Here is a 576716-nt window from a genome sequence, read left to right as displayed (position 1 = left end):
TTCTTTCTCTTCATTCTCTCTCTGTCTCTTTCTCTCTTCTTGCCCCCCCCCCCCCCAGTCTGCTCTCTCCTCTCCATCTCCACTACCTTAGTCTAAGTTACAGTCTTGTCCAGCCTGGACAGCTATCCTATCCTAATTGGTCTCCTCTATCCCCTTTTACCCTCCAAAACTCAGACTCCACAATGAAGCCACAGTGATATTTTTAAAAATCTCTGTCCTGTGCTTAAAATCCTTTGGGCTTTCCCCTTTCCTTAGTTTCCTTAGGATGAAGACCAAAACCTTTGCTGCTTGACCCAGCTCTGTGTGATCAAGGTGCCCTGCAGACTCCTCTCTTCCAGTCATTCCCTTGTTCTCTGGGTTCCAACAGCCCTGCTCTTCTTTCATTTTTTAGGTGATTCATCTAATCACAGGGCCTTTGCACATCCTGTTCTTCTGCCTGCACTCATATTGGTATGGAGAGCTCCTCTGCAGCACTTATCACAGTGGTGACTTTACACTAGAGGGCTGTTACCCAATTAATTCTATCTCCTCCTCTGAGCTGTAAGATGTAGAAGCCTAGTACTAACTGACTTCCTTCCTCCCTCCCTCTCTTCATCTTCTTTCCTTCTTTCCCTTTTCCTTCACTTTTTGTGGACACAAGTCCATATAAGTTTGCTGAGCCTGGTCTGTAGCACCCACGCTGGGCTCTCTAGAATACTGCATCTGTTCGTTCAGTTATTTATGTTTCAACCAATTTCCCTTTCTAGCAGCCTACCATTAACCTTCCACCCTTTCTGTGGGCTAAGAAGTCTTTTGAAGGAATACTGAGTTGCTGGAAAGACGTCACCCAAATCTCTCTTTGTGGGACCCCTCCAAGGTGAGGAAAAAGCCCAGTCTTTTGTTCAAAGAAAAAGGAGTCCTGAGCCTTCAAATCACATCTCAGCCAGAGCACTGCCCGTGGCTCTAGCCTGTGCAGCTGATAATAAAAATATTTTTAAAAAATCAGACAAAGGCGAAAAAGGACTCATCACATGTGTCAGGCAAACTCTGCTTTAGCAGGGCTTTTGACAGTAGGCAAGAGAAAGTATAGTCAATGACAATGGCTGATGGCGGTCGTGCTGATGGGTCATGAACTTGTCTGGCTCCTCTGTTTCTGGTTTGTGGTTCTATCCCAAGTCTGTAATGACATATAAAAAAATAGACCGCTTATCCTTGTCCTTCTTCCTCATCGCAAATCACATTTCTCAAGACAGTACATGGAATTTACAGGATGTAAACTTGTCAGTAAGAATGACACTGACTTATCACTCAATGTCTTGCTACTGAATCAGGACCTCACACCTCATGTTTAACTTAAACCTATTTCCTCCATGTGGTTCCACTTTAAACAAGCTTTCCTTGTTTCCCTTTTGTCTTTCTTCTATCTCGGTCTCTTTAGGCTGTTGAGATTCACTATCTCCGGAAGGAAGCTGCATTACTTTTTAGAGTAATGTAGCCATGAACTCTTCCAGTCTTGACAAGACAGTGCTGGTGATCTAGAGCTAATAATCATAACAGGGGGGATTGTTACAGATCTCTCCAGGGATGAGGCACTTTTCACATCCATTACTGCATTGCAATGACACTTGCAGGATCCTAAGAGAAAACTCAAGGCCCCAGGCAGAGATGGGAGAGATGTCTTCTCAGTTGGAAATTCCATCTTACTAGGATTTCTACTGTAAACACCTGGGGCTGCATTCTCATTTGCTTTACAAGCTCAAGGAGAAATGCCCACTGAGAAAATCCACAGAAGAGCTAGATGGGGGAATTGGGCTGCTGTCCTGGTAATTGGTTAAGCTCCATGATTGCAGAGACTGTGTCTGGTTTCTTCAACATCACATCCCTAGAGCCTAGCAGCGTGCCTGGTAGTTAACGTTCCCAGTAAATACCTGTTGATCTTCTGTGTGTGAAGCAAGTAACACAGCATGGAGATGGGTGGGAAGCTTCCAGTGTATACGGGAACTAGAGAAGGAAAAGTGGCAATAAATAAGCTTATGTTATTTTCTTTAAAAATATTTCTTCTACAGTTATATTGTCCTGAGAATGTCTTTACGATGCCTTCTTAAATGATGGCCGTTATTTCCATTTTTCATAGCTGGAGAAGGGAAAACACGAAGTGTAGATTCCCTTGGGTAATGTGGCGAATCTATTTAATCCTTTTTCTGTTTTAAAATACGCTTGTTTCCTTTTCGATCTTAAATAGGTTTGTCTCTGTCTAACATTGTTCGTGCTGTGAGACAGGGACAAAAACTGTGCCACTGAAAACTTTAGTCTAGTCTGATGTACCATAGGGTTGCTTAGAGAGATTTAAGAAGAGTCAAGCATTACTTGCCTAAAGGAGATAGCTGTATTTACAGGAGTGATCAGTTCTCAATTTGTGTGAACAAGCTAAAATTTTCTTTTGAACTTCCATGACACTGGTGGCCCTCGTTCTCCTGGAAGAATTTTCCTGAAGCTTGGGGATAAACGTTTATCCAACATTTTTCTCTTTTTTCCCTAGCATATGGTAGACATCATAACAGGAATATGTTATAAAGTTTTTGTTAAGCAAGGTGGTATTAGACAAAGACAAATATCATAGGATATCACTTATTCATAGAGTCTAATGATACAGATGAACTTATTTACAAAACAGAAATAGACCCACAGACATAGAAAAAAACCTTATGGTTACCAAAGTGGAAGGATAAATAAGGAGTCTGCAATTAATAGATACACTCTACTATATATAAAGTAGATAAACAACAAGGACCTACTGTACAGCACAGGGAACTATATTCAGTATCTTATACTAACCTAAAATGGAAAAGAATCTGAAAAAGAATATATATATGTGTATATGTATAACTGAATCACGTTGCTGTACACCTGAAACTAACACAACATTGTAAATCAACTCTACTTTAATGGGGAAAAAATAAGTGAGGTGTTGTTAAGCGCTAACTGGATGCCCAGGATATAAGGAATTGTCAATGCATGGTTCCATTGGGAGCTGAAATGTGGATACGAAGCTAAGTATCTAGTCGGGGACAGGATATTTGCACAATAAAAAGGTTGAGAGCTGACTTTACTTTCACTCTACTCAGTCTCACCAAAGGTCTCTGCTGCTCAAGCTTCTTATACCCACCACGTCCTGCTTATATTGCTTCACCTTCCTTCTCTTTTCCAATTCCCAGGCTACGTCATGGCACTAAAGATACAAACTCCCACTCACACAATATACACACGAGCAATTCCATGGCTACTCTTTTAAGATCTCATATTTTTTTATTGCATGATCTAACAGAGCTATTCCACTCTTTTTGAGTCTGAATCACTCACTGCGAATTTGTGGTGTGTTATCGATTGTTTAGATCACTAATATCTCTGTATCCATTTTTTTACATTTGCACCATGAGAATGTTCTTATTTATACCACAGTATAGGTCTAGAAGAAGAAATGCTGGAGATACAAGGAGGAGGAAGCAAGCCATGTTTCTATTCCCAAAGGAAACTCAAATAAGTTTTCAATCGCTACCATATTTCTTTGAATCTGTCACCGTTGCTTTTTAGCCTAGCAGTATTTATGTACCACTAAGAAAGAACAAAAAATGCTGTCAATTGAACTTACCACTAAGAAAGAACAAAAGATGCTGTCAATTGAACTATGACACATGATTTCTCAAAACATCAATTTTAAGATACGTATCAACTTTGGAGATGTTAAAGTGTGAAAAAAAAATCAACGAAACATGTATGTTCAACTTATATCATTAGAGCTAATGGTGTGTCATGCCCAGCCCAAGCTACATTTCCAAATTATAAAGTAGGCATTATCAGTTATGTGTGTTATTATTTTAGAAGTGTTTTTGTTTGTTTGTTTGTTTTACTACGATTATTGTCATGTGAATCCCGAAAGCACTGAAAGCACAGAACCTGTGAGAGCTGTTTTCATGAGTAGTGGATGGACGCAGTCTAATGCTCAGCATTTGACTTACATTACAGTTTTATTCAGCTTCCATCAGCCCATTTATTTATTTTAAATCCAACATTCTTTCTATGAGAATTTCTTTTAAAATAATAGCCACTCTTTCGTGCCTCCCACAAATAACCATCCTTGCACACTTGCTGCTGACTCGGCATTGGCAGTTAAACACAGTCTGTTTCCCAGGGCTGTCCTGGCTCTCCCATCCAGCAGGGGGGATGCTAAGGCAGCGTGGGCCACAACACTGTAACTCCAACTGGCCTTGGTTGTACAAGCTCATCAATCAGACTGTTGTCAGTCTGCATTTAAAAGTACAGTGAGGTTTATACTTTCTGAGAGAAAAATCTAAACGTATGGCCTGCTTCCTTTTTCATTTTATAATAGGAAATTTTGCTCAGTAAATAATATATACATTCAAAGCTGTGAAAGGTGACTTAGGAACCACTGTGACCACCTTCATAATGAACTGTCATGGAATTTTGATGGTTTGCTTACACATCAATCAGTCCAACTTTCCTTTGAAAGCAAGGCATGAGTGATCAAGACAGATGGTCAGGGTTAGAGAACATTCTATATTCCTTTGTTAATTTGTGTAAGATCAAGACAGATGGTCAGGGTTAGAGAACATTCTATATTCCTTTGTTAATTTGTGTAACACTAGCTATTTTTCTAAGTACTTACTATGTGTCAAGCACTGCTAAAAGGAAATTAATAAGCTCTAGTGACATATTTCTCATAACACATATAAGAGGTAGGTAACACTACCAGGGACATCTCACAAAGAAGGGAACAATGATATGTACTGAGTTGCATCCCCTCAGAATTCATATGTTGAAGTCCTAACCCTCAGTGTGACCATATTTAGAGATAGAGTCTTTAAAGAGGTAATCAAGTTAAAATGAGACCACTAGGGTGGCGCCTAGTCCAATAAACTGGTGTCCTCGTGAGAAAGGATAATTTGGGCCAAGACACAGTCATAAAGGGAGAGCCCTGTGTGAACATGAAGAGAGCCATCTACAACCCAAGGAGAGAGGCCTGGGACAGATGCTTCCCTCACCACCTTCAGAAGGAACCAACCCTGCAGACACCTGGATCCTGGACTTCTAGCCTCCCCAACTGTAAAACAATAAACGTCTATTGTTTAAGCCAAGTTTGTGGTACTTTGTTATGGCAGCCCTAGCAAAGTAATCAAACCAAGCTAATGGAGGTTATGCAGTTTGCCAAAGGTCACCCAGAGAATAGGGTCTGTAGCTCACACTTGAACTTCTGTATCTGAGTCTGGAGCCTGGGATCCCCTTAACACCACTCACTACAACCTCTGCTGAGTCAGAATGGACTCTCTTCCCTGGGCTTCATGCTCCACCAAAAAGGATGAGCCCATCAGTGTAAGGCTGGTGGTTCCTATAAAAATTTTAATAATCACACAGCAATTGTTTACCTGCCATGCCATACTACTGGTGAAATACTGGTTACATTATTATTCCCCAGGGAAAAGTGAGGGCCAAATCGACACCTTCCATCTGTCCTACAGTGTGTAGGCCAACACTGGAGCCAGAAACACTTCAGGGACACTGTTTCCAAGTCATCCTCTGGGTCTGATGATTAGGGTCACCATGATCTGCAGCTCAGGTGTACTTCCTGAGGACACTTTAAATCTTCTTAAAGTCCTGATCATGTCATTGAACTGCTCGGAAACTTGGATGACCACCTACTGCCACACGTGCAGAATAAAGTCGCTAATCCTCCAGCTCGTAGGGCGTTGCCCTGGCCTGTGTTTCCAGATCTCATTAGAGTACCCACCCCTTTTGTACCCACACGCAGGCACATCACGGCCCACAGTCATGCCGGCCCACCCCCTTCGTCCAGGACTCCCCGTGCAATCTCTCACACTGGGCTTTTACTCCAGGTATTTCCTTGAGCTGAAATTCCCTTCTTTTCCTTTATTCATCTTTTGACATCCTAGTCACTTGCAGAATCCAGTTCGTACCTCACATTCCCCAAAGACATTTCTTTCATCCCCTCAAATAGAATTATTTCCCCTCTAATTCAAAGTCCCAGGCCTATTTCCCAGTCTTCCTTCAAATGGAGATCGTTATGACTCTGTTATCCCCATGAACTCTTAGGAGACAGAGCCCTTGCCTTTTCCATTTTTGTGTGTCCGCCACAATATCTAGAATGGTCTTCTTTATACGGTAGGTACTCAAGAAGTTTTTGCTGGATTTCATGTAGTCTTCTGGATCATCTCAATGAAGACTTCTAAACGAGCTCCAGAAACTTCACCAACCTTCAGGAACAAAAAGCAAAGCCCTGGAGCCTTGCCCTTGGCTTTCATTTTAAACAGAGCCAGCCCATAAGGGCACAGAAACTTTCTCATGTTTTTCCTGGAAGACTAAGTATGGGCCTATGATCACCAAGTATGCTTTGTGGTCTCAAGTTCATTGTCTACCAACTTAGAAAATTTATTTTGTTCCTAGACTTAACCACTTTGAACTCCAGGAGTCGATAATTCCCAACAATTCTTTCGATTTAGGTCAGGTGACAAAATGACAGCTCAGATAACATGGTGGCCCCAAACAGAAATGACATTCGGTGTCACATTGGAAGCTGCATATGGTCAACGTCTATTTTATTTCTCTAGGTTGCTTTCTACTTAAGACATGTGAAGGGAGCACAAGATAAATCTGCTTCCCAGCTCATAGGCCTCACTGAGGGTGACTGTCCAGTTTAAAACCACTCCAATTACAATTGCAACAACTTCATTAGCAGCATGATCAAAAACTTCAGTTCCTTTTCCCTGGGATATGTTGTTTTTAAACCTGACGGCAATTGTTCAGTTCTCAATGGCAGCTGGGTGTAACTGTTAATTGCATGGAACCTGGAGCCATCTGCCCTCAAACAAATCCTGGCTGTACCACTAACTAGACCGTTGGGATATTTGATAGGACTTAACTTTCTGGCCCTCAGTTTCATTATCTGTAAAATGGGGGCAGAGGACTGTTTTAAAGGAGTGTTGTGACAAACTAACTGAGTCAATAAAGAGAAAGTGCGTTGACTAGTAACCAGGACGTAATCAGTGTTGGATTTAATGTTAACTGTTATGATTTCAAAACGTTCCCTTCACCAAGGAAAGGAAAGAGCAGAGGATATTATTGGCTTCTGTTATGGACGCCATCTCAAACTTCTTTCCCGCTGCTTTTTTTTTTGTCTTTTCAGAACATGTTGGAAATTATAAGCAAACATGCAAGTGATGCATGTATATTTAGTTTCACATACAACCTCATTCCTGGCATCCTTCCAAGATATCTTACAAGTTATCAATCTCGCCAAGACAGAGTGTGTTTTCTGACCACTTCCCCTTTGCAATTAAGGACTGTGACCACTCGCTTACGCAGACTGAGACCAGCATCCTTAACCCCAAAGGAGGTCAGAAACTCCCAGCTCTTCCCACCGCCGAGGGGGCTAGCTGAGAACCCGACACCGTGTGTTTCAAGGCTGTGGCTACAACTGTGACCATAGGAACTGAGAACACCCACCAACACCCTGTTTCCCCCAGCCCCACTTCCTTCGTTTCAATGCCATTAAGCATGGTTGCAGTGCATTTGTGAATGTTTTGAGTGGAGTTAGGTTTCTGGTGTTTATTATTGAATTGCTAAAGATTTGGAGAGAAGACAAACAGACAAGCAAAGCAAGAGACAGAAACACCCTTGACAGACTAGCACTCTGAGCCGGCCTGGGGTCCACGAAGGCCTGGGCTCTCACCAGAGCCCCAGGATTTGGTCAGTTGCTCTACAAACAAAACCCACCCTAGACACACAGCGAAGATGCTGTATTTGCATAGGAAACCTGCCAGTCTGGCTCTGCAGATAAAAGATCATAGTCAGTGTGGTGATGAGTTTTCCTGTTTACCATCTACCTTCATGGAAGCACTGAATGCAGGGCCCGGCAAGGGGTCTGGGAGGGCCACCTCTTCTCCTCTGTGCAGATTGAAAATTGAACCCGGGGTGTTGCCTCTTTGCTCTCTGTATCACCTCTCCTCGATAGCATGTTGACCTAGAGAAGATAAACTCACAGAGACTCCTCTTCTGAGCGTGTGGGAAGGCTTGGGAGTGGGGCTGGCAACTGAAAGGTCAGACTGCACTGTGTTGTCCGCAGGCTTTCCTAGCTGGGCAGGAAGGCTTCCCCATCTGACTTCTTGTCACCTCTTACACATATACTCACTCACCCACATAAACTAAATCCATGTAGGTGGAGGCTGTGTCTATGCTGTTTGCCATCTGTAAGCCCAACATCTACCACATGTGTGCCTGGGTCACATCAGACTCTTAGTGCATATTTGCTGAATAATAAATAAATGTCTATTAATAGACAAATACATAGCCATCGATATGGTCTGGATTTAAAATATTCAGTCCCACTGTCTTTGTATGTAGGTTTATGTACAGTCATGCTAGTTTTTGGTTCACTGTGTCTGTTTTCTCTTTTTTATTGTTGAAATAAGGATGGCAACCTTCCAAGGACTGGGGAGAGAATACATTTGAGAGCAGCCTGTGATTTCCTGGGAGAATGGACTCCAAAGGCTCTTCCATCATAGCCGAAGAGTCTTGAAGTTTGCAAGCTTCTCCATCTGAGATACATTATATATTCCTTGGGAGTCTAGAATCTTATCACTCCTTTGAGAGGAGCTTAATGTTTAGAGAAACTGAAGTCCCTGGATCCAGTGAGGGGGAAGCTGAATGGCACATTTTAAGATTATGAAAGATTATGCTCTTTAAAGATGATGTTGGCTGCAAGAGTATAATTTATAGCTTAAAAGGCCTTAAAATTTTACCTTTTTGTCTAATAATTCTTCTATGAATATAGCCTAAAGATACGATGTGGAAATCAGCAAAGGATCCATACCCGGAAGTTCATCACATCATCATTTATGACAGCCAAAAGGTGGAAACAATTTTAAAGTCCAGCAATGGGCAATGGCTAAGTAAATTATGGAATGTAGTCATTAAAGTGGAAAATAGGACACTTAGTTATGGCTGTTTTGATACCATGGATATTTTCTGTCCCCAAAGAACAAACTACTCAATTCGTAAGTTGGAAAAAAAGTGATGTATTTAACATGTGCTCCAACTCCGGAACCCTATTTCTTCCTACTTTGACCCTAACCCCAGGACTTTAGTGATTGGGTGGACTTTAGAGATAGGATGAGTCTATCTGATATACAAATAATTTAAAATCAAAAGCTTAACGAGGGCTTCCCTGGTGGCGCAGTGGTTGAGAGTCTGCCTGCCGATTCAGGGGACGCGGGTTCATAACCCCGGTCCAGGAAGACCCCACATGCCGCGGAGCAGCTGGGCCCGAGAGCCATGGCCGCTGAGCCTGCGCGTCCGGAGCCTGTGCTCCGCAACGGGAGAGGCCACAACAATGAGAGGCCCGCGTACCGCAAAAAAAAAAAAAAAAAAAAAAAAAGCTTAACGATTTGTTTTTAGTGTCACCAGATAACTGTAGATGTTAAACATGACAACCAAAAAAAAAAAGGGTCATATCTTTACTTATGAGGGTGATATTTATAAAGGGTATTTATTCATGAAGAGGAATACTTATAACAATATCAAGAAAAAAATCAGGACACACATGTGCATGTACAATGCAATTTAAATAATATAAACATATTTATATGAATATATAGGATAGTCACATGCTAAATTATTTACATGGATTTCACCAGTGAGAGATGATGAGTGATTACTTTCTTCTCAATATTTTAATGTATTTTTTCATATAGGTGCATATTGCTTTTTCAATTAAAATTTTATAATAAAAATATTAAAGTGACGGTGTATTGGATTGGGTTAACTACAAAGGAGAACATATTGATGGAAAATGTTTTTAAATACTTGAAATGAGATCCTCCAGGAAAATGTGTGGCTACTTTCTCCTTGAGAGTTATGGAGAAAGGATGACCACTCTTCTTCCGGAAGGGTTAGTGAATCTGAGGGGTGGGCAATCTAGACCACTGATACCTCTTGCGTTCTAAATATCTGTTAAATTATGGAGGCAAAGCAAGGATAGTTTAGTGCTGCAGCATGAAATGAGCATGTTTTTTCTCTTGACGATGGTCTTCTGGCAAGTGCTTTACCAGTGAGATGGCCCGAGTATTTGTTCCAAGGGCCCAGTGCTGTTAATAAGCTCCTTATTGTTCACATTCAAGTCCCCTTTCAGTATAAGCCCCTATTACAGATGGTGGAACCCTTGAGGGCTGGAGTTCTTCTACTTCTCCCAAGGCCTCCTATACATTGTGCAGTACTAGGTGCTGGATTAGGTGATGGATTAGATGACAGCTTTAGATGACAAAGCCAGAGTACCCTAAGCTGAAATTTTCTCACCCCGAATTGCCATAACTTATTCGCTACATTTTGGATAAAGGTATCCAGGGGAGGAAAAATAGCTCCCATCTGGGGAGAAGAGTGCCTTGGTGTTTCTTCTGGCTGTGTGTTCAAGATAGTAAAGGAAGATAGAAGGTAACGAGATCATATCTGTACTAAGAAGTTTATGGCCCTATATAGAGCTGGAAGAGGTCCGTATTTGTTTTCTGGGGCTGCCATAACAAGGTACCATAGACTAGGTGGCTTAAACAACAGAAATCCATTTTCTCACAGTTCCGGAGGCTAGAAGTCTGAGAGCAAGGTGTCAGTAGGGTTGCTTCCTTCTGAGGGCTGTGAGGGAAGGATCTGTTCCAGGCCTCTCTCCTTGGCTTATAGATGGCCACCTTCTCCCTGTGTCTTCACACCATCTTCCCTTTGTATGTATTTGTATCTAAACTTCCTCTTCCTATAAGGACCCCAGTCATATCAGATTAGGGCCCACCCTAACGATTTCATTTTAACTTAATTACCTCTTTAAAGACCTTATCTCCAAATATGATCATATTTTGAGATACTGGGGGTTAGGACTTCAAAAAAATATGAATTTTGTGGGGTATACAATTCAACCATAACAAAGCCTGTTCATTTCTGGCTAGACTTTGGCATAGGAGTATTTCTCAATCTTTAGTGTCTATAGGTCTGGGGTCCTCCACTCTGTATACCAGTGGGAGAGGGGTGGAGAAAACCGACGAGGAAACACATTGCATGCAAGACTCCAGTCTTACAGCAGGTACTGCGTGAACCTCCCACTCAATCCTGGCCTAGATTGGACCTGCTCTCCTTCTAAATGGAGCAGATGCGGAAAAAGCAGAGTTGTACGGTGAATTCAAAATAGTCTGAAACTCTGAAGCTGGGCAGTTTGGCTGTGTGGTGGAGCCATTAATTATAGTGTGTCCTGATCCTGTTTATTTGTCTAAACTCTTCTTGGTGCTGCAGAACTGCCCGCTTGGACATTAAACAGCAAGAAATTGAGAGCCCATGTAGCGAGCGATAATCACCCCCCCTATGGCTGCAGGTCTGTGGTGGGGAGGTGCAGGAAGGCACACTGCATCTCACTGGGCTGGGGCCCTGCATGACGTGAGTTCACCTGGGTCCCATGGAGAGAGATGTTCCTGAGCACAGCTGTGGGATACCTGGCATGGCCTCCAGGACCAGCTGCCATCTTGTTTATCATCAGCCAAAGGCTTTGCAAGTTAAAGTGATGGGTTGTGAGCAAGGGGGTTGGGTGATGAGGTGAAAGAAATACAAATCCTTTCCTAAATGCCTTTTGTCCCTGTCCCAGACTGTGGTAAAAGAGAGCAAGGACCAGCTGGCCAGCCTTGTTTGTTTAAGCTGTTGACTAATCTCTGAGTTCATGTGCTGAGCTGGCTCATGAAGTTCTTGAACTTTTATTATCTTTGGACTTTTGGCACAGTAAAAATGAAATAAGAAACTGGTGCTTTCTTTTTGAAGCCTATGGGATGGGGTGAATTTAATGTTTGAATTAAGAGATTCAAGGAATTAAAAGAAAATGTGCATAATATTTTTGACAGATACTCTGTGCCAGGCACTCTGCTGGGATGTGGAATTGGAGTCAAGTTGAATTTTCTTCTCAGTCCCATCAAGAAGTCTACTCACTTGGGCTGGCTCTAGAATCATTGGGTCCTAGTGAACCTGAGTTTCTGTGAAATGATGTTTTAAATGCTAAATACTAATAAGCATTTGTAAATCAGAGATAAAGAAAAGTGAATATAGATCTGTGCTTTCCCATATGGTAGCCACCTGTCTCAGTGGCTGGTGAGGGGCTGAAGAAACTCATTTCCTCAGTTGCACTAGCTGCGTTTCAAAGGCTCCATAGCTACACACGCCCAATGGCTACGGTACTGGACAGCACAAACCTAGAACATTCTCACTGTGGCAGAAGACCCTATTGGGCAGCACTGATGTAGATAATGAACAATGAAATATGGGCTCATATGGAATATTTTTCATTTCAAAACATTCTACAAACTGTAGCCTATGACATCTGGAAGGGCCAGTTAAGATTTTGAATTTATATCTCAGGATTGGAAAAAACCTTAAAGATTACCTAGATTAACTACCCGTCTGATGATTAATCCACTCTATAACATCTCTACCAATTCTCTATTTTGGGCTCGAAAATTCTGAGAAATAGACATTCACTTTTTAAGGCAGTGGATTTTGCCAGTGAATTCCCCCTAGTCCAAAATGGTTGGTGTAATTCAGTACAAGGCTCTTAGAATGCTAATTTTTTCTTTGAAAACCTTATGGAAGTCCATATTGTTATCAATCCCTTTACAGATGAGTCACACAATTTCATTACAAATGTGTATAGGAAGAATAAATGTCAAATATGCAAATGTCAAAAATAAAATGAGGTTATGCAGTTGTCTGCCCTGTGTCTTGTGGTATGCTAATAATAATTTAAAAATTAGGTTTGGATGTATTAACACAGCCAAACAGATGACTTACTACTAATAGTGATCTTACACATTTCTAATGATCTTCTTTCTCAAATACATTTCATCATTGAAAAATGAGTGAATTTTCCAGATAATAAATTAAGTTTGGGCTTCCCTGGTGGCGCAGTAGTTGAGAGTCTGCCTGCCGATGCAGGGGACATGGGTTCGTTCCCCGGTCCGGGAAGATCCCACATGCCGCGGAGCGGCTGGGCCCGTGAGCCATGGCCGCTGAGCCTGTGCGTCCGGAGCCTGTGCCCCGCAACGGGAGAGGCCACAACAGTGAGAGGCCCGCGTACCGCAAAAAAAAAAACACAAAGTTTACCTTTTACAACACCCACATCATGAGAATGAAAAAAATCAAGCATGATGGAAATATTTCCATAGAATGTCTCTGATTGAGTTAACAGGGCATATTGACACACCCAAATTTTTCTGAAGGTCTTGTACTCAGCCCTGGAGCACTGAGGCTGGTCACCGCACCACCAAGGCTCACTGGCTGTTGAACTCTGCAGTCACTCTGCTGTGCGTTCCTTACTTGTGAGTAATTCTTCCAAATCTTCCACTGCTCTCACCAATCATTTCTAACTGTGGTTGGCTATCCTTTACTATAGGGGAGGTCTTATTGCTTCAATTCTTCTGTTTCTTTTCATGCACACTGGATTTATGTTTAAAGATAAGAACCTGAAACAACTATTCTTCTAAGATTGCTAATTACTGCCAGTAAATAAAGTGCATGGTATTTGGGACAGCTCTTTTTCTCAGTGCCCTTCCTCTCACTTCCAGTCCTGACTGATGATGACAGAAAATCTCACTGGCTGATAAATGATGCTGTGTAGTAGTCATAGTAATAATAACAAAAAGAAGAAGAAGAGGAGGAGGAGGGGGAGGGGGAAGAGGAGGAGAAGAAGAAGAATGTACACATAGAGCTGATTCACTTCACTGTACAGCAGAAACTAACACAACATTGTAAAGCAACTATACTCCAATTAAAAAATTAAAAAAAAAAGAAAAACAGTAACCTGCATGTATTAAGCTCTCTTCTGAGGACTTTGGATAAGTTGACTCATATTGTATTCATAGCAACTCCATAATGTAAATTTTGCATTCTATATTTTTCAAATAAGTTGACCAAGGCATAGAAACATAGGCTACCCTCCAGTAAGAGTCAGAGCCTGGATTTCATCACTGGACATATGGCCCCGGTGTTCCTGTTTTCAACCATTTAGTTTTAAGATAGATTTTTAAAGTTTTCACTCTGTAATAAAGTATGAATATATGTATATTAAGCAATCAGTTACTTTCATCCTCTATTTTTTTTGAATTTTATTTTATTTTATTTTTATACAGCAGGTTCTTATTAGTTATCTATTTTATACATTAGTGTATATATGTCAATCCCAATCTCCCAATTCATCACACCACCACCCCGCCACTTTCCCCGCTTAGTGTCCATACGTTTGTTCTCTACATCTGTGTCTCTGTTTCTGCTCTGCAAATCGGTTCATCTGTACCATTTTTCTAGGTTCCACATATATGCGTTAATATATATGTTTTTCTCTTTCTGACTTACTTCACTCTGTATGACAGTCTCTAGATCCATCCATGTCTCTACAAATGACCCAGTTTCATTCCTTTTTATGGCTGAGTAATATTCCATCTTCTTTATCCATTCATCTGTCAATGGGCATTTAGGTTGCTTTTATGACCTGGCTATTGTAAATAGTGCTGCAGTGAACATTGGGTTGCATGTGTCTTTTTGAATTATGGTTTTCTCAGGGTATATGCCCAGTAGTGGGATTGCTGGGTCATATGGTAGTTCTATTTTTAGTTCTTTAAGGAACCTCCATACTGTTCTTCATAGTGGCTGTATCAATTTACATTCCCACCAACAGTGCAAGAAGGTCCCCTATTCTCCACACCCTCTCCAGCATTTGTTGTTTGTAGATTTTCTGATGATGCCCATTCTAACTGGTGTGAGGTGATACCTCATTGTAGTTTTGACTTGCGTTTCTCTAATAATGAGTGATGTTGAGCAGCTTTTCAGGTGCTTCTTGGCCACCTGTATGTTTTCTTTGGAGAAATGTCGATTTAGGTCTTCTGCCCATTTTTGGATTGGGCTGTTTGTTTTTTAATATTGAGCTGTGTGAACTGTTTGTATATTATGGAGATAAATCCTTTGTCCATTGATTCATTTGCAAATATTTTCTCCCATTCTGAGGGTTGTCTTTTCGTCTTGTTTGTAGTTTCCTTTGCTTTGCAAAAGCTTTTAAGTTCATTAGGCCCCATTTGTTTATTTTTGCTTTTATTTCCATGACTCTAGGAGGTGGATCAAAAAAGATCTTGCTGTGATTTATGTCAAAGAGTGTTCTTCCTATGTTTTCCTCTAAGAGTTTTATAGTGTCCGGTCTTACATTTATGTCTCTAATCCATTTTGAGTTTATTTTTGTATATGGTGTTAGGGAGTGTTCTAAAATCATTCTTTTACATGTAGCTGTCCAGTTTTCCCAGCACCACTTATTGAAGAGACTGTCTTTTCTCCATTGTATATCCTTGCCTCCTTTGTCGTAACTAATTCATCCTCTATTTTGCATGAGGATCTTTGGTAAAACCCGTGTACTGTCTTACGAGAGGCAGCTTGGTATAAAAGAAAGAACATAAGATGTATAGTCCAACAGAAATGAGAGGACATTTGTTCAGGCATTCAGTACACAGCAGTTTGAACAAAGTCTCTTCAGTTTTTAGTCTTTTCCTCTACCTTTCCTAGAAGACTAACAGTACCTTCTTTGCATATGAGTGTGTAATACATGTTTGTTGTGGTGGTTATGATATCTGCCATACTGGTTATTTCTGAAGCGTATTTGCTCAGAAACATCTTATCATACATATTTTTGCATATGCATTTCTGTTTCAATATTTTAAGATTCAGGAGGACTCACTTTATTCAACAACCTTAATTAAGTGCCGGCTATGTGCCAGGCATTTTGCTGGGTGATGAGGCTAAATAATGAATAATACAGATTCCGTGTCCTCAAGGTTCCTATAGTCTATGGGGGAAGTCACTCATATGGAGAAAGTCACTGTAATGAAGAAAGTGATAGGATAAGTGTGAGTAAGGGACAAGAGAGGAAGGGCTCTCAGAAAAATCTAGTGTTTAAATTAGGGGGAAAAGCCTAGGAGGAGTTATCACCTGCTCTGAGACTTAAAGGTTGAAGAGTCAACCAAATAAACAGAATTGGCAGGAAACGCCACAGGTGCACCTCAGCCCTTTAAGTGTAAGGTGGAGTGCATCCAACCCGGCCTTCTGCCAGGGTTCCTTCAGTGGATGGCAACACTCACTTGCAGAAGACAGAAACCTGTGGGTATCTTTGACTTAATCTTCTTCCTCTCCATCCACAGCCAGTCAGTCACCAAACCCAAGGCATTCCACTTCCTAAACGGCTCTGGAACCCATCACTTCTCTCTACCACTTTTGCCACCACTGTGGTCATTTCTTGCCTGTAGTTGGCAATGGTCTGGTAACAAGCTCCCAGCCACCAGGCTTGCCCTACCCATCTTTTTCTACTACCCTCCCTCAAACTCATTCTCCACACTGTAGTCAAAGCACATTCTAAATATTATTCTAAATATTTCCTTGAGGGGAAAATAAAAATCTTTCAATTATTCTCCACTGCTCTTGGAATGAAATTCAAATTTTTACCATGACTGACAAAGGCTTGATGATTCAATGTTGCTTATTTTTCTAGTCTCTTTGTTTTATGGTATTGTATCATATACACATGCAACTTACTTTTTTCTTTAACATTACCTTTTAAAAAATATTTTAAATTTATTTTTGGCTGTGTTGGGTCTTCATTGCTGCGCGTGGGCTTTCTCTAGTTGCGGTGAGCGGTGGCTACTCTTCATTGAGGTGTGTGGGCTTCTCATTGTGGTGGCTTCTCTTGTTGCAGAGCAGGGGCTCTAGGCATGCAGGCTTTAGTAGTTGTGGCACGCGGGCTCAGTAGTTGTGGTGCGCGGGCTCAGTAGCTGCAGCACGCGGGCTCAGTCGTTGTATCACCTTTGCCTAACTCTTTCTCACACTCTGATCAAGCTATACTGAACTTCTTAAGTTCTTTGAATACATCTTATTTTGCTTCTAGGCCTCTACATGTGTGTTTTCCCAATAGTTTGGGATAACAATTACTCGTCCCAAAAGTCTCATTTTAAATATGGCTTCCTCCAAAAAGTGTTTTCTGAACTCCCAGATCTAGGTGAGGAACTACTTATGTTCTCCCAGAACACATTTTACTAATTACACTATATGATAAGTGGTTATTTCCTTGTGTAACAGAATGATAAGGTGGGAATAAGATGCTAGGTGGCAAAAATTCCCGTATTTTAAAAAAAGTTACTTGCGGAAAAGGAATCTGGAAACCAGGTTAAGGATGTAAATGATTGAAGTTGAAGTAATCAAGAGGTACAATCTTCCAGTTACAAAATTAATAAGTCATGGGGGGACTTCCCTGGTGGCACAGTGGTTAAGAATCCACCTGCCAATGCAGGGGACATGGGTTCGATCCCTGATCCAGGAAGATCCCACACGCAATGGAGCAACTAAGCCCATGTGCCACAACTACTGAGCCTGAGCTCTAGAGCCCATGAGCCACAACTACTGAGCCCGCAGGCCACAACTACTGAAGCCCGTGCACCTAGAGCCCGTGCTCCACAACAAGAGAAGCCACCGCAATGAGAAGCCCGTGCACCACAATGAAGAGTAGCCCCTGCTCGCCACAACTAGGGAAAGCCCGTGGGCAGCAACAAAGACCCAATGCAGCCAAAAATAAATAAATAAATTTATAAAAGAAAATAAGTCATGGAAGTGAAATATACAGTATGGTGACTATAGTTGACAATACTGTATTACACATTTAAAACTTGCTAAGACAGTAGATCTTAAAAGTTCTCATCACAAGAAAAACTTTTTTGTAACTACATTTGGTGATAGATTTCAACTAGACTTATCGTGGTGATCATTTTGCAATATCTACAAATATTGAATCATTGTGTTGTACACCTGAAACTAATATCAGGTTATATGTCAATTATACTTCAATTAAAAATTAAAATAAATAAATTAAGGAGATAGTTTGTTTAGAGAAACTACAAGAAGGGCTTTGAAAGAACCAGTTAGGATGCTTGCTATTTGTTCTGAAGCTTGAGATGACAAAGAGACCAGGATTTGGCCTATGTCTAAGAAGACCAAAGGGAAGTGGTATGTCTAAAGCTGCCTGTCTGGTGGCAGGGCTAAGATGAAGCTGCACTGGGAGCAAAATATGCTTTCATGGACAAAAGGGCAGAACTGTGTACCCAGAGACATGATGTGGGCAACCAAGGGGGAGACAATCTGAGGATAATATTTAACGGGACTCCAACCAAAAGGGCTTCTAGCCAGAGACAGGTTACAGAAACCGAGGCGGGAATTATAAATAATTAGCCAGAGGACAGGGCACTTCAGTCAGACGTTTTGGGTGGGAAAGTCTTCATGGGAACATGAAAATGCCCCAGGAAAAGATTAGCTCTGACCATTGACCCATCAAGCGCAAAGAGCACCAATCCAGGCTATAACTGTGCCCCTTCCTTGGTCACTCTTTGCTCCACCCAACCCACAGCTGCACCCCTGCTGTAAATTTTCCAGACTCATTTTTCTAAACTGTGGGCGGAAAGAGAATTTAACTTTAAATGAATCAACGTTGTTATTATTAAACTGAATTCCTCCTTTTAATGACTAAACCAAGGGTATTCTCATGACTAAAAGTGTCCAGAAGACATTTTATTAGTTAAGTGTGAACAAAAACATTATGAGACTTGCCTGAGATTTCCAACTAAAAGGAAAAGAAAAAATACGAGTTACTGTTTCTAAGAATATAGATGTTAGCAGTGTGATTATGGTGTGTCTAGGTGTGAATTTCTTTGTATCTGCCTGTTTGGGGATTCCTGGCTTTCTGAATCCATGGGTTGATGTTTTTAATCAGTTTGGAAAATTCTCACAGTAATCTCATTATATGTTGCTCCTTCCCTATCCTTTCCTTTCTTTCTGGAACTCTAATTACACATGTTAGATCATTTGATAATGTTCCACATATTTCTAATGATATATTCTGTTATTTTCTAATTAGTTTCCTCTGTGTGCCTCAGTTTGGAACTTTTCTGTTGAACTGCCTTTGAATTCACTGATCCCATTTTGTATTCAGTCTGCTATTACAAAAATCTAATGAATTCTTAATTCCAGGTGTCTTATTTTTATTTTATCTTCTAGAATATCCATTTGATTATTTTTAAACCATTCCATTTCTCTGCTGAAATAGTCTATCTTTTCATTTATTTTCCTTATCTTTTCCTCTATGTTCCTTATTATACTTATAATAGTTTTTTTTTTTTTTTTTTTTTTTCCGTAGGCGGGCCTCTCACTGCTGCGGCCTCTCCCGTTGCGGAGCACAGGCTCCGGACGCGCAGGCTCAGCAGCCATGGCCCACGGGCCCAGCCGCTCCGCGGCATGTGGGATCTTCCCGGACCGGGGCACGAACCCGTGTCCCCTGCATCGGCAGGTGGACTCTCAACCACTGCGCCACCAGGGAAGCCCTATAATAGTTATTTTTAAATCCTTGCCTACTATTTCCAATATTTGGGTCATCTGCTGATCTGCCTCTATTGGATGTATTTTTTCCTCATGATTATGAACCACACATTTAACTTCTATCATGTCATGTGATTTTAAAATCTGCACACCAGACACTGTGTACTAAAGAACTGACATAGATATTATTTTGCAGCTAAGGTGAGGAAGACTACAATGCAATCAGAAATTGGGCTAGGCTGTAGCTTTAATTAGTTTCAGCACAACTCTTGTTTCAAATATCTTGGAGGCTATATTTGCTTAGTGCTTATTGTAAACCTTTCTCTCCAGTAATATTCTCTCACATACACTGTGAGACTTTTGGGAGGTCCCTCTCTACCGTCTCAATCTAGTCCCCCAGGCTTGTAAGCTGCCCAGTACTCAGAAAAAGTCCTGTGAAGGAGAAAACAAGTAGTTGGAGAAAACTACCTAGGCATTTGGAGTTCCTCCAGATTTTAATGTGTCATGTCTTTTCCGGTAGAATCTCTCTGCCTGTAGCAAACTTGACCCTACACTTGCATGTGTTTGCTTGGAAAATGTTCTCGGGGAGGAAAGTGGCTAGTGATATTTTCTCCCCTAGGAAAGATTTTTCATATAGAATTCAGTCCCTTTAAGTTTCCCTGCATCATTTTCATCTCTGCAGCTTGTTGATATCTTTTTTAAAGATAATTTTTATAAAGTTTATCTGGCTTTGTCTAGTTGGTTATGGTTATGATGCCAGCAATGGCCTGAGATCTTCTACCTAATAAATAAATAAAAGCAGAGTTTACTGAATGGTTTTAAAGTCCCATTGCAGGGACAGGAAATAGTGCACATCGTTTTCTTTTTGCATTTATTAGGTTTTTGTTCTTTCAGTGTAAGGGCAACATTCGTCTTAGAGTGTAAGCTCTGTGGTGACAACTATGTACCTTACTCAGCATCATACCTCCTATGCTCACCACGGTGCCAGACTCGGGGCTGGTGTTCAGTCACTGTTTGTTGCATGAATAATTGTCAACATGAACAAAGACATAGGGGTTTGAAATAAATAGCACAGAGTATAGGGAAATTATAAATTATTCTTTATGTTCTAAAACTAGAACTTTAAGTACAAGGAGCGAGTGATGGAAGATGAGGCTAAAGATACAGATGGGAAAAAATTAAGAAGGGGTTTGCAGCTCGGATTTTATTTTAAGTAATCACAGGCCACTGATCAGTTTCAAATGGGAAAATGATACAGCCAGCTGCACATGATACATAGATTCTTCTAGAAACAGGTTTAAGTAGGAGGAGGTTGGTGGCAAAAAGGACAAGAGGGAAGCTGTTTCAGTACTATAGGCAAGAAATGATGAAAGGCTGATTTAGAGGCAAAGAGGAGGGAACAAGCATTTTGGGAAGCTGGCATCAAATACCTTTGTCACCCTCTCACTCCCATCTCAAAGAATAAAGTATGTAGTATGTGGGGATGGGAGGTTTACCTGAGGCTTCACGTCCTGAGGATTCAGTAGAGAAATAGAAAAGCACAGGCTAATTTCTGGACAAAATTACTGATAGCAACGAGTAAACCTAAGCATTAACAGACTCTGGAAAATCTGAAAAAACAATCCCATAGCTTCCTGAGAGGCTCTGGACAGGTGATCCGCATGCATCCTGAGAGACACTAGGAATTACTTGAAAATCCCAGGCCTGGGAGAATCCCACTGGCCCTCCTTAAGCCAGCCGCCTGGTAAGGTGAGGAAACACCTTCCTTACCGGTCACTTCCTGTGTGTCCACCATTGCCGAAGACACCTCCAGTAACCCGATATACACAGGTCAAAAGGTCAAATGTCACTGAAAGGATCTCAGAAGCTTGAAAGAGGAACCTAGCCCAAGTAAACAAAACAGCTGCCTGTCAGAGGAGGTTGAGTAAAGGAGTAGAGGTGAATTTAAAAATGATGGTAAGGAGAATTCTTAAGGAGACACCAGAAAGTATTGCAAAAGATCAATCGGAGAGGAAAAAAACAGATTTCTTAAAATAAAATTTAATTCTGCATTTAAAAATCCAACAGATGGGGCTTCCCTGGTGGCACAGTGGTTGAGAGTCCGCCTGCCGATGCAGGGGACACGGGTTCGTGCCCCTGTCCGGGAAGATCCCACATGCCGCGGAGCGGCTGGGCCCGTGAGCCATGGCCGCTGAGCCTGCGTGTCCGGAGCCTGTGCTCCGCAGCGGGAGAGACCACAACAGTGAGAGGCCCACGTATCGCAAAAAAAAAAAAAAAAAATCCAACAGATGACCTGAAGAATGGAATTGAAACTGCTGAAAAAGGAAATAAAGATCTAGAATATCAAATAAAAGAATATATTCGTGATGAAAAGCAAAAATAAAATAGATGGAAATTACAAGTTAAACTATAGGGATCATGAGAGACACATCGGAGAGACCCAATATAATAAAAACAGGAATTTCAAAGCAGGGGAAAGAAGAAGAAAGAAGAAAGAATAATTATTTCCTGAGCAAAACTGAAGAGGAAAAAGGTTCAGAAAACATTTAGGAGATAAATACAGTAAGGCTCTTTAATATCATGAATCCCATTTGATTATGTTTTTAGAAACAACTACAATCTCTCTGATTAATTTCTGTATTTCCCAAAAGTTTATTTAAAAGGTCTAATACTTCAGATGATTTCATTTTAAGAATAACTCTGAGATAATGTTAATGAATTAAAAAAACCTATCAAACACAAACAACAAGGTCCTACTGTATAGCACAGGGAACTATATTCAATATTTTGTGACAAACCATAATGGAAAAGAATATGAAAAAGAATATATATATATATAAAACTCAGTCACTTTGATGTACAGAAGAAATTAACACATTATAAAGCAACTATACTTCAAATAGAAAAAAAACCTATCAAACACAGTTGCTTCTTAGAAAGCTGGAGGTTAAAATTACTTTAGATAGTTCCAGCATTGCGCACAGAAGAGACATACAGCTGTGGACTTCCTTCAAACATGATCAAGATTTTTTTTCACCTCCACCTCCCATTCAGGATTCCCTGGAGTCTCAGGGAACAGAGACTCCTTTAGGGATAAGGCAGTATATTTCATGATGACTGCAAACATAAAGCCTTAATTCAACTGTCTATTGACACAGGTCAATGTTAAGTTGATTAGTTAATTTGTTAGCACAAGGGAATGTGATGAGAACAGGTTGCTTATAAAAGGTAATGGAAATGGTGGGTTAGACTTTTAGGGAGCTCAGACCCGGATGGGAGATTTCAATGGGTCCTCAGTGAACATAAACAGCTTGGACCTGAGATCAGAAGAGGCAGGGACACCCAGGGTAGGAAGAGCATGTCCAAAATAAAACTCATTGTTCTTTGCCCCCAATCTACCTACACCTGATTTCTCTCTTGTGTTCTCCCTCTATAAGATCCACAATGACTTGGGAGTTCCCCGGTGGCCTAGTGGTTAGGATTCTGGGCTTTCACCACCATGGCCCAGGTTTAATCCCTGGTCCATGCGGCACAGCAAACAACAACAACAAAAAGATTCACAATGACTTCATCCTCTGTAGCATCACTAAAACTTTGTGTATTCTTTATCTAGATTCACAGCACCATCATCTACCCTGTCAACCAAGCCAATACTCCTGCGAGCCACCTCTCATGTCCAGTCATCAAGTTCTATCTGTTTTATCTCTTAACCTATTTAAAAATGTCTCCAAGACCTTTTGACCAAGTGTTTGCCACATCTAACAGAACTAGGCTGGACTATGCAGAGTGTGCCAACGTATGCCTCCGTCCAACAGATCAGTGGTTCTCAAAGTGTGGTCCTCAGACCTCTGAGGTCCCTGAGACCCATTCAGGGGATCCTCAAGATCTGAGCTACCTTTATAGTAATACTAAGATCATAACTTGCTTTTCTACTTTGTAGGCATTTGCACTAATGTATAAAATGCTGGAGCCATAGCGTAAATCAGTACAGTTGACGTGAAAACTGTGTTAGTAGTCATGTATTCTTCACTGCTACGCACTTCAGAGTTCTTTTTAAAAAAATATCTTTGATGGAGTAAAAACTATTACTTTTATTAAGTCTTAATACTTGAATATACATTTTTTTATATTACATGGGACAAAATGGGATGTATGCATTGAAGCACTTCTGCTACATAACTAAGAAGGATTGTCATGAGAAAAAGCATTCAAGTCATTGTTCAAGTTGCAAAGATGAATTAATGACAAACATTTATGCTTTTCAGACTTGGGTATTTGTTCATTTGAAAAATGAACAAAGTGAGTCTGTCAGTTCAAGAAAAGCAATTGGCAGTATTTGTTGCCAATACAATTCAAGTTTTCAAGGACAAATTAGAACTTTGAAAAACTCCTATTTGCCTCTGTGAACTTAACAGCTTCCCAATACTAAAGACTTTCCTGATAAAATCAGTGGTGATATTAGTGAATGCAGGTTTTTGATATTGTATAATGAAATATGTCAACACTTAGAAAATCTGTGGAACTCAGTGAATGAATATTTTCCAAATGACCAGTGCTACAAATCATCCTTGGGTAAGAGAACCATTCAAATAAAAATATAGATCAATGGATATTATCGTAACAGAGGAGGAAAACTCCACGGATGGTTTTAGATTCCACAGTGCAAATAATGGCTAAGAAGTGACCACTTGTTGAGTTCTGGTGTAGTAGAAAAGGAAAACACCACAATTATCAGAAAAGGCAATTAAAATATTCTTCCTTTTTCTAACTATATGTTGGTGTGAGGCTGTATTTTCTTCATACACTTTGAGAAAAATAATGTATCACATCAGAGTGAGTATAAAGGCAGACAGAAGAATACAGCTGTCTTTTATTAAAGAGATTTGCAAACATAAACAATGCAATCCTATTCACTTATATTTTTATTTTTAAAATGATCTATGTTTCATAAATAATGTTAATGTTGTTACCGCAAATGAGCAAACGTTTCTCTGTTTGAATTTTTAATATGGTAAGTCTTGACAGCTACAACTCACATTAAAAAAAAGCTTTTGGAAGTTTCCATTGTAAGAGAGTAAACAGATTCTGAGGCTAAAAAGTTTCAGAGCTGCTAGGGTTCAGATAATTACATAAAATCTGAAAGTCACTCAGGTTCAAATTTTCTTAAGTTCTATAAGCTTGATAATAAAATTCTACAATATTAGCCTTAAAAAATACATATATCTATTTCTCCTTATTGTCTGGGCATGTTATGCCCTTAAGTTTGCTGTATGTTTTCCTAGTCAGATTAGGTTATCAGTATAATTAGAGAGTGATGTTATTTGGGGTAATTTTCTATTTAACACTCAGTGTTCTCCCCAGTTCAGCCCTCTGTTATTGGAATGTCAGAGATGTTTATTTTCTTTTTCTTTTTACTTACTCATTCATTTTACAGAGCTTCATGAAGCACTGTGTTAAGGCAGTAGGAATACAAAGGTCATGACTTCCCTCAGGGAGCTTACAGTCTAGTAGGTGAGACACAGAAGCAAAGTAAAGGTCATAAAAAGAAGTTTCAGAACTATGGTGAACATATGCACATCATGTAATAAAGAATCAGATAGAAATAGTAGGGCGTGACAGACAGCCTGGGGGTGGTGGGCTATCAGGAAAAGCTTCCTAAGGACAAGGGACCTTAACTGAATGTTTGAAGATAAGGCAATCATCAGGTGAAAAAGTCAGGGTGATCAATCCTGGTAGAAGACACTGAATGACCAAAGGTATAAAGGCAAGAAATGGGAGGGTGCAAACAGTCCTGTGTTGCTGGGGCATAAAGTGTAAGGCTGCAGGGGGAAAAAGCGAGGCAATGAAGCAATAGGAACCAGAAGTTGATCTGAAACATGGTAAGGAGCTTGAGAGTCACCTGCTGGGCCAGTGGTGTTTAAGAGGGGCTCCATGAAGCCCTGGTGAGGACAGAAAACTGCAGTCTGTGGAAATGCTTTGGATGGCCAGCATGATGCTTTAGAATGGCTCTGTACTGTATAGCACAGGGAACCCTGCTCAGTACTCTGTGATAACCTAAATGGCAAAAGAATTTGAAAAAGAATAGATACACGGATATGTGTAACAGAATCACTCTGCTGTGCACCTGAAACTAACACAACATGGTTAATCAACGATACTCCAATATAAGATAAAAATTAAAAAAATAAAAATTAAATAAAATGGATCTGAGTGCTTTTTTCCAATCTGACAGTCTTCAGTATCCTCTATGGTCCTGTTCTGGTCTCTGCTCTTCCTGTTCATTCAGTCCTTGTAGGTTCCCCGGGCTACTGACTATTTTACTGACATTCAGGCCATTTGTACTGCACTGTCCATTCGTGTTCTACAGATGTTTCTCATCTGGTTTTTACCAAATTTTGTTTCTTAAACCCTTGATATGTGAACCTCCCATCCCGTCAAAAAAAAAAAAAAAGATGAAAACTTTTTGAAAAACAGAGAATACCAAACCCCTTTTCTGGAGATTTACAAAATACATTTGTACATTCATGTCACTGATACGATCCGCATTCAACAAAAAACAACTAATTTTGTTTAACGCAGGATTTTCCAAGCGAAGCCGACCACGGGACCACCCCTTTTATTAAGCGAATGTCGAGTTACTTAGGGAGTGAAATGTTGACAAATTAATTAATTAATTAATAGGCCAGAAAGTTTCATTACCTTTGAAGAAGCAACAAGTGGACTGACAGTGGAGTTTCCAATCCAGCCTGTGGATGCAGGAACACAGAGGGATGACACCTTTAGGATAGGAAAGGAAAATAACTGCCTTGCAGGAGGAATGTCGCATGAAGAACTCTGTAGGAATGTAATAGACGGTCCTATCCATGAAGCGACTAGGTCAAACACAACTGAACAGATTCATTGATTTGAGGCAACTTCTTCTAAAGGAATAAGTTGCCAAGGAATAAAAGACATGTATAAAACATTGAAAAAGAATGGAAAGGGCTATACAGTAAAGTAACTGTGGGTTTAGTTGTTATAACACATTTTTAAAAATCTTTGATCCTAGTAGAGGTTTATAAAAAGGATGAAATATAGAATTGTTTCCCAAAAGAAGAAAAAGGAGAAGGAAGAGAAAGAGAGGGAAAACCACCATTACTTCCTTAAGTTAACCAACAAAAAGGAAGAAGAGGCCCAGACTGCATGGAATAGAAGATCAACATTTGTTGTTTCTCTATTGGAGTTTGAAAATTGTTTTTTTCCCTCTTTCCTCATCAAACTTGAGATACACACACAAATGAATGCTAAAAGCATCTTTGAATTTGAACAAATCATTTCATTTGGGTGTTTAGTTTTTACCCATCCTAGTTGCCCTTCCTCAACACGTGCTGAGTTCTAAGTGTTTAATTGTGAACACGAGTTTTAGTAACTCAGAGATGTACCATTTGTGAAAAAATCTTCCCTAGGAAATGCCCTTTCGAGAACTATGCAGAAAGAGGACACAAAATTCAAACGTAGTAACAAAAAGTGAAAACATCCTAAGTTTTTATAGGTGTTTCAATTGGCCAGTACCTCTGCTCTTTCCTGCTGAAGCTGTATCAGAATCTGTGAGCAATCTTCGTATTCTCATTTTCTTACCAAGGGGCACAATTCTGAAGACAGACTTTTAAAAAAAGTTGTCCTTAGCGAGGAAACCAACATTTAATTACACCTCAGCTTTGTGTAACATCTTTCTTTCCTGACTGACAGCTGGATGAGTGCTCCTGGGTGGCCCGTCTCTGGGTGTGTACCTCTCTTATTTTTAGGACACTGAAGGAGAGGAACTACCAAGCAGTAGGAATGGCATGTGACTCAACTCTCTTCATATATATGGTCCTATACGTAAAGTTACTGGGTCCTACCCCTCTCTCTGTACCAAATTTCTTTTTTTAAGTCACAGTTGGTGCCTATCGGCTCTCTGCTGCCACATTCAAAATCTGCCTCATTTAAAGCCACTTTGAGGGTGCAGAAACAGGGGTTTGGGAAGTGGGTTCTGGTTTCCTAAGCCTGCCAAAATACATATTTCGGAACCTATATTTGGAAACATGCTAGAGGCTGCACCCTCAGGATCTCTGAGGGTGTTCCTTGCTAAAAAAAAAAAAAAAAAATGTGAGGCGGGTGGTGGGAGGAGGAGAGGCAAATAGGAAGGGCCTTCAGACATCACCAAGTCCAATTTTCTAAATCCTATAGGGGAAACTGAGGCTCGGGGATGCCAACTGCCCCAGGAATGTCTGCGATGTCACCTTTGTCCTTGACCAAGGCATTCATCTGCATCTCCCCCAGCCCACCTCTTGGACCTCCAGAAAGGCCGCTGAGGATGGGCAAGTGGCCTCTGGAACCGCTAGAACAACCCACAGCCTCCTCCTCCGAGGGCCCCGATGGGGAGGGAGGAGGCCTTTCAGGGAGAGAGTAAGGGAGGGAGGGCGAAAGGAAGGAAGGGGAGCCAGGGGTGGGAGTGGAAGAGGCAGGCTCGGCCGGGGCTGATTGGCTCCCGGGGCCAGCCCTCCCGAAGCGGTTTATAAGAGTTGGGGCGGCCGGCACCCTCCTCGCTCGCCCGCGCGCCCCAGGAGCAGCGCCCGGCTCTGAGCGCCCCTACGTCGAGGCCCGCCTGGCCGCGCGCCGGCTCTGCGCTGCCTTTGCACTTGGCCGCCGGCAGAACAGCCCCGGAGGGAGGCGAGCGCCGGAGCGAGGCGGGCCGAGCGCCATGCGCCGCGCCAGCCGAGACTACACCAAGTACCTGCGCGCCTCCGAGGAGATGGGCAGCGGCGGCTCCGGCGCCCCGCACGAGGGCGCCCTGCACGCCCCGCCGCCGCCGCCCGCGCAGCCCGCCCCGCACCATTCCGCCGCCGCCTCCCGCTCCACGTTCGTGGCCCTGCTGGGGCTGGGGCTGGGCCAGGTCGCGTGCAGCGTCGCCCTGTTCCTTTACTTCCGAGCGCAGGTGAGTGCTCGCCTCCCAGGGGCGCGCGGGCGGGGCGCACCCGCCTTCATCCTCCAGCACTTTGCAGGCGATGGAGTCTAGTCCCCCGGCTTGACTCCCCAGAGTTTGCATATCTGGGGAGGGGAAAGTGACCCTAAAAAGGGAGCGTCCGGCTGGGGGACAGCCAGGCGCGGGGCCCGGCGCGCCGGCCTCTGGTCCTCGCGCACGCACCCGGCCCCCTGCGCGCCGAAGCTGAGCTCGCCCGGCCTGGTGCGTTTGAATTTCCCCCGGCGAGACCGCATTGGCCGCTCACCTCTTCGGGAAACGACTGCACACTTTTCTCTGCTTCCACCTCCCACTTGAAGCAAAGAATGAACTTAGGTCCACTCAGGAAAAACAATTGAGCGCCTACCGTTGGGAATCGACCCTTTCCTTCCCACCCACCCCCGGGAGGATTTGGGGTCCTGGGGTTGGTTTGTTTTGCACCGCGCAGTGCGTGCGCTGCCGGCAGCCGCTGGAGCCCCGGGGGGCGATGCCAAAGTCGCCAGATGGACCGAAAGACTTAGCGCGGCCAGAGAAGCCTGGTCTTAGGACCCGGGCTCCGCTCGCGCGGAGTGAGAGAAGAAAGAAGGGCCCTCGTGCCTTCCCACTAAGTGGGTGGAGGAAGGAAGCAAAGTGTGTGTGGAGGTGTTCTCTCCCCCGGCACAGCCTAGCGACAATCTAGCAAGTAACCACATTTTCAAAGGTGAGGAAGCCGGTTAGGAACGGCAGAGAGATAGTAGAAAGGAAGGGGTAAATCTGTAACCTTATGCTTACTGGTGGTTTATGCTCTTGTGTTTTCTTGGAAATTGCAGTGCATTTGGTTGGATTCATTCAAGTATTCTTGTCTGGTGCTATGAACTCTTTCTCAAAGGAAGTGGGGGGCTGACTGTGCATTTTTTTTTTTTATGGGAAAAGAGACTTGGGTTTGGACTTCATTGGGTTTCAGATTCAAAGGTGATTACTAAACCAAATTGAACGCATCAGAACAAGGCATTGCCTGGGCTGTATGGGATTTGGACGTGTGCCAGGGTCTTGAACTCCATTACTTGTAATCATAGGCTTTTTGTTAAATATTCAGTATCCACTAATTTGCATTTTATAGAACTAGTTTATCTACTAAAAGGTAGACATACTATGTGCAGTGCTTTAGAAAATTTGTATTTGTATGTTAATAAAAATAATCTTTTCCTATTGAGAGGAAGTTTTTCTAAAAATACAACTTTCAAGTGGTTTACTTGCAATATAGATTACACAAATCTATATGAAAGTGATGAAACATTTTTCTTTCATTGGAGTGCTGCAGCCAAGAATGAGTGATTTATCCATTTTCTCATCCAGCATGTGGTCCTGTCCCCCTCCTCCCCCTGCCCCGCCCCACCATTTAATGTCTGTATATTGAGTGCCCGCACTGCACATGACACTCTTAAATGGTACGGAATATGAATTAAGAATCGTTTATTCAACATACAGTGTCCACATACTGTGTGCATTGCATGATGCCAGGTAATGAAGGGACCTATAAACAAAAGACTTTAAATTCTTAGTCCAATAAGAGAGAAGCATTCAGAAAAGGGACAGAAGATTCAGTCGTTCTCTTTTATCTTTTCTAACAATTTGGGGTTACGGCATTTTCGTAGCAGTGGTAGTGAAGTGAGTATTCAGCACTGAAAGAGCAGTAGGGAATGAATGAGTTCTAGGGACCAGAAACAGCTTAGATTGGCAGGAACCATGGAAATCGGCGTGACCATTTAGGAAAGAATGACCTGTTGGGCTGTTGAAGAAAGTGTTCAGCTTCTTTGTAGGGATTCTCAATATTAATGGCCTGGTGGGCTGAGGATTCTAGCTTTCTGATGATCATCTAGCAATCTTGATGTCACATGGATAGAAAATTTTCAGATGGAGAATTTAATGTCATCGAATTTCTGGGTACAGTTTTCCTAAATGCCATGAAGATTGGGCTTCTCCAAGACTTATGCAAATATATATTAACCATTACTCTGAACCCAACTGTGTATTACATTTTTAAAAGGTCATCTCCTTCAGTTAAGAAGTAATATTAGGAGGAATGTTTTCATAGGAGGATACTCCACTAGATGTGGTTACGTTTTGCTGAGTACGGTATCTACAGTTAATACTGAAAGGGGCCCTAATCATTTAGAGATACATTCGGAAGTAGTTACAAATGAAATAAGATGTTTGGAATTCGTTGCAAAATAATAGGTGGGGAGCCTGGGGAACAGGGAAGTGGTTGCTTATAGATGAAACAAGATTGGCCATGCACTGGTAATTGCTGAAGCTCGGTGATGGGTACCTGGAGGTTCTACAAGTCTACAATTCTTTCCACTTTTACATATGCTGGAAGCCTTCTTTCAAAGTTCTAGTTGAGAGAGTAGATTCAGTTTGACCTGACACTGATTTAACATTTTCACTTATATCAGCTTCCTTGGATTAGAACTTGGTACCAAATAGATAGTTTTTTGATTTCCACTAAATTTGTGGGTCAACTACTTGGGGCTTCTGAATGTGTTTGAACTAGAATGAAATCATCTAATATCAGGTAATACGTTTGCAGTTAACAGTTAAAAAAAAAAAAAGAAAAGAAAAGGAGCCAGTTTTATTGTTTTTGTTTAAAGATGGGAGGGGAGAGCCACGCAAATCCTCAAGAAAAAACAATTCAATTTAGTCTTAAATGCATTTAGAAAAATGCCCCCAAATAATGTAAAAATTATACTGACAAAAAATTTTCCCCTGCTCCACTCATGTTTGAATAGCTAAATGTGAATCAGGCTCCTGAATGTTTGTAGATTGCTTGTGCCTAGATTAAGAAGAAAAAAAAAAAGTACTAGATCCAGTGTAGATTAGCTTTTCCCCTACCAACCTTGCCAAAGAAAAAATAGCATATGGCTTGTGCTATATATTTACCACATAGTATTCATACTTTGGTTTACAAAGAAAAAAAAAAACCCTTACAAAAAGTTGCTTTTAAAATTTATGTGCCCTTTTTTTTTTAAGCATCCATATAACCATATTCAAAGTTTAGAGCTTCGCTACAAGATAAGCTTTTCAGGAAACTCAATCTCTGTCCCCTTTTAACCCCTTCCGCCAAACCCCCAAAATGCACACCAACCTCCCTGGGCTGTTTGTTACCCAAACAGGAGCACCGGAAATCTGATGTGGAGGTGTGTAGGCTGCCTGCTTGAAAAAAAACAGAAAACAAAGTAGCACAAATGTCTAGCATCCTGCCTCATTTAACCCTACAGATGATTAAGTTTCAAGGAAGTTTTTTTTTTTTTAAAGACTGAGTTCCTTTCACATGAACTACATTGTCTGATCACTGTATTTTTGAAGTCCAGTTTAAATCAGATATTCAAGATTCACTTAATATTTTTAGTCATTTCTAGGTACAATGAATTCATTTACTGTTTACTGTGATTTTTTTTTTTTTTTTTTTTTACTGTGAATTTTGGATGAGTTTCTTCGTTCCTCTGTCGAGTGTAAGTTCCTTGAAGGTCAGGACTGCCCATTTCGCTCACTACCTTCTTTACAGCATCCAGCCTAGGGCTTTGCATGTTGAATTTACTGAAAACGCTTTTCAAATGATTTGCAGCACTAGAAATATACCTTCTTCTAATTTTTAATGTGTAAATGATCTCGTTAGTAGCTAAAATAGACTAAAAAGTGCAATTTTTCCATCATATAAATTTTCTATCCAGACTGCTGTGTCAGGGGATGGGTTGTTAGGGGAGAGGTTACATTTGTCCAGCCGCTCGGTGAGTAATGTGGACGGTCCACTCAGTCCGACGCCCTGCCCTGCAGCTCCTGCAGTGCTGAGACCACAGGAGCAGAGGCCATCATTTGCCTGTGTGTGTTGCTGGCCCTGCACCCCTGCACCTCTACGCCACCCTTTCTCCTGGTCTCCATCTTCAGGAAAGGAGAGCTGCAAGGGCACTGGAATAAGAAAGACATTTGCTTGCAGGTTAAAAATAAATTTCTAAGACACATGCAACCCTATGTTCATAGCAGCACTATTCACATTAGCCAAGACATGGAAACAACCTAAATGTCCATTGACAGATGAATGGATAAAGAAGATGTGGTACATATACACAGTGGAATATTACTCAGCCATAAAAAAGAATGAAATAATGCTATTTGCAGTAACATGGATGGACCTAGAGATTATCATACTAAGTGAAGTGAGTCAGAGAAAAAAATACCATATGATATCACTTATATGTGGAATCTAAAATATGACACAGATGAACTTATTTATGAAACAGAAATAGACTCAGACATAGAGAACAGACTTGTGGTTGCCAAGAGGGTGGGCAGAGTTGGAGAGGGATGGAGTGGGAGTTTGGGATTAGCAGATGCAAACTGTTATATATATGTATAACTGAATCACTTTTCTGTACACCAGAAACTAATACAACATTGTAAATCAACTATACTTCAATAAAATAAATTTTTAAAAATAATAAAAATAAAATTCTAACATATGACCCTTAAATAAACAAAATAAGTGAGTATATCAAAATTAATTATTCCATACTTTCATTTTGGAAAACAATTGGTGACATTTTATATATGTTTTAGCGCTAATGTGACTTTCTGAAACAGTGGTTCTCACCTGCACATTAGAAACACTTGGGAAGAGGGACTCAGTTGACCCCTCCCCTTAGGGATATTGATTAAATTGGCCAAGGGTGGGACCTGGGCATGGACATATTTTTAAGAGAGAAGAGACAAAAATCTTTGCATTATATTTCTTTGCATTAAACCCTTAGCCATTATTGACCATTTCAGTAATTTTGTATTAATACTAATTGGTATTACTTGTGAAAAAATTTTAAGATTGGTGTGAAAGAAATTTGGAGACATTTTAATAGCAGACAATCGATATTTGTATCTTTGGTATTTGAAAGCATTACTTCTCAAACTTTAACGTGCATCAGAATCACCTGGGATCCAGTTAGAATGCAGATTCACAGGCACTGCCTGGGGTGGCGCCTGAGCGTCTGCATTTCTAACAAATTCTGGGTGAGCCTGTAACGCTGCAAGTGATTGGACTCTAGTTTCCATAGCAAGGGTCGCCAGTACTGCTGCTTCTGTTGATGACACTTAGCTTGTCAGTGGGACTGGAGCTTAACCAATGTTAGGGTACCCAGGCATTTCCCCACTAATATCACACTGTTCCTTTAGCTCAGCGGCTTTCTGGTGGTGAGCCAGCTGAGGCCTTTTGCAGGATTCTTCTTCCTTGAGGTCTGAACCCAACGACTCTTCATATCAGTTGTCCAGGCTTCTCTGTTTTTTTGTGAAATTTATTGGTATAAGTGAGCTTTTTAAAAAAAGTATGGAATTGAACACTTGCCTTATATAAAATCTCAGGTATTCTGATTCATACTAATTATTTTAAAGAAATAAAAAGTAAACTTGGATTGCAAATAGTTTTGCTTCCCGAGTCACACCGTGCAAAAGTGGAATGATAAAATTTGTATTAGCAGGTGCACGTTTGTTGAAAGGCTGTTATTTCATTTTGAGAATCTCAGGTATGGATAGGGTACCTTCTTAGCTTCCTTCTGACAGCTGGTTAATAAACCTGCACATCTTGCTGATGACTTTCAAAAAGATGATTAAACCAGCGAACGAGAGACTTGATATTAATTGACTGGGCTTTGGATATTGGAAACTTACATAATTTTCCCTGTTTTTCATCTAGCCTGTACCTAGTCATAAGCAAATGCACATGAAGCACCTTGAATTTTTTGAAAGAAGAGGACAATAAATTAAACCACTTAAAAATTAAACCAATTAAAACAGGTAGCTAATTACCTCTACTATGTACTTGGCAGTTGAAACCACTACAAAGGCTTGTAGGAGCCCCAGGAGGAGCTGGCAGACAATTTTAAGAAAAGAGTAATACTTGAAGAAATGCTTACGTTGGCACCTGTTTTAACCAGGGGACCAGCTAATAACGTAATGGGGATATTTTGGGTGGGACTATCTAGTACACTACAAGAATTTTAGCATCCCCTCAGCATGGGTCCATAGAGCTTGCTCACACCATGAGCCCTCCTCATCCCAGCTCACTCAAATACCACCACACACATTCTCAGGCCCCCTCTGACAGACATACCACTCCAGGTTAAGAAAACTGATGAGAGGTTCAACGAAAAGGGAAATAATGCTTCTGGCTTCAGATTTTCTTTGGGGCTAGGAAGTGGATTTCTCCCTCCCTTCTTCAGCTGATTAAAACACACATTGGGGCTTCCCTGGTGGCGCAGTGGTTGGGAGTCCGCCTGCCGATGCAGGGGACACGGGTTCGTGCCCCGGTCCGGGAAGATCCCATATGCTGCGGAGCGGCTGGGCCCGTGAGCCATGGCCGCTGAGCCTGCGCGTCCGGAGCCTGTGCTCCGCAACGGGAGAGGCCACAGCAGTGAGAGGCCCGCGTACCACAAAACAAACCCCAAAAAACCCACACATTGATTAAGGGAAAAGGCCAGGCAAACATGGCAGCTGAACATGATGTTAATTTCATGTGATTTATATAGGTTTCATGCTTTGAACATCCAAGTGGGCTTCATAATCCCACATAGCGTGCTGCATGGGGTGGGGGGGGACTTAAAGATAAAAGGCTGTCTCTCCCTGTACTGAACACATGTAATTTCTTTGATTCCCCTCCCCTCAGTGAGCACTTTTACAATGTCAGACGATTTTGATAATTTCCCCATGAATCACATGTGTACAGGTGTGTTGTGGATGGTAGTCAGCTACTCATAAAAATGAATTAGAAGTCAATTTTTTCACCAACTCGATGGTAATTGTATTAACTATTAGTTGTTGGGGACATAATGACTCTTGCAAGAATGAATTCTTTTGTCCTTAAGTCACACTTTATTAAATAACAGAATGATCAGTGATAACCACGCTGACGTCCTCACATTTTTCCCCCCTCAGATGGATCCTAATAGAATATCAGAAGATGACACTCACTGCATTAATAGAATTTTCAAACTCCATGAAAACACGGATTTGCAAGACACAACTCTGGAGAGCCAAGACTCAAAATTAGTACCTGATTCGTGTAAGAGAATTAAACAGGCCTTTCAAGCAGCTGTGCAAAAGGTGAGTCCACATTGAGATAAGTCAAGGGCCCTCACTGACTCTCCTAATATTGAAAATTAAAACTGGCTAAATGCTGTTGACTTTGTTGTTTTTTATTTTAATAATCTGTAAAAGAGCTAAAGAGAATTTTTTGCGGGATTAGCAGAATTCTTTTGAAGTTGGTAGTGGTTAGTTTTGGTGACCAGCAACATTCATGCAAATATTCTTTTCTTTCCTTCCTTTCTCTCTCTTTCTTTCTTCCTTCCTTCCTTTTCTTCCTTTCCTTCTTTCTTTTTCTTTCTTCCTTCCTTCCTTCCTCCCTCCCTCCCTCTCTCTCCCTTTCTTTCTTTGTTTCTTTCTTCCTTCCTTCCTTTCTTTCTTTCTTTCTTTCTTTCTTACTTTCTTTTCTTTCTTTCTTTCTTTTCTTTCTTTCTTTCTTTTCTTCTCTTATTTTGGAGGAGGGATTTACATTCACACTTGGAAAGAGGACAAACATGGTTTGTGGTAGTCATTGGGTCAGTTTGCTAGTTTGAATTCCCAGCCTTAGAAGACATTCCTTTAGCTCACAGGATTCTCTGTTGGCTACTTCCTTTATATCTGGTTTTGCAATGGTAGGAACCTCTATTCCACATCTGTGGATCCAGGTCTCTGTTGAGAATAACTATAGCTGGTCCACCGTTGTCATCCGAAGTGAGAGGGTAAAGCGCATAGAGCAAGAATTGGTGTGGTGGGTGAGATGGAAATTCTCTGTCCATTTTTCATTCTCCGGGAGAGCTGGGTGAGAAGGGAGGAGATGGGGACAGAGAAGACGGAGGACTTCTCTACACCGACAGCCTCAATTGAGAAACCCTGTAATAACTGCCTGTTTTACTTTCCTGGATAAAGTCACTTGAGAATTCTGCAGCCTCACAATTATTTTACTTCTCCCCAAGAACTGGGTAGAATCCCGTGACTCCAGTGCATGCACATCTGTATACATTGCATACTTGCGGGCACATCTGCATGGATTCTTGCATCCACTCATACATCCCAACGTCTAGTTTGCAACTCCCTGGGCTATCTCTGATCATCTTAGAGTAAATACTAAAGTTCGCAAATGCCTTAAATCTAAACTAAAATTGAATTAGTTTCTTTTTTAAAGTTTCACAAATAGTAATAGCATTTTTTAAAAACAGGATATGTATTGGACATAGAAGTAGGGCGATAAAGCTGTCTTGTATAACCCTTAAAACTGATATTTGGGGGGCTTCCCTGGTGGCGCAGTGGTTGAGAGTCCGCCTGCCGATGCAGGGGACACAGGTTTGTGCCCCGGTCCGGGAAGATCCCACATGCCGCGGAGCGGCTGGGCCCGTGAGCCATGGCCGATGAGCCTGTGCGTCCGGAGCCTGTGCTCCACAACGGCAGAGGCCACAACAGTGAGAGGCCCGCGTACAGCAAAAAAAAAACAAAAAAAACCTGATATTTGCTATATTTCAAGAAATCTAAGATACCACGAATTTTCAGCTTACTTTATCTCGTGCATCACAAAGAAAGAAAAAAACTTTAACTGGAGAATTAAACATGATCATTATAGATTCTTGTTGCATCAGTTTCAGAGATTCTGAAATATAAAAAAAATACATCATAGAATCAAAGAAGTACATATCGTTCTAATATCTATAAGAGCTATTGCTTAAAAATATTACATTTTCGTTATAGTGTGTAGGTGCTTAGCTTTACGCAGTAGATGCATATTTTAAAATATGCATTTAAATTTGATCTTTTTATCTTACTTTGTAACTTTTGAGCTATAGCAACAGCAATTCCACTAGTCTAATTCATTTTTTAAAGTTCTATAACATTTTCTTTTTTTGCAAAAAATTAAACTACTAAAAATAAGAGAAAAATGAGTAACTTCTGATTTTTTACTATGGAAAGAAATTGGAAATTCAATGGCTACTATACTGTATTTACCTCTGCTCACATCATCTTAATTCATATATATTTTGTGGGAAAAATCGTGGCATGTGAAGTCAGATAGACTTATGATTAAATAAATGTGATCTTGGAAAATACTTAACATTTCTTCGCTTTGGCTTCCTTATCTTTAAAAAGTGGAGCTCACAGTCCCTCTGTAGCAGGACTGTGGCTCATTTGAAATAAAAGATATAAAGGACCTAAGCACAGTACTGGAAATATAGTATGCACTCATTAAATGTTTGTATATTACTTTTATCACCATTATGACTAATTCATTGTCATTGTTGATGATTTAATCAAAGACATATTTTAAAAGTTTAGATAGAGCAGGTTTGATCATTTTTCTGAACATGCAATAGGACAAAACAATAGAACACTGAAGCAAGTTGCAGAAAACCACTGTGACATTTTTATCACCATCAGCAATAAACATGTTGATTATATACTATCCTTAGGAAACTTCTAGGTCTATTTAAGATGTATAATTAATTAATTTAATTAATACAGTAAGAAATTAAACAGCCTATTCTTAAGGCATTTTAAGCTATATGTTGAAGGATCGTGTATTAGTGGAGGAGAGAAAGACATAACATTTGCAAGACCCTCAATTTAAAATTATCGCCAAAAATCCTGACCTACATTGGGAAAAAGAGGATCTACTGAGCTATATATTGTGAAATCTAATACTCAATTTGCTATTCTTTTCTTATTGAAGTATACTTGATTTACAATATTGTGTTAGTTTCAGGTATACAGCAAAGTGATTCAGTTTTTTTTCAGATTATATTCCATTATAGGTTATTACAAAATGTTGGATATAATTCCCTGGGCTGTACAGTAAATCCTTGTTGCTTATTCTATTTTATGTATAGTAGTTTGTATCTGTTAATCCCATACTCCTAATTTGTCCCTCCTTCCCTCCCTCTCTCCCTCTGGTAACCACAAGTTTGTTTTCTGTCTGTGAGTCTGTTTCTGTTTTTGCATATATACATTCTTCTGTATTGTTTTTTACATTTCACATGTAAGTGATCTATTAAAAAAAAGAATGAAATATTGCCATTTGCAGCAACGCGGATGGACCTAAAGAATATTATACTTAGTGAAGTTAAGTCAGACAGAGAAAGACAAATTCTAATTCATTTTTTTATTGTTTTTGTTTTATGTTTCATTTTCAGTAGTCAGTTTTTTATCTCACCTCCTAAATACTGAGTGGTCTATCTATAAACATTGACATGTACCAGAGGTAATCTGTTAGTTCAAAGCTGAACCTCTAATTAAGGTAATTCTGGTTAGGCAAATGATTGTCTCCTAATTTTCTGTTTAAATCAACCCATATTGTATATCCTTACAATGAAAAAGAGATAAACTTTTAATTTCAATGGTGTTCTGGTTCTTAAAAATTATACTTTGGGTTTCCTCTGGAAGAATAAGTATGCAAGATTAGCCAAGATAATTTGGAAAATAAGTAATATTAAGAAGAACAGGGGCTTCCCTGGTGGCGTAGTGGTTGAGAGTCCACCTGCCGATGCAGGGGACACGGTTTCGTGCCCTTGTCCGGGAAGATCCCACGTGCTGCGGAGCAGCTGGGCCCGTGAGCCATGGCCGCTGAGCCTGCGCGTCCGGAGCCTGTGCTCCGCAACGGGAGAGGCCACAACAGTGAGAGGCCTGCGTACCGCAAAAAAAAAAAACAACAAAAAAGAAGAACAGATACCATTAACATTTACCTATGAGAATGCAAGGATGGTTCATCTTCACAGGTCAAAGGAGAAAAATGTTATCATCTCATAGACACTGAGAAGTGATTGACAAAATTTTGCACTTATTTCTGATGTTTAAAATCCATTAGAAAACAGAACGGGATGGATTCTTGATGTTATCCTAAAAAGCTCAAACTAAAAGTTAGCTAATGATGAAAAACGGGAGCATTTCTCTTAATATCGGGAATACACCAAAGATGCCCACTGTCCCCATGTCATTTAACATTGTTCAGAATGTGCCAGCAAGTGTAATTACACATGAGAATGAAATAAAATATATAGAAGGTAGAATCTGCATGTGATATGATTGTGTACTTGGGAAAATTCAAAAGAACTGAAAAGCTACAAGCAAAGTAAATCAGTTTGTAAAAGTTAATAGGTAGGGACTTCCCTAGTGGCACGGTGGTTAAGAACCCGCCTGCCAGTGTAGGGGACACAGGTCCGGGAAGGTCCCTCATGCCGCAGAGCAACTAAGCCTGTGCTCCACAACTACTGAGCCCGCGAGCCACAACTACTGAAGCCCGCGCACCTAGAGCCCGTGCTCCGCAACAAGAGAAGCCACTGCAATGAGACGCCCATGCACAGCAACGAAGAGTAGCCCCAGCTTGCCGCAACTAGAGGAAGCCCGCGCGCAGCAACAAAGACCCAACGCAGCCAAAAATAAATAAATAAATTTATTTATTTATTTAAAAAAATAGTTAATAGGTAATAATCACTAGCTGCCCCCATTTCAAACAATAATTAGAAAACATGAATGAAAGATTTCATTCATAATTTTTTAAAAGCCTGAAAAATTAGCTTAACAAGGAACATACAAAGCTGGAAAACTCTATAGAGGCATTTAAAATAGGATTGGGTAATGTAAAGACGGAACTATGCAAAGCCGTACTCCATGAACGAGAACATACACCTTGGAGTAGACCTCATTTTATGTGTGTGAATGTATGTGTGTGTATAATTTAATATAATAGGAAATTATTTTGAATGAGTGAGTGTAATTTGGGTTATTCAAAAATGGGACTAGGACAGTTTGTTTGCTGTTTTTTTTTAAAGTGATAGCCTTATCTCACGTCCTAAGTGAAAACAAATGCCAGATGGAGAGACATGGCCAATAGCTGCTCCCTGGCAGTCCTACACTTCTGTTCCCTCGGTGAACTTTCCGCTGCTAACTCCCCCATCAGAACTTACTTGTTCATTGTCCCATTTCCTTTGAGCTTTCTGACTGTCTAGAGGGTACGATAAGCCAATTTGTACTTAAAGGTGTTGATGAACAATAATGAAAGAATTTTCACTATTTTAGGAGCTTGTGGACAGGGTGCCTCATTCCACATGAGTAACACTAATTATGAGAGATTCAGTGCCTGGGAAGCCAGAAGGAGAAAGACTTGTGGGCAGACAAGAATAGTCAACTGCTCTTATTAAAGACACACAGTTGGTTTTTTTTTTTTAGATTTTTTTGATGTGGACCATTTTTCAAGTTTTTACTGAGTTTGTTACAATGTTGTTCTGTTTTATGTTTTGGTTTTTTGGCCGTGAGGCATGTGGGATCTTAGCTCCCCGACCAGGGAATGAACCCGCACTATCTGCACTGGAAGGCGAAGTCTTAATCACTGGACCACCAGGGAATTCCCAAGACACACAGCTTTAATTATACTAACAGACTAGTGTGACTCACAGAATGAGTAGAACTTTATTTCATTAATTTAATATTTGCTTTTGTTGTGCTATACGATTGTTACTCATGGGTAACAATATTACACATAGGTAATTCTTTTTAAGGAATAAGAAGTTGTCATAATATACCATTGTGTGTTTGGAGGTAGAAGATGCCATTTCTTCCCCCAGACAAGAGACTCTTTAGGAAGGAGACACACGTTATTCATCTTATCATTAGACTCAAGCAGTTTTATTCAGTGCACACACTGTGCTAGGCACTTTGCTATAACTTGTCCTTTAACCAAGGACTTACCCTTCTCTTACCTTGGCCAAATAATGATTTGCCAAATGTGTTATCCTTTGATGAGGATTATTGGTTAAGGTGACAGTCTACACATCTTGTCAAAATAATCAAATTTGTCATTTCTCTTGCTGATGCTAAAAATAGGATGGATGTATCAGGCATTCATAAGTAGGTTTGTATCTTAGCTTCAGTTCTAATATAGATATTGGGTGAACCCTTAAAACACAATCACTTTTGTGGCTGCAATCATTACTGAGAGATCTCCGCATCCCATGGTAACAAATGCTAGACATAAGCACAGTATCACATTCTATGTGTGCAAAAAGTGCTGTTTACCCAGCCCGTCTTTGGTCAGACAAGTAATGCTGTTCTTTCTGCCTTTTTTGTTTGTGGCTGGGTTTTCTTGGCTCTTTTTCCCTTCAGCACAGAACTCTGAAAGCCTCTTAGTGATCCAACCCTACCAACCACAATTTACAAAGTCTCTCATAACAGTCTATGACAATAAAGAAAACACTAGTACAAATACGGTGTCCGATTTATAAAGCAATTCTTGCTCCAGCTTTGGCCGCCTCTCTGGCCTCTGCCAGCCTGAGGAGCAGTGCGGGGGGCTCAGGCCTGAGTAGCACTTGGTCTTCAGACCTCCCGACCAGGCTCAGTGGAAAGCCATCTGTTTATACATATTTATACATCCTGAGCCCTGGAATGTGACTCTACTCGATGTTAGGATGCCTGCTTGTTGATTTCACATTGGGTACCTGTTTGTGAAAGACTTCCTGAAACTTACTTTGAAATGTATCTGAAAGGGTGATAGGGAGGAGAGAGATCAATATACAAATCACACCAATCCCCTTGCTCTCCAACGTGGGGTGTTCAGTGCCTTCAAGGGGACCTCCCTAGGATGCTGGAAGGAAGCAAGGTGATTTACATGTATCTGTATATTTGAATATTGGCTTCAAAATATTTTTGTGAATATTTTATAAGGTAGCTACTATACAGGAACGTTTTTATTTAATACTTAGATAAATAAATATGTGCGTTTGGGAGCATTAAAAATTCTTCCCTGAAGAAGCTGCACAATCAGAAATGCCTAGAGATCTTGGAACGAACCTGCAGTTAGTTCCATCAGGACGAGAACTGCAGCCACTTTGCTCACATCTGAATATATCACAGCTAATTTAGACCCAAGATTGAAGGAAAAGAACAAGTAAATGACTGATGACTTCTTGAACTCTGTAAACTCATATTTTTAAATAAACATGAGTCATTGACCAACTCACAAAGCCACTCAGAATGTTATAAGCCCGGTTCACATCTACTGGATGTCTCACCAATGTTATAATTGATAATTATTAATATTATAGCCTGAAGCAATAATGCCTCCATATAATCATACTACAGGTTAATTTTTGTTGAAATTTCTGTTCATCTGGACTTCTTGCTTTAATCATGTTTTCCCCCAGGTCTATTTGCCTCTTCATAGCTTATAAACTATATAGAGGCAGGTTTACAATGTGAACCAAAAACACAGCTCTGGCTTCTTATATGTTTTTGTAAAACTCTCTTATTTCATCCCAGACTATGAAAAGCCAATGGTGATGATGACTACCAGGAAGCTATGTTGTTAGCATATTCTTGACTAACCATTTCCTGGAGTCAGTAAGTCTCTGAGCCTCCAAAGATTTACTGGAAAATGGGGAGTAAGACCAGAGCCATAATCACTGAACCATTAATTCTTACCTGGAATTCTTATTTTATTCCCTGGGAATCAGTGCCTAGTAGGCCTTAATTCCTGCAGGATTCCCAATATACATGAAACTATCTCCTGGTACTAAGAATGATGTACCCAAGATTCACAGCCCTTTGATCCTCAGTCATATATTCACTGTTATTTCATATAGTCTGTGCTGCCCTAACAAAGAGACTCATCACTCATTGGACAAAATAAGATAGAAGATTTTTCTCTCGTGTGCAATAATCTGGAGGTGGCAGTTCAGGGCTGGCAGGAAGGCACCTCCATCCTCAACAGGTACCTTCCATCTCTGGATCCAAATTGGTTTCTCCATACATTGTCATCTCCAGACAGAGGAAAGGGAGAAAGAAAAAGTCAAGGCGGTACCTGGAAGTTGAGGCGTCAGTCATTTCTAGTAGCATCGTATTGGCTGGAACTTATTCATAAAATGACACATGGATGTCATGTCAAAGTAGGCTACACATTGTAGTCTCTAGCGGGGCAACCATTTGCACCAAAGCTTGAGGAAAGGGGTTGCCTATAACTAACTGGAGAGAGGAGAGGATGGATTCTAGGGGGACAATAAGTGGTCTCCAGTACTCATTAAACCCTATTAAGGCAGGAAAGTGCGTTCACTATATGAACAAGAGGTAATTCTGTATATATACACGTCTATGAAAAATTGGAACAGTCAAGATTTTATTTTCTAAAAGTTAAAGTACTTTAAGATTATTTAGATTCCAGAAGAGAGAGAAATTTGAAGGTAGATTTAATAGCATGCATCTTTCTGATGAACTTTCAAAGGTTCATTTAGTCATATGCATCTGTGATCTGTGAATAGACCTTGATTCTCACTTGTCCAGTTTTTAGTAGGTTTTGTGGATTCAAGAACATTAATTTAAAACCAGAAAGTTCATCAGATTGAGTGGTTGTTTTTTTCATCTGTAAAGCTGATTGCTTAGAATTCCAATGTCAATTATTACAGGAAGCCTATTCCCATTTTTAAAACTAAAGTACATAAGAAATCAATTAAAAGTTGAGTAGATCTTAACTGTTTATGAAATTGTAATCACTGGAGTTGTAACATAGCCATTATTTCTCATTTGCTTTTTAGTTAATACACACACAGCAGAAACAAGGGGAAAAATTAAACCCCGTTCATTATCTCTTTGCTTTTGTATATAACAGTATGTGTCCCAAGAAAGTTTCTTGTAAACCCACAAGGCAACTTGGGGTTTGGGGGCACTGATGTTCCCAAATCAAGATGTTAGTCATGTAGTGGTTTTCCAATGGGATTTCATCTCTGCCATAACAGTTTTGGGAACTGCAATTCAATCAACCCCAATCATATCTAGCATTTATAAAAGCTGCCTTCATGGGAAAGCCAAAGTATGACCCACAGAATTTTCCTGCAAAACCAAGGCCATCTACTGCCTTTGCCGAACAATGGGCCGTTGGCCATGATGCGCTCAATCTCAGGGGAGACCCAGGGCAAAAGGTAGGAGGGTCTGCACGAGGGAAATAACCAGGGAGTGATGTGGTGAGAGGTGGGCTTATCTTCGTGCTAGAAGTACTCCAGGGTGGAAGGAAAGATATTCTGGCTTGACATTTTTAAAGAAACAGAGAAGAAGAAGGACGTTCCTGAAAGAGGAGCATCTCGTTACATGGCATGGGGATCTTGAGCTAAGATTTGAGCTAAGATCTGAGCTCAGAAGTCAGTAAGACTGAGGGTCCTCAGTTGGAGGGGACTTGGTAAAGGATGGTTGGATTGCTCCACCAGGAGTGGCTCGTCCTAGGAGAAGTACAGCCTGTGGAACTGGAGAGAATGGCGTGCCCTAGAGCAGCGTTTTCCAAACCTGCTTGATCTTAAGAATCACTTGGGGACCTTATTTACAAAAGAAAGAAAAAGGTTCCCAGATCTGTTACGAAGATTCTGATTTGGTTGTTTAGGAGTAGGGGAAATCCTTTTTTAGAAGGGCTGAGGGCTGGCCCATCTTTACAAGAAGGCTTCAGGGTGGATACTGACCAAAGAGGTGTTCTAAGCATCCTAAGAAGAGTTGAGGGCCACTGGAAGACAGGGGAGCCATTGATGAATGAATGACTATATTTAAGAGGCAGGATTCAGCCTGTGTTGTGTGGAGAAGACGGGTCTTGGAAGTTGCAGAGAACAGTCTGTATCTGAGGTGACCTGACAATAAATGTTTGCTTGAACTTTCTGAGATTCAGGGTCTGGAGAGATCCATTCTCTCGTAGCTTCCTCATCACGAGGGTGCTACCCCAGTCCTTAGTCATTGCCCTTTGAGAACACTAGGTGGGAATAGCAGCAGTAGCAGCAGTAAAAATAATCTTGATAATTATAAACTGTAAGGCTTATCTTCATCAGAAAGTTGAGGTGAACTCAGAATCTCTTCTCCTCGGTGCCTGTACCTGCTTCTCATCTGATCTACCCTTTTGTGGTGAATTACTATGATATTATCTCCATCACCCCGAATCAGAAGCCAGAAGATGGTCTTAGACACTTACTCATTGGCTTTTCACCTCACCCCCGTCCTGGGAATTCTACCTCCTTACTAAACCTTCACATACTTTACTCTGTGTCACTGCTGTTGTCACCTGAACACAGGTGTCACCGTCACCATTGTCATTTTGCATCTGGACCACTGCAAGTGGTCCTACTGAGTAGGTCCTACCCCATCCTACTCACATTACCTCCAGTCCATCCTCTCCACAGCTGAGTGACTTCTCAAATTCAGATCTTACTTTTCTACTTAAGGAAATCCTTTGGTGGACCCCCTATAGTCATCAGGATAAAGTCTGAGCTGCCGAACACGTAACACAAAGCCTTTAGTGTTCTGGAACTCTCCTTCCAACGCCAGCCTCTCCAGGCTCATTACCTTGTGGTTCCATCTCCTCACCCCACCTCAGCTTGTGCTCAGTGGACCCACCTCAGGAAGGTGCTAGAAGTTCCCTAACCTGGCTGTGCCCTTCCCCACCCCACCCCCGCCCCCCTGCTACAGCCATAAACACAGTGAAGGCAGAGAGGATATCCGTCCAGGACACGCAGCATCTTAGCATCCTGCAGAGCATCTGGCCCTAGCAGCCATCAGTGAGCTTTGTGGGATGGATGGATGGATGAAACGGATGGATGAATTATGGGTCTTTGCGCATGTTCTTTATGTGCCATTCCAGGCTCTTCTTTGTGTACAGTTTTCTAATTGTCTTTCAAAATTTAGCTCAGGCATTACTTCCCAAAGAGTCCCCCAGTGATGCCCACCTGCCCACCTTTGGGGTTAGGGGCCCCTTTTGTGCACACCTAGGGCTTCTTGTATTCACCCCATCATAGCGTTGACCCCAGGAGCCGGGTGTGGGTCTGACTCACCCAGATGTGAGCTTTCCAAGGACAGAGACTATGTGATGTTCGGTTTCTCTAGCCAATGACAGGTACAGTGAGTAGGCGCTCAGTTAACGTTTAAAGAACACGTTTAATGAACACATGAGTGATCTGTGCTCATCCCTGCTCTTGGTGTCATCAGTTGGCTGGTTGTTTAATATTGTCGGAAGCTATAGCCACATTACCAGTGCCTGGAAGATTCTCATCAAGGGGTGGAGGTCGCTCCCAAGTGTGGTGTTTTTCCTGCTTCTTCAAGAGGGAGCGTCTTCCCTCTTTGGGGCATGAACACCATATAGGGACTTTGAGTCTGGAGGACCTTCACGGCCATCCTGCCCCTTCCCTCCCTGGCCTCACTGGTCCACGGTGGCTGGCCTGGTACCTCTGTTCCCCTTTATCCATTTGTAGCAGTCAGAAATACTGGGGAAGAGTCGATGTGAGAGTAAGCTTTCTACAGAGGAGATAGGGCTTTGTGAATGTCAGAAGTTCTGCCAATGTGAGGTGGCATAATTATGTTTCAAGTGGCAGAAGAGAGCAGAGACGTGGTAAATAGCACGGTTAGCCCAAGATTCCCCACTGCAGTTACCCTGCCAAGCCCTTAGATGAAACTTTATAAATGAGTACGCTAGCTCAGAACACTGTAAAATCGGGCTCTTTATGAAGACTAATATTGCTGTCGTAGGGCTGCTTTATGAAAACCCGAAGGGACCTTTACCTAGAGCAGAAACTTCCTCATTTAAACCATGAAGGTTAAACAATAAAAACTAATTTTCTATTCCCAGCATAGCCATCGCCCTGCCGGGAAAGCATCACTCTGCTTTAGGAAAACAAGGGCACCGTATTCTTTAGCCCTTCGGTGGGTAGAGTACATTACGTGTGTGCAAAGACATGTCTTTTCCAATCAGCAGACTTCTTTCTGGTAGAAATGAGACCTCGCTGACTGTACTTGGGGTGGAAGGAGGAGGCCAGTCCACATTTTTCTTGGTAAAGCTCTTTCTTGAGAATTTCCAGAGATGGTCGTGGGTTGGTGGCTGATTCAGTGAAGAGACAAAGAGATGAGGGGGCTCAGAGCGGGGTGCATGAGGGCGGGGGAGATAGAATCCTGTGGAGAGGACTTTGGCTTTGAGAGAATTTTTTAAATCAGTAGTTCATAGTAAGAAATAAAGAATTTTAGGGACGAGAGGGTAAAGTTACAAATTCAAGTCTCTCACCTTCAGGATTAGGGGGGCTTATGCCTTATCTACTGTCTCCCCAGCCCCGACACTTGCTGGACCCTGGGCCCCTCCTAGCTCCCCTTCCCCTCCCCTCCCCCTCCCCTGTGGGGATTGGCCGGGAGCTGCCCTTCCCTCTTCCCAATGCTCCTGCCCTCTCCCTGCTGGTGCCCGGTGCCCTGTAGGGCTCTGCTCCGGGGGATCTGGGCTGAGAAGCACAGGCTCCACTCTAGCTGAATGACATGTATTTAGGCGACAGAACCTTAATGTCTCCTGCTCTTAAAGTTCTTTGCTTTGAGGTGTTTTCGAACTGTCACCATTGACTCTTCATGACAAGCTGGGGGGGCCTCCAGCTCCATCCAGGTGCATACAAAGTATTCCCGCATGTCCCGTGGACTGGAAGTTCCACGTGAGCTTTCGGAGAGCAGGCAAGCGAAGCTAAGGCATCAGTTCTAATCCTGTCTCTTTAGTTGCTCCACAACACCTGGTGGCTATTGTTTCGGTGCCTTGTGAGCCAAGAATGCCAAGGGAAAAAAAAATCTTTACAATTAAAGATGAGCTATCGATAAGACAGCAAGACATTTCTCCAGGGGAGCAGTTGTACGCCTAGTCTGCATGGATGGGAGGGCAGGAGACCTGCAGACAGAAATAACTCTAAGTAGTTCTGTGTGGCTTGAGTGTCCAGAGTGTCCTCAGGGATGATGGAGTTTGGGGGTGCAGGGGAGGAATAGCTGGAGAGTCTGGAATGGTAACCAGCCTGGTCGTGCAGGGCCTTATAAGCCCAGGTAAGGAACGTAGACTTGTTCCTGAAGTCTGCAGGCAGCCCCTGGAGGGTTTTCAGAAGAGAAGGGACTTCACTGACAGAGGAATGGATAAAGGAGATGTGGTATATATACACAGTGGAATATTACTCAGCCATAAAAAAGAATGAAATAATGCCATTTGCAGAACATGGATGGACCTAGAGATTGTCATACTAAGTAGTATTTGTAGTATTGTCATACTACAAATGAACTTATTTACGAAACAGAAATAGACTCACAGACATGGAAAACAAACGTACGGTTACCAAAGGGGAAGTAGGGGGAGGGATAAATTAGGAGTTTGGGATTAAAATATACATACTACTATATATAAAATAGATAACCAACAAGGCCTTACCGTATAGCAGAGGGAACTATATTCAATATCTTGTAATAACCTATAAGAATTTTTAAAAACCTTTCAAAAAAGAAGAGAAGGGGCTTGCTCGCATGCGGACTTTCTGATGCTCACTCTAGCAGCAATGGACCAGTTGGAGGATATCAGGAGATCAGGAGAGGAGGTAGGAGGTTATTATTGGAATCCTAATGAGAAATGATGAAAGCTTGAAGGAAGGCAGTGGTCCTCTGGCTGGAGAGGAGAGGATGGATTTCTGAGCTATTTACAAGGTGGAAGTCTGCAGGATTTCTCTGCAAGATTAGGAAACTGCCTATTCATTTTCAGAAGCAACCCACATGTGGCATTTATGTGCTAACTCAGCTGATGAAAACACTATTCTTGTAACTAGGTTGGAGAAGAATTACAGGAAGGGTATCATTCAGATGTTAAAATGAATGCATTACATATGTTAACAGTGTAGGAACCCTGTATTATATCTGGCAAACGGGGTGTTAAATCCTTGTTCAACCAGCCAGATGTCCCTGCAGCTGCTACTGGGATTGCAGGGGGAGCCAGCCACCTGAGACCCCAGGTAGGAGCTGGTGCCAGTGGTTTCTGGAAGCATCTGGCTAGACAAATTGTTTCTCCTGTGCTGATTGACAGGTCCCACACGGATCACACAATTCACATCACAATGAACAGGTGGGATTTTCAGTCTGATAAGGCCAGACTCCAGGAACTTGACCTTTTTGCAGGGAATCTTTACAGCTGGGAGTGTCCTCAGTGCAAATTTAAATCTATTTATACATATGATTTTGTAAGACCAAAAAAAAACCACTTCAGTCAAACAAACTGAGGCCAATTTAATAACATTCGCTCTTGAATTGCTATGCTGTCAAAGTCTTGTTTGGGGCAGTTATCCAGCTGAGTTTGCAAAGGCTGGCTTAAGCGTTTGCTGTAAATGTTTATTTTTTATTTTTTTGGTGGTACGCGGGCCTCTCACTGTTGTGGCCTCTCCCGTTGCGGAGCACAGGCTCCGGATGCGCAGGCTCAGCGGCCATGGCTTACGGGCCCAGCCGCTCCGCGGCATGTGGGATCTTCCCGGACCGGGGCACGAACCCGCGTCCCCTGCATCGGCAGGCGGACTCTCAACCACTGCGCCACCAGGGAAGCCCTGCTGTAAATGTTTAAATTAACCTGGAGCTAAATTCCCATAATTACTCAAAAGAAGTTGAAAGTACTGACAGGTGTTTATATTTATTCTTACGGAGTACAATCTCTCCTAAGTGGCTTTGATATATCAAGACTGAGCCAGTTCTGGGATGTCTCCCTCCTCCCTCTTTTGAAAAAAGTTCCCAGAATATATATATATATTTAAATGTTGAGCCTTCTTTTAATTTATTTATTTTTACTTTTGGCTGTGTTGGGTCTTCGCTTCTGTGCGAGGGCTTTCTCTAGTTGTGGCAAGCGGGGGCCACTCTTCATCGCGGTACGCGGGCCTCTCACTGTCGTGGCCTCTCTTGTTGCGGAGCACAGGCTCCAGACGCGCAGGCTCAGTAGTTGTGGCTCACGGGCCTAGTTGCTCCGCGGCATGTGGGATCTTCCCAGACCAGGGCTCGAACCCGTGTCCCCTGCATTAGCAGGCAGATTCTCAACCACTGCGCCACCAGGGAAGCCCCAAAAATATTTTTTAAAGATGTCCAAGGGAGCCTGTGCCAGCAGTCTCCCTGTCACACTCCTGGGAATTGTACTTCTGGGATGTTGAATTCAGGAGAAGTTAAAGAGCAGCAGTCCTAGAGACCACAGTTACACAATCATATTGATCTTTTGTGTACTTTCTTTCTTGGAGGAGAAATTGTGAAATCCCAACATTTTTTCTATGAGTGAAATAAGAAGTCGAAATTTAAAAAAAAAAAAGGAAAGAAAAATCATACCGGTTGTTTTCTTGTCTGTTCAGATGTACTCGGACAGCAAAGACGAAAAGTCAGTGCAGTCTAAATAGGAAGATACCACAAGGAGCAGATTTTCAAATGTTGTGAAACTTCCGCAACTCTCTTGTTTTTAGACTTTGGAGTTGGGGGCAAAACGGCAGTTTCAAATCTGCGAGGTCTGGCTGTGGGAGCCCAGGCTTGGCAATGTTAGACAGTGTCCACTAGGTGGCAGTATGTCAGAGGATTTCTTCTATCCTTGAACTGGCAGCGATTGCTTTGGCTGTCTACCAGTAGGTCGGTTTTCCTTTTTGTCCTGTTTTGAAGGGTTAAATGAAGCTCTCATAATTTAGGCGCAAATTATGCTTATTTAAGAAATGCATAAATTCGCTGAAAAGCCTACTTATTACAGTGTGACCATAAATAAGTTCCTTCATTCATGGGATTTTTCTTAGTAACTTACAGGTGATCCTAATGGTCATGAGTAGGTTTTGGGAATCAGGGGGTGGTTCTCTTTGTCCTTGCATGTGACAGATGTTAAACATGCTTTATTCTGAGAAGGTAGATCGCTGATCTTCCTGGGGAGCAGGGCATTGGGTTCTCTTTAGTAGCTTTCAGCCAAGAGAATATCGCACGGAGGGCTGTCTGCCCAGCTTTCTCACCCTGGAAACTGTTTCTGGCTTCTGTTGGAGGCTCTTTGCTGGGAGGTGTATCAGAACCGCCTATACTTCTTTATGCAAAGCTGTGGGCATTCTGAGAGTGTAGACAACATGTGAGTGCACTGAACGTGCATCCAGAGAGTTAACTTTTTTTTTTCTAATTTACAGCTGGATATAAAATAAGATAAAACACGTATAACATTTTTTAAAAGATCTCTTTCATGTGAATAATTTGTTCAGAGGAAAGGAGTTAGGATGTTCTTTGTAGTGTCTTCCCCAAATTATTAATAGATGAATCAGAACTTTCTGCATTCAAAGAAACCAGAAGCAATGTCTGAATGATTCAATTTGGGACTAAAGAACTCTGCAAATTTTAAAACACTCTAATTAATGGGACAAAAGAAGAGGACTACTGTGGATGAAAATAAACGTAAGTGCAAAGCTTAGGAAGTAAATGGAATTGTCTGTTGGGGTGAAGTTTGGGTACTCCTTTAGAAGACTTTCTTATAATTTTGAAAATTAAAAATATTAGGGGGCCATTCAAGAGAAAACTGTGCTTGGTGTATACATAGCAAAGTATCTGAGCTTTGAGAAAAATGACCAAACAGAGTGGCCCTGCTCTGTGGAGTGGCCTTGCTGGAGTCACATTTGGAGACGTGAGGCCCCCACGTCCAGGGCCCTCATGGCTTACCAGTCATGGCAGGTTCTGAGCCTGCTGTTTTCTGAAGCCCCCTCCCCAAGAATTCTGAGACCATATTTCCTGATGTTGAGGTTCCTTTCTCTCAGATCCCTGGTCAAGGTGGGTCTCCTTTCAGAGTTTCTACTTCAGGGAGGAGACCACCCTCTAAGAATTTCCTGACAGGTATAGAGAGGGAAAAAAAATTCCTTCCCTCTCCCCACTTAGGTTCACCAGTCGGGGCCCTGTAAATTAGACTGACAAGAGATAAATTATAAAAGAAAAGCATACCAATTTATTTAATGTAAGTTTTATGTGACGCAGGAAATGCGTCATTAGGAAATGAAGACCCACAGGAATAGTTAAGCTGAGTGGTTTCTATACCCAGTTTGGTGAAGGGTGGCAAGGTGTAGAAAAATGAGACAGGACAGGACAGGACAGGGTCTGAGCTCAGGATGGTAAACTGGGGGAAACGGAGCAAGGCCTGTTGCTTCAGATTCCTCTAGGCGTCCTCCCGTCTTAAGAGATGAAGAGGCTCCTTTCTTCCCAGTGGTAAGGCACTTCTCCCGTGAGGGTCTGTGACCTGCTTCAGGGGAGAAGGACAAAGCCAGGTAGTCCTTCCTGCCTCTGCCATTTCCCAGAATCCTTTAGCTTAAAATATTCCACTTGCCAAAGCACCATATTTGGGGGTAGCATGTCCTGAACCCCATCCCAGGCCACTGATACTTTCCTGCCAGCTTCCAGGAGTAGACTCGTTGACCACATCTTGTGAAGGGGGGTGGGCTGATAGCTCTAGACGAGGACTGGGAAGGTGTAGGCTCAAGCCCCAGAGCTATTAGGGGCATCCTTATTCTCCCTTGGCCTCCATTTTCCAGTCTGAAAAGTGAGCTTAGTAGTAGTTACCCAGCCTCTGATTCTAACGTGAATCCAACGGGGTAACACAAGGGGAGATAGTTGGCTTTTTGCTGGCTGCACATGTAAGGGATGATTTAATTTTCAACACTTGGAATATATATAAATCGTGAGGATATAATAAATCTAGGACTAAATAGAGCTGTCGCCAAGCAACCATTCACGGACATGCTCAATTAGTAATAATGTTTCTCAACGCCTGCTGCATATTAGAATCACCTGGGGAGGTTCTTGTAAAAAGCTACCAAGTCAATATCAGACTAATTGAGTTAGACTGGCTGGAGTTGGGCCAGGGTACCCTAAAACTGTAGTCTTCGAAGAATGTTATGTTCCTGGTTGATATCTGTGCACATAAATAACAATGATCTTGAGTTCAAAAGATTGGGGTGGGGTAGGGATATAAGAACAGATACTGAGACTACATTTTTTGTAGCCTGAGCTATAGACACATCACGTACTTTGTTTTTCATGTGGAAACTTCCCTATAGGGTTTCATGAGAGGAATTGCAATTCTTGGATACCCAACAATACATAACATGAAAGCAGCATTACCTCATCGGCCTTTAGCTCAAGTTTTAATTCATCTTGGGTCATGACACACTTTTTTTTTTTTAAGCAGACATTGAAAGTGTTTCTGAATGGCACTGGTTATTGAATTTTCTTGAAAAGTTTCCGTGACAGCTCTGACCTAGCACCTGCTGATTAAATGGGCAGGAGAAGTTCATTCCCAGGTAGGAGAGAACAAACTCTCCCTGCCCACTTAATCAGTGACTTTTGTCTGCTGCTCCTTTGGCCTGGTCTCAAGCTTCAAGAAAATCTCAGATTTGCTCATCTCTGAAATCTTTTGGGATGTGAGAGGGATTGCTCTTCTCAAATGGAGGCCCCAGGTCAGCAACACCAGCTCGTCTGTTAGAAATGCAAATTCTCAGGTCCCGCCCCAGACCAAGCAGATCAGAAACACTGTGTTTCAACAAGCCCTCTGGGAGATTGTGCTGCATGTTCAAGGTTGAGAACCACGGAGCTAGCAAAATGGATCTTACCTTGTCTTTCTCAATAATGTGTGCTTTTCTCAATAGAAAAGCACCAAGCAGGCATTTGTAGGCATATGTCATACTTTGCTTTGCTCCCTTCTTCCCTCTCCCCTCTTCCTTCTGAGGATGAGGCAGATCGGGGCTAGAGGGAAAATGAGGGGTAGCTTTAAATCTCTGAAATACTGTCATCCAGGTACCTATTTTTGGTTTTTTTTTGCGGTACGCGGGCCTCTCACTGTTGTGGCCTCTCCCGCCGCGGAGCACAGGCTCCAGACGCGCAGGCTCAGCGGCCATGGCCCATGGGCCCAGCCGCTCCGCGGCATGTGGGATCTTCCCGGACAGGGGCACGAACCCATGTCCCCTGCATTGGCAGGCAGACTCTCAACCACTGCACCACCAGGGAAGCCCCAGGTTCCTATTTGTTCCAATCTTTAAAGAGATGGTAATCAGATAAAGTTACATTATATATACATATATAAGTATATAAAGAGAGATACAATGTCTAAAGATATATTGTATCATAAATGTATAAAGCTATATACAATGTTTAGTAAACATTGTGTGTGTATATATCTCCATTATAAATGTTAAAAAGATATATACAATCAATAAAGATACACTATATATATTATATATGTAATGTATTACGTATTTATAAAGGTAAAAGATACACTGTGTATATATAAATGTATAAAGATATACACAGTGTATAATAGGTACATTGTGCATATATAAATCCCTGTTGTGAATGCAGGGAAGACTAAACTAGGAAATTCCAGAAATCAGGGTACCATTGGGAATCCAAAGATCATGAGAAAAGACTTGGGAGATTGGCAGTCAGCAGGGGAGAGAAATAAATCTTGGATGGAGTGGGGAGAGGAACAAAGCCTGGTAAGGGCCACTGCACTGCACAACCTAAAAGAGCCAGCCATCATTTGCCTGGAATTTCCTGCAGAGATGCTCCCAGGGCTGTGCAGGGCAGTGCCCTGGGTCAAAGGCAAGGGCAGGAAGTAGCCTTGGATGAGGCTGTAAAGTTTCCTTCTAAAAGTCAGTCATGCTGTGACTTCTTTAGGATGTTAGAATAGGTAACTGAAGACAGCTGTGCTATCCTCCAAGGGTCTTTAAAAATAGAATTGAGGGGCTTCCCTGGTGGCGCAGTGGTTAACGGGGCTTCCCTGGTGGCGCAGTGGTTCAGAGTCCGCCTGCCGATGCAGGGGACAAGGGTTCGTGCCCCGGTCTGGGAGGATCCCACATGCCGCGGAGCGGCTGGGCCCGTGAGCCATGGCCGCTGAGCCTGCGCGTCCGGAGCCTGTGCTCCGCAACAGGAGAGGCCACAACAGTGAGAGGCCCGCGTACCGCAAAAGGAAAAAAAAAAAAAAAAAGAATTGATTCTCTTCTCTCTTGGGGGTCTTGAAGGCAGAGAGAAGAATCAATGTAATTTTACCACTAGAACCCTTCCAAGTGTTAACAGTTAAGTTTTGTTATAGCCTCTACCTATCTAACTATCAGCTATCTCAAAGCCCTTCTCTCCAGACATTCCAAGAACTTAAGCTATCTGGCTTATCTCTCAAACATCATGAGGGGGTGGGGTAGTTAGCATGGATGGTCACCCCAATAACAGAGAAATGAGGAATCTCTCCAGAGTGTTTCTAGTAGTATTTAGATGTATGGAGTTACCATACATCTGCTGAGTGCCTACATGCATCATCTCATTGAGTCTTCACAGCCACCGATGATAAAGGTGCTGTTAATATCCTCAGTATTTGTAGGTGACTGAGAAGGGGTTTGAACTGAAGTCAAAGCCTGAAGTTCCCTCCACATCACTTTACTATTTAATGGTAGCTAAGGTCTTGATTCAGGTGGGCCTGCAGTTACTTATTGGACCCTTCATTGTCAGGGCTCAAATTGAGGTATGCAATTACCTACGTTCTTTATGTACTTGAGTTCTTTCTTTTACTGGCTTGCACTTCTAAACCTCTATTTGTGGCAATATTTTAAGCCAATGATTGGTAATCTAAAAAGCTCTTAGACTTCCATGTGGTACTTTAAATACACTGTGACTTTTTAAAATAAAAGATTAACCACTGGAAACCAAGCATCTTTCTCTTTCTTATGGGCTGAGCTTCAACATTTAACAGGAATTCACTAATGAAACAGACATAAAAAGAGACTCTCTAAAAATTTAAGAGGGTCATATATTCTGTGGTAATTGTTATGTTCCTAGTTAACTTCATCTCCATTTGTGTACCTGCTACAAATGTTTAACTATGTTCAGTGATTCCGTGTTTTATAATTTACATTGTCTTTTATTTCCTCTTATTGTCCAAAGTATTTTATTGGATGGTATGTGTGTAGTCTACTTTTTAAGCACATCAACATAATTCTTTGGGGTGAACTTCCCTTTATAGCTACTTAGAACATCAAGAAATTTTACTGCCTGTGTACTTCCGGCATATTTTGAAGGAAAGAGGATTAATTTATTGTATGTCCGACAGTCCTGAATTCTTAACTGCTTTATCAAAAGAGTGTATAAATAAAATTCTTTTTTCTTTTTATTGCAGGAAATGCAACATATTGTTAAATCACAACACATCAGAGCAGAAAAAGGTAAGCATGGATCTGTATAAATATTTGAAAACCCCTAGGGTGACTCCTCTTTGAGCTAACATGGCTTCTCTCATCTCCAGCCATGGTGGAAGGTTCATGGTTAGATCTGGTCAGAAGGAACAAGCCTGAGACTCAGCCCTTTGCCCATCTCACGATTAATGCCATTGACATCCCATCAGGTAAGTTCCATTTATATCCAGCCTGAAAAATATTTCAAGAGTAAGTCAGAAAGAGAAAAACAAATACCGTATGCTAACACTATATATATGGAATTAAAAAAAAAATAGTTCCGATGAACCTAGGGGCAGGACAGGAATAAACACGCAGACATAGAGAATGGACTTGAGGACACAGGGAGGGGGAAGGGTAAGCTGAGACGAAGTGAGAGAGTGGCATGGGCATATATACACTACCAAATGTAAAATAGATAGCTAGTGGGAAGCAGCCGCATAGCACAGGGAGATCAGCTCCGTACTTTGTGTCCACCTAGAGGGGTGGGATAGGAGGGGTGGGAGGGAGGGAGACGCAAGAGGGAGGGGATATGGGGATATATGTATACATATAGCTGATCCACTTTGTTATACAGCAGAAACTAACACAACATTGTAAAGCAATTATACTCTAATAAAGATGTTTTTAAAAAGTCATTTATCAGCCCATCTGAATACTCAGACCTATTCTTAGCCTGTTAGCAAAATTTTGAGAGCCCTTAACTTCTAGACCAGAAGAAAGATCATCTATTTCCACATCATGGAAACAGTGATTCTCGATCGTGCCGGAATGGACATCATCACTATATTCATTTTCAGATCATCAGAGTGAGTTTATTTTAAAAGACTGCTAGTTGAGGTTGCATAACTGGGAAGGATAATCCCGTGTTATACTCATCTCTATTTTTCCAAGCAAAAGTTGACACATCCCCATTGCTGGCCTGTGAGGTGCATGAATTCCTGCAGGTAGTCATATCCTCAGCCATCTCCTGCAGAGTTCCAGGCAGGAGCTCAACAGAGTGATATTTAAGAGGCAATAGCCCTCTAGAAAATGAGACGTACTCGTTCTCCAGGGACTTATCGTTTTTTTCTGGCTAAGAATTTAGCTCAATAGACTGGAGACCTCATTATCTTTTGGAAATGAGGAAACCCAGAGCTCTATGTCTACATCTACCTAATGTACCAGTGATTTCCATCATATAATCCCCACTGGTTACTTCACATCGGGTTAGGTGAGCATCAGAAAGGTCACAAAGGACATTATGATGGAGTGACAATGGAATATTATTGTTATTATTCTTACACCATTTATACACACACTTTGTATCAGGCATTTTGCTCTGTATTCATTATCTCTAAACCTTACTACAACCCTGCAAGGTAGTGATTATCATTCAGATTTTGCAAACAGGGAAACCATGGTCCACCTAGTGTTAAGTTATCTGATCGAGGTTACAACGTGGCAGGATTAGAAGTTGAATTCCACTCTAGCTGATTCGCAAGTCCATGCTTTTTATACTATAGGTTATTACATAAGTATCTTGTGGCCTGTTGCCTTTGTCAGAGGGGAATAAATTCAGAGCGCTTGTGTTCCTCTTTTCATGAAAGAAGTAGATTAATGTGGTTTTAATAGCAGGGCGTCTCAAGTCTGCCGGCCTGGGTTTGAGGTCCCACCGTACTACCTGGCTGGGTGACCTTGTGCAAATTATTGGAATCCTTTGTGTGTCAGCTTCTTCATGGGGATGGTAACAGTTTGTACATCATGGGGCAGCTATAAAGATTTAATGAGGTTATATACTAAAATGCTTATATGGAAGTGGGCCTATAGTAAGAACTTAGTGAATGTAATTTGTCATTATTTAAAGTTTAATTAAATCATTTTATATATTCTATTTCTTGTTTTACAAAAATGATTCAAGGCAAGTTCTTCTTAGAGTTAAAAAAAATCCAAGTTTTAATAAGCAGCTTTGAAGCTACTAATATAGTATGGGCCACAAAGGAATTTTTCCTGACTACAGACATAGAAAGGAGAAACCAACTCTTTGATTTTTAGATTTTCCTAAACTATCTATACTGTCCCAGATATTTGCTTCGTAAACAAATTCTTCTCTCTCTCTCTCTCTCTCTCTGTGTGTGTGTGTGTGTGTATGTGTGTGCCTTATGGTGGAACTACACTAATTTTCTGAGTGGAAAACTATTTTGCATGTTAGCAGAGGCAATCAAATTAATACTGATCTGTCAGCTGTGTGTGCGGTAGTCTGCATTTATCTTTTCAGTTCATTTTAAATGGCATATGATAAATACTGCATTAGACCGTGTGCCAAAGTCTATTTGGCAATAGCAAGCATGCTTTAGTTACATAGCTCTCCCTCCAGGCACCTTGCATCAAATCATTGCCAAAAAGAAGGCAAAACTCCTGGTTATTTTATGATGGTTATTGAGCTTGAGACAGAGTGAAATGAGTGAGTGTATGCTTCTGTTTAAGAAAATAGAATTTGCTCCTCTGGCTTGACCAATGACTCCTTGAGTCCATTTATCTCCCAGTCTGGATACTTCAGAGGAAGACGGCTTTAATTTTGCATGTTCATTCGGTGCCTCTGTTCCATACTTATTTGTACTTATTTACACATAAGAAAGAAATCAGAATCTGCCTTATACTGACTGTGTTTCAAAGCTTCTCGAATAAAATGCATTGGGGAGTATTTTGTGAGGTCAGGATTCATGGCTTTCTTAAGGGCAGCTCAGCTAAATATCTGGAGAGACTTCTTCTCTAATGTCTAATAGCAGTGACCCTAGGGGCTGGGGTGGCTGAAGGTTGTCTAGTGATGGAAGCCCAGGCTTGCTGTGTGAGGTCCTCCAACCTGATAGGGGGGCTGTTCTCATCTTTTCTCCCACTATCGCTATTCATGAGCTCTCCAGTTCACACGGACGGCTCTTCTCCCTTTTCCTCTGCGTGCTGTGTGCATTCCGTTCTTTGCTCGAACAGTTTCCCTCGATCACAATCCTCTCCCTTTTCTCAGCCCGTCCACATTTGACCCAAGCCCTCCCTGCCCTCTGTCACTGGGCTGAGTTCACGTGGTCGCCACTAATTTCTGCAGCTTCCACTTGGCAGGTGCTTTAACTGAACTTCAGCCATGGGCTGTGTGACCTGCAGAAATGAAAATGTTATAGTTTTCATTTGGTGTGCCCATTTCTTCTTTTCTCCTCTACAAAGTGCCTTGAGGGTATACTGCTTGATGCATTTCTTAACTGTGGATAGAGTGAATGCCCGTAGAAAGCACCATTCAGATATCTACTAAATGACGAAATTGATCAGCGAATGGATAAATATAGGCATGTTTAGAAGGATATAAGGACACTCCTTCCACTTGACTTGAGCTAACAACAGGAGTGGTATGCGGTCAGGGTTTCTGTGTTCTCCTCTCTCTTTCATATCCTTCCCTGCCTTTCCTGGACTGTATCTCTGAGCCCTTGGTCTAACGCTAGCTGATCCAACCTGTCGAGAGGGTAGACGTCACCTTAGTCATTCTGCTGCTATCTGTTAAGGGCCGTCATAGGAGATAAACTATAAGACCGATAATTGATTGCATGAAGGATTGAATACAAGAGTAGGGGAAGAAGGAGGTAACCATGGGATGGTTTGAGATAGGAAACACCTTGAGTTTTTTGTAGCTCTGTCAATGGTCTAGGTGGCTGTTTACCAGCCTGGAGACGTTACTTTGCTAGTGTTCATGAGGATGTGATGCATAGAGTCTTACAGTCTCATTTTGACTCACTTGGGACCATGGAATGATATTTACATTTGGGATGCTTTAATTTAGGACGATCTGAGGTAGGACCTCAGATGAAAAAGGGCAGGGCGCTGTGCTGGGTTCTGGAGGCAGCAGTGCCTGTGATGGCTTCTCAGGCGCGATGGGGCGCCCTCTTGTGGATACGATATGCAGTTCAGGAAATCTGTCCTGTCCCTGAGCACGGGGATTGAAACCATTGGCTTCTTTGCCTTTGCAGGCATGTCTAAGGATGGGGGGTTGCCCCACCATAGCTTGGACCCCGCTGCATTTTTTTTTCTTCCACTTACCCTACCATCTAGTTGGTTCTGGAACAGCCTGGTATTGAGGTCCCCAGACCATAGCCCAGCTGCCCAGTAGCCCTCCAGGGACAATAGAACATTATCCTATTTGTGGCTCTCCAGAGTAAGATGCAGGTGTTCAAGTTTCCCCAGGATTCAGGCCAGTCTTGAAAGTTAGCCAGTGTGGGTTTCTGGTTCTACAAAGATCTCCCAAGGACCCACTCTAGCCAAAGTGTTGTCAGCTCTGATGGATCCGTGGAATCCAGTTTAAGTCTAAATTCCGTGGGGGATTTCTCTTGGGTGACAGGCGGCAAAGAACTTCTCCCTGGCTGCAGAAACTACTCCCCACCCCAATCTGAGACTCCTCAGCTCTGTTTTGCCTTGTTGAAATCCTAGCAGATGACAAACTTAACTTAGCATAAGTGTTTACAAAATCCTCTGGAGGAAAACTCTGGACTTTCCACAGTATAACAGCTTTTTTCCCACTAGCTGACATCTTTTCCAGTTGGCTAATAGGTATCCGTATAAATATAAATATTTGATTACTGAGGTTTATCATGGAGGTAGTCCCAATTTTTAAAGACCTAGTAAAGTACACTAAAGACCTGAAATATTCAAAGCGTTGGACACTTTGCTGACTTAGAAGATTTTCTAGAAACTTCTGCTGCTCCAGAAACAGTGACATGAAGATCGCTTGTCACATTTCAGGTGTGAGAAGGAGCTAAAGGAGAGTTCTGGTCTAATAATAGAAGAGGTTTTACCATCCTTTGGGCACAAAGGATTGCATGAAGTTGTGAAGCTGGGGAGTACAATGCCAAGGATATGTTCTTTGTGAACTTCTCTGGGGGTAGCTTTTCAGTCGTGTGACCTTGGGAGGCATTTGGGCTATTGGAGGAGGGGAAAATCAATGGTGATGAGAATATAGAGTTTAAGAGTTTGACTTTTTGGTCCAAGTTGCTGTGACCCAGATTTTCAGCTCCTTCTATATACCTCTCTCCGTGAATTAAAAGAGAAAGTGGGGTCACGTGGAGTGTGGATATTCTCTTCCTGTACTTGTTTCTTGCTTTCTTGTTTCAACTGCCGCTGGCTGATTCTCTTCCTTCAACCTTGAATGACCTTTATGTTTCTGTTGGCTGAATTCCTCCTTTAAGTTATCAGGCTCAGTAGCACAGCAAAATCGTTCTTGAGCCCTCTGGGAGGAAGTAATCTCTTTCCTTTGAATTCCCATTGCAATATCCACACCTTTCTTATCAGGGCCTGAGCCTTGCTTCCCGTCTGAATGTATATCATACTTATCCCTTGTGTACTATAGGCTCCTTGAGGGCAGGAAAAGTGAGATTTTGTATTTGTCCCCTCTCAGGTGCCTAGCAGAGAGCACAAGTACTTCTTAATGTACTGGTACTCCCCTTTTAGAAAATAAATTCTGAGAAATTATTCTCCCATTGGAACAATGACTGTTACAGTAGGTCTTTCTCCAACCTCATAGAATTGTGAGAATGTCCTTCTCCTTGAAGGGGTGGGTTTTACATCACGTGCCTCTCTTTTCCTCAGGTTCCCATAAAGTGAGTCTGTCCTGCTGGTACCATGACCGAGGTTGGGCCAAGATCTCCAACATGACTTTCAGCAATGGAAAACTAATAGTTAACCAAGATGGCTTTTATTACCTGTATGCCAACATCTGCTTTCGACATCATGAAACTTCGGGAAACCTCACTGCGAATTATCTTCAGCTAATGGTGTACGTCACCAAGACCAGCATCAAAATCCCGAGTTCTCATACCCTCATGAAAGGAGGAAGCACCAAATACTGGTCGGGGAATTCTGAATTCCATTTTTACTCCATAAACGTTGGGGGATTTTTTAAGCTACGGTCTGGTGAGGAAATAAGCATTGAGGTATCCAACCCTTCACTACTGGATCCAGATCAAGATGCAACGTACTTTGGGGCTTTTAAAGTTCGAGATATAGATTGAGCCCCATTTGATGAAGCGTTTTCACGTGTTTCCTAGGATGTATAGAAAACTTTAAAAACAAGCCAAGAAAGATATATGTAGGTGTGTGAGACTACTAAGAGCTATGACCCACAGGGTACGAGAAGACCCATGCCTTTGACTCTGTAGGGAGCGAATGTATTTACAGCCAATGGGAGATGTTGGACTCAAGGTGTGTTACGATCTAAGGGTTTTCTTACACAGTGGTTTTTAAATTTTGTAATGAATTCCTAGAATTAAAGCAGATTGGAGCAATTATGGTTGCCTTTTTGAAAAACTGCCTTTGGGCTATGGGAGGGGTTAATTCTCTGTCTCTAATCCGTGGTTAGGTGCCACGATGCAGCTGAAGTGGAAAGGGGGTCATCTAATTGCAAACTGATGACCATCTGAAGGGTTAAATTCTTTTGAATTGTTACATCATGCTGGAACCTGCAAATAAATACTTTTTTCTAATGAGGAGAAAAAATATATATGTATTTTTATATAATATCTAAAGTTATATTTCAGATGTAATGTTTTCTGTGCAAAGTATTGTAAATTATATTTGTGCTATAGTATTTGATTCAAAATATTTAAAAATGTCTTGCTGTTGACATATTTAATGTTTTAAATGTACAGACGTATTTAACTGGTGCACTTTGTAAATCCCCTGGGGAAAACTTGCAGCTAAGGGGAAAAATGTTGTTTGCTAATATCAACTGTATGATACTTCTTCATTCTTTTTAACTTAATAGATTTTTCAGACTTCTCAAGTCTATTTCCAAAAAATTAAAATGGATGCCTTGAATAATAAGCAGAATGTTGGCCACCAGGTACCTTTCAAATTTAGAAGCTAATTGACTTTAGAAAGCTGACATTGCCAAAAAGGATACATAATGGGCTACTGGGATCTGTCAACAGTATTTATATAATTATCGAACAGGTGTTTTTTTCTACAGGTGCTGCAAATTGTAAATTTTTTTCATGGAAAAGTTATCAGTGGCTTATAGCAAAAAAAAATTCCATTTTTAATTTAGTGGAAGTTATTTTATACTATACAATAAAAACATTGCCTTAGAATGTTATTTTTTTTTTTTGGTATGAAAATAAATTTATAGGAAAACCTGCCTTGTGATTTTGTGCTTCTCTTTTATGTCTGTCTTGCTCTGTGATCCTTTCTCTCCAATATGGTAATGTGGCTTCTATCTTTCCAAAGGTTACCGGGAGAAATGCAGATTTAATTAAAAATTAGGAACCGATTCAATTAAATTGCTGAACCTTGGAATTTGAAAAATAATTTACAAGGGATTTGTATGCAAGAATGTAGCTGATAGAACACAGAGGCTTCACCACTCAAAAAAGAAAAGTTTGTTATGCCTATATCGTGAGAAAAAATAGTGCTTTGCACAAGTTCATAAGGCCCTGCAGAACAATCATTTGACCTGGAGGAAACCCTGAACGTTGTATCTCTTACTAGTGAAGAAGCATTAATAGTGGCTGGACGCTTGTCCTCATGGAAATCTATGTGAGGGAGCCATCTAGCCCATGTTGATTACTCCACACGAGACAGAAGGAAATGAACAGCTTGGGAAGGCACAGGAAGCTATAATTCAAGACACTTGCCACTTGTGGATAAATGTTTCTTGATGGTTGGAACAGGATAAAAGGAGAAAAATGGCAGAGGTTACAAAGAAAAAAATGGTCAATTCTTTTTGGGGGTGGGACTTGATCATTGACCAAAATACACCTGTTGTTTTCAAACTATCAGTAAATCTGAGGTGGATTCGTACAAAATGTCTGTTACATATCCCAATTGCTGGTCCCAAATATTCTTTGTTCAAGGAAAAATTAACTTTGACGGGCCACTGGAGAATTTCTCTACTCTCCACTGACACAAAATCTTGTTACATAGAGAGCCTTATTAGCTACCCTGGCTTCTAGAATATGACTCTATCATTTCCAAAGGTGAATAACATTCATTCATTCATTTGCTTGTTTGCTGCACATTATTTATTGAGCATCAACTATGTGCTAGGCACTGTACCAGGCACTGGGGATACTACGGCACTCCTCTTGCCCTGCAGGAAACTTCATTTCAGTGGGGAGCCAGCCTTCTAAGAGTGTGGTCATCTCCAAGTCTTGGGCATCTACAGAATGCTGTAGGAACAGAAAGGAGGCCATTGAACCCAATAATGGGGATCACAGAAGGTCTAGAAATGAAATCAAAACCGGATAGGAGGTGGGCTGAATATCCCTTCCCACGTTTAACTCAGAGGCAACTAACTTGCAGTCTCTCAAAAATGAGCTAAAACACAAGGCCTAGGGATGGAAAAAACCTGGAATCTAGTAAGAAAATACATGGTGGTACTTTGTTGCTGAGCACAGGGTTTCTCTAGTTGCAGTGAATGGGGGCTACTCTTCATTGCAGTGCGTGGGCTTCTCATTGCGGTGGCTCCTCTTGTGCCTGAGCACGGGCTCTAGGCACATGGGCTTCAATAGTTGTGGCACATGGGCTCAGTTGCTCCGTGACATGTGAGATCTTCCTGGACCAGGGATCGAACCCATGTCCCCTGCATTGTCAGGTAGATTCTTAACCACTGTGCCACCAGGGAAGTCCCAGAAAACCTTTCTTATCTGTGCTTCACAATAAAATCCTTTGAAATTTGTTGTGCACTGTTAATATCATAGCCTTTAAATTATTTTTAAAAAGCCATAATATGACATAATCTTGTTTCTATAGGGGGCTTAGGGAGATTTCTGTGGTTATTGGTACCCCTGGAAGGAATGAGTCATTTAATGTCCTGGGTCTACCAGAATACAGGTCCTGACCCAGAAGTGGTAGACCAATTTAGTCCACTTAAATAAATCTTGAACAGATATTTTAAAATATTATTTTTAAGAGAGAAGAGTGATGAATATGTAAAGGCAGAGAAGGGAGCTGCTGGTGGCAATATTAAGCCTCCTTTTGGCTGTCCTGAACAGTTCAGATCTGGCCCAAACTTGCATATCACTCAGTAAAAGGACTCCTGAAGTTCATCAGAACCCCCATAAATAGCACAGCAGCTCCCTTTCATTAGAGGAAGACACCCCTTAGGAGCCAGATCTCTACGGATGCCCTAGGGGACAAACATGAATTCCTTCCTGGCACACAGAGCAGTAAATATACTCTTTTCATCTCTATCTTCTTACATTTCAAGTGCCCCAGCCATGAGCCCCTCCAGCCCACCCAATTTGGCTCTGTAAAATGTACACTGCAGTCACCAGTCTTTCAAAAAAAAAAAAAAATTCCCTTCTTATCCCAGAAAAGGGCTTATGAACTATAGTACATCCAGTTGTCAAAAATCAAGTCTATTCATGCATTTTCATGCACTTTTCTTTGCCTTGATCAATGATTAAGAAATACCTGCATTTGTTTCTTCTCTTTTACCAAATCCATGCCAGCATTAGTCCCATGGTTAAAAATTGCGAATCGGGCAGTAGTAAGACATGCTTCTTTTCAGGTTTTGAGAGCCTCCTATATATTGAACACTATGCTAGGCTATTTCCATACATAATATATTATAATCCTCACTACAATTCAATGTAATGACTGTTATGATCCCATTTTATAGACTCGTAAATAATAAGTGACATCTGGAGTGCGTGTGTGTGTGTGTGTGTGTGGTATGTGTGTCTATTCTAGTGATTCTGCTTCTCTCCTTTAACCTTGACTGATATACATACTCTCCAAGTCAACTAACGTGAGTATCCAGTCTACTAATTCATTCATTTAACCAAGAGTTATTTAGCACTGTTCTTTGTGTTTTAACCGAATCTAAGACTCAGTTGTCTCTTGTCTCCTACCACTTTTGATTGTCTCCTAAGTTGTGGTCATGCCTTCCAAGAGGGGTGTGAGCTGCTTCAGTACCAGGGAGGCTGTTCTCTGTGCTTCTCTTGTACTCCCAAATGTGCCAAGCAGATAAGGGAGGGGGGCAGGTGAAAAGAACTTGAAACAGGCTTGTTGAGTACATGACTGATGAATTCACCTGTGTCCTCTGACAATCGTAAGCGTCCACAGCCGAACTTGTGTGTGTAGCTCTTAACAGCCCCTTGAATTTTGGCCCCAACTTCCCGCTGAGGCTACACAGAATGGGGTGAGTGGTGGGAGGGGGAATAGAACCAATGGGGCCACGTTTATGCGTTTTTTTCAGGCCTTACATCAAATTCCATGGCAAGGAGATACGACAGAGTGGAAAGCAGAGCAAATTTCATGTTTTGAGATCAGAGAGCTGGTCTTGTCCCTGCAATAACTGTCTCAAATTTTGGATCAGACACTTAATCTTTCTGTAGCTTATCTTCTATATTCACAAGATTAAAATATTTGGGTTGGCCAAAAAGTGCCTTAGGTTTTTTAGTAAAAATAAAAGACACATTTTTCATTTTCACCAAGAACTTTATTGAACAACATATTCACCCTTTTGTTCCACTACCTTCTGCCATTTTTCAGACAACTTCATAATCCCATCTTCCCAAAACTTTTTATCTTTTTGAGCAAAGAACTGTTCCAGATGCCTTTTACAGTCTTCCAGGGAACTGACATTTTTTCCACTAAGAGAATTTTGTAAAGACCGAAACAAATGGAAATCCGAAGGTGCAACGTCTGGTGAATACAGCGGATGCATGAAGACTTCCCAGCCAAGCTGTAACAGTGTTTGCCTGGTCATCAAAGAAACGTGCGGTCTTGCGTTATCCTGGTGGAAGGTTCCGTGTTTTCTGTTGACTAATTCTGGATGCTTTTCATCAAGTGCTGCTTTCAGTTGGTCTGACCAGGAGCAGTACTTGTTGGAATTAATCGTTTGGTTTTCTGGAAGGAGCTCATATTGAGGACTCCCTTCCAATCCCACCATATACACAACATCACCTTCTTTGGATGAAGACTGGCCTTTGATGTGATTGGTGGTGGTTCATTTCGCTTGCCCCATGATCTCTTCCGTTCCACATTATTGTACAGTATCCAGTTTTCATCGCGTGTCACCATTTGTTTTAAAAACGGAACGTTTTCATTACGTTTAAGTAGAGAATCGCATGAGGAAATATGGTCAAGAAGGTTTTCTTTGCTTAACTTATGTGGAACCCAAACATCAAAGCGAATGACATAACCAAGCTGGTGCAAATGATTTTTCACGCTCGATTTGGATATTTTGAGTATGTCAGCTATCTCCTGCGTGGTATAACATTGACTGTTCTCAATTAATGTCTCAATTTGACCTCTATCAACTTCAACTGGTCTACCCGACCGTGGAGCATCGTCCAGCGAGAAATCTGCAGCACAAAATTTAGCAAACCACTTTGACACATTCAATCAGTCACAGCACTTTCTCCATACACTGCACAAATCTTTTTGTGCGTTTCAGTTGCGTTTTTACCTTTCTTGAAGTAATAAACCATAATATGCTGAAAATGTTGTTTTTTTCTTTCATCTTCAATATTAAAAAGGCTACACAGATTTCACCAATTTTGATGTCTTTTTTAAAATGCATGCTGATATGACAGCTGTCACATACCATCTAACAAAATTGTTTCAAATTAAGTTAAAAATAACTAAGTGCTTCTAGAGCCATCTTACAGAACAAACCGAAACAACCTTTTGGCCAACGAATAATAATAGCGACTTCACCTGCCTTGCGTTTTTGAGAGTTCAAGTAAAACAAATGTGCAAACGTGTCAAAGGGAATAAATTATACTATGGGCTGAATCGTGTCATAATCCTTGAAGGCAGTCTGACCCGTTACTCAATTGGACCTGATTGGCATCTAGGAGCTGTCCTGAAGTCCAGCTCATTCTCACCCCCTTTGGTACCATCTCCCAACCAGAAATCATTTCTGGGGAAGATTTTAGGGGTCCATGGGATCAATTCATGTGCTGGTCTCTATGTTGACCCGGATCTTCAAATGAATTCTATTCTGATTTGACATTTCAAGTGGTTTTTCTCCTGTTGAGCTCTGGTTTCACACTCCAGAGGCTGAGCTCGTCTCTTTCCAACTTTCCTTTTTCTAAAGGAAAGAAGAGAAAGGAGGAAAGGCAGAAAGGGAGTGCATTTTCATCACAGTTACAATGGATCACTTTCTCTTTCCTGCAGGCGCAGTAAAAATGTCCTTGAAGTAGCAATGAATCAGAGTCTCAGGACCATATCCATCTTCTTCTCCCCGTCCACCGAGCACTTCTATACTTCTCGCTCTCAGCCTGGGAGAGCTGATCAGCCTTGTGGTAAAAATGAGGGGAGTCCATGGAGATGGCATCTGAGATAATTCTTCATTTCTTAAAAAAATGATTCTTTAGGGACCTCCCTGGCAGTCCAGTGGTTAAGACTCTGTGCTTCCACTGCAGGGGGTGCAGGTTCAATCCCTGGTCATGGAACTAAGATCCCGCATGGTGTGCGTGGCATGGCCAAATTTAAAAAAAAAAATAGAGCATTTAAAGACCACCTCCATCTAAAATCCTCACAGCCTAGAGTGTGTAGCACTTAATAAGGACTCAGTAAAATACAGAACAAAATTTGAGCCAATTTTTAGAAAAATAAAAAGTCTTAGAGAGGATCTCCGAGAGATATGTGTGTTACAGTAGAAGGAAAATTCCCAATAAAAAGAATGGCTCATAAGGAGAAGCATTTCAGACAGCAAAGTTGGTTAGAAAAGAGATATTTTGGGGGGTGTGCATATGTGTGTTGCGTCCACATGTATTTGGAAAGTATAACTCAGGATGCTTTTATCTGTAAGTAAGAGAGTCACCCTCAAAGTGACTTAAACAAACAATGGGGGAATTAGGAAATTTTTTTTTGCATAACAAGAAATCCAGCGGACGATCAGGCTACAGGTATAATATGTCAAGGCTCCAGGTCCGCTTCTTACTGTTCCCTTTGATCTGTTCTCCTTCACGTGTTGGCTTCACCCTCTTGGTGTTAGCAAAATAGTCGCAGCAGTTCCAGGCATCAAATCCGGATACAACAATGTTCAGAGGAAAAAATAATAAGCACGGCTAGCCCAGTCTCAGCCAGTGCCCTTGAGGGGCTCCCAGCAGTGAAGGGAGTAAGTTTTGCAATTCCCACAAACCGGTTTCTAGCTAGAAGCCAGATGAGAGCAGAGGAAGCTGTATGCACAGCTTCTGGAAAGCCATATTGATAAGGATTTTTTATACCACTTTTGTGTACAGAAGGCAAACTGGAGGATTTCTCTGCAGCAAAACCCCATTGAGCACTAATCCACTCACAGCTGTGTGACCTTCACCTGAACCTTTCCCTCCATGCTCACTTGGCTTAAAAGTAATGCTTTGGGGCTGGATTTCCAGCACGCACACATTTTTTCTGAAATCTGAAATACCCCTTAAATATCCTGCTCTAGCCAATACACGAAGGATGTAACATGGAAGTTTGCTGTTCTTTTAACGTGAGCCCTTCCCGGCTTGCTAGAGGCTTGTTGTTCCAAACTTGTTTGGCTGCTCAGAACATGAGATCAGTAGTCATTCTGAGTTCTGAGATGACTGAACAATTGCTTTGGATCAACTGCACGACTGGCCCAAATGACTGCAAAAATTGGTCGTTCAGATGATGGAGAAACATGTTTCAGCTGAACAACAGTCGAATTTGTGTCAGCCAGCTGATGCGGCCAAAGCCCAGTCTGCTCTTCCTACCCGACCCCCACCTCTGCTGGCTCCCAACCCCGCTTCACAGTCCTCTCTTGACAGGATGATTTTCTAAAACACAGTCACAGTCATGACACTCACTGGAGCCGTACATCGTTTCTCAATGCCAACAGACTAAGTGCAAAACATCGACTGGCATCAACCTCTTTTTGCAAGCTTTTCTCCTGAAATCTCTGTCCCCTGGCCTCTACGGGCTATGCTCCAGTCACACCAAAATACCACCTGTTGGGAATTCCCTGGCGGTCCAGTGGTTAGGACTCTGCGCTCTCACTGCTGAGGGCTCGTGTTCGATTCCTGGTCGGGGAACTAAGATCCCACAAGCTGCGTGGTGTGGCCAAGAAACAAAAAAACCAAAAAGACAAAATACCACCTATTACCTCATTGGCCACACATGCCCTTCACACCTCTGAGACTGTGCCCGCTGCTCTGGGGGGGCTTTCCCCCTCTCTGCCTCATATCTGTCGCTTATCCTTGAATGTACAGCTCCAACGTCACCTTTTGCATGAAACTTTCTCTATTCTCATGACCGTCAGCTAGTTGATCCTTTCTCTGGGCCCCTGTGGTGCTTTGGTTTAGTGTTCAAAGGTTAAATTGTAATTATTTACTTACTGTTTGTTCCCCTCACTAGAGCAGGGACTTTTTTTTTTTAATTCATCTTTGTGGGCATGGTACTCAGCCCGATGACCAGAAACTAGGGGCTGCCCAAGGAATATTTAATGAGGAAAGGAAGGGAGGGAGGAAGGAAGGAAGGAAGGAAGGGAGGGAGAGAGGGAGGGAGGGAGGAAGGGAGAGAGGGAGGGAGGGAGGGAGGAAGTAAGGGAGGGAGGGAGGGAGGGAGGAAGGAAGGGAGAGAGGGAGGGAGGGAGGGAGGGAAGAAGTAAGGGAGGGAGGGAGGGAGGAACGAAAGGAGGGAGGGAGGAAGGAAGGGAGGGAGGGAGGGAGGAAGGAAGGGAGGGAGGGAGGGAGGAAGGAAGGAAGGAAGGGGGGAGGGAGGGAGGGAGGAAGGAAGGGAGGGAGGGAGGGAGGAAGGAAGGGAGGGAGGGAGGGAGGAAGGAAGGAAGGAAGGGGGGAGGGAGGAAGGGAGAAAGGAAGAGAGGGAGGGAGGGAGGGAGAGAGGAAGGAAGGGAGTGAGGGAGGGAGGGAGCAGGAATGAAGGAAGCTGGTCAACCTGCTGTCCTAAATCCTAGTACTCCTCATCCCCCTCTCAAGTCTTATCTCTGGCCAAGAATACACATGAAGACTGAAGGTAATGAAAAGATCTGAAGGTAGCATCTGGAGGGTGTCTAGCTGCCCCAGGCAGCTCTTCAATAGCCAGCCTAAACAGCGCGAGCAACAGCCTTCTCTCTGTGGAACAGATGCTCCTCACTCAGCAAATGTTATACTGAGAGTCTTTTCTGTGCCAGTCATGTGCCAAGTGCCATTAAGAAAAGAAAAGAATTAGACATGGCCTTCAGTGGTCTACAATTTAGTTATCTCAGTCTTCTCTTCTGGGTACCTCAGATTTCATCATCCTCTTGTCTCACCTCATAAACTTTCCCTGCTCTTTAGTTCCCTGTTGTTTCTAAACCTTGGATGTCATGCACAAGGTCCCGAGAATGCCCCTATTTTCACATCTCACTGAACCTGAATGCAGAAGTCAGATGATGAGCCTCTTTTTTGTTTCTCTGGGCTTTCCTTTGCAAATCTGCTTTTCTCTCTCCTCTCTTTCTACGACTCCAATTTCATGTATATTAGACCTTTCACTCTTTCCATGTGCATCCCACACTCTCTTCTTCACTTTCCATCATTTTTTTAAAAAATATGGAACACTTCACGAATTTGCGTGTCATCCTCGCACAGGGGCCATGCTAATCTTCTCTGTATCGTTCCAATTTTAGTATATGTGCTGCCGAAGTGAGCACACTTTCCATCAGTTTTGATCTCCATGCTTCAGTCTGGGTATTTTCTACTGATCTGTTTTCCAGCTCACTAATCCTAGCCTTTACTGTGTCTTATTGCTGCTAATTCCTTTTAATGTATAGATTTTAATTATTGTATTCTTTAGTTCTAGAATTTCTATTTTTATATAAATTTATTTTATTTTATTTTATTTATTTTTGGCTGCGTTGGGTCTTCGTTGCTGCGTGTGGGCTTTCTCTAGTTGCTGTGAGCGGGGGCTACTCTTCATTGTGGTGCGTGGGCTTCTGATTGCGGTGGCTTCTCTTGTTGCAGAGTGCGGGCTCAAGGCGAGTGGGCCTCAGTAATTGCAGCGTGTGGGCTCAGCAGTTGCAGAATGCGGGCTCTAGAGCGCAGGCTCAGTAGTTGCTGTGCACGGGCTTAGTTGCTCCACAGCATGTGGGATCTTCCTGGACCAGGGCTCGAACCCGTGTTCCCTGCATTGGCAGGCAGATTTTTAACCACTGCGCCACCAGAGAAGTCCCAGTTCTAGAATTTCTATTTGATTTTTTTCATAAGTAGTTTTTCGCTGAACTTCTCCCTTTTGTCATCTACTTTTAAACTGATTAATCTGTGTGATATGTTTGATAACTTCAATATTTGTGTCTTTGTTCTAATTATTATCGCTACATAACAAACCACCCCAAAACTTAATGGTTGCATAAAGCAACCACTTGGCTGGAATCATTTAGAGACGTCTTCCCTCATGGCTGGCAGCGGATGCTGTTGGCTAGAGGTGCTTCCTCCCACGGCTGCCTCAGGGTGGTTGAATTTCCTACATGGTGTCACTTTAGAAGCTAAATAGAGATTATGGGGACGAGGGGGTGGGAAAGTAAGAGTGTGGGGAGAACAGTCAGAAGGTTATGGCTGCAGGGTCAGATTTCAGCATCCAAAATACTGATGTTCAAAGATGGTAAGGACACACGGGCACACACCTCATTCCACCCCCATGCCAAGCTGCCGAAAAAAAAGTGAAAGATTGTATTGTAACAATAATTATATATTATCACATTATGATAATTAACATTTATTGAGAGATTACCAGGTACCATCAAGCCTAACATCCCCACAAAATAATTGTCACCAACAGATGAATGGATAAAGAAGATGTGGCACATATATACAATGGAATATTACTCAGCCATAAAAAGAAACGAAATTGAGTTATTTGTAGTGAGGTGGATGGACCTAGAGTCTGTCTTACAGAGTGAAGTAAGTCAGAAAGAGAAAAACAAATACTGTATGCTAACACATATATATGGAATCTAAGGAAAAAAAAAAAGGTCATGAAGAACCTAGGGGCAAGACGGGAATAAAGACGCAGACCTACTAGAGAATGGACTTGAGGATACGGGGAGGGGGAAGGGTAAGCTGGGACAAAGTGAAAGAGTGGCATGGACATATATACACTACCAAATGTAAAATAGATAGCTAGTGGGAAGCAGCCGCATAGCACAGGGAGATCAGCTCCGTGCTGTGTGACCGCCTAGAGGGGTGGGATAGGGAGGGTGGGAGGGAGACTCAAGAGGGAGGGGATATGGGGATATATGTATAACTGATTCACTTTGTTATAAAGCAGAAATTAACACACCATTGTAAAGCAATTATACTCCAATAAAGATGTTAAAAAAATTGCTATTATTATCCTCACTGTATAGGTTTGGAAATGAGGCAAGAAAGGTCAGCAACTTGGCCAAGGGCACACAGTAAGTGGCAGAGCCCAACTTCAAATCCAGGCAGTTATATTCCATAGGCCACTAGGCAACATGGTATTATACACAATACAGTGGGCCAGGTACACACTGTCTTCCATTTTCTATCCACATCCATTCTAAACACCAGGCAACAGCAGTTACTGAGAGCTCAGTGCAGCCATTACCTTTAGACCGGAGAGGTCGGGCAGGAATTGGGCTTCACCATCGTTTATTAGGTCCTCTAATCAAGGCCCCCAGTGACCACAGTGGGGGGAGGCTGGATCTGGAATTTGGATTTAGTCACAAGATCCAGCTCTAGTCTAGGCTCTGCCATTTGCTAGTTCTGTGACCCTGAACAAGCCATGTGACCTCTCAGTGTAAAGCTTCCTCATTACTAAGATGAAGATACTAAGGCTGTAAATGATGACTATTACCTTCATGACTATGGAACTGGAGGAGAGAAAGAAAGAGTGAACAGGCACACCCCCACTGCTGGGAGAGGCGCGGAGAGTGGCAGCAACCAGCCAGAGGAAGACAGCATTCAGACATAGACCCCTCTGAGCACGATACTGAATTAGTAAACAATGCGGTGGAGTGTGTGAGAAGAAGGTGCACGAGGGGACAGGACACAATGACAATGGGGAAGTTAATCTCCTCTCTCCCTTCCCTGTGTTTGCTGGGGGCAGAGGCCAAGGGCGGAGAGTGAGCTTCTCCTCCTCCCAATACCCCCCTGACCTGGTCGCCATAGGATGGGAGTACAGTTGTCTCTGGGGAGGATGGAGAGCAGTTGGGAGTGGGGAGGGGATGGGAACAGGGACGGGAGAGGCAGTGGCAGGTGGGACTGCCAGTGAGCTGACACTCCAAGATCCCAGCTCATGCTCCATTGTTCTATCAGACTTCAGTTGTAAAGCAAGTAATTAAAAGATAAAATTACTAAGAACTTTAAGCCAGTGCTGGCAGAGTCTTAAACCCCTAGGTTGCAGGGCCGCGAAGACCACACTGGTCTTGGGCTCTGCGCAGCCGCACTTGGGTTCTAGACTCTGCAGCAAAGCCAGGTGGGCTTGGTGGAGGAGGTGGGGTCGGTTCTGCCTGGAGGTCTTCTAAAGGCAACGTCAAATCACAAGTGTTGAAACACAAAGCGTTGTTTTATTAGGTTCCCTGCCTCAGATATACAGGCTCAGTCTCCTCCGTCCTCCTTTTAGGGAGACCAAGGATGGTCTTTGTTTGCCTTAGTTTTTGCTGACTACCATCTATTGGGAGGAGGGTTTGGACACTGATGTTTTAGGGCTGAAGTGGTTATACTAAGTGAAAATAAACACTAATAAATCCTGCCTTCTGCACTGGGGTTGCATGCTGGCTTTAGGGAGCCATTTACATCCATCTATTTTTTTCTTACAGAGGCTTACAGTGGAGAAGTAACATTATTCACATGTCACAGTTTGACATGCATTTTATTAGACGTAGGACTGCTGTAAAACATCACCCTTCAGCTAGCTTTAACTCCTCTGCTGCCACACAGTTGCTGCTAACTTCACCTTCAGGGAGTGCCTTGTTTAGACAGGGCCACTTTGTTTTTTGGGAACTGATTCATTGTTAAAAATGACTCCTCAAAATAAATTGCTATAGAAATGGGTTGCAATATTTCCAGATATAAGAATCAACTTATATCTGACTATAAGATGCAGCCAATGATATATAATAATATAAGAGCACAGATGTATTGCATCTTGCATAAAACCCCATGGCTGTCTGTAATAGAAGCATTCCTCATAGTTTAAATTTTATAAACATTGCCTAAGACTGCGTTCCTTATGCATTGTATATTTTATCTAAAATTAATGTTGGCTCTGGGACATGTTAAATTCTTAATAAATTATTAGAATTTGAGGAGGTGTCATTTTATTTTATTATTTCCAGGTTTATTGAGATGTTGACATAACATGTAAGCTTAAAGTGTACAAGATAATGATTTCACACGTGTATATATTGCAAAATTATTACTAGAATTTTTAAAATTAGTATTATTCTTTGGATGATTCAAATTTCTTAAAAATACCCTAGAGAAACCAGAATGGGAGGGACACATATATGTAAAAAGATGTTAACCAAAGAAATATTCTTTACAACTGCAAAATACAGAAAATTACTTAGTTATCTAACATAAGAATGATTACATAAATGATGGTTTCAGAAAAACAGTATAGTCTCAACATTACGAATGGACTTTGCAGTCAGCCAGGACTGAGTTTGAAACACAGCTCTTTGACTTACTAACTTTGTGAGCCAGAGCAAATTAGTTTTTTCACCTAATGTATTAATTAGCTATTGATAAATTAAAAACTGCCCCCAAGCTCAGTGGCTTAAGACAACAATCATTAATTATCGTAGCTTCCACATGTGCAGGTTGGCTGGGGTTGGCCTGATGGAGGCTGGGCTGGGCACCTCAGCTCCCCGCAGGTCAGTGTGTCTTGTGGACGCCCTGCTCCATGTGTCCTACATCCTTCTCTCTGATCCTAGTGGGATTGACAAGCATGCTCTTCACGTGGTGCTAGAAGAGCCACAAGAAGAAAACGCGAAGAGGCGTAAGACAATGTCACCTCGTTCTACTGGCGAAAGCAAGTCATGTAGACCAAACCTCAAGTCAAGTAGTAAAAAAAATCACACAGTGAAGGTTATGACTCCATGGCAGGAATTCTCAACCTTGGCACTCTTGGCCTTTGGGATCAGATGATCCTTCCTTGTGGGGGGCTGTCCTGTGAATCAGTTAATGTTCAGCAGCATCCCGGCCTCGACACACTAGAAGCCCCTTCAAAATGGTGACAATCAAAATGTCTCCAGACATCAACAAATGTTCCCTAGAGGGCAAAATTGGTCCTGGCTGAGAACCATTAGTCTGTAGGGAGAGGTGAAGAGTTAGGTACAGTAATGAGATCTGCTCCTGTGAGGATTATAATATTATTGAATTTATACTGATTTCAGAGGATTAAATTCAACTGCTGCTCACTATCCACAATGGCCAAGACATGGAAACTACCTAAATGTCCACTGACAGATGAATGGATAAAGAAAATGTGTAGATGGAATACTACTTGGCCGTAAAAAAAGAATGAAATAATGCCATTTGCAGCAACATGGATGGACCCAGAGATCATCATACTAAGTAAAGTAAGAAAGAGAAAGACAAATACCATGTGATATCACTTATATGTGGAATCTAAAATATGACACAAATGAACTTATCTATGAAACAGAAACAGATTCACAGACATATAGAACAGACTTGTGGTTGCCGGGGAAGGGGGAAGCAGGGGAGGGTTGGATTGGGAATTTGGGACTAGCGGATGTAAACTATTATATATAGAATGGGTAAACAACAAGGTCCTACTGTATAGCACAGGGAACTATATTCAGTATCTTGTGATAAACCATAATGGAAAAGAATACAAAAAAGAATGTATATATGTATGTAACTGAATCACTTTGCTGTACAGCAGAAATTAACACAACACTGTAAGTCAACTATACTTCAATAAAATAAATTTTAAAAAAAAGAAATAAAAAACAAAATCAAATGATCCATCCACAAGGCCCAACATCCTAGTAGAAGGAATTCCTTATGAGAAAAAATTCAATTGCTGCTATTTTAGTATGTTGAATAAATGCTGGCTTCTATTATGTAGCCATAGCATAATATAATAGCTATATAATATATAATTAAATATAGCCACATAACATAGTCATTATAAAATGCAGCCACTAAAAATTAGATTTTTGAAGGATTTCTAATATCATGGGAAAATGTGTAAATATGTTTTTAAATGAACAAAAAAAGATGTGAAATTATATATAAATTAAGAGAACAAATTTGTAAATAATATAAAGATAAATGGAAATATAAGTAGTTAGAAAAAGAATAGGTAAATATACAATAAACTGTTAAAAGGTGCTTTTCTATTGTGGTGTAATTAGGGGTGACTCTCATTTTCTTTACATTTTTCTGTTTTTTCCCCCAGTATCTCCCAATGAGATCGTATTAATTTTTTAAATTAGAAAATGAGTTTTATAAGCAAACACACATAGTTTAAAACTTGTTTAAGATGCTCCAACCTGACTCTTCTCTCCTCCCTAAATATTCTGCTAAAACACAAAGGGACCTTTAAAAAATCATTCTATTTACCTTGTTTCTTCGGCAAATGTATTGTTATAGGTGGTCAGTAAATATTTGTGGTTGATGATTTCATTTCTTGCAGTAAAAACCACTTCTAAAGGCAAGAATATATCAAATTGGGGGAGGTTTTTCTCAGCTTGGTTATTTTTTTTCAATTGAATTATAATTGACTTCAATTGAAGTTGAATATTATATTAATTTCAAGTATACAAAATAAATGACTCAACATTTATATACATTTTGAGATGATCACCACGATTAAGTCTAGTTACCATCTGTCACCATTTAAAGTTATTATAACATTATTATGTTCCCTATTCTTTATATTACATCATCATGACTTATTTATTTTATAAATGGAAGTTTGTGCCTCTTAATCCTCATCACCTATTTCGCCCATCCCCCACTCCCCTCCTGTCTGGCAACCACGAATTTGTTCTATGTATTTATGAAGCTGTTTCTGTTTTGTTTTGTTTGTTTTGTTTTTTAGATTCCACATATAAATGAAATTATATGGCATTTGTCTTTCTTTCTCTGGTTTATTTCATTTAGCATAATACCCTTTAGGTCCATCCATGTTGTTGCAAATGGCAAGATCTCATTGATTTTTATGGCTGAGTAATATTCCATTGCACATATATATACCACATCTTTTTTTTTTTAAGTTTTTTTTGACGTGGACCATTTTTAAAGTCTTTATTGAATTTATTACAATATTTCTTCTGTTTTATGTTTTGGTTTTTTGGCCATGAGGCATATGGGGTCCTAGATCCCCGACCAGGGATCGAACCCACACCGACTGCATTAGAAGGTGAAGTATTATCCACTGGACTACCAGGGAAGTCCACATACTGCATCTTCTTTATCCATTCATCTATTAATGAACACTTCTGTTACTTTCATGTATTGGCTATTGTAAATAATGCTTCAATGAACAAAGGAGTGCATATATCTTTTTGAATTAGTGTTTTTTGAGGTTTTTGGGGGGGGATAGTCAGAAGTGGAATTGCTGGATTGTATGGTAGTTCGATTTTTAATTTTTTGAGGAATCTCCTGTTTTCCTTAGTGGCTGCACCAATTTACATTCCCACCAACAGTTCATGAGGGTTCCCTTTTCTCCATATCCTCACCAACACTTGCTATTTGTTGTCTTTTTGATAATAGCCATTCTGACAGGTGTAAGGTGATATCTCATTGTGGTTTTGATATTAAGTTGTATGAGTCCTTTATATATTTTGGATATTAACCCCTTATTGGTTATATGATTCGTAAATATCTTCTCCCATTCAGTATGTTGCCTTTTTATTTTGTTGCTGGTTTCCTTTGCTGTGCAAAACTTTTACATTTGATTTAATACTGTTTGTTTATTTTTGCTTTTCTTGCCCGTGCCTGAAGGGACAGATCTGAAAACGTATCACTAAGACAGATGTCCAAGAGTGTACTGCCTATGTTTTCTTCTAGGAGTTTTACATTCAAGTCTTTAATCCATTTTGAGTTTATTTTTGCATGTGGTATAAGATAATGGTCCAGATCCATTCTTTTGTATGTAGCTGTCCAGTTTTCCCAACAGCATTTATTGAAGAGACTGTCTTTTCCCCATTGTATATTCTTGCCTCCTTTGTATAGATTATTTAACCATATGTGCGTGGATTCATTTCTGGGCTCTCTATTCTTTTCCACTGACCTCTGTGTCTGTTTTTGTGGCAGTACCATACTGTTTTGAATACTATAGCTTTGTAGTATAGTTTGAACTCAGGAAGCATGATACCTTCAGTTTTGTTCTTCTTGTCTTTAGCTCTGAAGTGAGCATATAGATGGGTCCTGGGTTTTTTTTTTTTTTTCTTTTAATACATTCAGCCACCCTATGTCTCTTGATTGGAACATTTAGTCCATTTACATTTAAAGTATTATTGATCGGTGTGTACTTATTGCCAATTTGTTCATTGTTTTCTGCTTGTTTTTGTAGTTCTTTTCTGTCCTTTCTTCTTCTCTTGCTCTCTTCCTTTGTGATTTGATGACTTTAGTGTTATGTTTGGAGTCCTTTTTCTTTATTTTTCATGTATCTATTATAGGTTTTGGTTTGTCGTTACCATGAGGTTCAAGTGTAACAATATGTATATAACCATTTATTTTAAGTTGATGGTCACTTAAGTTTGAGTGCACTTCAAAAGCACTATATTTTTACTCACCTCTCCACATTTTACGTATTTGATGTCATATTTTACATCTTTTTATTTTATACTATTTATAACTAGTATCCCTTGACTAGTTATTGTAGTTGAAATTGATTTTACTATTTTTGTTATTTAACCTTTATAGTAGCTTTGTAAGTGGTTGATCCATTACCTTTACTATATGGTTTATTTTACGAGGGAGATTTTTTCCTTTCATATGTTTTCTTATTTCTAGTTATGGTCTTTTCTTTTCCAGTTTAAGAAGTCCATTTAATATTTCTTGTACAGCCTGTTCAGTGGTGATGAACTCCTTTAGCTTTTGCTTTTCTGGGAAACTCTTTATCTCTCCTTCAATTCTGAATGATAACCTTGCTGGGCAGAATAGTTTTGGTTGTAAGATTTTTCCTTTCAGCATTTTAAATATATAATGCCACTCACTTCTGGCTTGAAAGCTTCTGCAGAAAAATCAGCTGACAGCCTTTGGGGGCTCCTTTGTACATAACTAGTTATTTTTCTCTTGCTGCCTTTAAGATTTTTCTCTTTCTCTTTAACTTTTGACATTTTAATTATAATGTGTGTTGGTGTGAACCTCTTTGGATTTATCTTGTTTAGGTCTCTGTGCTTCCTGGACTTGGATATCTGTTTCCTTTGCTAAGTTAGGGAACTTTTCAGCCATGATTTCCTCAAGTAGACTTTCTGTCCTTTTCTCTCTCTCTCTTCTCCTTCTGGGACCCTATAATGCAAATATTACTATACTTGATATTGTCCCAGAGATCCCTTAAACTATCCTCATTCTTTAAAAATTCTTTTTTTCTTTTTGCTCTTCTGATTGGGTGATTTCCACTACCCTGACTTCAAGATTGCTGACCTGTTTTTCTGCATCATCTAATCTGCTATTGACTTTATCTAGCATATTTTTCAGTTACTGCATTTTTCACCTCTGATTTATTCTTTTTTTATATTTTCTTTCCCTTTTTTTGAAATTCTCACTGTGTTCATTCATTCTTCTCCTGAGTTTGATGAGCATCTTTATGAGCATGACTTTGAACTCTTTATCAGGTAGATTGCTTATCTCCACTTCATCTAGTTCCCCCCCCACCCATGGTTATTTTGTTTGGAACATATTCCTCTGTCTTCTTATTTTGCCTAACTCTGTGTGTTTGTTTCTATGTATTAGATATATCAGCTCAGTCTCCCAATCCTGAAGGAGTGGCCTTATGTAGAAGGTTTCCTGTGGGCTCCAGAAGAGCAATCCCCTCTGGTCATCAGAGCCAAGGACTCCAGGGGTGTTCCCTGCATGGGCTGCATACACCCTCCTGTTGTGGAGATGCCACAGTTGGGCATCAGTGGGTGCACCAATAGGTGGGGCTGGCTCCCAGGCTGGCAGGCTGGCTTGGCCACAGTTGCTGCAGGTGCCCTGTTGGGCTTGGCTAGCCTGGGTGTGGCTGGCTGTGGGGCCCAGCTACAACCAGTGCAGGCCCCCCAGAATAGGAGCCACTTTGAAGGAGGTGCCATAACTGGTTGAGACCTCCCGCCAGGTGTAGTGAGTGGTAGTCACCATGTAGGAGCATCAGCAGGGGCAGGTCTGCAGGGGAACACCAGTGCAGGGTGAGCAGTGCTGGCAAGGTAGATGGCAAACGTCAGAAATTGCACTTGCCAGCAGCAGACCAACTAGGTCGAGGGAGAATTTTAAAAAATGGTGCCTGCTAGTGCTTCAGTTCCTGGAGAAAGTTCCAACAGATTCCTGCTCCTCCACACTCATTCTAACGTTAGCCAATGGATCTCCATCACTATAGCCCAGGCATTTTTCAAACTGCTGCCCCTGCGCTGGAACTTGGAGTGAATGATTTTGTGCATGAGCCCCTTCAAGAGTGGAGTCTTGGTTTCCCACAGCCCTTTGGCACTTCCAGACATTGGCCCTGCTGGTTTTCTAAGTAAGATGTTATGGGAGCTTATCTTCCCTGTGCAGGTCCCCTGGAGTGGGGTTGCTAATGTGGGACTCCAACCCCTTGCTCCTTAGGGAGGACCTCCGAGTTTGTAATATCCTCCACTGCTTGGAGTGAGCATCCAGACTAGACTGGATCTCTGCTCCTCCTACCCATCTTGATGTGGTTTTTCCTCTATATCCTTAGTTGCAGAAGAGCTGTTCTGCTAGTCCTCATGTTCTCAGAGAGTTGTTCTATATGTGATTGTGGTTTTGGTGTGTCTGTGGGAGAGGGTATGCAAGGGTCTTCCTACTCTATCTTTATTTATTTTTTTTTTTTTGCGGTATGCGGGCCTCTCACTGTTGTGGCCTCTCCTGTTGCGGAGCACAGGCTCCAGACGCACAGGCTCAGCGGCCATGGCTCACGGGCCCAGCCGCTCCGCGCCATGTGGGATCCTCCCGGACCGGGGCATGAACCCGTGTCCCCTGCATCGGCAGGCGGACTCTCAACCACTGTGCCACCAGGGAAGCCCCTACTCTGCTATCTTGATCATGCTCCTCTGGGGGAATTTTTTAAATATAAAAATGTTAAGGGGACTTCCCTCATGGTCCAGTGGTTAGGACTTTGTGCTCCCAATGCAGGGGACCCAGGTTCGATCCCTGGTTGGGGAACTAGATCCCACATGCCACAACTAAAGATCCTGCGTGCTGCAACAAAGACCTGGCACAGCCAAATAAATAAATACATATTTTTTAATGGAAAATATTCTACAAAATACGTGCTGCTAGAACATGTCAGTAATTAAAAAAAATATGTTAAGTATTGGAGATTATATAGGGAGGCAGATTTACATACTTAGGCTGGAATTACAAATGGCCACACTTATTCTAGTAGGAAACTAGTCAATTCTTTACAGTGTTCATATGTAACATTTCCATTATAAGTATACCTCTCTTAGGTAAATCATCCAGAGATGTATATAAAAACTGTTAAATGAAGATGATCAACACAACAACGTAAAGTAATTATACTCCAATAAAGATGTTAAAAAAATAAAAGATGATCAGCAAAGCATTCTGTATTACAGCCCAAATTGGGAAGCAATGTTCAATGATTCATCATTCATGGGTGTGGAATAGCTCTATTTGCAACCTTGTATCCATCTTGCATTTAGCAACAGACCCCTACCACACTAAGTTTACCCAGGCTAGTGGGTCTCCAACTGATACCAACCATGGTTCTTGGCCTTCCTCAATCAATAGAAATTGACTAAAGGCCAGACAAGAAATTCAGGCAAGGCTTTACTGGGGCCCCTGCTGCAGCAGGGGGGAATGAGAACAAACAACAGGTTCTGAGGCTTGCTGGCTCACTGAGGGGGGACAAGCTTGTTCCTTATATGGGGTGAGGGTAGGGGTGTGTCCAGGGATCCAACTGGAGGGTGTTTTGCCCACCCTTTAGGTGGTGTTGAGTGCAGGGGTCATGCTCAGTACCCTGCTTTTGCTCCCAACACCCTGTTTTTGCTCCTGGCTCTTCAGAAGTGGCAGTTGAGTTTTGTTGTTTGCTTTGTCTTTAGTCTTTTGTATCTTTTGGTCCAGAATCTTCCCCAACTGCCTGCACACAGTTAATTTTAGTCCCATATAGTTTCTTTGTGTTTTGTAGCTCAAGGAGAGGTGTGTCCAGGTGCAAGCTTTGCAGGACTGCAGCAAAGGGTCCCAGGTCCCAGGCCTGTCTCACCGCCAGCCTCACAATTGAGATGTGAATAGAAATGATGTGAGCAAATTGAGAGTCACACTCATCAAAAGAAAGGAATCGCTTGCTCTCTACTCACCCTGAGCTGGGGTGCAGGTGTGGTGCTCATGAGCAAATAGAGACCATGTGTCTAGGGCAGGGGTCTAGCAGGTGATGGAACAAAATACAGAAGAGACCTGGGTCCCTGGATGATGTTATAAACAGAGACACTTTCATGTCCCATACTCCTTATTTTGTGAGAGAAAATTCAATCTATTTTGCAATACTGTATTTGGGGGTCTTTTGTAACAGGAACTTAGTGGGAATCATTAAAAAAATATAAATTGGGACCAGAAATAGTATCCTGCAAGGGTAAAAAAAAATGTACACTATATCACTTTCACAATTGTGTGATCTTTTAACAATTGTGTTAAAATGGATCCTTCAATAATTGTGGGATGGGCAGCAAGGAAACAGATATTGCAGGCTGAAAGGCTGATGACCTTTGTCACACCGTGGCAAAACATTGGTAAAACTGGTTCCTATGATAACTCTGAAGACAGGTTACATGCTTACTAGGCCTGCAGCTCTGGGGTAAACAGTGAGACAAAACCAGAATGTTGGTTTCTATTGGCTGCTTCTTGCTGCTTTTAGTAGAGAGCGATGAAGTTTGGCAAGCTTTATCAGTTTGCCAGTCGAGATAGAAGGAAATACAGCCCGGATAGGGATGTCCCCTGTGCTTGGGGCTGCCGTCTGAATTGACCAGCAGTCTTGTAATTTAGGCCTCATGGAGCTGGAAATTTGAACAGTTTCAGCACCGTAAACAGAAAGAGATAAACTGTGTCTCAGAGCCTTTCTCCAGGGCCTGTTGTTAATGCGACCAGAGGAGCCAATCCAATGGCAAATGTAGAATTAAGCGTATTGTTGTCTCACCCACGCCTGTTATTTTAAATGGCCTCAAAGTTGTTACTGAACTGGAGAGAAACTGGCCCAAGTTTAGGGATGAGTAAACAAATGTGTTCATGAACTTAAGATTGATGCAGATGAGACTGTTGGCTAACCTTACATGTTCATGGAAATGACCAGTAGCAAATAGTCTAGAAAACTGCTAAGAACTTTGAAAGAATTATGTGATCAAAGAAACCACAAACCTGGCCTGCAAAAGCTGTAATTTTCTGGTCCCTAGAGCAACCCCCAGGAGAGTTGTGCATCCCCAAGTAAGGCATGCTCCCCCACACTCACTTTAGTTGTGGCCGCAGAATTTAACGGACAAGCAGAGTCTCTGAGAGGTCAGTGGACAAAAGGACTGTCTCCCAGAGAAGAGAGCTAGTGTCTGTAGATAAAGAAATTTTCTTCCTTGGAGATGTGTCACAGTTCCTGCCCAGTAAGATTTCATCATTCTTAAGAACCATAACGATTTTTTTCTCCCATTCACCCTTTTCTCAAAAAAATTTTTTTATTGCAGCTATCCTGTTTGACTCCACTGTTGAACACTAAGTATGGGGAAGGTGCCAGAAAACATGCCCATTAGTTAAAAAATTTCCCAGATCTGGGTACCTCCAGCCCTGATGGAGAAGACTTGATGTCACCCAGAAATCTTCAACTCTGAGTTGGATGTAGTAATTGGATGGTTTTTGAGGCAGTCCCCTTGGTGAAGGAGTGAGTATGTTCTATATGTGGTTAGCAGGGCACAGATGAGTGATTGGGGGACCTAAGTTTGAGGCAGGCAATTGTTCCCAATATCCATTTTCTCCTTACATTTAGTAACAAGCTCTTCCATGCTGGGGTTTTGCAAGACACATGGCTGGGCAATGGGGCACTAACCTTTCCCAGCTTCCCTCATATAAGTAAGTATAGCCGTGGGGTTGAATTTTGGCAAATGGCAAGTGGGCAGAAAAGAATTAAGCCACTACCTAGGTACATCCTTAAAAGAGGAAGCTGCTTGTCTTCCATCGCCACTGTATCTCTTTCCCTTTAGCTGCAACATTATGTGGTGCTGTTGGACCTGCTTCAGTTATGTGGACCAGAGCAATGCTCCGAGGGTGGGCACAGACCTAGGTCCCTGGGCAACCACAGGTGCAGAGCTACCTAAGCCCCCCTGGGAACCCTGCCCACCTCTGTGACGATCCATGTGAAACAAGAAAGCTTGTATCTTGATGGGACCACTGTAGTTTGGGATCTCTTTGTAATAATAGTTTCAATCTACCCTAAAAACTCAGGGTACAAAAGGAACCCCAAACCAAGATATGCATTACGATCTCACATTTTGAAAACAAATTTATGTAGGCATAGAAGAAACCTGAAAAGCTAAGTATCAAAACATTTATTTCTGGATAGTGATAGTATGAATAACTATATTTTCTTCTTTGTGATTTTCCACTTTGCATAAACATTACTTCTATAATTAAACAGGCACCAATATTGGCTATTTTTTTAAAGATAAAAGACCACAATCACACGTTTCTTTCCCTCCCTCCAAACTACTCATATTTTCTCCAATGGCCACAGCTTTTTCAAAGCTGGAAGCACTAGACCAAAAAAAAAAAAAAAAAAAAAAAAAAAAAAAGTCCCGATTGGAAGCTCTAAGTGCTTTTTCTTATTTTTTAATGCCATAAGACCTGTTCAACGCTTGGTTGACATCTATCAGAAGACTTCAGATTTCATGGAAAAACTAGAAGAATAATCACCAGCTGATTGCCACAGCTAAAAAATGGCCCTCAGACAGCTGCTAAAGCACTAACAGAGTGGGCAGTGACAGGGAAGACAAACGGCCTCCTGAAAACTTGCCTACGTTTTCTCTCTCTCCAGAAGCTGATTTGGCAAACATGTTTCTCATGCTTTACACATGGTTGCTATGATTGTTCTTGAAAAGCATTTTCACGATCTGCTCAAAATCCTCTTTCTCTCTTCGTCCATCCAACCATCCAATAGATATAACTATTGCAGGTTAAAAAATCTCTTTACCCCATCCCCTTCCTTGTGTCTTTACTGTCATGATTCTAGTGTAGGTATCTCTCACTGATGACTGCAACAGCAACTAGCCTCCCTGCCTCGTGTCTTTCCTCTTTTTTTTTTAATTTATTTTTTATTTATTTTATTTTTAAATTTATTTTATTTTTTATTTATTTTATTTTTTTAATTTATTTTATTTTATATTTATTTTTTTAATATTTATTTTATTTATTTTTAATTTTTTTTATCTTTCCTCTTTTTAGTGCAGACTCTACACTGCAATCAGAGCTGTCCTTTTAAAAGACATATCTGATTCCATCACTGCTGAACTTAACGGTTTCTATTGCTTTTAAGGTCAAGTCTAATGACTCACAGGTCCTTCGTGATCCAAGCTGTGCTTACATCTCCAGTCTCCACCCCAGATATGATTCCCCACCCCTCTGTCCCAGCAAACACACCCTATCTAATACTCAATGATTATGATTTATAATTATATATTATTTATAGTACTTCATATATAATTATATGTATTATAGTAATATAGTATGTATATTAATATATGTTATAATGTTCATATATGAGCATTATTATATAGAGGAGTAACATATATAATACTATATAACATATATAGGAGTATTAAGTATAAATATAAAATCCGAGTATTTCATTTTGTTTCATAACTGTTCTGAAATCATCATGCTCTTTATTTCTTTTATTTTTCTTCCCTCCTAAATCCAGAGCCTTGGAACACAACAGGGATTCAATGTTTCTAACTAACCAAGGGTTTGGTATCTTTTCATTTCTTTATACAAAAATAACCCTGAATATTTGTTCTTCCTCAGAGTATTTCATCCAGTGAATGTTTTTATTGTCTCTGATTACCACCCGAAACCCAGAGATGTTCTCGCCCAGGAACAGCCCCACTCTATGACTACGATAATAGAACTGCTATCATTTATTGAAGCACTAGGGTCAGGTATTGTGCTAGGTACCGTCCCAGGAACTCAGTACGTCTTATCACTATACAGTAGTCCCCCCGATCCACAGTGTCGGTTACTCACAATCAACCGAGGTCCAAAAATACTAAATGGGAAATTCCAGAAATGAACTATTCGTAAGTTCTGAATTGCCGCCATTTTAAGTAGCATGATGAAATCTCACTTCATCCCACTCCGGACGTGACTCATCCCTCTTCCAGCGTGTCCTGCCCTTTAGTCACTTAGGAGCCACATTGGTTCCCAGACTGTGTTGGTATCGTAGTGCTTGTTTTTGAGTACCCCTTATTTTACTTAACAATGGTCCCGAAGCAAAAAAAATAGTAATGCTGACAATTTGTATGTGCCAAAGAGAAGCCATAAAGTGCTTCCTTTAAGTGAAAAGGTGAAGGTTCTCGACTTAATAAGGAAAGAAAAAAAATTGTATGCTGAGGTTACTAAGATCTATGGTAAGAGTGTATCTTCTATCTGTGAAATTGTGAAGAAGGAAAAAGAAATATGTGCTAGCTTTGCTGTTGCATCTCAAACAGCAAAAGATATAGCCACAGTGCATGGTAAGTGCTTAGTTAAGACGGGAAAGACATTAAATTTATACAACAAGGTATTTTGAGAGAGAGACCACATTCACATAACCTTTATTACAGCCTATTGTTACAATTATTCTATTTTGTTATTATTATGGTTAATCCTTACTGTGCCTAATTTATAAATTAAACCTCATCGTAGGTATGTATATGTAGTTAAAAAAAACCCATAGTATATACAGGGTTTAGAACTGTCTGTCGTTTCAAGCATCCACTAGGGGGCTTAGAATGTATCACCCATGGAAAAGGGGGGACTAATGCAATCCACTCTTCCCATATATATTCCTGGAGAGCCAGGGAAACAACATGGTTCTTGTTTCTAAATGAAGAAAAGAAAAATCCTAAAGTTTTCAGTGATTTGCTTGAACTCACTTAGTTGGGAAGAGATGGTAACAGAGAACTACCCAATGCACAAGAGCTTTGCCTGGTAAAAACCTACCACACTTCACACCCTCCGTCATCTGCTCAGTAATCAATAGCTTTGGAGAACTACCCCACTGACATTCACCGCACTTGACTCCAAGTTCTGTAACGATCCCACCAGACTTTACTTCCTTCTTTTTTTTAAAGATAAAATAATTGCAACATAGGGACATTAAATAACTTTAAAGCCACAAAACCACCAGGTTGCAAGAATTCCAAGGTCCTATAATTTAAAGGGCTGTACAGGCATACCTGGATGATGTTGCAGGTTGAGTTCCAAACCACTGCAATAGCGCAAATATTGCAATAAAGTGAGTCACATGAATTTTTTGGTTCCCAGTACATATATAAAAGTTATATCTACACTATGTTCCAGTCTATTAAGGGTACAATAGCATTATGTTTATACAAACAATGCACAGACTTTAATGTAAAAAATGCTTTATTGGTAAAAAATGCTAACTATCATCAGAGACTTCAGCGAGTCGTCATCGTTTTGCAATAGGAAAGTTAAAGATTGCTCATCACAGATCACCATAACAAGAATAATAATAAAGAAAAAGGTTGAAATACTGTGGGAATTACCAAAATGTGACACAGAGACATGAAGTGAGCAAATACCCTCGGAAAAATGACACCGATAGACTTGCTCCGTGCAGGGTTGCCACAAATCTTCAATTTGTAAAAAACGCAGCATCTGTGAAGCACAATAAAGCAACGTGCAGTACAACAAAGTATGCCTGTATTGTCCTTAAACCCTCACCATCCCACTGTGCTGTGCTGCCTTAAAAGACAAAATTCAATCTTCTGCAACACTGTGAAAGCCGTAGGGATCACTGAATTCTAAATCATAGCTGGGATGAGAGGTAGAAGGGGAATGATAAAACTATGACCCCTCCTACCTCTCCATGAGTTGACAAGATGATTTTATAGATAGAAGTCACATGTGAAGAACACACTAGAACACATGTCAGCACGGCATATGAATATCATGAACACAGCCACATGTACCCATGGTGTAAACCTACCTATACATGGAGAGAGGACATAAATCATACATAAATATGTCTCTGCTCTCCACTAGGCAAACTCAGATATTGACCTTACGTTTGTATTTGTTTGGGTCAGACCATTGCCTTGACGAGGGCCATTTTTATGTGAAAGCAGTTGGGCATTTCATTGATTCGTTTGCACTGTGAACCAAGGAATAGGGCTCAATTCTTCCAGTTCCACCCTAGACCAGTGGTTCTTATTTGGTCTGCAGCTGCATACTCAAACATTCTTAAGTAGGCTAAAACATCCCATCAAGGTATATAAAGCTCAGTTTTGTCATAATTAAAAATATATCCTGTAACAACAACAACTATCAGTGGGAACATTGTCCTGTGTCTGTTGTGTAGCTATGTGTTGTACAGGGCAAAATTTCTCCAAGTCAGAGATACAAGGTACGGCAGAACAACAAAGCAACATCAAAGAAGTTCCAGGGCTTCTGGGAATATGCGTGAACATGTCCTCTTGGTCAGGGCAACAACAGTTCTGTTTGAATAGGGATCCAAGGCCAAAGGGCTCCCCGGGGAATAGTAGGGTCACTGTGGGTACTCTTATTGAAATCCGTGACACAGTGAGATAATCTAGTATTGATTACACCTAAATGAGTGCTGACTTAATTAGTGCCATTTTGAATCTTAAAATTCCTTTGTCACCCCCCAAAATTTTGTTATTCTAGAAAATCTGTCACAAATACAAAAGAAGTTGAAAATTACTGTTTCAGCCTGATAACTGCCAATTGTTATGCTGGTTTGGAGTGAGTATTTTGGAGTCAAGCCACCCATTTTACACTAAGCATTGGTTTTATCTCACCTCATCCCTTTGTGTTGTTGTGAAGATTAAATGACACAATGTATAGAAAGCATTTTTCACCACAAAGTAAATGGTAGATCTCAAAAATATTGATTACTGAGCATGTGGGTGAGGGAATGAAATGGATGGGGTTATGCTAAAACTCAAACGCATTGGGACGTTCTCTTTAGGCCTTGAAAACTCTGTGGTTTAGTTTGTTACCATCTCTTCCCAGCTATTAATAGATAAGTTCAAACAAATCACTGAAAACTTTAGGATTTTTCTTTTCTACATTTAGACAAGGACCATGCTGTTTCTGTGGCTCTCCAGGAATCTTTATGAGTGGAGTAGATTACTAGTACCACATACTGAGTTCATGTGAAGGTACCTTACAGGAATGGAAATGTCTACAAGATTTCCTTTTAGGGTCAAGGAAGAAAAACAGACTTCTTCATACTGCACGCCCCATGGCTGCCCAGAGTGACTGTGTTTTAGACTAGAGAAAAACGCAGCGTGTAAATGTTCTCCTTGAACCACTTGCACGCACGTCTAGAAATCACACCAAAAGAATAAACTCCTCATATGTGGTCCTCAGTCCTTTAATCAATAATTTTAGCTTCAGCTCTGTCAGACTCAACTGTTTTTGCTGGCAAGTTAGTTCTGGTTTAAGCAGGCAAGCTAGTTCTGGTTTAAGCAACAATAAATCACGGATAAGCACAAAGGAGTTCAGTTTAATTCCCAGAACCTAGCCTCAAATCATCCCTTAGCACATGTCTTGAAACTGGCCTATTTTAGCTGACTGCCAAAAAAGAATAATATATCGGAAAGTCAACTGGCCTCCGACCTGCACCTAGTGATGAAATCTCTGTCTCTAATGACTTCCGTTTGAAGCTTGGAGAAGAAAATAAACATGATCAGAAAATACAATAATGTAACGATTGGCCATACGGGAGAAGTCCTTCTCAACTGTCTTCAATAATTCAGTTATCCCTGGCTGCATGTCCACTGTTCAGAGCAGGAAAACCGTAGACTGCAACTTCTTCAGGTTCAGTGCTTCAGGCTTCTCACCTTGTGTTTACTGGGGCAGAAGAGAACTGAAGAGGCTGAGCAGCTGCCTCTGTTAGACAAATGTTTATGCAGACTACATCAGGATTATGCATGCTGTGGACTATCACTGGTAGATTCCAAACCCCAGAAAGGCTTTCCCCTGCTCTTGACCTACCTCTTTTCTTTCCATTAATAGTAATGTGCTCGGGCTTCCCTGGTGGCGCAGTGGTTGAGAGTCCGCCCGCCGATGCAGGGGACATGGGTTCGTGTCCCGGTCCGGGAAGATCCCACATGCCGCAGAGCGGCTGGGCCCGGGAGCCATGGCCACTGAGCCTGCGCGTCCGGAGCCTGTGCTCCGCAACGGGAGAGGCCACAACAGTGAGAGGCTCGCGTAGCGGAAAAAAAAAAAATAGTAATGTGCTTAAAGAAGAGAGATTGCTTCTAATACAACTAAATTGTATTAGAAAAATATGCCCTCAAGACAAATTAGCTAAAATCATAAGGCAGTTCAAAGGGTAGACCAGATCCAGGTGGCAGTTCTCTCTCCTGATACGCTCCTTTTCCCAATCAATTGTCACTGTGATTGAGAGTTGACTGTGAAAAGCCTGTGTAAGTCACAAAGCTGAGGCCAGACATCTGTGAGCTCACTCAGGACAGTAGGAGCTGAAGAACATCCCTTGGATGACAGTCTCTCATGTCCCAAGAACCATCACTTTCAGGACGTGATCATCTCCTATTTGTAGAACTGAGGCTGCTAGTCTGACAATCCTGCTGCCCGTTCCTGCTTATCCTATAGCCCCTGCCAACCTGTCTTTAAACACAAGCCCCACAGCTGTCCATTGAATCCTCTGACCTAGCGTTTGGCTGTAGCATAAAGAGCTCTTAATGTGGTGTAACACTTGGACTTGGGTCCGGCTTCTGTTACTCGCTATCTGGGTAACCTAAAGTAATCTAGTTGTTTATTTCTTAAACTGCAAAATACGGACAAAATGGGGACAGTCTTTGCTCTGCCCAGCTCACGAGGTTGTGAGAAGTAAGTGAAGCAATGGCTTTTATGTGTTTGGTGGATGATAAGAGCTGTAGGATAGAAGGGATGATGGGGATGCTGAGTTGCAGAGTGTTTGCTACAACAATCTTCAGTGCAAGTCGGACTGTGGATGTGGGACAATTTTGTCCCCTGCTTATTCATTTCGACAGTAGAGAATGACTGGTTTTTCATCAAATTGTTTTCCTTTTCCTCCTGGGCACACAACTGGACTGAATTTCCCATCCTCCCTCACTCTTAGATGTAGCTGTCTAATAAATTCTTGCCAGTGGAATGTGGGTGGAAAGGATGTAATCTACTTCTGGGATTGACTCTTACATATTTCTCAGCACAATCCTCTATTCTCAATCCATGGTACTCTTAGAGTCTTAGTAAATTTCTCATGCTACTTTTTGGCCAAAGAAATATCTAACAGTTCCAGTTATAAAGTGGTTGCATCCAAACAACTTAATAAGTATTTATATCCTAATAACTTCGTGATGTTGGAAAAATTAGTTCACATGAGTTAAAAACCAAATAATATTTTTATTTTCTTCTTAAATAACCACAGTGACTAAAGGGATGTGTACACCTGTCCGGGCACTGCATAACTTCTTAAACCTGGGAATCAGATTAGACACAGCCACCCTCATTTCCTGTTGCATATTAATTTCTATATGGTACCTGCTTTTTATAATAACAATGGCTGAAAACCTAGATTTCAAAAGATACAGCATTATCAGTGATATCAGAGGTATAAGACATTCCTCCTTTTTATCCTCCTTTTTCAACAGCAAAATAGACATCTATTCATGAACAAAAGCACCTTTGTGGGTGTTGTGGGATCTAGCATCATATGCCAGGGCTCTGAGATGAATGCCGCCCATCTGTGTACCCACTAATAGGCAGACAGACTTTAGTATGGGCTGTGGAACCAGGGGAGTCAGAAAACCTGCCCAGACCCCTCTCACTGCAGTCAGGAAAAAATCTGGAGAGTGCTGTCTTGGGCAGATACACAAGCAGGAGACAGAATTTGCAGAGGCCCAGCCATCTGGAAGGGAGATTCCAGAAGACATTGGAGCAAAAAAAATATACGACTTTCATCACCGTGAAGGTGGTGGTAAAATAAACTTTCCTAGCCCCCCCACCACCACCAAAGAACACTGCACAGGGTTTGATTTATATGGTGATGGTGACCTCTGCCTCAAGGGAAGAGGAGAGCAGTGAGTGAGTGCCTAGCTATCCCAGTTGTGCTGGTCATGGCTGGAGAAACCCATTTCTCTCCAGCAGCACCCAGAGTACTGAGGCAGAAACTCCATGACTAGGGGGAAGGGGGAGATTGGGAGAGAGGCAGATAAGGGACAAGGTTCCTGCTGACAGTGGTCAGCAGGAAGTCTACCCATGACCCTCTGGGAGTACCATACCTGGGAATCTCCCCAGGCCTGTGGGCACCCCCAATACCCCAAGCGCTATACCCACACCTCCTCCAATTCTGTGGCTGATTCCTTGCACATGCAGCCATGTGTGGTGGTGAGAGAGAGCTCTGGTAGACAGGGAGCGTGTTTAGAAAAGAGGGCACAGGCTGTGGGCAAGAGAGAAACCACATACTTGAGCCATAGTGCCACCTTCTGGAAAACAAAAAGAGGATTCCAGTAGCCAGCTTGGGTGACTTATAAGAAGCACAGAAAACAGGAAAGCTTAAGAATCCTGCCACAAGAGGGAACAAGAAGAGTGGAGCAGCTGTATCCATTCAAAGACAGATAAAATACCAGATAATATCACCAAACAGAATACCCATTCTGAAGACAACTAGCAAAGATTTAAAGAGTTGTCTGTTTCTTCAAATGCAAAAACAGCAATGCAAAACTACAAGGAACATGAAAGATCAAGGAAATATGCCATCACAAAAGGAAATAATAATTCTCCAATAACTGAGCTCAAAGGCAGAGAATTCTGTGATGTGGAGATAAAGAATTCAAAATATACATTTTATTTTTTGTGGAGATTCAAGATGGCAGAGGAGTAGGTAGACGTGGAGTTCACCTCTCTCCACGGATGCATCAGGAATACATCTACAGATGCAACAATTCTCACATATTGAGAACACCAGCTGAAAACTAGCAGAAGACCTTGGACACCGGAAAGGACTATAAAGATCCCTGCATAACTGGGTAGGACAGAAAAAAAGAAGGGAGAAGGAGGAGGAGAGGAAGTGGGATGGGACCTGGACCCCGGGGTGGGGGAGCTGAAGCAGAATTTGGGGAAACCCTCTCTCCAATGGGGAAACCCCCTCTCCATTGGGGAAATCGACTGGGACAGAAGGGGAGCATTTGAGGCTGTTGGAAGAGGATGAAGCGGCCGATCTGTGGCAGATGGGATGGAGCGAGAAATACACAGATGGTCCGTACCACGGCCCTACATGCCCCAGACTGGAATGTGTGTTCACAGGTGTGCAAGGGGGCTGGGAGCTGGTGCATGGGGATTGGAGAACAGGCCCAGAGCGAGAACTGCTTTTGGCTGTGGGGAGATGGACTGGGGGACAGGAGGGAGGAAATCTGCAGCAGGGAATGCCTACAGAGGAAGACTGGACTGCCATGGAAGCAGGTGCTACAGCTGAGTCACACGCAGGGGGAGGAGCCACTATTGTAGCCTCTCTCTCTCCACACGCTGGTGCCTGCCAACGACAATAAAAGAAGCCCGCTCAGGGCTGGCTCTTGCGTGCCGGCTGCTGAACAATAAAAAAAAAAAAATCCTCAGAGCTGGCCCTCCCGTGCCTCACGCCAGGCGCCAGAAAAGGCCCTCACTAGGGCCATATCTCCTGTGCCCATGGCCACCGCTTCCCTGTGCATTTGGCGCCACCAGGGCTCCCGCGATCCAAGGAGTCAGACCACCTCTGCACCCGGTGCTCACGGGGGCAGACCCAAGAGCTCCAAGGCAGCCTCAGGACTCCTGTGGGTGGGCCACACACAGAGGTGGGGATAAAACCAAAGCTGAACCCCAGGGACAGGGTGACTAAGGAAGAAGATCAAAAATCTTTCCATCAGCTGTACAAGCTGCAGATTAAATCCCGTCTATGGAATATCTGAGCAGACAACAAGGGTTCCCACAACTGAAAACGGTCTAGCTCTGGCACCTATGGACTTTGGGGGCAGCACACGCAGGAACTGGGCCAGATGAGAGTCTGAGGGGTCCCCACAGGGCCCACAGCAGGTTCAGAGACCAGCCCAGAGGCAGAGGAGGGGCTCTTGGGGAGGCAGAGGTGGCCTGTGGCTCACAGCGTGTGCAAGGACAATTACAGCAGAGACCCCAGGGAAACAAAATTATTACTACTAATTTTATTATGTGTTGATTCATTCTGTTGTTGGTTCTGGCTTTTTGGGGGGCAGGGGGTTTCTTTTTCTTTGTTTGTTGTCCTTGTTTTAGTTTTTTTTTTTATTTAGTCTTTTGGAATCTCCATGTTTTATAACATATTTTTATTTTTTACTTTTATTTTCTTATATATTTCTATTTTTACTTTGCTTTCTGTTGTTCTGTGTTCTTTTCCCTTATTTTTTTCTTTTCTTTAATATATATTAAAGATTATTTCTTATTATTACTTCTTTAATATATATTTTTAATATTTCCATTTCTACTTTGTTTTTCTGTTGTCCTGTGGTTTTTCTCTTTTTATTTTATTTTATTATTATTACTTTTTAAATCATTTTTATCGGTTTGGTCTGTTCCCTTGCTTTATTCTTCAGTTGGCACACTGCTTTGGTTTTGTTTTCGGGTTATGTGTTTTTGTTAGTTTTAATCCTAATTCTTTGATTTCATTTTTGAGCTCTTCTATTTGCCGGGTTGTTCTCTTGCTTTTTGTTTTATTTGGCTCTGTTTTTGTTTCTTTTACATGTGTGTGTTTCCTTGTTTCTGTTTTTGTTTGTTTGATTTTGTTTTTACCATTTCCCTAGGGTTTTGTCTTTTTTTCCTTTTATATATATACATATTTTATATTCCTGTTTCTACGTTGCTTTTCTGTTGTTCTGTCTTCTTTCCCCTTTCTCTTTTTCTTTTAAATATCATTTTTGTCAGTTTGTTTTGTTTCTTTGCTTCATTCTTCGGTTGGCACTCTGCTTTGGTTTTGGGTTTTTGTCAGCTTTCTTCGAAATTGTTTGATTTCGTTCTTAGGTTCTTTGTTTGTCTGGTCGTTCTCTTGCTATTTGATTTATTTGGTTCTGTTTTTGTTTATTTTGTGTGTGTGCGTGTTTCCTTGTTTCTGTTTGTTTGATTTTACTTTTTACCATTTGTCTGGGGTTTTGTTAGTCATTTTTTTAATCCCCTTTATTGCTGGGACAAGCGACTTGCAGGGTCTTTGTCCCTCAACCAGAATTCAGGCCTGAGGTTCTGGAGTGGGAGCACCAAGTCCAGGATGCTGAATCACTAGAGAATTCCCGGCCCCAGGGAAGATTAATTGCCAAGAGCTCTCATGGTGGCCTCTATCTGAATCCAAGACCCAGCTCCACCCAATTGCCAGCAGCTCCCAGCGCTGGACAAACAACAAACAAGACAGGAACACAAACCCACCCATCAGCACACAGACTACCTAAAGTCATACTAAGCTCAGAGACACCCAAAAACACACCACCTGACACGGCCCTGCTCAGCAGAGGGAAAAGACTCAGCTCCACCCACCAGAATGCAGGTACCAGTTCCTCCCATCAAGAAGCCTTCACAAGACACTGGACCAACCCCACCACTGGGGGCAGAGAACAGAAACAAGACGAACTACAACCTTGCAGCCTAGGGAACGGAGACCTCAAATACTATAAATTAGACAACATGAGAAGACAGAGGAATATCTTACAGGCAAAGGAGAAGATAAAAACCCACAAGACCAAATAAATGTAGAGGAAATAGGCAAACTACGTGAAAAAGAATTCAGAGTAATGATAGTAAAGATGATCCAAAGTCTTGGAAAGAGAATGGAGAAAATACAAGAAACGTTTAACAAGGACCTAGAAGAACTAAAGAGCAAACAAACAGTAACGAACAACACAATAACTGAAATTTAAAATACTCTAGAAGGAATCAATAGCAGAATATCTGAGGCAGAAGAACGGATAAATGAGCTGGAAGATAGAATGGTGGAAATAACTGCTGCAGAGCAGAATAAAGAAAAAAGAATGAAAAGAATGGAGGTCAGTCTCAGAGACTTTTGGGACAACATTAAGCACACCAACATTCGAATTATAGGCACCCCAGAAGAAGAGGAAAAAAAGAAAGGGTCTGAGAAAATATTTAAAGAGATTATAGTTGAAAACTTCCCCAACATTGGAAAGGAAATAGTCAATCAAGTCCAGGAAGTGCAGAGAGTCTCATACAGGATAAATCCAAGGAGAAGCACACCGAGACACATATTAATCAAACTAAGAAAAATTAAACACAAAGAAAAAATATTAAAAGCAGCAAGGGAAAAGCAACAAATAGCATACAAGGGAATCTCCATAAGGTTAACAGCTGATCTTTCAGCAGAAACTCTACAGGCCAGAAGGGAGTGGCAAGATATATTTAAAGTAATGAAAGGGAAAAACCTGCAACCAAGATTACTCTACCCAGAAAGGATCTCATTCGGATTCAATGGAGAAATCAAAAGCTTTACAGACAAGCAAAAGTTAAGAGAATTCAGCACCACCAAACCAGCTTTACAACAAATGCTAAAGGAACTTCTCTGGGCAGGAAACACAGGAGAAAAAAAAGGCCTACGATAACAAATGCCAAAACAATTAAGAAAATGGTAATGGGGACATACATATCAATAATTACCTGAAATGTAAATGGATTAAATGCCCCAACCAAAAGACATAGACTGGCTGAATGGATACAAAAACAAGACCCGTATATATGCTGTCTACAGGAGACTCACTTCAGACCTAGGGACACATACAGACTGAAAGTGAGGGGATGGAGAAAGATACTCCATGCAAACGGAAATAAAAAGAAAACTGGAGTAGCAATTCTCATATCAGACAAAGTAGACTTTAAAATAAAGAGTATTACAAGAGACAAAAAAGGACTCTATATAATGATCAAGGGATCAATCCAAGAAGAAGATATAACAATTGTAAATATTTATGCACCCAACATAGGAGCACCTCAATACATAAGGCAAATGCTAACAGCCATAAAAGGGGAAATCAACAGTAACACAATAATAGTAGGTGACTTCAGCACCTCACTTACACCAATGGACAGATCATCCAAACAGAAAATAAATAAAGAAGCACAAGCTTTAAATGACACATTACACCAGATGGATCTAATTGATATTTATAGAACATTCCATCCAGAAATAACAGAATTGGGACTTCCCTGGTGGTGCACTGGTTAAGAATCTGCCTGCCAATTCAGGGGACATGGGTTCGAGCCCTGGTCCAGGAAGATCCCACATGCCGTGGAGCAACTAATCCCATGTGCCACAACTACTGAGCCTGCACTCTAGAGCCCGCAAGCCACAACTACTGAGCCCGCATGCCACAACTACTGAAGCCCACGCACCTAGAGCCCGTGCCCCACAACAAGAGAAGCCACCACTATGAGAAGCCCATGCACTGCAACGAAGAGTAGCCCCCACTTGCTGCAACTAGAGAAAGCCCGCATGCAGCAACGAAGACCCAACACAGCAAAAAATAATTTAAAAAGAAAACAAAACAGAATACACTTTCTTCTCAGGTGTACACAGAACATTCTCCAGGACAGATCACACCTTGGGTCACATTTCAAGCCTTGAAATCATATCAAGCATCTTTTCTGACTGCAACGCCATGAGACTAGATATCAATTACAGGAAAAAAACTGTAACAAACACATCAAGGCTAAACGATATGCTACTAAACAACCAAGAGATCGCTGAAGAAATCAAAGAGGAAATCAAAAAGTACCTAGAAACAAATGACAATGAAAACAAAATATACATTTTGAAGAAACTCAGTGAGCTACAAAAAAACCTCAGAAAGATAATTCAATGAAATCTCAAGAAAAAAAATACATGAATCAAAATGAGTTTTTTTCCCAAAGGGATAGAAATCGTAAAAAAAGAACCAAATAGAGGTTCTGGAGCTGAAGAACTCAATGAGTGAAATTCTTTTAAAAATGCAATAGAGAACATCTGCAGTACAGCAGAGCAAACAGAAGACAGAATTAGAGGACTAGAGGACAGGAAATTTGAAGTAGTCCAGTTAGAGGAGAATGAAGGAAAAAGAATAAAAAAGAGTGAAGAAAGCCTACATGATCTATGGGATTCCATCAAAAGAACAAATAGTTGAATAATCAGTATTACAGAAGGAGAAGAGAGGGAGAAGAGAGCAGATCATTTATTTAAAGAAATAATAGCTGAGAACTTCCCAAACCTGGGGAGAGAATCGGACCTCAAAGTTAACAAAGCTAATAGATCACCCTACCATATCAAAAGATCTTCTCCAAGACACCTTATAATAAAACTGTCAAAAATTGAGGATAAAGAAAGAATTCTAAATGCAGTTAGGGAAAAAGGGATTACAACTTACAAAGGAAACTCCACTAGCCCATCTGTAGATTTCTCAGCAGAAACTCTACAAACCAGGAGAAAGTAAAATGACATATTCAAAGCGTTGAAAGAAAAAAAATTGCCAGCTAAGAATATTCTATACAGGAAAGTTATCTTTCAGATATGAAAGAGAAAAAAAGACTTTCCTAGACAAAGAAAAGCTGAGGGATTTCATCATCCTATACCTGCTTTGCAATACATGCTGAAAGGAGTTCCTCAAGCTGAAATGAAAAGATGCTAATCAATGACATAAAAACATACAAAAGTATACAACACACTGGCAAAGGTAAATATAAGTCAAACTTAGAAAACTTTAAATCTGTAATAGGATAGTGTGAACTACTGAACTATATAGTATAAAGGTCAAAGAAAAAGACTATTAAAAATTATAGCTATTATACTGGGTTAATGAATACACAATATAAAAAAAAGTAAATCATGAAATAGAAAATATTAAAGGAGGGGAGTAAAAGGGTAAAGATTTTGTAGATGATTGAACTAAATGTTCCATCAGCTTAAAAGAGACTGTTTTATCTATGAGAGGTCTTATGTAAGCCTCATGGTAGCCACAAAGTAAAAACTAAAGTAGTTTCACAGAAGATACAGAAAGGGGGAAAAGAGCATACCACCTACAAAAGTAGGAATAAATAGAGGGGAAAAGAAACAACAGCAATACCAAACAACTAGAAAACAAGTAATAAGATGGCATTAGTAAGTCCTCCTATATCAATAATCACTCTAAAAGTAAATGAATTGAATTCACCAATCAAAAGGATGACTGGATGAATAAAAAATAAGACCCAACTATATGCTGACTACAAGAGACTCACTTCAGATTTAGAGACACACATAGGCTCAAATGAAGGGATTTGAAAAAAATGCAATCGGAAGCCAAATGAAGGAGGGAATAGCTATACTTACATTAGAAAAACAGATTTTTAAGTCAAAACTTTTACGACGAAGAAAGTTGTTATATAATGATAAAGGGGTCAAGTAATCAAAAAGATATAACAATTGTAAATATATACATAACCAGCATTGAAGCACCTAAATATATTAAGCAAATACTAACAGATCTGAAGGGAGAAATAGACAATAATCAATCAATAAACAATAAATGAATATATAAAGCGGGGGACTTTAATATCCCATTTTAGCAATGGATAGATCATCCAGACAGAAAATTGATGAGGAAGCAATAGACTTGAACCATACATCAGACCTAATGGACCTAACATTTATAGAACCTTCCATCAACAGAAGCAAATACACATTCTTCTTAAGTGTACATGAAACATTCTCCAGGATAGACTGTATGATTAGACACAAGACAAGTCTTAGAAAATTTAAGAAGATTGAAATAATACCAAGTACCTTTTCTGACCACAATGATATGAAGCTAGAATCAACAAGAGGAGAGCTAGAAAATCTACAAAGATGTAGAAATTAAATAACACAATACTGAACAACCAATTGGCCAAAGAAGTAATCCAAAGCAAAATTTTAAAATATCTCAAAACAAATGGAAACACAACATACACACAACCTATGGGATGCTGAAAAAGCAGTTCTGAGAGGGAAGTTTAAAGTGATAAATGCATATATTAAGAAATTAGAAAGATCTCAAATAAACAACCTAACTATACCTCAAGGAACTAAAAAAAGAAGAACAAACCAAGCCCAAAGTTAACAGAAGAAAGGAAATAGCAGATCAGAGCGGAAATAAATGAAATAGAGACCAGAAAAACAATATTAAAAAATCAACAAAACTAAGAGCTGCTTTTTCAAAAAGAAACAAGATTGACAAACCTTTAGCTAGACTAAGAAAAAAAAAGAGGATTCAAATAAATAAAATCAGAAATGAAAGAGGAGATGTTACAATGGATACTACAGAAACATACAGGACCATAAGAGACTACTATATATACTTATACACCAACACATTGGATAACATAAAAGAAATCAATAAATTCTTAGAAATATACCCCCTACCAAGACTGAATCAAGATTAAACAGAAAATCTGAACACACCAATACTGAGCAATGAGATTGAATCAGTAATCAAAAGCCTTCCAACACAAAAAAGTCTAGGACCGGATGGCTTCACTGGTAAATTCTACCAAACATTTAAAGAAGAATTAATACCAATCCTTTCAAACTCTTCCAAAAAAAACTGAAGATGAGAAAATACTTCCAACCTCATTTTAGGAGGCCGGCACTACCTTGATACCAAAGCCAGATAAGGACACTACAAGAAAAGAAAACTATAGACTAATATTCCTGATGAATATAGATGCAAAAATTCTCCACAAAATATTAGCAAGTCAAATTCAACAACACATTAAAAAAATCATACACTATGACCAAATGGTATTTATCTCTAGGATGGTTCAACATATGCAAATCAACAAATGTGGTACATGATATTAATAGAGTGAAAGATTAAAATTATATGATTATCTCAATACACACAGAAAAAGCATCTGATAAAATACACATTATTTCATAATTAAAACTCCCTAAAAACTGGGTATAGAGAGAAGATACCTCAGCATTTTAGAGACCATATATGACAAACCCATAGCTAACATTCTCAACAGCGAAAAATTGAAGGCTTTTCCATTAAAATCAGGAACAAGACAAGGGTGCCCATTCTCACCACTCTTATTTAACATAGTAGTACTGGAATTCCTAGCCAGACCATTAGGCAAGACAAAGAAATAAAAGGCATCCAAATCAGAAAGGAAGAAGTAAAATTGTTGGTATTTGTAGATGAGGTGATCTTCTATATAGAAAATTCCACAGACTCAACCAATACCTATTGAAACTAATCATAAATTCAGTAAAGATACAGGAAATAAAAGCAACATAAAAATTAGTTTTGTTTCTATATGCTAACAATAAAACATCTGAAAAAGAAATAAAACTATCCCATTCACAGTAGCATCAAAAAAGATAAAATATTTAGGAATAAATTTAACCAAGGAAGTGGAAGTCTTTGCCCATGAAAGGAGCCAGGATGCTCTTCAGTTCAGACCACATCAATATAGAAAAAAAATCCGAAAATTTGTATGTCACAGAAGACCCCAAATAGCCAAAGCAATCATGAGAAAGAAGAACAAAGCTGGAAGTGTCACACTTTCAGATTTCAAACAATACTACAAAGCTATGGTAAATAAAACTGTATGGTACAAGTAAAAATAGACACACTAATGACACAGAACTGACAGCCCAGAAATAAACCCCTGCATATATGGTCAAATAATATTTGACAAGGAAACCAAGAACATTCAATGAGGAAAGGATAGTCTCTTCAATAAGTTGTACTGGGAAAACTAGATAGCCACATGAAGAAAAATAAAATTGAACCCCTGTATTACACCACTCATATAAATTAACAGGAAATGGATTAAAGACTTAAAAATAAGACCCAATACTCTAAAACTCCTAGAAGAAAATGTAGGGAAGAAACTCCTTGACATTAGACTGGGCAATAATTTCTTGGATACCAAAAGCACAGGCAACCAGTGCAAAAATCAGTAAGTGGGACTACATCAAACTAAAAAGCTTCTGCAGAGCAAAAGAAGCAATAAAAAATGAAAAGGCAAACTACAGAATGGGAAAAAAATATTTGCAAGCCATATATCAGATAAAGTGTTAATATAAAAAATATATAAGAATTCATACAACTCAAAGAGGAAAAACAAAATGATCCAATTAGAAAATGGAACTAAATAGACATTTTTCCAAAGAAGACATTTAAATGACCAACAAGTACATGGAAAGATGTTAAACATCACTAACCATCAGGGAAATGCAAATCAAAACCATAATGAGATGGCACCTCACACATGTCAGAATGGCTATCATCAAGAATACAAGAGGTAACAAGTGTTGGTAAGTATGTGGAGATAAGGGAATCCTTGTACACAGGAATGTAAATTGGTGCAGCAACTATGAAAAACAGCATGAAGTTCCTCTAAAAGATTAAAAATAGAACTACCATATGGTTCAGCAATTCCAATCCTGGGTACATATCCAAAGGAAATGAAAACAGGAGTTCAAAGAGATATAAGTACTCCCATGTTTATTGCAGCGTTATTCACAATAGCCAAGCTATGGAAAGAACCTAAGTGACCATCAATGGATGAATGGATAAAGAAGAAGTGATGTGTATTGATACACACACACACACACACACACACACACACACACACACACACGAATATTATTCAGCCGCAAGAAAGAAGGAAATCCTGCCACTTGTGCCAACATGAATAAACCTTGAGGACATTATGCTAAGTGAGATAAGTCAGACAAAGAAAAGAGAACTACTATATGATAGCACTTATACATGGACTCTCAAATAGCCAAACTTGTAAAAACAGAAAGTAGAATGATGGTTACCAGGGGCTGGGGTTGGGGCAGAGGGGAACTGGGGAGATGTTGTTTAAGGACATAAACTGAGAACTAGTAGATAAATAATTCCTGGAGAGCTAATGCACAGCATAGTGATTATAGTCAACAACACTGTATTATAAACTTCAAAGTTCCTAAGAGACTAGATCTTAAAAAACCAACAAAAAAATGACGAGATAGAGGTGTTAGCTAATGTTATAGTGGTAATTTATATGGCAATATATATATGTACCAAATCAGTATATGATATATCTTAAGCTTACACAATGTTATATGTGTCAGTTATATTTCAATAGAAATGTGTGTTAAATTTGTGTCAGTTATATTTCAATAAAAATAATAGAGCATTTTAGAAATGAGTGAAGCATGATTTAATGATGAAACTGCAATTACCTTGAGCTAACAGTTTTTGCAGTGTCCAACAAATGCAAAGTATAGCTGGGTTTCCCTAAAATGTTCTAAATAGTTTGTGGAACCCCTGTGAATTCACTTCAGCAGCCCAGGGCATGGTGATGCACAATTTGTAAACCATAACTCTCTTGTTTTTCTCCATCTACCAGATGGAGAGAAATTTGAGGATTTAGAGGATGGAACAACGAGATGGAGGGTGGACCCCTGGGTCTTCATTGAAGGAGTGGCATCCCAGAGAAACACTTAACAAGGAATTCCTGTTTTAGCCTGTAGCAAGAATGAGATATAGGTTTTTTTGACATGTTGCTGATATTTGAGGGTTGTTTGTAACGGCAGTTGGTAAACGCTGACTCGTATGATCTCCAAATTCATGAAACATCACTCGGGCTACTTTTGTAAATCCAAGCTTTGCTTCACATTGGATGGCTCTCTCCCATGGAGAATGAACGTTAGGCTACTTTGTCTCCAGCCTTGGTGACTTGGTTTATCTATAATGTCCTGGGAAGCACAGACAGTAAATACTCTGAAGAAGGGGGTCTCTCTCTAGAGACACGTGTTCTCTGAGTCAATGTAATATTCGTAAAGTAAGCAAGAGTATTCCTCAGTGACCAGAGTATCAACCAAAATGTAAATGTTCTTGGGGGCTTCGGGGATGCTTGTTTTCCAAGAGAAGAAAGTATTGTTAAAAACTAAACAAGCAGGAGAGAGTTGGTCTGGCTTTCATCCATTAGCATGAACATGCACTCCGGGTGGCGAGATGTAAAATACACCGTCACAGGAAGTGGCACTGAAGCAGACTGACAGTCCAAACCCTTTCCCTGAAAGAACAACACAGCTCACTTGTACAGCATCAGCATTGGAAGCCCGTGTTCAGGGCTCAGTACTGGGACCTTAGGGGCTTTTTCCCCTGAAGTAGGTCATATCTTCAATTTAGGTCTTGTTTCCTGACTCTACCTAGAGAAGGTGGTAGTTCAAAATTAGGTAAACATTTCTGGGAAATTTCCGTTTGATTTTAACCTTATTAGTAACAGCTTGGAGAATTTCCCCCAATTATCCTGGAGAAGCATAGAGCTAAAAGGGAGACATTCTTCATTTTGTCATGGATAATTGAATGTCACCATGCTTCTGGAAACCTCCTAGCATACATACATCTACATCATCTTGATGGTTTTAGGCAAAGTACCGAGGCTCTTTGATGTCACATGTTTAGCCCAGATCTTTCCCTTTTCACCTGTTTATCAACTTTCTTCATGCCCAGATTTCTTATTGGCTGAAAAGAGGTAACATGCTGCTGTTGTGGATGGGAGAATCAGGAAGGGAGCTTCCTTGGTCCCATGACTTTCGGAAAATATTCCAGAGAACGTGTGGTTCTTTGCAGATGTTTTCATGAGAATGGTTTGAGAGCCTGTCTGCCTTAGACCCACTCACACAACTGAAATCTGCCTCCATTGTGTCTCTCAGAAGAGGAAATATGTACTGTACTTTTTGATTGTTTTCAGCACTACTGAGGTATAACTGACAAATAAAATTGTAAGATATTTAAAGTGTATATGGTAGTAGCTTTGATATCTGCTTTTTTAATGTTGCAATATCAAATCTAAGAAAATAACCGAAAATTTTAATCTTTTTTTTTAAGGATGAGTATTTTATTGTTAATCGATTTGGAGCTAATTTCATTCTATTAGCTATCTATTTCAGCATGATAAGTTACCCAAAAATTTAGCAGCTTAAAATCACACCTCTGTGTTCTGAGCTATCTTCAGGTTTTCAGGAACCTAGTACTACCAGCGGGTGGGGTACAGGGAGGGGGTGGAGAGCAGGGAAGAGGCTACCAAGAGCCTGATAACCAAGGGTGGAGCTAGAGGCAAGGGAACAGGTGGCTTTGGCTTTGGCTGGAGGTACCTGGGGCTGAGCCACCCCAGACCAGCACCACATGCCTTGGGTCCTGGCTCACTTCTGTCCACAGCTACAGTGATTCTAGCAAGGCTCGGGGAGCCGCCTTCTCCAACAGAAGCCACAGGTCTGGAAGCTTCTGGGGAGGCACAATGGGGAAGTGGATCCGTCTCTCCCCAGTCTTCTGCATGAGCCTCTCCATCTTGTAACCCAGAGTATGTGGTGGTCTCCACAGCAGGCACTGAATTTTTTTTATTTTCTGAATTTTACTTTTCTTGCCATTGAATCATATTAAAAGATGCAGGTAAGAGAGCAGGTGGCTGATGCTGGAAATTCGACTGAGTAGTATCTGGAGTGCCTGGTATGGAGATCACAAGTCTATCAGAAATATACAAAGGAAAGGGGTTATTTTGGTTCTGTTCCTGGACATTTGGGTGACCATAGTTCACACTGTTCTGTTTCCCCATTTGTAACAGATAAAGTGCAATAACCCATATTCTTATTCTACAGGACACATCATGTGCTCAGCAGACTTTTTGCCCCCGTGACTTTCACCGTCTGGTGTTCCACCCTTGAATGCTCTCTGCTACATGGCAAAAGGGACTATGCAGATGTAATTAAGTTACTAATCAAGTGACCTTAAGATAGAAAATTAGCCTGAATGATCTAGTTAGGCCCGATAGGAGCCCTTGAAAGCAGAACTTTCTCCCAGCTTAGGGCAAAAGAAGTCCAAGAGATTTGAAGCACAAGGATTTGATGTGCTGTTGTTGGCTTGAAGATGGAGGAGTCCGTGTGGAAAATGTGAGAAGGAAATGAATTCTGCCAACAACCCGTGAGCTTGGAAAAGACCCTGAGCCCTAGATGTGGACCGTAGCCCCAGCCAACACCTCGATTTCAGCCTCGTGAGACCATGAGCAGAGAATCCAGCCATGTTGGCCAGAACTTCTGACCTACAGACACCGAGGTAATACATTCACGTAGTTTTAAAGCACTGAGTTTACGGTAATTTGTTACATCAGCAAGAGGAAACTAATACACATCATGAATTTCTTTTGGATTAGAGATTATGACCTCATGTTAAAGGGGAGGGTTGCCTCTCAGCTTGATGGTGATGCCCATGAATGTGGGCGTGGGTGGAGGTGAAACCAAATAGATACTTTCTGCTTTTCTGTCTCTCCACTAAGGTCCGTTTGACATTTATTGATCATTTACTGTGTACCCTACACCAAATACTTCCCATGCTTTCTTTTGTTTAGTAATCGAAATTACCCTGTCAATAATAATTTACCTTTTACTTAAGAAATGGAGATTCTGAGAATCCAGATAATCTGTCCAAGTTTCTACCACTAGCATTTGTGAAATTTGAGCCCAGATATTCTGACTATGGTCTCAGGGCTGTTTACTGTATTGGGTCAACCCTTGGATCCGTGGGGGTGACCTAAATATTAGTTGACAATCAAGAAGATTAATAGAAATTTGCAAAAAAGGAACTATGGGATCTTTATTTTAAGGGAGTGTGGTAAATGCACTAGATCAAGGATCCTGAGATTCTTCAGCTTGTTTGAAAATCTGGCTCTTTGTCAGCAGCCAGAAGCTAAGGAAAACCCAGAATTCTTACTCCTCAGTTGCTGGCTTCCAACTCTTATTTCCATGGAAACAAATAAGAGCTGCAAAAACAAGTGAAGTGCCTTAATATCATCACCACCTAATGGCTGGCCCCATGTTTCAATCTAGCTAATATCTATTTCCAAGGAGAAAAGAGAGGAGAATTGGAATAACAGACTTGAAGGGACGTGAACATATTTCATCTCCGTGGTCTCTTGCTGGCCATGAATGGAATTGTTGCTGTCTAACTGCCATTTAATTTTAGGTAAAGAATAAAAAGAAAAGGTGTCTTTGAACTCTGCTTCAGAGGATAATTAGCAGGAATCTCCTACTTCTTTGTATCGTCAGTCATTGTTATTGGCTGACATTATTTGCTTATTGCTATGTCGACCGAAAAATTAGTCACTCGATCTAAGAAAGAAAAGGAAAATTTTACTTGAGACAAATTTGAAGATTATGACCTGGGAAGGGCATTTCAGAAAGCTCTGAGAATTGTTCCGCCCGTTTGAAGTGAAGGCACAGTTATATAAGTTTTTGAGACAGAGAGCTGTACGTTAAATGACGTATTGTTGACAGTTTACACAATCCAGATCTAAGCATCATCGTGGCCCCTTATGAGATCGAGAAGGAACGTTACCTTTTGAGGATTTGTCTTGTTGGTGCTAAGAGAATGTTGGTCTTTGTGGTTGAACAGGTATTTCTGCCAATGGGGGAGGTTTGGATGATATATAATGCAGATACACAATGCACAATAGGGGGGAGAGAGGAACCAAAGGGCAGAGAAAATTTTTTATGTTTAAATTTTTCTTGTCTTGCCATAAAATGTGAATTTTATTTCACAGCTATAAATGCCAAAGATCAATTTATGTGCACCAGACATTAGACACTATAGAAATTTTTAAAAAATGGAATGATTACCATTGGTCAAAGAGACTGAAGAAGGCTTCAAGGAGTAAGGGAATAAGAGGTTTCTCTAGCAAAGGTCTTACGGATGTCACCAAGGACACATATAAAGTAGGCTGCGTACCCTCTGTGGTTGCTCCTTTTCTATAGAGTTAGATCGCTCTCAAACCACAAGAAGAGGGCTAATCAGACGATAAGTCTAGAAGGCTTTAGATACTACAGATTGATTCTCTCCTAATAAGGCTTGTAAACAAATACTGTGTCATTATAAGACCGTGACCACATCTTGGGTGGGTTTCGGCTTTCTGCCCGGAGTTTGGAGGATGAGACAACCAGCAAGTGTGATTAAACCACTCTGTGGTCTATGGGTTCATGAGGCTGTTGAAGCTTTTCGTTACATCCATCAGCCAGCGACAACTCTGGGGCGCCCACTGTGTGCAGAGTACTGAGCAGTGTGGGAAGCATCAGAGCAAAGAGAAGACAGTGCTCCTGCTTTCAAGAGTTTTGAATTTACCAGAGCAGCCAGGAGCACACACATGAAAATGAGTAAGAAAATAAAAGAGAAACAACCATTCCACCACACCAAAACAAAACTCCAAACCACATTTTCCTGACACAGTTAGCTGTGGTCAGATGGTTCAAATGACTGGGTGACCAGAGTCACCCAGTCTGGTGACTCTGATAGGGACATAGATGGAAAGGGAGATAGAGGGAAATGTGGAGATTTGGAGGGGGAGGGGAGAAGAAAGAGAAGGAGGAGGAAGTGGAGAAGCAGCAGCAGCATTCACAGAAGGAGTAGAGGTTAGTTTGGGGACTCAGAGGTAAGAGTAAGAGGTGAGAGTGGAGGAGGCCAATGAGGGTTGCTTAGATTAGTGCCATGAGCCCAGCTCTGGGAGCAAGGGCAGTTCAATGTCACGGGGAGAGTCAGTTATGGAGTCCAGCATCTTGAAGCTCAAGACTGAGAGAGTTTTCATCTGCTTTGAGGAAATCAGGTATTTCTAAAGGTTTCCGAGAAAGGCTCAGAATTCATAGAGCAAAGCCAAGAATGGAAGCAGAACACAGAAGAGACACCACCTTCTGGATCACCCAGTGGATCCCATCCGAGTCCCGGCTATTCTGTAAAGCCTGTCATGCCTCATCCTTTCTCTGAACATTTACAGTATTTAGAAGTTATATCACATAATCTATCACTTGATCATTCACTTGTTTAGAAATCAATGTTAGGGCCGTGGCTGACACAAATGTTAAGCAACTCAATAATTGCTACCATCAAGGAAGTGTTTTCTTTAGGAAATAAAGGGCTATGCAATGATTTTTGAGGTTAGGCTCACTTGTGGGTGAGCACCATTTGTTTGGATTAGAATGTAAACTTCACAGGACTGAGGCTATCCATTAACTTGCATACTGGACCCAAGTGACACTACTGGTATTCTGTTATTTATTTTGCTTACCACCGACATTTTAAAAATTAGATATGGCTTCCATTGTCTTCTGCTCTTGTTCTCAATTGCCATGCTACCTCAGAAGAGCTAGGTTCCAGAACCAGGATTCCTTTGTCCTGTCAGCTTGAGTCTCTCTTATGATGTTGATTGTTGATTTAACCAGAAGAAGATCCTGGTTAAAATAAACTATCCTAGGGAAGGGGCTTTTACTCTGTGAGCCTGGATCAGACCCTGGGGAGAAAGAGTAGGATGGAAGAGAGCAGAGAGGTTGTAACGCAGGCAGAAGGGAGGTGGTAACACTCCAGAAGATCTGCGGAAAAGCCCAAGACCTTCTCATCCCCCCTCCTTCTACAGGTAGATTTGGGCCCCAAACTCTTTGGTTTGAAATACAAATAACCAATACAGATATGGAACAATGCTCAACCACACCAAGGATACAATAAATAGAAATTAAAAAGACATTGGGGGGCTTCCCTGGTGGCGCAGTGGCTGGGAGTCCGCCTGCCGATGCAGGGGACACGGGTTCGTGCCCCGGTCCGGGAAGATCCCACATGCCACGGAGCGGCTGGGCCCGTGAGCCATGGCCCCTGAGCCTGCGTGTCCGGAGCCTGTGCTCCGCAACAGGAGAGGCCACAACAGTGAGAGGCCTGCGTACTGCCCAAAAAAAAAAAAAAAAAAAAAGCCATTGGGTTATTTTTGAATGGTTTTTAATGAGAGGGATGTGGTGAGAATGCTTTCTAAATGATAGCACCCTTGTTTGATTTGAAATTTTAACTGTGTCGAACTCTCTAGGTACAGTTTGTAATCCTGATTTCAGATTTTTAACGTGTTACAAACATTATCAATATAGATTTCTGTGTTGAAAAATAGCACAATAGACCAGAATGCCAAAATCTGCTTGCAACGACTGCTTCTGCAGATTCAGCTGAAGTGAGGCACACCTAATTAATGTTCCTCCTGTCCATGATAAAAACAGCCGACACTCATCCGTGCCAAGCACTATACCAAGTCTTGACAGGTTATTATCTCATTTGATTTTCATCATAATTCTGCAATTATGAGGAGCTTCCTCCCAGAGGAGGAAGCTAATATTTAGAGAAGTTAAGGTTGAACCATATGAAATTGCTAATATTCGACTGTTTTGGTTTTTTTTTTTTTTTTTGCGGTACTAGGGCCTCTCACTGTTGTGGCCTCTCCCGTTGCAGAGCACAGGCTCCGGACGCGCAGGCTCAGCGGCCATGGCTCACGGGCCCAGCCGCTCTGCGGCATGTGGGATCTTCCCGGACCGGGGCACGAACCCGTGTCCCCTGCATCGGCAGGCGGACTCTCAACCACTGCGCCACCAGGGAAGCCCCCTCGACTGGTTTTGAGCTTCAGATATGGCAATCTCATACGGTTCAACCTGATTAACGTGTCCAAGGTCACATGGTGAGAAAATGGTGGGAATTATCCAAGGCATCTCATTCCAAAGCCTCAGGGCCTTAACCACTAGGCCATACTGACTGCATTTAGCTAAAAGATGAGGGTGAGAGAGCCTGGGGTCAAGATTATAATGAAATTGATAAGCCATTGAAGGCAAATCATTTCAGGACGGTTCAGGGAAAAATATTTGTATAAAGTCTAGGGAAGCAACACAATTCACTGTATGTTAGCAACAGGGTTGGATTAAGCAGAATTCTGACCACCCAGTTTCATATTTGCCACCGAATTGCTGAAGGCGACTTCCTCTCTAAATCTCATATTGTTCTGTTAAATGGATATGGTAACAACGGTCATCATGAAGGGTGCTTTGGAAGGGGTACGTATGCTGCATGGACCAGGAGACAGGAGCCACTCAACATTTCCAGCAAAGAAAGTCCAAGCCCTGGGGATGCTTCCCAAGAGGTCAGCCTCACTGTGTGGGACAGAGCCCTGAGCCAGGCTCCTCTCAGTATTCAGCAGGTTGGATGAGCAGCCATTTTCCCTTTCTAGAGTTTTCGCTCCTTCAGAGCAGCAGACCTACAACGATTCAAGGGTTCTGACTCATTTTGATGAGTCTGCTCGTCGTTAACATAAATCAGATGAAGCTGAAAGCCCACCTCAACATCATGAGGTCAAACACTGGCTGTTGTCACTGGAAAAATTCCCGAGGCACTTGCTCTCATAAGCATCGTTATGAAGACGAGGTTCAAAGAAGCGTTTAGGCAAAAGAATCTTTGTATTTCCCACGATGCATGCAGCCAGGCTGCAGACGAAAACGATAGCAATTTATTTTGAAATTTGCTCTTTAATTCTGATGGATTTTCTAAGCAAATGATTTTGAATCCAACAGCTGCTGGGTGAGCAGAACGTACTAGAATCAATCAATCTTCTGCTACCTCCAGAGTGGTGAATAATATGTCTTGGTTAATGCAGTAAAGATTCCTACATTCAAGATACAGAGCACCGGGCACAACTTGCATGTGATTGCAAATATTCAAATGAAATGTACCGATCCTGCAAAGACTGAGTCATAAATCATGCAGCAGGCAAGCCCCTTCCCATCTCATGGATTTCTGTTGCAGTGAAAGAAAAACAGAGACAAATGAGGGCCAGTATAATCAAGGGCCCACTCAGGATGTCTATTACTGTTTCCGACCTGGCCCGGTCTTGCAAACATGGGACCTGGCCTGGTCTCGGAAAAAGTTAAATCCAGGTTAATGTGGTCACTGCCAAGGGAACAGCTTGATGAGAAGAAGGTCCTAGAGTGTGCACCTCACCCCCATGCCCACTCACCCCAGGGTTAATCCTACTGGCTCTGGGTGAGGAAAACATGCACTTAACGCTTCCCCAAGTGGAAAGGGATGAGAAGTCCTGCCCTCCTCCTCCAAAACAGCATCTTGGAGTGAAGGAAGCGATGGGAAAAGAGAATAAATGGGCTCATTAAATGGAGGAGAAAATAGACAATGACTAATGGGAAAAGAGAAAAAAAAATCAGGGAACCAGAAGGAGGTGGATTTTTAATAGTGAGATACCCAGTTTTCACAAGGAAATGCTCATAAGACTAAAGGAAAAGTTTGCATGACATAATAAAGCATTTATTTACTTATTTATTTACCTTTGAAATCCCTCAAGATTTCATATTTAGGATTTAAAAAAAAACTATATCTAGCTATTCCTAGAAGGCCTGCTGCCCAGGAATAAAAGAGTATGCTTTTTCAGAAAATCAGAATCCTTTACTCCTTCCCTGCCTGCTCCCCTGTTATTTATCAGAGACCAGAAGGATGGGTTGAAGGATCAGGTGACCTGTGTTTCAAATCTAAAGATTTTGATGCAAAAGGAAAAAAGTGTAGGAATATGGAAAATAAATGCCAAAAGGAATCACTGTATGCATTTAGAGTCTTTGGATATCTCTACAAGATTAATCCAGATGGTTGTAAACTTGCAAAATACAGTATGTGCCTGTGTTTAGAAGCTAAACATGATTTGCCTTTCTTTTGGTAACCTATTATTCCAAGACCTGGGTGTTTAAAGTACTCCCTGTAACTTTAGTAGCTTTGTTTTCCAGGTTCCTTCTTCTCAGTGACTGGGCAATCATGAATGCATCCTCTTATGGGGTGTAATGCAGTTGTGTTATGGCATCAATGGAAAGACTTGAAAAGGCTCCTACATATAACAAGAAATCATAATTCCCCATCTTACATCTCATGTCACTTCAATCAGATTGCTTTAGGCATCCAGGTCCAAAAGTTAGATCTAGCAGCTGGTGTTCTTTCTCCATTCGGCATAAATATAAAATCAAAACAAATCCATCTCATCTATTAATAAAATAATATAAAACACATCCTGAGTAATTGGTAAGTTAGTGCCACCTCTGTACATTCAACTGTTGGACTGTGCTCAGGACCTGGTTTTGCTAAAGGATATTCAAGCATACCTGTGCAGCACATGAAAAGGTTGTGATGGAAAGCTGTAGATACCACATGTTGATCTGGATTTGGTCTACATTTGCATGCTGCTAGCTCACCCAGAGTTTCCAGCCGCAATTCTGCTGGGTGCTTTAGTTTCTAAGTCTTACTACTTATGGTCTTGGGGAAATCACTCCCTGGGTCTTAGTTCCCACGTGTATAAAAGAAAAAGTTTGGATTTCTAGACTTTAGACATTATGCTAATGAGTTTATAGCAAATCTCTATACAGATTCAAATTTCTTTGGCCAACTGGGATTACTGTTGGGAAACAGTAACCTCACAATGACCCTGTCTCCTGCCTGGCCCAAGTGTAGTCCATAGGAAACACTCACAAATCCTTTGCCCCCAAAACTTCTGGTAGCGTAGACCCATGGCAATGCAACCATCACTATCCACCACTGTCATGGGCGACTCGAACTTTCCCAGAAGCGGATGAGGCACTGGTCCTCATGGTTCATACTTTCTAAGCAGTTTCCAGAAAATTCTCTTCACTAGGCTTGAGGTGAGGGAACTAGCACCCTTCCTCTTAGAGGACTTGGAAGGGAGGAGTGTTGGAGAATTAGCATAGGAATAGTTCTCTTCAAATGAAATTGCTTCAAAAAGTTCTCTTGCTCTTATATCCTTTCTATATCAGAGTTGAAGGGGGTTCCGAGAATACTGCAATTCCACATGTGGAGGGGCTCTGCCTCATACTGTGGTATCTGAAGTAGGAAGAGACCTATGTTCACGTTCTGAAAAATAGGTAAATCATTTCAGTCCACATTGAAATCACTTCTTCAACTATTAGAAGAGATGCACATCTACACTCAAAATACCTCCTTAGCAAAAAGCCTTCTACTATAAGTCTCAAGATGTCTATTATAATCTTTTTTTCAAAGACGTCTAAAAAACATAATCCATTCAACTCAGAGCCATGCTTTCATTCCCATTTAAAATAACACCCAGCAATTCAGAAGTCATGCAGAATATCCGCAGACAAGCATTTCGAAAGGTCTCATGTACTTAATCCTGTATTTCTGCAAGGATGTATACTTTGTGCATTTGCTTAGTATTTATTAACTGGTCTCACTGTCATTCTTCATGTTCTCTGAAAGTGTAACATTAAGCCATTTAGAGGGGTACAGAAAAAGGCACAAAATAAATGCGAATGATTCTGATGATTACTATAGAGATGTGAACTGAGGACAAAGTCTCCTTATTCTGTATTCAAATTAAATAATCTTCACAAGAGTAAGAGAGCATAATTCCTTCCAGCAGAGGGGTCCAATGAAATAAACTGATGTGACAGATGGCCATACCATAATCCACCCTAATTAGCATTCATTAGCATACCAGGTTATATCTTGATCAGGCACTGAACACAAGGTGTGCACAGAAACAGCGTTTCCATTAATCTCATCCAGAAAAGATGCACCTCTTCACCTTGGTGGGCGAACTTGGTAGGAAAATGATGCCTTGATGATTGATGCTGAATCCTGTTCCACGAGCAGGAAGGGTTTCAAGCTTGGGCTAAGCCAACTGGAGAGAGCTAACTATTCCCAAAGAGAAACTTAGGCTGTGTGGGACACAGGATGGTGAACCTCAGGGGACGTGAAGACCCTCAGAGATGGGAAAAGATTTAGAAGGGAAATCGGGGGAAAGCATTGTTTTCATCTTTGTCCTTGAAGAAAAGTCATTCCCTGATACTGAGGGGAGAAATCTCCTTGCTTGTGAGTCATTTCAGTGTGTCTATGCTGTCTCTGCTGTTAGCGTGAAAAGCCTTTTACTTGAGCTGAAAAGAAACCAGTGGAGAGAGAAAACAAGAAGGAAAATGAGTGTATGCCACCACCTGCTTTCCTGGGAAGATAGAAAGCATCAAAAGAAAATACATGTGAGGTGCTTGGGGCATAATAAATATATGGTTTTTTTTTTTTTTTTTTTTTTTTAGTGCTGTCCTTCAGAGTGCTATTGAAAAAACACTTTCATCTCCTAGGGCTGTGTGATCATCAATTTAAGGGAAATTGCCTCCACCGGCTGATGACGCCCAAATCCATACCTCTAATTTCAGACCCCTCTTTAGAGCTTGGTACCCATATATCTAGGGGTTTATAGGACACTCATCATATAGGCATCCGACAAGCGTTTCATAGGGTGTGCCATGTGGCAGGAATTGCGTAGTGAGAATCCACATGGTTCATTGTTTAGTTTGGGAGACAAAGTAAAACTAAACTCTCATAAAGCCGGGGGAGAGAGAGAACAGGGTGCTAGAGAGCATCTAGCAGGAGCCTCATCTGCCTGGGGTCATGGAGGCTACGGAGGAAATGACATGGAAGCCAAGACCTGAGGTTTTAGGAGGGATTACCCAGGGAAAGCTCAGCGAGTGGAGGCCACAAAGAGGTGGAAAAAGGTAGGGGCCACAGTCTTTGCAAATGCCTGGAAAGGATAGAGATTATGGCATATTGGAAGAAACAGGGGATTTTGCCCTGGCAGGAACATCAATGATGCTTCAGGTCTGCCCTTCGTTTTGAATCTCTTTTCATGTGAATGATACGACCATCTTCCCAGTCACCCGGGGCAGTGACCTGCACATCTTACTGTTTGCCTTCCTTTCCATGCCTCTTTCAAGTCCAAAAAATCACCATCTTTCTTCTAAGCGTCTTGAAAATGGGTTTCCTCATCCTCAAGTTCATCATCTCCCCCCACGATCGCTGTGACAGTCTCTGCTTATCCTCCTGCCGTTATCTTGTTTCCCTCTGGCCTGTGACTTACATCATTGCTACAGGGCTCTCTCCAGAATGTGGACTGTATCACCTCTTTTGCACCGGCGATCCGTCACGGCCCTCAGGATTAGCACCTGCTCCAGCGCAGGCCAGATGAGGTCTGGTGCGATTTGCTCTCTGCTCAACCTTCCAGAGCCACCTGTTTCTGGCTGCTCGTCTGCACATAGCCTAAGATCCCACTATACGGAGCTGCTTCGTGTGATGGATAACTTTATGTGTCAACGTGACTGGATCACAGGTGTGCCCAGATATTTAGCTAAACATTATTTCTAGTATGTCTGTGAGGATGTTGGGATGAACTTAGCGTTTAAATCAGTAGACTCAGTAAAGTGGTTTGCGCCCCCCCCCCCCGAGGTGGGTGGAACTTGTCCAATCCACCGAGGGCCTGAATAGAACAAGAAAGCAAAGGAAGGAAGAATTCAGCTCTTCCTGCCTCATTGGGAGATAAATCTTCTCCTGTCCTCAGCGTTCCTTATTCTCAGGCCTTCAGATTAGGACTGAATGACACCACAGGCTTTCCTGGGTCCCCAGCTTCCAGATGGCAGATCATAGGGCTTCTCAGCCTTTGTAATTGCATGAGCCAATTCCTTATTTATCTACGTAAATATGCGAATTTATACACGTAAATATATGTGTATCTATCTACCTACCTACCTAGATACCTTGGGAAAGAATAAGCACAAAATATGAAACTCGAGAGTCTGGCAAGATCTGGTAACTGGTAATTAGTCAAGGTTTTCTAGAGAAGCAGAATGAATATTTTATATACATAGCTCTCAAGTTTCATGTTTTCTGTTTATCCTTTCCCAAGATGTCCCCACATTTCCTGTCTAGCTAACTCTATTCTATAATTCTCAGTGGAAACATTGCCATCTCTGAACAGCCCTCTTTGAAACCTCCATTCCCAGTCTGGATGGGGGGCCCTGTGTCCTTCTGGGCAGTCTGTGCTTATGTCTCCCATAGCACGAGTCACGACACACCTTTTTTACTGAGTCTGTCTGCCTTCCTCGTCAGGGTCAAAGTGCTTTGGGGGCAGGTATCAATCATTTTATCTCATATCAACTCGAGCGTAGTAGCGTGGTGTCCCCAAGCATTCTCTAATTCTATCCTGCTTTCCTAATTGTCACAAGACATGTTTCTGTGTATTATCTGCTCCACTGTCAGGCAGGTTTTGTGATGCCAGGGAGTTTGTCTGTTTCATTCAATCCTCAGCTCTCACAATGGTACCTGGCACAGAATAGGTGTTCAAATCATTGTGTATTTGTTGAATGAATGAATGAAGTTAATATTCATGCCCACATCCTGGCTTTGGCCCATGATTTTTTCAACATGGCAAAACACGCTTTTTTTCAGTTTTCTTTGACATGAGATTTTCTAGTAAGTTGTAACTGACTATGTGACTTTGGACAAGTTACTAATCCTCTCTCTGTTTCAGTTTCTCCATCTGTGGCATCATGATTATAAGAGAACCTACTTCATTAACTTTTCATGAGGAGTAAGTGAATTTATACACGTACAACATTCAAACAGTGCCTGGCACATAGCAAGTACTCGATAAATGTTAGCTATCCTCTTCCTCCTCCTCTTCATCACCATCATCATCATCAAAATTACCTCCATTTTCATTTTATATTCCCTAATCCTTTAAAATCACACCTCTGAATCATTTCTCCTACCACACAGCCTTCAAGTAACAATTATGTCAATAATTTTAGGGGCTGCAGGACTGTCTCATGCATAGTTCTCAGCACAATGCTAGGTGGTTATTAAGCACTTGGGTAGAATGACAGTTTGGAACTCCTCTTTTAAAATACTTGCATCGGGCTTCCCTGGTGGCGCAGTGGTTAAGAATCCGCCTGCCAGTGCCAGGGGCACGGGTTCGAGCCCTGGTCTGGGAAGATCCCACATGCCACGGAGCAACTAAGCCCCTGCGCCACAACTACTGAGCCTGCGCTCTAAAGCCCGTGAGCCGCAACTACTGAGCCCACACACCACAACTACTGAAGTCCACCCACCTACAGCCCATGCTCCACAACAAGAGAAGCCACCACAATGAGAAGCCCCCACACCACAATGAAGAGCAGCCCCTGCTCGCTGCAACTAGGAGAAAGCCCGCACACAGCAACGAAGACCCAATGCAGCCAAAAATAAAACATATAAATTAAAATAAATAAATAAATTGCATCTTTATGCACAGGTCATCTCTTTAGATTGCCCACTACTGAACCAATCTGTGCTTTTCAACAGAAAGTGAGTTTTGGTGAAACAGTCTTTTCTTGTCTGTTCCTCCCACTTTCGTTATGAATAACAGTTCTGAGCAGAATAACAATAGCATTTCTATTTTTATACATGACATTCATCCACCTGCTTTTCCAAACCTGACACCTGAGCCAGATACATTTCACCCTAGGTTTCGAAAGGAACTGAAACTGGGAGAAAAAAATGTCCTCAGGTGCTCCAAGAAGCAAATAAACACACGGCTGCAGCAGCCATTTCCATAGAGATGTTAAAAAGCCAATCTGAGTGTGCAATTCCAAGTCAGTTGGACAGGTGCAAGTCACACTATGGTGGCTTGCATTCCTACGGTGCCAATAAAAGTTTTCATGCCCTGGAAATGTACTACTAATAAAAATAAGATTTTCCTGGCATCTGTGATGAATGCTGGTGGGTACTGAGTAGGTTGTCTGAGGCTGGCTTGTGTCTGTCTTTAAGCATAAAGTTTAAGCATCGTCCAAAAGGTGGCACTGTTTGTTTGTTTTTATCATGCTTAATTACGGAAGCTGTATTATGCAGGCACATTAGTGATCTAAATGAAGACAGAGCAGAGATATCATCCTCCACACAAATCAAACTGTCATTTTATTATAGGCCATTTCAAACTCTTCATCTTGTTCCTCGGCAAATGAATATGTCCGAGCTGTTAAATGTAATAACTGCGATGTCAGCAAACCTCTTACTTATTAAGCACTTTTTTTTTTCCTGTCTAAAGGGGATTCTGGAATCCATTTTTGAAATCACTACAGAAAATGGGTAATTGAGACATATTTAACTTTTCAAGCTTGAAAAGCTAGATTTTCAAATGTAAGTACTTTTTGGCGATCTTTAAGTGTGACTACACAGGGAACACACAACACACAGCTGGTAGTTGTAGGTCACTGGCTGTTAGAAAGCATTGTTCTTTGAAATTACTTGTGAAGCAAAAGGTGAAAGTTCCAAAATAACTTTTTAGAACAAACAGGAAATTAGGACTGGTGACGCTGGTTAAATCTCAAATTGTACTAGGAGATACTTCTGTGTAGGAGTGGGACAGGGTGACAGATGGCTTTTTAGGGGTACTTCTGACATTACGGTAAACATACATACATATTTTTGCTGGCCCAGTACATCTTTAGGAAATCACCTTCCCCATTCTTGAGTTACTTCTATTTATTTACAGTTTACTGGTTAAGGCAAGTCCATGGCAACCTTATATTTAATGGGGTAGGGAGGTACAGAGCTGCCATGTCCCTGAAGGGGAGGAAAATCAAGTATTTTGTTAATGAGTAGTATTCCCTACATTTGGAGAGTGATCTGCATAAGGCTTGGGAGCAGAAGTCAGTGAGTGGTTTCACTAAGTTGAGGGAGGGGGGAATTATTATGCATGGGAATGAATAAAATTCCTGACAAAAACCTTTTCTGAATGAACAAAGAATCACCTCTGGGAAATTACACTGAATGTGCATTAATGCACATAACAGGGTGGGTAGGGATGGTTTTTACTCCAATGCCTACAAAGCCACTTAAAACCAGGGCTAGATCAGAGCTTTATAGGGTAGAGAACATTTCCCCATGTACACAAAAAAACATTCAGGAAACTAGCCTCCTTTCTGATACTAGCAGAAAGCAAACAGTGTACAGATGTTTTTATTATAGTATGTACTATTTGAAATACTGTCAATTATGCCCAGCACTGTAAGAGAACAGGTAGGGTTATAAGCTGCTAAGAGTTTTGTAGCAATTAAGCATTTCCAAGAAGCAATAAAGATTTATCTTATGCATATTTAGTAACAGCTGAAATTTTATAGGAGAAAGTGCTAGAAATTTTCATTGTGTCTACAAGTCTATTTTTCTTCCTATTGCATCCTTCCATATTTGTAATACTTTGTAATATGTTCTCAGTGGTTTCAGTATAACATGTGTTGAAGTTACCTACTCACATTTTATGTTTCCTGAAGAACTTAGTGTAAGGAGATAGAGATAGGACTCACTGACATAGGGAAACTGCTTAGACGCAGATCAAGCAGACTAACTGGGATAGATTTGTCCTCTATTAGTTTCTGGGCATATATGCAGTAATGTTGTTGAGTATTTGGTTTCCCTTGATACTATATATCAAATAAGAACTGTTTGATACCTTTTATAATGTACTTCAGGTGATCATCAAAACGTGAATTTGGTCACACGGTTCACCGGCCTCCAGCTACATAATGAATATGGGTGCATAATAAATCTTACTATATTTAAATACAGTAAAGATGTTAAATTGTAGGTTTCAGAGTCAGACATGGCTCAGTTTGAATCTTAGCTGCTATTTACTTGCAGCTAAGACCTTGCCCAAGTTACTTCACCTCCCTGAGCTCTCATTGCCTCATCTATAAAATGGTATCAACCTCAGGATTGTCTTGAGAATTAAATAATAAAATTTATGTAAAGAACCCGGCATAACGTCTGAACATAGTAAGTATGCAATCAGCATTATCTATGAAAATACGATTTTTTTCCAAAAACTTTTACATACCTTATCTCCTTAAACCTCATGATAAGTAAGCAGGAAAAGCATTATTAGGCTCCACCTGAGAAAACGGAGGCTCAGAAAGTTTGAAGGATATACTTCCAGGTTACCTAGGGGGGTAGTGCAAAGCCCAGCTCTACTGATGCCCAGCTTGGTGAAGTTTTCCTGGCCAGCACTGTGTAGATGACTAAGAAGGACTCCTATTCATAAGCCATCTTCATGCGTGTGACGGGTAGTTTTATGTGTATAGATAGCTACGCTTTATATAGTACCCAGTATTTGAATCAAACACGAATGTCGGTGTTGTTGTAAAGGTATTTTGTAGATGTGGTTAGAGGAAAGGAAATTGCCCTTGCTAGTGTGGCGGGCCTAATCAGTTGAAGGTCTTAAGGACAAAAATTGAGGTTTCCTGAAGAAGAAATTCTACCTCCAGATTGTAGCACTAAGACCTGCCTGAGTTCTCAGCCTGCTGGCCTGCCTTAAGAATCTTGACCCTGCCAGTTCCCACAATCACATGAGCTAATTCCTTAAACTAAATCTCTCCCTTTGAACTGTGAAGTTTATCTCAAGTCATGTCTAGCTAGTGTAGTCAGCGTTCTCCAGAGACGGAACCAACAGGATATAAATGTGTATACATACAGTTCCTGTGAGGTATATATGTAGTATATATCCTGTGTGTGTGTATATATATGTCCTTACATATCCTGTGTATACACAGTATATATACATATGTGTATGTGTGTGTGTATACAGTTGACCCTTGAACAACACAGATTTGAACTGCGAGGGTCTATTTATACATGGATGTTTTTCAGTAAATACGTACTGCACAGTCAGAGGTTAGTTGAATCCATAGATGCAGAATTGTGGATACAGAGGGCTGGCTGTACAGACATACACAGACTTTAGACTGCATGGAGGTCAGAGCCCCAAACCCCCACATTGTTCAAGGGTCAACTGTGTATAAGTATAAAATCTCCTAACAGTTCCATTTCTCTGAAGAACCCTTACTGGTTCAATGCACAAGTAAAATCCCCTAGGATGCCCTTCCTGGGGGCAGAAGTAACCCTGGTTACAGGCACACTGCGTTATCCCCACCTCTAACTGTATGTGGCTGCTACAGGAGCTGGATCCAATCTGCAGAGTAGCTGCCTCTTCCATTAAGCTGTACCACCTTAGACTGCTCTTGAACTAGGATTCTGCTTTGCCACTTCAGAAGCACGGCACGTGACATTAAAAGACAGTACAGACCCGCAAATGATAATACTTAAATGACAACACACACCCACAGATGTGTACATCCACTGATGTCTCAATATGTGGAAGCAGATTCTTGACTTTGGACACAAAGATTCCATGTTGAGATAATCCTTTCCACCACTCCAAGACACATGGAACTCTTCCGATCCCAGCCCCTGCAGTTAAATGATAAAGGCTCAGGAAATGGAAACTATGCTTAACACCACCTAAGAGAAACATTAGGAAAAACTGACAGAAAATTATCCTATAATTTTTTTCCAAGCCAAGAGGCGCAGACCTGCCTCTTCTTTCTCCCTTGGGTAAATTTCCTATGTTTGTATCTGTCAGTACCTCATGGCATTAATTCCTTCCTGCTGTCTCGGGACAACCCATCCACCTGGATTTTGGCTTTCACTCCTTCCTGCCCCTTCAGGAGCCTCTTTCTGTCAACTATCCCTTCCTTGCTTAACAGAGTTTTATTACTAATGGTAAGCAGAGTGATAATAATAATCTCCACGTATAAGCGATTTCCCTGAATTGCAAGTCTGTGAAACCATTGTTAGTCTTTTCAGTGTATAGATAAGGGAACTGAAGCTTAGAGAAGCTACAGGAGTGCCCCCAGCTACACTAGTTAAAAAAGGCCCAGAATTCAAGTCTGTCTGAATCCAAAGTCTTCTCCATTAGCTCCTTCACATCCTGCTCTACAGGCTCAAATTTCCTCCAACAGTAACCGTAACATAAAAGGCACTAAGCCTCAGTTCCTTCAGGCTGTTTTAGTTGTAAAGCTCAGCCTCCCAAAAGTATGATTTCCAAAGTGTTAAAATGGGGTCAGGCACATCCTTAGGAGTCCCGGAGCCCTTCCATATCAGGTCGTTAGCCCAGGGTTCTCCCTCAGTGTGGGCTGCCAAGGGCCAACTGTAAAGAGGTGTCCTTTCCTTGGATAACTTCCTCCTCTTTGAAAGTCCAGGATGAATGTTCATTGCAGCTCTATTTACAGTGGCCAGGACATGGAAGCAGCCTAAGTGTCCATCAACAGATGAATGGATAAAGAAGATGTGGCCCATATATACAATGGAATATTACTCAGCCATAAAAAGAAACATAATTGAGTTATTTGTAGTGAGGTGGATGGACCTAGAGTCTGCCATACAGAGTGAAGTAAGTCAGAAAGAGAAAAACAAATACCGTATACTAACACATATATATGGAATCTAAAAAAAAAAAAAAAGAAAGAAATGGTTCTGAAGAACCTAGGGGCAGGACAGGAATAAAGATGCAGACTTAGAGAATGGACTTGAGGACACGGGGAGGGGGAAGGGTAAGCTGGGACAAAGTGAGACAGTGACATGGACATATATTGAGGACACGGGGAGGGGGAAGGGTAAGCTGGGACAAAGTGAGAGAGTGGCATGGACATATATGCACTACCAAATGTAAAATAGCTAGCTACTGGGAAGCAGCCGCATAGCACAGAGAGATCAGCTCGGTGCTTTGTGACCACCTAGAGGGGTGGGATAGGGAGGGTGGGAGGGAGGGAGATGCAAGAGGGAGGAGATATGGGGATATATGCATAGCTGATTCACTTCGTTATACAGCAGAAACTAACACAACACTGTAAAGCAATTATACTCCAATAAAGATGTTAAAAAAATAAATAACTACAAGAAAGAAAGTCGAGGATGGCTGCTCTTTTCCTATAGAGCAGGACACTCATGCTTGCGGGTGGGGCTGCTTGAAACCTGGGTCTTCCTGTGCTTTGTAATTGTGTTACTGTGGAACACCTGGTACGGGGATGCCACTCTCCACATGTCTCCACAGTCACTCCCCATCACAGACTCCTACCGTCCCTGCCATAGTTGCTGTCCTGTCTTATGCTTGGGAAGTTCATGAGTGGTGAACCCCCAAAGCCCTAAATTTGGAGTGAAGAGCACTGGCACAACCTTGAGATGGAATCCCACCTTAACCCTTTGATGTGTGACATGGGACAAGTTGCTTAACCTACCTATGCTCTGTATTCCCACTGGAAATGTAACTCACCCTTGCCTCTGTGGGTTGGTGTAAGGGACGTAGTGGATTATGTATGTAAAGAAGAACATGTAGCTTGGTGCATGGCACAAGGTAAACCTTCGATTTCCATTCCTGTTGGATCCAGATGTTTGCACTCATTTTATGTAAATTACCACCTTACTGTATATAGTCTTATAGTTTCTTCCTATTGTTGCATGGGCCAAACTGCATGCTCCCTAAAATCAGGAGAATGATGTTCAAACTTCCGGGGTGAACATACAATAATTGCTCAATAAATACTTATCAAGTTGATTTACTGAACTCCTACTGTATGTGGTATGTAAAAATTAAGTGTCAGGCCACAGATGTACCTATCTTTGAAGAATTTATAGTTTAACAAAGAATATTTAAAGAGATATTTCTATTTTTTTCCTCTTATACAGTTCCAAATTTACTCATTGCTAGAAATGAACTGTGACTGGAAATCTAAGCACATGGTATGTTTGTACGTTTCCTCAGCTACACAGACAGGCCTAGTAAGTTGTAGAACCATGGTCTGAAATGAAGTCAGGAGAACCTATTTTCAGTGCTGTGAGTGACGGTCTCCCTGGCTGCCTGTCTGACTCTCAGTACGAATGAGACGATGAAGTAGATGCCATTTGTTAAGTACTGGGGTGTGCTACCCCTTTGAGCTTCACAGTTCTCTCACCTGTAAAATGGGTTGACAATACTGCCCATGTAAGGATTAAATTAGGCTATGTTAAAAGTGTCTAGCACTTGACCTCTGTTAGGCACTCAGTGGGCAGCAGTTAACATTCCTCAGCCTCAGCTCTCAGCTCTGTCTCGGCATCCTTTAGCCTGGCTGCTCTCCTCCCTGTGTTGACTTATTACCTCCCTCTACTCCCCTTGGTAGCGATGGCTCCTGTCTTGTTCACTGCTGTGTTCCCCAGCACCTACCAGTGTGGGGCACATGAATGGAGCTTCAGAAAATTTTGACAAATATTATAATGATTATATTATAGATGCAGGATTACTGCGTGAGAAGCAGTGTGATTTCTTCCTATAGTAATTTTCTCCATTCAATATAGGGAAGTTGCTTAACCTGCCACAGAAGGGCTTCTCTAAAACATCTATGAGGCTTTATACACTTTAAGTATTCTTATTTGTATGGTAGTTCCTAAAACTTTAAATATAGAAATATCATATGATCCTACAATTCCACTTCTGGTATGTTCCCCAAAGAATTGAAAGCTGGGAATTGAACAGATCTTTGCACACCCATGTTCATAGCAGCGTTATTCACAACAGTCAAAGGGTGGAAACAACCCAAATGTCAGGTTTGGATAAGCAAAATGCGGTATATACACACAACGAAATATTATTCAACCTTGAAAAGGAACACAGCTCCAGTACATGCTACAATATGGACGAACCTTGAAAACATTATGCTACGTGAAAAGTCACATACAAAAAGACAAATATTGTACGATTCCATTCATGGGAGGCATCTAGAAGAAACAAATTCATAGAGACAGAAAGGAGAATAGTGGTTCCCAGAAAGGAAGGGCAGAATGGAGAGTTATTCTATAACAGAGAGTTTTTCGTTTGGGATGATGAAAAACTTATGGAGATGGAAGGTGGTAATGGGTTACACAACAGTATGAATATACTTAATGCCGCTGAATTGCACTTACAAATGGTTAAAGTGGTAAATTTCATGTTATGTATATTTCACCACAATAAAAAAAAATCTTACTTAGGATAGTTCAGACCAGTAGGAGAGTCTGCTCTGCTCAACGGGAACAGGGGCAGGAAGGGAGCTACCCCCATGGAAACTCCAGCCCAGCCAGCACTCCCAATGCTGCCGGGCATCTTTAATTACCACTGCCACTTGACTGTTTCTCAGTCTCAACTGGGGGCTGTGTCGGTTGGCTCCTGTCAGATCCTGATCGCCCTGCAGAGCTGCCTTCCCGGGCTGTAACTGTCTTTTCAGATTACCATGGTGGGAGGACGGTAATCATTTGCTTGAACCTGATTGTGTCCTCAGCGCGACACTGGCTGCTGGGCATATCAGAGCGTGAATGGAATTCAGCTGACTTGAAATGTTTCCCCCAGCTGGCTTTCTCCCCACCCCACTACCCAACCCTTTCTCCTCAACTTCTTTGCCTTCACTGTAGCTTCCACTCTTTTGTCAATATGGTCCAACTGTCAGGATAAAAATGGTATCTTGTGCCCACCTGAATTTCCCACTGATGGCATCCATACCAGAATAAGTCTGTCTGTACTGCAGATCAAAATGATTTCTTTTCCTCCTTAGCTGCCAGAACCATTCTCATCACTGGGAATCAAATCTGTTCCATGAGCTCATATATCATCATTACCCACAATACAAATTCTGAAATCAAAGCAGACTTGGCAATTTTATTGACGCTCAGAGTGGAACAGAGCCCAGGTCACCCTGAATCAGTTGCGCTGGCTTTGCCTTGCTGACAACAAACATGTCACTGGATATTAGCAGAGAAAAGAAGACTTGGTAAGTTCACTGCAGAAGGTAACTTGTCAGTGACAGAGGTGGGATATTTTTATCCTTATAACTCAATGCTAATGAAATTGGTGGGGATAACACCTGCCTGAAAATGTGTCCCTCAGGGAGCAGGGAGAAACAGAAAGCATGAGAGTCGGCTTGTTTTCAAAGTCATTTTTCTCAATATAGCTATGATTTAATCAAGGGATCTTAACAAGAGCGGAGGAGTCAGGGACCCAGAACGATAACCAACGAGGCCAGTTTTGGCACTCGTAAGCATGGCCCCTGGATCAGCTCTGGAAGGCTCAGCTAACCCATCTCACCTGGGTCTCAATGTTCTTATTTCTGCAGCAGAAAGAATCACACTGTATGGCCCTTTGCTCTTTTGACGATAAGATGCTGTTTGTTAAGCGACTGGAGATCTAAGATGAGAAAGAATTATAAATATGGGTACACCTCACACTATCATTTTAGCAAGGGTTGACGTGGGGAAAGAAAAATGCTCCATCATGAGAGGTTACTGTCTGGCTCTATGAGGGAATGCGGCGGGGGGGGGGGGGGGGGCGGCGGGGAGGGAGGGCAATTAGAAAGGGGAAAGATGTCAGTTGATTGGAGGAAGATGAAGGGAAGGAGAAAGAATAAAGACATTTGTCAGGGGTCCCCAAGCCTATCCTCAGGTATGACGATTCACTAGAAAGACTCACAGGACCCAGAAAAGCTGCTGTACTCATGGTTATGTTTATTACAGCAAAAGGACGCAGATCAAAGTCAGTAAAGGAAGAAGGTGCATAAAGGAGACCAGGCACAGGGCTCCCAGCTGTCTTCTCGCAGTGGAGTTTCATAGACAGCACTCAATTCTCCCAGGAATGCTGTGCGACAACATGTAGGTAGTATTGCCAGCTGGAGAAATTCATCCCAGCCTTAGTGTGCAGAGTTTTATTGGAGGTCAATCACATAGTCATAGAGCACCTATATGACTGACCTTGGATACTCAGTCTCCAGTCCCCCTCAGAGGTCAAACAGATACAAAGCTTCAGGAATACAAAAATAGGCACTCACCGTAAGTCACATTATTAGCATAAACTGTCTCTTGTGGCTTAAGGTCCCAATGACACGGTTATCAGGCAAGATATTCCAAGGGCTCAGAGGTGATCTCTCAGGAGCCAAAAAGACCAGTCCTTTTTTCTGGATGTGCTGTGTTTGGGCACCCCCAGTCTGCCGAGTTAAGCCTTTACTGCACAGAAGGAAGTGGAGTCCAAACCCCTTCTACCTGCCCATCTTAAGGGTAGGTCGCTGCTAAGCGAGCTGAACCCTGCATGCTATGCACTAACACGTTAAAGTTATTGCAAACACACAATTTATCCATTACTACTCCTTTCTTTCAAGAGTCTCTCAATCGTCTTTATTTTCAGGTTTGATTTACCAAATTTCTTTCGGAACTCAAGGCTAGGAAAATGTATTACCTTCTCATGCTACCTTCTCATGTGTTTCTTTGAAAAGCCAAAGAGAGTAATTATAACCCAGCATCTTTCCCTTTTCCTTGCCTACCTGCATGTTCAGGGTTAAGTTTTGTGCTCATTGGAGCAACTTTTCTCAGCCTGTTTTCTGGTATGATTGCTGTCTTCTCTTCCCCTCTTCAGTGTGACAGAGTAGAAAGAGCAGGACTTGGGAACCCAAACGTATGGACTCAAATCCTGGCTATCCAACATGCTGGCTGTGTGGCTTCAGATGAGCACTTAACGCACTTAAACATGTGCCCTCATGGGTAAAAGGACTTTTCAAAGCTGTTGTAAGGATTAGAGATAAGGATATAAAGTGCCTCCTGTTTGGTGGGTGCTAAATAAAGGATAGCTATTCTTATTACCCTGTGTTTTCCCCCTATTAGTGGTTTATTTTTATCTCTTTGCTTGAGGGGATTTTTTGGGGGTGAGAGGGCATTAATGTAAAGTTCCTTAAATCTCTCTTGGTAGCTGACAGGATATAAACATATAAACAACTTGTGAGTGTCTGGATTAGTCACTTTATATGATGGGTACAAGATCTGGCCTCCCAGGTCTCTGGTTGCAGGAAGCACGCTCCTCCGATGGCCCCCGCTGCTATGTTCGGAAGTCCTTTGCGGCATCTGCGCTGAGGCCACCCTCCCTCCCATGGACTGCTCCCTGATGGGCGCCACAGGAACAGTAAGGCAGCCAATTCCCAGGAAATGTCATATCCCTCTGACAAAGAATTTTACCCCAATGGCCTTCCTGAACTTTCCTTAGAACTGCACTTCATCCAAGATGCTTCCACCGGACCACCCTTCCTTCCATCCTGTCCCTTTCACTGGAGTCAGACCTGCACATGGACTGACGTTTCTCCCAGCTTTTCCTGGATCCCACCTCATTTTCTCTCACAGATGTTTTCCATAATGTTTCTTGCACGTTTAATCTCATCCCGGCATCTGCTTCTTGGAGGCTCCAGACCTGTCCATAGACTGTTGGCCTAGAATATGGTGATTGACAGAGTGAGCTGCTCCTTATGGGGAGTGGGTTTTATCCATTACAGACCCAGTATGGTACCGGCGCCTTCCTTATACTGCGATCCAAGCACTCGTTCTGCAGCAAATCTACACGTGCAGTAACCAGAGACACTCCCTTGGGTTACTTGGCTGCATTCTGAAAGGAAGGGATGGTCCACACAGCTTCCCTCTTGGTCATGAGATTGTCTCAGACAAAAAGAAACATCACAGAGAGCATGCCTGGTCCTCAGGGGGGTGGATTAGGCTGTTTAAAAATTCAGATCTGTGTGTTTTTAGGCAGAATTTCCCTTCGTTAAACTAAACAGCTACCATCAAGGAGCATTCATTCCTCCTTGACTGACTAAACTACACTTTAACACACATTCTCAGCTGTTTACCTTTCCTACCTTAATCAATAAGGAGGTGAGAGCAAAGAGCTTGACATCTATTAGCTGAATCAGTGTGAACACATTGTTGAGGTTGTTACTGTGCCTCCAAGTCTGTTCGGGGAACTGAAACCAATTGAAACTATTTTAAGAGTCTATGAATGTGGGACAGTTTGGATGCTATCCAGTCTCTGCCAGGACACTTCTTCTTTTGAATATGTCTGTATTACTAGAACATTACTTGCCATGTATTTGCACTCAGCTGGCACTGTTCACTTGTTTCTAGATAAAAGCCCCTGTCACAACCATGGCTCCGATGAGGAAACCTCCAACAGGCCTGAAGCCCAGAGGCCCAGCTGAGGGGAAAGGGGATGCAGTAACGTGTACGAAGGATGGTCCAGGCAAGCAGAGGCAGGCAGTCAACAACAGGTGTGCAACAGGCCAAGAGCTCTGCCTGCAGATGGAACCTTTGGATGCGGGGCCTCTGGTAGCCAGAAATAGGCAGAAGTCCAAGCACAGTGGTGGTCAAACCCAGGAAGGCTTGTCAGGAGGTGATGCGGCTCCATTCCCTGAGAAGGAAGGATCCTGGGCAGGAAAGCATAGCAGAGGCACAGGCTGGGGCAGGAAAACCAGGAAGCCAGTTATTAGCAGGAGACTGGTGGGAAAAATGATGCAGGAGCCCAGGGGCTAGAAATGCATGGCCAGAGTGGGGGAGTGTCAAGGCCAACAGTGCTCCAAGGAAAAACTACTTAGGAGTCTCACGACCAAGGAGAGGATCTGTGTCTGATTATGGTCTGGGAGGACGAATTTCCTACAGGTCTAGGGGGTGGGGCTGGGGAAACAGGAAAGGATCAGGGAAGAAAGGGGTTAAGTTAAGAATGCTCCAGAGATTGGGACACAAACAAAACAGTACAGCAAAAAGCACAGAAGATCAAGATCTAGGTAAAAGGAATCCCACTGCCTCTGTGGTCCCACTAACACTTCATTGTCCAAAACATCATGGAGGATACGGGTTTGCTTCTTCTCTGAGCCTGTGCAGGCGTGGTTCCCATAGGCTCACGTCGGGGCTAGCACCCTTTTGGCTAATTCAGCTCTAGAAGTCTCGGTAATTTGGCTCTCCTCTTAGTTGAGCTGCACTAGACCCTCTTGTGTCCCAGGCCCAAGACCAGCCCACGGCTGCCACCCCGGCTGCCAGCACAGAGACTGGAGCTTCCCTGGATGGCTCAGGCAACTTTGTTCAAAGGAGCACTGATCTTCGGGGATTTGTGAATGGAGGCATCACGGTCGTTGTGCCACTGGTACACCAAGTAGGGCTCTTTTCCTTTCAGAGTGTGTCCAAGATTATGTGTGCATTCTTCTTTCTCCTTCATAAGGAAATCAGAGGTATTTTCCCTTTGCCATCAGCAGGGCCTGAAACTATGAGCCACCATGAAGCCATGAGACCTCCTGGTTCCCAGGTTCCAGCCCACCACCCATTCTCTCTGCGTTAGCCATAGAGGTGACTCCCGGTGTTCAGCCTCTGCTCCTAAGACACCCCATTGTCATATCTTTGCTAACTTTACCTCCTTTCTGGGAACTTCAGTTCTAGCTGCTCATTTGCTTAATTACAAAAAGACTGAAGATGTAACAGATGGTGCCTGGGATGGATGGATGTTATGGATGCAGAACTGGCAACACACCTATCTCAATCCCATTTTAACTTTCACATTATGTCCCTCTACGGACTGCTGACAATGAGCTAAGCTGATGTGTGCTGCTGGCGCCTGGATTAACATCAAGTTTAGTAATTCTTTTTTCCTCCTGTGCTTCCTCCCTCACTCTGCCCTCACTATATTTGGCTTCCCAGTGCTTTTGTAATGATCTCTGTAGCACCTTTAAAAACTATTCCCCCTCATTTAAAATGTGGCATAGGGACTTCCCTGGTGGCACAGTGGTTAAGAATCCGCCTGCCAATGCAGGGGACACGGGTTCGAGCCCTGGTCCGGGAAGATCCCACGTGTCGCAGAGCAACTAAGCCCGTGTGCCATAACTACTGAGCCTGTGCTTTAGAGCCTGCGAGCCACAACTACTGAGCCTGTGTGTCACAGCTACTGAAGCCCACGCACCTAGAGCCCGTGCTCCGCAACAAGAGAAGTCAAAGCAATGAGAAGCCCATGCACTGCAAGGAAGAGTAGCCCCTGCTCGCCGCAACTGGAGAAAGCCTGCACGCAGCAACGAAGACCCAACACAAGCCAAATAAATAAATAATTTTTAAAAATAATAAAATGTGGCATAAATGATGGGGCTTTGACAAATTAAATAATAATAAGACCATTTTCAATATTCTGTATTTTTCCACTAAGCTCCTCAAAAATAGTGATTAAAGGAGTACCATTCTCTCTCCACAGTTAATGATGCACTAGCCCTGTTTTCATTAAAAACCTCATTATTAAAAAATTTATAACTCAGTCCAAGAAATCTCCCATGAAGCTGGAAATAGATCTAATCTCAGTTTAGAAACTTACTTTTCAAGCATTTGAGTGAGGACTGAGAATCCAGTGACAAGACTGGTTAATAAACAGACATCTCAGGATGTTGAAATGATGGTACAAAATCAACAGAATGAGAAAACACATGTTATTGCTGAGGGCTATATGAAGGTTGAAAAGTTATAGAATAGAAGGAATAGATATTTGGGAGTTAGAAGACCTGACTTTAGCCCTGATTCTGTTTCCCAGTAGCTGTCTAAGCAATTCACTGGAACTCTCTGGGTTAAAGTTACCTCATCCCTCTAAAGGATAAGCTGTCATGTGATCTCTAATATACATTTAGGCTCTTAAAATATCAACTGATTATAAAGTACAGATTGAATTCCCTCACTAAAGGGAACAAGGACTCTTTGGAGAAGTGGTTGATTCTAGGGTTGGGATAGTGTGGGTGAGCCTGAAACATCTTGCTCTGCCAGAAAGTAAGGAAGTGCTCAAAAAAATGATGGAAACATGACAAAGGGAAGCAAGAGCCACCTGAAGTGCTCTCACTGGCCAAATCTGGGACAATTTGAGCACCAACATATTTAAACATGGTAATAAATTATGAGAGACAGAAAGACAGATTAAGAGAAAGAACAAATAATAAAGCAGATGGACAAAGTGTTAATAATAGGGCATTTTTTTCTAATTCCTTTGGGTGGAAAGTTAGGTTGTTTATGTGGGTTTTTTCTTGTTTCTTGAGGTAGGCCTGTATCACTATAAATTTCCCTCTTAGCACTGTTTTTGCTATGCTCCATAGATTTTGGAAAGTTGTGTTTCTATTTTCATTTGTCTCAAGGTACTTTTTGATATCCTTTTTGATTTCTTCATTGACCCATTGGTTTTTTTTAGTAGCATGTTGTTTAGTCCCCATGTGTTTGTGTTTTTTTCCAGTTTTCTTCATGAAATTGATTACTAGTTTCATGCCATTGTGGTTGGAAAAGATGCTTGATATGATTTCAATCTTCTTAAATTTACTGAGACTTTTTTTTGGCCTAGCATGTGATCTATCCTGGAGAGAGTTCCATGTGCACTTGAAAACTATGTATATTCTGCTGCTTTTGCGTGGAATGTTCTCTCTATATATATTAAGTCCCTCTGGTCTAATGTGTCTTTTAAGGCCATGGTTTCCTTACTGATTTTTCTGTCTGGATGATCTATCCATTAATGTAAGTGGGGTATTAAAGTCCCCCACTACTATTGTACTAGTGTCAATTTCTTCCTTTATATCCATTAATGTTTGTTTTACATATTTAGGTACTCCTATGTTAGGTGCACGTATGTTTACAGATGTTATATTCTTGGATTGACCCCTTTATTCGTATATAATGCCCTTCTTTTTCTTTTGTTACAGACTTTGCTTTAAAGTCTATTTTTTCTGATATGAATATTGCTACCATAGCTTTCTTTTTTTTTTCCATTTGCATGGAATACCCCTTAGCATCCCTTCACTGTGTCTGTGTGTGTCTTTAGTAGGCAGCATATAGAGGAATCTTGTTTTTTTGTTTTTTTTTTTTTAATCTATTCAGCCACCCTATGTCTTTTTCTTGGAGCATTCAGTTGATTTATATTTAAAGTGATTAATGATATGTATGTATTTATTGCCATTTTGTTACTTGTTTTCTGGTTGTTTTTGTAGCTCTTCTCTATATTTTTCTACTTCTTTTAGTCTATTCTCTTGTGGCTTGATTTCTTTTTTTTTTTAGTGTCACGTTTAGGTTCTTTTCTCTTTGTTTTTTGGTGTACTCATTGCAGTTTTTTTCTCTTTATTATGGTTACCATGAGGTTCATATATATTGACCTATATGTATCAATAGGTACATATGTATCAATAGGTACTATAGGTATACATATGTACCTATATGTATATATGTTTTAAACTGGCAGTTGTTTAAGTTCAAACACATTCTAAAAACTCTACATTTTTACCCCCCCACCATGTTTTGTATTTAATATCGTATTTTACATCTTTATGTGTATCACTTAACTGGTTATTGTGGTTATAGTTGATTTTACTGTCTTTTAACTTTTGTATTAGCTTTTTAAGTGGTTGATCCTCTGCCTATACTATATATTTACCTTTGCCAGCAAGATATTTTTTCATATATTTTATTTCTTGTTAAAATTTTTCTTCTCTTTCTTTCTTTTCTTTTTCTTTCTTTTTTATTGTTTTCTTTCCTTCTTTCTTTCTCTTTTTTTTTTTTTGCTTACAGAAGACTCTTAAACATTTCTTATAAGGCCAGGTTAGTGGTCGTGAACTCTTAGTTTCTGCTTGTCTGGAGAAGTTTATTTCTCCTTCAAGTCTGAATGATAACATTGTCAAGTACAGTATCCTTGGTTGCAGGGTTTTTCCTTCCAGCGATTTAAATATATAATGTTACACCTTTCTGACCTACAGCTTCTGCTGAAAAATCAGCTTATAGCCTTATATGTGACTCCCTTGTATGTGACTGTTTTTCTCTTGCTGCCATGAAATTTCTCTCTATAAAGTTAACTTTTGCCATTTTAATTATGATATGTCTTGGTGTGGGTCTCTTTGGGTTCATCTTATTTGGAACTCTGTGATTCCCAGACCTGGATATCCATTTCCTTCCCAGATTAGGGATGTTTTCAGCCATTATTTCATCAAATATGTTTTCTGCCTCTTTCTCTTCTCATTCTGTGACCCCCTTAATGTAAATATTAATATGTTTGATGTGGTCTTAGAGGTCCCTTAAACTATCCTTATTAAATATTATTTTTCTTTTTGTTGTTCTGATTGGGTGGTTTCACTATTCTGTCTTGCAGGTTGCTTATGCATTCTTCAGTATCACAATATCACCTAATCTGTTGTTAATTCCTTCTAGTGTATTTTTATTTCAGTTATTATATTTTCTTAGCTCTTATTGTTTCTATTTTTATATTTTTTAGGTCCCTGTTGAAGTTCTCACTGTGTTCATCTATTCTTTTTCCAAGTTTAATAAGCATTTTTATGACCATTATTTTGAATTCTTTATCAGGTAAATTACTTCTCTCCATTTCATTCATTTTTTCTGGGGATTTTTCTTGTTCTTTTGTTTGAAATGTATTCCTCTGTTTTCTCATTTAGTTTGACGTTCTCTGGTTGTCTCTATGAAATTAGGTGAAACAGTTACCTATTTTGGACTTGAAGGCATGTCTTTGTGTGGAAGTGTCCCTGTGCTGTGTGTGCCCAGCGGCTTTGGTGGGAGAGGTGGATCTGAAGTGAGCTCAGGCGGGGGCTTTTTCGGGGTCACACCAGGGCTACCACCTTTGCAGGGATGGACTGGAGCCAGAGGGGGTGGCTAGAGCCAGAACTTGGTGCAGGCTAGGGCTTCTCCTGGAGCACACTGGGGGCTTCCACTTTGGCAGGGGAAGGCTGGAGCTTGGTGTGAGCCATTAATTCTCCCACAGTATGTTAGTGGTCCCTGCCTAGGTGGTAGAGGGATGGGGGTGGAGGCAGCTGGAGCCTGGCACAGGCTGAAGCATTTCCCAGGGCATGTGAGGGCTGCCACATCGGTTGGGGTTGGGGGTGGACCCAGAACCTGGTGCAGCCTGGAGGGCAAGCTAGGGTGGTCTTGGCAGGCCATCTAGAGCACCAGGCACTTTTCACTCTGTTGCTTCTATGCTGGGACTGGGAGCAAGCAAGGCTGTGTGAGTGCCTTTTAAGAGTGAAACATGGTTTTCTACAGCCCTGTGGTTAGCTCCACTGGCTTTCAAAACCAGCCAAGGGAACTCATCTTCCCAGGGCCAGACCCCAGCACTGGGGTGCCCAATGTGGGGCTTAAATCTCTCAATCTTTAGGGAGGATCCTTGAGCTTGTAATATCCCCTTCATCTTCTGGGTCACCTGCTGGGGTGTGGGTCCCAACTAGATCACTTCTCTTCCCCTCTTACCAGTCTTGGTGTGTTTTTTTCTTTATATCCTTGGTTGTAGAAGTGCCACTCTGCTAGTCTTCAAGTCATTCTCAGAGAGAGTTGCTCTATGTGTAGTTGTACTTTTGGTGTGTTTGTGATAGCAGGTGAGCTCAGAATCTTCCTACTCTGCCATCTTGATTCTGCTTTTTTTTTTTTTTTTTTAATGTGCAGACTTTGAGCTACCTGACTTTAGAGTTCAGGTGGGAAAACCCAAAAACCTAAGTGATAAATATGCAATGTGAGCCAAAAGTGTGATAGGAGTTAAAATATCTTATACTGTGATCCTAATACTTGTTCTGAAGCAAATCTACATGTGCAGTAGATTATGTTAGAACACACCTGGAGTGTTGGGGTTAGCACATGCTGAGTTTTTCTCATTAAATGAGATTCTGAAAAACTTAGGTATATTTGCAGAAGGGTGATTAGAATGGTTTGGGAATAAGCTGTAAAAGGAAATTGAAGGAACTAGCAAGAGACAACTGAAGTGGGCATGGGTGAGATGAAAATTATTATCCGGTATTTGAAAAACTGGAATGCTCCAGAGAATAAAATGTATTCACTTTAGCTCTAGGGGACAGGACCATAGGTAGATGTGGCTTCACCTGAAGAGATCATCTTTTTCTATTAAATTTTTCCATGAATGAAATAGTTACCCACCGAGTAACGAGTTCTCCTTACCATTTTAGCCTCTACATTAATTGATCAGCACTGCCCAAAGAATTGTCACTGTGAGGGGATGGTTGGTCTAAATTGGTGCTTCCCAACAACATAACTTTGGAAATCCTTGGAATTATTTCAAGAGATACTCAAATCCATATATACCCCAAGTATGTTTAGGTCCAATAAATGACGTCTTTCACTTGTATACATTACTGTTTTCAAATGTATGTAGACACTATTTGATTAGTAAATAATTTTATTTTGAAAACCTTCAGAATTCATACTCCCTTATGATATTACATTTTGTTTCAGTATCCATCTTAAAAAAAACAATTATAATCATGTGTGGAATTTATGTTTTTTTTCTTTCTTTTGTTCTCCTATAGAAGAAGCCTTATAGAAACAGAGGCAAACCATATTCTTCAATATTATAAAGATATTAATCTTCCAAGTAGTTTATAAGTTTAATGGAATTCTAATAAAAATTTCACTATTTTTGTGGTAGGCAGATGTAGGGAGATTTGACTGTTTCTAAAATTTATTTGCAAGGATTAATGTTCAAGAATGCCCTCTCCTCCCTCTAAAGTATAACAAGAGGATTCATGTCCTACCAAATAGAAAACTCAAAACTACTGTAATGAAGCTGAAGGAGACTTTGGATGAATGGAAGAGAAAGGATCTCAAACCAGGCTCACATATATGAGAATTCAGTATGTGATCAAGATGTAACAGTTATGTTTTGTAGAGAAAATAAAAGGCACTTAAGGTATTTTAAATACAAAAATATTTAAATCAGATATGTACTTACAAAGTTGAAATGGCTAAAGGGGCACTTTCAGGACAGGGCATCTAGAATGACCCAGAAATTCAGCCTGCCTGCCAGAAGTCCTACTATCTCAGCCCCTAACAGGAAGGCAGAGGATTAGAAGGCCACCACTGGAACTACAGGGCTTACAAATGCACTACTGAAGCTATGATCCAGGAAGCAGGAAGCTGTCCTCTTCACCACCTTAATTTCTACATTGGACTATGACTGCATAAATGTCCCATGTTTCCAAGACTTCAAAAACCTGTATGAGTGCCACTTCCCAGAAGCACCTAATTTGTACTGAGAATTCTTGTTGCAAAATCAGTGCTTGGTTAGAAGGAAAGCTTGGGTTAGGAAAGAAGGCTGATGGTAGGTAGCAGAGTGTCTGCAATGTGTATTACCAGGAAAAATATATCACCAGGGAAAACAACAATTATTTAGTTATTTCCATTTTGAAAGAAGAGCCAGGGCCACTCATACTTAAATGAGAAATAATAATAATAGTAATAATAATCATAATGATCATGATAATAATTGAGAACAACTGGTCTAGATCAGACACCAGTTGAACTTTTTCTGTAAAAGGCCAGAGTACATGTTTTTTGACTTTGTGAGCCATATTGTCTTTCACAACTACTCAATTCTTCCATGGTAACAGGTAAGCAAATAGACAATACATGAATGAATGAGTGTGGCTGTGTTCCAATAAAACTTTATTTACAAAAACAGGTGGTGGGCCAGATTTAGCTGACAGGCTGTAATTTTCCAGCTCTTGGTCTAGGAGATAATCACTGAAGTCCCTTCTTACATTAACATTCCAAATCACTGAAAAATGTGCTGACATGATTATTGATAAATGCCTACCTATTGAAATTGTTTTTCTTGTTATCGTTTAGCTTGGAAATATCATTTGTAGCAGTTTCATTTGAAAATGGAATAATCTGCTCTGTGTGTTGTCTTTTTCAAAAAAGAAAAGAAATTGGTAAAATGCCAAGCGATTCAACTTTAGAGTCTTTGAGCCTGAGCAGTTCATTAATTCAGACATTTTGGCAGAGATGGTGTGACACATCAATGGGCACTTTGCTTATGTCTCTGTCCTGAAAGAGGAAAGAGCTTAATCTAAAATTGGTATGTGTGGACCAAATCATGACTTTTTATAAAACTGTCACATTCTATCAACATTGCCAAAGAACCTGAAAAGAGTGTTCCTTTGAGGAAAGCTCTACTTGTTCTCATCATGCTGACACCAATATTCTCATCTTCCTCCCAAATCACAAGCATGCTTACCCACAACTGCACACATACCTGCATAAACTCACACACATGTGCACACATGTATACTGCCATTTTTTGAAGACCCCAGGTTTTCAACAAGTGCCCTTTCTCTGAGACAGTCAACTTCGTATAACCAGTTCATTTAGCTCATAATCATATTTCTATCCCATAATGTCAGGATTTATAGTTTAGAACTACAGAGAGTGCTTGGGCTAAAAAAGAGTTGATGCTCCCACTGGTGTTAGCTGATCTTAACTCACCATTTATCTAACTGATTGGGAATTTTACAGCAAAAAAAAAATTCTAAAATCAGATGTTTCTTGAGCTGGCACAGACTACTGAGATCATGAGGACCAACGCCCCTCCTTTTTTGTAGAATAAGACACAGGTCTGGAGAGGTGAACTTACACAACTTGTTAGTAGAGCTCAATTCTGGAATACTTGCCCTTTTGATAATTAAATCTGATAAAGAGAGGTTTTAATGCAACAAACAACTTCAGAAATGTTTTAAAAATATGAAGGACTCAGGGAAAAGCTCACCCACATTTATTTGTTTGGAAGACTTAACTTTCTATGAATCAGTTTTCAAGGTAAGCTATTCACCCTTCTCTTCTAAATGTCATATCAGTATTTTAACTTCTGTAGGTTAAGGCAGATTTCTCATCCAATTTTTTTGTAGCATTTTCACTGCTTTGAGGTCTTAGTCATATACAAATTACCAAAGCATCTGTATAATCAATAGAACTTCAAAAATCATACTTCAAACGTAAAGTCAAACTAGAAAACTATAATATCATGAATAACTTTTACAGATTTTATATGTTACAAGGACAAAATACAATTCTATCTAGGTAGGAAAAACACACCAATCTCTTACTTAACCCCTGATCATGCTCCTTAGATGTATGTACACCTTGAATCATATATGCCTATCAGGAAAGGGATTAAAATAATTCATGTTCTGAACATTAGGGAGGCTGACCTTCAGCCTCACTGTCTTCTTCTTCTAAGTGAGTTTTGCCACCTCTTCAGTCTGAATATTTGAAAAAAAGGATCTTGTCAGCAAATCTTGGAATTTGTTATCTTTGTGAATAATGGGAACATCTTGTCTTGGTAGAGGAGATTAATGTTATCTCTATGGAACAGACTCTGATATCTGGAGGAAATTTAATACCAGAGGCCAAAGTTTTAGTAATGCACTTGAAAATTTGTACTGCCCAAACATGTGATATCAGATAGAAAAATCATCCTTTATCAGAGTTTAGAAAAAGGTCTAGCTCCTCAGTTATAATAAAAAATTACTAATTTTTCTAAAAGTGAGAAAACTACACTTGTGTGGTTTAATTTGTCTAGCAAGTTTGAGGGTAATGTAGTAGAAATATTAGAAATAATTTAAATCAAGATTATTGAGAAATGAACACTAAGTAAATAGTCTCAGGAAAAGCTGGGGAGTAAAATTCTTAAATTCCTAGATGTACATGGGATTCTGGATTATTTATCACCTTACAATTAAAAAGAATGACATAATAGGCTTTTTTAGGATAATTTTAAGAATTGAGTGTTTTGAAAGCAAGTATAACGCATGACTTTTCAAAGTCCCTTTAAACCCAAGAGCTCATTAATAAGTTCAGGACTATGTACAAGATCAACTAATCCTTCACTTATATTTATCAAACTGATGTCAAATTGTAAGAATGGAATATAAAAGTAGAACGGTAGACAGGCTTAGCTTAAAGCTATACTTTTCAAAAAAATTTAGGCAATTGACCTCATTGAGGAAGGCAGACTAAGCATGGGTGTTTTTTTGCTTTTTTTAAAATCTCTCTCCCCCACCCAAAAGAATAATGATGGTAATTACAAGAAAATAGTTCAGCAAATCAGACATATTGTTGAATTTTTGGAAGATACAATGCAGAGAGGAACTCCATGATACCTGTACGATATGTGGCTGAAGAGCATAGCCAAAAATACCACTTCTGTATGAGGTCAAAAGAAGATATTTTCCTACAGTTAAAGGTTTTTCAAGTATTCTTCCCATAACTTTTATGAATAAATTACTTGAGGATACAGGCCAGCAAAATAAAAAAGAGAACCAAAAAATGACAGGCAATATGGGTTCATAGAAACAGTGGAGCTAACCAGAAATGAATTGAAAAGAAATTCCAGTAAGAAATCTCTACAGCAGCTACAGAAAGAAGTGAGTCAAAGTGAAAATAAGAAGCTCTATGCTGAATGTCGAGAAGAAAATGGAGTCCATTACATAAAACATGGATGTTTTAAATAATCAGGTTAAGACATATGTCTCTTGTTAACAATGAAAAAGACACAATTAAAATTTCCAGGATGAAAAAAAGGCTGCACGAGAAGGTCAAGTTCTATAATATAAAGACACTAAAATATGGCATTATTTGAGGATCTATGAAAAGAGATTTAACATTTGATGGTTTGAATGATTTTTTTTGGAAAAGTTTAGGCATAGTAACATAGGATTATATTTCTTTTATATGAAACAAATTATTCTTCAGCAAGTAAGAATTCCTTTAATTCTAGAATGTCTTTTTCAGTGTAATCCCCCTAATGGGTAGGCTAGCATTTGGGATATCATAGATATTCAATAACTGTATAGAGACTGACTGTGGCAGACAGTATTGATTGCTTATAAAAAAACCTATTTCATGTCAGACCTACTCCTACCCCAGATTGTTCTTAAAACTTGAATCAGAGACTAATACTTTTAAGCCAGTGATTTAGCCAACTCTGGAAGATTCTGACTTTTTGTTGTGTGAGACAATGAATCCCTTTGGTTAGTCCTCTTTTGATTATTTTTAAAATTTCACTGGATGGTCTCCTAACTAATATGGAATTTGTTACCATAACTAGGATGCTGGAAGTAACAGTTACTAAAAAGATGTCATTTGTTGAGGACAGGAGTCATTAAGATATAGGACAGAAACAATCCCTGTTTTCTAGGCTGGGCAGTTGGTGGTTCTTGTTATGTGAGGGGGAAATATTTTATCAAACTGTGAATTTTTGTACCTTGAACTCAGACCATTTGCTGAATGGAGTTATAATGTTTTTAAAAAGTGGTGGGAAAAATTAGAGTATTTCTTGAGGTTTTTAGATATGTCTTATGATTTTAAAAAAGGCAAACATAGGGCTTCCCTGGTGGCGCAGTGGTTGAGAGTCCGCCTGCCGATGCAGGGGACGCAGGTTCGTGCCCCGGTCCGGGAAGATCCCACATGTCGCGGAGTGGCTGGGCCCGTGAGCCATGGCCGCTGAGCCTGTGCGTCCAGAGCCTGTGCTCCGCAACGGGAGAGGCCACAACAGTGAGAGGCCCCGCGAACCGCCAAAAAAAAAAAAAAAAAAGGCAAACATAGTCTGAAGATAGTCTACCCTAAAAACAGAGCAGAAAGATAATATAGCTTTGCTAAGACAGGCCTTTTCTGTTTGTGGCTTGCCATATAAGTTAATGGAGAATACCATTAGGAAAGCTGGATGATTATCTGCTGGGGCAGAGGGACCCTATCCAAAGTTTGGCTTGAATGTCAAGATTGATGATGCTATACACACACCAATAGAGCATAAAAAAGTTTGTTACTTACATAATGGAAGTCTCTGGGTGGGCCTCTCAAGCAGGACCAAAATGGATTGAGAGAGCAAAGAAAGGTGACTGGGTTGGATTTTTATTGTGGTTAGCAGGTGAGGCCATGTGAGAGTTTGTGAATGGAAAGGGCCTTGCATTGTTTGAATTTCCTGCTGTTCCCAAAGGAATACCCGGACGTTCTTATCCACTTGTCCAGATGTGTGGCAAAAGGAGAAGATGGAAGGATGAGGCATAAAAGCTACCAGCAATAAAACATTTGAAAATGGAGTTAGATTTCCCATTACAAAAGCCAATGCTTTTTGTCCTACTTCCACATAAAATAAAACAAGCAGAGGTAAGAAAACAATAAACTTAGCAGATGATAAAGTGGTACGACTGGGTCCCTAAGTCTCTCCTAAGAATTCTCTGTTTCAAGAAAGGGAAAAATCTGGCAGCACTGATCAGATTGAGGGTGGGTTGTTTTTCCTCTTCTAAGTATTTTGCTTCTCTCTGCCTTGAGGGAGGATCATGAAGAAAGGGCAGAAGATAGGAGACAGGAATTCTTAAAGGTCATAGCTAGACAAAAGCTATTGATTTTTTTTATGGAGTTGCCTAGAAACAGATACATTGTAAGCCTTCTTAGTTATTAAGAGAACTGTATTGCCAAAGAAAATTCAAGCATAGTGACATCAGCCTGTTATTGTTCAGCTTTTAAGGAAACACCAGGACCCTTGAAATTACCTGAGGGTAAGTAGGCTACTAAATCTATAGTGCCTAGAACTCTCTAATGACCATCTGAACTGTAGCTTAGAGTATGATGGGCCAACACGATTTCCTAAGAGGGAATAATCAGGAACACAAAGGACAGTAGTCAGGGGAAATCCTTCCAGAGTGTGTGTGTGTGTGTGTGTGTGTGTGTGTGTGTGTGTGTGTGTGTGTGTAAGTTCAAATCTTCACCTATCACAAAAGCAAAATAGAAATGCTTAAAAAGTTAGAAGCAGAAAACTATAAAGACTGAGTTGGGGAGAGATGTTCAAATAGAATTTATCAGTTGTTTGCTTAGTATCAGACACTTTTGCATGTTATTCCACTTAATCCCTGTGAAGGTCCTGCAAGACAGGGAGTGTTAATCTCATTTTTTGGTAATTTAACTGAATTTCAGAGATAGTAAGTGGCTTATCAATATTGCTTATGTCACAAGTGGTGTGAGTTCCTTTCATTAACTCTTGGGTACTCTTGAGTATTCTGTGGAAAACATTCAGGGCACTATGTACCTTTTTCCTTCTCAAAGACTTAGCATTATGTCTTTCAGGCTCTTATCTTAGAGCATAATACTTAAATATCTATCTAAATGTGGCTTTTGTGAAAGGCAATTTAGCCAGATGCTTTGTTTATGGAAGGAAAATTACTCAATTATGCTATGAAGATGTTCATCCTTGAGAACAAAAGTAGATGAGTAATAGACTGGATGTTAATTGAGGCAGATGGCTGTGAGAATAATTTGAAGTAATGTGTGAGCAATAAAAGGAAATTAGTACTCTTTCCCCTCCTCAAGTATCACCCACATAATACACCCTCTTGTAGTAGCAAGGGGAGCAAAACGTCTTAATGGAGATTCTTCACTTTGTTCAAAAAGAGAGTCCTTCAAATCAACCAAATTCTTCAAAGTTCTTAACTCTTGCACGCTATGATGATGTACAAAATAATTACCTTGCTTCATTGTCATTAATTTTTTATAGCATGCATCAAATATCCACAGTATTCATGGGTAAGGAGCCAGGAGTGAATACACATCTAGTGTGAAGGCAAGATGAAAAAATGTAAATTATATGTATAGATATGTATGTGTGTGGTAATGACTAGAAGCAATAATTTGCATAAGTAGCATACTGATATGAATTCAAAAGAGAGAAATATGTTGGAGTGTTATAGTTTATCTTTTCCATTCTGTTCTAAATCATCCCCCATTATGTTACATTAATTATTAATTAAAATTTCACTCTATTTCCCCTCTTTTGAAATGTTGGGGTAGTCTAACTTTGACTTCAGAGAATTTTCTCAATTTTTATCTTGTGTTTTAAGTGCAAAATAACTGATTTTCATTTTTTTCCTTGTTAAGAGGAAACGTTGGACTATTGCCTTGCATTGAAAATTCTTGAAGTATAAGTACAAAGATTTGGGAAGGTTACATTGACTTAATTTATTAACTGATGCTAATGAGCTACTTTGAGTTTCAAAAAATTCTGCCCTTACTGACTTAACTGGCTTATTATACTATCTCAAATTAGAATTTCTAACTAGTAAGTTACTTATCTATTTCTAAGTAATAACAATATTTGAAAAAGGATTGTCTCAATAGCAAGTCTTATGCCATATCAGACAATGCATTTCAGCTCTATCCTTTGTTAATTATCATTTCATTTGGTTATAGTTCTCCACACAGACAAATAAGAAATTTTAAGAACAGAATCAGCTTCTAGTAAAGCTGTAGCGGATTGTATTTTCCAAAGATCGTTGCACCTATATACATATGCTCTTTTCCTCCCTCTGAGACCTGGGACTGTGCCTCCCTTCCTTGAATTTGAGCAGAGCTTTGTGACTGTTCCAACCAATAAACTGGTAAGACAGAAGTGATGCCATTTGGCTTCCGAGTCTAGGTCATGGGAGCAATACAGCTTCTGCTTTGCTCTCTCTCAGACACTTCCCTTGAAAGCCAGCCACTTTGCTGTGAGGAAGCCCAAACTAGCCCTTGTGAAGAGGCCACATGTAGAGGAACTGAGGCCCTCAGCCAACAGCCAGCATCAATCGCCAGACGTGTGAGTGAAGAAGCCTCTGGTTGATTCCACTAGCCTTCGAGCTACCCTAGCCCTATACCAAGTGGGTAGAAATGAGTTGTTCTCATTGACCTCTGGTTAGGGGGCAGATTCACAAATAAAATGAATATTATGATTGTTTTAAGCTAAGTTTTGTTGTGGTTTGCTGCACAGCCATAGTAACTATAAAATAGTATTGCCCACTGGATAATGCGAAGCTTCTTAAAATTAATTGGATACGAGCCAATTCACTTTTCTTCTAAACACAAAGATAACCAAAAACCTAACATTTGATGCTTCCCTACCTTCCACTAGAATTCTTAAGCAAACAGGAATTACTGTTTGGAATCAGCATCATAAGATGATCCAGCTCAGGATTGTTTTCCAACAGTGATAAGAAGATAGTTTGTAAGAAAAAGTAATATATTTTTCTTTTCAAACATCTTCAAACATTTGGTTTAAAATATTTTTGTTTTCCTGCCAACTTCTTTTACTTTTAAGGCTATTACTTTTAGTGCAGTTTTAAGTTCACAGCCAATTTGAGAGAAAGTTTCAGAGAATATCCATATACCCTGGCACCCCACACATGCATATTCTCCCCCACTATTATCAATATGTACCTTTATCACAAGTGATAAACCTACATTCACATATCATATTCACCCAAAGTCCAGAGCTTACATTAGGGTTCACAGTTGGTATTGCACATTCAGTGGGTTTGGACAAAGGTATAATGACATGTGTTCATCATTATAGTATCATATAGAGTATTTTCACTGCCTTAAAAATCCTCTGTACTCTGCTGATTCATCCCTAACCCCGCCACCCCCCGCCCAGTCCTGGCAACCACTGATTTTTTTACTGTCTCCATAGTTTTGCCTTTTCCAGAATATCATATAGTTGGAGTCATACAGTATGTCATAATTTTAGGTTTGCTTCTTCCACTTAGCAATATGCATTTAAGTTTCCTCCATCTCTTCATGCTTGTTAGGCCATTTCTTTTTAGTGCTGAATAATATTTTGTTGTCTAGATGTGTTACAGTTTATTAATCCATTCACCTACTGAAAGACATCTTGTTTGCTTCCAACTGTAATTACTGGATCACATGGTAAGAGTATGTTTAGTTTCGTAAGAAACCACCAGACTGTCTTCCAAAGTGTCTGTGTTGCATTCCCACCAGCAATGAATGAGAGTTCCTGTTGGCTCTACATCCTGGGCAGCATTTGGTGCTGGCAATGTTCCAGATTTTGGCCACTGGAATACCTGTGTAGTAGTATATCATTGTTTTAATTTGCATTTTCCTGATCACTTTTGATATGGAGCATATCTTCATAGGCCTATTTGCCATCTGTATATCTTCTTTCATGAGGTGTCTATTAAGGTCTTTGGCACATTTTTCAACTATTTATTTTCTAACTATTTTAACTACTTCTATTTCCTTATTGTTGAGTTTTAAGAGTTCTTTGTGTAGTTTGTTTTGGATAACAGTTCTTTCGCTAATGTGTCTTTTGAAAATATTTTCTCCCAGCCTGTGATTTATCTCCTCACTCTCTTGACATGGCTTTCATAGAGCAGAAGTCTTAATTGTAATGAAATTCAGCTTATCGATTCCTTCTTGCATGGATCATGCCTTTGATGCTGTATCTAAAAAGTCATCACCGTACACAAGATCATCTAGGTTTTTTTCCTATGTTATCTTAGAAAGGAGTTTTATAGCTTTGAGTTTTACGTTTAGGTCTGTGATCCATTTTGAGTTAATTTTTGTGAAGAGTATAAGGTCTGCATCTAGATTCATTTTTTTTTACATGTGGATGTCCAGTTGTTTCACCACCATTTGTTGAAAAGACTGTCTTTACTCCATTGTGTTACGTTTGCTCCTTTATCAAAGATCAGTTGATTATATTTATGTAGGTGTATTTCTGGGCTCTCTACTCTGTTCCACTGATCTGTCTATTACTTTACCAGTACCACAGTCTTGATTACTGTAGCTCTCTAGTAAGTCTTGAGGTTGGATAGTGTCAGTCTTCCACCTTTATTCTTCTCCTCAACATTGTGTTGACTACTTTAGCATATAATTAACTTAGGAATAATTTATATAATGAAACAGAACATGATAGTGTTCTCATACTAATTTTCAATTTTCCATCCCTACAAGTTGGAACCCATGTGTGTTTTATACATTTTTCTCTTCTTTGGTTTTGTTGGATTTCTCTTCTTCTTGAGTCACCCATGTTCTAGTAACTCTTATCTACTTAATGTGTTATAGTTTTTTCAAGGCTGATGTAGTCACATAAGAATTTTTTCAATAGAATTTTTGAATAAGAATTTTTTCCCAATGTGACGTGTAAGGGGGGTTGCATCTTCCAATATGTTCTACAAACGACCCTCACTAGTCACTTATCAATCAGCCCAGAAATGTTGCAGCCCTGCTGTCCACCTTGTGTGGCTCTTCTGGGATCAGTCTTCTGCCCCATTTGTGTACTGTCTAAGCTGTGATGAAGTTATGAAGGCTTTTACCTCCTTTCCAGCATGAAAAATATTTCTATGATTGAGTTTACAAACGAAAATTCGATTCTCCTTTGAGCAGAAGCATGAATGTCATTATGCCTTCTGGTTAATTCTATTAAGGATGCTCAGCTCATTTATACCCACTGTAACATGACTTGCATTTTAAGGTTTAGTGTGTTCCGGAAAATGTCCCTTGAGATGATTACTGAAGAATAACTCCAAGGTGAGGTAGGATGGGCAGCATTGTATAGTATACCTCTCCCTCGTAAATTCTTACTGTATCTTAGCGATTTATGGACTCTGGGAAGTCCTGCAGTAAAGACTTCTGTCTTAAGCTAAAATTTTCCCAATTTAATTTGAGCTGACAACTTGACTTATTTATTTTGTTTTTTGCAAAATTATCTATTAACTTTTGGGGGGACTTATCCCCCCATGAGACACATGGAGAATGCTTGTGTAGGGTTTTAAGGTAAAAAAGCACTCCCATAAAGACTCTCATCTAAACGTCACCACATTTCTGAAATGTTTTCAGAGAAAAGAGTCAAATTTTATGGAAGAGGAAGCTAATTCTTCTAGTAGTTAAGTAAAAAACAGAGACAGCTTTCATGCGGCTGGCATCCAGACGACTACTCCTCAGGCTGAAAGAAGTGCTAACGTGTAAGAACCATGAATTTGGTTTGCTCAAAAAGAAAAACCTCATCTGTGTGTGTATATGTGTGTGTATATATGTGTGCATGTGCTTATTTCTGGGTGCAAAGGCTTGAGCTGGTCCCAAGTAACATTCTGAAAAGATGCCGATGGTTGAACTCAAAGCATGGTTCAGTGCTGGCCTGACTGAGTTCACAAATCCAACCCTCTGGACCTGTGGTCCCAGAACCTCCAACATCACAGAAGTCATCACGTTTTGTGGCCTGAAAAGTAGGAGGTCTGCTGGTTTGAGCACAAGCCCATAAACACAGACCCTCTTGGTACTAACCCAGTACCCACAGTACTTAAGAAACTTTAAGAATACACCCCCTCTCAGTAATTTGGGTGCCAATCAGAGAACACAAGCCATTGGCTTCTATTTCATTTACCTCTGATGCAGGAGAACTATGGTGCCACATTGAATCCTGCATCCCTTACACAGGTAGCCTAGTTGGAGGATGCAATCTTACCAGACATCCCTGGCAGAATTTCTCTTTTTGAAAAGCAACCACCAAAGGCACATATGGTTTTAAAGGTCTTTCCATGTCAGTCAGCAACCAAAATGCCTGACTTCCTATTGTAGCTTATTAATAGGCCAAGATTTTAAGTTGGAAATTTCCTCCACATAGTCTTTCTAGAGCTTCTGCTGATGGAACTTTAGCAATTCAATTGTGGGTTTTTTTATGACTTTAAGTGATATTTTAACACAGCTTCATTGCTTTCATAGCCAAAAGCTGTTCATAATGGAGCTACTTCACCCAAATCCAGGTCGGAAGAATATGCTTACATACCTATTATACAGGAATTTTAACAGGGAGAATCATGTTTTCATTATTTCTAAACTTATTTGAATGGTTCACAGAAATTAAAGGCTGAAGATTTTTGTGGTACTTGTTTTTTTTTCACTAGGTGATGTGTACATTTATAGATCTGGAGGATTTGGTTGAGAATCCAACTGAACTTCATAAAACATCAGGTTAAATCCTGATCTAGTTTGACATTGTGTCCAGTTATCTAATGTGGAGAGATCGAGTGTATCATTAGGTAGCCTAGGGTATCATTACATCAAAGCAATTGGCCAAATGAGAAGATCTGACAGATATTTTTCAAAGAAGAGAGACTGTGTTTTGATTAGGATGCTACCAAAGCCTGTATGTTAATGCTGAAATGGATCTACGCCCAGCTGCCTGGTCACTACCTTCCATTCCACTCACTGTTGTTCTTGTTTAATAAATCCCTCCCTTCTTTTCCACTCAAAACTGACCTTTGGGTTCCTATAATTAGATTTAAAATGTGCTACAAGTGTTTGGTATGGTGTGGAAAGACTGTCTTATCAAGGAAATTGACTTGTCTAAGTCAAAGCTATTAGGGAGCAGAGCTAAAACAAAAATCTCTTAACTCTCAGCTTAGTGTTTTTTCAACCCTAACATCCTTCCTTCCTGTGTTGATAAAACCCAGGAAAGTGAGGGATAAGGGTTGGGATGAAGAAAGATATGTATAACAGAAGAATTACTGTGTAGTTTGGAAAACATGTTGAGGATGAAGAATTGCAGGAACTATATGTTCTCCAGACTGCATACACAAGCATATTAGTATGATTATAGTACTTTAAGTTGCTTACATTAAGTGGACATTGAAGTTAAACAGAATGGTCCATATTTCCTTATCTATAAAACTGTAACTGAAAGAGCTCTAAAAATGAAAAAAATTTTTATTGGTTTGCAGAAAAATCATTTGATAGCACCTGATCTGAACTCACATTAAAAAGGCTAATTATAATAATAATTTTCTCATTAGTGTGAATATTCATACTTTTGCTATAGCAAAATTAACATGTTTGGTTTTGAAGAGCTGGCTTAGATCTCCTAAGGATGTTCCACATGTACCTTACCACCTTTCTAAAATTTGAAAAATTCTAATCTTGAAATGCCTCTGGTCCCAAGGGTTTTGAATGAAGAATTATGGGCCTATCTTTTATAAAAAATAGTTTTCACAAAAAAAATTACATATGCTCATTGTAACCAGTCAAGCAATATAGAAAAATAGAAGGAAGAAAGTTAAAAATTATTCCCCTCCAAAATCACTGTCTACATTTGGTGAATATTATCTATAATATTTACACGTATAGTAAGATGATTAGGCATAATTTTCTACAATAAGATCATAATACATAGTAAAAGAAAATATTTCTTCATCATAAGAGCTATTAGTCTATAAAATATTTCTCTGAGTTTATGGAAAGATAATGAAAAACAACTCATATTAGGATAATGGCTAGAGTATGTTTTTAGTTATATGTTTAATTTTAGGCCTTATCAGTTGATTTTCCACTCTAAATATGAGAAAATTAGTCCTCTTATCTTATCCCACCTCCCTTTATCTCAAATTCTCAATGTTCACATATACATTCTGTTCTCTCCTCATAATTCCCTCAGTTCTATAAAATTTGATAAATGAATTTTTTGTTGAATGCAAGTCCTTCACTATAGTTTCTTCATTTCTAATTTTTTTCTTTTTAATATTGATTTCTTTTTAGTTGAATAGACATTATCAAGTATTTTTTTCAAGTGAGGCTCATGGTGTACGGTTTTTCTCATGCTTGAGAATGTCTGATGCTTTTATACTTGACTCAGAGGATAACTTGGCTTGGTATAAGATTCTTGGGTCTCACTTCAAAGATTTGTAACTAAGTTTTATGCACATCTTTGGGCACTAAATATAATTATGGAGAAGTTTAAAAGCAATATGATTTTTTAAAATAATTTTAGTTTTCCATGGTGATTGCCCTGGGATTTTTTCTTTATCCTTGAAATTCACTAACTTTTCAAAGGTTTAAGACATTCTTTATTTTAAGAATATTTTGGAATAGTATATGGAATCTATGTGTCATTTGTTCTATTATCATTTTTAGAAACATCAATTAGACAGTGTTTGAACTCCTTTGTCGTCAATATCTATAATTATTTCTAATCACTTTTTCTTAGTTTTTGCATTATTTGTGTGATTTTCTTTTGTTTTACAACCATATTGCTGTTTTCAGATGTGTTTATTTTACTAGTTTTCAGACCTACTACACTTTTTGTTCTTCTTTTCTACTTCCTTCCTGAGTTCTGCCAGCTTATTTTTCATCTTTTCTTGTTTTACCATCATTCCTTCCTTCAGTTCTTAGAACTTTTCCTTCAGCAGTCCTTTATGAAAAAAGCATACTGTATTAAATTCCTTTTAATCAAATAATATGTCCAAAATTCATGTATTCTTTACCTTGACTAATTCCAGGCTATTCCTAGGGCAGCTAGCTGTCCTTGCCGCCCAATCTACTTTATTTATTTATTAAAAATTTTTTTGTACTTTAAATACGTGTATTTCCATACAGTTAGTTTCAGTTACTTTTTTTTTAAAACACCTTTATTGGAGTATAGTTGCTTTACAATGGTTTGTTAGTTTCTGCTTTATAACATAGTGAATCAGCTACACATATACATATATCCCCATATCTCCTCCCTCTTGTGTCTCCCTCCCACCCTCCCTATCCCACCCCTCTAGGTGGTCACAAAGCACCAAGCTGATCTCCCTGTGCTATGCAGCTGCTTCCCACTAGCTATCTATTTTACATTTGGTAGTGTATATATGTCCATGCCACTCTCTCACTTCGTCCCAGCTTACCCTTCCCCCACCCCGTGTCCTCAAGTCCATTCTCTACATCTGTGTCTTTATTCCTGTGCTGCCCCTAGGTTCTTCAGAACCATTCTGTTTTAGATTCCATATATATGTGTTAGCATACGGTACTTGTTTTTCTCTTTCTGACTTACTTCACTCTGTATGACAGTCTCTAGGTCCACCCACCTCACTACAAATAACTCAATTTTGTTTCTTTTTATGGCTGAGTAATATCCCATTCTATACATGTACCACATCTTCTTTATCCATTCATCTGTCGATGGACACTTAGGTTGCTTCCATACCCTGTCTATTGTAAATAGTGCTGCAATGAACGTTGTGGTACATGACTCTTTGAATTATGCTTTTCTCAGGGTACATGCACAGTAGTGGGATTGCTGGGCATATGGTAGTTCTATTTTTAGTTTTTTAAGGAACCTCCATACTGTTCTCCATAGTGGCTGTATCAATTTACATTCCCACCAACAGTGTAAGAGGGTTCCCTTTTTGTCACACCCTCTCCAGCATTTGTTGTTTGTAGATTTTTTGATGATGGCCGTTCTGACTGATGTGACGTGATACCTCATTGTAGTTTTGATTTGCATTTCTCTAATGATTAGTGACGTTGAGCATCTTTTCATATGTTTGCTGGCAATCTGTATATCTATCTTCTTTGAAGAAATGTCTATTTAGGTCTTCTGCCCATTTTTGGATTGGGTTGTTTGTTTTCTTGATATTGAGCTGCATGAGCTGCTTGTATATTTTGGAGATTAATCCTTTGTCAGTTGCTTCATTTACAAATATTTTCTCCCATTCTGAGGGTTGCCTTTTCATCTTGTTTATGATTTCCTTTGCTGTGAAAAAGCTTTTAAGTTTCATTAGGTCCTATTTGTTTATTTTTGTTTTTATTTCCATTTCTTTAGGAGGTGGGTCAAAAAGGATCTTGCTGTGATTTATGTCACAGAGTGCTCTGCTTGTGTTTTCCTCTAAGCGTTTTAAAGTGTCTGGCCTCACATTAAGGTCTTTAATCCATTTTGAATTTATTTTTGTGTATGGTGTTAGGAAGTGTTCTAATTTCATTCTTTTACATGTAGCTATCCAGTTTTCCCAGCACCACTTATTGAAGAGACTGTCTTTTCTCCATTGTATATTCTTGACTCCTTTATCAAAGATAAGGTAACCATACGTGCATGGGTTTATCTCTGGGCTTTCTATCCTGTTCCATTGATCTATATTTCTGTTTTTGTGCCAGTACCATACTGTCTTGATTACTGTAGCTTTGTAGTATAGTCTGAAGTCCAGGAGCCTGATTCTTTCAGTTCCGTTTTTCTTTCTCAATATTACTTTGGTTATTCGGGGTCTTTGTGTTTTTCCATACAAATTGTGAAATTTTTCATTCTAGTTCTGTGAAAAATGCCAGTGGCAGTTTGATAGGGATTGCATTGAATCTGTAGATTGCTTTGTGTAGTATAGTCATTTTCACAATGTTGATTCTTCCAATCCAAGAACATGGTATATCTCTCCATCTGTTTGTATCATCTTTAATTTCTTTCAACGGTGTCTTAAAATTTTCTGCATACAGGTCGTTTGTCTCCTTAGGTAGGTGTATTTTTGCAACTATGTTCATTAGTGATATTGGTCTGTAGGTTTTTTTTGTGACATCTTTGTCCAGTTCTGGTATCAGGGTGATGATGGCCTTGTAGAATGAGTTTGGGAATGTTCCTCCCTCTGTTATATTTTGGAAGAGTTTGAGAATGGTGTATAACTTTGTACTCACGTTATTTCTTGATAATGATTTAAATACTTATTTAAATAATCTATTAAAGTCTGCTCTTTGTTAAACCTATAATCCTTGTTTCCATCTGGGGTGCATGCCACAGTATAACTTACCTTCCACTTATTCTCCTTTAGGATTTAGCAAATAGTCTAAAAACTGTATAACTGGATTAAGTACAGGGATGTTTTAATAAAATCTGTCCAAAACTGAACTCCAAATGTCATCCCTAAAGTTCATTTTTTCAGTTGCTCCAATCTAAAATTTTGGTGTATTTTTTTACTTGTCTTCCTATGACTACGCTCATTGATCCATTAGCACTTCCTGTTGGCTGTGTCTTCATGAGTATTTTATCTTCCTAGAGCTGCCATAACAAAGAATCACAAATCAGGTCGTGTAAAACAACAGAAGTTTACTCTCTCACAATACTGGAGGCCAGAAGTCTGAAATCAAGGTGCTGGCAGGGCCACGCTCTCTCTGAAGGCTCTAGGAAAGAAACCTTCCTTGCCTCATCCTAGCTTCTGATGGCCGCCAGCAATATTTAGTGTTTCTTGGCTTGTAGATGCGTCACTCCAATCTCTGCCTTTGTCTTCACATAGCTTCTCCCTGTGCATCTCTCTGTCTTCGCATGCTTTTATAAAGGCAACAGTCATTGGTTTTATTACCCACCCTAATCCAGGATGGCCTTGTTTAACTTAACTGATTAAATCTGCAAAGACCCTATTTCCAAATAATGTCTTATTCTGAGGCTGCAGGTAGAAATTTTAGGGGACACTGTTCAACCCAGAACAATGCTGTATTCAGGATTTAAACCCTTTTCACCATCCCAACTGCCACTACCCTATAAGAGCTTCGTGATAATTAAAGGATCCTTCAGATCATGTTATGTATTTGCTCACAACTCTCATGGTTTTCCAATTCTTTCATAGCAAAAGCCACAATTTTTAATATGCCTTGCTTGCACGAGGCTGTAACATGATTTGGCATCCAGTTACCTCTCTGACTTCACCCCTTACTATTTGCCCCTTCATTCAGTCCATTCCAGTCACACTAACTTTCTTGCTTCTACTTGAAATGCCAGGTGTGCTCCTGCTTCATGACTTTTGCATTTTCTGTTTGCTCTGCTTCAAATGCTCATCCCAAGATATCTCCAAGCTATTCAGGTCTCTAACTGAAGTGGAATCTTCTCAATGAGACTATTCCAGCCACTATCCAGTATTATGATTCTCTGCCCAGATACTTCTAATCATTCTTTTCTACTTTATTTTTCTTCATAATACTAGTTACTAAGTCATACACTATATACAGATATAAGCAATATACATATATATAAGTTAGATAGCTATATAAGTTGTATATAGTATATACAACTTATTTTATATACAAATTGCATATATAATGTATAACTTATATGTTACACAGATATAACTTATTTATTTCTTTATATATTTAAATATATAGCACTTATTATCTTCTTTATTTCCTGTCTACAACACTGGAATGTAAACTCCTTTAGGCGAGGAATTATTGTCTATTTGTTCACTGTTGTACTGCTAATGTCTAGAAGAGTGCCTGGTAAATAGTAGGTGCTGAATGGATACATTCTAATCCAGAATGAATTAGTGACTATGTCACATATATAAATGTTATCAAGCATATGTGTGGCAATAGAAGAGTGACTGAAAACTGCTCCTCCATCACATTTCATGAGGAGAGGGATGGATAATGGTTTATATTCAAGACCCCTTTGAAACTGCCACTCATCTGCCGTGCTTGCTCATGGTTACCCCTCACTCCTCCCTTGAGATGAAGCTTCCCTATGGGGGCTCTGTGGGGAACATGAAAGTGGATTAAGGAGTAAGTCACTTTTTGCCCATAATAGTAAAGGGCCTTTTATTTGAAAAAAAAAAAAAAAGAGAAATGAATGTAACAGAGGAATTCTTTTTTTCCTCCATGATAGCCAAATAATTTTAAGAAGGGATTCTCATCCACAAGGCAGTTTGGAGCTGTCCTCCCAATATAAATATGGTCACCCCCATAATACAGTTCGTCATCTTCAGGTATCAAGAGAACCTGTGATAGCAGTAGATACAGTTTGACAATACCTGGTAAGGAAAGAGAAAGAAGTTTCTAGTGGTTACATGTCATTTACTTCTGCTATCTTAAGGGCAGGGTGAAGGAGGAGAAAACAAGATCAATTAGATAAGTAGAGGGTGAATTAGCCATTTAATCAAGTACCTAAGCCATGAAGCACACAAGTTCTTCTAAAAGACACCATTATCTTTAATGCTCAAGTTCTTTAGAGCATCTTCAATTTTTCTAATGAAGACAAAAAGCCCCATCTTTAGTAAAGTGCTTCTCCTTGCTTGTTTGACCACAGGATTATCGATTCCATTCAATGCCCTGGGGAGCTGATGCTCTCCCCCTTTGTCCCTCACAGAATTACATCGAGAGGGAATCTGTCCAAATTATTTAATCAAATTATTCTTCTCTGGCCAATATAAGTGCTTAAATATCCATGCTTAATACTTCTCTTAATGATATTCACTCATCTAAAATTACCCCTTAATTGATAAGATATATGAGCAAAAACATTATCAGGCAAAATGTTAAATGAACTCAAACAGTTTAGAATGTTTTCATGTCGACCCCTGAATTTACTTAATCTCCAGTGAGCAGTCTGAAAATATAGGATTTAAATCTTCACTATGACTAGCCTGAAACAGCAAAAGGAAAAAGGCTGAAGAAAAGGTGGCAAACAAAGAAATGAAAACATTTTTGGTCTTTAAAGTCTTCACTACACAAAATCCTGTGAATTTTATTTGGTTCCTGCTTTTGATGAAGAGAAACATCACAGTACATTTGGAAATAGTGGTAGTATGCATTTCATACAAGTTGGCTATAACGGTGCTGAAGACATTGACTATTTAGAATCACAATTTATTTAAAGCCAGGTTTATGAGGAGTAATTTATATACAGTAAATATTACTCTTTATTGTGTACATTTTTACAAATTTTGACATATGTAAACACCATGTAATCACCACCACAGTAAAGATATAGAACATTTTCCATCACTCTCCAAAATTCCCTCTTGTGTCTTTGGAGTCAATCTCCTTCCAATGCTCCCAGGCCCTGGTAACTAACCACTGATCTCTTTCTTCTCCCTATAGCTGCACCTTTTTCAGAAGGTCCTATAAATATCACCATATATTAGGTAGGTTTATGAAGTCTGACTTCTTTCACTTACCATAACACATTGAAAATTCATCCATGTTATTGCATGTATCTATTTCATTCTATGTGTATACCAAAGTTTGTTTGATCATGGGCATTTGGTTGTTCATGGCATTTACCAGTTGATGGGCATTTAGTTTGTTTGCATTTTTTGGAGATTATGAGTAAAGCCACTATAAATGACTGTGTACAGGTTTTTTGTATGCATATGTTTTATTTTTCTTACCTAGAAGTGGGGTCGCTAGATTGTATGGTAAGTGTTTAACTTTGTAAGAAACAAACTGTTTTCCAAAATGGCTGTACCATTTTACATTCCCATCAGCAATGTACAAGAGCTCCAGTTGCTTTGCATCCTCACTAGCACTTGGAATTGTCATTTAAAATCTTTTTAGCCATTTAATAGATGTGTAGTGATATCTTATTTGGTTTATTTACTTTTTCCTATTGACTGATGATACTGAGCATCTTCTCATGTGTGTGAAATCTCTGTATCTTATTTTCTGAAGTGATTGTTTAACTCCTTTGTACACTTTTTACTGGCTTTAACAAGCCAATGGGTAAGAGTTCTTTGTTACTACCACCACCATTCTATCTGAACACATACTGCTAACTCTTCCTTGAGAGGAGTTTTGCTAAATACAAAAGCATTTTATTTTGTTACATTTCCAGTGACATTTTAATGCTCCCAGTGCATTGGTATCCTGACCCTTCTGGCCTTTCGGGTTTGATGTGACAAAGTGGTAGCTCTACTGGGTTATTCAGAAATCTCCTGGGGTGGTGGTGGGGAGGATAGGGAGAACAGTTTTCTACTAATACAACTGTTGGTCTGTTTTTCTATCATTTCTCCTCTAAAAATAGTTATAATTGTGAATTCTGTAGTGGAGTTACTGCTGTTGGCTTTAAGGAGAAAACTGGAGACTTGGATCACAGAGGTAATAAGATTAAGGGTTGAAGTTTCTTGCAGATAATTTTTCATTTTAGTTTGTGCCAAAACAAAGATACTGTGTTGATAGATTACATAATTTATACATCTGGAAGAAGAAAAAGAAGGAGGAAGAGGAGCAAAGAAGGGAGAAAAAAATGTTATGTATATAATGTTAATTTCAGACAGAGCAGACTTTAAATCAAGGTAAGTTATCAGGGATAAAGAAGAACATTACATAATGCTAAAAGAGGTCAATTCTTCAAAAACACATGACAATCCTTAACATGTATACACCTAGCAGCAGAGCATCAAAGTATGTGAGGTAAAAACTAATAGAACTGAAAAGAGAAATAGAAGAACCTACTACCATACTTGCAGACTTCAACATCCCTCTATCAGAAATGGACAGATCCAGGAGGCAGAAAATCAGTAAGGACATAGTTGAATTCAACAGCACCATCAATCAACTGGATATAATTGACATCTATAGACTGCTTCATCCAATAATGGCAGAATATATTCCTCTCAAGTGCACGTGAAACATTCACCAAGACAGACCACATTCTGAGCCATAAAACACACCTTTACAATTTTAAAGAACAGAAAACATATAATGTCTACCCTCAGACAACAATGGAATTAAACTAGAAATCAATAATAAAAGATAACTGGAAAATCCCAAAATATGTGGAGATCAAACAACACACATCTAATTAACACAGGGGTCAAGGAATTCTGAAGAGAAATTAAGCAATATTTTGAACTAAATGAAAATGAAAGCATAATATATTAAAATTGTGTCTTCTTCCATTTATTTCACCAGTGTCTTGTAATAGTTTTCAGTGTACAGGTCTCTCACCACCTCAGTTAAATTTATTCTGTGTTTATGGTTTGGAAGAATTAATACTGTTAAAATGCCTATACTATCCAAAGCAATCTTAGAGTCAATGCAATTCCTATCAAAATTCCAATGGCATATTTCACAGAACTAGAACAGATAATTCTAAAAATTGTATGGAATGACCAAAAAAATCCCAAATGGACAAAATAACTTGAGAAAGCAAAACAAAGCTGGACGTATCATGTTCCCTGATTCCAAACTATGCTACAAATGTATAGTTATCAAAGCAGATTGATATTGGCATAAAAACAGACACACAGATGAACAGAACAGAATTGAGAGCCCAGAAATAAGCCCATACATAAATGGATAATTAATTTATGACAAAGGAGCAAAGAACATACACTGGGGAGGGACAGTCTCTTCAATAAATGGTGTTGGGAAAACTGGACAGCCAAATGCAAAGGAATGAAACTAGACCACTATCTGACATCATACACAAATATTAATTCAAAATGGAATAAATACTTGAATACGTGAGACTTGAAACCATAAAATTCCTAGAAGAAAACGTAAGACATAGAAGAAATCATTATCACTGGAACAGGATAGAAAGCCCAGAGATAAACCCATGCACCTATGGTCAACTAATCTATGACAAAGGAGGCAAGAATATACAATGGAGAAAAGACAGCCTCTTCAATAAGTGGTGCTGGGAAAACTGGACAGCTACATGTAAAAGAATGAAATTAGAACACTCCCTAACACCATACACAAAAATAAACTCAAAATGGATTAGAGACCTAAACGTGAGGCCAGACACTATAAAACTCTTAGAGGAAAACAGGCAGAACTCTCTTTGACATAAATTGCAGCAAGATATTTTTTGATCCACCTCCTAGAGTAATGAAAACAAAAATAAACGAATGGGACCTAATTAAACTTAAAAGCTTTTGCACAGCAAAGAAAACCATAAACAAGACGAAAAGACAGCCCTCAGAATGGGAGAAAATATTTGCAAATGAAGCAACTGACGCAGGATTAATCTCCAAAATATATTGTACAAACAGCTTATGCAGCTGAATATCAAAAAAAATCCCCAACCCAATCGAAAAATGGGCAGAAGACCTACACAGACATTTCTCAAAGAAGACATACACGTGGCCAAGAGGCACATGAAAAGATGCTCAACATCACTAATTATGGCAATGCTGGGTTCATGGAACCTAAGTGAGCAGATATTTATGACACTGATGTCCAGGCATGCATCTGCAATCAAAGAATCCCTGCCTAGTCCCTGTAAATATCTGGAAGTCCTTATTCTACCTATATTGTTACTCATCATCAGCAAGTTGCTGGGCAAAGTAATAATGTAGAACTACAAATTAGTAATTATTAACATATTAGTCCTAATCTAGTTAACAGATCACTAATTTAAAACAATTTGGTAGTAAGAAGCCTGAATTATGCAATATTTTAAATTCAATTCTAGTCTATAGTGCAGTGACAAAATCTGTGCTTAATGAAGGTTTAAGTGAGACTCACTGAAGCTGCTTTGGTGTAAAAGAGAACAGGAAATCTCTTTGCTTTTATAAATAGACACTACTAAAAGACATACGGAATTTTCAGATGTAGATTAACTAGCCTCTTTGCAATCCTGTTTACAATTTTTCTATACTTAGGAAATCCTTTTCCAAGGATAGGTCAAAGACTTTAGCCTCATTTGAAAAACTATATTTTTTAATAGTTTATTATTTATCCCAAATTGATGAGATTTTATTACCTGTGAAATTTTCTACTTCATTGTGTCTGTTTATTTTTTCCTCCTCCTTCCTTTTTTGACCCCCCTTCCATCTCCTAATACCTTCTTGCCACCCTCTCGGATTTTGACAGACCATCTCTTCAATTCTGATGGCAACATTTCCCATTAAATAACTACACACTCAAGCACTGCCCCTCACACGTCTGGGTGATTGGCAGATACTTGTTTAGAGAATTGGAAACAGCTGAAAGTGACATTCAAGATTCAAAAGCAACTTGGCAGGGAAATAAATCTTTGGCTGGGGAAAAATGACTCTCTCTTTGCCAGCAATAGCCTTATAATTTATCATTTATTGGAAAAGAAGAATGCATTTTGAGAATATCATCAGACTAAAACTGATTACAGATAATAGGCAATGTCTCTATGAGCCATAACTCATGCTGTATGTACAAGCTGAGTGCCTCTGGAAGGCAGGAGCTGATAAGCATGCTGTGTTGCCTTGTTGTAACTGTTAGTATCACAAACGATGGTATATGATGGGGTTAGAGCAGATTAGAGAGAATGAAGTGTTTTGTGTAGTCTCCTCTGGAAAGAAGAAACAAGACATTATTTCACTGTGATGTTAACTATTGATCTGGGTTTTTGTTTGCTTATGGTTCCTAATGGTTATGATAGCTCTAGAGAAATATTTATGGCTTATTCATTTCAAAAACCACCAAAAGTGATAGCTTAAGCTGTTCTAACTTCATGTTGTTGCATCTGAAATAAAAATATGGTGGTTTTTTTTCAGTGTTATTAAAAGAGAAGTGATTCAAGAGAGCTGAACCAAGTGCTAGGTAACCAGGACCCCAAAGACCTTAGACACTGGATAAAAAATATCATAAGAACCAAGGGAGACAGGGTAACTCTCAGCAGTGAACTCACAGAGCACTTATCCATATTCCCATTTGACATTTGTCACTTTCTATCTATGTCATATTTACTTCAAATAACATTTTAGTTACTATATGGGGCAATAAATATCTCAAAACAGAGACTGTAGCTTACAAATCTTTGCTATCTTCTTAGAATCGAGCTCAGTAACTTGTTAGATGCTAAAGAAAAACATTAATTTCTTGATAGATTAATGACATGAATCACTCTATTTATTACAACTCGTCTCCATTTCCTCAATTCTTTTAAAAAAACATAAAATCTAGATTAGTCACTACTGCATAACAGAAAACTACAATGGATTTTAGAATGGGTACAGGTCATTGTTTATATTTCTTTCCACCAGTCTTTAATTTTTAGTTAAAACAATACTGGCACTTAGTAATCTGTATACCTTATGTGGGAAGAGTTTTACTTTCGATGAAAAAGGTATATCCTCTGGAGAAAACATTTTAATGTCATGTCTTTTAGGTCCCCACAACTTGCTGTTCAGAATATGAGGTAGTAATTAGCACTACACAATCTCCTCTAGGCAGCTTATGAAATGTAGATATTTACTAAGAACAGAAAAGAGTCTGTGAGTATAAACCCTGCAAATGCAAATATATAAAGGATCAGAAAAGTCATACTAGTGCATTCTGTTAGCAAACCTTTCTGCAAGCAGCAGGGCTAGCCCTCAAAAGACACTGTGGAATAGAACAGGGAACATTTTGAGCATCCTCTATCCTCTTGTTTCTGGACACACCCCTTCACCCCACAGAGCATACTTATATCAGAAAAGAAAAAAAAAACAGAAAATAAATGAGCTAAGTGTTCACATCCAGAAGTTACATTAAAAAAGAAGAAAACCAAAGAAAATAGGATGAAATGTATTTTTCAAATAGGAGCAGGGATTGATTAAAAAATATAGAGGGCTTTTCTGGTGGCGCAGTGGTTGACAGTCCACCTGCCGATGCAGGGGACACGGGTTCGTGCCTCAGTCTGGGAAGATCCCACATGCCGCGGAGTGGCTGGGCCCGTGAGCCATGGCTGCTGAGCCTGCGCGTCTGGAGCCTGTGCTCCACAACGGGAGAGGCCACAACAGTGAGAGGCCCGCATACCGCAAAAAAAAAAAAAAAAAAAAGTATGTGTATATATATATATATATATATATATATATATACAGAAAATCAACAAAGCAAAATATTTCTCTGGAAAGATTAAAATTATAGACAATTTACAGTAAGACTGATAAAGAAAAAAATCAGAAACATCACAAATAAAAAGTATGACTATTAGGAATGGGAAAGGTAATATATACTATACTGATGAAAGTTAAAAGGAATGAATCTTCAACAATGGAATTTGAAGAATTAATGATAGACCACTTGGACCCTATGGGTAAGATTTCTTTCTGACTGGAAGTTCTGGTCTTATCTCACTTCAGAGCCAGTGAATGGGTACTTACAAACTAAATGTCACTACATTACAATGACTAAAGCTGAGGAGTAGGTAGGGTTAACTCTCCAAAAGAAGTTTATAAAGTAAGCTGGATGTTAATAAATAATTAGCAAACATGAAACAACTAAATATGAAACACCAGGCCATAAAAAGATTTTGCTCCGATGGTCTTTCAAAATCCTAGCTATGGTTCAAAGTCCTTTTCAAAGGCCACCTACTTCATCCCGCTTCCTATGATACTCTTCTATTAGATATGACCTTTTCTCCTGTGAACACTCAAGTATTTTGTTTGTTATATGAGTCATAAGCAACATTTTCACCTTCCTGCTTATGGTAGCGTAAGATTCTTGAAAGGATGGACTGGATCTTATTCACCTAGGTAATTCTAGTGGTAGCAAACACTGTCAACAGTCAACAGTGGTCAAAACTTTACGTTTAGTGGAATTATATCACTAAAACTAAACATCACAAGTTCTTTTCCAGGAATTCTAGGATCTGGGAAGTGACAATATCTTAGGGCAGGAAGAGTCCCTAGAGCATACTTTGCTCCACCATCTAAACAATGCAGAGAATTACATCAATATTATCTCTGGTGTCAGGACCCTCTTAGGGTACTTCCAGTGATGGGTACGTACCACCTCATAGAGTTTACTTAAAAGTTGGTCAGCATATCCCATGTGTAGGATGTTCCTACTGTAACTGGAAGTGGAGTCTGCTCGCCGCTCAAAAGCCAATAAAGAGGCAAGGTTGGTGGAAAGGAAAGTTTGCTTTATATTGGATGCTGGCAACTGTGGTGGAGTGGGGTGGGGAGGGTGGACTCCTTTCCAAAGGCCGATCCCCCCCGACCCCGTGACCATCAGTAGGCAAGAGCTTTTATAGATGGAGGGAGGGAGCTACAGGTATAAAAAGCACAGTCAGCTCTCACAGGCATCTTGAAATTGGTCGTGCAGTGGTCTGATCAGCAACATCTTGATTGTTTTAAGTACAGTTAGTTAATCTTCAGTTCCAGGGTTGGTTTGTTCCCGTTTCCTTGAGGCCAGTTCTTGGAATTGTGGCAGCTTATGTCATTACTACAGTCTGGTCATCATGTAGTTAACTTCTTCCACCTGGTAGGAGTTTCAATATCTACAAGCTAGCTCACAGGATATGGCTCAGAATATTATCTAGAGCCTATGAGAAGGTCCTTAAATACGCTTAATGACTAAAGGTCCTTAAATATGCTTAATGACTAAACTATTATTATTTAGTCTTGTTGGACTGTTTTCCTTTGTTTCTGCATTTTCTCTCTTCTCTGATTAACCTTATTCTTTGGCTAAAGTTGTTCCACAGACAAAAGTCAGGCTGAGGATGTGGGGGGCAAGGACCATAGGGTCCTGCTCCGTTTCACTACTGGTGTTGGAATATCATTATCTATCCTTCAGTCATAATGCTGCTTTCAGAAAGCACACCACCACGAAGAACAAAATGCAAAACTTTTCAGCATAGTAGACCTCCAAATTCATTCATTCCATTAATCAAAGAACCTTTACTGAGTGGTCACTTTGTCCCAGGGATAGTACTGAGTGTTGGAAATATAAAGCTAATGATATAGAATGTAGCCCCACCCTCAGGAGGTGTAGTCTAGTAACATAGGCAGACAAGTCAATCATAATGCAATTACAATGTGATATGGTAAGCAATTAGAAATTATTATATAAGCACATGGCAGGACACTGAAGCCAGGTTTGGGTATGGAAGTCTTTTCAGAAGAAGTGGCACTTGAGTAGAGTTTTGAAGGAAAGGTAGGAGATAGTCAAAGAAGTTAGGGAGGGATAGTCTGAGGACAGGGTGCAACACGTGCGGAGACCCTGGAAAGTTTAGTTTTGAAGTAGTCGTCCTGTTTCCTTTAAGCTTTCCACTTCCAAGCTCTGAATGTCCTGCTTCTTCAACTAGGTGACTTAAAACAACAGAAATGTGTTCCTTTTTTTAAAATTATTTACTAAAAGCCTTTTTTTTGTTTTGTTTTGGTTTCTTTGCGGTACGCGGGCCTCTCCCTGCTGTGGCCTCGCTCAGGCTCAGTGGCCATGGCTCACGGGCCCAGCCGCTCCGCGGCATGTGGGATCTTCCCAGACCGGGGCACAAACCCACGTCCCCTGCATCGGCAGGCGGACTCTCAACCACTGCGCCACGAGGGAAGCCCCTAAAAGCCTTTTTCAATGTGTTCTTTCACAGTTTGGAGGCTAGAAGTCAGAAGTCAAGGCAGCCACAGGGCTGCACTTGCTCTGGATGCTCTAGATGAGAATCCTTTTTTGCCTCTTTCAGCCTCTGACAACTGCATTTCTGGACTTGTGGCTGCATCACTGCAATCTACACCTGCGTCTTCACTGTTCTCTCTGTATCTCTAATCTGTGCGACTCTTACAAGGACACTTGTGATGATCTGCTCTTCTCTAGAATCTTAACTTAATCACATCTGCAAAGATCTTTTTTTCCAAACAAAAGGTCACATTTACAGATTCAGGGGATTAGAATCTTTGCAGAGGCCACCATTCAACCTACTACAGGTGGCAACTGTAGGTTTGATTTCCAAGTAGCATCCATTTCTGTCAGCCTGGCAATGCAGAAGTGCTCAGTAGTGCTGAACATCTTTTTATAGGTTCATGATTTAAACAGCACTTGTCTAAATTTCATCTGCCTAGTATCTTCCAGTGCTCTTTAAAATTTTATTTTTGGTCATGAATTTAACAATATAATTTGGTTTTAAATTCCTGGAACGTAATAACAAATGTTTGGGGATATAAGTAATATTTATGTCTTAAAACAACTTTGTTAGAGTTCTGACGTTCAATATAATATTTCTAAGAGCATTGACACAAGAACCTACAACAAATACAGAGTGAGGTGACTTCCTTTTGAAAAGTCAGTATATTATGTTCTGAGCACTTTGAGAAATCACACTATTTTGATGAAATAATTCAATTCTGAATGCTGTCACCAGAAATGAAGGATTTTCTTCATCTTTTTTATAAGGAAATGAGTGCCTTAGACATGATGTTTTACTTCCCAGGAGGGAACAATACCTCTTGTTAGGCAGAAATGTGTTTTGTTTTGTTTTGTTTTCAGCAAAGAAACTGCTACTACAAATTTTTAAAAACCAGGTTAAGTTTTTATTTCAACTTCAATGTTAAAGGCCTGTGAAGGAAAAACTTTTAGTGTCATGGGTAATCTACGGATCAATGACTATAACAGATTGAATGTGGATTCTGTAAGATGTGACCTTTATTTTAAAAAATAAATACATTTTCCTCGTGTAGAAGCAAAAGATGCGTTTGCGGGAGAAATTCTGAAATGATGAAAAGCTGCACAACTCAATGTAACATATGAGATTAGACTATACCGATTAGTAAATGTCCCATATCATATGTGTGCACTTTTGGTAAACCAATTTTTATTAATAAACCCATTTTTATTGAAACTGTCTGGTATCCTTAGTATATGTGAGTGTAGCTACAAACAAATGCTCAGAAGCATGTGTCTGAGATGAATTCACGCCTTGGCGTTAGTGGTGCATGTTTGAGAGTTTATGGACCTACTCTGTGCCTGTATCACGCCATCTTAATGGGTACTGCAGCTTGCTGACAATCTGATTAATTGCCAGTTGAATTGAGTACATGAATACTGAGGTCATCCCACTGCACATGGAAACAAGTAACAAAAACTCCATTTGCATTTTTTCCTGGAGTGCCCACTTCCTTACTGCAGGGAGCCAATGTCCATGAGCGCTTTCCTTCTTCAGTGTCTAGTTCATGTTTTGGTAAAATGCCCAATCCAAGTATCTGAAGTACCATGTCAAATTGGCTTAGCCTCATCTCTGTTTTCGTCAAAATTTTGAAGTCATAGACTTTGGGATTGAAGTTTTTTTTTTTTTTTTTTTTTTTCCGGTACGTGGGCCTCTCACTGTTGTGGCCTCTCCCGTTGCGGAGCACAGGCTCTGGACACGCAGGCTCAGCGGCCATGGCTCATGGGCCCAGCCGCTCCGCGGCATGTGGGATCTTCCTGGACCAGGGCACGAACCCCTGTCCCCTGCATCGGCAGGCGGACTCTCAACCACTGCGCCACCAGGGAAGCCCCTGGGATTGAAGAATTTTTAAGAAGACATTCTATACCTGCAGATCTCACTGACCTCTTCTGAGATGTCCAAGTGCTGAACCCACTCCATTCTCTCTTCTGAATATTTCCCTTCATATAGGTCACCATTTTGGTATTGTATGTCGTTGTTACTCTGGCCACAGTAGACTGGACCAAGGATAGGTCTCGGTCATCTGTGAGCTGGCCGGGAGTCCTCAAGGTACCTAGCACAAGAGTGTTCCACAAAAAGGACCTGCTCTATGGACAAGGACTAGCAGCCTTGGATAGATTCTCTTTTGGGGAGTCTGAATGAGAGACCTACCAAGTCAGTAGAGTACAGAGTGCTCCAGGCATGCAGAGACAGACCACAAAGGCAGTGAGCAGGAGCTGTGAAGCACCAAAGCCAGCAGCAAGCGGAAGACGTGAATAAGTAGAGCACATGAAGAGCAGGAGAGGGAAGAAATAAGTTGATATCAAATAGCAAAAAGAAGCAGTTGAAGGGGAAAGCAGATGCAGGGACTGAAACAGAAACTTGGCCCAGAAATAAAATTTCCGTTCTTGCCCTCAAGCTACTGTCAGACAATTAGAGCTGGTGTTGTACGCTGCAGGCGTTGAATGGCGTCCCATGTTTCTGTGACCGCTGGCTGTGTTTTTGAGACAGCACCCAGTTTTCCATACTTCTCCATGTATCTCATTAAAGAAGATAACCTGAGTCTATTTCTGTTCTTTGCATTTGCAAGAACCTAAACAAACACAATTTCCTCAAGATGAGGCAAAGGACAGAGTTAGATAGGCAAAATTAAAATGTGAATTCATAATTTTGACAGTCAAATGTAATCATTTAACAATATTTTCATTTAAGCACTGTATGCCGGGCAATGCATTTTGATGCTTTATATATGGGCAAAGGACATACTCTGAAAAAGGCAATTGTGAAAGTCAGAAAGCTGTTGATTCTGGGTTTGAGACACAAGTGACTACTCCTGAGACTGGACTCCCCAGAAGGTAATTAGGTTGTTTGTCCAGGGACCTTTCAGATAAATAGAATTTTCATCTTTAGAAGTGAAAGCAACGGGAGAGGGTTGCCCCAGCAACCTTACTCTGTATCCTAATAGAGGTCTTTCCATCCTGCGTTGTAAAATTTCATCACTTCGCCCCTGCTGAGCAGTCAAGAGCAATTTGTGCAAGATTGTCAGTCTGATGTCTGATGGTAAGCATTTCTTATTAACTCAAATGTGATGGAGAAGAGAAAATAGTTGTGTTGGTTTCCTAATATGCTAAGGTTTCCTCTCTTCTGAATCCAACATATGACATGTCTATTATCTGAACAATGTAAGTGCACATTTTTTGTTCCACTTTATATCTTTGTTGTCTTTGAATCAGGCTTATTTCTTCACAGACCAAAAAAAAAGCCTTGCTTCATTGCCTTTCTTATATGAGTCCCCTTTAAGAGCTGAAGGACGTCTATTTGCATTTATTAATTAAATTTGGAACAAATTTCATTCTTCTGTGCAGAAGGTGTTCTTTATTAGGATTCATTCCATTTTGGGGAGCCTCATTAAGTTTGGGGGTCCAACAACTATATTGTTTTCAAAGGAGAGCACAGGGTTAGAAAGTATTGATCCCTGGAAGTTATCATAAAAACCAAAGCTAGAGAATGCTGTTAACAATCACAAATACTTATTTGTAATTTAACTATTTCAATGACACTTTCTAGTAATAGAGACTGTAGATAAAAAAAAAAAAAAAAAAAGGAGCATAAGATGTGGACTAAGAATGGGCCAGAACTTCTGGCTCCACTATTTCTCAGGAATGTGGCCTCTACAGTCCCTGAACAGCTCGGTTTCTGCCTTGACAGGGAGTTAGCAGTACCTGCCTTATCTCCCAGGCAGCGCAGTGGTGAAGCTCAAAGGAGAGTCTCTTGTGGAAAGCACTAGGCCAACAAAAATCTCTCTTTGAAAGCAAGGTAATAGGATGGTGAATGCTGTGACACAAAGGCAGGCTTCAAGTCTTTGTGGCTTTTAATGATTATTATGTAGGGGATGGGCTGGAGGTGTGCAGACAAAATGAGAAGTGTTCAGAATAAAACATTCCAAACGCCCAAGAAGCACAATGACAGGTATCAGCTCCTTCAGAACTCTACATTTACATAAATATTTTTCTTTATGAAATTTCCAGGTTGAATTGGAAGGTGACAATGCAGTTTTTTTTTCATTCCATACACATCTCTACAGTATTGACAGAAATGAACTGAACTTAATGAAATGAAATAATAGCTATTTAGCCTAAGAACTGAAGACAAAGACCAGATTCATTTCTTTCCCTGCTTCCTTTCTGGTTTTTCTGTCATTAATGTGAATAATTCATATACTTTACTTTTTGAAAGGAATAATTACAGTAATCGGAATCTGACTTTTTATGAGCTATAAATCTGAAGAAGCTGTTTATTCCTACTGGCATCAATGTAATAACTAATAAGTATCTGTAATCTACCAATTAGATAGCATGTAGCTAATGACACAGAACAACACTACTCTGTGTTGTTAATGTTGTCAATGTTAGCAATGTTAAATGTGTTGGAACTGATAATATAGACTCTACCCCTGGTCTGAATGAGTTAGTTATACATTAAAAGCCCTAGAAAAGGATGACTTTTTAAAGTATACACTTTGAAATTAACAAAACAAAACAGAAATGAAAATGGGATATTTTGTTTGTGGGGGGATGCTTTGTTCTTTCCAAGCATGTAACAGTTTGGGGGGATTAGTGGCTCTGTTTAGGGTACAGAGGATGCTAGACTGCCGACCCAGCAAAGATATTCCAATGAGTGAGGACCAGAGTGGAGAGTGGGGACCCCATCATCCTCTAGTACTATGAGGTGCAGAGGTTTTCAACTCTCTGGTCAAAGAAGTAGCTTGACATTTGGATCCTATTTCCCACCTATGAAGCTATTGTCCCATATTATTCCATATCATTTATTTGAAATAACATTTACTTTATTATTTTTTTAATTAATGAATTAATTATTATTATTATTTTTTGGCTGCGTTGGGTCTTTCTTTGTTGCTGCGCGTGGGCTTTCTCTAGTTGAGGCGAGCGGGGGCTACTCTTCGTTGCGGTGCGTGGGCTTCTCTTTGCGGTGGCTTCTCTTGTTGTGGAGCATGGGCTCTAGGTACGTGGGCTCAGTTAGTTGTGGCTCATGGGCTCTAGAGCGCAGGCTCAGTAGTTGTGGCACACGGGCTTAGTTGCTCCATGGCATGTGGGATCTTCCCGGACCAGGGCTTGAACCCGTGTCCCCTGCATTGGCAGGCGGATTCTTAATCGCTGCACCACCAGGGAAGCCCTGAAATAACATTTACTTTAAATCCTATTTTAAATACCCCATCCCTCCAGTAGAAAACAATTTTAGAACATGTATTAATGATTAAAAATAAATATTACCCTGATATACAATTTTTTTCTGTGTATTTTAATTCTGATTATTCCCAAATACAAAGGGAAATATCTCAGGGGTAGCACAGGGTGTGATGGAGGGAGAAGGGAATGTAGAAAGGAGATTCTTTACACCACGGAAGAGAGGTATTTCCAGAGACAGACTCCACAGAACATAAGGCACCTCAGCAAAGTGGTTTAACATTTCTTACACTGCCAAGAAGGCAGTCTCAGACTTATTTTCTTTAAAATGAAAGTCTTGGGTCATACCTAAAGTCCCTTCTAGCTCTTAATTTCCAGGATTCTAATGTTCCTGAATTTTGGCCTTGGCTTTATTTAGCCCCTGCTTGTGTGAATCTGAATGATCCATTTGATTTCTCTCCAGCCACCCTACCGTTTCTCTTCCTCTGAAACAGAAGCAGTTGACTTTAGCTGACTGTCAGGAAAAAAAATGGTCAAATTCTTAAAAGTGGGCAAAAGAGATGGCCGGGTGTTCACCCTGGGTGTGTGGGACATCGTCTGGCTGACCTCCAGGGATTACTGGATTCTACAGAGGTTTCACCTTTGGATGGTTTCTATTGACTGAGCTATTTTGGAACTCTGTAGTAGTAGAATGAAGATGTAGAAAATTGAGAGTAATGCACACGATTCTTATCCATAGCAATGTAAATAAATTTTATTTGCTAAGTATACAAATGATTTTGGACCTATAGAAAAGGTTACCCCAAAAATTATATTTTATTGCCTCAATCCTCTTTGCCTCTATTAGCAAATTCATTTCCACATTCCTGATTGCCTGATCTTCGAATTCTCCAGTAACATCTTATTGATTCCCCCTTTAAGTACAGAGACAAAGAAAATATTTGATTTCTGTTCAATTTATGTAAGAGTTATGATTTTATCATTTTGAAGATTATACTTGAGCACAATTTAGCTAATGAAATGTGTGTGTGTGTGTGTGTGTGAAAGAATTACTAAAACCCTCCTCGCTCATTTTGTTAACATTTATAACCATAAGTAATCAGCTGCCCCCACTGGGCTTTAGCTGTATCCACATTAAATCAGTATATTGAGTCTAATTTAGACATCACCTAGGTGAATTGCTTTGCAGTTTTACAGAGTTCAAGAAGGACCACGGGGCTTCCCTGGTGGCGCAGTGGTTGAGAGTCCACCTGCCGATGCAGGGGACATGGGTTCGTGCCCCGGTCCGGGAAGATCCCACATGCCGCGGAGTGGCTGGGCCCGTGAGCCATGGCCGCTGAGCCTGCACGTCCGGAGCCTGTGCTCCGCAACGGGAGAGGCCACAACAGTGAGAGGCCCGCGTACAGCAAAAAAAAAAAAAAAAAAAAAAGAAGGATCATGGAAGCTGGCATTTAATGTAATTTTAGAATAATTATTACCATTTGTAAAAAAAATTCCAAGCATAAAGCAGCTAGAACAAAACACTCTTCAAACTAGAGGGAGGTTGTGAAATGGCTAGTTGGTTCAATTGTCATTTCCTCCCACTCAGGGTGTTCAGTCCTTGAATCTTTCCCTTGCTTAGATGAGGAGCAGGTTTCACAGGAGTCCTCTCAGTGGAAGAAGAAATGGTGAGAGATACTGATGTTAAATAGTTCATGTAACGTGAATTTGAGAACGCAGAAAAAATTGTCATCCCATGTGGAAATCCTGTGTTCATAAGAAAGCGCTGTAGTAAACAATGTAATTCCAATTCAATCCTATTCTTTTGTGAACTGCAAACGGCATTAACCTCTGTTTTTGCTGCAGGCTTTCAAATAAATAGGTAGGAGATAATTACCACTCATATTTTGGAATCAAAGACATTGCTGCTTCAGCTAATCTAACAGGAATCTAGTGAGAGAGTTTATACTCAATCTCGACTGAAGATAGGCATACCTGAACCCTTTTTAATTCAATCCAATCTACATTTCTCCTTAAAATTTATTAATATTGCATGTACCCTGTATAATCTTTATTCATACCTTCCTGAATTATCTGGGGATAGGCACAGATTACAAATTAACCTCCCACCACTAGTCTCTTTCTGCTAATAGGCTTTTCATTCGCATATTAGATATTAAAAGTCAATTCTTACTGAAATGAAAACCTCATAAAACTATTTTCCCATGTGAAAAGTGTGACAAAGTAAGAAGGTAGGCAAGAGATACAGCCTATTTTTCTTTGCTCTAATTACAATAGGATATATAAATTGTTGTTTGCAAAATCCATAATAAATGGAATTTGTGGAATCAAAATTTTTTATTAAGTAGAGATACTTTTTCTTTTACATCTTATTTTAAAAATCTTAGAATGTGATATTTATTTGTGTTTGTCCATTTTCTACCTGAATAAAATAGAACATAGAGCTTACTCTTTTTGATTACTGAGATCTTGCAACGTTATCCTGAATATTCTTGATCACTGAACAGTGGTCACTAGGAATGCAAAAGGATAAGAGACTGAGCAGAATCCAGGGCCATGATAAAACCGTAGGTCCTTTAGAGCTGTGCAGTACATAACCTATGCAACTGTATCTTCCAGTCCTGGATACTGCTGGTCCTAACAGTGAGGACCGGACTTCAGGCAAAATGAAAGTGTGAGCCTGCTTGGGATGATCAGATGTCAGAGCTTCCTGGATTGATCTGTAATACAATCTTCAATACAATCTTTAATACAATCTGCATCCTTCACCCAGCAATGTGCAAAACTGGCTCATACTAGCTCCTAGCCGGAAGAGAAAGGGATGGAAATATCCCTAGGGCAAAATGCATTCCTACCCTGATACAGTTGAATAATAATTTGCTGTTGATACAACTGAATAATAATTGGCTCTGGACAGCATTGCTACTTTCCTCTCTCACAGCTGTCAAGAAATGCCACAGAAGAATAAAGACACTCCCACCTCCAACCCCGTCAACTTGGGAAGGCCCACCATACAGTCTGGAAGGGCCTGAGCAAATCATCAGCCCCAGGTGGTGATGTCCTTGGTTGTGTGGCCTGGTATAGGAAATACAGGGGATGGGGGGTATGGTGGGGAAGTGGGTAAGGAAGCTGCATCTACCACGAGCTCACTGCAGGATCTCCTGCTCTGTGCAGCAAGTTTCTTACAGCTAAATTCTTGCTTGTATCATTTAAGGAAAGGAATTTATATTGCTTGCCTGTGTCTGTGGACAACATAATGTCAGTCACTATCCCCCTGAGACAACCTCCACCAGCACGTCCTTGGAATACAAATCAACATCAACAACATCATCTACATCCCTGATAGGAAGTTTTGTTGTCATTTGTTCCTTCGTTTTAAAATACAGAGTAGAAAATGAGGGCGGGGGGGAGCAGAGGAAAGAGCCTTGTTATTTGACTGCTACAATTAGTTAGATTCCTCTTAATGGAGGTTTTACATATTCTTCTTCCTTCCTTCCTTCCTTCCTTCCTTCCTTTCTTCCTTCCTTCCTTCCTTTCTTTCTTTCTTGCTTTCTTTCTTTCTTTCTTTCTTCTTCTGCAAGGTTGACTCTGGCTGTCGTAGCTCATAATTATGGGCCTGTCCTCAGTGACATAAGATATTGATTTGCCTCCTTTAAGCAGTAAATTCTTAGTGACAGAAATTATCTCTCATCGATTTCTCTTGTATGATGCCCAGCATATGGCTGAGACACAAAAAGGAATTTTGTGTATGTTTTGATTATGTGAGGTGATTTAGAACAAGTCATTTAACTTTTCAGTTTTGCTGTCTACGATAAAGAAATCAAAAATAATTGTGGGGCTTCCCTGGTGGCGCAGTGGCTAAGAATCCGCCTGCCAATGCAGGGGACATGGGTTTGAGCCCTGGTCTGGGAAGATTCCACATGCCGCGGAGCAACTATGTCCATGTGCCACAACTACTGAGCCTGTGCTCTGGAGCCCGCAAGCCACAACTACTGAGCCTGCATGCTACAACTACTGAAGCGTGCCTGGAACCTGTGCTCTGCAACAAGAGAGGCCACCGCAATGAGAAGGCCACGCACCACAACGAAGAGTAGCCCCTGCTCACCACAACTAGAGAAAGCTCGTGTGCAGCAACAAAAGACCCAATGCATCCAAAAATAAATAAAAATTAAAAAGAAAATTGTGAATAAAATGTTTTAAGACTGTACCCGTAATTATAGGTTACTGGTTGTATTAATTTATGCAGCTGCTAGCAAAAGGCCTGGTAGAGAGCAGGTGACCAAGAAAGGGTCATTGTAATTATTAATATTATTATTAACATAAATTGGAAATGCAAAGATTAGCCTTGAGAGCTTATAACTAGGTGTGATGCCATGTACCAATCTAAGGATGAGGAGACCCTCACAGGGGGAAGGTCTTACTCACCTCCAGATCTGGACCTACCCTAGAGGAGAAAAGAGCAGCTTAGAGTTGGAATAATAATCAAAACTAATGGCTTCAACTTCTTAGGTATCTAATATATGTCCTTTATCTTCATCCCATTTAATAATGCTGCAAAGTAGTTATTTCCCCCATTCTTCAGACAATTATTTTTAGAGCAGTTTTAGACTTACAACAAAACTGAGAGGTAGGTACATAGATTTCCCATATACCCTCTGCCCCTACACGTGCATAGCCTCCTGCAGTAATTCCCATGTTTTAGTAAGTAGGCTGAAGACCAACAACTTGTCCACATTCCATAGCTAATAGGCAGTGAAGCTGGTCAAAGAAATCTAGACGTGTTCACTCTAGGCCCTAGATTTTTTCTTTTCAACTTGAATGAAAAGAGGCCATCCAAAACGTCTATATGCAGGACCCCAAAGTAAAATACAAAATGACAACAGGCCTCCCTACTTATTTATAGCTATTTGTAACCTCCAACTTGAACTCCTACTCTCAAACAGTATTGTTTGCGCTCACCGATGGAAGACTAGAACCTCAGCCATGCTTAACCCAGAGGAAAAGAGGCATTTAACCATGCAAAGAGGAAAAAAATCTGCAATAGAAAACGGTCCTCTAGGTAAGCCAATTCCCACCCAGCATCCACAACCAGCCTTCCCCACTGGAACAGGATTCTCCTATGATTCCAGTCTTCACAGTTTCCCTTTTGCCAAAATTCTACTGCACCAAGACCTCATACTCCAGCAGTCTTAAAACTATATGGTCTTTTATTACTTGTAAATTAGAATTAAAAGATAGAGGTGGCCATAGATCACATACATAAATTGAATCATTTACAGATAGAAAAATAGCGCTTCTTGTGTGCCGGACTCATCTTTCTAAACAGATTATAGGTTCATTAAGGGCAGGGACTATGCCTTACTCACCTTTATGGCCCGTCCCCTCTGCACCACCACCCACTGGCTCTAACATAGTACTTAGTACATGGTGGGTACACAAAATACACTACTAGGTGACTAGATCACCTAGCATATTTTACCTGGCTTCCCTTACCAGATTGTAGCTCCAGAGAGCAGGAATCTTGCCTGCCTTAGTCACTGTTGGCACATAGTACACACTAAATAAAGATTCGTAAAATGGTTGTTTTATTGAGCCCTTATTGAGCCCAGTGTCAGACACTGGCCTAAGTGCTTTAATCCTTAAAATAACCATGTGAGATACAGAAAGATTTTTCCTCTAAATCCACTTCTTCTCTCAGCTAGAGATGTGTAACTGCATCATGGAAGCCAAGAAGGCTTAGCTGCCATCAATTCTCCAGTAATCCTTGGACCACTCAATAGGAAAAGTCATGACTGGCTTAACCTGGTGCCCCTTAATGTTCACTAGACGTTACCTGGGATTATTTTCAACAGTCCTTCAGCGTCCAGAGATCTAAAGATGGAAATCAACAACCAAAACAGAGCAATGTAATGTCAATATGCAACATGAAATATTTATATTTTTATACATGTGAATTTTCTCATGTAGAAATGTACATGCAATCTACACAATACTTTACAAATAATAACTATATTTTGAATATGTAAATATATATATAATTTAATTTATAGTTTTAATTTTCAATAAATTATCTTTGGCCAATAAACTGCCCTTGTTTGTGTTTCTCTGTAACCTACAACCAATCAGAGATTTAGAAGATACTAAAGTAGTTACCAAGTTCATTAGGATTTAAGTCCAAGCTTCAGTTCACTGAAATTCACAGATATGACATGGTCGTTAAAGAGTCAGGAACCCAGGGCTTCCCTGGTGGTGCAATGGTTGAGAGTCCGCCTGCCGATGCAGGGGACACGGGCTCGTGCCTCGGTCTGGGAAGATCCCACATGCTGCGGAGAGGCTGGGCCCGTGAGCCATGGCCGCTGGGCCTGCGCGTCCGGAGCCTGTGCTCCGCAACGGGAGAGGCCACAACAGTGAGAGGCCCACGTACCACCAAAAAAAAAAAAAAAAAAAAAGAGGCAGGAACCCAGAATACAAAAATCAGTTCTATCTGGAGGAACAAAGCAGTTCTCAAAGGTAAAAAGAGTGGGAAGGGGTTTATGGCTAGCAATAAGAAATCTGGTCAGTTCTTTCCTATGTGCTTCATGCAGTCAAGACATAAAGGGCAAACCAAAGAAACCATGGTGATTAAGGACTTTTTTCCTCAGTTACCACTAGAAGACTGACATGTAAATGATACATAATCCAGTGTAATTGACTTTAATTTACTTAATATTAAAAGGAGACACAATATAGCTATGACTCATCTTAGTGTAATCAATTTCTGGTTTCTGAAGATACAACAAACAAAAAATAACTTTTTGTTTGGTCTGTAAGACCCAAAGAAGAGCCCATGGAGAGGCAGACACTTCTGTTCCCAGGAGCCTCTTGAATCAATTTTTTGTCTTTGTTGGTTCTCCTTCCTTCATTCTTCCTCAAACAATGAATGCATTTGAACTCCAGGTCTTTCCTGTGCTTGTGTGTGTGTGGTGGTAGGGATGGGTGACAAAAGGAAATGTCAGTCCTTTCTGGATTTCATCTAAATGAAAAAAAAAAAATCTCCTGCTTATTTAGGTACTTGGCTGAAGGGAGAGGCAGGAAGAAAGTACAATTCCAGCTCACATTTAATGAATATCTGTGCTGTGCCAAGCACCTTCCTCAATCTGCATATAACGAAATAAAGCTCAGAGAGGGTGTGAATTTGCCCTTGCTCCCACAGTCTGTGTAAGTGTATGTGCAAGAATCTGAACCCCAGGTCCCTGAATTCCAAGTCCATGCTCTTGCAGCACATGGACTTGCCAACTTTCTTCTTTTCAGAAGGATTGGTATTCTGTTCCCTTTGAGTAAGTGTGTTGACTGTAAAAGAATCATTCCACTTTCTCATTTTTCCAAGTGAAAAAATAATAGACAAATCACCCTCTGCAACCTTCCTGTATTAGTTTCCTGTCGCTGCTGTAACAAATTGCCACAAAACCTTAGTGACTTCATACGACACAAATGTATTCTCTTGAAGTTCCGGAGACCAGAAGTCCGAGGTAAGTCTGATGGAGCTAAATAAAATCAAGGTGATGTCAAGGCTGGTTCCTTCTGAAGGCTCCAGGGGAGAATCCGTTCCTGGGCTCTTCCAGCTTCTAGTGTCTGCCGGCATTCCTTGGCATGTACCACATCACTCCAATCTCTACTTCTGTGGTCACATTGCTTTCTCCTCTTCTGTGGTCAAATCATCACTGCCTTGTTCTCATAAGGACATTTGTGACGGCATTTAGGGCCCATCCTTATAATCCAAGATAATCTCCCTGCCTCAATATCTTTAATCACATCTGCAAAGTCCCTTTTTCCATATAAGGTAACATTCACAGTTTTGGGGGATAGGGACATGGATATCTTTGGAGGCCATCATTCACTTCCCCATACCATTCTTTTATTCTGACCACTCCAAGAATATAAATTCAGTGGTATGAAATGGCAACTATCTATCTCTACAGAAAGTATTTTAAGTTTTGAACCTCCATGTCCACTGAGTGTGGAAAACCAAATCTTGCTTTGTTGCTCTCTAGGTAGTTTGGGTCTTTCTCAGCTGCATTTTGCATTTGGTACCCTCACCATGAGTTTATTACTTAATGCATTAAAGAAGAACACCACCTTGACTGAGCCTGGTTGTGAATCAGATAAATAATCATAAGAACAGTTTAAAAAAACACCTTCTTAAAAAAAAAAAAAAAAACCTTCTTTTAAAATTGCTCATTTTAGGTAAATCCTTGCATAAGTCCGATTGCATGTTTCATCATTTAAATGTGGCAGCACTCAGCCTATTCCCTTTCAAAAAAATCTTCGATCTCTCACCATTACCTGCAGGACAGAGTGTGAATTTTCAGATCAACAATCAGGGCCTTGGATAGTTTGTCCTATCCTCCTGGTAAGGTGGCTCTTCTCTAGCCTTACACCACTGTGGAAGGTTGCAGGAGGATCTCAGCACATCACATGCATGGGGTAAGACCTCAGCCTCTCTGCCCCTGTTGGTCTCCACTCACACTATAAATGGCCGAAGACGCCGGACAAGGGAATGTGACACTCAGAGCTGCTCATCTGCCTCCACTGAGACAGCATCGGCACCAGCCTCATCATGCCGCATGTCCTATCCGTGTTCATCGCAGTCACTCCCCTGAAACCTGAAACCCGCACACCATGATCGCCCAGACTCCCATCCATGCGGGGCCCTGCTTGTCACGTAATCTGACTCAAGCTCCCACAGCTTTTCAACAACTCAAGCCTTCAGTATGCCCATGAAAGGCACTGTCTGCAATCAGCAAAGTATTCCATAGCCTCAACCCTCAACCTTGCCTTTGAAAAGAAGGGAGTTGCTGGATCTAGAGTACCTTCATTTTTATCTTTACTAGATATTGTAAACTGTTCTCCAAAAAAAAAAAAAAAAGGTACCAATCTCTTTTGAACCCACTTCCATCAAGCATTTGTCTTCACTGCATTCAAATGACTCTTGACTTGTCACTTCCCTCTTCACATTGATTGACAGATCCAGAATTCAGTTCTAGTGCTCTTTTTGCTCATTAGAGTGCCCCCCAAGTTTCAGCCTTTCTCTCCCTTCACTGTATACTCATTCTCCAGATGATTTCATTCAGCCTTATAGCTTGAAATACCATCTACATACGACTCCAAAATTTTTATCTACAGCACCAACCTGTCTCTGAAATCTGTACTTAGATAACCAGTCTGCTCCTGATTAGCACTAATCGGTTGATTCTCTCTCTGTGTTCCCATCTCAAAATTACCAATCATCCAGTTGGCACAGTCAAAATGTTTGGAATTACCCTTGATCTTTCTCTTACCCCCTATATCTAACCCATCAGCAAATCCTATCGGCTTTACCTTCAAAATATATCCAAAGTTCAACCTTTCCTCACACCTCCACTGACACACCTAGTACGAGCCTAGAAGAAAACTGGAGAGGCAATTTAGGGAAGTGGGTGGAGCATGAACTCAAATCCCAGCTTTGCCATGTATGTTCCACCTCTACACGCTTCAATTTCCTCATCCATAAGGTGGGGATTATAACAGTAAATTCCTCATAGAGTTTTGTTGGGGTTAAATAAGTTAATACATGTGAAGCACTTAAAACAGTATGTAGTACTCTGCCTGTTATCATCATCATCGCTATCATCATCATCACAATGGCCTAATAATTATTATCTCTGCTTCTGCTTAAGACTGCTTAAGACTTCCTTACTCTCTAATAGAATTATCTATCCTTTTCATAGATATTATCAATAAAATCAAAAGTTGGTTCTTAGAAAAGATCAACAAAGTTTACAAACTTTTAGCTAGAATTATTAAGAAAAAAAAAAGATAGAAGACTTAACTAAAATCAGAAATGGAAGTAGGAACATTAAGACTGACCTTAGGTGAATAAGAAAGATTGTAAGAGAATACTGTGAACAACTGCATGCCAAAAAATAGGATAACCTAGACGAAATGGACAAACTCCTAGAAACATACAAATTACCAAAACTGGCTTAATAAGAAACAGAAAATCTCAGCAGATCATCAACAAGTAAAAAGATTGCATCAGTAATTTAAAAAAATTCCCAATAAAGAAAAGTCCAGAACAAGAAGGTTTCAATACTGAATTCTGTGAAACTTTAAAGAATTAATACCAATTCTTCTCAAACTCTTCCAACAAATAGAAGAGGAGGAAGCACTTCCTCACTCGTTCCATAGAGCCAGTATTACCTTGATGCCAAATCCAGACAAAGACACCACAGGAAAGAAAACTATAGACCAGTTTATAAATAGATATAAAAATTCTCAACAAAATACTAGCAAACTGAATTCACAGCATATGTAATAAGGACTATACACCACGACCAAGTGGGAGATGGCTTTTTTTCACTCAGAATTCCTTGGAGATCCATCCAAGTTGTCACATCAATAACTCTTTCCTTTTTATTGCTGAGTAACATTCTGTGCCATCCATGTTCCACAGTTTGTTTAACCATTTATCCATTGAATGACAGTTGAGTTGTTTCTAGTTTTTTTTGTCTTATGAACAAAGTTGTTATGAATACTCACGTTCAGTTTCTGTATAAATATGTTTGCAAGTCTCTTGGATAAGTGCCCAAGATTGCAAAAAAAAGAAAAGAAAAGAAAAAAAAGACTTCCTTACTCTCTGTACTTCACATATCACTCAAAGGGATCCTTTTAAAGCATAATCATGTCATGAACACTCCAAGCCCCCAAATGGCCTCCAAGCACAGTTGGAATAAAATCTAAAGTCTTTATCCAGTAGAGCTATGCCCTGCCTACCTCTCTGATACCATATTTCAGTACTCTCCCTTTGCACATTATGCATTGTTCATTTCCAATTCAGCAATCATGCTGGTACTTCAGAGCTTCAGCACATAATGTTTCCTCCAGTTCAATGACTTTCCCCAAATGTTTGTGTGGCTCTTTCCATCACTTCATCCAGGTCTGTGCTTAAATGGCACAACATTAATGAAGACTTCCTTGATCTCATTCCCCAAAACAGTAGTTCTTATTAGGGCAGCCCAGAAATTTCTCTCTTTCCCCTTTTCTTACTTTATTTTTCTTCATGGCACTCACCACTTCCTGGTATTACTATGTATTCATTGTTGCTGTTTTTTATTAACTATCTTGTTCACTAGAAAATAAGTTCCTTTTAATCATGACTCATCTTGTCTATTATTACACTCTCCATGCCCAGAACAGTGCCTGGCACGTAATAAGAATTCAGTAAGTATTTGTTGAATAAATGGATGAATCTTCTCTCTTGCAGTTCCACAGTGCAAGTCCTCTGTTCTAGGTAGATGGGTTACTTGCTGTCTCCTGCGTCTACTTTGTCCATACTGCCTCTGTTCTTGTCCTTCTGGTCTACCACTGCTGGCAAACCCTTCCCAACCACTTCCAAATGTTACCTATCCTTCCAAATATTACCTATCTTTAAAGGCTCATTCAAGCCTCACCTCTTTCATGAAACTTTTCTCAGTGAAAGACAACAAAATCCACACCTTCTGAAAACCTATTTCATTCATTATATATGTCCTTTATACATATATTCTTAATGTTTTCATTTACTAGTTATGTGTAGGGTTAACTACACATTAGTTAACTATTCTAGCTACCTTCAGGGTTAACTATTTCATGTGTCTTTGACTTTACACTCTTCCAGAGAGAGTTCTGAGTCCTTCCTCTGCCCAAAATTTCCCAAACATCCTACATATACGTTTATGATAAATACTTTTGAATCAATGAATGAAAAAAATAAAATTAAAAGGTACCCTAGTAATGTGAGTGATAAACTTTCAACAAACTAGTTCCCAGTTTTAGATATATTTCAAACTTTAAAGAGGAAACTACTAAAATTAAGGTATTTTCTCTACCTGATCATTTCTTTCATTTTTCATGACCCAAGTCATGCATCACATCCTCAATCCACTCATGTATATATTAAGGTTATTTATTTGAGAACTTCTGTACTCTCCTCACAATGTTCCATTTCATAGATGAAGAAACTGGGTCTCAGAGGGGTTAAGCTCATATTCTAAAGGGGTAATAGAAATATAAACAGATAATTGCAAAACAATGTGATGTATTGTATAGAGAAATCTATGGGCTGCCCTAAGGACAGTGAGGATAATGCACTCAACTCTGCCTATCATACAGGAGGGTGGTATGGTCAGAGAGGATTCACAGATAAAGGTGATCTCAACTGCAGTTTGATGAATAAATGGAAATTACCTAGACAGGTGAAGAAGCCAAGGAAATAACCCATGCAGAAGTTCAGTGGCATGGTTAATAGAGAGAAAAATTTCAGTGTAGTGATGGGAGCTAATCCTTCTCACCGCTGCCACTACTCTTTGCAAATGCTTCTATCGCAAACATCATACAGTATTCTAACTGTGAGTTCAGGTGTCAGTTTCCATTACTAGATACTGTTCTTTTCCCTTGTATAACTCCCTTTGTACCCAGCCCTGTGCCTGTCACTGAGTTCACATTCCTTAATTTCAAGCTGTTTACGTGGCTAATGAGACTGCTAGCTGGATAGTTACGTGGAGATGCCATTTCCAGCTTGGCCCCTTTTACGGAATTTCCTTGTAAACAGCCATCTCTCAGTGGCAGCCACAGGGTGATCCGGACAGGAAGGAAGACACTACCAGACATGTGGTAGAACTGAGTAAGTTCTGAGCCTTTGGAAAGAGCACAGCCAGTTACCAGGTCCTGGAGGATGTTCTGCCCTTGAAGTGCTTCATCTATAGTAGACCCTTATCCAAGCCTCTGTGTATTGCAACATAATAATAATCAAAATAATAATAATATTAGATTGAGAAATAACAAGATGTGACTAGAAAATCACTTTGAAATACCTGAATTGGAAGATGTCATGCAGGATAAGATATACCTATTCTATGAAAAAAAGAATCCAAAATGCCCTGCTTCATGAATTAAAGTATATTTCTATTTTCTAATTCCTTTCCTTTTAACTGCAGGGTGACTGCTGGCAAGCTCTGCCCTCCACTGCCAGCTTCAGAACAAAGCCAAGAAATCAACATCATAATCACGCATTGTTTCCATAGCAAGCAATCCTGTAGCTCCGGGCAAAACAACACTTTCTAGATCCTGCCAGAGTGTATGTGGCAGAGAAAGATTAATTAGCCTCTCACTAATTGACAGTATTTCCCTTCACATCTGCTTGGGCCTGATGTGAGTTTAAATGTCTCTGTTTATGCGCCTGAGGCTGACTGAACACGTACAAAATTTAAACCCCTTCCCAAGTATCAGAGATGCCTAGGACCTGGGTCCCCTTTCTTTCAACGGTAGAGATGTCAGAAGAAGGCTTAAGGTGGTGATGAGTGCTTGGGGGCAGGCAGAAGTAGCCTAAGAGACCTGAGGTAGAGTTCTAGTTCTTTAAGAACCAGTCACATGGCTGGCAAACTATGCCTCACTTCTTTGGACTTCTCTTCTTGCTCAGGTGTTAGCTTAGATCGGTGGTTTTCTAACTTGTTTCCCAGAGTCCTAGAAGTTCCAGAGTTCCCTTAGGGATCTCCTAGGCTCTCGAGCAGTGCTATTCAATAGAGATTTCTGCTATAATGGAAGTGTTCTATCCACGTTGTCCAATAAGTTTGCCACTTGCCACTAGAGGCTGTTGGGTGCTTGACATGTGGCTAGTGAGACTGAGAAACTGAATTTTACATTTTATTTCATTTTAATTAATTTAAATTTAAATAGCCCCATGTGGCGCACAGCTTCCATACTGGACCATGTAACTCTGGAGGGTTTGAGTTGGGGTCTAAATGGACAGGGTCCAGGATTTGCCCCACTCCTGCCAATCAGAACACGTCTGCCTTTCTCTGTTTCCAGTAATATGCTGCCATGACGGCTTCCCTGAATAAAGCGTTCATAGCTAAAGAGCATTTGAAAACCACTAGACTAAAGGCCCTTAAATCTTGAAAGTTTCTAATCCCATGGTTCTAATCTCCCTTTGTATGCAACAAGGACCACACTCTCTATAGCGTGGAGTGGAGATAAGACAGCCTACTGTACCGTCACACCCCATTTTGCCTGGCTTGGGGGAAGATGCTAATGCAGCTTGATGTGTTCTCTGAACTGAAGAGCATCCTGGCTCCTTTGACGGATGTTCCCAGCTGCTCCATCCAAATTGCTCCCCAGGGGCTGCTCATGCATGGCTCTTTGTGGCTTTCGCTGGTCCTAGAGACTCAGACCACAGAGAAAAAAAGGATCCAGAGGCCAGAAACAAAATCCAAATGAAGTTAATTTTCTCAGCCTGTTAAGTCTCTATTCTCACACAGCTGGGAAGGAGGGGTCGAGGGTTTCCCAAGTGAAAGATGCCCAGAGCTCTGTCAAAGCCATCCCAGGATGCCCACCTCCAGAAACAAGGCCTAAGGTGACTGTTGCCCCCAGGGTTGGAGCTGGGTGGTGGCGAGTGCTGTGCACGCCTGCTGGGGGCGCGTGGTCAAAGCAGAGACTGTGAGTTGCACGTGGTGAGGTTTGGGGTGACCCTGTCAGGCTGTGAGCCCTGAGATGGGAGCCCAAGGAGGTCACACCATGTATGAATCTCACCTCAGTAAAGTATTTTTGTAAGATGACCAAGAAATGAGGTTGACAGCATTTCACATCCCAGAACTGCCTACAACATGTGTAAACCACACAAAATAAAGCTTGTCTCATAAAAGGTGCCAATATCTCTGGCTGTGACTCCTGAAGGGAAGGGAGGGAAGGATTACACAGTTCCTGGAGTGGCCATGTGGTGAGGAGCTGTAGGAAAGGAATGTGGGGGCTTTCCCCACGGAGGCGAAGGCTCACACAGCTCCTTCAATTTCACATCCCCAGACTCCCTTCGAAGCTTCCCCCCAGACAAAGGTAAGCGACTACCAGTAACCTTCCAGAAACCTTTTGTAAGAGGAAATGGCTGTAATTTTCCATCCTTCTCAACCACACTAAAACAAACAGCGGTGCCTGTTAAAGTTCAAGTCAATATTTTAACCGAAGAATACAATTGAGAGAACCACATCATCGAACATTTTTCCAACCCACTTTCTCACTTAGAGCAGAAACGGTTGACAGCAGTCTTGTCTTCTGCCAGGTGTTTGGGTGAGGACTTTGTGGAAATACAGAGTGTGGCATTTTGAGGAGGACTTGCTGCTAGAGTTCACTTCGTGGCTTTATCACATTTCTAGTTGTCTCTTCTTATCAGTATGTTAAATCGCTCTCACCAATAAAATAGGCATATTTTGCCTATGGTGCCCCATCCCTGCATTCAACAGCCCCATGCTTATTATTATTATTATTTTTGCGGTACGCGGGCCTCTCACCATAGTGGCCTCTCCCGTTGTGGAGCACAGGCTCCGGACGCGCAGGCTCAGCGGCCATGGCTCACGAGCCCAGCCGCTCCGCGGCATGTGGGATCTTCCCGGACTGGGACATGAACCCGCGTCCCCTGCATCAGCAGGCGGACTCTCAACCACTCCGCCACCAGGGAAGTCCCCCCATGATTATTCTTGAAGGGCTGGATAATGCTGTTTTCTGTCAGTAAGGAGGTGACTGGAAAGACCAGGGTCTCTCCACAGTGAGAACACACTTAGGCTTCTTTGCTCAGTAGCTGTGCTGGCTGCTTTGGGGGTGTCCCTGCTGGTGGCTCAGTTTCTAGGGGCCTGGTTTCTGAAGGAGATATGAAAAGTTAGGCTGTTGATGTCCATCAGCTACTAGCTATGCTGCCCTGTGGAAGCTGGACTTCTGCACGTCCAGCTCAGCCCTGTTTGAAATCCCACATGCCAGATGAAGAGCAGTGTATTCTGCCTTGCTTCTGAGTTAACTATTCCTAAAAGATGTAGGACAATTGCACAGTGTACCAAGAAAAGATTCTAGACTTGATTACAAGTCAAAATCTCTAACAGAGCTTTGAAACACCTTGTGGTAATAAGTACATGTCAAGTCTGGGGTTACCTTCTAGAGACTTTCTTTTGTAGTGTGAATATCCCTTTATTATGGGTTGTAGCCAAAGGGTCACAATTAGGGAAAGGCAATTTAGAACTAAAGGGTCCACATGGCTCATTACCTTCCTCTGAGCCATAGACCTCTGGTTTAATAAATCCAACCCACAGGGTAGGAATTATTTCTGAGAAAAGTCTGTGCCAGTGTTAGACTGGGAACATCTCTTTATGTCCCTTACACACTGAAGCACTAACTCTCTTCCAACTGTACAAATAAGCTCCTTGGAATCATTTCCCAGGATTTACTGAAATGATAAAAGTGGAAGCTACTGAGATTTTACAATAAAAGGAGAAATCTCAGGTTTGAAAAATGGAAAACTTTTTTTTCCAGTTCCATTAAATTACCTATATCGTCACAGGACACCACAGAGGATCTTGCTTGATACCTGCCTGGAGTCACATGAAATTTATTCTCCCGATTGTTCCCAAGGACGTGATTAATGATGAGTCAGAAAGTCTCCATGCAGGAAGTCTATTCTTTATGACTTTGACCTACTTTTCTGAAAATGGACTCAGAGAAGAGAGTGTCATTCAAAATGCCTGGAAAAGAGAGCAACTTAACCTGATTATGACAACCCCAAGGACTTGGGAGAGGGAGACTTCATGACCAAAAGCAGAAGTAGGAGTTTGGATTAATGTGAAGAAAAAGTAGGTAAGCAGTGGAATATACAGTTAAGAACACAAAACAAAACAAAACCCAACAAGCAAGTGGAAGGAGAGCCAGTTAGCGAGACACTATGGCGGTGTCTGGGTAATGATGTAAATACAGGCTGAACAGCCTCCTTACTACAAGCCTGTGAGACAATTAGGATAGAGGCTCACTCAAGAAAGCAAAAGAACTAGAGCAACTTGTAATTACAAAAAACCAAGCTGCTTGGGAGGCGACACTGGGCTATGGTTTGTTATCTTAACACTCACCACCATAATAGCATATGTTTCTCTAATTTGTAGAATGCCATCCTGTCAGTAAGATGTACACTTTATTTTCAAAGGGGTCTATGTTTGCCTTTTCCATGGATGCAGTACTTCCTTTCACAATTATTTAGCTGCTTGGGACATGTGCAAATGTGAACAGAACTACCACAGCACTGCCAAGGGCTTGGCTGCCTCACTGGGCACCCCACTTGGTCCAGGATGTTCCTTCAACCATCCTTCTCATGTAGCTTTTTCCCTCAGTGAACTCCTGCTCCTTTTTTCCCACTCTTCCAAGCCATGGTGGGGTTATAAGCAACTATAAAGAGTGCCTGATGCAGACGAACCTCTGCCGAGTGTGGGGAGGCTCAGAGATGGCAGCCATCACTCTCCTGCTGCACAAGGACAACTGGGGAGACAAGGAGAATCTTCATGGAGCCCAAACAAGTTAGCACAGAACATAATAAAATCTGGAGTTGAGTGTCACAAGCCAGAAGGAACTATATAGCAATTTGGAGGAAGAGGGTGTCAGTGAGAGTGAAAATGACCAAGCATGCTTCCTGGGTAAATAGAGGCAGCAGGACACAGAGAGATGAACTGTGTGGCTTTGGAGCCAGCCAGATGGCACTGAAGGAGTCACTCAGAGTCTCCAAGCTTTACTGCCCTTACCTTTTAAAAAAAAATAAATAAATAAGGGAAGTGATACCCACCCCACCATGTACTAAGGATGAAATTAAATAATTTATGTAATATGCTCAGCACAATGTTTGGTTCTTGGTAATTACACAATAAAGAAGACAATTACTATGGGACTTTAGCTGGACCTAGAAATTTAAGTAAGATTAAGGTAGATGGATAGGGAAAAGGATCATATTCCAAGCACAGAACGTACAGGAAATATAGTACACAGTTCTCACACATATGCATGTTCAGTTCTTACCCCTGTATATGCTCAAGAAAGACCTTTTTAAAATTTGTAATAATTTTATATTTATTAGAAAGTTGCAAAGACAGTACATGCTCTTTAGCTAAAGGTATGATGGCAATCATGTTGCAATATATAAAAGTATCAAATCAATATACTGTACACTGTAAACTTACACAGTGTTATATGTCAAATATATTTCAAGAAGGAAGGAAGGTAGGAAGGAAGGAAGGAAGGAAGGAAGAAAGAAAAGAAAGAAAAAGAAAGAGAAAGAAAGAAAGAAAAAGAAAGAAAGAAAGAAAGAAAGAAAAAGAAAGAAAGAAAGAAAAAGAAAGAAAAGAAAGAAAGAGAAAGAAGGAAAGAAAGGAAGGAAGGAAGGAAGAGAGGAAGGGAGGGAGGGAGGAAGGAAGGAAGGAAGAAAACATCAGGTAAATAGAACTTGAGAGGCATTCTATAGACTGCCTGACCAGTGCTTCTGAAAACAAAGTAATGATAATGAAACTTGTTTTTAATGATAAAATGATTGGAGGCAGAAAGAAGAGTTTGTTCCTGTAATGCTGAAAGGATCCCTGCATAAATTTGTGATGAGGGCTGATGAGTAGGCCAAGGGTAGGAGGTGTTAGGGAAGAATAAGCTAATTAAACACATTTCTTGTATTACCCTACACTATGCCCACCCTATATCAGCAATGATAACCTACGAAGTTGACATAAAAGGATAAAGACTCTGAGAACCTTCTCCCTATTCATGGAACCCCATGGCTTCATTGATCCCATTGCCCAAAGTTCCCCAATGTTATAGAACCAGGAACATTCACACACAGAGGGGATGTGTCTGTTTCTGAGGAAAAATCTCAGGGTTTCTTGAGAAAGCTAGCTGGTCTTATTAAATCATTTTAATAAGTAAGTTACTGATTATCTACTATATAGAATGTGTGCTAGAAATATAATTGTGAGTAAGAAAACCATAGTCTCTTCCTTCACATATTTTAGAGTCTAATGGACTACAGATGTAAATTAAATAAGTATGCAAATACAAATTTATGAATTGTGAAAAAGCCTATGAAGGACAAATTACATGGAGAAGTAAGAACATGTATGGGATCTGATCTGGTCAGGGAAGTGGGGAAGGACATCTATGAGGAAGTAACTCTTGCGGGGAGATCTGAAGGATTCAGGGGAATTCAACGGGGAATGGGAAAAGTGGTCCAGATTGAAGGAAACACAAATGCAGTGGCCCCAAGGCAGAAGGGAAGAGAGATGGTCTGAGAAACTGAAAGATGACATGGCCAGGTGGCAGATGGCCAGGTGGCAGACACCCAGAGAATAAGGGTGAGAGATGCAGCTAAAGATGAACACAGAGGCCGTGTTAAAGATTGCGACTTTCCTAAAAGCAACATGGGAAGCCACTGAAGTATTTGAAGGTCTCCCAGGCTTGGTGGGGAGAACACACTGAAGTGGAACAACACTGAAAATGTGGAGACCAAAAGTCTCAAGAGTCTTGGAGAGCAAGGATGCTAGCTTGACAGAGGGTGACAGTGCTGGTGATGATCAGAGGCGAGCAGACTTGAGAGAGATTTGGGAGGTAGACTCAGAAAGATGAGGGGGTAGATTACCTATTGGAGGTGAACAAGGAAGCAAGACAAATGTGACAAGGAAGGCCAATGACCTGAGAGGCTGGATAGTCAGGGGAAACCTTGGGTAAACAAGGGACCCAAGATCTTCCTGGGGGACAGTGGAGAAAAGCAAGGAAGGGGGAATCTACAATCTAAAGGGAATCCTCTGGCCTCCTCTGCTAAGAAAGTGCTGGAGTGTCCTGGGAGACTGAGAAAGAAGGCTGGCAGTGAGAATATTGGGGCCTGCCCACCAGTGGGGCAGAGAGAACAGGCTTGGAAGAGGTCTTAGAGGTGGTGGGGCACACGGTGGGGCAGTTCTTTGAGGGTCTGACAAGTGGCCACTAGAAGCGCTCAATGTGGCCAACACATGTCAGAGGAAGGTCACAGGCTGGTTTGTGGTTCTCAGAGCAGGAAAGTCTCTTTTCCACCAGGGACTGTATCTGCCCTAGCTTTATACTTGTTGTCCTTCAAGATGGGGTGAGCTACTAGAAGATCCTTGGTACTTGCTAACAATTACATTTAAAAATATTTTTTTTAATTTTTTTTAGTCTTTATTGGAGTATAATTGCTTTACAATGGTGTGCTGGTTTCTGCTTCACAACAAAGTGAATCAGTTATACATATACATATGTTCCCATATCTCTTCCCTCCTGCGCCTCCCTCCCCCCTCCATCCCACCCCTCTAGGTGGTCACAAAGCACCGAGCTGATCTCCCTGTGCTATGCGGCTGCTTCCCACTAGCTATCCATTCCACACTTGGTAGTGTATATATGTCCATGCCACCCTCCCGGCCTGTCACAGCTTACCGCTCCCCCTCCCCATATCCCCAAGTCCATTCCCCAGCAGGTCTGCGTCTCCATTCCCGTCCTACCCCCAGGTTCTTCATGACATTTTTTTTTCTTAAATTCCATATATATGTGTTAGCATACGGTATTTGTCTTTCTCTTTCTGACTTACTTCACTCTGTATGACAGACTCTAGGTCCATCCACCTCATTACAAACAGCTCAATTTCGTTTCTTTTTATGGCTGAGTAATATTCCATTGTATATATGTGCCACATCTTCTTTATCCATTCATCCGATGATGGACAATTAGGTTGTTGTACTTACAAGATTTCCAAAGCACTGAGCTGGAAACATTCGCAAATGAGTGGGGATTTCGCCAGGTCACAAAGAGCATCTTCAGGACAAGACCATACCTTGTGTATCTCTGCATCCATAGTGTCAAGCACGACTGAGTGAATAAATGAGTCCTGGTTTTAGGTTGGGGTAACAAGTACACTGCAGAAGACCTCAGGTGAGAAATAAATCAGTAGATGAACTTGGCAAAATTGAAAATAACTTCCAGTACTGTTTGTGTGTGGGTGTGTATGATAACCTAGAAGCCTGGTGAAATAGGACCATGAAGGCTGAATTCATCCCCGTTTCTATTTGTTGCTTACTTTTTCCCCTCCAAGCTGGAATAAAGCCACGAAGAAGAGCCAAGGACTAACTCCCAGATGAAGCTAATGCTCCTTAATGCACAGAGGTTGGTTTGCCCTTTCTCACCGGCAGCTTTCAGAGGAACTGCATCATCAACTGATGACAGTCTTGTCCTTCTCCTCCTCCAACCCATGACTGTAACATCGGGAAGCAGAGGGCACCAGATGCAGAGGCATGATCCTCCCGTCACGCAAGGAACAGGGATCAGTGGTTGTTTGGAGGTGTGTTGCAAACCAGCCCGTGAAGAGCAGTTTCATCTTTCTTCTCCGTCCTCCACATGAGACTTCGTTTCCAAGCATTGGATTTGGGTTGCCTCAATCCCCAGACAACCCAATGTAAAGTGCTGCCTACATATCTGAGATCAGGTCTCTGGAGGCACAGTTAATATGCTTATGACGTGTTATTCCTCCAAGTCCTGTCTGTCCCCATTACCTACATATCTTATAACTTTTGCCATCCTTTATTAGGAGTATTTCTGTTCACTCCTCCATTTTCTCTTTCCTCAGACAGTGGTATCACATGACTCACATAGGTAAACATTTATTTAAAAATCTACATGATCAGAAATGCAAATTAAAACAACACAGATATTTTCTTGCCAATCAAGTCTGCAAAGTTCTTTTTATGTTAATACCTAATGATGCCAAGTTTCAAAGGAAATGGGTACTGTTGGCAAGGATATAAATAGCTCAACCTTTCTGGAAGGTAATAGAGTAATTTTATCCTATGCCTTGAAAGTATGCATATCATTTGACCCGGCAGTTACACATTGAGGGTCTATGCTAAGTCTCTAAATTTAATCTCAGAATCATTTTGTGAGGTAGTTATTATTACTGTTATCCTCATTTACCAAGGAGAAAACTGAAACTCAAAAAAGGGTGAGTTACTTGTTCAAGGTTACACAGTAAATATGTGGCCGGAAAGGGACAAAATGCAGATCTCAAATGTGATTCTTAAATCTCAAATGATGTGAAAGGCCGTGATCTTACAGTTAACACAAGAATTTTCATCTAAGCTTTACTTATATAATAGGGAAAAACTGACAGCAACCTGGATATGCAACAATAGAGAATCGATTTTTAAAATTATAGTGTAACCATACAGTGAAAACGCATATATTCTTTAAAACGTTGTAGAAGAATATTTAATGATGTAGAAATGTTTATAATACACAATTTAGTCTACAACATAATGCACAGTATCTCAACTTTTTAAAAATAACTGTATACACATGCATAGAAAAAAGATCCAAAGAATAGATATCAAAATTTTAATAGTGTTAATCCTTTATTGCTAGAATTTCAAGACTATCTTCTTTCTTACTGCCTTTTTTTGTAATGTCATGCATTTTTTCATCATGCATTTTTTTAGCAAGAAAACAAAATTACTAAAAAGGATGAAAAAGCCCATGTTTCCCTTCCTTTAGCCTGGATGAACTCTAGATCTATAATAATAGGTAACAGCCTCCATTTATTAAAGCATCTGCTACCTGTCTGGCAAGTAGACTTTTTAAGGGACAGTTCATTTGTCACTATCAACCCTAATACACCCATGTTACGAATAAGAAAACTGAGGTACAGAGAGTTAATTTGCCAAAGATCACACAGCCAAGAGGCAGGGCTGGGACTCTAACCTTTCATGTCATTGCAGAGTGTGTGGTGCCCTGCAATTGGTGGTGAGAATGAGGATCTAACAACCAGTGCGTTTGGATTCAGATTCCTGAGCTACTGTAAGTAGTTTCTGGCAGGAAAGAGGTCTCTGCAGAAGGCACCCCTTTGCCTTTACACTAACCTTAAACCAGGCACCCCAATGCTCTACTCGTCTCCAGCCCAAGCACACCTTTCAAATCTTCTGATCGCACAATACTTTGCCTAACTTGTTGGTTCTTTCCATAGATCAAAGAAATAGAAATGAAGAATAAGTAATTAACTGATGACCAGATCTCTTCCCTAGCTTCCCCTTCAGTAATCTCCTGGACAAACTTGAACAAGATAGCCTCTGAAGAAAAATCACAAGTCGACAAGCCTGCACACAGAGGGGGACAGCAATGACTCTGAACCCCTATCTCAATGATCAACTGAGGTTACTCCCCTATTTCCCTTTAAAAGCCTTCATGGCTGAGCAAAACCTTCGGAGGTGGCTTTTGGGGACACTGAGTCCACCATCTCCCCAGATTGCCAGCGTTAAGCACCTTCCCTTTCTGCCAGCGTTTGTCCCTCTCTCTGAGCATTGATTTTCAAGTGGCAAGCAGCCGGACCTGATTCGGTAACACTACTTGCTAGCTGTGTATGAGGAGTGATTTGCTCTGTATCTCAATTGCCTCTTATGTAAATTTGTATAATAACGGTGTCTACTACGTAATGATGAGGATTAAATGAGTGAATTATTAAGGCGCTTGGAACAATACGTGACAGGTAGCACCCTAAGTGCCAGCCTTAGGAAAAGGGCCCTACTGGTTGGTGCTGGCAGGTATATCACGGAGCCAAATACATCTCCAAATGCAATCAATTTTGGCCACTTAACTGGGTGACCTTGAGCGAGTCACTTATCTCTCTGTTCCTCTGTTTCATTATCTCTTGTGTCAAGTGTCCTGAACATGGTACCTGCTAATGATGACAATTGTCCCAACCATGCTACGAGCCCTCCCTGTGTTTCTCCCTGACACTGTGACACAGTCACTGGTTAGGAACCCACCCCTTTGCTCAGGCTGAGTTGTACCCTGAACTGTGCCGAAGGGCAATTTCCAAGCTCCATGTGAAGAAGCTTGAAAACAATGAAACCTGTACTCTGTTCCTGATCTTTTCCAGGAGACAGATTCTGTTCCGATTCTGAAGCAGGAGAGGAAGTTCAGCTATGTAACTCCTTTCTGCTTTACTTCAATAACGACAACAACAACAAAATCCTCAGTTTTGCCAGAAACAAGAAGCCCAGAAATGTTTTGCTTCTTTTGATAGTACTAAAGAAAAGTCCCATCTGCTTGCCATTTACCTCCGGAGTCTGGAAGCGCTGCAATTCTCAGAGCAGGGGCAGAGATGGAGGAAGCTGTTTAATGGCTGCAAGGGTTTGTGCCTGTGTATAGCATGGGAAAATAAAAACCAGCCACCACTAAGGTGTCTGTGCCTTCCGCTCCCGGGGAGGGGAAGGGAAGGGAAGAGAGGAACGGTGTGGGCATTCCAGAGAGCAGCAGCGTTCTGTGTTATTTTTTTTTTCTTTTAAAATTAGAAGACTCTAATGCTTGCTATCTTCCCAGCCCACTGTTCCCTGGGCTCTCTGTCTCCCCACTCTGCCAAGACACATATTTCTCCTTCTCTGGACCAACCTGAAGGTGTGATTTGGGAATGGCACTAAACAAACAACCCTGATTCCGGCCCCCTGCGAAGCATCCAGACCCAGAAAAGGCTCCAGAGGGGAGTGGCTGGAAGGATGTGGCCTGGCCCAAGAGCATCCCTGCTTAGGAGGATTCTGGAGAGGCCATCTCTTCTCCACACTTCTGGCTTATTTGGGGCTTGTGGTGGTGCGGCGGGGGTGCCCACCGCAGACTAGACGGTCAGTCGTGGAATGGAGGGCTTGAATCCACTCCCATCAAGGCTGACCTGAGGCTGGGTCCATTCTCCTGATGGTGAAGGAAGGCCCTGGCTGGAAGACCACATACAGACCTCTTCTTAGTGAGACCCCATGTCCCAAATCATTTCCTCAAGACATGGCCTCAGGGAAGGTCAATGCCCTGGAGAGTGTGGGAGATCATGCAAGGGCTGCAGAAAGAAAAGACTGCTGAATTGAAGATGGATGCTTTAACAAATGTGTCCTAAGTAAGAGCAAACCAGAGATGGCCTAAGGCAGGAGTTCACAAACTAAAGCTTGTGGACCATACTCAGCCCACTGCCTGCTTGTGTGCAGCCCTCAAGCTAAGAATAACTTTTATGTTCTTAAATGGGTGAAAAAAATCAAAGGATAACAGTATTTTGTAATGCATGAAATTATATGAAATTCAAATATTAGTACCCATCAGTAACGTTTTATGAAAACCCAGCTGCACTCATTCATTCACATATTGACTGTGGCTGCTTTCATACTACAATGGTGGAGTTGAGTAGTTACAACAGAGGCCATCTGGCTCCCAAAGCCTAAAATATTTCTTACCTGGCCCTCGATGGAAATAGTTTGCCAACCTGTATTCCATGGCGGTGGTTTTCAAACTTTAGTGTACATCAGAAATCACCTGGAGGGCTTGTTAAGACAGATCGCAAGACCCATCTCCAGAGTTTCTGCTCCAGTAGGGCTGAAGTGGAGGCAGAAATCTGCATTACTAATAAGTTCACAGGTGATGCTGTTGCTGCTGGCCCGGGGTCCACAATTTGAGAACCAGTGTACTCCCAGGGACACAGATGGTACAAAGAAAATGAGAGGAGACGCTGAGGAGGGTAGGTTCCGTGGGAATATTAAAGCTGGAGAGACAGGGAAAGGAATTTTCTAGGGAATGAATGTGGGTTTGAGTATACTTCTCAGCAAGCACACACAGGAAAAGTGCAGACGGAGAGAAAATTTAAAGATCTACAACTCTGATGGAAAGGGACACTGCTTTGATTAAGATGTGTGGACTGAAGGAAACAAATTTCCTTCAAGCTCATTGCTTCACTTGGCTTTTAACAGTCTCAGTGTCTCTACCTGTGATAAGAAAGGGTTGATTATAAAAGGGCTAATTGGACATATGAAGACATTAGTTTTTAACCTTTTGAAGTAAGGTTATTTAAATTCCTTTGGGATTTCTTACACCCCTCTCTCTCAGGAGAAAGAACCAGTTACCGCTTTTGGTTCTCTATTGCTGCATAGCAAGCCATCCCCAAACGTTGTGGTTTAAAACACAGTAACTCGGTTTTGCCCAGGATTCGGTAACTGGGCTGGGTTCAGCAGGGTAGCCAGATTTCTCACACGGTGGTTTAGGGCTCCCAAGATCACAAAAGCAGACGCTGCCAGGCCACCTTAAGGACTAGGCACAGAACCGGCACAGCATCACTTCCATGGCAGCCACATTGTACTGGTGATGGAGAAGGACAGGCCAGTCCAGGTTCCAGGGGGCAACACCAATGTCACGGGTTAGGGCAGCATTTGGGAAAGATTTCCATAAAACCAAAGGAAAATAGGTAAATAGGAAAGCTCCCCTGCTAATAGACGGCCCTACAGGGACAAAACTAAGACTTATGGTAACTTTGGGGGGTGGAATCCTAGGACAGAAAGCACTGGAAGTTCTTCAAGAGCATTCACGGATGTTTTCCTTTTTTATTTTTTAATTGTGCCCACACAAGTTCTAGAACAGCCTACTTCCACTTTGACTAAATTCACATAGTTACTGACAATTATCTTAATTACACATTCATGGAAAACTCACAAAGAGGTGGAATAAGATTACCTTTAAGTTGTGCTATTGGTGAGGCTTTTTTTTGACTGTTTTTTTTTAAAATACAAGCACACTGTATATCCCCTTTTGAATGTTCTAAAGGCATCTACATACTGGAGCTTGTATAGGGGGAGAAGGAAAGACTTGAAACAATTATTTTCTTCCCAGTATTCCTTAATTCTTTGTTTTCATATTTATCAATGTATTTAATTACAAAAAAGTGTTTATTCAATACACATTGTACTGTACCTTGTATTTTCATTTAATGATTCTGTCCATGTGAGCATATATAACTATATCACTCTTTTTGATGGTTATGTAGTATTTTGTTATATTATCTAGCTAATCTCCAATTGTTAGACCCAAGAGAATTAAAAACATATGTTCACACAAAAACTCATACATGAATATTCACAGCATTGTTCATAATAGCCAAAAAGTGGAAACAACACTAATGACCATCAACTGACAAATGGATAAACAAAATGTGTAATATCCATAGAACAGAAAATTATTCTGCCATGAAATTAAAAAAGAACAAAGCACCAATAACACCCTACAACACAGATGAACCTTGAAAGCGTTATGCTAAGTGAAAGAAGCCAGACACAAAAGACCACATATTTTAATGATTCCACTTACACAAAAGGCAAACCCATAGTAACAGCAAAAAGATTAGCACGCCTTCATTCTTGGAATACTCTCCTTTCTTGGCTTTCACAATACCATTCTCTTCCGGAGTTCCTTGCTACCTCTCTGACTGATTTGGTTTCAAGTATGTCAGCCATCACCCCTCCTTACACACTGTGGTCCTCGGTGACCCTCGTATTCTCTCACCCATATGCTCTTTCTTGCACACAGCTCAGAACTGCTGTGACAAGTTTGCTGACTCTATGACTTCCCAGATTTATTCCTCCAGCCTTTTCCTCCTCATGAACTCTAGACCCTCTTGCCGTTCTTGAGTATTTCTTCTTAGACGTCCCTCGGGTTCAAAACAGAATTCATCATTTCCTAAACCATGACTTTATGCTTTTGTAGATGTTGCCTCCTCCACCAGAATGCCCTTCCCACTTCTCTGCCCTGTGAACTCCTACTCATTTTTCAAGATTTAGCTTAAATTTTACTTCCTCCCTAAAGCCTTCATGGGCTACTTGGTTTCGATAATTAGCTGCCTCCTGTGTTGCCAAGCACTTTACATATGTCTTTCGCACATTCGCCACATTGTGTTTAATTATTTTGTCTGACTGATCGCCTCAAAGGCTGCCATTTTGTCTTACTTTTTTTGTATCCAGCAGTTAGCACAGTTGCACGGGAGATAATAACAGTGATTACAGCTAACACTTCTATCGTGCTCACTGGATACCAGGCACCATTTTGAGTAATTTTACTCATATTAATTCACTTAACCTCCCCATTCACCCTTTGCGGCAGGCACATTTCTATGCCAATTTCTCATATAGATAAACTGAGATTAAGAAAGTTTAAGGAATTTTCCCAAGGTCACACAGATACCAAACGGCAGGGCTGGGATTAGACCCCAGACATTCTTGCAACAAAGTCTGTCCTTTTTTTTTTCTGGCTGCGTTGGGTCTTCATTGCTGCACGCGGGCTTTGTCTAGTTGTGGCGAGCGGGGGCTACTCTTTGTTGTGATGCGCAGACTTCTCATTGTTTTCCTTAAAGTCTACTGATTGTAAATGTTAATCACTTCTGAAAAATACTCTCATAGCAACATCTAGACTAGTGTTTGGCCAAACAATGGGGCACTGGAGCTCAGGCAAGTTAAAAATTAACCATCACACTGTCCGTAGCCGTAGCTAACCATGGTTGAGAAGGGAAAGTCTCAGAGGCAGTGAATATATAAACTACCTCGAACTGAGGAAAACTTTCGTTACCTTAGGGGCTATTTTGTACGCCATGGTCTAAATTTATGAAGAAACATGCTTAAAGCTGCCTTATATTCTTTTTCCTTGTCTGAGACATCCCATACCACCTCTCTCCATTGTCCCCAAGTACTCCTTCCTGCCATCAGACAGTTGTTTCTACCACTGAACCTCCCAGGACACCTTTCCTATTCATTGTCACAAACAACATGTCTTCCTGATGAAAAGCAGTCATTGAGAACACTTGTCCTACACCATGTTTTTGCAACTCTTCCCATTTAAGTTTCAGCCTTCTCAGATGCTCCACAACTCATAGAATTATGAAACTTTAGAACTTGAGGGGCAATTTAGTCAAATTTCCTCATTTTACTGGTGAGGAAACTGGACGCGGTGACGTCTCTGAATTTGAGGTGGAAGCAGGAATAGAATTCAGGTCTGTTCTGCCAGCCTCGGTGCTCTTTACGCTTGATAGACAAGAAAGAACCAATGCATACTGGAAGGGAAACTAGCCTGGGAGGAGATAGGAGAGGATGCTCTTGATATAACAAGCGGATTTTGCTCAAGCTTTTTAATCTCCCTGAGCCTCAATTTCTTTATTTGTTAAGTGGCTCAAATTGGTGCTTCTCAAACTTTAATACACATACGAATCTCCCAGGGATCTTTTTAAAACACAGACTCTGATTCAGTAGGTCTGGAGTATGGCCTGAGAGTCTGCATTTCTAGCCAGCTTCCAGATGATGCTGATGCTGCTGGTCTTTTAAGTAGAAGGGCATAGATGATCTGTAAGCCCAATCTGAGCCTTAAAATTCTATGATTTGGGGCTTCCCTGGTGGCGCAGTGGTTGAGAGTCCGCCTGCCGATGCAGGGGACACGGGTTCGTGCCCCGGTCCAGGAAGATCCCACATGCCGCGGAGTGGTTGGGCCCGTGAGCCATGGTTGCTGAGCCTGCGCGTCCGGAGCCTGTGCTCCACAAAAAGTTATATGATTTGGTGATTCCATGGTTAAGGACAGCAGCATCAAACGTATGTAAAATAGGCAGTCTGGGGGAAATATTAAATTTTACCTGTACTTCTCTGTACACTTTTTTTCACAATACTTTTCTTCCATAGAGGGTCACCATATATTCTGATTTACCTGAGAAAGTATTGGTTTGTGCCTGTTTTCCCAGTGTGATGATTCAGAGAAACCTTTTCACTCTTAAGAGTTTCCCAGTTGGGACAATAAATTATACAGTCACCCGTTTTCTAAAGTTTCTTTTGCTCATTATCTATGTTCACAGAATATAGAATGCATTTGATTTCCACAGTTTGCATATTTCGAACCACGGAAAAGTTGTGTCCCAAAAGGTTTCCTGCATGGTATGTCAGAATTTCATGGTTTGTGAATTCCGGTTTTCTTTCCTTATGAAAAGCACACTCACTGAAGGCACTTGGCAAGGGCCTTTTGCATTCAGCCCTCCTGAGATGTGGGACCCTGGGAAAAACTGCTCACTGTTTGTTTTGTGGTGACTGGCAGCAAAGCTCACTGGGATGATTAAAAGCTAAATGGAAAAATACCTCATGGGTGATTTTCCCACTTCCTACTCTCACAGAATCAGTGTCTGAATGTATAGTTCCCAAGTTCAGGAGCAGCTACTGGAGTGAACTTCTGTGCCTACCTAACCAAAGGTGTTTCTGAAGGCATAGCATAGGGAGGGTGCCAGCCGCAAACTACAGATCCTCCACCTGCTGTTCCTCCAGGCTGCTTGCAATCCCACTCAAGAGACTACATTCCTGGAGGCTTCAAAATCAGTTATTAATTACCACCTTCTATTATGAGTTAGTGGCCTTTGTTACTGATTCCTTTAATAAATATTTGTTAAGTGCCTACTACGTGGCAAGACAGGATTACTTGACAGCTGAAATTAAGAACTGGACACAGTTTTAGTCTGTAGATCTTTAGTCCCTGATTTTCTAAAAGAAAAAGGGGAGGTATTAATGGAAATTGGAGGGGTAAAATGTGACACTCTTTTTTCTATAACTGATTCAGAACATAAGAACCTATGTCTAAAAAAGGAGAGAAGAGACATGGAATTAATATGAACCACAAAAGGTTAGCACACTACTCACCTCTTTCAAGTCTTTGCTCAAGGGATATTGGTTCACTGAGTTTTCTTGGCCACTCTATTTAAAACTGCAACTCACACCCTAACCCAGAACTCTAAATCTCTGCTCTCCTTTTTTTTTCCACTACACTTATCTTATCATATATGATATAACTCACCTGGTTATGCTATTTATTGTCTTTCTTCCTCAGCAACTTTTGAATATGCAATACAGTATTACTAACTATAGTTAACCATGCTGTACATTACATCACATGGCTTATTTATTTTATAACTAGAAGTTTGTACCTTTTGACCCCCATCTTCTTTTCTAAGATGCTCATGAGCTGATTGTTTGCCATGAAAGTCTAGACTTTTGCTAAGAATATCACACGCATAAGAATGTCAGATGGTGCAAACATTTGGAAGTACCAAATATAAAAGATAATATAATCCATAATCAAAATTATTTTGACAGGGTTGAAAGCAAGTGTAAAATTAGTACGAAAATTTAGCAGGGTTAAAAGTAGCAAAATATTGGGCTTCCCTGGTGGTGCAGTGGTTGAGAGTCCGCCTGCTGATGCAAGGGACACGGGTTTGTGCCCCGGTCCGGGGAGATCCCACATGCCGCGGAGTGGCTGGGCCCGTGAGCCATGGCCGCTGAGCCTGTGCGTCCGGAGCCTGTGCTCCGCAACAGGAGAAGCCACAACAGTGAGAGGCCCGCGTACCACACACACACACACACACACACACACAAAAAGTAGCAAAATATCTATTTTACCATTACAGAAAGAAGGTGATCATCCTTGGGAATTATCTTTGGTGGTTTAGTTGACTGTGAATTTAGTATGATTCAACATGGTTAATCCATACGTGGCTTCCAAGGGAACCAACACTCTCTAGGAAGGTATAAAAAGGAGTATAACATCTGAGTCACTGGAAGTAATTGGGCTTGTCAGAATCTGCTCTGGTAATTCACGTGGAATCTAGTACAGGAGGAAATGTTTTGAAGGCTCCTGATAAAGCAATGTAGTCCAGAAGAGCGCAGTGAGAGTTTGGAGGAATTTAGAAACCAAATGGAGCCTTCCTTTAATTAGCCATAACCTAGAAAGGTGTCAGTTTATGCTTTGTCAGGTGCTAAAGCTAAATTAGAGGCATGGAGTGACAAAGGAAGCTCCTAGTGAGGAGCAGGGCAGAGGGAAGAGGTTTGAAATTTATCTTCTGCACAGGAAAGGAGAAAGGAGAGCACACATTGGTGGTAAAAGAGAGCAGGAAGAATGACTTCATGCACAAACAGGAACCTCAGTCTTTTTTCAGGTTCTGGTCTCTCAGTGCTATGCAGGTATGGGCAGTAACACCCATAGTCAGAGCTACTCGTGAAGAGTCAGCATAGCATAGCAGCCAACAGGGCAAACTCTGGAGTCGGCCAGGCTGGGTTTAAATCCTGGGACTACTACTTAATAACTACATAACTCTGAGCTGTTAAATCTCTTTGTGCCTCAGATTTCTAATCTGTTCAATGGGACTAACAGCACTTAGCTCATGGGGTTGATGTGAGGATTAAACAGGATGATATATGTAAAGTTCTTAGACTCATGCTTGACAGATAAGCACTATGCAAGTCGATCATGGATTGGATACTTGCTGTATCTCAAGCTTCTTTACCTCATTTAATGCTCAGAACAACCCTAGTATATAGAATCTATTGAAATAACCTTTTAACAAATAAGGAGGCTAAAACTTTGAAAGGTTAGGGAACCTGCCCAAAGTTACACAGGTAGAATATTGTGGAACCATTCTGCAAACACACGTTTTTCTGATTCAAGATTCAGAGATTTTAATCTCTGGACTTGACTGTTTTTAACCTGATCTCAAAGTAACTAGAGAGCCCAAATCACAACTGTGGACAAACCACCAAAGTAGAGAAGGTAACATCACCTGTGGGTTTTGGAAGGGTGAGGATTACGCCCAGTAGGTGTAACCTCCAACATTAGATGGAGTGAGAGGCCACAGTTCTGATGATTGTGCCGATAGTTAAGGATCAGAGTGCTGGGGAAAAGACAGAGGGACAACTATAAAAGGCAACATCATAAACAGTTGCTCAGTCAGCTTCACCAAGCTGAGCTGTTCAGAGGGAACTGGATCATTAGATCCACATGCAGCAATATGAGGGGGATAAACAAGGAGGGAAATCTCTTTATCATTACCTTCAAAAAATAATAATAAATCTGTATTTCATTAAGTTACTCTTCTTTGGGTTACATATTGCATAACTGATAAAGGGTTAAAAGACCAAAACAAAGGATAGAAAAGCAGAAGAACCTGCTAGAGTGAGAAAGAAGGAAAATAAGCAACAGACCTGAGTGGACATTTAACCATAAAATAGTCTATTATATCCGCGATTATTTCAGTCTATTATATCTGCGATTTGGGCTGCAAGGGACTTTCCTTAGGCCTTTGTTAGCAATTCCAGGAAACATATTTTAATGGAAGTTCTCTGAACCAATTTTATTTTTGTGGAATCTCCTGGTTAACTAATGATGCTCTCAGGTCTACTGCATACTTCCCAAACCCGTTGATGGTACTGCATGTGTTAATTGCAATTGTATGCTTTTATTAAATATTACATAGACTGATTACGAGAGTAGTTTCTACAAAAACTAAGTTGAATGATTAGAAAGCAATAAAAAAAGAGTAATGAAAAATATGTGCTGCCCTGTTAGATATGAGTAAGACAGTTGCAAAAGGTAAGAGGAAAAAAGTAATTAAAAGCTAGGAGGGGGACTTCCCTGGTGGTGCAGTGGTTAAGAATCCGCCTGCCAATGCAAGAGACACGGGTTCGAGCCCTGGTCTGGGAAGATCCCACATGCTGCAGAGCTCGTGTGCCACAACTACTGAGCCTGTGCTCTAGAGCCTGCAAGCCACAACTACTGAGCCTGTGTGCCACAACTACTGAAGCCCGCGTGCCTAGAGCCCACGCTCTGCAGCAAGAGAAGCCACTGCAATGAGAAGCTTACACACTGCAACGAAGAGTCGCCCCCGCTCACCGCAACTAGAGAAAGCCTGCACGCAGCAACGAAGACCCAATGCAACCAAAAATAAATATAAAATAATAAATAAATTAAAAAGAAAAAGCTAGGAGGATTCTGTATCCCATTTGCTTCACAAGTGTCTTCCAAGAGGTCCCTCAATTTTAAAGAAACAAGATTGGAAATCATGGATAATTCATTAGGAGCTTGTTTTATTTGAGTTAACATGAAATTCCATCAGCTAAATGACCCAAATCTTCTCAATAGGAGTCTTACTGACATCTTAGGTGAGCTGTTTTTTTTTTGCAGGACTGCACAGCATTGAGACATTCAGCATCTCTGGTCCACACCCACTAAATGCTGTGGTGGCCCCCAGTCATTGTGACAATTGAAGGGTCCTCTTTGCACAGTTCCAAGTACTCCTTAAAATAAACATAAGAGTTTTAGTGCCCCCGCCAAGAATTTCTGCTTGTATTAAAATAAAAGGCTTTGCCCTACCTCAAAAAGTTAGAAAATGGACTTACATATTTTAAATTTAAGAATATATATGTTTAAGACATGTAAGTATCGTTTTTAGATGATTTTTTATTTCGATTGCTTTTCTGTGATTAGCCAGCCAGCCATGAGTCATGATTGTTTTGGTTAAGAGTTTTTCTTCTACATCTGACTGCCTAGGGACCTTCTGAAAAATGGGACCATTACAGGGCTTACACATATATAAGAGGAATTATTGAAGGAACTATTTTTTAACCTGGAGAGGCAATGACTTAGAGGACAGAATTATTGATTTCACACATATAAAGAATTATATTGTTTGAGGATAATTCAGTTTCCTCTATGAGAATCCACATTGAATATTCTAGAAATAGCTCTAAACAAATTGAACAAAATGTAGAAAAGACAACACGGTATAACAGAAAGGTTTTATAGCCTTAGTGCCAGACAAACCTGGGCATAAATCCTGGCTCCACCTTGTATGATATATATAAACTGTCAAGTTCTCAGAGCCTCGTTTTTTTCTTCCATAAACTAGTTTAATAATATTTATCTCAAAGCATTATGAAGAATAAATAAAATAGTCTATCTTAAATTCCTAGCACTGTTTTTGGCATATATTAGACACATAATAAATGAGTTTCCCTCCTTATCTTCTTTCCTGTCCCTGGAGGTGTGAAGCAGAAAAAGCCAATTATCTGTTTAAACACACTACCTCTGAATACTTTGATAGTTTAAGGTGTGGATAGACCTATAAAAATTCCCTGGGGATCAAACCCTTGCTTTGTGGCAGACACAGCTGACACCGTTCCTAACCTATCTAAAAGCCATTTACATTTTTTCTTTCTGGATAGCAGCCCTCCGTATTTATTTAAGATTGGATAAATATCCTTTGGCTTCCAGGAAGGTCAACCCAGCCCCTGGTCTAGGAGCTGGCCTAAATCCAGACTTTTTGTGGCAGATTACATTACCTTTCAGCATATTCATTCCTTCCCCATGACCTCCTTGAGAAAAGTATCCTTTCCTGCCACATTGATTTTGGACTTAGAATACGGCAGAAGGAAGAACGTGCCAATTCCAAGCCAAGGCTTGCCTCTCAGGAGCTTCTACCCTAAGGAGACATGCCCTGGGTAGCCCAGGTCTCATAAGAAGGAGAGACCCATAGAACAGCTGCCCTGCCTGACGAGAGAGAAGTAAATGTGTGTTACTGTGTGTCCCTGAGATGATGCTGTGGTTGTTTGTTCAGCAATAATCAAAACAACTGACTGATAACACCTGCCTTAGTGATATTAGGCAAGATTAGCAGAGAAGCTTCTGAGAAATAGCTTTTGTCTCTGATAAGAGAAAGTTGTGGGAAGATAAACTTTCTCCTCAGTGCCACATTTGTACTTTGACTGATTGCCACATATTGACATAGCCAGGTTATGACAACGAGGAGAAGACCAAGAGAATTGGAGACGCCAGCCCAGAATTCCTGAACCAATACCACCAACCATCTTGCTTCACTTCTTGCAAAGTGACAAGAATAAATCCCTGTTTGTTTATACCAGGATTTGCTGGGCATCTCTGTTATCTACAGCTGAAATGTATCCTAAGTGATACTTAACGCTAAGATTTCTAGTTTTTATAACATACGCTAACATATTTAACAATTCACAGAATTATTTCTGGTTTGTGAATAGATTTCATGTATTACGTTGCTGTTTGTGAGTTCAGTGGCTGATACAGTCAGCATTACCAGCTAATTCATCAGATACACGAGCACTTAGGATGTCCCCTAGGGAACTATATTCCCTGTAACCACACGGATGGGTACAAAGCTTAATTTCTCTCAGAGAATCTTCCTTCACTTTCAGTGTGCACCTACTGTCCACAGTGAAATATTCCATGTGTAGTAGAAGTTAATTTTTGATTTGGCCATCTTCCAAGGTCTCTCATGTTCCTCTGTCTCCTTACCAGCCACTATGGAAAACAGTATGGGGGATCCTCAAAAATTAAAAATACAGCTACCATATAATCCAGCAATTCCACTCCTAGGTATTTATCCAAAGAAAATGAAAACACTAACTTGAAAAGCTATCTGCACCCCATGTTCACTGCAGCATTATGTACAACAGTCAAGACACGAAAGCAACCTAAGTGTCCACTGACAGATGAATGGATAAAGAAGTTGTGGTATATATATGTATGCACAGGAATATTATTCAGCCATAAAAAAAACAAACAAGGAAATCTTGCCATTCGAGACAACATGAATGGACCTCAAGGATATTATGTTTAATGAAATAAGTCAGACAGAGAAAGACAAATACTGTACAACCTCACTTATCTGTGGACTCTGAAAACCAACCAAAAAATAAACACAGTAACCAAAAAATCCCAAACGCATAGAAAAAGAGATCAGATTTGTGGTTACCAGAGGCTGGGGGCAGGGATAGGGGGATTGGAGAAAGGTGGTTCAAAGGTACAAACTTCCCGTTACAAGATAAAGAAGTATTAGGGATGTAATGTACAGCATGATGACTACTGTTAACACTGCTATTTGTCATATATGAAAGTTGCTAAGAGAGAAAATCCTAAAAGATCTCATCACAAGAAAAAAAATTTTCTTGCTTTCTTTTTTTATTGTATTTATGTGAGATGATGGATGCTAACTAAACTTACTGCAGAACCATTTCACAAAACATGTAAGTCAAACCATTATGCTGTAAAACTTACTTTTTTTTTTTTTTTTTTTTTGCAGTACAAGGGCCTCTCACCGCTGTGGCCTCTCCCATTGCGGAGCACAGGCTCTGGACGCACAGGCTCAGCGGCCATGGCTCACGGGCCTAGCCGCTCCGCGGCATGTGGGATCCTCCCAGACTGGGGCACGAACCTGTGTCCCCTGCATCAGCAGGCAGACTCAACCACTGCACCACCAGGGAAGCCCTAAACCTTACATTTTTACAGTAATGTATGTCAATTGTATCTCAATAAAACCAGAAAAAATTTTAACATCTTTATTGGAGTATAATTGCTTTACAATGTTGTGTTAGTTGCTGTTGTATAACAAAATGAATCAGCTATATATATACATATATCCCCATATCTCCTCCCTCTTACCTCTCCCTCCCACCCTCCCTATCCTACCCCTCTAGGCGGACACAAAGCACCAAGCTGATCTCCCTGTGCTATATGGCTGCTTCCTATTAGCAATTTATTTTCCATTTGGTAGTGTATGTATGTCCATGCCACTCTCTCACTTCGTCCCAGCTTACCCTTCCCCCTCCCTGTGTCCTCAAGTCCATTCTGTATGTCTGCAACTTTATTCCTGCCCTGCCCCTATGTTCTTCAGGACCATTTTTTTTTTTAGATTTCATATATATATGTTGGCATACGGTATTTGTTTTTCTCCTTCTGACTTACTTCACTCTGTATGACAGTCTCTAGGTCCATCCACCTCACTACAAATAAATCAATTTCATTTCTGTGCGTTCTCCCGGGGAAGTTGTCCCTGGATAACGGGACCCTGGCAGTGGCGGGCTGCACAGGCTCCTGGGAGGAGAGGTGTGGAGAGTGACCTGTGCTTGCACACAGGCTTCTTGGTGGCTGCAGCAGCAGCCTTAGCGTCTCATGCCCATCTCTGGTGTCTGCGCTGATAGCCACAGCTCGTGCCCATCTCTGGAGCTCGTTTAGGCAGTGCTCTGAATCCCCTCTCCTCGCACACCCCGAAACAATGGTCTCTTGCCGCCTAGGCAATTCCATTCTTTTTCTCGGACTCCCTCCCGGCTAGCTGTGGTGCACTAGCCCCCTTCAGGCTGTGTTGACGCCGCCAACCCCAGTCCTCTCCCTGGGATCCGACCTCCGAAGCCCGAGCCTTAGCTCCCAGCCCCCACCCGTCCTGGCAGGTGAGCAGACAAGCCGCTCGGGCCGGTGAGTGCTGGTTGGCACTGATCCTCTGTGCGGGAATCTCTCTGCTTTGCCCCCCCGCACCCCTGTTGCTGTGCTCTCCTCCATGGCTCTGAAGCTTCCCTCCTGCCCACCCCCATCTCAGCCAGTGAAGGGCCTTCCTAGTGTGTGGAAACCTTTCCTCCTTCACAGCTCCCTCCCAGAGGTGGAGGTCCTGTCCCTATTCTTTTGTCTCTGTTTTTTTGTTTTTTCTTTTGCCCTACCCAGGTACGTGGGGAGTTTCTTGACTTTTGGGAAGTCTGAGGTCTTCTGCCAGAGTTCAATAGGTGTTCTGCAGGAATTGTTCCTCATGTACATGTATTTTTGATGTGTTTGTGGGGAGGATGGTGATCTCCATGTCTTACTCTTCGGCCATCTTGAAGGTCCCTCCCTTCTCTTTAACTTTTAATCTGCTAGTGTTGGAGGGTCTCCTGCAGAGGTGGGGATGGCTGTCCAGAAGTTTTTTTTAACACATGAGCCCTTCAAATATTTTGTGAGGCTTTATTGCCCACCCCACCCCCTTCCGCCATAGATCTTTTCCAGATTCAATAGCTCTTATGCATGTGCCAGCTCATCCTATGACACAGCACCTCTGTTTTAGCCACACACTCCACCTTGCCTATGTCCCTTGTGTGGACACAACACTGCAGCACAAAGCGCACCAGGGCAATCCCAATTTCTCCCTTATTTTAGAAACTATACTTCTGTTGATGTAGCCTACACACTCATGAATCCCTCTAGCAGCCTCATTCTGCATTTACTTCCCTATGCCTAAACTGCTACTAAACTCCAAATTCTATTTCTGTGTTTTTCCAACTAGAAATCAAACTCTGATGCAGAATATAATTTTTGTTGTTATTGTTATTACATTTTATCCTATTAGATTCAATCCATCACTTTAACTTGTCAAGATCTTTCTGTGTCCTGATTCTGCCATCCACTGTTTTCTATCCCACCTGTTGAATAGATTTCTGTCATTTGGAAACTAGATCTTTGTCATCTGAAAACTTAGTAAGATTGCCTACTATGTCTTCATTCAAGACCTTGATAAAACTGTGGAAGAGATCAGGGCATGTCACCAAAACCCTACCTAGGTTGTCACTGACGCTTTAATTGGCCCCTCTAGTATTACTTTTTAACAAGTTTCAAATTGTACTTATCTGTCCATGAGGATTTCATAAGGCACCTTGTTAATTGCAGAAATACCAGGTCTACAACATCTAAAAGTCTCAGAATCCTATCCCTACTAACAACAAAAAAGGAAATGACTGTTCAAAACATAGCTGTCAGTATTGATCTTCTAAATGTTTATAGAGATGGATATTAACTAGACTTATTATAGTGATTATTTTGCAATACATACAAATATAGACTCATTATGTTGTACACCTGAAACTAATATTATATGTTAATTATATCTCAATGAAAGTTGCTCTACTAATTCACTGTCAAGTGATAGATAGTATTTTTATTCAGTCCACTTTTTAAAAAATCAGAATACATGCAAAGAGTGTTTTCCTGGGTAAGGACCTAAGCTTTACACCCACATCTTCTGTGAACTGGGAAATGACTGGGCCGGTTTGAGGGCTGATGGGACTGGCCAGCTAGACACCTATTTCCATGAAGCCTTTCCAGGAGCCTTATTAGAAGGTCAATGATGCAGTATAATAAGACTAATATCCTGCTCCAGAATTATGACCATAAGTCTTTGTGAAACTAAAGCCTCCCCTTGTTCAACCAAGTAGTATTCAAGATGGAAATGAAATATACTCCAAGGACAGAAAGAATCAAGATGCATGAATTTTGTCTGTGGGTAATGGCTGGATAAGAGGAATAATTTTCTATTACAGCAACATATACGTTGCTTGAATCCCCTTTTAGTTCCGGAGTCCAAGGGGAGAAATCATAGACTTCAGGTAACCATGGGTTTGAGTCCTGGCTCTACTATTTAATAGCTATGCCATAGGATCTGTTTTCAGAGGACCAGCGCTAATCCCCAGTGAAAAAGACATTTTTGTAAATTCTTAGAATTTTTTAAAATAACATGCCCTTGAGTCTAGAATTGTCTACAAGTACCCAGGGCACCTACTCTAGTTCCTTTTGACCTCTTACCTTTTTATTCCATAGAGTTATTTGGGATTATAGAGTCAAAGTTAAATCTCTGGGTATTTCCTTGAGTTCTATTCCATTTTAGATTATTTTCTGAACTTTATGAATCTGTTTTCCCAAAGTCCTTGGCACATATATGACCATACTCAGCTTTTCCTTTGCTGCTAATCACTGCTTCTAAGTGTCCAAAGTAGTTTTCACTCACTGAAAGTGGCTCTTACAGCTCAAACCGGGATTCTTAGTTTTCTTGCTCTTGAGACCAGTGACCCTAAAGTGGTCGGTATGTGTAAGAGCTTTGGTTTGGGGATCTTGGAGAAATAGGAGTTTTCTGTGAAGAGATGGCATGAAAAAAACAAAAGATAACAGAGGAATAATCAGCCTCCATGAAAAACCCCACCAAACAGGATTGCGCCCAATGGACTACACAGCTCTTTGTGAAAGAAAGTCCAACAAAGACTGTGAAAGCTCTGAATGGAAACACTCAGGAGTCCAAGTGATAAACAGCAGCACCGAGTGGGGGGAAGGATACTTCTTTCACTTTATTATGGTTCACTGATGCCCTCTGAGGGCTTGGGGTAGCCAAGGGAGGACATCTGTGCCTGGCAGAATTATCCCCTGGCAGAATTAGCCCTGCAGCTAAAAGGATCCTGGAGAAGAAGCAGGAGCAGAAGGATATGAGCAGATAATTTCCTCTTGGGTTCATGGTTTTCCTGGGAAGTACTTATCTCTGTAATATACAGTGATACTCTGCCTCTTGTTCTAGCAGACTGGATTCTTTGAATTAGGGTTTAACCTCATCTTGGATTCCAATCATGGGTCCCGTTTTCTCACTTGGTAATGCCCATGAGGTCATATCTACCCTACTATTCTATAAAGATACTTTATGACCCATGTTCTAAGCACTGGAATGTAGACATACCAATGTCTTAAGCATTGTGTCCCATTGTTGTACCAATGTTTCATCTATGAAATAGTATGCACCTTCCTCATTAGTCAAAATTGTATTTTCTATAGTAATTATATGATGGGTGTTTCTACTTTTTTTTTTGTAGTCAGTTTTAATTCTCTTTGAAAAGTCTAGCTAGTCATTGGGAAGACAATTTCTTTGTCCAAAATTGATGATATACATTTTTTTTCATCATTCCTAAGTCTTAAGTTATTGTCCCAAAATTTATACCTTATTCTTTGATACCATCTATAGAGCTAGTTAATTATCTTTTATTTTGTCTTTTCTAACAAAATTCCAAACTTTAGCGGTATTAGGCAAACATTGGCTGTATGTGGTGTCCATTATCACTCAGCTTCACGCTTACCCTTCTATATCCTTCTCTTTACCACAGTAGTGGGAAGACTGCAAAATACATTTTGCAGAATTCCTCACGAGCTGGCATCCAATGGGATGCAGGATATGGAAGGCTGGGGGAAAGGAGAAGGAGAATGGTTTCTGCTTGCATCTGTAACAGTGGCAGCATCAGCAATAGTAGCAGCCAGGCAATAACAGTGGTGCTAGCAACAGTAATACTTAAAGTTTTGGAAAGAACACAGAAGCAAGAATAGCAGGTGTGTACCAGGTCCTGGGGTGCTACTCAGGCAGCAATGTCCCAACAGAAGCAGGCTCAATGGCACAGTGTTCATGGACTCTGGGTGAAATCATTTTCGCTTTTGTCCCCCAGCTCTCGGTGTGGTAGTAGTTTAGTGCAATTGCCAATCTTTGGATAAGCTAACCTTTCTTGTTTTGCTCCTGTACAGCCCATTCCAAAACTTTTATATTCCTTATGTTCAATTCCCTCTCTGTCAAACACCTAGATTTGTTTCTGTTTTCCTGACTGAGCAGGGAGTAATGCATGCTGTTATGAATCAGCACGTGTGTGTAACAGTCAGCAGATGTGGTTTGCTCTAGAAGGCATTTCATCATATCCTGGAAAAACATTCAAGGGAGACTCAACTGACAATGCCAACTCTGCAGACAACTGTTCTTTATTTCTCAGTAGAGAATCACCAACCTCTGAGATCCAGATCTGAGAGGTTTTGTGGTATTCACTGGCATTTACACACACTTACTTGTGCCATTTTTATTCCCCAGAAGGTTTGCATTTAAATTATTGGGAAAAAATGCAAACTTTTTTGTGTGTTGAGTCCTTTCTTTTTTAAGCTATACAGTTCATCACTTTTATCTCCCTATATTTTTCTTCCCCTTAGTCTCCTAAGAATTTTCAATTTGTGGTTTTCTTTTGGTACTTCTTCTTCCATTTTCCCTAGGAACTCTTCATTTTTACAGATAATGTAGCATTCAGAGAGCAGATTCTCAAGAAAGAAAGAAGTCTGTAATAATAATGCTAGCCCAGAGGAAGGGATAAGATTGCTCTCATGAGTCAGGTTAAAATGAGGCTTATGCTGATGACATCAGTGTGAGCAAGAATCTTGTGCCATAAGTTCATTATCATGAGGCCTCTATTCAAGATCAAATATGGAGAAAATCATACTCCTCCAAAAATTAAGAAAGGAACAATATCTTAATATATGGGACAACTCCATAGATTACCACAGTCAAATGTATGCCTGTACCTCTATATTTAGGAATTATTCCTTCATCATTCTGAGCAACGGGGATGGCGGTTACTGACTCCAAATCTGAGAAGAACACATGTAATGGCCTGTTGCCCTGATGGATTTCTTGACCTTTAATATTCAGCCTCTCTGTCTCCATGAACGGCGAGCCTGCGGCGGCAGAGGCCAGAGTGTCTGTCTCCATGCACTTTTCTCCCCCATGTCTGCATATAACGCAGATATGGTAGATTTAAAAGTCGACACTTGATTAGATACAAAGTTTGGAAGAAAAACGATTAAACTGTGCAGTTCCATGCTGTCCAGAAGCAGGGAAAGGCATGCAGCCAAACTCCCCCAGCTCTTTGCTTCATCACATGACATTGTTTGGATATCAGCTTATCAACAAACTGAATTTTACCGCCACCACTGCATGAAGAAAGGGACCTTGCAAGAAAACTACATTGAATATGAATACCAGCCTTTAAAAAAGGGGAGATTACAATACAGGCTAAGTTTCTTTTAAACGAATCTGTCTTTTTGTTTCAGATATAAGTTTTTTTGGTAGATATTTCCTCCCTGAATTCTGCAAGCATTTTAATCAAATTTTATCAAGTACAGACCACTAGAATAGGTAAGATGGATTTCCTCAGCAACAGTCCAAGAAAATCACACATGAACTGCCACCCCAAGAAAGATCATCAGTCATTTCTTTACGCTGTCTGAGGAGAGAAATCTTCCCAGCTTTGAAGAATATTTATGTTCTGCTCTACAGATCTGGAAAATGGGAAGAGGGATACTGAGATGATTTGATTACAGGATAGAGTGTAGGCTTCTATCATGGACAATATTAAAAGAGTATATCTTGGTTGGTATGGTTTCTGGAGTGCACATTGAAGGAAAGCAGTATTTATAGTTTAATTTAAAGTTTATATTGTGGAAACAAGACACACAAAGATGTTGACTGATGTTTTCCTATAAATTTCTCTTCTGGAAGATCTGAGCAATTAGCTCTGTGAACTCAGAACCAGAGTTTTCTCATGCATTAAAATCCTTCTTAAGCGCATTCAATAGGGTAGAGGAGAGAAGAGGAACTGGCCTAATGAGAGCATTCTGTATTCAAATCTCAGTTAATAATATCATATATAGAATGGATAAACAACAAGGTCCTACTGTATAGCATAGGGAACTATATTTAATACCTGGGATAAACCATAATGGAAAAGAATAGGAAAAAGAATGTATATATATGTATAACTGAATCACTTTGCTGCACTTCAAAAATTAACACAACACTGTAACTCAACTGTACTTCAATAAAATAAATTTTTAAAAACCTCTCAGGTAATCAAACAACCCGATGAGGTAGGCGTTGTTGACAAGGGCAAAGGAGTGAGCAGAGGAGAAAATGTTAGGGGTTTCCACTCTGCCTTAGCAACCCTATTCCAATATGTCCATTCTTTCTTGATTGTTAATTTTTAAATTATGCTATACACCTCAGATTCTAAACCCTAAATTACATGGAAAGGAAACGAGACTTATAGCAGATGTGGCTCCTTCATTCTGTATCTTTGTCAGGTTAGAAGCATGGCTAGATTTAATAGCTTCTTTTATAGTACAAGGCTGGAAAATTGCAAATCTGAATGTGCAAGAAATGGAGAGTGATGTAAAGATATACTATACTGTCAAGATAAATCATATTTTCAAAGGATATTTAATGTTCTGGGAAGGTGCATAACACATAGAGAATGATCTCCCTGTTCTAAAATCACACACAAGGGCTTCCTTGGTGGTGCAGTGGTTGAGAGTCCGCCTGAGAGACCTGGTGTGGTTCTACAACCCACCTGTTCCAAAGGCAGAGTGAAGCAGAAAGACAAAGGGCTCTGAATTATTCCTTTGATAAGTAAAGGGTGAGAATTGGGAAAAGTGGAGAACTAAGAAGTCTGGTGAGGTCTAATTCCATGGAAACATTTGAGAAAATGTCTTATCCCTTGAAATAAATAATATTTATCTATTTATTTATTCACTTATTTGCCTGCTTACTTACTTAGGTACATCCCCAAAATTGGTTGAACAAAATGAAATTTTATGTTATGCTTTGTTGTTCCTTGGAGGTACAGGATGAAGATGGGAGGAAAACAGAAAAGACAACAAAAGCTATGGAATGTTCCACAGATTCCTTGCATTCGAGTCCCTCACTCTGTCTCTGATACTTCACTGCTGAAGGTACAAGCATATTATTCACAGATGGAGGGACCTTTTCTGTCTCTTCTTCAAGGGTTGAGGACTTCTTGGCTCTTTGTTTACCCGCATTAGGGAAAACACTGGGCCCAACAGAGGCCCTCGGTGCATGTCGACCATGTGTGTGAGAGAATGAACGAGCACTTGGATGATCTAATTCTACACCCATCCCACGTCAGGAGCTCTTCCTTCTCCTCAAGGAAGGCTAAGCAACAGCATAAGAATATTAAAAATGTTATCTGTTACTACTCATTTAGGAAGCTGAGAGTTCTACTAAGGAAGAGAACTAGGCATTTCTTTTCCCTTATAAAATAAAAACATGAATTTTAAAGCTTTATCTTACATAATGGAAACTCCCATTGCACTTTGGAGCTTTGCTCTTGAAATGGCTTGCAATTTTCCTGTTATATTGTTCTCAATCATTTGAAAAGTCTTACTTAGGGATCTATTCTCTTCTTCAAATATTTATCTTTTTTTTTTTTTTTTTTGTGGTACACGGGCCTTTCACTGCTGTGACCTCTCCCGTTGCGGAGCACAGGCTCCGGACACACAGGCTCAGCGGCCATGGCTTACGGGCCCAGCCGCTCCACGGCATGTGGGATCTTCCCAGACCGGGGCACAAACCTGTGTCCCCTACATTGGCAGGTGGACTCTCAACCACTGCGTCACCAGGGAAGCCCAAATATATTATCTTTTAAAACATCTAATTCAGAAACTGTAAAGCTGAAATGATGTCTCAAAGTGTGAAGTACTTGGCTCAGCTACTTTCCCTCTGAACATATTTTTAATATCAAGTTTAAAGTCTCTAGACACCAAAAAAATCTGACTCACAGATGTCAACTTCATACAAAATTTCTAGCAGATAAAATTCACTTAGCTTATATATATTTATCTTAAGTTTAGTTTGTATTACATGGTTATCAACTAGTTTTGAAATTCTGTCATTGTTTTGAATTTTTTAGCCTAAGGGGAACTTATTTTATCTTGATTTTTCTAAAATGTTGATGCCACTACCTCTGTTTCCCCATCTCAATACAGTGAGCACTTATGGTATATCAGGTATATAAAAGTAATTGTAGTCCAGCCCTTCTTGTTCCTCCCTAGCACTACATGGTAGCTTCCAAAATGGTCTCCCTACCAGTGGTTTGTCTTCCCTTGAGGCCATTGTCCACAGCAGGGCCAGAGCGATCTTTGTAAAATGCAGATCTGGTCAGCTTAAAGAATGGCACTTGGGGCTGAGTAATTCTTGGTTGCAGGACACTGGGAGGCTGTCTCATGCTCCGTAGTCTATTCAGCAGCCTCCCTGGCCTCTCCCCAGCTGAATGCCAGTGGCATCCATCCTCCCTCCCACCATTTGTGACAACCAAAAATTTCTCCAGACATTGCCAAACGTCCCTTCAGGGTCAAAATCACTCGTGTTGATAACCACTGCTTTAAATAAAGACCAATGTTCCTCATATAAAAGGAAATCTTTAAACCCTTAGTATAGCAGAAAAGGCTTCCATGATCTTCCCCTGCCTTACTTACTCTAGAGGCTTTTCCAGCTCAGACTCTATATGCTGATTAAAGTTAAAAAAAATGCCGAAAGTCTAGTTCCCAATATATTCAGATATTTTGTGTCCCATAAGAAAATCTGTACCACTTTCTCCCTCTAATCAGCCTTTCTTTTCCTTCTGGTCCAGTGGTCCCCAAATTTTACTGTGCGTGTATCAAAAGCACCTGGAGGGCACCAGAGGGCTGGGCCCCACCCCCAAGAGTTTCTGATTCTGTAGGTCTGGGGTGAAACCTGAGAATCTGCATTTCTAAAAGATTTCTAGGTGATGCTGATGCCCTTTGAGAACCAGTATTCTAGTCCCTTTAGGGAATCCCTCCTTACCTGGAAGACTCAGGTGTGTTGGTCATCTCTTTCAGGAAGCTTCCTTGACTGCTAACACAGAGCTTGTTTTCCTTCTCTGTTTTCATAGCACCTTTTCACTAATGACCTTGCACCCTTATCACATTACCCATCTACTTATCTACCTAGCTCTCTCCCCCGCTCACTGAGAACTCTCAGTGGAAAGTTCTCTTTTACCCTCCAGAGCCTGGCACACTTCAGGCCCTGTGTAGATTCTCATAGCCTACCTTCCTCAACAAGGATTATAAGAGATCAGTACAGTTATCAGATATTGAAAATCCTTGGATCTCCCTCAGCCCAATACTTTGACCTACTTACCTAGAATCTTTTTTTAATTCATTTTCACTACTACACATGTCAGTGGAAGACTGTTTAAGTAAACTAAGGGGTGTGAGAGAGACAGAGAGAGAGAAGCATCTTATTTCTGTGGAAGTCAGCTTTGAATACATCCCACTCTAATCCTATCAAATTCCACCAACTCATCAAAATCAACTGCTCTCCTCTGACAGGACCTAACCCAAGGGCAGCAGCGCTACTTTTACAGCAGCATGAGGATTTACAATCCCAGGGCCCAGTGGGTGGCCCTGCAGACCTGCTATGTTCACGGCCTTCAGCAACAGCAGCTGCTTGGTGAGTTTAACTACCTGACCCGAACCAGGCATCTCAGGAAGGGACTCGTATGTTGCAGCTGGCAGTCAAGTTTCCAGGTAAATAGTTCAAGTAGAATGACCTCTGTCAGCCTGATATTTCATCAGCATGGTTGGCAGGTCAATTTAAAAATGATTATCTCTGACAATAAAAAGCAAGGTGTTATGGGGAAATTAAGAGGACTTAAAGAAACTGGAGTATGGTTTGTTATAAAATGTCAACAACTCTCTGAGATTTGCAAGAACTTGATCTAGTAGAACTGGCAATGGGCTTAGGCAGATGGTCTGGGCTCAAACCACAGCTCAGCCCATTGCTGGTTATGCAGATTCAAAGGCTTGTTTGACTCACAGCAATAATATTTATATTTATTGAGTATTTACCATGTTTCCAACATTGTACTACGAGCCCTACATAGAATATTTCATTTTCTCCCCCACTTTACTGTTGTGAGACACTGCAGTTCAGACAGGTTATGTGACTTGAAGAAGATCATACAGATAGTAAATGTCAGTTAGGACCATCACCCCCAAAGACCATGCACCTTCACCCCATACTCTACCATCTCTCTTCTTCCACCAACCTCATGGGATTTTATGAACCACAAATGAAAGGATGGTTGTGAAAAACTTTCACAGACCATAAGCAACAACCTACAGAAAGGTGTAGTTATTATTAAATCTCTTTTCTTCCAGGAGATGTTTTCAGTCTCCGGTTCCCCCTTATTACACTCTTCTAACTCCAACAGGTCCTTTCTTCTGTAAACACTCACTTGGCATTAGCACATCAACCTTATTAGTATTGCTCCTGTATTTCCACAAAAGGAAAACATGGTTTTTGCAAATGATTTAATACCAAGAACAATAACAACAATAGCTACCTTTTATTAGGGCTTCCTACGTGCCAGGCATAGTTCAAAGTGCTCTACATGTATTGCCTTATTTAAAACTCAAACACCTCTACATGGTGCCTTTATAACTCACATTTTACAGAAATGGAAATTGAGACATGAGTAAGTTAAATAACTTGACCAGGGTCGTGCAACTAGTAAGTGGCAGAGCCAGGGTTTAGCCTGGTCCCCATGCTTGAACTGAAGGGTTACACAGGCATCATCTGGTAGCTTTGTTTGTAGAGTAAAATTGCATAGAGGCCAATGAAACCGTAAACAGAGATATGCAACATTTAGAGCACGTAAAACCCACCTGTCTATGTTATTAAAATACAGACTTCCAGGCCTAACTCTCTGTTTCTGACTCAGAAGTTCTTTGGAATAGAGTCAGAAATCTGCATTTTTAAAAAGCATTATTAATGTGGCCTCAGCCAAACGATTCTGTAGTGTGTGGTCTGCAGACTACACTTTAAAAACAGAGAGAGATTGAATATATCTGTTTCTATTTGAAGAAAGTTTTGATATTGAAGATAAGCAATTCATGTGAAGATTCCACATGGCTCAAGTCCCTCTCCAAATAATTTGTTGTGTTAATCAATGACTATTTATTAACTTATTAAATGAGAAATGCAATAGAAGGAAAATATACTTCATATCCTGAAAAAGTATACAATCTGAGTGTGCTAAACATAACTGTTTCTACCCTACAAAGTAGAAGGAATTTTGTGCAGGTGTGGATATTTGCAGAATTGTTTTGTAAAACTGTTGACTTTGAGGTTTATCTCATTTCTTCCCTCCAGGCTATATTACTCAACAGGAGGCCTTGGCTTGTGCTGCCTTACTTAGAGATTCAACCAAAAGAGCCTTAGCCAAGGCAGGTTGTCATAGAACCATCTCCCAGAGAGCCTCAGGCAGTACAAGAACATGGCCCTCAGCACTACCTGTGTTTGTGGTTCCACTCAGGACCCAAAGCACAGGGCTCCGATCCCTCAGGACCAAGGCTTTGCACAAGCTCTGAACAGGGGGTTCACCCATATACCCCCGGCATCTAGTGAGTAGTTAGTGCATATTTGTTGAATAGGAATGAATAAAAGAATAACATCTAATACAAACACCATGCCTAGAAATAATCTCTCCAATTCACATACATTTTACTAGCAAGAACAAGCTGAGTGGCTTAAGAGCAATGGGAGCTAAGAGTCAGCAAGCCTCTCATTCTATACAGAATCTGTAGAGTAAGATGACTTTCGAAGCTTTCAAAGTAAAAGCTTCCTTTGAATTAGAACATCCCAGAGAAATCCCAAGAACAGTGGAAGGGGACAAGTGACCAGAGGATTCAGGTCCTCTGTCACTGGGTGAACATATTTTGCAAGCCCCCTACTGTGCATATTGAAAATACACAAACCAACACAGACGGGACAGTGGGCACACAGGGCTTCTGGACCATAACATCTCAGCAGCTACTGGACTGTACCTTCCCATGGCCTCCTTGCTCTCAACTTGCCCATCAAACAACAGCATTAAACTTGGCCCCAAATCTTCTGGTTCTTGCCTAACTCAGTCACTTTGTGTCCTCTTGAAACTTGGACTTATCAACCTGCTACAGCTCGGTTCATTCTACACAGCTGTAATTGACCTTGACACAGGTAAGAGGATTCATGCACACATCTTCCCCCTGGCAGCTGAAGATACATTCTCAGCAGAAGAAGAAATAGCCCCAAAGAACGGATCTCAAGTCCAACCTTTCTTTGGCCTTAATGGTTTTAAGACTACACAAATATGCAAAAACTGCAATTAACAGTGAGTCAGATCATCATACAAATTATGTTAGTTACATCACTAGTGATTTTTTTGTGTTAAAAATAAGTAACCAGAGCTCACAGAAAGTCAAAATTTAAAAATGCCTTTCTTCATCTAATTTCTAAATGTTCAACCTCTTCTCTCATTCAAATCATACAATGACTTTGTCGAGACTTTAAAAAGGAGTTGGTTGAGATGGAATATTAACTTGCTTGACAAGGAATATGCTAACACTGATCTGAAAGGAAGATGCTGCAATATTACGAGAAGAAAAAAAACCTCATTGATGATTATTATCTTCTCTCTGCAACTATTAACACAGAAGATGTAAAAGTTCTTATGAGATTCTGAAAACTCCCAGTACTGGCTGTCATATCTGATTTACTTTTCTTTGGGAGGGACAAGGGTACATGGTTGGCAGGAAGACTTGGGTAAGCCAGTGCTGATGTTGCTGGGTTCATTCACTTAATCATAAAGAAGCTTCTTGACCTCTGTAAATCCGGGCCCCAATTCATGTACTCTAAGCAGCCCTATGGTTCTAAGTTAAGAATTGTTAGGTAGGCTTAAAAGAAGAAAAAAATCAAATGAAACTGGGGTGGGCGATAGCATAGCCCTCTTAAGGAATAGAGGTTTGTGGTCGACCTAACTTGGCCTGTATTAACCTTCACATTGTTCCCACAATGGAGCTTTTATCCTTTTGAACTTCTTGCATCGCTTTTATCATAGACGTTTTTCTTGATGGGCACAGATATTTGCTGTGTAAACCTTAACTACTGATGCAGAATATCAAGGAGGCCACTTATAATTCTGAGCTGCATCCCTACAACAAAAATTTCAGAAGTACCTTGTTTCCGATAGAGGATTTTGAAAGCTAATTGTCAGGTGAATATTACAAGGCACAAAAGAACAAATAAGTCTAAGTTGGTGCAGAAGGTCCCACTTGTTGGATCTCCCTTCTGAGAAGATAATGGCCTACCTCTTGAGCCCCACACCCAAAGCTTATGAGGAATATGATTGGTTGTGGTGCTGGAAGAAAGGTGCTCACCTGGAAGGATGCTAAGAAAGATGATCAAAGGGAAACAAAGGACAAACTGTGACTCTTAGGAAACTCTACTACTTTGACCTGTTGGAGACTCTATTGCTTGCCTTCACAATGTCAGTGGACACCATCAGTATTTAAAGTCCTTGAGATCACTGACTATTTTCAGTGTAATTACTAGTACCTAGAACAGCACCTGGTCTGTGGTAGGTAATCAATAATACTTGTTGAATAATTATAAAATGTTGAAAGATTTTGCAAATCAGACTGGCCTGTGAATTTGTGCTATTATTCTAGGGTCCCAGGATGCTGCAACTACTAGTGAGGAGTACAAGCAGTTTATTAAGTGCACAGGAGCAGCTCATCCAGGTGCCAGCAACAGGGGTGAATTGTCTGGAAAGGATTTTAAAACAATAATAAAGCTCATTAAAAATTGGTCTGCTTTTGGGCTTCCCTGGTGGTGCAGTGGTTGAGAGTCCGCCTGCCGATGCAGGGGATATGGGTTCGTGCCCCGGTCCAGGAAGATCCCACATGCCGCGGAGCGGCTGGGCCCGTGAGCCATGGCCGTTGAGCCTGCGCGTCCGGAGCCTGTGCTCTGCAACGGGAGAGGCCACAACAGTGAGAGGCCCGCGTACCGCAAAAAATAAAAAATAAAAAAAAAAATTGGTCTGCTTTCTATTATCACCATAAGCCAGCAATTCTAAACAATATGAGTGATGAAATATTCCTCTACCAAAAATCTTTTGTTGGCCTAGGGTCTAAATAATTGCTGAAGTTACCGTTGAGTTTTAATAATATATGTGTAAGCTTCAAAGTAACACATTCTTATTGCTTTTCCTTTAATAATCATTTTATTCCTCATGGAAAGTAATTCAGAGAACTTCAAAACCATATCAGCTCACATATCTCCAACCACTGTGGTACTACGTATTCTTGAATGAACAATGGTTACACCATCACCGTAAAGACAAGAAAAAGAACTTGAATTACTTCATTCTTTACTCTATGTGGCCACTTAGCATTTTTCTTCTTTTAAACAATTTTATTGAGGTACAAATTAGATGCAGTAAATGCAGTCAATTAAAGTTCAGTGAGTCTTGACAAATGCATACAGTCATGAAACCACCCCCACAATCATGATATAGTACATTTCCATTACCCTAAAAGTTTCCTTGTGTCCTTTTGTAGACAATCTCCTCCCTCAAACTCTGGCCCATGATAATCACTGATCTGCTTTCTATCACTGGAGTTGCCTTTTCTAGAACTTTCATAATTGGAATCAGAGTAGACAGTCTTTTGTATACAACTTCTCTCACTTAGCATGATGCTCTTGAGGTTCATTGTGTTGCATAGGTAGCATTCCGTTGTATAGACACATCACACTTTGCTTATCCATTCACTAGTTTATGAACATTTGGATTGTTCCTAGCTTTGGACTATTACAAATAAGGCTGCTATAAACAGTTTAATGTAAGCTTTTATGTGAACATAAGTTTTTATTTCTCTTGAGTAGATACTTAAAAATATGATTACTGGGTCTTATGGTAGATTTAGGTTTCACTTTATAAGATGCTGCCATAGTGTTTTCCAAAGTGGTGGCACCGTTTTGCATTCCCACTAGCAACGTATGAGTTCTGATTGCTCTATACCCTTGCGATGTCAGACATTTTAATTTTTGTATTTTAGTGACTGTAGCTGCTGGGCAGAAGAGAACTTGGATAAGTGGGACATACCGTCACTATCAGTTATGGTCACAATCCTACTGGGAATCATGGCAAATTTCAGGGAAAGAAGTCATGATAGACATGAGGGTGGTGATGGCAATAATCATGAAGATTTAATAGCAGAAATTTCAAAGTTTAAGAACCAATCTTTCCAGCTTATTTTAAAGGAGGAAGGGTTTGGAGGAGATGAGGAAGAAGAAAAAGAAGCAACCCCTGCAGAAAGGACCACCCCTGGTCAAAGCCATGATGTGGTTCAGTGTGTCCTTAGTACCTTTTCATTTTCCTTGTTTACATTTTTCTTCAGGTTCAGCAACCAGCACCCCACCACCACCACCAAAATCTTTTAAGCACTGTATTAGTTACCTACTCCTGCAGAAAACATTACTCCAAAACTTAGTGAGTTAAAACAATAATATTTACTATCTCACAGTTTCTGTAGTCAGGAATCTGGGAATGGCTTAGCTGGGGCTTCTGACTCAGGGTCTCTAATAGATTGCAATCAAGGTGTCAGTTGAGGCTCTGGTCTCATCTGAAGGTTCAACCAGGGAAGGATCTACTTCCAAGCTCACACTTGTGGGTGTTGGCAGAACTTAGTTTCTTGGGTGCTGTTGGACTCAGTGATTCAATTACTTACTGGGGGTTGTCTGAAGGCCACCCTCAGTTTCCTGCCATAAAGGTCCCTCAATAGGGTAGAAATATCAATACACCTCAATAAGTCACAAACAGCAACTTGTTTCATCTGAGTTAAAAAACAAAAGAGAGCAAGAGTGAGTGGTGTGTAAGGTGGAAGTCACAGTCATCTATAACTGATCTTGGAAGTGTCATGCCACACCTTTGCTATGTTCTACTACTTAGAAACAAGTCAGTAGGTCCAGCCCACACACAAGGGTAGGGGATTACACAATGGCAGGCATACCACAATTGGGGTTGGGGGGCAGAAATCACTGGGAACCATTTAAGAAGCTATCTGCCGAAGCCAAGACTAGGGTAAGTTGAGTGAGGTGCCTGGGGTGCAAAACTGAAAGAAACACTTGTTCTTGCATGATCCTGCGTGTGAATCCCACGTAGTCCCTACCTAGACACCTCATTGCTGTACTTTAGTCTTGGCTCTGCTGTCTGCCACACGCACCCAATACCTTTATGTTGACTTCTGAACACCCAGTCAGGGCTCCTTGCCTAGACATCTGGTCTGAGCCTGTCTTCTCAGACAACTGTCCCATGCTGTAGAAAATCTCTAGCCTCCTGTATGCTGCCCACAAGCATGTAGACTCCAGACTAGTTGGAACCAGAAGATTGATGATGCTGACTCCCAGTTACTGTATCACCAACCAATCAGAAGAATGTCTACTCCACAACCCCCTTCCCTCACCCTGTCTTTAAAAACCTTTCCCTGAAAGCCATCAGCGAGTTCAGGTCTTTTGAGCACTCCTTGCTTGGCACCCTGCAATAAATGCTGCACTTTCCTTCACCACAACCCGGTGGCAGTAGATGGAATTTAGTGCACATGGGTGAGCGGACCCAAGTTTGGTTTCGTGACAAAACTTGGCTGTTTTTTGTCCAAATCCTCCAACATGCTGTTGAGGAAAAAGTAATTTCAGATAAGCCTAAGAGATTTAATAATTAATTCATATATAATCTATAAGTAATTCATAATTATAGATTATATATGAATAAGTAATTCATATATAATCTATACATTTGGAGCAGTATTAATCAAAATACAATCCATATACCAGACTCACTGAGGGTGCTTAAGGAAAATGCAAATTCTTGGGTCCCATCCTAGACCCAGTGAATCAGAATCTGAACAATAGCATCCCAGGTGATACTTATGATTACTTAAGTGTAACAACCCTTTGCACTTATGGAGTGACCTCAGTAGACATAATGCTTTAACCTTAATAAACTGAATTTTTGTTTGGCAAATTCAGCAAAAATTTACGGGCAAGACTCCATGATGAGAGAGACTTTTGGAGTTAGGGAAGTATCCCCTTAGTAACCTTCAGTAACTCATGTAAATAAACTGCTTATTATTTTTACTCAAAGCTAGGTCAAACCAATGGTATAACAGTACTTGAATCAACAAAAATGATTTAGTTTTCCTAGACCTGGTATTACTGTATATGCCTTACAATTCCACCAAAATGAATCCTGACTTGATTTTCTCTCCCATTTCCTATTTTGTGACGAAGGCTATAGGAACCTGTCCAAGAGTTTTTGCACCTTCTCAATTAAAATGAGTTGTTAATTGCATCAGTGCTTGTAGAAGAAACCATTATATCAGCATTCAGACCCTTATAGGCCATTGTCTGAAATGTAATCAATCCCTATGTTAGAAATCAATCCCTTGTCTGCCTCCAGAGAATTGTCCTTCATTTTTCTCATATTAGGGCTTTCATACTGTGCCAGTTACACAATGGATTCCATCAGGTCAGAAGGAGAGGAAATCCCTGTTGCTTTGAAAATCAAAGCTTAGGTGCAGTGTCAGAGGCAATTACCCAACTGTAACCAAGCCAAACAATGAGATGCTACATGGTATGAATTCCCAAGCACCCCTCTGGCTCATGGAACAGCACAGACCTGAGGGGAAATGAGGACCTGTTTATAAACAGAAGATTCTAGAGAAAGAAATTTCCTACTTTAAAAAAAATCTAATGACTCCAGAAGAATGATCAAAATGACTTGATAAGGTATCACAGAAAGTCAGTGATGTTTCAGAAGCCCAGCTCTGTATAAGGAAAAATATCACACCATTGTAAATATCTTCCTTATTTAAACTCAATCAGCTATTACAGTATGTGTCGCATTGTGTATTTATGTAAATAAGGAAAGATCAGAGGGTAAAGTTCCATAAGTCAGGGGGTCTGTTTGAAGCACACCTAAGATTGGGTTAGGGGGAGGTAGGGAGGAGGGGGAGGCTGCTGATGGGCCAGATTGTGTGTAAAAGTCAAGGACTAGGTGTAAAATGTGGCTCCATTTCCTAACTGAAGGGTCTGAGAGCTGAAAAAGCTGAGAAGTGTATAATCTATGTAAGTTAAACGGCCTTTCATTTTGGGAGAGAAAGTCAGGTGTTAATGTTCAAGCTGTCAGGCACTTTTCCAAAAGAAGGAGAAGGGTATTCTCATTCAGCTCCCAGTTCCAATGTGTGGGACTTTCCCCCAAACCAAGCACTTCTCAGACACCAGCTGGAATTTGTCCCACAAATTCAACTCAATTCTGACACTATCTACCTGGAGTTAGCATCAGATTCCACAGGTAGAGGACTCAGTCCTACAAGACTGTCCCCACTTCAGATGCCAATCCCAAGGCATCCAGGTTATTACCTGCCCTTTTGACTGACTGGTTATAAATCAGAGGTTCCCATGAACCCCTCCCTAGGTTCAATTAATTTGCTACAGCAGCTCACAGAACTCAGGAAAATATTTACTTACTAGATTACTGGTTTATTATAAAAGGATATAATCCAGGAACAGCCAGATGGAAGAGATGCATAGAGCCAGGTATACAGAAAGGGGCTCAGAGCTCCCATGTCCTCTCCAGGTACTTCTGTCCCTGCATCTCCACATGTTCACCAACCTGGAAGCTCTCTGAACCCTGTCCTTTGGGGTTTTTATAGAGGTTTCATTAAGTAGGCATGATTGATTAAATCATTGGCCATTGCTGATTGAACTCAATCCCCAGCCACTCTCTCCGTTCCTGGAGGACGGGCAGGTGGAACTGAAAGCTCCGACCCTCTAATCACAAGATTGACTCCAAAGGCTCCTTGGGTACTTTCCAAAAATCACCTCATTAACATAACCAAAGATACCTTTATTGCTCTCATCACAGGAAATTCCAAGGGCTTTAGGAGCTCTGTGCCAGAAACAGGATGAAGACCAAATGTACATTTCTTATTATAAATCACAATATCACAGGCATACACAGAAAGAGAAAGTCATTTTAGAATTGACCACAATTCTTAAGCTAACCTACATAACTGGAACAAGTAAAGAATTTTTTTTAAAAAAAACTCTGCATATTATTTCAAAATTATAATTTTATGATTAATATCTCATGGTGAGATGGGCTATATCAGGCAGTTCTTATGCTATTTAGTCATTTATATGTTCACATATTTGCAGTACCTGAGAGCTAGTGGGAATAGTATTTATTAACGATTATGTTTACCAGCAATTAATGATTATGTTTACAAGCACAACGCTCTGGCTGAAGTGCAGAGCATATATAAACACAAGTAGTGGGAAATAAGTCTAGGAAGAAATTATAGCCCAGTCGTAGATAAATTTTAATAAACTTTAATTAGCATACAATAGGGAATCACTGGAGTTGTTTTTAGTAGGAGCTTGGCCTGAGTACATGTTAGGAGGACCGATTTCCAATACTGAGCAGGTTGGAACAGAGAAGAAGAGGAAGGAATTAGAGAAACAATTCAGGAATCTGTCCCAATATTCCAGGAGCAGAAATGAGGAGGACTAAACTCAGGAATGAAATACAGGGAACAAAAGCAAAAGATCTGGTGACTGAAGAATCAGCGACTTTGTCTGGTGTAACAGAAGAGAATGAGGGTATCACAGGGGAAACCCAAATTTTTTCTGAGGGCAAATGGCCCTCAGAAGAAGAGCTGATTTGAGAGATAGTGAAATATTGTCTGGCTTTGGGCCAGTTGAGTTTGAGGTCTCTGCATTTCAAGGGTATCGCCATGGAGTGAGAAGTCAATCCTGGGGGCAGTGAAGAGGTGAAAAGAGGGGAGATTCCCAGGGATGGAGGGCAGATATGCAAGAACAGAGCCAGGGATAGACCCTGGGAATGGGGCAGGAGTGCGCAGTGTGTTACCCTAGAGGACAAAAGTATGCTTGAAAGGGATCCTTCAGAAAGTAGCCAAAAAAAGGGGGAAACTGGAAAAAGAAGAGCTAATGCCTGCATGAGGAAGATAAAGATTGAGATATGACCACTGGGGTGTCCAGTTAAGAGCCTGCTGGTGACCTTAGCAAGGCAGTGTCATTCAGGCACGAGGCGGGCAGCTGGACTGGTGTTAGGAGAGTACAGGGAGCCAGAATGAATTCAGATTTTTAAGCAATGTCAAAAAATGCTTGGTCAGCATCCATTCAAGTTTCTGTATTTTTTCATTCTACTCAGCCTTCCTAGAAATTCCTATTTGAATCCCATTTTCTCCATTCATTTACACAGAGTATCTCTCTTCCACCAAAATGGAAGGCATTTTCAAAAGCTGATACCAGCTGAATGTGTTAATGGAGTCTCATGATGAAATTCTATCAGGCAGAGCACATTGTTATTGCAACATATTTTATTACTCTATTAGTACATGTTATGAAATATGTACTTATGAACAATTACTACCACAATGTGAGATACCCAATCCACTGAGGTAGGAATTTGGAGCAACAGTGTCATTTTTAGTAAAGAAATTGACATGAGTAAAGGTGAAATTCAAGATTCTATAGCATGTGTGAAATGCAATGATCCGTTTTAAAGACTGGATATAACTATGCTACCATAGATATACTTCCATTTAGGACAAACCATTCCATTTATAACTGTTAAGAATACATTAAAGCTAGAGAATTGAAGTCAGACAAAAATCTCTTAACAAAATGTCAACTGTTTCATCCACAAAGAACAGCAGGAAGCTTTAGAAAAGAAGCCCCTTCTTTTTTGACTAATGGTTTAAAACCCATGCTAATTTCAGTAAATGTAAGGGATGAGAAAATGAATGATTTAGGATGCAGACTATATAAAAAATCTAGTCCCTAGAGCCAACACAGATATGGGCAGGGGAGGGGGTGAAAAGGACAATAAAAGTTGGTGCAGAACAGAGATACAGGGGAAATTTTATATGGAGAAAAAAATAAATCAATTAAAGCAGGAACCGTGCTGTTCATTGTGATAAATCATATTAACAGAATTCTTCTGAACAAGATATTCAATGGAAGGAAATTATATTTATTTATGTAAATAAATCAGGGTTTTAACTGACTGCCTTCATTCCTGGATGCAAAAAGACAACGCCACACCTTCATGGCTGTGCCTGTACCACCACAAACAAATGCATTGGCAGAGAACCCCGTGTGCAGCCCTGTTTATGAGCATGCCCACAGCAGGTTCCAAAGAATAAAATGTTTCCAAAGAGGAGGGAAGCATGGGAATCAGAGCTTTGCTCAGAACGACATTCTGATTATGCTCATTAACGGCAAAAGAATCCAGTTTCATAAAAACCAGTGAAAGCAGCTTCATATTTTTTATTCTAGCTTATCCACCACCAAACATTTCTTGAGTGTCGGTGAGGAAGCAGGTCCTAGGGAAGGCACTGAAAATTGTGTATGAATGAAATACTTCTGCTTAGCTTGTCTTTGCTGTTTACCTTGCAGCTTGTGGCCCCCACTCTCAGACAATGGGCTGTGACCAAGCCCAAGGTGACCTCCTCCACAGGTGCTGGGGAGTGGCAGCTGTAGACTGCAAATTCCACTCATGTGAGGGCTCAGTGAGGTCATCTTCTGTAGCCACTCTACCTGTGCAGGACTAAGTCCAGCGAGAGAACAAAGGGAAGAATCCAAGCAAGCTGCAGAGGTGTCTACCTACAAATCCTTCTGCCCTGACACAGGTTATTGTGGCTGTATAGACAGGGTTGTTTTTGATCAGAACTAAGTATCATATGATCTTGCAAACATAAACTGGTCAGAAGTATGTTTTACCTTTTCTCCCCATGTTTGTTTTTAGTTAAGGTACTTAATACAATAATGAAGAGCATAACTATGGAGTCCGATCATCTGGGTTGAATTCTAGTTACATCACTTACCAGCTATGTGACTGCAGGTGAAGGATTCCACCTCCGTGCCTCAGTCTTCTCCTCTGTAAAATGGTGAAAGTAACAGTCCCTACTTTGTAGAGTTTTGGGCCGATTAACACAAAATCCTCGACATTATATGTGTTCATTCATGTTAGCTAACTAATTACCTTGGTTTAAAAAGTATACTAATTGTGGCAACAGAACAACTAATACTCAATATTTTTAATGTTTTACCATTTACTTGTCACATTTATATGTGTCACACTTAATTAAAAGGTAAGTTTGGGTAAATGAGTTTATTGAATATATTGTAATTTTCCAGAAAAAGTTTGTAATGTCTCTCTGTAGGTAAATTCTCATCATCTCTTCTTTCAAATACTATTATATTTTGGAAAATACATTACAAAGGAAAAGCAATAGAAGTGACTTGAGAAATTGGGTGCGGGGAAGATCCAAACTGGAAACAACCCAGCTGTCCATCAATTACAGAAGAGATAAGTAATGGGGGTTTATTCAGACAGTAGAATACTACATAGCAATGAAAATGAATGAATTACAGCACACAAAACCATGATGAATTATAAAAACATAACATTGGGTCAAAGAAATCAGACACAAAAAATGGTATGACATATATATGATATGATATGACATATATATGATATGATATGACATATTAGGTTGGCCAAAAAGTTCATTTGGGTTTTTCCATAATGTCCCACAAGGGACCAGCCCTTATGGTTCTTATTATAATTGTAAAACACACCTCACCCAAAAAACGATCAGGGAACTTTGAAGAACAAGATTTATTACGCATAGCTCCTAAAGGGTATACAGCATGCCCAAGGGCCACAGTGAGACTGTGGGTTGAGAGAGAAGGAGGGAGTGAGGACCCGGAGCTCTGCTGTACCCAAGTGATCCAAGGATCCAAGTGTGGGATACTTACGGTTTCACTGGTTCACTCTTTATTGGCAAATTTAAAGCATGGGAGGGGCAGTTAGGTCACAGGATGGGAAAGGTGAAGTCACTCAAGTGGTCAGTTATCTACGTTACCCCGGGCTTTCTAAAAGGAGACTCCATGAGTAAGGCAGCCGCGCTCTACATCTAGTTGTGTAGCCGGCAGTATGTTTATTTGAGATGGATGTCTTTGAAAGGGATGCCTTGGCAATCAAAAGCTTAATGCCAGGCACTTATACTCCATGACTACCACAGGATGAAGGAGTTGGTGATGGGAAGGGGCAGGTGTGTGTGTAGCGCTTGTTTCTGGAATTCTGTCAATACCTTATTTCTTGGTCTGTGGGCTGGTTACTACTTAACTATTTGCTCATAACAATTTGTAATACTATGTATTTATGTTTTGATCATTTTTCTTTCTATGCACCATAGTTTACAAAAAAATACTTTAAAATCCCAGATGTAAGTTTGGAATTTTTTAATAAATGGAAATAAAAATGTTATGAGGAAAGACATTAGGAACCTAAGCTGGATGTGAGCAAAGCAAGTCTCTTTGTTATATGCATATACTCCACCCTGAGCATCATTTTCTGCACTTACTTCTCCAAATCTTTTGTTCCCTTCACCAATTCAATTCCCAGCACCTCCAACCATAAAAGATTGAAGGATAATTATAAATAAATCCAGCTTACTGCAGTGCCTAAGGATATTCTCACAGCATGCATAAGGGATCTGATTCTTAGATGTAAGGAAAGAAAATACATATTTTATGGCAAGATGAGAAAAACTTAAACATAAAATTGTTGTCTGCCTGTTTGGGCCTCCTCCCTCGCCCTTTGTATGTATTGTACATCTCCTTCTTAATCTCATCAAGGGTCACAACTCCTTAAGAGGTAACCTTCCTTCTTAATCTTGTAAGGGGCGGTGATAACCCATGACCCACTACTCCCTTTGTTCATGTAGATCTGGATTGTGTAAACTGCCAATAATATAGCATTTAATGCACAGCCCTCTGTCTCAAAACCTTATAAACCTATAAGGGAAAAGAGTCTGAAAAAGAACAGATAGGTAGATAGATAGATTTGTAACTGAATCACTTTGCTGTACACCTGAAACTAATGCAATATTGTAAATCAACTATACTTCAATAAGAACAAACAACATATAACTGTGCTTTGACCTCTAACGGGCAGAACAATTCTTGGAGCTGTCTGATAAGCTATTCCCAGGTTATAATCCTCAATTTGGCTCTAATAGAATTTTCCATTTCCTTCTTAGATCAACTAATTAATTTTTTCATTGACAGATATAAAGAATAAAACCTGGATCATCAAGATGATGAAACATACTCTTGCGAGATGCTCTCTTTGAGAAGAAAACTGACAAATGTATGTTCTAATTTGGATAATCTGCTCCGCTTCTATTTCAGACTCTTAAGTGTACTTAGCTCACCTTTTTACAGAGACAGGAAAAAGTCCTGGATAATAAAGGTTCAGGACAAGTTCATTCCCATATTCCAGATAATGGCTAAAAGCAACAGTATTCTGCTGATCTATTTGTAACATTTTGAACAAGAAAAGCTTTTTCTGGCCTAAACCTAGTTTGACATTGAAAATACCTGCACTATAATGTTGACCTAACTCAGAAATCTCTTCAATGTATACATCTAGAAGAATGAAGTTAACAAAGTCCATAAAATAAGAGAGGAAAATTGTGTTTTTAAGACGTCACTAAGGCCATTGTTTACTTGATGTTGCCCACTCTAGGAACCAGAAGGACATATAGGTTCTACTGGTTCAGAATTTCTCTGTCACAGCCAGAGAAGGGTTACTGACCTAGGGACTTTATGAAGATGACAGATGAGTTGAGAATGACTGACCCGTATAAAACTGCTCTGGTACAGCTTTGCTTTAGTACGACCCTTTCGAGCGCCAAAGAAGAAACAGCTCAATGAAAGTCATTTTATTTGTTATGGGGATATCGTTGGAGAAATTGCTCACCACATAACATGGGAAACTCAAATTTCAGGACCAAGACCAACTGGCTTCCCCTACATAACTGATTGTTTATTCTATAGACTCAAGCTACTGCCTCATTCTTTGTACTGGTCGTAAGGAATTTCAGTGCAACGTTTGAAGTCTACTGTCAGTATAGGCAGTTTTTGGTTTGATTTTATATCTCAGATCCATATTTTGAATTTCCCCTGATTTCTGTATTTGCCTGCTTTGGTCTTGTAACTTGGTTTTTCAGGATGTATCAGAGTGTAATTATCTCCCCAAAATTGAAGCATCTTATCGAATAGGTCTGTAGTTCTACTCCAGATTCTCTCCCAAGCAACAGACATAAACATCCATCTGCATTGTGGACTTCACCTAGATTTTCTGTAGGCATATCAAACTCCCCAAACCTAGTCCTTCTGTATTCCATACTCTGCCTTGATAAGTGCCCCTATATGCTTGGAAACCCAAGTCAGAATCCTGGGTCCCATACTGGATTCTTCTTTCTCCCCACACAATTTGCTTCCAATTAACCTCTAATTCTTGTCATATTGACTCCCCAAAATCTCCTGAGCCTATTCCTTTCTTTCCCTTCCCAACGCTGGTAACTAACTTCAGGCCCTCCTTCTCCCTTGCCTAAACATATAATAATCCTTACCAGCTTCCTTGCTCTTGTCTCACTCCCCTCCAGTCAATGGCACACGCTCCTGCAAGAGGGAGCTCTCTAACACTCAAATCTGGTCATGTCACTGCCTGGTTCCTTTTTTTTTTTTTTTTTTTTTAAGATTTTTTGATGTGGACCATTTTTAAAGTCTTTATTGAATTTGTTACACTATTGCTTCTATTTTATGTTTTGGTTTTTTGGCCGTGAGGCATGTGGGATCTTTGCTCCCTGACCAGGGATCGAACCCGCACCCCCTGCATTGGAAGGTGAAGTCTTAACCACTGGACCACCAGGGAAGTCCCCCTGGCTCCATTTTTTTCTCAATGGTTCCCCCGTCGAGATAAAACAAAATTCTTTAGAATGACTTGTAAATGGCGTTTTACAGTTTGAACTTCTAAGCCTTGACCTCTCTGCTCCTTAAACGCTTGTGTGCTCCAAACATGCCAAATTCTCTTATTTCCCATTTTTATGCACACACTGTGTCCTTAAATTCCCTTGGATTGCCTTCTCTTAAATACCCTTCCCTCTTTGGTGAGCCAGGGATTCTTCTATTAATCCTCAGGCTCCAGCATAAGCCTTGCCTTTGAGAAACCTTCTCTTTCGTACTCTTTCCCTTGTGCTCCTATGGAATCTGACCAATATACCTATTATAGAAATTATCATGGTATTTTGAAACTACTTCCTTATATATCTCCTTGGACGATAACTTCCCTATATGTTCAGTCACTATGGTTCACTTTCCTTTGTATCCCAGAACCTAGCATAGAACACACTCAGTTAAATAAATTTATTAGTGAAGGGTAGATAGAATTGTTATGATTAATGGGGTCAGATGCTAACTTCAGAAGACTGTACTTTTAAAACAACAGACTAGAGCAGGGATCAGCAAACTACAGCCAAGGTCAAATCTGGCCCACAGCCTGTTTTTATAAATAATGTTTCATTGGGAAACACCTGTTTGCTTACATATTGTTTAGGCTGCTTTCATGCTCCAACATCAGAGTTGAGTAGATCTGGCAGACATCATGTGGCCCACAAAGGCTAAAATATTTACTATCTGTCCCTTTCCAGAAAATGTTTGAAGATCCCTGAGCTACAGACGTACTATGGGCCAGATTCAGAGACCTTAGAATGTGTCCTGCTGTCCTACAATGTCAATCATACTCAATATACAGATTAACCCTCCAAGCTTTCCTCTTCTATTCCAACATACCCCACTTCTATAATCTGAATTCAGATTAGCCCTCAAATTCTGCATAACCTATTCAAGCTCACTTATTTAAGATCTTCTGCCTATCTAACTATGGTATCTAACTAAGAGTGCAGAGACCGACTGTTCCTCAGTTTACAGGCTTCTCTTCTTCCTTTTAGTAACATACTCCCCTGAGTTTGGGCTGGGCACAGGACTGCCTGCTTAGAGACAATATTGCCCAGCCTCTCTTGCAGCTAGTATGGCCAACTGATGATGTTCTGGCAAATGGAATGTAAGCAGAGTGATATGTGCAATTCAGAGTTTCTGCTCTTGGAATAAAACTCAGTGCTCTCACTTCGTCTATCCTCCCTCCATTGGGCTGGAATATGGATGTAGAAGGGAGGGGCCAAGTTTGATCTCACAGACAAGGACAATGTATGTGGGAGCAAAAATACAGAAGGAACCTGGCCCGCCTTTCAACCTCATAGAGCACCCTTCTCCTCCTGGACTGCTTTCAACTCAGACTTTTTGTGAGAGAAATAAAACCTTGCATCTTTTTTACACTACTATTATTTGGGTCACTGTTAAAGCAGTCAATCCAACATCAGAACAATTTCACTCAGCTTCTCTCCATGTCTTGTTTTTCCTGAATACTCAGCTTAGATTTCCTCTCCCAGAATCTGCCCTCAGCCCATCTCTATTCACTTTCAACTACCTTCCCTAAACTCTAAGTCTTACTCTGAAACCTCACCCTTTCTTAAGACGCTCATCTTTCCATTCCCTTCCCCCTTCTTTCCATTTCTGTTTTTTCTTCTTTTCCCACAATAGAAAAACACTTTTCCAGCCTTTCTGATACATTCCTTGTTCTCCATTTTCTACTTTTCTTTCCTTGTTGCCCCAACAAGGAACTAAGCTGTTGAGGACACAGTATTTCTTAGGGGACAGAAGAAGGGGGAAGCAGAGTTTAAAAAGACTTATTTCTCTTTAGTGGTAAACTGGATAAGGTCATAAACACAGCTATTAATTTCTAGCAGTTTCACAATGGCAGAAGTTAAGAATTTGGAATATGATGAATCTAATAATATAAAAGTGCTATTAGTTTACTCCAAGGGCCACTGAGCATCGAGTAAGTGGTGAGTTAGGATGCAGGGAATTGACTGAATTGCATGGTTTTGACTTAAGGGCAAGAGACTACTTAGGAGGTGAGAAATCCCAAGTCTAGGGTGATGCAGTGAAAATAGAAAGTAGGGGAGCATATCCACCAGATGTTTTTTTAATACATATTTTTAAACTTTTAAATTAAAAAAAATTTTAAAGTTACTTTCCACTTACAGTTATTACAAAATATTGGCTACACTCCCCATGTTGTATAATACATCCTTAAGCCTCCACCAGATGTTTAAAGGAAGAAAAGTTTTGATGACAGATTGGATATAGAAGCTCTATAATCGTCTTCCTAACAAGAATGTTTTCCTCAATATTGGGTCTGCTACATTACCAAAGGACTGTAGAGGGTATATGGAATTTAAAGGAGGGAATAGAAATAAGTAAATGTATTTCCAGAGTGCAGCACAGTAAAATACATGCAAATGAAATCACAAGTATGCAAATAAGTGAACCCGGATGAAATGTCACGTCTTACATCAAATGGTTAACACACGTTCCAAAGGGCACATCAGATACACGCTGATGAATCACATTCTGTTCTAGCGTGAATAGCTTCAGATTTGGGGCACTTCAGTGAATAGGTTAAGTTTAGCCTGCTTTTAGTTTCTCTCTACAATCCCCTCTAAGTTATTCTCCATGATATCAGGCCCTCAATGATTATTAAACCAATCTAATGAAATAAAAGCCTTTCCTCATCTAACTAATATTGTATGAATCATCCTTAACCTTTTGTCTCTCTGGAAGCTTTGTTCGTGATTCAGTGTGGTTGAAATTAGAATCCTCACAATTTAAAAAGAAAATAAATTTTTTTTACTCTGCTTCTACAAACTGAGAGTCTTACTTACAAACAAAAGCAATGGGGATTGGTGGATAGGGTGCTGGCTCCACATCAGAAGACCTGGGCTTAAGTCTGGTGCTGCCATCTGCCAGCCATATATAATCCAAATATTACCATGTCCCATGTGCTCAGGGCTGCAGAAAAGCCAAAACACTGCAAACAATTCCAATTTTCACTGAATGTCTTAAGAAAATGTTAAAAGTCTTAGTGTATTCTTAATGTAAATTTAAACATTACCATCCTTTTCAGACATCTCTCTTGTGGCTGTGTGGGAAGTAGCAAAAAGCCCCTGCTCCGTCTCATTCACTTCCTCCCTCCCATGCATTCTCCCCTACATGGAGCTCACCCCTTCCACAACTAGCCCATCATCACTATTCTAGAGAATCAGCCCACGACCTCCACTCTGTACACCAGCTGGGGTGAGGAGGGAGTCTCTTAATCTTTCCACACTGACAATCGTTGAATTTATTTCTAATCTCTCCTGAGTCCTCATTTCAATATCTATAAATTGGGGATTCTACCTGTCTGATCTACTCCACAGGATTGTTCTGAAGTCTCCATGTCACACTGGATGCAAAACACTGTTTTTGAATGTGTTCCACTACTGTGCAAGTTTAAGTGGAAAGTCATCATTATTTTTAGGCCTAGTGTTTTCTTTCACTTTCCACGGACTACCTTTGTCAAGGGAAAAATGCTCCCACATTGCAGGATGTTTGTGGGGTGAGAAGAATACTCTTCCTGACCTCTGTGTCTCCCTTAAGCAAAATCCCTCCCTTTCCTTCCCTACAGAGCAAAGCTTTGGGGAAGCATTGTCCACATTCATTACCTCTCCTTCTTCACCATCATTTAATGCTCCCCCTTCCCCACCTACTCCACTAAACCTACTGCTTCTGATAAGGACATCAATGGCGGACAAATCAACCAAACACTGGTGGGCCCAACCCCTTCCTCCCTTTGATTCCATTTCTCCTGACTCTGCTTTTACCTCTCCATCATACTCGCCTCCCAGCCTCCTCTACACTAAGGTCCTTTCAATGTCTGCATGACCCTGGGGTATTCCTAATGATTGCAACACTTACCAGTTCATACTGAGCACCTACCATGCATCACACACCTGACATTTCCCATCTCATCTTCCCATCAGTCCTAAGAGGCAGCCTTTGCTATCCCCATTTTACAGATGAGGAAACAGAGACTCCAGAAGAATAAGTGTGGCCAAGATCCCATAGCCCTCGAAGCTGGAATTCAAACTCTGGTCCTTGCTCTCCAAAGCCAGGTTGCCTCCCTCTTCTCTTCAGACTTTCTGATTTTAAATCTTGGCTTTGCCATTTACTTGCTGATCTCAAATCACCCCTATTTTAAGCTCTCTAACATCCATTTCCTCATCAGTGAAATGAGGGTAACAGCATAGAACTTTCAGAGCTGTTGTGAGGATTTGATTATATAATGCTTGTAAACAACTCAGCAGAGTGGCTAGCACTTAGTAAGCTTCAATAAATGTTACTATTGCTTTTTATTATTATGTTCAGTACTATTGTCTGTCTCGTCTGTCTATACACCTGCTCCCTGGGCAGGCTCATCTATACATTCTGCTTCCAGTAGCATCTACATGTGAAAAAGCCCCTCTCTCCACAGCCAGTCTAGACTTGTCTGCCAAATGCTAGACCATACCTTCCAGTCATTGGTTGGATTTCCTCCATTTGATAACCCATGAACACCTCACATGTGACAAACTCACAGCACAACTCATCATCATCCTCCCCGATACCTACTTCTTCTCTGAATCCCCTAGGTTGGAGACTGACAATGCTACATGAGTCATAAACTTGGGCTTTGTCCTTGACTTCCCTACTGCCTCTGTCGTCTCATTACACCGACACCTAATCCTTCCTCCTATCATCTCTCTGTTTCATCCAGCCTCTCCTGGATGTTTTTAATGTTACTGCTAATTCTGTCTTTATTCAAAAGTTTGATATCTTGTTCATCATGGATTTTTGGCACAAATTTTGATTTTTTAAAATACTCCACTAAAATATTATTTATCTTGATTATTGAAGGTTTTGGTGCCCCTTGAATTTTGGGTCCAAGGTAAGTGCCTAACTTGCCTTACTCTGCTACCAAGTCTTCTCCCAACACAACTTCCTAAATGGTCCTGCCAGAATGATATTGCTAAAACACAGGTCTACTCATGGCACACACTTGCTTAAATGCCTTCAGTGGCTCCCCAAGCCTTCCAGTTCCACACTACCTCCATCCTTCCCCCATGAACCTTATGATTTAGCAAGAGGAATCCATTTCCTTTCCCTACTTTCACATTTCTGTGCCTTTGGAACTGTGGCAAGTGACCTTTTTGGCAATGCTTTAGTTAACCTAGGATAGTTAGGAACTTGTTATACTTGCAAATAGCTGGATGTTTATGCGTTCACTGATAAAACTTAAATTTCAACTATATTTTATTAAAATCCTTCTAAAATTATATGTCCCTGCAGTCTTCCATATAATATATTCATAATTTAAAATATTCTCAATGGCTCAGCCTCATCATTCTAAGCACCAGTTATGGTACTGTGCTATAATCCAGTGATGCCAGCCTCAGGAGTCATTGAAATTTATGTCATCTTGCCCCTAAACTCAATGCTCATATATAATCCATTCTTTTCCTTATTTTGCTGCAAGTTTCAGCTTCAAGTGTCTTCTTGCTCCTCCTGTACTCTGCTCTCTGCTAGTACTGGTTCTGCTTCTTACGATTCATTCCTAATTACTTGGCCTCATTCCATTTCCCTTGTCCACATCACTCCCACCTTAACCTTGCTTTCTGCCATTGTCTTCCACTAATTCTGCTTTCCCAGTACTTCTTGAAATTGGCACTCATGGAGCCTGATAATTATAACCTTCGCCAGCCTATGACTGTACTCTTCTCTTCTGCTCTGCATTTTATTATTCAATCTTTTTATCTTTATCTCTTCTTATGTCTTTTTACTCCTGAGTTTGCCATTGTTCTGGTTGGTTGAGAGGTGCTGAATATTTATATAATTGGGCTATGTAATCCATGGGTTAACTCTCAAGCTATTTCTACTGTGGCATTTCTCCACAGAGGGGATCGTGGGCAGAGGTTAAGAAAGAATTCTGACCTCAAGCTTCTGAAGGGCTTGACAACCTCTGTCCCTCTATTCTGTGCTCTTCAGAGAACTCCAATCCTACATTTTTTAGGTGGGGCAGGATAAAGAGACATGGCAAACTAACATGTGCAACCAAAGTGTGTGATTACTGAAGGGAATATTGAGTCAATGGATCTTACCCACGTTTGAATAAATTCACTCTAAGTTCTTTTGTTTCCTTGTTAAAATAGGAGAAGGCAGGGGATTACTCAGCATGCCAATTGCCCCCTATTTTGGGGTGCATTAAAGGGCTCCAGCAGATGACAAGGTAATTTTTATTACTAAGAGTTTACTTGTAATAATGAAATTATAAAATACAGAAAACAGCCATACTAATGAACAAAGTGTAGAAACACTGAGAATCCGGAAAGCTCCTGAACAATCTGTACTGAGACAGAAACTAGTCAGAACAAGATTTTTAAATAGATCCTTTCCTAATGACTGAGATTCTGAAGAAAAATAGGCATGGAGTAGAACCTGAAAGTTTTTTTTATATAAATTTATTTATTTTATTTATTTATTTTTGGCTGCATTGGGTCTTCGTTGCTGTGCACAGGCTTTCTCTAGTTGCGGCGAGCTGGGGCTACGCTTCGTTGCAGTGCGCAGGCTTCTCATCCCGGTGGCTTCTCTTGTTGCGGAGCATGGGCTCTAGGGCCGCAGGCTTCAGTAGTTGTAGCACGCAGAGTCAGTAGTTGTGGCTCACAGGCTATAGAGCACAGGCTCAGTAGTTGTGACACATGGGCTTAGCTGTTCCGTGGCATGTGGGATCTTCCCAGACCAGGGCTCGAACCGTGTCCCCTGCACTGGCAGGCGGATTCTTAACCACTGCACCACCAGGGAAGCCCCAAACCTGAAAGGTTTTGATTGCTCATTTTTCTGGTCATTATCCTCTTAAAAAAATACATAAATAAAGCCAGGGCCAGCGAAGAAGGTATAGTACTTCTTGGACACTGAACACAAATAAGTCTTTTTGTTTGTTTCCACAGTATTCCCCACCCCTACTCTCTATGTCCTTGAAAAGAAATGTGACATAATGGAAATAACAAGGGCTTAGGAGCCAGAAAGATCCAATGTGACCTTAGCCCCACCATTTATTTTCTGGGTGGCCTTAGGCATGTCACCTTAACACAGTAAGCCCAACAAAGGGTTCCTAAAGTGCACATCAAAGGAAGCCTTTGAGGATTGAAGAAGAGAAAGTGCACAGGACCTTTAGTTCAATGCCTGGTACATGGTGGGAACTCAGAAAATGTAGGTTCCCCTCGCATATTCCTCCTCTTCACTTTCACATCATCTACGCCAGGGGCCAGAAGCTGGCGTCAAGGTCTTTACCTCCATCCTGTACCAACACTTGTTCTCAAGAACGGAACTAAGGAAACACTTCTTCACAACGTGAAAATAATGGCCCAGTGAAAGAAGCAAATTCTAAGAGCTCAACTTTATGGGATGACTATTAGGCCCAGCTTCTCAGGGTGGCTTCTTTTGAAAACTTCATTGTTAACAGGTTCTTTCCCTTGCTGTTAGTTTCAGAAGAAAGTAGGACTGTGCTGATCTGAGGGAGCAGAGAGGCATTTGATTAGGATAGACTGCAGGGTACCCATGGGGACATAAAGAGACATCAGATTGAGATGCAGATGGAGGTCATTCTGAGGAGGATTTGAAACACTAAGCAGAGAAATTTGTTATAATTCGGTAGGTGAGGATAAGGCACCCACATGTGAAAGAGAGAGAGAGGGTGAGTTTGGAGCTGTACTGCAGGGCAGTTTCTTTCACTGTGATGTGTGTACAATGGGGAGCTTTGGCGAACCCTGGCCTAAATGCTTCTGAAAGCTAGGCGCAGGAACAAACCAACAGGACTTGGTGGCTGCCTGATGCAGAGGAACAAATACATCAAGGGCAGTTTACACATAAAAACAAAAAACACCTGGGGCTTTGCAACCTTCTAGTGCTCCTGGTCACCCTCTTCAACCAAGCAATGGACTCAGCATTGTGAAGAGCTCAGCTCTCTCCTTCTTGGCGCCAAGTCTGACATCCAGTGTGTCTGGGAGGGTGCACGCTGCCCAGGGGCAGTTGTGGCATTCATTAATCTACTCTTGGGTTGGGATCTAGATCCAGAGACTTCCCTCCTATTATAATTGTTTGAGGGAAAAACTGGAAGGAAGGAGCAGGAGTCCATGGCAAACATGCAGTTAAACCCTCTTTGAAGAAACCACACAGCAACGATCTGTGCTCTGAACACGCCCTGCACTGCTCTTCTTCAAAGGCAGGCCAGCCCGGATGAATACTGGTCTAAGCCCTTTCCCATGGCTGGGATGGAGGAGGTCTCAGCGCCCCGTGTGGTGGCTTCCTCAGCAAGGGCCCATTCGACAGTGCTGTTGTCTTACGTGACTGGCCCACTTCTGTAAGGCAGTCCCATAAGCGTTTTATTATCATTCTTTGAACCTCTTCCAATACTTTGATGTCCTTGAAGTTAAAAAGCTAAAAACTGCACACAGTACAGCATGCCACACAAAATACCTTTAAAAATTTCTAGTTTGGAGGAATGTGGGCAAAGCCAAATCTCTCCATTTGATTCTGATTGTGTTCCTCTCTTAGGATTTGTCTTGGGCATGTTACTATACAAATAACTATCATCATCATCATCATCATCTCCTCAGTTTTAAGAATTATAATAGCTGTAAATTAACTTACCATTTTTAGAGACAAGAAGTTTTGTTATCTAAAGTAAATTCTTAAAAGAAATCAGATTATCAAAAAGTACAAGCATAGCTAATAATACTAAACCAACTGCTCAACAGGTTTTTTTTTTTTTTTGAGCCACAGTTCTTTTCGAGCATCCACTGATTCTACAGGGCATATCTGACAAGCAGACCATGTGGTCCCTCACCTGGACTGCTACGACTGCTGTCTACATGCTGTGCTACTCAGTGGTTGTGGGCAGCTGAAAAATTGGACAGGGTGGCTGAGTCTTTGAAAGGTGCATGGGCCAACCTTTTTAATTTAGTAAGTCAATGCAATTTAGGTCCCCTCTGAGTACAGCTAGTTCTATAATGGGGAAAAAGCCCTGGAATTTCTTGCCTCAGCTCTGCCACTAATTTGGGGGTAGCTACAACTATTAGTGAGATAAACCAAAGTCAGTTCTTACAATTTGGGACATAAAGAATGTGCTGGAGAGTGTCACAGACAGTCCCTTGGGAGCAGGTTTCATATCTACAGTAGTCCTGAATTTAATTTTTAAAATGACTTCCTTAAAAATATGTCAAAAGGATACCCAAACAACAAGGATGCATTACTGATTGAAATACGCAATGCATTTAGAGGTAAATTTATATATATACACTCACACACAGATATGTTTTCATAATCGCACTCACATCAGCCTTGCTCTCACTGATGGTCAAACATTTCAGGGGAGAACATCTGGCAGCCTCCCCCTAGTCATCTTTTTCTGCACAAAACTCTTCCCACACCTTTGTTCCAGCTATGACTAATTTTTCATTTACCAGAGAGGTCATGCTCTCTTTCCATCCCAAACTTGGCTCAAATTGCTTCCACTACCTGGAATGCCTGTCCTGCCCTGACTCCTTCTTAACCTAGCTAACTCTCCCCATGTGTTGAGGGCTCTAGTGACCTCTTCCAGGAGTGACCTCCCTCCCCCAACCTCTCTCTCTCTGTCTCTCTCTGTCTCTGTCTCTCTCTCTCTCTCTCACACACACACACACACACACACACACACACACACTCTCTCTCTCTCTACATACTTGACTAGTACCTCATGCTTACTTCTCCCACAGCATTTAATACCCATTATTGAATGATCTGGTTACTTATCTGTCCCCCACCACCACTGTAAACAACCAGGACCCTATAGGCCTTCTCAGGACGGACCTCACCCCCCTCCCCCTCACCATCCTGTCCTCCACCTGCCTCTTGTCTATAGAAAAACTTTAGCCTCCTTGGCCTTCCCAGAGTTCCAAAGAATAAATTTAGTCAGAGAAGTGAGAAAATGCAGAACCAAAGGAAAACAGTCAAGCAAGACAAAATAATAATAGTTTAGCTATTAAACAAAGTCAAGGACTTTTAGTTCCTCCTCAAGGGCTACAGACAATATTCTGTCCTTTGAACTGTTTTGCAGATACTGAAACCCCAACCAGGTGGAAGAAGTTAACTATATCCTGACCACAGGCACACAGGCCCCAGACTGGTTGGGACCAGAAGGTTGACAATGTTGACTCCCGGTTACCTCATCACCAACCAATCAGAAGAAGGTCCACGAGCTGATCAAGCACCCCACAACCCTCTCCTTCACCCTGTCTCTAAAAACCTTTCTCTGAAAGCCATCAGGGAGTTCAGATCTTTTGAACACTAGCTGCCTACACTCCTTGCTTGGCACCAGCAATAAATGCTGCACTTTCCTTCACCACAACGCGGTGTCACTACATTGGCTTTACTGCACACGGTCAAGCAGACCCCAGTTTGGTTTGGTAACACCACTCCCACCTTAGAGTATCAGCTCAACCAGGACAGAGCTGGTGTCTTTTTCACTGTGTGTTTCCATTCTTCACACAGTGCCTGGAAAATAGGTAAATAAATACTGAGTGAACGAGTGAATGAATGGAATGAATGAGTGAATGAATTCTTACTCTGACCATTTGGTGAATAGTTACTTCATTACGCTACCTCCAATCCCACTCCCACCCTGAAGTCTGGAATTGAATTGAAGGCTGGTGGGTGGAGAATTTGGTCTCCATGTTCCCTAGACAACATGAAGCTGTTGACTTAACCATCCATCCACAGTCCACCTGGATGAGAAAAAAACACCTTGCTGGGTAGTTTTTCTTTTCCTGGAGGTTTTCAGCACCGTTTGTGGCACATTTTATCAAGTCTAGACACATTTTTTTCTCCTTGTTCTGTGGAGTCTCAGTCCCTGTAACATAAACCTCTTTAATCTTTCTGGTGTAATTTGATAGCGGTCATATAAAATCCCTCTCCTCATCTGCTAATAGTAATTTATGGGCACTTACTATGAGCAATATACATTGCAAAAGACTAGAAAACTCACCCTCTGGTTCTGATTCAGCACTGTAACGTGACAGCTGGGAAACTAGACTGATAGTTTAATCAGTGGTACGTGATCCTTATTTGTGGTTGGCTGCCTCATCAATTTTCATTTGGGAATTGAAATGGACTCTGAGGCAGATATGGCATTAATTACGGGGGAAATTGGTTGCAGTATGCCTTGAAGTAAAACCCTTCTGATGGGAATCTGAGATTGAAAGAAAGCCAAATTATAAAAGGATGATTTACTGGAAAAGGCAAATGTATGCATTACCATCACTGCTTAGCAAAGAAAAAGGAACTGATAAACCAGAAAGACTGTGGATTGGCTGAAAAGTGAAAAAAATCCCTGGGTCTAACTCACTTAAAAAAGATTTATTCTTATGCTGAATGCATTATATTTCCCCAGATACATATGACATTTTCCAAGAGTGCACTTCAATTAAAAGACAAGCAAGCATTAATAACAGTTGGCAGGGTCCCTATTTTCTTCTAGATTGAAATATATTTTACTTAGAACTGAATAGGGACCATCTAGGGACACCAAAGTTAAAATTCATTTTACCACTTATGGTATCTGCTGTCTATCAATTTTCTTCTTATAATATCACATGTTTTTTTTTCCTGAAGATTTCAAACACCTTCTTAGATAATATCTTCTTTCTCCTATCACCAAATATTGATGAAGTAACATACAGAGGCAAAATCATAGTTGAATGACTATCCCCAATTTAATATGAGAAAACTAAGATATGGGGACCTTAAGTTAGTACAGTTTTCAAAGCAATATATTCTTTTTTACTAGGTATATAACAGAGTGAGTTATTAAAAATCTTTTTGAGAATTAATACCTCTTCCTTCATTGTACCCAGGAAAAGGAGAGCAGCACTGTATTTTTAAAAGCTGGGACATGTTCACTCATACCCAGGGTTGAGCAGAAGTGAGAAGCCTCTGTGTTGCAGGCAAAGAGCAACACAATACAGTGGTTAGGGACAGGGACTGAAGTCAGGCCATCCATACCCAAATTCTGCCTCTGCTACTTACCAGCTGGGTGACTTGAGCCCTGGCCTCTATGCCTCTGTTTCCTCATCTGTATGACTGCTATAGCACAAAAGAGTTCCTTATTATCCTAAGAATTAAGTTGGGTCTCTTCTTTAAAGGGAGGAGCTGCAGGAACAATTTGAATTGGACAACGTAGAAGTTTCTGGACCCCAGAGAAGGGTAAGAGTTCTGAGACCAAGTGCAGGTTTCCATTGGAGAGGGGAGACCAGGTAGTGCCCAGATGGGAGACTGAAGTACACTGAACCTGGGACTCTGCCCCTTGGTCAGGAGACCAGGGACCAAGAATTCCGTGGGCAAGTCTGTGGACATGGCAGGTATCTCTAAGTCAGCCTGGAGCTGAGGGCTCACCAACACATTTGTAGTTAAAGGTATTTTTACCGTGTGTTCCCTTTCTTCATACAGTGCCTGGAAAATAGGTAAAAAAGTATTGAGTTAAATGGGCTGCTCCTCTAACTAGGGTGCTTGAAGACAGAACTGAAGATTTTTTTTTTTAAGAATGTAGCATAGCAAGAATAGGAGACAGAAATAGGGAGAAGAGTGTGGATCAGAGGCATGGAGGGCAGATTGAAAAAACGTCTACGTTCAAAAGAAGCAAAAAAGAATTTGAAATAGGCAATAGGTGAAGAAATAATGGATGAGAACTTTCTAGAATTAATGAAAGATATAGATTCTTAAATTCAGGAAATATTACAATCCTATACAGGACAGAAGAAAAGAAATCCACACCTTGACTTATCAGAGTTAACTGCAGATTATCAAAGACAAAGGGAAAAATTTTTTAAGTAGCCAAAGAGAAGACAAATCATCTATATAAGAGCAACAATTAATCTGACAGCTGACTTCTCAACAGCAAGAATGGAAACCAGAAGACAAAACAATAATACCATCAAAGTACCAAGAAAAAAAATCTGTCAGACAAATATGGTACCTAGCTAAGCAAACTTTTTTTTTAAATCAAAATAAATAATTTCCAGGCCCCCCAAAAAATTGAGAGAGAGAGAGAACTTACTGTTACCAAGCCCTCAATAAAGGAGGGTTACACTGAAGATTATACTTAGGAAGAAGGAACATGTTCCTAGATGAAAGGTCTGCTATGCAAAAGAAATGTTGGCAAAATATCAGTAAGCGTATGAATGAATCTAAACAATCATTAATTATGTAAAATGATAAGGAAACAGCTAACAAAGGATTAAAAATTTAAATTAAATACTGGACAGCGACAACTTTTAAGTAGAGAAACACCAGCTTGACTATCTCTGATGATTCCCTATTTTATTTCACTGGGCTTGCACTATACAGATAGTGTAACCTGGCAACTACTAACTTCTTTATGATACATCATTTTCCTAAGAATATTGTATACCTTTTCAGTTGTTCAAGTCACCATTTTTATGTCCCTCAAGTGTCTTATAAAGTTTTCTTTGTATAGAAATTGTACATTTCTTCTTAAGTTCATTCTTGGAAATTTATCTTGTTATTGCTTTATAAATGAGATTTTCCATTATTATCTAATTGGTTTTTGTCTGTATATATCAAAGTTAATTATTTATGTATAATAATTTTGTAGTAGTCATCTTCCTGAATTATCTTATTGTTTATAGTAACTTTTCCACTGATCATTGGTTTCACAAGTTTAAAAATCACATTGTATGCAAAGATTTATTTATTTATTTATTTATTTATTTATTTATTTTTTGGCTGTGTTGGGTCTTCGTTTCTGTGTGAGGGCTTTCTCTAGTTGCGGCGAGCGGGGGCCACTCTTCATCCTGGTGCGCATGCCTCTCACTGTCACGGCCTCTCTTGTTGCGGAGCACAGGCTACAGACGTGCAGGCTCAGTAGTTGTGGCTCACGGGCCTAGCTGCTCCATGGCATGTGGGATCTTCCCAGACCAGGGCCCGAACCCGTGTCCCCTGCATTGGCAGGCAGATTCTCAACCAGTGCACCACCAGGGAAGCCCCCGTATGCAAAGATTTTACTTCCTCTTTTTCCATGTGTATTTCCCTTGCCTACTTGCATTACCTAAGTACATCAGTCTAAACAATGTTAAATAATAGTGGTGTTTGTGGTCATTCTCTTGTTTCTAACTTTAATGGAAATGTTATTTCTGGTGTTTGTCCACTAAGTATGATGCTGTTTTGTGAACTGAGAAAGGAATTTTTTTACCATGTTAAAGAAGAATCTATATATTCCTATTTAATTAATTTTAATAGATGTCAAACTTTATCAAATGCTTTTTTAGTACCCATAAAAATTATCATAGCATTTTTCCAATGTACAACTATTAATATGATGAAATACATTATGATGTATTTCTATAACAAATCAACTATATATCACCCAAATACAGTCACATGGTCATGGCGTTTTATCTTCTAAGGTGCTACTGGATTCTGTTTAATTTTCCTTTTATTTAGGATAATTGTCTCACTATTAAAATGAAAATTTGTGACTTTGTTTTTATGCAATCTTTTTCAGTATTTGGTGACAATGTTATATTCGCTTCATAAAAAAAATCCTTTGGAGAATTTATTTTTCTATGTCCTACAAAGTTGAAATTGCATAGGAATTATCTTCAACACCAGATAACATCTTTTTCTATGAAGGAAGAACTTTCCTATCCCTTGCTTCTTTTTTCTGCCCCCAACTTCAATTCTGGAGGAGACTAAATGGGATAGAATGAAGGGGATGTGTGAAGATTAAGCACAAAGTGGAAAATATAGAAGTTGATATGCTCTCCTCTCCTCTCCTTAGCTTCCTATTCCAAAGCAGCAGTATTAAGTTGGGGGAGAGGAAAATCTCAAACTTCAAATGAAGTTCAGAGTTTTTATTATTAAACTGGGCTGCACCTTTAAATTGCTGAAATGAGATTATTCTTATGACTTGAAGTGACTGAGGACTTTTGATAATCTAAGAGTTACTAGAAAAATCTATGAGACTTAAGCAAGCACAATGAGTTGTTCTGAAGGGCCACAGGAGGAAACAAAGTTATTTTATGACTGCACCCTGTTAAGTCCAACTTTTGCTATGTGGCAGTTACACCTGCCTAGGACACTATAAAGAAGGATGAATAAAAGCGGCCCAGGGCTTCCCTGGTGGAGCAGTGGTTGAGAGTCCGCCTGCCGATGCAGGGGACACGGGTTCGTGCCCCGGTCCGGGAAGATCCCACATGCCGTGGAGCGGCTGGGCCCGTGAGCCATGGCCACTGAGCCTGTGCGTCCAGAGCCTGTGCTCTGCAACGGGAGAGGCCACAACAGTGAGAGGCCCGCGTACCGCAAAAAAAAAAAAAAAAAAGCAGCCCAGGCTGTTTAAAGACTACAAAAATGAAAAAAAATTTTGACTTCCTCCCAGTGGCTATCCAACACAGAGCTCTTTCCTCCACCTCCATTTAAAATTTTAAAATCCTACCAAGAAGAGACTCTTCTATTTCAGAAAGATTTTTGGCCAACATCATCTCTGTCAAAACAGATAACCATCCAGGCTCCCAAGAGTCAGAAAGAAATGGTTGGTGGAGAGAATATATTTGTCAGTGGTGTCACCATAGGACCTAGGAGTGAAGACATCCCTCCCAGAGTGGCTTGATGTAAAAGCAAAACAACTTGGCTCCTTCTTCTATTGCTCTCTGATATTTATAATTCAGCTACATCTCCTGAGGAGTAACCAGAACCACAAAGCAATAATTCTCTGATCTCTGCAATTACTACGGAGGAGACATTTGAAAATTCAATATCTACAAGTATCTAGGAGAGTTAGCTATGCAATAGCCTTCTCCCAGATATTGACAAGCTGGTGCTTCTGCCTCCTTCAGGGGTTTGCTCCAATGTTACTTTCTCAAAAAGGCCTCATCTGAACACTGTATCTAAAATTCTCAACTCCCAACAGGTCCTATCTCTTTTCACTGCTATCTTTTTTATTTATCTATAATATTACATACTTTACTTATTTATCTTGTCTATCTTCACCAGTAGACTCCATAAGGGCAGGAATTTTTGCCTAGTTTGTTCACTGTTGAATCCCCAGTACCTAGAACAGTGTGTGGTAGATGGTAGGCATACTTGCTCAATAAATAAATGAATGAATTGAAGAACTGAAAACATAGTAAGAGTCCATTAATGGTGATTTTTAAAAAAAAATAAATTACAGCAGATCCATAGGAGGGCAGTATAGAATAAGGACTCTAAAGTCAGATTACCTGGAATAAAATTTTGTCTCTGACACTTGCTATCTTTGTGTTATTGGGAAACTTACCTAATCTCTTAGTGCCTCAGTTTTCTCATCACCAAAATGGGGATTATAAAAGTACCCATCCCTTAGGATTGGCATAAGTATTAATGAGATAATCATATTAAATGCTTAGCACAGTTCTTGACATACAGCAAATAGTTAAATAATGTTGACTCTTATTACTACAATGGAATACCATGCAACCATTAAAAGCATGAGGCTGATTTCCATATACGGACATGGCAAGATCATAGATGTTAAAGAAAAAAAGGTACCCCAAAACAAATATGTATAGTATGATCTCACTTATGTGTTTTTTAAAAATCCCTGTATGTGTTATATGTGCATAGATTAAAATATACAAAAGAAATCAAACCAGACTTCTATCAATGGTTGCCTATAATGAAAATGATATGGATGTCTGTGAAGGGGACTTTAACTTCCTGCTCTCCAGGGCAAACATTTCTACACTGTTTGAATTGTGTGATTGAATTATTTACAATGGGCACAAATTTATTCCGAGTTTCTGGTATATAAAACTTTAAAAATGGGATGAAGGATCCCTTCTTTGCCTGCCCACTGAGCCTGCCTTCTGAGACAATTGTCTAGATCTGTAAGGTATGGTGTTAAGGGTGTTGGAAAAGATCTCTGGTTAGACTTTTTATCAAAGTATATTAATCTTTTAAAATTCATTCCTCTGTTGATAAGCAAATATTTAAGTCCCTTTCTACGATTTGTATTTTCCCCAAGTATAAAATCAGATTTGTGTGAGAGTAAAGAATAGGTTTTTCAAACTATACTCACTGTCTCCCTCCTCTCCAAGATTCTGAATCACTCTCTTAGATGCCATGCCCCTTTGTTTCTCTTCCTAAATTGTAACCTAGAAACGTAAATCAGTCTTAATGTCTCATTTTCACCTCAACATCACAAATGCCTGATCAATGAGAGCAGAACATCTTCTCGAAGTAGCAGCTCTACTGTGACCATCTTCTTTCCTGTTGATAATGAATAACCCTCCCTTGTTCAAAGAACTTGAGTCTTTTCTGACTCTTCTTTTCTCTCATTTCTCACATTCAGTCCATTTTTAGTCATCAGAAAGTCAACAAATGTTTTTTGAGAACTTACTGTGTGCCAGGCACATTCCTTGGGGTTGTAGAGACACAAGAGTAAATGGCCTTTGTCTTTGAGGTGCTCACAGTCTAGTGGGGAGATAGACATGTAAGCAAACAACACATTCTACAAAGTGTATTGGAAACACTTTCCCTCGATAACATCTCTTGTATTCATTCCTTCTGCTGCCTTGCTTATCAAAGTCTTTCACCTGCAATGGTTCCCTAACTCATCTCTCTATTTTCAGTATCTCCCATTCTAATCCATTCTATACAAGGCAGCTCAATGAATCTTCTCAGATCATCATTTTTAGTTTACTCTGTGATTTTACATGATTTTACTTTTCTCCAATGCTCAAAAATCTTCTTAGTTTCTCATTACCAATACTGCAACATACAAAAATACATTACTTCGGGGTCAAGGCTAGTACACAGTATACTCTCAATAAGTAGCTGATGAATGAATAAATGAATGTTGGATGAGTGAATCTGGACTGAACCTCCCTATTAAGACTTTTATTTTACAATCATATGGCTCTAATCATACTACTTTATCCACATGGATACAAATCTTGTCCTAAAGGCACATTAGCACATTCCTGCCTCTGTCTCTCACTAGTTCCACTCTTTCTGTGTCCCTGGGAAGCCCTTTCCAAGTTCCTCCTAATTGCCAACATGCGCAAGCTCAGCTCTGGACCCACCTCTTTAGTGGAGTCTTCCCCAAACACCACCCTCTTCCAAAACTCCTTGTTTGAGCCACTCATTTGCTGCTTTGGAATATGCTACTGGGAATTGGTATCTTTTGATAAATATGCCCTGTCTCTCCAAATAGGATCCCCATAATTTATCAGCTTCTCTAAAACTGGAACTATAATTGTTAGCTCTCATAAAATTGTTTAGAGGGCTGAAACAATTTGGGAGAAAACAACATTTATTCACAATAGATGAGAATGACACATTCCCAGGTCTACCTCCATTGCAGACTGAACAAGGGATCTGACAGGAAATCATGAGGCAGCAGCCCTCATGAACATGATAATGAACTGGGAACATACTGATCAATGTCTTCTTTCCCATCGACACAACAGAATTACAAATCTATTTCCAGGGACAGCTCGATCAAACCCACAAGCTGTCACTGGGCATTTCATCATTTATTTGGTTTGATTATTAAAGATTCAGTCATGCTTAAATTGGGAAGTGGGAGAAAAGGACTAAGAGCCCTCCTGGGCTCTGTGCTAAATTGAAAAGCATCTCCCTGATACAACTCTCTGTGACCTGCAAGCTTTGGAGAAGAATCAAGCAGTGAAATCCATGTTTTTATTCACATTTTTATTCTCATTCCACAGCATCATCATCTACTCCACTCCAAAATTCAGGAGCCACAGGGCATAGAAATGACCTGTTTAACTTGTAACTACGAAGAAACTGAGAAGGGCCGGATCCACAGGCAAACTGAGTTTTTGCAACATCACCACCCATGCAGATGCGAAGCCCTCCCTGACCAACTCCACGGCCACTCTGTATCACAGTGCTCTCGGCTCATCCTAGCAGGACACCTAATGCAGTGGATTCACACTGCATATGCCTGTGCACCCCAAAGAGAACAGATCAGGAATGGAATTCCTCAAGATCCGGGCTTTATCCTTGTAATTTCAGTCCTCAGAAGAGTGTCCAGCAGAGAGTAGACCTGCAATGTTTGACCTGAACAAAAACTAATGACTTCTTATGATTTTCCACTTCCGACTATCCTAACCCCATTTCAGAAAACAGAGGCTGCATGCGGCATCTTGCCACAGGACAGCAGGGTGCACACTGCAGCTATACTGGTCTAAATGGAATTTTGAAGATCTTTCTTACTACCTATTTTATAACACATTGAATTAATCCTCACAGTAACCTGTGAATTTGGTACTATTATTCCCATTTTACAAGTGAAATAACGGACTAAGGGAAGTCCAGAGTAGTAGGCAGAATAATAACCTTCCAAAGATATTAATTCCTAATCCCTGGAGTCTATAAACATTACCTTATAAGGAAAAAGGATCTTTGCAGATACCACTAAATTAAGGATTTTGAGATGAAGAGATTATCCAGTGGCCCCTAAATGTAATCACAAGGGTCCTCATAAGAAGGAAGCAGAGGGAGATTTCACACACACACACACACACACACACACACACACACACACACACACACACGAGGAAGCAATGTGACTACAGAGGCAGAAATTGGAGTGATGTAGCCACAAACCAAGAAATACCAGCAGCCGCTGGAAGCAGAAGAGGCAAGGAACCAAATTCCCTAGAGCTCCCAGGGAAGTGCAGCCCTGGTGACACCTTGATTTGGAGACAGTAGAACTGATTTTGGACTTCTAGCCCACAGAACTGTAGAAGAATAAACCTCTGTTGTTTTCCGCCACAGAGCTTACGGTAATTTGTTATAGCACAGGAAACTAATACATTGCATACTTGGCTCAGAGTCAAATAAGAGGTTCAGCCAGGATTCAAATCGAGGTTCTCTGACTTTAAAGCCCAAACCTGTTTCCCTGTATCTCATGCCAGGGATGCTCGGAACGTGACTCAATCCCAGACTATGACTAGGAGCTTTGGGACGTGATAGTAGCTTTCCAGCCTTCCAAAGTGGAAAGGGTGGCTGACTCCTTCACATGGAGCATATCTTTATCTGACATGCCCAGTACTATATTGAAGTATATATGTATATACTGACAACCTTAGGAATTAGATGCAATTGTTATACCCATTATAAATGAAAACATGAAGGTACAGAGAGGAGGGTAAATTATTTACCCAAGGTCACACAAACTTTAGGAGGTTATCTGCATATCTAATAATAAATATGGCAGGACATTTTTAAAGTTTTAACTGTGTTCAATCCCGTTCCCACATCAACTCTCCCCCTCCCCAGAATTTCTTCAAAGGTTCCACAGGGTGTCTCTCCTGACTCAAGCAAGGCATTATGAATCACCTTAGGAGTATTAAAGCAGAGAAGAGAGGAGAATGAAGTCAAATATTTTTCTCCTGTTTGACAAGTTGAAATGCAGGTACCAGATGGTACAAATTAGGAAAAATAGAGGATCTTTGGTCCGCTATGTCATTCAGTCCAGAAAACAATTTCATGGCTGGGAAGGAGTGAGGCGAGATCTCATGGGTGGGAATGGAGGGCCACTGAGAGGCTGCCCAGCTTTGCCCCCGGGAGCTTCATGACGGCAGCAACAGCACTCAGGCCACAACAGTCTGGGTGCTCCCCACTGGCTGACTGACAAGCAGGAGTTCAACTCGCTTCTCCATTCCCTTAAACCCATTTCATGTGGACAGTCACCTCCCCTCCCCTTCGATGGCTTGGGTCACTCACACAAGTAACCATAAACACCTGGAAAGGAAGATAGGGCCCTGACACCTGGGGGGAGAGGGCAATGGGGTAAGGAGAGCCCCGAGGACTGAACCAAAGTATTTTTGTGGTCTCCCCTGAAACTCCCTGCCTCCTCTCACCCCCACTCCCTCCATTATGGCAATCAGCAACCAATCCATTAAACTAAGAATACGTCCAATGGACTCACTGCACACCATAAACTGTGGAAGAACCTGACTCAGTGGGAGTCCTCTGTGGGGAATCTGTCACAGAATGTGATACTGACTTGTGGTCAATGCCTTCTATTTCTCTAAAGTACTCAGAGATTGTGATACTCGGTCCGTTATTTAATCATACAACATATTGTGGGGCTTCTCGGGTCATTTTGCAGCTATTTCTCTTCTCCCTCATTCCCCTTTGACAAATGATTCATTAGCAAACCAGTCGCAGGTATGGAGCAACGCACACCTTTAGCCTCCCTTCCATTTACTCCACCAACGACAAGGGTCTCTTCCATTTAACCCAGTGCCAGGCCTAGCAGCAATCTAAAGAGCTGGAAAGGGCAAAGCACCAACTACAGTACGTAAGGCTTGGTCTGCTGGGGGAGGACGAAATAGCAAGTTTGACTTTTAGGCTTATGCTAACATGGAGGTCACCAGCGTTCACTTAGTCAAAGACCTTTTCTGAACCATCTCAAAGAATTAACATCTCCTGCCATAAGCAAACTCGGATACTTTTTTCAATCTACAAAACCAGACTCAAAGTATTTATATATTTACTTCTAAAATGTTTTTTAAAAATTGTATTTAATGGAGATATTTGAGGGACTCCAAAAAAAAGGTAAATGGCATAATATTCCATGAGAGGAAAACATTGAGCAACCAAGATATCTATTGATCGATTGATAGAGAGATATTTATATTTTTACATATATATATATATATATATATATATATAACAAACCTCAATTTGGTTAGTGTGGAATGGTGTTTACAATATATTCTTCTATTTACCACCATCCCACAAATATCTTGACCAATTTTCTATTGTATATTATATGTTCAGCCCCAGACCAGGTACCAGGGAGAATAAAATTTGAGTCACTGACTTTCTAGAGGCAACTAGTTCTCATTCTAATGCCCACCCAAGGGGAATTTGCCCTGCCATAGTCACTCACATCTTCTCCTTAGATATCCCTGGCACATTTGATCATTCCAGCTCACAGGCAAGGCCCCTAAAACGACCATCTCTGTCCTTTGGGACAACACAGCTTACAGCGCATGGGAATCACTAAAGTCTGAGTTACTCTGTAGGAATGTCCTTGAGAAGAAACTACAAGCAGCAACTAGCAGTGTCAGTCTTAAGGTGTGTACTCTCCCACTCTCACCATGGGAACATTCTTGCTCCTCTTTAAAACTCTCCCAGCTAGCTTTTAAAAAGTCTCTTCTACAGTGCTTTGGATGAATCACTCTTGTAATTCTTATTACCATTGTTTAATATTTACTAAGTGTCCCTACCATATGAGATCATGAAGTTGCTTGACATGTATATATTTGGCAGAAATATTCCTAGTGTAGTTAGTCATTGCCAATGATCTCCCAGTGTTGGCAACACCACAGAGGAAATGTGTACTTGACCTGAACTCTTGAGTGTCAATTCTTTTAAGTGTAAACGGAACAGAAACCCTCCATCAGAGAAGCATTTGCAAACAGGATACCAAGTAAGAACACAAGCAGCAGATGGGGCTTGAGAGCCATGAATGAAAAACCCAGGATGCGTCCAAACTCTAAATAATTATTGACTGAGCTCCACGCCGTCTTAATGACTTTTACTACCTCTTGGTTCTAATTCGAAGGGCATATTAAAGCAAGCAACTTTGCAAAGACCAGAGGGGCTAGAATAGTAAACTACTACCCATAGCTTAGTAATCATTATGCATTAATTATTCAGGAGCTGGAGCTACTCTTTGCAAACATTAAAACCAGTGACAGCAAAGAAATATGCTTCCATGTGGAAAATGGAAAAGAGTACTAGTGCTATTTGGGGTTGATGCTGGCATGATATTTAGCAGAGCAAAGCATGACAAGTTTAGTAGATAAATAACGTGATGTAGTATCATGCAAACTGTTAGCAATGTATTGGAAGGCTCAAGTATTCCCTATAGGGCATTTACATTGGATTTGTTATGATTGCAATATCTGCATAGCGATGCATTACGTGTTTTATTCTCTTTATTATATGTTTTCATTACTTTGTGTGTTAGAGTGCAATAAAGAAAGCTGAAGCAATAAAGAATGACTGATAATAATAATTCTGCAAAGATTCATCTTCCTTTCTAAAGCAGTTCCAGAGTCAGAAGAACCAATAGCACCCAATCGTCTGTTCCTTTGTTAAGATTTTATCCTCCTTTCTGGTAAAGAAATTGTAATTGGTTTGGAAACAGCTTTCGGTGACAGCTGGCTCTGTGTGGTAAAGGAAGAGGAAAGTAGGGGAGACTGTGTTTCATTTAGATGCTGAATCCCGCATGCAGCTCCATTCTCTGCTTCTCTCTTTTCTTTCATATTCTACAACTTAAATTTATCAGACGTCCTCTTTGAAACAAAAAATAATTTTCCAGTATCTGTACTGTTGCATTCTCTCACTCTGACAGCTTATCCTATGTTCTAAAGTTTGTTTCAACCTCTTCTCAAGGGTCTCTCTGTAGTAGCTCTAAAACTGAGATCATTGGAGTCAGGAACTTAACAGATGTTAAGATGTGTGTTGGGTAGGGGAAGAGTCCCCACCTAAGTTTAAAATGAGGTTCAGAGAATTAGATATGGCTGAGCATTTGCGATGAGCTGGTGAACAGGTCTATAAGGAGTAGATTTTTCACAGTGGTTTTCTTTGGGGAATACGGCTTATTTGTGGGTATCCAAGGAAGTGATCGGACTGGAAATACAGACTAGTGTTTGGGGTGCTGGAGAGAGGAGCTGCACACGGAAATTGAATGAGAAGGACTTTGGAGAACCAGGAGAGTAATAGCGTTGCTTGGGTGGAAAAAATACAACACAGAGTCAGAGCAAACAGCATCCTCTCACTTCTATACCAAGCACAGACTGGCTCCAACCCAGTCAGGATGCCTGGGAACACCGCATCACCGCCGGCTCCTCAAGGGTTTGCAGCTCTGAAAGTACAGAGAGAGAGCATCTAGTCCTGGTCATGGAGATCAACACCTGCAGGAGGCCACCAGCCTTGGATTCATGAAGAGGCATAGCCTAATGACTCCAAAAGTGACACACATCAACCAGTAGCACGGCGCAAAGAAGCAGTGTTGAGGACACCTGGGAGACCTCCCAGAAACACTGAGGGGAAATTCTGCAGGAAATTAAGGTCTTGTATTATGTCTGTATGGGCATGAGTCAGTGAAATTTGGGTTATAAACATGAAGTGGCTTTATTTGTACCCATAAACAGATGAGTCTTTGGGGAAACTTAGGTTATGTAATGAAGTAAAGGGAAAATTACATTTGTGATTGCAAAGGGCAGGCAGTCACTCTAAGGATAGGATTTTCTAAAAGGCCCAAGCAATATAAACAACCCACAGTTAACCACACTCATGGCACAGAGTCAGGTCAGGCCAGGGAGCCCTCACATATAGGGGAGTCATTGCAGAGGATGACGGAAAGGATAGGGATGCCAAGGGATCGCATCAAACCTAGAACAGTACCTATAAAACATTGGTCACAAAAGAAATCACAGAGAAAGCTTGTTAAAGTTCAGATTGCAGGGCACCACTCCCCAGAGGTCCTGATTCAGTCAACTCAGATATTTCACAAGCTTCCCTCCCAATAGAACCTTGACAGAAGTGGTCTTCAAACTACTCTTGGATAAACATCATGACAGGAGTATCTGTTAAGGCCATAGTCTGTATTGTGAACCTAGAGGTAGGCCAATGTCAACGGAATCACCAAGACTGTACCCAGAAGGGATAGAACGCTGTGTAAGGCAGAGAGTAAAGTAAAGAAGACAGCATGGAATGCTGTGACCAGACACAGGGTCAGAAAACAGGAAGCTAAGAGAAGCATAGAGAAGACTGAAGTGTGGAACAGGGCCATGGACAGACAGGGTTGTAGGTCACAACTTTTACGTGGTGCCCCTGGGCCAATGTCAGAGGGCCTCATGTTGGGCTAGACAGTGGTGGAAAACCTTCAAGAGATAACTAGATCTGATCAGTTATTTTGAGTGTTTTTGTAGTCATTGTGCGGCATGTTGTAGGCATGTTTTTAGGGACACCAAATTGATTTCTTAAATACATTTCTCTTAACTAGTAGACTCATTTGCTGTTGAGTTGTAGGTATTAGTTTGCAGATCTGATTTTTGAGAAGCTCTTTACTTCTTCATAGATGTTCGTCCTTAGAAGTTAGTTTGTGAGGCAACCTGGTATGACAGAAAGAGCATGTGCTTTGGAGGCAGAAAGTCTGGAATTCTAATTCAGACTCTCTCCACATACTGGGTGACACTGAGCAAGTTATCTGACCTCTTGGGGCAACAGTTGTCTGTTCTACAAAATGGGGATGCTTGTACCTAGCTTTGCATGCATTAAATAAAATAAAATATACAAAATAAAATAAGTTATGAGGCATTCCTCACAGTGCTTAATAGGCACTGAATAAATGGCAACCGTTACTATTATTACCAGACTAGTCTATAGCCTTGAATAGCTCATCTTTCTAAAACTGTGGCTAGCAGATTATTACGCTTTTCCAAATTTTAAGTAAAAACTGAACTATTTTTTACATTACTTCAGCATAAACATTTACTCGTGTTTCTGTTACATTAAAATAGGATATATGATTAACGTGAGTTTTACAGAAATGTTAACACTTGTAGAAGGTTATTCTTTTTTTCACGTGTTTAATCTAATCCTGGTTTTTCTTAGACTTAAGCAGAATATGCTTTTTATACAGGTAATCTTGGATTCACATACGCCTGTTTTCTGTGCATCCCCTAGATACAGATGGCTACTTGAGAACAGCAGGCCCATATAGACCACCTTAGGGTCACAGAATCTCCCTGTCTCCTTGCTGTCATTTCTTACTACTAGTCCTCTTTATCTTCTCCATTACTTACATAAGTCTAAGTCCCACCAGCAGCAATTTTATTCTTTTTCCACCCCAGAACTAATTAGGAGCAAGGTGGGAAATGACAAAAGCATGGTAGTAAACTAGAAGAGGAAAGTTAATCTTTATGCAGCTACTCTTTGCAGCTTTCACTGTATTGCAACATCTTATAGTTTATGGCTTACTAGAATATGATTGGTAAATTCCATAAAATGATGAATTTATAATGTGCTTTGAAAGTACAGAGAAAGAAACAACTATAGGAAGTAAGTTCTGTATGGCTTCAAAGAGGAAGTGATATTTAATCAGGGTCTTGAGATTATAGAGGTAGAGGAGAGAGTCAAGAGCATTTTAAGCAGTGTGAATAGCATGTGCAAAGAAAGTAAGAACAAATACCAAGTGGTTAGAACTCCGTGTGTGTGTGTCTGTGTGTGTGTGTGTGTGTGTGTGTGTGTGTGTGTGTGTGTGTGGAGGTGGTGACGGAGGAATGGAGTTGAGAACAGAACGCAGATTGGGATTGGACTGGACTGGGAATAGCTTTTATTCCAAGCTATAGAGTTAGCATTTTATCCATAAGATTCAACCGGCTTAAAAAAATTATTCCAATGGCAATATGTGTATAAAATTGTACAGAACAAGAATAAAAGAGAGGAGACAGTTAAAAGCCTACTGCAATATCTTTTAACTATTGATACATCTCACAGACTCTTCCCATACTAATACAAAGTAGAGGTGATCCTACAATTGAAGAAAAGGAACATCAACAATCAGCATCCTGTTTTGGTAACGCAGATTATCAGTGAATCAAAGTGACACTCAGCCTTTGTTTATGCCCAAATTTCATTTAAGATCTAGAACTGCAATATACACACTACTATATATAAAATAAATAACCAATGAGGACCTATTGTATGGCACAGGGAACTATACTCAATATTTTATAATAACCTATAAGGGAAAAGAATCTGAAAAAATAGATATATATGTACGTATAACTGAATCATTTTGTTGTATACCTGAAACTAACACAACGTTGTAAATCAACTAGACTTCAATTAAATAAATAATAAAATTTTTTAAAAAGATCTAGAACTGCAGATTCTGCTCACTTAAGAGGTATTTTACTTTTAAAATAAGTATATTTCATTTGAAAATGGATTTTTCAGCTTACTTTATCAAAGATGTTAGTCACCTAGACCTACAAAACTAGGGTTCTGAAGCCAGCTTCAATGTGATTCTCACTGTATGTTCAAGCTACTTAGAGCTCTTATCAGAAGCTCCACATCACCATAAAGGGGTTACAATTTAGACAAGGGGACATAGCACTAGATCTACAAAGCTGCTGCTGTGACCTAAGGCAGAAGAAACGATTACCTTGAAATTTCATAGGATCCATAAACAAAATCAGACTGTTTACATTTATAGAGTCTTCAGTGCCCCCAAAATAGTTGCAGTTGCCTCCCTACCCCTTAATCACACAATCTCCATACTTTTAGACAATTAATGATCAAATTTTCATTCAACCAAATCACTGTTTGCCTTCAAATCCTAAACTTATTACCAAAACTAGCTTCAGTGACCCTGAGAAAAATTCTCAAGAAATTCTTGCCAAGTGAATTTTTAAACAATAAAACAGAATACTTTAAACAGAGAGAAATTTTACTTTGATCTCTTTTGTGAATCACTGAAATGAACATGGGCTTAGGTCTTCTCATTGTCAGGCTTGTTCAATAATATTCTTCATATCTCTCTACTTATCAAGAAAACTGACAAAATCACCATCCATTTCCGTTCCAAATTATGGTTTTATGAAACTTTCATTTCATCATGGGTGAAATACCATGACTAATAAAAAAATGACTATGTGTTTAAATGCTGCTTATATTGTAGCAAACATCATCACTTTCTGATGAGTAAATTCCATCAAAGAAACAAGAACAAAGCAAAAAGTTGTTTACTTTCAAAACTCTAATCAATCCTTTTTTAAAGACAATAAAAGTTCTGACCTCAGCACTCTTTACTGGCTTTTCCTGAAGTCCTCTTCTTCCTTTGATCTTCTTTCTTATCTTCAGTTCCACCGGAGATGACTCTATCCTGAAGACAAGATGGAAGCATGAAGAGATAAGAGACTTGGACTCCAATTCCAGAAGATCTTAGTTCAAATCTAATCTTTGCCACACAAATGCTTTGTGACCTAGAGACAGGTAATTAACCATTCTGCCTCAGTTACCTTGGATGTAAAATGAAGGTAAAAATAACCTGCTTCTTAGAGGGGTATGTATCTGTGTATGTGTATTAAACTGTGTTCAATAAACACCTTGATAATTTCGTTACCTTAGCGGGGAAAGCTCAACCTACTTACTGCACAAAAGGAGTCTGGTCAAACAAAATTTAAAAAGAAGGTGGAAGAAGAAGATCCAAATATATGTAAATAGACTCAACTGTCCAACTAAGACAAAGAATGTCAAACCATATTTTTTTTAAATAGTCACATCAAAAAACAAAATTTACAAAAGGAACATCTAAAGCAAAAAAAAACACAAAGAATTAAAAGTATAGAAAAATTACATATTAAGTATGTACTAACCAAAAGAAATATGGTATAATTAAAATAATATCAGACAAAAAATAAGCTTAAATGGTAAAAATCATTGTTAATAAAGAGGGCTTTTACGTATTAATAAAAGTTAATTTTCCAGAAAGATATAAAAATTCTAAACCTGTATGCACACAATAAAATACCTTCAAATATGCACAACGAAAAGTTACAGAGTGAAAAGGAGAAACTGACATATCAACCATCATAGTAAAAGATTTTAACACAACTCTCAGCAATTTAGAGATCAAGAAAGCAAAGAAAGAGTAATAGAATATCTGAAGAACAAATAATCCCTATATTAATACATATTTACGGAACATAGAGAATAAACATTCTATTGAAGTATGCATGGACTATCTATAAAAACTGACCATATAAGGAAAATCTCAATAAATTCTGAAGAATCCTATCATAATCTGCATTCTCTGCATTAAATTCTAATTTAATCTAATAATATTAAATTAGAAATCAATGATAGAAAGATTTTTTTAAAGCCCATGTATTTAGAAAGTTAAAAATATGCTTCTAAATAATTCATGGATGAACGGAGAAATCATTCTAAAAATTTAGAACAATAATAAAAACACTACATAGCAAAATTTGAGGAATGCAGTTAGGTTTTTATGGCAGCTTTATTCATAGTTGCCAAAACTTGGAAGCAACCAAGATATTCTTCAGTAGGTAAACTGGTAAATAAACTGTGGTACATCCAGACAGTAGAATATTTTTTGGTGCTAAACAGAAATGAGCTATCAAGCCATTAAAAGGCATGGAGGAGTCTTAAATGCATATTACTAAGTGGATGTAGCCAATCTGAAAAGGCTATATACCATTTGATTCCAACTATATGGCATTCTGACAAAGGCAAAACTATGGAGACAGTAAAAAGATCAGTCATTGCCAGGGGTTGCAGGAAGGGCAGTGTGGAGAGATGAATAGGCAGATTACAGAGGATTTTTAGGGCAGTGAAAATGCTATATATGATACCATAATAATGGACACATATTATTATACATTTGTCCAAACCCACAGAATGTACAACACCAAGAGTGAACCCTACTGTCAACTATGGACTTTGAGTGATAATGATGTGTCAATGTAGGTTTATTGACTTTAACAAATATACCGATCTGGAGAGGGATGTTGACAATGGGTGAGGGTCAGGGAGGCAGGTAATATATGGGCAACTTTTGTACCCTTTTCTCAATTTTTCTGTGAATTTAAAAGCAATCTAGAAAAATTAAGTCTTTAAAAAAAATCATAGACTCATTAATGAGAGCAGACTGTATTTTTGTCACAGAAAGGGAAGTTGTCTCTCTTATCACAATGAAGACATGTGGTGAGAAGAACCAGTTGTATGAACTTGGATAAGCCATTTATCCTCTCTAATCCTCTGTTTCCTACAATTTAAAGTGAGGGTAGGGTTTCTCTGGTGGCGCAGTGGTTGAGAATCTGCCTGCCAATGCAGGGGACACAGGTTCGAGCCCTGGTCTGGGAAGATTCCACATGCCACAGAGCAACTAAGCCCATGTGCCACAACTACTGAGCCTGTGCTCTAGAGCCTGTGTGCTACAACTACTGAAGCCCACACACCTCGAGCCTGTGCTCCACAACAAGAGAAGCCACCGCAATGAGAAGCCCACACACTGCAACGAAGAGTAGCCCCCGATCGCCATAACTAGAGAAAGCCCGCACGCAGCAACGAAGACCCAACACAGCCATAAATAAATAAATAAAATTTTTAAAATAAATAAATAAATAAAGTGAGGGCAGTAAGTCACAAGAATTAGTTACGTTCAAATCTCATGCATTTTTCTTAGTAGGAACCTAATAAAGTGAGCTGTATTCAATTAAATGAAGGTGAAGTTGTCTCCAGCATATAGAAGACCAGAATCATCCTAGCTGTCATGTTAGGTTAGCCCTATAGGTACAGGGTCATGAGGCAAGCTTCCTTGTACTTTGGGACATGCTGTACACACACACCTCTGGCTAGATTCCCTCTATGTCAAGATCAACAACTGTCACATGCCTCTGCATGCTCGGAAAAGCTAGTTCTAAGTACAGAATGTTCCAGAGCCTTGTAACCCAATCAGTGAAATCTGCCCACTCCCAGAGCACAGTGCAAAGGCTCCATCTCCACCACCACCTCTTCTGGGCCAGCTCACATCTGGAGCACCCAGATCAAATAAAAATCTAGCCTATTGTTAGACATTTCCAAGACAGAGAATCTTAGTGACTATATATAAACAAACAACAACAAAAAGGGGAAAAGCAGAATCGAAAAGAAGATACATGAGAAACTGGTTTGCACACATACAGAAAAACTCTTCAAGCCTCTGAGATTTGATCACCTTCTCGGCTACAAAGTCTATTTCTGAACTGAACACTTTCTCCAACGTTGACTAGAGGTAGATAGCATGTCTCTTATTCTGCATATGCCAAGGGCAATTTCAGTACTCAAAAATAAGAAAGAAAAATGACGATGAAAACGTGAGGCTAAGATCCCATGCAACCCTTTGCCAGCTCCTGCTTTTGAAATTCTAAATCCTGAACCACATGGCTCCACATACCTGGCTGACTAGTGGCTTCTCTCTTGGGAAATGACTCAATCATGCATTTGTCTTTCTGGGGACGGCTGAGTTTTCTAAAAGCTGTCTGTCCTCACAAGCCAACACACTTTTTGTTGAGAAAAAAATCTCGTGAAAAGCAGAACATACAAATCATTAACAGTCATACTCATAAGCTTTCACACTTACCCACAACCCTGCAAGCAGGCCTCCCTGTGGTTACTAAATTTTTCCTCTTGCTGAGATTTCCCAGCATGCTCTGGGATTATCAAGTAAAGCCAAATATTAGGAGGAAAATCTTCAAAATCCTTCAGTTCCTGGGGTGGAATCAAATCAGACGTGCCCTCCACTCTGGCACCAGCCAGCTGAGCTACAAACACTGACCCAGCCCACGCTGAGAAGACTCATCATGAGTAGAAACCCATAATGTTGCTGAAATACACTGTAGACTCAAAAGTGGGGGAAATGAAGTATATAAAACAGAGGGAAAGTTTTCAGAAATAACAGTTAATATTTATTTCAGGCACTCATCTAGACAGGGCAACATTGAAATGTTTTTCCCTCAGCATTTCTTTCTGCCCTCAAGGCATTATACTGGATAAGATTCTGAATTCCTTAATCATAGCAGCTATGCACCGTGTCTCAATTTGCAACTAAATGTAGTTTTTGCCAAAGTGAGCACTGGACTCAGAGAACAGTTGACATTAAAAATGAAAAAAAAAACAAAACCTGAGCTGGAGACAAAAACATGGAAGCTCGTATTTCTGGTCAAATGAATTTTATTAGGCCACATTTTAGTGTCTTCTTTATGTATTCTACTTGGCTGCTCAGATTGTGAAAATTACAAAATAAAAATTAAGTGCCTGTGTAATACCTGACTTGTCAGTTTTTCCACCTGGTGTTTCTTTCTCTTGCAGCATTAATTCTGTCTCAAGGAGAGGATGAATGAAATATGAAAAACCACCTGTCTCATTTAGTGAAATGGGAAGAGTAGCAGGCTGGAAGTAAGGGGACCTGATTTCTAAGCCCATGTCTGCTACTTTATGGTACGTGTCCTTCAGCAAATCCCTGTAACTCCCTGAGCTTTACCTGTGTTTAAGATTTTACAGGAAATATCATTCTCAGTCAAGGAAACACAATCTCTTAAGATTGCTGTCTCCAAAGGAAAATCTCTGGGCATAGAGGGGAATGTCTGCTAAGTACCAAAGTCTGAATAATTTGAATAACCAGAGTCTGTCTATCAAATAAAAATGGTGTTCATGAAAAAAAGCTGCTAGTTCAGTTCAAAACTCAACCACACAAGTGCTTTTTTTTTTTTTTTGGACTTTTCTATGTAACAGAAAGACATTATTTGTACTCCCCATATCATCACACAGACTGTTAAAAAGACATGTACACCCAAGGATAAAGATTTAATAAAATTAATAATACTGCTGCTTCATCAAGGTGATTCCTAAGTGAAACTCTTTTTGTTTTGTTTTCTGCCAGTACATGCAGATGGAGAATAAAATGTCTACTAGTGCAGTTGGTGGTACTATCTTGATTTGTGCTAAGATGTCAGCCGTTTTATCTACCATTGCTTTTGTACTATCACTGCAAATGTCAACACAGTGAAAAAATCAAAACTGAGAACAGTTTTGACCTCACAGACTCCCAGGAAGTGTCTCAAGGATCACCAAGCATCCACAGACAATTTCTTGATAATCACTGTGTTCATATTAATATAAAGACATGATGGTAACACATGTGGCTGCTGGAGAGAGGAGAGAAACAAGGACAGAACAAAGGGGGATTCACTTTAAAAAATACAAAGTTTCATCAGACATGAAATAATCAGACATCTGGTTCTATAATACAGATATCATGTATATTTCCTATGGTATTATAATCAACTCTGTTTAAAATTAGAGTAGACTAGCTAATAAAAGCATGTTGCTATATGTATTAGTTTCCAAGGGCTGATGTAACAAATTATAACTTCTGATAATTTCAAAACAACAAAAATGTATTCTCCCACAGTTCTACAGGCTAGAAGTCTGAAATCAAGGTGTCAGCAGGGCCATGTACCCTCTGAAAGTTCTAGAGAAGAATCCTTCCTTGCCTCTTCCCAGCTTCTAGTAGCTGTCAACAATCCTTGGTGTTACTGGGATCAGAACAGCTACATCACTCCAGTCTCTGCCTCTATCTACACATGGCATTATTCTCTCTGTGTGTCTGTCCATGCATCCTCTCCTCTTAGGGGATACCAAGCATTAGATTCGAGGCCCACCCTGATCCAGTATGACCTCATCTTAACTTGACTGTGCTTGCAAAGTCCCTCTTTCCAAATAAGATCATATTCCTAGGTAGTGGGGGTTAGGACTTGAATATATTTTAGGGGGAAGTACAATATTGTGTCGCTTAAACCCATTATTACTACCTAATAATAATGAATTAACAACAACTCATGTTCCTCATTTGCATGTGATCTTCAAAGAGCTGGAAATATTGAGCAATAAATTTTATTTTTTGAGACAGCTTGATTGAGGTAAAATTAATATGGAGTAAAGTGCATGTATTTACACTGTACAACTTGATACGTTTGGACATATGCATTCAGTTGTCCCTCTGTATCTGCAGGAGATTGGTTCCAGGACCTCTGTGGATACCAAACTCCGAAGATGCTCAATTCCCTTATATAAAATGGTGTAGTATTTGTATATAACCTAAGCACATTCTCTAGAATACTTCGTTTATTTTTCTTTGTTTTGGAAAGTCTACTTAGTTTTCATTAACAAAAATTTATGTTAAAACGTAATTAACTTATTTTTAAATGAATTAATGTTTTAAATTTTTCTGTTTTAACTTCTTATTTTTAAACATCTTTATTGGAGTATAATCGCTTTACAATGGTGTGTTAGTTTCTGCTTTATAACAAAGTAAATCAGCTAAACATATACATATATCCCCATATCTCCTCCCTCTTGAATCTCCCTCCCATCCTTCCTATCCCACCCCTCTAGGTGGTCGCAAAACACGGAGCTGATCTCCCTGTGCTATGCGCTGCTTCCCACCATCTATCTATTGTGCATCTGGTAGTGTATATGTCCATGCCACTCTCACTTTGTCCCAGCTTAAGCTTCCCACTACCCATGTCCTCAAGTCCATTCTCTATGTCTGCATCTTTATTCCTGCCCTGCCCCTAGGTTCTTCAGAACCTTTTTTTTTTTTGATTCCATATATATGTGTTAGCATACAGTATTCCTTTTTCTCTTTCTGACTTACTTCACTCTGTATGACAGACTCTAGGCCCATCCACATCACTAGAAATAACTCAATTTCGTTTCTTTTTTTTTTTTTTTTTTTTATTTTTTTATTTTTTTAACATCTTTATTGGGGTATAATTGCTTTACAATGGTGTGTTAGTTTCTGCTTTATAACAAAGTGAATCAGTGATACATAAACATATGTTCCCATATGTCTTCCCTGTTGTGTCTCCCTCCCTCCCACCCTCCCCATCCCACCCCTCCAGGCTGTCACAAAGCACCGAGCCAATATCCCTGTGCCATGCTGCTGCTTCCCACTAACTATCTACCTTACTGCGTTTGTTAGCGTGTATATGCCCATGACTCTCTCTCGCCCTGTCACAGCTCACCCTTCCCCCTCCCCATAACCTCAAGTCCGTTCTCTAAGAGGTCTGCGTCTTTATTCCTGCTTTACCCCTAGGTTCTTCATGACATTTTTTTCTTAAATTCCATATATATGTGTTAGCATACGGTATTTGTCTTTTTCTTTCTGACTTACTTCACTCTGTATGACAGACTCTAGATCTATCCACCTCATTACAAATAGGTCAATTTCGTTTCTTTTTATGGCTGAGTAATATTCCATTGTATATATGTGCCACATCTTCTTTATCCATTCATCCGATGACGGGCACTTAGGTTGTTTCCATCTCCGGGCTATTGTAAATAGAGCTGCAATGAACATTTTGGTACATGACTCTTTTTGAATTTTGGTTTTCTCAGGATATATGCCCAGTAGTGGGATTGCTGGGTCATATGGTAGTTCTATTTGTAGTTTTTTAAGGAACCTGCATACTGTTCTCCATAGTGGCTGAACCAATTCACATTCCCACCAGCAGTGCAAGAGTGTTCCCTTTTCTCCACACCCTCTCCAGCATTTATTGTTTCTAGATTTTTTGATGATGGCCATTCTGACTGGTGTGAGATGATATCTCATTGTAGTTTTGATTTGCATTTCTCTAATGATTAATGATGTTGAGCATTCTTTCATGTGTTTGTTGGCAGTCTGTATATCTTCTTTGGAGAAATGTCTATTTAGGTCTTCTGCCCATTTTTGGATTGGGTTGTTTGTTTTCTTGTTATTGAGCTGCATGAGCTGCTTGTAAATTTTGGAGATTAATCCTTTGTCGGTTGCTTCATTTGCAAATATTTTCTCCCATTCTGAGGGTTGTCTTTTGGTCTTGTTTATGGTTTCCTTTGCTGTGCAAAAGCTTTGAAATTTCATTAGGTCCCATTTGTTTATTTTTGTTTTTATTTCCATTACTCTAGGAGGTGGGTCAGAAAGGATCTTGCTTTGATTTATGTCATAGAGTGTTCTGCCTATGTTTTCCTCTAAGAGTTTGATAGTTTCTGGCCTTACATTTAGGTCTTTAATCCATTTTGAGCTTATTTTTGTGTATGGTGTTAGGGAGTGATCTAATCTCATACTTTTACATGTGCCTGTCCAGTTTTCCCAGCACCACTTATTGAAGAGGCTGTCCTTTCTCCATTGTACATTACTGCCACCTTTATCAAAGATAAGGTGTCCATATGTGCATGGGTTTATCTCTGGGCTTTCTATCCTGTTCCATTGATCTATCTTTCTGTTTTTGTGCCAGTACCATACCGTCTTGATGACTGTAGCTTTGTAGTATAGTCTGAAGTCAGGGAGCCTGATTCCTCCAGTTCCTTCTTTCGTTCTCAAGATTGCTTTGGCTATTCGGGGTCTTTTGTGTTTCCATACAAATTGTGAAATTTTTTGTTCTAGTTCTGTGAAAAATGCCAGTGGTAGTTTGATAGGGATTGCATTGAATCTATAGATTGCTTTGGGTAGTAGAGTCATTTTCACAATGTTGATTCTTCCAATCCAAGAACATGGTATATCTCTCCATCTATTTATATCATCTTTAATTTCTTTCATCAGTGTCTTATAATTTTCTGCATACAGGTCTTTTGTCTCCTTAGGTAGGTTTATTCCTAGATATTTTATTCTTTTTGTTGCAATGGTAAATGGGAGTGTTTTCTTGATTTCACTTTCAGATTTTTCATCATTAGTATATAGGAATGCCAGAGATTTCTGTGCATTAATTTTGTATCCTGCCACTTTACCAAATTCATTGATTAGCTCTAGTAGTTTTCTGGTAGCATCTTTAGGGTTCTCTATGTATAGGATCATGTCATCTGCAAAGAGTGACAGCTTTACTTCTTCTTTTCCAATTTGGATTCCTTTTATTTCCTTTTCTTCTCTGATTGCTGTGGCTAAAACTTCCAAAACAATGTTGAATAATAGTGGTGAGAGTGGGCAACCTTGTCTTGTTCCTGATCTTAGTGGAAATGCTTTCAGTTTTTCACCATTGAGGATGATGTTTGCTGTGGGCTTGTCATATATGGCCTTTATTATGTTGAGGAAAGTTCCCTCTATGCCTACTTTCTGCAGGGTTTTTATCATAAATGGGTGTTGAATTTTGTCAAAAGCTTTCTCTGCATCTATTGAGATGATCATATGGTTTTTCTCCTTCAATTTGTTAATATGGTTTATCACATTGATAGATTTGCGTATATTGAAGAATCCTTGCATTCCTGGAATAAACCCCACTTGATCATGGTGTATGATCCTTTTAATGTGCTGTTGGATTCTGTTTGCTAGTATTTTGTTGAGGATTTTTGCATCTATGTTCATCAGTGATATTGGCCTGTAGTTTTCTTTCTTTGTGACATCCTTGTCTGATTTTGGTATCAAGGTGATGGTGGCCTCGTAGAAGGAGTTAGGGAGTGGTCCTCCCTCTGCTATATTTTGGAAGAGTTTGAGAAGGATAGGTGTTAGCTCTTCTCTAAATGTTTGATAGAATTCGCCTGTGAAGCCATCTGGTCCTGGGCTTTTCTTTGTTGGAAGATTTTTAATCACAGTTTCAATTTCAGTGCTTGTGATTGGTCTGTTCATATTTTCTATTTCTTCCTGATTCAGTCTTGGCAGGTTGTGCATTTCTAAGAATTTGTCCATTTCTTCCAGATTGTCCATTTTATTGGCATAGAGTTGCTTGTAGTAATCTCTCATGATCTCTTTTATCTCTGCAGTGTCAGTTGTTACCTCTCCTTTTTCATTTCTAATTCTATTGATTTGAGTGTTCTCCCTTTTTTTCTTGATGAGTCTGGCTAGTGGTTTATCTATTTTGTTTATCTTCTCAAAGAACCAGCTTTTAGTTTTATTGATCTTTGCTATTGTTTCCTTCATTTCTTTTTCATTTATTTCTGATCTGATTTTTATGATTTCTTTCCTTCTGCTAGCTCTGGGGTTTTTTTGTTCTTCTTTCTCTAATTGCTTGAGGTGCAAGGTTAGGTTGTTTATTCGAGATGTTTCCTGCTTCTTAAGGTGGGCTTGTATTGCTATAAACTTCCCCCTTAGAACTGCTTTTGCTGCATCCCACAGGTTTTGGGTCGTTGTGTCTCCATTGTCATTTGTTTCTAGGTATTTTTTGATTTCCTCTTTGATTTCTTCAGTGATCTCTTCATTATTAAGTAGTGTATTGTTTAGCCTCCATGTGTTTGTATTTTTTACAGATCTTTTCCTGTAATTGATATTTAGTCTCATGGCGTTGTGGTCAGAAAAGATACTTGATACAATTTCAATTTTCTTAAATTTACCAAGGCTTGATTTGTGACCTAAGATATGATCTATCCTGGAGAATGTTCCATGAGCACTTGAGAAAAATGTGTATTCTGTTGTTTTTGGATGGAGTGTCCTATAAATATCAATTAAGTCCATCTTGTTTAATGTATCATTTAAAGCTTGTGTTTCCTTATTTATTTTCAGTTTGGATGATCTGTCCATGGGTGAAAGTGGGGTGTTTAAGTCCCCTACTATGAATGTGTTACTGTCGATTTCCCCTTTTATGGCTGTTAGTATTTGCCTTATGTATTGAGGTGCTCCTATGTTGGGTGCATAAATATTTACAATTGTTATATCTTCTTCTTGGATCGATCCCTTGATCATTATGTAGTGTCCTTCTTTGTCTCTTTTAATAGTCCTTATTTTAAAGTCTATTTTGTCTGATATGAGAATTGCTACTCCAGCTTTCTTTTGGTTTCCATTTGCATGGAATATCTTTTTCCATCCCCTTACTTTCAGTCTGTATGTGTCTCTAGGTCTGAAGTGGGTCTCTTGTAGACAGCATATATAAGGGTCTTGTTTTTGTATCCATTCAGCTAATCTGTGTCTTTTGGTGGGAGCATTTAGTCCATTTACATTTAAGGTAATTATCGATATGTATGTTCCTATCCCCATTTTCTAAATTGTTTTGGGTTCGTTATTATAGGTCTTTTCCTTCTCTTGTGTTTCTTCCCTAGAGAAGATCCTTTAGCATTTGTTGTAAAGCTGGTTTGGTGGTGCTGAACTCTCTCAGCTTTTGCTTGTCTGTAAAGGTTTTCATTTCTCCATCAAATCTGAATGAGATCCTTGCTGGGTAGAGTAGTCTTGGCTGCATGTTTTTCTCCTTCATCACTTTCAGTATGTCCTGCCACTCCCTTCTGGCTTGTAGGGTTTCTGCTGAGAGATCAGCTGTTAACCTTATGGGGATTCCCTTATGTGTTATTTGTTGTTTTTCCCTTGCTGCTTTTAATATGCTTTCTTTGTATTTAATTTTTGACAGTTTGATTAATATGTGTCTTGGCGTATTTCTCCTTGTATTTATCTTGTATGGGACTCTCTGTGCTTCCTGGACTTGATTAACTATTTCCTTTCCCATATTAGGGAAGTTTTCAACTAGAATCTCTTCAAATATTTTCTCAGTCCCTTTCTTTTTCTCTTCTTCTTCTGGAACCCCTATAATTCGAATGTTGGTGCGTTTAATGTTGTCCCAGAGGTCTCTGAGACTGTCCTCAGTTCTTTTCATTCTTTTTTCTTTATTCTGCTCTGCAGTAGTTATTTCCACTATTTTATCTTCCAGGTCACTTATCCGTTCTTCTGCCTCCGTTATTCTGCTATTGATCCCATCTAGAGTACTTTTAATTTCATTTATCGTGTTGTTCATCGTTGCTTGTTTCATCTTTAGTTCTTCTAGGTCCTTGTTAACTGATTCTTGCATTTTGTCCAATCTATTGTCCATTCTATCTCCAAGATTTCGGATCAACCTTACTATCATTATTCTGAATTCTCTTTCAGGTAGACTGCCTATTTCCTCTTCATTTGTTAGGTCTGGTGCATTTTTATCTTGCTCCTTTATCTGCTGTGTGTTTTTCTGTCTTCTCATTTTGCTTATCTTACTGTGTTTGGGGTCTCCTTTTTGCAGGCTGCAGGTTTGTAGTTCCTCCTGTTTTTGATGTCTGTCTCCAGTGGCTAAGGTTGGTTCAGTGGGTTGTGTAGGCTTCCTGGTGGAAGGGACTAGTGCCTGTGTTGTGGTGGATGAGGCTGGATCTTGTCTCTCTAGTGGGCAGGTTCACGTCTGGTGGTGTGTTTGGGGGTGTCTGTGGCCTTATTATGATTTTAGGCAGCCTCTCTGCTAATGGGTGGGGTTGTGTTCCTGTTTTGCTAGTTGTTTGGCATAGGTTTTCCAGCACTGTGGCTTGCTGGTCGTTGAGTGAAGCTGGGTGCTGGTGTTAAGATGGAGGTCTCTGGGAGATTTTCGCCGTTTGATATTATGTGGAGCTGGGAGGTCTCTTGTTGATCAGTGTCCTGAAGTTGGCTGTCCTACCTCAGAGGCAGAGCCCTGCCTCCTGGCTGGAGCACCAAAAGCTTTTCATCCACAGGCTCAGGATAAAAGGGAGAGAAAGTAGAGGGAATTAGTAGAAGTATGAGGAAAGAAAGAAGGAAAGGAGGGTAGGAAGGAAGGAAGAAAGAAAGAAAGAAGCAAAGAAGGAAAGAAGGCAAGAAGGAAAGAAAAAGGGAGGGAGGGAGGGAGGAAGGAAGGAAGGAGGGAAAGAAGGAAAAAAGACAGAAAGAAAGAAGATACAGTAAAAATAAAATAAAGTATAATAAAGTTATTGAATTAAAAACTTCTTATTTAGGAAAAAAAAGGGACGGAAAGAACCTTAGGACAAATGTTGGAAGCAAAGCTATACAGACAAAATCTTACACAGAAGCATACACATACACCCTCACTAAAAGAGGTAAATGGGGAAAAATCCTAAATCTTGCTGTCAGAGACCACCTCCTCAATTTGGGATGATTCGTTGTCTAAAGGAGGGAAGGAAGGACGGAAAGAAAGAAAGAAAGAACGAAGGTAAAGTATAATAAGGTTATTAAAATTAATTATTAAGAAAAAAATTAAAAAAAAAAACATGGACGGATAGAACCCTAGGACAAATGGTGGAAGCAAGACTATACAGACAAGATCTCACACAGAAGCATACACATACACATTCACAAAAAGAGGAAAGGGGAAAAAATCATAGATCTTGCTCCTAAAGTCCACTTCCTTAATTTGGGATGATTGGTTGTCTATTCAGGTATTCCACAGATGCAGGGTACATCAAGTTGATTGTGGAGCTTTAATCCGCTGCTTCTGAGGCTGCTGGGAGAGATTTCCCTTTCTCTTCTTTGTTCTCACAGCTCCCAGGGCTAAGCTTTGGATTTGGCCCTGCCACTGCGTGTAGATCGCTGGAGGGCGTCTGTTTTTTGCTCAGACAGGATGGGGTTAAAAGAGCCGCTGATTGGGGGCTCTGGCGCACTCAGGTCGGCGGGGACGGAGGAGCACAGAGTGCGGGGCGGGCCTGCGGTGGCAAAGGCCGGCGTGACTTTGCACCAGCCGGAGGCGCGCTGTATGCTCTCCCGGGGAAGTTGTCCCTGGATCCCGGGAACCTGGCAGTGGCGGGCTGCACAGGCTCCGCGGAAGAGGGGTGTGGAGAGTGACCTGTGCTCGCACACAGGCCCCTCGGTGGCGGCAGCAGCAGCCTTAACGTCTCCCGCCCGCCTCTGGGGTCCGCGCTTTTAGCCGCGGCTCGCGCCCGTCTCTGGATTCCGCGCTTTCAGCCGCGGCTCGCGCCCGTCTCTGGATTCCGCGCTTTCAGCCGCGGCTCGCGCCCGTCTCTGTGGTCCGCGCTTTCAGCCGCGGCTCGCGCCCGTCTCTGGGGTTCGCGCTTTTAGCCGCGGCTCGCGCCCGTCTCTGGAGTTCCTTTAAGCAGCGTTCTTAAACCCCTCTCCTCACGCCCCAGGAAACAAAGAGGGAAGGAAAAGTCTCCTGCCTCTTCTGCAGGTGCAGGCTTTTCCCCGGACTCCCTCCCGGCTAGCTGTGGTGCACTAACCCCTTCAGGCTATGTTCAAGCCGCCAACCCCAGTCCTCTCCCTGCGCTCCGGCCTCAGCTCGCAGCCCCGCCCGCCCCGGCGGGTGAGCAGACAAGCCTCTCGGGCTGGTGAGTGCCGGTCGGCACCGATCCTCTGTGCGGGAATCTCCCCGCTTTGCCCTCCGCACCCGTTGCTGTGCACTCCTCCGCGGCTTCGAAGCTCCCCCCTCCGCCTCCCGCAGTCTCCGCCCGCGAAGGGGCTTCCTAGAGTGTGGAAACTTTTCCTCCTTCACAGCTCCCTCCCACTGGTGCAGGTGCCGTCCCTATTCTTTTGTCTCTGTTTTTTCTTTTGCCCTACCCAGGTACGTGGGGAGTTTCTTGCCTTTTGGGAGGTCTGAGGTCTTCTGCCAGCCTTCAGTAGGTGTTCTGTAGGAGTTGTTCCACGTGTAGATGTATTTCTGGTGTATCTGTGGAGAGGAAGGTGATCTCCGCGTCTTACTCTTCCGCCATCTTCCGCCTTCCGCCTCCAGGTAGCATATTTTTAATCTTGATAATTTTCGGTATCTTACTGATTTAGAGTGCTGATGGGCAACCTTGTACTTTGGCTGCCAGCAGCTAATGAGAGCTCTCAGCAACTGACTTCTTGTAGCAACAGATACTGCAGTACCGCAGACAGACACCAGCAGGAAGAAGAGAATATGAGCTCCTCTTTTTTTCTTCTCTTTTGTGCTTAGTCCAGTTTCACTTGCTCATAGGGTGCCACATACAGAGGTCTTGTCCTTGTCTTCACAACAAAGATCCTCGAGCAAAAAGCTACGCCGGCTACCTCAGCTCACAGAACTGCCGCGGAGACACCCAATTTCGTTTCTTTTTATGGCTGAGTAATGTTCCATTGTATATATGTGCCACACCTTCTTTATCCATTCGTCTGTTGATGGACACTTAGGTTGCTTCCACGTGCTGGCTATTGTAAATAGACCTGAAATGAACACTGTGCTACATGACTCTTTTTGAATTATGGTTTTCTCAGGATATATGCCCAGTCGTGGGATTGCTGGGTCATACGGTAGTTCTATTTTTAGTTTTTTAAGGAACCTCCATACGGTTCTCCATAGTGGCTGTATCAATTTACATTCCCACCAACAGTGCAAGAGGGCTCCCTTTTCTCCACACCCTCTCCAGCATTTGTTTGTAAATTTTTTTGATGATGGCCATTCTGACTGGTGTGAGGTGATATCTCATTGTAATCTTGATTTGCATTTCTCTTATGATTAGTGATGTTGAACATCCTTTCATGTGTTTGTTGGCAATCTGTATATCTTCTTTGGAGAAATGTCTATTGAGGTCTTCTGCCCATTTTTGGATTCGGTTGTTTTTTTGATATTGAGCTGCATGAGATTCTTGTAAATTTTGGAGATTAGTCATTGGTCAGTTGCTTCAGTTGCAAACATTTTCTCCCATTCTGAGAGTTGTCTTTTTGTCTTGTTTATGGTTTCCTTTGCTGTGCAAAAAGAAAGATTTTAAGTTTCATTAGGTCCCATTTGTTTATTTTTGTTTTTATTTCCATTTCTCTAGGAGGTGGGTCAAGAAGGATCTTGCTGTGATTTAGGTCATAGAGTGTTTTGCCTACATTTTCCTCTAAGAGTTTTATAGTGTCTGGCCTCACATTTAGGTCTTTAATCCATTTGGAGTTTATTTTTGTGTATGGTGCTAGGAAGTATTCTAATTTCATTCTTTTACATGTAGCTGTCTAGTTTTCCCAGCACCACTTATTGAAGAGGCTGTCTTTTCTCCATTGTATATTCTTGCTTCCTTTATCAAAAATAAGGTGACCATAAGTGCATGGGTTTATCTCTGGGCATCCTATCCTGTTCCGTTGATCTATATACCTGTTTTTGTGCCAGTACCATACCGACTTGATTACCGTAGCTTTGTAGCATAGTCTGAAGTCAGGGAGCCTGATTCCTCCAGCTCCAACTTCCTTTCTCAACATTGCTTTGGCTATTCGGGGTCTTTTGTGTTTCCATACAAATTGGAAATTTTTTGTTCTACTTCTGTGAAAAATGCCAGTGGTAGTTTGATAGGGATTGCATTGAATCTGTAGATTGCTTTGGGTAGTAGAGTCATTTTCACAATGTTGATTCTTCCAATCCAAGAACATGGTATATCTCTCCATCTGTTTGAATCATCTTTAATTTCTTTCATCAGTGTTTTATAGTTTTCTGCATACAGGTCTTTTGTCTCCTTAGGTTGGTTGATCCCTAGGTATTTCATTCTTTGTTGTTGCAGTGGTAAATGGGAGTGTTTCCTTCATTTCTCTTTCAGATATTTCGTCATTAGTGTATAGGAATGCAAGAGATTTCTGTGCATTAATTTTGTATCCTGCTACTTTACCAAATTCACTGATTAGCTCTAATATTCTGGTAGCATATTTAGGATTCTCTATGTATAGTATCATGTCATCTGCAAACAGTGACAGATTTACTTCTTCTTTTCCGATTTGGATTGCTTTTATTTCTTTTTCTTCTCTGATTATGGTGCCTAAAACTTCCAAAACTATGTTGAATAATAGTGGTGAGAGTGGAAAATCTTGCCTTGTTCCTGATGTTAGAGGATATGGTTTCAGTTTTTCACCATTGAGAACAATGTTGGCTGTGGCTTTGTCAAATATGACCTTTATTATGTTGAAGTAAGTTCCCTCTATGCCTACTTTCTGGAGGGTTTTTATCATAAATCAGTGTTGAATTTTGTCGAAAGTTTTTTCTGCATCTATTGAGATGATCATATGGTTTTCACCTTCAATTTGTTAATATGGTTTATCATATTGATTGATTTGCGTATATTGAAAAATCCTTGCATTCCTAGGATGAACCCCACTTGATCATGGTGAATGATCCTTTTAATGTGCTGTTGGATTCTGTTTGCTAGTATTTGGTTGAGGATTTTTGAATCTATGTTCATCAGTGATATTGGCCTGTAGTTTTCTTTCTTTGTGACATCTTTGTCTGGTTTTGGTATCAGGATGACGGTGGCCTTGTAGAATGAGTTTGGGAGAGTTCCACCCTCTGCTACATTTTGGAAGAGTTTGAGAAGGATAGGTTTTAGCTCTTCTGTAAATGTTTGATAGAATTCGCCTGTGAAGCCATCTAGTCCTGCGCTTTTGTTTGATGGAAGATTTTTAATCACAGTCTCAATTTCAGTGCTTGTGATTGGTCTCTTTATATTTTCTATTTCTTCCTGGTTCAGTCTGAGATGGCTGTGCTTTTCTAAGAATTTGTCCATTTCTTCCAAGTTGTCCATTTTATTGGCATACAGTTGTTTGTTGTAATCTCTCATAAGCCTTTGTATTTCTGGAGTGTCAGTTGTTACTTCTCCTTTTTCATTACTAATTTTGTTGATTTGAGCCTTATCCCTTTTATTCTTGATGAGTTTGGCTAATGGTTTATCAATTTTTTTTATCTTCTCAAAGAACCAGCTTTCAGTTTTATTGATCTTTGCTATTGTTTCCTTCATTTCTTTTTCATTTATTTCTGATATGATCTTTAGTTCTTTCCTTCTGCTAACTTTGGGGTTTTTTTGTTCTTCTCTAATTGCTTTAGGTGTAAGTTTAGGTTGTTTATTTGAGATGTTTCTTGTTTCTTGAGGTAGGACTGTATTGCTATAAACTTCCCTCTTAGAGCTGCTTTTGCTACATCCCATGGGTTTTGGGTCATCGAGTTTTCATTGTCACTTGTTTCTAGTTATTTCTTGATTTCCTCTTTGATTTATTCAGTGATCTCTTGGTTACTTACTAATGTATTGTTTAGCCTCCATGTGTTTGTATTTTTTACAGATTTTTTCCGGTAATTGATATCTAGTCTCATGGCATTGTGGTCAGAAAAGATACTTGATACGATTTCAATTTTCTTAAATTTACCAAGGCTTGATCTGTGACCCAAGATATGATATATCCTGGAGAATGTTCCATGAGCACTTGAGAAGAATGTGTATTCTGTTGTTTTCGGATGGAATGTCCTATAAATATCAATTAAGTCCATCTTGTTTAATGTATCATTTAAAGCTTGTGTTTCCTTATTTATTTTCATTTTGGATGATCTGTCCATTGGTGAAAGTGGGGTGTTAAAAGTCCCCTACTATGATTGTGTTACTGTCAATTTCCCTTTCTATGGCTGCTATCATTTGCATTATGTATTGAGGTGCTCCTATATTGGCTGCCTAAATATTTACAATTGTTATATCTTCTTCTTGGATTGATTCCTTGATCATTATGTAGTGTCTTTCTTTGGCTCTTGTAATAGTCTTTATTTTAAAGTCTATTTTGTCTGGTATGAGAATTGCTACTCCAGCTTTCTTCTGATTTCCATTTGCATAGAATATCTTTTTCCATCCCCTCACTTTCAGTCTGTATGGGTCCCTAGGTCTGAAGTGGGCCTCTTGTAGACAACATATATATGGGTCCTGTTTTTGTATCCATTCAGCCAGTCTATGTCTTTTGGCTGGAGCGGTTAATCCATTTACATTTAAGGTAGTTATCGATATGTATGTTCCTAGTACCATTTTTTTTAATTGTTTTGGGTGTGTTATTGTAGGTCTTTCCCTTCTCTTGTGTTTCCTGCCTAGAGAAGATCCTTTAGCATGTGTTGTAAAGCTGGTTTGGTGGTGCTGAATTCTCTTAGCTTTTGCTTGTCTGTAAAGGTTTTAATTTCTCCATCAAATCTGAATGAGATCCTTGCTGGGTAATATTGGTTGTTGGTTCTTCCCTTTCATCACTTTACATATGTCCTGCCAGTCCCTTCTGGGTTGCAGAGTTCCTGCTGGAAGATCAGCTGTTAACCTTATAGGGATTCCATTGTATATTATTTGTTGTTTTTCCCTTGCTGCTTTTAATATTCTTTCTTTGTATTTAATTTTTGATAGTTTTTTTTTAGTATGTGTCTTGGTGTGTTTCTCCTTGGATTTATTCTGTATGGGACTCTCTGTGCTTCCTGGACTTGATTGACTATTTCCTTTCCCATATTAGGGATGTTTTCAACTATACTCTCTTCAAGTATTTTCTCAGTCCCTTTCTTTTCTCTTCTTCTGGGACCCCTATAATTCGAAGGTTGGTGCATTTAATGTTGTCCCAGAGGTCTCTGCGACTGTCCTCAATTCTTTTCTGCTCTGCGGTAGTTATTTCCACTATTTTATCTTCCCGGTCACTTACCTGTTCTTCTGCTTCAGGTATTCTATTGAATCCTTCTAGAGAATTTTTAATTTCATTTATTGTGTTGTTCATCATTGTCTGTTTGCTCTTTAGTTCTTCTAGGTCACTGTTAAAAGTTTCTTATATTTTCTCCATTCTATTTCCAAGATTTTGGATATTTTTACTATCATTACTCTGAATTCTTTTTCAGGTAGACTGTGTATTTCCTCTTCATTTGTTTTGTCTGGTGGGTTTTTTCCTTGCTCCTTCATTTGCTGTGTGTTTCTCTGTCTTCTCATTTTGCTTAACTTACTGTGTTTGGGGTCTCCTTTTCACAGGCTGCAGGTTCATAGTTTCCTTTGTTTTGGGTGTGTGCCCCCAGTGGCTATGGTTGGTTCAGTGGATTGTGTAGGCTTCCTGGTGGAGGGGACTGGTGCCTGTGTTCTAGTGTATGAGGCTGGATCTTGTCTTTCTGGTGGGCAGGACCACATCCAGTGGTGTGGTTTGGGGTGTCTGTGACCTTATTTTGATATTAGGCAGCCTCTCTGCTAATGGGTGGGGTTGTGTTCCTGTCTTGCTAGTTGTTTGGCATAGGGTGTTCAGTACTGTAGCTTGCTGGTCATTGAGTGGACCTGGGTCTTAGCGTTGAGTTGGAGATCTCTGCCGTTTGATATTACATAGAGCCGGGAGGTCTCTGGTGTACCAATGTCCTGAATTCAGCTCTCCCACCTCAGAGGCACAGGCCTGACACCTAGCCAGAGCACAAAGACCCTGTCAGCCAGCCAGCTCAGAAGAATAGGGAGAAAGAAAGAAAAGAAAAGAAGGAAGGGAGGGAGGGAGGGAGGGAGGGGAGAAGGAAAGAAGGAAGGAAGGAAGGATGGAAGGAAGGAAGGAAGGAAAGTTATTAAAATAAATTTTTTTTAATTTTTAAAAATTTAAAAAATTTAAAGTAACTAAAAAAAGAAGAGAGCAATCAAACCAAAAAACAAATCCACCAATTATAACAAGCTCTTAAAACTATACTAAAAACAAACGAACAAAAAAAATGGACAGACAGAACCCTAGGACAAATGTAAAAGCAAAGCTATACAGACAAAATCACACAAAGAAGCATACACATACACACTCACAAAAAGAGAAAAAGGAAAAACATATATATATATGTATATATTAAAGAAAAAGGAAGACAGCAACCAAATCAATAAATAGATCTACCAATGATAATAAACTCTAAATACTAAACTAAGATAAACATAAAACCAGAAACAAATGAGATGCAGAAAGCAAACCCCCAAGTCTACAGTTCCTCCCAAAGTCCACCACCTCAATTTTGGGATGATTCATTTTCTATTCAGGTATTCCAGAGATGCAGGGTACATCAAGTTGATTGTGGAGACTTAATCCACTGGTCCTGAGGCTGCTGGGAGAAATTTCCCTTTCTCTTCTTTGTTCAGACAGCTCCTGGGGTTCAGCTTTGGATTTGGCCCTGCCTCTGTGTGTAGGTCGCCTGAGGGCACCTGTTCCCCATCCAGACAGGACGGGGTTAAAGTAGCAGGTGATTAGGGGGCTCTGGCTCACTCAGGCCGGGGGACGGGAGGGGTACGGAATGCAGGGTGAGCCTGCGGCGGCAGAGGCCAGCATGACGTTGCAACAGCCTGAGGCACACCTCGTGTTCTCCCAGGGAAGTTGTCCCTGGAACACGGGACCCTGGCAGTGGTGGGCTGCACAGGGTCCCAGGAGGGGAGGTGTGGAGAGCGACCTGTGCTTGCACACAGGCTTCTTGGTGGCTACAGCAGCAGCCTTAGTGTTTCATGCCCGTCTCTGGGGTCCACGCTGATAGCCACAGCTCATGCCTGTCTCTGGAGCTCCCTTAGGCAGTGCTCTGAATCCCTCTCTTCGCGCACCCCGAAACAATGGCCTCTTGCCTCTTTGGCAGGTCCAGACTTTTCCCCCAACTCCCTCCCGGCTAGCTGTGGTGCACTAGCCCCCTTTAGGCTGTGTTCACACATCCAACCCCAATCCTCTCCCTGGGATCTGACCTCCAAAGCCTGAGCCTTGGCTCCCAGCCCCCACCCACTCCAGTGGGTGAGCAGACAAGCCTCTCAGGCTGGTTAGTACTGGTCGGCACTTATCCTCTGTGTGGGAATCTCTCCACTTTGCCCTCTGCACCCCTGTTGCTGCGCTCTCCTCCGTGGCTCCGAAGTTTCCCACCACCCAACCCCGTCTCCACCAGCGAATGGGCTTCCGAGTGTGTGGAAACTTTTCCTGCTTCACAGCTCCCTCCCAGAGGTGCAGTTCCCGTCCCTATTCTTTTGTCTCTGTTTTTCCTTTTCTCTTTTTCCTTACCCAGGTATGTGGGGAATGTCTTGCCTTTTGGGAAGTCTGAGGTCTTCTGCCAGCATTCAGTTGGTGTTCTGTAGGAGTTGTTCCACACGTAGATGTATTTCTGATGTATGTGTGGGGAGGAAGGTGATCTCTACATCTTACTCCTCCACCATCTTGAGGTCTCCCCTCTCGTATATTTTAAATCATCTCTAGATTACTTATAATACCTAATACAATGTAAATGCTATATAAATAATTGTAAATACAATGTAAATGCTATGTAAATAGGTGCTAAAGCATCACAAATTCTAGTTTTGGTGTTTGGTAGTTTCTGGAATTTTTTCCCAACATTTTTGATCCTCTGTTGGTTGAATCTGCTGATACAGAACCTGCAGATATGGAGGACCGACTGTATGTTCAGGAAACTATCATCACAATCATGTACAGTAAGTGCCCTACATACAAACCTTCAAGTTGCAAACTTTCAAAGATGCGAACGTGGGTTAGCATGTCCAATCACATAAAAATTAGTTCACAAATCTGGAGGACATTGTCATATGTGTGCTTCCTCTACAAGTGGCTGTGCTTTTGTGTACTTTACTGTACAGTACTGTATAGAGTACAGTAGTGCAGTATCTTTATTTCAAGCCCAGGATGTCCAGAAGCAAGCATAAAAGCAGCAGTATATAGCCGCTTGTGTTAGCTGGGTACCTAGGCTAACTTTGTTGGACTTATGAACAAATTGGACTTATGAACATGCTCTTGGAACAAACTCGTTCATATGTAGGGGACTTACTGTAAACATATCCATCAACCCCCAAATTTTCCATGCTCCTTTGTAATCTGTCCTTCTTGCCCCTCTCCACCCCCACCTCAGTGTCCCCAGGCAATCACTGATCTGCTTTCTGTCACTATGATTAGTTTCCATTTTTTAAAGATAGTACAATGGAATCAGACAATATGCACTCTTTTTTGGTCTGGCTTCTTTCACTGAGCATAATTATTTTGTAATTCATCCATGTTGCCACATGTAACAATGATTCCTTCCTTTTAATTGCTAAACAGTATTCCATTGTATGGATGTACCACAATTTAGATATCTATTGATCTACTAGTGGAAATTTGGATTGTTCCCAGATTTGGATATTACAAATAAAGAAAGAACTTTTAATCTTCCATATGCAAGGAATTTACTTTTACAATATGTTGTACATTTTATTTGTTCATGAACCTAACAAAGTGTGTGTTGCTATAAGTAAAACTAAGCTATTTTGGTTTCCAAGAAGGCTGGATTCCACTTGCATAAATTATGGAGAGCCATTTGGAAACAAGATGTATGATAAATCCAGAGCCAAAAAGAAGATAATTTTCTATTCAGTAATCCCACTCTTAAGAATTTAGCCTCAAGAATTTTTTTTAAAAAAAGGAAAGGTAAGCTGATGAAGATATTTTCTACAGACCTCCCTAGAATAGTAAAACTTTGGAAGCAATCTAAATTTATAATAAAGAAATACTGAAACAACATGAGAGAGTCTTTAGATACAACGTTCAGTTCAAAAACACATCATATGAAATTATGTCTAGATTATGATTACAACCATATATAATTCAGGTATGTTTGTGGATGAGTGAACTCAAGTATTATTATTGTGTTACAGTTATGGAATTGTGATTTTTTTTTTACCATCTTTATTTTTGTCATAAAATTTATATAATAATAAACATCAGAAGGCAACAGTTGACTGCTCTCTAAAGTCAGTAAATTCATAGGCTTCTTCTCCTTGATGGTATTCAAAAGCTGTTTGTATCCATCTGGCCCATCCTTCATCATCAATGAGATAAATTATGGTGTTGTCAGAGACCCAGCCTAGACTACTCCATAACTATTGCTACACTTCAGACAGAACCGGGAGGTCGGTATTAGAAAGTCTTCTCTACTCTGGGAATCTTCTTTCCACTCAAAAGTATATACATACATATATATATATATATATATATATATATATATATATATATATATATATATATAAATATAAATTAAGGTTTCTCAAAAAACTAAAAATAGAGCTACCATATGACCCAACAATTCCACTCCTGGGTATATACCTGAAAAAAATAAAAACACTAATTTGAAAACATACATGCACCCCAATGTTCATAGCAGCATTATTTGCAATTGCCATGGTATGGAAGCAACCTAAGTGTCCATCAACAGATCAATGGATAAAGAAGATGTGGCATATATATACATATATACAATGGAATATTATTCAGCCATAAAAAGAATGAAATTTTGCCATTTGCAGCAACATGAATAGACATGGAGGGCACTATGCTAAGTGAAATAAGTCAGAGAGGGAAAGACAAATACTGTGTGATACCACTTATGGGTGGAATCTAAAAAATACAAAAAACTAGTGAACGAAACAAAAAAGAAGCAGACTCACAGATATAGAGAATAAACCAGTGGTTACAGTAGGAGTAGGGGAAAAAAAGGGGGTTATTATGGGATCATATGAAATCATGTGTGAGAAACCTTTGAAAATTGTAAAGCACTGTAGAATTTAAAGAATCTTCCATTCAATAAAAAATAAAATTTAAAAAAGGGAAAAAACATATACATATAAATGAAAATGATGGAAAATACCAAGTCTCAGTGAGGTCTCACACACTGCTGATGGGTGTTTGATTTGGTTCAACCACTTTGGAAAACTATTTGGCATTATCTAATAAAGCAGAACATACTGCATACACTGTGACCATAACTTTCCCTTCTAGGTGTAGATCCAACAGAAATGCACATGTATGTTCAGCAAAGGCACATACTAGAATGCTGACAGCAACACTATTTTAATAGCCCCAAGTTGGAAACTACCCAAATGCTCATAAACAGAAGATGGATACATGAATTGTAGTAGAGACACACAACAGAATCCCATATGACAGTTAAAATGAACGATCTACAATTACACATATTCATATGGTTGAATCTTACAAATGTTTAGAGAAATAAGCCAGATGCAAAAGAGTATATACTATACTATTCTATTTACATAAGTACAATGCCAGCAAAAAGTAATCTATGCTTTTAGGGATCAGGATGATAGCTGTCCTTGGAAGTAGAAGGGGAGATACTGAAAGGAATATAACAAGGCTTTGGGGGTGCTTATAATGAACTATTTATTGATCCAAATGCTGATTATATGAGTGTGTTCAGTTTGAAGAAGCTGTACTTTATGTGTAATTTTCTGTAATGTATATTATAGTACCATAAAAGTTTTTTTGTAGTCAATCAGTATTATCAAAAGCTTTATTATCAGAAGAGTGTTACCAATACCTTTCTTTTTTATGTAGATACTGAAAAGAAGGCCAGTTGGCAGAGTTAGTATAGTGTTGTGATTTTACGATGAACTAGAAAGTCAGGGTTATATACCATGGTGCATCTGGGGAACTCTGTAACCAGCTTAATGGTTATTCCTAGTCACAGAGCCTAAAGCTCTCAATAAATTTTGTTACCTCCACTGCACACCATCTGATGACTGGCAAAGAAATAAAACATAGAATCAAAAAAGCTATAATGCCCTCTGCAAGAATAAAATGTACTGCCAATATGGCACACAGCTGCACCTCCATCCAAGGTTGTATGGGGCTGATGAGGGGTCCAAGCTGCTTCGTGGCTTGGAGAGCTAGTGTGCATCCCTTTGCCAGAAGCACAGTTAGAAAAAGCAAACAGAAAATATGTTTCCACTAAGATCCCTGAGGGAAGGAAGGAAAATTCTTCTCCAAGAGAGGAAAGGAGAAAAGAGTATCAGCTTCTCATCTTGTTAAAGATCAGCTCCAGGAAGTAGAGAAGAAATTCTTTATCTACCTGAAGAAGTGTTATTTTCCTTTAGTCCTCACATAATGCCCAAGAACTGCTTGGTTACCAGATTTCTATTAAGAATTTCAACTCTCCTAGCATTGGTTTTCAATTTTTCAACTTCTGTTAATGATACAAGGACCATAGCAAGTTTCTTAAACAGTTTTCTTGTATATTCTATATGGTTTTGCGGTTGAATGGCAGAATCTAACAAAACTGGGGTAAAGGTGAATGCCAGCAATAGAGAATGGTTAAATATATCACGGTATGTCACAGAGTATCACAGGCCCATTAAAAAGATAATAAATTTACTTCTAGAACCAAGATTGTGGTCTCTAAATATTATTTTCCACTAAAAGGGAACATTCCTCCTTGGAGAAATGACTCAGTCTAGATCTGGTGAAAGCAGATGGAAAGAAAGCAGAAAGCATGGAAAATCTGAGGGCTTTCCATTGGCCAAGGATGGAACCATTTGGACATCAAATAAAATAATAGCTTCAAATAAAACATATAGATATGAAAATCTGCAAGTCCAAAAATGTAACTGGCTGTCACTGGGGGTTGTTAAAGCACCAACTCATTTTTCATAAAATTGACAAATAAAAGGAAAGGATCAAGCCTTTATTCTGCCCTTCCTATACAATTGCTCTTTGGGATTACCAACGATTGACAAGGGAGAGGTCTTCATAGAATAATTCCAGAGAATAAATGCAGAAAAATATTAATAGATTTAGAAAATCATTTTTCAACTCTGAGTGAAATAATGGATGTAACTAATGTTCAATTCTGAATGCTAAAACCATTAGGAAAGGTTAATGAGGAAGTTTATACGGGAGAGGAAGCTAACCACACTTGAACCCACTGATGTATTTCAATGTCACTTAAAGCAGGCCAGCCAATGTTCTATTCTTCCCAACGCTGATGCAAGAGGAAGCACACAGCACCAGCTATTAAGTGTTGTTGCTGAAAGAACTGAACTTGGACTTCCCTGGTGGTGCAGTGGTTAAGAATCCGCCTGCCGATGCACGAAACACGGGTTCGAGCCCTGGTCCAGGAAGACCCCACATGCTGCAGAGCAACTAAGCCCGTGCGCCACAACTACTGAGTCTGTGCTCTAGAGCCCACGAGCCACAACTACTGAACCCATGTGCCACAACTACTGAAGCCTGCACGCCTAGAGCCTGTGCTCTGCAACAAGAGAAGCAACCACAATGAGAAGCCCCTGCACCGCAACAAAGAGTAGCCCCTGCTCACTGCAACTAGAGAAAGCCTGCGCGCAGCAACAGACCCGAAAGAGCCAAAAACGAAAATAAATTAATAAAAAAATAAAGAACTGAACCTGAATCTAGTCAATCCTCTATATTCAAGTAAGTATGTAAAGGAAAAACGTGGTAGAAGAATGTGTTATTGACACCATAAGGATACAATAAGCCAAATCTAGAAGGTGGGAAGTTCTACAAAGAAAATAACCTGGTTTCTTCAATTATTGGGGCATTAAAGGGGGAGGGGAAGGAAAAACTGTCATAAATTTAAAAGCAATTCATAAGACTTATCAGGAAAATGCAATGTTTGGCATTCAAATCCTCAAGCAAACCAACTATTGAAAGAGGACATTTTTGAGGCAATTGGGGGGATTTGAACATGAACTGGATAATAGATGATTTTAAAGAACCATTATAAATTTTAACTGATAATGGTATATGGTTACGTTTTTTTAAACATCTCTGTTAGTGAAAAATACTGAAGTGTTTACTGCATAAAAATAACAAAGTCTAGGTTTGCTTAAAAAAATATTCCAGCAAAAAATAAATGAAAAAAAAAATTAAGTCAGGCAGAATAGATGAAATAAGATTAACAAAATGCCAATAGTTGTTGAAGCCAGCTGATGGGCAATGAGGATTCAACATATTATTTTCTCTATCTTTGTATATGTCTTAAATTTTCCAGTTTGAATTTTAAAATACTGAAAGAATAACTAGAGTTCTGACAGTTGACCTGGAGCATTTTCCATGATCTCATGTTGAAAGAAAAAAGCAAGAAGATGTAAAGTGCATGTAAGAATAATAATATGAACCCATTTTTGTAGAACAATGATCTGTTTTTGTAAAACACACACATATATAAACATGTGACTTTACAAGCTGAGCACTGAGAATTATTTAGAAGGGCACATGCTAGATTATACACATGGACTAGCTGGGGGTGGAGGCTGACATGGGTCAGGAAAGTAGGTAAGGGCAAATAAAGAAGAAATATTTCACTTAAAAAAAGGTATTATATTACCCAATATATAGATTTTATGAAACGATTCAAATGCATATATTTCTACATGTATAAAGAGGATTATTTTAACCTTAAAAATCAGCAAAACCTGCTCCCATTTCTGAAACTCGGCTATTTTTCTAGTACTGGAGCTGTGGTAAAACTCTGCAAGTCTGCATGTAAACTGAGCAAGAGTAAACCAGGAACTCTTAGTAACAATATATGGTGAGCTCAAGTGAGGCAAATAGAAATGGGTGTGTGGTAGGGTCTTTGAGATGGGGGCCAGCTGAAAATCAATACTTCAAAAATGTACTGAAACGCTGAACACTGTGGTGTAGTCATGGATGGCAAGGAAGCAAAATGAAATGTCAGCTGAGCATACGAGAGAATAAATATCTTTTTCAGAGCCCAGGTGTCAGGCAAAATGTACTCCAGCACCAGGCAGCCGTGGAGCAGACGAAAAGTGCTCACCCAGAATCAGAAGTCTGCAGCTTGTACCTTACCTTGGCTTGGCCACGTACCAACTGCATGCAAGACCTTGAAAAGGAAAGAAACTTGATCTCTTAGCTTAGATTTCTACACATGTAAAAATGACAATAAAAATAACACCTCACTTGTGATGATCAGGTGAGATAAAACATATTTACTTTACCAAGTGCTTTAAAAAGCACTTTAAAAAGTGCTGCACATATGAGGACTTCCCTGGTGGCGCAGGGGTTAGGAATCCACCTGCCAATGCTGGGGACATGGGTTCAAGCCCTGGTCCGGGAAGATCCCACATGCAGTGGAGCAACTAAGCCGGTGCACCACAACTACTGAGCCTGCTCTCTAGAGCCCGCAAGCCACAACTACTGAGCCCACGTGCCACAACTACTGAAGCCTGTACACCTAGAGCCCATGCTCTGCAGCAAGAGAAGCCACCGCAATGAGAAGCCCGCACACCGCAACAAAGCATAGCCCCTACTCACCACAACTAGAAAAAGCTTGGGTGTAGCAACAAAGACCCAACACAGCCAAAAGTAAATAAATGAATAAATAAATTTATTTTAAAAAAAAGTGCTTCACATATGAAAATACCAAAAAAGATCGCTGACTACCCCACACACATACATGCACACCTTACCATTCACATATATATTCATATATGGAAATATATACTGTTAACATATAGAAATGCGGTAGATATGTAAGTATACAACTCTCCTCCCAAATTATAGATGAAAAAACCAAAGCTTAAAGGCCTTAAAAAGCTAATCCACACAGTAACCCATTATAATTCTTTTGGGATCTAGCAAAGATAGATATTTTTTAAATAGTCTTATTCATAGCTGTTAAACATTATTTCTCATCTGGAGAGGGGTCTGTAATCCTTGACCTGGAAAACTTCTAAAACCTGGTGCTATGGCTGAATTATGTCCCCCCAAAATTCATGTGTTGAAGCCCTAACCTCCAATGTGATAGTATCTGGAGCTGGAGCCTTTGGGAGGTAATTAGGTTTAGATGAGGTTATGAGGAGGGGGCCCTCAGGATGGGATTAGTGCCCTTAAAAGAAGAGTATTGGAAAGCTTGCTCTCTTTCTCCTATGTGAGGACACAAGAAGAAGGTAGCCATCTACAAGCCAGAGAAGAAAGCCCTTATCAGAAACTGAGCCCTGCCAAAGCTTGATCTTGGACTTTCCAGCTTCCAGAACTGTGAGAAAATAAATCTCTGTTGTTTCACACCCACACCCAGCCTATGGTATTTTGTTATGGCAGCCTGAGCAGACTAAGACACCAGGTCAGGAGCCTCTATATCAGATCTTCACAATATCCGTAACATCCTATATCTCATTACCTTGTATCGTTAGTGCCACTTCTAGCCATGTGACATTGGGTAAGTTACTTAAAACTTCCCTGCAGCTGTGTTTCCTTTTCCATAAAATGGGGATAAAAATGGAACCTATCTCATAGGACTTTCCCACATCTTAAAGTAATGATTATGTGATTTAATACATGACCTCACCTAGAATAATATCTGGCAAATAGTAAACATTTAATAAGTATAACAAGCTGTTTCTGTCGCTGTTGTTTTGTTGTCATGTGACTACTTGGCTAAATTATAAGCTCCATAAGGGCCTAGGAACTTTGATTATCCCTAAGAATGAACACAGCACATAAATAAATATTTGCTAAATGAACAACTAGATGATGAGAAAGGAGAGAATGATTAGGAGGGAAAACATTTTCAGGAAGTATATATCGCACCTATAAATAGAAACAAAAGCTATTTTCTCAGAGATTTTAAGCAGAAATTTATAAGTGGCAATTTAGTTGATTCAATACACAGCCAAAAACATGAGGAAAGAATAGTATAATATTCTCTGAATAGTCTTGTGCATAATAAAATATCCACTGTAGAATTGCAGGGGGTGTGCTCCATCCTAAAACCCATTAAAGCTGCTGGAACAATCATTGTGCAGCTTTTGGTTTTTCATTTAATTTTAATAAAATATTTTACTGGAGGAAATTTGGGGTATAATAGTAATGAAGTGTGTCTACTGCTTTAGGTGACATTTCATTTCACTTCTGGACACCTGTGGAGATGAATATACTAACCCCAATCAATGCCTGAGAATTTTGGTTGCTGGTTATCCAAAAATGAAATGTCATGTACAAAAACTTATTTTTTATTGTTTAATATTCAACTGTCTTCCCAACAAATCAGAATGACAAAAACAATAGCTATTTCAGGACAGGCCACCACATGCATTATAGAAAATGCATCTCATTTGGAACTTCAGTCCTATTCTTGACAAAAGATCTATGGAAACATGAACTTTAAAATATTCCTCATTACTTCCTGAACATGGGTGATTATGATTCTTTAATTTTGTTTTGACTGAAATCATAAAGCAAAGGCATGGATATACTGCAAGTTGCAGCCACACCATAAGCATAAACAATCCATATCTCTAAGCAAACCTTTTATAGCCTAAATAAGTCTAGAAGACAATGAGAGCAGTAAGTAAGTTAGATTTAAAAGCAAGATTTGATCTGTAGCTCAAGGAATTCAGAGCAGAAAGAGAGCCTGTTCATTCTATTACCAGGACCACAGTTGACAATTTTTCAGCCTTATCACATATCTCAAAACAACAGAGCATAATTCCCACCTTGAACTAAATTGTCTGAAGAAATTTAGTACTACTCTGCTCCTCTGAAGTCCAAATAACTTGCTTAACTGTATAACTTAGTCTCCCCAAAATAAGGAGAGAAGAAAATTCTCTTCTGGTCCATTCTCTAGCCTTCAGGGATACTGCCAAGATAAAGCTTCCCAGAGATTTCTAACATAACTGTTTGTGTTGGACAAAAACAATGTGTCATCTCTGTCAGAATATCCCACATCAATTCCTATGGAAAAGAAGGAACGAATCAATGTTCATGAAATCCTTGTTACATTTGGTCAAGTTCTGTTGGAGACAGAGTCAGAAAGTTTATTTCTCCTCCTTTGGAAATCTACAGTGACCATCACTGGAGTTTCCATGCACCAAACTTCCCACTGACAAGAGTAAGAGGTAAGCTAATTAAATAAAGTTTGGAACATGCTGCTTAATTTCTTCATCAAAAGGCCCTCCCTTGTTTTGTGCATATTTGTTCAATGGAATTACCTTGCAGCTCTAGCTATGCCACACTGCTGATTGCTTTAAAAGATGTATTACCTTCTCTTTTCTAACGACTCTTCACTCTTTCCCTGGGTACTACTGTCATATGATTTTAAATATTATCTGTATGCTGATGATGCCCAAATCTCAAATCTCAAATCTCCATCCCTGATTTTCGCTTGACTTCCAGACTTTTATATGCAACTTCCCACTTGATGTATCCATTAGGATGAGGAATAGAAATCTCAAACATGAGCCTTTTAAAAACAACTCTTGATTTCCATCCTATACCTATTTCTCTCAGAAGCATCTGCTCACTTGCTCAAGCCCCAGATCTAGGATTCATCCTTGATTATTTCTTTGCTTCTCCATCAGCAACTGCTGTCCAACTGGCCTCCAAAATGAATAATGAACAAGTAAAAACTTAAATTAATATTAATTAACATAGTGATAAGTGTCATGAAGACTATGAATCGGGGTGATATTAGAGGAAGGAGTGGGGTTGTACTTTTGGTAGGGTAGTCAGGGAAAGCCTTTTTAAAAAATATTTATTTATTTTTGGCTGCATCGGGTCTTAGTTGTGGCACACGGGATCTTCATCGCAGCGTGCGGGCTCTTTGTTGCGGTGCACAGGCTTCTGTCTAGTTGTAGCGTGTGGGCTGCAGAGCGCATGGGCTCTGTAGTTGTGGTGTGTGGGCTATCTAGTTGTGGCTCACAGGCTCTCTAGTTGCGGCGCACAGGCTTAGTTGCCCCATGGCATGTGGGATCTTAGTTCCCCAACCAGGGATTGAACCCGTGTCCCTTGCACTGGAGGGTGGATTCTTAACCACTGGACCACCAGGGAAGTCCCAGGGAAAGCCTCTTTAGGAAGGTGAAAATTCTGTCATCTGGACATCTGGATGGAGATGTCCATTCCAGGCAGAAGCAACAACTCTAAGGAAAGAAAGAAGGCTGCTTTGAATGAGGGGGGAAGTACCATAACCTCTGGTTGCAAAGGGAGATAGGAGTCAACTCATATGGGACACTTTAAGCCAAAATAAGGACTTTGGAGTTTACCTACCCAAGTGCAATAGCAAGTCATCAGCAGGCTTTAACCTGGGGATGACAAGATATATTTTATTTTTAGAAGATCACTCAAGATCCTCAGACAACATGAGCTGAATTCAGTTGCTTCCTTCCATTACCATCACTTCCACACACAGATACTACTGATCCAACTGAAAACACACAGAAATGCTGTGTAAAAGCACAGAGCAATAATAGAGAACACATAATCAACTCAGAAGAAGGAAGGAAAGAAAAGGAGAGCAAGGAAGAGAAAAGCCTTAAGAAACCAAGATGAAAAAAGAACTCAAACACTGAGTGGTAATTCTAATAACTGTTGAGAGAGAAGCCCAAGGCGGCATGGGTATGGATATCAGCCCTGGATGCTAGGGCTGGGAACAGAGTCAGATGGCGGTGGGAGTGGGGTCGTAGGAGGGGTGTGTTCTACCCTGAAGGTAGGAAAAGGAGATATGGCCCAGGGGCAGTGTGAGGTAGGAAAAAATTCCTGCACAGAGCAAAGTTCCTGAAAGAATTTCCCTGTCTGGATAAAGAGGACTAGAAGAGCTCTACCCATCAGCTCAGGGAAGAGAAAAGGAAGCTTACAAATTGCTGGGAATTTAAATGGAAAACAAATAAAATCTTTCGTGAAATTGAAACCCCACACGAGAAACGGCATCAGAAGTTACAATGCATAGGGAGTGTAATAAACTCAAGCCAAGAGGATATTATAAAAATTTCTCCACTACTGCTGAACCCCTGAAGCCCAAGCAAAAGTGAATGCAAAATTGAGCCACAAGGGAGTGCCTGACTTACATGGGGAAAACAACCCCAGTTTAACAAGCGTTCACAATAAAAAATTACAAACCACACAAGAAATAAAACCATTTGAAGGAGAAGAGCAGACACAACCATTAATAAACTTAATACCACACATTGTAGAGTAGTTGACAAAATCTAAAAGAGATTATAAAATAAGAATGGAAACTAAAATCAAAGAGCTGGCACTAGGAAAAAGAAGAGACACGTTGAAAACAAAAACCAAACACATACTGCTTTAAACATTAAAAAAATTACTTATTCCATAACAATCTTAAGAAAGAAGCACAAAGACAGAGGTCTCACACTTCCTGACTTCAAAACATATTACAGTGCTCGCCATGGCAGCACATACACTAAAATTGGAATGATACAGAGAAGATTAGCATGGCCCCTGTGCAAGGATGACACACAAATTTGTGAAGCGTTCCATGTTTTTCCAGGCCTTAGCAGAAGACAGCAGCATCCTAGAGGGCCCACAACAATGATCAGTTGCCAGAGCAGCCACCACCAGTGTCTCAAACCTCACAGTGAGCCACAGCGACCCCCCTGCCTTCACAGGTGACCCTCCAACACTAACAGGTCCACCCACCCACAGCCCATCACCTTCTGCATTTCCTCCATGACCTCGTGCTTCAACTCTTACTCTTCTCTCATCTTCCTCACAGCAACCAGCCAGACTGATCTTCCTCAAATCAGAGACTAATCTCAACATTCACAGAAAGATACACAAGATGAAAAGGCAGAGAGCTATGTACCAGATGAAGGAACAAGATAAAACCCCAGAAAAACAACTAAATGAAGTGGAGATAGGCAACATTCCAGAAAAAGAAATCAGAATAATGATAGTGAAGATGATCCAGGACCTCAGAAAAGATGGAGGCAAAGATCAAGAAGATGCAAGAAATGTTTAACAAAGACATAGAAGAATTAAAGAACAAATACCTAGAAGAATTAAAGAACAAACAAACAGAAATGAACAATACAATAACTGAAATGAAAAATACACTTGAAGCAGGGCTTCCCTGGTGGCGCAGTGCTTGGGAGTCCGCCTGCCGATGCAGGGGACACGGGTTCATGCCCCGGTGCGGGAAGATCCCACATGCCGTGGAGTGGCTGGGCCCGTTAGCCATGGCCACTGAGCCTGCGTATCCGGAGCCTGTGCTCCACAACGGGAGAGGCCACAGCAGTGAGAGGCCCGTGTACCGCAAAAAAAAAAAATAATAATACACTTGAAGGAATCAATAGCAGAATAATTGAGGCAGAAGAATGGATAAGTGAACTGAAAGACAGAATGGTGAAATTCACCGCCACAGAACTGAGTAAAGAAAAAAGAATGAAAAGAAATGAAGACAGCCTAAGAGACCTTTGGGACAACATTAAACGTGACAACATTCACATTATAGGGGTGCCAGAAGGAGAAGAGAGAGAGAAAGGACCCGAGAAAATATTTAAAGAGATTATAGTTGAAAACTTCCCTAACATGGGAAAGGAAATAGGCACCCAACTCCAGGAAGTGCAGAGAGTCCCAGGCAGGATAAACCCAAGGAGAAACATGCGGAGACACACAGTAATCAAATTGACAAAAATTAAAGACAAAGAAAAATTATTGAAAGCAACAAGGGAAAAACGACAAATAACATACAAGGGAACTCCCATAACGTTAAAAGCTGACTTCTCAGCAGAAACTCTACAAGCCAGAAGGGAGTGGCATGATACATTTAAAGTGATGAAAGGGAAGAACCTACAACCAAGATTACTCTACCCAGCAAGGATCTCATTCAGATTCGACAGAGAAATCAAAAGCTTTACAGACAAGCAAAAGCTAAGAGAATTCAGGACCACCAAACCAGCTCTACAACAAATGCTAAAGGAACTTCTCTAAGTGGGAAACACAACAGAAGAAAAGGACCTACAAAAACAAACCTAAAACAATTAGGAAAATGGTAACAGGAACATACATATCGATAATTACCTTAAATGTGAATGGATTAAATGCTCCAACCAAAAGACACAGGCTCCCTGAATGGATACAAAAACAAGACCCATATATATGCTATCTACAACAGACCCACTTGAGACCTAGGGACACATACAGACTGAAAGTGAGGTGGGGAGATGGAAAAAGATATTCCATGCAAATGGAAATCGAAAAAAAGCTGGAATAGCAATACTCATATGAGATAAAGTAGACTTTAATATAAAGAATGTTACAAGAGACAAGGACAGACACTACATAATGATCAAGGGATCAATCCAAGAAGAAGATACAACATTTATGAATATATATGCACCCAACATAGAGCACCTCAGTATATAAGGCAACGGCTAACAGCTATAAAAGAAGAAATTGACAGCAACACAATAATATTGGGGGATTTTAACACCTCACACCAATGGACAGATCATCCAAACAATTTACAAGGAAACACACGCTTTAAATGACACAATAGACCAGACAGATTTAATTGATGTTTATAAGACATTCCATCCAAAAACAGCACACTACACTTTCTTCTCAAGTGCTCATGGAACATGTTCCAGGAGACATCATATCTTCGGTCACAAAACAAGCCTTGGGAAATTTAAGAAAACTGAAATCGTATCAAGTATCTTTTCCGACCACAACACTATGAGACTAGATATCAATTACAGGAAAAAATCTGTAAAAAATACAAACACGTGGAGGCTAAACAATACATTACTAAATAACCAAGAGATCACTGAGGAAATCAAAGAGGAAATCAAAAAATACCTAGAGACAAATGACAATGAAAACACGATGATCCAAAACCTATGGGATGCAGCAAAAGCAGTTCTAAGAGGGAAGTTTATAGCAATACAAGCCTACCTCAAGAAACAAGAAAAATTTCAAATAAACAATCTAACCTTACAGCTAAAGGAACTAGAGAAAGAAGAACAAACAAAACCCAAAGTTAGCAGAAGGAAAGAAATCATAAAGATCAGAGCACAAATAAATGAAACAGAAGCAAAGAAAACAATAGCAAAGATCAATAAAACTAAAAGCTGGTTCTTTGAGAAGATAAACAAAATTGATAAACGATTACCCAGACTCATCAAGGAAAACAGGGAGAGGACTCAAATCAATAAAATTAGAAATGAAAAAGGAGAAGTTACAACAGACACCACAGAAATACAAAGCATCCTAAAAGACTACTAGAAACAACTTTATGCCAATAAAATGGACAACCTGGAAGAAATGGACAAATTCTTAGAAAGGTATAACCTTCCAAGACTGAACCAGGAAGAAATAGAAAATATGAACAGAACAATCACAAGTAATGAAATTGAAATTATGATTAAAAATCTTCTAACAAACAAAAGTCCAGGACCAGATGGCTTCACAGGTGAATTCTATCAAACATTTGGAGAAGAGTTAACACTCATCCTTCTCAAACTCTTCCAAAAAACTGCAGAGGAAGGAACACTCCCAAACTCATTCTATGAGGCCACCATCATCCTGATACCAAAACCAGACCAAGATACCACCAAACAAAAAAATTACAGACCAATATCACTGATGAATATAGATGCAAAAACATTCAACCAAATATTAGCAAACAGAATTCAACAACACATTAAAAGGATCATACACCATGTTCAAGTGGGATTTATCCAGGGATACAAGGATTCTTCAATATATGCAAATCAATCAATGTGATATACCATATTAACAAATTGAAGAATAAAAACCAAATGATCATCTCAATAGATTCAGAAAAAGCTTTTGACAAAATTGAAAACCCATTTATGATAAAAACTCTACAGAGGTGGACATAGAGGGATCCTACCTCAACATAATATAGGCCATATAAGACAAACCCACAGCAAACATCATTCTCAATGGTGAAAAACTGAAAGCATTTCCTCTAAGATCAGGAACAAGACAAGGATGTCCACTCTCACCACTATTATTCAACATAGTTTTGGAAATCCTGGCCATGGCAATCAGAGAAGAAAAAGAAATAAAAGGAATACAAATTAGAATAGAAGAAGTAAAATTGTCACTGTTTGCAGATAACATGATACTATACATAGAGAATCCTAAAGATGCCACCAGAAAACTACTAGAGCTAATCAATGAATTTGGTAAAGTTGCAGGATACAAAATGAATGTACAGAAATCTCTTGCATCCTATACACTAATGATGAAAAATCTGAAAGAGAAATTAGGAAACACTCCCATTTACCACTGCAACAAAAAGAATAAAATACCTAGGAATTAACCTACCTAGGGAGACAAAAGACCTGTATGCAGAAAACTATAAGACACTGATGAAAGAAATTAAAGATGATACCAACAGATGGAGAGATATACCATGTTCTTGGATTGGAAGAATCAATATTGTGAAAATGACTATACTACCCAAAACAATCTACAGATTCAATGCAATCCCTATCAAATTACCAATGGCATTTTTCACAGACCTAGAACAAAAAATTTCACAATTTGTATGGAAACACACAAAGACCCCGAATAACCAAAGGAGTCTTGAGGGTAAAAAACGGAGCTGGAGGAATCAGGCTCCCAGACCTCAGACTATACTACAAAGCTACAGTAATCAAGACAGTATGGTACTGGCACAAAAACAGGAACATAGATCAATGGAACAGGATAGAAAGCCCAGAGATAAATCCACGCACCTACGATCAACTAATGTATGACAAAGGAGGCAAGGATATACAATGGAGAAAAGACAGTCTCTTCAATAAGTGGTGCTGGGAAAACTGGACAGCTACATGTAAAAGAATGAAATTAGAACACTCCCTAACACCATAAACAAAAATAAACACAAAATAGATTAGAGACCTAAATGTAAGATTGGATACTATAAAACTCTTAGAGGAAAACATAGGAAGAACACTCTTTGACATAAATCACAGCAAGATCTTTTTTGATCCGCCTCCTAGAGTCATGAAAATAAAAACAAAAATAAACAAATGGGACCTAATGAAACTTAAAAGCTTTTGCAAAGCAAAGGAAACTACAATCAAGACGAAAAGACAACCCTCAGAATGGGAGAAAATATTTGCAAACAAATTAGTGGACAAAGGATTAATCTCCAAAATATATAAACAGCTCATGCAGCTCAATATCAAAAAAAAAAAAAAAACCCAATCCCAAAATGGGCAGAAGACGTAAATAGACATTTCTCCAAAGAAGACATACAGATGGCCAAGAAGCACATGAAAAGCTGCTCCACATCACTAATTATTAGAGAAATGCCAATCAAAACTACAATGAGGTATCACCTCACACCAGTCAGAATAGGCATCATCAGAAAATCTACAAACAACAAATGCTGGAGAGGGTGTGGAGAAAAGTTAACCCTCTTGCACTGTTGGTGGAAATGTAAATTGATACAACCACTCTGGAGAACAGTATGGAGGTTCCTTAAAAAACTAAAAATAGAATTACCATATGACCCAGCAATCCCACTACTGGGCATATACCCACAGAAAACCATAATTCAAAAGACACATGCACCCCAATGTTCACTGCAGCACTATTTACAATAGCCAGGACATGGAAGCAACCTAAATACCCATCGACAGACGAATGGATAAAGAAGATGTGGGGGCTTCCCCGGTGGCACAGTGGTTGAGAGTCCGCCTGCCAATGCAGGGGACATGGGTTTGTGCCCCGGTCTAGGAAGATCCCACATGCCGCCGAGTGGCTGGGTCCGTCAGCCATGGATGCTGGGATTGCGCATCTGAGCCTGTGCTCTGCAACAGGAGAGGCCATGGCAGTGAGAGGCCCGCGTACGGCAAAAAAAAAAAAAGGCCCACATACCGCAAAAAAAAAAAAGAGGATGTGGTACATATATATACTGGAATATTACTCAGTCATAAAAAGGAATAAAATTGGGTCATTTGTAGAGACGTGGATGATTCTAGAGACTGTCATACAGAGTGAAGTAAGTCAGAAAGAGAAAAACAAATATCATATATTAATGCATATATGTGGAACCTAGAAAAATGATACAGATGAACCGGTTTGCAGGGCAGAAATAGAGACCCAGATGTAGAGAACAAACGTATGGACAGCAAGGGGGGAAAGTGGCCAGGGAAGGGTGGTGGTGGTGTGATGAACTGGGAGATTAGGATTAACATACATACACTAATATGTATAAAATGGATAACTAATAAGAACCTGCTGTATAAAAAAATTAAAAATAAATACATTTTTAAAAACATATTACAAAGCTGCAGTAATTAAAGCAGTATGGTTCTGGCATAAAGACAGACATATAAACCTATGGAACAAAACAGCTTAGAAGTAGACCTACACATCTATGGTCAAATGATCTTTGATAAGGGTGTCAAGACTACGCAATGGGGAAAGGATAGTCTCTTCAACAAATATGCCTGGAAAACTGGATATCCACAGACAAAAGAATGATATTGGACCCTTATTCTACACCATATACAAAAAATAAATTCAAAATAGATGAAATATTTAAATGCAAGAGATGAAACTATAAAACTCCTAGAATAAAACACAGGGAAAGCTTCATAATATTGGGGTCAGCAATGATTTCTTGGACATGATAACAAAAGAAAAAACAGACAAGTGGGACTACATAACTAAAAAGCTTCTGTGCAGCAAAGGAAACTATCAACAGAGCAAAAAAACAATCCACAGAATGAGAGAAAATATTTGTACACTATATATCTAATAAGGAGTTAATATCCAAAATATATAAGAACTCCTACAACTCAAGAGCAAAAAAAAATGTCTTTTTTTTAATGGGCAAAGGACTTGAATAGACATTTCTCCAAAGAAGACATACATGTACCCAATAGGTACATGAAAAGATTCTCATCATTAATCATCAGGGAAATGCAAATCAAAAGAACAATGCAATATCACCTCACACCTGTTTGGATGGCCATTCTCAAAAAACAAAACAAAACAACAAAAAGTTAACAAGCATTGGGGAGGATGTGGAGAAACTGGAAACTTGTACACTGTTGGAGGAAATGTAAATTGGTGCAGCCACTACGGAAAACAGAGTGGAAGTTCCTCAGAAAATTAAAAATAGAACTATCATATGATCAAGCGATCGCACTTCAGGATATTCATCAAAAAAAAAATGAAATTGGGATCTCAAAGAAGCATCTGCACTCCCATGTTCACAGCAGCATTATTCACAATAGCCAAGAGGTGGAAACAACCTACATGTCCATGGACAAATGAAAGAATAAAGAAAATATGGTATATACATGCAGTAGAGTACTATTCGGCCTTTAAAAAGAAAGAAATCCTATCATCATTTACTACAGCATGTATGAACTTTGAGGACACAATGCTAAGTGCAATAAGCAAGTCAACAAGAAGGGCAAATACTGCATGATTCCAATCATATGAGGTATCTAAAGTAGTCAAACTCATGGAAGCAGAAAGTAGAATGGTGGTTGCCAGTGGTTGGGGGCAGGGGAAGAAATGAGGAGTTATTGTTCAATGGGTATAGAGTTTCAGTCTATGAAAAAGTTGATAAAAGATGAAAAAGTTCTAGAGATCTACTGTATAACATTGCACATAAAACTAGGAGTACTGTGCTGTACACTTAAAAATTTCCTAAGAGGGTAGATTTCATGTTATGTGTTTTTTTAGCACAGTAAAAAATTTTAGGGACACATCTACATCTTAATAAATGATTTTATAACCAAGAAATTATTCATTAAATTTTTTAAATTCACTGAATACGTTATAGAAGAATCAGCTCAAGACAAAATTAGTTAACTCCAAATACATTTGAGGAAATTATACAAAATACAGCACAAATAGAAAGGAATATACAATCTGCAGGAGGGAGTAAGAAACAAAGACTAGAAAAAAAGGTTTAACATATATCTAGTAGGATAATAAGAGAGAATGGTGAAAAAGCAATATTTAGGTCTGACTACTCACAGGACTCTATTCTCCTGGACACAAAGTTTGGCCCGAGGGTGAGGATATGTTGAAACATGTCTAAATAGAGTATCTCCTTAGGGTAGATATATGATGTTGGGAGATTTAAGAACTTTTCACTGGATTGCAAGGTACAATTTCAGAATCAGGGTATTGTGCTTTGGGTGGTGGGGGGTAGAGACACGTGCAGCATGAGATGGAAACTTTTATAATTCCTTAACTTTGTTCCATACCTATTTTATTCTTTCTTTCCACAAGTTACATCCAGGGGGAACCCAAAAAACAAAAGCACACACTTCTGAGCATGCACTGTGAACCCAACACTTTTCTAGGCAATGGGAATAAGATGAGTTAAGACCTGATCCACAGAGAATCAGAACATCAGGGGCTGAAAGGGACCGAAGGCAGCCTCCTGGTGTCACATTCAGAGCTCCTCTGCTCTGTCTTCCTCCCTCACAATTCTAGAGCACCGTGTGCCAGGCATGACAATGACTGAGAGCTAAATAAAGGTATTTTAACCTCCTCTAGACCCTGGTTTGAGTTCATAATGAAATGAAATGCGCCAGGCTCCCTCTGGTAGCCAGGGTCGCTCTCCCCGTGCTCTTTTGGCAGAAGCATCTCATTTGAAACAGCTTGGGCTCCCCGGGCTCTTTGTAAGGATTGGTGGGGATGAGTTTTGATGTTTTACGATTGTTGTGAAAAATCCTCTGCTCACAGCCTAAGAGAGAGCAAGGCCATGCATAGACTGGGGGCCAAATCATCAGGCACTGGGCACACTGGAACCTGTAGCCAGATGACCCTGGATGGCAGTGGGGTCTGCTGAGTGATCAGGACGGGGCAGCAGACACAACGATTAAATAGGGACTGTTGAAAATGAAGGAAGACACTGCAAAATAAAAAAGCACTGCCGTACTACACTCTAAACAAAATGGATTAAAGAATCAACTTAAATCCTTTTGCACTTGAGTGAAAATTCAAGTAAGTCAGCTCGAAAGATATCTGGATCAGCAGCTTACCTTCAAGGCGGCTAAATGTAAGTTGCTCTTTCTTCCTAGAAATCATTCCTTTAACTTCATTAGACATAGGGTGACTTTTTAAAAAATTTGCTTAGAGACAGTCTTAGTTTATATCTGTGTGTCAGGTTTATCTTTTTCAGCACCAGTTCCGGATTTTTTAAACAAAGTATTATGATTAGCACTATTATTATTATTTGCATTAAAGTTAGCCAGGATGGGCTCAGTAGACTTCCAGTGCGATGCTGTGATGTGACTCTCAGAGCTCCCATCAGAACTGAAAGACTATTCCCTAACTGCCAGGAGGGGCTTCTGGCAGAAAGCCCCACGAGGCCACACCCCCTTCCCAGGGTACCCACGCCCAATGACTGGTTTATGTGAAAGTACAAATGTCCAGCCCCCTCACCCAACTTCAGAGCTCCCTATGGGGTTGGCCCATGTTGAGGCTGCCTCATAAGCCAGCTTCTCCTTCTGCCCAATCCTCCCGTCTTTTCCGAGCCTATGGTCCCAAGAGCACTCCCTAACAAACTCCTGTACCCCAATTTCCATCTCAGCAGGCCACAGCCTCTGGCAATCACCATTTGGTGCTTTTACTTCCTACCATGGACTTGCCTAGTAGTATGTGAGACACAGATAGTGTGTTCTCACTCTGGTTAAATCCAAGGATGCTGAGATAACCTATCTCACTTTTCCCAATCTTATTCAGCCACAACACATGATGGACAAAGTGATGCCCAGATGGCTCTTCAAAGAAGGATGTGCTGCCTAGCTGTGGGCAGTGCAGTGAGCAGGACGGTCTCTAGCTGTCAGCTTCTTCAGGGTGTGCCTCAGCTGCAGAGAGTGGCCCCACCAAATGTCATCCCCTTCCAGGACAGCCCATACTTGGTGACCAGGTGAGGTGTGCGTATAAAGATCCAGCCACTTGGGCCCTATATGGGACACCTCTGATGGGCCACACTCATTCCAGAACTCTCAGCCAGGTTAGCCAAGGCATCATCAAGCCTGCATTGAAGTTGGACAGCTCCCTCTGCCCAGTCTTGCTTTTCCCTCTTCCTTTCGTGGGTGTTGTTCCCAAATAAACATCTTGAACCCCAAACTTCCTCTCAGCAGCTGCTTCTGGATAATTCAATCTGCAACACAACACCTCTCTTTTCAGGACAGCTTATGGGGTGTTCACTTAACAAAGAAAGTGTGTTAGGAAACTAGCAGCTAGGAACAGCTCCTTCCCATCTGGGAAATGGAGAAAGAAGATTTGGTGTTGCTGCCTCTGCTGGCCCCTGGGATACTAGCCAGTTGTGGGGAGAACACCGTCTTAATTTGAGAGATGCCTGCTATCAGCAGGCCACCATTCGTGCAGTCTGTGGAAAACAAGTCTAGGTATATGTGAAATATTTATGGAAAATAAAGACTGAGTAGTCCTCTGTCCCATAGAAAATAGAAAGTAATATAACTGCTCCTGCTACAGTGGTATGCTGCATAAATCTACAACTATTCTGTATTTATTTGGTAACACTTTTAAAATTGGCAACAAATATTTTCACATTAATGGGCTCAAAAAAATGAAAGGGACTGTTTAATCAACAAATACTCCATTCGTGAGAAAGTTGATGACAAACCTATAAATTTCAAAATGTTTATCAACACTGACGACCTACCATGGGGACCATATAATACCACTGATTCCACAAAATTCAGAAGACACAAAAATGCTGAAGCATCAACACCAGCTTCCAAAGATTGTGCCTGAAGACAATGACCTAACACATACAGTTTTGGAAAGCATGCGGCAAAGCAAGACTTTGCATTTAGATCAAATAACTGTTTCTCTAAATTCATTTTATTCTAAATATTAATTAATTTATAACATTAACTTTATTCCATTTTTCTTGTGCACATACCAAAATTGTAGCTGTTAATGCACTGGCTCCAACGCAGAAACACAATTAAATGATGCCACTTTTACATCAGTGTAATCAGGCACTGCATATTGGAAAATGATTATTTTTCAATAATGATTCAATTTTTTAAATGTCATGGTACCAAAGTAAAGTATTTGGAATTTCATCCTGTTGAAAGTAAAACATTTGACATTCCTAGAGCGAGATGCCATTATAAACTCAGTTAAATGAATCAGTGTTACTGTAAATTCAGTGTTTAAAATGTTCCAACTAAAGTTATCCTTGCATAACAATATAAATACAAATTTTGATGGAGCATAGTGCCATGGTAAAACCATGTTCTTTCTAAAGAAATTTATGGAGTAGAAATGTGCTTGGCATTGGGTGTGCTGCAACATAATTTATCTTTGCACTCAAGCTGTCAAATAGTAGCAGTAGCTATAAAAATTTATAAACATTATAACATATACATAGTTAGAATAACTGAACTACACATTTTGTGTGAAACAACCTGATTTTGAATACAAAGCAGTATGTGTTTTTCTCCTTGCTGGCTGCCATAGTAGGATTAGAGATATTTGAGCCTTTGAAGAAATAATTTGTAAATGAATCTAAGTGCCCTATAATGGTATTGAACTCTTTATAAACGAGCCTTCTAAATTTGGGCTATATTTTTCCAAAATAGTTTTGGAAAATTTCTTATCCACATTTTCAATGAATGAAAGATCAAAAAGCTCCAGTTTTCCAGACTTTCAGAAAATGGGGATTATTGGTAACAAGGTATTAAAAACAGCAAGACACTATAATTGGTCCCCATAAAGAAAGGAACTGAACAAATTAAATGGTGACAGCTCAGTAGAGGAACCAAGATGGTGCGGTAGAAGGACGTGCTCTCACTCCCTCTTGTGAGAACACCAGAATCACAACTAGCTGCTGGACAATCATTGACAGGAGGACACTGGAACTCACCAAAAAAATACCCCACATCCAAAGACAAAGGAGAAGCCACAATGAGATGGTAGGAGGGGTGCAATCACAGGAAAATCAAATCCCATAACTGCTAGGTGGGAGACTCACAAACTGGAGAACACTTATAACACAGAAGTCCACCCACTGGAGTGAAGGTTCTGAGCCGCACGTCAGGCTTCCCAACCCGGGGGTCCGGCAACGGGAGGAGGAATTCCTAGACAACCAGACTTTGAAGCCTAGTGGGATTTGATTGCAGGACTTTGACAGGACTGGGGAAAACAGAGACTCCACTCTTGGAGGGCACACACAAAGTAGTATGTGCATCGGGACCCAGGGGAAGGAGCAGTGACCCCAGGGTAGACTGAACCAGACCTATCTGCTAGTGTTGGAGGGTCTCCTGCAGAGGCGGGAGGCGGCTATGGCTCACGGTGGGGCCAAGGACACTGGCAGCAGAAGTTCTGGGAAGTACTCCTTGGTATGAGCCCTCCCAGAGTCTGTCATTAGCCCCACCAAAGAGCCCAGGTAGGCTCCAGTGTTGGGTTGCCTCAGGCCAAACAACCAACAGGGAGGGAACCCAGCCCCACCCATCAACAGTCAACTGGATTAAAGCTTTACTGAGCTCTGCCCACCAGAGCAACAGTCAGCTCTACCCACCACCAGTCCCTCCCATCAGGAAACTTAACACAAGCCTCTTAGACAGCCTTATCCACCAGAAGGCAGACAGCAGAAGCAAGAAGAACGACAATCCAGCAGCCTGTGGAACAAAAACCACATTCACAGAAAGACAGACAAGATGAAAAGGCAGAGGGCTATGTACCAGATGAAGGAACAAGAAGAAACCCCAGAAAAACAACTACATGATGTGGAGATAGGCAACCTTCCAGAAAAAGAATTCAGAATAATGATAGTGAAGATGATCCAGGACCTCAGAAAAAGAATGGAGGCAAGATCGAGAAGATGCAAGAAATGTTTAACAAAGACCTAGAAGAATTAAAGAACAAACACCTAGAAGAATTAAAGAACAAACAAACAGAAATGAACAATACAATAACTGAAATGAAAACTACACTAGAAGGAATTGATAGCAGAATAACTGAGGCAGAAGAACAGATACGTGACCTGGAAGACAGACTGGTGGAATTCACTGCTGCAGAACAGAATAAAGAAAAAACAATGAAAAGAAATGAAGACAGCCTAAGAGACCTCTGGGACAACATTAAACACAACAACATTCGAATTATAGCGGTCTCAGAAGGAGAAGAGATAGAGAAAGGACCAGTGAAAATATTTGAAGAGATTATAGTAAAAAACTACCCTAACATGGGAAAGGAAATAGCCACCCAAGTCCAGGAAGCACAGAGTCCCATACAGGATAAACCCAAGGAGAAACATGCCAAGACACATAGTAATCAAATTGGCAAAAATTAAAGAAGAAGAAAAATTATTGAAAGCAGCAAGGGAAAAACGACAAATAACATACAAGGGAACTCCCATAAGGTTAAAAGCTGATTTCTCAGCAGAAACTCTACAAGCCAGAAGGGAGTGGCACGATATACTTAGAGTGATGAAAGGGAAGAACCTACAACCAAGATTAATCTACCCGGCAAGGATCTCATTCAGATTCAATGGAGAAATCAAAAGCTTTACAGACAAGCAAAAGTTAAGAGAATTCAGCACTACCAAACCAGCTCTACAACAAATGCTAAAGGAACTTCTCTAAGTGGGAAACACAACAGAAGAAAAGGACCTACAAAAAGAAACCCAAAACGATTAAGAAAATGGTCAAGGGAACATACATATCGATAATTACCCTAAACGTGATGGATTAAATGCTCCAACCAAAAGACACAGGCTTGCTGAATGGATACAAAAACAAGACCCATATATATGCTGTCTACAAGAGACCCACTTGAGACCTAGGGACACATACAGACTGAAAGTGAGGGAATGGAAAAAGATATTCCATGCACATGCAAATCAAAAGAAAGCAACACTCATATCAGATAAAATAGACTTTAAAATAAAGAATGTTACAAGAGACAAGGAAGGACACTACATAATGATCAAGGGATCAATCCAAGAAGAAGATATAACAATTATAAATATATATGCACCCAACATAGGAGCACCTCAATACATAAGGCACCTGCTAACAGCTATAAGAGGAAATCGACAGTAGCACCATAATAGTGGGGGACGTTAACAACTCACTTACACCAATGGACAGCTCATCCAAAATAAAAATAAATAAGGAAACAGAAGCTTGAAATGACACAATAGACCAGACAGATTTAATTGATAATTATAGGACATTCCAACCAAAAAGAGCAGATTACAGTTTCTTCTCAAGTGCACACGGAACATTCTCTAGGATAGATCACATCTTGGGCCACAAATCAAGCCTCAGTAAATTTAAGAAAACTGAAATCATATCAAGCATCTTTTCTGACCACAACGCTATGAGATTAGATTAATTATAGGGAAAAAAAGTAAAACACACAAACACATGGAGGCTAAGCAACACGTTACTAAATAACCAAGAGATCACTGAAGAACTCAAAGAGGAAATCAAAAAATACCTAGAGACAAATGACAATGAAAACACGACAATCCAAAACCTATGGGATGCAGCAAAGCAGTTCTAAGAGGGAAGTTTATAGCTATACAAGCCTACCTCAAGAAATAAGAAAAATTTCAAATAAACAATCTAACCTTATGCCTAAAGGAACTAGAGAAAGAACAAACAAAACCCAAAGTTAGCAGAAGGAAAGAAATCATAAAGATCAGAGCACAAATAAATGAAATAGAAACAAAGAAAACAATAGCAAAGATCAATAAAACTAAAAGTTGGTTCTTTGAGAAGATAAACAAAATTGATAAACCATTAGCCAGACTCACCAAGAAAATGAGGGAGAGGACTCAAATCAATAAAATTAGAAATGAAATAGAAGCTACAACAGACACCACAGAAATACAAAGCATCCTAAGTGACTACTACAAGCAACTCTATGCCAATAAAATGGACAACCTGGAAGAAATGGAAAAATTCTTAGAAAGGTATAACCTTCCAAGACTGAACCAGGAAGAAATAGAAAATATGAACAGACTAATCACAAGTAACGAAATTGAAACTGTGATTAAAAATCTTCCAACAAACAAGAGTCCAGGACCAGATGGCTTCACAGGTGAATTCTATCAAACATTCAGAGAAGAGCTAACACCCATCCTTCTCAAACTCTTCCAAAAACTTGCAGAGGAAGGAACACTCCCAAACTCATTCTATGAGGCCACCATCACCCTGATACCAACCCAGACGAAGATAGTACAAAAAAAGAAAATTACAGACCAATATCACTGATGAATATAGATGCAAAAATCCTCAAGAAAATACTACCAAACGGAATCCAACAACACATTGAAAGGATCATACACCAGGATCAAGTGGGATTTATCCAGGGATTCAAGGATTCTTCAATATATGCAAATCAATCAATGTGATATACCATATTAACAAACTGAAGAATAAAAACCATAAGATCATCTCAGTAGATGCAGAAAAAGCTTTTCACAAAATTCAACACCCATTTATGACAAAAACTCTCCAGAAAGCGGACACAGAGGGAACCTACCTCAACATAATAAAGGTCATGTACAACAAGCCCACAGCAAACATTCTCAATGGTGAAAAAGTGAAAGCATTTCCTCTAAGATCAGGAACAAGACAAGGATGTCCACTCTCACCACTATTATTCAACATAGTTTTGGAAGTCCTAGCCACGGCATTCAGAGAAGAAAAAGAAATAAAAGGAATACAAATTGGAAAGAAGAAGTAAAACTCTCACAGTTTGCAGATGACATGATACTATACATAGAGAATCCTAAAGATGCCACCAGAAAACTACTAGAGCTAACCAATGAATGTGGTAAAGTCACAGGATACAAAATTAATGCACAGAAATCTCTTGCATTTCTATATACTAATGACCAAAAATCTGAAAGAGAAATTAGGAAACACTCCCATTTACCACTGCAACAAAAAGAATAAAATACCTAGGAATTAACCTACCTAGGGAGACAAAAGACCTGTATGCAGAAAACTGTAAGACATTGATGAAAGAAATTAAAGATGATACCAGCAGATAGAGAGATATACCATGTTCTTGGATTGGAAGAATCAATACTGTGAAAATGACTACACTACCCAAAGCAATCTACAGATTCAATGCAATCCCTATCAAATTACCAATGGCATTTTTCACAGAACTAGAACAAAAAATCTTAAAATTTGTATGGAGACACAAAAGACCCCAAATAGCCAAAGCAGTCTTAAGGGAAAAAAAACAGAGTTGGAGGAATCAGGCTCCTGGACTTCAGACTATACTACAGAGCTGCAGTAATCAAGACAATATGGTACTGGCACAAAAACAGGAACATAGATCAATGGAACAAGATAGAAAGCCCAGAGATAAACCCACGCACCTATGGTCAACTAATGTTTGACAAAGGAGGCAAGGATGTACAATGGAGAAAAGACAGTCTCTTCAATAAGCGGTGCTGGGAAAACTGGACAGCTACATGTAAAAGAATGAAATTAGAACACTCCCTAACACCATACACAAAAATAAACTCAAAATGGATTCGAGACCTAAATGTAAGACCAGACACTAACTATAAAAGTCTTAGAGAAAAACATAGGAAGAACACTCTTTGACATCAATCGCAGCAAGATCTTTTCTGATCCACCTCCTAGAGTAGTGGAAATAAAAACAAAAATAAACAAATGGGACCTAATGAAACTTAAAAGCTTTTTCACAGCAAAGGAAACCATAAACAACACGAAAAGACAACCCTCAGATAGGGAGAAAATATTTGCAAACAAATCAACAGACAAAGGATTAATCTCCAATATATATAAACAGCTCATGCAGCTCAATATTAAAAAAACAAACAGGGCTTCCATGGTGGCGCAGTGGTTGAGAGTCTGCCTGCTAATGCAGGGGACGAGGGTTCGAGCCCTGGTCTGGGAGGATCCCACATGCCCCGGAGCAACTAGGCCCGTGAGCCACAACTGCTGAGCCTGCGTGTCTGGAGCCTGTGCTCTGCAACAAGAGAGGCCACGACAGTGAGAGGCCCGCGCACTGCGATGAAGAGTGGCCCTCGCTTGCCACAGCTGGAGAGAGCCCTCGCACAGAAATGAAGACCCAACACAGCAAAAATTAATTAATTAATTAATAAACTCCTACCCCCAACATCTTAAAAAAACAAACAAACAACCGAATCCAAAAATGGGCAGAATACCTAAATAGACATTTCTCCAAAGATGACATACAGATGGTCAAGAAGCACATGAAAAGCTGCTCAACATCACTAATTATTAGAGAAATGCAAATCAAAACTACAATGAGGTATCACCTCACATCAGTTAGAATGGGCATCATCAGAAAATCTACAAACAATAAATGCTGGAGAGGGTGTGGAGAAAAGGGAAGCCTCTTGCACTGTTGGTGGGAATGTAAATTGATACAGCCACTATGGAGAACAGTATGGAGGTTCCTTAAAAAACTAAAAATAGAATTACCATATGATCCAGAAATCCCACTACTGGAATTATGGTTTTCTCTGAACCAGTTTGCAGGGCAGAAGTTGAGACACAGATGTAGAGAACAAACGTATGGACACCAAGGGTGGAAAGCCACAGGGTGGGGGCGGGCAGGGGGGGATGAACTGGGCGATTGGGATTGACATGTATACTCTGGTGTGTATAAAATTGATGACTAATAAGAACCTGCTGTATAAAACAATAAATAAAATACAATTCAAAAATTTTTTTAGAAAACCCAATACTAAACTTTCTTTGGGTTATTTGTATGGAAATATGTTAATATAAATGTTTCAGACATTCCATGAAATTCCTAAAAATCTTATATGTTCTGGTATAAAGTTATAAGTCATAATTCTAGTTATTTAAAATGTATATCTCAGAAATAACTAAATTTCCTTGTCAATTGCATTATTATGAACTTTCATCAAATATTTAACCGTGGTCATTTTTAAGTCTTTTGTCATTTACAGACAGTTCTGGGTGTACTCTGATGCTTTTGCAAAAATGTTCCTATAAAAGGGTTTCATCTTCAAGGAATTCATGGAAAAGACTCTGACAAGTACAGGTTTCTGGTAACTGACTATACAGCTGAACTGAATGAATAAGCATTTTCAGAACTCTAATGGAAAACTGATGAATTCATAAAAGTGTTAACAGAAGATCAAGATGTAAAAAAAAATCAATTACATGGGACTGAGCGAACTGATGAGGATGATTATAATTTTTGTGACTTTGTATGAAAAAAATGTGATGTAAATTTATGTAAAAAGAACTTAATGTAAAACAATGCCACTCTTCTCACATATTTTCTCTTGTTTTGGAAAATATAGATATTTTCTGTTAAAAACGTGATTTATGCTGACACGTAATAGGTTGATTCTTGTTATTATAAATGAATTAATAAATATTTTTAAGTTTCCAAAAAAAAAATGGTGACAGCTCAAATGATGTGCAAGATTTAATTCTGAAAGTCTATAACTTCAGTTTGGAATAGCTCACATTGTAGAAAGAATTTTTTTTTTTTTTTTTAAATACAGCTCCTATCTTTCCTGTACCAGACTAGGGGAAAATTGAGAACTAAATTTTGCAAAATAGAGAAAACTCATTTGACAAGTTTTGCCTTGCAAAAATACTTTCTGAAGGAAGGTATTCTGAATGGAGGTAAAAACTACCCTTGAAAATACATTAGAATTGAGAATATCATCCACTTAGAATTTGTTCTGATCCTATGAAGTAGACTAGAGAGAGTATATTCTCCAACATAATATGGTCTACAGTGGTCCAGTGAGGGTGCGTTTCAAATTTCTTAGCCACAAAATGCAACTTCAAAGAAAATTTCAGGTAATTTTCTTTAAAAATTTAACACGGCAAGACCACATGGGGGAAAGAAAAACACATTCTTCAGAAAAATAAAGTAGCATGGTATTTGAGATACATGTTTTTTAAGAAACTCGTTAAAGGGGGTGGATAACTATTCTGATTCCTTTTTAATATTTACTTTTCACTATGAAAAAAAAAAGTTTTAAAAGTTTACTTTGATGTCGATCGATGGATGTGGTGCCGTCCCGCTCACCGGGGCCGGGCCTAGGCCGCGCCAGACGATGGACGGACGTTCATGGCAAACTGGGCCGCCCTTCTCGTTCTGCCCGGTGCCCCTCGCCTCTCCTCCGCACCGGTCGGTGGTGTTTGTAAGGCAGGGGTGCGGTGTCCCTCCCGAAGCCCGGTCTCCCGACGCCAGCCTCAGAGCCTGAGCGGGCCGGCGTCCTCTGCCACTCTCGCTACGCCGCCTCAGCGCGTCTCGCGAGAACCACTCGCCGAGGTGGGGTTTGGCTGGGGCCGCGGCGGCGGGATGCGTCCCTCGGTGCCGGAGTGCGTCCTGCCTGGCCCTTGGCGGTGTGCCTGGAGCGTCCCAGGTCGGCGTTCAGGTGCCGGAGACCAAGCGGTGGCGTCGTATCCTGTTCCCTGTGAGCCCTTCGGGTCCCCACTGCGGCAGTGCTTCCGGTGAGCAGCTCTCATGGGGGATTGAGACGGTAAGGGAGGCACGGCTGTCCCCCTTGTGGGGTTGGGTGCCGCCTCGTCGCGGTAGTCCTCACTGCGTGCCAGGGGGCGGGGCGGGGGGGGAGACTGACTGTCAAAAGGTCTCCCTGCTTAGGGGAGTTAGGTGAGTCAACAAATGCGCACGTTGCGCAGAGCCCTGCACTGTAATTCATTCAGAACCGGAGACATCCGCGCACTTACAGCCTCTGCTGGGCTATCAGAGATACTAAAATGCCACAGTCGCTTCCTTACAAGATTCCCACCGCTTCCGTAATACCATGGAAGTGAGGTGCGGTAGGCAGGAGGACCAGGTAGTTCTTTCTGACAGTGGTCTCTTTAAGACATACCGAGGGGGCTTCCCTGGTGGCGCAGTGGTTGAGAGTCCGCCTGCCGATGCAGGGGACACGGGTGCGTGCCCCGGTCCGGGAAGATCCCACATGCCGCAGAGCTGCTAGGCCCGTGAGCCATGGCCGCTGCGCCTGCGCGTCCGGAGCCTGTGCTCCTCAACAGGAGAGGCCACAACAGTGAGAGGCCCGCGTGCCGCAAGACATACTGAGGGACCAAGTCAAGTGGATGGCAGTAAATTGAAAGAAAGGGGACAACTGCTAGAGATATTGTGGAAGTCGAACTGATAAGCCTTGGTAGTAAGTTATGCATGGATCAGAGGGGAAAAAAGATGGCTGAGTCCTGCAAGAGTCGATGGTGTTCTGTAGGATGGCGATAAAGTAGGGAGGAAGAAGAGCAAACACTTTTTTTTTTTTTGCGGTACGCGGGCCTCTCACTGTTGTGGCCTCTCCCGTTGCGGAGCACAGGCTCCGGACGCGCAGGCTCAGCGGCCATGGCTCACGGGCCCAGCTGCTCCGCTGCATGTGGGATCTTCTCGGACTGGGGCACGAACCCATGTCCCCTGCATCGGCAGGTGGACTCTCACCCACTGCGCCACCAGGGAAGCCCAAGAGTGAACACTTTTAATATTGAAGAGCAAGGGTTGAGAGAGCCTCTTTCTATTTAATGCTAATTTAGCATTTGCCATTCCCTTACCCCGTACACTTCTTTACCTTTTAAGAACACTTAGCCCATCCAGTCCAAAAACTATCCTGTGAAGTAGACATGGAAGTAAGAGAGTAGTCCAGGGTTTCAACATTAGTGGCTGACAGAGCTAGACTCTCACGTCTCCTGAGTGGTTCTCCTTTTTTTTTCCCAGATGCTATGGCTCATGGCATTGTTAATGATCTGTAGGCATTAAAGGACAGGCATCACCAGCATCCTTTCTGAATTACAAATAGGCAAAGCCAGCACTGGTTTGTGCCAGCAGCTGTCAGTGGCAGGGGCTGAACGGACTAGCTTAGTCTGGTAGCCTCGTCCCAAGAATCTTTCCAACCTTGGCTGCCACACTTGGGGTTGGTCAGTTTGCTATGAGAAATCCCAAAGCATCAAGAGAAGCTCTTTCAGAGTGCTTCTCCTCTCATAATTCTGATCTTCCCACTTCCTTTCACACTGAGCAACAACTGTATTAGTCCCCTAACATAGCTTTCCCCTCACTCTCTCTTTTTCTCTCTCTCTTGCCCCCCTTCCCCCACTTCTCCTTCTCCCTCCTGTCCTCCCCTCCCACACACTTAACCACAACCACTGCCTTGCTGTGGGTTACTTGCCCTAAATGTCCCTGCACCCAATCCTCCGCCAACCACCATCATACTTATTTCTCTTAATCTTTGAAAATCTTAACTCCTCCATCAAACCTATTCACTTCCCAAATATTCACTGAATCCCTATTATGTGCTAGGCACCATTCAAGGCACTGGGAATACAGCATTGAACAAGACAAAGTCCCTGAGCTCACCAGGTTTAAATCTATAGTCTTTAAAACTCTTTATTGATCACATCAGGGCTCCCTGTCCTCTGAAATGCCACAGATTTTGTCTTTGTGGTCACATCACCATCAACACATTCACCCAGGCTAGAAATATGTTCATGGGTGGGAGGTGAGCTCCATGTCCTCTTACTCTGCCATCTTGGTCTCTCTCCCCTTAACTAGAGACCCAGGCTAGAAATATGAAACTCATCTCTCACTTGTCACTCTCCATCTATATTCAGTCACTAACAAAGTCCTGGTTTTTTATATCCTAAGAATTCCACATGCCTATTCCGTTCTCCCCATCTCTACTCAGTGCTCTAGCTTAGGACTCTCATCATGGGTCATTTGGACTGAAGCAGTCACCTCTTACTAGTTGCTCTGCCTCTGGTTTGCCTCCCTGAAATCTGCCTTCCATGAGATCTCTCATGATTTATTTAAAACAAAAATCTAATCAGGTCCATTCTCTGCTCATAACCCTTCAAAAGCCCAAGCTACTTGATATGGTACACAAAGCCCTCCGTCTTCCATCATGTCTTACACTTCTTGCCTCGTTGCTTTACATAGTTCCTATCTCATTTTTTTCCTAAGTTCTCTGTGTGTGTCTGTGTCCCTAACTCAGAGTTTTTTCATGGCTGGTTTGGACATCTTTGTAGTCTTGATGCCTAGCACAGTACCTGGCATATAGTAGCCCCTTAATAAATTTTTAACTGGACTGGGTTTCTACTGTTGTTTTGCATCTATATGTATGTCTTAAGTTTTCATGGGTGTTTCTTCTTCAACCTTACAGTGCATTTTTGGGGGTAGTCATTAGAACTATTTACAAATGTTTCTGTTCTCTTCTTCCTTCTGGGAACATTGTAGAATTGTATTTCCCACTCCCTTTAAAGTTGGATATAGCCATGTGATTTGTTCTGGCCAATAAAATATGAACAATAATAGCGTGCACCATTTCCTGGGAAAGCATTTAATTACCCAATACAAGATACTGCTACTATCTCTCCCCCTTGCTGTAGGGGAAGCACACAGGGAAATGGAGGCTTCATCAGCTTGGGCCCTTGAGGGACAAAGGTGAGCAGAGCCTCTTGCTCACCTATACTTGAAGTGTAGCATAATCAAGAAACAAATACTACCAGTCCACTGAGATATGGGGATTGACTACGGTCGCATAACCTTGTCTATCCTGACCACTCCATTCCCTCAGGACAGGAACAGTACCATTTATCTTTGTGTCTCCATGGTGCCATATTCAAAACAGACTAGAGGGACTTCCCTGGCGGTCCAGTGGTTAAGACTCCGCCTTCCAGTGCAGGGGTTGCAGGTTCGATCCCTGGTCGGGGAGCTAAGATCCCACATGCCTCGCGGCCAAAAAACCAAAACATAAAACAGAAGCAGTATTGTAACAAATTCAATGAAGACTTTAAAACTGGTCCACATCAAAAAAAAAATCTTAAAAAAAAAGACTATAAATATTGTATTTAAATAATTCACAATGTGCAATTTCAGATATTTCTCTCTCATCTGTTTCTGCTGTCTCATTACTAAAGCACACTTTCTGCTCCATTTTGGTACAATTCTGGTTTCTAAAATACAAAAATTAAAATTTCTAACCAGTTCATAGTCCAGGGTTGATCACTCACGTAACATTTTGTGGAGAATGAGATGTCTACCCTCTGATGACTGAGTGAACAATTCCTCCAGCTCAGCTGTAGCAGTGCTCTTTGGGGAAGTAAGGGAGGCTGGAGCATGGGTATGAAGCTCTGAGTGGTAGGGCAAAGGGATTATAATAATCAGCTTACTAGGGGAAGTGAGTGTTACAGTGCAGGTCTCCCTGTATCCTCTGCCCCAGCAGATGGCACAATAACATGTAATAAAATTTTTCTGCCATTTGCCTTTATATGCCTTAAAAACCCTCCGTTTGGAGCATATGATTCTGTGGGGAAAAAAGAAAATCCTCTTTCTATGATCCTTTTTAAATGCCACTGTTAAACAATGGACTATTCAAAAAGAAAAGGGGTGCAACACAGAGCCTCTACCTGAAATTCCTAACGTGTACTAATTCTCTCTGTAATCCTTACAGTAACTTGAAAGGCATATTTTTCTTCCTCACGTAAGTATATTATTCATCACTCCAATCTTATTTCATGGACATTGGCCCAGAGCTACCTACTATGTACATTGGTTCATAGAATTAAAAACAAAAAGCCCACAGCCTTCTTACTATTTTCTTCTACCTATTAATAGTTCAAACACAATGTCTGTTTCCTCCTCTGGCAGGCACAGCTCCAAACACGCCCTTTCACAGGAGAAGGTCCAGCTAATCGCAGCCCATCTGTTTCATATTCTGGAAGTTAAAATTCAGCCTGCAGGCACTGTCTCTATGATTTATGTTTCCTAAAATCAATTAAAAATTTTTAGCTAGAGTTATCAAAACTTTGAATTTTAACTTGAAGTTTTCATTTTTATAAATGCCAAGTGCTTTATTCTGGAAGGAAATATTTCTATGTTTACTATAACTATAATGTAACTTCCTAAAGATACTTTCTAAAAGACAAATCTTCAAGTTAAAAATCAGCTTAGAGAATTTTTAAAATGTTTAACAAAATCAATCTATGGAAGGAATCTAATTTTTTTCAACCTAAACAAAGTGTTTAGGGACCACAGGAAATATTTCTTCAGTGTAAAAATACATAAAACAAACCTGTGAGCTCAGGTCTATGCTATGAACGGAGTAAGATCTTCTGCCCCATATCACCCATAACTACACCCAGGAGAAGTCCTTAATTTTCTCATCGGGTGGGTTGCTGCCTTGCTGCACATTTTAAAATCTATCAACATAACACCAAGAAGAAACCACAAAGGAAAAAGAATGATACATCCCCATACACAAATATTTAAAACCCAATACTAAATTAAATACTAAATAAAAAGATTTATAAAAATTAGAATATTTACAACGTAATATCTCAACAGAGAAATCTTTTACAAATCAACTATACACACACACACACATGCACGCATGCACGCACACAAAAGAAGATAAAAAATGACAAGTAGGCCTAAGGAAAAAGAAAAGAGGGATTAAGCTCTCCAAATGACATTTTTCACTCAACATATAAGGGAAGATTTTTTTTTTTACATCTTTATTGGAGTATAATTGCTTTACAATGGTGTGTTAGTTTCTGCTGTATAACAAAGTGAATCAGCTATATATATACATATGTATATATATCTCCTCCCTCTTGTGTCTCCCTCCCACCCTCCCTATCCCACCCCCCCATCCCACCCCTCTAGGTGGTCACAAAGCACTTAGCTGATCTCCCTGTGCTATGCAGCTGCTTCCCACTAGCTATCTATTTTACATTTGGTAGTATATATAAGTCCATGCCACTCTCTCACTTCATCCCAGCTTAACCTTCCCCCTCCCCGTGTCCTCAAGTCCATTCTCTATGTCTATAAGCGAAGATTTTTAAAAAATAGTAGCAGGATGAGGGAGGGTATAGAGCATACTTCTGGTGGCAGTAAATACTGATGTCAACTTTTGGGAAAGTAATTTAACTACATATATTAAATGTGGATTTCCTTAAAACCACCAGTTCTGGGCTTCCCTGGTGGTGCAGTGGTTGAGAGTCCACCTGCCGATGCAGGGGACACGGGTTCGTGCCCCGGTCCGGGAGGATCCCACATGCCGCGGAGTGGCTGGGCCCATGAGCCATGGCCGCTGAGCCTGTGCGTCCGGAGCCTGTGCTCCGCAATGGGAGAGGCCACAACAGTGAGAGGCCCGCGTACCGGAAAAAAAAAAAAAAAAAAGTTCTAATTCAAGGTATTTGTCCTCATCCAATCATTAGACAAGTATCTGTAAGGATTTTATTGCAGGGATTTTGATACACATACAGATAAAAATATCTGGAAGGATGCATACCAAAATACTAAGGTGTGAAGATCAACAAATAAAACCTGAAAAAAAACAATCACCAATTTTTTTCCTTTTTATTACTCATCTGTATGTCTCAAGTGTCTGTAACAAAAACTTACTACTTTTGTAACAGTTTGTCTCGTTTTTATTCTCTTTTTCAGAAAATGTACTTTAAAAGCATAGAAAAGGTGATTGGAACTTTGGGATTCCTATCCAGGGTTACCCAAAAGTCAAACTGTATTCCAATCAAGAGCAGATTAAATATGAAAAGCAAAATGGTAGGCTCCCTTACACAGCAACTCTTGCTTCATTTCTGGTTACTTCTACCTACACAGAGAATTGTTCAAGGAAGATGTTTACCATCCCATATGTAGTCGAGATAATTTGGGCCATAAAGTCACAATTTTCCATACCCGCACAATGATTTTTTTTATGAGACCAGACACCTGAACAAAATCTTTGGGAATGCAGGATATGGCAGGCAGTAGAAAGGAAATGGACACCAACTTTCCTAAGATTCCCCAAAGTAAGAAAGCATCTCTTTCCCCTATATTGACTCCAGGTTACACACTGGAAAATAGCGGCAAGTGAGGAAGGCCAAGCGTAGACACAAAAACCAGAACATGGCCATGGACTGTGAGGTAGCCAGGCTGGCAGGTGTAGGACTGAAATGGCTGCATGCCACAGCAGTAAAATGCCTGTGACATCCACACACCTACAATCAGTTTGGCGGTGTTTCCAACCCAGGCTGAGGGATTTCATTTTCCCCATATTAGGCAGTGACAAAGATTTAGATGGACCAAACATTTTATATTACTGTCAACAGCACTAACGTAGGTTCAGCTGGCAGAAGAGAGGGAAACCAAGAGTGTCTGCATTATTTACTCCAAAGAAACGAGCTGAGCACCATCTGCTGTCAGCCACCACCACCATCACCACCACCCAGTGCAGCTCTTTCTGTACCACACCCTCACCCCACTTCTGTGAGCTCCCTCAATCTCGGCCCAAGGACCTGAAATCCCAGTGTTGCCCTAAATATACGTTTAGAAAGTTACTTACAACAGAGCAGTTGGTAACACAGAAGATCTCTTAAATGCTGCAAAGTGTTGTCTACTCGTGTCCAGCTGCAAAAATTATCTACTCTTCCAACCTTCCTTCTAAGATTAAATGCAATGCTACAGTGCTTCGCCTACATAACGTGGGGGGATGGGGGTGGCCAGACCATGCAGTGTGGAAAACCAATATTCTCACACTAGTGTCTATAAACTGGTTCAAGGTCATAAAAGTAGAACAGGAAAACCTACTGAATTAGTAATAGGAAATAGGTTGCATGAGCAAAGACAAGTTTCCAAAATACCCACAAACCACACGTGGTATCTGTGTCTAGCCGATTTTTTTCATGGCCTTTCAGGAAATGAACTATCCCACTCTGAGAAACCAGAAGAACAGCATTAGTAAGTCAGTCAAGACCAAAGCCAAATCCAATAGTGATAATAGTACTACATTTGATCTCTATGGACTGTAGAGGAGAATATAAAAATGAGACCCCTCAAGAGCTTTTCATTAAAAACCAAAAGCCATTTACACAGAAGCAGTTCAAATTTTATTTATAAATTTGTTTAAAAGCATATAAAAGATTTATTTTTTTCTTTTGCTCACATTTGTGCCCTGAATTAAGAAAGCAGGGATTCAAATCTAAAGGTGCCAAAGCTTCCCCAAACCTGATCTGAGAATTAGATAAGAATTAGCTGTTTAGAGAGACAGGCATGCAGCACCCACAGCTCTCACTAACCTGAAAGCATCAAATGATTCCCTCCTTTTCTATCTTACTAACACGTCTATAATTATACTTCCAATATGAGGTGAAACCAATTAGAAAAATAATGCAGCATTTCACTGGCAGTAGAGATTAAATATGAGTTCAGTAATCAGCTCCTACAAACATGCATAAATAATGACAGGGAGAAACCAGTCATCCCCAGCTGCTCAGCTGAGTGGGTGGGCAGTTGAAGGCAAGGTAAAAACAGGCTGAACAAAACTGCAAGAAGGAAAAGCATCTCGTGTGGTTTTTCAAGGTCAGTTGACAAAGGCCAGTTGTAAGCAAAATATTTCTCATATATCCTGGAAGAAAAAGAAAACAAAAATTAGTACCAGCAACAAAATTCAAAGCCTTTGTAAATCCAAAATGAAGTTCCTCCAAAAAAACACTCTACCTGACTATTTTTTTAATGATTTCAAGTCCCAGTGAAGTGATTTAATTTTCAAGTTCCATTTTGAGTCACAAAATGGTCTCTGTCAACAATGTAATGGCTTATTGAACGACAGCTCATCAGCTGTGTTCTGAGATAGGCTAACACGGGTCACAACTAATAGTGTTCACAAATATTGTCACCCGCCTCCATAGTTACAGCAAGGACAGGGCAAATATAGTATGGAGCAGAGCAATTTAAATGGAACTGTATGGAGTAGAGGTGCACTGTATTATACAGCAGGAAGGTGACTTCTAAGGGGACGTTGAGGAAAGGAGATAGACTTAAATGAGTCCCCTTCCCCCACTATGTGCAAATAGTCATGACATCTCCATTAGGCCTCCCAGACTGCTAGGCCAAGGTACACCTGGGATTCAGACTATTGGTGCTCTAACATTCTGGGAAACTAAAATTTCAGGTTGCCTCATGGGTCATGGCAAATGCTTAACTGCCTTTGAAGACACTGGATTCAGTGTTGCCACAGCATCTCAAAGGGTCTCACCTACTGGTATCAGAGAAGGGATCGTTTGAAGTGATTCTTTAAACATCCTACCCTAGATGCATCATGAAAAGTAATAAAGGACTCTAGAAGACCCAAAAAAAATTTTTAATATAAAAGCAATTTTAAATTATCAAAGAATATGGTACTATGGAGAACAGTATAGAGCATCTTTAAAAAACTAAAAATAGAATTACATATGATCCAGCAATCCCACTCCTGGGCATATATCCGGAGAAAACTATAATTTGAAAAGATTCATGCACCCCAGTGTTCACTGCAGCACTATTTACAATAGCCAAGACATGGAAGCAACATAAATGTCCATCGACAGAGAAATGGATAAAGAAGATGTGGTACATATATATAATGGAATATTACTCAGTCATAAAAAAGAATGAAATAATGCCATTTGCAGCAACATGGATGGACCTAGAGATTATCATGCTAAGTGAAGTAAGTCAGACAAAGACAAATATCATATGATATCACTCATATATGGAATCTAATTTTTTAAAAATGATACAAATGAACTTACTTACAAGACAGAAGCCGACTTACAGATACCTAAAACAAATTTATGGTTACCAGAGGGAGGGAAAGGGATGAATCAGGAGCATGGGATTAACACACACTATTATATATAAGATAGATAACCAACAAGGACCTACTGTATAACACAGGGAACTCTACTCAATATTCTGTGATAATCTATATGAGAAAAGAATCTGAATAAGAATGAATACATGTATGAGTATAACTGAATCATTTTGCCGTACACCTGAAACTAACACAACGTTGTAAATCAACTATACTCCAATAAAATTTTTAAAAAATAAAAATTATAAATAATCAAATAACAAATATGTATTAAGTAACCTGAGAAGAATGTGATTTAAATTAGAAAAAGCTTTAAAAATAAAGATCGGTCTAATTTTTCTACCCAAAATATGCTGATCAAAGGCCTACTACTTAAGTGTCCATATGCTGTTTCAAGAAACAAGTTTTTCTTTGGCTTTCATCATAGTTTTATCATATTTTCTGCCTTCCTCCATTCTTTCTCTGTCTTTGGCTTTTTACTGATTCCAGCATATCCTCCAAGCCCCATCTGTGAGCTCTCCTCTCTGATTCCTTGTAGGAGCTTAATTGTCATCTACCAACTTCTAAACAAATGCCACATTCTAAATATATTCTGTATACTAACCTCTTGTCCACTTGTTATTTATAAAACATATCCACACTAAAAGTTTAGTTTATAACTTTTCTTATTTTTGTATGGTGTCCTTTGATGAACAGATGTTTTATTTTAATGTATATTTATCATTTCTTTTTAGTTTATACCTTGGGTCTTATGAAATCCTCCCTAGCTCAATTTTATAAATAGTCTATTTTCTTCTAGAATTTAAAAAGTCTTCCTTTCTATTTATAAGCTTTACTCTACCTGGAATTGATTTTTTTAATGATTTCATGTGGGTACTCAATTGTCCCAACAGCATTTGTTGAAGAGAGTCCATTTTCCCCTTATGATGGGCTCTACCTTTTGTCATACAACAAAATTCTAGAAATAGTTGGGTCTGCATGTGCCAATTCTATACCATATTAAATATTTTATTAAGTCCCATATGTACTTCTATATTTTTAGGAGTGAATTGGCTATCCTTGGTTCTTTGCTCTGATTAGAATTTAACTAAATCAACGGATTATTTGAGAGCTCATTCATATCCATTAACAAGGTAAAACACCATTTATTTATTCCTTAATGTCTTTCTATAAAATTGTAGATGTATTTTAAAGGTAATATACATCTTTGGTTTTACCTTTTTATTAGGTTTTTTTGTTGATTCTCTACGCGTAGAGACAAACTTAGTTCTTATATATTGATCCTCTATCTACCAACATGGCTAGGCCCTTGTTTATTCTAATAATTTTAATATAAATTCTTTTGGATTTTCTCAGTAGATAATTGTATCATCTGTAATTTATAAATGTTTTCCTTTTCAATGCTTATATCTGATTCAAAAGAAAAGCTTTTGATGTGTTTTTATTATAGAACTTTGATCCCTGTATTAGCTAAAGAAATTTCTTTTCTATTCCTAGTTTGCTAGAAGTTTTTACTGCAAATGAGTATTGAAACTTATCAAGTGCTTTCTCTGTATCTATTGAGATGATCATATGGTGTTTCTCCTATAATTTATGAGGTAAATTATCTTGGAGATTTTTGGGGTTTTTTTTGTTTATTTGTGATAAGCCAAGTTTGTATTTCTGGGATGAATATAATTTGATAAGGATATACTATGCTTTTTTTAAGAAATTCATTATTGAATCTTAAAATTTTGTTGTAATTTTTTTAATCTATGTTTATGAGTGAGACTGGCTATAATTTATTTTCTATATAGTCTTTGATTTTGATTCATAGTTACATTCACCTGCTTAATCCTTTGGAAGAATACTCCCTCCTTTTCATTTATTTGGAAAACATTCTAGACATTTGGAATAATCTGTTTCTTGAACATTTAGTAAAACTTTTCTGTGATATGTGTAGGCCTGGTTTTTATTTTATGGGAAGACAGTAACTAATCTAGATATGGTTTAAATCATTTTGAATTCCCACCGCCAAAGTGTGAAAGAGACTGTTTCCCCCATCTTGCCAACAGAGTATGTTGTCAGTCTCTTGTGCTTTGCCAAATAATAGATGAAAAATGATATTTTGGTTTAATTCTTAATTTGTATTCTTTTTGTTATAAATTCATTGGGTGCTTTAATTTCAAAGATTGTATTTTTTCATTCCTAGAAGTTCTGTTTTGCTCTCTTTGAAATCTTCCTGGTTGTCTGTATCTCTTGTTTTTGCTCATCATTTCAAATCCAATATTTATTCCATCAAATGTTTTATACATAGTTATTTTAAATTCAGTATCTAATCATTTTATTATTACACATCATTTGGTTCTAAATCTCTGTCATTTTGGTGACCTCAGCCACAACCACATGTTTCCCTGTGCTTGTGGTAAGTTCCAGTCACTGTGTTATGCTTGGGATATATCAGTGAACAAAACAGTCAAAGGGCCCTGCTCTGATGGAAGATGGAACATAAATTACCACAGGGAGAGAATAAGAGTAATTAGTCAACAAAACATCTAAGAAAATGATGTTAGAAAATTAGGTTAGAAGTTGCAGAGTGCTACTGAATAAAGAAATGGAGACTGCAAAGAGAATGACAAGAGCCTGGGGTAAGGGCACAGGTGGCAGCATTAAATGAATGGCCAAGGAATTCTTGGAACTCAAGAAAATACTTGAAAGAGAACAAATCATTTGGACACTTTGGAGAAGAGTACAGAGGGAGCAGCCAGTTCTTAAGTTTTCAAAGAACAGCCAGAAAGCTGGCATGGCTGGGAGGAATGAGGAAGAAGGGCAGTAGGAGGAGAGTGCCAGAGGAGTAGAGTGGGGTCTAGATCATGGAGCCCCTGTAAGGGTTAGTAAATAGAAATCCTTTGGCTTTTACTCTAAGGACTTTGGCTTTTACTCCAAACATTTGGAGAGTTATCAGAGCCATTGGAGGGCTTTGAGCAGAGGAGTGACAGGGTCTGACTTATTTTTCAGTCTCATATTGAGAACAGACTCTAGGTGGGTAAGTGTGGAAGCAAGGAAACCATCGAGGAGACTATTTCAAGAATTGAGATGAGCAGTGATAGAGGTTGGGATCTATTTTGAAGGAAGAGTCAAGAAGATTTGATGATGGGTCAGCTGTGAGGATGTGAGAGATGGGTTGTACTGTTACGCAAACAGGAAAAAGTGCAGATAGAGCATTGGGGTAAAGAGGATCAAAGGTGAAGTTTTAGACATATTAAGGTTGAAATGTCTATTAGACATGCAAGTAGGGATGTTGGGTAGACAAATGGATCTGCAAGTCTAGAGGAAGAGGTCTAGGCTGGAAATTGAAATTTGGGAGTACAGAGCATATTGGTATTTAATTTCATGAGAATGAATGAGGCCATGAAGGTATTAAATGAATGTAAAGAAGATGGTCCAAGGTGGATCCCTGAGGCACTCCAGTGTTAAGAGGACAGAAAGATACAGGGGATTCAGCAAAGGAGAACAGAAAGGAGTGGCCACTGAAATAGGTGGAAACCCAGGAGAGTACAGTGTCCCAGAAGCCAAGTAAAAAAGAGGTTCAAAGAGGAGGCAGTGATTCACCATGACAAATGATGCTGATCGGTCAAAAGATGAAAATTGAGAAATAACCATTTGATTTTGTAATGTAGACAATGTCAGGAGCCATGAGAAGAACACTGTGGTTAGACAGATATGGTCTAAATTCCGATTAGACTGGGTTTAAGAGAAAAGGGAGGAAAGAAATTGGAGACAGGATAGATACCCCAAAGTTTTTCTCTAAAGGGGAACAAAGAAACAGGACAGTAGCAAGAGGGAAAGGGGCTTCAATATATAATGTATATTTATTTAAGTTTTCTGCTGATGGGAATTTTCTAGTCAAGATGACAGCTGACAGTTCAGGAGAGAGAGAAGAACATTGTTAGAACAAAGTTCCCCAGTAGGTGGAGGAGATAGAATCTGGTCCATAAGGAAAAGCAGACATAGAGGAAGAGATGTGTGTAGGTAAGTGAGGTGGAGATGGGAGACTGAGCAAGTTCTTACCTTTGTGTCACTGCTTCTTTCACGCAAGGGAGAAGCCAGTATACACTTTGGACTTGGATATGCCTATCTTACTAAGGAATCTTCAATCATCCTCACTCACATCACATCGTGAGAAAGCAACGTTCCTCTCTTTTTATCTGTGAGGAACCTACGTGGAGATTCACAGCTCACTTGCCTAAGACCTACCAATAGTCAGTGGTGAGCCAGACTCCCATATCCTCATTCTCCTAACAGCAGCCCATGCAGTCTTCATTTACTCTCTCCCATCATCTTCCCTTCAATCCCAGGTATTTTTCTATGTATATGTACCTTCTAAATTGGTGGTGGTGGTGGTGGAGGAATTATTAAGTAGAGGAGAAAATGTACAGCAAGTTTCCAAGTCCTGTCCAAAATCTGAGTTTCAATCACATTTCACAACTTATAAATTCTATAAACTTGGATAGTCTTAAATTCACAATGCCCTATTTTCCACATGACTCTTACTCGTGTATTCTTATAAGTCAGTAATATGTCAGTTTCACACAAGATGCAAAGATACTGTGTTTTGATTCTTTTTTCTCTCTTGTACATTGTCCCTATTCTGAATGCCATAGTGATACACATGAGCATACCTTATAAATAGACACATCCACTGTGCATTCTCTACAAATTTGTCTACACTTAATTATCTTCAATATATAGATACATTTTTGAAATCTATCCATAAATTTTAACCACTAGATGCATTCCAAGGAAACATGCATATAAGATTTCTAACAGATTGTCTTCTCAAAAATGATCTTTTGTCCATCAAGTATTTGTTAAGGGGTGATCTCCTCTAGAGTTTCCAGGTCAGCAAGCATTTGATTACTTTGTTGTATTTTACCAGTTTAAAGGTTTCTATCCATTCTGGTTTTTTTGAGTAGGTACATATACACTTGGGCTTCAATTAAATTGTAAAACCCACTGTAGTTAGTTTTGATTCTGTACACATTGCAAACCCCACAATCCCATACATTCCAAAGCTTTGGTGCTGTTTCAATAATATATTGTGCACACAAAACACATTACACACATATTACAACACAGTTGCAAGGTTTTCTTCACGGAAATCTGTAAGAACATTTCATTTTCAAAAAGTGCATTTTGCTGTAGGGGTTTCTAAAAATCATTTTGTAGTGAAAAATTAAATGCTGGTGTCTTTGACGTGCTAGTTTCACTGAAAGAATATATTACAAGAGAATGCTTACTATTTTTATAACCATATGTCACTGAAAATCTTCCTGAAAAAAAATGTTCATTTGTTTTTGTTTTAGGTCTGGGCAAAGGGTGATTTTTTAAAAAGCCTTGCAGTCCAGGCAATCACACAGCAAACAAAGGGCAGGTGTCATTTTTTATTGTGATTGGCATTGACTGGAGCTGAAATCAGGACCTTCTCCATCTCTCAGAAGCTATTGTGGAATTTACAGTAATCACCCTGGCTGACTGCCCATCACACAGCTGAATAGCACGCCAAAAAAAAAAATAGTATCTGGGAAGAAGGCCACAACATATTTTTAAAACTCTCATTGTTTTTATTCTTCAACTTTGAAAGATTTTTTTTAGAAAAAATAAAAATAAAACTCACCCAGCTGTTACCACTATTCATATTCCAATAGCCTCCAAAGTGCTGGAGGCCACCTGGTTGACTTTCACCTTGGAGTCGGTCCAGAAAAGCATTATTTACCCTTTAAAACAATGAAAAATGTGTGTAAGTGGAAAGCTTGCTGCAGGGCTGAGAGATTTCTGAGAACCTAATGTGCTGTCTGAACTGACTGTGGGGACTGCTGCCCCCATTCAGCTCAGAAGAAATCTACAGACACTCCTTTTCACATTAACCATATGACACGCTGTGAACAGTCCTTTGGTGGAGCCGGTGCCAGTCTTGGCTCAGACCAAAAGGGGCATAAATTCTTAACTTCAGAGTTTCACTTACCCACCTCTACCAGTTCCACAAGAGCCTTGGTCACCCAAGCAACCACACCCCTCAGGGCCATGCCAGGAGTGAACCCCAGAAGCTGAGGAAAGATGGAAGCTTCAGCAAGAGCTAAAACATAAAGAGAAACCAAACATAGCTCTGTGGTGTTGTTTTTACAAGACAGATGTCCCTCCCATATATCCTGTACCCCATTGCCAGTCTTGCTAAGGTAAATCCCATTAGTGAAAAGTAGAAGGAAAATAGGAAGAGAGTGTGGGAAAAGGGAAATATCAGAAGAAGGGAACCCAAGCTTTCAAAAGAAGGGAGGGGTACATTTTTCCCTGATGTTCGGTCATACTTGCAGCAACCAATTTCAGAAATTAAGTTTAACATATAGGAGGTAAAACGATAAAGAAAGGCAGGAAGTGATTATCATAAAGGTCAGGATAAGGCTACCTATAGGATGATGGTTGCATTCTATTACTGGAGCTGGTTACCTGGATGTCCATTTTATAATTAATCATCCTAAATATTCATTTCATGGACTTTCTGTGTGTTATATCTTACACTTTTTGAAGTTAAAAAAGAAAAAGGCCACACCATGCTCTGAGTTGCCCATGTATGGCTGAGTAGAGTCAGGGACATGGTGGCTGGAGAAATAGCATTGTAACAGGTACCCTATGATGTGAACGGGTTATTGAGGAACAGTGTCATGAAGACCATAGGCTTCTCAGCAGAAACAGAGTGCCTGGAACACAGCAACCACTCAATCCATGCTTGTGGAAGGGAGGCTAGGCAGGACCCAGTCAAGTTAGCCTCCTTTTTAGTCATGAAGTTTAGCGAATGTGGTCATGGTGGGTGGCTGTAAGTCTGCGACTGTGGGAGATTTGGGAACTTTGAGGATAATGACTGCTGAGTGGCAAAGTCAGAGCCTGGGGGTTTGCCTAGCGGTCTTGCTCAGTGTGCCAGCTAAAATGCCAACTGCATGTTGACCCAGGTTAGTCTCTGGCTTATGGGGTTGCTGTTTTCTCCTCAACTCCAAGCCGCGTCTGGCAGTGGTCACATCTTAGTTATCAGAAGGCTTTTTTTAATCTCTCACCATAAAATCTACCCAGGTGCCATATTCTGGTCAGCCTGGTTCACTGCAGAACTGAATGTTTAAGTCACCTTTTCTAGACCTCTCAGCATGCAGGTCGAAATAAGATACTTGAGCTGGAGACTTGAATATTAAGGAAGACAGAACTGACCTTGATCCCCCTAAAACTACACAACCAATGGTATGCTGGATGGTCCATACGCCTGGGGCTGTTTTTATCCAGTCTTTTTGTCAGTAACAAAGATGGGCTTTCCCTCAGTATCCCCCATCCCACCCCACATCCAATCCACTAGAATTCTTGTTGGCTTCACCCACTAGACACATCCTAAATCACCCATTTCTTTTGATGACAACCATTCTAGTACAAATCCCTGTCGTCTCTCATCTTGCTTCTGCCTCCACTCCTGCCCTCTGCAATCTTTTCTCCATACAACCACCCTACTAAATTATAAAAGGGATCATGCCTTCCGGAATTTTGTTTAAAACCCTCCCATGACTCCTATTAGTCTTAGAATAAAATCATTGGCTTACAGAATCTTCTATTTCCTGCCTACCTTTCTTACCTCATGTTGTATTATTCTCTTCCTCACCATCTATAATCAAATCATTTGGGACTCAGAAAGACCAAGCTCATTCCTGACTTAAGGCCTTTGCTTTTGTTCCTATGCTTGATAAGAGGGGGCATTCCATTGTATGATTTGCGCCCCCCCATCTCTATGTGACCAGCTGTTGTTTTTGGATGTCACCTCTTCATTGAGGAACTATCGTCTCTAATCTCTCTCTTAACATCGCTCTGTGACGTGGTCCTCCTGGTGTGTATCACTGTCTGAAATAATCTCGCCGTTAAATTGTTGACTTCTGTTTCTTTCCTCCAGATTGTAAATTCCATGCAGTCAGGGACCTTCTCTGCCTTGTTTACGCCTATTCCCAGTGCCTAGAACAAAGGCTTCACAGAGTGTGCCCTGATATGTAAGAGGTGAATGAATGAATTGTCCAGGTGCATGGTCCCCACCTCGGCCTGCTTCTGTGACTGCAGCTGCATTGTGAAATTTCCCATGGTAGTGAATGTAGTTCACTGTCCACTGCACTCAATTCACTCAAACACTTTGAAGATGGATAACTTGTGATGCACACAAGGTGATGTGATTCACTTTTAAGCATGTTACTAAGAGGACAGCAGAGTGGGTCAACTAGAGATCATGGGTGGTAAACAGATTACCTTTTTCAATTTCTATCAAGAATTTGTAATAGGGAAGAATCTTTTGTATTCTACTACAAGTTAATCACTAAAGGGATGTTGCCAATAAGCTTAAATTATACAGAATGGCCCATTTTTGAGAACCCTTCCTCTCAGATAATGAGGTAAAATACCTGTTTAGCTCACAGAAAGCATCCTGACCAGGCCCACCTGTGAATGACTGCAGGGAGGAAGAAATTAACACATCCCCTCTGGAGGCTGATGGGAACCAGGAAATGTTTGACTTTACTCCCTCCCTTTTTAGTATAAAAGAAGCCTGAATTCTAACTCAGGCAAGATGGTTCTCTGGGACACGAGTCCACCATCTTCTCAGTTTGCCGGTTTCCGAATAAAGTCGCTATTCCTTGCCCCAGCACCTCGTCTCTGATTTATTGGCCTGTCATGGGACGAGAAGTACGAGCCTGGACTCAGTAACAAATTCAAATAGGGGAAAAAAGTACCAGTTTATATTTTTGTTTACTAGTGTTACAAAATACATACATTTCATTGCTGTCAAGCTAGTGCTCTGAATTTTCTTCTAAGGATAAAAACTATTGTTCAAGGATGGTCCAAGTTTCAATAAATCAGTTCAGTTCATTCCAATTTCCAGCTTGTGGCCCAGATCCTTTCAAGTCCTTGACCACAGTGCTCTGTCTTTTCCCACTGGAGCTTCAACTTTCTTCTCTTACTCAAAAAGTTACACTGGGTCAGGTTCAGGTGCAATCAGGTTCAATCATTATGGGATTCATTGTAAAGCTTATTAGGAATCTACAAGCTTTCTGTTATAAAACTCAGGGCTGCGCTTTCTGCTATGTGAACTTCCAAACAGTAGGAAACACATTGTCTTTTTGTCTCCAATAAAATTATGTCCCTGGAGAAAACCTAACTTTTGTCCCATATGCTCAAACTACATAGTCTGTATTGTTGCCCTCAGCAGGAATGGACACAGCTATTTTATTCATTAAGAGACAACTGAACGAGTATTTTCATATAACATAGAAAAGCTCACTATAAACTCCAAAGGACAATACAAACATAAGTTTTATCAAAAGCTGATAGAGAGCATAAAATATGTTTAAAGACTTGATCAGTTGCTTCAAAACTGATTACTGAGTTTATTATCCAGAGAGATTTCCTATTGGATTAAATTTGGATCTACATTTAACTAGAATCAATAGAAAGAATAGGAGATGTAGGAAATAAATAGTGCCACCAATATTTAGGTGTTCAGCAATAAGGAAATAAAGAATAAGGGTCAAGGTTCCTGTAACAAAAAAGTAATCTTTTCCACCTCTAATCAAATAATGCATTTTTATTGGGTGCCCATTGAAGATTAATTTCTTAGCAATGGGACCTATTAATGTGACATAACACTATCTTTAAAATGCCTAAAGCTTTATAATCCAATTCTCAGAAATTCAGAGAAGTAACTGGCTACTACTAACCAGTGTTATAGAAATACAATATCAGGTTTTTTAATAGGAAGACTTTTAAAGAGAAAGAAAAGTAAAAGACTAAACTAATTCATGACCTACTTTATTATAAAATAGGTAGCAGTAACAGTTCCCCTTTACCCAACAAAATAGTCTAACCAGTGTATCAGAGTTTTTATGTTTCCTTATAACCAGAGAAGAACACATAAATTCACATTTGATATTTTAAAACTGTTCTGACTGGGCTATGGAAGCAGAAAAATCCAGTCAAAATAACATGAGTACACATCCACGGTTGGCAGCTGCAGCAGAACTGGGAGCTTCCATTAACACTTTTTAAAGTCTCATTTACAAAATGAAACCACCACAATTTAAAAATACACCTTAGTGATAGTGGGAGGGTTAAACACATAAGTGAAGCCAGTCAGTTTCAAAAGAATTTGCTCCTTTAAGTCATGAAAGCCTTTACATTAAATTCTTCTCCTGAGACAATCACACTGCAGTAAACTCAAATAACCCAGCTGCTCCCTAGGAAAATCTAGAATAATGATATCTATGGTAGTTACGAGCACTGGTCCAACATCAACATGATATTCTGGGTACTCTTACTGCCTGACATTAGAAATAAGATAGAGACTATTTCCACTATTAAAAATTACTTACTAGTTCTATTTTAAGATTTTTTCCCTAATATGTTAGTCAACATAAAACAATTTTAATGGTAGTTCTTGTCTGAGCTTTTATATTCAAGTATGAGTATCTTACCATCTATACTAGTTCAATCATTCTAAAGTAGTCTACAAATGGTAAAGCATCATATCAAAGGATTAATATGCTTTGTTCCATGGGGGGAAAATGAAGTATGACCTAAATAAACATATAGCTTGAGAGCTGATTTCACTTTCTAGTGTCAATTTATGCCACCAGTTCAGAAGAATTGGATATTGTACATGTATGTGTGTGTGTCCACGCAAAGCAGCTGGCATCCTCACAAATACCACACCCCAATAATATAAAGATTCAAAGGTAATATAGATTCCAAAACTGTATTCAATATTACTTAAGTGTTTCCCCAAAACATTGAAAAAACTTTATAGGTAGTGTTTTAACCAAGGATGCTCATTTTATTGCCATTTATACCTCCTGTGTTCAGCCTGCTGGATTTTGGCTCTTTCTTCCTCCTCTTGCTCTCGTTTAAATTCCAGTAATTCACTCTAGGAACAATGAAATTTTAAAATATGGTTTTCAATTAACATGGTTGTACAGAAGACACCCAAATCAATTAAGTATTTGACCTTAGCTGGTACAATATTTCATTTTTGAAACTTTTACTTGAGTACCATTTCCATGTAAAATTATTTTCTTACATAACCAGGTAGCAAAAATAATTGTGCCTTAGTCAAATAATAACTCTGTGAGTGTAAAATTGTGAGATTAAAAAGCCAATGTGCATGTTCAAGATATTAGACCATTCAGTACAATGTAACACAGAGGAAAACACAATGTGAGCCAAGCTCACCTCTGTCTTACAAAGAAAAAACAAATTAGTTCCTTAACGAATGTTACACAATACTATTTCTTGGTAATTTCTCTAAAAAAAGCTTCTTTTTCCCAACAAATTCATGGCTACTTACAAATATATATTGGACTTGATTCTGTAGAGCAATTCCAAAAACACTTTCCATTCTGGAGAATAATACTCACCTATCATTGACTGGTTACTTCATATACTAGCAGAACTTTGGACTCCCTGGAGAGGATACTTTGCTTCAAATAGGAGATCATGTTACTAAAACTAAATCTCTAGTTTCTGACATTCTGATTATATTCTTGGAAGAGGCAACAACTTCCACACTCAGTTACTGTGTTTACAGTATTAAACCAAAGAACTAGGTGCCAGAGAATCTCAATACTCAACTGCATACATCTTGAGGCAGATCAAGTTATAACCTCATGTCAAAGACAGAAAAAGGCAGAGGGAAGTTATCAGGCCCACGTCATAAGTTAGTGCCTAAGTCAAAGAGGTTTTCTGAGAGAGAAAATATTGTCACCTCTTGATAAACACATACGAACACATGTATTTTTTTAACCCCCATACTTCCATGATGAAAAGTATAAAATATATTCAAAGTTCAGATTGACATTTTGTTCTTTTAACTATACTCAAAGGCCTTCCAACATTCTATAGTCTCCAGAATAAAAAGACTGGTTTCTTATACTGTGATAATCCAAATATGCTACTCATTAATCCCTAAAGCACATTATTTAATTCTAATTTCTACCTAGCACCAATGACACGGGTAAAATTGGAGACTCTTCTAAATAACTGAATAATATTCATTCAGCCACTTCACAAGTACTTATTAAATACCTCGATGCCAAGCCTTGTGCTAGAGACCCATTCTCTACAATGGCATAAAGTCTTTCATTTTAATTTTTGTCGCTATATGAACATAGTTTAAAAGTCTACCAAGCAACAGTACTACTTATACTAGGCTTATATTAAAATAAAAGACGCTTCAGTCCTCTCCCTCACCCACACAATCATGTTCAATTTTTGTGTGTGGTTTCATCTGTCATTTATCTCCTTCAAAGCATGAATATTCTATTTCTTAATTTTAAAAAAAATAGTATTTTTTTGGCTTCCTACCATGGAGAAGATTTATCTCTCTATTACTACCTCCATCCCAATTCCAACTTCCCTTCCTGGTACACCACCATCCTCATCCCTCATCCTTACAACTTTTTTTTTTTAAACTTTCAGTGAGGTGGGGGAAGGGTCCTAGGGGTCTTACCATTCCTGAGTTAGATTTCCAAGTCATCCTTCTTTCAACCCTAGCCCTCAGAAATACCAGCTGCCTCCAATTCCACACTTGTATCGGGACTGCTTCAACTTCAGTGTTACCACTTCTTGAAAATGAGTTCTGCCTTTTCCTGCTCTACTTTCCAGCTTGAAATTGTGCTGATATCCTGGTTTGTTTTTTTTGCTCCAGCCTCCTGGCCTGTTCTTTTGTTCTACATACTGGCTTATTGTGCCTTTTTAAAAAACATTTCGTGGGCTTCCCTGGTGGTGCAGTGGTTGAGAGTCCGCCTGCCGATGCAGGGGACACGGGTTCATGCCCGGGTCTGGGAAGATCCCACATGCCGCGGAGCGGCTGGGCCCATGAGCCATGGCCGCTGAGCCTGCGCGTCCGCAGCCTGTGCTCCGCAACGGGAGAGGCCACAACAGTGAGAGGCCCGCGTACCGCAAAAAAAAAAAAAAGAAATGAGGGAGAACCAGCTTCCCCAAATATTAAAACATATCATGAAACTACAGTAATTAAAACAATCTGATTGAGTCCAGGTAAAGACTTACTACATGGAAACACAGTTTACCATAAGTTGTTGTGCTAAACCCTTGCAGGAGAGAGAGTTCAATGAATGATGATGGACTAGCCAACTACTGTGAGAAAATTAGGACAAGATCCTTTATTTTTATATCAAAATAAATTTTATAGAGCCCTAGGATTTGAATCTAAAAGATGGAACCACAGAAGTTTCCAAAGGAGGCATGGGTAAGTTTATTTATAAACTTGGAATGAGGAAGGTCCAGAAATCATAAAGGAAAAGGATTAATAAATTTGGCCGTATGAAAATTCAAAGCTTCAATTGGGGAAAAAAAAACTTAAAAAAATGTTTATGACATACATAGGCTAATTCAATTATTCTTTTATTCAGTCATTCAACAATATCTGAGTGCTTATTATGAGGCAGGCTTGGATCTACATGACGGAGAAATGATAATGAACAAGATAGACGAGATCCTTGCTCCTTAAGAGTTTATATTCTGGAAAAAACGAAGCCCATGAATAAGTGAGAAAAATATCCGCCCGTAATCCTATGCAGAGGATTAAACACACTGTTGTGAGGCTCAGTGGCTCAGTTCCTATTTTAGATGGAGTCTCAGGGAAGGCCTGAGGAGGTAGTCAAAGACCTTATATAAACCAACAAGGAAAACACAACCGCCAAACAGAAAAAGGCCAAGGATAGGAGGAGGAAGTTGGCAGATAAACTACAGACTGCCTGTAAATTAAAAATAGTCATCATCTTCACACAAAGTCAAAGAAATATAAATCAAAACAATGAGATAAAATTTTTCTTCTGTCACAGTGAGAGAAACTAGAAAAGTTTGATAGAGAATCAGGTACATCCCAGCACTTTGGTGGAGTGTCTAAGTTAATAAAAACTAATTTAGTTTTTGGAGAGCAATAAACATTGATATGTAAAATGTACACATCCTTTACAGAAGTGTTCAAAGATATGTATAAAAGGAGAGGCAAAAAAAAAAAGGAGAGGCATACTTGTATTATTGAAACAGTAAAAGTTCAGGAGAAAGTCTTAATGCACGTTAACAAGGACCTGGCACAGTAAGGTAGACCATCCACACAACAGAATACTATGCAGCCGTTACAAAGAATCAGATAGACTGAGGGGGGCGCCTATGGTGAGATCTCTAGGACACATTAAATAATAAAAGTTAGGTTTAGAGCAATTTCGTGGGGGACTCTTCCATGTAAATAGAAAAGATACACATACATCCATTTTAACTCACATGCTGGTGTACATCATATTTTAGACATTTTTATGGTAAACCACATACTAAAATGCTAACTATAACTATCACTGAGATAAAAGCCTAGCGAGTAGATAGGCAGAGGAAGGAAACTTTAATATCATAAGTAGTGTTTTTTTTAAATTTTTGAACCATGTGAATATATTACTTCCTCAAACCATCAAGAAGGTTTATCTGTGTGGGAGACCATTTCTGTTTCTTTATGCTTTCCTTTATTTAAAAATCCCAGTGGATATACAGTTTTTAATATGTAAAAATGTAAAAGAGCAAAATACTACATCATGAAGCCAAGGACTCTCAGGGAAGAAGTAAAGAGGATGGGAAGAGAATAGCACGCAGCATCCTGTTACAGAGGCAAGGACAGGGGAGAGGAGAAAACAGAGCAGGAGGGAAGGGTAAGGGAACTGATGAGGCATCATCATGCAAGACCACTGCTCCAGGTGGCAGAAGGGGGGGCTCTAGCTCCACTGCACTCAGGATTATTATTCTATAAGCAGCAAACCATATTTACTAGGGAGAGGCTGGTTTTCCTTTGGTGCCAGAAAGGATTATTTCAACTAATTAATTTGTTCTGCTGAACTGACAGCCACTGCAGATGCATCTGCATGCTTTATAAGCGTATTCCTGGTTCATTGATGCGGTTCTCACACATAAGTGCAATACCTCGTTGGATAGATACAAAATAAGTCATTCCTGTTCCAAGGACTGAGCTTTGGACATTAAGAAAATCAAAACACTCTAAGCCAGAGGGACATGACGCACAGCATCTGAGACACTGTCAAATCTTATCTCACTCAACACAAATTTGTGAAGCACCAACCGTTTTCCAGACACCTGGATTCAGGCTGAAGGTACAGATGCAAGGAAGACCCAGCTCCAACCTGAAGGAAATCACAGTATAATGAGAGAGACAGACCCAGAAACAACTGTGATACAAAACAAAAAGATACATTACTGAATACAAGTTCAAGCAACATGACACAGGAATACGAAGGAAGGGATGCAAATGAGAGACAAGGAATAAATGTTCCTGAATGTTCGATGTTTTAAGTGCATCCATGAAGGCTCCCAGGGGAAAGAGTGTGTGTCTTCTCACTGCTCTGCTCATCTCCCTGCATTCAGACAGAGCTCCATACAGAGAAGGTACTTAAGTACTAGGAAAAACAAAATATCATCTTGGAGCTGCCAAGAGCAGAACCTCCTGTAAACACTGGTCAATGAGGACAACACTGCAAACGGTGCCACTTTCTGTGCCCACCCTGCCAGGATTGCTCTCACTGGAGGAAGGGCTGCCAGGGATCAGTGCTGGGGGCCCAAGCTAACAGCAAGAAGGAAAAGGGTCACCATCTCCTGCTAGAGGTTATAGAAATCACTTCTCTGTGTTGCAGTTTACCAAAGGCTCAACTATACAACAAACAGGTGTGTTCAAGGCTGGACGCTTGAGAAAGCTGATGAGTTTAAAGGCATGTTCCAAAGCAAGGCTGTAGTAACTGGAGACTAGGATAGGGTCATTTTGAAATCATGTTTGAATTCCGGTGGGACGTGTTCTGACATGGTTCAGCTCGACTGCTTTATGTAAACATGAAAGTGCCATCACACGGGCAGGATATACTTCTCCCGGGAGAGAGTGTTCTCTCAGCTCAACGAGAGGGAAAGCATAGTAGAAGCAGGAGAGTTAATGCCATGAAGTTCAAGAACCCCTACTTTGAATGATTTTTAAAACAGGAGAAGAGTTTGGGGCCGGGGACAGCTTAGAGGAGTCTTGGTTCTGTGGCTCCCCACAGTAGTAACTTTGCCCAGAAGAACAAAGATGTCCTTGGCTATGAGAAAAAGTGGAAATGACCTCAAAATATCGAGAGGAGACCAACCAAATCCAAGGAAGTAAATACTCATGGGTAAAGTAGGAGAGTGAAAATATAGCATTAATAATGTGTACTCCTTTCTTTCTAGTTATTGTTAATTCTATCATTTTAATATAAAGAAACTTTCAGCTTTCTGAAAAGTCTACTATTGTAGACTTTCAGCTACAATAGTCATTGAATCACACAGCTCTCTATCTCCCACCCATAAATACTTCCTATTAAATTCCTTCTAACTTAAGAAATTTTTTAAGAAATTATATTTCTTTCTAACTTAAAAAAATTTCTTTGTCATAAAATTTACTTATATATTGTCGAAAATGTAGAAAATACGAAAACTATGAAGGAAAACATAATAATCACTCATTAAAACCCTCTACCCAGAGATAAGCTCCTTTAACATGTCAGTATATTTCCCTCATTTCTTGATTTACATACATACAGAAATTATAACCGCTTATCAACACCTCGAGTCACATTTACAGGCTTCCACATGCCAGGCAATAGGATAAACTCTCCACGTGCTCTCTCTCACGTAATCTTAGAAACAATGTCATTAGGTAAATAACATCACTATCATCCATAACAGATAAGGTTTAGAGAGATGACGTAATCCACTCACAAAGTACCATAAGAAGAAGAGGTAGGCTTCTAAACTCACCCAGACTCTATTTTATAATCTTGCCTTTTTTCAGTTTCACGTAGGTGAGCATATTCCTACGTCATTAAAACACAGTAGTAATTGATGCACTGTATTCCAAACTTCAAAATCTTCAAATCCTCTACTGCTGAATAAATTGTTTCAAACTTTCCATTAAGATGATTTTAAAAATAAACACTCTTATATAAACAACTTGTGTGCATCTCTGATTATTTCCTCAGAATAGATGTATACCTTTTAGATCTAATACTTTTATATTTAGGAAAGTCTTTAGAATTTGGTATCGTCGGATAGCCCTTCAGTTCCCCTTTTACCAGCAGCAGTACAAGGGAGTCTGTAATGTTTTTTAATAGCTAATAATGTAAGCCCTCCTTGCCCCAGCAAACACACAAATTATTATCCATATTTTTATAAAAATTCTTGTTTAATATTGTGCTTATTCTCCCAGTTGAAGTGTAGATATAGTTTTTCAACCTACATCAAATTCCATTGAGATATTTATTGGAATTCCATTTAACTCACTAATTAATTTGGATAGAACTGTAGTTATTACAGTATTGATTTTACCACTAAGGGGTATCAGCCATCTCTACTTTATTCAAATTGACTTTAATGGATCACAGGAAAGTTCTCAGGTTTTCTGGGGGGGAGGTTAGGTTTGGGGGGTTTTGGGGGGTTCTTTTTTTTTAGGGATTGAGCAATTTTTTACATGGTTGCTTTTTAAATTTTTTTTATTTAATTTTATTTATTTATTTATTTTACTTTTGGCTGCATTTGGTCTTCGTTGCTGTGTACAGGCTTTCTCTAGTTGTGGCGAGCAGGGGCTACTCTTCGTTGTGGTGCGTGGGTTTCTCATTGCAGTGGTTTCCCTTGTTGCAGAGCACAGGCTCTAAGCACATAGGCTTCAGCAGATGTGGCGCGCGGGCTTAGTTGCTCCATGGCATGTGGGATCTTCCCGAACCAGGGCTCAAAGCCGTGTCCCCTGCATTGGCAAGTGGATTCTTAACCTCTGTGACACCAGGGAAGTCCCCATAGTTGCTTTTTGATGAGATCTTTTTATCCCCTATTTTCTAATTAATTTTTTGCTAATATTTGAGGAAGTTGTTGATTCTTATATAAATGTTTTATAACCAACTCTAACTCCATTTGTTCTAAGTATTTTTCAGTTGATTCTCTTGGGTTGTACGGGCAGATTGCTGTCATCTATAAATTACTTATTTCCAATAATTAGACAAACTCCTTTTTTTATTTTTGTCTTATCAAGTTGACTAAAACAAGTCCCAAACCTTGTTCCATGCAAAACTGAAGGTTTTTTCCCCTTCACTAAAAAGAGTTTTTCTTCAAATAACATTGAGAAGCACTACGTTAGAATTTGCAGAACAACACTGGTTAGTGGTAGGGGTTGCAAATACCCTTATGTTGTTCACTGTTCTAATATTTTACCACTGACATTAATGTTGGTTATTGCTTTGGAAGACTATATGTATCTTAAGAGAAAAAATTTTATTTCTAGCTCACTATGTTTTTTTTAATTGATAGATTTTAACTTACCAATGCCCATTTTTTACAACTACAGAGGTAGTCAAATTCTTTTTCTCTCACAACCTATCATATCTGCAGTGATATGATATAAAAAGTTGTAATATATAGCTAGTCATCTTTGCATTCAAAGAAAAAACCTTACTATGTCTTGGTAAATTATTTAAGAGAAAAAAAATCCCATTAGGTTAGAATTTTCTTTCAGATGTTAATATCTATAAATCTCTGGGTGTGTATGTGTGTGTGTGTGTGTTTGTGTGTCTTCTCCCGTTACCAGGTTGTGACATCATGGGGATGACAGTTAAATAATATTAATTCTAAATTATTTCATCTTTTTCCTTTCTCTGAAACAATTCGTAGAACATAGAAAAACAATCTGTTCCTTGAAAATTCTGATGAACTTGCCTGGAAAATTATCCACGTTTAGCTTGTTAGGGAGAAGTAATTCTCAGAAAATTTTAGAAATCACTCACATCTTCATTTGTCTTTATTTTAATTCTTTGAATCATTTTAGAGTTTTACATTTTCTCATAAAACCATTCACTTAATCCACATATTCATTACCATAGTATTATATAGTAATATAAACTTAATCTTTTCTAAAACTGTGGTTCTAGCCACTCATTTCTACTGTTGTGTAGAAACAGTAGAAATGCAGTTGTGTAATCTTTTCTTCATTAGACTTACCAGAGATCTGTTCATTTTGTTGACCTTATCAAAGAACAAGCTGTTGGATTTTTATAACAGCTGTTTCTTGACGTTTTGTTATTAATCTCTGTTCTTAATTACTTCCTTCAGTATAGTTTATTGTTCTTGTTCTAAAATCTTAGGCTGGATACTTAATTCATTTCTGTTTTGAGTACTGATTGGATTTAAAGTTATGATTTTTCTTCCTCTGAGTAGAGCATCTCAGGGTACAGCTTTGAATGCATTCCCCATAAAGTGCTCTCACCACTTTTTCTAGTGTATTCTATGATAATTTTCTGTCATTGAATAATTTAAGTATGTTCTCATTTTTTGGTTTGTTTTTACTTTCCAAATGACTATATAAAATCAATAACCATGCAAAATCAGTAAGTGCACTCAGCCTATCAGAAAAAAAATTTTGAATTCCTAGAAGGTAGAAAGGAGACAAAATAAGCTATATGGAGAAACAAGCATGCAGGATAAACCGGGGCTGAGTTAGCTGTGTTCCTGAAGGAGATCTGGGAGGCATTCATGAAGATGACCAGTTGGAGAACTACACTGAGATGAGCTTGGCAGTGGGCTCTTCCCCTGCCATGCTTGTGTGCATAGCAGCAAGCACTGACACGGCCCCTTGGGTAACAGTGAAGGGAGGAAGGGTGTCTGAGCTCAGAGAAACAGGACAATGTCCCAGTACCTGCTGACTTCAGGAGAACAAGAGGCTGCCACACACAGAAGACAGGCTCCTGTATATCTCACTTGGCCATGTGCCCAAAGAAACATGAGGAGATAACCAAGAATCACCAAACATTCGAGAAAGAAAACTACACGAGATAAAACTTAAAATGGAAAGGAAAAAAAGTACTGCTAAAATAGTAAATAGAAAATTTTACCGGTTGTATAATTACCATCAATGAAGAGATCAGAAAGACTACTGCACTTATAAAACAGAACGTGGCTATGAAAAAGTAAGTCAGCAACCTTGGTAAATAAACAGATTTGATGCATGTGCCAAGTAAGCAGAATGGACACTCATGAAGTAACGCAGTGAACAGGATGACCTAGCTCAAGGTTTCCTTCAGAATGCAACGGAAAAGGCCAAAGAGACAGGAAGTATAAGAAAAACAACTAAGAGAGATAGAGGACAGATACAGAATTTCCGAAAGCCACTTGATACATAACCCAGAAATGGACAGAAGAGACAATACAGGGGAAGAAATGTGAAAGGAAAATAGAAATTTCCCTGAACTGGAGTGAGATTTATATTTTGAGCTTAAATAGGCCAACCAAAGGTCATACAAAATTTAAAACAAAAACACTGTGAAATTTCTTATGATGGGGAGTAAAGGAGAGGAGAGAAAAGAGGAAAAATAAATAAATGGAACAGAAAATTCTGAGTCAAGAAAATAAAAAACAGAAAGCATGAAAGAAAATGTAGTTAAAAAGTAAATTATGTAGGAGGGGCAGAGTCAAGATGGCATACTAGGAGGATGCAGTATTCGCATCTCCTCACAACTAGGGCACCTACCAGGCACCAGTGGGGGACCACGGACATCTAAGGGGACGGGAGGAACCCCCAGCAACCCGGTAGGATGTGGGGCATGGGGGGAGTGAAGGGGGAGGAGAAGTGGAGGTGGGATGGGACTGGTGGCCCTGAGGGGCGGCTGGGGGAGGGAAAGGCATCCCACACCCAAAGGGGCAAATTGGGGAACCATTGGGAGGGCAGAGGATCAAAAGGGAGTATGGCCAGGTTTCCACTGCCCATTTGGGCCCCCAGGAACCTGCTGAGATCCTGGGCCTGATCCTCTGCCCACCTATGCCTCCTCCAGCTGCATGGATCCTGAGGGAAGGAAGGGGGAGCAAAAGTAAAGGCCAGACCTCCAGGACCAACACCCCTGAGGGGTGGTTAGGGGGAGAGGAGGAGTTCCTGCACCCAGCGGGACCCACCCATGGTTAGGGATCCAGCAGTGACGGGGAGACCCTGGGGGACATGGTAGGGGAGGGGCGTGAAGGAACAGAAGGGAATGGGGGCAGTGCTTTCCCTATCCATTAGTCACCGGGAAGACTGTTGGGCTCCCAGGCCTAATCCTCTGCCCTCAGAGCCTCCCTCCTGCCCCGCAGAGCCCAAGCCCCACCCCTACACCCCCACCCAGGGCCCCACCTCTACAACTGGAGACCCCCTCTGAGACCCCCTCCAATGCGCTGGGGCTAAACCCCACCCACACAACCTCACTCAGCGCCCTACCTCCAAACTCCGGAACTCCACACTCCAGAGGCCCTCCTTTCGACATCTGGCCTTTCCCCTTACGTGCAGGTCCTAAGCAGAGGCCCTGCCCCATGCTTCAACATCACCCCGACTAGGCCCTGCCCCCCGCTAAAACGTCACGCCCCACCTACCTAGGTCCCACCCCACCCTAAACCGCACCCCTGCCTAAGTTCCACCCCCGCTAAACTCCACACCAATAGCCAAGGCTTCTTTTATTTTATTCCCTCTTTTACATTGGGGTTCTGTTTTACCTTGTTGATTCATTGTTGTTGATTCTTTTATATTTTTATTTTTCCTAATAAATCTTTTACTTCTCTAATTTTATTTAATTCTTTATACTTTGTTATTGTGCTCTCCTTTTGGCGTGTTTTTCCTCCCCCGTTTTTTTTTTTTTTCTTTTTTCTGTTGTGGTTTTATTTTACCTTGTTGCAGTTGTTTCAATTATAGTTTTATTTTTCCTAACATATTTTTTATCTTTCTAATTTTATTTTGTATTTTAATTCTTTGATATTGTACTGCTCCTTTTTTCTTTCTTTCTTCCTTATTGTTATTATTTTTTTTACCATGCCATGAAGCTTGCAGGATCTTGGTTCCCAGGCCTGAGGTCGGGCCCAAGATCCTGTGGTGGGAGCTCCAAGTCCAAATTGCTGGACTAACAGAGAACCTCAGAAATCATGGAATATCCACCAGAGTGAGGCTTCCTGGAGGTCCTCATCTCAGCACCAAGACCCAGCTCTATCCAACTGCCTGCAAACTCCAATGCTGGACGTCTCAGGCCAAACAACCAGAAAGACAGGCATACTGCATCAACGATCAAAAGAAAAAAAAATGAAATGACAAAATGATACATTACAGAAGAAAAAGCAAGGTAAAAACCTACAAGACCAAATAAATGAAGACGAATAGACAAGCTACCTGAAAAAGAATTCAGAGTAATGATAGTAAAGATGATCCAAATCTCGGAAACATAATGGAGAAAATATAAGAAACATTTAATGAGGATCTAGAAGAACTAAAAAGCAAACAAACAGTGATGAACAACACAATAACTGAAATTAAAAATACCCTAGAAGGAATCAATAACAGAATAACTGAGGCAGAAGAATGGATAAGTGACCTGGAAGATAAAAGGGTGGAAATAAATTCCAGCAGAATTAAAAAAAAAAAAAGAATGAAAAGAATTGAGGACAGTCTCAGAGACCTCTGGGACAACATTAAACACACCAACATTCAAATTATAGGGGTCCCAGAAGAAGAAGACAAAAAGAAAGGGTCTGAGAATATATTTGAAGAGTTATAGTCAAAAACTTCCCCAACGTGGAAAAGTAAATGCTCAATTTCAGGAAGCGCAGAGAGTTCCATAAGGATAAACCCAAAGAGACACACACTGAGACACATATTAATCAAACTATCAAAAATTAAATACAAAGAAAAAATGTTAAAAGCAGCAAGGGAAAAGCAACAAATAACATACACGGGAATCCCCATAAGCTTAACAGCTGAACTTTCAGCAGAAACTCTGCAAGCCAGAAGGGACTGGCAGGACATATTTAAAGTGATGAAAGGGAAGAACCAACAACCAAGATTACCTTACCCAGAAAGGATCTCATCCAGATTATGCAGAGATATTAAAACCTTTACAGACAAGCAAAAGCTAAGAGAATTCAGCACCACCAAACCAGCTTTACAACAAATGCTAAAGGAACTTCTCTAGGCAAGAAACACAAGAGAAGGAAAAGATGTACAAAAACAAACCCAAAGCAATTAAGAAAATGGTAATAGGAACATACATATGGATAATGACCTTAAATGTAAATGGATTAAAAGCACCAACCAAAAGACATAGACTGGCTGAATGGATACATAAACAAGACCCATACATATGCTGTCTACCCACTTCAGACCCAGGGACACATACAGACTGAAAGTGAGGGGATGGAAAAAGATATTCCATACAAATGGAAATCAAAAGAAAGCTGGAGTAGCAATTCTCATATCAGACAAAATAGACTTTAAAATAAAGACTATTACAAGAGACAAACAGGGACATTACATAATGAACAACGGATCAATCCAAGAAGAAGATAGAAAAATTGTAAATATTTATGTACCCAACATGGGACCACCTCAATACATAAGGCAGATGCTAACAGCCATAGAAGGGGAAATCGATAGTAACACAAGCGTAGTAAGGGACTTTAACACCCGACTTTCGCCAATGGACATATCATCCAAAATGAAAAAAACACAGGAAACACAAGCTTCAAATGACACATTAAACAAGATGCACTTAATTGATATTTATAGGACATTCCATCCAAAAACAACAGAATACACTTTCTTCTCAAGTGCTCATGGAACATTCTCCAGGATAGACCATATCTTGGGTCACAAATCAAGCCTTGTTAAATTTAAGAAAATTGAAATCGTGTCAAGTAACTTTTCCGACCACAACTCTATAAGACTGGATATCAATTACAGGAAAAAAATTGTAAAAAGTACAAACACATGGAGGCCAAGCAATACGCTACTAAATAACCAAGAGATCACTGAAGAAATCAAAGAGGAAATCAAAAATACCTAGAAACAAATGACAATGAAAACACGATGATCCAAACCCTATGGGATGCAAGGCCAGGCACTATAAAACTATAAATGTAAGGCCAGGCACTATAAAACTATAACACTATAACACTATAAATATATAAAACTATAACACTATAAATGTAAGGCCAGGCACTATAAAACTCTTAGAGGAAAACATAGGCAAAACACTCTATGACATAAATCACAGCAAGATCCTTTTTGACCCACCTCCTAGAGAAATAGAAATAAAAACAAATATAAACAAATGGGACCTAACGAAACTTCAAAGCTTTTGCACAGCAAAGGAAACCATAAAAAAGACAAAAAGACAATCCCCGGAATGGGAGAAAATATTTGCAAACGAAGCAACTGACAAAGAATTAATCTCCAAAATACACAAACAGCTCATGCAGCTCAGTATCAAAAAAACAAACAACCCAATCCAAAAATGGGCAGAAGACCTAAACAGACATTTCTCCACAGAAGATATACAGATTGCCAACTCACTCATGAAAAGATGCTCAACATCACTAATCATTAGAGAAATGCAAATCAAAACTACAATGAGGTATCACCTCACACCGGTGAGAATGGCCATCATCAAAAAATCTACAAACTATAAATGCTGGAGAGGGTGTGGAGGAAAGGGAACCCTCTTGCACCTTTCGTGGAAACTGATACAGCCACTATGGAGAAAATTATGAAGGTTTCTTAATAAACTAAAGATAGAACTACCATATGACCCAGCAGTCCCACTACTGGGCATATACACTGAGAAAACCATAATTCAAAAACAGTCATGTACCACAATGTTCACTGCATCACTATTTACAATAGCCAGGACATGGAAGCAACCTAAGAGTCCATCGACAGATGAATGGATAAAGAAGTGTGGCACACATATATATAATGGAATATTACTCAGCCATATAAAGAAGTCATAGAGTCTGTCATACAGAGTGAAGTAAGTCAGAAAGAGAAAAACAAATACCGTATGCTAACACATATATATGGAATCTAAAAAAAAAAAAAATGGTTCTGATGAACCTAGGGGCAGGACAGGAATAAGACACAGACGTAGAGAATGGACTTGAGGACACAGGGAGGGGGAAGGGTAAGCTGAGACGAAGTGAGAGAGTGGCATGGACATATGTACACTACCAAACGTAAAATAGCTAGTGGGAAGCAGCTGCATAGCACAGGGAGATCAGCTCAGTGCTTTGCGACCACCTAGAGAGGTGGGATAAGGAGGGTGGGAAGGAGACGCAAGAGGGAGGGGATATGGGGATATACGTATGCATACAGCTGATTCACTTTGTTATACAGCAGAAACTAACACTGTAAAGTAATTATACTCCGATACAGATATTAGGGAAAAAAAAGTAAATTATGTAGCAAGAATATGTGCAAATACACTAGCAATCACAATAAATGAGAATATATTAAAAGAGACCACGAAATTGGGTAAAATGAAAATCAGCCATTTTTGTCACTAGAAATCTAATTTAAGCCAAGTGACACACAGGGGTTAAGTGAAGGAAAAAGAAATTGCCCCATAAATTCTAACAAGAAGGATGGCAGAAAAATATATTAGAATCAGACAAAATTAAAAGACCAAAAACATAAAGCTAAAAATCACTAAATGGGAAGAGTAGTATATTACATATTAATCAAAATCTGTACTAAAAGGTAGGCTTCTCATAAGTCTCATTGGTTGGAACTACTTCCCATATCAATGGCTGAACCAATCATAGTTAAGGAGACTAGAATTTCCATGATCAGTTAGACCATTTGCAAATGGATCCCTTGACTGATTTCTTCTGACTTCTTGGAAACACAGGCCATGGTAAGTAGGATGAATACATGAAGGAAAAAAACAAGGTTTTAGGAGAGAATTAGGCAATCGACAGTATTTTATACACCACTCAAGTTATCACAACACACAATTTTTTCTTGTATAGCATTAATTACTCCCAAATGATTAATCACTATAAAACAAAAGTGCAATGTTTTTTGTCTCCTTTTGTCCATCTTCTCCATGAAAAAGTAAAATTCAGGAGAGCAGGGACCTTGTCTATCCTGTTTCTAATTGGAGCTCCAGCATCTTGCAGAAGGCTCAGTACATAATAGGAGCTCAATACATGTTTGTTGACAGGATGGATGGATGGATGAATACTGGGATGGATTACTCTGAGATAGATCAACCAGAATAATAAAGTGAAAAAAAAAAAAAAAAGGGCTTCCCTGGTGGCGCAGTGGTTGAGAGTCTGCCTGCCGATGCAGGGGACACAGGTTCGTGCCCCGGTCTGGGAAGATCCCACGTGCCACGGAGCGGCTGGGCCCATGAGCCATGGCCGCTGATCTTGCGCATCCGGAGCCTGTACTCCGCAATGGGAGAGACCACAGCAGTGAGAGGCCCGCGTACCAAAAAAAAAAAAAAAAAAGCCAGAAAAGGAAAGCTTTATATGGTGTTAAATAATGTCAGAGTTACAGGGATAGAGGGATTGCAAAAAGACCACTGCATTGAATGTTCTGAAGGGATTTTACCTTTAGAGAGCAGTTTCAGTAAGAACATTTATGAATATAAACCAGAACATAAAGCATTAAGGACAAAGTGGGCAATAAAGGTATGATTACAGTAATATTACCTTTGTCCTTTTTGTTTGTTTGTTTTGGTAGAAGCAGAAAAGGTGTTAGCTCTGAGGATAGCAGAATCAAGGAAGGAGTTGGTTGGCTGCTTTATTTACAATGGCAAGAGTCAGCATGTTTGTTGACAAAAAATGTAGTAGTCAGTGGAGAAGAATATACTGAAGGTATAGTTTGGAAGAGGAATTGTAACTAAATTTCTAGAAGAGGGAATTGAATCAAATGTAAAATACTGAGAAGTTAAACTTAAGGAAGAACCTACTGTCACCAGAGACCAGAGTAATGTAAGAATGTGAAAGTCAGGGACATACAGGGCAGGATCAATGTGCTGTCACCTCAACTTAACCTAGAGAATCTACTCTCCAACTCCACAGTAGGTGTTCAATAAATACTAGTTGAATGAATGGAATGAACAAACACATGAATAGATGCAATGATACAAATGTGTTATTTTCTGTATCTTCCTACCATAAACGTGATTCTTTTTTTTGAATTTTGTTTTATTTACTTTTTATACAGCAGGTTCTTATTAGTCATCAATTTTATACACATCTGTGTATACATGTCAATCCCAATTGCACAATTCATCACACCACCATGCCCACCCCCCCCACCACGGCTTTCCCCACTTGGTGTCCATACGTTGGTTCTCTACATCTGTGTCTCTATTTCTGCCCTGCAAACCGGTTCATCTGTACCATTTTTCTAGGTTCCACATATATGCGTTAATATACGATATTTGCTTTTCTCTTTCTAACTTACTTCACTCTGTATGACAGTCTCTAGATCCATCCACGTCTCAACAAATGACCTAATTTCATTCCTTTTTATGGCTGCATAATATTCCATTGTATATATGTACCACAACTTCTTTATCCATTCATCTGTCGATGGGCATTTAGGTTGCTTCCATGACCTGGCTGTTGTACATAGTGCTGCAGTGAACACTGGGGTGCATGTGTCTTTTTGAATTATTGTTTTCTCTGGGTATACGCCCAGTAGTAGGATTGCTGGATCATATGGTAATTCTGTTTTTACTTTTTTAAGCAACCTCCGTACTGTTCTCCATAGTGGCTGTATCAATTTACATGCCCACCAACAGTGCAAGAGGGTTCCCTTTCCTCCACACCCTCTCCAGCATTTGTTGTTTGTAGATTTTCTGATGATGCCCATTCTAACTGGTGTGATACCTCACTGTAGTTTTGATTTGCATTTCTCTAATAATTAGTGATGTTGAGCAGCTTTTCATGTGCTTCTTGGCCATCTGTATGTCTTCTTTGGAGAAATGTCTATTTAGGTCTTCTGCCCATTTTTGAATTGAGTTGTTTTTTTTTTTTTTTTAATATTGAGCTGCATGAGCTGTTTATATATTTTGGAAATTAATCCTTTGTCCATTGATTCATTTCCAAATATTTTCTCCCATTCTGAAGATTGTCTTTTCGTCTTATTTATGGTTTCCTTTGCTGTGCAAAAGCTCTGAAGTTTCATTAGGTCCCATTTGTTTATTTTTGCTTTTATTTCCATTAATCTAGGATGTGGATCAGAAAAGATCTTGCTGTGATTTATGTCATAGAGTGTTCTGCCTATGTTTTCCTCTAAGAGTTTGATAGTGTCTGGTCTTACATTTAGGTTTTTAACCCATTTTAAGTTTATTTTTGTGTATGGTGTTAGGGAGTGTTCTAACTTCATTCTTTTATATGTAGCTGTCCAGTTTTCCCAGCACCACTTATTGAAGAGACTGTCTTTTCTCCATTGTATATCCTTGCCTCCTTTGTCATAGATTAGTTGACCACAGGTGCGTGGGTTTATCTCTGGGCTTTCTATCTTGTTCCATTGATCTATATTTCTGTTTTTGTGCCAGTAGCATATTGTCTTGATTACTGTAGCTTTGCAGTATAGTCTGAAGTCAGGGAGTCTGATTCCTCCAGCTCCGTTTTTTTCCCTCAAGACTGCTTTGGCTATTTGGGATCTTATGTGTCTCCATACAAATTTTAAGATTTTTGTTCTAGTTCTGTAAAAAATGCCATTGGTAATTTGATACGGATTGCATTGAATCTGTAGATTGCTTTTGGTAGTACAGTCATTTTCACAATATTGATTCTTCCAATCCAAGAACATGGTATATATCTCTCCATCTGTTGGTATCATCTTTAATTTCTTTCATCAGTGTCTTATAGTTTTCTGCATACAGGTCTTTTGTTTCCCTAGGTAGGTTTATTCGAATGTGTTATTTTCTGTATCTTCCTACCATAAACATGATTCTTCTCGTTGTCTTAAGGTAAACCATTAAAGTGATAAGGAGTAACAGACTCTACCAGCCAGGAAATGCCTCCAGGGGACATTTTCCAACAATGACAGACTGAGCAAAAAGGGAGAGAAGCAAAACCAAGGTAAATATCCTTATATATTCTACCCTTATTGAAGTCCCTAGTGATGAATTATCTATACGCTCGCACTTCATTTTACTGAAAGCTTCAGTAAGTAAAGGGAAATAATTTATGTAAAGAAAATGTTTAATCAATAACCAGAAAATAGGTATGTATCAATATTTGTCTAACTCCAGAAGAAAAACAAGATTAAGAAATAAAAAGCTTAATTTTCACTGTCTAAAGTAACTGCTCAACCTGAAAATTAAATCCCAGATCTGATTTTCTAATCTGTTGAGCATTCTCTTTATAAAATGTTCTACTTTTAATGGTTTTCACATTCTGAATATATACACCAAACTTTATAAAATACTATTTAAAACTCACTAAAAGTTATTTTAAAGTAAATCGTATCTACAATGATTTCACAACACTCCCCTCGGTATCTAAGTCCCTCAGGACCTAGGAATAAATTAAAAGATCACAGAAACACTTCATGTGATTTAACAGACATTACTGAAAAGACAACATGAGTGTATACCAGATTTAGTTTCCACATGCTAATTACTAGAATCTTACTATAACATTGCTTCTTTAATTGTGGATTTCAATATGAGGCCTTTGTCAGAAGAAAAAAAAATTGTTAAACACCAAGGGATAAAAATGTTTCATGGTTTCTTTATTGTTTATATAGTAGCTTAATAACTAAATTGGCAACTTACATTATTTCTTTCAACAATTTAATTACTACGTACTATGCACAATACAGCTCAGCGACACAGTCATTTATATCATATGCTGGATGAAATTATGAAAGAGTAAGAAGTTGGCCACTTTTGGGAGGAGGGTAGCACTCAAAAGGGTCAAATTGGGCTTCCCTGGTGGCGCAGTGGTTGCGAGTCCGCCTGCTGATGCAGGGGACACGGGATCGTGCCCCGGTCTGGGAAGATCCCACATGCCGCGGAGCAGCTGGGCCCGTGAGCCATGGCCGCTGAGCCTGCGCGTCCGGAGCCTATGCTCCGCAATGGGAGAGGCCGCAACAGAGAGAGGCCCGCGTACGGCAAAAAAAAAAAAAAAAAAAGGGTCAAATTAGAGCAACGACAATTAGTACATATTTTGTAATATGATTTCCACCCACAATTGCTATAATAAGTTACCTTCTGCAACAAAGACATAATGGAAAAAAAACAAATTAAACGAAATCGAGGAACTCAGAATGGGAGTTAGAATTCTGTTAATTGTATAATTGAAGAAACAGATTTAAGAGACATTCTGGAAGAGGGCTTCCCTGGTGCCACCATGGTTAAGAATCCGCGTGCCAATATAGGGGACACGGGTTCGATCCCTGGCCCGGGAAGATCCCACATGCCATGGAGCAGCTAAGCTCGTGTGCCACAACTACTGAGCCTGTGCTCTGGAGCCCGCAAGCCACAATTACTGAGCCCATGTGCCACAACTACTGAAGCCCGCGCACCTAAAGCCTGTGCTCCACAACAAGAGAAGCCACCACAATGAGAAGCCCGCGCACCGCAATGAAGAGTAGCCCCCGCTCACCACAACTAGAGAAAGCCCGTGCACAGCAACAAAGACCCAGCACAGCCAAAAATAAAAAAATAAATAAATTTATTTTTTAAAAAAAGATATTCTGGAAGAAATGACAGGATATCACCATAAACACAGCAAGAAAAAAGCTGGAAAATAAAAATGATGGGGAATATAATGGTCTTCAACTGGCTGAATAATTTATTTTGCTCTTTTAAAGGACCTGGAATGAAGTGGCCCCTTGGAGCTGACTCCCATCTTCCCCATCACTCCCAGCCCTTGTTGAGGAGCCTCTGGCACCACTGAGCCTACGTATCAAGGCAGGTATGACCATCAAGTCACAACACTGTTTTTAGTTACCTGCCAGAAATTTCATATTCTAATAAGGATTACCCTTGAAGTACTTTTCTTAGGAGGTTCTGTATTCATTTCACTGATTTCTCTTGCTCGCTTTATTTGGAATTTTATGTTTTGTTTGGAATGCCTCACATATGTGTATACGTGTAGAGTATCCTTACTTTTCATTCTATGTATATTTTTAGATGAACATTTAAGCCAGTTTCATGATTTTGTATGCCTGCTTTGTTTGTTATGCATTATAGTAGTCTCTGGACACTATTTGCAATATCATATATCTTTGGTTTAAAAAATGGCAGTGGCATTGGTTATGTTTTGTAGATCGTAAGTTCCCAAGTGTTCTATCATCCTCTCCATGAGATGCTGGCTCCAACTACAGCAGACACACTGTAGCCCCTATGAGGCTAAGTATCACGAGAGTTTTGACCAGAAGGAGCCACCGCACCACCATACTCTTAAAACACATTCACATCTCACCATTTTTAACACCTGTGGGTTTTTTTTTTTTTCGGAATTTTCATGTATGTAAGAATTTCTGTTCCGAAACCCTTCAAAATTATCTAGTACCCCAAGCAAATAATTAGCAGTGGCTAATTGGGTCTTTGAATACCTTCTGGCTATGTTCGTCCTTCATCTTTTGCAATTTTTTAGTTCCTTCCCTTATAGAATCCATATAAGCCTGTCTTCTGGCCTGTAATGGTATAGGAAAAAAAAAATCATGGGTAAAAAGCATCACAACAGTGTACTGGTTTGCCTATCATGGGTCTGGTTCTAACAAATTAACCTCATACTAAGCATGTAGTAAGCTCTCCACATACAGTTGCTTACTGAGTGATTTATGCATATGTCTGCAGATGCCCCTTGGGATATACAAAAAGAAGGTGAGTATAAGCACAGTCATCCAGCACATTTTAAAGGATGATCTAAATGTTTGTTTCATTAAACTTTAAAAATATCCCCTCAGAGATAATCAACATAGTTTATTCTTTCTAATGAGAAGGATTTGAATCAGAGGAAAGCTAAATATATTTTTCAAGAATATTCCAACTAGCTGTTAAATATCAGAGGCAAGCAATGGTGACACTGACTACAGAAGCACTGACGTGTCTACTGCTTATTAACGCTATCCCGTTAAAGAGCGTGTCAGCTGCTGATTGATACCATGTAATCCCAGAGATGCCTTTCTCTCTAGGTCTTTGCGTCCCTAATCTGTACCTGAAGTTCACTTCTCTTCCTGAGAGGGGAAGCAAAGCCTGTTCAGGAGCACAGGAGCCATCATTTCTGGCTGAATTAGGACCTCAAGGGGGAACCTCGGAAGAGCCAGCACACACGGTAAGATGTCCTTCAGTCCCAGTGACCCTCCACGTCAGTGTTCCCCCCATGGGCGCAGAGACCACGTGTGCTGGAATTTATGAGATTTCAAGTATCCTATCTGTTCATGTCACTTTCTCTCCCTCACATTGATTTGTAGCCCACCCTCTGTAAGGCAGAGAGGCCAGCCTGATAAGCTAATGCGCAGGAAATCCATTGTTCTCATAAAACTACCAGCAGCATCACGGCAGCAGGTGACATATTTCAGGCCTAGTTCTTTGGACTAATAATCCATAAAGTTTATGTAGCCTGATCCCCCCTTTTCTCTTGCCATAATTTTTCTCAAGCACTTCTTAATTCATTCCCCCATTTCTGTCACTATAAAACCCATATTCCATCAAATAATAAGAAGCACTTGCCAGAAAGGGAGAGAGCCTCTCTGAATTGTATCAGCTATAGCACTACCCATTAGGAAGGTGGAGCTCCAGATGTGTTCAGAAAGCCCACATATATCCAAACCCTGCTACATTAGACAGGCACACATATCCTAGGACTTTGTTGTATCCATATTCTGAAAACAAGGGGACTGTGATAAGATATAAAGGAGGGGGAGTCATTCTCCAATGGCCCCTTCTTTTTATATTAGAGAAGGCTAGTTTTTATCACAAATATCCCACACAAGATCTGAAAGGTGGGAAGGGGGCCGGGGGCACATCTTATATTCAAGGGACTAAAAGGAGGAGTAAGATAGTTAAAGCAGATATGATGACTTTATTGAGGAACCTATTTGTACACCTTTCTTTTAAAGTTAACCACTTTGCTGTTCTTTTATCAAAATATGGGTCCTAGTTTTTGAGTCAGAAAAGAAAATGGTTAGACACATAAAGTGTCAATGAAAAGGCCACAGAAACTAGGAAGTCACATGGCATCTCAACTACAAAGAGTTCAAAGTTACTTGCAGTCCTAATGCTTGCTGTGATCCCTGGGCAGAACAGGAAGTTTCTGTTCAAAAATAGGGGGAAAAAACTTTTGATCACTATTTTTCTTAGTTCTAAGTCCCAGAAATTTCTATGTCATATTCACATTATTTTTCTATCATAAAATATTGATTTAACATATTAATAATAAATTTTTTGTTATTCAGCTAAAATATACACTTTTAGTCATCCTCCCCCACAAGCTATGCTTATAATATATTAATTCAATAAGCAATATTTCAGCCTCCTATGCACAAGCACTGTGGTCAGACATGACCCCAGACCTCAAGTGCTTATAGCCTAGTGTGGAAGCCAGACAAAAAGATTAATGAGACTAATGATTATATATATATATATATATATACACATATATCTGCCCCAAGTTCCTGGCATAGAGGTCCTAAAACCTTTGTAATTTCCTAAACGGTAAGAGCTTTAGGAGCATCTCTTGTTCTAATATTTCATCTCTGACCCCATCCCTGATTTCCTAAGTGGTTAAAGCATAATGAGCATCTTTTGTTCTACTGAGGCAACACCATGTGGGCTCCTGGATGACTCCTGCACGGGGGCTGGTCACCAGAAAGACTGAGCCATGATTAGATGTTTGTAATTTTCAGTCTCAAACCCCTATCCTCCAGAGAGGAAAAAGGAGCTGGAAATGGAATTAATAATTGATCATGCCTACATGAGGAAGCCTCCATAAAAGTCCCAGAGGCATGGGGGTTCAGGGTACTGTCAGGTAGGTGAACATATCCATATACCAGGAGGGTGACCAGACCCCAACGCCACAGGGACAGAAGTTCCTGCACTCGAGACCCTCCCTGACCTCACTCTATGTATCTCTTCATCTGGCTGTTCATCTGTATCCACCCCTTAATAAACTGGTAAACATAAGTAAGTATATAGTAGTGTGAGTTCTGTGAGTGGCTCTAGTAAATTAAGTAAACCCCAGGTGCAGGTTGTGGGAACTTGTGATTTGTGGCCAAGTTGGACAGAAGTTGTGGGTACCCTGGGGACCTACCACTTGCAACTGGCAACTGAAGTGGGGAGCAGTCTCGTGGGACTGAGTCCTTACCCTGTGGAATCTGACGCTATCACCAGGCAGAGAGTGTCAGAACTGAGTTGAACGGTAGGACACCCAGCTGGTGTTGCAGGACTGCTTGGTGGGGAAAACACCACACACACCTGGCCTCAGAAGTGTTGTGTGTGTGTCAGTGGGGCAGGAGTAAAGGAGACACTCAGGAGAGAAAGGACTGGGGTTTTTTCTAGCTCAATATGCCAGGAAGTAAGGGGAAAAAAGTAGTCAAAGGTAAATTAGAGGAGAAAAAATTTTTACAAAAAAGAAGATAAATCAAGGAGGCCTAAGATTTGAATAATAAGAATCCCATAAAGAGAAAATGAAGGGAAATAAATCAAAGAAATAACACAAGAAAATCATCTAAAACTAGAGATAAGTTTCCAGACTTAAAATGAATAAAAATGACCATCCCACTAAGGCACAATATGAAATTACAGAATATCAGAAAAAAGGAGGTATTAAATTATTTCCAGGGGAAGCACAGAAAAGGCCTCATATAAGAACTGAAATTCAGATGGCCTTGGGTTTCTCAGGAACAAATAACTCAAAGTTAGACCAGCAATGCCTTCAAAACGCTAAAGGAAAATTATTTGCAATTTGAAATACTTAACAGAAAATTGCAAGCTAAGTGTGAGGGCTGAATAAAGACAGTTTCAGACATGCAAGGGCTTGAACAGACATCTTCTCTTGGCAAGCTACTAAATAATATGCTCCACCAAAACAGAGAAATAAATTTAAAAAATAGAGAACCAGGAATCAGGGAACCCAACACAGAACAGCAACACGAGCAACTCCCCAGATGATGTTACAGCCGTGACTCTCATCCTTGGCTGCAGGGTAGAGTTACCTGGGGAGCTTTAAAAGCCTGAAGCCCAGACCACAATACGGCAGGAGCTCAGGGGGTTCTGACCCAGGCATCAGGGAACTTTAAAGCCCCCCCCCGCCCCCGGTGATTCCAATGTGTAGATGAGGTTGGGAATCATTCCGTGAAAGGAGAGTCGCAGAACCACAGCTGTGTAGGAGGCTTAAAAGAACAACCAGCACAGGTTAAGTCAGGAGGGAGGAGGAAGAGAGGACGGACATTTCCAGAAGGGAAAGAAACCCAAAATTGACAAGTTATCTGACAGGCACAAAGTGGAAAATTGTGTGGAAATTTTCATCAAGAGGCACTTTGTAGAACAGTCACAAAAGCTAAAGGAAGGCCGTCAGATGTTCAAAGGAAACTAAGAAAATGCAAAAATAAAATGAAATTTTTTCAAAGTTTTGAAAGGAAAAAAATGTAGAGTATAACTGGCTTGGCAGTGAGAAAATATTTTCAGAGTCATAATAAAGGAAAGCCTTGAAATACTGAATGATTATATTGGGAGAATGGGGGAAAGAAATGAATAAGATCTAACACTGATTAATCAAGAGATAGCAATATACACGTTAACAGATATTTAGAGCCAAATAACAAAAGACACAGCTAAGGGAACGTGGCGGGATGAATAGTGGCCCCCCAAAGATGTCCGCGTCCCAGTCCCTGGAAGTTGTCAATGTTATACTTTATATGGCAAAAGGGACTCTGCAGAAATTGAGGATCTGGAGATCGGGATATGGGCCTGTGTGATCCAGGTGGAACCAATATAATCGCAGTGGTCATTATGAGAGGAAGGCGAGAAGGTCAAAGTGTGGAGAGAAGGTGAGGTGAGGATGAAACGTCAAGATTAAAGTGATCCACGTGCCAAGGAGCCAAAGAATGGTGGCAGCGCAGAGACGCTGGAAGAGGCAAGGAACTGATTTCCCCTCGAGCCTCCAGAAGGAACCAGCCCTGCTGACACCCTGACCTCAGTCCCTTCATCCTCATGTCTGACTTCTGACCTCCAGAACTATGAGAGAGTACATGTGTGTTGTTTTAAGCCACTAAATTGGCAAAAAAAATCATTACAGCAGCAATGGAAAATACAAGGAGTTTAAAGAATTGAAATGGAGGTAGGATTGAAGGGATGCAAGGGACGTATGCCTTTCAGTGTTGACTTTTTAAAGGTCACGTGACACATGGGTAAAAAATTAAAGCAAACTGCACTGAGTGTTCAGAGTAGTGGAAGTGAGAGGATATGGCCAGACAGGCGGGAATTAGAGAGCAGCGCTCCTCAAACATTAAGGTGCACACAAATCACCCGTGGACCGTGTTAAAATGCAGGCTAGGGCTTCCCTGGTGGCGCAGTGGTTGGGAATCTGCCTGCCAATGCAGGGGACATGGGTTCGAGCCCTGGTCTGGGAAGATCCCACATGCCGCGGAGCAACTAGGCCCGTGAGCCACAACTACTGAGCCTGCGCATCTGGAGCCTGTGCTCCGCAACAAGAGAGGCCTCGATAGTGAGAGGCCCGCAATGAAGAGTGGCCCCCACTTGCCACAACTAGAGAAAGCCGTAGCACAGAAACGAAGACCCAACACAGCAAAAATAAATAAAAATTGATTTAAAAAAATTGGTGAATTTTTGAAAAAAAAATGCAGGCTGATTCAGGTCTGGAGCTCCCAGGTGATGCTTATACTGCTGGTCCCTGGAGCACACTTGGAGCAGCAGAGACCTAGACTGCAGGACTGCAGAGAGGTGAGTTGTGGGAGGTCGGGGAGAATGGAGGCACAGGAAGACAGAGGGCAGAGGGGGCTTTGTGCTTAAGCTAAGGCATTTTGACTTGATCCCTGAAGATATAGGGAGCCACTGGGCAGTGGAAGAACAGGATGAGGTTTTTTAAAAATTACTAGTCCCTGTAGAAGAGGCAGGGGGAAGCAAACCAGAGACGGGTTGTACATTAATTGTACAGCTGGAAACATTCAGTGATCAGGACTGGGGAGGGTATGATGATGCTGGTACTTCTGCTTCCACACCCACCCCCAGTACAGAGAACTATATCCATCCATGTGTGAGTGGACACTGTAAGTTCTTCTTGTCTGAAGTTCTCCTGTGTGACACCCACAGGAATCTTCTTCTTGTCTTTTTCACTGACATCGTCATATGGCATTTATTAAATTCCCGTCTGCCATGGCAGCCCCACATTTAAATAAGTGTAAGAAGAACAATTTTCTCAGGAAAGTTGCATTATATAGTAAAATTTAAATTGTGTTTAAAAACACTTGAGACAGTGCGGCTCCTCACGCCCCACCTAGATGGAGACCATGCAGTGCTCACCTTCTGTGCACTGACCACAGTTAAGGCAAACTGCAGGTGTCTTCTTTTAACTTCGCAGAAGTGTCATGTACATACTTGATTTTCCTAAAGCATTAAGAAATGGCTCTGCAGTGCATTCTCTGAGGACTTCTATGCATATGGATTAGACAGTATGAGAAGAATACAATGTGGGTAAAAAAGTCAGTTAAATATATTGAACACCCACAAATTATTAATAGTTTGGTGTCAAAACGGGAGCAGCTCTTGAATGCTGCTGGTAAGGAGCCAATACTGCTCCATATTTCCTATTAATAGCTCTGAGGATCTTATGACTAAGGCACTAATCAATCCACAGAAAATGCAGCTCTGGGAAAGATTACTAATGCCTTGGAAGACACTATTAAAATTCCAGGATGATCTTGTTAAATTGAAGAAACGAGCCAAAATCAATAGAGCAAGCACACAGGTGTTTCGACCACAGAATTCAAGAAGCCCTCAAACAGAAATCAAGACCATCCTGCCAGCCAAACACCCAGGTGGTAAAGCTAGCCAACTCCTGCTTTCCCTCCCCTCCCCCATCATGAAAAGGCTATCCAGACAGATGTCATGGAGCGTCTCTACACGGGGTTTAATTCTACTGCCTACAGCTTCTCAACTCCTTCCTCCAGCGCCCTGCAATGAGGGGAGAGGGATGATGGATTTGATGTGACTTGTGGAGCCCACACTAGTAAATTTGGACTTTGGAACACCGCCTTAGAAGCACGGAAAAAAGAAGCAGCATTTAGAGGTTTGTAGGTAAGAGGAGAATGACTTTTTCCCAAGGAGTGTCCTAATGTCTTCCTGACATTTTAAAATGTGGTCACTAAAGAGAAAAGGTGCTGGGTGGAGAGGAAGATCAGATGACTCTAACAACCTCTCATTTACCTGCCCAAACCCTGAAAAGCTAAGACTTTTTAAAACTTAAACCAATCTTTTCTTTCAACTACAAGGCTTTCCAATGGTCATCCTTAATGACACTACTTCCTTGCCCCCAGTTGGTCAGTCAGTAACCAAGCCCTGCCTCGTTCACCTCCTAAGTGGTTCTCTGACCTGCACTCTCATCTCCATCCTCTCACCCACCACCTTACTTCAAGTCTTCATCATTGCTTGCCGAGGCTAATATAGAAGCCTCAGAGACCTCTCTATTACTTCAGACCCATCCTTCACCTGGTTACCAGTGATCCAGCGAAAATGCAAATCTGACCTTGAGGCTTTCCTGTTGAAAACTGTTCAGTACCTTCAGTACTGACAGAATGAGGTTCAAGTTTTCCAATGTGGCATATACATGTCTGCAGTGGTGTTCTACCAGAAGCACCATGAGCTTCCTGTGTGGGGCATCTCTGGAACCTCAGTGTCCGGGAGTTGCTGATAGCATCTTGTACCCGGGGTCAGGGATGCTACAAATCCTGCACTACCCAAGACAGCCCACACAATGAACCATCCCAGACTGCCACAAATGAGAAACTCTCCTCATGGCTACTGATTTCTTCTGCAGCCTTCTGGCTTGCCCTTCTAGACTGTGGCTACACAAAACTCATCCCCAACACAGCCATGCTTTTTCTTGCCATTATACCTTAATCTCGCTTCTAATTTCTGACACCTGGAATGGCTCTCTTCTGACTCATCTTTTAGGCTTCAGCTTTCCAACTGCTACACGCTCTACACTCACCACTCTGCTTTATACCTGGTTCTCTCCTCCACTTGACTAAGGTCCTTCCAGGCAGAAACTGTATGTGCTTGGTAGACCTTATATAAACATAAAAATTTGAGGGATGGATAGATGGACGGATGACTGGGTGAGATCAAAGGTTTTTCAGAGGCTGATGCTCAGTCCATAATGTTGGCAACAAGTACAAGCATTGTCTTACAGCTGAGACAATAGTTGAGGTCAAAGTTTCAGCTCAGATCACCTGCCTTTACTTCCAAAATTCTATGCTGTACAGGTCACTCTCTGGCCTTAATCTTCATCCACTTTACAGAGTGCCAGATGACACCCTGAATGACGTTCCACTTACCCAAGCTGAAGATTGTGGGTCACAAACAGCCACTGGACGGGTACCTCTGTGTGGCGACTGTGTGTCGAATCTTCTCAAGAACTCAGCAGTTTTGCTAGTGCAACCCAAATAGGTGTTAGTGCCTTCATCAAAGTAGAACTATCATTATTTATTGTGCCTTTGGGTACTAGCCTAGACTTTTATTGGGGGATGACTAAAAGTGTCCTAGGTAGAACAAAAGGTGAGTTTGCGGACACGGTAGAGTAGAAAATCAAAACAAAATGCTATTGCAAGGCTGCATTCATAGTTTGAAAAATGTAAAACTAGGTTTGTGGAGTATGAACCTATGATTTCATTTTTTTCTGCTTCGTGTACTTTGACATGGAGATAAATGTCCTCTCAGATTCCACAGTATGGGGCCCTAATTTCCTATCTGAACATTTAAAGCGTGACACTCAGACTTCACTGTAGGGCTGTGGAATATCCCTCCCCTACAACACCTCACTCCACACTGGTGTCATATTAGGCCCTTCACCCTCCAGGGGTCTCTCTCCTAGTCATCTCACTGCCCTCGTGCTTTGACTACTCTCAGCATACACAGAGCTGCTAACCCATAACTCTTAACCATTTATGAGTCCTGGACCCCTTTGGAATTCTGAAAGCAGAAACGGACCCTCTGCCTACACACACACACACACACACACACACACACACACACACACACACACACACACACACACACCTTTATACTTGGTTTGTACCTTCCACGGAAGGTAAGAAGTGCTGCCAGTTCTGGTCTGTATTTCTGGCATCTCTTTTTAGCTCTAAGAGACTGTGATAGATGGACCTAGACGAATCCTGTCTTAATAAGTTGCTTTTTCCTTAAAAATCCACCCCATCATCCCAGTTCCTCCCCTCATGTATGTCAAGCATGAATATTGGAATTGTTTCCCAGTCCTTACTGTAACAACTGCCCCATTCTGCTTACCAGTGATGAATTTCTGTTCCTTTGTCCTTTCCCCATGTAATTTGTGGGATTTTGATCCCCTTACTCCATATTCACAATCAAATAGCTCAGCAAGGCCAGACTTACACTGCACCAGACCCTTGCACCCTGCTCCCCTTCTGCTTCCTTCTTTGTCATCCCTCTGCTTCCCGCTAATACTTTAGGCTGATGCTAAGATCCAATTTATCAAGCATTTAGGGCATGGGCATCAAAGGAGACACAAATGGTCTGGTAAAAATAAATGGTATCCAGTGAGCAGGGGGGGAATCAGAAGGGAATTAGAAGTTAAAGAGATGCCAACATCACTTCAAATAATTACTTAGGTAGAACACGGCACTTGAACAAGGTCAGAAGCTTGAGCTGGGAAAGGAAGAGCTGAAAGTTAAGTGACAAACATAACCCTGAGAAACACAAGGCTTCGGCAGCTGAGACAAGCAGGTTTTCCATTTGTCTAGGATTGCTTATCTTGCCCAGAATAGACAAGGAGACTAATGAAGTCGCAGAGGCTGGAAGCTGCCCCGTTGTCTGGGGCTTTATGAAGCCATCAGTCAACAGTGCAAAAAGAAGAGTATTGCCAGAAGTTTGGTTAAGATTTCTGAATATCCTTAGCTGAGAGCAGACCACGGGAGAAAGCAGTGAAAAAGAAGCACCATGATAATAAGCAGATAAGGAGCTTCAGACCAAGTAGGCTGGCAGCCCTGCATCGTGTTCCAACAGTTGCTTCTTACCTGCCAATGCCAAGCACTAAGCTGGCTGGGTTGCTAACCACCAGGCATGGCCTTTGTGCCAACGATCACTGCCCCACTCATGCCACAATCATAATGACAGGGCCACAGGACTGTCAGAGGCATACAAGTAGGGGCCTGTGAAGAATGGTGGATAACTCCCAAGTGATTAACTATACAAACAAGACAAGTTCCAAGCTACCAGGCTAAATGGCATTTTTCTACTATCAATACTGTAAATTCCACACATTGGCTGAACTGGACTGGAATTCCTGTAGGTAATTATGGTCGTATTTAATAAAAACAAAATATATGAACCTCCTTGAGGGGCAAAAGGAGGAAGATCTACTGGACGGGAAATCCAACAAAACTAAGAACCCTGGACTCTAGCACTGAGTCACCTTTTCATGGGGGTTCTTTCTTTGTCACCACTGTGACTCTGCCACCTACTGAGGGGGGTGATCCTCTCCCACTTTATCACTTTGACCCAGGCATAAATACAGGATCCCTTCCTTTATTCTCCATAGAACAACTGAGGATGGACCACCAATAACAGACTGGTTTTGAAGATCTACTTAACTCATCTCCACCTTATGACACTTGTTCTTAGGGTGATGCCTATGGCTTATCCTAAAATGTCTCTTCAGCGTAGCATCACCTGGACATAATCCCATTGTAGCAGAGACTGCTAAATATCCATCAGAATGGAAGTTCTCCTCTTCTAGTCACACAACCTGACTACATTTCCTAGCCTCCCTTACTGCTAAGGCTGGCCATGTGGTTGAGTTTTGACCAATGGAATGAGGAAGTGATACACACCACTTCCAGGATGAACTAATAATAAGTTTCCTACGCATGCACCTCCATACATTTTCCTCCTCCTTCTGGCTGTCTGGATAGAGGCAAACCCCAGCACAAAGTTGGAAGTCGTTTGTGTATTGAAGGTGGTAGCACTGCTAACAGTTTTCGGTGCCTGAATATCTGAGTGGAGGGGGTCTCCTCTCAAACCTGTTCACCCATGTCTTACATGAGAAAAAAATAATAATAATGCTCAAGCAACTACTTATTTTGAGGTCTGTTGATCACAGCAATTAGCCAACCCTAGTAATACAACATAAATTTATATATACAAGAGAATTAGCTCTCCATTTAGGTCATCAGTTCCACAAGTAGTACATAAGAAGAGGCCAAGAAGAGCTGAGGAAGAGTAGAAGAATAGAATTCTCAAGGATTAAGCTAGGCATCTTAGTTATTTCAGAACCTTAGTCAGGGGAGGAGAATGTGGGAAAGGGGAGGAACCCACCCATCCTTAAGCTGTCTTGGTATCAGGCCTAGGAGCTGCCTAGGCCCAGAGTATAAAAACGTGTACTCATTTATCCCAGTCGTTTGAGGACAGGTAGGGGTTTGGAAGGAGAAACTGAGGGTGAGAAAGTCAGGGAAGGAAAGGGATATGGCTGGTTATATTGCAATATGATGGAATATTAATGTTAATGGAGATTCATCAATCAAAAAGTTTTTGACTTTTTTGAAAGGATAAAATATACGGGAAAGGCCACAGAGAGTGAAATGTGTTGTCTGTTGGCTCATTTAAATAGGACAGAAATGCAAAGATAATTCCTACAAGGCTTTTAAAAAAAATAGTTAGAAAAGACAACTAGGGTTTCTAACGTTCATGGAAGAATCAGTTTACATGAAAAACAAACTTTTGGTTACCAAAGGGGAAGCGGGGAGAGGGATAAATTGGGAGTATGGGATTAACAGACGCACAGTACCATATATAAAATAGATAAACAGCAAGGATTTTAAAAAAGAATACGCTTAAAAACATTCACTTAGATCTGTAGGAGCTTGTGAATCAGGCTCCTGCCACTAATCACACCCCAGGGCTACAAGGTGCTACGCACCTTCCTCTACCTGGTTACCCACCAGGTAACCGCCAACTTTGCACCATGACAAGACACATAAGAACACACTAATAGGGACTTTCCCTGGCGGTCCAGTGGTTAAGACTTTGCCTTCCAATGCAGGGGGTATGGGTTCAATCCTTAGTCGGGGAGCTAAGATCCCACATGCCTTGCGGCCAAAAAAACCAAAACATAAAACAGAAGGAATATTGTAACAAATTCAATAAAGTTTTTTTAAAAAATAGTCCACATCAAAAAAAAAAAGAACATACTAATAAAAATGTTAAACTACCGATTTTAAAGCTAGTCATAATTTAAAAGGTACCCTCACTGAAAAAATACCAGTGACAAATATCTCCCTGGTTCTTTTCATCTTGCTGGGAGTGAATGGGGCAGTTTTTTCTTTTCTCACCTCCTGTCAGCTGACGCACAAATGCCAATGACTGCATGGTGCAGACAGTGATATAAATGAGTGAAGTGGGCCTAGATGGAGGGAGGGCAACAGGAGCACGACTCAGTGATATTCACAGTACGTACCAGGAACTTACTAACCTAGTATAGTGCTTGACACATACCAGGTACATATTGTTGAATAAATGAAAGCACATTTCCTAATGTGAGGTATTATCAATACATTTATATTTTTACCAGTGTAATAAATTAAAATATTGTTTCTCTGATTAGTGAAGCTGAATATTTCATTTATTTATATTTCTTCTCTTTTAACTATTTGTTTCAAGCCCTTTGCCAATTTTTCTAGAGTTGCCTTTTTCTTATTAATTTGTAAGGCTTCTTTGTGAAATTAAGCCTTTGCGCATTATTTTTGAGGCAAATAGTTTCTCCTAGACTATCACTTACTTGTAACGTAGTTCATTACGTCATCTATCATAGGTTTTTTTCTGTAGTCAAATCTGTATTTTTTTTCTTATGGCTTCTAAGTTGTGTATATAGCGTAGAAAGGAGTTTTACCACAAAATTATAAAAGCATTCTTCATTACATTCTAATTGTGCTGAATTAGTACAATTTGTCAAATTATCTGTCCTTTTGACACTGATTGAACAAATACCTTTATCAATAGCTAAAGTCCTAAATACTAAATTCCCATATACCCATGGGTCTATTTGTAGACTCTCTCCCATTCACTAAGTTTATTTATTACAATGCCAATAACACTTTGTTATTACTACCATACCTATGTTGTATACGATACCTGGTACAAGCTTCTCCCTGTCCCTTCAGTTTTTCAGGTTTGTCTATTTTTTTTTCATATTTTCTCTTTAAAAATGTTTTAGCAAATTTCACAAAAGGTCCTGTTTAATTTATATATAAATAAGAGTGGAATTATCTTTACAATGTTGATTTTTTCCCCTTCTATAGTAAATAGATGATCTACATTTAATATTTTCATTTTATTTTAGGTATTTTATTTTATGTATAGGTCTATTAGGCTTACACTCACCTCTTTTACAGTGTGGATGATTATTGTAAATGAAATTTTTCTTTCAATTATATTTTATAATGAGCTTTTGATGGTGTGTCTGATGGTGCAAAGACAGAAGTGTTTGCATATTGATTTTAGATTCATTCATGATAGTCAAACTATTTGTATCAGTTCTAATAATTTTTTAGTTGATTTCCTTGAGAGGTTTTAGGTGAGCAATCAGAGGCACTTATATCTCTTCCTTTCCAATATTTAAATTCTTTCTTTGTTAGAAATAGAAACTCTCTCTAATTTTCTATCTAAAAATCAGTATCAGTGGTAAATAGCAAATGCCCTTCTTATCCTGTTCCAGACTTTACTGAGAAAGTTACCTTCTTCTGTTTTCAAAACAACTGGGCCTATTGTCTTTTTTAGGTGAGATCAAACTACATTTTCCCTTCCATTTAGAGTTTTTATTCTATTCAGGTTTCTAGTCTAATAGCATATATTTTCCTAGGAAATAAATGAGGAAATCTGGGTTAAAAAAAATTAACAGAAGTAGGACATAGTATTTCTCTTCTCGAATTTTGGTTATACTTCCTTTCTTATCCTTGGAGTTCTTCCTTATTCCTTACTCAGACAAGTCAAAAGTTTATCTATTTTACCAGAATTTTCCAAATAAACCTAGTTTTTGGTTTAATTTAGTGATGATAAATTTTTCTATTCAACTTCATCACTTTTTCCCCTTTATTTCTTCCTCTCTTCTATTTGTATTTATTTTATGGCTATAATCTTATCTTAGTAAAATGCTTAGTTATTTTATTTCCATTTTTTCTAAAAGCTTTTAAACTTCTGCATCTTCTAAATAATTTTGTAGTCATATTCCATGGATTTTAACGTGGAATACTTGAAAATTTATATTCTCTTATCCCAAAGTAATTTGTAATTTCAGTTTTGGTTTCAAAATTTTTTATCCTAATAGTCTCCCCCCATCCTCCCAGGGAACCTGAATCTTTAATTTTTTTATTTTTTAATTGAATAATTAACACACAATATTATATTAGTTTCAGATATAAAACATAGTGACCTGATATTTTTATACATTATGAAATGATCAGTGCATTAAGTCTAGTGTGGTGACAGATGGTAACCTAACAATCCTTTAAAAAGGTAATTAGAAAAAAATTTTTAAGTGGATAGACTTTAAAATTTCTTATTGCTTAATTTCTAATTTTATTACATTTTTCTTAGGAATAGTGGCTTTATAGGATTTGGGGGTATTTTTGGAACTTACTGAGAGTCTTTGAGGCCTTAGTCATGGCCAATGGTAGTTAAGTCATATTTGAAAAGAATAGGTATTTTCATAAACTAGGTACAACACTTTGTAACTATGTCTATGTTATCATGCCAAGTCATTGTTATTCATATCCTCTATTCCTTATGAAGTTTTTTGGTTCACATGATGACCTATTAATTTCTACGGAGAATAAAGGGAAAATTTGACAAATCCATAATCTATATTACAGACTTCAGCAGTTTTTGTTTCATATATTTCAAATCTATATTGATATTTACAGTTCACATTATCTTTGGGATTACATATTTTATGTGCATAAAATATTCTTTATCCTGTTGAATGCTTTTCATCTTGCATTCAATTTTGTCTCATATTAATATTGCTACATCTGCCTTCTTTTACTAGCATTTATGGATATATGTTCCATGCCTTTGTTTTCCAACTCTTTTGTTTTATAGATATCTCTTAGAGTAGCATATAGCTAGATTTTTGCTTTTTTTTTTTTTTTTCTGCAATCCAGGAACTTTTTTTTAAATAAGGAAATTTAGCCTATATACCTTTTTTGTGATTGCTGTCTTGTTGCTTATAAAACTTCCACCCTCTTTTCTGCCTTTTGTTGTAATTATCAATTTTTCATTTGATTTTTTTCTTCTTACGTTTTTGTTATATATCCTATTTGTACATACAATACAATTAAACATATAATAAACACATAATTACTTATTTTTTTCTATCAATATCTGGAATTCACTAGCATTCACTCGTGCAAAAGAAATAATAATTGTTTTACTTCCTATCCTTCTCTCTCCCTTGTGCCTCTTCCATAGCACTGAAATCCTCCATGATTTTAATTTCATCATGTTGATTCTTAATAATAAAAAAGAAAAAGAAAAAAGCTAATCATATATTTGGCTATAAATGTCATTGTCTTCTTTATTCATAATTGTTCTGATATCTTACATCTTCCTCTTTCTTGGATTCCTTATTTGTTTGACCGGAGTTTATTTTGTGGCAGTTTTTTTCAGTAAAGATCTTAGAACTCATACAAAAGTGATTAAGTTGGCTGGCTGTGCAGGCAGCTTGTCTCCAGGATGGCGGGGGGGGGGGGGGGGGGGGGGGGCACGTATTCCCCCAGGTATAGTACATTTACCAGGAGCACTTTCCAGGCCCCAGGGTCTTTTCGTGTGTCCAAAAGTTCTTAGGCTCTACCCTTGGAGATAAAGGCCGGAGTCAGCTGGTCCCTCTCTCTTACTTCTTCCTCTGCTATCCTTGTTTGGAGTTCCTTTATACTCTACCTTCTCCCTCCAAGCACTATGCTAGATTTCTTACATGGGTTATATTGATTAATCTTCGAGTTAGCAAATATTAGCCTCACCCCATGCTATATAGGAGGAAACCTAGGCTCAATGTTAGGAGAGAGGTTAAAGTTTGAGACCAGGCAGGCAGTCTGATCCTAGATCTACCCTCCCAAGAGGAGCACTGATGGTACCAGGTTCCAGTGATGAGATACTTAAGTGAAACTATTTTGTAAAGCACCAGTCAACTTTTATCTTTAACCAACTATTAACTACATCCTGAAAAAGACAGAAGCTGTTCCTGACATCCAGGAGCTGCCCTGGCATTCACAGCTAAGTCTTGGTGTTCTCCTATTGAAAGTAATTTCACACAATATCAATATCAGAGGAGGTCACTTTATGATGGTGATGAATCATGAAAAAAAAAGACCACTCCATGATATATCTGAACAAAGAAAGATACATGAATCTTGTCTAAACCACAAAAGTGACCAAACACCCCAACATTTTGGCTAATAGGAGTGACTACTGCTTATTTATCAAGTACAGTATTAATTAATTAAAAGTATCTTCCCTCCTTTTAAATAAGATTAAGATACCTGATACCTACTTTGCTGTACATCGGAAACTAACACAACATTGTTAATCAACTGTACTCCAATATAAAAAAAAGTTAAAAAAAAAAAGAGGGCTTCCCTGGTGGCGCAGTGGTTGAAAGTCCGCCTGCCTTTGCAGGGGACATGGGTTTGTGCCCCGGTCTGGGAAGATGCCACATGCCGTGGAGTGGCTGGGCCCGTGAGCCATGGCCGCTGAGCCTGCGCGTCCGGAGCCTGTGCTCCGCAACGGGAGAGGCCACAGCAGTGAGAGGCCGCGTACCGCAAAAAAAAAAGATACCTGATACATAATCACTATTACCCCTGCTTCCTGATAACAACCAACCCAGAACAAAACCCTGCTTCCTCAAACCCTCTCCCGAAATCAACCCGACAGAGGCCCAAACCCAATCAGTCCTTTCTGACATCTTACTAAGGCGGCTCACAATTCCCCCATCGTGCGGCTAGAGAATTTGGAATTTACTTCATAAGCAATGGGAAGTAATCAAGGCTTTTGGAATAGGATAGTGACATGACAAAAGCTGTGCTGTAGAAAATGAAATCTGACAAACATATAAGACAATCGAGAAAAGTGACTGTTGGCAAAGAGAGTAAGAAAGCCATTCCAGTAACTCAGAGGATGACTGGGAGACAGAAGCCATAATGCAAGTGGCATGTGATAAATACCTATATGAAGGTAGTGGCAGTGGGAATGAAAATGAGTTAACATTCACAGGACATCTGCAGGAAGAATTGATAGTGGCTAGAAATTTTAACCATCAACATGATTTAACATTCAGTAGACAGGGATTCTCTCAGATTCCTGATAAACTGTTCAGTCTCATTCTGAACAAATAGAGGATTTTTGTACCTGTAAGTTCACTTCATTAGCATAAGATAGAAAGTTACGAATAGGATGACTTTCAGTTCACCTTACTGGGATTATAAAACGTGAGGTTGGATTTAAGCCTACCATATGGATAAGGGATCAGTTTAGCCCTTAAGTGTCTTTTGGAAGCTCCCACGAAGGGCATTAGAAGTTTAGTGAGCATATTAGAAGACACACTTGGAACCTAAGCATGCATATTCAGCAGACCTGCCTGGATCCTCCGCTCTAGGAAATTAAAACAGATGAAGATGTGCCTCCTAGGAACTAATCGCACTATCATTCAAATGGAAATTAAAGAGGCGCGTGGTTCCAATGGCGGAAATGAAGAAAACTTCCCAACATTACCATCAGCAGGCTGAGCTCATGGTCGTGCTTGGCAATTTAGAAATAAGAAGGTCCTACTTTGGAATGAGCTTGGTTCCAAGGGCTTTTTCAGCCAAGGTTTTAAGAACTGAGCTCTTCTCCCCTGGAAATATTGGTACCTAGGAGTACAGTCCAGCCAGGAGAGCTCACAAAAGCCCATGTACCCTACAGGAAGCTTAACTGTGGAATTAATCCAGTGTCGGACCTGGGAAAGGATGTCCTTCGGGTGTGAGGAAAATCAGAGAAAGCAGACATACTTCCTCAGTTTTTCTTTTGCTTCTTGCAGGCAAAATTTAGATCTTCCTTGGAAGAATCAGAAGTCAGTTTTGCCCAAGTCTTTATCTCTGAACTGACGTACTCTATAGTCTTCTCCACAGGCCCCCCGTGTAGCTACAGGGCTTATCACCCCCACCCTAGTCTGATAATCCTGACCTTGTGAGTACAGCACACCTGTGAATTACTCATTATCCCTGGTCCTCCAAATCTCAAGACCAAGATTTGGCTGCATTGCTCAATATATCTGTGACTTTGAATTACTCAACCCTCCACCTGTAAAATGAAGATGATATATCCCTAACAGGGTTGATCTAAACGTTAAATGAAAAAATGTATATATGCCTAACACTGCTGACACTCCATAGGTTCTCAACAATACAGCAGCTTATTACTTTGAAATAACATTTAAAAGAGCCAAGCACTTTGTATATTTTTAAAACTATACAAATGTACAATCTATTAGATTAAATGATTATTAGATATGAGTTAAAATTGTAAATGCTTAAAATATACCCAATTCTCACCTCTCCAGCAAATCCTTAAGAGAACATTGTTTTTCCTAACACCTGTACCCAAAATGCATCTGATTCACATCTTACCCTAACCCCCATAACTCATTACATGGGCTCAAAATTCAAATCTGTCTCGACATCCATCCAAAAACCACATGGTGAGAAAGATGACTATGACTCAAAATAAATTACCATTTAAATTTCAAATGCTGAAATTTAAATAACCTAAATCACAACATCCTTTCTTTGATTATAACAAAACACACACACACACACACAAAGGTTTATTAACTGTTACTTCAAATCCTCAAATCTACCAGCAATATTGACTAATTAAAAAAGCCATCCTGAAAAATCACATTTGTATTTTTATAAGTAGTAAAGAATGACAGAGTAAAATAATGGTGAAAACTATGCCAAGGTTAGAAGCCTATTTCTACCCTTCACCTTCATGCTCAAGAATCCTAGAACTGGGCTTCCCTGGTGGCGCAGTGGTTGAGAGTCCGCCTGCCAATGCAGGGGACATGGGTTCGTGCCCCAGTCCGGGAAGATCCCGCGTACCGCAGAGCGGCTGGGCCTGTGAGCCATGGTCTCAGAGCCTGTGCTCCTGAACGGGAGAGGCCACGGCAGTGGGAAGCCTGCGTACCGCAAAAAAAAAAAAAAAAAAAAAAAAAGAATCCTAGAGCTAACTCTACACTGTGAAATTCGAGTCTGTCCCCAGCCAGAGTAGCAGACTTAATGCACCATTAATCTGGTCTGTTCTCAGCCGCCAATTGAAATAGTCACAGTCATTTGATTTTTAAGGAAAAGACAGTACTGCAGAAGTACATTCCAGAGGTCTTTTCATAAAAACCATCCCGTGTGCTCCATCTGCACATGCAATCTGCTTGTGTATTTTCAGCCAGCTTGCTTGGGCAGATTAATGCGTACAATTAGAAAGCAACCCCACAGGCATTCAATAAACTGCTTTCACTATTACACTCAGGAGAGTCCCTCTGGATGTCAATAAAAGCCTAGTTTTCTGCCTGTTAGCTAAATAATTGACAACACTAAAAATAATCAGAAGCAAATGAATGAAGTCAGGAACAAGGTGGTAAGAAAGAATACATTAAGATTCTCATGGTGGTGCCCCAGGATGATATCATGAGCTTTTTCTCCAGCAACTTGGATTTACAGTCTGCTCAAGTCCATGGTTGCCCTTCTCTACAGAAAACAAAACAAAACAAAGAACACCACTCCTAGTCTGCTATTTGAAACACACATATCACAGCATTGAAAGAATTCCTCATTTGTGTTTCCATTCTGTGATCCTTAGTTTGACAGCTTCAGGAGAATCTAATTTTTTGGTGAAGGGGATGGAATAGGGAACAGCCAGGTTGGTCTAGTGAAAACTTTGTGCTGTTAAAATTCTAAGAGCTCTCGGACCGCCCTGGTGGCACAGTGGTTAAGAATCTGCCTGCTAATGCAGGGGACACGGGTTTGAGCCCTGGTCCAGGAAGATCCCACATGCTGCGGAGCAACTAAGCCCATGAGCCACAACTACTGAGCCTGCACTCTAGAGCCCGCGAGCCACAACTACTGAGCCCGCGCGCCTAGAACCCATGCTCCACAACAAGAGAAGCCACCACAATGAGAAGCCCGCACACCGCAATGAAGAGTATAGCTCCTGCTCACTGCAACTAGGGAAAGCCTGCACGCAGCAACAGAGACCCAACGCAGCCACAAATAAATAAATAAAAATTAAGTGTTAAACAGCAGAAACTAACACCATTGTAAAGCAATTATACTCCAATAAAGATGTTAAAAAAAATTTCTAATAGCTCTCCTATACAATTCTTCCACCATAAACTGATTCTAAGAAAATATGATAAAGGCTTCTTATAAGGATCCATCTTATACAAGAAGTTTCTTTCATATTTCTAGCTATATAATGGTCATTTATTTCATTAGCTATTGGTCTTTTAATATCAAAAGTACTTCAAAACAAAATACATTTAAAAAACACACACATATACTTCTTCTTGTGTTTCTCAATAGGCTTTAACAATCAATTTGAGATACTTCTCATTTTTAGCCAACTTCTCTTTTTCTTGGTTAACTGGGACTTTTATGATAAGCAGAAGAAAGATCAAGAGTGAAATGTGCGTGTAATTGAATTCAGCTCCACTGATAGTGTGTGAGGTGCCTGAGGGTAGAACTCTTCTTTCTTTACAGAAAAAGGATGATCTCTAGTATTCAGTAAAACACAGACTCAAAAAGCTGGAGGACTAGAAAAAAAAGGTTTGATGACACAATCTCCCACATCCTTTAAAACTCCAAGAATCTCTCATCCTTCACTTTATCATGTTTAAAACTCCCCAGAGGATGGACTTGTTCCACTTCCCAGTCCTGTACCTGAGACCCCTCATTGGTAAGCAGGTCTTCCCTTTTCCAGTGTAAACAAGGATGCCACAAGATAAATACATCTGTTCTTATTGTGTCTCCAGACTACAAATGCCCCCATGGCATCTGGGGGCATTCAACTCCTCTGATTGGCCGAGAAATCAACTCTCATCCATTCTCTACCAAAGAAGGGTGAGGCAATAATACCTTAACCCTTAATCTATTGCCTGCCGCCCTGTATCTCTCTCTAAGACAGCCAACTTCTCCTGGTGTTTAGCTTCACACCAGCTTCCTTACCCCCATGTCTGCCTTAGAACAAAAGTGGGGAAAGATAACATCATTCATTAGCATTTCCACCCAACCCCATTCTATCTCCCACTCTTTTCCTGGTCTGGGTAGTGGAGGCCAGGTACCCAACTTGCTAATGGGCAAAGTGAAGTGCTGAGAAACTTCTTTTACATTCCAACCTCTGAGTCTTAAAGCAAGGAGCTGTTGCTTACAGTAGAGGCAGGAGAATCTCAGCAGAATGAGAAAACCAGAGGATGCTGTACTTGGAGGAGGGACACACTTTAGGGTGTCACATATGCTCACCCCAACATTAAAATGATCTTAAATTCTACAAATGAGGTGTAACGACGGGAATAGATAAGAGGAGGCAGTCAGTACAGTCCATCAGAAAGTGGGAGACCAATGACTAGTTCTGGTGGAACCAGAAATCTCTAAACAGTCTCTAGAAAATAAGCTGTCCAATCCCATTCAACAAGAACCTCTGTAAGAAGTTACATATCAAGTCCCCATGAAATTCAGTCACTTATATACCATTTTTTTAAATAAATTTTTTATGAGATTTTTTTTTTTTTTTTTTTGTGGTACACAGGCCTCTCACCGCTGTGGCCTCTCCCGTTGCGGAGCACAGGCTCCGGACGCGCAGGCCCAGCAGCCATGGGTCACGGGCCCAGCCGCTCCGCGGCATGCGGGACCCTCCCGGACCGGGGCACAAACCCGTGTCCCCTGCATCGGCAGGCGGACTCCCAACCACTGCGCCACCAGGGAAGCCCTTTATAAGATTTTTAAAATAAATTTATTTATTTTATTTATATTTATTTTTGGCTGCGTTGGGTCTTCGTTGCGGTACATGGGCTTCTCATGGTAGTGGCTTCTCTTGTTGCAGAGCACGGGCTCTAGGGCCACAGGCTTCAGTAGTTGCGGCATGCGGGCTCAGTAATCGTGGCTCGTGGGCTCTAGAGCACAGGCTCAGTAGTTGTGGCGCACAGGCTTAGTTGCTCCACGGCATGTGGTATCTTCCCGGACCAGGGCTCAAACCCATGTACCCTGCATTGGCAGGTGGATTCTTAACCACTGCACCACCAGGGAAGCCCTATATAAGATACTTTATTTAATCCTTACAAATGGCCGATGGGAGAGATATTACCAACCCTAATTTTTTTTAGAAAAACTAAGCTTTAAAGAGGTTTAGTAGTTTGTCCAACGTCACAGCTGGAGAGTGGAGCTAGGATTTTGAACCCAAATCTGCTTGGTTTTAATTCTACCATATTTGGAATTAACCTAGGGAAAGAAATATGGTTCTTTGGCTTTGTCTATTCTTTTAAGCAGTGTGCAAGTAACCTAGCTACTTAGAGCTGAACACAAACTTATCTTTAAAGCTTGTATAAGAGAGTAGATTATCTACATTATAAAGCACATAATAGTTGCCCTATACATGTTAGCTGCTGTAATTCACAAGTCATACTGGAAAAAGTACCTTGATGTATGACCACCAATTGGGAGCTTTGCTGATAATTGTGAAATTATTTCTCAATTCTTGTTTACAACAATATAAGTCCTCAGTCCATTAGGTAAATCCCTAGTTAGTTTAGATTCTGCTTGCGTACTTCTTTCAAACAACATCTTCCTTATATTGGTGTTTTGGAAGTCTTCATAATCAAAAGTAACCTGGATCACCAAAAAGCAAGCCCTCCAAGTTATTTAGAATGGGGAATTTCTCAAATTTGGCAGTATTCTTTCTAATCTGTTGACTATTAAAGAATACTTTAATGAGTATAGATATCTCCAAACTTAGAACCTCACTTCTAGAGTTCAATTACATAATTAATAGTCAACAATCCAACACCAGATGTTTTGAATAGTTACTATCACCTAGAATTTAAAAGCACAATGAATAATATGTCTATAAAAGGTACAAAGTTCTGAAAATATAAACTTACCATTGCTGATGTTCTCTAAAAGCTTCTCTTCTGAGGTTTTCTTGAAGTCTCTCTTTCTCCTCTAGTTTATTGCTCTGAAATTTCAAGTATCAAAATGTAATCTATTAGGAAAGCTTTAAGCAGAATCATGATGTTAAAGTTACCCAAGGTCCAAAATCTTTAGGCTCAAGTGGCCTCAGTAGTCCAATATGGTACCTATCAGGGCTTCCAAGGTGATAACCTTCTCACAACCCATGTGCCCTACACTGAAAGCCAGGGGCTCCAAGTTCTTTCCATGGCTCCCCTCTCCCAACTTGATTGGTATAATCACAGAATCAGTATTTCACATTTTTACCTTAGTTCAGATGATAGCAACATTTATATCTTAAGCAGTGTTTTCAAAATGTTCTAAGGAAAACATGAAATTTCCACACCAATCATGTTAAATTAAAATTATAATAAATGATTAAATAGATGATACAAAATATGTATATATATATGTATATATATATATATATATATAAATGGTTAAATAGTTGATACTACATATATATCTCCACATTACAATAAAGCATTCAGGAAAAGATTTTCAATAAGCCAATTCAATTCCCTTCTGACTTAGAATGAGATACTTAAAGCTGTTGAGAGACTGAACAGCAAATGTCCAAAAAACGCCATCTACTTGAATAGAAGAATCCTCTCATTTTTTAAATTAGTTGTTTGGAGAGTCTAAAGAACTTCACATTTGATATTACTGTCACCATGGCTCTGGCATATTTTAATCCAACTTAATAACCCAGACACACTTGTGTTTTTTTACTATGATACAACTTGCATTTTTTTTAATTTGCCTATGAAAAACAAGTAGACTTCCTAGACAACAAATTTAATGGGGAGTTGAAACAAGTTCTACAACACAGGAGAGACTTGAAGTTTTCATTGAATCCAAGGGAGAAGTCAAGCAGCTGGATTATTTGCTTTTAAAAAAAAAAATGGACTTGTCCCTTAGGAAGACCTGTGAAAAGGGAAATAATAGAAATCGTCACTTCCAAACTCTAACGTAAGTTTAGCTCCATCTTCCAAAGAGAGGAAAAAACTGTTCATATTGTTCATTTCCATGAAAGTCTTCATTCACACAGAACTATTTACTCATCCCATTTTGAAAGGTAAAATGGATGATTTCAGTTTCAGAAAAAACATAAAGGAAATTTACTACAATCCAAAGAGAACTGTAATACAATTCAATTGTAATTCAATTATAATACAAGGCAATTGGATTATTAATGAATCACAGTTGTAAGAAGCAAACTAACAGAAAGTTGTACAACTGAACAAACGTGATCTCAATCTAGAAAAAAATCCTGACTCATGAGACCAAAAGTAGTCAATTGTGATGAGTTCCCCACATCTCTGGGGGAAGAAAAGGGGGCCGGGAGGTAAAAGACAGCAGGCAAGCAAGCAGTAGGTATTGATTAAACCAGGATTAGGAATGCTACTTAGAGAACAGTGAGAAAATCACACAAGCATTTAGAGACCAGGGCTGGGTTCCTTTAGCAAGGTCAGAAATTGGAACATGGATTTTCATCTCTTCACTAATAGATCATCATTGGCCTCAACTTACAAAAAAGTTACTCAGTAGCTAAATTCTATCCAACAAAGGTCTGTTTATCCCTCAAGAGTTGATGGAGAAGTATTTTGCAAAATACTGGAGTATTTAAGTATTCCATACCTACCACTGTGGTAGCTGTTTTAATGCACTAATCCAAATACTTAGATTTAGTCAGACTACTTATTTCTTTCCATTTAACAGTGAGTTAAGGAATCACCCAACCATACTTATACATACACACATACATAATATAAAAGATCTAAGAACAAGAGGCCCAGAAGAAAAAAATATGGAATGAATTCTAGGTCCACCATCACTGAGTGACCCTAAACAAATCATTTAATGTCACTGAATCTCACGTATTCGACAAACATTTATCAAATGCCTATTATATGCTCAGTACTATGTTCTGTTAGATGCTGGGAAGAAAAGCAGAGCAGTGCCTACTCTGGAAAATTTCAGAAGCTAGCTGGGAACACAGACAAGAAAGCCATGATGGCAGAGTGTAAAATATATTAGGGAATAGAGGTTTGCAAGTATGTAATATGAATACAAAGAAAAAGCACAGAAGTGGGCAATGGGGAAATGCTTTCAACAGTTCCACAGACATTCATTCAGTGCCTTCTGTGTGGGGAGACCCCATCCTGGGTTAGGGTTAGGGTTAAGGTTAGCCAAAATTTGAATAACATTTGGAATATGGCTTCTAACCTCGGGTTCATGAATAAACTGTCTGATAGGAGTATGCTCATTTTTATGGAGCATGAGTCCATAGCTTTCTTCAGATTTCCCTAGGGGCTGATGACCAAATAAAAGGATAAGAACCATGGGTCTAATGAGAGGTAGAAATTCTAGATAGAGACCGATCTTAAGCAAGAACTTTCCAGGAGGAAAAGGAGGTGATGGGAGCAAGGCTACTGCACTCCACTGTATGGTTTCTTACTGCCCAGAGGCCTAGCAGAGAGGTTAAAAAGGCTGAAATAGAGGCAGCATTCAGCTTACCAAGGCTTGCATCCCTGCATGGGGTGTTTCATCACAGCAGAGGTGTCTTCTTCTATTTCTCACAAAAGTACCATCTGTCACCAATCTGAGCACCCACAGAACTGCCTGCCTGGATGAAGAATCTGTTTCTAATTTGCACAAAGGCAATGATGGGATAGTAGTGGCCCTGAATAGGAAAAGGGCATTCCTATAACATACAATATTTTCAACAGAGAAAGGCACAAGAGAATATGCCAGTTCGGGAAACCCCAAGAAGCTTGTGGATAAATTCAAAGGGGTATGTAGTGAGATGCGTGGAGGACAAGGTTGAGAAAGTAGGAAGAGGCAATTATAAAGAAATTCATATGCCAAGTAAAGGAGTTTGGACTTCATTAAAGGCAATGATGAGCCATTATGTTATTTTAAGCAGGATAGTAAGCTGCTCACCCTGAAAGCAACACGAAGGAGAAGCCGCAGAAAGGACCACAAATATAAAAACCAATGGTGTGCTTCTCACGGTAATCCAGGCCATAAATTATGAGTCCCAAATTAAGACAACAGGGACAGAAAAGAAAGGACAAATTCTAGAAAAACGTGGGAGACAGAAATAAGAGAGTAAAAAGAAATAGTAGGAGGTAGGCTATATTAATATAGAATGAGTCAAAAAAGGGGGGAAGATTACTGGTGACTATCATTTAAGAGCATCAGAATGAATATGAGGTCAGTTTTGAACCTACTGGATTTGAGATACACTGTGGCACATCTAGAAAGGATTATCAAGCATACAGTAAAATATATGGTTCTGGGATTCAAGAATATGGTCTGGAGATGTGGATTTCAGAAATCATCAGCACAAGCGAAATCCACAGACGTGGAAATGCGGGGGCTTCCACCTAAGAATATGGTGGCATAGGCACAGGGAAATGAGAGAAGATGAATGGATGGGACCTGGATAGAACATCAATAGCAGAAAAACAAGCAGACGAAAAGGATCCGGACGAAATCCAGAGGGGTAGAATTTGAAGGACAAAATACTATTTAAATAGTTACAATATTGCAAACAGTTTAGATAAGTTAGGAACTGAAGAGTCTCCACTGGGTTTTTCAACTAAGAGCTCATTAGTGATTCTTGGCTAGATAAATACCAATGAATTACTAGAGACAGAAGTCAAACTCAGCCCACCAAGAAACACGTGAAGGCGAGGACGCAAAGAAGGTAAGTTTCTAAGCTAGCTGAGCTCAGCATCACCTGGGGAACTTGGTTTAAAACAGAGATTTTTTTTTTTTTTTTGGTTCAGGCGATTGATAAGGTGTCAGTCTACATACTGGCATGTAGGAACCCAATGTGGTAGAAAAGGCTTTCAAGAAGCTGAGCTGTGATGCTTGGGAGGGAGGAGTTGAAAGCAAACCAGAAGAGAGACACTTTTTTTTTTTTTTTTTTGACACTTTGTTTTTAAGATGAGAGATTTCAGTATGATTATACCCCAAGAGAGAAAAACAGAAACAACAAGAAAGCTACAGGAGAGGGCTTCCCTGGTGGCGCAGTGGTTGAGAGTCCGCCTGCCGATGCAGGGGACACGGGTTCGTGCCCCGGTCCGGGAAGATCCCACATGGCCCGTGAGCCATGGCCGCTGAGCCTGCGCGTCTGGAGCCTGTGCTCCGCAGCGGGAGAGACCACAACAGTGAGAGGCCCGCGTACCGCAAAAAAAAGAAAGCTACAGGAGAAAAGGAGGGTTAACGGATGGAGCAGCAATGTTCCCGGGGAGATGGAGGAAAGATGGGATGGGAAGCACGGGTGGGAGAATCCATCATAGCAAGAAGGGAGAGCACTTTCTTATTCCTGCTGAGATGAGACGGGGGCAGAAACAGCAAAGGAAGAGTAAGGAAACAGAAAAATATAGGTACTTCCAGCCTTGTGGTCTTTATTCACTAGAAGGTGGGAAATGAGGTCATGTGCTGAAAACGAAAGGTGACAATAAGAAGAATGTGAAAGGAGGAAGATGTCGGTAATTAGAGATGAGCCTAGACTGCAAAGGAAAGTGCTGTGCACTAGGAATTGTTAAAGACCCAGCCGGGAGGGAAGCCCAGCAATTTCGTGTGACAGGAAGAGCCAGTGTGTTTTTTCTCCAGCAACCCAGTTCATGTGGGTTTATTTTATTTAGAAATAAATTAAACCAATCCAATTCGTGTGTAAAATAAAAATCCTCTCTGCCTTCCACACAAGAGGTTGATATAACAGTAGAGTCAAATGAATTAGGGCACTTCTTCACATGTACAATTCGGTCAGGGCACCCTTCTTCACTGCTTACTGAGCGCTACCCATTGTACCAAGAGATTTGCACCTATTGTATCCTTTAATCCCACCAGTCCCATTATTATATTATTATACCCATTTTACAGCTAAGGAAAGTGAAACATAAAGAAGCTTACAGCTTACCCTTTTTTTTTTTTGCGGTACGCGGGCCTCTCACTGTTGCGGCCTCTCCCATTGCGGAGCACAGGCTCCAGACGCGCAGGCTCAGCGGCCATGGCTCACGGGCCCAGCCGCTCCGCGGCATGTGGGATCTTCCTGGACCGGGGCGCAAACCCGTGTCCCCTGCATCGGCAGGCGGACTCTCAACCACTGCACCACCAGGGAAGCCCTAGCTTACCCTTATAGTACTACATCTGCATTTCAGAGATACCATTAACATCCCAGAATTATGGTATGTATTAATGGGGTCAATTAATGGGACCCTACTGCATTCCAACAACCAGAGGCTTAATGCCCACACCAGTTCATCCACAAAGAAATACATGATGTAGGAACCATATTTCTGGGAAATACTTGAAAGTTTTGTTTTGTTCCTTGAAAGTTTTCAGAAATGGAAACTTTTCCCAGTTTATAAAAACAATATTGAAATAATTTCCTTGATGTTGAGTTTTATTCTTAAAACGTTCCTAAACCATTAGCCCTCGCTAGTACTTGTTTCCTAGAAATAAGCAACAAGTGTGATTTCTTAAAAACATGTATATGGGGCTTCCCTGGTGGTGCAGTGGTTAAGAATCCGCCTGCCAATGCAGGGGACATGGATTCGAGCCCTGGTCCGGGAAGATCCCACATGCCACGGAGCAACTAAGCCCGTGCACCACAACTACTGAGCCCGCGCTATAGAGCCACAACTACTAAGCCCATGAGCCACAGCTACTGAAGCCCATGCGCCTATAGCCATGCTCCACAACAAGAGAAGTCACCACAATGAGAAGCCCGCAAACCACAATGAAGAGTAGCCCCGCTCGCTGCAACTAGAGAAAGCCTGCGCACAGCAACAAAGACCCAACGCAGCCAAAAATTAATTAATTTTCCTAAAAAAACATGTATATGGATGCATCTCTGCATCTAATATGCATACCTTGTTTTCTATGCTAATAGGAAATGAAGTAGGTACAAAGTAGTTCCTACTTCATTTTATAACATTAAAACGAACTAATGATGCTTCTCAGTGTCTACGTAATACACCGTGACCTCCAGGGCTCCAAATAACTTCATCAGCTTTATGACTTTATAGTTTACTGGAAAGAACAAGGAAAGGCTTCATTTGCCACTCAGATCCCTAGCTGATTTCTTGCCCTTTCTGAGGTTATAATACCCTAAGAGGTTGGGAGAATCTAATAAAAGAATTTGTAAACTATATAGCCCTATATAATATGATTTCAAACATATGAGGATCAAAGGCAGAATAAGATGAATCCAGGAGGGAGGGGAGGGTCTTTGACATGGAATTGGAGATTTTTATTTTTTAAGTTTGTGGGCATTATGAAAGTCTGGAAAAAAATCAAATTATTACTCTGCCATACAGATCTCCAGGAAGAGAAATTAACACACTATAAAACCACATGAGTTGTATTAGTTTTCTATTGCTGCTATAACAACCATGAACTTAATAGCTTAAAACAACATAAATTTGTTAATAATCTTACAGTTCTGGAGGTCAGAAGTCCAAAACGGGTCTAACGGGGCTAAAATAATATATTGATGTTGAGGGAAATTGGCAGACTCCAGTACCAGTAGCAGCTGTTATGTCCACAAGGCTTTTAGGTAGCTAGCACTATAAGTCCCCTCCAAAGACTACAGCAGGGTCTTTACTTCTTTCTACCCCTACAATAAGGACTCTGTTTCCAGAATCACATCTTCTGTTTGCATGCTCTGCTATCCTAAGATGTCAGTCATCTATTTGTTCAGTGTAGAAGTTAGGGGTACCATAGTTATGGTTTTGTAGCTCCTACCCATAGGTTTAGTCTCTTTTATCCAATGGCTTTTCTCTGCTTCAAGCCAACAATGGCAGACTGTCTTTCTACTGCTCTATCTCTTCATGCTCTCAATCGTCTCTCTCCCTCTTCCAAGTTAAGGACCTTTATGATAACACTGGACCCACCTGAATAATGCAGGATACACTCTCTCTACTTGAAAGTAAGTTGATTAGCAACCTTAATTCCACCTGCAAACTTAGCTCCCCTTTGCCATGTGACAGAACATCTCCCTAGGTTCCAGGGATTAGAATGTGGAAGAGGAGGAGAGGGGGCATTTTTCTGCCTACCACATGGGTCGTAATCTATTTTTAAATCAGTAAGTATCAGACACATAATGTGCCGGATAATTCATAAAATCCTTGCCCTCGCTGCCAAGCCCTCTGAAGCTTGGTTTGGGAATGCGGCAGGGCCGGGGGCAGAGGCAGTGAAAGGAGGGCCTCTTCCCTTTCGGGGCAAAGCAGTGGCATGCTCATAAGCTTACCAACCAGCTCTAGCAGGGAGGAGGAGGGGAGGTTGATTTGCAGCATTTACCGATTTCTGTGGTGAAAATACTCCTCATGCTCAGTTTCAGTCTACCAACACGAAGTCGGCTAGCCCACAAAACAGAACAATCCACTCTCATGAGCCAGGACAAGGAGGCCCCAGTACACCACTGGAAGAATACGTAACATCAACATACTCTAATGTAGGGAATACAAGTTTAACTGAAGCATCCCGGTGCCCTCTCCAAAGTTCCCCTTAACCCACAGGGTTAACTCTTCCTGGATCCCATTGACACGGTCAGAGGCTAAAGAGCTGGCTGCCTTTCATACCTCTGTGCGTATTAAGGACCCATGTGTGCTGGCAGGGAGCACAGTTTACGCTCCCCTCACCCACACACAGGTGGTGACCAATCAGAAAGAGACCCAGTGTTCCCTGGTGACCCCTCCTGGGAGAGGACAAACTGAAGGTCAAGGGGGATTACGATCAAGAGGCCAAGTTAGAGGTTCTCGGGTGGCAACAGGCCCTTGGATTCGACTTGGCTCATAGTTCCTGGACAGCAGCCATTTGCCTGAGGGGGACAGTGGTGTTTTGTAAGCTGGTGTCCATGTGTGTGTTTGCTGTGCATTTTAAGGAATAAATGTTCCATGAGCACAGCCATTATCGCTTCCCTTGGCCATTTTCACACTGGCAATGTGAAGTACGCTACTTCTAGGTGGCTAACGTCCATTTTTCTTTTATCTGACACAAGCTATTAAATGGGCTCACATCTAGCATGGAAGGCAACAGATTTATACACAACAGGGAGAGCTAGGTCAGGGTGGCAGTCCGGGCCAATTAGCCAGAGAAATCAAGCTGTGGAAGGACCCGAGTGGGCTGCTGCTTCTCTTGTAAGGCAATTTAGATTAATGCTCCTCAAGCCGGTATGTGTACAAGAATCACCTGGGGAGCTTGTTAAAATGCAGGTTCTGTTTCAGAAGGTCTGGGGTGGGATTTGAGATTCTATATGTCTAATAAGTGATATCAAGGCTGCTGGTTCAAGGACCACATTTTGAATGGGATGGATCTATACGTAGCAACTCCCTCTCCCTACCTCTCACTTTTGGACAAATTTATACCAATAATCATTACACTTGTCAGGTTAGAAAAGCCAACCCAGTTAAGATTTCTGTAGTTAATGATTGCTGTACATCTGGTGTTACAGTATAACTTGGAAAGGGAGGGAATGTTGCTTTTACTCAATGTTAAAGAAAACTGTTTCAGCCACTAACATTTCTGAATAGTACACATAATTTGACCAAAGAAAAAATGAGCTATAAATGACCCACAAGCCAGCTAATTATGGGTATTAAATGACAACTAATAAATCACTTTTAGGATAAGAGTCTACAACACAATTCTTTAGGATCTGCAAGCCCCTTAATTAAATTTGATGACTTTCTTAGTTGCACCTGAAATACAGAATGATTATGCCATATAAAGAGAATACCTTCTCTACAATCACTAGACTGAAGTGTGAACCTTCCTTTGCAGGAAAAAATGGGGCAGGGGTGGGGTTGAATGGAAAAGAGTGAGGAATAGAAAGGTAGAAAGAGAGAGAAAGACAGGCTTTGAAAAGTTATTATGAGAATTTTTTCAATGAAGGTATAATAGCTGATGACTTGGAAGTGAACTGCTGAGTCAAATTTAGTAAACAAAGTGCCTATACTCTTTTTTTTTTAATACCTCCAGCATTTCAATTCCTCATGTATAAGTCCAGTCTTATCTCTACCCCAGAGCCTACATCTTTACAGATGTAGCATCTCTACAGATGTAGCATCGCTACATCTACACATGTTCCCAGCCTAGAGACAAGGAGGTGGGGCTTACAGACTCATTTTACAGGAATAGTTCAGAGAGGGGTAGGGGCCTGTCCAAGGTCACACAGCACAACAGGACACCTTGCAAGAAAGACTTAGTTTGCTCCCCAGCCAGGTAGAGAGCTCCTCGGGGAAAGAAAAGACTAACACTCTTGCACATTCCACAAGCCATCAGCTTTGGGCTTCATTAACTCTAGTAAAAATATCTATTGCTTGGTAACCAGGTTTAAATTTTGACCAACACTCAATCTTTAAGAGGAAAAAAAGAAAGAGGAGGATGAAGAGAGATACAGACAGCAAGAAAAAGAATTGTGTTTTCATGACTTAAACCTGCAGCAGATGTCATACTTGGTCAAAGGTATCATGAGTCAACCTCTTGCCCCCAGACCTCCAACACTTAAAACCTACTACAGCTTAGGACTTTGTGGGGGATGGGAGCAGGAGGGGGGGTAATGGGGATAGAAGAACAGTACATTCTTCCTTCTCTAGCAGATGAGCATTTTTAAGAGATTTTTTCCCCCCAAGCCCCAGAAAGAGTATCAAAACTAAAAACATTAGTTTGAGGTTTGAAATAGATATCACTAATGCTGAAGTGTAAATGCATGCTTTTTCTTTATCAGTGAGAGAGGTATGTTCACCTATTTAACACTCACCCTGGAAAATTCAATATTTGGATATAAATATGATGGTGTACCACTGGTGGCCATTGCTACTAACTGCTATGACTTCCGGCCAAATACACAGCTACTCCTTTGATCACTTACCTGGGAGGCGAGAGAGTGTGATGACAAAGAACTCTAGCTCTGAGATCAGTCAGACTGGATTCAAACCCTACTTCTATTTACTGGCTACGAGTCCTTGGGCAAGTTATCTAAACCGCTGTCAGTTTCATTTGCAAACTTGGGTAATAAGAATATTATACACTTCATAGGCTCTTGTGAGGATTAAACACTTCGTATATGAACAGTGTCTAGGAGACAACCTGGCACATCAGAAGCCCTCAGTAAATGCTGACTCACCATTCTCTCCAATGTCTTACCTTTTGTCTCTGAACTGCCTTCATTTTTTGGATTTCGGCTTCTTCAGCTTCCCTCTTGATTCTTATATATTCTTCTCTCTTAAGCTAAATTGTATTGAGATTACAGAAGACAAAAAGCAGTTACTATTTTTCAGTCTGAACCAATGGAACACAAAATTATGATGAAGGGAAGAGCTTCAAGATGGCAGAAGAGTAAGACGTGGAGATCACCTTCCTCCCCACAAATACATCAGAAATAGATCTACATGTGGAACAACTCCTACAGAACACCTACTGAATGCTGGCAGAAGACCTCAGACCTCCCAAAAGGCAAGAAACTCCCCACGTACCTGGGTAGGGCAAAAGAAAACAGAGAGACATGAATAGGAATGGGACCTGCACCAGCGGGAGGGAGCTGTGAAGGAGGAAAGGTTTCTACACACTAGAAGCCCCTTCGCGGGTGGAAACTGCGGGTGGCGGAGGGGGGAAGCTTCGGAGCCACGGAGGAGAGCGCAGCAACAGGGGTGCAGAGGGCAAAGCGGAGAGATTCCCACACAGAGGATAGGTGCCGACTGGCACTCACCAGCCCGAGAGGCTTGTCTGCTCACCCGCCGGGGCGGGCGGGGCTGGGAGCTGAGGCTCGGGCTTCGGTCAGATTGCAGGGAGGGACTGGGGTTGGCTGCTTGAACACAGCCTGAAGGGGCTAGTGCTCCACGGCTAGCCGGGAGGGAGTCCGGGAAGATGTCTGGAGCTGCCGAAGAGGCAAGAGACTTTTTCTTCCCTCTTTGTTTCCTGGTGCGTGAGGAGAGGGGATTAAGAGCGCTGCTTAAAGGAGCTCCAGAGATGGGCGCGAGCCGCGGCTAAAAGCGTGGACCCCAGAGACAGACATGAGACGCTAAGGCCGCTGCTGCCGCCGCCAAGAAGCCTGTGTGCGAGCAGAGGTCACTATCCACAACCCCCTTCCGGGGAGCCTGTGCAGCTCGCCACTGCCAGGGTCCCAGGATCCAGGGACAACTTCCCCTGGAGAAGGCGGGCCTCTGCCGCCGCAGGCTCGCCCCGTACTCCATGCCCCTCCCTCCCCTGCGGCCTGAGTGAGCCAGAGCCCCCGAATCAGCTGCTCCTTTAACCCCGTCCTATCTGAGCAAAGAACAGATGCCCTCAGGCGACCTACACACAGAGGCGGGGCCAAATCCAAAGCTGAGCCCCTGGGAGAACAAAGAAGAGAAAGGGAAATCTCTCCCAGCAGCCTCAGAAGCAGCGGATTAAAGCTCCACAATCAACTTGATGTACCCTGCATCTGTGGAATACATGAATAGACAACGAATCATCCCAAATTCAGGAGGTGGACTTTGGGAGCAACGATATATTTTTTTTTCCCCTTTTCCTCTTTTTGTGAGCATGTATGTGTATGCTTCTGTGTGTGATTTTGTCTGTACAGCTTTGCTTTTACCATTTGTCCTAGGGTTCGGTCTCTCCATCTTTTTTTTTTTTTATATATATAGTGTAGTTTTTAGCACTTCTTATTATTGGTGGATTTGTGTTTTGGTTAGGTTGCTCTCTTCCTTCTTTCTTTTTATTACATTAAAAATATATTTTTAATTATTTTTTTATTTTAATAACTTTTTATTTTATTTTATCTTCTTCTTTCTTTCTATCTTTCTTTCTTTCTCTCTTTCTTTCTTTTTCTCCCTTTTATTCTGAGCCGTGTGGATGACAGGCTCTTGGTGCTCCAGCCAGGTGTCAGGGCTGTGCCTCTGAGGTGAGAGAGCCAACTTCAGGACATTGGTCCACAAGAGACCTCCCAGCTCCACATAATATCAAATGGTGAAAATCTCCCAGAGGTCTCCATCTCAACACCAAGACCCAGCTTCACTCAATGACCAGCAAGCTACAGTGCTGGACACCCTATGCCAAACAACTAGCAAGACAGGAACACAACCCCACCCATTAGCAGAGAGGCTGCCTAAAATCATGATGAGGTTACAGACACCCCAAAACACACCACCAGACGTGGTCCTGCCCACCAGAAAGACAAGATCCAGCCTCATACACCAGAACACAGGCACCAGTCCCCTCTACCAGGAAGCCGACACAACCCACTGAACCAACCGTAGCCACTGGGGACAGACACCAAAAACAACAGGAACTACGAACCTGCAGCCTACGAAAAGGAGACCCCAAACACAGTAAGTTAAGCAAAAGCAGAAGAAAGAGAAACACACAACAAACGAAGGAGCAAGGTAAAAACCCAGCAGACCTAACAAATGAAGAGGAAATAGGCAGTCTACCTGAAAAAGAATTCAGAATAATGATAGTAAAGATGATGCAAAATCTTGGAAATAGAACGGAGAAAATACAAGAAACGTTTAACAAGGACCTAGAAGAACTAAAGAGAAAACAAACAGTGATGAACAACACAGTAAATGAAATTAAAATTCTCTAGAAGGGATCAATAGCAGAATAACTGAGGCAGAAAAACATATAAGTGACCTGGAAGATAAAATAGTAGAAATAACTACTGCAGAGCAGAATAAAGAAAAAAAATGAAAACAATTGAGGACGGTCTCTGAGATGGTCTCTGAGACATTAAATGCACCAACATTCAAATTATAGGGGTCCCAGAAGAAGAAGACAAAAAGAAAGAAAGGGACTGAGAAAATATTTGAAGAGATTATAGTTGAAAACTTCCCTAATATGGGAAAGGAAATAGTTAATCAAGTCCAGGAAGCACAGAGAGTCCCATACAGGATAAATCCAAGGAGAAACACACCAAGACACATATTAATTAAACTATCAAAAATTAAATACAAAGAAAAAATATTAAAAGCAGCAAGGGAAAAATAACATACAAGGGAATCCCCATAAGGTTAACAGCTGATCTTTCAGCAGAAACTCTGCAAGCCAGAAGGGACTGGCAGGACATATTTAAAGTGATGAAGGGGAAAACCCTACAACCAGGATTACTATACGCAGCAAGAATCTCATTCAGATTTGACAGAGAAATTAAAACCTTTACAGACGAGCAAAAGCTAGGAGAATTTAGCACCACCAAACCAGGTTGACAACAAATGCTAAAGGAACTTCTCTAGGCAGGAAGCACAAGAAAAGGAAAAGACCTACAATAACAAGCCCAAAACAATTAAGAAAATGGTAATAGGAACATACATATCGATAATGACCTTAAATGTAAATGGACTAAATGCTCCAACCAAAAGACACAGACTGGCTGAATGGATACAAAAACAAGACCCATATATATGCTGTCTACAAGAGACCCACTTCAGACCTAGGGACACATAAGACTGAAAGTGAGGAGATGGAAAAAGATATTCCATGCAAACGGAAATCAAAAGAAAGCTAGAGAAGCAATTCTCATATCAGACAAAATAGACTTTAAAACAGTGACTATTACAAGAGACAAAGAAGGACACTACATGATGATGAAGGGATCAATCCAAGAAGAAGATATAACAATTGTAAGTATTTATGCACCCAACATAGGAGCACCACAGTACATACGGCAAATACTAACAGACATAAAAGGTGAAATCAACAGTAACACAATCATAGTAGGGGACTTTAACACCCCACTTTCACCAATGGACAGATCATCCAAAATGAAAATAAATAAGGAAACACAAGCTTTAAATGATACATTAAACAAGATGGTTCTCTATGTATAGGATCATGTCATCTGCAAACAGTGACAGCTTTACTTCTTCTTTTCCGATTTGGATTCCTTTTATTTCCTTTTCTTCTCTGATTGCTGTGGCTAAAACTTCCAAAACTATGTTGAATAAGAGTGGTGAGAGTGGGCAACCTTGTCTTGTTCCTGATCTTAGTGGAAATGCTTTCAGTTTTTCACCATTGAGGATGATGTTTGCTGTGGGCTTGTCATATATGGCCTTTATTATGTTGAGGAAAGTTCCCTCTATGCCTACTTTCTGCAGGGTTTTTATCATAAATGGGTGTTGAATTTTGTCAAAAGCTTTCTCTGCATCTATTGAGATGATCATATGGTTTTTCTCCTTCAGTTTGTTAATATGGTTTATCACATTGATAGATTTGCGTATATTGAAGAATCCTTGCATTCCTGGAATAAACCCCACTTGATCATGGTGTATGATCCTTTTAATGTGCTGTTGGATTCTGTTTGCTAGTATTTTGTTGAGGATTTTTGCATCTATGTTCATCAGTGATATTGGCCTGTAGTTTTCTTTCTTTGTGACATCCTTGTCTGGTTTTGGTATCAAGGTGATGGTGGCCTCGTAGAAGGAGTTTGGGAGTGTTCCTCCCTCTGCTATATTTTGGAAGAGTTTGAGAAGGATAGGTGTTAGCTCTTCTCTAAATGTTTGATAGAATTCGCCTGTGAAGCCATCTGGTCCTGGGCTTTTCTTTGTTGGAAGATTTTTAATCACAGTTTCAATTTCAGTGCTTGTGATTGGTCTGTTCATATTTTCTATTTCTTCCTGATTCAGTCTTGGCAGGTTGTGCATTTCTAAGAATTTGTCCATTTCTTCCAGATTGTCCATTTTATTGGCATAGAGTTGCTTGTAGTAATCTCTCATGATCTCTTTTATGTCTGCAGTGTCAGTTGTTACCTCTCCTTTTTCATTTCTAATTCTATTGATTTGAGTCTTCTCCCTTTTTTTCTTAATGAGTCTGGCTAGTGGTTTATCTATTTTGTTTATCTTCTCAAAGAACCAGCTTTTAGTTTTATTGATCTTTGCTATTGTTTCCTTCATTTCTTTTTCATTTATTTCTGATCTGATTTTTATGATTTCTTTCCTTCTGCTAGCTGTGGGGTTTTTTTGTTCTTCTTTCTCTAATTGCTTGAGGTGCAAGGTTAGGTTGTTTATTCGAGATGTTTCCTGCTTCTTAAGGTGGGCTTGTATTGCTATAAACTTCCCCCTTAGAACTGCTTTTGCTGCATCCCACAGGTTTTGGGTCGTTGTGTCTCCATTGTCATTTGTTTCTAGGTATTTTTTGATTTCCTCTTTGATTTCTTCAGTGATCACTTCATTATTAAGTAGTGTATTGTTTAGCCTCCATGTGTTTGTATTTTTTACAGATCTTTTCCTGTAATTGATATCTAGTCTCATGGCGTTGTGGTCAGAAAAGATACTTGATACAATTTCAATTTTCTTAAATTTACCAAGGCTTGATTTGTGACCCAAGATATGATCTATCCTGGAGAATGTTCCATGAGCACTTGAGAAAAATGTGTATTCTGTTGTTTTTGGATGGAATGTCCTATAAATATCAATTAACTCCATCTCGTTTAATGTATCATTTAAAGCTTGTGTTTCCTTATTTATTTTCATTTTGGATGATCTGTCCATTGGTGAAAGTGGGGTGTTAAAGTCCCCTACTATGAATGTGTTACTGTCGATTTCCCCTTTTATGGTTGTCAGTATTTGCCTTATGTATTGAGGTGCACCTATGTTGGGTGCATAAATATTTACAATTGTTATATCTTCCTCTTGGATCGATCCCTTGATCATTATGTAGTGTCCTTCTTTGTCTCTTCTAATAGTCTTTGTTTTAAAGTCTATTTTGTCTGATATGAGAATTGCTACTCCAGCTTTCTTTTGGTTTCCATTTGCATGAAATACCTTTTTCCATCCCCTTACTTTCAGTCTGTATGTGTCTCTAGGTCTGAAGTGGGTCTCTTGTAGACAGCAAATATATGGGTCTTGTTTTTGTATCCATTCAGCCAATCTGTGTCTTTTGGTGGGAGCATTTAGTCCATTTACATTTAAGGTAATTATTGATATGTGTGTTCCTATTCCCATTTTCTTAATTGTTTTGGGTTCGTTATTGTAGGTCCTTTCCTTCTTTTGTGTTTCTTGCCTAGAGAAGTTCCTTTAGCAGTTGTTGTAGAGCTGGTTTGGTGGTGCTGAACTCTCTCAGCTTTTGCTTGTCTGTAAAGGTTTTAATTTCTCCATCAAGTCTGAATGAGATCCTTGCTGGGTAGAGTAATCTTGGTTGCAGGTTTTTCTCCTTCAACACTTTCAATATGTCCTGCCACTCCCTTCTGGCTTGCAGAGTTTCTGCTGAAAGATCAGCTGTTAACCTTATGGGGATTCCCTTGTGTGTTATTTGTTGTTTTTCCCTTGCTGCTTTTAATATGTTTTCTTTGTATTTAATTTTTGACAATTTGATTAATATGTGTCTTGGCGTATTTCTCCTTGGATTTATCCTGTATGGGACTCTCTGTGCTTCCTGGACTTGATTAACGATTTCTTTTCCCATATTAGGGAAGTTTTCAACTATAATCTCTTCAAATATTTTCTCAGTCCCTTTCTTTTTCTCTTCTTCTTCTGGAACCCCTATAATTCGAATGTTGGTGCGTTTAATGTTGTCCCAGAGGTCTCTGAGGCTGTCCTCAGTTCTTTTCATTCTTTTTTCTTTATTCTGCTCTGCAGTAGTTATTTCCACTATTTTATCTTCCAGGTCACTTATCCGTTCTTCTGCCTCAGTTATTCTGCTATTGATCCCATCTAGAGTACTTTTAATTTCATTTATTGTGTTGTTCATCGTTGCTTGCTTCATCTTTAGTTCTTCTAGGTCCTTGTTAACTGATTCTTGCAATTTGTCCATTCTATTGTCCATTCTATCTCCAAGATTTCGGATCAACCTTACTATCATTATTCTGAATTCTTTTTCAGGTAGACTGCCTATTTCCTCTTCATTTGTTAGGTCTGGTGGGTTTTTATCTTGCTCCTTCATCTGCTGTGTGTTTTTCTGTCTTTTCATTTTGCTTATCTTACTGTGTTTGGGGTCTCCTTTTTTGCAGGCTGAAGGTTCGTAGTTCCTGTTGTTTTTGGTGTCTGTCCCCAGTGGCTAAGGTTGGTTCAGTGGGTTGTGTAGGCTTCCTGGTGGAGGGTACTAGTGCCTGTGTTCTGGTGGATGAGGCTGGATCTTGTCTTTCTGGTGGGCAGGTCCACGTCTGGTGGTGTGTTTTGGGGTGTCTGTAGACTTACTATGATTTTGGGCAGCCTCTCTGCTAATGGGTGGGGTACTACTAGAGCTAATCAATGAATTTGGTAAAGTGGCAGGATACAAAATTAATGCACAGAAATCTCTGGCATTCCTATATACTAATGACGAAAAATCTGAAAGTGAAATCAAGAAAACACTCCCATTTACCATTGCAACAAAAAGAATAAAATATCTAGGAATAAACCTACCTAAGGAGACAAAAGATCTGTATGCAGAAAATTATAAGACACTGATGAAAGAAATTAAAGATGATACAAATAGATGGAGACATATACCATGTTCTTGGATTGGAAGAATCAACATTGTGAAAATGACTCTACTACCGAAAGCAATCTATAGATTCAATGCAATCCCTATCAAACTACCACTGGCATTTTTCACAGAACTAGAACAAAAAATTTTGCAATTTGTATGGAAACACAAAAGACCCCGAATAGCCAAAGCAATCTTGAGAACGAAAGAAGGAACTGGAGGAATCAGGCTCCCAGACTTCAGACTATACTACAAAGCTACAGTTATCAAAACGGTATGGTACTGGCACAAAAACAGAAATATAGATCAATGGAACAGGATAGAAAGCCCAGAGATAAACCCACGCACATATGGTCAACTTATCTTTGACAAAGGAGGCAGAAATGTACCGTGGAGAAAGGACAGCCTATTCAATAAGTGGTGCTGGGAAAACTGGACAGCTACATGTAAAAGTATGAAGTTAGATCACTCCCTAACACCATACACAAAAATAAGCTCAAAATGGATTAAAGACCTAAATGTAAGGCCAGAAACTATCAAACTCTTAGAGGAAAACATAGGCAGAACACTCTATGACATAAATCACAGCAAGATTCTTTCTGACCCACCTCCTAGAGTAATGGAAATAAAAACAAGAGTAAACAAATGGGACCTAATGAAACTTAAAAGCTTTTGCGCAGCAAAGGAAACCATAAAGAAGACCAAAAGACAACCCTCAGAATGGGAGAAAATATTTGCAAATGAAGCAACTGACAAAGGATTGATCTCCAAAATTTATAAGCAGCTCATGCAGCTTAATAACAAAAAAACAAACAACCCAATCCAAAAATGGGCAGAAGACCTCAATAGACATTTCTCCAAAGAAGATATACAGAGTGCCAACAAACACATGAAAGAATGCTCAACATCACTAATCATGAGAGAAATGCAAATCAAAACTACAATGAGATATCATCTCACACCAGTCAGAATGGCCATCATCAAAAAATCTAGAAACAATAAATGCTGGAGAGGGTGTGGAGAAAAGGGAACCCTCTTACACTGTTGGTGGGAATGTAAATTGATACAGCCACTGTGGAGAACAGTATGGAGGTTCCTTAAAAAGCTACAAATAGAACTACCATATGACCCAGCAATCCCACTACTGGGCATATACCCTGAGAAAACCATAATTCAAAAAGAGTCATGTACCAAAATGTTCATTGCAGCTCTATTTACAATAGCCCAGAGATGGAAACAACCTAAGTGTCCATCATCGGATGAATGGATAAAGAAGATGTGGCACATATATACAATGGAATATTACTCAGCCATAAAAAGAGACGAAATTGAGCTATTTGTAATGAGGTGGATAGACCTAGAGTCTGTCATACAGAGTGAAGTAAGTCAGAAAGAGAGAGACAAATACCGTATGCTAACACATATATATGGAATTTAAAAAAAAAAAAAAATGTCATGAAAAACCTAGGGGTGAAACAGGAATAAAGACACAGACTTACTAGAGAATGGACTTGAGGCTATGGGGAGGGGGAAGTGTAAACGGTGACAAAGCGATAAAGAGGCATGGACATATATACACTACCAAACGTAAGGTAGATAGCTAGTGGGAAGCAGCCGCATAGCACAGGGAGATCAGCTCGGTGCTTTGTGACCGCCTGGAGGGGTGGGATAGGGAGGGTGGGAGGGAGGGAGACGCAAGCGGGAAGAGATATGGGAATATATGTATATATATAACTGATTCATTTTGTTGTGAAGCTGAAACTAACATACCATTGTAAAGCAATTATACTCCAATAAAGATGTTAAAAAAAAAAAAAAAAAAAAAAAAAATGATACATTAAACAAGATGTACTAAATTGATATTTATAGGATATTCCATCCAAAAACAACAGAATACACTTTCTTCTCAAGTGCTCATGGAACATTCTCCAGGATAGATCATATCTTGGGTCACAAATCAAGCCTTGGTAAATTCATGAAAATTGAAATCGTATCAAGTATCTTTTCCAACCACAACGCTATGTGACTAGATGTCAATTACAGAAAAAACTCTGTAAAAAATACAAACACATGGAGGCTAAACAATACACTATATAATAACCAAGTGATCACTGAAGAAATCAAAGAGTAAATCAAAAAATACCTAGAAACAAATGACAATGAAGACCCAAAACCTATGGGATGCAGCAAAAGCAGTTCTAAGAGGGAAGTTTATAGCAATACAAGCCTAGCTTAAGAAAGAAGAAACATCTCAAATAAACAACCTAACCGTACACCTAAAGCAATTAGAGAAAGAAAAACAAAAACACCCCAAAGTTACCAGAAGGAAAGAAATCATAAAGATCCAATCAGAAATAAATGAAAAAGAAATGAAGGAAACGATAGCAAAGATCAATAAAACTAAAAGCTGGTTCTTTGAGAAGATAAAATTGATAAACCATTAGCCAGACTCATCAAGAAAAAAAGGAAGAAGAGTCAAATCAATAGAATTAGAAATGAAAAAGGAGAAGTAACAACTGACACTGCAGAAATAAAAAGGATTATGAGAGATTACTACAAGCAACCCTATGCCAATAAAATGGACAACCTGGAAGAAATGGACAAATTCGTAGAAAAGCAAAACCTTCTGAGACTGAACCAGGAAGAAATAGAAAATATGAACAGACCAATCACAAGCACTGAAATTAAAACTGTGATCAAAAATCTTCCAAGAAACAAAAGCCCAGGACTAGACAGCTTCACAGGCGAATTCTATCAAACATTTACAGAAGAGCTAACACCTATCCTTCCCAAACTCTTCCAAAATATAGCAGAGGTACGAACACTCCCAAACTCATTCTACGAGGCCACCATCACCCTGATACCAAAGCCAGACAAAGATGTCACAAAGAAAGAAAACTACAGGCCAATATCACTGATGAACATACATGCAAAAGTCCTCAACAAAATACTTGCAAACAGACTCCAACAGCACATTAAAAGGATCACACACCATGATCAACTGGGGTTTATCCCAGGAATGCAAGGATTCTTCAGTACACGTCAAGTCAATCAATGTGATACACCATATTAACAAACTGAGGAGAAAAACCATATGATCATCTCAATATATGCAGAGAAAGCTTTCAACAAAATTCAACACCCATTTATGAAAAAAACCTCCAGAAAGCAGTCATAGAGGGAACTTACCTCAACATAATAAAGGCCATATATGACAAACCCACATGCCACGGATCGTTCTCGATCGTGAAGAACTGAAACCATTTCCTCTAAAATCAGGAACAAGACAAGGTTGCCCACTCTCACCACTATTATTCAACACAGTTTTGGAAGTTTTAGCCACAGCAATCAGAGAAGAAAAAGAAATAAAAGGAATCCAAATTGGAAAAGAAGAAGTAAGCTGTCACTGTTTGCAGATGACATGATACTACACATAGAGAATCCTAAAGATGCTACCAGAAAACTACTACAGCTAATCAATGAATTTGGTTAAGTAGCAGGATACAAAATTAATGCACAGAAATCTCTTGCACTCCTATACACTAATGATGAAAAATCTGAAACAGACATTAAGGGAACACTCCCATTTACCATTACAACAAAAAGAATAAAATACCTAGGAATAAACCTACCTAAGGAGACAAAAGACCTGTATGCAGAAAATTATAAGACACTGATGAAAGAAATTAAAGATGGTACAAATAGATGGAGAGACATATCATGTTCTTAGATTGGAAGAATCAACATTGTGAAAATGACTATACTACCCAAAGCAATCTACAGATTCATTGCAATTCCTATCAAACTACCACTGGCATTTTTCACAGAACTAGAACAAAAAGTTTCACAATTTATATAGAAACACAAAAGACCCCGAATAGCCAAAGCAATCTTGAGAAAGAAAAATGGAACTGGAGGAATCAGGCTCCCGGACTTCAGACTATACTACAAAGCTACAGTAATCCAGACAGTATGGTACTGGCACAAAAACAGAAATATAGATCAATGGAACAGGATAGAAAGCCCAGAGATAAACCCACGCACATATGGTCACCTTATCCTTGATAAAGGAGGCAAGAATATACAATGGAGAAAAGACAGCCTCTTCAGTAAGTGGTGCTGGGAAAACTGGACAGCTACAAGTAAAAGAATTAAATTAGAACACTCCCTAACACCATACACAAAAATAAACTCAAAATGGATTAAAGACCTAAATGTAAGGCCAGACACTATCAAACTCTTACAGGAAAACATAGGCAGAACACTCTATGACATAAATCACAGCAAGATCCTTTTTGACCCACCTCCTAGAGAAATGGAAATAAAAATAAACAAATGGAACCTAATGAAACTGAAAAGCTTTTGCACAGCAAAGGAAATCATAAACAAGATGAAAAGACAACCCTCAGAATGGGAGAAAATATTTGCAAATGAAGCAACTGACAAAGGATTAATCTCCAAAATTTACAAGCAGCTCATGCAGCTCAATATCAAAAAAACAAACAACTCAATCCAAAAATGGGCAGAAGACCTCAATAGACATTTCTCCAAAGAAGATATACAGATTGCCAACAGACACATGAAAGAATGCTCAACATCATTAATCATTAGAGAAATGCAAATCAAAACTACAATGAGATATCATCTCACACCAGTCAGAATGGCCATCATCAAAAAATCTACAAACAATAAATGTTGGAGAGGGTGTGGAGAAAAGGGTACCCTGTTGCACTATTGGTGGGAATGTAAATTGATAAAGCCACGGTGGAGAACAGTATGGAGGTTCCTTAAAAAACTAAAAATAGGGCTTCCCTGGTGGCGCAGTGGTTAAGAGTCCGCCTGCAGATACAGGGGACACTGGTTCGTGCCCCGGTCTGGGAAGGTCCCACATGCCACAGAGCGGCTAGGCCCGTGAGCCATGGCCGCTGAGCCTGCGCGTCCAGAGCCTGTGCTCCGCAACGGGAGAGGCCACAATGGTGAGAAGCCTGCTTACCGCAAAAAAACAAAACAAACAAACAAAAAAACTAAAAATAGAACTACCATACGACCCAGCAATCCCACTACTGGGCATATACCCTGAGAAAACCATAATTCAAAAAGAGTCATGTACCACAATATTCATTGCAGCTCTATTTACAAAAGCCAGGACATGGAAGCAACCTAAGTGTCCATCAGCAGATGAATGGATAAAGAAGATGTGGCACATATATACAATGGAATATTACTCAGCCATAAAAAGAAATGAAACTGAGTTATTTGTAGTGAGGTGGATGGACCTAGAGTCTGTCATACAGAGTGAAGCAAGTCAGAAAGAGAAAAAAAAATACCGTATGCTAACACATATATATGTAATCTAAAAAAAAAAAAAAATGGCCATGAAGAACCTAGGTGTAACATGGGAATAAAGACGCAGACCTACTGGAGAATGGACTTGAGGATACGGGGAGGGGGAAGGGTAAGATGGGACAAAGTGAGAGAGTGGCATGAACATATATACACTACCAAACGTATAATAGATAGCTAGTGGGAAGCAGCCTCATAGCACAGGGAGATCAGCTTGGTGCTTTGTGACCACCTAGAGGTTGGGATAGGGAGAGTGCGAGGGAGGAAGTGGCAAGAGGGAAGAGATACGGGGATATATGTATATGTATAGCTGATTCACTTTGTTATAAAGCAGAAACTAACACACCATTGTAAAGCAGTTATACTCCAATAAAGATGTTAAAAAAATTATGATGAAAGGCAAATTATAGTATTTTTTGTGCTATAGCGCACCATGATTATAGGTTGGTTCTTCAAGCTACTTAGATCACAGAGGATGGTCAGGACACATCTGCTGCCCATGAAATTTTTTGTGTTTCTTCCTTGGTCTCTGTCTTTCTGTCTCCTCTGTCCCCAACCCACCTCCACCAGGTTGGAGAGAAGAAAGGGCAGATAATTTTTACTAATTATAAAACTCAAGAGTTCACTGTTAAAAAAAAAAATTGCTGGAATATTAAAAATTTTTGTAGTACTTTCAGGACTGGAATGGAGTAAACAAATCCATGTTCTTGGAACCTGACTATTCTAAACATAGTAGAGACTTAAACTAGGGGGGAAAAACCCCTTTACCAAAGGTCTCACTGACTGATAGACAGCTTGGGTGAGAATTTGCAGTATTTATCCCTTCACTTCTCACATCCTGACTTCTTTGATTTCTGAGACTTTCTTTTGCAGTTTGTTTGAAAGTTTTATGCTTTTGGTAAAGTTACTGTGTTATTTCATGGTTACTTTCAAAGTGCTGGTACTCTAATTTCTTGCCAAATTTAAGCTAAAAGAGATGGATTCTGACCTTTTTCTGGTATTTAGATTGTATCAGTTGAAGTTGTTGTCTCTGCCTGACTTCAACCTCTGACTGGTTTCCACCTAAGGGAAAAAGAAGTCATGAAGGTGAAACATGAATGTTAAGCTGAATTGTCAGCCATCAAAGACTAATTAAATATATGATAAGTCTACACCATGAGTTTCTTTAACATTTTCATACCCCTGGAAATAAGGACATAACTGAAACCGAGTTCCTCTGCCGAGTTTATATTAACCTCTCCACCCAAAACGTGACTCCCTTTCTTGTCCAACACCTGTTCTCCCCAAGGTTAAGGAGTACCAAAGAAAAGGGGGAACTGTAACTGAGCAAGACCCTATGGGTTCTTCCCGGGACAGACCCCTCTCCTGTATCCTCTGCTTTAGCTCCTCCCTGAAGTACCTAGAGAATAGTACCTGATGCACATTTCCTGAGTTGTTTTACAGATGCTAAAACCAACATCAAATGGAAGATGTAACCACGTGATGGCCATGAGCACACAGCCCCCAAGCCTTCTGGAGCCTAAGGATTGATAATGTTAACCCCTGTGACACAGCCAGCCCTGTTACCTCACCGTCAACCAATCAGAATTGTGCACAAGCTGATCACTGCCCTCCCTCACCTGGCCTTTAAAAATGCTCTCCTGAGACCCATCGGGGAGTTCAGGTTTTTTGAGCCCTAGCTGTCCCCAACTCCTGGCTGATGATGCCTTACTGCACTGCACTTCCCTTCACCACAGCCCAGTGTCAGTAGCTTGGCTTTACTGCGCATGGGTGAGCAGGCCCAAATTTGGTTCGGTAACATAACCAGTTTTTTAAATAAGACATTAAACAATAGTAATTGCATAGAAGAGAAAGAGCCGGACAGAAAGATAAGGCCATATTCCCCCAAGAAGAGGACAATGCTACTAAGGTTTTTCAATCACGTAGGTATTCGAGTTTTTCTTTAGACTGAAATCACACCTGAAGGTCCATGCTAAATAATAAGAAATAGTGCTCTGGAAATTCCAGAACATTCTTTCTGCTAGAGTATGACCATTCCTTAACCTAGTAAAGATGATGATAAGTGATGCTTCCAATGTTTTTCTTCTTCTGACTCTATTGCCCTGTATTCAAGTAGCGAAAGCTCAGGAAAGCCTCAGAGGTCTTGCCGTGAGACGAGTATACAGTCTTTATAACGCAGTTTTTAAAAGTACAATGGGAATATTCTAATTAAAATTGATTGTCAATCCATACTATTTATTGTTCTTTTCTTTAGGTGTTCAAGAGAAAAATATGGATGTTAGGTCATTCGTCTGCTCTCTCTTAAACCTATAATAACTGGGGGCCAGAAATCCTTGCAATTTGACAATCATCTAAGAATTACTGTTTAGGGATTTCTCAGTGTTTATGTAAGCTTGGCGTGCATATTTTAAAGATTCCTTTGAAATAATTCTCCGGTGAATTGGTCACTAAAATTGTCAGTTCTCTGAAGGATTCACTTGCACAGAAGATGCAGTAAAACAATTTGCATTCATCATAGTTGTTATAATTGAACAGATAAAGACACCACAGAGACTTCTGAGTCCCAAAAGCTCTATAATACCTGTTTGGTCTTGGCCCTAAGGAAAGAAACAGTGAGGGCTATTGAGGCTTTCATCTAATGTTACAGGCACTTTCAGTATCTCCTAGAACCATTCCAATATTTTACGGGGTAGAGGAATAGAGGAGGAGTTGAGAATTTAAAAATGGAGAAAGTTGGACGTTCCTGGCAGTCCAGTGGTTAAGACTCCATGCTTCCACTGCAGGGGGCATGGGTTCAATCCCTCGTCAGGGAACTAAGATCCCACATGCCGCATGGCGTGGCCAAAAAATTTAAAAATTAAATTAAAAAATAAAAATGGAGAAAGATTTATAAACATTTGCAGGTTTTCTTTAAAACTCATCTCAAACTTTAAAACGTTCTAGAATTCTTTTCTACTCGCTACCCTCTTCCCCCTTGACCATTCCTAGGTACACCATATAGCAGAACTCCTGCTCTTTTTTGGTTAAGGCCCCAAGACAGTAGGCACCAACAACTCCAAACCCCCAAGGCAAGTGCTTGGCTCCCTAGGCAGGATCTGCAAGGGTGTAACTGAAAACCAGTTTGGAGAACCTTAATTGGCAACTACCTTCAGTCTATAAAAGAGGTTAGCTAGGTCAAAGGAAGGTAGAAATCAGAGAAAAGATGTCTTTGTGAATTTCATCTTCTCTGTGTATGTGTTTGGGGAAGGAGGAATCTTCACATCAATGTAAGAGAGGTTTAATGAAAATCACTTGAAGGGCTCAATCTGTGTCCCCAAGAGACTGAGGGACCTCGTGGACCCATGCTTAGGAAGGTCAGAACCAAAAGGTACATGGCTGTTCTCATGTGACTACTCAGACTGGTCATAAAGAAAAGATGGCTGCAGGGCAAGTGGCCTGTATTCCCAGAATTTGTGGGAAGAATGCACAAGTGTTTCCTGCACTCCCAATCTGGCTGTCATGAAAGAGAATGCCAATCTAACGTCATCTTAAAGGGACTTGCCCTGGATTTCCCTGGCAGTCCAGTGGTTAAGACTCTGCACTTCCACTGCAGGGGGCGCGGGTTCGATCCCTGGTTGGGGGACTAAGATCCTGCATGCCGCACGGCATGGCCAAAAAAATTAAAAAGGGCCTTGCCCATGTGGGCCACCCAGAGGTACAATGGAGCTCTACAAAGATAGTCCAGCTACCAAGAGGCAGCGGTGAAGCCAAGCACTGCCAGCGGGAAAAAGTATCATATCTATCAAGGAAGTCCAGGTGAGAGATGGCTGGCAGGCAAGGAGGGACTCTGAAGAACTCCAAGAACCCCAGGGGTGAGATGCACAGTAAACACACACCAAAACTTGAAGAAACTGGGATCGGTGCACTATGGACCCTAACCTCTCCTTCTCCCTTTGACCCATGAGGGGTCAGAATGTGGGAACAGTGGAGTCAATAGTGAAAAATTCAGCCACACCCCATTTCCTTTGCGCACTTTCAATCCAAAATAGACCTGGGCTGGAGCAAGGAAGAAGCTTTAATCTCTATCAGTAACAGAGTTTTGATCAGTATTTAGGACTAAACTTAATTACTGAAATGACACTGTTTTTATGCCTAGAATTAGCTGGACAACTTTATTATTTGAGAAATACCAAAAAAAATCTAATTTCATCCAAAGAACATAAGAAAAAGTAGACCCACATAGCTGGTGTGAGGGGGCCAGCTAGGAAGGACAAAGCTGTCTCCAGGATGCACCCCTCAAATGCAGCTTACTCAGCAAAAAGGTGACACGAGATTAACCCCTCTCATGAAATACAGTGGGATGATGATGATAATACTATTACTTGCACTCACTAAATGATTACCCAATTAGGTTATTTTTACCTACATCTTGGAAAAAATACTTCTTGACAACTACTATGAGGGACTTCCCTGGCAGTCCAGTGGTTAAGACTCTGCACTTCCACTGCAGGGGGTGTGGGTTCAATTCCTGGTAGGGAAACTAAGATCCCGCATGCCACACAGTGCAGCCAAAAAATAAATAAATAGATAAAAAACACTGTGAGAGTAAGTGGCCTCTGACTCACAACACATTTGTGTGAACTAAATCTGTGGGAACCGTGTGTCTAGCCCTTTAAGCTCTCAGCTGCTTCTGGAAGAGAAAAGAGAAGATGTGAATGATTCCCATTAGAGGGCTTCCCTGTTGAATTATTCAAACACCAGGCAAAGGCAGCGCAGACAATTCATCACACTGCCACGTGTTCCAGAGGCCCAAAAGTCTCTATTTACGAATTAAAACACAGGCGATGTTCTCTTTATACCCACCCTGTGTCCCCAGCCCACTCGCATCTTAGTGTTGGAATTGACCCTCCATCCATTCTTTTTCCCATAACCAGTTAACTGCCATGATTAATATACTTGTGATAGCACGAATCAGGATGGGAACAAAAGCTACGACAGGGCATATGCAGCGCCCCAGGTAAGATTTCTTCAGAGCCGATCAACTAAGAGGCTCTAAATTATTTGGCAATTAAGCCATCCTTTTACTCCCACATAACTGTGGCATCATCCGTTTGCTACTTGCAGAAAATCAGAAACAACAGTATACCTGCATACTTTTGACTTTACATGCATGTTTCGACATTAAACGCATTCCATTTCAAGCAGCACAATGGTCCAATGACCTATAACGTACATTGAAAGACAGATGTGGGCAAGGTGCTAACAGGATACTTGGGTGGCCCTGTCCTTCCGCATTCAAGCAACTGGCTTGCTGGCTTACCTAGCTGCATGGGTGCCAGGTTAATGGGCTTCGTCCTTTGTTGCTCCTTCCACCTCTTCAGGTCCTCCAGCTCTTTTGCAGCCACTAAGCCAGGTGAGAAATATCAACTCATCAATTATTAGAGCATGAAAAGGGAAATGCTCCCTTGAAAGCATAACAAACCACCATCAGATGGACAATTAACTACATGCAAGCATGAGTGGACGAGATATCCAGGAAAGGAAGATACCACCCACCTAGTCCTAACCCCTTGGAGTCACCCTAAGGCACTTTCTCTCCAAGAGTCTGCACAGAAGGTTCAAATTTGAAAACAGGGGCTTCCCTGGTGGTGCAGGGGTTAAGAATCCACCTGCCAATGCAGGGGACATGGGTTCAAGCCCTGGTCCGGGAAGATCCCACGTGCCACGGAGCAACTAAGCCCGTGCGCCACAACTACTGAAGCCCATGCACCTAGAGCCCTTGCGCCTAGAGCCCGTGCTCCACAACAAGAGAAGCCACTGAAATGAGAAGCCCGCACACCACAACGAAGAGTAGCCCCCGCTCGTAGCCCCCGCTCACCGCAACTAAAGAATGTCCGCGCGCAGCAACAAAGACCCAACGTAGCCAAAAATAAATAAATTTTTTTAAAAAATTGAAAACAACCTGAACTCCTACTAAATAAAGAAGTTGTTTTTCCTCCCACTCTGGCATTTTTCAAACCCTATATCATTTAATGTTAAAAGTTTCCTATAGAGAGTGTGTGCAAAACATTCATGTGTCAATAAGAACTTTTCACACACAGTAAACACAAATCCCCATAAAATTCTAACGCCCGTATTCACTTTATTTTAAATATTCCCCAAGCTTAATGTAACCATGAGGAACGAGGCCTCTCAGATTCCTGGCACTTGGAACCACTAGGCTGAGCCTACTCCATGTAGAGCAGTGCTCATTCCCCAAATATACGCTGACTGGCAGCAGGGGGCGCCAGAGATACTAGTTCTGTTCTTCCAATGTATGCCCGAATCTCATTAGAAGTGATTATTTCAAACATCCATTTATAATATTTTTTAATTATTAGAGGGAAAAAAACTTTCTGAAACATCTCAAAAATCCAGACTGCACTGAGGCTTAAATTCCTGTTAGCTATTTAAATCAAAAACTTGTAAAATGCCAGAATCTTTGGGATTCCGTTGGTCACCTGCAGGCAGTGCCCACAGTCACTGTGTTAGCATAGCTGTGATTGTCATACTCTGCACAGACTCCGATGGACCACCCAGGGGCCTACCTGTCCAGTGGAGACCTTTATAGAGCTGTTTTCCTGCTGTGCCCTTATGTCCATTGGTCATTACAAAATTAAATTTCCTATTAAGATCAAGATAGGAGAGCACAGAATCTCAGTGCTAGCCCTACAGTTGACTTGAACAAGCCTCAGAACTTCTTTGTGAATTAAATGAACTTTAGTTCTCCTTCCAACTCTAAGGTATAATACTGTAACTTTAAAGGGCAGCATTTATTCTACTGTACAACTTCAGTTAAGCATGCTATATGCCCACTAGGTACAAGGAGCACAAAAACAAGTAAGATGTAGCCCCTGCCCTCAAAGAGCTTATAATCTAAAGAAGGAAAGTGAAGTCACGAATAAAAACAGCTGCGGGTAGACTCTGATAGTTACAAAATTATGGGAACACAGAGACTGAAAAAAAAATTCCATTAAGAAGGAATGGGACAGGGACTTCCCTGGTGGCGCAGCGGTTAAGAATCCTCCTGCCAATGCAGGGGACACGGGTTCGAGCCCTGGTCCAGGAAGATCCCATATGCTGTGGAGCAACTAAGCCCATGTGCCACAACTACTGAGCCTGAGCTCTAGAGACCGTGAGCCACAACTACTAAGCCCATGTGCCACAACTACTGAAGCCCACACCTAGAGCCCGTGCTCTGCAACAAGAGAAGCCACCCAATGAGAAGCCCAGGAACCGCAACAAAGAGTAGCCCCAGCTCACCGCAAGTAGAGAAAGCCCACGCACAGCAACAGACCCAACGCAGCCAAAAATAAAAATTTATAAAAAAGGAATGGAACAGGTCTAGAAAGAGACAGATTATTTTATAATCTATTTCATATATGACTTGTCTCTTTCAAAAGTGTTCCAAGTCCTGTAAGGACATCTGCAGTGAGCCGAATTTTACAAGAACTTGATAGGTGTGAAACTGTTTAAGCCCAACAGAAACCTCAGATTTATAACCGTGCAATGAGCTCTGCTATTAACACAGAGAAACAAATTTAGAAGCACTAAAATAGAATAATTTTAAAAGGTATAATTAAAACTGCCAAAGTTGGGCTTCCCTGGTGGCACAGTGCTTAAGAATCCACCTGCCAATGCAGGGGACACGGGTTCGAGCCCTGATCTGGGAAGATCCCACATGCTGGGGAGCAACTAAGCCCGTGAGCCACAACTACTGAAGCCCGCGTGCCTAGAGCCCATGCTCCGTGACAAGAGAAGCCACCGTAGTGAGAAACCCGCACACCGCAACGAAGCGTAACCCCTGCTCGCCGCAACTAGAGAAAGCCCACGTGCAGCAATGAAGACCCAACACAGCCAAAAATAAATTTTTAAAAAAATTATGAATAAAGTAACAAAAACTGTAGTTTAAAAACAAAAAGAAAGAAAAATGAGAAGTATTTTGAATGGTAAATAATATACATACTCCGTTGCATCTCATTTCTTCGTTTTTCATTTGGTGCTATCAAGGTATATGCCCCTGTGCTAGAATGAAGAGAAAAAAATGGATTGTCACGAGAAATTATTAATGCATATAAAGCACCATACCTTCTTTCTGATAATATACTGTATTTATGATCATCACCATCAAATAGGTACTAGGAAAGATAATATTCCTTTTAAGACCCAGGTGTGTTCTCCAGGAGCTTACAATCTATCTGGTAAACTAAAACAAGTGCACACGGCCACATATGGAAATATAAAGCAGTTGATGGAGAATGACAAGTGACTTCTTCAGGGTCAGCTCTTGGTAAACTGTCTTTGTAGGGATCCTCTGTGCCTCCAGGTGGCGCTCATGGGCACATCCCTTTGAGATGACTGGCATTCTCTTCCATGTCACCCACTACAGGAGTACAGGAAACACTCACACATTTTTGGCTCCCACACACTGGGCGTAGGGGGCCATCTGCAATGCAGCCACCTCCTCCTGGTGACCCATCTGAGTGGCCACATGGCCAAAGTCTTGTGTTTTGGGGCTTTGACTTCTAGGCAGGGGTCCGCTGGGCCCCTCATTCTCCTGGGGACACAGGTCGAGCATAATCAGGAGTTCAGAGAAGGAGTCACTTCAATTCTCTGGGGGGGGGGGGGAGGAGTGGGGACCAGGGAAGACTTCACTGAAGCAAAAATATTCACCACTAAGGTGCAAGAAGTTGTTACAATATTGTGAGCTTTTGAGGGCAGAAACGGTGCTTGAGGGATCCACATAGGCCCAGCCCCTGGCACAAAGTAGCTGCTTGATGAATGTGGGCTGAATTGAAATGAAATGATGCCAGAGACCCAGTCCATGAGTCTGTGCTGGGGGGTGGCTCTTTGTGATGATACATGTAGTCGCACAGAGGTATGAATACTTCATAGAGCAGAAATATAAGCACAGCAAGACTGCAGCGTCCATGTAGGTACAGTGTGAGGGGAAATGTTACGGATAAATACAATCAGCTTATAAGTGTAGGTCTTTTTTAAAAAAATCCCAGATACTCTTAGAAGTCTTTGTCCAACACGGAACATACAGTTTCAAAGGACAAATTAGCGAAGATTGAACAGTAGAGGCCAAAAGCGCTGATTAACAGAAGCCATTTCTTCCTTATCTCATTTTCCTAGCAGTAAGCCTTCAGCCAGCTTCAAACTGGGCTTTAATTTCCAAGTTGTACATGGGAGGTGTGCAACCACCTCTGCATGCAAACAGGGCTGCTGGATGCCCAATTACCTAACGTATATCAGCAGACGTTGCATGTGTAGCCTAGCATGCGTACAATGGGATGAATACAAAATTAGGAGGCTGCCGCTGGAAATTAATCCCCTGTCAATTGCATATTCTTTGTTCACCCTCAGAAAGATTTTTCACTCCTCAATTGTCCACACTTTATAGAAGCTTAGGAGCTGCAGTTCTGTGGGTAGTACCTGCAAACTTGAGTATGATGCAATAGTGAGCCATTCTTCAGAGCCTTAAAGATGAAACGAGACACTGGATTTAAATGCCAACCATGAAATGACTGCAGAATCATCAATGTCCGTTAACATTGTGGTACGGAGCTTCTTACCATACCAGGGATTTGACTACACTGCAAATCAGTAGTTCTTAAACGTTAGCATGCATCAGAATCACTTGGAGGGCTTGTAAAATGTTGAGTTTCTGATTCAGTAGGTATGGGACGGGGGGGCATCTATAACTTGCATTTTTAACAGTTCCCAGATGATGATGATACTCTTGATCTGGGGACCACACTTTGAGAACCAGTGCTGTAGATCAATCAAGCTGTCTTCAAACATTTGGACTAAAAGGGAATTGAGGGATTAATAAATCATTGATAAAGACACAGACGTTAAATCATATGCCAAAGATCATGAGGTTAATTAAGCAATAGTGCTGAGACTCAAACCAAGCACTTTTGACTTAAACCAGGTGGGTGTCTGGAGCTAAGTATTCAGCTCAATGTAGAAAACATAAAATATGACTGTCCTTAACTTCGGCCTCTTGATAGACTTCCAAACAAAGTAAATCTACTTAGCCAAGCACCCATTATGGACTTGTTATGTTAGGGGCTTATAAGGCATGAGGGGAGATACAAAAAAACGGACACCAACCCCTTTAACAGAGCTTACACTTTAATTAGGAACAATTCATAAAACCACCAGAGCAGACCACAAGGATACTCAAACAAGCCTCAAAGTGGGATGATGGAAGTAGTCAGAGATGCAAGGTGGAGGGGAGTCAGTGAGACCCCAGAGGAGTAGAAAATTTCAGAGAAGAATAGCAAGTTGAGGCTTAAAGGATAGGATCTCAAGTGGCAAAAAGGGTTTCTGTGCTAACACTTTGCTAAGAGAAGCTTCATAGAGAATTTTCCAAGTTCCATGAATCTCTCTTACAAAACTATCAGGAAAGGTTTGAAAAGAAAAAACAGTTTGTAAAAGATTTTATTCTGCAATATCTAATCTGATTAAGTGTGACAATATCACACTGGAATCTTTCGTCTTAGGAATAGTTCTGTGGTCCATCTATGGCCAACATGTGTAGCCGACAAGTACCCAGACAATACAGGGCCGTGAAAAAAGGGGGAGAATTATCTAGCCTTGAAATCAGGGGCTTTTAATCGAAAACATTTAAACGTAACCCCAGGCTCAAGGACAGCGGTCCCAGTAAGAAATGTTTTGTTAGAGAATTCCTTAGCAACCTTCTTAGCAATATTTTATTGGCTGAAAATGTCAAATCTGAAATATAATATTCAGAAGAAAGCATTGCCAAACAATGGAGCCTTTATTCCTCTTCCCTCCTATAGGAAGAGGAGCTTAAGTCTCAGGATCGGCTTTTTATTTTTTAATATCCTGTGGCAGCGCATAACGCCTGGGTAGATACAAATATTCATCCCTTCTCTCTTAGCTTTCCCTTGACATGAATAACAAGTATAACTTATTCATGCTTTCAGCCAAGTAGTTTCCACCCACAGCAAGGGCCTCTGCTGTTTTAACCTCCATGTCATTCCTTTCAACAGCCTGACTCTCTTTTTTTTTCTTTTTTTTTTTTTTTTTTTTTTTCTTGCGGTACGCAGGCCTCTCACTGTTGTGGCCTCTCCCGTTGCGGAGCACAGGCTCCGGACGCGCAGGCTCAGCGGCCGTGGCTCACAGGCCCAGCCACTCCGCGGCATGTGGGATCCTCCTGGACCGGAGCACAAACCCGTGTCCCCTGCATCGGCAGGCGGACTCTTAACCACTGCGCCACCAGGGAAGCCCCCAGCCTGACTCTCAAAGCTACTGATGGAGACAAGCCCAACCTACCTGTATTTAGTATTCTGGTCATTTCCTGATTAAGCAACATGCAAGCCACTGATATAAATGTATATCTTTGAAAATGAGTTTCCTTAATTACCTCATGGAAATTTAATGAAATATCTCCGTTTGTAAGATTATTTTCACTTTCCAACAGCACACATCCATGAGATACACTAAGGGAGAACGTATAAAGAACAGCGTAAGACAGAGGGAGAAGTGTTTTTCTGTACCATATATTTCTTAAATACATATATTTAAGGAATCTCTTCCTTGTGAGGTCCCTCCTGAGCTACACAACTGCCTCTCCGTGCACATTCTTGTGCATTTTTATAAGGTCTCATCAATAAGCACTCTATGAAAAAAAATGGTATGTTGGAGTCATGAAAAATATCTTGTCTGGCTGAAAGTATTACATAAATACATCCTGGTGTGTACAAACTGCAGCAGATGTGATTTAAATTTCTAATTAGGAACAACACTGGTTTGAGTAAAAAAGAAATGCACTCAAGAGCAAAAATTCAGAAAGAGATTAAGTGACAAACATCATTTCAAGCAGAATAGTAGACACATAAAGTCTACTGTCCTACAAAAGACTGGTTTGAGGTTTTCATAGTTCAAGAAAATCTTATCCTTGGGTGAAATTGAAACAAAGGAAAATTTCTGGTTAATCAAAGGCACTGGATAGAGATTTAGATTCTAGATGTGTTTTTCTATATATCTTTTTAATACCGTCTTCAACATAGGACTCTGAAGCTTACTGTTTTCAACCAACATGAATCAAACCTTATGAGGCATTCAGGTTTGCAAAACTTCTTTTATAGACAGACCGTATTCCTAAGAAAAAAAATACCAAGATCAGACTGAGTAAATCATCCTTGTCCCCTAAGCCCGTCACACCAGCCCTGATCCTGCATTCCACATCTCTGGTGTGGAAGGACTAATGAATTCTCTTTGGTCTCAGAGCCTGCAGAGCCCCAGACATAGTCTGCACACCCAAGAGACTGATGTGAAGCTGGTTAGTTCTGTAACTCACAGCTTCTGCTGGAGGGTGGAATAGATGCCCAGAGCGCTAAACAGACACCCAGAAGGAAAAGATAAACAAGAGACCACCAGGTCATCAGGGCCTTTGTTCATAGGATACCTTTATGGGAAGTAGAAAGAGGTACACACACACACACACACACACACACACACACACACACACACACACATCCATCCCAGGATCCTCACATAGGCCCATGGCTTAGTGAGAGGTGGTAAATTTATGCAAATTAGAAAAAAGTGCCCCTTCTGCCAGGTGGCGGTAACCCCACACTAAGGCAAATGATTGCATATGTATTTCAGCTTCAAATTACTACCTTAGCCAGGCAAGTCTACATAGTTACTAACTGGCACAATCATACAGGATAGACCTGAAAGATGCTGTGCTTCTTCACTTGAAACACATACATGTAAATGATAAAAAGCTATGAAAAAAGAAGCAAGAGCACTTCCCTGGTGGTGCAGCGGTTAAGAATCTGCCTCCCAGTGCAGGGGACACGGGTTCGAGCCCTGGTCACCAGGAAGATCCCACATGCCACGGAGCAACTAAGCCTGTGTGCCACGACTACTGAGCCTGCGCTCTAGAGCCCAAGAACCACAACTACTGAGCCCACGTGCCAAAACTAGTGAAGCCCCAGCGCCCAAAGCCCGTGCTCTGCAACAAGACAAGCCACCGCAAAGAGAAGCCTGTGCACTGCAACAAAGAGTAGCCCCTGCTCACCACAACTAGAGAAAGCCTGTGCGCAGAAACGAAGACCCCACGCAGCCAAAAATAAATAAATTAAATTAAAAATAAATACTGTATATGTGTCAATCTCAATCTCCTTAAATAAACAAATAAACAAAAATAAGTTCATCTATTAAAAAAAGCAAGAAAGATTCTCTCTAAAGATACAAAGAATATATATGAAATATAATATCGGAGAGACTCACCATCTTTATGAGGGCAAAAACCAGTGATGAAAGTAGAGATGGGGACCAAATGGTAAGTATACTTGCAAAATGTATCAAATTGCTTCCTCAGTAAAAGTAACTACAAGGAATTCATATTTTCAGAACATAGAGATGTCAGGTCTGGGATGTGATTTGAACCTACTTGCAAGCTACAGTTAGCCTAATAGTTAGGCTGTTACTATTTCATGGATGCTGGTAGACTTTATTATTCATGGCATGGCATCAGCGTATTTATGTCTGTCCTCTCTGGCTCCAAGTCAACATGACGGATGCTGCACACACAGTGTGTTTGCATTGCAGCTGAGGAACACTGAATCGTGGAATCCACCATTTTTATAGCAGATAGTAAGCAAGCCTGGTCTTTGTTCTGGGGAGAATGTACCTCATCTCTCAAGGTTCCCAGCTATACAACAACCCTAAGAAACAGTCCAGGTTAGAGTAGTCACGTATGCAATCTTGGCATACCCAGCAAGACATCTAGAGTGCAAGAGGCCCAAGGAGGACTATCTTTTCCAACAAGAGAATATTTAAGAATGGCTTAGTGATAAGAAAATTGGCATCTGCATGAAAACACTTATCAAATTGTTATACATTTTCTATTATTATTATTCCTCTTATTATTATTGTTATCATTAGGCTAAGCTCTGAATATGTCCACATGTCTTAAGCACTGCTCCTCAAGGCAATCTGTAACTTAAAGGAGAAAACTAAAAATGCAAGACAAGGTACTTATATCTAAATATCTGCATAGAATATTTAAAAATGAAATTCATCCTGATTTTGAAATAAACATATGCTCACATAAGAAAATGCAGAAAATTATCTTTAAAACATTTAAAAGTCACTCATAACCCCACTCCTCAGAGATCTCAGTTACAGTGTTATTTGGGTGAATTTCAGTTCAATCTATATTCTGTACATATTACACAGTTGCAATCATATATAAAGTCCAATTTTATATGCTGCTTTCACTTATAAGTGGTTTTCCCAATTATGCACGTAACAAGCTTAATATTAAATGGCTACATAATAATTCACAACATCAATGCACCATTAATATAACCACTCACTTAACCATTTCAGTTGTTTCAATTGTTCACTATTATAAACAATCCTGCAGGATGTGCAAAGCATAAAACAAAGATTGCACAGAACATTATCCAGAAGAAAACCCTTAATAGTCCTCTAAAATCAATACTCTGAACAGGAATGTGGACTACATTTAAAATTTTCTTCCGTAGATATTCCATTTGCATTTCCAAAGTTCCAGTGACAGTTTGATCATATGATTAATATCTGCTCTTATGCTTGACTCTCCTCAATTCCTAAACCAGAATAGATGCTGGCCTACCTAACCATTCATTCTCACCACCTCCTTACTAAACGCACTCCTATATTATTCAGGTTAACAATGTGCTCCATTAAGACTACAGTCCCCAACCTTCTTTATAGCCAAATATGACTGTGTGATTAAGTTTGGCAAATTGAGATATAAGGGGAAGCCATTGAGAAGGATTTCTAGGAAATCTCCATTAAATGAAGACAGACAGATGGACAGGAAAAGCTTTTTGGTTGCCCTCCCCCCTTCCTGGAAGGTTGAAGTGTAAGCTGGTGCTCAAGCAACCATCTTGGTCAGTGAGGCAACTTGAATATGTAAGACATGCATCAGAAACAGCAGAGCAGAAAGAAGCAATCTGTAAGACTACCACATGAGTGGTAATCTATTGCCAAAGTGCCCTGCTTTGAACCCTAATTCTGTTACTTCCTAACTATAACTTTGAGAAAATTAGTTTTTCCATTCTTTCACCTGTAAAATGGGGATAACAAATATCTATCTCTTAGAGTATGAAGTGCTTAGAACAAGGCTAGGAAATAACAAATGTTCTATTATGATTGCCTATTATTTGTACTATATCATCCCCAGACTACCTACCTTCAGACTGACTTTATAGGAGAGAAACAAAGCCGTCTATGCTTAAGACACCTATTTGGAGATATCTATTTTATTATAATAATTATATATAACATATTATGTATAAGACACTTATTATTATTGTCACCTTCTATTGGCGGTAGAAATTGAAGGGCATAATGGCTCTAAGTCTTTCTACTTGGATTAAAAGTCAAAAAGAACAACTTACACTTTAAAGATAAAGAGGTCCTTATACCAAACAGCTTGAAGTGTTTATTTCTAAGGATCTGAATTGCAGGGGACTTTTCCTTTCTGTATTAGTTTTGTAATGTTTAGTTTTTTGGGTTTTTTGGGGTTTTTGGCCACGCCGCATGGTTTGTGGGATCCTAGTTCCCCGACCAGGAATTGAACCTGGGCTACGGCAGTGTAAGTGCTCAGTCCTAACCACTGGACCACCAGGGAATTCCCAATGTAATGTTTAGATTTTTATAACAAGCAGATATGACTTTACTTTTATAATCATGAAAAAATATTCCAAGGAGTATTAAATGAGAAAATATTTAAAATAAAGACTTCTTAAATCAGGGGTTCAGCTTTTCTTACAGGACTAGGTAGCACAGGATTTCCACTCTCACTGGTCCCCTAGCAAAACAAACACTGGGCAATACCAGCCCTTGAGTTTTAACGATGGGAAATGTCTTCAGTTGTTCTACAGGACTTTAATAAACTGCCTTTTAAGTGTTCATGGTGGGGGGGGGGGGTGAATTACAAACATTACAGAACAAAGGAACCATCATTGGCTGATTCTCTGATATAGAAGACCCTTCAAATGCAGTCTTCTCCCTGTGATGATTTTTTTCCTGTTAAGGTTTTGTTTCAGATTCAAATACATTCTGAATAGATGCAATTAATCTTAACAATAGTATAACCTTACAGCACTCTACTGACTTTGAAGTAAGTAACCTTACTGTGTAATTGAACTAAGTTTCTTTTTTCTCATTTCTGCTATGCTTCTAAACGATTATTATAGGTATTATGTGTTTTTAAGCTTTCATCATCCTGTTGATTTATTGCTTCACTGTTTCAGCTGTCAGACTTTTTGAGAAATGCCCACTCATTTTTGATATTGTATTTGAACAAAAATGATTGCTCCCCAAGACTTAGCAGAATTCAAATGCATACCACATTAAGGAGTGGAATCTAGTGTAGAAAAGTTGGAAATTCATCCTAAACAAGACCATAATTTCTCCCCTCCTGTATAAACAGGAAGGTAAATTTGACCTAATCAAACCAAAATGTCTTTTCTTTCCATCCATTCCAACAATCTCTTCTGCCATGCAAAGAACAATGCTTTGCTTTTCACACTGTAGGTGGTAACCCACTAATGGGCCATGAAATCAACTTAATGGGTTTATTTTTAATGAATAAGAATAGAAAATGTCGGGCTTCCCTGGTGGCACAGGGCTTCCCTGGTGGCACAGCGGTTGAGAGTCCGCCTGCCGATGCAGGGGACGCGGGTTCGTGCCCCGGTCCGGGAAGATCCCACATGCCGCAGAGCGGTTGGGCCCGTGAGCCATGGCCGCTGAGCCTGCACGTCCGGAGCCTGTGCTCTGCAACGGGAGAGGCCACAACAGTGAGAGGCCCACGTACCGCAAAAAAAAAAAAAAAAAAAAAGAATAGAAAAAGTCAAAGTCCATCACATATAGTAAGGGTGAGAACTGTTTTCTGACATTTTTTCAGTTATATATAAACTCACATATGACCTAGACCCATACATGTACTAGGTCATGAATGTCAAATGCATTGCTAACTTTAGGCTGCGGTCAGAAGTCTGAAAGATCTCTGGAAGGCAGTACGGGGTTTAGGTTGCTCAGAAACAGTGACAGTGAGAAAACTGTTCTAATGTAAGCCAACCAAGCTGTCATGAAGAAAAGCAGCAGAGAAAACGGGATCGCCACAGAAACTTTGCTCCTACAAACTACTTCTCTATCCAAATCATTTTAAAACTGTAAATAAATGTCACATTGCTGATTCTATAGTACCACTCTCTTCAGTCTACAGGAATTCTATTTTGTTGATGTGAAAATAGGACCACTGATAGGAAATTCACGAGCTGCACTGTCACTCCCTCCTCCAGCCCCATCATGTTCAGGATCCAGACTTTGGCAGATAGACTCAGGTCTGAGGGCTGGTCTGTGACTAAAAAAAAAGCCATGAGGCCTTAGGAAATCATACACTCTCTCAAGACTCAGTTTCTTCAATTATAAGGGGGCATAGTGTTTACTGTGAAGAGAAAAATGAGTTATATGATGCGTGTAGCACAGGGTCTAGCATGCGGTTATAAGTTCAAGACATAAAAGTTCGAGGTACTGATTGTTATTTCGGTTTTAGTTCCTCGGAGTACCCAGTTTAACTATTCTAGGTCATAACTAATTTCCTTTCTGCTACCACAGTACTGCAGTGCTTTGTCACATTTCTTAATTCTGAAAGCAGTCAAACAGAGGCTTCCAAAGAGCGTGAGACCTAAAAGCAGTCAAATAAGGAGAGCTCTACTGAGTAGTTTGGTAGTAGAATCTGCCCATAGAGACACCTACCCAGCTCACTGAGTCATAAAATTATCATTGAGTTAAACACTGTCTGTTGTTTTACAAACTTGCTGAATGCTTACGAGCCTTGCCTGGAGACTGAGTTAAATAGTTCCCTAATGAATAGCTATCTATATTCAGCCATCAGGAAGATTTCTCATTAGAATCAATCACAGATTTTTCTCTTCCTAGGTACCATTATTTCAGAGCACTAAAAGGAACTCAGGCGTTATTCAGTTCTCCATCTCCAAGGAGGGGTAATAGCCTGATGCTTTCATGCCATTTAACAACTACAGGCAAAAGCTTATTTTCTCACTGCCGTAAGAGGAGACAGAAGAGAAATCTGGGGCATTTGCAGTGAAGAAAAAATAGGGAAAGCAGTTCCTGTAGGCTCTCATAAGTTTGTAAAAACTTGCACTTCATTTAAGACTATTTTATGTGGCTAGTTCAGATTCAAGTAAGCTGAGACAAGAAAGACTTAAGAAGTTTTTGATGGTCTGTCTTGGGTATAAATTATACATCAGGATTAAGAGTATACTCAACAATGATTAAATAGTGATGTTTATAAAAATGGAACTAATGCTATATAACTTAATGACTATGTTATCATTTTTCCCATCTTATATCTCATCTTACATTTACGAAATGTTTAATACTAAAATAACATAGTAGGGCTTCCCTGGTGGCCCGGTGACTGAGAGTCCACCTGCCGATGCAGGGGACACGGGTTCGTGCCCCGGTCCGGGAAGATCCCACATGCCGCGGAGCGGCTGGGCCCGTGAGCCATGGCCGCTGAGCCTGCGCGTCCGGAGCCTGTGCGCCGCAACGGGAGAGGCCACAACAGTGAGAGGCGCGCGTACCGCAAAAAATAATAATAACACAGTGTTCTTTAAGAGAGAAAAATCAGGAATTGGCCATTAATAAGTGGGCTTACCAAGCCATTCTTTTTAAATACATTTTTTTTATTTTATTTATTTATTTATGGCTGTGTTGGGTCTTCGTTTCTGTGCGAGGGCTTTCTCTAGTTGTGGCAAGCGGGGGCCACTCTTCATCGCGGTGCGCGGGCCTCTCACTATCGCGGCCTCTCTTGTTGAGGAGCACAGGCTCCAGACGCGCAGGCTCAGTAATTGTGGCTCACAGGCCTAGTTGCTCCGCGGCATGTGGGATCCTCCCAGACCAGGGCTCGAACCCGTGTCCCCTGCACTGGCAGGCAGATTCTCAACCACTGCGCCACCAGGGAAGCCCCCAAGTCATTCTTTATTCTCCCTTCACTCTCCCTTGAGAGTTTGAGGATGAAGGGGAAAAAAATGTATCAGTTATCAGGGTCAATTTCTTCCCTGGAGCACAACAAACTGGGCAAAGTATTGAAGTTAGAGGAAGGAAACTAGGGAATGGCCCCTGAGCCCCAAGGGACGAAATAAGGAAAAGGAGTGGGTTTCCCCAGGACATATAGCACTCCCAACAGCCATGGTGTCTAAGCTGCTGTTGTCAGGGGTATGGTGTATCTTAAAGGCTGTGTCAATTTGGGTCCTCGGAGGAGTAGACATCAAGATGAGATTAGACAAGCAAGAGATTTACTGGGAGGAAGGCTTGTGAAGGATAAAAGGTGAGCAAGCAGCAGTAGGCAGGGAAAGCCTTAAGAACATGAGTAGGTCTGACACCTGTGAAGGGAGAGAGGGAGGATTGAGTAGGAAGAGCCTCAGGCTGGTATACGGTTCTGAGAAAATCTTGGATAGGTCAGTGGGGAGTCTTCTGGCAAAAGCTGCCCCATAAAGGAGTCCCACCTGGAATGCTCAGACACTGGTGGGAAGAGTGCAGAATATGAGTGCTCTCAGAGCAAAGGGTACAATGGATTCAAAAGGATGGCAACTAGAGCTGTCAGTTGACTGTGCTCCCCACAGTAGAGTCTTTTGAAGATCTGAAGAGCAAGCTTCCCTGGCTGCCATAGAGGCTATTTAAACTACCGTGGTATAATAAAGTTTAAGTATTCAATCATTGTCCCTGGTTCCTGGCTCAGAGCTCCTTAAAATCTCGGAATTCTAAGTTATAAGAATGTCAGGACTTCCCTGGTGGCCCAGTGGTTAAGAATCCACCTGCCATTGCAGGGGACACGGGTTTGATCCCTGGTTCCGGAAGATGCCACATGCCACGGAGCAACTACGCCCGTGAGCCACAACTACTGAGCCTGCGTGCCACAACTACTGAAGCCCCCGTGCCTAGAGCCCACGCTCCCTCAACAAGAGAAGCCACCACAATGAGAAGCCCACGCACCACAACGAAGAGTAGCCCCCGCTCACCGCAACTAGAGAAAGCCCGCATGCAGCAACGAAGACCCAACACAGCCAAAAAAAAAAGAATGTCAATTATATGCTAAAGAGATGATTCCTGGTGGGGGCCCTAGATAGCTTCGGGATGGGAGCTGTTTGCCATAAAAAACAACCATGTGATTAGAGGGTTAGAACTTTCAGGTCCACCTCTCCCCCAGCTCTGGGAAGGGGAGAGGGGCTGGGGATTGAGTTCAATCACCAAGGGCCAACAATTTAATCAATTATGCCTATGTGATGAAGCCTAAATAAAAATCCTCAAACAATGAGGTTTGGGGAGCTTCCAAATTAGTGAAGACATCCAGGTGCTAGGAGGGTGACCCACCCAGAAAGGGTATGGAAACTCTGTGCAACCCCCCTCCCCGTATCTTCCATTTGGCTGTTCCAGGGCTGTATCCTTTATAATAAAACTGTAACTGTAAGTATAGTGGTTGCCATGAGTTCTGGGAGTCATTCTAGTGAATTATCAAACCTGGGCACGGGGGGAGGTCATGGGAACCCCCAAATTTGTAGTCAGAGATGTGGGTAGCCTGGGGCCCCCCTTGTGGCTTACTCCTGAAGTGGGAGCAGGCTTGTGGGACTGAGCCCTTAACTTGTGGCATCTGCAGCAGCTGTGAGTAGTGTCAATAATGAATTGAATTATAGATAATTGGTGTTGCAACAACATACTTGTCAGAAAAAAACAAAACAAAAACCCAAAAAACCCACAACTCCTAATTCTCCTATAGATCACAGTTCAAACATCACCTCTTGGGAACACTTTTCCTGCTCCCCAGACTAGCTCAGGCCCTGGCTTTCCTTCACAGTGCATATAAAGAGTTACTCATGTAATTATCTGATAACTGTCTGCCCCATCAATTAGACTATAAGCTACACAAGGGCTTGTCTTTGGTTGAGTAGTTATTTTTTCCTGTATTTCTAATTAAATATCCAGAGCTAGAAACCCTCTCTTTTTATAGGGTTGTTGTGAAGATTCAAAGAGTTAACATATGTATGGGGCTTCCCTGGTGGCACAGTGGTTAAGAATCCACCTGCCAGAGCAGAGGACACAGGTTCGAGCCCTGGTCCGGGAAGATCCCACATGCCTCAGAGCAACTAAGCCCATGCGCCACAACTACTGAGCCTGCGCTCTAGAGCCCGCGAGCCACAACTACTGAGCCCACGTGCTGCAACTACTGAAGCCCACGTGCCTAGAGTCCGTGCTCCGCAACAAGAGAAGCCACCGCAATGAGAAGCCCGTGCACCACAACAAAGAGCAGCCCCCGCTCACCGCAACTAGAGAAAGCCCGCGCACAGCAACAGACCCAATGCAGCCAAAAATAAATAATAAATAAATAATTTTTTTAAAAAAAAGAGTTAACATATGCAATGCACTTTCACAAACATAAGTTAAATACATAAGTGCTTGCCGTTATTATTGCTAATCTTTAAGTCTCTACAGTTTTTGCTATAAAGTTGGCCACAAATATGTGAAGGTAAACTGACTTTGTATACAAATTATGTTAAAGTTAACTGTATAGTGAAATTCCACATTATGGGTTCATTTTCAGAATATCTTTATATTTCCTTCAAACAGCATCAAGATAGAGGACCACCTTTAGGTACGGTTATAGACAAGCATCTGAACAAAGTGAACCTTGCCTGTATTGCTATCATAGGCAAGAGCCTTTTGCCCAGAATTGGGTAAAATGAGGTAAAATTCCCTTCCAGAAAAACCCATGCCTTAGTCTTATATTTATCTAGAGTTTGGGGGAAGGGTAAAGGATTACTTTGGATTAGAAGTTTGTGTGAACTTTTTTTCTCTTTAAATCTGTATAAATAGCTTACAATATTTAAGATAAAATCACGAACTGAAAAGAATTAGGAAATCCAATATTTATTAGTAAACACTTTACTTAAATCCAAATATAGTTAAGGGCTCAGCCTTGCCTTAGATTCTATTAGAGGTCCTCAGGAATCATTCTAACAACTTGCCTTAAAGTCTCTCTCTATTTATATGTAAGTCAGCGTTTTAAATCAGTGTGTTTTTACAAGGCATAAACACTTCAGGGTGACAGCACAGTACTTGGTCAATAAACATTTGTTAAATGAATTCAAGGCTATCAGCACCCAACATTTACTGGATACTTGTTTTCTGCCAGGCATGAAATTGTTTTATGGATACACAGACACACACATACACAGACCCTGAGAGGTTGGTATTATCTCACTTCACCTAATGAGGACACTGAGACATAAAGTAGCTGAAGTTCAGAGAGTAAGTAATGGCAGAATCAGAACTTGAACCCAAGCCTGCCTGGCATCAAAGCTCCTCTTCCCACGTTGGGGCTTCCCTAATGAATAAGTGGAAGGATGCGCACAAAACAAGGTCAAAGATCAACCCTTTAGCGTATAAATAAGCTCATATTGAAAGTGAACAAGTGAAGTTTCACTATTAAGCACTTAACTCTATCCTTCCTTTTTCTTAATTTTCTATCAGAAAATGCTTCTAATTTCTCTCCAAGAAAATAAATCTTAACGGCACTTTTTGGTCAGTTTTACTGAGATGTTATTTGCCATTCAACAAGTTTCCTTGGTTTCCTGCTTCCATTAAAGGAGACAAGCAAGAATAAACAGTAGATATAAGTGACTACTGGAGATGTAAGAAGAATTCAGAGTGGTCCAAACAGGATCTTACTTGTTATATACATAGAAGGAAATGTATCTTATAATGTTCTGCCTATTGCAACTGGTTCACATGAAAATAGTGAGTTCTGTGAAACACCACTGAACTCACCCATGTATTCTCTCATGGTCTACTGGCAAATTAGAAATCACAAAATGTAGTGAGGTCTTCAGATACTGAGGCCTGGAAAATTAATTAGAAAACTGCCCCTTTCTGAGTAATTTAGTCCAGCAAGATTCTGGGGTAATTTACAATTAATTTACAAATAAGAAAACAGACAGATGCAACTGCTAATGTTTATGAGATGTTATGAGCTTGCAATTAAATGATTATGTCTAAGTAGATCTTTAAAATAGAAAAAAAAGGCACATAGAGGGTATTCATCATCAACGTGAAACCATACATCCGTGACCTCTGTTACATCAAATGCTACAGCTTACAGAGCTATACTCAGAATTAAAGGACTTCCATTATGGCCAGATATCCCCCGCTTCTTCTTCGGGCCGCACCGCTCGGCTTGCAGTATCTTAGTTCCCCACCATGGATCAAACTTGAATCCGCCCTAGCAGTGAGCGCGCTGAGTCCTAACCACTGGACCGCTGGGGAATTCCGCTCCGCCTCGCCCCCCCCACCCCCATTCTGAGTAGGAAAGAAATGCAGCAATCTCTAATTGAAATCACCCACACCACCTAAGGGCAACCCAGAGCTGAATAATATTAAAAAGCCTGGTACTTATGAATTCTTTCAAAAGTTAAGGGATGAAAGAAAATCTGTTTATTGGGCATAAGGTTATATACTGTTCCTTAGAAACCAACGTTTGTGTTTCATGTAACTAGAAGTTGATGAAAATGAAACCATCTGGAAAGTTCCAGTTCACAGAAGCAGCACTTCAAAAGCAGTAATGTCTTTACAAACCCTACTGTTGGATTAAAGCATCTCATTCCATTGGTGGGAAAGGATCACTGACACTTCACATAATAAATGTTTCCAGGATAGTAACTGTGGTCCCTGAAGCAAAGACCAGGAATAAAGTTCCTGTTCCCATGTAGAGCACTTATCAACACCCGCGGCAAGAAACACTACACCCACTCACTTCCTCTCTGGCTCAGTCCTCTGGTCCTAAGGGGCTACTTTATCCGGGAGTTTTGTTGGAATGCAGGCTCCTAGAGGCAGCATTTGCACTTCTACCCAATAACACATTCTCTCTTCACCCTTACCCTCCCAGCTGATGTGAAGATACTATTTAGGGCATCAGTTTTTTTAAGACAGGAAGGGAAGAAAATATTTTCATACTATTTAAGAGCATGAGTTCTGGAGATATCTGGAAAATTAGTAAGAAGCCTAGGCAGTTACTACACACCCAGTAGTAGCCTAGTCCTGTAGCCAGCCTTGAAGAATCAGGAAGGTAGTGTCCTCAAAAGGAACGCGGGCTCGGTCGGATGTTCAGTAAGGATCCCGGACCGGCACACTCAGTTTATAAGGTAATTCATGTCTGCTATTGTTTAGACAAATGAGCCTGCATTTTCTTAGAGACCCTGTAATGGGGCCCCTGTGGTTCAAACTTAGGTGATCTGAGAAGAGCCTGGGCGCCTGTTTGGGGTCTGAGCTTCCGCCCCGCAGGACAGGTGGTTAAATACTTACAACCTCCGGCCCGCGTGCTCCGGGCTCTCCCGCGAAGGGCTCTCGGGAGCCTCCTCTAAACCCCGCCTGGGGCCCTGCGGCGGGCCCAGCTCCCCGCGCCACGCAGCGGGGTCCCGGGCCGGGCGGGAGGCGGCGGGGGCTCCGAACCCGGAGCCCTGCACCCCACTGCGGGTGTACATGGTCCACAGCCCGCGGGTCCCGGGCCGCCGCCGCTGTGGGAAGGATGAGGGCCGAGCTGAGACGCTTCGCGGGTCTCGAGATGCGATTCCGAAGAGCGGGAGCGGCGGTTTAGCAGCTGAGTTTCGATTCCCGCTACCAGCCGCGGGCTGCCCCGCCCCCCAGGACTTCCCCGACCTTGCTCCTCCCTGGCGCCCTCTGACCCGATCGCAGGTTACAGCGCCGGCCGCGCGCCCCGCCTGGGATGTTGAATGGAGCGCGCCTGGCCAGCTACAGGTGAGTTGGTTTGAGGTCTCACAGCCACCTTAAAGGGTGATAAAGTTATCTATGATCAATCACGGAGACCTCATGCAAGCAGGGAGTAGGGAGTAGCCACCAGGTAACTGAAATCCTGAAAGACAACTGAGGACTATTTAACAGGTCACCCTAATTTGAGGTTTCTGCAGGATATTTGAGACGGTGAACAATATATTAACCTTCAGATTCCAGAGATTAGGTCAATAATTAAAATTATCTAAACAAAATTTGGCCTTTTATCAGTTTTGACTGCTGTTTGGTTTTTGCCAAGTATTTTCTTTTTTAAAATTTTTTTTTAATTTTTATTTATTTATTATTATTATGATTTTGGCTGCCGTTGGGTCTTTGTCGCTGCGCGTGGGCTTTCTCTAGTTGTAGCAAGCAGGGGCTACTCTTTGTTGTGGTGCTCAGGCTTTTCATTGTGGTGGCTTCCTCTTGTGGAGCATGGGCTCTAGACGCGTGGGCTTCATTAGTTGCAGCACACAGGCTCAGTAGTTGTGGCTCACGGGCTCTAGAGCACAGGCTTAGTAGCTGTGGCACACGGGCTTAGTTGCTCGGTGGCATGTGGGATCTTCCCAGACCAGGGCTGGAACCCGTGTCCCCTGCATTGGCAGGCGGATTCTTAACCACTGTGCCACCAGGGAAGCCCCTGCCAAGAACTTTCAAGTTAAAGGAAATGGAAAGTGAAATCAAAAGTGAAAGGAAAAGCAGAACTGGAGCAGCAAGCTGAGGGGAAGGCAGAGATGATTCTCTACGCAGCCCTGTTACGTGATTGATCAGACATTAAAGAAATTTTGATTAAATACCTGCTCTGTGCAAGACATTGGGCAGTAATTCAACTATGGTATGGGAATAGTTTAAAATATGGATTTGCAAGATTCTATAGGTCCGGGGGTGAGTCCCTGCATCCAATTTTTTAATAGCTCCTGATGACTCTGATGTGTGCTGCGATGATCACCACTGTCCTTTGTGTAGCTGGCTACCCAAAGATAAAAGAAGGCTCTTCCCTCACCCAACCGCTACTCTAGAAGACGCGTAAACAAACGTTAATGCCACCATGGGATAAGCGAAATAACAAGATGGGTAAGGCTATTGGATGTGCAGGGAAAGTAGGGATTAGCCCTCCGAATAATTCAAAGAAAAGGGACATTTGAGAATGACCCACAAAAGTCAAGGAGTTCACCAAGAAGAAGGAGGCACAATGCTGGAGGCTTGTGGCTTACACTGACAAGGTGTGTACCTACTCCAGGTGGGGCGGGATGGCTGGAACACCCCAGCCTGTAGTCATCAAGCCACTTAGGAGTTCGATTGTTCTGCTTATATTACTGGTGCTTAGAAAATAAAGACAAACACATGTTTGATAGCTAGTGAAAGATTTCAATGAATGGTGGGCAGTGTGTGGAGTAAGACAGGAGAGGAGAAGGTAAAGGCAAGGGACTTGTTAGGGAAGGAGGTCAGGGTTTCTATGCCACCTGCAGCGTTAGAGGTCTGTCAAGTAGACCACGGGTTCTCAAATGTCCGAGCCCATCAGAACCACCTGGAGGGTGTATTGAAACAGACTTCTGGAGCTAATCCTTGTGTTTCTGATTCAGTAGGTCTGGGGTGGGACCCTGTGGGGTATTGTGAGGAGTAAAGAGTTAATCTACATCAGTTGTTCTCAAATGGAGTTGACTTTGCCTCCAGCAGATATTTGGCAACGCCTGGAGATCATTTTTATCGTGAAGCCTGGAAACGGGTGGAAGTGGGGCTATTGGCATCTAGTGAAGGCCAGGGATAATGCTAAACACCGTACAGTGCACACAGGACAGCCCCTCACACAGAGAATCATCCTGCCCCAAACGTCAGTAGATCAGGTTAAAAAATCCTGACCTACACAATATGTCTAGTTAAGAACCCCAGTAATTTAATGGTTGCTGTTTTTATGGTGACCTTAAGGTTTTAGCTTTGTAAAATGGGTAGGTGGCACAACCATTCATCATGAATCAGGAGGAAGGTGAGAGTTTGAGAACATTTGGGTTGGAGGTGACTGCAGGGTGAGAAATACAAACAATGGATCTGGGTGGCCTTTCTGGAGGTGATCTTCAGAATCTCTTCTGCTGGGAAAATACCACAGAAACTTCTTTTTTCAGAAGAGAAAGTAGTTGTTTTGGTGGTTGCATTAAATTCAAATTTTGAGTAGGGGAAAGCTCATTAGGGGAAAACCAGTTCTGTTAAAGGAGCTGGTAACAGTAATACTGACTTCAGGGATGCATTTAGTTGACCATATTTATTTTACAACACAACCATGTAACACACCCACGTTTCAAACATGAGATAGAAATAGAAGATAATGGGCGAAATCTAAATTGCTTATTCTGTTCACTTCTCACTTTGCTACATTCTCAAAGTGTTTTTAAAAATGTGAGTATGTTTTCTATAATGTGAATAGCAATAGACATCTAAAAGCTTCTTCAGGGTGCTCAACAGTGAGTCATCCATGAAACTATACATAGAGAATCCTAACGGTGCTACCAGAAAACTACGAGAACTAATCAATGAATTTGGTAAAGTAGCAGGATACAAAACTCATGCACAGAAATCTCCTGCATTCCGATACACTAAAGACAAAAAATCTGAAAGAGAAATTAAGGCAACACTCCCATTCACCATTGAAACAAAAAGAATAAAATACCTAGGAATAAACCTACCTAAGGAGACAAAAGACCTGTATGCAGAAAATTATGACACTGATGAAAGAAATTAAAGATGATACAAACAGATGGAGAGATATATCATGTTCTTGGATTGGAAGAATCGACATTGTGAAAATGACTATACTACCCAAAGCAATCTACAGATTCAATGCAATCCCTATCAAACTACCACTGGCATTTTTCACAGAACTAGAACAAAAAATTGCACAATTTGTATGGAAACACAAAAGACCCCAAATAGCCAAAACAATCTTGAGAAAGAAAAACGGAGCTGGAGGAATCAGGCTACTGGACTTCAAACTATACTACAAAGCTACAGTAATCAAGACAGTATGGTAGTGGCACAAAAACAGAAATATAGATCAATGGAACAGGATAGAAAGCCCAGAGATAAACCTACGCACATATGGTCACCTTATTTTTGATAAAGGAGGCAAGAATATAAAATGGAGAAAAGACAGCCTCTTCAATAAGTGGTGCTGGGAAAACTGGACAGCTACAAGTAAAAGAATTAAATTAGAACACTCCCTAACACCATACACAAAAATAAACTCAAAATGGATTAAGGACCTAAATGTCAGACCAGACACTATCAAACTCTTAGAGGAAAATGTAGGCAGGACACCCTATGACCTAAATCACAGCAAGATCCTTTTTGACCCACCTCCTAAAGAAATAGAAATAAAAACAAAAATAAACAAATGGGAGCTAATGAAACTTCAAAGCTTTTGCACAGCAAAGGAAACCATAAACAAGACCAAAAGACAACCCTCAGAATGGGAGAAAATATTTGCAAATGAAGCAACTGACAAAGGATTAATCTCCAAAATTGACAAACAGCTCATGCAGCTCAGTTCAAAAAAACAAAAAACCCAATCCAAAAATGGGCAGAAAACCTAAATAGACATTTCTCCGAAGAAGATATACAGATTGCCAACAAACACATGAAAGGATGCTCAACATCACTAATCATTAGAGAAATGCAAATCAAAACTACAATGAGGTATCACCTCACACCAGTCAGAATGGCCATCATCAAAAAACCTACAAACAATAGTTGCTGGAGAGGGTATGGAGAAAAGGGAACCCTCTTGCACTGTTGGTGGGAATGTAAATTGATACAGCCACTATGGAGAACAGTATGGAGGTTCCTTAAAAAACTAAAGATAGAACTACCATACAACCCAGCAATCCCACTACTGAGCATATACCCTGGGAATACTGTAATTCAAAAAGAATCATGTACCACGTTCATTGCAGCTCTATATACAATAGCCAGGACATGGAAGCAACCTAAGTGTCCATCGACAGACGAATGGATAAAGAAGATGTGGCACATATATACAGTGGAATATTACTCAGCCATAAAAAGAAATGAAACTGAGTTATTTGTAGTGAGGTGGATGGACCCACAAACTGTCATACAGAGTGAAGTAAGTCAGAAGGAGAAAAACAAATGCCGTATGCTAACACATATACATGGAATCTAAAAAGAAAAAAAAATGGTTCTGAAGAACCTAGGGGCAGGACAGGAATAAAGATGCAGATGTAGAGAATGGACTTGAGGACACAGGGAGGGGGAAGGGTAAGCTGGGACGAAGTGAGAGAGTGGCATGGACATATATACACTACCAAACGTAAAATAGATAGCTAGTGGGAAGCAGCCGCATAGCACAGGGATATCAGCTTGGTGCTTTGTGACCACCTAGAGGGGTGGGATAGGGAGGGTGGGAGGGAGATGCAAGAGGGAGGAGATAGGGGGCTATATGTATATGTATAGCTGATTCACTTTGTTATAAAGCAGAAACTAACACACCATTGTATACTCCAATAAAGATGTTAAAAAAAAAAAAGAGTGAGTCTTCTACTGGCTTATCACCCATTCTCTCACCTTATGTGTGTGCATTTGTATGAGAAGATGGTCTGGCCTTTACATGGGTTATCCTGAGGTGTGTGCCTCTGTAGCAATGCTGGTGGAGAGAAGCAGGGAGAGTAGGGAAGGTTCTGGATCCCCATCACTGTTTCCACCCTAGTACTTTAGCCATTATCTCTTCCATACAGTGGAGTGCTACCTGATTTTTGTTTGAAGCAAGAGTTCCAAGGCTTTAAAAGTTTTTAGAACCACTATATTGGACAATTGCCTATATGTTTTAAGGGACCTGGGGAACACGTGAAGTCTAGTGAGATTGTTAAATTGCCTGAAATTTGGCCAATTAGAGATTTGTTTAGGAAATAGTTTTCTTTTAAAATAGAACTGCCTCTGGGAAATAATCATTTGTTCTTTCCTTTAGGTAAAGGAGTTTAATCTGAGCAAAAGACATTTTGGTTGGGGAAGAGGGAAGCTGAGTGAAAAAAGGAGGATTTCAAAAGCTGTACAAAAGAAAATGCTGTAAAATGAGACATTGTCGGGAAATGGGAATTCAGGCCTCAGTGAGCAATTTTAGCTATAGCCCAATGAGCAAAAATTACATCAAAAAGAACCTTCACCTACCTGGTCTAATGCTAACATCCAAGTGTGTCTTTATTTTCTGAGGAAATAAATGGGAATATATATCTGATTTTTAAATCGGTTGCCTTAGATTATTCCTTCATTAGTGTGAATAAATATATATAATTAGAGACACATAGACTTGGCTTTTTCTTTTTAAGTGTCCCGTGATAACAGTCTGAAAATTCTAAAAAGTCTTGCTTCCTTAAATTTGATTCTGCAGTAGAAAGCTAGATTAATCCAATAGATGTAGGACAGCAGTTATTCTGAAGCTTTTGTTTCCTCTTCTAACAAAGGAGCTATGTGAAACACCTAATACTTGGCATCTCCTCATTTTAAGTGTGTGTGTGTGTGTGTGTGTGTGTGTGAATGAGCATATTTCTATCATGAAAATTTCATATTCTTTAGAAATTCTTCAAATTTGTAACATAAAATCAAGAATGCTGCAGTAATAAGTCACTTTAAGTTCATGTAAGAAATATTTATTGAATGATAAGTATATGTCATCTACTCTATCAGACCCGGGCACTACAGTGGGGAACAAACAGAACCTTGTTATTCTAGCTCCATGTTTAAGATTACCTAACTACCCCCTATTTTAGGAAACAGAAATTTAGAGAGGTAAAGGGACTTGTCAGCATTATGTAACAAATCTGTGGCAGAACCAGAACTTGAATTTAGGTCTTCTGAGTCCAAGTCTAGCTTTTTACATTTTGAAAGATGATTGTGACAAAAAATGTTTTTTGACAAAATTCGGAATTTGGAACGTTTCTCAATTGTTATAATTTTCCCAAAGATCAGCTGTATATTATTTTCCAAAGCAGTTGTGTCAAAGTTTCTAAACGTATCAGAATCTACATTCATAAAAGCCTTAACACGCCAAGATGCACTCCTATAATTACATGATCAAACTACCTATATGACAGTACTTTATATAACATGTCAAATTTTCATGACTAGCAAACATGCTAATTTTGGTTCAAATTCCTTTTCTTTAACAGTGTTAAAATAGTTAGCTTTACAGTGTATCACAAAGAATTCTACTTAAGAATGAAAAGATGTATATTTGTTCCCTCTATTTTTCTGACGACAATGTGTCCTGTCACTTGGGAAAATAAGGAATATAGAAATGTGTTTTCCGTAATATTTCTTATCTTCTGGAAGGTGGCTGAATTGCGTTGTTTGTAAATTCAGATCTGAGGAATAGGTAGTTGCTTCCATCTCTGGGTTCTAACACTGTGTAGTAGCCTTCACAAGGCCTCTACTGGCTGCAGGGAGAAAGGAATCTCCTTTAACTTTGGAAAAACTTCAGAAGACTCAAGTCAGTGGCTTGGGGGAGAGAGTCCCCTGAACTGGTTCTTTACCTATGATGAATGATGAATCAAAGAGAAACTCTCTAGAGCACTATTTTTTTATCCAATCACTGTGCCTTTTCCAAAAGTGCCCCCTTTTAGGGAGCTCCTAACTGTTCTGACGTTTAAACTCTAAGCCAACTCTGTTGTGAGCATTCCCAGTCCTTTGTAAATATCACGAGGTCATTAAGAGAGTGTGTGGTGCTGGGAGGCGGGCTGGGGGAAGCAAAAGACCTGCCCTTGAGACCTGGCAGTGCCATTCAAGAGTTTTTTGACCTCAGGCAACCAGTAAAACGCTCTGAACTTTGGTTGATTCATTTGTAAGATGGAAATATTAATCATAATACCACCTGTCCAATCTACTTTTAGGGGTTTGTGAGAGCCAAATGAGATGACATATGTGAAAGTGGTTCGTAAATTGCACCTTGATGATGTATAAATGGAAGTTATTTTTTTTTGAGCTGTCAACGCAAGAGCTTTATATATGTTTTCTAATAATACTTAAATTTGTCAGAGAGTTCTTAACTTCAGTTCCAGCAGCTCTTGGCTTGCAGTTGCTAAAACATTACAGAGCTATATCCTTAGTGTGTTTTATCTTGAAATCTCTTTCAGAATAGAAATAAAGCAGTATATAGTTTTACCTACCAACATATAAATGCCTGGCACAGAAGTACAGTCCCCAGTGAAACTGGAACTCTTTTGGCATAACTGGAAGGCACTGAGCACTTCATAGACATTTTGTGACACTGTTCCATCTCTAATCCCTTCTGGAATCTGACAAGAGTTCCATTTCTATGGATGAAACCTAGGGTTCTCCTATCTGACTTGACTTGGAGAAGGAGTCATATTAGAAATTCCCATGGCCTTTCAGTACCTCCAGGAGTGTGATTTGGGGTTGAGATCCCCATAGGCACACCACACAGGTTGAAGTTCAAGCCTCTTCTGAGTGGTCGTCAGCAGCTCCATTCCTTGAGGTACCAGTAAAATGGTTAAGGTAATGAAGTTACATGCAGCCCAAGGAAAGGGAGTGATTCCTATGTTATCTACCAAGGGTTTGCTGTTCAAACTTTAGTCTGTCAGATGGATCTGTGTTTAGATCTTGGCTCCACCACTTACAACTGAGAGGCTTTGGGTGAATTACTGAACATCCAGGGCCTCAGTTTCTTCAACTGTAAAATGGGAATGAGTCATAAGACCAACTGAATACTGTTGTTGTATACATTAGGTAAGTACAAAGTGCTTAGTACCATGATCCAACCTAGTGTAATCAATAAATAAGTGCAGTGATCGTTATTATTTAAACTCAAAAACTATTGAAGTTTTTGTGCTTATTCAAGTGTATTGCGAGCTGGGCAAAATACTTGAATAAGCACTTTACATGCAAAAATAAAAAGATATCCAAATAGCTAATAAATGTGTGAAAAGGGGCTCCACTTCATTTGTCTAGGGAAAAATGCAAATTGAAATTACAATGAGATACCTCCGTACACTCAACAGAAGGGCTAAAATTAAAAAGAAAAAACTATTGTGAGCAAGGATGTGAAACAACTAAACCTCTCGTGCTCTTCTAATGGGCTTGTAAATTATAGACAACCTGTTTGGAAAACTGTTGGCAGAATCTTCTAAGGCTGAATATTTTCACATCCAGCCATTCCACTGTACATGTGTTCACCAAATCATGAGCAAGAATGTTCATACAAGCATCTTTCATGGGAGTGGAAAACTAGAAACTGCTCACAAGTCTATCAACAAAAGATTAAGAAACTGTGGTAAATTCCTACAGTGTACTGCCACTATATAATAGGGGCTCCATATTTGTCATTGTCTAGATACTAGTTAACCATTATCTTACTTCCTCAGGCTATTGCAGGCATCATTGTATTTCTATCTAGTCCCCCCTCACTCATGTAACTTAGATTGATTAAACTTTAGGTTCAGCTGCAATAGTAGAGACTCAAATTAGCTGTGGCTTAAATAGCTTAGAAATTTGCTCTTAGGTACCAGTCCTGGCATATGCAGGCCAGGGCTAGTAAGTGACTCTATGATGTCAAGGGTCCAGGCTTCTACTGTGTTGCTCTGCCTTCTCTAGTGTGTTTCTCTTACCTGTATGTAATGCATAAATGAGCCAGCCAGTGATGAGGGAGAAAAGGAAACCGGAGGACAAGTCCATTCCTTTTAAGTGTACACCCTAGAGATTGCACTCGTCACTTTTGCTCACACTTTCCTGGACAAAATTTAGTTACATGGCCAAACCTAGTTATAAGAGAAGCCAAGATATACCCTAAGAAAACCATAATTCAAAAAGAGTCATGTACCACAATGTTCATTGCAGCACTATTTACAATAGCCACGACACGGAAGCAACCTAGGTGTCCATCGACAGATGAATGGATAAAGAAGATGTGGCACATATATACAATGGAATATTACTCAGCCATAAAAAGAAACGAAATTGAGCTATTTGTAGTGAGATGGATGGACCTAGAGTCTGTCATACAGAGTGAAGTAAGTCAGAAAGAGAAAAACAAATACTGTATGCTAACACATATATAGAGAATCTATAAAAAAAAAAAAGAAAGGAGCTGAAGAACCTAGGGGCAGGAGAGGAATAAAGATGCAGACATAGAGAATGGACTTGAGGACACAGGGAGGGGGAAGGGTAAGCTGGGACGAATTGAAAGAGTGGCATGGACATATATACATTACCAAATGTAAAACAGATAGCTAGTGGGAAGCAGCCGCATAGCACAGGGAGATCAGCTCGGTGCTTTGTGACCACCTAAAGGGGTGGGATAGGGAGGGTGGGAGGGAGACACAAGAGGGAGAGGATATGGGGATATATATATACACGTATAGCTGATTCACTTCGTTATACAGCAGAAACTAACACAGCAATGTAAAGCAATTATACTCCAATAAAGATGTTAAAAAAAATTACAAAGGGAAGAAGACTCCGATGGAGGATCCCGGCAGACACCACCTTGTTATCAAAATTAACATCACTAGTAACCATAAAAATAGAATTGTATGCTCTTTTATAGTAATCGGTGAGAAGAAAACAGTTTCATTTCTGCAATATGCACAACCATCGTGAAGAAAAACCGGACCAATCCAAACGGAGGGACATTCTCCAAAAGAATTGGCCTGTGATCTTCAAGTTTCAAGATGATAAAAGCCAAGGAAGGGGTGAGAAAATGTCCCAAGTTGAATGAGTCTGAAGAGACGTGACAGCTAAATGCAATATTTAACTCCAAATTGGATCTTTGACTCTAAAGGATATTATTTGGATACTTTGTAAAAACTGAATGGGATGTGAGAGATGAATTTGATATGAAGATTTTGATGGTTGTATAGTAAGTATGTAGGTGAATTCTCCGTTCCGAAAGAGTTCATGTGATTAGCTTAGGCCACTCAGATAATTTCTCTATCTTAAGGTCAAGTTAAGTAACTTGACTATATCTGCAAAATCCCTTTGGCTGTAAAACAACACAATCATGCGAGTAACACCAGGGGGCAAAGATAGTGGGGGTCAGTTTAGAATTTTGCCCGTCACAAGATGGAAGAGAGAAATGTATTTGAGTCTTCTGTCAAACAATATATGTAAAGAAGGGAAGGTGAAAATCTGCTTCTCAGATTCATGAAATAGGCATTGGGAAATTCTGGACTATGACCTTTGAGACATCTTCAGCAGTGAAATTCTTTGATTTGTCTTTATGAGGCTGTAAGAGCATGCATAGTATGTTTCTGATGTACTGTTGCATTCCCAGCACTTAGCTTAAGGACTGGCACATAGTAGATGCTCAGAAATGTTGAGGGGGGCTTCCCTGGTGGCGCAGTGGTTGAGAGTCCGCCTGCCGATGCAGGGGACACGGGTTCGTGCCCCGGTCCGTGAAGATCCCACATGCCGCGGAGCGGCTGTGCCCGTGAGCCATGGCCGCTGAGCCTGTGCGTCCGGAGCCAGTGCTCCGCAGCGGGAGAGGCCACAACAGTGGGAGGCCCGCGTACCGCAAAAAAAGAAAAAAAAAAAAACCCTGCCATAATGAAGCTTTCATTTTAGATGGACAGCTAACAAAAATAAGATATGCAGTGTGTTAAATATTGTTAAATACTATGGTAGTCAGGTTTCAAGATGGCCTGCAGTAATTCTTGCATCCTACCCCAAAACTGGGATAAAATGTAATGTAGCAGTAGGCAATTAATAGAGATTTTAGTACCTGGAAGTGTGGTGCAGTTTAAAAAAAAAAAAACCTGAAAATATGGGCTTGGTTTTGGAACAGAGAGCAGGAGCTGAAAGGACTTTGCAGAAAAAGATAGTGAAGTTTAGAACCATTGAAGAGACTGTTAGTTGAAGCCTGTTTGCCTATGAGGAGGCTGCCAGTGAAGGATGAGGGAAATGTTATTAGGAACTGGGATCTTTGTTATGCGGTGATAGGTAGCTTAGCAACATTGTTACCTACAGTAATGTGGACAGTAGAAAATGTACCTAATAAACTGAGTGAGCTAGCTAAGGAGATTTCCAGGCAGAAAGTTGAAGATCCTGCCTAGTTTATTCTTGCTGCTTATAGTAAGATGTGAGAGGAGAGAGATTACCCAAATGAAGGATTATTAAACGAAAGGAGCCAGGACTTGCTGGTTTTTCAAAGTGCCCTCTCAAATGGCTAAAGAGGAAGCTGAGAGTGGCTGTCAATTCTTTTGTGAAGACATCAGAATGATCTAAGGTAATAAATACCTCAAGGGAATTATTCAGTCTCTCTCTCACACACACACACACACACACACACACACACACACACACACACACACACTGGGCTACCACTGTGTGTCAAACACTGTTAGGCACTGTGTTTGTTCCTGTGTTGCGTTAGTTCCAAAATCAGGCTTCAAATCGAATTCCCCTGTCTACTGCTCTCTACGCTCTCTAGCTCTGTTTGATCATATTGGGGTTTTTAATATTTATTTATTTATTTAGGCTGTGCCGAGTCAGCTGTAGCTCATGGGGTCTTTAGTTGCAGCATGTGGCATCTTTTAGTTGTGACATGAGGACTCTTAGTTGCAGCATGTGAGATCTAGTTCCCTGACCAGGGATCAAAACCCGGGCCCACTGCATTGGGAACGTGATACCGACTGGACCCACCAGGGCAGTCCCATATTGGGTATTTTAAAGGAGATACTATCCAGCAAGGAAATGAGGATTAAAGATATTGTCTTAGTCCATTCAGGCTGCTATAACAAAATACCACACACCGGGTGCTTATAAACAACAGAAATTTATTTATTTATTATTTTTTGAATTTTATTTTATTTATTTTTTTATACAGCATGTTCTTATTAGTTATCTATTTTATACATATTAGTGTATGTATGTCAATCCCAATCTCCCAATTCATCCCACCACCACCACTACCCCCGCCACTTTCCCCCCTTGGTGTCCATACGTTGGTTCTCTACATCTGTGTCTCTATTTCTGCCTTGCAGACCAACATTAGAAATTTATTGCTCAAAGTTCTGGAGGATGGAAGTCTGAGATCAGGACACCAGCACAGTTGGGTGAGGACCTTCGTCTGGGTCACAGGCTTTTTGTTGTAACCTCACACAGCAGATTGAGCTAAGGTATTCTGAGGAATCTCTTTTATAAAGGCACTAATCCCATTCATGAGGGCTCCACCCTTGTTACCTAATCACCTCCAAAAGGCCCTACCTCCTAATAACCATCACCTTTGGGGGTTAAGATTTAAACATGAATCTGGGGTGGGGGACACAAACATTCAAACCAAAGCAAATACACTGACATCACTTGCAAGTTTCCTGCAGGTAAGTGAATGAAAGATATGTACATAGAAAAATGACACATTTTTCTTAGAGGTACATTGCAACACATTCTCATATATCTCTTTCAGTGGCTCTTTTAGAATATTTAAGTCCAGAAAATCATGTATATAAGATGCTGATGTTAATAGCAAGCAAACAAAAGGTTTGTATTAGTTTCCTAGGACTGCCAAAACAAAATGGCAGAGCAGGTTCCTTCTGGGGATTCTGAGGGAGAATCTGTTCCATGTTTGTCATCTAGCTTCTGGTGTTTGTTAGAAATCCTTGGCGTCTCTTGGCTTACAGCTGCCAAACTTCAATCTCTGCCTCTGCCATCACTTGGCCTTCATTCTTGTGTGTCCTTATGTCTCCAAATCTTTCTCTCCCTGTAAGGACACTGGTCATTATATTTAAGGCCCACCTTAATCCAATATGACCTCACTTTAACCTGATTATCTCTGCAAAGGCCCCATTTCCAAATAATGTCATATTCACATGTACAGATTTAGGTCTTCAACATATCTCTTTGGGGGACACAATTCAACTCACAACAGGGTTAAAAAAATTTTTTTGCTAATTGAGGGTAAGTTGTAGACTTATAGCCCCATTACACCTAAATACCTCAGTGTGCATTTCCTAAAAATAAAGACACTCTTCTACATAACCATAGTATACTCATAAAAATCAAGATATTAACATTGATACATACTACTATCTAAGCCACAAGATTCCATGCAGATTTTGCTAGTTGTCCCCAAGAGTCCTTCATAACAAAACAGACAAAAAGCAGTCTTCTTTCCTCCTTTTCCTTTTTTGTCTTTATTATCCAGGATCCAATCTAGGACCTTTTAGTTGTCCTGTCTCTGATCTTTCTCAAGCTGGAAATGTTCCCAATTTTTCCTTGTCTCTAATGACCTTGACATTTTTGAAGAGTGCAGGCCAGTAACTTTGCTGTATTCTTTGCAAAGGTTTGTCTGATGTCACCTCAAGAATTAAATAAAACTATGCATTTTGGCAGGAATACCACAGCAGAGATGCTCTGTTTTTCTCAGTGTATCATATTAGGAAACACATGATGGCAGTATGTCCCATTATTGACAACGCTAACTATCATTGCTTGGTTAAGATGGTACATGCTGGGTTTCTCAGCTGTATAGTTAATGAATAATTAGTAAGTAACTGATATGCAATTTATGAAGAAATACTTTGAGACTATGTAAGTATCCTATTCCTCATCAAGCTTTTACCCAGTGGTCTGATCATCCATTGATGTTTCCTGCCTGAATCATTTATGATTGCAACATAGTTATTTCTAACTCCATCATTCCTTCAACATTTATTGGGTGACATTCCACCTTAAGGAAGAGCTGTCTCTTTTCCCCTATGTATTCATTTATACAAATATGGACTCATGGATATTTATTTGTTCAATGGGTTATAATCCATTACTTTCATTTATTTTGTCATGTTTGGCCAGTGAGAGCCCCTTCATGCTAGCTCCTCTCTCCTTTTGACATGTCCCATCATTTTTTGAGCACTTCCTTACTTTCTGGTTCAAGATGTTTCAGGCTTATCTCATACTTTTCCTTCTGAGAAATTATCCATTCCTCCAAAGAGATCTGTTTCCTTTTCGTGGGGAATGGTATTTAGAAACCAACACTGGGTGCAAGTTGTGCTCATTTTTCCTGAGATATCATTGCTTCTAGGCTCTTTCAGAAGACATAAATAGGAAATATACATATACACATACACATATCTCTATTTTTATATCTATTGATATAGATGTTTATTGACCCATGGATAAATAGATAGTATTGTTGAAATAATTTTCTAGACCCAGACAGCGCTGTCCGGGGTGCCATGTCAGCAAACCAAAACTTAGATAACTTTCATGTCCCTGTAAATGCTCTGCTTGACCAGAAGTGCAGTATATCCAGTTGCCAGTCCCCACACTCCAAGCCAACTCTGGGCTCTATACTTATTTCTTTGTTCCTTCTCACCCCAAGCAAGATTGACTCTGTGGCCCCAGCCAGCCAGATATTTTCTATTTTTCTCTTCCTTGCTCTTTATTCTACAGAAGCTTCCTGGCTCCCACCCCATTTTGCAGTTCTCCAAACAGAGACTGTCCACTTCATGAAGTGTTAAATAAAGTTTGTTCGTATGATCTAAATTGTCTTCTTTAATCATTTTTTTTAACAGTATAGTAGACAGAATTCTGGGGTAGCCTCCCTAAGATTCTTGTCTCTCATTTATTCAATCAAACATTAATGTAGGTACTGCTGTGAAGGGATTTTACAGATATAATTATAGTCTTATATCATTTGACCTTATGATTATTCAGGTAAGCCTGGCCTATTCAGGTGAGTCCTATAGAAGAGGAGATTTTCTCCAGATGGAAGAAGGGAAGTTAGAGATTTGAAGCACAAGAGGTTTGAACATACTGTTGCTGGCTTGAACATGGTGGTACAACATGTTGAAGAATGCAGGTGACCTCAAGTAGCTGAGGATGGTTCTGGCTGACAGCCAGAAAGAAAACAGGGACCTCAGTCCTACAACCACAAGCAACTAAATTCTACCAACAACGCGAATGAAGCAGATCTTTTTCCCAGAGCGTAGATAAGAGCCCAGCCTGATGACACCTAGATTTTGGTCTTGTGATACCCTGAGCATAGAACCCAGCCAAGCCCTCTTGGATTTCTGACCTACAGAACTATGAGCTGATAAATAGATGTTGTTTTAGGACACTAAGTTTGAGGTAATTTGTTACAGCAGCAATAGGAAACTAACACAGTTAGACATTGATATAAATGTAAAACTATGAGTTTACACTAATTCCAATCAAATACCACAGGATTTTTTAAATCTTCCCTTTCTCAGATCTGTACCTTCAAAAATTAATAACCTGATTTCCCTTATCTTTGAGACATTTACTTATTTGCTCAATCTACTCCATATAACCAAACTCTTCACCATGTGGGTCATCTCCTCAGCCTCACAGCACTCGGGTTGCATTGGTTGAGCTCCCATCACCCTGACCCCATCACACACACTAAACCCAGACCTCACCATCCATCATGGCTATGCCAACCAAGTTACCCCCAGACCCTGGCTCCCCCCAGTCTAGAAAAGTTATGTTTAAATACATTTTATTTTTTTAGCATCATTTTAGAGACTAGTTCTTCTCTCTTAAAAAACTGTGGCTATGTACCACTTCCTGCTCTAACGGTGTTATTGCTGCTGTCAACAGGAAACAACACTTAACTGAGTACCACTGTACTCACCATTGTGTGAGACATTCTGAAGCAATTCTAGATGAATATAAATGCAATGCCTGCATTACCCGAAAAACTGGGATTACCTCTTGGTGGATGTCGAGCCAAAAGACACAACCAAGGCAAAAAGCAGGAGAAGGAAGGATTTATCATTAATTGTAGCAAGTAAAGAAAACACCGGGGATCTTTCCCAAAGCAGTGTCTCCCCAAACAGAAAAATTGGGGATATTTTAAGCTAAGGGCACAGGTATTCATGAAGGGACTTGGGTGGTGGAGAATTCAGCATAGAATTGGGCAAAGGTCGACAGAATCCAAGCTTTAGTTGATTGAAGTCATGAGGGTCAACATTATCATTCCATCCTCCACCTGGGTCAGGGGCCTTAGTTCCTGCAGAACTCAAAGACATGCATCAGATTGTTGTGTATATCCTAGGGCTCTGGTATGTCACTGAAGTATTGTTTCTTGACTACTTTTCCTTTCCTGCTTTCCCTCACTTCCCTTAAGATATGAGTTACTGAGACCAACTCAAAGGCAAGCATTGTGGCCAGGCTTAGATCTCACAAAAGAGCTTAGGCCAAAATGACTTCTCTTCTGTCAAGAAAGCCATGCCTGGTTCTCTTTCTCCGGGGACCCCTTACCCTATCTGCTTACACCTGCTTTCTGACCACCATTTATGATATAGTAAGGATGGAAGAATTACAGCCCTCAATTGATAGCTGAACTTTTACTTTGCTTAACATTCTTCTTCAAAATATGATAGACTCTCTTATCCAGTTTTGAGGGTTTTTTTTTAACAAACAGCCTGTTAGGGAGGAAGAAATTTTCTTCTACCCTTCTAGGTTCTTCTAGCTGGTCTAAGAATTAAGTTGACGTGAAAGAGGTTAACAGGAGAAAATAAAACAAAGCTTAATAACATGTACACATAGGAGAGGCTAAAGAAAACTGAATAACTTGTCAAAATGACCGAAGTCCTCACCTTAATTATCATCCTCAGCTAAAGACAAAAGAAAATGTAGGACTTCCCTGGTGGCACAGTGGTTAAGAATCCTCCTGCCAATGCAGGGGACACAGGTTCATGCCCTGGTCCGGGAAGATCCCACATGCCACAGAGCAACTAAGCCTGTGTGCCACAACTACTGAGCCTACGCTCTAGAGCCCGCGAGCCAGAACTACTGAGCCGCGTGCTGCAACTCCTGAAGCCCATGCACCTAGAGCCCATGCTCCACAACAAGAGAAGCCACTGCAATGAGAAGCCCGCGCACTGCAACAAAGAGTAGCCCCTGCTCGATGCAACCAGAGAAAAGCTGTGCACAGCAACAAAGACCCAACGCAGCCAAAAATAAATAAATAAATAAATTTATAAAAAAAGAATATGTAGAGAGTGGGGATCTTCAGTTGTGGGAGGTTACCAGGAAAAGCACAGTAAACAAGGGTGATTTTGATGCAGATTTAAGTCATTTCCTTCCCTACTGATAAGACCTAGAGATTTGAGCATCTTTCTCTTCCTGGTATGGAGGGAGACACCCTTTCAAATGGAGATTTCTCTTACAAATGTAAATATCTCTCACAAAATGGTACCACCTACTTGGTTTTCAGAGTTTTTCCCATGTCTACTCTTAGAAAATGACCAGCTTAAAATATTTAATATGCCAAAGAGACATATTTTGGGGTAGCAAATTCTGCTCCCCTACAAGCTCATGTGCTTATTAGTAAAAGGAAAAACACAGTCCTGTTTCTCCTTTGCCACTCACACGGATGTTGACCTAAAGACATACAACATAAGAGATGTGAGTTTGTCAACAAAAAATTAATCAATAGTTGACATAAGGAAGAAAATGGAAAATTTTATTTGAGACAACCCGAGGATTATAACCCAGGAGACAAAGTCTTTCAGAAAGCTCTGAGGACTCCACCCCACCCCCAGTTAGAGCTCAAAACACAGTTATACAAGTTTTTGAGACAAAGGGTTAAATGAGGTATTATTAACAGTTCACACAATTCAGATCTACACTACAAAGTGAGTAGTGGGTCATGGGGTCATCATGGCCCTTTACAAGATTAAGAAGGAATGTTATCTCCTGAGGAGGTTTGATTAATGCAGTTACACAATACACATGAAAGGGGATGGAAAAGGCACAAATTTTAGGTTTAAAATGTTCTTGTCTTGCATAAAATATGAATTTTATTTCATCAAGTTTTATTCAGCGCCCTGCGGAAGACTATAGCCAAGAGACAGCCACTGTTAGCGTTGAGGAAACTCCTCCAAAGAGGTAGAGAAGCTGTAACCAAAAGTGGGTCTGGCTGCTCACCACTCAAAAGCCAATAAAGGGGCAAGGTTTGTGAAAAGGAAAATTTGTTTTATTTCAGATGCCGGCAATGGGGGTGGGGGAGGGGAGGGGGGATGGACTCCTGTCCAAAGGTCAATTACCCCACCCCACCCCAATAATCAGCATACAAGAGCTTTTATAGACGGGAGGAGGGGGCTCCATGCAGAAACAGCACAGTCAGCTCTGACAGTCATCTTGAAACTGGTCATGCGGTGGTCTGACCAGCATCATCTTGATTGTTTTAAGTACAGTTAATCTTCAGTTCCAGGGTCGGTTTGTGCTCATTTCCTTGAGGCCAATTCTTGGCATTGTGGCAGCTTATGTCATGGCTACAGTCTGGTCATCATGTAGTTAACTCTTTCACCTGATGGGGGTTTCGGTATCTATAAGACGGCTCACAGGATAGGGCTCAGAATGTTACCTATAACCCGTGAAGAGGAACTAAACGTCTTTGACTATGCTTAATGACTAAACTATTATTATTTAGTCTTGTTGGACTGTTTTCCTTTGTTTCTGCAGTTTCTCATTTCTCTGATTAAACTTATTCTTTGGCTAAAGTTTTTCCACAGACAAAGGCAGGCAGAGGACATTGGGGGGAAGGACCACAGGGTCCTGCTGCTTTTCAAAGCCAGTTTATATATGATTTTTTGGCTAGGAAATACATGCAATCAAACATACATCTTGGTAAAAGATAACTGCTAACCACAAAGAACAGCTAACTCAAGTTAACGATTTTAATGCTTTTCTATATATGGGAAGATGTAAGAGTCTGAGGTCATTAAAATTCTTCTTGTGATATGCATCTAACTATCTAAGGTGCCTGCTGGTCCAAAGCAGAGTGCCTCATCTTGTCTTCATTTCCTCTCTGAGTGCACTTAACTGTTGTAGAACTGGGTGGTGAGCAACACTGTTTGTTTATCTTTGTTCACACAGAATACATCACTTCTGACACTTTGGGCCACCAATTGCATGTGTGTGTGTGTGTGTGTGTGTGTGTGTGTGTGTGTGTGTGTTTGAGAGAGAGAGAGAGAGAGAGAGAGAGAAGGGTTTCCCCACACCAAACAATTCCATGACACCAGCTAGGTATCCTACAGTTAAATTCAGTTCTTACACTACCTGGTGATAGGGTGAGATCTCACAGGTTAAGGGCTTAGTCCCGCAAGACTGTACCGACAGCCCCCGGATGCCAGTTCAGGTGACCTTTGCTTCTGACTGACTGGCTATAAATTGGGGGTTCCCACAACCCTCTCTATGGGTTTGATTTATTTGCTAGAGAGACTCACAGAACTCAGAGAAACACTTATGTTAACCAGTTTATTACAAAGGATATTACAACTGATACAGATGAACAGCCAGATGAAGAGGTGATAATGAAGCCAAATCCGGCCTCTGTACCCCAACATTGATTTAAATCTCGGAGACAGAGTTTTGGGTGAAGTAGAAAAGAATAGCTTTATTGCTTTGCCAGGCAGTGGGGGACACAGTGGGCTAATGCCCTCAAAACTGTGTGTCCCGACCTGGAGAGGGAGTGAGGAGTTTACAGTAATAGTTCAAAAAGGGTGTGATCAGCTCGTGGACATTATTCTGATGGGTTGGTGGTGAGGTAAGTGAGAATCAGTACATCAACCTTCTGGTTCCAACCAGCCTGGGGTCTGCGTGCTTGTGGGCAGCATACAGTTAACTTCTCCCACCTGGAGGGGGTTTCAGTATCTGCAAAACAGCTCAAAGATATCATTATGTGTATCTCTTGAGTGGAAACTAGGACCATGCCCCAAGGCTGCACTATTGTTTCTTGGCTGTTCCTCCCTGGTCTCTGCATCCCCTCCTTTTTTTTTTTTTTTTTTTTATGCCGTACGCGGGCTTCTCCCTGTTGTGGCCTGTCCCGTTGCGGAGCACAGGCTCCGGACGCGCAGGCTCAGCGGCCATGGCTCACGGGCCCAGCCACTCCGCGGCATGTGGGATCTTCCCGGACTGGGCCACGAACCCGCGTCCCCTGCATCCGCAGGCGGACTCTCAACCACTGCGCCGCCCCCCCCCCCCCCCCGCTTTAATTAGCAACTGTTTGAACCTGTCAGTTTGGAACTCAGGAAAGTTCATTACGGCGGAATGAAGCTTATTTCCTGTTATCAAGAGATGGGGGACACAGAAAGGCTTTTGTGCCCAGGAGCCCCACAGGGTACCGTTCAGTTTCAACAGGGTAAGTTCTGGAAGAGTCTCCAATGTAGGAGCTTCTGTTTGTAAGGTCGGGTCTTAACAAACGGCACCGCGAAACAGAGGAAAGCTTCAGGTGAGCTTTATTAGGGAGCGCTCCCGGGCGAGGTTCACTGGTCCGAGAGAAAGGGGCCAGAGAAGTCGCACCCGGGCGAGGGTTGGGCAAGATTTTATAGGGGAAGAAGGGAAAGGGGTGTGGTGAATCTGGGAGGGCGCAGGGTATTCCTTATTTGGGGGTCTTTTCAGGTATCCTGGGGGACCGTTGGTCCCGCCCCTCGAAAGGCGGGAAGGCTGGGCTGGGTTCAAAGCCCCCAGGTCAGTTCCTGGAACTGGGTGGTCCGGAATGTCTCCAGGGCAGTTTCTGGAACTGGGTGGTCCGGAGAATTTCGGTCTGATGCAAGCTGTGAATCTGATAGTGTTCCCCTGCCTCGGGCCAGTTGGCCTTACACTGTTCCCTTGGGGTGGGCTGGGGTGGGCACCACCTTCCAGGCACGTGGATGAGTTCACCAACGTGGAAACTCACATCTCCTCTCTTAGGAGGTTTAATGGAGCTTAATCTGCAGGCCACCCTCTTCTCCTTCCTAGAGTTTGGCGGGTGGGGCTGAACATTTCAAACTTCGGATCCCTTTGACTATCCCCATCCTCAGGCTACCCAGGGACCCCACCCTAAGTCACCTCCTTAGCTTAAACTCAGAGGTACTCTTAAGGAGCTCCTTAGGAATAACAGAAGGCACTCCTTGCTGGAAATTCCAAGGGTTTTAGGAGCTTTGTGCCAGGAACCAGGAATAAAGACCAAATATATATCTTATCGTACCACAATTAGGAGCATATCTTCCACACATTTCTCCTCCTTTGGGGACCAAGAGGGACATGGGAAGGGCTGGATTTGGGAAAATGTAAAACACAATAAATTTTCATTATAATAGATAAGTAATACACAGAACTTGTTTTGCTATCTAGTAGAAAAAGGCCTCCTTTCTCAACTACAATTTTGGCTGAGAGACAAGGACAAAATAATTATATATTCACCTCAGTCTCTCAATAAAGGCAGAAAGAACTTTCCATTTCAAATTTGTTTTGTTTTGTACCACATGTTGGTTAATTAGATAAAACCATGTCATGTGCCAGATTCAATCAGCCTGAAAATAATCAGAATACCGGGTTTGGCATTGTTTATGCTGTCTTGGCTCTGCTAGACAAAAGCACAAAATGTAAATTGGATCCAGAAAATAACATATGGGGACTGGTGCCAGGTTTTCTTTCATGGGATTATCTCTAGCTGGCACCTGAGCTGCAGATACTGCTCTGGGGGACCGTTGTAGACAAATCTACATGATGCTGATACCGCTTTTCCACAATGAGACAGTGGACACCTCCATGAAGGGCACTTACCTTTCTGCCTTTGACATAGGCTACACCCAGCTTTCCCGCTATTGAAGTCAGTCAACTGAAAATACATGTTGAAGTTAAAAAATGAAAACACGGTTTTGTTTGGCTTATCCCCTAGTGATTCCCTTTAGACTCACTTCTTTGTTTTTAAAATCTCCTGTAAGATTAGAAATACAGTGCTGAAATCACTCTTCAGCTGTATTTTCTTGTTATCGGTAGTTCAGTGAATATCGTTAAGGAGAAGGCAGAGCAGTTCATTGTCATCCTACTTAAGTTCTGAAGGATGAACATTTAAGAAAATACCCAGGTGATCACAGAGTAACAGTCATTTTAAAAACCTAATCATCTGATCGATGATAAAATCCAAGTTAGCTAGTTTTCCCTTCTCTTCCTGCTATATAAATTGTCTGATATCAATACACAGAGAAATAGGATTTACTGCTCTTTTTATACTTTTTTAAAAAGGATATTCTTTAGAATATTCTAGAATGTGGTGTGGGTGGTGATGACTATCTAGTCTGGATGAGATTCCACCAGCAACCACCTACTTGCCACATTCAATGGGAACCTTTTTTCCTTACCTGTAGGTATCTGGCATTTCTCACTATTTCATCCCTTTTGAAATCTTCTTGGTTTCCATAGCCCCATTCTCTCCTGACTTCTAGCTCTTCTCCCTCCCATTGGGGAGTTAAGGTTATTTGAGCATTTGCTGCCCCATGCTCCTTGCCTGGTGCCTTACAATAAACGCCGGTACTTTCCTTCACCACAGCCCAGTGTCAGTACAGTAGACTGGCCAGCAGATACAAATTTGTTTCGGTAACAAGGGAATACAGAAACAAAGGAAAAGCAGTCGAGTCCTTGTTCCTCCTCAAGAGATATGCAGAACAATATCTTTGAGCTCTTCTTCAGGAATTAAGGCCCCCACCCACGTGGAGAATTATTCCTGGAACACCACCCTGTTACCTCACCACCAACCAATCAGAAGAAAGTCACGCACCCTGCAGCCCACCCCCCAAATCTTGCCTATAAAAACTCTTCCCCCAAAACTACTGGGGAGTTCAGAGTTTTTGAGTACAAGACACCTGTTTTCCTTGCTTGGCCCCTGTAATAAACCTTTCTCTGCTCCAAACTCCAATGTTCTGGTTTTTTTGGCCTCGCTGTGCGTCGGTCACACGTAGTTGGGTTTGGCAGCAAGTGGCATGAAAAAATGTGGGAAAAGGAATTTTTGTGACTAAATGAGACGAATGTGACATAAAAATCAACTGTGGTGTGCAGACTTCGTTTGGATCCTGACATGAACAAATCAGCTATTTACACGTTTTTCGTAACGACGAGAGAAATTTGGGTATAACTGGATATTAGATGACAAAAAAAGTTATCAATTTTTATTAGATGTCTCAATGGTGTGATATGTTAGAAAACATCCATATTTAGCAGGAAATATACTGAAATATTCAGGGTGAGATGAAATGGTATCTTCGTTTGCTTTAAAATACTTCATCCAGGAAAGGAAAATAGAGTACTTTTTGTGTGTATGTGTGTGGGATCTTAATTCCCCGACCAGGGATCAAGCCCATGCCCTTGGCAATGGAAGCACAGAGTCCTAACTACTGGACTGCCAGGGAAGTCCCTAGAGAGAGTATTGTGGCAGAATCTTGACAATTGTTGAATCTGGATTTAGGGGCTATGAGGTCTCGTTATACTATTCTTTCTACTTTTTAAATGCTTACACTTCAAAAAACAAAATTAAAGAGAAATGAAAATAAAGGGAATTTTTACTTCATAACTAAAAATTTCAGAGATGGGGTAAACTTCAAATGAAGTTTGATTAAGGACTCAGTTTCTTTTTGACCTCCTTGTAGCTTTCAGAGGTGTTTGCTGCATCCTCAGGCCATCTCTTCTCATGGTCGTGAAACAGGAGGGAAGGAGGCAGGGCACAACCTTTGAGAGAATGACACAGCCCGAGGACATGACTTAAACTGATTAGAACCAAATGGATCCAAGATGGCAGACAACTTCCACTCGACCTTGAGCCTCACATCAGCAAGCTAAATGACACACCCACAGGAGCCATGACAGTTTCAAGACCGACCATAAAGATCAAAAAGTGGGCAGTGGCCCAATTCCTTTAAATCCCCGCCCCTTCCTAAAATAGCTGGAATACTCCTCCCACTCATTAGCCTGTGAAATTACCCACCCCTATAAAAACTGACAACCCCATACCCTGGTGCCTTTCTCACCTTCTGAGATGGCCCACATTCTGTGGAGTGTGTTTCTCTCTAAATAAATCCACTTCTTACCGATCACTTTGTGTCTCACTGAATTCTTTCTGCGATGAGACATCAAGAACCTGAGCTTCATTAAGTCCTAAAACCAGGTGTGTGATCTCAGCTGGAAGACTGTGGGTTTTGGCCGGGTTCGAGTCCCAGCCGCATGGGTTCAAGTCCCAATCTGAGGTGCACAGTTTCAGTTGGCGCATTATGTGTCCTGGTTGGCCAGGACACTCCCAGTTACATCTATTGTCCTAACACAACTATTTATAGCACTATCTTTCATTCAAAGGTGATCTAGTTTGGGATGATAAATTACAAGGTCACCCTAGCTCATGGCTGTCAAACGATTGTCAACCACAATTAGGGCTTCATGCTTCTCTGTTCATGTCCACCTGAATAGAAAGAAACTGCTTTCCCTGAAGCACACAGCAAACTTCTCCCATACTCCCAATACCCCAGAAGGGCTATGTGCCCATCTATGAAACAAACACCACGGCCAGAGTGGTGGGCCCACCCTGCCACTGCCCTAGTTTAGGCCTCAACATCTCATACTCAGGCTATTGCAATAACTCCCTTGTTGATCTCCCTTTTCTAGTTTTGGCACATCCATCCCACATCATCGCTACCAGAATGATCTTCCTAGCATGTAGATCTGATCACGTCACTACCACATTTGACAGTTTTTGATGTCTTGCCTTGACCTATGAGATAAACTCTAAATGCCTTTTCTTATTAAATAAAGCTGGGCCGTATCTGGCCTTGGGTTATCTGTCTACCCTTATGCATCTTCATTGTCTTTGTACTTTAAGGTTAGCCAAACTGGATGACTTGCTGTACTATTCATATACGATGCTTTCTCTACCTCGTTCCCGACCCCCCAACCCAACTCCCTCCTCACTCCCCAACCCAACCCCCTCCTCACCTCCTCACGTTCCCGACCCCCCAACCCAACCCCCTCCTCACCTCACCTCATTCTTAACAATCCAGCAAACTTGTATTCACCCTCCTGTGGCCAGCTTGAGCACTCGCTTCTCCGACTCCTGCCTGGGTCTTTTCTAGAACTTACTATGTATCTGGCATTGTTCTAAGAGCTTTACAAAAGTCAATTCATGTCATCCTCACGCAGGAAGTGCTATTATTTAAATAGAAGAACAGACATACACTGTATCCACTATATCTATTCGTGTACTCTATGTTTACCTGCAGGGCCAAAGTCTTTTACTTGGGTGTGGGCCCTCTGATTCAGTTCTGCCTCCAATTTCTTCTACACTGGTGATCTATCCTCAATGACTACTAATTTGGGTTTGTTAAAATAAAGTGGGAACAAGACATTTTATAAACAAACTGAGTGTAGAATCATGCTCAGTTTTTATGAGTCTCTTACACCTGCCATTTGATGGCTTTTTTTTTTCTAACTTGCTTTTGTCGAGTCTTTCCAAAGCATTTAATTTCATTTCTGTAAACACAACTCCTTGCGCCCCCAACACTTATACTTTATCACTTTGTAATGTCTAATCAGATTATATCATTTCAAAGACAAGACAACTACTTGGGGATCAAATGCAACAGTTGGGGCTGAGAAGAAAGGAGAAAATATACAGGGAAACAAGCAGGTGAAAGAGGTAATATAAGGAAAAGAGTAACTAACACTTTATAGAACTTACTCGGTATATAGAGTAAGTTGTAGATATGTTCTAAGAGCTTTACAAAAGTCAATTCATGTAATCCTCACGCAGGAGGTGCTATTATTATCCCCTACTTTACTGACGAGAAACTGAGGCACACAGAGGTCAGTTTATTTATTTTTTGCCAAAAGTCTTTTTAAAAAATACAAATGTTTAAAACCTTTTTTTTAATTGAGATATATCTAAGATGTATTACCAATACCTGCTTTTCTTTCAAAAAGTCTATTGAATGTAGTGTTACCTGTCTCTGAAGTGATTTAACTAATAAAAATAGGCCAATGGGCTTCCCTGGTGGCGCAGTGGTTGGGAGTCTGCCTGCCGATGCAGGGGACACGGGTTCGTGTCCCGGTCCGGGAAGATCCCACATGCCGCGGAGCGGCTGGGCCCGTGAGCCATGGCCGCTGAGCCTGTGAGTCCGGAGCCTGTGCTCCGCAATGGGAGAGGCCACAACAGTGAGAGGCCCGCATACCGCAAAAAAAAAAAAAAAAAAAAAAATAGGCCAATGAAAATTTCATGTGGATTCCCCTTTGGGTTTCACAAGAAGCATTCCTCTTCATTCTCAGGGAAGCCAGAGAAGTAAATTTAGCTAAATCAGGAAGAGATCCTTCTGGGGAGAGAGAGGACTTAATTGTTCTGTTTCCGTCCCTTTTTTTTTTGCTGGTGAGGGTAACCTTAGCAAAGAACCAAAGTCTGACAACTGAGTAGTCTTTGTGGAAGATTTTTCTTTAAAGGTGGCTACTGCTGTAGGAGGAGATACCCAAAGCAGCAGTGGAACTGGGGCAAACCTGCAAGCAGCCAGCAATCTGCTCTCAGTAGGTGGAGTGCGAGCTACAGCCCTGCTGAGCCCAACTCCCTTCTATCTTGTTATCCTCTCCCCCGCCAGGTTCTCCTTTCTCCTCTTTTCCTGACTTCCACTCTGGAAGCTTCCCTCCAGTTCTTGAGCAGAGGCAGCAGCTGCCATAAGAGGAGCTGCATTTGACCTGGGTCTTGCTTTAATTTCTCCTTTGCTCCAGGCTGGAAAACTGTGACTGCAAGGGCCCAGCCACTAGGGGACAACGTAACCCTCCTGTGAAGTGGAGTCTATGAACTCCAAGAAATCAGATACAGTAAGTCCCCTACATAAGATAAGGAGTTCCCTTCCGAGAGCGCGTTCGTAAGTCCCACGAAATTAGCCTAGGTACCCAACTAACACAACCCACTATATAGTACTGTACTGTAATAGGTTTATAATACTTTTCACACAAATCATACATAAAAAACAAACACAAAAAACAAAGAAAACATTTTTAATCTTACAGTACACTACCTTGAAAATACAGCAGTCCAGTACAACAGCTGGCATACAGGGACTGGCATCGAGTGAACAGGCAAGAAGAGTTACTGACTGGCGGAGGGAGAGGTGGTGTGAGATGGTAGAGCTGAAGGATCTTCAGCAACAGGAGATGGAGGGCAAGCTGCAATTTCACTCACGCCTGACGGTGATGGCACAGGTCTGGTTCCTTGCTGGATTCAATTCCACCCTTCTGAAAAAAATGACCTAGTGATGTCTGGGAGGTCGCTCTTTTATTCTCGTCGTAGATGACATGGTAGCACTGGATTGCATTCTGAATGGCTGCTGCAACCTTTGTGTACTGTTCTAGGTTCGGGTCCTGTGCCTCAAAACCAGTGCCTCCTCAAATGAAGAAAATCCCCTTGCCATTTCCTGTGTCATGAATCTCTTCGGTTCTTCAGTTACTTCTTCTTCCTCTTGTCTCTCTTCATCCTTTCTCTGGCCCTCCAATCTCATCAGGTCTTCATTAGTAAGCCCCTCGTGTTGCACAGCAAGGAGTTCAATGAAGTCGTCCTCTTGCAGATCTAGCTACGGCTTCTCGCTGAGGGTCACTAAGTGGCTGAAGACCTCTTTGGATTCCTCATCCACCTTCTCAAATCCACAAAAATCATGAACAAATTGCGGGCAAAGTTTCTTCCAACCCCCATTCATGGTGACGGCCGTAAACTCACGCCAAGCAAAGTCAATGATTTTATAGCCTTGTAGATGTTATAGTCCTTCCAAAATTGTCACAAGGTTGTTCCTGATTCGTCACTTGCCTTTACTGCCTGACGAAAACTGTAACGTAAATAATATTTCTTGGAAGTCGTTGTAACTCCCTGGTCCATAGGTTGGCTGAGTGACGTAGTATTCGGTGGAAGATACACTACTTTGACGTTGGGATGAAAGTCGTCCATGCATGGGGAGTGGCCCGGAGCACTGTCGAGCAGCAAAAGAATGTTGAATGGGATGTCTGTCTCCAAGCAATATTTCTCTACCTCCGGGATAAAGTGGTGGAAAAACCCGTCCTGGAAAATGGCTTGGGTAACGCAGGCTTTGGGGTTACTCTTCCACACAACAGGAAAAGAGCCCTTGGCTATGTTTTAAGGGCTCTTGGGTTCTCTGAATGATAAACTAAGAGACACTTCAGTTTCATATCACCGGAAGCATTTCCACCAAACAACAGAGTTAGCCTATCCTTTGCTGCTTTATAGCCTGACATCAACTTTTCCTCCTCACTGATGTAACCTTGGTCTGGCATCCTCTTCCAGTACAGTCCTGTCTCATCCACATTAAAAACCTGCTCGGGTCAATACGCGCCTTCATCAATAATTTCTCAAAGCAATTCAGGAAATTCCCTGGCAGCTACGGAATCTGCATTCGCTGCCTTGCCACTTACTTTTACATTGTGAAGGTTGGCTCTAGCCCTGAACTGATGAAACCAGCCATGGCTGACATTAAAAGATGCGCCCTCTGATTCTTTGCTGTGTTTCTTCTTCAAGTCCTCAGAAAGGCTTTTAGCTTTCCCTTGAATCAGCATTAAGCTGAGCGGGACTTGACGTTGATGCTGATCTTGCATCCGCACACTGAGAAGTTTCTCCATCTCTTTTTTTTCTTTTTTCCCCACACGTGAACATTTATTAAACATTTTTGAGTATTACACGCAATTTGTTTCCTTTACTTAGCAATTTTTGGCATTTTTCTGTCAGAACTTCATTCTTTTGTACTGCTGCAGATGTTACATTTTATAGACATATTGGTTAGTTATTTCTCATTAATCAACATTTGGGCTGTTTCCAAGTTTGAAAAAAAAAAAGTTGCAACAAATACTCTTGGGTCCATTTCTTTGTACAGGATTAATTTCTAGAAGTGGAAGTTCTGTGTCCAACCCAGAATAGTTTGAATTTTAATTCATGTTGCTAACTTACACTCTAAAAAGGTTGTACCAATTTATAAGGCAGAAAATGCTTTTTTTTTTTTTTTGGATACTTAATCTAAATCTTTGCTAACGTGATGGGTAAAACATGTCTTAATTTTCATTTTTTAATTCTGTGAAATTTAGTTTCTAACTTACTAATTTTGGTTTCTAGCAATATTCATTCTCAATTTATTACCTCTGAATTTTTAATTTTAGCCATTACGCTTGATATTAGATTATTCTATTTTGTAAAGAGCAGCCGATTCTTGTTCTATCATTGTAACATCCCATGCAATCTCACTGAAGATCAGAAACAAAGTTTTTTAAGGTCTCAGACCTTCTCCTTTAACCACCGAAATGGTAGTCTCATACCTGCCTCTTTACAATCCCTGTGGAATATCCTGGAGTTCCCCCACCTTTATTTATTTATTTATTTATTAACATGTTTATTGGAGTAAAATTGCTTTACAATGGTGTGTTAGTTTCTACTTTATAACAAAGTGAATCAGCTATACATATACATATAGCCCCATATCCCCTCCCTCTTGTGTCTCCCTCCCACCCTCCCTATCCCATCCCTCTAGGTGATCACAGAGCACGGAGCTGATCACCCTGTGCTATGTGGCTGCTTCCCACTAGCTATCTATTTTACATTTGGTAGTGTATATATGTCCAGGCCACTCTCTCACTTCATCACAGCTTACCCTTCCCCCTCCCCATGTCCTCAAGTCCCTTCTCTATGGCTGCGTCTTTACTCCTGTCCTGCCCCTAGGTTCTTCAGAACCTTTTTTTTTTTAGATTCCATATATATGTGTTAGCATACGGTATTTATTTTTCTCTTTCTGACTTACTTCACTGTGCATGACAGTCTCTAGGTCCATTCACCTCACTACAAATATCTCAATTTCGTTTCCTTTTATAGCTGAGTAATATTCCATTTTATATATGTGCCACATCTTCTTTATCCATTCATCTGTCGATGGACACTTAGATTGCTTCCATGTCCTGGCTATTATAAATAGAGCTACAATGAACGTTGTGGTACATGACTCTTTGGATTATGGTTTTCTCAGGGTATATGCCCAGTAGTGGGATTGCTGGGTCATACGGTAGCTCTACTTTTAGTTTTTTAAGGAACCTCCATACTGTTCTCCATAATGGCTGTATCAATTTACATTCCCACCAACAGTGCAAGGGGGTTCCCTTTTCTCCACACCCTCTCCAGCATTTATTGTTTGTAGATTTTTTGATGATGGCCATTCTGACTGGTGTGAGGTGATACCTCATTGCATTTTGATTTGCATTTCTCTAATGATTAGTGATGTTGAGCATCCTTTCATGTGTTTGTTGGCAATCTGTATATCTTCTTTGGAGAAATGTCTCTTTAGGTCTTCTGCCCATTTTTGGATTGGGTTGTTTGTTTTTTTGATATTGAGCTGCATGAGCTGCTATATCCTGGAGTTTTCAACTTATTGACTCCTGGTCTGAGTGAACAGAATTTTTTTCAGAAGTGTGATATAAAGTAATTCACAGTCCCTCTTTTTTTTTTTTTTTTTTTTTTTTTTTTTGCTGTACGTTGGCCTCTCACTGTTGTGGCCTCTCCCGTTGCGGAGCACAGGCTCTGGATGCGTAGGCTCAGCGGCCATGGCTCGCGGGCCCAGCCACTCCGCAGCATGTGGGATCTTCCCGGACCGGGGCACGAACCCATGTCCCCTGCATCGGCAGGCGGACTCTCAACCACTGCACCACCAGGGAAGCCCCACAGTCCCTCTTTTGATCTAATTTTAATAATTGAATGCTAGCTCTTCTGTTTATAATCCATTTCTGACCTTTGGACCCATCTGCCTAGCTCCTAGCTCTATGGGCTCTGGTTGTTTCAACTCATGCTACCAGGGGAGTCTCCCACTTTGGGCTGTCTTGGTAGATATTCTGCCCTAGGCAGGTGCTGGTCACCTATTCTTGACTCCTGTTGGGTATTCAGACAGTTACAGCAAGAAATGTTTCACAAATGGTATCTGATAGAGTCTAGTTAAGATTAATGGGGAATAAAAGTGCTTTGCTTAGAAATAATTATCCATGGATCTAAAATCAACAAAGTCTCTATAACAAAAAATACATAATTTGGGGGGGGGGGTAGGAGGAGGCTTGAAATAGATCAGAAAACACTTTCACATTTATCGTTCTTTTCATATACTTCAAATTTGTACTTAATGCCTTTCTCCTCCTGGACGTCAGAAAGAACACCTGGATATTCTGGGATAAGTTTATATTTTTCCAAATCAATTTTTGGAAAAAATGTGTCACTTTCAAATTCCTGCATGATCCTTGTCACGAATAGTCTAAGGTGGCCTGGCTTGTTCGTGGCTTCCTTATAAACAGAACTGCCCGCCACTATGCAAACCATGTCCACTTTATTTGTTAATTCTGGTCGCTCAGTAAGTTTTAAGGCGTCATCCAGACTTTTGGCAAGAAAATGAGCTCCCTGTGGAGGTTCCTTGAGTTCTCTAATGAGAACTATGTTAATTCTGTCCCTTAAAGGTCGATTCTTCTCTGGAATGAATGGCGAACCAGGTTTTCCTACCCATAATCACCAAATTCTGTTTACCTTCTACTGAAGAGGTTGTGGTCATTCTCTGGAAATACCTGTATTCATTCCTGAGCAGGGGCCAGGGCAGGTCCCTGTTCTTGCCGATGCCCATGTTCTGCCCATGTACACAGCGACCATGCAGTTTAGTGGATGAACCACGACAGCGGCAGAAAACACTTCCGAGCTAGGGTGTCACACTGACGTGGGGATTACCCGCCAGCTTGGCGCGAAATTCCTCCATCACTTTTCCACGCTTCTTCTATATTATTGTTGACATCATCGGCATGGCAGACTTTACACATTCCATGATCTTGTTCTTTAGAATCGTGCCGGTGGTTGAACGATTCATGTTATAAGAATGAACCACGTCCACCATCTTGTCGCCTCACTCCACTCTCTCAATTATTTTTACTTTTGTTTCCACTGTTATCCCTTTGTACTTCTTAGCAGTACCAGCTACAACATCGCTGTTTTTACGCTTGCTTCTGGACATCCTGCACTTAAAATAAAGGTACTGTACTACTGTACTCTATACAGTACTGTACAGTAAAGTACATAAAAGCACAACCACTTGTAGAGGATGCACACGTGACAGTGTACTCCAGACACGTGAACTAACTTATGTGATTGGACATGCGAACGCACGTTCACATTTTGGAAGTTCATAACTTGAAGGTTTGTATGTAGGGGACTTACTGTATCTTATTTATTTACTTGGCATTGTAGACTCAGTGCCGAGTAGAGTGTCTGATACCTAACAGATGCTTAACACATATTTATCGAATATATGAATGGATGAGTGAATGAATGACGTGTGGGTTCCAATCCAATTTATTTACTTAGTTCACCAACGTCCTCAATACTTGTGGATCAGTCTAATGAAAATTAATCTATGTAATAAGGCCATTTTTCTGAAGAGTCTTGGCGTGTTTTTTTTTTTAACCCAGTTCTACATGCCACCTTTTTCATTTCTGTGTGTTTGTTTCCAGCTAACATTTCCAGTCTTCCTCCTCTTTCATGTAAAAAAGTCTTACCCATTTGTTACTGACCACCTCAATGGCTCAGTCTCCACCAACCCTCCTCTGATGACCCTGGTTAAAAATGGCCACTCCCTCCCAGAAACACCAATCAAATTGTGGTAGTAACTCTCTTCTTAAGTGTATTGTACAAATTACTTCCATATTCTTTTTTTTCCTTTTTTCATTTTATCCTTACAATTTCCCTGAGTCAGAATGTTGAAGAAATGTTACTCCCCTTCCACAGGTAAGGAGAGATTTGAAGCAGTTAATGGGTATATTCAGGAACACAAGCCTAGAAAATGAAGGAACATACACCAGAACTCAGATCTCTTCTATCCTCCTAGTCCCTTCCTCTTTATACTGCTGTATGATGCATATAGTCTCATGCTCTGGAATACATTATAATCACTTCGTATTAGTTTTATCTTCCCTACTGGATTGTAAATTCCTCCAGGCCCTAACTTCTTGGGCTTGCTAATAATATTAACTAAATCAATAAATTAGTAGGTCCTCAAAACTTTTAAATCAGGAATTAAAAAAAAAAAAAGAAAAGATTTGTAAGCTGCTTTTGCGATGGGTATAAAAGGCAAAAGAGCTCCAAGTTGGTACAGGAGTTGGAAAGCACTACATTGGCTTCATTTGTTGGTTAATTTTTGCTCCAAAAGGCTTTACTTAAAAATTAATAATAATAAATCTGAAAAATAAAATAAAGAAAAAAACGAATAACAAAGTGGGTCTTTCTATATCCAAGTCAGTACAAAACCATTTGTGGGGTGGAAGGTTACAAGTTTCTTCTTTGTAATTTCATCTTACATATAGCCAGTCATATGGCGGGAAGGGGTGGAGTAAGCAGATTGCCACTTCTATTGCCCTCATGGATGGGAGAACCGTGGTATTATGAAGTATGATCAGTGGTTGGGCGGGGTGTGTGTGGGAGGGCAGGTTTAGAAAGGTCTGGTGTGGGTCTCAGGGAACGTCAGGGAACTTCGGCACTGCACTTAGACTCTCTGGGTCTCTCCTGGTCCGGCATCTGGTGAGACCAACATCAGATCTAACATCAGACTGCAGGGCTTAAACCCAGGCTCTCAGGTCGGGATAGGGGAAGGAAGACGGGCCCCCATCACGCTTTGCCCCAACGAGTCCCAACGTTGGCTTTAGGCCCGCAAATCTGAAACAAAGAAAAAACTCCTCCACATCCTAGGGGCCCCAGCTCCGATCTGCCCTTTGGCTTGAGGGGACAAGTTGGTCTGAGCCTGGGTGAGAACGAGATCCCTTGGGGCCCCGCCCTCCACTAGCGCAGCGGGAGAGGCATAGGTAAAACCCGCGAACGGACCCGCCCTAACTAGTTTGTCCCTGCGGCCGCCTCGTAGGCAGCGGGGCGTTCCGAGTGCCCTGCGCCGCATAGCCATGGCTGCCCGTGGCGGTGTCGCCGGCGCCGTCGAGAGCCTGCGCTACGCTGAGGACTCGCAGCCCCCGACCAAGCGGTCGGACGCCGACACTGACTCGAGACTGGTGAGTCTGCGGGCTCTCCTGCCGTTCTCCCGCTCCAAGCTGCCCGAGCCTACCCGCTAGCGCTCCCCCAGCGCCACCCCCCCCCCAGTCCCTGTCTCACCTCTCTGCACCCTTACCCCCGAACCGGGGTCGTCCCTGTGTTCATCCACTATCTTTGTACCACCCCTCATTTATTCAGAGTTGATGCTCCTCGGTGCCCGGCGTTGACGAGTAGGCGTGTTCGGAGAATCTCTGGTCCCTCAAGGAGCTTTCATTCTTGTCGGGAAGACAGACCAGAGAACAGGCAATTGCAGATGCAGTGTGATAAGTGCTGTAGGGTGGGTGTTCCCATCATGTAGGAGGAGACCCCAGTCCAGTCTTTCGGGGCTAGGGGGTGAGGCCAGGGGAGGCTTCTAGGAGAAAGCGCTGTAACCATCGTTGTAAAACTAAGGTCTGAAGAATGAGTAGCAGCAGACTCGGTGAAGAGGAAGAAGCGTTTCAGGCGCCAGTAGTATCACCTACAGAGTCGTAGGCCAGGTAAACAGGGCCCAGTCAGACACAGTAAGGAGGTCTCTTCAGGCTGAAATGTAGAGCTGGGAAAAGAAACTGTCCAGTGGAAACAATGCGAGCCGCATACGTGTTTTTAGATTTTCAGTAGCCATATTTAAGAAGTGAAAAAAATAGGTGGATTTAATTTTAACAATGCATTTTTATTTAATCCAGTATGTCCACAGTGATATTTTGACGTGAAATCAATATAAACTTTTTTTTAAAAAAATAAATTTATTTATTTATTTTTGGCCGCGTTAGGTCTTTGTTGCTGCTCACAGGCTTTCTCTAGTTGCGGCCAGCGGGGCTACTCTTCGTTGTGGTGCGCGGGCTTCTCTTGTTGCAGAGCACGGGCTCTAGGCGCTTGGGCTTCAGTAGTTGTGGCACGTGGGCTCAGTAGTTGTGGCTCACGGGCTTAGTTGCTCCTCGGCATGTGGGATCTTCCCCGACCAGGGCTCGAACCCATGTCCCCTGCATTTTGATGAGCTTTAAGCAGAGGAGTGACCTGTTGGACAACTGTAAAGTTCTCTCAGGCTACGTGTGAGAAGAGTGGATTAGTTGGAGAAAGTCTGTTTTATCCCTTTTCCACACCACCTTCCGTGTTGATCCAGCTAACAGTGATATGTCTTGCCCTTAGATGCACAGCACTTGTTGTCCATACTGTTCGTTGACTAGTCATACACAGTCTTGTGACATCTTTTATGTTGACCTGTCATTTTCCAGCATTTTTTTGTTTCTTAAGAGCAGAGACTGGATGTTTGCTTCAAGTAAGCACTCAATTTGTAAGCGCTCAGTTATCGTTACTTAACTGATAAATTTCTGGAACAGAGTCAGTGGACTGGAAAGGTTTCAGAAAGCAATATGCTTTTGTTCAACAGACATTTCTTGAGCACTGCTGGATACCAGCCAGGTATCATCCTTGGAAGGAGTAAACGAACAAAACAGATAAAAAGTTTGAAGTAGCAAACTCTTCGAGTTCCTGCTATGTCTCATTCATTCCATACCACAGTCCTGTGAAGAAGGTCCTTTTCAGTTGTCACTTAAACGAGAGATGGAGACTCAGAAAGTGGTAACTCATCCAGGATCATTCTCCTAATAAGTGGTGGGCCTAGGGTTCTAAATCCTAACACTCTTTCTGCTGTGACTTGCTGACTCCTTAGAAATAAGGCTTTCTTTCTTTTTTTTATTATTTAACTTTTTTAAAAATTGAAGTATAGTTGATTTACTATGTTATGTTGGTTTCAGGTGCACAGCAGAGTGATTCGGATATATATATATATTCAGGTTCTTATTCCTTATAGGTTATTACAAAATATTTCAAAATATTGAGGATAGATCCCAGAAATAAGGCTTTCTGAATAGAGTGTTCAGTCTGTGATGTAAACTGGATTAAGGTATTAGGTTAGGTAGAACTCATCTCTCTATGGAGAGTTGTAAAAATCTCAGTACTGGACTGATTTGCAAGGCAATTGGAGCCCTGTGGTATTTTGAAGATAGAAATAATATTGGTGATTTTTTTACATCTGTAGGTACTTTTATTTGGAAAAGGGAGTGTATAGAATCCAAGCTATCAGTTAGGAGACATCTTTAGTAGTCTGGGCACGTGAAGGCTAAAGTGTAGGCCAGTGATTCTAAACCTGCCCAGCCCAGAGCCCCCTTTTTATAACAAATATTAAAGTTTCCTGTAATATCCTAAAGATTTATAGGCAATAAAAAATACCCATAAGCATAATTTAAAAAAATCAGTGTACTGCTCTAATTGAAGCATAAAGGTAAAATAAGTATTTTATTAGAAAATAATGTGTCTACTATTTAAATACGTAAGTACTCAGGCATGATTACATTAGAAGACACAACGAAGAACTGATCAGTTGCTGGCATACTGCACCAGTGCAAAGAAATCATTGTGAGTGGGATGGCTATAAATGCAGGCTGATTTCAGATGTATTACATTGGCAGTTCAAATACCATAAGAGCCATTGTCATCGGCAAACTAATTTTTCCCAAGTTGTGAACAATTTTTGGTAAAATTTTGAATGAAACAAAGTGGAATCTTACCTCAATTTACATGATAGCTGCAATTCTGGAAAATTCAGTCTTCACTAAAATGGTGCAAAAATGATATATTTTATATGTAGTAAAGTCCTAGACTAAGATGATCATAGATAGGCTTTTCACCTACTCAGTGTCCAGTAGAGTCTTTTAAAATCTTGAGGGATGCGGGCAGTTGTTTGTTGTCCTGTGTTGTCTCATATATTTTAGGACTTCTAGGATCCATAGTCCTCATCCACTAAATACCCTCCTTCCTATCCAACTTATCATGACAACCAGAAAATGTCCTTGCAAATTTTCAAAAGGTCCCTAAGGGTCTGTTCTGCTTCTGTAGGGAATCACTGGTCCAGGCAGTGACCAATGATGAGGTAGAACATAAGAGAGTTGATAATAATAACTTTGGGGAAACTTAGAAGTACTGAAAGTGATGGGAAGTTGACAAAGTGTAGGATAACAAAGAACAAATGACCTAAGTATGGGATATATTTGCTAATCTTATTGAAAATAGTAGAAAATCAAATGTTTGTCAAGGAATTGAAGAAGACATTTTTCATACCATTTTTTAAAAAGACGCAATTTATTTTAAAGTTTTTGAAATATGTATCTGCAGTTGTAGATGTTAAATAACTGTCTCATGTAAGCTTTCCTTTAGGGATTAAGAATTCAGGTTCATTAGCCTGTTTGGGAGATTAAAAGCTAAAAATGTAGGAGGAAATACCTGCATAGTACTTTGAATAAAATACTATCTTACAATTAATTGTTTAATAATCACAAGTCATGACCAGACTTTGCTTTAGCAAAGCTGCTTCTCATGGACAAGTAGAAAAGAAACTTAAAAGTTAAGAGGAGAATATTAACAATTTTTAAAGCAGTTTGAACAAAATTCAGTTTGTATGACTTGGTAGCCTTTCAATTTTCAGTACTTTCCTGAAGAGTGTAACTCCTAGTATTATTAGGATGATGTAACATATAAGAAAATTAGCCACGTATATGTTTCAGTGTAAGCAAACCTTATACATGAAAATTAAAACCTATCAGACATGTAAATTATCAAGTGCTTATTCATTACCAAAAAAAAGAGACCACTTTTATTTTTCAATTGTAATTTAAAATATTTACCTTGAAGCTTACCTTTGAAGAAATCACATGGATTATGTATTGTATATCCATATTTTTAACCTTGCCCTATTCTTTCCTCACTGTAAAACAGTGTTCCTATCATTGTTACCATAAGAGGAGGCTAAAATGTAAGCTCCCTGAAGAGGGACTTTGCTGTCTGTGTATTTCCAACATTTATAAAGGTGCCTGTTATGTGGTAAGCACTTTAAAAATAAATTGTTTAATGAGTACATGTTGTTCTGGAATGGGAAGGAATGAGAAGAATAGAGTTAATAAGAATTTTCAGTTGTCTACCAGTGAGTCCTACAAATAAAGATACAAAATTCAGCTTATCTAAAATGTAGCTCGTTATATCCCCTCCCTACGCATGGTGATTCTCACCTATCCACTACCTTGAATAATGCCATCAACACTCCACTTTCTCCCTTCTCACTGTTATTCTGTTGGTCTAGCCTCTCTCCTCTGACCTATTGTATTGATAATAGCCTTTAAAAACAGGTCTCTTTGCTTCTGGTCCTTTACAGCCATCAGTTATTTTTCTATACTACACAGCTAATTATGGTACTATAATTTTTTAAATTAATTTACCAAGTTCCTTTTTATAAATTTACCAAGGTCCAAACTTCCCATGGTAATTATATAAATTGTATAAATATGCCATTGTGATATACAGGACTATTCATGAACTAACCCCTAAATGACTGACTTACGCAGCCTCATTCTCCATCTCCTTCACTGTACTGTACCCTGTGCTATGACTTTACTTACTGTAGTTTTCTCCTCTGTCTGAAATTCGTTGCCTGGCAAACTGCTGTTCTTTTTTTTTTTTTTTAATATATTTACTTTATTTATTTTTATTTTTGGCTGTATTGGGTCTCCATTGCTGCGCACGGGCTTTTCTTTTAGCTGTGGCGAGTGGGGGCTGCTCCTCCTTGTGGTGCGCGGGCCTCCCATTGGGTGGCCTCTCTCGCTGCAGAGCATGGGCTCTAGGCACGCGGCCCTCAGTACTTGTGGCACTCAGGCTCAGCAGTTGTGGCTCGCGGGCTCCAGAGCGCAAGCTCAGCAGCTGTGGCGCACGGGCCTAGCTGCTCTGCGCATGCGGTATCCTCCCGGACCAGAGCTCGAACCTGTGTCCCCTGCACTGGCAGGCAGTGATTCCTAACCGCTGCGCCACCAGGGAAGCCCCTGCTGCTCATTTTTTAAGACTCAGGTTACTGATGTGAAGCCTTACCTGACTCGAGTTCCCTTTCCCTAGTAGAATAAAGTTGTTTTATCCTAAGTACTTCCTTAGAAAGTCATATACAGTTTTTTATTAAATTATTTCTTATACTATATCAAAATTATTTGTATATGTATAAGCACCTAGGTTGTGAAGTCTTAGGGCAAGAACTTATATGCTTGCTTCTGTGATTGGCATTGCAGTTGATACATGGTAGTTACTTGTTTATTAAATGAACAGCTATTAACTTTTATTACTACTGAGTGGCTTAATAAATAAACATGGATGTTTGGTTCAACATATTGATGCATGTATTCTTTTTCTGTTGGATTTCTCCTTTATGTTAGTTTCTAAGGGAGAAGAATCTGTGTCTGTCTTGCTCACTACTCTGCCCAGAATTTAGCACAAAGTCTGTCATAGATACTAAATAAGTATTTGTATACTTATAGATAAATGCTAAACAAATGTTTGTTGAGTGACTAGTCTCCATATTTCTCCATCACAGCTACCATTTTGATGCAGAATTTATTATTTTTTAAAAATTTTCCTCTGGTACAACTATTGTCTATCTTGAAAGTTAAATGTTGCAGTCTCAAGATAGAAGTTTTAGCATTTTATAACACTTTCAGGCAGTTCATATTTATCTAGAAGGTTATTTACTGCTTTTGCTGTTTTGGAAGAATATAATGCCTTAGGGAATTTGTAAACAATTTTGATGCTTTTTTTTTCCCCAGCAGTATCAGCTATGATGGAGTGGGCTGTTTTCCCAGTTCTCAGAAATTCTTTGATTCAAGATGGTGGAACATTTAAAGTAATGTGTGTTTGTGTGTGTGTGTTTTTCTGGTGGATATTTGAAACTAGATGATAGTAACAGATACCTGACTTGGCCCAATTGTTGAATTGCTGGCATTATTTAAATAGTACTTCTTCTCCTTTTTGAAACATGTCTTTTAAACTAAAATTAGATATTCTTTACAGGCAAGGACCAAGTTTTAAGGATCCTTGTTCTCTCAGTTCTCAGCATGGTACCAGCCTTGGTTACTGCTCTATAAATCCACTGAATAATTAAATTAACAAAGGAATGAAACAACTAGATGGAAGAAAAACAGAGGATTAGAGGACATGTTTTACAGTATGATGTACTGATGGCCTTAAGGAATAAAAAAGACTAAGATAAATGATATTCTCTCTCTGATTTTTTTTAATTGTAAAGACAGACATAAAATATAAGCATGTATTAAATATTAGGTGTAGTCAGAGTACACATGATGCTCTGACTTCTTCTGACGTGCTTTTCCAAATTTTGGTAACTTTATTGCTTGATGCCTCTGATAACACAGGCAGTCTCCAACTCTGTTTTTAAAGTTTGTCGATTCAATTCAGTATAATAGATTTTTTTTTTAACACCAAATACATAGAAGCTATATACGAGGTGTGTGTGGGGAGATGAGTGAGCCAGGATTGCCACCTTCAAGGACAGAGGGCAGCAAACTTCTTTTGTAAAGGGCTGAATAGTATTTTAGGTTTGCAGACCTTATGGCTTCTGTCACACTACCAAACTCTGCTGTTGTAAAGCAGAAGCAGCCATAGACATACAGCCTAGCTGCAATGATGTTAAAGTTTTACTCACCAAGAACTTTATTACTGTATAGTACTTACAGTATTTCTAAATGTGTTACATGGTTTTGGTAAAGATTTTTTTTTAATTAATTAATTAATTTTAATTTTTGGTTGCGTTGGGTCTTCGTTGCTGCGGGTGGGCTTTCTCTAGTTGTGGCGAGCAGGGGCTACTCTTCATTGCAGTGCGCGGGCTTCGCATTGCAGTGGCTTCTCTTGTTGCAGAGCACAGGCTCTATGTTCGTGGGCTTCAGTAGTTGTGGCACGCAGGCTCTAGAGTGCAGGCTCAGTAGTTGTGGTCCACGGGCTTAGTTGCTCGCTGGAGGTAAAGAATTTTAAGTAGAAGTTTTAGTAAGTGCCATGAATTGATACCTAATTTGTATATTTCCATTTGGGGTAACCCGTTTCATTCTTTCCTTCCATGCTAGAAAGCTTGTGATATTCTATTCAGAAACAGTTTAGAATCATTGACTCATTTACTCTCAGTTTTGTGTCAGTGGATCTATGCCTAGCACTAAGTTTATTGTCTATATTTGATCAATATGGTAAGGTTTTTTAACTGTGAGATTTTGTAGGGGATTGTTTCAGGTGCTTGTAGTATAAAATCACTTTTGGCCAGTACAAAAGCTGTGACCATGTGGGATCTTCTCATGATTCTTGTTTTTTAATAACCTTTATTTTTTTTCTGAGTTTGTCTTCAAACAGTGCTTCCCAATCTTTTAAACTTTTTATAATGTAACAAGTTCCATACCTGTCTCTTGCCCCCATAATATTAGTAATATTTTTTATTTTTAATCATTGAATATATAAAAATAAGGTAAAAATTAATGATATGCATGAATGTATTGAGTTTATGATATGCAAACAAATAGTTAGGGAGGAAATGAACTAACATTTAGTGAATGCTGTTTACCAGGCACTGTATTATATTCTCCCAATTCTCATAATAACCTATGAAGTTAGATGTTACTTTTCACCATTTTACATATAAGAAAACTGAGGATCCAAGAGGTTAATTAACTTTCTTAAGGTCATATAGCTCGTAAGTGGCAGGACTAGGATGTGAAACCAATTTTGACTCTAAAAGTCCTTGACTTTTATACTGTACCATATTATTTCTCCATCATTTAGATATAAGAAATTGATGAAATTCAACTCCAAGAAATGATATACAGTCTTGGTTTTTGTGGTACTTTTCAGAGTCTTCAGAAGCTTCAAGATATGTTTTAAAATTCTGTTTTTTTAAATAAATTTATGTATTTTATTTATTTATTTTTGGCTGCATTGGGTCTTCGTTGCTGCACGCGGGTTTTCTCTAGTTGCGGCGAGCGGGGGCTCCTCTTCATTGTGGTGCGCGGGCTTCTCACTGCAGTGGCTTCTCTTGTTGTGGAGCACAGGCTCTAGGTGCACGGGCTTCAGTAGTTGTGGCATGCAGGCTCAGTAGTTGTGGCTCACGGGCTCTAGAGCGCAGGCTTAGTTGCGGTGCATGGGCTCAGTTGCTCCACGGCATGTGGGATCTTCCCAGACCAGGGCTCGAACCCGTGTCCCCTGTATTGGCAGACGGATTCTTAACCACCATGCCACCAGGGAAGCCCTGTTTAAAAATTCTTAAACTTCAAAGCAGAGTTAATTTTATTTCACCTTAACTCAAAAAGGAAGAAAAGAATACTGTGTAATGAAATTAAGCTATAAGCATTACTACTGTAAGAAATTACAACCTTAAAGTAAAAGACCCTATTGTAAGGGAGTAAAAGTAGCTTTCAGGAAATGGGATGATTTCCCAAGCAAGAAGAATAACCGAATTACAAGGTGTTGCAGGTAAACCGAAAGAGAGAGTTTAAGGGGTGCTTTCCAGGGTCTTCGAAGTCAGTATAGTAAAAACTTGTAAGAGTACATGATAGGAGATGTGGCACATATATACAATGGAATATTACTCAGCCATAAAAAGAAACGAAATTGAGTTATTTGTAGTGAGGTGGATGGACCTAGAGTCTGTCATACAGAGTGAAGTAAGTCAGAAAGAGAAAAACGTGCTAACACATATATATGGAATCTTAAAAAAAAAACTGGCTCTGATGAACCTAGGGGCAGGACAGGAATAAAGACGCAGACATAGAGAATGGACTTGAGGACACGGGGAGGGGGAATGGTAAGATGAGATGAAGTGAGAGAGTGGCATGGACATATATATACTACCAAACGTAAAATCAATAGCTAGTGGGAAGCAGCCACATAGCACAGGGAGATCAGCTCGGTGCTTTGTGACCACGTAGAGGGGTGGGATAGGGAGGGTGGGAGGGAGACACAAGAGGGAGGGGATATGGGGATATATGTATATGTATAGCTGATTCACTTTGTTATATAGCAGAAACTAACACACCATTGTAAAGCAATTATACTCCAATAAAGATGTTAAAAAAAGAAAGTACATGATAGGGAGGAGGCTAGCTAGAGACACAGCAAGATCACTTTTATGGTCAGGGTGCAAAATTAAGTGCAGGATTAAAAGGGAGATACCAAAGATGAGGTATATTTGTTTCTGTTGAAGAATTTGTTTTTAAAGTTTATTTTAAAGTAGACAGATCAGAGGGTTTTCTGACTTAAGTTATTTATTAAACCCTTCTGACTGGTGGGATCTTCCACAACTTTTCTTTTTTAACCTTTATTTTTTCCCCTGATTTTAAAAGAAACAATTGTATAATAATATCGTATAGTAATTGAAGTAGGTACCATTTATTGAATGTTTACCACATGTAAAGTACTAGGTGATGTATATGTATGTCCTAATTTTTAAAAATTCATAGCAACCCAAGGAGGTAGGTATTGTTTATTTCATTTTACAGGTGAGGAAGCTCTAGTATAGAGGTTAAGTAACTTGGCCAAGGTTATGTTGCTGATATGTAGAGAGTAATTCAAACCATATTTCTTTGAATTCCAAAGTCTGTGATCCAAAGATTTTGTTTTAGTGATAAAAGGTAGGTAATAAGAATATATAACTACTGTTAATGTTTTGTTTTATAGCATTCCATTTTTTTCCTGTGTGCATATATGCTGAACATTCCGTCGTATAACTTGCTTTTATTCTCTAACGTGGTCTGTAAACATTCCTCAATATATTATTTAATTGTGGATGCATATTTTAAATGTACCTTAATTTATTTAATTATTCCCCTATTGTTGGGTATTCAAATTGTTTCCAGTTTTATATATTATAAATAATGCAGTGATGTGTATTCTCATATAAAAGTTTATATGCACCTCTCTGATTATTTTCTGAGCCTAATGACATGAATATGTTTAAGGCTGTTGATTCCTATGGTGAAATTACCTTCAAGACAGATTGTCCCAATTTGAATTCGTAGCATCAGTTTGAGAATGTTCATTGAACCACTCCCTTGACAATTGTAAGGCTTTGAGTTGTTGGCTAAATGGATGCCTCTCATTATTAATGGCCTTTATACTGGAGTGTGACAGATTGCCACATGGCCCCATCCAGAAGTTGAAAGAGGTACTAGTAATCCTACTTTCATACTTAACAAACTGTTAGTTTTATATTAAATGTAGGAGTTTTGAACATACAACTTCTTGTTGGAGGTTGAGGGAAGGTAAAATTTTGTGAAAAAAAAATAGGGAATTATATAAGGAGTGAGGACATCAAGGACCAGTGCTAGGATCTAACTTGACATTAGACAATTAAATGACACTATTTTCTCTGGGTAATTTATCAAACTACCTAGTAAGAAGTTGTATAAGGCAAAAGGTTTGTGAATGGGCACTAAAGTCAGGGATGTTGCATTGAGTATGAGCTCACACTGGAAAGATAATTGAATGATTTTTATAATCTATTAAAAGACTGTAGGAGATTAAATTGTTGCTTGAAGACCTAGGCTGTGGTCTGGAATTAGGATACCTGTGTTCCAGTCCCAGTGCAGACACTGATAACAATTGCTGTGACACTTCCCTGGTGGTACAGTGGTTAAGAATCCGCCTGCCAATGCAGGGGACACAGGTTCGAGCCCTGGTCCGGGAAGATCCCACATGCCATGGAGCAACTAAGCCCGTGAGCCACAACTACTGAGCCCACGCGCCACAACTACTGAACCCACGCGCCACAACTCCTGGAGCCCGTGCACAGCAATGGAGAGTAGCCCCCCACTTGCCGCAACTAGAGAAAGCCCGCGTGCAGCAATGAAGACTCAATGTAGCCAAAAATAAATAAATTAAAAACAAAAGAAAACACAAACAAACAAACAAACAAAAAACAATGGCTGCAACTTGGACAAGGCATATGACTATTCAGGACCTCAATGTCTTCCTCCGTAAAAATGGAGGAAGTGGAGTGGGTTTTGGCTAGATGTTTTCTATCATTTCTTTCAGCTCTAAAAATGCCAGCAAAACATTGGACATCTTATGGAAACTATTAAAAATAAAACAGAAACATACATATATTTTGTGTGTGTGTGGGATCTTAGTTCCCCAACCAGGGATGGAACTGGGCCCCCTGCAGTGGAAGCACAGAGTCCTAACCACTGGACCACCAGGGAATTCCCAAAATATATCTTTTCTGTATAAAAGTATAATGTGTCTGCTCATAGAGTACTGTGTGTACTTCAGTTTGCACCTTTCAAAAGTCAAATAGAAATAGAACATTTCCCGAAAAAGAAAATATATAAATGAATTGGCGGGAGAAGTGTGTGATTGTGTGAGGGGGAAAGAGGCAGGGAAGGCTCATTTGAAGATAGGCTAAAATAGTTTAGAACTTAATTCAGGAATAGTGTAGAACTCTTAATTCAGGAAGTTACTGGACAAAAATAATTTAATAAAAGTCAATAAAACAATAAAAGTACAATAACAAAATGATAAAGGATATCTGTTAGGTAAAAAAAAGTCCCTTTTCTCCAAATTTTAGATAATAGAAAGAACTAAGGAAAATCCTTAAATTTGAAAGAGAGAAATTTAGGGCCAGTGAATAAAATAGCAGTGACGAACAAGTTAAAGAAACTAACTCCTAGAACTAAATGAACCTTGAATTGCCCAGAAGACCAAGCTTTTTAGAGCAAGCTTTTTCTGAAGCTTCAGGCCAAAGAACACGTCTCACAGGCTTCACTGATAGACTTGACACATCTAGCATGAAGAGCCACAGAGCACGGATGTAAAGCTTGCCATAGTTCTTACTTCCTAACAGATATCTTCCAAACACCGAAGTCATCTTTCAGTATCATTCTGGCTTAATTTTCTAATTAGAATTTGACTTTGAAAATCTTGCCCCTTTTGGCCTGTCTGCTTAGGGTTATTATCTTGAGATGATTCCGTATTGTTAAATAGATGGAAGTTGACCTTATATTTTACACGTTGTCTGCTCTATGTTTGAAATATTTTATAGGTTACTGGTCTAGTCTGTATTTAACATATTCTGTAGATATTTAACATATTCTGTAGATGATCCCTGCCCTCCAACGTACACATATATTCAATTGCAATAACCTAAAGTCACTGTGAGTTAAGGACAGAATCTCAATCAGAATTCAGGTTTCTCAGCTTCTAACCTTTGTTCTCTCCTGTATCCTCCCTTTTCCCTCTTGGTCTAGCATTGACCCTATCCTTCAGTTTTATCTGGACTCTTCTCAGAAGCCATCTATGACCCAGAAGCAGAGTACTTAGCAACTGGCCACCTGTCCACCTAACCATCTACACACACATTCATCCATGCAGTCAGTTAACACTAACTTATTTAACCCATACGTATTCTAGGAATACAAAGATGAATAGTACCTGCTTCTTGCTCTCTAGAGGCTCACAGTTCAGTAAAGGAGACAAGTTATGAAGTTGTGGTCTGGGATTACAATAGACAAACTGGGATGTAGAGAGGTGGGAGTATTTGAATAGGGGAGAGGGTACTGTTGGCATTGATTTCTTTCATATTTGGAAATTCACTTGTTCCTGCTGCCTATCTAGAGTCATTCCATTTTTCTTTGCTATTTAGTAACTGAGAAGCCATATATATACCAGACATCCTTCTGTGTTAGGGACTGGGGTCAATAATACTATCTTTATATGAACAGTGGTGAAACAGAAGGGTGGAGACGTATTAGACTCAACTGAATGAGGGTAGTAGGGATATGACTCAGATACCCCAAGTCCCTTAGAGCCAGCAGCTTCAGAGGACGGAGAGCTTATTTTGGGAAGTGACCTGGTCCAGACACAGGTAGGGACCAGCTCACAGGGCAAACATGTAAGGGTAAGTGCAAGTTTCTTATTGGCAGCCTCTGATCAAATATCTGCTGAAACCGACTTTCAGCGTCTTACTTCCACTACTCCCTACTAGCACTGACTTACTAAATTGTAATAAAGATAGAAACATGGAATCTCTCCCTCAGGTTAAACCTAGTGTTAAAGTGAAAGTTTTTACCAATTAAAAAAATGTCAATTACTATATTATTATAATCGTATACATCTTAAAGAGAGTTTTTAGTTAGTGCGTGCTTGTTTCAAATTTGATGGAATGTGTTAACACTAATTAGTAAAATTTGTGCACTAGATTATTCTCAGCACATTGGTTATCTCAGTGTAGCTGTATAAAGCACTGGATCTTAACTCCAGTGTCTCTGCACATTGATGAGGTATCATGAGGTAACATGACAAAGGGATGGGATTACAACCATGTGCCTTTGCAAATAGCCTAGAGGGAATCTTATCTATGGTCCATGATCTGATTTAAAATCTGGTCCTAAGAGAGGGTGTGTCATGTGTCAACTTTTGAGAGTCATTGACAACTAGAATAACCATCCCTTTATTATCCTAAGAAATATTTCTGGCTAAAAATCTAGTAAGTTCTAAAAGAAATTAGATAAATTTATGGAGAAATAAAATATAAAAGCAAACTAGTAGGTTTTTGAGGACTCGCAGGTTTTGTTTTGAGATTGTGAATCAGTTTGTAGCCTTTGTGAGGTGACTTTATTGATCCATATTTCTACCCCTAGTACAGTGCCTGGTTTGTAGTAAGCACCCCGATTAAATGTTTAAATAAATGTTGAATTAGTGAATAATGAATGAGTCAGGGCGATATACCTAAAAACATTATTTTCTGGTCCTGAAACACAGTAGAAATATGTATCAGCCAGGGTTCTCCAAAGAAACAGAACTAAGTAGAATGTATTATTTATCTATTTCTAGGAACTGGCTTACACAATTGTGTGGGCTGGCAAGTCTAAAATTTGTAGGGCTGGCCTGCAGGCTGGCAACTTTCAGACAGCAGCTAAGTCTTGAGGCAGAATTTCTACTTCCTCAGGGAAATCTCAGTTTTCTTAAGGCCTTTCAACTGCTTGGATGAGTCACACCTATGTTATCAAAGATAAACTGCTTTACTTAATAAAGTCAGCTGATTATAGATGTTAGCCACATGTACCAAATACCAACACAGCAACGCCTACACTGAGGTTTAATTGACTGACCTAGCCAAACTGACACATAAAGTGAACCATCACAGTATCCTTGGGTTTGAGAACTTGAGCCAAATGTGCAGCCTGGTGTGGCAAACCTGTGATGAACCCAGGGACTCCTGGTACCCTCTGAGGCGACCAGAACTAGGTCGGTATTGGGACAGGACTTTCTGGCTAGTCACATTTAACGTGAACAAAGAAAGCTGCTTGCGTTATTAGAGACAAGGTTTGTATCAGTGGGTCACTGAATAAATGCTAAACAGTACTTAAAAGGTTATTCATAAGATCATCAGTTATAGCAAGGATTTCAGTTTGGAGAATTTTTTGTTCATTATATTAGAGTGGAGAAGTACTCATTTGTCCTGAGCCTGAGAGTTTTGTTTCTTTTTTTTTTTTTTTTATGGTACGCGGGCCTCTCACCGCCGTGGCCTCTCCCATTGAGGAGCACAGGCTCCGGACGCGCAGGCTCAGCGGCCATGGCTCACGGGCCCAGCCGCTCCGTGGCATGTGGGATCCTCCCGGACCGGGGCATGAACCCGTGTCCCCTGCATCGGCAGGCGGACTCTCAACCACTGCTCCACCAGGGAAGCCCCTTGTTTCTTATTATGTTTGCTTTTGGGTTTTGTTTTACTGTTTCAGTTTGGTTTTGTTTTGCCCTTTTATTTACTCTCTAGTCATGCTGTAGATATTAATGCTTGCCTATGGTTTAAAATAAAGTGACTTTAAAGTCAATCAAGTAAGATGTAGTTAACATTGCTTTTTTTTTTACTTAATTAAAAATTTTCACTTAAATTAATTAAAGAATTGGTGCTTTGAGAGAAGTTCAAGTGTATTTTTTTTTTGGCAATGGAACAGTAATGGTAAGGGCCAGGTGGATTTAGATAAGAAAATCTGGAACATTCATGCCAGCTTGAAATTTTTAGGGAAGGATAATTGTAAAAATTCTCTTCCTAATGTCATTTTATCATGTCTGACACTTTTTCTGGAATATAAATTCCCTTGCTCTCCTTCTTTTGATCTGCATGTGCACTACCTCTCTTTCTCAAATTCTGCTGATTTGCCAAGCAGTCTTTCTTGTTTCTTCCCTTTTTTCTCCTTTCCACTTGCTGTTTAAATTCAAATAGCTTTCTTTGTAGAAATTGAACCAAATAATAAGGCAGCATAAAACACTGAGTTCAGCAGAAAGTGATTTGCTTGTGATTAACCCTTGAGAACTGAGCCACTGCGAGATAACAAGGGATGTATTTTGAGACAACCTGCTCATTCTTCTTTTCCATTAGTAGATGAGACCGTTTCTTCCCCAGGTGTTAGGAATTCATGTACAGCTTTGCTTGGGTTTTACTTATCACACTGAGGGTGGCGTGTTTTTAGAAAAGCAAGACCAAAGGAGCTTATGACGGCCCTTCCCTCTGCCCCACTACCTGTCACAGACTTTCCTCCCAGCAAAAGGGAACTCCATTCTTCCAGTTGTGTAAGGCAATAACCTTGACATTCTTTCCCCCCAGCTTTACTGAGGTATAATTGACAAATAAAGATTGTATATATGTAAGGTGGACAACATGATTTAATAGACATATACATTGTGAAATGATCACCATAATTCAAGCTAATTAACACATTGGTCACCTCACATTGTTACCTTCTGTGTGTATGTGTGTGTGTGTGTGTGTGTGCACGCGTCTGTGCACATGTATGTACACATACGGTGAGAAAGCTTAGGTCTACTACTCTTAGCAAATTTCAAGTATAAAACTTATTCATCTTACAGGAACTTTGACCCACATCACCCCATTTCTCCCACCTCAGCCTCTGTTAACCGCTGTTCTACTCTCTGCTTCCATGAGTTTTTGACTTTTTTAGATTCCACATGTATGTGAGATCAATCAATATTTGTCTTTCTGTGTCTGGTTTTATTTCACTTTGTGTAATGTCTTCCAGGTTCATCCAAGTTGTCACAAATGCTAGACTTTCCTTCTCTTTATGGGTGAATAATATTCCACTGTACATATGCACTACATTTTCTTTATCCATTCATCATCTTCTCTTTCTTTTATTTTTTTTTTTTTTTTTTTTTTTTTTTAACATCTTTATTGGGGTATAATTACTTTACAATGGTGTGTTAGTTTCTGCTTTATAACAAAGTGAATCAGTTATACATATACATATGTTCCCATATCTCTTCCCTCTTGCGTCTCCCTCCTTCCCACCCTCCCTATCCCACCCCTCCAGGCTGTCACAGAGCACCGAGCCAATATCCCTGTGCCATGCGGCTGCTTCCCACTAGCTATCTACCTTACTACGTTTGTTAGTGTGTATATGTCCATGACTCTCTCTCGCCCCGTCACAGCTCACCCTTCCCCCTCCCCATAACCTCAAGTCCGTTCTCTAGGAGGTCTGCGTCTTTATTCCTGCCTTACCCCTAGGTTCTTCATGACATTTTTTTTTTCTTAAATTCCATATATATGTGTTAGCATACTGTATTTGTCTTTTTCTTTCTGACTTACTTCACTGTGTATGACAGACTCTAGGTCTATCCACCTCATTACAAATAGCTCAATTTCGTTTCTTTTTATGGCTGAGTAATATTCCATTGTATATATGTGCCACATCTTCTTTATCCATTCATCCGATGATGGGCACTTAGGTTGTTTCCATCTCCGGGCTATTGTAAATAGAGCTGCGATGAACATTTTGGTACATGACTCTTTTTGAATTTCGGTTTTCTCAGGGTATATGCCCAGTAGTGGGATTGCTGGGTCATATGGTAGTTCTATTTGTAGTTTTTTAAGGAACCTCCATACTGTTCTCCATAGTGGCTGAACCAATTCACATTCCCACCAGCAGTGCAAGAGGGTTCCCTTTTCTCCACACCCTCTCCAGCATTTATTGTTTCTAGATTTATTGATGATGGCCATTCTGACTGGTGTGAGATGATATCTCATTGTAGTTTTGATTTGCATTTCTCTAATGATTAATGATGTTGAGCATTCTTTCATGTGTTTGTTGGCAGTCTGTATATCTTCTTTGGAGAGATGTCTATTTAGGTCTTCTGCCCATTTTTGGATTGGGTTGTTTGTTTTTTTGTTGTTGAGCTGCATGAGCTGCTTGTAAATTTTGGAGATTAATCCTTTGTCAGTTGCTTCATTTGCAAATATTTTCTCCCATTCTGAGGGTTGTCTTTTGGTCTTGTTTATGGTTTCCTTTGCTGTGCAAAAGCTTTGAAGTTTCATTAGGTCCCATTTGTTTATTTTTGTTTTTATTTCCATTACTCTAGGGGGTGGGTCAGAAAGAATCTTGCTGTGATTTATGTCATAGAGTGTTCTGCCTATGTTTTCCTCTAATAGTTTGATAGTTTCTGGCCTTATATTTAGGTCTTTAATCCATTTTGAGCTTATTTTTGTGTATGGTGTTAGGGAGTGTTCTAATTTCATTCTTTTACATGTACCTGTCCAGTTTTCCCAGCACCATTTATTGAAGAGGCTGTCCTTTTTCCACTGTACATTCCTGCCACCTTTATCAAAGATAAGGTGTCCATATGTGCATGGGTTTATCTCTGGGCTTTCTATCCTGTTCCATTGATCTATCTTTCTGTTTTTGTGCCAGTACCATACTGTCTTGATAACTGTAGCTTTGTAGTATAGTCTGAAGTCAGGGAGCCTGATTCCTCCAGTTCCTTTTTTTGTTCTCAAGATTGCTTTGGCTATTCGGGGTCTTTTGTGTTTCCATACAAATTGCGAAATTTTTTGTTCTAGTTCTGTGAAAAATGCCCATGGTAGTTTGATAGGGATTGCATTGAATCTATAGATTGCTTTGGGTAGTAGAGTCATTTTCACAATGTTGATTCTTCCAATCCAAGAACATGGTATATGTCTCCATCTATTTGTATCATCTTTAATTTCTTTCATCAGTGTCTTATAGTTTTCTGCATACAGGTCTTTTGTCTCCTTAGGTAGGTTTATTCCTAGATATTTTATTCTTTTTGTTGCAATGGTAAATGGGAGTGTTTTCTTGATTTCACTTTCAGATTTTTCATCATTAGTATATAGGAATGCCAGAGATTTCTGTGCATTAATTTTGTATCCTGCTACTTTACCAAATTCATTGATTAGCTCTAGTAGTTTTCTGGTAGCATCTTTAGGATTCTCTATGTATAGGATCATGTCATCTGCAAACAGTGACAGCTTTACTTCTTCTTTTCCGATTTGGATTCCTTTTATTTCCTTCTCTTCTCTGATTGCTGTGGCTAAAACTTCCAAAACTATGTTGAATAAGAGTGGTGAGAGTGGGCACCCTTGTCTTGTTCCTGATCTTAGTGGAAATGCTTTCAGTTTTTCACCATTGAGGATGATGTTTGCTGTGGGCTTGTCGTATATGGCCTTTATTATGTTGAGGAAAGTTCCCTCTATGCCTACTTTCTGCAGGGTTTTTATCATAAATGGGTGTTGAATTTTGTCAAAAGCTTTCTCTGCATCTATTGAGATGATCATATGGTTTTTCTCCTTCAGTTTGTTAATATGGTTTATCACATTGATAGATTTGCGTATATTGAAGAATCCTTGCATTCCTGGAACAAACCCCACCTGATCATGTTGTATGATCCTTTTAATGTGCTGTTGGATTCTGTTTGCTAGTATTTTGTTGAGGATTTTTGCATCTATGTTCATCAGTGATATTGGTCTGTAGTTTTCTTTCTTTGTGACATCCTTGCCTGGTTTTGGTATCAAGGTGATGGTGGCCTCGTAGAATGAGTTTGGGAGTGTTCCTCCCTCTGCTATATTTTGGAAGAGTTTGAGAAGGATAGGTGTTAGCTCTTCTCTAAATGTTTGATAGAATTCGCCTGTGAAGCCATCTGGTCCTGGGCTTTTCTTTGTTGGAAGATTTTTAATCACAGTTTCAATTTCAGTGCTTGTGATTGGTCTGTTCATATTTTCTATTTCTTCCTGATTCAGTCTTGGCAGGTTGTGCATTTCTAAGAATTTGTCCATTTCTTCCAGATTGTCCATTTTATTGGCATAGAGTTGCTTGTAGTAATCTCTCATGATCTCTTTTATTTCTGCAGTGTCAGTTGTTACCTCTCCTTTTTCATTTCTAATTCTATTGATTTGAGTCTTCTCCCTTTTTTTCTTGATAAGTCTGGCTAGTGGTTTATCTATTTTGTTTATCTTCTCAAAGAACCAGCTTTTAGTTTCATTGATCTTTGCTATTGTTTCCTTCATTTCTTTTTCATTTATTTCTGATCTGATTTTTATGATTTCTTTCCTTCTGCTAGCTTTGGGGTTTTTTTGTTCTTCTTTCTCTAATTGCTTGAGGTGCAAGGTTAGGTTGTTTATTCTAGATGTTTCCTGCTTCTTAAGGTGGGCTTGTATTGCTATAAACTTCCCCCTTAGAACTGCTTTTGCTGCATCCCACAGGTTTTGGGTCGTTGTGTCTCCATTGTCATTTGTTTCTAGGTATTTTTTGATTTCCTCTTTGATTTCTTCAGTGATCACTTCATTATTAAGTAATGTATTGTTTAGCCTCCATGTGTTTGTATTTTTTACAGATCTTTTCCTGTAATTGATATCTAGTCTCATGGCGTTGTGGTCAGAAAAGATACTTGATACAATTTCAATTTTCTTAAATTTGCCAAGGCTTGATTTGTGACCCAAGATATGATCTATCCTGGAGAATGTTCCGTGAGCACTTGAGAAAAATGTGTATTCTGTTGTTTTTGGATGGAGTGTCCTATAAATATCAATTAAGTCCATCTTGTTTAATGTATCATTTAAAGCTTGTGTTTCCTTATTTATTTTCATTTTGGATGATCTGTCCATGGGTGAAAGTGGGGTGTTTAAGTCCCCTACTATGAATGTGTTACTGTCAATTTCCCCTTTTATGGCTGTTAGTATTTGCCTTATGTATTGAGGTGCTCCTATGTTGGGTGCATAAATATTTACAATTGTTATATCTTCTTCTTGGATCGATCCCTTGATCATTATGTAGTGTCCTTCTTTGTCTCTTTTAATAGTCCTTATTTTAAAGTCTATTTTGTCTGATATGAGAATTGCTACTCCAGCTTTCTTTTGGTTTCCATTTGCATGGAATATCTTTTTCCATCCCCTTACTTTTAGTCTGTATGTGTCTCTAGGTCTGAAGTGGGTCTCTTGTAGACAGCATATGTAAGGGTCTTGTTTTTGTATCCATTCAGCTAGTCTGTGTCTTTTGGTGGGAGCATTTAGTCCATTTACATTTAAGGTAATTATCGATATGTATGTTCCTATTCCCATTTTCTATATTGTTTTGGGTTCGTTATTATAGGTCTTTTCCTTCTCTTGTGTTTCTTGCCTAGAGAAGATCCTTTAGCATTTGTTGTAAAGCTGGTTTGGTGGTGCTGAACTCTCTCAGCTTTTGCTTGTCTGTAAAGGTTTTAATTTCTCCATCAAATCTGAATGAGATCCTTGCTGGGTAGAGTAGTCTTGGTTGCAGGTTTTTCTCCTTCATCACTTTCAGTATGTCCTGCCACTCCCTTCTGGCTTGTAGGGTTTCTGCTGAAAGATCAGCTGTTAACCTTATGGGGATTCCCTTATGTGTTATTTGTTGTTTTTCCCTTGCTGCTTTTAATATGCTTTCTTTGTATTTAATTTTTGACAGTTTGATTAATATGTGTCTTGGCGTATTTCTCCTTGTATTTATCCTGTATGGGACTCTCTGTGCTTCCTGGACTTGATTAACTATTTCCTTTCCCATATTAGGGAAGTTTTCAACTATAATCTCTTCAAATATTTTCTCAGTCCCTTTCTTTTTCTCTTCTTCTTCTGGAACCCCTATAATTCGAATGTTGGTGCGTTTAATGTTGTCCCAGAGGTCTCTGAGACTGTCCTCAGTTCTTTTCATTCTTTTTTCTTTATTCTGCTCTGCAGTAGTTATTTCCACTATTTTATCTTCCAGGTCACTTATCCGTTCTTCTGCCTCAGTTATTCTGCTATTGATCCCATCTAGAGTATTTTTAATTTCATTTATTGTGTTGTTCATCGTTGCTTGTTTCATCTTTAGTTCTTCTAGGTCCTTGTTAACTGATTCTTGCATTTTGTCCATTCTATTGTCCATTCTATCTCCAAGATTTCGGATCAACCTTACTATCATTATTCTGAATTCTTTTTCAGGTAGACTGCCTATTTCCTCTTCATTTGTTAGGTCTGGTGCATTTTTATCTTGCTCCTTTATCTGCTGTGTGTTTTTCTGTTTTCTCATTTTGCTTATCTTACTGTGTTTGGGGTCTCCTTTTTGCAGGCTGCAGGTTCGTAGTTCCTCCTGTTTTTGATGTCTGTCTCCAGTGGCTAAGGTTGGTTCAGTGGGTTGTGTAGGCTTCCTGGTGGAGGGGACTAGTGCCTGTGTTGTGGTGGAAGAGGCTGGATCTTGTCTCTCTAGTGGGCAGGTTCACGTCTGGTGGTGTGTTTTGGGGTGTCTGTGGCCTTATTATGATTTTAGGCAGCCTCTCTGCTAATGGGTGGGGTTGTGTTCCTGTTTTGCTAGTTGTTTGGCACAGGTTGTCCAGCACTGTGGCTTGCTGGTCGTTGAGTGAAGCTGGGTGCTGGTGTTAAGATGGAGGTCTCTGGGAGATTTTCGCCGTTTGATATTATCTGGAGCTGGGAGATCTCTTGTGAACCAGTGTCTTGAAGTTGGCTCTCCTACCTCAGAGGCAGAGCCCTGCCTCCTGGCTGGAGCACCAAGAGCCTTTCATCCACACGGCTCAGAATAAAAGGGAGAAAAAGTAGAGGGAATTAGTAGACGTATGAGGAAAGAAAGAAGGAAAGGAGGGAAGGAAGGAGGGAAGGAAGGAAGGAAGGAAGGAAGAAAGAAAGAAAGAAGCAAAGAAGGAAAAAAGGCAAGAAGGAACGAAAGGAGGGAGGGAGGGAGGGAGGAAGGAAGGAGGAAAAGAAGGAAAAACAAAAAGAAAAAAGATACAGTAAAAATAAAATAAAGTATAATAAAGTTATTGAATTAAAAAATTCTTAATTAGAAAAAAAAAAAGGACGGATAGAACCTTAGGACAAATGTTGGAAGCAAAGCTGTACAGACAAAGTCTTACACAGAAGCGTACAGATACACCCTCACAAAAAGAGGTAAAGGGGGAAAAATCATAAATCTTGCTGTCAGAGACCACCTCCTCAATTTGGGATGATTCGTTGTCTAAAGGAGGGAAGGAAGGAGGGAAGGAAGGAAGGAAGGAAGGAAGGAAGAAAGAAGCAAGGAAGGAAAGAAGGCAAGAAGGAACGAAAGGAGGGAGGGAGGAAGGAAGGAAGGAGGGAAAGAAGGGAAAACAGAAAGAAGATACAGTAAAAATAAAATAGAGTATAATAAAGTTATTGAATTAAAAAAATTCTTAATTAGAAAAAAAAAAAAAAAAGGGACGGATAGAACCTTAGGACAAATGTTGGAAGCAAAGCTATACAGACAAAGTCTTACACAGAAGCGTACACATACACCCTCACAAAAAGAGGTAAAGGGGGAAAAATCATAAATCTTGCTGTCAGAGACCACCTCCTCAATTTGGGATGATTCGTTGTCTAAAGGAGGGAAGGAAGGAGGGAAGGAAGGAAGGAAGGAAGGAAGAAAGAAAGAAGCAAGGAAGGAAAGAAGGCAAGAAGGAACGAAAGGAGGGAGGGAGGAAGGAAGGAAGGAGGGAAAGAAGGGAAAACAGAAAGAAGATACAGTAAAAATAAAATAGAGTATAATAAAGTTATTGAATTAAAAAAATTCTTAATTAGAAAAAAAAAAAAGGGACGGATAGAACCTTAGGACAAATGTTGGAAGCAAAGCTATACAGACAAAGTCTTACACAGAAGCGTACACATACACCCTCACAAAAAGAGGTAAAGGGGGAAAAATCATAAATCTTGCTGTCAGAGACCACCTCCTCAATTTGGTATGATTCGTTGTCTAAAGGAGGGAAGGAAGGAAGGAAAGAAAGAAAGAAAGAAAGGACGAAGGTAAAGTATAATAACGTTCTTAAAATTAAAATTGATTATTAAGAAAAAAAATTTTAAGAAAAAACCATGGACGGATAGAACCTAGGACAAATGGTGGAAGCAAGACTATACAGACAAGATCTCACACAGAAGCATACACATACACATTCACAAAAAGAGGAATAGGGAGAAAAATCATAGATCTTGCTCCCAAAGTCCACCTCCTTAATTTGGGATGATTGGCTGTCTATTCATGTATTCCACAGATGCAGGGTACATCAAGTTGATTGTGGAGCTTTAATCCGCTGCTTCTGAGGCTGCTGGGAGACATTTCCCTTTCTCTTCTTTGTTCTCACAGCTCACAGGGGCTCAGCTTTGGATTTGGCCCTGCCTCTGCGTGTAGGTCGCTGGAGGGCGTCTGTTTTTTGCTCAGACAGGACGGGGTTAAAGGAGCCGCTGATTTGGGGGTTCTGGCGTACGGAGGCCGGCGGCGGGGAGGGAGGGGCACGGAATGCGGGGCGGGCCTGCGGCGGCAAAGTCCGGCCACCAGCCCGAGGCCCGCCGTGCGCTCTCCCGGGGAAGTCGTCCCCGGATCCCGGGAACCCGGCAGTGGCGGGCTGCACAGGCTCCGCGGAAGAGGGGAGTGGAGAGCGACCTGCGCTCGCACACAGGCCCCTTGGTGGCGGCAGCAGCAGCCCCAACGTCTCCCGCCCGCCTTGGGGTCCGCGCCTCCAGCCGCGGCTTGCGCCCGTCTCTGGAGTCAGCGCCCTCAGCCGCGGCTCGCGCCCGTCTCTGGGGTCCGCGCTTTCAGCCGCGGCTCGCGCCCGTCTCTGGGGTCCGCGCTTTCAGCCGCGGCTCGCGCCCGTCTCTGGGGTCCGCGCTTTCAGCCGCGGCTCGCGCCCGTCTCTGGGGTCCGCGCTTTCAGCCGCGGCTCGCGCCCGTCTCTGGGGTTCGCGCTTTTAGCCGCGGCTCGCGCCCGTCTCTGGAGTTCCTTTAAGCAGCGTTCTTAAACCCCTCTCCTCACGCACCAGGAAACAAAGAGGGAAGAAAAAGTCTCTTGCCTCTTCGGCAGGTGCAGGCTTTTCCCCGGACTCCCTCCCGGCTAGCTGTGGTGCACTAACCCCTTCAGGCTATGTTCAAGCCGCCAACCCCAGTCCTCTCCCTGCGCTCCGTCCGAAACCGAAACCCTAGCCTCAGAGCCTCAGCTCGCAGCCCCGCCCGTCCCGGCGGGTGAGCAGACAAGCCTCTCGGGCTGGTGAGTGCCGGTCGGCACCGATCCTCTGTGCGGGAATCTCCCCGCTTTGCCCTCCGCACCCGTTGCTGTGCACTCCTCCGCGGCTTCGAAGCTCCCCCCTCCGCCTCCCGCCGTCTCCGCCCGCGAAGGGGCTTCCTAGTGTGTGGAAACTTTTCCTCCTTCACAGCTCCCTCCCACTGGTGCAGGTGCCGTCCCTATTCTTTTGTCTCTGTTTATTCTTTTTTCCTTTTGCCCTACCCAGGTACGTGGGGAGTTTCTTGCCTTTTGGGAGGTCTGAGGTCTTCTGCCAGCCTTCAGTAGGTGTTCTGCAGGAGTTGTTCCACGTGTAGATGTATTTCTGGTGTATCTGTGGAGAGGAAGGTGATCTCCGCGTCTTACTCTTCCGCCATCTTCCCCGCCACCTCCCTCTTTCTTTTAAACCTCACATCCGGTCTCTTAACAAATCTTGTTGGCTTTTAAAAAAATTAATTAATTTATTTGTTTTTATTTATTTATTTTTGGCTGCGTTGGGTCTTTGTTGCTGTGCGTGGGCTTTCTCTAGTTGCAGCGAGCGGGGGCTAGTCTTCGTTGCATTGTGCATTCTTCTTATTGTGGTGGCTTCTCTTGTTGCAGAGCATGGGCTCTAGGCACGCGGGCTTCAGTAGTTGTGGCACATGGGCTTAGTTGCTCCACAGCACGTGGGATCTTCCCTGACCAGGGCTCGAACCCGTGTCCCCTGCATTGGCAGGTGGATTCTTAACCACTGTGCCACCAGGGAAGTCCCCACACGTAATTCTTTGGCTGCTTAATTTTCTTCATAGCATATGTCACTTTCCATTGTATATTTTTCTGATTTCTATTGTTTATTGTCTATCTCTTTGAAATACTCAGAGATGGGAGAGTCTCCAAATGGCTGCTTGAAAAAATGCCTGACTTTTTTTATTTGGAGTGTTGTTATTTTTCTTTGTTTAACAATTCAGTTACTCCTTCATGTTTTTCTACATGGATCTGTGAATTATATTCATTTCATTTTTGTAATGAAATTTACCTGGCATAGGCCCTTAACTTCATTTTCTTTTTCTTCTGTGAGACTTTTGGATATATATACCTGGTCCAGAATATTTTAAGACATGATTATGTGTTAATTTCTTGATTAAATTTAACGATCATTTTCCATTATATTTTCCCATTTCAATCATAATTCCATCCACTAGCAGACACCAATACAGTACATAAATAATTCAAGTTCCAAAAGGCATCTGGATAGTGGGAATGCTTCTTAAGATCATTTTCATTCCATTATATTAACTTTTGAGAACCTACTATGTACTAGGTACTTTGTTAGATTTCAGAAATCCAAAGAGGTAAACAGTCCCTACCTCCAGAAGCTCACATTTTAGCAAGGGTTTGAAATAGGTAAGCCATTATTAAATAATGTGCTATGTACTATAATAGAACTGCTAAGTACCATGGAGTCACTAAAAAGTTTTACTTGAGTGAGGAGATGGGTGGCGTAAGTTTTACCTGGAGGTGACCTTAAAGCTATTTGAAATAAGCCGGGATTTTCCAGGAGGAATGAGCAGAGAACAGAAAGGATTAAGAGTAAAATTGTGGGAGTGAAGAAAGAACTAACAGGCATCTGCCATGTTTACACAGTTCGTTGGTCATTTTTCATAATCTTTTCTCATAAATCATTTTGAGCACGCTGTGATTAGGTTTTCACATTCCCACATTCCCATTTTATAGATGAGGAAATGGGCCTAGAGAGATCAGCTTAGGGTCGCAGATTTGGTAAATGTTGAGCTGGAATTGGAGCCCAGGCCTGATTAACTTTGAAGCACATGGGTTATACATTCAGGGGTGAAAGGGAAGATTGAGGAAGTTCATGCTTGCTTCATGGGTAAAAAACATGAAGGCTAATGAAAAAAGTAAAATTTAGAACAGTAAGGGCAAAAAGGAATGGGGAATGGTATGAATCAAGGATGAAGGAGATGATGATACTGAGTGGATTTGAAAGCCCAGCCGCCGTCAGAAACCATAATTTTGTCATGGTGCTATGTAGTGTGTTCATAAGACTTTTCTCCAGTCAGCTTTAGCAGTCTAGGCAGAGGATTCTTTTTTTTTTAATAATTATTTATTTATTCTATTTATTTATTTGGTTGCGCCGGGTCTTATTTGTGGCATGTGGGCTCCTTTGTTGCAGCTTGCAGGCAAGTTGTGGCATGCATGTGGGAGCTAGTTCCCTGACCAGGGATCGAACCCTGGCCCCCTGCATTGGGAGTGCAGAGTCTTAACCACTGTGCCACCAGGGAAGTCCCTAGGCAGAGGATTCGTTATGGTAACTCTCCAGCCATTTTAAATCAGTCAGTGACTTCACTGGGAATTTACTGTTCGTTAATTTCTGCAATGCTGTTATACATATGCTTGGACATTTTAAAATCTAAAATATTCATGCATTATGTATGGTCACAGGGGATGCAGTGAAAACTATGCTTTTTGGCATTTTTGAGAAATACAATCTAAAGTTGTCATGAATTTTTAAAAACTTAATTAAATGCCATCGGCCAATAACACATAAATTAGTTATATGTGTACATATCATCTTTGTTTTCTGTGGTGACTATGATGAGATTGTTAAAAACTGAATTTCCAAATTTGGTATGAATGGAATTTTTCTATTTTTCTTATATAGACCACTTTCCCCAAACACTGGTCTGGACCAGTAGTAAAAGAATTAGTTGGTAGAATTTTTAATTGATTTGTAACTGTATTCGTTTTTAGGTATATATGTGCACATACATACCTTTTTTATAGAAAGATCAACTTGTTATAAATACGTGCTCGCATAATTTTATATAGAAAAAAATGTATCTAAGAATTTATTTAGATCTTCTGCAGGCCTAGAAAGTGTTAGCTGCTTTTCTAACCATCTGAACCTTCAAAGAAAAAGTTTCAAAACTAAAACTTCCTGAAGGCAGCCTTGTGGATGTTTAAAACAACAACAACAAAAATACCTTGTATGGCATCCACATGTACCATCTGCTGTCTCCTACATATGTTTGACACCTATGGCCATTTTAGCTTAGGCCAGAGTACAGGTATATACATATCTTTCTTTTTAAATCACACTGCCTGTCTTATTTTCAGCCCATATTCTAATTTCCCTAAGTCAAAAAAGTAGCAACATTTCCCTAGTTTCTGTAAAAACACAGATGTAACGTGATATCAGTCTAGTTGCATGAGCAATCATAGACATTTAACCTGGTTATTGCCTAATTGGTAAACAATGACAGTCCTTATGGTACTAACACTGCCTCACTCTCCATTTTGCTTTTAAATTGTCTTTTCAGTGTCGTTTTTGTTCTGTTACTGGCAATTTAGTTTTAAAGCATCATTGTTTATAAAAACATTCAGAATAAAAATTGAAGCACATTGTGCTTGACATAGATCCAATATGGTGTTACGTATATAAAAGAAATAAAATAGATCCTGTTAGCCTGAAGGTACAGCACTGAAGTTTAAGTAAATGTGAAATAGCATAGTGATAAAGCGTATGTGAATTTTTTTCCAACAGTAGTCAAATAGAGAAGATGTTGATGGAATTCTCTGATATTTACACAGTTATGCCAAATGAACCATGGGCTTTTGTTTTTTAAAGCCCCAGTATGCTTTAGATGTTATTTTACTTTAAAAAAATTTAAGGTCAGATAAAGGTATGGCTGAGAGTTCTGCGTGAACTACTTGCTCAGATTTCAGATGGATTTTCCTGTGCTTCCTGTCTTCTGTATTTGCAACTAGATGATCTCTTTTTTTTGTTTGGGTCATTCATGTATGTGGAGAGTTGGTGGAATTTGTTGTTTTAGAGCTCTCTAAATTTGTGTCTGAAAAAAAAAATACAAATGACTTTCTAGTGACTGAAAAACAGGTAGTAGATAAATATTTTTCTCTAGGAAACAAATAATATTCTTATTCTGGACCGTTTGAGGTTAAAGTTTTAACTTATTTGCTTATCTCTCTGACAGTATTTCCATAGAAAACTTCATGCAGAGGACCTTTATTCTTATTACAGAGTACAGGAATCTGGTAGTGCAGGACGCATAATAGTTTTAAAATTTCAAGTTGAGTTCTACTTCCAAATAGTAGATTTTTGTTATCAGTTGTTTATGCTCAAAAGGTATAAACTATTTTAATATCAAATTAATTGAAAATACTATTAAAGAGGTAAATCAGATACAGTCCCCTTCCAGTAAGTAATTTAATTCCAATAAGAAATGAGTTGTTGATTAGCTATGCTAATACTTTGTCCATTTTCAGTGTGGATGAGTAAGACTTGATTGCACAGTTTGGGGTCATTTATTGAACGTTCTTATTTGCTCCAATGATCTACCTAATTTGGGTTTGTTTTTGTTGTTTTTAAAGGTTGCAAGGCCTTTAGCGTTTATCTTTCTATAAAGTTAGTCTTCAGAAATAGAGATTAATTCTGACATTAGCATTATTTTTCTTATTGAACTATTGTTGAATGAATGAAAAATGAAATATAAATGGCAGATCTTCTGATATGCTCTGGGAACTCAAAGTAAATGAAACACCCTTCTTATTTCAGTGGGCATTTGTTTATTATTAATTTTAATTTTTTTTTATATTTTTTGGCTGCGTTGGGTCTTCATTGCTGCGCGTGGGCTTCCTCTAGTTGTGGCGAGTGGGGGCCACTCTTCGTTGCGGTGCGTGGGCTTCTCATTGCAGTGGCTTCTCTTGTTGTGGAGCACGGGCCCTAGAGTGCGCGGGCTTCAGTAGTTGTGGCGCATGGGTTTCAGTACTTGCAGCGCACAGGCTCTAGAGCACAGGCTCAGTAGTGTGGCGCACGGGTTTTGTTGCTCTGCAGCATGTGTTATCTTCCTGGACCAGGGATCCAACTCGTGTCCCCTGCATTGGCAGGCAGATTCTTAACCACTGTGCCACCAGGGAAGTCCACATTTATTAAAAAAATTTATTTAATTAATTTATTTTTGGCTGTGTTGGGTCTTCGTTGCTGCATGTGGGCTTTTTCTAGTTGTGGTGAGCAGGGGCTACTCTTCGTTTCAGTGCGCGGACTTCTCATTGCAGTGGCTTCTCTTGTTGCGGAGCATGGGCTCTAGGCACGTGGGCTTCAGTAGTTGTGGCTCATGGGCTCTAGAGTGCAGGCTTGGTAGTTGTGGCACTCAGGCTTAGCTGCTCCACGGCACGTGGGATCTTCCCAGACCAGGGATCCAACCGGTGTCCCCTGAATTGGCAGGTGGACTCCCGCCATGAGGGAAGCCCCACATTTATTTATTTCTTAGAGGTTCTCATGTTGGGGTTTGTGAGCTGAAGGGCTTCAGGGAAACCCATGGATTCCCTCAAATTATATACAAAAATATTCGTGCTTTTCTAGGGTGTTGCTCCATAGAGTTCATCAGATTTTTTAAAAGCTCTTGCTATCTAGGAAAGCTTAAGGAGACAGAACACATCTAAGCATACATTAGTGAAATAAATGCGATAGGTTAAAAATAAAGATCTTTGGGAGATTAGCATAAACGTTGGAGGCTCACCATGTTTAGCATCCTGTAGAGGACCCATTTGATATAGGCCTTTGCCTTGTTGTGTATAGTGACTGGTGTACAGTCATGCTTGTATCATTGAGGGTCCTGGTAGTAATGGATGGTTTTTTGGAACATAGTTTAATGAAGGGACTATTTGCAGAGTTGTGGGCATAGTTTAACCAAAAAGGGATGATGAATCGCCCAGGGACTAGCACCAGTTAGAAACAGTTATCCACTCAGGCAAAGAGGCAAGGGGTTGGGAACTATGCTCCAGAACCCAGTGAGAGTTACAGGTATGGAAGAGGAGCCACTCAACAAGAGCCATGGCCACAGAGGAAATATAGCAGGGAATACGTTGTACTATTGTTTCTACCTCCTTCCACTCTTTGCTCTTCTGCTGATCCTTCCTGTTGGGAAAAAGTCTCATGTGCATAGCCTTTCAACCCCTCTTGGCCTCGTAAGAATGGGTCTTGGACTTGGAACACTTGGAGCTCACACAACCTGTACTTTGTGGGATTATCGTCCCCTGTTTCAGGCTTGCCCCCAGCTCTCAGTATTTCAGACTCCAGGGATAGTGTGGGATAAAGAGGGGGAGGGTGCTTGTGGGCCAATTTCCCTTTGTCAGCTGGCTGGCAGCACTAGCCGTGTGAGACTAGTGCACATGACTGGAGCTGATCTTACTCTGTCTCTTCTCTATATGAGTAAATCATTGTTCTACCTAGTGCTTGACTGTTGTGTTTTCCTTCACAACCTTGATACCAAGATATAATGGGCAGAAATGTATAGAGTCCTTTTCTGGGATTGGTAACCAGTGCATGGTGTTCTGTTCAACACTTCCTCTCATTGGCAAAACCCAACCAGAAGCGAGAGGGGGCAAGCAAGGACTGGATAATGTAGTCTTTTGAGATAAGGGAAGACAGAGGTAAAGAGCAAGGCAGAGAAGGGTGGAAAATGAATCTGGAGAGACAAATGGAGGATAATCATCAGAGTACTCAATACTTAATTTGTTAAATTAAATTGAATTTTTAATTGTTAAACGCAATTGAGCCTTACATATTGTTAGATTAAAGTGATAAATGATCAAATGTCTGATGATTTAATGTTTCTGATATAAATACCTTGACATAAAAATCTCTTTAGAATAATGAGGCAACTATTTGTCTCATATATATATTTGAATAGTAGAAATAATAAAAGTGATGCAATAATCAACCTATAAAATTGTGAAATTAAAATAACTTTTCAAGACTTTATGTTTTTCAAATATGCATTTTTCAAAATGTGAAAATTTGGATTATCTAACCTAGAGAAGACCAATTCATTTTCCACGGCCTACCTCAAAAACCACTTCTGTGAATCTTCTTTTACTTGGACAAATTTAAGAGTTTGTGAAACATTGTTCGTATTTCTGTTACACCACTTACATTCCTAATAGCTAGTTATTCTTATTGATAACATTAAAGTGGTTCACGTTTACTGCCTGTTTACTATGTGCCAAGCCACTGTGCTAAGTCCCTTACATACATTATTAATATTATCCTCAGAATAACCCTAGAAGTGTAGATATCATTGCTTGGTGCTTGATGCATCAGTGGATAGAACAGATTTCACAAAGGCCAGAGATCTTTATGTTCTTGTATTAATATTTCTACAACATTTTGGTTTTGTGGTTATTGTTAGTATTCATATGTTTATTAGCCATTTAGATTTTTTTCTATGACGTCCCTGACCTACTCTTTTTTTTAAAAAATATTTTATTTATTTATTTATTTTTGGCTGTGTTGGGTCTTAGTTGTGACACACGGGATCTTTCACTGCAGCATGTGGGCTCTTTGTTGTGGCACGTGGGCTAAGTTGCCCCGGCACGTGGGATCTTAGTTCCCCTACCAGGGCTCAAACCCGTGTCTTCTGTATTGGAAGGTGGATTCTTTACCACTGGACCCACCAGGGAAGTCCCCCTGGACTCTTGTTCATTTTCTACTGGATCATCTGTCTTTTTCTTTTTTTTTTTTTTCTTTTGCGACACGCAGGCCTCTCACTGTTTTGGCCTCTCCTGTTGCGGAGCACAGGCTCCGGACGTGCAGGCTCAGCGGCCATGGCTCACGGGCCCAGCCGCTCCGCGGCATGTGGGATCTTCCCGGACTGGGGCACGAACCCGTGTCCCCTGCACCGGCAGGCAGACTCTCAACCACTGCGCCACCAGGGAAGCCCCATCTGTCTTTTTAATGTGGAGGAATTCTCTGTATTTTTGGGCATGTGCTCATCATTATGTGTTGCAAATGACTTCTCCCATTCTGTGGCTGGTTCAAGCTGAAATATTAAGAATACATCAGCTCTTGATAGCAAAGATAAATATTTCTAGTCAGATGAAAGAATAAACAAGTTTTATGAGGAAGGAAAATAAATTCACACATAAAACAGTTGAGTACTTTTTTAAAAATAAATTTATTTATTTATGGCTGAGTTGGGTCTTCGTTGCTGCGTACAGGCTTTGTCTAGTTGCGGTGAGCGGGGGCTACTCTTCGTTGTGGTGCGCAGGCTTCTCATTTGCAGTGGCTTCTCTTGATGCAGAGCATGGGCTCTAGGTGCATGGGCTTCAGTAGTTGTGGTGCCCTGGCTCAGTAGTTGTGGCTCACAGGCTCAGTAGTTGTGGCGCACGGGCTTTGTTGCTCCGTGGCATGTGGGATCTTCCCAGACCAGGACTTGAACCCGTGTCCCCTGCATCGGCAGGTGGATTCTTAACCACTGCGCCACCAGGGAAGCCCCTGTTGAGTACTTTGGTTGGACTGAGGATCCTTAAAGTGAACCAATGGAAAATAAGACTGGAAAACTCAAAATATGTAGCCCCTGGGAAGCTCTAGAAAATGGCAAAAATATACCTCAACAGAACATCTTCTTGAAATCAATACTCATTTCCCTTCAGTTCAGGAGTAATTACATCTAGACAACTTGAAGGGAACCTCAAAGACTGTTTGGCCTCTTGCTAGCTAGCTCTAGGCTTGTCCTTCTCTGCCAGGGAAAGAATCTTCCTTTACTGAGATTGCCCTAGTGCTCTGCCTTGTGAAAAGGTGAATCTTAGAACTGGAGCTGAGGACTTCCCTGGTGGTGCAGTGGTTAAGAATCCACCTGCCAATGCAGGAGACACGGGTTCCAGCCCTGGTCCAGGAAGATCCCACCTGCTGCAGAGCAACTAAGCCTGTGCACCACACTACTGAGCATGCAGTCTAGAACCTGTGAGCCACAACTACTGAGCCCACATGCCACAACTACTGAAGCCCACATGCCTAGAGCCTGTGCTCCGCAACAAGAGAAGCCACCGCAGTGAGAAGCCCGCACGCTGCAGCGAAGAGTAGATCCCACTCACCACAACTAGAGAAAGCCCGCGTGCAGCAACGAAGACTCAGTGAAGCAAAATAAATAAATAAATTTATTTTTTTAAAAAAGTCTAACTCTTTAAAAAAAAGGAACTGGAACTGAGGAGAGGAAACCTAGATGAACTTTCCTCATCTTGTCTATGAAGAGCTCTAGACTTCTAAGAGAGAGTTACTGGGTGTTAAAGTTAGAGCACCTTCATACAGTTCGCCTTTGTGTCTTGATGTTTATCCTTATAGAGTCTCCTCTTGAAGACTTGGGGCTTTGATTTCCTAAGATTTGCATTCCCTTACAGAACTTGAAAACTGATGGCTATAGGGCCTTTTGGTTTTACTATCCATCTAGTCTCAATCTCCATCTTATGATTTCTGCTGTACTGTTGTGAAATGACTCCATTCTACTCCCTAGTGAGATTATTGTAGCTTTTTTTTAGTTTTTGGATCTTATGGGTTTGCCTCTTTCACCACTAATCAGACAGAAACCGTTTCTATAGTGTCTCTCCTTAATTCTGATCCCATCAGAATTTGATTTGGCTGCAAGTACCTGAAAACTGAAAATAGTAGTAGTATCTTAGAAAGACAATTTTATTTTTATCTCATGTAAATAGAAGCAGTCCAGGGGTGCTGTGGCAGCTACATGATCATCCAGGACGCGGGCTCCTTTCATCCCATTGTTCTTCCTTCCTTATCCGACATGGCAGCTCCTGGTATAATGTCTACATTGCAGCCAGCAGGAAGGAGGAATGGAAAGGGAGAAGGACATTCCACCGTCCCATGAAGGAGTTCTCTGAGGCTGCACACACCACTCTGCTTATATCCTATAAGCCAACACTTAGTAAACATAGCTGTACCTAAGACTAAGGGGGGGCTTGGAAATATGTGTCTGGCTAAAAATAGGAAGTTTGATCCTGTAGAAGAAGGGGAAAATGGATCTTGGGGGGCAGCCGTTGATCCTGGCTACATAAAACCTTTTTCTGTTGTGACGAATATTTTCCCAAGGTAGTTAAGGAGAAAAGCATAGACTGATATGGAGTATATAACTAATTTAAAATTTATCAGGATGAGCTCATAACTGAATTCTTGGCTCTTACTGTAAAATTTTTACATTGGTCTAGAAAGGTAGAAATAAGCTAACTCTTAAGTTATTCATCACTTTTACTAATTTTTCACACTTTGACTTCTTTTCTAAACATGGATACATTTTATCAAGGTTTTTAAATATAGCAGCGTCCATTGAGCATTGCATATGTAACTGAGGAGGAAATACTTACCTTTTAGCTTTATAGAAGATAAATACATTAAACCCACTATTAAGAATAGTCTAGGGGCTTCCCTGGTGGCGCAGTGGTTGAGAGTCCACCTGCCGATGCAGAGGACGTGGGTTCGTGCCCCGCTCCGGGAAGATCCCACATGCCGCGGAGCGGCTAGGCCCGTGAGCCATGGCCGCTGAGCCTGCGCTCCGCAACGGGAGAGGCCACAACAGTGAGAGGCCCGCGTACCACACACAAAAAAAGAAAGAATAGTCTATAGAAAACATTTTAGCAATAGGTAACATAAAAGCTCTTGGTTAGAACAAATTCAAATACATGGAAATTAAATGAAATCTAGAATTATTTTAATTCACTGAAAATTAGCTGTAATCCTGAAGATTTTTAAAAATTCTGCACCACAGAGCTTGAGGAAAATGTGTTATTAATCATAATTCTCATTATTTAAAATGATTTACTTAAAAAACCCAGTATGTAACACTATAAGTGATAATTATTTTTTCCTCCATAGGCAAGAAGTTTGATAGCTGTGGGACTGGGTATTGCAGCTCTTGGATTTGCAGGTAAGATAAATAAAGGATATATATCAATAAATGTTGCAGGAGAAATATTTCCAAGTAGCTTCTATAGTGATTCATGAGAAGACCCTTAGTATTCTGAGGTTTTTGATTTTAAGACATACGTTCCCATTCTTTGCAACATTTATAGTCACTGAAGATTTGTCAGCACAGCAAAATCTAGATAAACTTCGTAGTGAAGGAAATTAACGATACAAAAGCTAGGAAAACTAGCCCCAATAATAATTGATCTTCCTGACATTTTTTTAGTTTGAGCTATAGTGTACTATTAAAAAATAAAATCTCTTTAATATGAAGCAGTGTAAGTGATAATGGGGCTCTTTTATTCTCCCATATTTTTTTCTTGCCGATAAGAATACACATTTTCTGAGCTGTCAGTTCTTTCTGATGAGCGTAGCCATTCTTTATAGTATATTTATCATTCATTTTAACATGTTGGTGTAATTTCTTTGACAAACCCAGGAGAACTTCTTTTACTGCCAAAATCTTTTTAGAAAGAATAAAGATTTAAAGTAAAATTGCTGTCTCTTCTAACCATTAATTTATAGTTTTAAATTGCATAGCTATTCTCTAATTAAATGTTAATCTGAGAGCATTTCCTTGTTGATAAAGGTTTACATTTTTCATTTAGCATTTGTGTCTCTTAAGTTCCATGGATTTGATCTTGTTAATTGGATCTTCTTTTTAGGTGGAGCTACATTCCATTGTGGTTATATGCAGTGAGATCCAATAGAAAAAGACATAAAAGATTTTGTTTTGTTTTGTATAATATTTAATTCCACACAACTCTATTTAAAGCACCTTACCAGTAAGAACTTTAAAATCAGGAAGATCAGTGGTTCAGATTCTCTTGGTTCTTGTACTGTCAAAGTCTTGTGTCTCATATAACTATAGTTAACTACTTACTGAGGTTTCATGAGAAGAGCATCATGTCTGAAAAGGAATTCTGACAAACTTGCCCATAAACATAAAACAATTTTTGTATTAGTTACTGTAGCAGAATAGGCATAGTTATTTCAAATTCAAGTGTAAGATTTTTATTTGAAATTAGAGAAAGATACTTTTGCCAAGGTCTTGTTTCTACAATGAGAAGAATTGGTGTATGTATTCTATACATACTACTCTGTTGCCAAATTCAGTTTACTAACTAGAATATTAATAGCAGGCAGTTCTCTTTCAGGGTCAAATACGACTGAAGAGTAGAATTTAGGAGAAAGTACCCCTAGACTATTGGAACTAGATATTCTCCTCTATAGTTAAAGTAAATGTCCGGATGTCACTTCTTGAAGCCTTTAATTGCTTTTTTACATTGAGATTGCATGATTGTGGTTTTGAAGGAATTTTAAGGCACTTTAAAAGCCAGATTTTATACTGTTGTAGAATCAAATGGAAGTTGATATTTATATAAGAGATTTCGATGAGTTAGGGTTTCCGCTTCATTTAATTTTACTTTATTTAATGTTCTACTTGATCTCAAGAGCTTTTTATCTCCTACTTAGATTGGCTACTTCACATCTTCCTATGTCTAGCATCCTTTGTTTTTCCCTGTAACATGTTGTTTGCACAGGAATGACAGTATGTTTAGACAGGTTACTTCTTATAAAACATCTATGTAGTTGAACTTTCCCAGCAGAAATCTTGATTTGCAAATAATGTTATGGTTAGAAATTGAATTTAAGTTCAGAGGGTCATAACTGGTTTTCTAGCAGAGCTTTGGGAAAAGAGACTCTAGTATTCGTAGACACACATTCTGATTAGGGTACAAAAGGTAAATTAGCCAGATAATATTTTATTCTTGTTCTATGCCCTCAAAACAATTTAGGACCTGTTTTGCTATTGATACTTAGTTGTCCAGACTCAGAGGAATTTTGATTATTAGGATGCCTAAGAAAGGAAAGCACTAAAATAAAAGAAGCTTTTAGGAGAGTAGTCATCCTCAGTGAGAAATTGAGTGCTAGGGTGTTATTGTTTTTATGACCTGTAACATTGTATAAAAGTAGGATTTTATACATAACCATTGAAATTTTCTAATTTTCTAATTATGAACTAAAGCGTAATTTAATAGCTATGAAAATTATATTAAAATGAAATCTGTCCTCCATTTAATAAATTAGAAATTTGAAAAAATGTGACTGTCTTTCAGGTAGATTTTGAGATAGGTATTAAAATAACATATACAAAGTAAACAATAAATACTGTGGTGAGCACTTTGTGGGTGTTGGCTTTCATTATAGAAAATATATTTGCTTTTATTCCTGTTACTATTTAGGTCGCTACACATCTCAAATCTGGAAACCTCTAGGACAAGTAATCACAGAAACTGCAAAGAAGATTTCAACCCCTGTAAGTTAAAAATGGCTTTAGTTAGAAATCTAACCTTGCTTTGATTTTTGTTTATATGCCATTATTGATAGTAATTCAGAAAAATGTTTTGGATTTTCATACAGATGTTTGTATCATTGGCAACTTTACTTTATTGATTTAGTTTCTTTTAAGTTTCTTGGTCATGTTATTTTATATCTAAGCTTATTCCTGACTTTGACTTTTAATTATCTTATTCCTTTTAGTAGTATTACATCAACTTTGAGGTAATTTGTTTTCCTTGTTTAATTAGTATTCATTTAGTGATTGTCCTGTGCCAGCGGCTAGGCATAGCTGGTGAACAAGACAGACATGGTGCCTGTCCTGATGGAGCTTACCCAAAAGTTGATTTCATCTTCAAATTTGAAACTAGTTCCCTCGTACCACCACACCTGGCTATCTCAAACATAAAATTATATGATTCCAACCTTGAAACCTATAGGGATTATACATTCATCTACCAGCATTACAGCTACTCTGCTGAGCTGAATATAAGTAAAAGATGAATGATAGTAGGTATCTAAAAAGCTATAGTGTGGTGAACTGGGTGAACTGTGGTTTGTGACCACTAGAGACCATGCAAAGAAAACTCACTGAAGCAGTACAACATAAACATTGATTTCTGGGAAACAGAAGATCTGGGATAGATCAGCTTGACTTACAGCAATTTGAGAATGAATGGCTTGTTTTGGCAAAGGCATTATAGGCTTGTGAGGCTTAGTTAGGCATGAACAATAACCACACTTTCAAAGGATGACATACTATATTATGACAGATAATTAAACTCGGGGTCAAAAGAACTGCAAGTGATTTTGCAGACTTATAAATGCATGTCTGTGATTGGAGGGAGCATGTGTTTATTTTCTGTTTTCCTGTTTATATTTTATTTGGCTAAAGTATTAATAGGTATTTAGCATTCATTAAATAAATGTTCATTAAGCACCTACTACATGCTGGACATTATTGTGGGGAGTGGGAGGTAGTCATGAACTAGACAAAGACACTGCCTTCTAGGAGTTTACTTTTTAGTGGAAACAATTAACAAATAAATAAGATACATAATATGTAGAGGTGTTGAAGGTAGGAGTTTAGTTTTCTTTAGAGAACTAAATCAGCGTAAGATTGATTCTTTAACAGCAGAGAGGAATCTATATTAGATAGGTCTGGGAAGGCCTCTCTGAGAAGATGAGGGAGCAGGCCATGTGAACATCTGAAGAAAGAGCTTTCTAGTGGGAACACTGCAAAGGTCCCGAGGTGGAAATGAATTTAGCAGCAAGAGTAACTCCAGTGGAGTATGTGGAAGGAACAGTGGTAGTTTGGGCCCAGATCACTTAGGGCCAAATAGACTGTGACAAAGATAGCAGATTTTGGTTTAAGTGTGATGGAAAGCCTTTGGAAGGTTTTGAGCATGTGGGCAACATGATTACCAATTTAGGTGATCACTCTGCCTGCTGCAAAGAGTATAGACTAGAATGAGTCAGAGGAGAAGCTGTGAAACCTGTTAAGAGGGTACTGAGCTAGTCCAGGGACTTAGGTGATGGTGGCTTGACATAGTTATTTAAATGTCTTTCCATATGTTTATGTAAAGCAAATTGAGAGACTTTCAGAAATCATTTCTCTCCTGTTTATGCTGATCTTCAGTAGATATGTTTATACCATAAATATACTTGTGTTTTGTAGAACTACATTATTTAACACTGAAAGGAAAAGAGAAAGAAAATGGGAAACATTTCACTGCTCTGTGCAGGCTCACAGATAACGTAGAATAGTTTAAGAGATTATTATGGGTATCCTGAATGCAGCCCCTGCATTTCTTTTTTCTTTTCAAAGGTGTCTTTATTTATTTATTTATTTATTGACTGCATTGGGTCTTCGTTGCTGTGCGAAGGCTTTCTCTAGTTGTGGTGAGCGGGGGCTACTCTTTATTGCAGTGTGTGGACTTCTCATTGCGGTGGCTTCTCTTGTTGTGGAGCACGGGCTCTAGGCACGCGGGCTTCAGTTGTTGTGGCATGCAGGCTCAGTAGTTGTGGCTCGTGGGCTCTAGAGTGCAGGCTCAGTAGTTGTGGCTCATGGGCTTAGTTGCTCCGCGGCATGTGGAATCTTCCTGGACCAGGGCTCGAACCTGTGTCCCCTGCATTGGCAGGCAGATTCTTAACCACTGCGCTACCAGGGAAGTCCCAGCCCCTGCATTTCTTAAGGAGAGAAAAGTGATACATGCCCCCTTTCCCTCCCTTTTGTGGGCTTCAAGTTAAGACAAGTGCCTTTTGATAAATCTGGCCCCTTTTCCACAAAGTACTACTCTTGCAGTTTGCAGTGAAACATCTTGGAATATCTTTATCATCACCATAATTATACCTCAGTGAAGATAGGAGTTTTTAAAATACTTCTTTAAATATTAATTGTTCCAGGGAAATTGAGGAATGAAATATATACATACTTCCTCTTGGCACTGATTCCAAAAAGCCAAATTCATAAGCACGGCATTTACAGTGTTTTGATTTTGTAACTGTGTTCATTATTGAATCAAATAGAGTTACTAACAAATAGGGACTGTAGTTGTGTGTCAATAAATCCCTGTCATTCAAAAGAGAATGTTCAAGGCTCAAGTTCCCATGGGTTCTCTTTTCATTTTTTCTTAAACTTTATTCGCTTCTTTGATGCTTTAACATCATCTTTTTCTTAAATCTCATCTTTCTTTTTCTCATGCTTTTTTTCCCATTCTTCTGGAATATTGCCTAGAATAATTTTGTTCATATGGAATGCATGGAGAGTTTGTTTCTTTCCCTCTCACTGTTGTCATGTAGCCGCTGGCTCCTTGGAATCTGGTGGAGCCAGTATTAGAGGGATACTACAGAAGTCTCTGCTCAGACGGAGTCTCCGTGCCCACCTTTATACTTTCCTGCATACTCTCAGCCACATTTTTTGGTACTCTCAGACTTAGCCAGATTTTCTGGTGTTCTTTTTCCTTTGTACACTGCTTGTTTTGATTTTGATTTTCTTTCGTTTGTGCTTTTGGTTTTTAGGTTGGGGTGATTTTTGTTTGTGTGTTTGTTGTTTAGTGCTGGAAATTTGGGGGATTTTCTCTGTATTATTGATGTTCTGAAATTTCACAGGAATTTTTAGCCTTGGCTTATGTGAAAATTGTCTGTTTTTTGTTCTGTTAGATCCTCATATATTTTTTCTTTATTTTTTCCTTCCAATGTGTCTCTGCTCCTGGAACTCATATAAGTGGCCTTTCTCAGCAGTCTGGTAGATTTACTTCAACAATTTAATTGAATGAGAAGATTGGCAGTGTGCTGTGAGCACGTAGGTGGCTTATATCAACAGTCATGTCTCTTCCAAATCAAGGAGCCCAGAGGCAGTCTTGGAACCTCCAGAACCCAGGAGTGGTTGAGTACTATGTGTATTTTACTGCTTGGCATAACTGTCCCCCTCTTCAGCCTTCTGGGTTCAGTGTGATCTGTTGGTACCTTTGCTTCTCTTGGGACCTACCACCCACAGCTGGGTGCATCCCAGGCATATGATTCTCTTTCTTGGCCTGAGGCTAAAGTGGTAGGCGGCAGGCCCTTATGCCCAATGCTAATGGAGTTAGGAATCATCTCTCTCTGCTGTTCTGGTTTAATTAATTACCCTGATGTTATTTTTTGTATTTGTTGACTCTGAATTTAGTCAGAGGGGCTGCTAAATTGGGGCTGCTGTGATTTTTTTTCTATATGTGCAGTCTTACCTGTTTTCAATCTTCCAGGATTTCTTTAAACTTTCTGGTTTGCTACTTGATCCATTTCTTGTTTTCTCGGCCTCTTACGGATTTTTCTTGTTTAAAATATCTTTTCTCATTTCACAGGCACTTTGGAAAGCAAAAGACTTTTATTATTAAGTCTGCTGTTTTGAACCAGTACCTTTTACTTGATTTTTTTTAAGTATTAATGTATATTATTGACCCAGCTATTGTCTAATTACCCCTAATTTTTTTCTTGGGGACAAAACCCAAGTCATTTATCTTCTTTTGAGGCTTTTATTTTTCTATTTGTTAATTTTTCTTTTTACTTGAATACAAGTTTTTAAAATTGGACTTACATTGTTTTATGGTTAAGTGAAATTCATGGAAATAACACTAATTAAAGTCATCCTGTGGCTCTATAAATCAGATAGATTATTGTACATAATTAAAGTTTATAGTTTATGGTAAATGTGTTTCTTCTCTTAAGACTATGGAATGATATATTTTCCTGGTTGTTTGGAGGGCTTTTATGTTTCAAGTGATTGAGTAAATTAGCTAATGAAGACTTTAACTTGGTTCGTTTCACATCTTCTTTAATAATATATAGCACTACAGCATTCAATGTTAATTTTAGAAGGAAAATTATTTTGATTTTTGTTTATATATATACTTTATAAATAAAATAATACAAAATAATAATTTGTAAGGTTCAGGGTGTGTTTCCAATAGACAGCAGAATAAATCCCACTATTTCTGTTCTTGGAAATTCTATTAGAAAAATATAACCATCTACTCCATCTGTTTTGTGTTCCTTATTGTAATCACATCTTTTTGAATTTAAACATTTCCTTGACCCACCAGTGTTGTCAGAAAATAGTTCTGCATTGGCTTTGTCTGTATATCCTAATATAATGCAGTATTGGTGTATTACTTGTAAGCTTCAAAGGGCTTACAATTTCTTTTTAAAATTATGTAATGTAAAACCTAAATTCCATGAGTTTAGAAGGCATGATTTTTTCTGAAGTAGCATGAGCAGTTGATTTTCGTTGTTTTCTCTGTCTGCCTTTCTGTATATAGCCCCCAAATATTAAATGTCTATCCTCAAAAATGATATAGCTCCTTTAGAAGGATTATGATGATTGTATATTTACTTGTAAGCTTATTTGTAAACAGGTCAGTGTTTTAGGGTATGAGTCTCATCCAGTTGCTAGACTTTAAGTAACCTTTTCTTAGTCTCCTTTTCTACCTGGAAAAAACAAAGTAAAAAATTTGCTTAGATATAATGGCTACTTTTAGGGTTAATGAGCTTTGTGAATATAGTGGAAATGACAGTTCATGAAACATCATCAGTTTATTATGCTGAAAATTTGGAGCTCACAAAGGTAGATACTCATAGAAATATTAGGGAGTAAGGTATGCATCTAGTAAAAATTTTGATCACCTGAGAGAAACCTTAAAACCAGCTGTTCTTCCTCTGTTAAGTTTTCTATTCCTTTATATGTATTCCCCTATATATCTCTTATTCCTTTATATATTCCCCTGTGTGTGTGTGCTTGTGTATATATACATAATTTGTCCACATTAGTATGTGTGCTTAAACAATTTGCTTCCCTTCCTCCCCTCACAATTTGGAGAAGGGGGTTGTTTTTTGTTTTCTTACTAGATTGTTAATTACTTGAAATTTGGAATAGTACATCATATTCCTCACAGTACTGGTACATTGATAGATTAGCATCTATGTGATAAAGGACAGAACTTCACTTGTCTCATTTGAAAAGGTCCTGGCACATAGTAGGTGCTAATGTATTTGTTGAATGAGTTAATTACCAGGGAATTATTACCAATGGAAATTTATGACAAGCTGTTCAAAGAGAATAGCTTATACAAATGACCAGATCTGGCTCCTTAGGACTCATTTCTTAAGCTCTAATAATTTAGTTGGTTTCCTTTTAGTCCCTTTTTTTTTTAAAAAAAATTGTATTTGTAACTGTGTTTATTGTTGAAAACTTAGAAAGTAAAAATAAACATGAAGAAAATAATTATTCATAATTCCACCACCCCAAAATAACATTTTGGTGTGTATACTTTCAGATTTTGTTTTATGCAAGCATACACTTTGTTTTTCCTTAGAAAAATATGGGTTCACGTTTTAGAAACATGTACACATTCAATCATGTGTGAATTTTTTTCCTTCTAAAAGTTGAGTTCATGCATCTTGTTTAAGAGCTCCTGAAGAGTTGTCTCTCTTTGCTGTCTCCCATTCCTTTCCTCCTGTTCTGTGTTTTTTTGTTTTTGTTTTTTAAATTTATTTTTGTCTGCATTGGGTCTTCGTTGCTGCGCGCAGGCTTTCTCTAGTTGTGGTGAGCAGGGGCTACTCTTCGTTGTGGTGCGCGGGCTTCTCATTGCAGTGGCTTATCTTGTTGCGGAGCACAGGCTCTAGGCGCGTGGGCTTCAGTAGTTGTGGCGGGCGGGCTTAGTTGTTCCACAGCATGTGGGATCTTCCCGGACCAGGGCTCGAACCCGTGTCCCCTGCATTAGCAGGTGGATTCTTTACCATTGCGCCACCAAGGAAGCCCTCTCCTGTTCTCTCTTAAACTCACTCTAATCAAATCTTCACTTCCAGTACCTTCACTAGACTTAGATTTACCAAAGGGTAAATCCAGCCGTCAGCCCTCAGTTCTTGTCTTCCTTGACCTATTGGAAGCATTTGAAACTTTTTTTTTTTTTTTTTTGCTACGCGGGCCTCTCACTGTTGTGGCCTCTCCCGTTGCGGAGCACAGGCTCCGGACGCGCAGGCTCAGCGGCCATGGCTCACGGGCCCAGCCGCTCTGTGGCATGTGGGATCCTCCCGGACCGGGGCAGGAACCCGTGTCCCCTGCATCGGCAGGCAGACTCTCAACCACTGCGCCACCAGGGAAGCCCTGAAACTATTTTTCACTTCCTCACTTTTGGCATCTGCTTTTCCTCCTCCTGCACCACTAGGCCATCACAGTTTCCTTTACTGATTCCTCTCCATCTCTGTGCCATTAAATGTTGCAGTTTCTAGGGCTCAGTCTTTGGACTTCTTATCTACACTCCCACTCTAGGTGATCTCATTTAGTCTCACACTTTTAAATACCGTCTGTGTACTCATGACTCCCAAATGTTATCTCCAGGTCAGACTTTTCCTCCACTTACATAGACATTTTTGAACCTTAATGTAACCAAAACCAATCTCCTGATATGTGTTACCCACAAGAAACAAGTAACAAATAACCACGCCTTGTCTAAGTCACTAATGGCAGTTTAGGCCAGAAACCTTGCAGTTATTTGCAGAGTGAGACAAAGTTTAGCAAGCTGTTAGTTTATTAGAGAATGCTCTTAGGATCAACAGCTCCAGGAGGCAAGAGAAGGAAGAAGAATGGAGGGATAATTTAGGCTGCAGTGCAGTCTTAGTAAAAGGCCTGAGACGGCGAACCCCCCGGGACCTCTGACGCTCAGGTGACTCATCGTGATTATCCCGATTTGGGGCAAGAGGCCATGAAGCTAAGTGACATCACCTGGGAGGTAAATATAGCTAAGAAGTCCAAGGACTGAGCCCTGGAGAAGCACAGTGTTTATACCCTGACGTCAGCCAGTCATCAGCTAGAGACCCTCCTGTGAAGGGGGCGTGAGCCTGACATTCTTCAGCCAAGGCAATTGCTGGAGGTTGACAGCTGAGTGCTGTCTGCCAGCGGCAGCCCCAGTGTCTGCGGAGTAAGTGCCTCAGCTCTGAAGGGGGATCTGTGCAGTGTATAGCAGCGTTTACTGCATCATCTTCAGTTCCCTGCTTTTTCTCATATCCCATATTCAATCCAAGCAAATGTTATTTCTGCTTTCAAAGTACATCCAAAATCTGACAGCTCTCACCTCCTCCTGTACTACCACATTGGTCCATACCAGCATCACCTCTTGCCTAGATTACTGTTATGTCATCTTAACTGGTCTCCTGCCTGCACTCTGTACCTGTCTTTCTATTCTCTACACAGCAGTTAGAGTAATTCTTTTAAAACCAAGTCAAATCTGTTACCCCAGTGCTCTGGTTCTCCTACCACTGAGAATAAAATCCTAAATCATTTCCATTGCTTCCAAGGCCCTCCACAATCTGGCGCCTGTTATCTCTCTACTACTTCTCTCCTTGCTCAGGCGTCTCCAGCCACATTGACCTTTCAGTCTAGTCTTCCGGTCTCTTGGCCTCCCTGTCTAATATCCTGGTGTCCTCCTCACGTTGTCAGCTTCTCCTCTTTCTCAGTCAGCCAGTCTAGTAGGTTAAAAAGATGTCTGTCATCTCTACAGTAAGTGACTTGGTCAAGGTTATCCAATGAGAAAATTACCGTAGAGCTTAGATAAAGTTCAGGCCTTTTGCTTCTACTGACCTGTTTTATTCCTTCAGTGTAGTGTTTATCTTGGTCATAATTTCTTGTAGAGGATTATTGTTTAGTGCTCTCCCTCCCCACCTCCCACAATTCCAAGTTGACTTCTGGAAAATAGATTGCTCTTTTTTTTTTGAAAAATTTTTTTTTTAAGAAGATGTTGGGGGTAGGAGTTAATTAATTAATTTATTTTTGGCTGTGTTGGGTCTTCGTTTCTGTGCCAGAGCATTCTCTAGTTGTGGCGAGCGGGGGCCACTCTTCGTCGCAGTGCGCGGGCCTCTCACTGTCACGGCCTCTCTTGTTGCGGAGCACAGGCTCCAGACGCGCAGGCTCAGTAGTTGTGGCTCACGGGCCCAGTTGCTCCGCGGCATGTGGGATCCTCCCAGACCAGGGCTCGAACCCGTGTCCCCTGCACTGGCAGGCAGATTCTCAACCACTGCGCCACCAGGGAAGCCCTGGAAAATACATTACTCTTATTGCAGCTGTGTGATGGGATTGAGGTCATGCCATCTCATATGTGGAACTAATTATTTCTTGCTCTTTCTTTCCTCTATAGAGTTTTTCATCCTACTATAAAGGAGGATTTGAACAGAAAATGAGTAGGCAAGAAGCAAGTCTTATTTTAGGTGTAAGGTAGGTGTGCTGCATAAGTATTATTTTGTTCTGTGGCTAAGTTTGTCTTGAAAAAGAAGAAAATGTGACAGTAAAGTTATCCTTATATTTTAAATTATGAATAGGAGGCAGAGGAGAAAATGTCAAATTTTTACATTTTAAAACCTCAAATCTAAGAAATTATCCTACCACCCCTAAAAAAAATCAGGCGTATTTGTGATGTGCCTTTATTTCTTAACAAGGAGCTATTGTATTTTAATACTAAAGTTCCAATGCAATTATCAAAATAACCTTTATTGTGACAATGAATTCTTTCTGGAGTCAGTTTTCTAATTTGATATGTATCATATTTTTGGGATCTGTTTCACAGTTCTTTCTTAGTTCCACAATTTGACATCTAGCATATTTCATTATATTTGTTTTACCTTAGTATCCATTTATTGTCTAACTTTGAATGGCTTGGAGAAAGTTAATGATATTATGTGATTGCTGTATATCATTTAACACTTAAAGTTAATAATACATCCCCTACCATAGATTCACTAGTATCTATATTTGTTTACCTTATGTTCCCTTAGAGCTCACTCAAATTTTTATGGGGGTTGGTTACAATATGTTAGCTACAACACATCTTATGGTGACTTAGTCAACATAATTAAGGAGAATAGATCATAAAGTCCTGTATCAACAGAACTTTTAAATCTCTTTTAGATTAGCAGATATTTAAGGCCAAACATTTTGTAATTTCTTATGACTAATCAAGAAAAAACAAAAAGGTGGGTAGGGGAGGAACAGCTCAATTTAGCTTGGTGCTTCATTTAAATATAAGAAGAGATGGGGGCTTCCCTGATGGTGCAGTGGTTAAGAATCCGCCTGCCAATGCAGGGGACACGGGTTCGAGCCCTGGTCTGGGAAGATCCCACATGCTGCGGAGCAGCTAAGCCCGTGCGCCACAACTACTGAGCCTGCGTGCCACAACTACTGAAGTCCATTCCCCTAGAGCCCGTGCTCCACACAAGAGAAGCCACTGCAACGAGAAGCCTGTGCACCACCATGAAGAGTAGCCTCTGCTCGCTGCAACTAGAGAAAGCCCGTGTGCAGCAGTGAAGACCAAGTGCAGCCATAAATAAATAAAATAAATTTATTTTAAAAAATTAAAAAATAAGAAGAAATGGGCTCTCTCACTGAGAATACAAAAAATAGAAATGATTTTAAGCAGGGGAACCAAACTAGGAAATTAGCTGTATTGCTAACTATTCTTTTCTTTAATATTATTCAGAGTGGCATTGTTATTTTTCTTGGGCCCCCATATCATCCCGTTCATAGTGTTGAAATGTGAATATGATGCACATTATTAAACCAAACACAAAAGTTTTTGAGGGTATCATTTAATATCATCCAAGGTACTCCTGTTTTTAGGAAAGATAATTAGGAGTTGACTTAAGATACATGGTTATAAAGTTTTATCCCATTGAGCTGGAAGCTGTACAAAATTTCACAAGGAAAATTGAGTGGCTAACAGCACAGACTCTGATAACAAGTGAATCTAGGTACAAATACCATTTTTACCACCTGTTAGGTGCGTGACATCAGTCTCATCATTTGTAAAATAGAGAAAATATTAGTTTCTACTGCATAGGGTTGCTGCGAAGATGAACACATATGAAGTTTTAGCATAAACGTAGAACTTGGTAACTACCCAATAAATATCAGGTAAGCAGACAGATCCTCGTCCTGATTCTGTCGCTGAGGCACTTATTGTTAGCTTTTCTGCACTTCAGCGTCTTCATTTTTGATTTGGAATTAATAATATCTGCCTTGTCGGAATTTGTAATGACATGAGTCACCTTTTTATCCACGTGCCTGCCAGATAACAGGTGCTGCATAAATGTTGGCGCCGCTCCGTTCCCATCTCTGTCATGAATGCAGAAGCTAAATATTTGCCCTTAACACATTAAATAGAAAGGTGGACCTTATTTGCTTTCCTCTAGCCCTTTCTTTCAGTCAGGCGGCATTGATTTTGAGGAGATTCTCAAAGTGTGAATACATTGCTGTGGTTCCATTTTCTGTGATAAGTGAATCCAAATGATTTAGACTGCATAACAAGTAGGTAAAGACAAAATGGAGCTTGACTCTGTTGATACTCTATTTAAAAACAAAGAAACCCCTATGTTACTAGATGACTATGTTACCAGATGACTCTGTATATTCTTACATATTGCGTAAGCCTGAAATATTTTACTGAGCTGCCCAGGAAAACTTAATATACCTGATATATTCTGAAATTATGCACACATTTGTGATTTTCAGACTTTCTAAAAACTTCTGTGGAACTCTGTTTAAATGTTATTCAATAGACTAGTAGTAGAAAAAGATGAGACCCAAACTGCTCCATTTGCTACAGGATCAGGGAACACTACTCTGTTCTATACACCCCACTCACCTACTCCCAGTCAAATGCATTCCAGGGAGCAGTTTGAAATCCCTGATCTAGGCAAAATGATATTTAATTTAAAGTTACATTTTCAATTTGTGGTGGAATTGTCTATACTGGAGATACATCAGAGCTACGTTTAATTTTTAATGCTTTGTTTAAGAACTAGGATTCTCTCATCTTGCTTAATCTTTACAAGACCAATATCAAGGAGCTTATATCCTATATTTTCTTCTAGTAGTTTTAAGGTGTTACATCTAAGTCTTTAATCCATTTTGAGTTAATTTTGTGTGGTACAAGATAAAGGTCCAGTTTTATTCCTTTGCATATGACTGTTCAGATTTTCTGTTCCCAATAAACACCATTTATTGAAGAGACTATCCTTTCCCTTACTGTATATTCTCTATTCCTTTGTTGTAAATTAATTGACTGTATAGGTATGGGTTTATTTCTAGGCTCTGTTCTGTACCATTAATCTATGTGTCTTTTTATGCCAATACCATACTGTTTGATTACTAGAGCATTTGTAATATATTGATAGATTGAAATCAGGAAGTTTGATGCCTCCAGCTTTGTTCTTCTTTCTCAAGATTCCTTTGGTTATTCAGGATCTTTTGTGGTTGGTTCCATACAAATTTTAGGAATTTTTGTTCTATTTCTGTGAAAAATGCCTTTGGAATTTTGATATAAGTTGCATTGAATCTGTATAGTGCTTTGGATAGTATGGACATTTTTAAAAAATGACTTCTTCCAATCCATGAGCACAGAATATCTTTGCATTTTTTTGTGTCTTCAGTTTCTTTCATCAGTGTCTTCTGGTTTTCAGTGTACAGGTCTTCACCTCCTTGGTTAAATTTATTCTTCGGTATTTTATTGTTTTTGATGCAATTTTAAATGGGATTGTTTTCTTGATTTTCTGATAGTTTGTTATTAGTATATAGAAACAATAAATTATTGTACATTGATTTTAGAGCCTGCAACTTTACTGAATTTGTTGATTAGTTCTAACAGTTTTTTGGTGTAGTCTTTAGGGTTTTTTATAGGTAAAAATGTCATCTGCAAATAATGATAGTTTTACTTCTTCCTTTCTCATTTGGATGCCTTTTATTTCTTTTTCTTGACTAATTGCTCTGACTAGGACTTCCAATGCTATGTTGAATAAAGGTGGTGAGAGTGGGCAGCTTTGTCTTGTTTCTGATCTGATCTTTTCATCATTGAGTATAATGTTAGCTGTGGGCTTTTCATATATGGTCTTTATTATGTTGAGGTTCGTTCCCTCTATACCAACCTTGTCAAGAGTTTTTATCATTAATGGATATTGAATTTTGTCAAATGCTGCTTCTACATCTATTGAAATGACTATGTGATTTTTATCCTTCGTTTTGTTTGGAATAAATCCCACTTAATCATGGTATATGATCCTTTCTTTGAATGTATTGTTGAATTCGATTTGGTAATATTTGTTGAGAATTTTTGCATTTGTGATCATCAGGGATATTGGCCTGTATTTTTCTTTTCTTGTAGTGCCCTTGTCTGGTTTGGGTGTCAGGGTAATGCTAGCCTCATAAAATGAGTTTGGAAGTGTTTCCTCCTCTTCCATGTTTTGGAAGAGTTTAAGGATTGGTGTTAATTATTCTTTAAATGTTTGGGAGAATTAAGTGAAGACATCTGGTCCTGGACTTTTCTTTGTTGGAAGTTTTCTGATTGCTGATTCAGTCTCATTAGTAGTAACTGGTCTGTTCATATTTTCTATGATTCAGTCTTGGTAGATGCTTTGTTTCTAGGAATTTATCCACTTATTTCTCCTAGGGTGTCCAATTTGTTATTGTACAGTACAGTTCACAGTAGTCTCTTATGCTTTGTATTTCTGTGGTATCAGTTGTAATCTCTCCTTTTTCATTTCTGATTTTACTTGAGTCCTCTGTTTTCTTGGTGACCTAGCTAGTGGTTTGTCTGTTTTGTATATATTCTCAAAAAACTAGCTCTTAGTTTCATTGATTTTTGGTTTCTTGGTCTTTTTAGTCTCTATTTCATTTATTTTCACTGTGATCTTTATTTTCCTTCTACTAGTTTTGGGCTTAGTTTGTTCTTCTTTTTATACTTCTCTGAGGTGTAAAGTTAGGTTGTTTATCTGAGTTCTTTTTTTTCCCCCTGAATGTAGGCTTTTATTACTATAATTCCTCTTAGAAATGCTTTGGCTGCATCCCATAAGTTTTGGTAGGTTGTTCATTTGTCTCAAGATTTTTTTTGATTTCTCTTTTGACTTGCTTTTTTTTGTTTTGTTTCTGTTTTTTTTTTTTTACTTGCTTTTTGACTGACTTATTTATTTATAGAAGAATGTTTATATGCTTATGTAGCAATTGATAGTGTATTTTAACATGTTTGATGATCTGTTACTTAACCCCAGGAGATTAGAAGTAGCAAGTAACTGGCAGGTAATAGCTAGAGACTGGAACACTGGCAGAATTGAGGATTGACAACTGACAGCGAGGAAGGCAGTGTTCAAAACAGACAGAAGAACTTAAATGGATAGCATTTTATGACCATTTAGGAGAAGGGCAAGCAAACCACTGCAGACCTTGAGAGTTTCTTTGCACTTAATTGATACTCATGATAATGCTTTTTGAGTCATTCAAGATATGCTAGATTAGATTATTTATACCCCATTTTTTAAAAAGTAGGAAATGTAATACACTTTCATAAGCATTCTTTATGTTCATGATCATAACTACTATTCTTTGAACACTAACTTTATGCCAGGTCATGCTCATCCTTTTTGCTTATATAATCTAACTTGTCCTTAAAATAATCCTAGGAGGTATGCTTATGAGAAAATTTTGCTTGTGAGAAAATTATAAGTCAGAGAGTTCAAGTAAGCAAGATGAAGTGTTTTTTTTTGTTTGTTTTTGCCGCACCACACGGCATGTGGGATCTTGATTCCCCAACCAGGGATCGAACCCGCGTCCCCTGAAGAGGAAGTACGGAGTCTTAACCACTGGACCACCAGGGAAGTCCCAAGACAAAGTTTTATAGATTATGAGTGATGGATTTAAACCAGTGTCTGAATGTCTCTAAAAGTTCCTGCGTTTAGCCCCTACAGTGTGGTTCATCCGTATAGATGATTTTGAGTTTCACAGCAACCACTGTGTGCTTTGAGTCAGCTACTGTTATTTCCATTTGAGGCTCAGAAAAGCAGCTTAGATAAACTAGTATAAATATTAAGTAGGAACACCAGGATCTTATTATTATTAGTGTTAATTTTTTTCCTTACCTGGAAAATGTACTAGAGAGAAGGAGTTCCAGTACTGGATAAATTAGGTTTTGCAGGAATAATTTTAGGTTTATTTAACTTTCTCCTTTAATTTTTGTTTAGAGCATAGGCTCTAACAGCCAAGCTTTTCCCGTAGTTTTCTCACAAAGCTAAATAAATTATGAGCTATTAAGGGTTTTGAGATGTTCTGTTGAAAGATAATAATAGTAAAAGCTAACTATTATGGAACATTTGCTACACACCAGGCACTGCTGTAGCACTTTGTTGGCATCAACTAATTTAATCCTTGTAATTGCTCTATGAGGACTATGTTGTTCCTATCCCTGTGTCACAATGAAGAAACCGAAGCTCAGAGAGGGTAAAAAATTTGACCAAGGCTACCCCATCTTTCATGGCAGTGCTGGGATTAAAATCCTGAAGTCTGGTAGCCCTAGAGTTCAAATACCTGTTTGTTACATTATATATACTGCCTTCCCCTCAAAGAGCTTGAAGCATAAATTTTCAAACTCACAGTAATAGTCTACAGGCTATGATTCTCCTATCCTTATATTGTGTATATGTTTTTTTAATTGAGCATAAGGACTGAAGGAAAGTACATGCAGCATTGAATATGATTTATTTTGATGGTTGGTAGAATGAAGTGACAAGCTGTAATTTCATATTTATCCACAAGATGGTGAAATTCTCATTAGTTTTTAATTTCTTAAAACTCATATAAACCATTAATTTATAATCTGCATTTGACACTATTTGTTATAAGCACTTTAATTTCTTTTTACAGCCCATCTGCCGGCAAGGCCAAGATTAGAGCAGCTCACAGGAGAATCATGATTTTGAATCACCCAGATAAAGGTAGGTAAAATTCCTGTTATATAGCTGAAATGGAAATTTATGTGTCACACGTGTTGTGGTTTTTCTTATAAATAAATGAGCCTTTAGATTGGAGTTCAGTGACCCACCGAAGTGATGCATTTATAGTTATCAGTGTTGGAAAACTTTGTTAGCAATTTCTATATATGAGTATCTAACCCCTGTTTGAGGCTCCTAGCATTTTTTAATCTTTTTAAAAAATATTTATTTATTTTACTTACTTATTTTCTTTATTTTTTTGGCTGCGTCAGGTCTTAGTTGTGGCATGCAGGGTCTTTTGTTGTGGCACACGGGATCTTCTTTGGGGCACGCGGGCTTCTTTCTAGTTGTGGCGCTTGGGCTCCAGGGCATGTGGGCTCTGTAGTTGTGGTGCATGGGTTCTCTGTTGAGGCGCATGACCTCAGTAGCTGTGCTGTGTGTGGGCTTAGTTGCCCCGCAGCATGTGGGATCTTAGTTCCCCGACCAGGGATTGAACCCACATCCCCTGCATTGGAAGGCAGATTCTTTACCACTGGACCATCAGGGAAGTCCCGAGGCTCCTAGCATTTTGATGGAGAAAGAAAAAACATGACTTGTGGACTCTTTGACTGTATTAACTGATTTGGGCATCATGAATTACATTTGTTTAACCTTACACATAAAAGTACAAGACTTGGAGGGTATTCTCTAAATCTCTTAATGTAGTATGTCACAGATGATTCTGAATTTCTTAATTTTATTCTGGAAGGCTCTGAGGCTGAGCTATTTTTTTTTAACTGGCCAGGTTTTAAATGTAGATTTATCTTACAGAAAGACAATTATTATAACTTTAACTACCCTACAGCTGCTTGAGAGAGAAAGCCCATATGTTTTTTACTGTTTCTGCTCTAAAATAACAGATGGCAGAAGGTTACACTGTATTTCAGAAGTCAGAAGTGGGGGAGTAGGGGGCAGAGAGTGAAGGGTTTCTTGGATTCTTACAGACTTTCAGTTTTCTAATTATTTTGAAAAAAATTAAAAACAAATTTTGGATTTCTACCCATCCTGACTCCAAAATCAGGCATTCTTTTTCAGCTTTCTCAATTACTGTAAAAATTCTTTTCACTAAATATCATCTCCTTTGGTTTTTGCACTTGCTATTCTTTAGTGTGAATAAACAAGAGAATAAACTTTGAAAAGAGGTTTTGCTTAAAATTTCTAAACAGCTTCAACAGTTACTAAAAGATCCATTCAACTAATTTACTTTGCACTGTGGGCTTTTAGAGTAATTGACTCAGAAAGAAATGTGTTTAAATGGTTCTGATGAACCTAGGGTCAGGACAGGAATAAAGACACAGACATAGAGAATGGATTTGAGGATGCAGGGAGGGGGAAGGGTAAGCTGGGACGAAGTGAGAGAGTGGTATGGACATACATACACTACCAAATGTAAAATAGATAGCTAGTGGGAAGCAGCTGCATCGCACAGGGAGATCAACTCAGTGCTTTGTGATCACCTAGAGGAGTGTGATGGGGAGGGTGGGAGGGACATGAGGGAGGAGATATGGGGACGTTGTAGAGCAATTATATTCCAATAAAGATATTAAAGAAAGGAAAGGAGGGAGGGAGGGAATAAAATATTAAAGAAAGGTAGGAAGGGAGGAAGGAAGGAAGGGAGGGAGGGAAGGAGGGAGGAGTTTATCAAGTGTATGCCCTTCTCTCGTTGATTGCGGTGGGATCAAGCACTCATGTATTTCAGATGATTGACAAGTTGTTGATTGTGTCTACTGGCAAGGAAGTGAGCTCTAAAATGTGTCTAAAAGAATATATATTTTTAGATACCTTTAGTAAAATATAGAAAATGTTTATGTTATGAGCCAGTAGTGTTTAAAGAATTACTTGATTTATTCTGAGATTGTATATTTATCAGAATTGGGGTTGTTGGCTGCCCTTAGTGTGCTTACTAGTATCCTCTAGTCTGGCCTTGCATTGGTGGCAGAGTGGGAGGGAATGGATCCGGAAGTAGGAGCCAGCATTCTTCTTCATCTTCTGCCTTCTAGCTAGCAGCATGGCCTTGAACATTCCCCTAACCTCTCCAAATGTCAATGTTATCATCTACAAAATGAAAGGATTTATTTCTAAAGCTTTTTTTGGATATATGATATAATGTAATACTTTTATATACCTATTCAATTAATTAAGAACCCGTACCTTATATTTCTATTCGGATCACATTTTTAACCTAAGAAAGATGCTTTTAGTCAACAGTTGTCAACAACGAATGTGACAGCTATAGACATCTTGTCCATATAATTGCTCATTCACCCAAAGTTTTATAATATTTGGAGTTTCAGAGAGTTCATAGACTTCTTAAAACCCATCCATATACTCATAGTTAAGAACTCCTGCTCTAGTACAAGTATGATGATTTAAGGAATATTGCAACTACTTGAGGGAAAAAAATTCATGTTTGATGGAGTTGGGAGATGATAGCTCATAAATCTGGAAATTATCTCTTGAGAAGGAAGGTTGTTTTGTTTTGCTTCATTTTTAATGGGAAGAAGATAATGGATTTTGTTATTTATTTTCACAGTGGTTTATATTTTCTGATTTCTAACTCTACAGTAGTTATATTTAGATAAGGGTATTCCTCACCTGGTACAATCTGTCTCTATAAGAAGATAATAGATTTTAAATGAAAGTATCTGTCCTTGCAGAGAAAAAGCCAGGAATATTTGGGGAAGTATGAGAATGGGCAGCTCTCAGTTTTGCCTGGTCTTTTTACAATTCTTTACCATATTTGCTTGGCCAGGTCTCCACTGAGTGTTATTTATAGGTGGTTGCAAACACTTGACTCCTCCACCCAGTGCTTCTGAAGTTCATGCATATTCTTTCTCTCACCACCCCACCCCCACGTGGCTTTTCTCTTGGTTTTGCTACCAGCTGGTAAAACAAAGCGAGAACTTCAAATGTGTGATCAAGATAACTTGTTACATATTTCATTATTAGCTTGTGCAAAGAAAGTGACACCAGAAAATTAGGTGTGGGAGATAACTGGAGATAAATTTTTTGTAACCAGTTTTAAATGAGCATTCAGATGTGCTTTGGTAAAAGTAAATTTTGAAAAACAAACAAAAAGTAAATTTTGCCTTTTCTTTTAGTGAGATAAAAGGTTAATGCAGTAAAAATGTCTCAGCTCTTTGATCTAATGCTTTTAGAATATCTTTTAGCTTGTATTTTTTTTAAAGTACTGGAGAAAACGATTAGTTATGAAGTTAGTAGTTTGATATTAATGCCTAATGAAAATAGGAAGACAGACTAGGTAAGTTTGAAAAACTGTAGAACCTCAGAGATCTCTCATAGACTGTCTAATCCAGTGCTTCTCAAAATGTAGTTTGCCTGTTCATACCAGGCCAGTTTGTTACCTGTGTGCAACAAATCAAAAACTGAAATCAAAAGTAAGCATTCAGGGCTTCCCTGGTGGCGCAGTGGTTGAGAGTCCGCCTGCCGATGCAGGGGACACGGGTTCGTGCCCCGGTCCGGGAAGATCCCACATGCCGCGGAGCAACTGGGCCCGTGAGCCGCTGAGCCTGCGCGTCCGAAGCCTGTGCTCCGCAACGGGAGAGGCCACAGCAGTGAGAGGCCCGCGTACCGCAAAAAAGCATTCAGAAGTCTTTATAGCCATTTGACATTGCTGTGACATCCAAGAAAATTTTTTAAAAAGTGCTTCACCATAGTTTGAGGACACTGGTCTAATCAATGCTGCCTACTAAATCTTTCTGCTCCATCCTGGGAAAAATGCCCTGTTAGCTTTCCTTAAAGATATTTAGTGATGGAGAGCTTCCTGCTTTGCAAAGCAGTACTCTGATAGGCAGCGGTAACTACTAAAATGTTCTTCCTTACACTTAGCTGAAATCTGCCTGCCGCAGCACATTCTCAGTCTTTTTTCCATGTATGTCCCCTTTCAATAAACATATAATGCTCTCTCTTCTTTAATAGTATTTAAATCAAAATTAAATTAAATATTGGGATTAAAAGCAAGTCAAAGTAATTATACTGTTGAATGGGTTTTCCTTAAGTACCCTTATTGTAAAAGAAGCCAAATTTGACATGAAGCCCTGGTAATAATATATTACAACTTATTACAATATATTGCATTTAAAATATGTATTTCAAACATTTAGAAAAAGGAAGATATGATCACTAAGAGTCAACATGGAATCACGAAGGAAAAGTGATGCCTAATTAGCTCAATTTCCGTTTTTGATGGATGCACTAGACTATTATTTGTTTTAGAGGGCTCATCTTTCCTTTCCCTTCATTTCAACATTTTAATTAGATTTAAGACTTTGTATAAGGTAATTTCGTTTTTCTCACTTATTAATTTTCCTTGATAAGTGGTGAGATGTTTAAAAGTAAAGAACATGGCTTATTTATCTTTAGAACCTATGTGTTTAACATTTAATAAATTCTAATTTTTTTCATGAGTGAATGAATAAGCAAATCAATAAAAAGAAGGCATACAAATAAAATGTACAGGTAAAATAGTGTTGTGAAAATGAATATATAATGATCATATCAAAATTTTAAAAGACTTATTAGCTTGATGTGAAATGACCTGAAACTATTCTTTTTATTCATTCAGAAATTATTTATTCAACTTCTACAAGGTGTCAGAACATTGTGCTAATAAATCTTGGGATTTAAACTGTAAAACAGAGTGGGGTTTCCCTGGTGATGCAGTGGTTAAGAATCCACCTGCCAATTCAGGGGTCACGGGTTCGAGCCCTGGCCCGGGGAGATCCCACATGCTGTGGAGCAACTAAGCTCGTGTGCCACAACTACTGAGCCTGCGCTCTAGAGCCCATGAGCCACAACTACTGAGCCTGTGTGCCACAACTACTGAAGCCCACACGCCTAGAGCCCGTGCTCCTCAACAAGAGAAGCCACCGCAATGAGAAGCCTGTGCACCACAATGAAAACCCAATACAGCCAAAAATAAATAAAAATAAAATACATAGATTTAAAAAAACCCCAAAAACTGTAAAACAGGGCAACTAAATCCTTGTCCTCGTGCAACATACATTCTAGTGGAGGGACAGACAAAAAACAATTAAACCTACTTCAAATTGCAGTAAGTGCAATAAAGGGCACAATGGCCTGAGATTATAGAATACGGGAAAGAGGCAACTTTACATGGGATGATTGGGGAGGCCTCTCTGAGGAGCTCTAAGGGATGAAAAGAAGCTAGCCATGTGAAGAGTGGTTGGAAAGTTAAGGAACTAGCATGTTCCTAGGAGGAAAGAACTTATTGTGCTTAAGGGAGAAAACTAGTGTGATAGGGGTGTAATAAGCAAGGGGAGAAGCTGCATGAGATGAAGTGGTGCCCAGAGTTTGAAAACAGTATGCTTTATGGTAGTGAAACACTATAGGTTTTGTATAATATTAATATTCCGTAAGATGTCACAGAAAAACCCAATATTTGGGTCGTTTTTGGCCAACCCAATATTTGAACTTTATTCTAAATAGAGTGGGAAGTTACTGTCAGGTTTTAAGCAGTAGAGTGATGTAATTTGATTTCCTTTTTTTAAAGAGATTATGTTTCTCCTCAATCTCTTTTTATTTTTAGGTTCTCTTTGTATTGAAGTAGAAAATACAGGCAGCAAAGTTCACATCATAATATATATCTAAATAAATTTTTACAAACATACTCATATAAACAGCCCCCAGATCAAGGACGAAAACATCACCATACCCCTGAAAAGCGTGGGGGTACTTTCAAGACCCCTTTCAGTGTACCGCAGCCTTAAAAGGAGCCACTATCTTGATGTATATATCACAGGTTAGCTTCTCTCTTGAATGTCGAGTCATTTGCATCTGGCTGCTTTGGGTCAACATTATCTTTGTGCGATTCATCCATGTTGTAATGTGGAGCAGTCATTTGTTCATTCTCATTGATGTATAGCAGCCTTAGCAAGGCGTGCACTGTGGACCCCCAGGGGTTCCTAAGACTCCTCTAGGAACTTATTTTCTCCCTTTTCAGGCCTTCTTTGGGTATACAAGGTAATTATTTTTTTGAATGCCATGTATTTTGTATGAAAGCAACAGTTTTCAGACTTTTTCGTCTCAGACCAAAAAGTGTGTCGGTGGAAATGATCAACTAGAGAAATCAATGAATTAGAAGAGATTAAATTTAAATTCACCAGGGGTAAATGTAATGTTCTTTTAGGTCCCCAAAATCAATTGTGTAAATATAGGGCAGAGGCTTGGCAGTGTTACACATGAGAAAGAGCCATGGGGGTATATTTGATCTTAAAGGCTATAAGATTCAACGGTGTAAAAGCCACTAGAAATAAGCCAGTGCATTCTTAAGCTGCATTAAAGGGCACACAGTATCTGTATTATGAGACTGAATATTACCACAATCTTCTGTACTTGTCACTCACTTTTTCAACTAATATTTATTACCCAGCTATACTGAGCTGAAGTTAGATCTTGTCCAGAATTTTGTGTCCCTTTCTGGATGCTAGGTTTTGGAAGACATGGACAAACTAAGTAGTATTCAGAGGAAACCAAACAGGATGTTGAGGAGCTGGAAGCAGTGTCATATGAGTAGTCATTCATTCATTCAACAAAACAGAATATAGCAGAAGTAACATTGTATGAATTCTGAGTCTAGGCCTCAAGAAGCTTTGCTGCTTCAGCCGTTACCCTCTTAGAACCTGGAGACTACCAAATGAAGAAGACCAGGTTGGTCTATGCCTCCTGAAGGATAAAAGACCAAGTTGAGAGTAAGGACGAGCCATCCCAGGTGAAGTCCCAGTGAGGCCACCCTGTACCATCCAGCCCTGGCTCCCCTGACCCAGCTCAGGAGAACTGCCCAGCTAATCCATGGAATAGTGAGGGAAAAAAAACATTGTTGTTGTTAGCCACTAAGTTTTGGGAGTAGTTAGGCAGAAAAGGCTAGTATGAAAAGCGTCACATGATAATAAGAGCTTTTAGAAAAATAAAGCAGAGTGGGGGAGGGCTAGAGATCAGCGGCTGGAGAGGAGGCAGTTGCAGTATTACTTATATCATCTTAAAATTCTCTGTAAGGGGATAATATTTGAGCAAAGACCTGAGGGAGTAGGAAGTCATGCAAAAATCTTAAGAAGAGTATTTTAGGCAGAAGGAACATCAAGTGCAAAGGTCTTGGAATGAGAACATACTGTGTATTTCTGGAATTGTAAGGAGATTGGCTAGAGTGTAGTGAGAAGGAGAAAAGTGGTAGGAAATATGATTGGAGAGAACATCCAGGGCCAGATGATGACGTAGCTGGAGAGCTAATGCTAAGAACTTTGGCTTTTACCTTCAAGTGTAATGGGAATGATATGATATCTGATTTACAATATGAGAAAGTCTGCTTTGGCAGCTGTGGAGAAAAGATAGCTGTAGGATGTCAAGAGTGGAAGCAAGGAAGTTAGTAGAGAAAATTGTTACCAAAGAAAGAATGATATTGATTTACACTATGGGTTTTGTAATGAAAGAGGTAAAGAATGGTCCAGTTCAGGATATATTTTGAAGATAAAGCCAACAAAGCTCATGGATTGGAGGTAGTAAAAATGAAGAAGGGTAACTCCTAGGTTTTTGGGTGAAGCAATAATGAATAAGAAACCTTGCTATCGTGAGAAAATTGGAGGACTTCTATGCAATATCTAATACTTAAAATGCTGCATGAATATGTGAAGTCTCTCTTCTGTGCCTTTATGGAGGCAGAATTATGTTCACTTAGAAGAAACTATGAGCAGTGAAGATTGGACCTCTATAAGGAAGACTGTGCTTGTAGTTGGAGCTATCCTAGTTCCCCTTCATGAGATATCAGTCAACTAGTAATTAATTACAAGTACCTACTGGGAGCTAGGCACTGTTCTAGGCACTGGAGCTACAGCAGTGGAAAAAGTGATGTTCAAGCAAAGCAGTAAAGGTAACCTGAGATTGAAAACTGTTGGAGGACAGTTTGTTGGTGATGTAATATGAGGTATTCATGTACTGTGTAACAGGTAAGAACCCTTTAAGACTCTTCCAACCCTAGGTTTCTGTGATTCTCTATAAGGATCTGATAAACTGAATCAGACTCAAAGTATTCTTCAGAGCCTTCTGTCTGTTGTTTTAAAACAGCTATATTGAGATATAATTCATGTACCATATGATTCATCCATTTAAAGTGTACAATTCAGTAGTTTTTGGTATATTTACAGATGTGTACCACCATTACCACAGTCAATTTTAGAACATTTTCATCACCTCAGAAGGAAACTCTATCATCCTTTAGCTCCACCCGCACCCCATCTCCCAATCCTCACTTCTGTTCCGTTGATCTGTATGTTTGTCTTTGGTGCCAGTACCACACTGTCTTGATAACCTTTGCCTTGTAATAAGTTTTAATTTTTTTTTTTTTTTTTTTTTGCGGTACGCGGGCCTCTCACTGTTGTGGCCTCTCCCGTAGCGGAGCACAGGCTCCAGACGCGCAGGCTCAGCGGCCGTGGCTCACGGGCCCAGCCGCTCCGTGGCATGTGGGATCTTCCTGGACTGGGGCACGAACCCGTGTCCGCTGCATCCGCAGGCGGACTCCCAACCACTGCGCCACCAGGGAAGCCCAAGTTTTAATTTTTTGAAGTGTGACTCCTCTTACTTTATTCTTTTTTATAGGATTGTTTTGGCTGTTCTGGGTCCCTTGCAATTTCATGTGAATTTTAGAATCAGCTTGTCAGTTTTTACAAACAAGTCAACTGGAATTCTCATAGAGATTGTGCTGAATCTGTAAGTCAGCTTAGGGAGTATTACCATCTTAACGTTAAACCTACTGATCCATGGACGTGGGATGTTTTTCCATTTATTTAGATCTTCTTTAATTTCTTTCACCAATATTTTGTAGTTCTAAAGTGTTTTATTCTTTTTGATACTGTTGTGAATAGAATTATTTTCCTTTTTTTATTATATTTTATTTATTTATTTATTTTTGGCTGCATTGGGTCTTCGTTGTTGCACGCGGGCTTTCTCTAGTTGTACCGAGTGGGGGCTACTCTCTGTTGTGGTGCTCGGGCTTCTCATTGTGGTGGCTTCTCTTGTTGCGCAGCATGGGCTCTAGGCACGCGAGCTTCAGTAGTTGTGTCTCTCAGGCTCAGTAGTTGTGGCTTGAGGGCTGTAGAGCGCCGGCTCAGTAGTTGTGGCTCGCGGGCTCTAGAGTGCGGGCTCATTAGTTGTGGCTCACGGGCTTAGTTGCTCCGTGGCATGTAGGATCTTCCCAGACCAGGGCTCGAACCCAGTCCCCTGCACTGGCAGGTGGATTCTAAACCTCTGGGCCACCAAGGAAGTCCCTAGAATTATTTTCTTAATTTCATTTTTGAATTATTCATTGTGAATGTATAGGAATATCATTGATTTTTATATATTGATCTTATATCCTTTAACCTTGCTGAACTTGTTTATTCCAGTAGTTTTTTTGGTAAGTTCATTAGGGTTTTCTATATATAAAACTATGTCATCTATGAACAGAGTTTGTTTTACTTCTTCCTTTCCAATCTGGATACAATTTATTTCTTTTCCTTACCTAATTTCCCTGAATAGAAGCTCAGTACAATGTTGAGAAGAAGTTGTAAGCAGGGACATTCTTGTCTTGGTTCTCATCTTATGGAAAAGCACCCAATCTTTCCCCCATTAAGTGGGGTATTAGCTGTGGGTTTTTCATAGATGCCCTTTGTCAGGTTAAGAAGTTACTTTCTAAGTTTGTTGAGTGTTTTTGTCAAATGCTTTTTCTGCACATATTCAGGTTATTATGTGATTTTTGTTTTTTGCTTTTTATTCTGTTGATGTAGTGGGTTACATTAATTGATTTTCGGCTGTTAAACCAATCTTTCATCCCTGGGATAAATCCCACTTGGTCATGGTGTACAAAATTTTTTTAGTATGTTGCTGGATTCAGTTTGCTAGTATTTTGTTGAGTTTTTTGCATTCACATTCATAAGAAATATTGATCTATAGTTTTCTTGTGATGTCTTTGTTTGGTTTGTTATCAAGATAATATGGGCCTTGTAAAATGAGTTAGGAAACATTCCCTCCCCTTCTATAAACCATCTAGACCTGGGTTTTCTTTGCATAGTTTTTTGATTACTGATTCAGTCTCTTCACTTGTAATAGGTCTATTCAGATTGTCCATTCTTTCTTGAGACAGTTTCAGTAATTTGTGTCTTTTGAGGAATTTGTCTAATTTTATATATGTTTTCTAATTTGTTGAAATAGTTATTTATAGTACTCCTTTATAATTATTTTTATTTCTGCAAGGTATGATAGTAACGTCCTCTCTTTGATTTCTGATTCTAGTAATTTGAACCTGTTTTCTTTTTTTCTTGGTCAGACAAGCTAAAGGTTTGTTTTGCTGATCAACAAGCTAAGGACTTCTTTTCAAAGAACCATCTTTTGGGCTGGTTGATTTTCCCCGTTGTTTTTCTATTCTCTCTTTCATGAATTTTTGTTTTAATTTTTATTATTTCCTTTCTTTTTCCTGCTTAGGTTTAGTTTGCTCTTCTCTTTCCAGTGTCTTAAGGTTGAAGTTTAGGTTATTGATTTGAGATCTTTTTTTCTTTTCTTTTTTATTTAATTTAATTTATTCATTCATTCATTCATTCATTTATTTTGGCTGAGTCGGGTCTTAGTTGAGGCAGGCAGGATCTTCGTTGCGGCATGTGGGGTCTTTTGTTGTGGTGCTCAGGCTCTTCATTGCAGCACATGGGCTTCTCTCTAGTTGTGGCATGCGGGTTTTCTCTCTCTAGTTGTGGTGCACAGGCTCCAGGGCTCATGGGCTCTGTAGTTGTGGTGCGCGGGCTCCAGAGCACGTGGGCTCTAGTTTTGCAGCGCGAGAGCTCAGTAGTTGTAGCGTGCAGCTTAGCTGCCCTGTGGCATGTGGGAACCTAGTTCCTGGACCAGGGATCAAACTCACATCCCCTGCATCAGAAGGCAGATTCTTTGCCACTGGACCACCAGGGAAGTCCCTAGATCTTTTTTCTTTTTTAACCCAGGAACTTAAAACTATAATTGCTCTCTAAGCACTACTTAAGCTATGGCCTGTAAGTATTTATTTCCCAAATTTGTCCTTGCTATTGATTTCTAATTTCATTCAATTGTGGTTGGAGAACATAATGTATTGTTTCTTTCCTTTTAATTTATTGAGGTTTGTTTTATGGCCTATCATATGGTTTCTCCTAGAAAATGTTCCATGTGCACTTGAGAAGAATGTATATTCTGTTGTTGGGTGGAGTGTTCTGTAGATATCTGTTAGGTCTAGTTGGTTTTAAGTGTTGTCCAAGTCTTCTACTTCCTTGTTGATCTTCTGTCTAGTTGTTCTATCCATTATTGAAAGTGGGGCATTAATTCTTATTATTGAATTGTCTGTTTCTCTGTTCATTTTTCTTAGTTTTCGTTTCATATATTTTGGTGCTCTGTTGTTAAGAGCATATATATTTATAGGAACACTTTTTTGTTTTAAACTCTATTTTGTCTCATGAGTATAGCCATTCTAGTTTGTCTGTGGTTGGTGTTTCATGATACCTCTTTTTCCATCCTTTTACTTTCAATCTATTTGTGTTTTTGAATCTAAAGTCTGTCTCCTGTAAACAGCCTTTAGTTGGATCATGTTTTTTTAATCCAACCTGACAACCTAATGACAGATTGGATTGTTTATTCCGTTCACATGTAATTTTATTATTGATATAGTTGGATTTATGTCTGCATTTGCTTTTTAAAAAATATTTATTTATTTGCTGCATTGGGTGTTTGTTGCTGTGTGTGGGCTTTCTCTAGTTGCAGTGAGCAGGAGCTACTCTTCATTGCGATGTGTGGGCTTCTCATTGCGGTGGCTTCTCTTGTTGCGGAGCATGGGCTCTAGGTGCATGGGCTTCGGTAGTTGTGGTGCGCGAGCTTAGTAGTTGTGGCTTGCAGGCTCTAGAGTGCAGGCTCAGTAGTTGTGGTTCACGGGCTTAGTTGCCCTGCGGCATGTGGGATCTTCCCAGACCAGGGCTTGAACCTGTGTCCCCTGCATTGGCAGGCAGATTCTTAACCACTGTGCCACCAGGGAAGTCCCTGCATTTGCTTTTTGTTTTCCATGTCATGTCTTTTTTACCCCTCTGTTAGTCTTCCTTTATTGCTTTCTTTTGCACTGAATATTTTCTAATGTAGTATTTTGATTTTATTATTTCATTATTCTTGAGGGTTTTTAAAAGTAATTGCTCTAGGGTTTACCATATACATCTTAATTTCTCAGAATCAGCTTCAGATTTATACTAGCTTAATTCTTATAATATATATGGAAATATTACTTCTATATAGCTCTATTCCCATTTTCCCCCTTTTGTGGTATTATTGTTATACACATAACATCTACTAATGTTACAAGCTGAACAGTACATTGTTAGAATCATTACTGTCTGCTGTTATTTTCTTAATCTATAACAGCTTTGCTCCTATACACTCTTGTGCTATTACTAGCATGTGTATTATGCATGTATTATATTTCTGTGTTACAGACCAAACAGTACATTTTATGCATATTTTTTTACAGTTACCTTTTCAATCAGTTAAGAGAAGAAAGCAAAATAGGCATTTATTATTGTCTTTTATAATTACAAAGTTACATTTACTAGTGCTCTTTGTATATGTAAATTCAGATTACCATCTGAGGTCACTTTCTTTCAGCCTAAATAATTTCCTTTAGTATTTCTTCTAAAGTGGATCGGTTAACAATAAATTCTTTCAGTTTTTGATTATCTAGGATAGTGTTTATTTCACCTTCATTTCTGAATAACAGCTTTGCTGAATGTATAGCATTCTTGGTCAACAGTTTTTTCTTTGAGGACTTTATGTTATACCACTGCCTTCCTGGCCTCCATTGTTTTTCTGCTAAGTTAGCTTTTTATGTTATTGGGTTCCTTTATAAGTGTCACACTGTCTTTCTCTTGCTACTGTTAAAAGATAAACTGAGGCATATTAAAAATTTTAAGAGTTCGTTTGAGCAAAAATTCATTTGAATTGGGCAGCACCAATCCGAAAGTGGTTAGGAGCCCTCTAGTGAAAAGGTTTTTATAGAGAAGAGGCCGAATCAAACCAAGAAAATTATTTGCTTGGCTGTAGCGTAAGCATTTGCTTTACTTGGAAAAGTCTAGTTGGCTGTTTGTGATTCGTTGTACTCAGGTTTTAATTTCTTAATGTGGAGAGATTTATAGCCTTAGGTTTTAGTTTGATTATGTAGTCTACTAAGGCATTAAAGCCACCTCAGTCTAATGGCCTCATTTTTTAATTAATTTAATGCTGCCTTCCATATTCTCTCCTTGTCTTTGACTTTTAGCATTTTTTAATGATGTGTGTTTTAGGCCTTATTAAGTTTATCCTACTTGGAGTTTGTTGAGCTTCTTGGATGTGTAGGTTATTGTTTTTCAATAAACTTGGGAAATTTTTAGCCAGCATATCCTTAAAGGTTGTTTTTTCTCCTTGCCTCTCCTGGTGCTCCCATTTCATGTATTTTTATGGACTTTATGATGTCTCACAGTTCTCTGAGGCTCTGGTTTTTTCTCCTTCTTTCCTTTTTCTCTCTGATCTTCGGTTTGCTTAATCGCAATCGTTGTATCTTCAAGTTTGCTCATTCTGTCTTATGCCAGGTCAAATCTACTCTTGAGCCCCTCTAGTGATTTTATTTTTTTAATTTTAGTTCTGTGAATGTATAATGGCTACTTTGGAAACTTTTTCCATAAATCCAGCATTTGGTCCCTCTCAGAGATAGTTTCTGTTGCTACTTTTTTCATGATGTGTGTATGGGTCATACTGTCATACTTGCCTGTTCCTTTACATGCCCTGAAATATTTTGTTGGAAACTGAATATTTTAGATTATGTATTATAGCAGCTCTGGGTATTGGTTTGCCACCCCCCACCGCCCAGGCCAGCTTGTTATGATTATTTGTTTATTAACTGGCTGGATGGTTTTAGTGAAGTAGCCAGAGGTCTTCTCAGCTTGCCTATCCTGGTGTGAAACCACCATGCCTTGTGGGCTGGGAAAAGAGCTGCTGAGGTCCCAGTATTTATTCTAAGGGAGCCATGTCCACGGTAGAGCCTCTGTTCCACTTTCCTGTGGCTGAGCCTCAGCACCAGGCAACTGGGAGTAGGAAGAGAAATACGAAGGTCCGTCCTGCTCCTCCCAGAAAGAAAGCCCTCTGTCCAGGAGCTGGGGAGAGATGGAGGCCTGTGTTCCTGCTAGAGCAGTCCAGCATGGAGTCTCTGCCTTGCTGAGCTGGGAGGGGAATAGGAGGGAGCCGTTTACCACAGATTCCTACTGACTTCTCATAGATCTTCTCTAGTAGATTTTTCTTTTTTCTTTTTGTTTTTAAGATCGTTTCTAGAGGTTACAAATGGTTGGGGGTTATTATATAGTTTTCACCAGCTTCACTGGGGAGCAGATCACTGGAACTTCTCTGAAGTTCAGAGAAGTCAGTCTCCTATGTGCTTCAATGTGATTTTAACATCTTTCTTTTAAGAAGGGTGGGTGGCTTTTAAGAACCCTTCAGATCAGCAGATGGCAATACTTCTTACTTCTGTCTTACAGATTTGGGATGTAGACATTCATAAGTTTTAACGAGAGTTAAGGAATATATGGATCTGCATAAGGAAGACCCAAGGAAAAAAGGAACTTATATATTCTTAATCCTCACATTGGTGTACTTTCTTTGAAACTCACATTAGTGATAAGTTATACAGGCATACCTCAAAGATACTAGGTTCAGTTCCAGACCACTCCAATAAAGCAAATATTGCAATAAAGCAAGTCACACAAATATTTTGGTTTCCCAGTACATACAAAAGTTATGTTTACACTATACTGTTGTTTGTTAAGTGTGAAATAGCATTATATTTAAAAAACAATGTATGTTCATACCATAATTAAAAAATAAACCTGTTGTAAAAATGGCACTGATAAGACTTACTTGACACAGTGTTGCTGCAAACCTTCAATTTGTAAAAGACTCAGTATCTACAAAGTGCAATAAACAAAGCGTGAGGAAACAAGGTCTGCCTGTACCTAACTTTGTAACAATTGTTAGTTGTAGAATATTTGCTTATTTTCTCTTGTGCTGGTTAGGATTGTTTTACCCAGATGTTTTGCAGATATTTATTTTTAAAGCACCCACTCGTAACACACTTGTTTATCCTGTTTTCTGTCTCTCTGGAGTGATTTTACTTTTCTGAAACTGGTACTTGATGCAAGAAAATAAGGGAATAGCGATTCACCACTTCCTTCTCCCCATCAAGGACACGTCTCCACTCCCTTCTGTGTACTCAGAGCTGTGCTGATAATACAGAGAGATCTAAGACACGATTGCTCTTCAACGTATTTATTATATAATGAGTAGATAGACATATACTTTAAAAGTAAACCACAAGGCATGATTTCAATCTTCCTAAGAAGGAAGAGGACCTGGGATGGGGTTACCGGCTTGAAGAAAGTAGAAAAGGTTTATAACAACCAAATGTTTAACATGGTAGGAACTGAATAAGCAAAGAAGTTTGTAAAGAGAGTGAGAGACAGTGTGGTGTGGTAACCTTCCTGGGAATCCTGACTCCACCTCATTTTAACTCTGTGGCTAGTGTTGGGCAAGTAACTAAACTTTTTTGTGATTCAGTTCTCTGTATGTAATGAAAATAAGAATTGAGCAACTACAAAGGATAGTTGGAGGAACCAAATGAAATACTGTATTAGAATAATGCCTAGTTACTATGCTCATCACAGTGGTTTTGATCATGGGTTTGCTGAGCCCCAGTTATTTTTGGACAGTATGAATTGATAGTGTCATCAAACTTCATTGAGGTCAATGTATATCCAGTGTTAGTTTTTTGATAAATTTTTTTTTATTAATTAATTTATTATTTTTTTATTTTTGGCTACGTTGGGTCTTCGTTGCTATGTGCGGGCTTTCTCTAGTTGCGGTGAGCGAGGGCTACTCTTCGTTGTGGTGCGGTGGCTTCTCTTGCTGCGGAGCACAGGCTCTAGGCGCGTGGGCTTCAGTAGTTGTGGCAGGTGGGCTCAGTAGTTGTGTCTCTTGGGCTCTAGAGCACAGGCTTCAGTAGTTGTGGCACACAGGCTCTAGAGCACAGGCTCAGTAATTGTGGCTCACGGGCCCAGTTGCTCCGCGGCATGTGGGCTCTTCCCAGACCAGGGCTCGAACCAGTGTCCCCTGCATTGGCAGGCAGATTCTCAACCACTGCGCCACCAGGGAAGCCCAGAGGATGAGTATTCTAATTAAATGGAATCCAGATGATTCCCCCAAGAAACCTGAGCAGGATCGAAAGATTCAAAACTGCATTGTTTCCATTAAATAAAGGATATGTATCCTATATATTTTATATTAGTCAAGATTCAGTGCCAGAAACCAGAGGTTTTAAGCAGGAGAGCATTTAGTGCAGGGAATGAATGGTTACAAATTGTTGGAAGGTCTAAAGGAGTACATTTTAGACTTGGCTTACAAGAATGGCTCCCCTAGTAATTACAGAGCTGCGCTGTCAGGGGAGCTACTCATTGACTACCTCATGGACTGCCACTAGAACTGTAAGGAAAGCACAACTGCGGCCATCACTACACCATGATTTCACTTGCTAGCAGCAGTAACAAAGAGGCCCAGCAAGAAAACCTTTCTCTTCAGCCTTTCAAATCTCACAAGACTGCCTCTCATTGATAGATCCTAATTTGAATCAAACACTACTTGAAGAGAATATAGGAATCGTAGTTTTAGGCTTGGGGCCTTTTCCAAGTTTTAGGAAGGTAGAATGAGTGCCGAACCCAAAGTTTCTGCCATGCACATAACTGAGAAGTCCAGTGTCCCTCTCATTAAAAGAGGGTGAAGGGTAATTCAATGTTATTCTGAATAAACTGTCAATTTTTTTCCTCTAACATTGCCATCAATAAATATAATGTTTAATGAGACTTTCGATCTTCCATGCCTTTGATTTTTTTTCTTTCTGCTAAATGAGCATGTTATGGCCAGTGATTTAAATATCCAGAATTCATATCAATCAATTAAAGGTTATGTTTGAGTTCAATTAATATTTTGGTAGTTGTTGAGGATATACAGGATGCCTGGCATTACATTGGTAACTCTCAAAATTTAACCAGCTTGTTACCAAGATTGACATTACCTAATTCTGAGATCATTTTCAAAGATAATCCTGAAGTCAGTTTATTTCAGAGTCAAGTGCATATGGAAACTTGCATCAATTTCATTTGTAATTCTTATTGTATATTCAAGGGCACTCTGTAATATAATCCGTAAGTGTTTATAGCGATTCAGATCTTGATGTGAAAATGTCAGTGATATCTTCAAGGGTAAAAAACTAAATATAGCTCCTTCAGCATTGCCCTTATGCTGTTCTGTTTCCCTGCTTTCTTCCCCCCCACCCCCCCTTTTTTTTTTCTTTTTCCTTTTTAAAATAGGTGGTATGATATCAGTAAAAGGCCTGGATAAAGTCAGGACAATATACACACCAGTGCTATCTAGATGTTTTTGGTTTGTTGTGCACTACTGAGGTCTTATGTTTTCAACAGCTATAGATCATTTGTACTCAAGGGGAGAAAAAAAATAAAAACAAACACAAAGGGACTGGTGAACTGTAATATGATTGTTAGTTCTAGTGTTAAGCAATGAAAGTGTTCAGGACTAGAAGTTAGAAGGTGTATGATGCTTAAATAGCTTTAACGTGACAGTTTTGGGGCCAGTATTTTTGTATGTCAAAAAGCGTCTGTTTGTGATTTATAAAGATTCTGCATTTGAAATTCACCTCAGTTTTCCTCTTGTTCTTTGCATCAGCAGTAATTCATTGTGAAGAACTCTAAAAAAGAACTGACAGTTTTATTTTAGGGCACAGTGACTCTAAGTCTGTACTCCAAAGTACTATATTTCATTTGAGACTTTAAAAACTGTCAATAATGAAGTGTGTTTTAATCCATTTACTTTTCTTTGTCCTCTCAGGTGGATCTCCTTACTTAGCAACCAAAATTAATGAAGCAAAAGACTTGCTAGAAGCAGCCACCAAACATTGATTGATGCTCAAGGACCACTCTGAAGGAGAAAAAGGGGGACCTTATAAAAAATGTCCTGCAAGTTAAATCATGACCTTCATAATTTTCATACATGTAGTGACCACAATTATTTCTTCCACTACTAAGCTATATAATAATAAAAGAGGAACAATCCATCTTTGTTTTATCTTTCAGAGGAACAGGTTAAAATGCAATCACTGATCTTTCCCCCTTATTTTCTTCCTCTCTCTGATAGTCATACATTTTAAGACTTCTGTTAGTTCCGAATTCCTCCCACCCACCCCCAACCCCCCGTACAAGTATAATCATCGGTAATATAATTAGAATTTGTGAGCGATGGGTAGAAAGTTTCTTGCTGCTTATACTTATGCTCATGTTGTCCCTTGTTTCCTCAGAGGAATTTAGTACTCTGCCTATGTAAGGTGCTTTAAATATTTTGAGACCAAACACTGACTGCCATCCCGGGGAAGTGATTTGAAAGTTGATTGAATTTACTAAATGGTGTTTTGTAAAGCAGTGGTTAGGAAAGAACTCTGCTCTCCCTGAGACCCTATAGCTGAAGCATGGGAACTTGGAGAGCGACTAAAATGATTAAAGGTTTACAAAATGAGCCCTGTGAGGAAAGTCTGAAAAGAGCTGGGAGAAGTCTGAGGGATTTGTATTTAATTATAGTCTTCTGGTACTGTATATTTATTCAATTATTCATTCTACAAATATCTATTAACCACTGTAACGTGCGAGGCACTGTAAGGTTCCTTGAGAGTTACAGGTGTGAACCAGTCATGGGTCGTGACCCAAAGGGACTTACAGTTAGGGAAAAGATAAACCACACAAATACTATTTGAGAGGCAATGCTAAAGAAGTTCAGAAAAAGAAAACAATATTTTAAATTGAGCATCAGGGGGAGCTTCATAGAATCACGAGTAGCATAGACCTTGGCTTTAAAAACAGTGAGATATACCATATGATTGGTGACTCTTTTGTTTCCCCTGAGATCAGTCACAATTAGCAGAAATAGGATGTATTAGTTAGTTTGATTAGAGTGCAGGGTTTCTCCAAAGCAGGGGATGAACACATGGTCTGGAACTCCTGGCCCTGAAACGTACAGCATGTTAAATTATTTTCTCAAAACAGCCCCTGGTCATCATCACTTTACTATTCTAAAAGTGAGAAAAGAGACTCAGAGGCAGAATACCAGCATTATTTTCTAGTACTCCTTCACAACCCTGGGTTCATCCCAGATAAGCTGAACTATTGTATTTCATCTATCTTAAAATGGTTTCTTAATATTCTAGACACATTTTTCAATTTATGACATCCTGTAGTGGGGGAGTTTTCTTTTTCTTTTTTTTTTCTTAACATCTTTACTGGAGTATAATTGCTTTACAATGGTGTGTTAGTTTCTGCTTTATAACAAAGTGAATCAGCTATACATATATCCCCATATCTCCTCCCTCTTGCATCTCCCTCCCTCCCACCCACCCCATGCCTGTGGTCACAAAGCACCGAGCTGATCTCCCTGTGCTATGTGGCTGCTTCCCACTACCTATCTGTTTTACACTTGATAGTGTATATTTGTCCATGCCAATCTCTCACTTCGTCCCAGCTTACCCTTCCCCCCCTCCCCGTGTCCTCAAGTCCATTTTCTACGTCCGTGGCTTTATTCCTGTCCTACCCCTAGGTTCTTTAGAACCTTTTTTTTTCTGTTTAGATGCCATATATATGTGTTAGCATATGGTATTTGTTTTTCTCTTTGTGACTTACTTCACTCTATGACAGACTCTAGGTCCATCCAGCTCACTACAAATATCTCAATTTCATTTCCTTTTATACCTGAGTAATATTCCATTGTATATATATATTCCATCTTCTTTACCCATTCATCTGCTGATGGACACTTAGGTTGCTTCCATGTCCTGGCTATTGTAAATAGAACTGCAATGAACATTTTGTTACATGACTCTTTTTGAATTATGGTTTTCTCACGGTATATGCCCAGTAGTGGGATTGCTGGGTCATATGGTAGTTCTATTTTTAGTGTTTTAAGGAACCTCCATACTCTTTTCCATAGTGGCTGTATCAATTTACATTCCCGTCAACAGTGCAAGAGGGTCCTCTATTCTCCACACCCTGTCCAGCATTTATTATTTGTAGATCTTTTGATGGCCATTCTGACTGGTGTGAGGTGATACTCATTGTAGTTTTGATTTGCATTTCTCTAATGATTAGTGATGTTGAGCATCCTTTCATGTGTTTGTTGGCAATCTGTATATCTTCTTTGGAGAAATGTCTATTTAGGTCTTCTAACCATTTTTGGATTGGGTTGTTTGGTTTTTTTTGATATTGAGCTGCATGAGCTGCTTCTATATTTTGGAGATTAATCCTTTGTCAGTTGCTTCATTTGCAAATATTTTCTCCCATTCTGAGGGTTGTCTTTTCATCTTTTTTATGGTTTCCTTTGCTGTGCAAAAGCTTTGAAGTTTCATTAGCTCCCATTTGTTTATTTTTGTTTTTATTTCCATTTCTCCAGGAGGTGGGTCAAAAAGGATCTTGCTGTGATTTATGTCATAGAGTGTTCTGCCTATGTTTTCCTCTAAGAGTTTGATAGTGTCTGGCCTTACATTTAGGTCTTTAATCCATTTTGAGTTTATTTTTGTGTACAGTGTTAAGGAGTATTCTAATTTCATTCTTTTACATGTAGCTGTCCAGTTTTCCCAGCACCACTTATTGAAGAGGCTGTCTTTTCTCCATTTTATATTCTTGCCTCCTTCGTCATACGTTAGTTGACCAGAGGTGCGTGGGTTTATCTCTGGGCCTTCTATCCTGTTCCATCGATCTGTATTTCTGTTTTTGTGCCAGTACCATACTGTCTTGATTACTGTAGCTTTATAGTATAGTCTGAAGTCTGGGAGCCTGATTCCGCCAGCTCCGTTTTTCTTTCTCAAGATTGCTTTGGCTATTCGGGGTCTTTTCTGTTTCCATACATATTGTGCAACTTTTTGTTCTAGTTCTGTGAAAAATGCCATTGGTAGTTTGATAGGGATTGCATTGAATCTGTAGATTGTTTTGGGTAGTATAGTCATTTTCACAATGTTGATTCTTCCAATCCAAGAACATGGTATATATCTCCATCTGTTTGTATCATCGTTAATTTCTTTCATCAGTGTCTTATAGTTTTCTGCATACAGGTCTTTTGTCTCCTTAGGGAGGTTTATTCCTAGGTATTTTATTCTTTTTGTTGTAATGGTAAATGGGAGTGTTTCCTTAATTTCTCTTTCGATTTTTTCATCATTAGTGTATAGGAATGAAAGAGGCTTCTGTGCATTAATTTTGTATCCTGCTACTTTACCAGATTCATTGATCACCTCTAGTAGTTTTCTGGTAGCATCTTTAGGATTCTCTATGTATAGTATCATGTCATCTGCAAACAGTGACAGTTTTACTTCTTTTCTGAATAGGATTCCTTTTATTTCTTTTTCTTCTCTGATTTCTGTGGCTAAAACTTCCAAAACTATGTTGAATAATAGTGGTGAGAGTGGGCAACCTTGTCTTTTTCCTCATCTTAGAGGAAATGGTTTCAGTTTTTCACCATTGAGGACGACGTTGACTGTGGGTTTCTGATATATGGCCTTTATTATGTTGAGATAAGTTCCCTCTGTGCCTAGTTTCTGGAGGGTTTTTATCATAAATGGGTGTTGAATTTTGTCAAAAGCTTTTTCTGCATCTATTGAGATGATCATATGGTTTTTCTCCTTCAGTTTGTTAATATGGTGTGTCACATTGATTGATTTGCGTATATTGAAGAATCCTTGCATTCCTGGGATAAACCCCACTTGATCATGGTGTATGATCCTTTTAATGTGCTGTTGGATTCTGTTTGCTAGTATTTTGTTGAGGATTTTTGCATCTATGTTCATCAGTGATATTGATCTGTAGTTTTCTTTCCTTGTGACATCTTTGTCTGGTTTTGGTATCAGTTTGATGGTGGCCTCCTAGAATGAGTTTGGGAGTGTTCCTACCCTCTACTATGTTTTGGAAGAGTTTGAGAAGGATAGGTGTTAGCTCTTCTCTAAATGTTTGAAAGAATTCGCCTGTGAAACTATCTGGTCCTGGGCTTTTGTTTGTTGGAAGATTTTTAATCACAGTCTCACTTTCAGTGCTTGTGATTGGTCTGCTTATATTTTCTATTTCTTCTTGGTTCGGTCTTGGAAGGTTGTGCTTTTCTAAGAATTTGTCCATTTCTTCCAGGTTGTCCATTTTACTGGCATATAGTTGCTTGTAGTAATCTCTCATGGTCCTTTGTATTTAAGCAGTGTCATTTGTTACTTCTTCTTTTTCATTTCTAATTCTATTGATTTGAGTCTTCTCCCTTTTTTTCTTGATGAGTCTGGCTAATGGTTTATCAATTTTGTTTATCTTCCCAAAGAACCAGCTTTTAATTTTATTGATCTTTGGTACCATTTCCTTAATTTCCTTTTCATTTATTTCTGATCTGATCTTTATGATTTTTTTCCTTCTGCTAACTTTGTTGGTTTTTTGTTCTTCTTTCTGTATTTGCTTTATGTGTAAGGTCAGGTTGTTTATTTGAGATGTTTCTTGTTTCTTGAGGTAGGACTGTATTGCTATAAACTTCCCTCTTAGAACTGCTTTTGCTGCATCCCATAGGTTTTGGGTCATCGTGTTTTCATTGTCATTTGTTTCTAGGTATTTTTTGATTTCCTCTTTGACTTCTTCAGTGATATCTTGTTTATTTAGTAGTGTATTGTTTAGCCTCCATGTATTTGTATTTTTTACAGTTTTTTCCTGTAATTGATATCTAGTCTCATAGCGTTGTGGTCAGAAAAGATACTTGATAAGATTTCAATTTTCTTAAATTTACCAAGGCTTGATTTGTGACCCAAGATATGATCTATCCTGAAGAATGTTCCATGAGCACTTGAGAAGAAAGTGTATTCTGTTGTTTTTGGATGGAATGTCATATAAACATCAATTAAATCCATCTTGTTTAATGTATCATTTAAAGCTTGTGTTTATTTATTTTCATTTTGGATGATCTGTCCATTGGTGAAAGTGGGGTGTTAAAGTACCCTAGTATGATTGTGTGTTACTTTCCATTTCCCATTCTATGGCTGTTAGCATTTGTCTTATGTATTCAGGTGCTCCTATGTTGCCTGCATAAATGTTTACAATTGTTCTATCTCTTCTTGGATTGATCGCTTGATCTTATGTAGTGTCCATCTTTGTCTCTTGTAATAGTCTTTATTTTTTTTTGTTTTTTGTTTTTTTTTTTTTTTTTTTTGGGTTATGTGGGCCTCTCACTGTCGTGGCCTCTCTCGTTGCGGAGCACAGGCTCCGGACATGCTGGCTCAGCGGCCATGGCTTATGGGCCTAGCCGCTCTGCGGCATGTGGGATCTTCCTGGACCAGGGCACGAACCCGTGTCCCCTGCATCGGCAGGTGGACTCTCAACCACTGCGCCACCAGGGAAGCCCTAGTCTTTATTTTAAAGTTTGTTTTGTCTGATATGAGAATTGCTACTCCAGCTTTCTTTTGATTTCCATTTGCGTGGAATATCTTTTTCCATCCCTTCACTTTCAGTCTGTACGGGTCCCTAGGTCTGAAGTGGGTGTCTTATAGAAGCATATATGTGGGTCTTGTTTTTGCATCCATTCAGCGAGCCTGTGTCTTTTGGTTGGAGCATTTAATCCATTTAATGTAGTTATCGATAATGTATGTTCCTATTACCATTTTCTTAATTGTTTTGGGTTTGTTATTGTAGGTCTTTTCCTTCTCTTGTGTTTCCTGCCTAGAGAAGTTCCTTTAGTGTTTGCTGTCAACCTGGTTTGGTGGTGCTGAATTCTCTTAGGTTTTGCTTGTCTGTAAAGGTTTTAATTTCTCCATCAAATCTGAATCAGATGCTTGCTGTGTAGAGTCATCTTGGTTGCAGGTTTTTCTCCTTCATCACTTTAAATATGTCCTGCAAGTCCCTTCTGGGTTGCAGAGTTTCTGCTGAAAGATCAGCTGTTAACCTTATGGGGATTCCCTTGTATGTTATTTGTTGTTTTTACCTTGCTGCTTTTAATATTTTTTCTTTCTATTTAATTTTTGATAGTTTAATTAATATGTGTCTTGGCGTGTTTATCCTTGTATTTATCCTGTATGGGACTCTCTGTGCTTCCTGGAGTTGATTGACTATTTCCTTTCCCGTATTAGGGAAGTTTTCAACTATAATCTCCTCTAATATTTTCTCAGTCCCTTTCTTTTTCTCTTCTTCTTCTGGGACCCCTATAATTCATACGTTGGTGTGTTTAATGTTGTCCCAGAGGTCTCTGAGACTGTCCTCAATTCTTTCCATTCTTTTTTCGTTATTCTGCTCTACAGTAGTTATTTCCAGTAATTTATCTTCCAGGTCCCTTATGTGTTCTTCTGCCTCGGTTATTCTGCTATTGATTCCTTCTAGAGAATTTTAATTTCATTTATTGTGTTGTTCATCATTGTTTGTTTGCTCTTTAGTTCTTCTGGGTCCTTGTTAAACGTTTCTTGTATTGTCTCCATTCTATTCGCAGTATTTTGGATCATGTTTACTATCATTACTCTGAATTCTTTTTCAGGTAGACTGCCTATTTCCTCTTCATTTGTTTGGTTTGGTGGGTTTTTACCTTGCTCCTTCATCTGCTGTGTGTTTCTCTGTCTTCTCATTTTGCTTATCTTACTGTGTTTGGGGTCTCCTTTTCGCAGCCTGCAGGTTTGTAGTTCCTGTTGTTTTTGGTGTCTGCTCCAGTGGGTGAGGTTGGTTCAGTGGGTTGTGCCGGCTTCCTGGTGGAGGGGACTGGTGCCTGTGTTCTGGTGGATGAGTCTGGATCTTGTTTTTCTAGTGGGCAGGACCGCATCCGGTGGTGTGTTTTGGGGTTTCTGTGACCTTATTATGATTTTAGGCAGCCTCTCTGCTAATGGGTGGGGTTGTGTTCCTGTCTTGCTATTTGTTTGGCATAGGGTGTCTGGCACTGGTCGCTGAGTGGAGCTGGGTCTTAGAATTGAGATGGAGATCTCTAGGAGAGCTTTCACTGTTTGATATTTGGAGCCGGGAGGTCTCTGGCAGACCAGTGTTCCTGAACTCGGCTCTCCCACCTCAGAGGCACAGGCCCGACACCCGGCTGGAGCACCAAGACACTGTCAGCCACTCGGCTGAGAAGAAAAGGGAGAGAGAGAGTGAGAAGAGAGAGAGGGAGCAAGAGAGAGAAGGAGAGAAAAAGAAAAAGGAAGGAAGGAAGGAGGTAAGGAGGGAAGGAAGAAAAGAGCAACCAAACCACAAAAAACAAATCTACCAATTATGATAAACGCTAAGTACTAAACTAAGATAAACATAAAAATAGAAACAAATTAGGTGCAGAAAGCAAACCCTAAGCCTGCAGTTGCTCCCAAAGTCCACCACCTCAATTTTGGGATGATTCGTTGTTTATTCAGGTATCCCACAGATGCAGGGTACATCAAGTTGATTGTGGAGGTTTAGTCCACTGCTTCTGGGGCTGCTGGGAGAAATTTCCCTTTTTCTTCTGTGTTTGCATAGCTCCTGGGGTTCAGCTTTGGATTTAGCCCTGCGTGTGCGTGTAGGTCACCTGAGGGCGTCTGTTCCTGCCCAGACAGGTCGGGGTTAAAGTAGCAGTTCCCAGCCCCGCCCGCCCCGTTGGGTGAGCAGACAAGCCTCTCGGGCTGGTGAGTGCTGGTCGGCACCGATCCTCTGTGTGGGAATCTCCCCGCTTTGCCCTCCGCATCCCTGTTGCTGTGCTCTCCTCTGTGGCTCCGAAGCTTCCCCTCTGCAACCCCTCATCTTCACCAGTGAAGGAGCTTCCTAATGTGTGGAAACCTTTCCTCCTTCACAGCTCCCTCCCACTGGTGCAGGTCCCATCCCTATTCTTTTGTCTCTGTTTATTCTTTTTTCTTTTGCCCTACCCAGGTACATGGGAGTTTCTTGCCTTTTGGGAAGTCTGAGGTCTTCTGCCAGCATTCAGTAGGTGTTCTGAAGGAGTTGTTCCACATGTAGATGTATTTCTGATGTATTTGTTGGGAGGAAGGTGAGCTCCACATCTTAACTCCTCCATCTTGAAGCTCTCCAGTGGGGAAGTTTTCAATGTTGGCAATATTGACTTATTGAGCTGAATAATTTCTCTTTATGGGGAGCTCTCCTGCACATGGTAGGATGATTAGCAACAAGGGGCCTGTACCTATGAAAGGCCAGTAGCACCCCCTCAGTTGTGACAATCAAAAATGTTTGTGAATGTTGCCAATTGTTCCTTGGAGGGCAAAATTGCCCTGGGTGGAGAGCTACTGCTGTAAATGTTAACTATGTCTTTTTTTCTTTTTATAAATTTATTTATTTATTTTTGGCCGCATTGGGTCTTTGTTGCTGCACGCGGGCTTTTCTCTAGTTGTGGCGAGCAGAGGCTACTCTTTGTTGCAGTGTGCAGCCTTCTCATTGGGGTGGCTTCTCTTGTTCCAGAGCATGGGCTCTAGATGCACGGGCTTCAGTAGTTGTGGCGCACGGGCTTAGTTGCTCCGCAGTATGTGGGATCTTCCCGGACTACGAATCGAGCCTGTGTCCCCTGCATTGGCAGGTGGATTCTTAACCACTGCACCACCAGGGTAATCCGACTGTGTTTTCTTTTGGTATGTAAAATTATGAACGGCTGACTTGATTGATTGATTCTTAGAGTCACTAAAATATGGTTCTTAAAATCCCCCTGTGTGTCCTAATTTTCTTGTGCTTTAGTTTTTGTTTTTTTTTCTGCTCACTGTTACCCCTGTACCTCAAAAACCCTCCTAATTCTCCACATCCCCAAAGCCTCAGTATAGTTTAAGGCCAAGCTAAAATCTCTCTCCCTCCTTTTCTGGTGCTTCCAGCAAAAGTAATATCATGAATCATCAGTTCTTTGAGAGCAGGGACCATATCTGTCTTGGTCACTGCTACACTGGCAGCCAATAAATATTTCTTTAATGAATGAATAAATTCCCACAGCACTTTATTCCTCACTTATGGTACCTTGTGAAACAACTCTTTGTGTAACATGACTTATTTCTTCTACAAAAGTGCAAGAGCCTTTAGAGCAAGAATCTTGTCGTTCGTCTTTGTAACCTCTTTAGTGTGGAGCACTTGGCACTTAGTAGACATCATAAAGTTGTAAGTACTAAAAAAATGTTGTTTTCTGAATACTATGCTTCAGAAAATGTTACCACTGATTTTGAAAGTTATGCTAAGCAATATTGGGGTACCCTCAGGACATACCTGTTAATTGACATCATTTTCTTCTCCATACTGTATTCACGAAAATTTGAGTCCCCAGCATTAGTTTGGAATTTCCTTCATTCTGTTCTCATTTATCTGCTGAGCATGTGCCCAAGAGACAGATCTGATTTTGAATACCATCTTCCTATCACATGATCTTGGGCAATTAATCTGCAAGTCTTATAATTGCATCATCTATAAAATAGAGAAAATAAGAATCCTATCTAAAAAGGTTATTATAGGGAATAAGGTTGTATAAAGCATTTAGTCATATAGCAAGTGCTCAAAAAATATAATTATTCCTTCTTTCAGTGTCCCATCTGGTAGAATACCTTGAATTAAGGTCTGGTGTGCCAGTAATCATTTATTTTACTCTGGAATCTGCAGTTTGGTTAATGCATGGTGGAGACAGCTCATCTCCATTCCATGCAGCATCAGCTGGGGCTGTTGGCTTGGAGGTTAACCGGGGGTGTTGGCCTGGAGCCTCAGTTCCTTGGTACAGAGGTTTCTACCCGGAGCTACTAGGGCATCATCACACCACAGCAGCTGCAGTCTAAGAGGCAGGAAGTGGAAGCTGCCAACTCAACCTGGGTCTGAAAACGGGCAGTTTTAATGGAAAACTCTTTCATGGAGCCCCCCTAGATTCAAAGGGAGAGGATATAGAGGATTGTGGAAGAATGAGGGGCCATCTTTAATATGTAGCAGGGCAGGGTCTGGATTGTTTATCCCCTTAATCAAATCAGTTAAGGCATTGTCTTTATTTATTTATTTTTAAGTTTTGGCTTCGCAGTGTGGCATGTGGGATCTTAGTTCCCCGACCAGGGATCAAACCCACGCTCCCTGCATTGGAAGCACAGAGTCTTAACCACTGGACCGCCAGGGAAGTCCCAGCATTGCCTTTAAAAAATTCTTCAGGAATGTAGAATTTAAGTTCAACTAGCTGGTGTAGTTTCAGATGATACAACTATTTTTTTAGGTAGATATTAATTCGGTACTCAGTCTCTAAAAGGCGGAATACTTATAAAATTGGATAAACAGCTACCCACTCAACTCCTTATTATCTTTAAAAAGCTTATTTGAATGGTTACCTATCTTCAGTTAAGATTGCTTTTATGTATTTGCTGTCATTGCATATTCTTCTTAATTAAGTTCTTTATTGATGTTGCAGTTTCTGTTTATTCTTTTTTTTTTTTTTTTTGCAGTACGCGGGCCTCTCGCTGCCTTGGCCCCTCCCGTTGCGGAGCACAGGCTCCGGACGCGCAGGCTCAGCGGCCATGGCTCACGGGCCCAGCCGCTCCGCGGCATGTGGGATCTTCCCGGACCGGGGCACGAACCCGTGTCCCCTGCATCGGCAGGCGGACTCTCAACCACTGCGCCACCAGGGAAGCCCGTTTCTGTTTATTCTTACATCTTAGATGCAATCTGAGGGATTAGGAAAGACCTTTGAAAAACAAAGCAGTTACTTCCCAGATTCCAGAGAAAGTGTAAGTCAAGTAGACAGTTAATTAAAGGGGAGCACAGAATGCCATTTACAGTATAGTTGATGGTGCCAGTCTCCAGCATGAAGTCAAAAGTGGAGAGAAGTTGGGCTTCCCTGGTGGTGCGGTGGATAAGAATCTGCCTGCCAATGCAGGGGACACAGGTTTGATCCCTGGTCCAGGAAGATCCCACATGCCACGGAGCAGCTAAGCCCATGTGCCACAACTACTGGGCCTGCGCTCTAGAGCCTGCGAGCCACAACTACTGAACCCCGTGCGCGTGCAGCCCATACTCCGCAACAAGAGAAGCCACTGCAATGAGAAGCCCGCGCACCGCAACGAAGAGGAGCCCCCGCTCGCCGCAATTAGAGAAAGCCCGTGCACAGCAACGAAGACCTAACACAGCCAAAAATAAAAATAAATAAATAAATAATTAATTAAAAAAAAAAGTGGAGAGAAGTTTAGTAAGGAAAAAAGTATGTTCACTGAGGGAGACATTGTTTTATTTAATCTTCAAGTCATTTCCTTTATTTAGTTTGAAGTGCATTTTGGTTATTCAGCAAATATTGAATACTTACTATATCAGGCAGTAAAGATACAAAATAGGTTCATCCTTAAGATGTGTTGTAAACTCAAACTAAATAGAAGAAGAAAGCAGATTCTTAAATATAGAGAACTTTTTTTTTCCTGATACTTTTGAATTAAGAAATATTAAGAGTTGTATTATTGGGTATGCTTGTGATTACCCAGCAGGGGCATAAGAAATAACGTACTTTATCCACGTATAGAAATCCTCTGCTTGTCATGGGGGACCTTGAAAGAGCTTCTAATGATGAATCTGCAACACATTTGGCAATTAGCTTAAGGTAGTTTAATGACATTTGTGGGGGAAGATGAATTAGCCAGGCCCTTAATGTCAAAGAATATGAAGTTTCTATGACTCAACCCACTTAGGACGAGCTACAGAGGCTGCAGCAAGAAGTGAAATATACTAGGAGGCCAGCTCATTTGGCACAGTGGGAGCCGCACCATTCACAGAGACTCTGCGCCTTGCCCAGCACCTCCTAGACACAGGCCTCTGGCTACAAGGAGGATTTAATGGCAGTGAGTAAATGTGTCAGCACTGAGCCTTCCTCCTAGTGGAAAAAGAGCATATCCAAAGAGCACATCCTGTTAACACTAGGTCAGTGTCATCTACTTGTCAAAAATACGCCATGAATTAGGAGCCAGCATTTTATTTATGGTGGAGTTGGACACATTAGGAGGTTAGATGATTTATTAGCTGGAAAAGTTGAGAAGGTTCTCTGGACTCGTTTTTTAGGTGCAATCTAAGTGATCTGGATCACTGCCCACTAGTGAAATTGCTGGGTATGGTAGACAAAGAAAATGTTCCTTCTAATAATTTTTATGAGCTCTGTAGCTCCTGTTCCCAGCCGAGTGCGCTTTTCCCTTTTTTTTTATTGTTGCTGAGCAAAGAATTTATAAAAAGCTTTTTCTTCCCTTTTTTTTTTTTTTATTAAAAGCCCTGCTCAATTGAAATGGAAGTTCATTAAGTACTGTTCATTTCTCTTCCTGTCGTAATAACCCTGTCCCCCTCCGCCCTATTCAGCAGTGCCTGGCAGCACTGGCCAACGTTTTAAGTCTGAACAGACTATTACATAGATACAGATATGCAGTCTCCAACATCAGGAGGGAGTTCAGTGCCACATGGGCAGAATGTGATCACTCAGGCTAGATGTCAACCGTAAATTTCAAACTAGCCCCTCACCTTAGAGGGGCAAATGCCCTGGACAATTAAATCAGCAGTTGGGAACTGCTGTGCCAAGCAGCCTGCCTGCGTTCTCCCTCTTAATTTTCATGGCACCCCTGAGAGGCAGCTGCTATTTCTGTGCCCATTTTAGAGATGAGGAGACAAAGGCCCAGAGGAGCTTAGGAACTTTGCCAAGAATACACAGCTAGTAAGAGGTGGGACTGGAATCCGAGTCCAGTTTGGCTTGACTCCAAAGCCCATGTGCTTTACCTTTACTGCACTAATTGTAGACAGTGCAGGAATCATGGTAGAATTAACGGGGCTTGCTCTCGGCTCCTTTTTTGACAGCTGTGCCCTTGGGTTATAATTTGGGAACTGGGTTTATGGCAGGATGCAGTGTCACTTGGCATGAGCAAGGAGTCCCTAATGTCCTTCCTTCTGCTCCAGAAGCCTGTGATGTCCATCTGACCACTCATAGCGAAAGTTCAGTCGTAGAGTTTAGCAGTGTGAGCTTCTCTGACTTAGAGAGTGGCTGGAGGAAACTTTGTGGAGATTTTATTTGAAACACTGCTGGGTAAGAGCTTTCAAGGAGAACATCTAGAGCAAGGTTCAGAAAACAGCTCATGAAAGTGAAGCAGCAGTTCTTGGGGAGAGAAATGGAGAAATTACTCGGTATAATACAGATGAGAATAAGAAGCCTGCATTTACTGAAAGAAGTAAGAGAGGCAATGAAAAAAATTAAGATTAAAAAGAGAACTGAAATAAAAAGAGGTAACTTGCATTTGAAAGGAAATTGAGTGCTCAGAAGAATTTTTGAAAATTGCTTTCCAGTATTCCCAAGTGTGGACTGGGTTATTGGTTCAAGCCATGCTTTTATGCCGGATTCCAAAATTAAATTTTGCACAGAGCGTTGTCTAATAGAACCCATAGAACTGTAGTCACCAACCTAAGACTGGGTCTTTTTTTTTTTTTTTTACATCTTTATTGGAGTATAATTGCTTTACAATGGTGTGTTAGTTTCTGCTTTATAACAAAATGAATCAGTCATACATATACATATGTTCCCATATCTCTTCCCTCTTGAGTCTCCCTCCCTCCCACCCTCCCTATCCCACCCCTCCAGGCGGTCACAAAGCACCGAGCTGATCTCCCTGTGCTATGCGGCTGCTTCCCACTAGCTATCTACCTTACGTTTGGTAGTGTATATATGTCCATGCCTCTCTCTCACTTTGTCACAGCTCACCCTTCCCCCTCCCCATATCCTCAAGTCCATGCTCTAGTAGGTCTGTGTCTTTATTCCTGTAAGACTGGGTCTTTAAGTTTGTCACGCAACTCTCTGCTCTTTCACCTGCTCTAATCAAATGGTGAAAAGGTTTAACTCTTGGAGATTTCTACCTCCTCATGACTGTAATATTAATAGCAGACTTGTGAGTTCCATGAACATAGATATACCTATATTCAAAAGATAAGTGCATTCCAAAGCCAACTCATCGATCTTTCCATTTATCTACCCTTGCTTTTGCTGTTTCCGTCTATGAATGTGGATAAACAGGAGCTGACTTTAGAAACTTTACATTTTGGCTTCCATGCCTCTGGAGTAGGATGAAAATATCTAATAATAGTTTTCCTCTGGTGGTGAGATGTCAGACTATATTTGCACAGTCTGCATCTCCCAGGCTGGCCTGGAATGTTGGATAGCAGTGTTGCAGAAAGAGCAGCGTGTACACACAGAAATGCAGCCTTCCCTAATTGACCCCCCTCGGACCTGATGTATGCTTTGCTCCTCAGCTTCTTGGTACTTAGGTATTCAATTTGCATTCTGTTCCACTGCATTTTGTACTCACCTATATACTGTATTTTTGTTGGGCTTTTTTCCCCTTGTAAACAGATTTTTTTTAAATCCTATCTGTGAAAATAATAATAAATACTGCCATGTTTGTTTTGCTTTAAAATTGTAAAGGATAAACTCTAAGATACTTCTATGTATTTAGTTTTCCAAATACAATTAAAATTAAAGCTGACTTGCTAAAATTGAATTTACACTAAATTTTTTCCGTTGTACAACTCTTGAAGAAAAGACACTAACCTTATGTGTTATGTAACTTCATGTGCCCTGTGAGCCCTCGTACAGGCCCTGCTCTAATTTCTTTTTAGACCTCCATGCTGGCGGAGATGCTCTGCCCCTTTGTCCCTCAGGACACAGTATTGATGCCATCACTTCTAAAGGCAGCTGTCAGAAACCAAAATCATAGACATGTGGATTTTCTCAGAAGCCTTTAATGAAACTTGGGTTTTCACCTCTCATACCAAAATAAGCAAGGGAAAAAAATAGAAATCAGCCCAACAGTGCTTTAAAATTGATTTTTGTATTTATCTTCTAATGCAAATGCCAGAGAAAGCGCCTGCTTCCTGGGTTTGTTTAGTTGTTTTTTGCCTGAGGTATATCTTCATGTCAATTTTTGACCCACAGCACTTTCGACTGCATAAAGAACTCTAAACATAAGCATGGGTAATAGAAATGCTGACACAACCCAACTGTCACCCCTGGAATATGTCATTGAATGTCTGCACACATGCCAGGATCCCGTACTTGGGGTAAGTGAAGAATAAGGCCACTGTTCAGTTTCCAGCGTCTAACAGGGGGAGAGTATGGACGGTCGTGCCCTCTGTTTCTCGTCTCCCACCCTTTCATCATCTCCCCACACACACCGTGCCCTGGGGAATGGTCACATCTTAATTATCTTTTCTTTCAAGGCCAGTTAGACCTTCAGAGGGTACAGTGTGTGTTGCCATCACTCATGCTGTCATGAGACTGTCCTGTGATCAAGTGTTTTCAAGTCGGTAGAGAAAGGAGGACTGACAATGTTGGGCCAACATAACATGAAGAGTCTGTTTACCATCAAATGCGAGCTTGGATCTTGTTTCATCAGGGGAGGAATATGTTTTTCACAGCAGTCTGGTGAATTAAGAACAATATACAGAATCACGCAGTGAGTCTGTTATATTTGACTCTGTTAATGGGATTTACGTATGGAACATCGGTTTCCTCTACAGACATAATTGAGTACATATTTACCGTGATATGAAAACTGCAAGCATATGTAGGGTGTGTGTGATGTTAAATTTTAAGAAACGTAATGAAGAGGAAAATCAGAGAAAACCTGAAAGTATGCAAATAATGAAATTATTAATTTGAATTTTTTGCTCAAGATATATGTGAAGCAGCTATGCCCTCCATATTACTCTGTGGAAATACAACAACAAATAGATGATTTTAATGTGTTACCATTTTCCTTTTTGGATTAATTTTTTAATAGAGCCATAACGCCTGAAGGGCGGTTCCTAGGGTCTGGCGTGTGGTTCAGGAATGCTCTGTCGGTTATAGCTTCTTCCCTCAGGGCTCTGAGTGGTGTCTGGTGTCAGTAGGTCTGAGGGCCTCTTGTATTTCTTAATATCAAGGGAGTAGGATGTTTTCCCCCAAAGCCTGACTGACGGTTACCCCTGGGGAAAGAACAGTCGGGCTAAACTGACCAGAAATATCTGGAGGCGCGAACACCTCGTTAGTGGAGGTCAGCAGGTCAGGCGGTAACTGCTCAGAGCGTCATTCTTGGGCAGTGGTGTGATTACCATGGTATAAATTGGCTTCGGGGGACAAATCGATCAACCAAAAGAGGTTTAACGATTTTTAGTGTTCAGTTACAATATGGGTTCCGACTTTCTGGATTCAATGAGGGGATGTGTGGCAGTCGACTCTACTTAATTCTAGGCTGTGCGTCCCCCATCCAACCCCCAACACCACCAATTTTGTTCCCAAGGCTGCCTTAGCCTAATACAGCTTTTGGTCTTTGCTGTCTGGGAGTTAGAAATCCACAATGGCAGTGAACGTTTCTCTTTCTCTTAGTGAGCCCGTCGGCTTTGTCCTCTCCTATTCTTGGCCTCTTTTTCACTCTTGCACCAGTGACACCTCAGGACTCTTGCAGCCTCGGGGCTCCTGGGTGAGATTCCTCCCAGACCATCCGTGAGCTGCGGGTCCAAGCCCAGCGCCCCAGCCTGCCTCGCCTTGCTTTCTCCTTCTGGGATACCACCCACCCACCTGCCTGCCCACAGAGGGAGACAATGAGACTAATGAGAAAGGAATGGGAACCAATGGAGAGAAATGCACTGAATGCTCTGGACTCCTTGGAGAGAGGTGTTTGTTCAGCGCATTATTCATATTTTTGCGAGGAAGAGCAACATTGATTTTTTCCATCCAAGAGCCATTCTGCCTTTGCACGGAGTCACCAGAGCACTGAACCTTCCTGTTTTGTAAATGGGCAAAGTTTCTCACCCATGGCCTAATAGCACAGGCTTTGAAGCTAAATTTTTTATTTCCAGCTCCAGGCATGAATTGTTGCTTCATTTTGCAGGTGACTGGGAGATCTTCTATTCACTGGAATCTGTCTTGGGTAATACTGCATTATTTTAAATTTTGTCTCTGGGGCTTGGTGTATGAGTTCGCCAATGTCAAGCACATACTCCATTACGCATAGAATGCTCTGCACGGGCTCCAGGCTGCAAACCTACCACGCTGCTGTGTCTAAAATTTTCCTTTACAGTCTAGCCAGTCAGGTGTCCGACTAAACCTTGAAGCCAATTAGTGTGTTTCACAGAGCCAGGTGCAGAGCTGCCAGGTAGCACCTGCAACTGAGTTGCATTGCTCTAATGGGATCTGCACATGTTTGGCTCTATATGACGATGTTTTCACTTGACATGGAGTCATCTTTGGTCTTGTTCTCCAACCACTCCACTAAGCAGACACACCCACACGTTACCAATTTGATCCGCTTTCAGAGGAGGATGGTACCTAGTCTTTCTCTTCCTGCTGCTAATATTTATGCTGATGCCCCTTGGGAAACTGTATTCTCCCATCCAAAGTGCTTTCAGAGGGGAGAGGACCACAGATCTTCGTTATTATCTTCGTTACTATCAGGGCATTTTCTGATAACACTGCGTGTCTAACTTAAATTAGCCCATAAAGATTTATTTGAGAATTTTGTGCTTGCTTTTTCAAAAATATGTTTGAAGGTGGCAATTTTTCTCAAAGAACACACCTGAGTTTCTGTAATTTGGGGACTGAAGACATGGGCTCTGGTCCTATAGCTCTGCAGCTAATGAGCTGTGTGCCTGGGCAAGGCACAGCCTTTTCTGAGCCACTTGGATTGACTGTTCTCTAAGGAGCATGGAATCTATAGAAGCAGCACGTAGACCTAAGTGTAAATAAATCCCTGATCCACTTTCTATTCGCAGAGTGACCTGGTCAAAGTTTTGTAGCCTCTCTTTTGGTCTCCTGACCCATAAAATGCATATAATAATATGTACCTCAGAGGGTAATTTGGGGAGTTTAATGATTTCATAGTTACAGATATACCAGATTAGTGCCTGTACACGGTAGCTTTTCCAAAAATGTTCATTTTTACTTGCCTATCTCTTCGGCTTTGCCGTTTTTTTATTTCAAGTACTATACAGATATTACAACAATAAGTGGATTTTTAAAAATAATGAATAGCAATACAGTTGACCGCTGAACAATGGGGGTCAGGGGCACCAACCCCCATCCACCACCCCACCCCCCTAGTGGAAAATCCTCATATAACTTTATAGTCAGCTTTATACAACTTTATAGAGTTGTATAAAGATTTAAATTCTGGCTCGTATACTTACTTGCTGTGTGGCTTTGGACAAGAGTCCTCAGTTTCCTCATCTGTAAAATGGGGATCGTTTCACTTACTTCACACAATTGCTGTGAGGATGAAATAAAGTGATATGTGTAAAACGTCAAGCATGGTGCCTGGGGCATAACTCCACAGCTGTGCACATAACCGATTTCACTGAGTCAGTGATTCTCCACTTCCGCTGTTTCTCGGAATCACCTCTGTAGCTTTTACAATTCCTAATGTCCAGGCAGTACCCCAGACCATCAGACTTTCTGGAGTGGGAGCCAGGCAACACTTTTTTAAAGCCCCTCTGGTATTTCCATGTCCAGCCAAGGTTGAGCATCCCTGCGCTAGACGCACCCTGTGTGTCTCAGCCTGTCTACACGGGCTCAGCAGGAGCGCAGCTCAGGAAGGCGACAGGACTGAGGTCCAAAGGGTGGTGTGGGAGGGACTCTGGGAGCTGCTGGCAGGGCCGTCCCCACGGCCTGACAGGTTAATCACCCTGGGGCCTCTCCTTTTCCCACAGCATTTTTATCTAAGTGAAGCCAGCTTAAAATGGAATTCTGGGGGAGCCTAGAGAGGAATCATGTGCAGAGCAGGCAGCTTAAGGAGAGATGGTTAGCAGAAGGGGGAAGAGAGAGCAAAAGGAGATGGTGAGAGCAAGCTTACATCCGCAGGTCCTGACCGAGAAGGCACTCTGACCTTCAGGACAAGATAGCCAGAGTTATCTCTTTCTCCTCCAGGAGTCAAACCATCAGTGGGAAGTGCAGTGTGGTCAGTCCCAGAACCAGCAGCAACAGTGTCACTGGAGAGCTAGTTTAGAAGCGCAGACTCTCACACTCCCCCCACAAATCTTCTGAATTAGAATCACTAGGGGTGGGGCATAGGACTATGCATTTTAACAAGGTTCCCAAGTGATTACATGCTTGTTAAAGATTGAGAAGCGCTGCTAAAGTGAAAACAGAACAAGCTTTAGAGGCAGACGGTGCTTCTGAAAGAGTTCTAGCTCTTTCACTTACTCTGTGATCTTTGAAAATTTACTTCTCTGAACTCCTGTTTCCTCATCTGTAAATTGGGAATGAAAGAATTTACCTTAATCATAGACTGCCAAGGGAATTGTGAATGGAATACAGGGGGTCCATGGACTTGGATAGGAAAAAAAAGTCATTTTTATTTTCACTAATCTCTAACTGAAATCTAGCATGCCCTTCAGTTACGAACATAGGCAAAAAATCACAGTAGTGTTAGTAGCCCGTAACTGTCAGCAGTAGAAATCACAGGTATTTTCATATCACATTAGAGTTCTCTGCAATTACAGATATTTACAATATCTCTACATATCATTTATGTTCATCTACTTAAAAATTATAGTTTTTAGACTTGCCAGATCTCAATACTTAATGTATTAATAATGAGGCACATACATTACTCTATCATAAATGTGTTTTAGTTTTATAAAAACTGTATTTTAAACTACTTTGTTTCCTTTGTAATTTTATTTTATTTTATTTATTTATTTTTTGTGTGTGATATGCAGGCCTCTCACTGTTGTGGCCTCTCCCGTTGCGGAGCACAGGCTCCGGACGCGCAGGCTCAGCGGCCATGGCTCACGGGCCCAGCCGCTCCGCGGCATGTGGGATCTTCCCAGACAGGGGCATGAACCCGCATCCCCTGCATTGGCAGGCGGACTCTCAACCACTGCGCCACCAGGGAAGCCCCGTAATTTTATTTTTTATTGCCTGTATTTGAAAACTATTCTGAAAAAGGGTCCAGAGGTTCAAGGCACAAAAAAAGGTTTAAGAGAAGCCTCTCTTGCCTTGCAAGTTGTTGTGATGATTAAACAATGGAATCAGATGTGTCTAATACTTGGCAGAGACACAAATTACAGCACCCTGATTGCCCTCCTCTGCATCATCCATCATCGCGTTTGTCCTCAACCTGGACCAAACCATCCTTCAGCCTTTTCTGGGGGTCCATCAGAATGCACAGTGTCTAGTCAACTTCCCCACAGGTATTTTTCTAGCTAATTCTGATTTTATTGAATGAGAGTTAGTGTTTACTGAATGGCTGCTCTGTGCCAGAGAGGTGTACTAAGCTGTTTGGAATCACACAGCTGGTAGTGGGAAAGGTGGCATTCAGCCTCCACACTGCCATGCATATGCCTACATCCAGGCGTGGAGGCACAGATGAAGGCCTCCTGCATCCTCCTGGTTCAAGAAGGCAACAGAGGGTTATCATCTGGCTCACTAAGCACCTATAATCTCTTAGTTCTTGTACATTCAATAAACATTTATTGAGCACTTACTATGTGCCTGGCTCTATGCCAGTTGCTAGGATACCCAGATGAATAAGTCATGAGCCCTGCCTCTAAGAAGACACTATGTGCTCTGGAAGCACAGAAAGAAAACCCCTAACCCAGCGGGGGCAAAATGTAGAGACAAATGAGGGGAGGGTCCCCCAGTCACTTGGGTACAGTATGAAGTTTAAAATGTTAATTTTACGTGTCAACTTGGCAGGGCTATAGTGCACAAATATTTGGTGAAAGGTTATTCTAAATGTGTCTGTGAGGGTGTTTTTTTACCTGAGTCTAGCATTTAAATTGGTAGACTTTGAGTAAAGCAGATTGCCCTCCGTAATGTGGGTGGCCTCATCTAATCAGTTAAAGAAATTAGTATAAAGACTGACCTCTCCTAAGCAAGAAGGAATTCTGCCAGCAGATGACCTTCACATTTGACCTGCCACATTGGCTCTTCCCTGGGTCTCCAGCTTCCTGGCCCACCCATCAGATTTTGGACTTCCCAGCCTCCATAATCACATGAGCCAATTACTTAAAATAAATCTCTCCATCTATACATAGATATCCTATTGGTTCTCTTTCTCTGGAGAACCCTGACTAATACAAAATCCAACTGGAGCAGGATGGAGGAATAAGACATCTCTCAATTATATCTCCCCTTCAACAACAATTTAGCATCCATCTACAGACAAAGGTACTTTATGGGAGCGGTGGCATTCAGCATCACACAGCAAGGGACCCAGGAAGAGTCGAGCCCACCCATGCATCAGGGTCCTTTGTCCTGCCTGTGAACCCTGAAGTGGTTCATGAACTGGCTAGAGCTCTTCTTGGCCACAGTACAGGAGCCCCTGATTTAGACAATCACCCATGGGCAAGAGAGCCTTAGTGGAAGTCCAGTGGAGAAAGTCCAGGACATCATTGGAGCAAAGAAATCAGATTGGATGCATTAGAAGGGGTAAGAGGACCAAGTTGACTTTATCCCATCAACCACCACCCCTGCCCTGGGTGGGCACAGCTTGGGGCCAAGAGAGCCCTTCTTGGCCTGTGATTTCCCCCCACAGGGGACAGTGAGAACATGTGAATGAGCATCTGGCTTCTCCAGCTGTGCAGGATGCAGCCACAGAGTCCCAGTTCTCTCTCATTCCATCAAGAGTGCTGAGTTGTGAGCTGCACAACTAGGGGGCTGTGAGCAGCTGGGGGGACAACATGAAGCTCATAGGTCTCCAAACAAATTCAACTAAAAAAATCTCTTCTTGAAAACATATTATAAGGAAACTATCAAAAAATCAAAGACAGAAACTTAAAAGCAGCAAGAGAAAAGAAGCTCATTGCTTTCAAGGGAACCCCCAAAAAGCATCAGTGAATTTCGTAGCAGAAACCTTGCAGTCTAGAAGATAGTAGAATGATAGATAAATGTAAAGTGCTGAAAGGGAAAAAAACACACCAAAAAAACTTGCCAACCAAGAGTACTTTATCTGGTAAACTTGTCCTTCAGAAATGAAAGAGAGATAAAACATTCCCAGACAAGCAAAGGCTGAGAGGAGTTCATCACCACTAGATGTACCTTACAAGACATACTAAAAGGAGTTTTTCAAGCTGAAATGAAAGGATGCTAATTAGTAACTTGAAAGCATGACAAAATACAACACACTGGTAAAAGTAAGTATATAATCAAATTCAGAATATTCTAATACTGTAATATGGTAGTGTGTTAACCACTTAACTTTAGTAAAAAGGTTAAAGAACAAAAGTGTTAAAAAATAACTATAGCTACAATTACTTGCTAATGAATACACAATATAAAAAGAGGTAATTTGTGACATCAAAAACATCAAAGAGGGAATAAAAAGATAGAGTTTTTGTGTGAGATCAAAGCTAAGTTGTTAGTAGCTTAAAATAGACTGTTAGGGGCTTCCCTGGTGGTGCAGCAGTTAAGAATCCACCTGCCAATGCAGGGGACACGGGTTTGAAGCCTGGTCCGGGAGGATCCCACATGCCGTGGGGCAACTAAGCTGGTGCTCCACAACTACTGAGCCTGTGCTCTAGAGCCCGTGAGCCACAACTACTGAGCCCGCAGGCCACAACTACTGAAGCCCACGTGCCTAGAGCCTGTGCTTCACAACAAGAGAAGCCACCGCAATGGGAGGCCCGTGCATTGTAGTGAGGAGTGGCCCTTGCTCGCCGCAGCTGGAGGGGGCCTGTGAGCAGCAGTGAAGACCCAATGCAACCAAAAATAAATAAATTTTTTTTTAAAAAGTAGACTTTAACTCAAAAGCTGTAACAAGAGAAAAGGAAGGTCATTATATAATGATAAAGGTGTCACTTCATCAAGAGAATATAAATAATATATGCTGTCAACATTGGAATTCCTAAATATGTTATTAAGCAAATACTAAAAGGGAATTCCCTGGTGATCCAGTGGTTGAGAATCCGCCTTCCAATGCAGGGGACGCATGCTTGATCCCTGGTTGGGGAACTAAGATCCCACATGCCACAGGGCAACTAAGCCCGCACACCGCAACTACTGAGCCTGCTCGCCGCAACTAGTGAGCCCATGCACCTGAACCCGTGTACCGCAACTACACAGCCCATGCGCTCTGGAGCCTGCATGCCGCAATGAAAGATCCCATGGGCCACAACTAAGACCTGACGCCGCCAAAAATAAATAAATATTAAAAAAAACCCACCACGTGCTTCTATTCAGGTTTCAATTAAGATGCTATGAGATTCAAGGAGGATAAGAAATGAGATAAAAATTAGAACTAAATGTTATTTATAAAAAAAAGCAAATACTAACAAATCTGAAAGGAGAAATAGACAACAATACAATTATAGTAGGGGATTTCAATACCCCAATATATCAATAAATAGATCATCCAGATAATAACCTTTGCATATATGATAAACTAATATTTAACATGGGAGCCAAGAATACTCAATGGGGAAAGAATAGTCTCTTCAGTAAATGGTGCTGGGAAGACTGGATAATCACATACAGAAGAATGAAGTTGGACTCCTATCTTACACCACTCAAAAAAATTAACTTGAAATGGGTTAAAGACTTAAACATAAGACCTAAAAAACCATAAAACTCCTAGACGAAAACAGAGAGAGAAAACTTTTTGGCATTGGTCTTGGCAATGACTTTTTAGATTTGACACTAGAAGCAAAAGCGACAAAAGCAAAAATAAACAAGTAGGATTACATAAAACTAAAAAGCTTCTGCACAGCAAAGGAAACCATCAACAAAATGAAAAGTCAGCCTACCAAAAGGGAGAAAATATTTGCAAACCATATATCTGATGAGGGGTTAATGTCCAAAATATATAAAGAACTCAAACAACTTGATAGCAATAAATAAATAAATAAATAAGATCCCGCAGGCTGCGGAGCGTGGCCAAAAAATTAAAAAAAAAATCTTATTAAAAAGTGGGCAGAGGTAGACATTTTCCAAAGAAGGCATACAGCTGGCCAACAGTTTCATCAGGGAAATGCAAATCAAAACAACAATGAGATATCACTTCACATCTCTTAGATATCTTCAAAAAGATAAGTGTTGCCGAGGATGTGGAGAAAAGGAAGTCATTGTGCACTGTTGGTAGAAATATAAATTAATGCAGCAAATAAGGAAAACAGCATGGAGGTTCCTCAAAAAATTAAACAGGACTACCCTATGATCCAGCAATCCCATTTCTGGATGCATATCCAAAGGAAATGAAATCAGGACATCAAAGAGATATCTGCACTCCTATGCTCAGTGCAGGATTATTCACAATAGCCAAGATACAGAAACAACCTAAGAGGCCATCAATGGGTGAATGGATAAGGAAGATGTGGTGTGTGTGTGTGTGTATTTATATACATATATAAATGTACATATTTATACATATACAAAATGGAATATTTTTCAGCCATGAGAAGGAAGAAAATCCTGCTGTTTGCAACAACATGGGTGGACCTTGAGGGCATTATGCTGTGTGAAATAAGCTAGACAGAGAAAGACAAATACTATACGATCTTACTCATATGTGCAACCTAAAAAAAGCCAAATTCAGAAACAGAGAGTGGAATGGTGGTTGCCAGCGTCTGGGGCATGGAAGAAATGGGCAGATGTTGATTAAAGGGTACAGACTTTCAGTTATAAAATGCACAAGTTCTGGGGGTATGGTGACCATAGTTAACAAAACTGTATTATATATTTGAACGTTGATAAGAGAGCACATCTTACGTGTTCTCACCACAAAAATTAAAAATGCTAATTATATGAGGTGATGTAAATATTAACTAACCTTATTGGGGAAATTTGTTTGCAATATAAGTGTATATATATATTATATATAAGTATCAAATGATCACATTGTACACCTTAAACTTATACAAAGTTATCTGACAATTATATCTCAATAAAGGTGGAAAAAAATAAAATTAAACGAAAACCCAAAGTCCAACTGGCTCTATCCACTTGTGATTATGCGTCAATGTGCTTTACTTTTTGTCTGACTATGTCTTATATTACAAGGCTCCTGGTCTGGGATTCTGAGTCCCCAAGAGATTTTTGTTTCATTACACACCCTTTGTGGCAGTGTTGTATCTAGGCTAATATAAGCAATGCTGGGAAGCCTGGGGTTAGGAAGGAAAGGAAATAACATTTACTGAGTGCCTACTGAGTGCTGGGCACTGTGCATTTTACATTCATTTTAACCTCTAATTATTAGTATACAAAAAAGTAAATGGAATCGTGCCCATTTTACAGACAAGGAAACTGAAGCCTGGAGAGAGTAAGTGACTCTTCTGTGATCACCCAGCTAGCAGGGAGAATCAGAGCTGGCATCCAAACCTGAGTCTCTACCTGGCACCCAAGACAACCAAGGCCAGGCTCTTTAAGACACAGAGTGTCACCTCCCACAGAAAGTGCTAGGCCCAGGGAATAAGACCTCCAGCTCCTCAGAGACCTCACTCCCTCGCTGGCAGAGCTTCCTACCCCCAAGGGGCCCCTGCAACCACACTAGCCCCTCCCGTGAGAGACTACTCTATGCCCTGCTTGAAGCCCATGCAGAGATCACCAAATCGCCAAATAAAGGAGCCCTTTGGTCTCAGTAGAGTCTTTGAAACATCCCACTGTGACGTTGGCCCCAGAGCTTGGGTTTCACCCAGACTCTCCGGGTCTCAGTCGTGTTGATCATCAAGGGCCTCTTGACTTACTTCCATATGTCACTCCACCAGGACCCTGCCATTTTGCTCTACTGATGAGAACATCACGTGGGCAGAGTCAAAATCTCTCCTGCAGCCCCAGAAGATGGCATCTATTGCTGGTTTCCTTATCTGTGTTCCCTTTCATCCATCAGACAAAGAAATTGAATTGGTCTGGCACCATTGGCTCTCCAGAAAGCTCCTTTGGCTGCTCAATCTACCAAAGAGGGTGGATTTTTTTTTTAACATCTTTATTGGAGTATAATTGCTTTACAGTGGTGTGTTAGTTTCTGCTTTATAACAAAGTGAATCAGCTATACATATACATATGTTCCCATATCTCTTCCCTCTTACGTCTCCCTCCCTCCCACCCTTCCTATCCCACCCCTCTAGGTGGTCACAAAGCACGGAGCTGATCTCCCTGTGCTATGTGGCTGCTTCCCACTAGCTATCTATTTTACATTTGGTAGTGTATATATGTACATGCCTCTCTCTCACTTCATCCCAGCTTACCCTTCTGCCTCCCCATGTCCTCAAGTCCATTCTCTATGTCTTTATTCCTGTCCTGCCCCTAGGTTCTTCAGAACTTTTTTCTTTTTTTAGATTCCATATATATGTGTTAGCATACGGTATTATTTTTCTCTTTCTGACTTACTTCACTTTGTATGACAGTCTCTAGGTCCATCCACCTCACTACAAATAACTCAATTTCGTTTCTTTTTATGGCTGAGTAATATTCCATTGTATATATGTGCCACGTCTTCTTAATCCATTCATCTGTCGAGGGACACTGAGGTTGCTTCCACGTCCTGGCTATTGTAAATAGAGCTGCAATGAACAGTTCCAATTTTAGTATATGTGCCGCCGAAGCAAGCACTAGAGGGTGGATGTATTTGGGTGTTTCTTTTTGGAGTGAGTGAACAGGCCTTTTCAGAGCCGCCCACAATTAGCTGAAAGGCCTGAACTGCCGTGCCAGGCCCACCTGTCACGAGGATGGCGGCCAAATGGGGCAGATGGGATCCAAGCCAGGCCAGCAGAGAGCCTCTTAATTTAGCCTCGGAGTCCTTTTCCTCTCTTTTCTGGGCACCCTGGAAATAGGACAGCGGTGGAAGACAAGAACATGAGTCAGAGAAAACCATCCAGGAGCCTGTGTGTTAAAAACTCACCTCCAGGGCTTCCCTGGTGGCGCAGTTGTTGAGAGTCTGCCTGCCGATGCAGGCGACGCGGGTTCGTGTCCCGGTCCGGGAAGATCCCACATGCCACGGAGCGGCTGGGCCCGTGAGCCATGGCCGCTGAGCCTGCGCGTCAGGAGCCTGTGCTCCGCAACGGGATGCAGTGGGAGGCCCGCGTACCGCAAAACAAAAACAAAAACAAAAACAAAAACAACTCACCTCCAGCCTGCAACAGTGATTGTTTAGAGGAGAAGAGCTGAGGGACTTCCCTGGCGGTCCAGTGGTTAAGACTCTGCACTTCCACTGCAGGGGCACGGGTTCAGTCCCTGCTGGTGGGAGTAAGATCCTGTGTGCCGCATGGCCAAAAAAAAAAAAAAAAAAGAGAAAGAGAAGAGCTGAAAACCAAAATTAAACATTTGTTTTGCTCATGCTGCCTGGAAGGCTCTTCCTTGACTTGTTTTTTTTGTGTGTGTGTGAATAAATGTCTACTTCTCCATCCTTCAAAGGGTGCCTCCTTTCCGGGGCTTTCCCAGCACTGCTCCCCCGCCCCTCTGCCCAGCTCCCCAGGCAGAGCCCACTGGCCCTTCTCTGTGCATCCTTTGCACAGTGAGATGACCTCTTGGCGCAATTGTGGGTGCAGGTTATGTATGTTTATTTTGACATGCTCCAAAAGGGAGGTAAGGGGGATTGCAAATATGTAACTCGAATGTAAACTAAACCATTTACTTTAGGTGACAAGATCAGGGCGAAGGGAGATAAGGGTTAGAAAGGTAAGAAACAACAAAGGAGGACATTTGTGCATAAACTACATACTCCGGGATCTTATACTCAGGTTTCAGGTGGGCCGTGGCTGCCGCTCTAAGCTTTCCGGCAGCCAACGCAGCTCTGTGAGGGGTTGTGAACAATGTCCTCCACAATGTCCTTAGAAGGGACGTTATACATTTCATGGGGCTGTGTCATATAACATCCTTTCCTGTCCACCCATGACATCGCACCTAAGTGCCCTTCAGGGAAAGCAGTTCTACAGGGCGGCCAATACAATTTTGGCCTGGTTAGATTCACAGATAGCCTTTACTGAATCAGGGGAATTGAAGATCTTGCTGACTTCAGCGGAGATTTGGATAAGTGTTGCGTTGTGCTCTTTAAGGAGTATTCATTCTTTTCATCACCGAGCATCTGAGCCCCTTCCTAGCTTGGTGGAGTTCCCTGAGCTAAGGTAGATCCTGCCTCCCATTGTAGAAGCTGGAGGTGGCAGCGACTTGCTTCTCCAGCCCCTCTGCAGCCAGCCTGTGAGCAGAGGACCCAGGCACCACCAGCCTGCTCCAAAATTATGATGACAAGGTCACTGCCAGTGGCTGCAGAAGGATAACCTTTTGAAGGCAGCATTGGCACCCTGACCTCTGGCATCCAATGACTGATGTCATCAGTATCAGTAATGGAGACTGTGACCCCCCCCCCATTCCATCCAAGCCCCTGTCCTTGCTGCAGGACACTGAACCTGGTTCTTCTGCCTTCTCAGTGATTCTGTGCACCTGTCAATATCCCTGTAATGAGTTCATTTCCTGCTTAAATCAGCCTGAGTTGGTTCCAGTTGTCGCCAGAAAGAAACTGTCCGATGTACAGAGCTCTTCTACTCTGCCTCTCACCACCGACACACAGAGGGAAGGAAAGCCAAACCGCTGTGAAGATCGGGGGTGCATAAGGACATAAGGACACAATCGAGGTCAGCCTACAGAGAGTCACTAAGAGGCATAGATAGGGAAATTGAACCAAGGGAGACTGTTCCAATGCTGGCCCCCTGGAATCTCAAAGCCTGGAATTACATTGTCCAATATGGTAGCCAGCAGCTACATGGGGCTGTTTGAATAGAAACTTAAATTATCTACAATTAAAATTAAATACAATTAAAATCTTATTTTCTCAAGTGCGCTAGCCACATATCAAGTGTTCAATAGCCACAGTCACCTAGTGGCTACCATTTTGTACAGTAAAGATATAGAACATTTCCATCGTTGGAGAAAGTTCCATTGGGATACACTGCCCTAGAACCTTGAAATTGCAGACTGAGTGGCAGGATTAACTGCCTTATTTGGTCACATCTGTCCTTTCTGGTGTTTGATGAGGCTCTGAGTACAAAGGCAGTGGGGCAGCAGTTCTATGCTTGTCTATCCTGGTGGACCTCAAATCCACACCAGCTGGCAGGACCAGGAAACCCTGGGTGTGCCCTGTGAGAAACAGTGGGGTCATGGGGAGCCCCGTTTACCCTCCTGTATGTTCGTCTTATGTTCCCTTTATACTGCTTGTTGTTGGCTGCCCCGGAGGAAACAAAAGTAAAGGCAACTTTGAATCTAGTCCGCAACATCATTCTCATCTTTCGAGGACCTGGACCGGGCTCTGCAGCCTAGGCCAGTGTAGAGGCTGCCTGAGGGATGCAGGATGTGTGTTAGCAACGGGGGCTACGTGCTCACTCAGGACCTAGCACGGTGCTTGGCATATTGGAAATACCCAGCAAACATTCCCTGGATTGACATGGATCTAACGCAGACTCCAAGGGACCTGACTTAGGACAGTCAGATAATTTTCATGCCAGATACCTTTCATCCAACGGTTGAAGGAGACACTAATAATGATGATATGATGGTGAAGGTATGAAAAAAATGGGACTTAAGAGTATAAACTCATTATAATTGGAATTAGGCAAAAGTAGGGTACACATGTGAAGATGTTTGGAGCTATGGGAATGTTTCTGTTTTAAAATTCCTTAAATATTGTTGTAGATATCAGAGTGATTAAGAATGTTCAGACAGGGCTTCCCTGGTGGCGCAGTGGTTGAGAGTCCGCCTGCCGATGCAGGGGACACAGGTTCGTGCCCTGGTCTGGGAAGATCCCGCACGCCGCGGAGCGGCTGGGCCCGTGAGCCATGGCCGCTGAGCCTGCGCGTCCGGAGCCTGTGCTCCGCAACGGGAGAGGCCACAGCAGTGAGAGGCCCGCGTACTGCACAAAAAAAAAAAAAGAAAAAAAAGAATGTTCACACAGGTGTGATCCCTTTGGTGAAATGGCAGTAAGAGTACCTACTCATGGGAACTGGGGCTCAGAGAGGTGTCATGATTTGCACACTCTCGCAGACTTAGTTTCACTGCCCCAAGGACCCAGAATACTCATCTGCTAGGGACCTTCAGCCCCTGTCGTTCCCCTCCACGCCCCTGTCAGCTCTAGGACTCTATGATTCCCACCAGAAATTGCAAACCATTCAGATCAAACTTGCCCAAGAGAATCTGTGTGGCTTTGATGCACACGGTGTCCTCTATAAATCACAGTCACGGCCACAGATACTCCTGGGGACTCCAGGCTGAATGGCCACTCAGAGCTCTAATCACGTTCTGGGTCTTAGTCCTCTGTGGTGAATCTTACAGCAGAGCAGCGAGTGCTAAAGCAGAAACCCCGGTGACAGAAGGAGCTCTCTGAGGGTTTGGTGGAATAAATTGCTCAAACAGTTGGATTTGTCTAAAAGCAGTGAAACTGAATTCCTGCTATGATACTGGGATAAACAAAATGTAATCTACAGCATTGTCCTAGCTCATCCAAATCATGTCTTCCTTTTTCATGTAAGTAATTGAAAAAAAACTGCGGAGACCTTTAGGAGAGTTATCTTCTTTGGATCTGATTTTTTTTTAACATCTTTATTGGAGTATAATTGCTTTACAATGGTGTGTTAGTTTCTGCTGTATAACAAAGGGAATCAGCTATACATATACATATATCCCCATATCCCCTCCCTCTTGCGTCTCCCTCCCACCCTCCCTATCCCACCCCTCTAGGTGGTCACAAAGCACTGAGTTGATCTCCCTGTGCTATGCGCTGCTTCCCACTATTTTACGTTTGGTAGTGTATATATGTCCATGCCACTCTCGCCGAAGATTTCATACTGAAGGTGAGTGCAGGCTTGCAGTAAACGCAGGTGAACTTCAGGGGGAAGGAGCGCCCCTGTACAATCACAAATGCAAATGTTTAAATCAACTCAACAATTTTCCGCTTGCAGCTGCCCGTTTTATCTCTCGCAAAACCAGTAATGATACAAGCAGTTGATTATGGTTTACAATAGCAATAAACCTCTCACAATTGGTTGTTTCCAAAATAAATAGCCATTCTGTTAAATGTTAAATAACAAGCCATAAACGGCGGAGAACAACCAATTTCTTGTGGATTATTGCCTGAATAAATTTCAACAGGAATGGCAGATCATTAAGCTATAAACGCCACAGATCAAAACCATTGAAACATTTTTAAAAAAATCAATCAAGGAATTCATCAAGGACTCCCATTTTACAAACCAAATCACACCACACATTCTTTGGAGCTTTTCCTTTGCTGGTCATGGTTAGCTCTATTCTTGCTCTATTCTTGCCCAAATCCTTCCAAACTTTTTCAGAACACCTTTCTTTTTTTTTTTTTTTTTTTTTGGCCGTGCTGCACGGCTTGCAGGATCTCAGCACCCCAAGCAGGGGTCGAACCCATCCCTCACCCCACACAAAAAAAGAATACCTAGCCTGATAGTTAAATTGGCCCATTCTGAGAGCATGCAGTTTCACTCAGCTGCATTCTATAAGCCCTACATTTAACATCTACAATATTCCAATTGATAAAACACAGACCTGTCCACAAAGTTAAACATCTGAGTCAAAGCTCAGTGGCAAATATATTCAAACTGCAGCTCTAATAGAGGCTGTTCTTGCAAGAGGAGCCAACTTCATCCGGGTGATTGATAGAAGATTCCTCGCCATAGCAACCGGGGTTATCTCTCTGGAATAACAACACTAACCTCTTTCATAACCAGTTTTTCATCCTTAAGTTTCAAAGGCAGTTGCATGCATATTGTGTGATCCTTTATTTTTCTTTTTGAATGAACAGTTAGCACTTAGATAAAAATAGAACAAGATGCAGGGAAACCAAATTAATTTCGCATTCTTCCTGGGAAAAAGCATTACAATGGGTCTCGTAGGCAGAACAGTTAAAGGGCAGGAAGGGTCCCTGTGTCTTCTGAGCACAGAGGGATGGCAGAGAGATTTCGATTCATCTGCCGCCTCTGAAATAGCCCTACTGCACTGATTTGCTTTGTGCTGTCATGGGATCAGGGTAAAGAATTTTTTTCAGATTTTATTCCTGCCTCATTATTTGACCTCATAATCCCTAATACACACACACCCCTTAGGTATGATCCAGTACAAAGTAATAAGTGGTCTGCAGAAAATGGTAGAAAAATGTATATTCTCTCTGGAAAAACATGCATATTCCGTCACCTTTTTGAAAGAAATTGCTAAATGAATCTCAAACCACCTCCTCTGTCTTATATCTAATGTTCTAGGGAAGCCATAGACATCAGTGTCTTTCAATGTCACCGAAGTGTCTCACCAGCCCCTCACAGGGATGCTGTGATAATGTTCTGGACCAGACTTCTAGTCAGAGACTTCAGTCTCTGCAAGTGAAAAGCATGGCCCTCAAGCCTCGAGGAACACGGAGGCTGTGACGAGGAGAGACAGACCATAACCCTAGATGGACCACTGCCAAATTCTCCCCATCTCTTGTCCCAGCTCGGATCCATTTCCCATTGGAGCCAACCTGACTGCAGTTGCTCCCTTGAAAGTTTGAGTGATTCTTCACCAGTCTTGCCTATCATTCAGAGCCACAGTCTTGAAACCTAGGGCCTCCCTGTAACCCTGGAGACTTTCAGTCCTCTGCTGAGGAGAGAGTAGGCAGGAAGTAAAAAAAAGGTGCCACTAGGGCCAAAGCAAGAGGAATCTGGGGATATGGTTTCTAAAAAGAGCCAAATAATGTGGGCCCTAAGAGGGGGAGGGTAGCCTTCCAACAGAATCGCTCCAGGTGAATCTCTGACCTGATTTGGATTTAAGCAAGAAGGCATGACAAATGGATTACAAAAGATGTTCTGTATAGCAATTTTACCCTCAGTTTGGAAGTGGGAAGAACTCTTTGAGATCTCCATTGTATTGGACACAAACACTGCAGGCCTCCTAAGAAACCCTTCGTGGCCACCTTGTTTCCAAAGTTGAAGCCCAAGTTGTTGGCTGCTCACTGAGAAATGGTGTCCGGGGCAGCACCACTGTATCACGTTGCTTCTTGTCTTCCCTCCTTGTTTTCCCCCTTTTTTCCTCTTACTCTCACCTCTCCAGGGTTTCACTTCCCAAATAAATTAGCTGCACTATAATCCTTGCCTCAAGCTCTGTGTGGAGGGTGGGTGCAGAGGAAACCACCTGGATGAATCAGACTCAGGGCTGGGGCAAGGTTCTCTAGACACTTTATAGGCAAAGGGGTGGGTGATGCAAAGCATGGCCCTTCTCTTTGAGGGAATACAAAGATTCCTTCATTTGCTAAATGATCCCTGACTTTACAGCCACCTTGGGAAGCTGCTTCCCAGAGGCTGAGGTTTGAGGAAAGGTTGCTTAATTGCTTTTCAGAAATAGGGCAATGGGCCTTTTTTACTCAGCAGCAAAGGGTCGAACTGGGAGCAAATTAAGCCTCCTGGCATCCAAGGTGTTTGCAATTAGTTTCTCCTGAAACAGAAGATAACTTTGTTTTAGTAGTCAAAAGAACAATAGCAACGGCAGCAAAACCCCACAAACTGCCGGTCATCAGACGGAGGAGACCTCATGCCCACCTTGAACCCGCACAGAGGTGGCGGTGCCCTCCCAGCCCAGAGGGAGGAAAGCCGGTGCTCTACTCTGCGCTCAATGCCCTCCTCACGAAGTCTTGCTAAACCCTGCGGCATCTATAAATATTTCATTATTTACGGGTGTGCTGGTTTATTCATGCGCTGGCCCAGCATCCCGTGATCTCTCTCTGTGTTGCGGAGCCTGTGTGGGGCTGGTTGGTTGCAGCTGGCGCTAATGAGGCCAACGTGTGGTTCAGTCCCCACGGGAGGCAGTTAACTTCAGTCCGCTCCACGGCCGGAGGCAGCACCCAGCCACGGAGCTTGCGTTCACTTCCGGCCAAGGGCATCCAGGGAAGGGGGGCGTGACTTAACACTCCGTCTCCAACTCTGCTGGAGAAAGTTACTCCCCATGGTGCCTTCACTCCTGCAGAGGTCAGCATGGTTTTCTCCAAGATTACCCCTCGATCCTCTCTAAAGAGGTATGTATTTTTTAGAATCTTCCTTTTTCTTTCAATGAGTATTTACCAAGCACCTGTTATGCGTTAAGAGCACTCTTCTTTGAGTCCCTTCCTTGCTCATTTATTCTTCATCCACTAGAATGCAGTCTCCTAGGGGGAGAGGCGCTCTGTGGACATCAGGAAATAAACTAGGTGGCGTTACAGATTTTTGTATGTTTCTGTATAATGTTAATATACTAGAAAATATTTATTCATTCAATATTTATTGACTATTATGTCTTTCTTGGACACCTAGGGATACAAGAGTGAAACAAAACAGCTTTAAACAATTCCTATTCTCATGGAGTTTATGTTTCACTGTGGCGAGTGATAGAGAGTAAATAGGAAAAGCTAGTTAAAAAATATGTATGTTCCCTGATGGTAAATGCCAAGGAGGAAAATAAAGCAGGAGCAGGGATGGAGGCTGCTGGGAAGGATACTGCGATTATAAATGCTGCGGTCAGGGTAGACCTCGCTGAAGCGACATTACGCGAGGACCCTTTGCCACGTGCCCTTGGCCGGAAGTGCACACAAGCTCCAGTGTCAGGTGCAGCCTCCGGCTGTGGAGCAGACGGAAGTTAACTGGCTCCCGTGGGGACTGAACCCAGACGTTGGCCTCATTAGCACCCGCTGCGATCTAGGGAGAGAGAGTGAGCTGTGTGGGTAACAGAGGGGAGAACGGTCCAGGCAGAGGGAGCAGCAAAAGGTGGAGACCATGAGGAGGGAGCATGCGTGGCCAGTTGGAGGACCAGCAAGGAGGCCCTAGTGGCTGGGACTGAGTGAGTGAAGGTGGCAGTGGAAGACGCACAAAGGAAGAGGGGAGGGAGGGGGACCAGGGAGGGTCCATGGGCGCTTGGAAGGGCTTTGGCTTCTTTTGGAAGAAATCAGAAAAGGCTCGTCAGAGGCGTTTCTTTGGACCTGGGTGGAACAGGCTGAGCGGTGTTAATGTGTGCGTCCGCACTCCCCTGGAGGGGGCGCTGCCGGACCTCGCGTGCGATTCGGGAGATGACTGCAGGTGCCGAGGTTGTCTTTTCAGACTTGAGGGCTAAGCGGAGTTAGCGCTGGCTCCTTGCCCCACCCTCGCCCCGCCCTGTCCCCCACGTGCTACAAGCCTGGGAGTCATGTGTGGTCGCATGTTGGGAGCCCACACAGAGCCTGGGATTACTGTACCCACCAGCCAGGCGGGTGGGAGCTCGGAACAGACGCAGGAGATCAAAGGGTTGAGTCATTTCTTACCTTGTAGATTACAGTTATCGTTCCCACCTGCCAAGACACAGGAAAATCGCGTAGCACGTGACCCAAGGCCACGTGAGTGAAGGAGAAAGCAGAGGCACCCCAAGTTCCAGGAAGGAAGGTGTTGCCTTGGGGTTATGGAGTGGGGGGGAAGGGGTAACTGTGGAACGCTTAGAGGAGGGGTGAGATTTAAGCGGGTCGTGAAGCATGGGAGCGATGTGGGTCTGTGGACAGGAAGAGGGAGGGATTTCAAGTCTTTGTCCCAGAGTGAGGAAGGGTAGGACGTTTTGGACACATTCAGGGGTCAGGAATAGGGAGAGGCCGTGTTGGGAAAGAGCGAGAAAAGGCTGGCAAAGAGTGGGCCACATTGTGGAACTCCTGGCATGCCAGCGGGAGAAGTTTGGACTTTTCCTGGGGGCGATTTGCTGCGTGAGATGGCAGGGTTGTAGCAGACAGAGCCGTGTCTGTTTCCTTTACGCCTATATATGTGTACGTGGAAGTCTTGCCAGATATAAAATACGGGAGACCCAGTTAAATTTGGATTTCAGATAAACAATGAATAATTCTCAGTATAAGTATGTCCCATGAACTATTTGGGACATAAATACAGGACACCCAGGTAAATTTAAATTTCAGATAAACAACGGACAATTATTTTTAGTGTAATGCAATATATGTCCCATGCAGTACTGGGGAGGTACTTATATTTTGAAAAATTCATTGTTTATACGAAGTTCAAATTTAACTGGACATTGGGTATTTTTATTTGCTAAGTCTGTCAACCCTAGTACGTGGAACTGAATCAATGCTGCGGACTCCAGGCCAGAACCCCCCTCCTGCTACACTAACTGGCCTGGACAGCTCTGCCACCAGGGAGCTGATTTCTGGGCCACCCGTGGTGCCAGCTCAGCTCTCCGATGTCTCCAGCCTATGAGATACCCCTGAGAACTGTGGGGCTCCCAGCTGCCTCCCCAGGGACCAGCCGCAGCTCTCCACACCTGCCTCTCTAGACATGGAATAGGAACCCTGACTGCCAGCAGAGCAGTGGCAGCCGCTGAGAATCAATATCAGCCCTGTTGTGTAGGGTGAGGGGACACAGCCTGCTACCCTAAGGCAGTATTGATTATGCAAGCGGGCTGCCCTCAACCAAGCAGGCTGCTGAAACAGGATGCTGGCGGCAGCCTGCCCTTTCATGGGGAACTCTTCAGATAGCCCTCAAAGTCTAACAGGCTCAAAAGGGAGGAGCAGCAGAGTTCTTTCCTTTCATTAATGCAATGCCTTAGGGAGCTACATTGTATTCTTTGTTTTTTCTTTTTTTTAAAGGCAAACTTGGGGGGGGGGACCATAGCTGTCTTCTCTCCTTTGGGACTCTGTCTTCTTAAATGTGGTCCATCATTCAGTTCAAGAAACAGAGCACAAAATATAAAAACTTGGACTTCCCTGGCGGTCCAGTGGTTAAGTCTCTGCGATTCCAATGCAGGGGGCACGGGTTGCATCCCTGGTTGGGGAACTAAGGTTCCACATACCATGTTGTGCGGCCAAAAAAAACCCCAAAAACTAATAGAAGTTGCATTGAAAGCCTAGAATGTGTTGGGCTCTGTAGTGAGCATTTTTTACGTGTTGTGGGGTTTTATCCTTATGAGAATTCTATGAGAGGGATATTACTCTCTTATTTCACAGATTCAGAACTAGAGACTCACCAAGGCTCAGTGATTTGATCAGGGCCACACGGCCTGCCAGTTTTGAACCTCGGTTCAAACCCAGGTCAGTTTGACTTGTAACACAACTGCTGGCCCAAGGAGCCAGACAGGCCACATACACCGCTGGTTTGTCATGAAAATTCCTAAATGGGAATTCCTTGGTGGTCCAGTGGTTAGGACATGGCGCTCAGCCATGGGCCCAGGTTAGATACCTGGTCGGGGAACTAAGATCCCTGCTCTGCGCGGCCAAAAATAATAAAATAAAAACTTCCTAAGTGGTCAACATCCTCTGAGAAACTGTCCCTGGCTGCTCTGAAAACCTCAGCTACTTCTCTCTGCTCTTAGATGATTTCCGTTCCACCTGTGTTGCAGAACTCTGTCGTTGTGCTGTAAAAACACTCACCTTGGTACATCCCCACTTATCCCCGAGGTCCTTAAGGTCAAAGTCTTTTTTCTATCAAGTGTGTCCCTCTCTGTCTTCAGGGGCCAGAATATTGTTTGGCATAGAGTAGACTCTCAATATATGTCTGCTCTTGGATACTATTATTTCTAACTCTCTTTTCCCATTTGTTTAGGGAGCCCAAGGAATGCTGTCGTGTTAGTGTGTAGCATTGTGACTACAGGTCTTCTGCATGCCTGTCTCTATTTTCTTACACTGAGTTTTCTATTCTCCTGTCTTCACTGGGGACTCAGCTAACTGGTCAACACCAATACTGATAGAAGGTTCTTCTGCGGTCAAAAGATTGGACCAGCGCGGATGCCAAGACGGGTATATTTGCAAAAGTCCAAGCTGGTCTCCTCAGTTGTTCTTCCCTGTGATTTGGTGGAAGGGTCGAGGGCAAAGTGAGCCCAGTGGAAGGCCTGGCTTCCCAGACTCAGGGTCTTAAGGCTGATGTATTTTCAGTCACAGCGATACAGGGATGGAGCATCAAGAGAAGGCTAAAAAATATGCTATAGAAGGAGGATGACAGATTGGCTCTGATCCTACCTTCTCACAAAAGCTTCTTAGTAAAGTCACCCTGTTTTTGAAAAGCGTACATATTCCCACAAAACCTCTTTCAGGAAGTAGATAGGTACATTTTCCCATGATTCTGCTTCCAGAAGGAAATGTGGGTATAAAGGGAAATGTGGGACCCCACGTGTAGTCTGGCCCTTCAGGGATGAATGGGCCATGGAACGGGTAGTTGGTGCTCCTGGACAGGCATTGGCTGCGAGGGCCGGGTGACTACCCAGCCTAGCCACCGGGAGCTCAAGCACGAAGGAAGTCTGTAAATGGAGATTGTAGCATTTAAACATTCCTGATCTTTGTGTTCTGCGTGTCCTTCAAGGGGTCTTATGACTAACAGTGATTGCCCTGTCACATTAATTCATCTCCCCTAGGTTATTTTTCTTTCAGATGCTATTTGGGGCAAAGATGACTGCGTTAAAAATCTGGGCTTGTTCTTGCTGACAGAGTTAAATCTGGTCTGTGTTTCTTCTGCACAAGAAGAAAAGTCTGAACTGCACAGAACAACGGTCTTGAGGGCACGTCCGCAGCTGAGTTTCTCTCTCTCATCTTCATCTTTTTATTGTTTTTGTTATGGTACATATTTAGGTGGTGTCAGGATTTTTTAAGGCTCTACCTTGGGAGAAGCTCAAGAAATGGTCTGTGTTAGCATTGGTGAGGCTAAGACAGGTGTATGCATATGAGTCTGGCTGTTTATTGATCCCATGGAATGAGTAACCACTTGGAATATCCTGGCTGTGAGAAATATAACCCTTGACCAGCCAAAGCCATTTGTCTGCCTTCCCTGTTGAGAGAAGCACATTTAAAATTCCTCACTTGGGGGCTTCCCTGGTGGCGCAGTGGTTGAGAGTCCGCCTGCTGCCGATGCAGGGGACGCGGGTTCGTGTCCCGGTCCGGGAAGATCCCACATGCCGCGGAGCGGCTGGGCCTGTGAGCCATGGCCGCTGGGCCTGCGCGTCCGGAGCCTGTGCTCCGCGACGGGAGAGGCCACAACAGTGAGAGGCCCGCGTACCGCAAAAAAGAAAAAAAAATTCCTCACCTGGGAGGAACTTCTTGGAAAGAATATTTCATGCAAACGAATACACTCCTTGGACTTGCGTTGCAATTTGGATTAGAAAATATGAGCTCGTTATGCCTGGGCATCCATTTTGTTAGAGGCCATCTTGAGAATGAGAGCGTGGGTCGTTGCGGGAGTCTCGTGTAGGAGCTATCGTGGAGTGGATTGGGGATGTATTGGGCTCCACATCTTGCGTGAGGGGTTTGAATCTTGGACTGCTGCTGCTTTTGGTTTAACGCTATATGTTGCTAGGGAGGAGGCCCAACAAAGTGGAGAATTTTAAAACAAAGCGTTGCCATCTGCTGGGAGGAAATGGAGAGCAGTTCTCAATTCCCATCTTGAGAGCTTTGTGGGTAGTTACTGGGGGAAAGAGAACCTCCAAAAATTAAAGTCAGAGATTTATATTTTGTACACATTTTGCACTGGGGAGAATGTTAGGTTTTCCTCCAGAGGTTTGGTTTTGTTTTTTAAACTAGCCAGAGTTCTGTGAAATATGTTCTCTAAAGAATATCGAAGAAAATTCCAATCGAGAATTTTAGTTTCTACTGCTTTGGGGGCACTAATCGTGCCCCAAACGTTCTGCCTCACAACCTGCCATCTTTGAAGGCCTGAGCTTGGAAGGCAGCCGACTGAGTGGCCTGTGAGCACCGTATTAGAAAAAGGATTTGGACAGCCCTGCCTGCCGTGAGGTAATGCGGGCTGTGAACCCTGATTGGGACTTGGTTACGCATCTGTTGCAGCCGCGTGCTTGGCCAAAGATGGATTAGGTTCACAACTACAGAAACTTTTGAGATTGAATATATGTATATAAACTTTTGAGATTGAATATATGTATAAAAATCATAAATTTGTATATTATTTATAAATTTATAAATATACTGTCGATATATAATATTAAATAGAAAGTTTATATCATAATAAATTATATTATATTAAATATATAAATATGGTATATTTTCTATAAATTTATAAATACATATATTATCTGTGGATATTTATACGTATACTCATCACGTGGATTTTGAGAAGCTGCTGTACAGAGGATGAGAGGGGTGAGACTATCGTGAACGCATTGGCTCACACTCAGCATAAGGGATGTAGGAAGTGCTGTCTGCCCTGGTGCTCCTCTCCGGAAGTCGTGGACATCATCATCCAGGGTATGTGTGAAAACCAGATTTCAGCACCTTTCTGGTTTTTGCCTCTCAGATGCTGTGTGTTCATGAATCTCCACAATATCTAGGACAGAGTGCATAACTCTTCTGGTTACTTCCAGGTAATAACGTACATTCTTTTTTTTTTTTTTTTTTTTTTTTTTTTTTTGCGGTACGCGGGCCTCTCACTGCTGTGGCCTCTCCCGTTGCGGAGCACAGGCTCCGGACGCGCAGGCTCAGCGGCCATGGCTCACGGGCCCAGCCGCTCCGCGGCATGTGGGATCTTCCCGGACCGGGGCACGAACCCACGTCCCCTGCATCGGCAGGCGGACTCTCAACCACTGCGCCACCAGGGAAGCCCCCGTACATTCTTATTAACAGATATTAAAAACCCCCAAATAATCTGATATTAAAACTGTAATCATTCATCCTGTTTAAAGCTCCGCTCCCCACCCACTGCCATTTAGCTCAGGCCAGACTCTGGTTCAGAAAACTGCAGGAAAGGAAGATGGGAACGGTTCCATCCTCTCTGGGTTAGGCTGGGCTGAGAGTGGGAACAGGAGCAGAGAAGGGGGCTAGAGAGCTTTTCCACCAGAGCTGTTGGTCTCTGCCGTTAGGGCCCTCCCCGTGGTCTGAGTCCTAAACTCACTGTCTGCTGGTTCCTTGTGGGGAATTTCAACAGGAGCATTTAGTCAGTAATGACAGCACTGTTCTAGGTGCTACAGAAAATGGAGATCATCAAAATAACCCACTGATACTTACCACAGTTTGCAAAGTGCTTTTCTCTTTCTCATAAACTCTTTTCCCTCGAGGAAAGCTCTCGTTCTGAGCCTAAAAGAGGGCCTCCCCTGGAAGGCTCGTATGCAGGCCTGAGGTGACCGTGGGCAACCAGGTCCAAATAGTCCTCTTTGCTAAAAACTTCTATAACGTCTTACTCTGTGCATCCATCCTTTTCCTGAGTTCTTGGATGGTCTTTACGATCATTACTCTGAACTCTTAGGTAGACTGCCTGTCTCCACTGCACTTAGTTGTTCTGGGATTTTGTCTTGTTCCTTCGTCTGGAACATATTCCTTTGTTTAAATTTCTATTTGTATTTTTATGTATGCAGTAGGTTAGTTACATTTCTTGACCTTGGAGAGGTGGCCCTCTGTAGGGGATGTCCTGTGTGTCCCAGCAGTACACTCCCCTCTCGTCACCCAAGGGCCAGGGACCAGCTGGTCCCAGGGTAGGCTCTGATCTGCTTTTTTTTTTTTTAACATCTTTATTGGAGTATAATTGCTTTACAGTAGTGTGTTAGTTTCTGCTTTACAACAAAATGAATCAGTTATACATATACATATGTTCCCATATCTCTTCCCTCTTGCGTCTCCCTCCCTCCCACCCTCCCTATCCCACCCCTCTAGGTGGTCACAGAGCACCGAGCTGGTCTCCCTGTGCTGTGCGGCTGCTTCCCACTAGCTATCTATTTTACGTTTGGTAGTGTATATATGTCCATGCCACTCTCTCACTTTGTCCCAGCATACCCTTCCCCCTCCCCATATCCTCAAGTCCATTCTCTAGTAGGTCTGTGTCTTTATTCCGGTCTTACCCCTAGGTTCTTCATGACATTTTTTTTTTTCTTAGATTCCATATATATGTGTTAGCATATGGTATTTGTCTCTCTCTTTCTGACTTACTTCACTCTGTATGACAGACTCTAGGTCCATCCACCTCACTACAAATAACTCAATTTCGTTTCCTTTTATGGCTGAGTAATATTCCACTGTATATATGTGCTACATCTTCTTTATCCATTCATCTGTCGATGGACACCTAGGTTGCTTCCATATCCTGGCTATTGTAAATAGAGCTGCAATGAACATTATGGTACATGACTCTTTTTCAGTTATGGTTTTCTCAGGGTATATGCCCAGTAGTGGGATTGCTGGATTGTGTGGTAGTTCTATTTTTAGTTTTTTAAGGAACCTCCATACTGTTCTCCATAGTGGCTGTATCAATTTACGTTCCCACCAACAGTGCAAGAGGGTTCCCTTTTGGTTCCGCACGCTGCTGGATCGTAGTTCTTTTGCTTCTCTGTCTACCTCCTGGTGGGTGAGACTGGTCTAGAGGCTTGTGCCGGCTGCCTGGTGGGAGGGGCTGGGTCTTGGCCCTCTGGGGGGCAGGGCCGTATCTAGGGGTGTGTCTAGAGGTGGCTGTGGGCTCATGAAGTCTTTAGGCAGCCTGTCTGCTGATGGCTGAGCTGTGTTCCCATCGTGTTGGTCACTTGGACTGAGGCGTCCCAGCACTGGAGCCTACAGGCCGTTGAGTGGGCCAGGTCTCCATGTCAAGGACCCAAGCAAGACGTCTGCCTCTGGCCGGAGTTCACAGAGATGAACACTCCCCGATATCGCCACCCCCTGTGTCTATGTCCCCAGAGAGAGGCACAGCTGCCCCTCCCCCACCTCCAAGAGCCCTTCCAAGGCCAGCGGGTAGGTCTGGCCCAGACTCCTATGAAGTCAGTACTTTTGCCCTGGGTCCCCGTGCACGTGAGACCTTGTGTGCACCCTCCAAGAGTGGAGTCTCCGTTTCCCCCAGTCCTGTGGAGCTCCTGCACTCAAGCTACACTGAACTTCAAAGCTGAATGCTCTGGGCAGTCCTCCTCCCAATGCCGGACCCCCAGGCTGGAGAGCCTGGCTAGGGGCTCAGAGCTCTCACTCCTGTGGGAGAACTTCTGTGATACAATTGTTCTCCAGTTTGTGGGTTGCCCACCCAGGGGGTATGGGATTTGATTATATCTCGCACGCACCCCTCCTACCATCTTGGCCTGGTTTCTTCTTTATGTCTTTGGATGTAGAATATCTTTTTTTGGTAGGCTCCAATCTTTCGTATCGACGGTGGTTCGGTAGGTAGTTGTGATTTTGGTGTGCTTGTGAGAGGAGGTGCGCTTAAGGCCGTTCCAGATAGCCCTTTAGTTCCCACAGGAAGTCTCTTTGTCCTGCAGTCACCTGCCCAGGGAGTCTGCTCACAACAGGCTTCCCCGCACACTTTTGCTCAGATCGGCAGCCTCCTGGAACTGAAAAATTTCAAGGCCCCCTGGTAAGAATTGCTTGGTTAATGTTGAAAAAGTACATTCTAGGGGTCAGAATAAGATGCCATTGGGGAAAGAAAGAAGGAAGAGAGAAACCAGAGGTCCGTGGGCCGCAGCAGTTAGACCTCAGTGGTTTATGGCAGGGCTGCCCTGACACTCAGAGGACAAAGGCCTGCCCAGAACCAGTGTGAGATGCTGACCCGTTGTCAAGACGAGTCAGGTTGCACTCACGCCTTAAGTCCTGCACACAGAGGAAAGTTAAGCCTTAACGCCTTTCTCTCATTCACAAGAGTGCATCAAGTTTTAAAGACCCATCTGTTACGCGTTGAATTGTGTCCCTCACAGAAGGGATGTTGGAGTCCTAACCTCCATGCCTTGGATATGACCTTATTTGGAAATAACATCACTACAGATGAAGTCGGTTAAGATGAAGTCATATTGGAGTAGCGTGGGCTCCTAATCTAATATGACTGGTGTTCTTTTTCTTTCTTTTTTTAATTTAATTTTAATTTTTGGCTGCGTTGGGTCTTTGTTGCTACGCACGGGCTTTCTCTAGTTGTGGTAGTGGGGGCTGCTCTTCGTTGCGGTGCGCAGGCTTCTCACTCTGATGGCTTCTCTTGTTGCGGAGCACAGGCTCTAGGTGCACGGGCTTCGGTAGTTGTGGCACACGGGCTCAGTAGTTGTGGCTCGCGGGCTCTAGAGCGCAGGCTCAGGAGTTGTGGCTCATGGGCTCTAGAGCACAGGCTCAGTAGTTGTGGCGCACGGGCTTAGTTGCTCCGTGGCATATGGGATCTTCCTGGACCAGGGCTCGAACCCGTGTCCCCTGCATTGGCAGGTGGATTCTTAACCACTGCACCACCGGGAAAGTCCTGACTGGTGTTCTGACAAGAAGGCCATGTGTAGACAGAAACACACAGGGGGAACACCATATGATGACCAAGGCAGAGACTGGAGTGATGAACCTACGAGCTAAGGAGCGCTGAGGATTGCCTACAACAAACAGAAATTAGGAAGAGAAAGAAATGGACCCTCCCCTCGGGTCTTCAGAGAGAGCATGCCCTGCTGGTACCTTTAGACTTCTAGCCTCCAGAATTCTAAGAGAATAAATCTCTGTTGTTTTAAGCCTCCCAGTTTATGGTACTTATTACAGCAGCCCTAGCAAACTAATGCACCCTTTTATGATGCTTACAGCAGAATCGTAACAGCATTTACTTGTGAGCTCAGGCGTCTGGGAGCACCTAAGCATCCCTAGAGCCTACTGCCTAACACAGACCACAGTGCATGCTAGTAGATATGGGTGGAATGAACACATTTCAGGAGTTTCGATCTCAATGGCATATTAAATACAAAATATAAGAATTAACAAGGGAGAAATGACTGCCTAGATTGATGTGTGTATCTTATTTATAACATTATATAATTTCATTTACGATTTGCATAAATGAACTATTATGCCGTAATCTGAAACCCCAGACAGTGGCTTTCCTCTGCAACATGAATGAAACAAAGGTCTGCGTCTTGTCTCTGTAGGTTAGAGATGATTGTTGTGTTAGTCAAACAACAGACCCTGGTCTTTACCACCTCTTAACTTCTTAGCATCTTTTCTGGTTTCTCACTGGGGCTGGAATGGCTACTGAGGGACCCTTCCTGCCTGTGAGATTTACATTATTGGAGATTTAAAGCAAACACTATTTCAAAACTAGCAGTAGCTTCAATAACTGACTGAACTTGATGCCCTGAGGCAGAATCTCAGATCGTCCATTTAACTTACCTGGTTCCTAATGGCTGGGAAATAGCTGGCATCTGGATAACTGCTGTGTACCTGAGAGGCCGCGACACAAGGGACCCGGTGCCTCGGAAGAGATTTGTGGTATTAATCTCATTGGGTCTTTAGTTCTGAATAGCAATTTAGCAGATACACAATTGAGGGGACAGTTGCACATATGTGTTTGCATGTGTATCCCTGCGTGAACCAGAACCAGCAGAGGTAAATTATGAATAAGGATCCTTATTGCAATGACTTATGGAGGATGTACAAGAAAATATATGGTGGATAAGAGAAAGAAAAAACAAACCAATGAGCGAGGGTCCCAATTCCTTTATTGTCTCTCTTTTCACAGTTTATCTATTCTTTGTACTTAAAGATTCTGGTTCCACTGGGTTGTGTCATTTACTTCTTATTCAAAGGAGATCAGCAGTGACATTTTGGGGGATTTCTTTTTTAGACCCTGACAGAGCCCATGCCATCAACCTCATCCTTAAAGTCATCATCCGCAGGCACATCTCATTCAATCCAGGCTTTAATTCAGTGCAATAAATATAGTGATTTCCTACCTTACGCCAGGCTCAGCGCTTGACCGTTAAATACAAAGGTAAGTAAAGCACAGCTCCAGATTATGAGGAATTTATAATCTAGAGAAGGGACTAGATGCATT

General features: G+C 40.6%; 4 protein-coding genes, 2 long non-coding RNA genes, 3 other non-coding genes and 1 pseudogene across 12 annotated transcripts; 5 read left to right on the top strand and 5 right to left on the bottom strand.

Moving 5' to 3' along the window:
• Window positions 1-28195: 28195 nt before the first annotated feature.
• TNFSF11 (TNF superfamily member 11) lies at window positions 28196-62543 on the top strand. The gene is made up of 5 exons (XM_019936414.3): window positions 28196-28429; window positions 35408-35575; window positions 56466-56511; window positions 56592-56690; window positions 62122-62543. Exons 1-5 carry the CDS (start codon window positions 28196-28198, stop codon window positions 62541-62543), a joined length of 969 nt encoding a protein of 322 aa, XP_019791973.2.
• A 9468-nt stretch (window positions 62544-72011) lies between these two features.
• On the bottom strand, window positions 72012-72118 carry LOC117308887 (U6 spliceosomal RNA). The gene has a single exon (XR_004523139.1). It is a non-coding gene; the product is annotated as a U6 spliceosomal RNA (small nuclear RNA).
• A 105302-nt stretch (window positions 72119-177420) lies between these two features.
• Window positions 177421-315414, bottom strand: LOC141276968 (uncharacterized). Its single transcript, XR_012327456.1, has 3 exons — window positions 314890-315414; window positions 263175-263262; window positions 177421-177703 (listed from the first exon to the last, which is right to left on the bottom strand). It is a non-coding gene; the product is annotated as an uncharacterized lncRNA (long non-coding RNA).
• FAM216B (family with sequence similarity 216 member B) lies at window positions 216365-220930 on the top strand. Its single transcript, XM_004328627.3, has 3 exons — window positions 216365-216469; window positions 218888-219008; window positions 220713-220930. Exons 1-3 carry the CDS (start codon window positions 216365-216367, stop codon window positions 220928-220930), a joined length of 444 nt encoding a protein of 147 aa, XP_004328675.1.
• On the top strand, window positions 296270-296376 carry LOC117308891 (U6 spliceosomal RNA). The gene has a single exon (XR_004523143.1). It is a non-coding gene; the product is annotated as a U6 spliceosomal RNA (small nuclear RNA).
• Window positions 315415-322740: 7326 nt separating the features above from the next.
• EPSTI1 (epithelial stromal interaction 1) lies at window positions 322741-426385 on the bottom strand. 2 transcript variants are annotated; one of them, XM_019936496.3, is made up of 11 exons: window positions 426075-426385; window positions 409615-409673; window positions 406930-407013; window positions 402619-402692; window positions 389052-389135; window positions 378818-378891; window positions 363951-364044; window positions 355989-356069; window positions 335401-335474; window positions 330165-330264; window positions 322741-323281 (listed from the first exon to the last, which is right to left on the bottom strand). In XM_019936496.3, the coding sequence occupies exons 1-11, from the start codon at window positions 426251-426253 to the stop codon at window positions 323273-323275; spliced, it is 912 nt and encodes a 303-aa protein (XP_019792055.1). In that variant the 5' UTR covers window positions 426254-426385; the 3' UTR covers window positions 322741-323272. The 2 variants fall into 2 exon arrangements, with proteins under 2 accessions (XP_019792055.1, XP_019792056.1); XM_019936497.3 differs by lacking the exon at window positions 355989-356069 and having other exon boundaries at window positions 426075-426384.
• On the top strand, window positions 328622-330167 carry LOC141277045 (uncharacterized). The gene is made up of 2 exons (XR_012327691.1): window positions 328622-328845; window positions 329854-330167. It is a non-coding gene; the product is annotated as an uncharacterized lncRNA (long non-coding RNA).
• TRNAV-UAC (transfer RNA valine (anticodon UAC)) lies at window positions 417250-417321 on the bottom strand. The gene has a single exon. It is a non-coding gene; the product is annotated as a tRNA-Val (tRNA).
• On the top strand, window positions 425826-531200 carry DNAJC15 (DnaJ heat shock protein family (Hsp40) member C15). 3 transcript variants are annotated; one of them, XM_073795250.1, is made up of 6 exons: window positions 425826-425914; window positions 495253-495304; window positions 497589-497662; window positions 506349-506425; window positions 512891-512961; window positions 530977-531200. In XM_073795250.1, exons 1-6 carry the CDS (start codon window positions 425873-425875, stop codon window positions 531045-531047), a joined length of 387 nt encoding a protein of 128 aa, XP_073651351.1. In that variant the 5' UTR covers window positions 425826-425872; the 3' UTR covers window positions 531048-531200. The 3 variants fall into 3 exon arrangements, with proteins under 3 accessions (XP_073651351.1, XP_019792057.2, XP_073651350.1); XM_019936498.3 differs by lacking the exon at window positions 425826-425914 and adding an exon at window positions 460233-460388; XM_073795249.1 differs by lacking the exon at window positions 425826-425914 and adding an exon at window positions 466046-466117.
• Window positions 457426-458233, bottom strand: LOC109550180 (dihydrofolate reductase pseudogene; annotated as a pseudogene).
• Window positions 531201-576716: the final 45516 nt, after the last annotated feature.

This window comes from Tursiops truncatus, chromosome 18 (genome assembly GCF_011762595.2).
Source record: "Tursiops truncatus isolate mTurTru1 chromosome 18, mTurTru1.mat.Y, whole genome shotgun sequence".
NCBI lineage: Eukaryota > Metazoa > Chordata > Mammalia > Artiodactyla > Delphinidae > Tursiops > Tursiops truncatus.
The sequence above is the reverse complement of the archived record's forward strand: the minus strand, read 5'-3'. Positions and strand labels throughout refer to the sequence as shown.

Bases quoted from the DNA above. Each gene is read 5' to 3' on its own strand.
- TNFSF11 (XM_019936414.3), top strand. From the start codon at position 28,196: ATGCGCCGCGCCAGCCGAGACTACACCAAGTACCTGCGCGCCTCCGAG. The intron at 28,430-35,407 runs GTGAGTGCTCGC...TTCCCCCCTCAG, and splicing joins TCCTTTACTTCCGAGCGCAG to ATGGATCCTAATAGAATATC. The intron at 35,576-56,465 runs GTGAGTCCACAT...TTTTTATTGCAG, and splicing joins TTCAAGCAGCTGTGCAAAAG to GAAATGCAACATATTGTTAA.
- DNAJC15 (XM_019936498.3), top strand. From the start codon at position 460,284: ATGGCTGCCCGTGGCGGTGTCGCCGGCGCCGTCGAGAGCCTGCGCTAC. The intron at 506,426-512,890 runs GTAGGTGTGCTG...TTCTTTTTACAG, and splicing joins AGTCTTATTTTAGGTGTAAG to CCCATCTGCCGGCAAGGCCA. The intron at 512,962-530,976 runs GTAGGTAAAATT...TTGTCCTCTCAG, and splicing joins TTTGAATCACCCAGATAAAG to GTGGATCTCCTTACTTAGCA.
- EPSTI1 (XM_019936496.3), bottom strand. From the start codon at position 426,253: ATGTACACCCGCAGTGGGGTGCAGGGCTCCGGGTTCGGAGCCCCCGCC. The intron at 364,045-378,817 runs GTAAGTTTATAT...GGGTTGCACTAG, and splicing joins TTTAGAGAACATCAGCAATG to CAAAACTGCTGAGTTCTTGA. The intron at 356,070-363,950 runs GTAAGTGGAACG...ATACCATTACAG, and splicing joins ACCCACAATCTTCAGCTTGG to GCCAGAAGACAGGCTTATAT.
- FAM216B (XM_004328627.3), top strand. From the start codon at position 216,365: ATGAAGATGGGAGGAAAACAGAAAAGACAACAAAAGCTATGGAATGTT. The intron at 216,470-218,887 runs GTACAAGCATAT...CTCCTCTGACAG, and splicing joins CTGATACTTCACTGCTGAAG to GACCTAACCCAAGGGCAGCA. The intron at 219,009-220,712 runs GTGAGTTTAACT...TCTTCCCTCCAG, and splicing joins TCAGCAACAGCAGCTGCTTG to GCTATATTACTCAACAGGAG.